The sequence below is a fragment of the Gavia stellata genome, chromosome 6, assembly GCF_030936135.1.
Source record: "Gavia stellata isolate bGavSte3 chromosome 6, bGavSte3.hap2, whole genome shotgun sequence".
Taxonomy (NCBI): domain Eukaryota; kingdom Metazoa; phylum Chordata; class Aves; order Gaviiformes; family Gaviidae; genus Gavia; species Gavia stellata.
In genome coordinates, this window is record NC_082599.1 from 21,340,672 (window position 1) to 21,823,800 (window position 483,129).

The window sequence follows — 483,129 nt, forward strand, 5'->3', positions numbered from 1 at the left end:
TGTTGGTATTTATTAACCTATGTTTGACGAGATTGTGGGTACTGCTAGAGAGCTAGGTTTAGCCAATCTGTTCTTGTAGGTTGATCATCTTTGCCCTGGCATATTGTACAAGTTGTTTCTGACCTCAGTCCTCTGAAAACATGGAAAACAGTATTTCGTAAGTTTTAGTGGAAGATTTGTGATAAACATTACTGTATTTGCTGAGTGTCTGTAAAGCACCAAATTGTGTTCGGCTAATGACTGTTTAGTGCTGAAGTTCAGCACATCTCACAGCTGGACGTTAGCTAATGAACACAAGCTGGTCTAAGTGTAATAGCTGTTTATCCTTTCAAGAAAAAAAACAAGTTTTGTTCCAGAAAGCCTGGGTGAAGCTTTTAAACCAGACAGTTTTACAGACATGTTGTCATTCCTCAAATTAAGACTATTTCTCCACCACCTGTCCATGCTGTAGGAGCTATGAATGGTGACTCAGTAAATGACCAACTTCTGTGGCTGGTTTGTTCAAAGGTCATGACACAGAATGCTGTAGAGCAATACTCTGCCTTGCGTAAAACCAAGTCATTAAAATTGTGCACATGCTCTTAAAGTACATTTTAGAACAGGACGAGTAATATTCTCTGTCCCCTGACCCAATTTGTGTTCGCATCATTATTTTCTGTTTTCATAATTCTAATTATTTTCTATTTTCATAATAATTTATTGGTTTCAGTGGAGAGGACACTGATTTTGTTGGTGTACAAACCAACATGGTTTGGTATACTAGGTAGGTTCCAGGCTGCTGCACTGACCACCTTTTTCTAGTACAGAGTTGGGCTGTTGAGTTCCTTGTTACACTAGAATTGCTGATGCTTCCCAAGATGGCTTGTTGGTACATTTTGTAAGCAACAAGTAATTAATAGATAATTTTTTATGAATTTTGATTAAATAGTTATCTCTGATGATGCTATGTCTTAGAAGTCATGCTATGAGAAGCTTATATATGCAAAGACTAGAACATAAGTCTGGATGAAACAAGACTGGATTTTCCAGTGAAAAATTGGACATTTGTTTCATGAAGATTATAGTGACTATTTCTCCTGTTTTTATAACTGTGCTTTGAAAAGCTCTTCCTGAGCAAGCAGACAGGTAGTCTGTTCAGTCAGCCTGTTTTACACTTTGAGAGAAGTGACAGTTGGAAGAAATGAGAGAAAACAGGACAATAGAACATGCATCTGTCTTACACAGTTGAGAAGTCCTTGTGATATTTCTTCCTTTTTTGCCAGATCTTCAAACATCACCTGTCAAATAATTTAGAGGAATTCATTCTGTAACCCTTGTTGACTCCGTGCGGCAGAATTCAGTGACGATGTGACAGGTGTTTTGAAGTTGCACCACAAAGCTTGCGGTTCACCTCTTCCTTCCCTGGCTGAAAACATCATCACTGCCAAACAGCTATCAGAGATGGTAACTAATTTTCAGGCCCACAACTGAGAAGAACATTATGGCCTGTAGATATCTTTCTTAGTTCTTGATTCTAAATATTCAGTGCTTCATTTTGCTCATGGAGTGAATTTGTTGTGAAATGAATCATACATTTACATTTCCGCATTCTGACTGAGATCTTACTAGTAGCTCTATACATCAGATGTTAAATACAGTATCTACAATGACATAAAAAGAGAATCCATTGTATATATTGAGGTTCATGAATCCTTAATTTCTGTCCTACATATCACAAAGAAGGTGATCTATGCTGTCCAAAATGAAACCTAAAGTAATGCCAAAAAGTAAAAGGCAATGCCAAATTATGTTTGGATGCCTAAGATCAGGAGTGTCTTATTATGGCTTAGAAACGTCTTATGTCAACTCTCCCTTGGAAGAAATACTGAGAATTGGGAGAAAAATCACAATTTATTAATAGCTTATTGGTGACTGATTTCTTGGCAGTACATGTCATGGATGCAAACCAAATTCCTCAGTGACTAATGTCTTTTAGCTCTCATTTAAAATTACCAAGTGGTTATTAAATGATTGTCTGTTGGAAGAACATTATGGGGTGAAGTTTTGACCCTTTTACTTTCCTTAGGTTCTTGTTCCTACCAAGAGTATACAAGTTGGGCAAGTTGCTTACTTCTGTATAAACTAGTGGAGGATATTTTCACTTTTAAACAAGTCTTATAGTAAAGATGCTGCTTTAGTTGCTATTTAGAAGCTCTCACTTCAGCTTTTTTTGAAGTGTATTGCGATATATATGTGTGTATATATACCTCCCTCTCACCATTATAAGAGATAAATGAAAAGCTAACTGGGACTTTGCTGTTTAGAATTTAATTTTGGTTGTATAAGACAAAGTGGAAAGCAGAGATAACTGCAGTTCTGTGGGTTGTTTTACCTGACGTGATCTACATCAGTGAGAAGAGGAACCAGCCCTGCTCGACCAGCCGTTTGATCCGCCCCATACCCTCCTCACTATTATACCAGCAGAAGTGTCAATACAGCCATACAGTGAACCAAATCCAGCAACTAAGCATGACTACAGCTGACCCACAAACAAAAGAAGTTAGTTTTAACCTTGATCAGTTTCCCATCCCAGGTCCTGGCATGGCTGATGAATGCAAGCCTCTACTCACTAGCAGAGGTCAGCCAGGAAAGAGCAAAAAAACCTGTCAGAATTTATTAGTAGAAGATAAATTTCTGGGTAGAGAATCTTTCTTCAGTGACGTTATAGCATTGTTTTCACTGCCGTTTCCCAGCGTGTAGAACACCTTTCTTCTTTTTAAAAAATAAAGGATCTAGTTAGATTTGTGTAGGTTTTTTTTTTTTACAGTTTTTTTCCTATCTCTTAGGGTATTTACAATAAAGAGCAATGACGTTTCAGTCTTGGTAAAGAACTGTAATAGAAACAGGAATAGTAAAAGCTAGATGTGCTACCTTGCTAACACCAGTTTAATTTCATCAGATGTAGACATATAGGAAGCTCTGGTGTGGTGTGGTACATTTGTCCAATGTAGATGAGATTTGAGACAAAGCATAGCTGCTGATTCACATAGTCCGGTATCAGTAAGAATTTTAAAGTCAAATTTTGTGTGAAAGTAGAAACATAACCATGAGAATTTAAATTCTTCTGACAATGTTTTGAGCTTGTTCCTACTCCATAAGCCAAGCAGCCTGATGTTTGAAGGAAGTTTGCTAAGAATCTTAAGCTAAATATGGGATGTTTTACTATGCAGCTTGGGTAAATGTATTTGAGGTATGTTAAGATAGCAAGCCTGGATCCTGCCACCTGTGAAGCCATGGTGTGCGAAGTAAAACCTGATCAAGGAGCTAGGTGAGAGCTTCAGTGTTTTACTCTACTGAACTCTACGCTACCGTAGCTGTCAATACTGAATTAGCTACATCAAGGTTAACTTGGACATGTTTACCTGAACCACAGGTACACCAGCAGACATGCTGATTGTGTACTTCCAGCAAATATGAGAGAAACTATAATGCAAAGTATTCATTACAAGATAAACAACAATTCAGGTTCTGGCGTCAGCAAAACATAATGGGATTAATGGGGGTTAGGGAAAGCATTGCAATTTGAGATGACAGTGTGCTAGCCAAAGTAGAGACTGTGGGCAGGAAGTCGTGCTTGGCTCTTTCTCTTGATTATGTCCAAGGAAAAAAATAGAAAAAAAGATCTAATAAATCCAAAAAGCAAGGTAGTCCGGGGCTTGATTTTACTTGAGCTATACCAACACCAAACACTTGAGAGTGAACTTCAGACACTATAGAGCTCACTGAGGAATATTAATTTCTGCCCTTGATTTGCTGGGCAAAGATGTTGTCCTGCATGCTTAGGAGAGGAAGACTGAAGTTTTTGTGAAAAAAAGGTCCACTTTTCTTTGCTGTCTTAAAAGGGAGAAAATTCCTGGGCTACCTGGAAAATCAGTGCCTTTTCACTTGACAGTCTTCAGCTATATCTTCAGCAAGCTTGTCAGGCTGTTACTGGAAACAGATGTATGTTTTATTAAGATCTGTCATTACGTATTTATCTATTCTGTATGTATAGCCTAGCAGCAGAAAAATGTTCTGTATCAACAATATCTGCATCTTGTTTTATATAATCCCTGTAATATTAATGGGATAACATTAGAGATATCTTTAAAAATAAGTAATGTTCATTTCATGTTAGTGTTCATTGTTTTCAAGGTCTATATTTAGAAACAAGCATGTAATCCTCTTCTGCTTGGGCCAGCAGAGAGGAGAACAAAAGAAAATTATAAATGTTGGGTTGTGTGTGTCCTGATTTCCTGTGCAGACCCAAAATAATTCAAAGTATAGAGCCGGTCTGGTTATAGGTGTTGACAAACAGGTAGGGAGTTTCCTCTCTCTGTGATGACAATTCTTTCCCTTCCTTGATCCTAAACTGTAGGCATGAACTCATTAGCAATAATAGAGTCATTACCTTCAGTATTTTATTTTCCTCCACAGCAATCTAAATATATCTTTTTCATCAAAGTAAAGATCATGAATGAGAGGGACTACTTTATAAACCAAGACATTATAAAAGGAGAGGAAACCATTTCTGAATGCCTAAGCTTTCTGAGGCAAGCCCAATTAGCAATAAAGGAGCTTTGACTTTATGAGAAAACTATGATGGTAACTCTATTAGAATGAAAAAAGACAGACTATTTTCAGTCTTTATCCCTTTAAAAATCTTATGGCCATTTGCGTTTTTTTGCTATTCAATTTCTAACCTATTCATCAAGAGACAGACACTTTACACATTAAATTATGCTTTTGTGTGTGTATATTCAATAGGTCTTTTCAGTCCTGTAAATCCACTATTAGTCCTATTACAAAGTTTGCTTACGTCTTTTCTGTGTCAGGAAGCTTCTTTTTATTCAAGTCTGCACGAAGTAGCAACATTTCCTAATTTCATACGGTCCTAGTATATCGGAGCAACCCACTGAGCAGTTGTTCAGCTGGTGAATGAGCTGTATGAATTTGTCAGTCCTTCGCCCATTGTACGTGCTTGCGCACTCGGAGTGGGAGAAGTCCCAACTTACCCATCACAGCAACCCTGTTAGGTGCTCCCCTCCCACTTCTGCTCAGCAAGCAGGCACATATCTAAAATGTCTTTGGTGATGATGAAGGCTCCCTGTCTTAATTTTAAACCTGACATACCCAGTGTAGTGGTGTAATTCAGGCTTTGTCTATCATACATCCTGTGTCCTGGGATACAGGAGGGCAAGACTTTTAAAAAGGCTTGGGTTCTTCTTCCTCTCCGCTCCCCTCCACCATCCCAGCAAGTAAGTGCCAGGTACTCATGAATCATTTATATACGATTTTCCAGTTAAGCTATGGCCACAAGAGCTTGGAAATGCATACATTTAAATATATTTAAAGAATTTTAAAATTAACATAACATATACAAAGTCCCTTGAGAGGGACTGAGTGAGCTGCTCTCCCTGAGAGAGACTGCAGTTTAATAAAAGCACCAGGACTCCATAACAGATTTTACGTCTGAAATGTGAAATTTCAAAATTACTGTGCATATCCAGAATGACCATATATCATTAAAATTGAGCAGATAGTGAGAAATTATTTGTAAACGTGACTTAATTGGATGCACGCTATTGAGTCATTCTTTTCTTTTAAAGGTTTGGTGAGAAGCAGGCAGCATAAAAGAGACTGAATGAACTTCAAAGCCTTAATTCTGTCAGCCAGGCTTTTTCATATGGATAAAAAAGAATGAACAGCCTATGCCTTTGCAAACTCAAAACATGTCATTGTAATTCTCCAATTCATCACTCTGATATATATTACATATAGAAGGGGAGTCTGGCCAAAGTTAGCATCCCTTGTCCCGCTATCAGTAGCAGCATTTTGTGTTGTATTGGATGAAGTTCGTTCAACATAACTCTTCTCCTGCCTTGGAGCTCAGGCAGCAGCAGTCGAACAGCTATTAGGGGCAGTGTAAAGTTTACAGACTGCTCTGAAAGCGCAGCCTTGAGTCCTGTGCAGTTTGGAAAGCTGACAAGAGGCATGGTATATGAATCACAAAAACCTCTAAACCCTTTTGCAGCAGAATGCAGCTTTTGAGAGATGTTTTAGGCAGCAGGGGCGGAATACTGGTCTGAATTGGAATTTTGTGAACTCAAAATAATTTTCAATAGCTCTAGAAGGGCAGCATGCTTTAGTAAGATACTGGAACTATTGTAACAACAACGCACTTTTAGAGACAGCAGTAGGTAATAGAGTTTGTAGGGTAAACAGGACAGGAGATATTACAACAATCTAAGATTTGATGCTGCAGCTCACTCCAGGGAAACAGAATTTACTTAAGTTCCAAGAGCTTCAGAACCAGGCACAATCTAATGTAGAGAGCTTTAAAAAAGAATAAACTCCAAATTCTGTTACTGTTTTCTTTATTCTGCTAGCCAGCACTTTCAACTTATGGCTAAAATATTAATATTCCAGGAACAGAAGAGGAGGCCTTTTCTGGACACCTGTTTCCTTAGCTTCTTCCTCATTGCATCCTCTTTTGATACTAAATGGAGATGGCTTTTGAAAGTGTGATAATTGCCACACTAGCTTAAACGTTATAATAATAATGAATTTATTTTCAGGCAATTGGATAATCTAAGCAGTACTGTACAATGGTCAGGTATCAGGTTTCACAATCTGCTGTGAAATACAAAAGCAGCCAACAGCATTATAGTGAAAACAGACAAAATTACTGTGTCATCAGCTCCTGGAAAGTAAAATCACACTGAGGATGTCACCTCAATGATACAGCTCTCTGACTCCGATGTTCTGCTTGATCAGTGTGCACTAATAAGCAAAGATCTGTTTTATGTTGTCACTCTGATCCATCAGGCAGTGGAGAAACAAAGATTTCTTTTCTCACAGGACTAGAATATAGTGGAAATAGCTGAGTGTACATTATAAAGTAAGTAATATTACTATTGTAGCTTTCTTTCTCATTCTTTTGCAACTAGGTTTAGCCTATGGTCACAGTAGGGTGACATTTTGTTGTGAAAAAGCCATTGGAAAACAGAGTGTGAGGAAGGTGCCATAATTACTAGGCTGTGCTGCAGGAAATCAAGTTCAACTCTGATATCAACATCACAATTTTTAATGATAATATTAATTACATTCACCTGACAAGTATTTTAAACAAATACAGTGGACCTTGGTTCCATTATGTAAAATTGGTCACTCTAATAACAACAACACTTAGCATTTTTGTACGTTCTTAGTGCTTCGTATCTATTAATTAGTCAGTACAGCATCCTTATGAGGTAGATGGGTAGACTGTAGTACTCTTCTTTTACAACAGATAAAATGAGTTGAAAGGCAAATGACTGCCCAAGGCCATGCAATGAGAGAGTTGCAGAATTGGGATTAAAGCTGTGAGGACTTTACGAACATGCTGCTTCATCGGCCATACTTGTTCTGCATAGATGGCCAATAAACTAAGAGGAATGCAAGGTTCCCTGTTGATAGGGAGATGAACTGTAGATTTTTTTAAGAGCAGAATATCTTTGGTGGAACTGTAAGTGCTTTATTTAAATATTTTTTAAAAGCTACTCTCTAGAAGACGTTACTTTGCCAGCTCGATGTAAAACAAAACAGATATAGAAGGAAGAGCATCTAGATCATGAACCAAAGTAGACATGTTAGTAAAAAATTCAGCAAGGAGCTTTAAAATACCTGAATCTTCATGGTGACTTTTTTCTGCTGCCTAATATGGTGTGTCATTGGGATGATGTTGAATATCTATTTTTATTGACAAAATCAAAGCATACTTCTGAAATCTTTAGTGGGGATTGTGACTTCTTCATCCTCTGCCTTTTAGCGAAAAGAAGATGGAGCTGATAACAAAGCAGAGTACTTGATGGAGAATCAGAGATACAGGTAGTAACTTGGTAAATGTCCTGAAAATTTTTTGATCATCCAGCCAATCTGCACCTGTAGGGTGCTGTATTTGTATACATTTTTATCTTGGTGGAATAAGGCATATCTGACTAATAAAACATCCCATAAATGAAGGGAAAGGCAAAAGTCATGTGAGTAAAGGTATCCATTTGTTATAAGGTATCTTAATATAATATTTTTATTAAGTCAATACATTTTTTTCACATTAGCTCCACAGAGTGCTTACATGTTGTGTCTAAAATGTTTCTAGTATCTGAATTAACTCATTTGCAGCTAATTCAGGAATCTCCCTTGAACAGGAGAGATCTTGACCTTTTGGGTCAGATTATGTTTTGCTTTCTTAAGTTGAAAATTAAATATGCTGACTGGAAGAGGGAGGTAATGTTTTTCAAAGGCAGAAAAGCAACTTGTCTGTGTCCCAGGCAGTGGCTCCAAGCATCTGTTGAATTCAGAGCACTTTACTAGCCAGGAAATAGAAGTTGATGCATAAATGCCTCTCCTAGTTGTGTTGGTATTCGTGCTTTGGCTTGCCTACTCTGCTGTAGACTGTTATGATCTATAGTGAAAACATACCCTTACTTTACCTCATTGAAAATGCTTGAGTCAGGTAACTTTGAAAATGTCACTGTAACTGGTTTTCTGCATACAGAGTGCATGCACATGCCATGGCACCTGTACGTGACAAAAACTACAAACAGCAACAGCTATGAAAACAGTGGAAGCAGTGGTCCTGCTATCTTGCACCGTAATCACGTAAGTCCTCGTGAGGGCGGGAATTGGGGAGGTAAACATCTAGATGCTGCATGCAAAATTTGTATGGGGCATTCCCTTAGATTTAGGGAAGAAATATTGTTCCTATTCTGTTGTTACTGTTACATACACAAGTGGCCAGATGGGATCCACCCCAGGGTACTGAGGGAGCTGGTGGAAGTGCTCACCAAACCACTTTCCATCATCTACCAGCACTCCTGGCTAAGCGGGGAGGTCCCAGTGGACTGGAGGTGAGCAAATGTGATGCCCATCTTCAAGAAGGGCCGGAAGGAGGATCCGGGGAACTACAGGCCTGTCAGCCTGACCTCGATGCTGGGAAAGGTTATGGAGTATATCATCTTGAGGGCGCTCGCAGGGCATGTGCAGGACAACCAAGGGATCAGGCCCAGCCAGCACGGGCTCATGAAAGGCAGGTCCTGCTTGACCAACCTGATCTTCTATAACAAGGTGACCTGCTTAGTGTGACCTTGCTGTGTAAAAAACTGTCTGGATGGCCGAGCCCAGAGAGTTGTGGTGAATGGAGTTAAATCCAGTTGGCGGCTGGTCACAAGCGGTGTTCCCCAGGGCTCAGTATTGGGGCCAGTTCTGTTTAATGTCTTTATCAAGGATCTGGATGAGGGGATTGAGTGCCTCGTCAGCAAGTTTGCAGATGACACCAAGTTGGGCAGGAGTGTTGATCTGCTTGAGGGTCAGAAGGCTCTGCAGAGGGATCTGGACAGGCTGGATCGATGGGCCCAGGCCAACTGTATGCGGTTCAATAAGGCCAAGTGCCGGGTCCTGCACTTTGGTCACAACAACCCCATGCAACACTACAGGCCTGGGGGAAGAGTGGCTGGAAAGCTGCCTGGTGGAAAAGGTCCTGGGTTGTTGATTGACAGCCGGCTGAATATGAGCCGACAGTGTGCCCAGGTGGCCAAGAAGGCCAATGGCATCCTGGCTTATATCAGAAACAGTGTGGCCAGCAGGACTAGGGAGGTGATCGTGCCCCTGTACTCGGCGCTAGTGAGGCCGCACCTGGAATCCTGTGTTGAGTTTTGGGCCCCTCACTACAAGAAGGACATTGAGGTGCTGGAGCGTGTCCAGAGAAGGGTGACGAAGCTGGTGAGGGGTCTGGAGCACAAGTCTTATGAGGAGCGGCTGAGGGAACTGGGGTTGTTCAGTCTGGAGAAGAGGAGGCTGAGGGGAGACCTTATCGCTCTCTGCAAGTACCTGAAAGGAGGTTGTAGTGAGGTGGGTGTTGGTCTCTTCTCCTAAGTAATAAGCACCAGGACAAGAGGAAATGGCCTCAAGTTTGCTCCAGGGGAGGTTTAGATCTGGTATTAGGAAAAGCTTCTTTCACTGAAAGGGTTGTCAGGCATTGGAACAGGCTGCCCAGGGAGGTGGTTGAGTCACCATCCCTGGAGGTATTTAAAAGGTGTGTAGACATGGTGCTTTGGGCCATGGTTTAGTGGTGGACTTGGCAGCGTTAGGTTAACAGTTGTACTCGATGATCTTAAAGGTCTTTTCCAATCTAAACAATTTTATGATTCTGTGATTCTATGATTCTAGTCCATGAATTGCTGCAAAACTGACTTAGGTAAGGTGGACATGGAGCTCTGGTCTCTGTCCTTTCACAGAAGGAGAGAAGGGAGTAAGGTTCATTCTACTTCAGTTTAGCACTAGGTTCGGATGCTTAGACACAGTTTCAGCCCTGGGGTTTCCCACCTGGCCTCCAGGTGACAGTGCAGTGGGGCACGAGTCTTTCTTAGATCCTGTCTTATCTAGAGCCCTAAATAAATAAACTCTGCCCTAAGAATCAGCCATGCAGATGTCAGCTTCAGCTGAGTAGATCACCATAAGGCTCTCTTTATAGTCAATGCAAGGAGCAGAACTGTGGGGTGAGATTCATCTGACCTATTTTAAATGTCTACCTTAGCATGAGAGGAATTGCACCCTGGAGTCTATTGAGCATTAACTCATGCTCCATTGACTGAAGCAGTCTGGGAAGGCTAGCTCTGGTGTGTTTACACTGGAGACACGTATTGTTAATCATATGAATCTCGTTGAGCGTGGCTGAGCACAGAGCAGCCTGGAGCAGTTTGGGGCAGCTGCTCTATCACTTTGTTATTGGTTTCTTGGGACACCACTTTGCATTATGTCTGAATTAAACTGCAGAATCCCTTTTGCACCCAGCCAGCATGCAAGGAGGAGGCTTGCCACAAGATTCCCCAGGTACAGTATATTCAGCTGCTCTGTAAGAAATTTTGATTCCCTTTTTGGCCATTGTAGAACCAGAGGAATTTTTAAGTGTAGAATTCAGAATCGAGGTAGTTCTCCTGCATAAAGTTGGCAAGAACTTATCAGTTCAGCTGCTGTTTTCAGTCAGAATTTATCCATCTGTACCACTGATTAATATGGCTGCTGACTTAACCAATATTAAAAGGCCTTGCTGAAGAGACATAATTACATTAGAAGTGATTAAAGATATATTTCAAGAAGCAATGACTGTCGGAACCATACTTGTTATTGAAATGTTGACAACATTGGTATCAGGATTTTAATATCCTGCTCGATAATTAAACTTCTGCCTGGGAAAGATTTCCTCTGGGTCTGCTGTATGGGAACCAGATGATATTACTTCTGAGTTACTGAAGAGAATTATATTCTTGTACTGGTCAATGAAAGATTGCCACTAGTGCTTTTGTCTTGGTAATGTTTCACAAAGATGAGCTTAAAGTTACAAAGAGCAGCTGCCAGCTGAGGAGAAAAATTTAGGTTCTCTAGTCTTTGAATCTTCCAGCTTGTCTTCAGTTTCAGGCTAACATGCTTTAGGGTACTCTGTGCTGTCGGATTTTCATTTGACATGGGGGGTGGTTAGGCTAAGGAAAAGAGAGAAGCTTTGTGAAAGAAAACAACATCAAAGAATGATGAGCTCCTTGCAGATGTCAGTGTTGTATGGCACATTTTACATCAATTATTGGTGTTGTTGACTCTTCTGCTGGAGTGCAGAGAAGAATGGGCTGTGCTTCAGTTCACTGCTCAATTCTTGATTTCCCTTAAAATAAATGAAAAAAAACCCCACAGTTTATTAAAGAGGAGGCATTGTTTGGAGGCTGCCATAGAACAATAACTCTTTTACTGTTTTTCTAATGGATTTCTTATTTTTTCAGGCTTTTTAATTAAAATATCTTTAGTGTGGCTTCCTAGGGGAAAAAGGGTCGTAGTAACACGCTGCATGTCTCTGCATAGCTTTCCAAATCCTTTTCTGGATAAGTCTGTTGTCTAATATCAATCCAATGTAACAAAAAGGGAAAGTGCTCTGAAGAATCATGATTTCCTATATGGTTTAAGAAAATATACAGCCAGGCTGAAAAGTCAGGCCCTGCTATATCCTTATTGAGAGAAATGCTGCAGAGAGAATTCAGACACCAGGTAATCCACATGCAACAGAGAAAGTAGTGGCTATCCTGTTTTTTGAAAACACATAATTTGTTGCTTTGTTAGGTATCAGAGGTGAAATTCATATAAGCTAACTTGAAACATCTACAGCGTGGACAGCTACCCTTGAGCTGTTCACCCTGGAGTTCCTTCACAATCAGTGGAGAAAAATATGCAAATTGTGGCTTGTTTTGAATGGCTTTTTTAGGATAAGAAGAATGATTTTTAATAAGGGTCTCATCAAGTGTTTCTAGGAAGCTGATGCCTCCAGCAGTCAGACTGAAAGGACACAGGTATACTACAGGCATTGTCATATCTGCAAGGGATATCTCATATATTCTAGGGCATGTCACATGGCACTAAATGCCTGTGCTTGAGCATCCAAGTCAAGCCTTACCAGTCCTAAACTCAGTTAGTGCTTCCTAGGATTATATGCCTCCTCTTTTGCCAGTTTCCCAACACTATGACTGAGCACAAAATGCTTCCCCTAAATTGTTGTTTTACTTCATGTGCTTCTGGGTGCTACCAAGAGTATCTTGGCTGAGCATTTCCCCTGCCTCCCACGCCACAGTACAGCCCTTCTTTTGGCAGCAGCAAAGGCCAAACTCAGTTATATAAAACTTTTAAAACATACGAACTCAAGTCCTATCCAGAATCCTTTTGAAGCACAACAAACAAGGTATTGAATAACTGTCTCTAACAGACAGAATTTTATTGGAGAAGGGAGAAGAGGAAAATAAAATGAACTATAATTATGGGAATCTGAATGGCCAATGATGGGTAAGATTACCAGAGTCTTTGTCCTTTTCCCTCACTGTGCTGGACAGCCGTGCTCTTTGGTGTGCTCAGCGCTGTGTTCACACTTAATTGTGCCACCTAATGTTGTTCCTCACCAGCTTCTCCTGCCTGGGTTCACTGTTAGCTGCTTGTGGAGCACTGCACATAGCCAGCCCCATCGTTTGTCAGCAGTGGCAGAAAGGAACAACTCGCTGAACAGAATCTTCTCTCCCCTTATATACCCTCCTATCTATATACTCTACTATCCCAGTGTTATTCACCTGGAGGTCAAGCTGCACCTTTCACCCCACAAGGGCACACTAATCACTGCTGAGGTGGGTATTCTTTCCCTAACTCTATTGTAACTCTATTGTAACTATTATATATACATATATATATCTCAGAGCCAGCAAAATCTGCCAGCATAGCTCTTCTGCCACCAGGCAAGAGAAAAAAAGTCTTGTTTTCTGTCTCCTCAGTGAAAGTTGCACAGGATATGAATGTTCTGTTCTTTCTCAAACATCAGTCCACACCCAGAAATAAAACCAGAATCCTAATTCCCATTGATTTCCAATTGGTTTCAGTGCAAGTTGGACACCCAGACAGAAATTAGATTCCCAAGTACCTTCATGAATGTCGATCATACTTCTTATTCTTGCAAGACCAAGTTGAGGAGGAGAATGGAAAAGGAGAAAGCATAAGTTAAGATTTTTTTTTATAACATAAACTTATTTCCTTAGCTGTTTTCCAGGCATTTCAGTCTCTGTGTACAGAAAATGTCATTCTAAGTTGCTGGTGCGAATTGTATTATTCCAATCACATATGGGAAAGGCAGTATACAAAAAAATATGCCTGTCATTATTTAAATCTTAATGTCAAGTTTCTAGGGATTTATGAGTGGCTGGGTTTAATCTTAAATGGGAAGTTCTAATGTTCTGTATGTAGATGTTATAGGTAATTTATAAAGATATATATTTTTAATGGCTTGCCAGATTGAGGCTTTATAGAACAGTTTTGCCATTATTGTTCAGAGTGAAATTGCATAATTATATAATTTTGAATTCAGAAGGACAAAGTCTTCTTTTTCCTATGATAATAGCATATTTAACAGGTGTAATGTAGACTATTAATTCTTCCACAAAAAATGCCTTTTAGCTTTATCTAGTAGTTTTTATGTCAAGCTGAAAATGAATGGGTAAAACTGGAAAGGGGTAAAGGAGAATGATCATAACTATGCAAATACAACTTTGCAATGAAGGAAGGAGTTTTTACTCTCTGGTGGGGTCTGGCAAGATTTCATGTAGCAGAGGTTTGGAAGATTGTGTAGATAAATGATAATGATCTCCACACTTCAGTATTTAAGTCTGCAGCTCATCCATTTTAACAGGATTCTTTGGATAGAGGACTCTTTTTAAACCTTTGTTTAGAGTTCAGAAAGTTGAACATCTGACTGAGCCAAGGTGTCCCACTGAGCTACAGAAAGGCCAGTTTTCTGTGGCTGACAGCACACAGAAACCAGTATGGCTATCACCACATCCAGCTGCCTTTGATGCCTCAGGTCTATTAACTTTGTATTATTTATAGCTTCATAGAGTGGGAGTTTGCTTCATCATGAGTCTGAAAGGAGGTCTGAACTCTTGCCTCTTGGTCTGTAATTAATAAACCCAATTAAACTGCATTGTCACAGTATCTTCTTGCTCCGGGTTAGTGTGTAAGTATACGTGCGTTATGTGTACATAAAATTATCAACATACACATTGATGATTTTATGTATCACAGTCTTGCTTGAATAGACCATGTGTCATGATGTAGGCAGCCTGGAAAGTTTTGTGTTTACTATGTCATCATAACATTAAAAATCATTGTTGTCAATGAGGGCAGATTTTAATTTTTAAGTTGTTGATATATAAGAATGTATGTTATTGAAAAAAGTTCAATGGCCACTCACACAGAGGACACATCCAGTGTTTTGAGGGAGACTGACAGAAATGGTGTATCTAGGGAAGAGTTAGTGAACTCATTTTAAAGTGGTCAATGTATAAGATCCTCCCATTGGACTTTATTAAATATTTTGACAGGATTCAAAATCGGGATTAGCACTTCCACTTTGTTGCAGAAAGAATGCAGAGGATCAGATTCCTTGGGCTGCTCTGGCAGCTTTGTACTGTCAGCAACACAAAGCAATAATAATGCTTGTTTAACTGGCCTGTTAAACCTGGTTTACAGCTGCTTCGCATCACTGGAGTGGTACAAAGCAGCCGGCATCCACCGGTAAGTGTGGCCCTACATGCTTAGTAGTCTGCTGCTGGTGCTGGTAGCGGCACGACAGTTGTGAATGACCCCAGTGTGAACTGTGTGAGTGATGTTTGGTTAAGGTTGGACTGCTGGCAAGGAAAAGTTGCTAAATTTTATTCTGTAGCCAGTACATGGCTAAGAGCCCTTTCTGAATGGCTGTTTCTTGTTTGTTTCCCTTTGAAGCAAAGAAAGGTATCAAAAGGCAGAGAAAAGCTTTTCTGGTGCTAGAGCTGAACTGACTTGCAGTGAAGCTTAAGGTCACTTTTTCTCCTAATATTTCTTATGTTCTGTCCAATGTTTCTCTGCTTCACAGAGCTCTTTGCTAGGGATCCCTTTCGACCAAGTTTCTCTTAAGATAGAGCATTTTTCAATGAAAGGGGAAAGCCTCTGTCTCTAGTGCCTCTGCCTTCTTTTCATGGCTTCTCCAGTCTGAAGTAGCTGACTCAGCATCACTGTGTGCATCAACCCTTACCAAAGCGCTGTTTTGTTCTTCCGTGGCATTTCCATGACCTGAAATCATGGGCATGCTGAAGCTGCGCGTGACTCGGGGCCAAACCCCTGGGTTTCACCTGTGACAAGGACAGGTCATCTTGTATGCCTTCCCTGGAGATTTTTTCTGGAAATATTTAGTATGAAACTATGTGCTCTGTGTTTGTGAATTCTTGTGCAGTGAACATGTCCTCCTTACAAGCAGGGTTGCAGACAAAACCTTTAAGTTCATGATGCTGAACTTCTCTCATACCTTTGTTAAATTGCTGCTTTGTGAGCTGAGGAGCCAATGTTAAACAGTGGCTTCATTAGGCTTCCTCCAAGTGGAGGATGCCAATGGTTTGAGGCTGTGCCCCAGGCTGGAGACTGGTAACACCTCCTTTAAAAATGTCTTGCAGGGATCTGCTATCCCAGAATGTGCATTGGTTTGTTTAGAGATTGGATGAAATGTAATGAACTTAACATCTGCAAATGCCGTCAACCTTCAGCTATTTGTGTATTCACTAATGAGGCAGCTAAAAAGTCACTTTGCCTCTAAGAAGTCATCTTTTGGCTGAGCAGTGACAGCTTCAACTAAACTGAACTAAAATGGAGAGAGAAGGCACTGGAAAACTACCTGGGACCTTGTTTCTCTTCCATTCATCAAAGTGCACAGCATCTTGCTGGCCTCCTCGCTAAGCTGGGGTAACCGGGAAATGTCAGTGTTTAAAATTGCCTTTTCCCACCTCCAGCTTCTCAAGAAACAGCCCTTCTTTTCGAGCAAAGAGCTATGCACAGCAAATACTGAATGAGCACATTTGTCACAGCAAGCCATTTGTCAGCTCCAATTGGGATTAGTGTATAATGCTCTTCCTGCTGGTACACAATATGGCTCAGGCTACCACGTACTCCGGTTCCCATAGTGATTGCTGGACTTCTGGGGACTGTGTAGTGTCCTGGTTCACTCCTCAGAGCTATCGGTGCAGCAAACCTTGGTTATTTTAAAGGGTTTTTTCCAGTTTGATTTTTTAACTGTCATAGCAGACCAAGAAAAAAGGACAAGGTTTATAAGTACCTGGATCAAAGTTTTCTCTGTTTAAAAAAAATCAGCTATGAAACCAAATTTTAGAGCAGAATAGATGAATCAAGTGTCCTACAGTTCTCTAGAGGTGGCTGCATAATGTTTTTCTCCCTAACACGGTGAGAATGATGCTCTCAACCTCTCAGCATTGGCAGCCTTTTTATCCCAAATCCACTCAAACAAGAGAGGAAAGAAAATATGGCAAGCAAAAAAAAAAAAAAACAGCACAAAAAACAACATACAAGGATATTCTTAATAACATTTTGACAATGGAAACAGGAAAAGTGTTAAATACTGCACAGAAGTCATCTGGACACCTAGACGTAGAGTGTGAGATAATTAGACACAGTAGTGATGGGCAGCAATACAACACAATAGGTTAGTAATTCTGGTATCTCTTTTGTAACTGTCCTGTAATGCTCTCTCCTGCCTGTTAGGTAGGATGTTTGTGTGGGTAGATACATGTGTAAGAAAGAGAGAGAAACAAAGTAAAGTGAGGGATCAAATCTCTCATGTTAAAACAAGTTTGCTGACAAGGCAAAGAAATGTGTGAAAAGCCCCTCAGCAAACATTCAGTATGCTCCGGTTCACACCAGAGGACAGCTGGTACACAGATGGCCTGGGATCAGAGGAGTACAAAGCTGCTTTAAGCCACGCATGCTTTCCCTCGTGAGTTGGCGTGTGCGCATTGTCACTGTAAGCGAAGTTTTCTCCTGCCATCCCAGCCCAGAGCGGTGGGACAAGGCAGATCGTGAGGAAGGGATTGCATTGTTGCCTAACAGTCTTTTTGACCCTCTTGGTTAATTATATCAGGTTTTGGAATACAGTATCATCTTGGAAATTTGGCTTCGGCTATCAACATTTCAGAAGAGCTTTGTCTTCTGCATGCAGTGTTTCTGAAGTAAGTTGGAATGCAAATGATTTTTCTAAAAATCCAAAATGCAAAATGAATAGTTCAGATGAGGGTCCTAGCTGAATAAAGCTGGCACCAATCCGATTCTTAAAAGATTCTTCAAAAAGAAAAGGTCTGTGCTTATTTTTCGTGTTCCATAAGTGTTGCACAGGAGCTTTTGTGTATTGAGATTCTCTGTAGAGACCACTAACCCCGAGAGACTGCAGTGAGAGGGAGCAGATTTCCACATCCTACGTATGTGCCAAGGATGGGTAAGGCAAAAGAGTTCTCTCTGTCTTAGGTTTCCCTGTGGGGACACAATTACCTGACACATAGTAAAATTTGTCGGGCAGTGTGTCCTGTTCATTTTCAGCCTTACCTGAGAATGAATGGCCTGCCTGGTTCTTTGAGCTTTCTTGATATCATCTTTGCATATTTGGGGAATTTATCGTCTTTTAATGATTAGGGGCAGTGGAGGGTGGGAGGACGGACCGTCAGTAGTCAAAAGGGTGCCTCTGAGCAGGGATCATTGACTCAGCATGGTAACAGGCTTTCACACCCATAAGTTAAAAGGCTCATGAGTTTTACAGTGGAACGACAGTAATGGCCAATGGTGCGATCCAGATTCCCATCATAAAATGCCAAGCTCTGTGTTTCTGATTTCGCATCATCTGTTGCTTTCTACTGGCCTCTCTATTCCAAGAAATATACAGGTAATCCTGGCTCTGAATGAAGCTGAAGCATCATTTTCCACGTAGTTAAAAATATTGATGCAATGGCACTTGCAGTGGATAACTGCTGATTTTTATTAAATAATCTTGTATTATTGGACCGCATGTTGGTGACATATGCAAGGAACCCTAAAAAACCCCAACCTTCATCTGAAATTCATATTTTGTTCCAAAACAGGTACAACTGCTGCTGTGGAAAACAGATTACCTAGGATATGTTTCACAGAATTATTATCCAAGCCACTAAAGAACAATTTTTCACATTGTTGTGTGGTTTTTTTTTAAATTTTTTTTTCTCAAAGATGTGTGATTTGTACTTGATAAGGGAAAGTCTCTCTCTGATCTTAATTCTGTTTGTTTATAGTGAGTCAGGGATCACCCCGCAGAGTCACAATTATTTTGATGGAAAATTTGTGGAGAATGCATATCAGTTGTGGAATTAATTCAGTGCATCTCTCTTAATTAATGAAAATAATAATAATCCAATATTTGTGCTCCTGTCTTTCATTTTAAAGTATTCAGGAATTTTGCTCATATTATTCCTAGTGGCCAAAGTATACTGGAGCGACAATTCACCTTACAAGTGTTGCGTGTACTGGAGCAGATTTTGGAGCGATTCATATCAACTGCTTTGTGTTTTGGAGCAGCCTTTTTGATTCATATCTCTATAGGGTATCTCTAAGGTCATAAACCACATGGTATTTAGACAGCTAAGTACATATTTGCATGTATTTTTAAGACAATTCTGTGTGAAATTATGGTAAATATATTTGCCAATGTACGCAGAAGTAATATTTCACACAAACAGAGCCCTAGTCATACCTGAAGTAATGTATCTGTGTAATATTATTTTGAATAATGTATCTCTACCACATGTACAGTTTTTACAGTGTATAGTACAACAGGAGTCTCTTGGCTGGTTAGAGTAGTTGTGGTGATTGAAACATAAAGAAGTGAAAATAGAGCAGCTATTCTTCTTACCTTGTAAAAAATTTAACCAAAAAGAAAATCATCTGTCAGACTGCATATTGAGAAGACGTGGCTATATATTATCAAAACCACAACAAGCTTCATTTCCCTGCTGCCTGGAATAAATTTGTAAATGGAGGTAGTTTATATCTTCATTTTTTTTCTTTCATTTTTAAAGAATCTGCAGTTTCTAATTTATAGTTCACCTTCCCTTACTGAAGACAGAAGCCTTTCTCTTACTTTTGTTCTCTGCTTCTAAAGCTATAAAATCATTTATGGATATGAGATGTTAGAAATGTTCCTATCACTGATTAATTTAGTCACTTTCTCTCCGCCAGAATTTTGCCAATAAAAAGAGGACTGTGGGTATGAGGTTACTTTGAAGCAACATTGGGGAAACTGAGGTGTTAAACTTGAACTGCAATAAATTTTTGAATGTTCAGAGTGGAATTGGTCTCACCTAAGTTTAGACGTCTATAGTAGAGATGTTTATTTGTGCTAGTGGTCAGTGGAGAGTAATGAGCATTTCTGGGGTGTGTTTAACTGATCTCTTTTAGATTTCTTAGGGTCTTAGATCTTCGGGTGTGATGAATTTCAATCTAAATGTAGTTCCACATTGACATGAAAAGGAGTCTGACCTCCAGATTCCAAAGTGAATGCCAGACTTTTGCATTGAACACAGTTACGTTTGGGGGCAGGAGTCCCACTCTGTGCCTCACAAGTTTTCCTTCCATTCTGAGCCTCACACGTTTTCCTTCCATTCTGAATTCCCATCCTGTTGCATACTTCTGTGTTATACTGCACAAACTATGATTTGTATCTTTAATCCAGCTAGGTAGTGGGAGTACTTGTCATGTCTTAGGTAAGGCTGAACATGAAGCTAAAATACCAGGGTTGATTGTCCAGAGTGGTGTATAGCTTTTTTAAAAATACTGTCATTGAAAAAATACTTCCTCAAAGAGATTTCTTCAGAAATATAGCTGTATATGTAAAATAGGCATTTAAACATTTGGGAAGCAAAATGTAAAGCTGTGGTTGTTTATACCCATGGGCTATTAACTTTAGAATCAATAACACTCATTCCTCAGAGGGTCTGCAAAACAAACTCATGGCAGCAGTTTCCAAAGAAGTGTGCATTAAAAAAAAGCCTTAGCCTGTAGGCTGCAACATAATAACTGACTTCCAAAGAGTGGTAGTCAGATATGGAATGTAGAATATGTAGAATGTAGAATGTAGAATTATGTAGAATATTCTCTTTACCGTGACATCGCTCAAGATGTTCACATTAGCTCCATTAAGCTTGGCAGACACTGTTGGCTGTGACGGTTTAATGACCCAATGAGCATTTAATTGTGGTCTACTGCCAAAGCATGTGTGATGAAGGCCACACAAATTAACAGCCATATACAATCTCTGAATCAGTGCAGTAGAAAATATCTGTGGTAAGCAGATTTTATTTTATTTTAGATGGGTTTGAAGGTGAAATTTCTTATGTGTTCCCTTCCTCATAAACAATGCATTCTTTTAATTTTTCTACCACATTTCAAAATGAAATGTTCAGAAAAAAGTTACCTAGATGCACCACTAATATCTTCCATTCCTGAACACACTGAATCCTATGTAAACATTTCCTATATAGTTCTAACGTGTCTGGTATGTAAAAGCATTGAGCTGTATTTTGTGAAGAAGAAACATATTATTCTTGAAAAAGTAATCCTTAAAATTCTGTTTTCTCAAGAAAATGACAAAAGTTCTGTCCAACTAATTAGAAGGGCTGTTTACTTTTTCATCCTTTCCTACTTGTAGTAGATAAGTGCTTCCTCAGCAGAAAAAAGAGGGATGTGCTGGATAAGTAAGACAAATGATGTGCATGTGGAATAAAAAGCAGAAAGGTAGAAATAATTCAGAATGTTAAACAATCTGTCTAGAAAACAAAAGGACAAAATAAATATTTCAGCAAATATGAGAAAATGAGTAACAAATATGAGCAAAATGGAAAAAAATTGTTAAGTGAAAAATTACATCACATAAAAATTTATTGACCAAGCTAAAGAAGGCTGAGCTGACATGAGAAACAAGTTCATAAGTGGCTGAGCCACAGGTTTACAACATTAACTGGTCTACAGACTTCTTGTTCATATTCTTGAACATGAAACTGATGTCCAGTTTAATGTTAAGTTATTCCAAGTTGTTTCATTAATTGAGGTGTTGCTCTGATAATGCTTACATCATTATAACTTCAACTTGAATGTACAGATTTCCCAGGAATGATAATTTACTTGATTAAATTGCACATCCTACCAGAAAAAACGCTATTAAGCAACTATTTATTAAATGATAGCTTGAGCTGAGAAGAATAAATGTGATTGTGCATGTTTTTCTTAAACCTGAGTGTCTGTTTTTGTATTGTCTGTCACTAATGAATCCTGGTTTTAAAACACAGGTTTGCTTTTAATATGGGGCAATAAATAATGAATGGTAAATTCTCTTGTAAGGAGAATCCAATGTATGTTCTTCTTGATTTTAATTCAGTGATAAGATTTAATTGATAGAAGAATTTGTTTTAATGTAAAAAAGTTCAGTTATAAAAATGCAGAATATGGATGATGACAAAGAAGTGGATTTCTGCAAGACATTTATGTTCTCCGAATGTAACCAAGTCCTATTGACCCTTTCTTTTCAGTGCCTGTATAGAAAATACCATAGAATAACAGAAAGATTTGGTTTGGAATAATCTTCCTGAGGTCATGAAGTTCAATCATCTCTCAAAGCAGGGCTAACTTGAAATCTAGATCAGGACGCTCAGGGCCCAGACCAGTAGAGGTCTGAAAATTTCCAAGGATGGCAGTTCCACAGTCTCTCTGAGCATCCCATTCCAGTGGCTTAGCCGCTCATGTGGTAAAGAATATTTTCCTACGTATAATCAGAATTTCCCTTGTTGCAGGTAGTAGCCATTGCCTCTTGCCCTTTGGCGGTGCACCAAAGTGGAAGTTTAGGTGTCTTCTCTGTAACACTCTTTCAGGTTGTACGTAACTCCAACTAGATTTTCCCTATAGCCTTCTCTTCACAAGGCTTAACGAAACCTGATTTTATAGAAGAGTTCCAGTAATTTTGATCTAACAGATACAAAACCAGGATTCAATACAGGACATTAAATGGAATTCAGTTTTATATAAAGTACCTTCAGAAAAATCTGAGCAGTAACCATCTGAGCCCATGGGAGTGTAGACTTGCAGTAGCCATCCTCATTCAGCCTCAGACCTCTGCATCTGTGTTAGCCCCATGGTGCAGGTTGTGCCTAGTTGCTTCATTCCAGGAATCGGGTCATTCACTAAGCGCTCTCATGGAGGACAATTTCTGGGAGGGGAGGCAGTATCCTTGATTGGAGAGGCTGATAAAGCACTCCAATCCACCAGATAATCTCTAAGCACATGTAACACTCACTTATAGGTTAGTAACTCTGAGAAATGTACTGTATCATAGCATCACAGAGTAATCTAGGTTGGAAGGGACCTCTGGGGTCATCTGGTCCAGTGCCCTGCACAAAGCAGGCCATACCATCCTGTTAAAACTAGGCCTGATGAAGGCACATCGACTTTGCCTAACAGCTTGGGACTAGGGCACTCTGGAGACTGGAGAGTCCAGGTCTGTCCCCTTCTGCATCCAGGGGGGCTCTGACCCACAGATCTACTCCCTGTGGACAGGTCTGTGATGGCCAGGCTATAGGCTAAAGAGGCATAGGGGCACCCTCTCTTGTGGAAACTATGCTGCTGGCAAAAGGGAATCAAGCTGCATGTTCTATATGAGTGAATTAAACAGCTCCGGGGAATGCTGCCAGGTGTTGGAAAATCAGTGTTTACTCTTAAATCCTCTAAGTGGGCAACTGTGTGGCTTTGGCCTCCTGTTTTCCCAAACAGTTCTCCTACCTGGTTTGGGAGCTAGTGCAGGCCAGGGACCTTTCCCAGCTGGCAGTTTGCATGTGGCCATCTTGTTTTGGAAGTTACAAAAGTTTGGAGGCATGGATGTGGGTTGTTCCACACCACCTGACCTCAGGGCCAGGCGATGCTCATGAGCACATCTAGTTTATTTACAGAGACATCACTACTGGCTTAGAGAAAGATGGTGTGTGTGAGAAGAAGCATGATTCAGTCCTGGGGCTCACTGCTGAGATCGTCCTGGACTCTTGTCTCTCTCTCCCTCCTGAGTCATTTCTGCATTTTACATTTAACAGTTGGTTGCTAAACTATAGCAATAGAAGCTGTGACCACAAATACAGATATGCCAGTCCTGACTAAAAGACATAAACTCTGGGTTACAAAGTCAAACCCTTACTTGCCATTGCTTCTTCTTTCTCTGATCCTGTATGTTTTCATTTTCAGCTCAGTGCACATACCCAGTAGGATCTGTATTCCCATTCATAAATGTTTAGAATTGACAGTTTGGGTGCTTTCCTGGGAAGCAGTAATTGCCTGGACAATATGAAACGTAGGTTCTTATCTCTTTAGGCAGAGAAGCTTATTGAGCCCTTGCTTCCCACTGCCAAGATGAGCACAGGAGCAAGTAAGAGCTTATATGAAAGCAGCAAGTAGCATATCCTTCGCTATGGCATTTTAAAGGAAAGTAGAGGACACTATTGCAGTTTTGTGATACTGATTTCTTTTTGTGTGGAGGAAGTGTGCTCTGAAAATATCTGCTAGATCACTTATCAAAGGGACTTAAATAGGGAGATGACTGTCATCTGAATCAAACCGGGTTTAGACAATGAATTTGGCTGCTGAGCTCTACAGGCTTGCTGGTCTGCACAAAGTTACAAGTCCAGGCAGATGGCTGGGAGTCTATTTTGTCAGCTGAATGCGGTTTTTAGGATGACAGTTTGGGCACAGACACTTATGCCATTCATGTCTCTGGCTCTCTGTTCTTAAGTACTTCCCAGCCCACTCCTGCCAAAGACAGAGCAGTAGCTCATACCTGTGCCTTCTATGTCCAGGATGGACATGACACAGTGCAAGATACTGTGTCATGCACTTGCCTGCAGTGTCTAATGTCGTGGCTGGAAGACTGTATGGCAGTGCTGTAAGCAATGAAGCTAGCCAGGATTTGAAACATTAGGATCTTAAAATGTAAGGTGGCTATATCCATATCTAGTAATCAACAGAATCAGTTAGATTTTAAAGCATTTGCTTAGGCCCTCGCATATGGAAATGGTTGCCTAACTCTTTTTAGGATTTTACCTTTCAAAATCTTGGCTGGAGTCCCAAATACATGTGAAAGAACAAACTGAGCCTTCTAAACATGGCAATTAGCCAATACCAGTTGCTGAAAGCCCATGCAGCAAAAGCCGTGCCAAGAGCTGAGCTGTGAAAGAGTTCAGCTCAGTAGCAGTCGTCACCTGCAGCTGCTTGTCAACTTGTTGATTCTAATGTGATAATGAGAAATGCATTGGTCTTGACATTAAATACTTGTGCAAGCATCCAGGTAGAGGATGTTTAGGATGTTTTGGGATCAGAAAAAGAGATGAGGGATAGAAGCTTGTGTTCTTTGTGCTCGTGGCAAAGTTCAATGAAGTGTAAGGAACTGACAAGGTAATGGTTGGGTAACAAATGATAATGAGTCCATTTGGTATTACTGAGCTGTACAGGCTAACAAAATTAACGTTTTCTTTTGAGAGAGGAATGTGGCTTTAAAAGACTGTTGAAAAGTGTCACTTTTTGGCATGCAGACTCAGTTGTCCTGTTGAGATGGAAGTTTTTATAATCCAGATCTAACACACTGCCCCTAGAAAAATGTGAAGCATGAGGGAACTTGTCTGGATCCTTTTGATTTGAACCACCATCTGATCAACTAAGATGCAGTGATAGAACAACGTGGACACAAGGTACCCAATTTAATTTTTCCCCCAAGAGGACATTTTTCTGAAGTTTGCGTTTCTTGAAGACACACCACTATGTAGTTAAGGTTTCTTTGTGTGAATGAATAAAAGCATTTAAGTAGATTCTGTCAGTATAGGGTGATCACAATGAAAATGATACTTTTGGTCAGAAAGTTCTTATTTGTTATAAGACGAATATATCTCCCCATGTAAACTCACGTATTAATGCTTCTGGGTTTAGTTTAAAAGGATCTGAAAAATATAATAATTTTCCAAGTTTCATTTTTAATGTTATTACAGTCAAGCAAAAACAGCTGGTACAGCACCATTTCTTCTCTTCAGGATAGTAAAAATCTTTGAAAATTTTTGTTGTGAGATTTCCAAAGGTCATGCCACAAAAAGCAAGAAATCTTCTAAGGATTACTAAAGAGATTTCAAGCACAGGTATTATGGACTGGATTCATTCTCATGCACAGAGAAAACTGCACACATGGCTAGAATTAACACACACTTATTTCTGAACACACACCTATGTGGCTGATACCTTCTTCTGATAAAACTCCTGGTAAGAAACATTTCTGACAGTTACATTCTAAAACTTTTCAAAATACCGTATCTCTAGACACCCCAATACACATGCTTTTATTCTCTTTATTGTGTACCAAATAGCTTTCTTTTCCAAATCTTCAAGCTATTTCTCCTCCAAAAGCCACAGCTGTAGCTTGTTAAAAACATCTTGAAAAGACACAGTTACTAAACACTATTTACTCTGTCTAGTCTATCCTCATTGCATTGAATTCAATTGCTTTAGGTTTATACAAGGCAATCAAACAAGACTTAAAATTATTTAGAATTTTGTGCATTTTATGGATGTTCTATGAGTTTGCAAAACTATTAATAGGTGCTGCAAACACTGTAGACACTAGGTTTTAGAAGTCTTGTAGCTGGATTATTAGTACCAATAACACAATTATTACTATTTTGTTTCTGGAGGTATTCACAATATGCTGTTCGTTTGCAAGCAGAGTAAGAAATGCAGCAGTTTCAGCTACAGCCCTTGTAAATCTCTTGGGCTCAGGATGTTGCTAACAAGCTTCAATCCTGCTGGCGGAAGGAAAAAAGCATGTTTGATATTTGGTGTGAGAGAGAGAATCCAAAGCTAACAGGAAATTTATTGGCTTCTGTTCACAGAGGTTCACACTCCGGCATTTCTGAATTCACTTGGGATTTAAACAAATCTCCACATGCAAACTAAAATTCCATTGGATCCATAGAGTTGTTTTTTTAAATGTGCTTTCAGGTCCTTGAAGCTTTTGATCTACATTCATGTGAAATTTGAGCCAGCTTTGACATGTGGCTTCCAAACTCCTGGTGAACCTGAGCTTACACTCTGGAATCTGATAGTAGAGCTGCAGCACTATGAAAACTGGTTTAGGACTATTCACAGCATGTAAAGTTAAGCATGGCATGAAGCCAAGGTATGCTGCACTTGATTTTATTAGCAAATTCTTTTTACTTTTTTTTTTTTTTTAAATTTTTCTGTTTTGAGGTAGGAGAGCACTAAAACATTGGACTAAATGGGGTGTCTCAAAATAACCAAACTTACCTATTGTCTGAAACAGGAGTCAAATAGTCAGTGTTTGATCTACACCAGGCTGGGACTGGATAATGTTTTTGCTCATGTGCACTGATTGCTACCAATAGACAAGAAAAAAATTACATCACAGGAAAATCAAAGGGAAATTTGAATGTAAGAAAGTGTGAAGGAAAGCAGTTTCTTAACTGCACTGTAGATATTCAGTCTACCTCCAATCCCTGTTGATTCACCCTAAATCAAGCACTAAACATATGGTATGTGCAGCTGGCTCATGCAGCTGCTCATGTCTAGAATGCAGGTGGGTGTTTCTCTGCAGTTTTATCATATTTTATTTCAAAATTGTGTTCCAATTTTTAATGAGAAAGTTTATGAGAATAAAGTAATAAAAAATGTCTCAGGTTAAGAATGCTGGGCAATAGACAGTATCCTCATTTGGGGCTATCTTGCATTATTCTTAGGTGTCAGGCCCTTGATCTGAAATAGGGAGCATCAGGGCATTTTCCTCAATGGGTATTTCAGCATATTATTCAGGCTCTTACACATTTCCTTACTTACACATCCTCTGCACGAGTGCTGTACCAGCTCACCACTGCACATAGTGTGTAAAGATACATACACAAGGAGCAATTACAGATTTATTTCCCTAGGAGAGAAAATACCAGTAATGAAGTACTCCCAACAGGGCAGGTAGCCAGTGGGAGTGCTTTGGATCAGATAAAGTTATTTAGAGATTTTGTAAATGTTAAGTGTTCATCCCAAGACTAACAATGATGCCTCTGGAGTGTTTTTTTTCCTTTTGCAGAGCAACAGACTGAATTAAATTTGTCTTAAGAAACACATGATCATAAAGGGTCATCTTGTCTTTCCTCTGTTGATAGCTCTGTTCTATTCTCAGCCAGTAAATTACTCAATATAAATTGTGGCTGTTAGGAGACTTTAGTACTGATGCTTCCTGCATCATCACCCTAACTTTATTCTTGACTGTTCTGCAGCGCACTCTTTTCCTATTTAGCAGTGTATCTGAAGGGATCTGTAATCGTTCTCTGTCTAGATCCTTGTATCTTGCTCATTACATTGGTATTGTCTCTCTTATTATCCTTGGGTGGGTTATGTGAAAGAGTCATTGGTGCCGTGCTGTCTGAACAATTGGAGTCTCACAGAGCTGGAACCAAGCCACTCTGTTTATGGTGGGCTGCAATGGACCTGCCTGAAGGGATGCTGCATCCCAGTTCACTGAGGCACTGCAGTCTTAGAGTTGTGGCTGGCTAAAGGCCTCAGAAACACAATTAGATTAAATACAATGTCTGATATTATTGTCATTACAATAAAGTTGTAACTTTTACTGACTATGAGAATATGTCTTGTTCAGATACTGCTCTTAGGATTAAAAAATTGAAGTCCAAAATTGCAGTCCTCAGGATCAAACGGAGCAGCTGCCTAATCCTAGAGCTGTCTGAATTTCAGGGTCTGAATAAAATACACAGTGAAAGTCACTAGTCAAAATGTATAACAGAACTAGCCAAACACCCATTTTCATCCCACTCCATGGACTTAAGAGTTCAGGGCTTTGAATCTTGGTCAAAACAAGGTTTCTTCCTGAAGTTAAGAAAAAGATGAGCCAAGTATGGTTGACCTGATAATTTGGTGCTGTAAAAGTGGTCATCCTGCTTCTTCTCCCCTCTCCTGCTCTATGTGCACACTCCAGACCTCTACCTTGCACTAGTTCTGGAATTTGTCAGAGCATTGATTCATTTCACTGAATTTGGCAGAAAACTAACTGAGCAATAAAACAAGTTATTTTTCTGAATTCAGCTGATCACTAGGGGACCAGGTAATTGTCAAAACTGGAAGAACGGAGATGAGAAGAGGAAGTGGAGGAGGGGTAGGACCCTCATTCATGGGAGCAGTTGGCAATTAAATCTGAAGTTGGCTCAGCTGCCTCATTAAAGCTTATCTTATGGAAATGATACCTCAGAGATGATTGGGATTGAGGACCTGTGCCTTAGTTCAGTGTTTCTCTATTAGCTAACTTGGATTACTTCATACTTTGTTTTTGAGGATTTAATTCTGAGGTGCTTTTCTCTCTCTACTCATTGGTTGTCTATAGGACTGTGAATTCTATCACGTAAGTCAATGTTAGGCAATGTGTTGCTGATCATTGCAGTCTCTAACTCTATCACAGGTCTGTGCCTACCTTCTCCGTGGGGAGGACATTGAAATCTTCTCTGCTTTTATCTGAGGTAAAATTCATGTAGACTAAAATTCAACTCATGTTTTTCGTGGATCTGCAGGGGATTAGTAGAAAGAGGACAAACAAAACAGAGAGAGAGGAGATTGCTTGGTATAAATCAAAAACATTAGCTAAAAGCAATGGAGTTATCCACCAGCTGAGGATCTTGTCTGTTTTATTTCATCTTTGGCTCAAACCACTCAGATTGTGATTTTGTTTACCTCTGTATAAATAAGCTCATCTCCACTGCAATTGTAAACATTTGTTTGATTGAAAACTAAAGAAGGACCATAAGATCTGGGTTTTTGTTAATTTAAGTCCTTTTAGATAAAATCGCTTCAAGATACGGTTCTTTCTGCTCTTCAGTGCAATTTAATTAAGCGGCTCAATCTAAAATATTGGATGTATTTCTTTCAGAGTAAACATTTTGTTTATTCCCTTCAAAATAAAACACTTCTCTAAGGAAAAGATGAAAAGATTACTTTCTACCGATATGGCTACAGTGTAATAATAATTGAGGTGATTCCTAGGCTTTTTGTAAGACAGGGCATTTTTCTGTCTGGAAGGTTTCATGTAACTACACTGTCATTGCCTGTGGAAAAGAGCATAGTTCAGTTCGGTCAGGAGCCAGGGGAATATGTGTTACAGGAAATCTTCCAAATCTGGATTCATTAGTTGTGAAAGAAGTGAAAGGTATAGGGAAGGACTTTAGGTGAAATGTTTTGCTGCAGAATAATAGAATCCAGGTTCTGATGAGAATATAAGACTACAGATCATAAGTGGTCTTGTTAAATTAGAAAATAGAAGGTTTGTTTATTATTTTTAGAATAATGATGTAATGTGCCTTGGTGCAATATTAATCACAAAATTTTATCTCAAATAAATATTGTCATTATTGGTTTACTCCTATTTACACCACTTTTTTTTTTTTTTTAAGTTGAATCAACTGCTTTTCAGGAATTTGACTATAAAAATGTGGTCCAGGCTAGGAATCTGCAGTGTGTAGGAGGCATTAGGGGCATGTATGTACTAAGCATTTATGTATCCATGGTGAGATGAAAGGATATTGAAGTTATTAAGAATGTTATAGCTCAAGAATTATTTTTGATTCTTGCTTGCTCAATTTCTAATTCACATTTTAGGATTATTAAAGAGGTAACTTTTAGTACAAGATTCACATACACTTCAATGTCTAACATGGCATCTGAAATACATTCAGATTTTTCATTGGCTCTACACAGATTTGCGGAGAAAAAACCATAAGAGTATTAGTTCAAAAGATCGTAAATATATCCATGTGATAGTGCTTTAAGTGCATGTTGATGAAGCACCTACGCATACTGAATTTCAGGACAAAATATCTCAAAACATACCAATACTGAACATGAAATAGCAGCCTTCATCTAGAAAGTAGATTCAATTCTTTTTGAGCCTTTGAAAGAGCTTGGCTGACCTCTCCTCATTATATTTGCCTTTCTATATATCTGCTCTTGGGCTTTTTCCAAATGACTGGAAGCATAAAATACAAGAATACCTTTTCTCCCAAGATTTCCAGCCTAATTTTACTCGCTTCAGAGTATAACAGGGCTCTGACTTCATTTTAGGGTGAATAACAGTTTAGATGAGCAAACATATTTTTGTGTGCCTATACAAACTGAATTTCAGCTTAGTTTAGGGCTCTAAACACATTTATTCATATGGAGTATGGACAGAATATAAAGTGGTGATTGTACAAAAGCCTCAGGAATCAGTGATTCTAGGCATACCAGTGGGTTTAGACTAGCTTTTTAATCTCTTAGCTCTGATTTAGAAATGAAACACAAAGGAACAATTATGTATTAATTTTTAATTTTCTCTGTGCTACCTAGTTATATTCCTTAAGTTAATGGTGGTTTAAAAACACTATGCAAAGCTGCAGACCTTTTGGATTTACTCCCCAGAAATCTTCAGTTACTGAGCTGAGGTGGCAGTGAATGGCTCAGCATTTTATTTTTTATGGTCAGTGAACGAAGTCTGATGAAACTTTGCAAATAGGAGTACATGACAAGAGGGTGTAGAGGGACTATCAGCACTAGTGCCAAAGCTTGAATGCTGTCACATGCTTGCATAAAAGCAACACTTGCAAGTGCTGCTGTTGGCTACAGAGGAATTTCTAATCCCATCTGAAGTTCATTCCAGAACCTTGCAGCAGAATAACAAAGTAACCTTCTAGCAAAAGAGCTAATCACCTTTGGGACAACAAAATGTAAACAACGAAATGCTCTTAAAAATTATGATTGAAGCCTGCAATGTTTTAATGACTTGGCAGCTACCACAGTATTGCTTTACAAACAGAAACCAATACCAATGTGTCTCTTGGGCTGGGAAGTAAATGTATAATCACTCAGATTAAGCCCTTTGCTTTTAATACAAATCTCAAGGCTGCATAGTAAGGTAAACTCAGACTCAAGCTGCAGTGGGAACCGGTGAAGCGATTTGTTGAGTCGCTTTGCCATAGAGTTAATGAGCAGACAGGATGTCCTCCATGCAGAAAAACTGTTATGTTCTCTACCTCACTAGTTACTTCAGATACTTCAATGGCTGAAACAGTATTAGGAAGTGAGCAGAGGCATATTAAACAGGGGCACACACTGGAGTGAAGGATGATACTGCTGAATTCCCTATTCCTGCCATGAGAGAGACATAAATTGCCTCTATAAAATTTGAGGTTGCCTCCTACAAAATACACATGAGCAAATAAGAATAGTGTTTTATGAAGTAGACTATCAAATCTGATTACTTCACGCACATGTCTGTTGGTTTTCCCAGTGGAGTTAATTTTAGATCCTGTGACTGCATGCTGAAGGAAGAGGGACAGATTTCCAGCTAAGTACAGAGGGAACGGTTTATGCCTGGCATCAAATGCCAAATCCCTCATCCTGGGTTCAAATCAGACATGCCTTGCACCAAGGCAGGAGCTGTAGCGTGGTAGGTTTCTAAGGACAATAGGGCTCAGGAAAGGACACTAGGGTAAGAGGGGAGGGAAAACACGGAAAAGCTAGGTTAGCATGTGTATTAAAAGAGAAGAAAATAATTCTCTGGAGATATGTCCTGGGGCAAATTTGTATAGCATTGAAGATGAATGAGCCAACAGTATTTTCCAGAAACCTAATAGAGACCTTAAGGAATTACACAAAATACTTCAATGAATGAGTTCTCTCTCTACAGTCTTTCAAGCCTTTCATAAAATTCCTTAGCAGCAACATCAGACCAAGACCTATCAAGTTAATGTGGTTAAGGTATGCTTATTTCTGAATCATGTGTAAAAAAATAATACGGCATGATGTCTGGCCACCTTTGATGCCTTAGCACAGCAAGCCAGTGCACACTTACAGCCTGCTTGCTTGTAAGCAGCCCTCAGCAGGAGTTCAGAGCAGGGCTTAGACCTGTGCTGCAGGTTCTTAGTGAGTGAGACCTTTTGACCAATCTACTCCACCAATTACCTGATTTTTGAACACATAAATATAGAAAACTATATAGAAATACATGGATTACAAAGATGCATGCATGTATGCACATATAATCATACCATGCAGATACATGGAGTTAATCCTTCCCCCCAAAATTCTAGAGGATGTCTCTGTAAAAGGATAGCTATTTCAAATTTGCTGTCCCAATGGGCTTCAGAAAGCAGCAAAACAAATGGAGGATATACTGCATACAGGGTAATGTGGAGCTCTGTTGCATGGAAATGCTAAGCATAACATGAGCAATTAGTTATTACTAAACTCTTGTGCAGTCTAATGATGAGGTTTGGAACAGAAAAATACATAGCAGGCAACTGCTGCACTTGGGAGGGAAAAAGGCAATAGAGCAGCAAACAGCCTTCATTTTTCAGAATGCTGTAGAAAACAATGCTGAAACAGTGCTCTCTATAAGTGACTTTGGAAAAATTGCTTTTAAAGTCAAATCATAAATATTTTTAATGCATGAAATAAGATGGGAGTCTGTGACCTATTTCCAAAAGTGACTTAGATGTAATTTATACTAAGGAAATACAAGTTACATGCAGAATTGTAGGATTTTTTATTTGCACCATTAAGTGGATAAAATTCCTTAGGGAGACACTTTTGTCATTAGGAGGGTATGAGAGTGACCACTTTCATATGAGCATAGCTGCATTTCTGGGAGGGAGGTGTTGGGGTTGCTGGTGTAATTATGACGGTATAGGTAAAGGAGAACAAAGTTTTACTGTAGGCATGAGGACCTACTTTCACCCAAAGGATGGATGCAATCACCCTCAAAAAGTTGAACTATGATACCTTATTTTCAAAGGGTGATTTAGCTCTTAGATGAGCCGAATCATCCTGATAGTTCTCATGATGTCCAGATGTACTAGACATGTAAGAAAGGCACTACAGGTAAATGCCTAAACCAAGATGGATTATATCCAGACTCTCTTCACGGTAAGGTCTAGCCCTAGCATTTCTGTGTAGGTTTGCTAACTTTTTGGTTAACATCCCTCCATAACCAGCTCCTGCTTTTCAAGGACCACCCTACCGGACTACAGAAAGACAGAGATATCATACAAATATTTGGCACAGAAGGTAAATGACACAAGGTCCCCTTAGAGTATGCAAAATTTGACTTCTATTACACTCATCTTGCTACAACTGACACGAGCTACCTGTTCCTTGTATCCCCAGTGATTCTTTTCTGTCATGTCAGACATTCAAGAATTGCTACAAAAGGTGAATTATTAGAAATGGACTTGTATTAAAAGGAAACCTAGACTTTATACATTTACCATGTCCTCAGTGGTTATATGTTGTGGAACTCAAAGCCCAACTCTGGCCCATCTCAACTGCTTGCACACCCAGCACATAGAAATGTGGCATTATGTGGGACAAAACCTCTGTACTTAGAGCTGAGGAAGCCATTTGTTTCTTTTTTTTTAAGCTGGTGATCTCATAAAGGTTCTTAAAAGCTTTTTCACTTGAAGAAACTGACTGATAGATTAATAGTCTTTTATTTTTAATAAAGCTATTGTTTAATAAAATCAGTTTAATCTGGAATCATATCCACATGGAGTAGGTAAACTGGCATAGTTAAGGGAAGGAAAGAGAATATGTTATTCTCTTAAATTACACTGTCATTATGCCAATCAATTTCCCTAAGTAGGTATGCTCTAATGGCCTGATTCTATGAGACTGGAAATGTATCCTGCAAATCTTATTTGCAGCAGTTCATATGGCTTTTTGTTATTTTTTTAATTGCTTTTCTAATTATTTACTTCATTGCCTTCTGGATGATAGACATTTCTGGACATGGACAGTAATGTTCTGTGTCCGCATCTCTAATTTATGTATTCTGCTCTCAAAAGCAAATTGTCCAGATAATAAAATACTGTAGAAAAATCTGGACCTACCTGGACCTAAATTTTTTTAGCTGAATTCAGTTCAGTTAAGTTATAAACCTTTCTAGATGTGCCATGATAATGGAAATTAAATCATAGTCTTAAATTAAAAAGAACTTTGGTGACAGGTGTGATGGCAGTGAACTAAGGATCCCTTTAGAAAGGCAGGAAAAATCTTCATATTCCTGTTATAATTAGCTGAGTGTGTGTCCCTTTGTTCTGATTGTTACTGGATTTTTTCCCGTTAAGAAGGAAAAGGAGCATCCACCTCAGCACCTTATTAACCACAAGTCCAGAGGACATGTTGGTGAGGAGGCATCCATGTCCTCAGAGTTACTGGACCTGGTAGTTCCCTCTCGGTACCTCTTGTGTTATCTGGAGGAGATCAGAGGCACTGAGAGATGCTGGCATTTGAAGCCACACTTGTTCTGCCTTGGAAAGCTGATGTCAAATTACTTGGGAGATGTAATCCCCTTGTCCCAAACGGCTGGGACTTACTATCTTCTGTCAAATGCAGCTGGAATTGCCCAACATCTCAAAATGGAGGAAGTGGGAGGAAGATGAGGAGGATGGGGTCTGACAGACAGGCAGAGTGACTGACAGGTGCCCACACACCGCCTTCGTGCTTCCTTTTCACCTGAAAGCAGGATAATGAGTGTGTTCCTCGGCTGATCAGGGATGGGGAGGAAGCACTTGGTAGGGTTGGAGCAACTCTATATAATGTTTAAAAGAAAATCTTCAAGATGAGTAATTCTTTCTTCATTGTGGGCTTGATATCAGTTACTGAACTGCAGCGCTGGCTCAGACCTGTGGTACCTCCCCCTCCTCTCCTGCCTTTGGCAGCAGTCAGTGCAAGGTGCTTCGGACCCGAGGGAAGGCAGGTAGTAAGTGCTAAACTTTAAGGGGACATCTAACAATTTCTGACACAAAAAATTTTGTTTCCCCTGCAGTTTTCGTTGAAATTAATTACTGTCGCCATGAATGTCCCTTTTATTCGTGTCCATGTCCTGCCTGTCTCCGCATCTTGGCTAATAAACTGTTGGCTTCTTAGCAAAAGGCTTCTCAGCAGAAGTCTTCACAAACCTCTCTGAGATGGATTTTCACACTGTTTCTCATCTCTGGAGTATCTGCTCAGCCTCCATGAAAATATAATTGCAGTAAAGTTAACTGGGTTACTATAGATTTATACACTGGTGTAGAAAATACAGTTGCCTTTTGTTTCCCAGGTTTCACTTTTTATATTCCAGTGGGGGATGATCTTGAATCTTAGTCACTGATCCAGAGCGCATTCATTGTGTCTCTGGCTTTGCTTGTGTTAGGTGGTTTTCCTTAAAATAAATATTATTTTGTTATCCAAACAGAGTCAATTCAACAAAATGGGGGAATGACATATGAAAAAAGTCACAATCAGTAAAAAAAAAAAAAAATAAATACTGTAAGTGGCATTGGAGTCACTAGTAGAAGCTTTGTTTGTTACTGTGTTTGTCAAAGCATCTTTGTAAGAGGCTTGATCCCCTAGCTCCTGGTAGTTGGGTAGCTTACAGACAGGAGCTGTCTGGGATTATAGAGTAAGTTTGTTCAGGGTTTAGTGGGGTTTTTTTTCTCCCTTTTTGTATTAGCCAACTTTATTGGGCCCTATTCTATGTCCAAGAATTTGAGTTTTTTTCCCAGAACTCCTGAGCCTGTGATGTATACAGCATCTGCAGTTTCTATAGGGTCTGATGGGAACTGAAGGTCTCCCCAGGCCAGCAACTATACCATGCATTTATATCCTGTATTTCCATTTTTCCTCTCCCAACAGCAGTGAAGAAACCATCTGAAGTGGCTGCAGGTTTGGTGTTGCAGGCAATACAATGTTTCTAGAAGCACAAGAGTAATCATGATAGCTTCTGGGCATGTTCCAAGACTGAAAAACAAACCCTTCTGCATCTCCTCAATCGCCTTCTGTTTGGAGACATGAACACTGTCAACAGCGCTTGCTTCACTCGGGGGAGCATATGCATCACAATATGGCCTTTAATTACTCAGTCGTAAACTACTCCTCAAGTAATATGGAATTGTATCCCTATTGCTCTGCAACCTCAGAGCATTGTTCGCTGCTCTGCATGTGCCAGGCAAACACAGGCCTGGAGCCCCTTGTGAGAGAAGTACGTAGAATTACATAGTAATACGTAATAAAATATTTGCCCGTGTTTGAATGCTGTCTGTAGACCATGTTAATTTTTGGCTAAAAAAGGCTTACTGTTGTAAGGCTGCTGTTTGCAGTGTATTTTTCTATCTACAAACTCAGTACAGCTTTGGTGTGTGTGGTTGGTCTTGGAGGGTAGATCCTCACTGAGCTCTCAAGAGCTGCAGCAGGTACTGCGTGACCTGAGAAAGGTTCTGGGGAGCGGTAGTGAATATGACTACATTTTTCAATTGTAATGAACGTATGCGTTGTTGTGGGTTTATGTTGAGAAACTGCAAGCGTTAGCTTAAGGTTGACTCCTTCTGGAATTCCTAATGATTGAAGTTTCTATTAGTCTGTTGATTTTAGTGATATTATTTGAAATACAGGCCTTAATTCTTCCACCTAGACATGCTTGCACAGACCTACTTATGTAGAATTCTGCAGGGCTCAAATCTTACACTGCTGTGTTTTTTCTTACTTTTTTTTTTTTTTTATTTTTGCCTGCTCTGTGAGTTGAGAACGGATACTTTTAAAATATTTGAGAACCAAATGCATGACCTAAGATGTCATGTGCAGAGTGTCAAGCCATTGCAGCATGTAATTTTAGGGATGAAAATGGGTATTGGTAAAAGGAAATGCTGATGTATCCAAAACTCTGCAGTTCCAAAGGATGCCACTGTAATGTAATTTGCTAGAGATTAAAGCAGGAGGGGAAGAGTCTCTGCTGCCTGTCGTACTGCACTAACAACAAACACAGTACATTTTAAAATTATGAATGATGAGAGGATACAAAAAATATTGATTTTAACAGATGTTAATAAACAGTATTTAATAGGAAGAAGGCTGTGCAGGATGTCTGATATTTATTTATGTCTACTCAGGGGTACAAGAAGAGAAGAGTATAAATTATTCCTGACATCTTGATTCTCAACAGAATTCTGTTTCATGTAGAAAAGCGATGCAATATCTTTAGTTTATTATAAGCTATATGTGACCTGTGCATGTGATTATGAAATAAAGTGTTGACAAATACTTTCATCAAAGCAGAAAACCGTGCTGTCAGCCTAGAAATGTGGAATCACTGTGCTTCAGCTAGCACTAAGTCTTAGGCTTTTTTCAGTCATTTTGAGGTGACGGCTGTAATGCAAAAAAATGCAGGCTTAAAGAGAGATGCTTTTATCAAACTTGGGAGTAGGGCACTGGAAATTGTGTGCACAGCTGAGGATAAAGAAAAGGGGTAAGAAAGGCAGGGAGAGGGTGGTCATGACTTTGTCTTTCCCTCAGAACCTTTGTGTGGGTGTGGAAAAGGTTTAGAACTGGTGTCCCAAGAGAAAAAAAACAATTAAATGTAAAAACTAAAAGCATCAGGACTCTACTATACATGGACACAAGGAGGAAAGCTGAGAATGAATTGTGGTGTGAGAAACGAGGAGAAACCAGATCCTTAGTGGTATAAGTCAATGCAGCCCTCTGTGAATCAATGAATAAATACTAAAGGAACAAATTTAGGGAGGGAGGTGCCTGGCTGCATAGCATGCACCCAGAATCGTGGGGCAGGGAAGATGCTGCATGTGCTGAGGGTGTGGCTGTGGGTGTGGAAAGAAGGGACAGAACCAAACAAAAGCAGTTAATGTGATGAAATCCCCTCTGTCCCCTGCCGTATATGTACAAGACACTCACTGCTAGACCTTAGGAGCAGACCTGGCTGCAGAGCTGTGGGCTGGAGTCCAGCCTGTTGACTGGACGGAGTCAGTGTGAATCTGGCACCGAATAGTTTAATTTTAGATGCTTCACTCTTGCCACCCTCCACAGTTGCTATAGAAGGAAGCTTTGCTTTTCTTGGCTCAAGTATCTGTTGCCATTTGACTTCTTTATGAATTGAATCTATTTGCAATAAATGTCCCACTCACAATAAATATGCAATCCTTGTCTAACAACTGCCATACTCTGTGTAAAGACATGACGCTTATATTACTGAAATAAATAGTATATTCAGCTGTGTTATTAATACCAGAACTTGCTGTGAGTAGTAATATATTTTAGGTAGCAAAAGCAGGAAGAGATTGAGATGGGGACCAAGGAAGTCCTGGGCAGGTGTCCTGGGGAGGAGACGTCCTATGTAATGTCAGAGGGGCTATTGAAAGTGTATTTTCCTACTACAAGACAGGTTGCTGGGAAGAAGCATCTAAGGAGGAAGATGCTTTTTTTATTTACAAAACCCTCAGCACTTCCTAATGTAGACAGAGCCCCAAGTTGTCACCCTGTTGTCTCAAAGATCAAGCCTTACTTCCACTACAGTCTCGCCACCACAACTCTTACACAAGCTGTTCTCAGACTCTTGCTACTGTTTTCACTCCAGAACAATGCTATTCTCCTCAATAATCTATTTCAGAGCACCTTGTCTCCTCCTGATCTTCCCCAGTTCTCCACGGTGCTCCCATTCCCCCCAAACATCCTTCTACTGAAGTCCTTTTGTCCTTTCCTCGGTCCTCAGTCACAGCCTTCTCGCCTTAGGCACTCCATCACTGCCCATTCTGTTAACTGTATCCATTTTGGTGGCTGGCACCTCCTGCTGCCATGCCTGTAGCTGATTTTGTGTTTTCTGGGGAAAAGGAAGGACATAAACTCCCCCTCTCCCTCCAACCCAGAAGCAGCCAGCAATTATGAAACAAAAATCCATATAGAAGAGACCTTGGGGATATATCTAGGGAAGAGTAGACATATGGTAATGCCAGATGCAGCTGTGATGTCCCCAGGACTTGTCAAAAGCATATTGAAGCCCCAGAGCAAAACAGCTGTTGGAGAGACAAGGGTGAGAGCAGGAAGGTAACTGATGTGGGACCACCTTCTTCTCGTCTCTCACTGTTAGCAGCTAAACTTGCTAGAGTGAATCACAGTCCTGTTACCAAATTGTTAAGAGTGGAAGTCTGTTACTATATTTGGCATGCTTATTTTTAATTGCGTTTGTCAGGAAAGCAAAATCTTAGAGACCCTCTGAAGTCCAGCACTCATCCAAAGGAACACCGCATAACACTTCATTTGGTTTGCTGATGTAGTCTTACAAAGTTCATTTATGTTCCAAAAGAAGCCTTTTTTTTGTCCTTGTCTTCTCCTCTATCACAGGGCCAGTCCTTGGGAACATATACAATGCAGTCAACCTATTGCATGACACAATCAATCCTATTTGTCCCTCAGCTGTCCATGGGAAGGAAAATAGGTGGGACCAGACTGCAGCTGCCCAAAGTAGATAGCAGGCCAGCTCCTCCTGGTAGGCTGTAAGTCAACCTCAGGCTAGATAGAAAAGAAATTGATCAGTATTTACATATAGGTTTTATTTCCTGTGGTTAGGTCTTCAGTCCTTGGTATTGTCTCAGCTACTTCAGCTTACAGCCTGGCTGGGTCTGTGCTGTCCCAGCACTAATAGGGCCTGGAGAGCATGACTCTATATCCAGGCTAGTAGATTTAAGCAGCCTGACACTCTGTTATACACGCTTCCCAAAGGCTTTTTTTGATACAGGTTTGGAGACCTCTGTGCCAAGTTCCCTGGTACGGGGGCTCCTGAGGAATAATAGAAAGGCTCCAAGTTGAGTTCTGGGACAAAATGAGCTACACTTGCACAGCAGAGTATTGTAAAATTCTCTGAGAATAGCAAGGAACAGGCAATCACTACTAGCCTGGGGTCAGAAAGAAACTTCCTCTCAAGGATATGTCATTATATGTTTGTTTTGCATTTTCTTCTGAAGCAGGTGGTACTACCATTGTTAGAGCAGGGTATCAGGTTCGACAGCCCCAGGGCAATGCGTGCTCCTTTGTTCCCCTTCTTTCTGCCTCTGAGGCAGCTGGAAGTGGAGTATATGTTTTCCATTCTCTCCTAGAATCCAGGAAAGGTCTGTAGCATGTAGAATATCACTGTCACTGTTGTAGGGTTCCTTATTTCTGTTGCACACCAGTCTTGAATTCTTTAGTGAGAAGTATTGTAAGAGTTTGCAGTGCAAGGTGACCACCTAAACAGGGAGACTTGAAAGCTGTGCAACATTACTCTTCTCAATGCTTGTGCATTGCAGCATGCAGGGAAGAGCAGCCACGCACATGAAAGCAGTTGAGACACAAAGCATTTGGCGAAAGGGGGAAACTGTTTTAATAGGAAGAGGAAAGGCACAGAGGTCTCCCAGGTGGGAAGGGTGGGCAGCAGCAAGGAAGGGACTGCACTCCTGCACAAAGTTTGACTTGCTGGCTTTCATCTTCATCTATGTCTGAACATGTCGATTGTCTTCCATCTGAATACATGAACCTCCCATCTGCCAGAACTTGTGTGGCAGTCCTCAGAGAGGCCAGGACTGGGGTGCTGTGTGCCATATCACCAGGGTCCTGTACAGAACAAGCCCGTCAGACCTGAGCCCACACGCAGGTTTTGTCCAGAATACCCTCCAGAGTGCAAACCTGCATTACTGAGCCTTAATTCTATTTTCACTTATCATCCCCAGCTGTTTCAGCCTACAGTACTAGCTCTTTTATTAGTAACAGCTGCACCAAATTTCAGAGGCAATGCTCTTGTTAATTTTGCCTGAAGCAGATTCTGAATGGCTTGAAATGTCTCTAATGTATTTAAGTGCATTTAATATTTGTGTTACCATTCAACAGCAAAAGTGAAGACCAGAATTATACTCAAATACAGAGAAAGTAGAAAATATTATTAAGTAAGTGGGCTACCTTTAGATTTTATCTTTCTGCTACTGTATTTGTTTTGGGGTTTATGAACATAATAAATTTCAGGGACTAAGTGGAGTCTATTCAGTCTGTTAAGGTTCATTTTCTTTTAATACGCTAATCCCCTCAGGATGCCATTTGCCGTAATTGTTTCTTGAATGATCCTCCAGTGTTTAAGCTTCAGCCTCTGACTCATAAGCCATTCTGCATACGCTTGTGGCTCTGTGCAAAGAAAAATGGGACACATGACATCTGTTTCAAATTTGTTTTTCTTTACTTTGCAATTATGCCCCTTGTCCTCTTATCTGTCTCCCAGCAAAAAAATAGTAAGTGCATTTGGCATTAACTATACTGTTTAAGATTTTATATACCAAAATCAAATCTCCTCAGACTGCATTTTTATAGTATATAAATTCAGATTTTATGGTCTCTTCTCATACTTTTTTGTTCTTGGATCAATAGTACTGCCCTTCTTCTGAACTTTACAAATATTAGGCAGGCCCATGAAGTTGTGTTGGCCAGAATGATAGATTGCATTGAAGGGAGAGTGCAGCCAGACTGCACTCTTTCCACTCACAACTGGTTTTGACTTGTGGCTTAAATTCTACATATACTTTTGCATTCAGTTCTTTTATAATTTCTTTGCATTGTTTAGATTAATCTAGTTCATTAGTAAGTATTTATTTTTAACTGTTCAATATTTTTAGACTAGTACCTGTTATTCTCAACACTATGATTTTATTTCTATAGAAGTCTTACTGAAAAGTGACAAAAGATCTTTTAAAAAAAATCCAGTCTGTGTTCCTGGTAAAGCAGCTTCTTTCTCTGCATTTTCTAAGTGTTTTCTCCAGCCTGACTTGAAAAGCCTCCAAGTTTCTCTGATTTTTTTTTTTTGGAAAGTATTTTATTCTTATAGAACTTAATATCAGGAAGGATATTTGTCTGACATTTGTTCTGAATTTCCCCTTCTTCAATTCATGTCATTGCTGATAGCTATATCTTCATGTATCATACTAAAGGATGCCTTATAACCCTTAGCAAGACCCTGTCCCCTTGCCCTTTAATGGTACTCTTAGCCAAGCTACACATACTCAGCTCTTTTAATTTCCTCATAGTTCAGTCCCACTGTGCCCTGAACGTTCTTGTGTCTGCTCTCTGAGCTTTTCCCAGACCCCCCTGGAGGTGACAAAGCACCCCAGCTGAGTGGAGTACTGCAGTACAATAGCACCAGAACCCGTCCTGCAGCTGTGCCAGCTGCCAGCAGCAAAAAAAGCAATGGAACCATCACAAGTTACGCTAGCTACAGATCTGCTCCCATGCCTAGTCTCGTGCATCCCTGCTATTGTATTGCAATACGATGCCTTCATTTAGGCACTCTAAAACTGCTCAAGTGTTTTCTATAGTTACATTTCCTTGCAAGTATGTCTTACATGTAATGCTCTATCACTCAGACTTCTGTTACAGCATTGACAGTTCCCACATTTCTCACTTATATTGACTATTTCATGTATAAGATTAAGTTCCTCTCAACAGCCATACAAGAGCACGCGTTTATTTTAATGTATCTACTTGTGGGAGTTTTCTAACGTATTTCTATAATTTCCAGATCTGTGCTGTGTTATTTCTTTACAACAACCAGTTTTTGCTGCACTTTCCAAGCTACTATATGCAAATTTTATACTATATAATTCTATGCTGTACTACATAGATTAAATATATATCATATTTATACTTTATATGTAATATTATGTCTCAACCTTTACATTTCCTTAACTTATATTTCGTTCCTTTTCTAGATGATTAATAAAAAGTGAAAACATCTATATGTACAGATTTTTATCAAAAGAGTACTTCACTTGGTTAGGAACTATTTTTTTTATCCCTGGTTTGCTTTTTTTTTTTTTTGCAAAAATTTTAGCTTACAGTAGTGTTTTTACTCAAGCTGTTGATTTTCATCCAGATAAGCCTTAGTGAGACACAGTATTTACAGTAGGAAAATATAGAATACAAACTTTAAAATGTAATTCACACAAGACCATTTTTCTTAAGCAACTTTTTAACAAGAACTTTTCTAAAATGATACGAAAATTCCTATGCTCTGGTTTCGTACTCAGTTTTTTTCCACTGAAAGAAAGGAAGAGTGAGGGAAAACCATTAAGTGGTGAGTGGTGGAGAAAACAGTCTTTCTGTCATCAATTTATGTTTTCTTACTTGGGAAAGATAGAAAAATAGGAAAAAGGGAGAGAATTTGGAAAACGCGTATATCTTCTTTCCTCTTTTTCTCACTGAGAAATGAGGAAAGTAAGGAGGAAAAAATCATAACAGTTTAATTTTTTTTTTTTTAAAAAAGGTGTGCTTCCAATTTTTCATATTAAAATAAAAGAATTTTAAAATGTAGTTTGTTCTTACTGGTGATATTTTGAGGACAGTGAAAAATACTCATGAATTTTCAGTAGGTCCTACTGAAGCCATATGGCAAATGCTATTTAAGGTCTCGGGGTATTTATGTAAGGTGTATCTGTATGGCTGAGGTGTCCCTTTCTCAGGCTCTTTTCTACTCCCCACCCTCCTCTTTTCCTAAAATGTTAGTGTGACTGTTGATGCCCGTAATCCTTCACTGACATAGTTACCAACAAATGAAAAGGAGCTGTGCCTGCTTGCACAGTGAGGGCTAGTTAAATGCAGTTTATCAGATTGCAGGCAGTGCAACAGTCGTGGATGTATCATCAATGAAACACGCAGCAGAGACTCAGTACAGTGGAAAATATGGTGATAGGTTCCGGGACATTGCTTTTTCAGCCACACACCTTAGTCTTGAATTGTGCAGTTTGCTGAGTCTATGGGGATGTTTCCAGCTTCTGAATGTATAATTTTCTCCCTACTGCTCTCAGTTGACAAATTTCTCTGGTGGCGGGTGTAGGAAACTTGGTAGACTGATTGGCTTTAATGGGAATGCTCTGCTGCCTAGAGACTGCTCCTGGGCTTTCCAGCAACTGCAGTGGCATGCTTGAACTGAGCGCCACACTTGGCTCTCTGTGCCTTGCTCTGCCAAAGTGCAGGATTCAACCAAAGCTTATGTCTCAGCATCCCTGAGCCTTTTTCTTTATTACACTAGAGAACATTGATTGTTGTAGCATAAAAATGTGGGTCAAGAATGTATGTCCTCTTTCCTTCTCCTTGAAATGACAAGTTCAGATGATTAATCTCCATGCTATCTATTCTCAGCTTTGGCTTCCAAACGAAGAATGTCAGAAAAAGTGGTACGTATATTCTTTAAGCTAAGTCACATGAGGCAGCAGCCAGATAAGTAAGTGTCCTCCACGTTCAGAGCTCTAAGTAACAATTACAGTATTACAATGAGAGGTATGTGAGCTCACGTGGATTAAACTAGAGTGAGTAAATACAGAGCAACTGCTGGGAAAGCTTTGTGAATAATAGGAAGAGCTTGCCTAGCTGGCTCTACAAAGTGAACAGCAGCCCTTTGGGGAGTGTATGATACCTTGGTTATGGAGGGCCATGGGTGAACACCGATAAAGAAAGTATGAGTACACCTAAGTGACAGAGAAAGGTGGTTTGCAAGCACTATGCTGAAGGCGAACTAGTGAAAGAAGACCAGAGAGCTGAAAAAACCTTTTTCTCATCAAAAGACAATGCTCAAGGAAGGAAAACAGCTGTTAAGGGGAAGGGAGAGCAATATCACTGGTGATCAATTGTCTTTACAAAAGAGAGGTCAGCCATCACATAGTGGGGTGTTTAGTATATGAGGAGAGGACAGCTGGTGGGTGAAAACACCTCATATATATCTGGCATTTTATCCCAGCTGCTGTATAGCTTAAAAAACCCCCCTTTGACTGTTGTTCAGTTATGCAGGGAACTTGAACCTCAAGTCCATTCAGGAATTTTCAGAATAGTCCTTCAAAATTCAATCAAAGCATGAAAGTTTCTTTTCAGAAGCAGCTTTTCCAAGACACTAATGGGATTAAATGCTCAACTCCTATTGACTTTTAATGTGAGTTAGGCATCTGACTTCCCTTTATGCCTTTGAAAAACTCCTTGTTAATATTCACAGTTTACAATTTGCCCTCTGAGACCGCTTTCTCTTAAAATAAACTCTGATACTTCTGAGAGTTTGAAGGGCTGTATGTCTTGCAAAATCTGCCCCCCCCAGAATGCAGTATATGTGATGAGGGAGAATTCGTATTCATTATTTTGCTCAGGATCTCTTATGCAGTTTCACACATAAATCGGAGAGCCTGAACATCCACCAGTTTAACTAATAACTGAAAGTAAAGGTGCAGAGTAGAATATCTCAGTCTTGTGGTCCACTGTGGTAAAAGCAAAGCTAAATCACTATGGTGGTATTTGATACATGATTAATAAAGTCTGATGTTATTTAATGGTACTACCCAGATAGAAAATCTCCACCAAGTCCCACAAACTGAACGCCTGCTTGTGACTCCTGCTTAAAGACAAGCTAAGCGGAGAGATGCCCTTGCCCAAAGGTCACATATTATGAAGAACCGCTTCTATTGCCTCTTCCCAGACTTACAAAGCTACAAATGCCTCTATAGTTTTGAAATAAGCTGCACTACTTGAGCTAATGCCCTGAGAGTCTCATCTGCAAACGTCTTTGCTGCTTCAATAATTCACATTGGTTTATGTTCTCCAAGGTATATTACTCATGACTTGATTAGTAGCCATATCACATCCTGAACTACAATCATCCTTCACTAAACCATAAACAGATGTGTGTGCTCCACACCCACTTAATAGAGATTTCTCTGTTCACATTACAAAAGAGCAAAAGCAGGTTAGAAAGGCAGTGTATGGAAGCAGAACGAAGAACATAGAAGCACCAAGGGAGGAAAAGATCCAGTAAAATAAATGTGTATTCCCTGTGTCAATCAAATACCAGCAGAACCAAAGGTAATTTGAACTGCTAAACTTAATGATCTTTGAAGCCAGTGAAGCAAGCTTGCATAGATAATCTCTGCAAAGTTTGAGTGATAACAAAAACCAGTGAAGCCACAAATATTCCAGATTCAGTGAAAGAGATTCAACCTGATTGTCCTCAGATCTGGCAAACCTGAGCACAGCAGGCCAACTGTGGCACCAAAGGGTGTCATTTTACAGAATATAATGAAACCAATAATTGAACAGAAAGAGCAGGTGCATAGTGGAGGAAAAGAGCAATGTCTTTTCCCAAAGCAGCAGACACTTAGTGAGATTCTCAGCAAGAAATGAATTCAAGTCCTCACGTTTTATTTAAAAAATCGAACATTTATGTTTCTCTCTTTCTGAATTTAGAAACAGAAAATATTTTACAGAGACTGGGATTGTGTCAGTCACTTAGACTTATGCAGGCTTTGTGTGGGAAGGTATGTTTAGAGACAGTCCTCTTGCTGGTAGACCAGAACTGTCAGCCTTACATAGCCTGGAGTTTTTGTTGGCACCTGAGAAGTGAGTGATTCAGTGGAAGCCAAACTTAGAATTCTAAGTTGCTTTGATTTCCATGGAAATCTGGACTAAACTGATTTTGCACAATTTGCATAAAGTTTTAGCAAGATTCTTTAACTGTGATTATTTTTCTGGATGTCATATCAAGGAAAATAACTTCACAAACACTGACCAATTTATATAATTATTTCTGTTTCTGATTAGTTTGTCCAGAAGAAAGGCGAGGTTCTCTTTGCATACTTCTGAAGTTATGAATCTGTCTGAGCAGTCAGTGTTGTTTTGTTTTCAAGTGTGCGACTGAGCCCCTGGGGTGATGGTATCTGTCTTGTGTGTCTCTCAGCATACCAACAAAAGCAATTGTCCTCAAAAGAAGAAGAAAACTGTGCATGTGACATTTAGCTATATTTGGCACAAATGTAACATTTGCATGCCTTTTCATTATTTATTAATTAACTATTCCTGCGTCACCACTCATACATTAAAGGCTGGTTTTGGGAAACCAGATTAATAACACATAGCAATATGCAGAATAGTTTAGAAGCACAGCAATAAACTCCTCCTCCCCTCCAGCTAATTTTACAAGTAGTGAAGATTCTCACTTGAAATGCATGTACGTCTGCTGATCCAGAACAAAAAATTAGAGCAATAATTATACCTTTGCACTGATGGCAGAAAATGCTGCTAAGTCCCATTCCAGAACACCTGAGAAGTCAAGTAGGTACCTTATTAGACTTCTTTGGAATTAAAAGATTAAAACAGTGAGTAGACGTTTAACACTGCTGATTTGTAGTTATCCTTTTTCTGGAGAGCTGACTGTGTATATATGCAGCATAGTGCCAAGATACTCGAGTTAGCTCTGAACTTGTTACCTGGGACAAATTGTGCAAGTACTTCAGACCTCTGCTTTGCATGGGTTTCTCAGCAAATCTAGCTACCCTGCAAGGTGTGCTCGAAGCTATGCTGCTTCTGGAAGCACAGAGTAGCTCTATGTGTACTGGGTGGATAAATATCCTTCTATTCCTGCACAGCTAAGGTTTGTGAGATGAGTTGACTTATCCTTATCAAACAGCGCTGGTATGGTAACATTTCTGAAACGGATGTAGTATTCTCAGTGGTAGTGGTAGCTCGTTTCTATTGCTGAAGCAACAATTGCTCTGCATGAGATTTGGAAAATACACAGGGATAACGGGTCCTTTCTACAGTGGGTGCTGTCAAAAAGTCATCATCTATTAGCAACTACCATAGAGCAAGAAGACTAGGGTGCCTGACTTGCTGGGCTATAGCAATAGTGACTGTAATAGCCACTGTACAGCATAGTTAATTTAATGTAATCTCAAGCACTGAATACACCTGAATAGCTGTAAGTTGTAGCAAACTGCAGAAGTGAAGAAATAGAGGAGAGTGAAGAAAAATTTTGCTGCAGAGAGATACAAAAGGACAATACATGTCAGTGGAACATCTTTCAACTAATTATTCTTACCTTTGCTAGTTCATTTTAGTCCTTCAAGAAAAGTGTTACTGACGTGTTTATTTTTGCTTTAATGGTTGCTAGGAAGTGTTAGGCTGGCTTTTCAGAGTCCCTACAGCTGCGGTTACAGCTGAGATTGAAAATCCTATTGGTCGGAGAAGGGAAGGATCTTTCTTTTGCTTTCTGAGATATATGCTGAGTGTATGGTTACTAGCTTACTGCAATTTAGGTTTCATATAACAGCTGGAACCAGATATTGTACTCTCTGCCAACAGTTGTTTTCAGAGGGCGCAAGGTGGGATTCAGATCACCACAGAGGCTTTATTGTACCTTTCCATTTGCACACTCACAATCTCATTTCACTCCTTAGCAAGAAAGACTTTGTTTTGGATTAGGGTCCCCTGTGACTTATCAGAATAGTGTAAGGATGATTGACTCCTTATATTTATCTTCTCCTAGAAAACAAGTTTCAGCATTAGAATGATTTTGTACCCCTCTTGCACCTGCCACCCGCATTGCAGCTGCCAAGCCTCAAGCTTGGGGTTCTGGGTTACACAAAGAACACAAAATAATGCTGATGGGAAGTGGGAATGTACTGAAATTATCAAACATCCATTACTAGACAATTTACATAAAACATATTTTACCAAAATGAAATGCTTTCCTCATTAAAACTATTCTCCTTAAATGGGGCATATCTTTTATGGCTCTCTTGCAAACTTTTAAAAAAATGTGTGTACGTTATTGGCCTCAGTCTAGGTGCTTTGTTAACTTTTGTATTTTATTGTGTACTAATAGAATCAATGAGGACCATTGTACCTGTGTTTAAAGACAAGCAGAGTAAAAGGATGACCTAAATTTTCATCAGAGGACATGTTATAATCTGTTTTACAAAATACCGTACACAACCAGAAAATACTAGAAAACATAGTGTGGAGTGGAGTACCATAACTGCACTGACTGTAAGTAGTTTCCAGCAATGTTTTTTGTGGAAAATCAATCTGATGGCGTATAAAGATCTAGTATTTTCCGTAAATTGATTATAGTAGGGCTGGCGCCAAAAAATAGGATTCTTAAAAGAAAGATTGCCTGATATAACTCAGAACTCAGCCTTTAACGGCTCTTCTATAAGCTGCAAGTAACAGAGCACTTTCCGTTACAGTTTCAGTTTCAAGGCTGGTAGCCCAGAGACAGATGTTTCCCTAGACTAAATTCAAACTACTTCCTCCACTGGTGGATACTTACAGAGACCAACGGGGCTGAAATTCTCATAATTCCCTTCAGCCAATCTACACTTACATGTAAAACTTTCAGATCTTTTCAGGTTTGTCTCAGGAACACTCAACCCAAGCGTTCTGTAAGAAGGAAAAGACCAACAAAGGGCGAGTCCTTTCACATGCTTTGACAATGGGATAATGCAGCAGGAAATACTATCACAAGCTGATAAGGCACTGCTGTGTCTACTGATTTCAGTAAGACAGGCTCATAGAAAAAAATACAGCCCTGAGACAGAACTACTGCAAATCTTCAGTCAAGATACTATTTCCACTTCAACATATGGATGTGAAAGTTGGAAATATCAAAGGGATAAAAACATGTCTAAATGTTTTGAAAGTGCACATCTCAGGGAAGGACTAAGTAGTAAATGGAAAGAATCTACAACAAATGCTCATATTCATTAGAAATTTCAACAATCCTTTAGCACTCTCTAGAAAGGAAAATGGAAATATTTAGAACATGTTAAGGGGGAAGCCAATGGCAACCTCCCATTAGGCATCTGGGAAACAGGAAGGATCCAATTCAAAGAATCTGCTAAATGTGCCCAGGAAGGAAAAATTTGATTCATGTTTTTTTCCCAAACCTTAAGACTTCAACTTGATAAGAATGTCTGGATACCAATGTGGCATTGTATTTTTTAATTATACACCTATGTCTAAGAAAAGTACCACAACCACATCAAATTAAATGGCAAGTATTGAAAGAAAACCTTTTAAAAAGAAATATTTTCTTCTCTATGAACATGAAACACAAACAACACAATGATCAGCAGCAGTTATATCCTCTGCAAGCAGTAATACTTCTGACACTGATTATTATTTGCTGTGTGCTGACACTTTAACCAGCACTATAGTGGGCAAGCAGTGGGCAAGCCATCTGCTTTGGTAACAATGGTCCTGCTTACCACCACCCTATTTGTATATTTAAGTGCTTTAGAATTATAAAGTAAGCAAGCAAAACTATTTATCTGGATAATGACTGTACGAAAATAAAACTTCAAAAGTGAATATGCCTGACTACTGGCTTTTAGATTCCTGTTTGCCCTGTTCCTCCATACAGTCTTGCTTCTGGTTCTTCTCTTTTTTTGAAGAAGAATAATAATATATAGCAAAATTATCTTCACAGCATCTTTGTAGGTGACTTAGAATTAAACATGTGAGTGTAAATATTTTTTTCTCTCAGCTAAATAGAGTGAATCGAGGGAAAACATCTCATTTTATCATTTCCATACAAGTGAGGAGAAAAACTCTCTGAATTTAATACTCTGTGAGATCTTACTTCATAGCTTAAAAATCACCCTACAAATATCTTGTATGCCTGTCCTGGAAGGATGTGCCTAGACAGTGAATGACAGTTTCAGGTTTTACACACTTGGAACACTTGATCCAAACTATCGAAGAGTACTTTTTCAATGATTTGAGTAAGCTTTGGTTCAGGTGTTGTGTCTTTGGCCAGCCAGTCCTGTTTTCAGGGAATAAGTTATATTCTTTTGTAATGTGAGCATGTAGAGTCATAGTCATTTCTTCCAACCTCAGAGGTCTGCAGTGTACTCATCTATATGTGAACTGTTCTCCTAAGGATCCATTTATAGCTGATGAAGGGAAATAGGCACTTTTTGGGTGCAATTCCTCTTACTTATTCTATGTATGTACTTAGGATAAGATGAGTCATGTCTCTGCTGCACTGACTAGACAGATTTCCGCTGACTGTAGACAAAGCCTTGGTGATTAGCTCATATGGATGTCTGCATTAAGCAGATGAATGCCACCTCTTAGTGTTCAAAGCTGACCCTGATAATTTCAAACAAGGTGCCAAGTACAATAGATAATCATTACTGATACAGGATTAAATTCAAATAATTGCCTAAAGGCTTGAAGATATTTATCTAATTTTCAGTGACTTGAATCAGTTAATATTCCTAATTGTTTGTTTTGATGAGTACATCAGAATCCTTCACACTAAGCACATTACTCTAAACATCTTTTAAAATATTCTTAGCTCTTTTGTGGAGCACTGCAGTCCTGTTTAATGACAAGTGGCTCTTGTATGTAAAAATTGATTGCTGGCACCTTGTGTACCTAATTTCTTTTTCCATTTCTAGACCCTGAGCTGCTGACTGACTTGGTGGCTTGACCTCGGACTCACCTCAGCGCTGGGGACATGCCTGGCGAACTCTGGGCTCTGTCTGACCCTGTGCATGCGCGCTGGTCCAGCTCTGCTCGCCCCGCTCGCACACTATGGGACCTTGCCAGTGAGGCCCCTGCCCAGCTGGTGTCCACCTCCCCAGTGCTCTGGGGCAGGCCCCGCTTACGGCACCCTGACGCCCAGGATAGAGAAGAAAAAGTCTTCTTTACAAGAAGACCTCTTTACTTGCTTCTTTACAAGTGAAGGTAAAAAAAAGGGAAGAACTGCTGTATCAGAAACAGTGTATGTAGTTCTCAACCCTCAACAAGAATGCAACTAATGATTTCTTTGATAAGTAAAAGGATGCGTGCTTTATTGCACTCGTGTGCTTTCATTTCTCAGATGACACTGTCCTCACATCCCATTTCAGAACCTGCCTGCAGTCCTGTCCTCACCAAGGGCTATGTGTATACCTTGGTTTTCCTCTTCTTGTATAAAGTTGTCCCATCCTCGCTTCCTGAGAGAAGTTCTGTATACCAACTTTCCTTCCGTGTCAAGCCTTTGATGTCCTAGAAGTCACCTATTTTTCACTTTTTGGGCACTCCTTCTCTGACTCTCTCTTTTTGGGTATTTCAGGGCCCTGTGCCTCCCTGAGGCAGGAGTTCTGTGTGGTCCTCATAGGCCAGGGTTCATTTGCACTGCCATTCCTACCATACAATTGCTTCTGTACAAGTCCCCAGATTATTATATCACTGAAACAAAATTATCATATTCTGAGAGGAGATTACAAATTGATAGTGGCAATACATAACAAAATACGGTAACTTGGCAAGCAGATACATGTAAGTATTGATCATAATGAAATGATTTGGAAATAGACCAATTTCAGAGTTTTCACAATTACTATACTATAAGTATTTTCTCATCAGTGAGGCCTGGCTCTCTTCAAAGCACAGGTGGCATATATGCCCTGTGCTGGAAGTAGGTGTTTGAAGAGTGAGTATCTGTTTCTAAACCTGTGCACAAACCGTATGTTGAAAACCTGCCTAAAATTAATGGACAAGTTCATCTTTACCCAGGCAGGCTTAATTTACATGCTGGCATCTTACAAAAATAATTTGCTTCCCTTTACAGTTAGTATGTTTTGCATGTTCACTTGGGGAACATCTCTTATCTTGCTGACTCTGCTTTGGCTGTGCTTTGTTCCTTCCTGAGTTTAGTTGTTATGAGTTTACATGAGTTTGTTTCTAAGGAAGAAGAAAGCCTTAATGAAGTTCCAGCCTTTTTAGTATGTTTGTGATGTCTTGTTTGTGAGAGAAAGAGAGGTGAGATGGGAGGAAACATCTGCTTTGGCAGACCTAACAGTAGCTCTCCAAGGTTTCAAGCAGCCAAATATGTTTTGCTTGTGGAAGAATCATACAAATGGGACATCTATGTTGACCTCTATAAAGCAAGTACATTTGTATGAATAGTTTGGTAGTTGATAGGAACTGAATGAATAAACTACTTGAAGAAAATGTATCTCTTGACCTCTTCTTTGAATGCCTTACATCAACATCCTGTTTTACTTCTCATAAAGCTTTAATTCCTGAGAGGATATTTGTTAAAGCTTCAGTTTTATATCAATGATGATCTTATTGCCCAGTGTGGCTGTGTCTGGGGGTCTGAGGTGCCTTTGAAGAAAAAGGAGTAATAGCAATTTTGGTGAAGCTGCATCCCTAGAAGCAGAAGCAAAAGAGAGAGATTTTGGAGGAATATTTTTTCCCCTTCCCTAACTCTGATTGTGCATGGACTGTGAACCTAAGCCATAAGCTTTGTTTTCTGTTTCGTTCCCAAGTTCACTTTTTTCCCTTTTCTCTTTCTCTCTTTGTCAGCGGGAGTTTGACATCTCTCTGGACTGGGGGACTTGAGTTACAGACCACGTTCTGTCTACTGAATTACTATGCCAACCTGAAGAAACATTATGAGCTACTGCCACACGAGTACCAATTTTCTACTGATCTTTTCAATGTATCATGTTCCATACATTTTGAGACTTTGATTGAAAAAACCGTATTACACTTTGTAATTGTTGTTATGGGGGCTTCTCCCACAGATCAGTCTGAGATGCGGTTCCTCCCCCATGGTCGCCTCAGCAAGCCTTAGTTCCTTGTGTGTGCTTTTGTCCCTTGCAGCAGTGGCAGTGCAGGGGTCAAAGCCCAGGGGTCAGCATGGGGTAAAACAGAAGGAAGATATTCCAGCTCAGCAGTAGCTGGACTCTGAAGCTGTCCTACACCTGAGCTCAGCAGGCTTTGGAAGTCACTGCGGCTCTATGGCAATACCCCATATCAGGAAGTGAGTCTAGATTAGAGTTTTAGTTTGGATAAAGAATGAACTTCTGAAATTAGTCTCCCACTAAGCTCTCTAAGGGTCCTGCGGAAACTTAGCTTCCCATAGGCTATGAGATGGCGCAGCTGTGAGCGCATCAGCCCAATTTGTTCTGGGATGGTTGAAGGATGGATGATCGGTTGATGCATGGAGGAAAGATTTTGTCCCCTTCTGGGTGTTGTGGCTTCTGTAAACTCAGAATTTTCACAGAAAAACTCACACTGGGTTCCAGCAAACATTTCTAATGGAGTCTTTACCCCTCAAAAGCTGATACATGTCTGTCTTAAAGCAAACAAGTGAGCAAACAGACTAACAAAAAGAAAAAAGTAAAAGCATAATATTCTTCTCTATGCTTTTGCACTTCAAATGGTGCCAGTGACACATAGCCTTTTTAAAGCAAAGTATTGCTTATTTAGAACCAAGACTGACTGAGAAATCATATCATAAGCCACTAATCTATCTTTATGATTTCTGCCTCCTTCCAAGTCTCCCTTTTTTTTAGTTCAGAGGAAGAATCTGTTCCTCACCATTCTTCAATCTTGTCGGCCCCCAGCCTGTTTTATTCCACCATCCCTCTCTTTTGAGCACTCTTTTCAACATCTCTTTCTTTGTAAGATTGTCTCTAGAGATTAGGAATGGGATAGGATGCTTATAGACAAGAGCTTTAGCTATAATCTTTCAGGTTTTATCCTGATTATTTGTATCTGAGAAAGTACTGCATTACCTTCTTTTTTGCTCTTTCTAAAGCTGTCTTTGAAATAAACAATACTAAGGCATACAGGAAACATTGCACTATAAAAATAGCTAATCAGAATTCTTAATTTATTGAATAGTAAGTAGCCTTATCTGCTACAGCATTATCCTATGAAATATGAATTAAACAATTGAAAAAGGAAAAATAACAGATGTATAAAGTTTAGCTATGCTATTCCATTTTTAGCTTCTTTATTTAAAGATGTGGGAGTCTCATTCCACAGACAATTTGAAATGTGGATTTAATTAGTTGGTTTTATAGTAATTGTAGACTGATAGCAATAGAATTTTTTTAATTGTACATGGTCCTTGTAGCATAATGCATTCGTTGTCCTGATTTTCCTTGTTTTTTTATTGAAAAGTTTTGTACTTAGACATACTTTGAGGCCAAGGCTCTGTGACATGACGCTGGAGGTGAGGCATGTGTTTCCTCACATTACGTTCTCAGAACGGGTGCATTTCACACAGGTGTCATGCATTGGTTATACACACTTGAGTCATTCCCAGGACTACATAGCAGGCACATTCCAGGCAGAGACTCCTCTTCTCCTAGATTTTTATTCAAAGCACATTTAGGAAAATGCAAACAATGCCATAAGGAGGCATCCCTGTGAAATGACATTCTCTAGGTAAGATAACTCAGGAAAATATGCAAGTACTCCCAGGACAGCCAAATGTTATCTGCCCTAAGTCTGCTTTCTGGAACCTAAACCTGTTGAGATACATTTAAAAAGTCATTGAAAATCTTGAAATCTGTGCTGCATAGCATGTTTTAACTTACCTGCATGTATGCAAAGCCCTGATGTTTTATCATTGTCTTGAAATATGGAGGTCTCAATTCAATTGCTGAAACATAGGTGTCTCTAGTGTGTTCTTGAGATGTCCTAGGGATCTGAAATCTCTGTGATGAGGAGGTACCGTGCTTTTGGATGACTTTCAGTGCCTATATTTGGGCAACAGGATCTAGTTCAGAGTGACTCTTGCTAAGCTGCCTGGTCTCAAAGTGTAGCACTAGCAGAGTCTTCTAAAACCAGCACAAACAAGCCTAGGTAGAACTGCTTAAGAAATCTGAACCTTATAGAACAGAATAGAAATAGAAATAGAATAGAATAGAATAGAATAGAATAGAATAGAATAGAATAGAATAGAATAGACTATTTCTGTTGGAAGGGACATACAACAATCATCTAGTCCAACTGCCTGACCAATTCAGGGCTCACCAAGCTAAAGCATGTTATTAAGGGCATTGTCCAAATGCCTCTTAAACACTGGCAGGCTTGGGGCATCAACTGTGTCTCTTGGAAGCCTGTTCCAGTGTTTGACCACCCTCTTGGTAAAGAAATGCTTCCTAATGTCCAGTCTAAACCTCCACTGGTGCAGTTTTGAACCATTCCCATGTGTCCTATCACTGGATACCAGGCAGAAGAGCTCAGCACCTCCCTCTCCATTTCCCCTCCTTAGGAAGCTGTAGCGAGCAATGAGGTCACCCCTCAGCCTCCTTTTCTCCAAACTAGACAAACCCAAAGTCCTTAGCCATTCCTCCTAGGACACGCCTTCCAGCCCTTTCACCAACTTTGTTGCCCTCCTCTGGATGCATTCAAGGACCCTCACATCCTTCTTAAATTGTGAGGTCCAGAACTGCACACAGTACTCAAGGTGAGGCCGCACCATTGCTGAATACAGTGGGATAATCACCTCTTTTGACCGACTGGTTATACTGTGTTTGATGCACCCCAGGATGCAGTTTGCCCTCTTGGCTGCCGGGGCATGACAATATAATCAAACTAACAATAAAGGAATAATCAATCACTTCCAAAGAACTTACTTCCTCAAATTCTTAGCCTTAGAACAGGAGAAGGCCAGAAGTAGTGTCAATGGCATAAGGATAATGAACATCTATTACCCATTTAAATTCTTGCATCAACATTATGCTTTTTAAATTTTTCTTTCATTTAAGGGAGTGTATCTCAGCAGCTTGTCTAGAATAGTTTGGCTCTATTCATATCACAAGGAACAGGGAATAATTCACAGAAAAAGACATATGATAAGCAACTTCACAGATCTGTAGATGCCAGGACATAATGCTATGCACTGATAAATTAAGCAGTAGCAGGTAATAATCTAGAGCGCCAGGAATCTATTGTCTATACTAGTAATCTGTTAGCATGGTCTCATGTATGGTTGTGATGATTCCCAAAGGCGGTTTGGATGAGGACATTCTTCTGTAGGATGAAGAACTTACCTATGTCTCCAAAGCCATTCTATTTTGGCTGGTCTTAGTGCCAGAGAAAAAATTCTGGCTATGTCTAATTTACTAACATAGGCATAGCCTACGAGTTGGCAAAACACCAAGTTCCAGCCCATTTTCTTGATATTATCTATATGACAAAAAAGGCGATCCCATGTTAAGTGGTAAAATTCTTTATAGAATTTAATAAAGCCTGTAACCTTAAAAACGTCAACAACAACCTCCCTTTTCTCCATGAAAAAGTCTAGTAGAGTTTCACTGTGGAACTTCTTCGTTAAATTTTTTGCAATGGCTGGTTTTGTTAGGTTTGTCCCACAAAAATACATTGCATTAATTTGCATTTTCAATATGGAGAAAAACAAGAAAAGAGATCATCTTTACTATCAATATAAAACTTGGTTGCAAAAAAACCAATCTTTTTCGGCACTCTTGGAGTGTTGGAAATGAAATGAATGACAGGCCCTGGGTATCATCTTGTAGAAAATGTCTGAAGGTTATTTTTAATACCATTTTAATTTCAAACCAGCTTAATTATAGAGTCATCAATATGGTTCATTAAATACCTATAATATTCCTGACCCGACAATAAATTTGGTATGCAATATTTAATTGGCTTACCTTCATTTGTGAAACATTACATTATACATTAAATTGCAGCATCATCTATACTTAACCTTGTGTACACACGCACACGCGCACACACACACATTTTGTTCAGTTAAAATAGTTTGTTTCATGACATATCATTGATAACTATCCAAATTATTTTTCTTTCTAGTTAATAAAAAGATACTCTGATTTTACCAAATTGATGCATCACATCAACATGAAAACCTAATTTATTAAAAAAGAGCCACACTTCATGTCGACGCTAAATTATGTTTCTCTCCATTCATTATCAGCTTATGGTTCGTTAGGCCATTACATTTTTAAACCCCGGTCTTCCCCTTACCAGTTTCAGAAAAGCCACTAAAATGAAATCTTTATATGAGTGGCACAGGTCTCCCCTTTGAGATCAGTAGTATAATTATGAATAGTCATTACCTGGTTATTTCCGTTACCTGTTTAATTTCCATTACACAAAATCTTTGCATTTCATTAGTGGTCTAAGCTGTAAATTTAGCAATGTCTGTTTCTAAAATTCAAGGGTAATTGCTTCAAGCAAAGCTTAGCGGTTAGGATGGCCTGTAATATTTAATTTTTAAAATCAGAAACAGGGAAAATATTTGTGTAGGCAGTTATATTGGGTTTACAGGAAATAAAATAAAAAGAAAGTGGCCTAATTCCAGCCATGGTATAATGTTAATAATACTAGTAACCACACAGTATTGAACATTTTTGCTGGCTATAACCCTGCTGTTGAAGTCCCTGGTGACTGGAAAAAGGCAAACATTGCACCCATTTTTAACAAGGGTAGAAAGGAGGACCCTGGGAACTACCAACCTCTGTGCCTGGGAAGATCATGGAACAGATCCTCCTAGAGGTTATGCTAAGGCACATGGAGGACAGGGAGGTGATTTGAGACAGCCAGCATGGCTTTACCAAGGGCAGGTCCTGCCTGACCAACCTAGTGACCTTCTATGATGGAGTGACTACATCAGTGGACAAGGGAAGAGCTATGGATGTCATCTTTCTGGACTTCTGTAAGGCCTTTGACATGGTCCCCCACAGCATCTTTTTCTCTAAATTGGAGAGGTATGGATTTGATGGGCAGACTGTTCGGTGGATGAGGAATCTGTTAGGTGGTCGCATCCAGAGGGTAGTGGTCAACGGCTCAATGTCCACAAGGAGACTGGTGACAAGTCGTGTCCCTCAGGAGTCCATATTGGGACCAGTACTGTTTAATATCTTCAGCAATGACATAAACAGTGGGATCGAGTGCACCCTCAGCAAGTTTGCAGATGACACCAAGCTGAGTGGTACAGTTGACATGCCTTAGGGACAGGACGCCATCCAGAGGGACCTGGACAAGCTTAAGAGGTGGGCCCATATAAACCTCATGAGGTTCAACAAGACCAAGTGCAAGGTCCTGCACCTGGGTCGGGGCAACCCTTGGTATTAATACAGGCTGGGGGATAAAGGGAATTACAGCAGCCCTGCAGAGAAGGACTTGGGGGTATTGGTGGATTAAAAGCTGGACATGAGCAGACAATGTGTGTTTGCAGCCCAGAAGGCCAACCATATCCTGGGCTGCATCAAAAGGAGCATGGCAAACAGGTTGAGGGAGGTGATTCCGCCCCTCTACTCTGCTCTGGTGAGACTCCACCTGGAGTATAGCGTCCAGCTCTGGAACCCTCAGCACAGGAAAGACATGGACCTGTTGGAGCGGGTCCAGAGGAGGGCCACAAAAATGATGAGAGGGATGGAACACCTCTCCTATGAAGCAAGGCTGAGACAGTTGGCATTGCTCAGTCTGGAGAAGAGAAGGCTCCAGGGAGACCTTATTGTGGCCTTTCAATACTTAAAGGGGGCTTATAAGAAATATGGGGACAAAATTTTTAGCAGCACCTGTTGCGATAGGACAAGGGCCCTTTTAAACTGAAAGAGGGTAGATTTAGACTAGGTATAAGGAAGACTTTTTTTACAATGAGTGTGGTGAAACACTGGAACAAGTTGCCCAGAGAGGTGGTAGATGCCCCAACCCTGGAAACATTCAAAGTCAGGCTGGATGGGGCTCTGAGCAACCTGAGCTAGTTGAAGATGTCCCTGCTCATTGCAGGGGGGTTGGACTAGATGACCTTTAAAGGTCGCTTGCAACCCAAACTATTCTATGATTCTATGATTCTATGAAGTCTATTGAGCTTTGTGGTGGCCTTCGCTGCATGTGTTACAAGTGAAGGTGACCACGATTACAGTTGGTGTCTCTGCAAACTTTTATGTACGTTTTTGCTGAGCTTAGACATGTAGGTATTGTATTTGGCACCTTTAGCTCAAGCATCTTAGCAGTCTCACAGAAAGCAGGTATTGATGGAAAATCTTCAACATATGTATTCAGAAGGGAAAGCTTAAAAAAAGAGCAAGTCAACATGTAGGCAAGCAAAACCAAGGGAATACCTTTGTGAACTCTCACTTCAATACTTTCATAGGTTTTGTCCTTCAAAAATTGTTAAGTCACTTCCTGTCAGGCAAGAGATTTTCCCATCTTTTAGCCAAATCATCATCTCAAGAAAAACAGCCTCTGTAGTGGAAGTGCTGACAGAAACTTAACTACATTATTTTGAAGCCTGTGTATAGCTAATAAATGACACCGCCTTTCCTAGCAGCTTTTTTTGCATGTTGTAGATAATTATTAAAGCTCTCTGGTCTTATTCCGACCAGAAATTCCTAGATGCCTCTAGTGCTGGTTTCTTGTTGTGTCAAAGTACTGAATGATTTTCTGTGGTCATGACAGTTATACTGTGTCCCAGGCTGATGAATTTCTGCTTGGGATTTTATAAAGGAGCCAGAAATGAAAGAGGTAACCAGCTCCCTGATTTAGCACCCATAGGCACCTCAGAATATCACAGACACTGGGGACTGCCTGCAAACATGCTCAGATTAGTGAGCAGACTTCAGCAAGAATTTTGGCATGGGCTCAAATCTGGCTTGGAAAAGTGGCAAAACCAATGATTTTCTGTCTATTATAAAAACCACCTGAAACATTATTGTGAAGAAACAGGAAAGGTGTAAGTTTCTGTAAAGTCCAGGCTTCAGGAACACATTTGAAATCGTGTTTACTTACAATAATACAGTGTACTAGCAGCTATTGTTGTAACATAGCTACAAGCATGTGCAGGGGCATGCATGTAATACACAGTTAATGAGCTCCAGCCAGAATCCTGTCACCTCTGTTGAGTAATTTCTCCCTACATGCTATATCAAATAAAGGTCTTTACAATGGTTGGAGAAGAGTGACTACTGGGGAGGGGGGTTTTGTGGTGTCAGGAACTGTGCTTCTGATACTAAAGAGGATGCTTTGGTCTAATGTCCATGACATACACAGAAATAGAGCAGAGTTTAATGTATTAGGCTTTAGACAGCCGAAACTTGTACTACCGTTGGGCAAGGATCATTCTTGTGAATGCTAAATAGTAGGAAATGTATAAGCCAATGGCACATTATAAATCTACTTTATTACTAATTACTAACTAATTACTAATTACTTTATTACCCATGCTAGTACTGAGCTTGCAGTCACGCTACACGTCACTTTACCCTTAGGCTGTAAGGGTGAGTGAAGGAAAAGTTTGGTTGGCAGTGACTAGCAACAGGTATTGAGATGTGTATGATATGCATGGTTGCCCTTCTTAGCCACCAAATCTCAGTAACAAGTGTATATTTAGTGTCATATGTGCTACAAAATATAGAATGTATTCACTTCTTGCTTCATTATATATTTGGAGTGACATACCTTGTGATAAGACCTTAATTAGGCAGTTATGCTCATCTGAGCGTGTCTGCATGTTGCTGTCAGTATTCCTTGCAGCTTCCTTTCCTCTGAGCAAATTGTGGGTGTGGAGACCTGTTTTCTTTAAAGGCTCAGTCTTTTGTGGAACACCATTTCCAACTAAAAAAAATCTCAAACAATAAGGAAGGAACTTCAACGTAAATTTCTTTAATTAGGGAAGAAAAGTATTGGCCTACCTGGTAGGTATAAATGGACCAGTCATCAAAATCTTTGGGATTCCTGGCAAAAGACAGAAGTACGTTTTGGCATGATGCTTGTACAATACTCTTTCTACCTTTCTCATGAAAAGGACAGGAAAAAAGGCAAATCACCTCTTATATTTATATTCATCTCTACATTGTACTTCATATCTAGCTTTAGAACACATCTTTTTCAGCAAAAGAAAATGGATGAGCACAATGAGAAAGGGAATAAAAATCACATTTGTTCTTAATCCAAGTTAATATTTGTTTTATTCTGTGCCTTCTTTCATTCCTTTATTTAGAACAAACATTAACAGGATTATGCCTCTAATTCTTATTTTCATTACAGATGGTTTGGAGGCACTGCCTCATCCCAGCCCAGAGCTTTGACCACCTGTACACACAAATATGCCGAGCTGGGCCAGCTACCCAGAGTACAGCATTTGATTTTGTTCTGTTCTCCTTCTGCCCTCCCCCTGCATTACCAGGAAGGACAAGATAACAGATACATGGTAGGCACAGTTTGACCAGTGCACAGGGAGACCTGCGATGTACCGACTGGCATTTCTTAGACAGGAGAGCATTTGGGCTCTGTGCCAAAGAGGCATCGCGTGGTCCAAAGGACACCAGGGAACATGTGGAGATAGTGTATGCTCAAGTCTTATAGTAAAAGGCAGAGAGAATTTGGCAGGACATATGGCCAAGGACAAGGATGCCAATATGCCACAGTTCAGACACAACCCATGTTTTTTTATATACTCTCATGATATTCCCACTGCTAAAGAGCAATTGCTCTACAGGTTAACTGGTTCTTCTGCTGTAGACTCTTAGCTGACAGAAAAGAGTGTCAAGTTGTCTATGCTCAGAGCTGGAGAAGACTGTATGATGTGGGTGGAAATAGCTTCCCATGAGGGACTGAAGAAATAATCCAGAGAAGTGGGATTATTGGCACTGGGGAGAACCAGTGCTATTTTATGACTTGGCCCCACTGAACTCGGATCCTGGTGTTCAAGGTAGAGCAGTCCTCCCAAAGTGCATTAGGGAGTGCACGCACAAGGACGCAGGGCCAGGTGGTCTGGACTTACCTGTCTATCCAGTTTATGTTACTTAAAGGAGTACATCTAACATGGTGAATCCTGTTCCATTGATCATGCAGTGTAAAATCATTCTGTTTCAGTGAGCAAGTCTAACATTTTGGATTGATGTGTGGGCTTAGGCAAAAACTACGTCCAGTGTGCCTAAAACCCTAAAAATGGCTCTAGGTGGAATAAATTCCAGCTGCTTCACACCAACAGAAAACCAAAAGACTGGACAGTCCACCAAGCCCCTGGGACATCTGGGAGTGTAATTTCCCACAGTCACTGGGAATGCTGAAGGTGTAGAGCTCCAAACCGTGTGCTACCCCGGCAGAGGAGAAGTGGGCATCTGTTTTCCCAAACAAACCAGGAGATGGAGGGCAACCAGAGGAGTGAAAGGGTAATTCTGAAGTGTACTGTCATCATGTGCTGTCCTTACCCCTTCCTCACTATAATGTAATCTGTGAGTAAAGTTAGGCCCAGATAGTTGTGGGGTTTTTTTTTTAGCAATTAAAGTATAAGTGACTTGAAAAAGTGTGAGCCTGTTTTTTGTATGTTAGAAAACTTTAAGAAACTTGGTGACAAGGACATGCAAAACCAAATGGCTTAGGAAAGTGAAGAAATGGTGAAAGACTAGTTGTTATTAAAAGAGAATAAAAATAGCAATAGTGGAAAGGACACATAAAAGCATGGAAGATTTTTGATTTAATGAGAATGGTAAGAATATGAAACACAAGTTCAGGCTGTGCAGTAGTATTTTTATACACGTGTTTTCAGAGACAGCAGTAAGGAAAAATCTTTGCCTGAATTGTAGTGGGAAAAGTGACATTTATGTTATGAAGATATTTAAATTTTCTACAGACACTGGGTGAATTTCACTATAAAGATTTAGCAAAAACCTTATAGATTGGTTTTATTTAAAGAGAGAGCTGAGAGAAAAATGAGCCTTTCTAGCCATCTTTAACAAATCCCAAGAGGTCCTTTCCCTGTTGAAATAGTTTCTGTGGAAAAAGTGAGAAAATGTTTTGCTTAATGATACAGGAGAGCCTGAGAGGAGAGAACTGGTCAACTAAGGAACAAGCTGCACTATTTGATTTGAAAAAAAGCCCACCCTTCTCATTTTAAAAAATGTTTCCTTTAATTTTCAGTATGTAGGAAGAAAGACTCTATGTAAGTAAAGAAGAGATAATAATTAATAAACTGTGAAAGGTAAATGTTTCCATTATTTAGGGACTTTGTGTTTATATGCTCTTTAGTAAGCTTCAGTCCAAAAATGATAACAAGAGGGTCTATTAAATATAGTAGTGCCGAGAAAAAAATACTACTTTAAACATGGATATTAGACCACTTATTTCACTTTAAGGAAACCTTTCTCCATCTGAGACAGACATGACAGTTGAACAGATTGTACTTTATATTTAAAGTCTGTCTCTTAAAACAGCACATTACACTTTTCATCATATTAAGTGGCAAAGGAGATTCTTCACTATGGTTACATGAATTTTAATATAAGAGAGATATGCATGTTAAGATGCTGGTTGAGTTAGAGGGAATACTTTGCACTTTGGAAACAAACAAAAAAATCCTATTTTTTGCAGCAGAATACTGACCATAGTGAATTGGCTATATTTACAGACATATCTTGACCATAGTTGAGTGAATTATTTAGGAGCCACCAAACAGGTTAGAGCCTGTTCCTTCTCACCTGTAACTGAATTGTACCCTGAAAAGTGTAGGCAACTGCCTAATTGGGTTTGAGATGGCCAAACACAATCCACAAGATTAGTACTTCAGCTGCTGAGGTGAGCTGAGACATAGCCTTTTGCTGCTTATGGGTTACTTGAAGAGATTATTTCAGATAAAGGTCCTCAGTCTGTTCCTGAAGAGTTTCAAATACTCCGAAGGAGGAATTCAGTAAAGCACACTCCATCTATTGCTTATCAGCTAACAGTATCAGATAGGTTAGCAGAACACTTCTGCAGACACTTTCAATGGGCTCTAGGGGAAAAAAAAAAAAAAATCAATAGTCTGCCATACAGAAAATTCCAGCAAAGTTATTTCTCAAATGTCAGATCAGAATTAGGTTTGATTTATTGGATTGTGTTTTAGCAAAACCACTGAGAAAATGGTAGAGTAGTTGTATTTTTAAAACCTGAGTACACATGCCTTGACTAAGGAGTAAATTCAGGGAAGGATCTTTTGGGGGGCAGGGGATTGCAGTCCATGTTTTCTGTAGCAGGATTAAAACAACTGATAATGAAGAAGTGGGATGACCATTTGCTCCTACGTAGAAGCTTCTAGAAAGGGGACAGCTTTGCCAGTACTAAGGATGGTTTTAGAAAGGGAAAAACGAGATAAATATATTGCCGCAGAGACATGAAGGCAAATATTTGCATTTTGATCTGGGGGACAGTAAAGATACTTCTGGACCAGGCATCTATGGTCATAATGAAATGCAATGCTTTACAAGTCCATTTATACAAACACTTAAAAAATTCAATTGTATATAGCTACTTCAGTGCTATTCTAGTGTGATTATACAAAGTATACGTAATTCATATATACACAGTGGGTAAATACAGAATAGATGAAACATACAACTGCAATGGTTTTCATTTTCATGCATGTCACCGCTATCTTCATAGGATGTCACTGTTGCAAAAGCACTCATTCTGTGAGGAAACACTGTTAAAACAAACACCAGAGGAGAAACACCCTGCTGCCTCCAAGGGCCTGACATCTGTTCTTTCTTACCTGGCTACTTCACTTGATCTAGAGTGAATGTTATTACGACTTATGGTATATGACTTTCCCTCTGTATATGAGCTGTAGCTAGTCCCATTAGTAATCTTATAAGTTAACTAGTCAACGCTTTACTCCTGAGAACTTTCTGAACCTATAAAAACACCTTGCTTTGTGAAATAGCTGAGTTACCATTTTTCATTAAGAGCCAGTCACAAAGGAAACTAGAGGCATCAGTATGTCATCTCCAGTTTTAAAAAGTGCTGCGCAGACAACATTTGATATTTATTAACCCTAGATAAAAAAAGCAGTATCTTAAACTGGAAGCCTTAAATGTCATCCTTTTGTTTTTTACCTTGAAGTGGTAAGAATTATATCTTCCAAAGACTAACCAGCAGTTTGCAGCAGGCAAATGAGTGAGGTAGAGTGCAAGGGATCTTTTGTCATCATTATTAATAGCACCTTACATTTTCTGTAACATCTTTTATCAGTCTCCAAGACTAATCTGTGCTATTACTGAACATGGTTTATTTTTTTAATTCTGTTTTTGTGAAGCTTGCTTGAATATTAAGCCATGACAAACATAAATTACATTTAATATTATGCTAAACATGCATTCAAATCATAACAAGCAGAGATCTCTAAGAAGTATTTTAAAGCACAATATTAATTTATTCTAAAACATGATAATGTCCTACATTAGGTTAAAAATTTTGTATTGAGTGACCCTGAAAGATTTGCTGAACCAAAGGAGAAAGGTTTTTAAAATGATGAGAGTTAGAAATAAAAGAAAATTACGGCTTTGCACACCAGATTGTTGTGTATGACATCCTTTGTAAGAGAGATATGAACACCAAATCATTTGATGCACCCAGATGAAGGAAATGAGCAGTGTGATCAAATTAAAGTCTGGAAAAGTAAATATTAATATTTATGAGGTATCTGGAAGTAGGAAATAGCCTTGTGATGAAAAATATCATTACTTGCTACTTTAGTGGAGTAGGTTTTGTAGGTTGCTGTCACTTTGGTGGATATCTACTTGCCTGTTGAGTGCACAGTTGCCTGGACAGGACAGATCTTCCCTGGCACAAGAACAGGAGGATCTGATGTCTTTGCAGAGACATTTCTCACAGATGAACTCTGCAAAACCCACAAGTCTAAGAAGCAGAGAAAATTTGCAGACCAACAAAGGAGGGGACTGGGGAGTAGAACGAAATGTTTTCTCTCTCATATGACACCATCAAAATTGTATGAGAAAATAAGTAAAAATCATAGATAAAGAATTATTTCTATAAATATTTCATCCTTAACAAGGGTACCTATAGCCTGAGAGGATTTTTGTAGCCTCATAGAAATCACTGATGTGGAACTGGAGTCCTGCCTGCAAATATTCCTCTCTGTGACAGATCCCAGATCTGTTATTCTCTGAGACAGCATTTCTCTAACCACTACTGTAGAGGACGGTGTGTCTTGAAAGGCTCTTGGAGGAGTATTTTTTACCAAAATTTTGATGTGACCAATCTCCCTTTTGGCCTTTCACGCAAGAAGCACAACTTGCAGCAGCAGAGGTCTGACATGGTGGTGATAAGACTGATGGTAAGCAAGCAAGAAAACAGATTTTTTTTCGATATTTCGGCATATTATTTTGGTATTAACAGGCATTACAAATGTTTCCATTTTAGTCTATCAGTGTATTAAACCAGTGTCTGAGTTATCAAAAATGTTGATCGCTAGTACTGAAAATTAACTATTTTTAAATTATCTTGAAGTAGGGAAACAAGTCTTGAGCAGTGAGGTACTCCAAAAAGTAATGTTTACACTGGGAGTCTTGAATCTGAGATTTCCCCTCAAAGTTTGCAAGTACTCATTAGAACTATATGTAAGGTACTTGCTTTAGAAATCTGCTGTGGGGTACCTGATGCTGACAGTAGCCTGAAGCTGATAATTTAGAGTGGATGAGTGAAGAGCTCCACAGTCTTGAGTGCAATTATGGTCTATCTACTCTTAGCCTCATCTCAGGCCTTCCTCACCAGCCATTATACCATTGCCCTGCAGTAGTGACACACTGCTCTCCTGGAGGTGATAATTTACTGTTAACACCAGATGTTGCCTCACCTAAGAAGCATAAGTAACTCCAAAATTTCTGTGTATTTCTGTATTTTATGGCTTTGTAAAGGTTAATCTGATCCCTGCTCTAGCAATAAGAAAATTTCTTCACTGACAAATTTTGCCTATCATGCCATTCATGTTTCATTTTTATAGCTGGGAGTTCAAGCCAATGCCACAAAGTAAGAAACTGAAGAAGAACATCGTTGTTTAAATTTCCTCTGGCTATTTAGATAGATAGGTAGGAGCACTTTATTTGCAACACAAACAGAAAACTTAAAAGGATAATACAGAATTTCTAGATTAACAAATTGTGGCAGCAGGTTTAATGCTTCACTGATAAAACAATTCATAGTGCCACTTTATGGATAGATTCATTGTAGAATCCACATGCTTAGTCATAGGGCTGAGCTTGGTGTTAAGAAACTCCACTCTAGACCAGACTTCATTGCAGTCTGCACTGTCGTGTTAAATTAGGGTTCCAGCTTGCACTTGTAACCACATGTCTGATTGTCTACACTGCCTGCTTATTGATTTATACTCCAAATAATGTCTGGAACAAACCAGCCAATTTACCAGGTGGAGAAACATAGACACAGAAAATTGAATCCTGCCTTTTTAGGCTGGGGTGACTCCAATCTCTCAAGCCACAGGGAATAAACCTTGGGTTATTCTTTGTCATAATTAGCTACTTAGTACGGATTAGAACAGCATAGCAAATTCCCCCAAAATCCCCACCAAGTGAGTCTGGTATTTTGATTTCTCCTGGGGCTGTATCTGAACAATATGCATTTTTCTTTTTGTTCTTTCTCTCTGCACACCAATGCTTCTGATTTTTACCGTGACAGCAGAGAGTGACAGAACAGCAAAAACGTAAACATTGCTGAAACATTGCCGAAACATCGCCTTCCTTGACTTCTTTAGAGTGTTCAGGATTATGCAGGAAGAGAAAAAACAACCCTCAAGAACATTGAAACCAGTGTTGATTTCTTTCCAGATGTTTCTAAGATCATAACATTTGATTTTGGACAGAGCCTGAGGTCAGCAGTGTTTTTTTCATTTCAGCTAATTTCCTGTATTCCAGTAATTTTGCTTCTGATTGCAGTTAATGCCAGAAAATACAGTTGTGCAACATTTAACTGTACTTTTTCTAACCCCACCATACAGTTTCTCAGTCAAGTCCATAAATTTTTTGCCACACAGATCTATGGGACACCCAGATTATTTTGTCCATCTCTCACTGAAAATTTTCCCTTCTTTTTTTTTTTATTTGTTGCTCTGCTACTTGCTACTGCCAAAATATTTCTCAAAAAAAAAAAAAAAAAAAAGATTTCTATGTAATCAGCCATCTATGCATTAGAACTTGCATCTCCAAAACAATCAATGCCTTTTATTCCAGATTGCCATGGAATAACTGAATTTCTGGTGCACACCATCTTATTAAACGTGTTATACCTTCACTCTTGCAAATCCACAGGGATTGAGAACTGTTGGAAGTGTAGTCCTATTTCCAAACAATTGCTCAGTTGGCAACGTTGTTAGCAATACAGGGTGGCAAATTGCTCAGGCTACCCAGACTACGTACCATACTCCAGAAGAGTTAAGAATTGAGATGAATTCCACTTGCATAGTTATTAAAAAAGTTTTTTACACAGATGTTTGTAAGAAATTCCCTGTACACCAACAATAAAAATGTTTTCAGGCATTAGGCTTTATTTTTTGTGTATACCCTCTTAAATAAGGGACTGATTCTATCCCTGGATGTATGTAAAATGAAACAAGCTCTGTGCATGTGTAAAGTGTGATTGGAGATTTCTGTTTTTTAATTTAAAGTCTGTCCTCCCTGACCTTTCAACAGAAATGAGTTGCTCACAATGCCTATGTGACTCCAGAGTCTAAAAATACACCTGTAATATAGATCTGAATTGCAGAATATATGGTGTCAAATGGAATAATATTGTCCCCTTAAGACATTATTCTGTGAATAAAAATGGGGTAATAGTTCTTTAATGTGCTTGCTAGAAATCTCTGTCCTGATCAGAACTTTTTTTTCCTATGAATAAGGTGTTTTCAGTGGAAAAAAGGGATATGATTCAGTGTTGTTTAAAAAAATCATAACTTCTAAATATTTAAAAAGTGAGCGAATTCAGAAAAATCCTGATACATGCCTGTATTTATGGAAATACTTGACTTGAGAGTGGGAGAGCATTATCTGTTTAGAACTTCTCTTCTCCAGAGAAAGTGAGGAAGAGACAAAGTAACTTCCATTTCTTAAAATCATACCTTTCACAGAATTACTTTCTCTATAATTAAGAGAAAGCTACACATATTTTTCCTACCTGAAAAATATCCAGAAAATGGAAAAATAAATATGGGGAATTTAATCTGAATTCTTTGTCTCTTCGTACTACTGGAAGTCAGGGGTTTTTTAGAAAATTAGATGAGAACACACCAAAAAAAAAAAGTCAAAATGCTTGAATTGTTTTGCAATGATATCATAATCTATTTGGACTAAAAAACTGGTGAATATTTCTGTATGGAAAATTGCCATTTTCCATTCCACTTTTAAAGGTGTATGTTTACATTATGACTTTAGAACTATTTTAGAAGTCACTGAACACTGAAGAAAAAATTCTTTCAAAATGACCGGATTCAGATGGGTTAAATTTAACCTTTGTTCCTGTTCCAAGTGTCTCTTCTCCTTTGAAAAAGATAAACTATCTCATTTCATTATTATTTTTAAAACTAGAGTTGAAAGTGCATCTAACACTACTTTGAATTAGATCTGGTTAAAAACTCTAGGAATTAAAAATCTGCCCATGCTCTATGTAGTGAAATTTGAAGTCTATAATTTAAACTGAAGTAGTTAAACTGAGTTCAAAGTAACAGAATTGCAGAAGTGCTAAGGATAAGTAAAGCTCAGTTGTTCAGCATGAAACCAAAAAGCACACCACATCAGGAGAGATGAGATAGAAGCAGAAATAAATTAAAAAATAATTTTTTTCTTTCAGTAGAAAAATACCTAGCTGTTTTTTTGTTTGTTTGTTTGTTTGATTTGTTTTGTTTCTTTTTCCCCCCAGAAAGTCTCTTTTTCAAAGGCTCTTACCACCTGGAAAACTAACTTTTTGGCACTTGCAGTTGTCAGTAGGTTTGAATTTCATATACCCTATGCACTAAAGCCGCTGGAGTGCAAGCTGCGGAGTGCTGGGGGCAAGCGGAGTGGGAAGATCACACTGGTGCATGTGAGTCCCAGCGTGTGGCACAAAGGCAGTGCTGAGACTTCCCTTGGTACATGCCTGGGTTTCCTTTGGGTGTTACATCTTCATTTTACTTTGCAGCATAGTCCACAGGCAGCCTGGACCCCTCAGGCAAATAGGAAGGGATTGATAAAGATCAGGAGACGGGTATTTATGTAAGGGGCTACGGCTGGTTATCTTGGATATGCCTTTTGGGCTTTCCTTCCATTTGCCCAATGTCCTGGTAGGGAAAAACCACACGGTGAAGTCAATGCTTGGCTCAGCCAGGTGGAATGACCAAAAAATTGTTTCCATCCTTTAGATAATCCTCTGAATATATCTACCAGACACTGCAAATAAGAGTAGCTCTGACGACTCAATTAAAAATTGCAGCTGGCAACATTAGTTCCCTATTTTTTTGTATAATAGCCTCAAGCAGGCCTCCATGGAGACAGGCTAGACACTGAGGTGTGAGCTGGGGTGGAGGAGAGGAGCATGGCACCCTGCCTTTCGCCATGCAAGTCTGTCATCATGTAGCAAACACATGGCAGACAGGAGGCAAGCGAGAGGAGACTGGTTCTGTAATCCGAGCTGTGATCTGTGTACCGAGCTTTTTATGGCTGTTAGAGAGTTTGCTTGTTCCCCCAACTGTCTAGTCTCAGTGCTTAGGTGAGATGAAATGCGTAAGTGGCGTTTCCTGTAGAAGCAACACAGTACACAGTATCCTGAGCCAGCCCTGAGTTGGGTTTCTGAGCTCCCAAGAGGAGTCAGCTCAGACACGTCCCGCTGGCTCGTGCACCGGGTTTTGGGCATCCCTCGCGTGGTACCCGCTTTTCCCCAGGAATCTATAGAAACCAGTTCCTGGCTTTGGGTTTTGGCTTCTCACCCCCAAACCTAGGTATCAAAAAAAAAAAAAAAAAAGGAATATACACTGCCTAAAGGCCATACTAAGAGCTTGACAAACTCCTAGGCTTTGAATTCAGGATGTCTTGACTCGGTACTCAAACTGCCCAGAGTGATGACATGGCGTAGCTAAGCTGTTAGATGGTTACACAGCAAATATAATTTTACTGTGAGCTACTATGGGTATAAATCACAATGACATAAACCATTTGTTTAAAAAGAAATTGGTGAAAGGGATAAAAGAAAACTTCACAAAGAGTTGCTGATTTGTCGAGTATCTTTGGGAGGAGGCGGGAGAATCACTATCATATCAGCACTAGAGAAGTCTTCCAAGACAGATTGATTAATAGAAAAAATATTACCTGAATGTATAAGTGCAGAGATAAGATGAATTTTTATAATTCTGAAGTTTTATAAAATACCAGCTAGGAGATTAGAAAGTTATGGTATTAGTTTCTTTCAAAAAATTCTGTACAAGGAAGATTCACAGTAAGTCAGTTCAGTTCTGAGTAAGAGTAAAACTAAGAGACAGTCGTATAATATCAGATTTTGGAAAGATAACATTTTTAAACATTTTTAACATACATACAACATCTTAAACATTATGTAAGTAAGTCTGTATGTAATTCAGCAGGACGTGCTGATAAATTACCTTGTTTGAGCAAATATATCTTCTGTGACTACAATTAATTATTATTTTTGACTAATTACTTCCTGCTTAGGGAGACGACAATAACTAGCAAAAAATATAGAAAGCATAGCATGTCAGGAACTTTTCTCATACACTTAAAGGGCAAAACCTTTCTACTGGATTTCTTGGCATATCTGGGTTTGTTTCTTTGTTAAAGAATACAAAAAATTATTCATTAGCTAAAGATAAGATTATGGGGCTCATCTGAATTTATTTCTATGAACAAATGGGGAAGTTGGGAATGAAATAATTCATGATGGTTTGAAGAGGATAATTTCTGTTGTAGACATAAAAATTTTACAATATAACAATTAATTTTGCTTATATTTAAATAAAGAAAATACAGTTAGAAGCTAGCTACTTCAAATATCGCCACGTTCATAAAGCTGTGCAATATCAGTCTATCTTCAGATAATGGATCATGACATGATCCTGAGTACTTAACTCCCACATCTGTTAGCTGATACCATGGATTGCATGCCATCTGCATACTTAGTGATTTCCAGCTCTTAAACATAGCTTCAGTATGAGATGAGGCACAAATAGACACATGTGCACTGTCAGTAGCAACTGAGACAGATGGAAAAGCTGCACATTAAATGCTGTAAAATGCATGCATAAGTTGGTGTGAGTGTAACATTTTTGGGGAAAATGAATAAATTTATTAACTGTTTTGAGAAGCTCATTAATAAGCTGGTCAATGCACCCAGAGAAGACTAATTGGCTAGCACTCACTCCTTCTGCTGGTTACCTGAAATTATTCTGTTTATGGGAATCCTAAACCTATTAAAACCTTACCTGTCATGGATCTGGCTTTATTCTTAGAGCTGTCACTACAGACCTTGCTTTACTGTCCCACAGCCACTGAGACTATTCCAAGCATGTGCCTGGTGTGACCAGAGATAGCCCTTCCCCCCATCTTTCATGGTATGTCTGTAATCCTGCTGTGGCTTGGCATTTAGTACCAAGACCCCATCCCCATCCACCCCATCCACACACCCCTGCCAAACACACATGGTCTGTGCTTAAATGTCTCTGCATAGATATTGCTATGATAGTACAAGCTCTTGAGGAATACTGATAACTATTTAAATTTCATTTTAGAAATTTAAGTTGTATGCACCAAGATGAACTGGCTGGATATTTATGATGCATGCTGCATAGCCAGTACTTTTATTCATTTAGCACTCTGTTTTTTTTGGCACAGGACAGCCTGTCAGGTTTAATCACCTGGAAAATTTCAGGTACAATGTTCAAGAATTTTAGGGTAATATGTATGCAAGATAAGTGTCTTAAGTGGAAAGAATTTTTTTAGGCTTGCATATTGTGACTAAAAATGGGTGGAGTTAAATCTGTAGGATGCTCTGTTCAAAAGTCCAAATGTCCCAGCTCAAACCAGTCATAATTAATTGGAAGAAGAATATGTATTTAAAGAATAAACTCTATGCTAATTTCACCCCCCTCAATCACTGTCATCTGCTGCATGGCACCTGGGGTACGTGTGTTTTTATCATACATCTGCTTGCTTTTGACAGAGCTATGAAAGGCATGACAGATATTTCAGAAGTATGGTAGAATTTTTTTGATATAATTGAAAGCATTTTCATGTACCTCTGATTTTGGAGGGGGGTGTATGATAGAGGGCTTAGCAGTGGTAAAGAGCCTGTGAACGCAGTCTATGAGCGAAGTTTAGACTTAAGCCAACAAGAGGTCCCTGGTGAAGAAAAGCACGTCTGGAAAGCAAGTGAGAAACGCAAAGCACTTGCAACCTCTTGCTCTTTGGGGAACTGTGTGTGTGCATCCGAACCCACAGTTTGGTCTGCTGTTTGAAAAGGTTGCTCGGGGTTAAATTCTGCCATAAGATTTTGGCATCTGGCTCTGATTGGAGTCAATGGGAGTCCTCTGAGTGCATCTGAGGGCACAGTATGACCCTTCCTGCTTGTTTTCATTCACTATATTTTTATGTTATGGTACCTCTGAGCAGTGACAATCTCAACTGCTCATTCACTTTAAAGGCCATCTGTAAGGAAAGCTATTCTTGTGTTTCCTTTCATTCTCTGAGCAGTCCTTAGCTTTCTTTCATGACTTCCTTTCTTGTTGATTTATTAAGCTACTAATACTCAGATCACAGTCTATAAAAATTAAAACTTCAATCTGAAAGAAAAAATAACCAAGTAGATAATGTAAGCACAAGATAATAGTACAAGCAGCTACTGGCAGACATAGCATATTTCATTTTCAGCCATATTCTCAAAGATAAAGAACAGTGCAATCAAATTAAAAATGTGAAGAGATTTTCCTTCAAGCCACATTGAGCAGTCAAGTCTAAAAACCAAGCCATACCGTGCTCCTGAAGCAGATAATAATATCAGTGATGAGGTATTACTATTAGGAGTAAATGACTCCTGTAAAATAATAAACTAATTTAATGGACCAAATGATGATAAGGTACTTTTCATGGATATGCCAGAGGCAGAAATTATTTTGTCAGGATTGGAGTTCTAACTTGACATTCCTACTGCAAAGCTCCAGAAGGCTTGAGGCTCGTGGCAGTCTTGTGATTACCATGATGCCAACTGAATTGGGACCCTGAAAGCTGAGTACTCCACAGCCTGTTTAAGTATTCTTCAGGGTGGGCAATGCTTAAAGTTCTGCCTTTTGTTCTGCGTTGAAGCTTGTGTTTTTGCAGGATCGCTGTGCTCACAACTGAGGCTATTACTGAGCAAAGCTCCTTTTGACAAAAGTGTTACAGGCTTAGCACATTTATGAGGATGATTCATGAATTATTTTATGTTAAATTTAAATACTAAAAATCTTGGTTTTGTTTGGAGTTCATAACCTTTTTCTTGTAGATATACAGAGCACAAGATCTTCTTTTCTCCCTTCCTTCCCATAGAGCCAATTACATTCTCTGGAACCTAATTTGAAGGCTTCTCCATCTGATAGCTTTGCCCAAACCCTAGTTTTCTGTTCTGTTGCCTGAATTTGTTACTGTACATTTGAACTACCTTCTCTTGTTTAAAGTTTTCTGAAGGGTCCCCAGTTTCAGGAGTCATAACCACTCAACAACTAGATTACAGATCACTCCGTAATATTAGTGATACAATATTTAAACGTGCTGTTGCTGTACCAGGATCCTAGTGTGACACCAGGACTTGTTGCACAACAGAGGAAGAATTAGGCACCTCAGAAAAGTTATCAATAGGGAGCAGGTTGCTGCCTGTGGGTAGCCTACAGGGAATGATAAACAGAAAAGGAGCATCTGCACATCTGCCCACCTCTGTCATTGGAGCATGCATGAACAAGCTAAGATGCCAGGAGCACAAGTCCCATGACGAGCGGCTGAGGGAGCTGGGGTTGTTTAGCCTGGAGAAGAGGAGGCTGAGGGGAGACCTTATCGATCTCTACAATTACCTGAAAGGGGGTTGCAGAGAGGTGGGTGTTGGTCTCTTCTCCCAAGTGACTAGCGACAGGATAAGAGGAAATGGCCTCAAGTTGCGCCAGGGGAGGTTCAGGCTGGATATTAGGAAAAATTTCTTTACTGAGAGAGTGGTGAGACACTGGAATAAGCTGCCCAGGGAAGTGGTGAATTCACCTTCACTGGAGGTGTTCAAGGAATGTGTGGACGTGGCATTGTGGGACATGGTTTAATGGGCATGTTGGTGTTGGTTGATGGTTAGACTTGATGATCTTACAGGTCTTTTCCAACCGTAGTGATTCTGTGTGATTCTGTGAAAGGACCTCCATACAAGAGGACAGAGAGCAAGAATGAGGAACCTTTAATGGAGAAAGGCTTTCTCTGTTCAAAATGCACTTCTACCTTATGGACAAAGGAAGTTGGCCTTGGTGAGCTCTGAACTCTTCTTTAGTCCAGTATCACTTGTTTCTGTTTACACTGGATTCCTGATTCACTAGGAGGCAGGGGGCTATCTGCTCAGAACAATTAAAACCCCATGCTGTCTCCAAAATCCTGTGATTTCCCCTCAGTTCTACTACTTGCGATCTGCAAACTGTCCTCCAGCCCTTCTCCCTGAAGAGCAGGCATCACATCACAGCAAGACACACAATGCTCTGTTTTCAGGATATTATGAGAGGATTTGTTGTGTCAATGACTGCTTGCAATGCAGATGTCCAGATGCTGATCCCCAATTCCGCATCATGGGCTGGCAAGGTAGAGCTGCCACAAGAGTTTCTTGTCCTTTTGCCCAAATGGAAAATGCTCTAAATGATCCTACCTTCAACACTTTGATGACCTGCTGAAAAGAGACACAAGAGGAATACTCAGTTCTTAGAGGGAAGAGCTGAGCAATGCCATCTGACCATGTAGCTGATCCTGTTTTGAACAGGAGGTTAGACTAGAGACCTCCTGAGGTCTCTTCCAGCTTGAACTATCTGATGATCTTATGAGAATAGGACTCCAAATAGCTTTTCACCTAACTGAGCTTTCAGGCAGTTGCAGGAAAAGTCAGTATGTGAATGTTTAGACACTCGATTTTTCTGAAGAGAGCTCAGATACAGATTACTGTATATATGAAGTATTTTTTTGTAAAGATCCCAGTAAATAAACACAAAGCTGCCATCTTTGCAGTGAGCTTTTATTATTGTAATTTACTATTATCTGTACCATACTACTGAACAGAATTTAGTTGTATTTCCTGTCTCCTTGGAAATGTTCATCTCTGTGACAGGTGGAAGTTCAGGCCAAGAACGTGAAAGGAATTTGGCAGTTTCCTAAATTGTCTGGTGCCACCTTTGTTTGGCTTTGCTCTTATTATACAGACAAAAGAAGAAAGTAGTCACAGTAGAAAACTTAGCTAATAATATTTAAAGAAGGCTTGGCTCCCAATATATGGCTTTCAGATTCTAGATGACACTGATGGCACTTTCTAATTGTTGGGTCCCCAGTGTAAATGAAACATGAAGTAGATGTTGGTTCAAAAATTACACAGTCCTCATGAGTTTTTCCTTTGCTTGGAATTCCCCAGTAGCTGGTGACTTGAATGTAACATTGATTTTAAATAAAAATATAATGTCAAAATAATTCTGATCCTAGTCTAAGAAAAAGAAATTAAGCAATAGATAAGTGTAAATACAGATTTTCCTATGGAGCATATTCTGCAAATTAGATTTGTTACTATAAAAGTAATGAATTTACAGAAGAAAAGAGACAGATGAAAAAGTACTGTGGAAGGAGTTTGGAGGGTTCAAAACAGATATGATGGATAAACCAGACTTCCATGTATTGGTAAGACAGAGAGAAGGACAAATTGATTTACTCCCAGTTTTCAAAACATGAGACCCAAAGCATAAACCCACAAAGAACTAAAGGAAGTGTCACCTCACCTTTTAATCTTGAACTTTGTTTTCTCAGAATGACATTTTGTGACTAAAAAATTACCCACGAGATAGATTAGAAAGCAGTTCCTGACACTTATTCTAACAATTTATTATCTCATGGGGGATGTATTATGAATTTACTATGAAGTTACCTTTCTCAGCTTCTCATATATTGTTTTTGTTTAGGTATATACATGTGAACTGGCTTCCTCAATTTTCTGCTATATGTTAAAAAAATGCTCTGACATTTCTGGCTTTTTGTTTGGGAAAACATATCACAAAGATACGTATACTCCCACAAGAATAGGAAAAGTGTTGGGTGAAAAAAGCTTCATTATCAATAACATTCAGGGAGTATTATTAATCTGAGAATACACGATGAGTGCCTTTTCGGGTTCACATTTCTGGTATGTTTTCATTAAAATTTCCTGAATGTTTTATGAAGGTTTCTGCATTTTCTATGAGACTGGCCACGCACAATCTATTTTCCTTGCAAATCAGCTTCAAAAACTATCTTATCACTGCTTAGCACTTTTGTGATGGTCTCAATTGTGTCTTGCTAGCAGTGTTAAGTGCGTGTATAACATAATGTTATCATTTATCAGTAAAAGCTATCTACTTAGCGAAAGGCACCAGGGAACCATCTAGAACTGTATTCTGACAAACAGATATCAGTCTAAATGGCTCACATCCCAACAGCTGTTGGGAGTATTAGATGAAGGGCTAAGGCACAGGAGGAGGATACAGCCTCTGCTTGGTTAATCATTGCTTGGAGGAAGAGAGACTTTTTTTCTTTGGAGATTGCAGTGTCTGAAGGTTATGTTAATTGTTTAATCTATTTTGGCAAAAAGTTGATTAAGTAGTGGAACAAGAGAGAAAATGCATGTTTGGGGAATTTTTATTAAACTGAGTATATGGTTTACTGCATCTCTAGTCTAGTAAAAACCCTGTCTGCTTTTCTCTGCATAGTTGGAATACTTGATCAGATTGTGTTGAGCTTTCAGTTCAGAGGCATGCAGGGCTTCTAGGAGAGAGTAGAAATATAGCATGTCCCTTTGGTGCAGTTTACTTTTGGGGTTAATACTTCAGCAGAGTCCTTGGATTCAACATGTCCACGTGGGGTTGGTGGTGATTTTTCTCCCTATACATCTCATGTCTGAGGTCTTCTGGGAGACCGGTGAAAATAGATGATCTGTTATGCGCTTTCACCAAGTGGTTTTAAATTTCTATAAAGGGTTTCCTTGCCCAGATTACCTGAAAAGATAAAAAGTGCCATCCTAATAATCTGTTTTCTCTAGACCCATTGCCAGCACTGCCACAACAGCAAGTGTGTATTTTAGTGCTGTAAATGCTTTTCCATTGATCACTACATCTGACAGCATAAGAACATAACTTTCTTTTCATGCTTGCATTTTTTTTTCTTGCTCCATTAGCACTGATAATAGTTATCTCTGCACAGATTAATGGAATTCCATACGCCTAATTAATATATGGTTCATACAAATGGTATATATGTTTCTAACTTTTAACATTACTTGTATTAAAGTAATTTATTGTTCAAAGATCTACTCAGACATCCTTCTGCGATAATTTTTTCCAACTGATTCATCTCTACTCTGTATTTTGAATGATACAACTTGAAAGCTTGTACTTGAAAGGCATAACTATATTGTGATGTCTGTATCAAACTACTACAATACATAAATGGAAATGACGTTATTTTTAGATGCCAGTGCAATGCAGTCAATCTGGATTCTTAACACAGTTAGGGTTTTTTTTTAATATTTGCCCCCCAGTGATTCTACAGTTAGAAAGTGTGCAATTATTTAATTGATTAAGAGAATCACAAAAGGATCCATCTGACTTTTTCTGAACACTAGCTCTTCAGTCTTAGCAGTGATACCACCTATTTGTTGATCTGAATAAGAAAGGATGCAGTCTTATACAAGAGTTTCGTCCCAGCACATTGAAGTTAATGGGAACTCTTTCATGAACGGAAATGGGAGCAGCAGCAAGGTTGTACAACACTCACTGCATACAAATTACCTAACTTTTGTTTGAAAAAAGACGAGGGCAGGAAATCATCATAAGCAGAAATGGCAGTAAGGAACAAAATTTTTACAATAAATAAAGTTCCTTCCAGGTTCCTTTCTTGGATTTGGACATGGGGAAAAAAAATTTCCTTGCACTCTGCTGTGTTTATGGCAGAGATAGAAGTACTGCTTTAACTGACATTGTCCAATTCCCTTTTGTGAGACAGTTAACAAATACTTAAGAAATTTTGCTGAAACATCACTTGGTTAGGTTGATATATTCCATGTCAGATATCTGCCTAAGCCAAAACACCTCTGTGTCAAGCAGCAGGGCTGAGGAAGTACATTGTTTTGCCACATTGTCTTTGAAATGCTCTAGCTCCATATCCAAAACTGAACAGGAATCAAATTTTTTTGTCATTACCTCCATACCTTTATATGGGAAGTAAGAAGAGGAATGTATTTCTGCTATAGCTCATCCAAAGAAAATCGATACTTTTTTTCCCCCTGACCTAATGCAGTGTAGGTTGATTATGATTTTACTTTTATTGATATAAATAGTGGATTTCTGTGCTTCAGCCAGTAACCTGATAATATAGTAGTGTACTTTGCAGAAATATGAATTCCTTCAGGACAGGAAAAAGATTTTTCTTTCCTAAACTTTTTTTCTGATCATTGATCTGTCACTTCTTAAAAGTAAAGAAATGAAAATAAACCACAACAGTGAAAAGCCACTCTGAGCCTATAAAAATTACTGCAATAACTTCACCCTCTAGGAAAATACTAGATGAACCACCTATTGAAGGGATCCTGCAATTGAAAGGTAGACACTTTTTTCTTCCAGTGACTGAAAACAATGAAACTCTTGTCACCAAGTTAACTCAGTGAGACTGGCTGTGTAGGGAGTTTTCACCTCTGGTGCTGACAAGATAAAGAAGGGGCAGGATGTCCACAGTTCAAGGGCATTGGCTCAGTAGGTTGTCAGGGGGTTAAGTTGGTGGGCTGGTAGGAAACTATAGAAGTTTTAAACAACCTTATCAAAAATCTGTCCAAATTGATTTTTTTTTTTCCAAAAAGTGCCTGGTTTTCAACAAAAGAGCAAATCCTAAAGGAAAATGTTTTATGTTCCCCCCCCCCCCCCCCCCCCCAATGTGAAATTACATTATGAAGGTCAGATTCAAGATGATGCAATAATGAGGTGATCTTATTTATGTTTTAGGGGAAAGAATTAAGCCTTAAACATTGGAAATTATTTAAGACATGGTTGGTGCTCTTCTGGTATGCAAAACCTAGTTAGCACTGCCCAGATAGTTAACTACTTACTCGGCGTCTTTAGATCCACAAACATGAATGAATTGGTGTCATGTTTGCGCGATGGATTTTACAAAATTAATATTAAGAAAATGTATTGCCTTCAGTATGATTGATGCTGTGGCATGAAGAAAGGATGAGGAAAGTATGGAGTAATTTGCTTTCACCTGCAGAAAAATAGAGCTGTATTGAAAATCTATCAGGAGAAAATTAAAGAAAGGCTGGAATAAGCAGCCACGTTAGTCTTCTTCAGTAGCAATGCTGAAACTGAAAAAGTGAAGGCTTTGAAAATTTGAAATGCTAATGAATAATAGGAAAGAATAGCCAGTTTAATTTAATTTTGATACTGTATATAAAATGATGTTCTATCTTAATAGAATACACCATGTGACACAATTCCTCTTTTCATTTGTATCGCAAGATTGCTTCCTTCCATTTTACAAAAGAGTGTTGTTTTGTTACACCTTAGCAACCTTCCTTACTGGTATGCAAACACTGATTTCTGCCCATCTCATATATACTTCAGTGAATTTCACAGATTTTGCATTCAGGTCTTAATTACATTCATATGAAATATCCTGCATACAAGAAAGGAGGAAATCTGAATCTATTGCCTCAGTGATTCTAATGCATAAATCTGCTACCATGGAAGACCTAAATAGATTACATTTTTAATTTGCCATGAAGCAAAGATGAAAACTAAGTATGAAAATGATTTTTATGTATTTGGGGACTGATATTAAAAAATAGAAGACTCCATATCTCATGAAAAGGCAGTGATGGCTGTTTTCAGTATGAAAATGAATAGCAAATTGTTCTTCCATCAGTTTACTTTAATTATTTTATTTAAAATTATATAAATTAACAGGCTTTATCAAGCACATGGCAGTCTGCCTATTTCCATGCTAAAGAAAATGGACATTTAAATATAAGAGCACAGTGCTGAATTTCTGAAAGACATAGGGACCAGATCCAGTAAACCACTTGAACTGGATCTGCAGATACGAGTGTATGACAAGGCTGAGGCTGCTTAACCAACTCTTTAGGCAACAGCTCTGGAAGTAAAAACTGCGCTCCATTCCCAGGCTCCCTTTTACAACAGTTAGGAGAACATACGTACCTCAGAATAAGATGCAAACCCATCACCCTATTTGGGTGGGAAGCTGCTGAAATATGTGGAGGGGCACTTCAGGCCAGCCAAATGCAAACACTGAGCGCAGGCGTGTTTCTGTCATCCCCTTCCGCGATGTGGATGCCTCTGGTACCTTCAAATCCAAAAGCCAGACCTCCACTTGAAGACAGGTATTATAATCTTTCTTCCAAAGGAGTAAGTTCTTTCTCCTTACAGGAAGGAAAGTTAGTTATTTCTGCAGCTGTATATTTCTTCTAGCCTAGCCTCTTAGTTAGAGCAGTCACTCTGGAAGTGCTTCAGCTCTCTCTCCTAGGCTCTTTTGGCAGGTGAAGACAATTCAAGATGCCTTAGGAGAGGGAAAGAGAGAAGAAGAAAATAACTACAGACCTGTAGAATAATGCCTATTACACTCATCTCAGAGAATAGTGTCCAGGTTTTTAGACTGTTATCTGACACTAATCACTCACCGTAAGGAAAAGTCCTGTGCTTAAGTGCTGTGAAGTGTTAGGATACTTGCAGGATAGAAGTACATTTGGTTCTTCATAGGCAAAACAAGGAACCATCCTGTTCATCCATGAATGCCATAATGACTAATTACCTGCACAAAAGACAACAACTACAAGTGATAGGGAACCAGCCCTTATGGTATATCTCCTGTGTGTGTCTTGAGAACATCTATAGATCAGAGAACATCTATAGATCAAGCCTCCTGAAAGACAAAGGTGGAGGCGCACCTAGTCTATGCAGACATCAGACATGCCTAGTTCCAGTTCAGAAAATAAAATTTTGAGGCTGAAAGTCCCTATTTTTCATGCTTTTTTCATTACAGGAAAACCTGTAAGCTTTGGGATTGGGCCATAGGGAGTTCTGGTACAAATTCTAGATAACACTATGGCTAGTTTATCAATAAAATGTGTATGATATAAAATGTGATAACAAAGAAGGATTAGATTAGGCCAAAAACTGGACATGCATAGAATTTGTGTTATGGCCTCTTTACAAAGTATTTATTTATTCCTATACATACCCATATGGACACACAAGCTAGCCCACTTAATTCATTGTATATACAGTCTTAGATTTATTGTAGCACAACAATACTTATGGAAGATTCTGGATGTACTGACAGTATAAAATGTAAGGAAAAATAAGGACAAACTGTATAAAAGTATCTTTCAAATCAAGTTTGCTATAAGCAACGCTGCAGTTTTGATCTCTGCTTCTTTGTATTACAAAGAAGTTGCTAATGCTGCAAATAATTAGCCTCGGAATTAACTTTGCACGAATGTGTTGTCCCATTGACATTAATGAGACAGCTTATGCACATAAAATCAAACACAGCTATGAGTATGTGCAGAATCAGTGCTCTATATAGTTTCCTTTGGTCACGTGATAATATTGATGAAGATTATTAATTCACATCCAAGAGAACTGGGTACAGCACAGCAGTGAAGCTGCAGAACAAGTCTCTATTTCATGGATGTTCTGGCATTAACCTAAGGTTTGTCTTCATTAATTGTAAATTTATATGTGGTATAAATTGTTCTACTTTTTCATATTCTCTGGTTTTCTAGTCTTATAGTGCTGTAAATGATAGTGATGAATTTCCTTTTTCCTGCATTTATTTTTTTTTCTTTTTTTTTTTTTTTTTCTGTGTGTGAACTGAACACGTCGTACTTACAGCAAGTCCCTTAAGCAGTACAGCAGATATTTTGGAAAAAGCAGGGAAAAACTCTTAGAAAAAAAGTTCAATAATAGAAGGCTTGGTAATAGCAATTATTGTCCCCTGGTCATCACATTAACCTATCTGCATAAAACAGATCAGACTTTGCAACAAAACTTACCTGGAATGAGCCCTTTCTTCTAATTACCTTATGGGCAGTGACTCTTAGCTCATTGTTCATTTCCAGTGTTTACCAAGCAAAGTTAACTGCTCAGTTTTAGAAGCTGCTGATCTAGACCTGTAGTGCCGACTGGCAAAGACCTCAGCTGTACCAATTTGGAAACAGACAGAAAAGAAACCATCCTACCTCTTGCAGGAGGCTTGAAAAACTTTCTCAAAGATGCCAGGTGTCAGGAAGAAACTTGGGTGTCCACGACTCAACGCATCCATCCAGTGGAGAGGTGAGAGATGGCTTTCAAGACTTGTATCCATGCTATTTTGTGAGCTGAGCAGTAATTTGTTTATGAGAGCCAGGGAAATTTCAGCAATGGGCATACCAAAGCTTTTGTGTGAATCAAATGAAGTTTGGACAATCATCTGAATGACAGAGACCATTCGGTCCCAAAGGCTAACTGATATTGCACAACTTACATCCATAGAGCTAATTTATTTTACCCTTAACTCACCTATTTTTGCATTAACTTGGAATTTGTGTCTGGGAGATTTTTGAGAGAGTGCTAATTGGTAGGAGCTAAAAGTATAACAGGGACTATGCTAAAGTTAAATGTTGAGGGTGGTGGTAGCATAGTGGCTGTAGGTTTGCTTTGACACAGTATTGTTTACTATAGAGCACAAAAGGTATCGAAGAGAAACCCAAAGCCTCGGTTGAACACTGACCCATGGGCAAGTTTCTTTGTTCTCTTGTCTGTGTTCTAACCTGATCCATGGTACATGACAGAATAGTAGGTAGACAGACTGTGTAGGTCAGGCTGTTTATAGCATTGTTAATCACTCCTTTGCTGCTTAGCAAGAAATTTTCTATCCAACTTGTGCAGTGAATTCTCTTGTATTTGAGCAGATCCTGTGCAATTATGCTTGACTGTCGTTTACTGGTTTGGAGGACTGTGTCCTAAATGCTGAAATCCTGAAATAACTGTTCATTAATGCCTGGAGCTCTAAACTTTCACCCTCACTCAAGCTCAAACCCCAAAGCTACCCTTGACCATTTCCAGCCTTACCATCTAATAAACATGAGACACTTACCACTGCAAACACTGTCAGTCCTATTAACTCACCATGTCTCGCAGAATTTAGTAATAAACTGAATTCTGCAGCCACTTCTGTCCATGGCATTACCCTAATCCTAGCCATATCTTTTCCCTGATTAGTATTCATACCACTGTGTTATATTTCCCAGTCCAAATTAGTTAATCAACCTACCTGATAGCTCATTACGAAGCCTTGTGGATCTTGCTGTCTGAGGTAGTATAAAGAGATTTCTACCCAGATTGAGGAAGCATGTTCTGCCAGAGGTGAAAGTTGTAGATTAAGTTAGGCATGGGTCATGGTGATGGTGCAATGCTTAAGCTTAGAGTTAGCTTAATCTTAGGGTGTGGGGGAGAGTAACTACAACTTGACTTACTGACATGTTCTTTAATGCTTGTTTAATCTAGGAAGACTGGTGATCAATCAGGATGTCTGCGTATAAAATGAGAGGCAGAGGAGGTGTTTGGAGGACGACTGTAGTACATTATTAATTCCTAAGTTTTTCAAATCTGATGACATCAGGAAAAGGGCTGTTGCTGTCAGAAACTTAAGATCTCATTGTACTGACGGGATCGGAAAGTTCTACGTAATTAAAATGCAATGCTTACAGAAATCCATGAGCAGCAATCTTCTGCTTAACTTCAGATAATGATGCTTTTGTAATGATTAAGACCAGCTTTAGGGTTTCAAGAGAGTTAGGATTGAGAAAAACAGCATCTGAGGAACTGGCTTGTTACTGTTTTCTGCAGAGGTCACCAAGCTGAGGTAAGTGTGGTAGAGACAGAGGCCAATGTTGTCCAGCGAACAAGGTAGTATACTGGGATCACTGGGTCATGGTCAAACTGCAGGTTGATCAGGAAAATATGAGCATGGGGAATTTGTTTCTTTCCAGTTCAAGGACACCATCCCTTGTGAAGTTGTCTGGCTTTGTCCCAAATGCATTTTAGCAGAGGAGATCTGTCACTTGGAAGTCTTCAGGCTGCTGCTCTTTGTAAACTCTCCCAAGAGGGAATACTCCCGTGCGAAGGTTTGCTGTTTAAAAGTTGACGGTGGGTTAACATGAGTTAATTTGTCAGGAAACTTACTCCTAAGGTGAAAAGAGGCGAATAACTGTAGCATAAATTGTCCTGTTGCAAGATTATATTCCATTTCAGTGGGAACTGGAGGCACTCAGTGTCTTGCAGGATCAGTAGTTTACTATCTGTAAATGGGATAGATAGTGAGTCAGGTAAAGTATATCCTGTTCATCAGGGGAATTTCAGCAACGTTAAGCACTCCTGGACTGAGAACTATGTTTTTCCAGGGGAATAAAGTCAGTCCCATTGCTGAGCCATTTTACACAAGGCTGGGCAAGACCTTCCTGAGAGCAAGAATCTTGCAATGCAGGAAATGGAAAAAGAATTCTTAGCTTTTTCCTGCCCCCTATGGAGTGAAATACTGTCTGCTGGGTAAATGACATGTCTGTGACATTAGCATATGAGGTCTATTTAAGAAGGCGAGTACAGAAATGAAACTTGTCAAAGTTCTTTGGCCTGATCTTGCTGTTTGTGTGCAAGAAAGATTCCCAGAGTGGTATGAGCTCATGTCTTTTGACTGAAAATGCCACAGATCCATAAATTTCTTACACAGACTTACTATTACACTGCTTATTTAAATGATTTTATTTATAAGCCAGAAGTTGATAATACGTCCATAAATAGATTCATAATTTCATTTTTAATAAATTATTTTAGATGTTTTATTTTGGAAAAGCCTATTTCACATGAGGTCCAGAAAGTATCAAATGGGAGTTACACTGTCACTAGGTTTGTGCTCTTCCAAGCTGAAGAGCACATTCTGAAGTGTGAAAAAGCTAATCTGATATGCATTCTAGTTATTTTTAATGCGTAAGTCTTTTGATATTGGAGCATTACAAATCTCTCAGAGGGAAGCCATTATCCAATATTTATGCAAAGCTATGTGAATACGCTGTTATCCCTCTGCAAGCTTTGCTTCCTTTTGCTGGACATTATGCACTGACAATAACCAGGCAGCACTCACTTGTGGAATTTACAAAGAGATTATGTATTGCCTAAATTGAGTGGACCACGGGCAGCGCTAGGATGCTGCTAGGGAAATAAAGACAAAGAGTGCTTTCTCTTTTGTTCCCTCACTAGCTGTTTAATATAAAATGCATTACTTTTGGTATTTAAATAAATTAACTGGCAGCTGTAAGAGATCAGTTTTGTAACATCCAGCAAGGTGTTTGATATTTGCAAACATAAAGGTCTTAGTAGAATACCCATTAAAAATCTGAAAAAATGAATGTGATACTTCACAATCCCTGTTAAGCAAGGTTCTTAGGGAGTTGTAAAACCTATGACTAGACCAGCTGATGTAATTGGGAAAAATAGACAAGTTTGAAGGCATGAAAACCTTTCAACACTTTTGAAACATAAGGCATCAACCTTCAAAGCTAAGTACTAGTGGAGAATAATTGCTCAGAATTTAACTTGCTTATGTTCAATTAGAGACTCTGAGAAAAAAGCTGGTTAGCGTCAGTAGAGCAAGATGCTCCAAGGGAATATCATAGCAAAGGAAGAGCGCAAGTGGTGCTGAGAGGGGGAGAAGGGGGTATTATTTTCTGATGAACACTCAGTTAGAAGTTGAAAGGGGAAAAAAAAATCAGTCTGACACAAAAGCAGAATCCTTTTTGTGTCCTTGATTTTTAATGTTCAGGGCAGTTACAAATTTGACTTTCTATGCAGTACAACCACACTATAACAGAGGTTACCTTTCTGTATTTTCCCATGCAACAATATATATAGTGTTTGTGTATAGCTAAAGAGGTATTTTTAAACAGAAAAAGCTGTCATCTTTGATACAGTTGAAAAAACAAGCTAAGCACATGTCCCAGAGGTTGTGCCCTTTTGGCATAGGCATTTCTACATACTGAAAGAATCAATGACATGGAGGATCACAGGATTAAAAAAAATAATTGTCCATCAGTTTTATTAAAGAGCTGTGCACTGGATGCATGCCAGATAAAGTGTAGCTTTCCCTAGAGTCACTGAAGGAGAGTTTTTGCAAACTGTGTATACTATCTAAAAGAGTTAGAGACTCTTGGAAGGATTTTTTATTTTTTCCTCTGGGTAACTCATCAGTGAACCATTCCATCAGGTTTTCTATGTGAGAAAAATAACCTAGAAATAATAAAACCAAAAGTGGTCTCTGTTTCCATCCAGAAGTATTTTTACCTGAACTGAACTTTTGAACTGTTCTGTGTAACACCAGGTAAAGAAACCAATGGCTCAGACAGAACGCTAGGTCAAAAAAGGTATGATGAATAAATGTGGTTTATTATTTGTTTTGTGTATTTACAGTTGTGTAGACAAATAAAAAAGAGTTCTACTGCCCACCCCCTCTCCAGCTTATTTTTCCCAAGTCTAAAAATTAACCAAATGTTAGCTCATGTGTATATGTCATTGTAGTATCACAAAGATGTTTGGTATCTGTGCATGCATGCAAGAAAAAGGAGAAGATGTTATTTCATGTGGGAGTGGAAGACGGTTCAGCAGAAAGCTGTGTGTTTAATGGAAGAAAGAATCAGTCCTGAGGAACTGGCTCAGGGAGGAGGGATTTAAGCCTTAATCATGTCCACATTCTCCTCCTACAGAACTAATACTTTATCTGACGTATTGAAGTTAGAGTTTTCAGGAGAAAGGAGCAATAGCTGAGAACTGTCTCAATTTTCAGCTCAGCCTGAAAAATTCCCTCCAAGTGTCTAGGGAAGGAATGCTAAGCACAGATGGAGTGGTGATATACTGGGCTGGGGGAGCTGCCCAGACTGTTTGTTGTTCCGAGTATTTGATTTTGTGAATAGCAATAAAGTATTTTTCATTGACCTCTGAAGGATTAATTTCTTAATTTAGCACTCAGTGGCAAAGAAGCCTGCAGACAAAAATAATTGGATGTGCATATAATGAATTGCAGTGTTTATAGTTTGCATAAGGCACAAACCCCATAAGCTGCTGATTGCAGTTGAATTTGAAAAGTGTTAATTCATGAGCTTTGACATTCCAATTATTTTGTTATTAATACTTGCTGCATTCACCTGTACTGCTGTCTTAGCATCATTTCAATAGCCCCGCTAAACAACACTAAAGACAGACAATAGGAAATGCCATATCACTGTGCATTTTTCTGAAGGAGGGTGTGGGAAATTTAATGAGACTTTTATTTGATTTAAGGTGGCTGCTTTTCAAAGCAGAAGTACAAAGTGTTGTTAAATTATGCTGACAAAGGAAGGTAGAAAGTGAATAAAAATTCAATTCCATTGAAATTTTAGACTTGTTCAACCAATAATTTTTGTGCTTGGCATATTTATCAGTGGCCTGCTGCAAATGGCTTAATATTTCTTAAAAGTGTTGCATTCATTTTTAGTTATAAATTATTCTTTTTCTCTCTGCTGGATGGATTTAGCCACAAAGATAATTACCCAAGTCATGTGGCCCTATAATTAAAGCAAGTGAGAAGGGAAACATATAAAGCAATACAGACAATTACCTGAAAGTACTTTTCAAGGAGTAAGTTTTTCGTGGTTACAGTGAAATTATTACAGAAATAAAACAGTGATATGACTTTAATGTTGTGACATGCAAACTGTGTAATATGATAATTCCAGACCACCTTTTTTGGAGTGACTAAAAAAGCCAATGCATTTAAAACCAGACAGGTTTTAAGACCACACAACTGCCTGGATTTGCATATGGTGTGGCTGTAAAAGAGAATACCCAAATTCTTTTATGTGAAACTAAAAACACTTCTGGTGATGCGATTCAGCCAATCTGCCTGTGTCATGCTGGAGACCTGATGCTCCCAGTCCCTGGGATGCCACTTTGTGGCATTGCAGCGTACCAGGAGCAAGACTGCACATGACCCTCTTCTAATAGGGCTACAACCCCCTTGGGCAGGACTTATTTCAATCTTGAATATGATCTCATTAAATCTAAGTTTTGTTTTCTGTGCTAGATAAACCTAGGAAGAAGAGAGATGATTTTGAAACCACCCGTAGCTTGCCCTATTTTGCCATATGGCATATGAGGAAAGAAACGGGAAACCAACATTATAGCTCTTAATGGCAACACTAGAGCCCCTGGAGATCCAACTTTGCCCCTCTGACCAAAAGCTGTAAGATATGAGTCTTTGATAACAAAGGATATGATTTTTAGTACTGCTAATAATTGCCCTTGGTGGCAATAAAGATGGACTATTTGTGGAAATTTCTATTCTGAACACATCAGATTACGTCTCCTCAAGGTAAATACACTAACTAGCCAAGTGATAATAAGCTAGAGCATGTACTTTTATTCTCTTCATAACCTTTTAAGCAATTTAGTGGCATTTTTGTAGGTTGTTATAAGTAATGAAACTGGGTGCCTACTTTATTCCATGGACTTTTTCTTAGTGCATACAATGGTTACACAATCTTTCCTGGGGCTACTTCTCAAGAAACTTATTTGTCTTTTCTTCCACGGTCCATGTAACATAAAGAATGTTTCTTTCTAGTGATGAAGGAATGTTCATATGGACAAATACTTTCATTAACAGGGGCTGAACTCCAGATTTTTTAAATACTATTGCAATGTGATTAGTGATAACTTCAACAGTTGTTCGGTTTTTTTTTCCCAAGCAAACAAACTCCTTTTTGAGAACTTTGCTACTAAGTTTTTATTGCAATGATAGATGTCTCACTTAGTGGAAGGAAAGAACTTTTTGTCCCTGAGCATAATAACGCAGTAGGAATTGAATCATTAATATCAACATTTGTGCGTTTGTTACCAACCTATCTTGCCTGTCTATGAGTGACTGAAATAACCTCTTTTCTGACATTTATGTGCATACTATATCAGAACCACATTTTAGAATTCATTTTACTTCTTCAAGAGCTGGAGATGGGGAAAGTAATTTTCGTAGCTCTCTGAAAACCAGCCTTTGTCTGTGGCTGTGCAGCTCAGGAGTACTTCTCAAGTTAAGAACAATTTTAGCCCTAGTCTAAAAAAACTCAGCGCCTTACAGTTAGCCAGAACTAATGCCTAATATAAAATATAGTGGAAAAGTGTAATTTACAGATATTTTCTAGTCACCAAAAAATACGATTTTCGTGAAACAGGTCTAATTATGAGTTGTGAGCTTCTGTGACATTTTAAAATAAGTAGAATGATGAATATTTCCTAACTATATTGAAATTACCTACTATTAAATACAAGGGATTAACAGTTGTCTGGTCTCAATTTATGAAAACTGCAATGCAAATTATATCAAGTTGTACCAATTTTGATGAGCACCATCCAAAATGAAAAAAATAATGAAACCACTCATGCCCCACAGAGCTTACAATCAATAGCAGAGGACAAGTTGATACAAATGATGATAAATCAATAGTAAAGAGATGCTTCCGTATTGATGATACGCTTTAGAAAATTATTGACTGTCTTATCGTTTAGCCAGCCCAGTTATACAGCACTCTCTACTAGCCAGCTTAAGTGCCCCACGCTCCCTATCAGCTGCAAAGCACTCAGCAGGAGCACTTTTTACTGTGTAGGCCAGCCACACCACGTTGCACTGGGGTCTGATGCACTCACTGTTGGGAAAAAAGAATTGTGAATTGGCACCAGTGGTTCCCCAACACATGAAACTGAAAGCATTTAACATCACCCAGTGTTTCTTGGGTGAGGATGTGGCTTCCTCTCTGCTCTTCTGCTTCCATTCTCCCAGTGCTTGAGAAAAAAATGAGCCCTTTTGAAGAAGGTGGGGTTTCTTCTAGATTCCCAGTGGACTGCATCTTAGTTAAGTTTGGTACATTTTTGACATAGTAAAGTTAGGAGTGCGATCATTTTAAACTCTTGCTATAGTTAATTACAGGAAATAGACATGGCTCTGATGGCAGTTTTCACTTTTGGGGGCTGAATTGTCTTCTCCACTGAATAGAAGAGCTTGACTTTAGAAAGACTGGGATAAATGGGAGCTAAAGTGTTTAGCTGGGTTTTATTCTGACTTTCCAGAAGGACACATGAGTTAGAATTCAAGGCATAGACAAATAGTATTTGTCAGATGGACATCAGTCCTTGTTGCTGTCTCTTTTACATTGTGGCAGAATTGCACAAACTAACTAGTTAGGTAAGTTTTTTAGCTCTCTGAACTAGCATGCTTTTAGCTAAGCCTGGAAATATACCTATGTACCTATTAGGATAGAGATGTGTCTGATTTTTGTTGTATGGCTATGTCTGTGTGGACGTGCATTTGTAAATTTATACTTTTTTTGATTTGCGAGCAAAGTGCGTGTTCCCCTCCTGATCCAGAGGGCTAGTAAATCATGCGAGGCATGGGGGCAAGATCACACTGGAAAACAGTAATGTGGCTCTGGGTTGGAGCTGTTCCCACTGAGTTCAGAAAGCTGCTGGGCACTGGAGGATCTCTCCTCTTCACGTGGGAAGGGCTGCTGGTCCCCGTTCGTCCTGGATGCTCAGGAGAAGTCAGGTAATGCTGCTGCTTATGGAAAAAGGAAGAGACCAGGGATTTGTAGGTAGTACTCATGAAGAGGATTTATCCCTTGTTAGTTGGAGCAGCACTTGAAGCTGAAAGTGTGAAGTGAAGGAATAGAGCAGGACAATGAAATGATTGGTGATAAGCTTGAAATATTTTTGATGCTATCACACGTAGCTTTTTCAGCCATTCCAAATCAACAGAGGAAGCTAGATCTGATTATCATATTGGCAGAGTAAATCTATGTACTCTATCTACATTATGGCTCTGAGACCATGCTGTCCATACAGAACAGTCCCAGCTTCATGACAGAAAATCAATAAAAGATCAACCAGACATTAGTGTCCATTCTGGACCCGACTATAAACTCTCAAAATAATTCAGAAGCTTAAGCATTTCTCAATGGGCTGTAAGGAGCTTTAAATTACTCTGCGTAAAGAACCAAAAATGATAAAGAAGTAGCCTGGAGTATTGAGAAAATAGAAAAGAAGATACGTGTTTCATTAATGGGAAAAAAATGATAATAGGAAAAGACTCCAAAAACATGACTGCCAAAGCTTTTTTTTGAAAGAGAAGTTAAATAAAAACTTTCTTTACACATGGTAAAGAAGATGGTAGTACTTAGATGACTTTCAAATCTCCACTTATGGGTGAATAAGAGACTTAGCTAAGGACTAGCACTGGAAGAAAAATGCTTTAACTGAGGAGTAATTAAGAAAAACTTTTAATTAGTTCTACTAGTTCTCAAGCCTGTTAAATGCAGCTTAGAAGATGAAATAAAATGCTGGCTGTTAATGTCCAAATGAAAGCATGAAATCTGTTAAAAGAGAAACTTGCAAAGCATTACAAATCACAGTAGAAAAGATAATAATGTTTTATACATTTAAAAAGATAATTTTTAAAATACGTTGCCCAGATCCCATTCAACCTAATTCTTAACTAGACCAAGATGTTGTGTATGTATTTTTTTTTATCATGAAAATTAAGGAATGCATTTTTATGGAAATGAAATAATTTTAGAAAAACGAATATGCATTTGTATCAAATCAGTTTCCTCTGGGATTATGCTGTTAATTATGAATACGAGTCTCAAAGCAGCTACATATAAAAATTCCTTTCAAACTGGGGATTTACTATACGCTTGGTAAACAGCAGGCCTGCAATCATCAAAAGGAAAAGATATTTTCTGGGAAAACTTTGCATTTGTTGGGTAGATTGAGACATGCAGCCTTAAGCCCATGAGCTTCACTGATGATCCCTGGATCCCAGTTCTTCAAACAGGTTTACCCTGCAGGAAATTCCCCTGATGTCTGCAAGTCTCCTTGTATGGTAAAATCTATACTTCAGCCTGGAGATACTCAGGATAAAGTGCTAGTTTTCTAAAAGTCAATAGCAAAGCTCCTACTGGCTATCATGTGACCTGGATTTCACCCAAATCTCATTAATAAATCCTGTTTTCTTCATAAAACATCCTACCAAATACATATGAAGAGTGGGAATTTTAGTAGAAAGCAAAGAATGGGAAGTTGTGTTTCCAGGAGAATGAAAGACAAAGTCACCTACAACTTTAATATGGTTGGACAGAAGAACAGAATGTATTTCAAGCCATAGGAAGACTGAAATTTTGTCTGTATTTTGTTCTTGGCAGGGTGGGCAATTGGATTTTTACTTCTGATTTAATGGAATCAAGATCCGCTGCACATTTGTATGTATTTTCCTCTCTACTGGAGTACCAGTCAGAGGCCCATGAGATTCCTGTTGAGCTATGCACATTAGAAACACAACCTCCTTGTTTGTTGACTTATTGAAAAAGGAGGTGTATCTAATATGTAAAGAGTGGACAGGAAAAAACCTGGAAGCATAAAGAAATGAAGAGACCACACATAACACAGCAGTTGTACCTCGTCCCCTGAACTGACATGTTTCTGTCCAGTAAGTTGCAGTTCTCTTCAAAGAAGACTTTTTACTTTTGCAAATGTAGTCCAGAGATGGCTACTGTGAATATGCTGTTAACAATGAGAGTTGAGGTACTGTTTTTTTCTGTGAATTGAGATATATTTGGAGAAAACTCTTGCACAAAAAGCTGTTCGTTAGGTACCGTGCTATCTTTTACTGAGACTCGTGGACTGAGATAAATAAGGAAACGGAGATTGACAGCGTTTGCTACCAGCAGACTTGAGCCAACTCCCAGTGTCTGAAATAGAAAATCAATCTGAGGATCTGGAAGAGAAAATGAAGCAATTAACAGGTAAATTGATTCCAGCTGATCTACTTGGAAAAGTGGCTATCTCTTCTCAGACTTGGGAAGAGCTTTGTTGATGTTGCCCACAATTTACATTGTCTGATGCCATTTATTTACTATATTTATAGGTAATGAAAGTACGTAAATCTAAGATGAAAGAAGCAGAAAGCAATTCTATTTTATTTTTCTTATTTGTTATTTCTTGCATTTTTTGCAATGATAGGTGCAAGAAATTACAACTATCAGAGGTGAAAAAATGTCTATGTACTTCCCCTAAAAAGAGGCTTACTGCATTTGTATTCTGCCCTGATACCGAAACTCACAGAAACAGCATATGATCAGCTCAATAAGGAGCAGCTCAAAGTTGGGCCCCCCTTTTCAAGTATTTTTTAAAAAGACATATTTTTGACAATTTGGGTTCTAATCTCAGATGCATTAATCTCACATGCCCCTCTGATAGCAAGCGTTTATTTTCTGTGCTAAACTCTTGTTTCACTAAAATAAATAAATAAGCCTGATGATTTCCTGCAACTCCACTTACACGGAATTTAAAAAGCTTTTACGGAAACTTATAATGGGTGTCAACTGAAAATTTCTCAGAAGAAAAGGAATTTCTTGACAGCTTATGTTGGTTTGTGAATGTTAGTCTTGAGATCCAAATCAGGTCTAAACTGTCTGGAGTCAGATTATCCCCCATAGCTCATATGAGTTATGGTACCACTGAATCTACATGTTCACAAAAAAGATCCTACTTCATCTGTAGGAAAAAATGAACAGGAAAGCTTTATGTTTGAAAGCCAATTCATTAATCTTCCCTGCCATATATAAAAATCTGCTGCATTTAGCAGCGGTAGATTTAGAAGTGAAAGCATAGAAAGCATGGCTGTAATAATCATATATTTCATATCATGGTTAGTTAGAGTCTGCAATGCGGGAAAGGAATATCTTCACTGAGCCTCCTTAAACAACAATAGCCTGTCAAATAGGCTACAAAGTGTGGTTTTTTTTTTTTTAAATTGTGATACGCAAGTTTATTGTCTTTACATCTTTAATGCTGTAAGAATGACTGCCATTTATGTATTCTGATAGCAGTCCTGCAGTATGTGCTAGACCCACTGAGAAAGGATGTCATGTATGTATGTACATGTACTCTTCCCTCCCCTCCTCCTTTTATCTTCCCCTGGATCAGGAATCATTGTTGCAACTAAGGTAGGACTACATTCACCACGAGGGCATAGAATTACTGTTCTCACTAATCCTGTGAGAGTAGGAGTTGAGTTTGGTGCAGATAAGAAGTAGTGTAAATTACAGAAATGACCAACTATGAGAAGGTAAGAGAGCCTGTCATGTCCATGGGTGTCCTGTTCATGTAATAAACAGACATACATGGTTGGCTGTGCAGCACCTGCAGTGTGGATACAGGTGGTGCTCCAGACTGCGATGCCAACACTGGAATGACCTAAGAAAGCAATGAAGAGGTGTGCAACCTTTTGATTAAAGGCCCTAGATGAAAATAAAAGGATCTGGGACCTGACACAGCCCTGGAGAAGGGAGAAGTCGCGTTGTACACATTGAAGATATATCTGGTGAGAAAATTGTTCTTTGGTGAAGGGGTGCATTTTTATGAGCCTCTTCAAGGCTGGAAAAATAGAAATGGGAGGAACTTGTAAGAGAGACATTTTTCTGTGGATTGTTTTTAATCAAGATAATTTAGTGAGGTTCTTTACTGTGTGACCTCCACAAACTGCTCAGATAGGATAAATGTCAGCAGAGGAGCAAAAATAAGTTAGGGGAGTGAGAAGGCAAAAATACTTTAAGAGCTTCTTAAGCCAGATTTGCTACCAAAGTTGGTACAATATGAAATTAATCTTATATTGGTGTAAATTCCTGTAAGTTAAAAATGAAAAGAGTTTAGACAATGTATAAATTGCATTCATAAACTGGGCCTGATTGATTGATAACCTGAATTACTTTCTTCTATTGATGATAGGTCCAGAATAAAGTGTCCTTGTCTGAAATAAGTCAGGCACTGGGAATGAAAGTTTATTACACACAGAGATGCAGAGAATCATCCTAGTTTGCAAGGTGCTGATAGACTGCTATTGGAAGCTGTTTCCTGATTTGTATTTCCACATTGTCCTTCATCCAGCAAAGGGGATCTGTTCTAGTTTCAAGCAGGTGATGGAGGGTGCAGGGTTGGAGTGTCTAAACTGAGTCAACATGCTTTTCACCTGGTTTAGGGAATACCTAAGGTTGCTAGTTGTCTGCCTGAAATTCAAACCGTAACAAAGATACTTTCACAAGGGAAAATATATCCAGACTTAATTTTGAAAGGGCAACAATTGTGGTGGAGCAAGAAAATGAGCTGACATTGCATATGCTGACAGTTACCCTTTTTAAGACCCATCTGTGAGAATGGGCCGGGTAACTTATGTCACATGCTGAACTCAAGCCCATCTGCCTCAGGGATTAAGGTGGGACGGAGTGAAATGCAGCCATAGCCATCCACGCACCTGTCTTTTTTGTGGATGAACAGTGGGTCTATGTGCCTGGCTCCCATCAGCCCTGTTCCACATGCACTGCACAGGGTGATGACCAGGGTGATGATGACCTCTGCTTTAGCACGTGCATGGTAAGTCTGAGACATTGCACAATGATGAACTCACTGTCTAGCCACTGTACAGTTCTTGCACACATATTTTAGTCTCAGAAATCCCAGACAGAAATATGAACCCCCAGGGCTGTAAATCACCATTTTCTCACTGAACCCTAATGCTGATGAAGCTTGGGTTGGCTTCAAGCCTGTACATGAACAATGGAGATGTTTGGGCTGTGGAAAGTCTAGGTTTTAAACAAATCTCTGAAGTCTTCAGACTGTGGAGATTTCAGGTGTGGAAAAAGGCGCGACCAAAGGCATTTGAACAGATGATAGATTCTTATATTTTAAAATATTTTTTATGTTCATATTTCCTGAATCCAGTCCCATTTGCCAGATCTTGGTGTGGATATTAATTGTTGAACTGCTAGTATTGCTAGGTAAGCAATCCCTTTCCCATTTCATTTTAGCTTGGTAAATCAGTAGACATCTTTTTATTTCATCTCCAAATCACAAGTTTTCTTGATTAAGTTCTTTCTCAAGCAGAAAAATTCCCATCTCCACGTTGGTGTGTTTCCAAATGTAGTGCCTCCTTTCAGCCTACAAAAAAGAATAAGCCAACAATTCCTTTCCACCTCAGAGCACTTTACCTTTACTCAAAGTGCCTATTGCATTCTTATACTGACTAAAGATGAATGAAAGGTGTTTGGGTTGGTCTGTTTTGTTTGGTGCAAAACAGCTGTACTGCCAACAGCTTGTTCTTCTAAACATAATCTTTTTTTCCCCCCATGAATTTGTATCTTTCATTTTAAGGAAATAATTTTTGCTCACTATTCAGAAGATTCAGGACTGAATATAAAACTGTAGGTCTACTTCCAGGAATGGCATGAAAATATACATTGTATTAAATTTTATTGTATCTCACAGAATGACAGAATCACTAAGGTTGGAAAAGACCTGTAAGATCATCAAGTCCAACCATTACAAAAAAAAACAACAGAAAAAAACCCCAACCACACACCACCCACACACAAAAAAACCACCCACACCACACAGCACCATGCCCATCAAGCCACGTCCCACAATGCCACATCCACACATTCCTTGAATACCTCCAGGGAGGGTGACTCCACTACCTCCCTGGGCAGCCTGTTCCAGTGTTTCACTACTCTCTCAGTAAAGAACTTTTTCCTAATATCCAGTCTGTATCTCCCCTGACGCAACTTGAGGCCATCTCCTCTTGTCCTGTCACTAGTCACTTGGGAGAAGAGGCCAACACCCACCTCTCTGCAACCCCCTTTCAGGTAGTTGTAGAGAGCGATAAGGTCTCCCCTCAGCCTCCTCTTCTGCAGACTGAACAATCCCAGTTCCCTCAGCCGCTCCTCATAAGACTTGTGCTCCAGACCCCTCACCAGCTTCGTCGCCCTTCTCTGGACACGGTCCAGCACCTCAATGTCCCTCTTGTAGTGAGGGGCCCAAAACTGAACACAGTATTTGAGGTGCGGCCTCACCAGAGCCGAGTACAGAGGCATGATCACCTCCCTACTCCTGCTGGCCACACTGTTTCTGATACAGGCCAGGATGCCGTTGGCCTTCTTGGCCACCTGGGCACACTGCTGGCTCATCTTCAGCCGGCTGTCAACCAAAACCCCCAGGTCCTTTTCCACCAGGCAGCTTTCCAGATACTTGTCCCCAAGCCTGTAGTGTTGCCTGGGGTTGTTGTGGCCAAAGTGTAGAAGCCGGCACTTGGCCTTATTGAACTTCATCCAATTGGCCTCGGCCCATTGATCCAGCCTGTCCAGATCCCTCTGCAGAGCCTTCCGACCCTCCAGCAGATCAACACTGGTGCCCAACTTGGTGTCGTCTGCAAACTTGCTGAGGGTGCACTCTATCCCCTCATCCAGATCATCAATAAATATATTAAACAAGACTGGCCCCAAAACTGAGCCCTGGGGGACTCTGCTTGTGACCGGCCACCAACTGGATTTCACTCCATTTACCACAACCCTCTGGGCTCGGCCATCCAGCCAGTTTTTTACCCAGCGAAAAGTGTACCTGTCTAAACCACGGGCCGCCAGCTTCTCCAGGAGAATACTGTGGGGGACAGTGTCAAAGGCTTTACTAAAGTCCAGGTAGACAACATCAACAGCCTTTCCCTCACCCACTAGGCAGGTCACCTGGTCATAGAAGGAGATCAGGTTGGTCAAGCAGGACCTGCCTTTCATGACCCCGTGCTGGCTGGGCCTGATCCCTTGGTTGTCCTGCACGTGCCCCGTGAGCGCCCTCAAGATGAGCCTCTCCATAATCTTCCCTGGCACCGAGGTCAGGCTGACAGGCCTGTAGTTCCCCAGATCCTCCTTCCGGCCCTTCTTGTAGATGGGTGTCACATTGGCAATACTCCAGTCATCCGGGACCTCCCCCGTTAACCAGGACTGTTGATAGATGATGGAGAGCGGCTTGGCAAGCTCCTCCGCCAGCTCCCTCAGCACCCTCAGGTGGATGCCGTCAGGCCCCATAGACTTGTGAGTGTCCAGGTGGCATAGCAGGTCGTTAACTGCTTCCTCCTGGATCATGGGGAGTTTGTTCTACTCTCCATCCTTGTCTTCCAGCTCAGGGAGCTGAATACCCTGAGGGTATCTGGTCTGGCATCTTTCATGCTTCTCAGAGAAACAGTTCATACCATTTGAAGGGGACCAAAGAAAAGAGCCGTAACTGGAATTTCACTAGAACTTTTGTTGCACGAAGAAGCCAAGCATGGAAAAAACACAGTCAAGTTCAATACCCAGGGTGCTCTCCCTTCCACCGCAGCATCACTCACCACCTCTGCCTGTGTGTGGTGTTTCCCTAATGATTATTAATATCATATGAGTTCTCAAAATGGCTCTGCATGAACTAGAGCCAAGTGCTATCATGGAAGGGAATGATACTGGGAAAAGTATTCACAAGCTTCAAAGTTATGGATCCAAAAAGAGTGCTTCAGTGCTGTCTTTTGCTCTACCCAAATAGCCACCCTTGCCCCACAGCTGAGGAAATCTGCATGGGAGTCCTCTTCACCATAAAACATTCATTAGAAAAAGGTAAGAAAAAGCAGTAAGTAAAGTTCTTCAGCTCAGCACATTTGAATGCATTTCCCATGATCATTGTATTCAGCTACCATAGCTCTTTGCCTTCTGTCCGTTAAGAGCTTTAGCAGCATACCTGAAACATCTTAGCAGTTGCAAATCAAAGATGAGCTTTTCTTGCAATACTTTTATTTTCTGATTAAAGTTGCCATGTACTCTTAAAGAAGGGATTTTTTCCTGGTACTGAAGAGACAGATACGCAGACTGATGCAGGTCAGCTATACACTTAAGCACTCATGTTCAGGGCTCAGATGCCTTCCCTCAGAACAGATACTGACAGGGACACACAAAGGGAAGAGAAGCCCAAGCCATCGGACAGGCAGACCAAAGGCTGTGCTGCCCCACACTCATAAAACCAGCCGGCTGCGACTTCCAGCCACGTGCCTTAATCAAGCTATGAGACTTTGGTATTATTATGTGTAATGGGCTGGCAGAACAATTTGCTTAGTAATTTAAACCAGACCTGTAACTAAGGCTTAAAGCTATGGGGCGAGAGAATTGGCCTTTGTGTTGTTTATAAAGTGTCACAACCATCCATAGCTTAAAAAGGAAAATATTTATTCTTGTTCCTCTTGTTCAGCTCTAACCATGGTGCCTTCTACAGATTGTGTGACACTGTCCAGGGTTACTTGTTCTGCCTTTAGCGGAGATTCACAATGTCACTTGCCATTGTAAGATTTTGTTTTCGGTTTCAGTTATGCTTCTGTAAGTCTGTACCCAGGGATATATCATATAATTAGGTTTTCATTATAGTTTGAAAGATTAATCAAAACCAATCCAACCATTTTAGAAGAAAAAGATTGATGGGAAATACTGTTTGCTTATATTAAAAATGTTTAAACGAGAAGCATTTATTACCTGTGTCCTTCAAGGTAGAAGTTGGAAGAGTGGTTCATGATTGTTTCTCTGTTGCCAGTTGAAACTGATTAAATAAGGAAAATCTTAGTATTTAAATTTAAAATCTCCAGTAGAAACATTTGCCACATGTGAGACAAAAAGACCAATATTTCTTAACTTGTGGTCTGTACCAGAAAGCTAGTCATTAAATGACTGCAACTCTTCTTTCATGATATGTACACATCCACCAAGAGAAGCAAGAAAACAAACAAAATGTAAACAATGTCCAATGTTAGTTCGCTGCCTTTACTTCCCTCCCCCCCCGCCCCGAAACAGTGGGTCAGACTTGATTTTGTTTCAGAATGGTTGTGGGGTTCTGGTTTAAAAAAAAAAAAAAGCAAGTAAGCAAGCTTGGAAAACACTCCTATGGAGAACAGTCACATTCATGGCCTTTATCCCTATGATGCTCCTCCTCCTGGCTGCAGAACGAGACAGACATCCCTCATAAGAAGAGCGTGGAAGCTTGTATTTAAAGAAAGACAGAATTGTACCTGAGGACTGAATCACAGCATGCAAACACAAATGCGCTGTGGCAAGCCATATGTTTCAATTCTTGATTTCTTCATTATAAGCAACTTGAGGAGGTAGTAAAAACAAGTATGCCTCTATATATTGTCCATCATTCTACTTGGTATCCATTTTTGGAGTGTATGCTAAATTCTAGAAAATAGAGTAAGTCACAGTGTAATTTGCCCAGCTCATTTCAAATATACAATTTTCCATTAATATTGCATACACAGATGAGTCTGCTCCACTCCCGCTCCTCTTTTTTTTTGTTCAGCTTGAAATCAGTGTAATTTAAAATATTCTACCTGTCAAATAGATGTATTAAATTACTCATAAGACACATTAAAGCACTTACGCTTTTTTTATTGTTCCTTAAAAATATCCCAGCATAAGAGTGAATTTAATAACATTAGGTTTGGGCAGGAAGGACTAAATAACAGGAAATAATCTATATTTCATAGCTCCAAGTATCAAGCAAATAATATATACTACTCAATTTCCCTATTGCCGATATGAATTTTTTTGGAATAACAAATTAGAAAATTAAAAATTTCCTCTTCTCTCATTTTAATATATTTTACTGACATGAAATTTGATCACGTTGGGTCAGTCTTCAGCAATGGAAAAAAGAAAGATAAAAAGCTATAGCCTGGAGACAAGCAGGAAGAGCAAGTAAGCTATTTAGCATAGCAATACTTCGTCTCTTTAATGGTTTTCTGCTGACTGTACAACTTCATCTGGAGAACATTAATGAAATAGCAGTGTGAAATATATGTCCGGTGAGACTGAAGCAATGTAGTAAGTGACTTTGTAGGTAACGTTTTGTGACTTTTAAAGAGTATTTTTTGTTTGTTATTGCCTTAAGCTTGTTCAATGTGCACAATTTACATTTGACTTTTTTTTTCAGATGTGCTTTCTATGCTATGGATTCTTTCAAACAGAAAATAGTGAAGATGCCAAAGCTTATAATAAAGGATGGTTTAGAAACAAAGTTTTAATCTGAGGCAGACAGATTAAAATCCTGACTTTTTCCAGCATGGAATACCAAAGAGTTCCTGCTGATTTCAAGGTTTAAGAATAACAGTGACTTGTTCCTCTGCCGCGGGGTAGTTATAATTTTGTGCTATACCTGTCCTGACTCTCCGTACCTAACCTGGGGCACTGGGAGGACAGTTAGACTCCAAGTGCTGGCAGTCCGCTTACCTGGAGGGTGGTGTCACTACAACAGGACTAGACAACTGTCCAGTACTAAACACAAGATGTTTGCAAGCAGTTTTACTTTTGAATGCATTTATTTTTGCTGCTACTCCTTAAAAACAGGTCTTTTCATTCCATTTCCATTGCTTCTCTATCCTTCTCCTGTCCATGTAATGCTGTACCCTGCGGGATGAGGCAAGGTTCAGATATGCAGGGCTGGTGCCTGCCATATCTTTGTCAGCTGGCTCAGCACAGGGCTCCCGCCTTGCTCTGTGGCTGGGCAGAAAGGGTGAAGAAATGGGGATAAGTTCCTTGCAGCACTTCTCCCCAGCAAGACCATGCAAGATATTCATATGTAGTCCCTAATGTGAGGGAGGAGGTATTCTCATTCGTAAAACTGTCCCCAGCTTTGTTCCAGGATGCATCATATAGTGCAGGGCTAGACGGAGCTCATTTTAACAGCCTGTGATATATTTGCACTTAAACATCTTGCCCACGCCCTTACAACTCTATTCCACTGAGCACATTTCCTCTAGCAGGAAGACCCGTGGAATTTTGTTTCCACTTTGTGAGCAGGGAAATCACATGAGAGTCAAACATTCCTCACTTCTGGGCTTGAATTACACTGTTATCCTGCTGTCTGCTGTGAAGAGCTTTTAAGTCGAGTGCTTGCCATTAGAGCCTCTCCATGTGAATTATTTACTGTTGACAGTGGTAGCTAGTAGGGAACATTTCTGTGGGATATGGATTTATAATTACACTGTTAGTTTAAGGATTAAAGCTTTTTTTGATGGCTCGGAAAGAGGGTTTTTTTGGTTTTGAAACCACAGGAGATGTATGAGAAATCTGTCCTATCAAGTTGTCTGTGGTTCAGGAGAGGGAATATGGAATGAATAAGAATAGTAATAAAAATAAGGCAAAAAAATATTTCCTCTAAAAGGCACTTTAATCTGATTCCATGGACAGATGGCCAAAGCAGAAATTGTTGTGTTATTTTGAAAGGTTTGTGCGGCTACCTGGAAGCTATTTTCCCTGCAGCAGGGCAGGCAGAATGAGCTGAGCAAATTCTCCCGGTGAGCTTCTGTGAGAAGTGAGCCAGGCTCAATCAGGAGCCAAAAACCAGTAACTTAAAAGCATGGCAAAGCTAACGTCAGCATGTACACTTCCATGCCACCCTGGATTTGCTGTATATGTACCATACGGTATGTCTGCACATACTCTGGACCAGGAGTGGAAGGACGGCTGCCGTGCAAAAGGCAGAGCTGTGCGGGGTCTGTGTGCAGTGTGTCCGTCGGACCTGGGCCAGAGCGAAGGATGCTGCTGGGGTGGAGGTTTGGCTGCTCGGCTGGGGAGCGCTGCTGCCATGATGCTGTGCTCAGCTTCTTCACTGGAGAGGCTTTGTATTCAGCTGGCTCTGGCTATGATCAGAGAAGCGTTTGCCTAGAGTGCATGTCAATATGGATATATCCCACATTAAACTTTTTTATAAAAAGCTTTGACTTTAACCTTGGGTGTTAGTACCCAAATGAAAACTATGAATACGGATGGTCTTATTTAGTGACCGTAGAAGGAAGATTTAAAATATACACCTCCATTAGGTCCTCCTAACTATAGGACTTCTATAAAGTGTAATACTTTTAAAGTCTATTTTTTATATTAATTTGATAAATTATGACAATATGTCAAAGTTTGAAATAACCTTAGAAAGACAGCCTAAAAATACCATCTAGCACAAGGTGGATAGCTTCTTTAAACAACAAGTCTGAAAGTGACTGGCTTCTAATATTGAAAAAAATTGGCTAATCTCTGAACCAAAGTACAAATCTTAACTAATTTCTAGTTTATTTATTTCCTAACTGAAATAGTGAAGAGTAATGAGTACAGATGTAGTTTTCCAATTAGGCAGTTACAATTGTCCTTGCTTTTGGAAGCCAGTGCAACTGTCATAAAAGGAATTTCAGAAAACCGCAGTCCAGAAAATATAAAATTGCTGCAGGAGGAGGGCAGTGTGCCAGAAATACATTACATTAACTAACAAACAAGTTGCTAGTGATTATAATGAAAACCACTGACTGTCTCTAGCCATGTTACAAGTGGGTGTAGTGCAGCCACAGATGACACAGTCTGGCAGTGACGGTGCACTGCTGGGAGTGAGACACCGCTCATGGCTCAGGTGAAGCACCTGCTGGAACAGCTACCACGTGCCAATTGCTAACCCATAGCCAACACGGCTGTTAACTTTTCCAGTCTATAGTATGTTTCCCAGCTACAGTAAAATGGCTCTGACAAATGCCAGACTGAAATCTCAGAAAAATTCTATTTTTCTGCAACCCTTACTCTTCTTCAAAGTGACATAAAATAATGGAGTTCCCCTGTCTTTGTATAAATGACTAAAGCATGTGTCATCAAACTGTTGAGTAGATTTTAAGTACATCTATTTTTAATATTGTATTTATTTTACAATGGCTTTCACACTGAGCTGACTGACAAAACCATATGAAATGTGTGTTTTTGTTTAAATATTCAGATAAATCAAAAAGCCATTCTCCTAGGATGTTGTCTCAGGGCAGAAAGAAATGTGGCAACTGAATTATAAACCCTTGACAGTCATTTACAGTAAAAATGCTGATATAGCAGGAACTGTAATGCTGTGACCAATATTGCTATAGTATAAATATTCTACTTCCCTTTTTTATTTTGCTTTTTCTCTTCAGCAGCTTGTTGTGAGCTTTAACTAATGCATTTAAAATAAGCCACAGTCATCTCCAGCTCTTCCTCTTCCAGAAGGAGAATTTCACAGGCACAATGTAAACTTACTAATTGAAACAAAGTTGTGAACTGAGAAAATAATGTCAAGATTGTCACAAACACTGCTTAACTCCATTCTGGTAAGGTTATGGCTGATTTTAAGCTTGAGCTTTCATTGGGTCTAAACCCAATGAATTCATTGGGACCCTCACAGTTTAAAATCCTGATTTTTTAAAGCATGAATTAATAATAACTATATTGATACATAGAGTTATATAAAATCTGTAAGCAGTATGACTTCATAGAATTAAAATACAATGTTCAGAATTACATGATAGTGAGAATCTGTGTGCAGAAGAAAAAACTCGTAGAAGAGAGGACCAGATTTAATTAATCCTAGTTTATAACAGTTATTATTGCTTTGAGAAGGCCCCAAGGCATGCTAGATGTTCTAGAAACATGGCTGGAAAGGATATAGGACCTCGGCTTTGGATGGGCTGTGGAGTTGCACACGTGAGAGCCAGGTCCTTGGCAGAGGGAATAAGTGTAAGGAATCTAACAACTGGGTCTAAACATGTGAGATTTGAAAGATGTGTACTAGTGGGTTGCAGAGATGTTACACCACTGAATTCTGACCAAATTAATACCTAGGCTTTCACCTCTGTATATTAGAAAGATGGAGTAGTTGTGTATTATCCTAAAATAAATTAGTGCCATAACAGAAACAAGTCTTTCAGTTTCAAGATCACATGAAAATGGGATCTTGAATGTGTTCTCACAAGAAATGTACTTGTTAGACAGATGAGGCTGAAGTTATAACGTGAACAAGAAGTCACCCAAATACAATAGGTCTGGCTGTCTTAGAGGCCCTTCTGGCCTTTCATCTGGATTTATGTTATGCCATAAACCAGAAAGGCAGAGTGGATGTTGTTTGCTGGGTGAACATAATGAAGTTTACAATATCTACAGAGCATATTGACAACATCAGACTAGAGTGATCCCAGGATCCTGGCTTGCTTTTTACACATGACTAGATCTACCAAGGGACTGAATAGATTTTCTACAGTTCGGGTGAAATTCTCATTTGGGCTGGTTATTGGTGATCTAGTTTTGAGGTCGTTGGGACTGCCTTGCCAGCTAATTTACAGAGAATTAATTCTGTAGGGTCTTTATGCTAATAAAGCAGCCCACTACCATTATGCACAGTGTTTTTCCTATGGAAAATGCTACAAGGGAAAACTGCCTCTGGTGTGGAAAAAAATTCACAATGCCTTGATGTAGAAAGTCCTTGAACTTCCTACAGCTTGTGTCAAAAAACCTGTGATCTAATACTCTAGGCTGGAAACCACTGCCTGCCTGATGGACAGCATTTTCTCTAAGGATGAGATAATGCAGATACTGGGATAAAACAATGGAGAAAATTATGGCTGTGCTGATGAAACTTGGAATACTACAGTTCATCCAAACTGCCTCTGCAGAGGCCTGGGGACCATTAACGGGGATCCGCTGAGCCGCTCACCAGGATGTTGGACAGCCTGCCTATTCTACAGCTACTGGGGAAGTAAAGAGAGTAGAAGGTGCTGAGGATCCATGACTGGAGTATTAATCAGTGAAAATGGGGGATGCAGAGAAACTTCATCTTTGTATATAATTAGCTGGCATTCAGGTCACTGTCTCTATTGGATTAGTTTTGGACTCCATTGATGCAGCTGAGCTGGGCATGTTAATTCAGCACAGTTGCATGTGCAGATAGTAGCTCTCAGATGCTGGCTTGAGTCCTGAAAGCAGTGTTGGCTATAAATAATACAGCAGAGAATATGCAGGCAATGCTGTTTTCAATACTCATGTTAATCTATTACAAGTTTGTTTTGACATCTCTCCCTGACACAGTGTTATGCTGCTTAGACTTACCCTTGTGCAAGCAGTGAAGCTCGTTGGCTCTCCTGTGCTTAGGCAATGTGTAGCTCTATAGTCACAGCTGTAATCTGGGAGGGGGAAGAACAGACAGGCTGAAAGTGAGTATGCCATGTTCAAAATGTCAATTAAAGGAAAACTTTATGCTTCTTGTTGAGGGATAAAAATCCAAAGGAGAAAAGTCCTCAGTTTATTTTGGTTCAGATGATCTAAAAATGAAGACTGGGGCACGGTTTCACTGAAAGACCACGAAAGGAGAATGCTGGCAATGGACAACAGGGAGGCACAGAGGACTTCAAAATACTGCAAAAACTTTTTATCCTGATAGTATCGGAGAAAGAATGGCCAGTCTTCAGGTTACAGGCACACTGTGTTCATTCAGACATCTGCCCGTGGACCGGAGGAGTCTTGGCTGTGCTTGGACACATGAACCCTGCAGGCAATAGTCTTCTCACTCCAATGGCAGGTGAGATGTGAGTGACTGAACAGAAGGCTAGCAAACACCTACACTCTGCCCCTTTTAATTGCCACAGTAATAAAACCTTGCTACTGTTCTCAGATTTCTGATAAGCTACAAACAATAAAGTCACAATGATGCCAACAGGAACATTTCTGAATGTTCTTTATTTTATTGTCTGTTTTATATGATGTTGTGTCTGATTTGTGGAACTCAAAGTAAGGTAAGTCACAGGTAAGTACATGCATACCTGTGTGTCCACATATATTGGAGTTGTTCCTTACAGTGGTCAAAAAATCTTCTGATTTCTATAAAATGTATTATGATAAAATGTAACAATATTAAAAAAAGGCAATGCCTTTGCCTAATCTTGTATGCAGTGCAAGAACAGATAAAGGTGACGACACTAATGTATGAGGAAGGATGAAGCTTGAAATTTGCAATACAAATGTGTTTGATCAGACACACATATTTCAGTAGAATTTTCAAATTAATTTTTTCCCTTCTCATCCACGTGTTAAAAGTCACTTATTTCTTCTCAGAAGCCTCCTTGCAGTCAATAACATCTTGTGGGAACTGGTGTACTGTCAGGGAAGTTTGACACTTGAAGAAAAGGGAGGGCAGGTCTGCAGGTTTCCAGGCTGCCTATGAGCTTTGCCAGGAGCAGGGAGGAAGCTCCACAGCTTGGAGGAAATCACAGGGTTGTATCCTAAGGCTTTAGGGTCAGTAACTCTGTGTATGCCTCTTTCTTAATCCATCTGCATAATAAGCTTTTCCTTTTTCATATGAATGTTTTTGAAAGTGTTTCTGATCTATATTTGCATATGGATGCCAGATGATAATGCGCTAAGTCTTCATGCTGAACTGAGCACAAAAACATGCTCAAATGAAGGGAAATATTGCTGTATCAAAGGCACAGATAATATTCTACATGCAAAATTTACCCAGCAAGTTGCTGGAAAAGAGCCATCTCTTGAGTCTTGCAGCAATAGGATTAGCATTTAACTAAAACAGCAAAATTTCTCATTGACAAAGAGTACATAATGAAGTAATGGGCTAGATCTTTAAAAGGACCTAAAATCTATCTAGCACTGAAAGTCAGTTATGCAATGGATTTTGACTAAAAATAAGTTATGATTATAATCTGTTAAGCCTATTTAGAAAAAAAAAATGCTTGAACATGTAATTCACATTGCTTCTTAAGTCACCTGAGACTTAAAGATTAGGAGCATGTTATGCATGCCTTCTGATGATAATATAATACATGTGATGTGGCACATTTGACTCTGTTGTATCTGGCCATGCTTGAAGAGCTATTTCTAAAGTGTGTTTTGTCACTTCCAGTACACAGCATTGCTCTAAGCATTGGTGTGTGATAGCTGAGATGATGGTGTGCTACAAATGGGATTTCCATTATTACAGGCACCAAATAAAACTTATCTGAAAAGTCTCTGCTTCCTGATGCTGCAAGGTTTTCTTTAATAATTGCAATAATAGATGCACAGTTTTTGGATTCTTTGCAGGGGGGAATGAGAGTACGAGGGGCCTCTCCATTTTCAAAGAAAAATTTTGAAATTTTCTTTATCTTTGATGTTTCATTCTGGGAACTCTGATTTAGCAACAGCTTGACTGTCTTGACAACTTGAGTACTACAGACAGCTGGCACTTTTTTCCTTTTGAGGGACCAAACATCTGTTTTAAGTATTAGTGAAATTACAGGATGTCAGCAAAGTGTATGGAGTTGGGCTGGTCCTCAGATCTTGGCTCTGCAAGTGTAGTCCTCTTGCTTTCAATGCCTCTCTGTTCCAATTCAAAGGAGAAGACTTCAGAACATGGAAAAAGTCAAGCAGGCATAATTTTCATATGCTCTTCCACTCATGACTCAGTACACTTTTTGCACCATGAAGTTTGCATTGGACTTTATTCTTTCCTTGGGCCTGCATCTTTCTCTTTTCTGTGTGAGATATTTTGCTTGGTAAATGTATGCTTACTGGAGCTAAAATGTATTTAAATTGCTGCAATGTTGTAAGTGAACGGCACTTTTGACTAAGTAACTTTTTCAGCCTTACATTACAATCACCTGAAAGTCAGACAAAGTTGTGTCTTTTTCCAAGGACATAGTTTCAAATTTACTAGCCAAGTTGTCATGTGCAATTGTTATGCAAGGAAAGGAACTAATGAGATAGGTAGTGCTCATCATTTGATTTCATACTTGTTCTACAAGCTTTAAACACAGGAAACCTATGTCAGATTTATTTCATTGCTCACTCAGATCTTTACTGTACAGGATAAACACGAACGTCTACAAAGAGATCTTTGAATTTTTTTTCTTATATTTCCTGCAAGAAAGGATACTGGAAAGGTTTGTAGCACTCCATGTACTTCATTGCTATCTATACCCGAGGGTGACTTCTGATCAAAGGTGTATTTTAAAAAGAAGGCTAGTGAATAACCTTTAAAGAAATGCAAACTTCCTTGCCCAAGGGTTGGAAAGGAGCAAGAGTAAGCCTATAAAGAGGGAACTGGGCAGTATTATTAGTAGAAGTGCACTGCAGCCAATAAAAAATATTCTAAAAAGGCCTGTTTCATCGATGGAAAAGGGCTTTGTTTCAGTAATCCAGTACAGAGTTCAGTAAAGCTTTGGAAAATATCTTCATTTTTAGATATTGCTGTGACGAGCATCACCAGCTAGCATCGTTATAGATAAACTTTTCTCAGTTCTGTTTTTTAGCAAAACTGGCAAATTTTGTGATTGCAAAGTCTCTACTGTGTTATCTCTTAATGGAGCGCCAGTGCCTGGGAACTGGAAGCTGGTCCTGAGCTAAGCTTCCTGGGAGCAGGATTAACCCTCATGTTGATTGGTTGTCTGGTTTCATAATTCATATGTGTATATAATGCTGATATAATAAAATTGTTTCCAAATTCAGTGTCATTAATATTCTCTTTCCTTCATGAGAAGCCAATCCATTGCCACTTGGCAGGAGGTGGCCTGGTATGAGATAATAAGAACACATACTGTGACATACCTTGGCATATATCGGTATCTTTCCTTTAATAATTCAGCCAAAGATTCTCCTTGATAATAATTGCTCCTCATTTATTTCCTTGTAGTTTGAATTGTATAGACACATATCTTAAGCTCTCTATTTATTTTATGAATGGGTTCAATTTAAATACTTTCCAATAGTCCTGATCCATAAAAGTGGTGTCATTCAGCACTTAAGACAGCTGTAAAATGTGAGACATCCCAGAAGAACATACATCAGGAACATCTAGATAGTCATGTTCTGCTTGAAGAGCAAAGCATTACAACAGCACTTTCTTCAAATACGATTTTTATTGAAACTTTATGTGAAGAAGGCCTTTGGCACAGGCATTTGATTTTTCAAATGAGTATTGAAGCAAAGTGTGTTAAAAGTTCAGGTAAGTCCAGAGCCTTGAGTTTTGCTCCGATTTGCTTCATATGTAACCCAGTTTTCTTCTACTTAGAAAGAGCTCAGGAATCACTAGTTAATCTCCTTGGAGTGGCATTAGCATTGCCAGATAGAATAATGGTTTGAAGTGAACCTGGAAGAGGATTTCTTGATCATCTGTATAATCATGATGTCACTTCTGGGGTCTATTCTGGAGTCAACCAAGCAGCCAGCTTCCTCCAGAGCAAAGCCCAGGATGGCTATAGGGACCCCTTCCTCTAGGCAGAATGAGTGACACCGCATCAAGCTGTGCTCACAGGTACCCTGCACAGCTGCCCAGTGCTAGCAGAGGTCTTTCCACCTTTGCATATGTGTCTTCATGCTACACAATGTGTCAGGACCCAAAAAGGTCTTTAATGTTTTACTATAGAACCATCATTCCTCCCTTGCGACATCACCCAGTAAATGCTAATGACTGTATCTTACCACTAAGGGAATCTTCCCGCTGGTTTCAAGAAACCAGAACATTAGTCTCCATATACACTGAAATGCCCCAAAGATGGAAATGTTTGGCTCTGTCTGGACCAGATGCCATCCAGTGCTTCTGAGCTGACAGAGAGCTGACTGTCTGTGAATGCGCACCCATCTGTCTCATCATATTTGTAGAGACTAGGTCTCTATGGGATAGAGAAAAGAAAATGCGAGCTTTTTTTTTTTTTTTTTTCTTTTCTTCCCCTTGCCACTCCGCAGTTTTTCAGCCAGTCTTTATGACAGAAAGGATATAAAGCAGAATGGTTTTCTTTGAATTCTGTGTTGGCGGTGCTAGTCCTAAAGCATTACAAATTCAATCTTGCTTGGATATCTTTTTACAATGAAGTTTCTTATAACACGTTGGAATGTTCTAGCTGTTTCAATGTTTTGGTATGTATATCTGATGAAAACTTTTGAGTTATAGAGGACTGCAGAGACATCCAGAGGCTCCAATTTAGAAGAGCATTTAATGCATTCAGGAAGTCAACAGAGGAAGAGTTTTGGTTCCACTGAAGCTAGGGAACCTGAAGTATATCCTTGAATAAACTCTAGCTTTTCAAAGAAAGATTACCTCAAATTACAGATGAGAGCTGTTAAATTGTCTTGATATATCTTTGGTCTGAAGAGATTATCCCAAAGAATTATTTAATGTTTTCCAGCAAAAACAATCTCAAATTGAACAATGCTTTAATGTATTATATGTGCAAGGTTTTAGGGTGATAGTATCTTTTAGCAGAAGAATTAACATAGTTCAGAGCTTGAGAGCCCCAAAACATAGCTGTTTTTTCCAAATTTATCAGCTGGGCTAAGAAAAGATTCTTCCTCTGCCTTCAGTCAGCAGTTGTATAAGGAAATATGGCTTACATGAAAAAAAATGCAAAGTGTTTAAAAGGCAGGTTAATGATTGGTTAACAAGCAGTTAAAGAAACTGTAGCAAGATGCTTATAAACAGATTTGTTTAATTTTGCTGCTTTTTAACTAGGATGTTTGATTTTCCAAATTTGCAAAAGGCATTTTTAGAATCTTCCAATAACTTTTTAAAAATGTACCTCCTACTAATTTAAAATTAAGTGAGAAAACAGAAATTCTGTCTGTTGGAATGACACAGAACAAACTCTTGTGCTTTCAACTTGGGGAACTGATGGGAATAATAATGTTAGCCACTTTATCTTTAGAAGGAAGGAAAAGGAACATTTTACTAATGAATTATGCTGAATTTTACTAGTAAGAGGAGGGATGAGCCCTGGAAATGCTGAATCCAGTGGCAGGCTCTAAAGGAAAGTATGCTGCCACCATCTGACTCCTTCACCTTTTTCTGCCTTGCTCTTCCAAATGATCTCATTACCTGTTTTTCCTCTCTGCTTTTTTATCAACATGGTTTCCATGTTTGTTCACCTTTCTTTCTCTTCCTTCTACTAGAAAACTCTTTTTTTGGTCTCCTGTTCTTTTCCTACAGTCTTTTAAGTCTCAACTTTATCTTTTTCCCTCTTACTATTTGCACTGGAGCTAGAACTACAGTGCTTGGGAGGGTAGGAGGAGGGATTAGGGAAGTGTGGATAGAGAAAAGAGGCAGGGAAGGCATTAGGGTTTCTAGGAGCTGAGTGAGGGAGGTATGGCAGGGCTGCAGAGTAAGGGCAAAAACCCTGGAGATCAACTCTTGCTCCCAGCAGGGCAGTGGGATGGGGATGGAAGGGAGAAGGACTAAAAAGCAGCATCTGTAGAAAACTGTGCAAAGGGAATCCGCAGTTCGAATGATCTTTGCTGCTGTAGCAGGTGAGATTTCTCTTCTGCGTAGGTGAAGTGAGCAGCCTGCAGCCCTAGCAGCCAGCCCGCGATTGCAGGCAGACTTTCCTTTGTCTAAAGCTGTTTGTTGCATTGTTGGTCACATTTTCTTTCCCAGGAATTTCTGCTTCTCCCCTCTCTGGGTCTGGTGTTTTCATTTTCCCCGATGCATGGCTGCTGGCTGAAGAATCACTCAGCTCCCACAGCTGGGCGTCTCTGTGCCATTGCCCGCTGCTCGACACCCGGTGTGAGGAATCGAATGGTGGGTGACCACAGAGCTAGAGATGCTCCATCAGTTTGTGAATGTTCAGTAGTGGTGTGATCTCCAGACAATTGAGTGGGCAGCCAATATCTCCTTTTTAATTTACCATATATGTATTTCTAGTGAGGTTTGGTTACACTGGTTACACAGTGGTATGTCATGTCCCTGAGATGAGGATAACCATACTCCTTGATCTGAAATCTCTGATCAAGAGCATTTCAATGATTCTGCAAACTCCTCCAAATATACTCAAACATCAATGTTTTTCAGTCTACAGTAATTTCTTGTTTTCCAGTCCCATAGCAAATAATGTATCAGTCTGTTTCATATCAACTTTTTTCTATGTGAAAATGGAATCCACAGCCTATTTATTTCTTTGTTCTTGTTCGTTGATGAACCACCTCTACTACTTCAGTTTTTCCAGAATGCCTGAAATATTTTACATTTTTTCTCTTCTATGAAATTTCTTTGTTGTCTAGATTTTTATTCATGTGTAGCATTTAAAAATAGAGCCCTTGCTCAATATGTATAGTAGACATATAGTCCCAGATATAGTAAAATGATGAAGTTATAAATGTACCTTTAATATATGCTAGGAAGAGATTTGCCTTTTTTGAAGGAGCATCGTGATTTACAATACACTTCTAATCCTTTCTCAAAGTAGTTTTTAACTTTTTACTCCATATTTTGCATTCATGCATTCATTTTTTTCCCTTCTCATGTGATGTACCTCATACATAACACATCATATATCAAGTTCTTTCTTTCAGATGATTTCTCGGAGTCGTTAAGATAATTTTAAATTTTAAGTCTCTTATCCAGAGAGCTTTTTATTTGGTGCCATCTGTTAATTTTGCCAACATATTCTCTGTATAATTTTTCACCTTAATGAAAATATTGAAGAATTTAAGACATAGGACATATGTCTCTGAGAACCCATTTAATCTCTTTTAGGTAGCAAACAGACTTTGAACTATTCTTTATTCAACCTTCTGTACAGCAGTTTTATCTAGAATATATTTCTCTAGTTTGATTATGAGGATGTCACGTCGGTCTGTGTCAAAAGCCATAATAAAGACAAGATATGTCACATTTCATGCTTCCCACTTATCCACTTAGCCAATTATTTTGTCAAAGAAAGAAATTGTATTGCACGAGCACAATCTGTTTTTGACAAATACATGTTAAATTGTTCTTATTACCCTCTTGGTGTTAATGAACTAACTTTTATTTATTTATTTATTTTAAATTATTTTTTTTTTAATTATTTGATAATTTATCCCATTATCCTTTTGGGGTACTGAAGTTAGGTTAAATAGTCACTAATTCCTCAGATACGCCTTTTTCCTCTTTGAGAAGGATTTTCTCATTACCCTTTTCCAGTCCTTTGGGATCTCACTGTCTTCTAAGCATCTTCAGAAATCAGTGCTAATAGTTCTGAGACTGCTCTGGCTACTGCTGTGAGTACTCAGGGACACTTTATCAAGCCCTTCTGACTTTGGTATCTCTAACACCTAAATAATCTTCCATGCTTCTAGTTCATCTCGCTTCCCCTTGTTACTAATTACACAATAATTTTGGTATGATTTACTAAGTGCTTGCACCAGTAGGTACTTTGTTTTGAAATAGCTGCAGTTCATTGAGTGACTCCCCATAAAGCCCAGGTGTTCACCAGGGATTTATATCTATGTCCACGATTGGAACCTATAGGTTAGATCCATGTCCTACTCTCCTTTGCTGTCCTGGGAAGGAAGTGCCAAGCTTTCCTCTGATGTCCACAGGTATCTGAGACTTCAGGAACACTGAGCTCAGCACAAGGCCTGGTTCAAATCCAATCTGTCTGTCTTATCTCTCAGAAGAGTGACGGAGGCTTCTGTTTTCCTTTAAAGCAAAATTAATCCAATAGCTGGCACCCAGAGGTGAAGTCTCAGTGCCCATGCTCTCCCGGGCTCTGTGGCCCCAGTCACTCCCTTATGAGAGCCAGCGCCATGCCAGGGATGCACTGGGAGTGCACAGGAGGGAGGCAGAAAGGAAGGGCCAGGACAAGAAGGAGCGAGCCTTGTGCTGCTCTACTCGTATGTAGGAAGAGAAAAGGTTAAGCTATGGTCTCTGCTCCAATCATTATTCCTGCTTCTTCTGAACACAGAACTGTTAAAGTTTAGGAAAGTCCCTTGTGGTAGAAAACATTGGCAAATTTTATGAAAAACTCATTTTGCAAAGAAGATGTATTACATTATAAAGTAATGTTTTAAATAAAATAATTTGGTTAGCCAGTAGCAAGTACTCATGGTGTCACATTTGTCATACCTTCTGGCATAACAAATTTAGCATTTACTGCAAGACACATTGGCTGCTGTCACAGGAGGTAACAAAATTGGTTTAAAAGAGGGACAGCATATGGAAAAAATATCACTTTGGTAAAGGACATAATGCTACAATAATTAATAAAAGAAGAAAATAATCTTCTTGTATAAAGAAATCTAATACATTTAAAGTACTTCCCTGGAACAGTTTGCTGTGCTTCCAAGCCTAGGTGAATTCTCATATGTACAATAAACTTCCAGTGTAATTTACTTTATCAGGACTATGCCAAGCAGGAACACATATCAGATATAGCATAAAATATATAATAAGCTAGAACCTTCCCCTGCCTCTGAAATCTGACATTTTGACTTGATGAACTTTTGTACAAAAGTCTTTCTTCCTTGAAAAAGAAAGCAGTATATATACTTGAGCTGGACTGTCAGACTTCTTCCTTGCTGCTGTATCACAGTGAAATAAAACTTTTGATTTCAAGATTGGACTGAATCTAAAGGCATGTGTTGACTTCTCTGAATTCTGGCTTGCCTAGAAGTAGAGCTTGCCTAGAAGTGGGAAGGTCGCTGAAAAATTCCTGCTCTTTGATCAGGGAAGGGGAAAAAACCCAATGTACATGGATTCAGTAAACAAGTGGCTAAAACTTCTGTCTCTAGAAGGCCAGGTGGCTGTTGCAAGTCCGCTTAGATGGTTATTCTAAAAGTTATAGCAGATGAAAACCCAAAGCAAGGACTCCTGAAGAGGTGTGTATTCCCTATTTTTCCAGAAGATAAGGAGAGGTTAATTCAGTTCTAGAAGAGAAGAAAGTTGACCTGCTAGATCCTTGCAATTACTTTTAAGGACTTTTACTTTCTAGAGAACAAGGAAAGTGGGATAGGATAGGATAGGAGTGGATGTTTCACTTTGTAAAGCTCTGAAGCGTGGGTTTGGCTATTGCAAGCAAGCGAGAAGTACACCCCTGGAGCAGTTTGTTGGCAGGCAAGAGAGATCCCTCAGGCAGTAGAGTTTGTTAAAGTGAGTGGCTCAAATAGCCTAATCTGTGCTGATTTCCATGGACAAGCTGCAGTGAGTCCTTCAGAAACCTTTAGACCACATTGTTTGTCATGCACACAGCATCAGCTACAGGTGCACAGAACAAAATACACCTACAAACTCATACAGACTGAGGACCATAGAAAAGGTCATATGCAAAAGCTATGCAAGTCATCAGTAGTTCCTCAGCTTCACACCAGGCATCCCTCTTGAGATTGTTCACAGGGCAGGGAAATGGAAGATGATTAAAAAAACCCAACCCAACCCAACCCAAACCAAAAAAGCAACAAAAAAACCCCTTCTGCAAAGTTAACAACATGGTGAACTTTTTTAAAAGGAAGGTACTATCTAAGGGATGTGACATTTTACTGATATGGTCAGACTACATGTGGGTTTTCTCCTAAAAAAGCAGTAGAAATGAGATGCACAAACCTGGGGACAACTTATCTCTTCCTGATGTAAATCTCCTCTTAGTTTTCCAAGCACTCAATTTTTCAACAATTTCTCTGAAACACTGATAAGCTTTTTAAGAAGAGATTGGGGGATCAAAGAATGATAACTGTATGAAAATGTATTTTCTTTCTGCTTGATAGAAAATAGCATAAAGCAAGGTAAGAGAGAATTATTGTTTATTAGACTGTAATAATAAGAATCTAGTCTCTCAGTTTATTATTAGTCATGTTCCAGCCAGCCTGATAAACAGACTTACAACATTTGCACTTTATGCATAGTACTCAGCTGAATGAAAATTTAATTTATTCTCCTTTATAACATTCATATGAAAGATTATTGTTTGAGATTTGAAAACCTGCTAGAATTTTAAAGTAGTTTTATTTATAGAGCATTGTTTTCCTTGTTTCCTACTTTGTAATAACAAAAAGTATAGTGACTTCATCCTCCAAACAGTATTTCTTTTAACCTAGTCCTTTTTAGGAGCAAGGATCTCACAAAGCTTCTTGCAATAACAAATAAGCCATCAGGAGCTCAAGAGAATCTGGTTATTTCTAGCTGCCCAGTACTACACCTTTAAAGCAAAACCTGCAGAAACAGCCCTGCTCTGCATAGCAATCAGTCTGTCTGGCAGGAATAGCCACTAATACATAAGAGCACAGAGAAGGAGCCAGTATAATGGGAATGAAGGGATTTTCATACATGTCTGCTAAAACATCCGTATCGGTTTGTACCAATCACATCTCATTGACACCTGAAAGCACAAACTGGCAGCATAGAAAGGAATCAAGTTTGTAAAGACTTGGTATTTACATTTTCTTGCTTTTCAAGAGAGAGATGCAACATAAAGCTGGGCACAGACCAAAGAATGACTGACCTCTTTTGTATGTATTCTCCTTAAATACCTGCTAGTGGAGTAAGACAAATCTGGGTGAACTCTCACCAAAATGAAGACATCAACTCACTAGCATGGAGCCTTAATAATAACGTGTTTTTCTCATTATTTTAGAAGAAGCTTTTTATTTTCAATATTCCCAGAAGACCCGAAAATCAAAGGGCCACTTTCAGAGCACTAAGAACAGCATAACATTTAAGATAAGAGTTTAAGAAATCCAGAGATCTTGTGAAAAAGAGACCTGTTTTCTGGGTAAGCATTTCTCCTTGCTCTCCTATAGTAATAGATCCAGTTGCTGCTCTTTAATTAATGGGGACCTGATTATTATGCTGCTGGTTGGCAGTTGTAGATGATGGGGAGACTAAGGATAACTAAAATGAGATGGAGAAGACGGTGATATTGTTCTATGTAAACAGGAAAGACAGCAAGGCCAAGATCTACCTATCCTTCGGTCCTGAGATGCCGGAATTATGTCAGTTTTTGCCACTGTGCCCTGTGAGTGGGGCAGGAGAGCCAGAACTCTGTTCAGTGTTTCTCCAGGCACAGGTCTAAGCTGACAGGATCTGGAGTTTTAAGACCTATGTCTTAGGCTATACCTCCATTGGCAGATGTTTCCTTGTGAGCGTCTGTACACATGGGTCTTGGAGCACTTTGTGCGTGGAAACACATATGCTCAGAGGAGTAATTTGCAGTGTCTACTCATTTGAATGCACCAGAAGCACAGCTGGTAAAACTCCAGTGGGGCAGAAAAGGAGTAGCGGTTGGACGCTGAACGTATCAGATGTTACCTTGATGTAAAGCAAATCTGTGCAGGGATATGTATGAAAAGTTTGTAGTGCTTTTGGGATGACCGCAGAACATGAATGTCTAAACTCCCTTCAAATGTGGATTAGTGTCCCTGCTGCCTAATTCACGGGGCACTGGCAGTGTAAAGCTGCAGGTGCCTAGAACTAGCTCTTTGCTAAGAGGTCTACAAGGTCTGCTCTAATACTGAGCAGTTTTGAGTGAAGAGGAGACATTGGACTATCCTGATTTAATACATCTTCTAAGCTCATGCACATGCTTCCTTTGGTGTGTGAATATCTGTGATAGGCAGTGCCTCCATATTGCTGTGTTCATCATGTAGGGATGAAATTGTCAAAATCCAGGCGTAAGCAGCAAAGCTTCTCTACTTCAGGGATACTTGGCTCCGCAGCAGAGAAGTGGAGAGGTGTTTGAGTTATGCCTACTGCTAATCTGTATTAACAAAAATGCACTGCAAGCTATTTTCATTATCCTTTGCTTGCTTTTTGCTAATCCTTTGCTAGTCAGAAAAAAAAAGCAGCAATATTTTGAAGGCTTAAATTTATTTGCATCTGTTCTGCAGATTCATAAGTAGTGAGGAGCACATGCTTAGAATATTATTAGTCCAGGTGTTGCATACATTCATCTAATTGAAGACCACCTGATTGACTGAATGAATTCCTATTAACTAGAGTTGGTTGAACTGTTACCTCTGTTTATTTCCTCTCCTGCCACCAGCTAGTTTATCTGGAAAAAGAACAATTTCTCAGATAGTCAGTCAGCCAGAACTTTTTATATTGGAATTGAACAGCAATGCAGACTCTCACTTGTTGCCAAATTTCTTGTGTGAACTGGTAGCAATAATAAAAAAAAAAGATACTTAACATTTACATCCTCATAACACTTGCCCTCTACAGAGCCCAAACCACCTATCATCTCCAGTTTGCTCAGCTGCAAATCAGAGATTAATGATTTGCTCAGGACAACATGAATAATCACATTGCATTTTTTCCTGCATTTCCAGCATTAGAATTAATCATCTGACATACTGCCTTTTTTAGATGATACCCAAAGTCTATTCAATTTGATTCTAGCATAGTGATACAAAGTAATATTTGGCCATAGTTTTCAAGTTCAAAGCAAAAGCCACAAACTTTCAGATATATCTACATTGTGTATCCTGACTGTACATAACAGGACTATCCCACATGTTTTTGATAATGTGTGGGAAGCAAACTGAGCAGGCACATTCAAGAGAAAAACTGAAAGACTTTATGAAGCTAAAAGAGTACATAAGATTTAGAAAACTTGTATCAGATCTCTACATTTGAACAAAATGTTTTTATCCTGCAGAATTTGAATTCTGCTGGCAGTACTCTCAGAGCTTCATAAAAACCCTTATTGTCCTATCAGAAAAATATCTGAACCCAATATATGAATTTATAGGTGTTTATTAAATCAGAACCAGAGAAACATTCTTACTGAACCACATGGTGACAGTTATTTGCAGCAGAAAAGGAAAATGAGTTCAAATACGCAGAAAAAGAGAAAGCTGAGCCAGGAAGAGGAATAGAGGAATGAAATAATAGAATAATAATGGGTGACTGTGACACAGATGGGTTATGAGCTCAGCTTTGACTGGTCTTATGAGGTACAAAAAATGTCCTTTCCCCAAGCTTTATCCTGTCCAAACTGATTCATCACACTATTTCTATTTTTCTGGTCTCAGATAAATTTAATCTAAAGACTGCTTCAAAACATTTGGAGGAATCCCCTCTGGTGAGGTCTTGAAACGTGTATGTCTTTTTTTCCTGGAAAAGGCTATTCTACCCTGCTGGCAGGCCTGCCTTCTTTCCTCAGGCACTATATCTCTGATACAGGAGCTCATTTGCTAGAAATTACCAAGTTTTTGCAATGGCTAGGATAGCCTGACCTACTTTCAGCTGCCAAGAAAGTCTTTTTACTCCATGGGCTAATGCAGGTCCATTCCAAAGGGATAGGCAATGTATTATGAGATCCCTGTGTTGTGTATGTCCTCTAGGACCATCAAACCCGCATGTGAGCCCGTTCTAGTGTAACACATTTTCCATCTTTTTAATTAATTGAATCCTTCCTGCCATTATCTAGCTAAATACAACTTTTCCTAGCTTCTCATATATGTATTTTGAATTGAGGGTACTAGTTTGTAAAGCTTGTTAGCTGATGATGGGCAATTCTGTTTTTTTTCCTGGTGATCTCCAATTAGGTAATTTTCTCAGTTTTCTTTGAACTTCCTCTTCCGTGATCTGCACTTCACTTTGATTAATCACATCACTCTATTCACATGTTCTTTTTTCAATCTACTTTGCCAAAGGGTTATCATCTGATGTCTCCCATTCCCATTGTTCTTTCCAGAAATCAGTCATGTTTAGTTCATTTGTCACTGTGTTCTTCTCATCTTTCTGCCTGACAGTTTGAAAGATTTCCTCTGGTCATCTCCACTTCACTGGTAATGGTGTTGTTTGTGTGTGTATGCCTTTAGTTCTTTTGTCTGTACCAATAATTTCTTCAACTCCACTTCAACTTCTGCAATGTTATGCTAGGAGATCAAGATTTTTTTTTCCTGTGATTGCATTAGTATTGATCTACTTTTCAATTTTCCCTTATTCATGTCACCCCAAGTAAGGCTGCTGTCATTACAATGTTCCTGTAGACACAGTGGGACAAGTACAGGGTGGACACAAAATGGAGCCATGCCTGTAAATCAGTTAAGTGTCATTTTATACATGGAAAAGGTTTGAAAACGTAAACTGTTCAGCATCATGCCTATTTAGATCTGCTTCTTATTATGGCTATGTCTTTTAAAGTAACACTGTACTATAGGAATCTTTCATGGTTCTTTACTGATTCCTTCAGGAATTGTTATTCCCTTTCCCCTCTCCCCCTGTGAAACGCTTATTGCATAAATGCATATATAATGCTGTGTTTCACAGTAAAAGTGAGCAATTAAGACATAAAAGTCTGCAGTATATTCCGTTTCTTTCTCTCTCCGTCTCTCCCCTGCTATCCTAATGGATGAAATAGGAAAGAAACGTGGCAGAATTCCTATGGATTTTCATTCACAACTTCTGTGTCAGCTGGAAGCTGAAGTTTCTCAGAGTGAACATTATCATCCCGTCTGAAGAAAAGTTTTAGAATTTGAAGAATAAATGGTGTGGTGTTTGGTTTTCCCCTCTTCTGGACATCTGAAGATTTTTTTTATTTGGAAAAATCAGTATTTGCATTGTGCTTTGTTTCTGAACTAGGTAGTAAAATTTAGAACCTGTTATAGTGAGTGACTGACCATGTGGTTTAGGTCAGGATTGCCAACATAACGGTCTATCACATGTCAGGGAACAAGTTATACTAAATGTATTAATTTCAGGTAAATCAGTCAAACAGAGAACTGTGAGTTTCTATGCTTTTTGATAAGTGTTACTCCTATCTTCATGATGGTAAAGGACCTATTTTACTTTTAAGTGGTCACTCAAAACTCATTGTAAGTAAAATATATTTTCTGAGACGTGTACCTTGATAGAAAGCATGGGAGTCTGTTCTTCTTGTGAAAAAGGTAGTTGACTTGCATACAACACAGAGACACTAATTTAAATTTTAAATCTGCTTACTGGAGAGAGGAATGTGTTTTGAAGCTACAGTTTCATAATTTGGAACTAGCTAGAGCATCTGTTCTTTTGCAGATAAAGGGCAAGCATAGTCTGAATCAAATTACATCAACCATTATTTCATCTCTGTGTTGTTGGTATCCTTGCACTTATTCTCATCACTTCTGTCTAAACTTTTGAATATTGGAAGTGACTTGGTGAGAAATATTTTATTCCCACTTCAGGATTTAATTTGTTGTCTCCCATTTGTTTTACATTCTTTCATCTTCCCGTTGTTATGCTACCTTTGTCAGCTTTTTTGAAAGCGTATATTGTGAAACACATAATTAAATAGAAATAATTCTGCAAAGTGTGACTTCTACAAAGTACCAATACTTCAGAAGAAAACCCTGTTACACTCTTATTTTCCCTCCTTCTGCACTGCTTCCTTCCTCTTTGCACTAACTCTGTACATGGAGGTATACAAAAGTCATAGCAATTACCATGTTTAAAAACTTTTACTTTATGCAACCTAAGAAGCACTGCATAAGAAACCAGCACATCCACATCACAGTAATTCTTTGATCTTGTAGGGTTAGTACAAGCCTCCTCTATGAATTCTTGTCCATTACAATTAAGGAGTGCCTTTTTCTTGTGTGCTCTCTAAACACCCTTGCTCTTAGGGTAGGAATCTTTTCTGCATGAGTATAGTTTGGTTAGCGATGTCTAGACTAGCTTTAATACTGCACAGCTACTACCAATGAAGTAAAACTTTGGCAGCCCCCTTGTCAGCCCCCTTAATGAGTTTTCAGGGTTGTTAACCACTATACTGCTGATTTCTGGGTAGATAAAGTCATAGAATTTAGCTAAATCTTTTATAGTCCCTGGATATGCAAACTGGTTTCAAAGCCTTAGTATGAATAGTTCCATATCTAAAATATCAAGCCGAATAGCAGTCAGCCATGGGAAAGAAAGCACAGCTGGATAGTTTAGTGTGTAAGATACTTGAGAAGAGCTTAAAGCTAGTCTTAGCTGTGCAGTCATTTCTTAAATTTCTTTAAGAAATAAAGTGAACTCTCTCTGGCTCAGTTCTTTCAGTGTAAAATGGGATTTCTAGTGCTTCCTGATCATGTGTGTGTGTGTGTGTGTGTGTGTGTATACGCACATACACATACTCACATACACACACACAGGAGACCATGTCCATCATTGTCCTTAGTGCTGTGAAGGGGCTGGTAAAGCTCTTAAATATTTAACACCTATGAATGAAAGTGGGATTCATCTCACTCAGTGATAGTCTCCTACAAAATTTAGGCATCTAGGATCTCCCAACGATTAAGAGAGAGTGAAAGCCTCAGTCACAGAATCACAGAATCACTAAGGTTGGAAAAGACCTGTAAGATCATCAAGTCCAACCATAAAAAAACCAAATCAAACCAAAACAAAAAAAAAGAAACAAGCAAACCAAAAAACCCAAACAAAAAAAACCACCAACCACAAACCACACCACAACCCACACCAAAACAACCCACCCAACACCACACAGCACCATGCCCATCAAGCCACATCCCACAATGCCATATCCACACGCTCCTTGAATACCTCTAGGGAGGGTGACTCCACTACCTCCCTGGGCAGCCTGTTCCAGTGTTTCACTACTCTCTCAGTAAAGAACTTTTTCCTAATATCCAGTCTGTATCTCCCCTGGTGCAACTTGAGGCCATTTCCTCTAGTCCTGTCACTTGTCACTTGGGAGAAGAGACCAGCACCCACCTCTCTGCAACCCCCTTTCAGGTAATTGTAGAGAGTGATAAGGTCTCCCCTCAGCCTCCTCTTCTCCAGACTGAACAACCCCAGTTCCCTCAGCCGCTCCTCATAAGACTTGTGCTCCAGACCCCTCATCAGCTTCGTCGCCCTTCTCTGGATGCGCTCCAGCACCTCAATGTCCTTCTTGTAGTGAGGGGCCCAAAACTGAACACAGGATTCGAGGTGCGGCCTCACCAGAGCCGAGTACAGAGGCGTGATCACCTCCCTACTCCTGCTGGCCACACTGTTTCTGATACAGGCCAGGATGCTGTTGGCCTTCTTGGCCACCTGGGCACACTGCTGGCTTATCTTCAGCCGGCTGTCAACCAACACCCCCAGGTCCTTTTCTGCAGGGGAGCTTTCCAGATACTTGTCCCCAAGCCTGTAGTGTTGCCTGGGGTTGTTGTGGCCAAAGTGTAGAAGCCGGCACTTGGCCTTATTGAACTTCATCCAATTGGCCTCGGCCCATGGATCCAGCCTGTCCAGATCCCTCTGCAGAGCCTTCCGACCCTCAAGCAGATCAACACTCCCACCCAACTTGGTGTCGCCTGCAAACTTGCTGAGGGTGCACTCTATCCCCTCATCCAGATCATCAATAAATATATTAAACAAGACCGGCCTCAAAACTGAGCCCTGGGGGACTCTGCTTGTGACCGGCTGCCAACTGGATTTCACCCCATTTACCACAACTCTCTGGGCGCGGCCATCCAGCCAGTTTTTAACCCAGAAAGAGTGTACCTGTCTAAGCCATGAGCTGCCAGCTTCTCCAGGAGAATACTGTGGGGGACAGTGTCAAAGGCTTTACTAAAGTCCAGGTAGACAACATCGACAGCCTTTCCCTCACCCACTAGGCGGGTCACCTGGTCATAGAAGGAGATCAGGTTGGTCAAGCAGGACCTGCCTTTCATGAACCCGTGCTGTCTGGGCCTGATCCCTTGGTTGTCCTGCATGTGCCCCATGAGCGTCGTCAAGATGAGCCTCTCCATAATCTTCCCTGGCACCAAGGTCAGGCTGACAGGCCTGTAGTTCCCCGGATCCTCCTTCCGGCCCTTCTTGTAGATGGGTGTCACATTGGCAATACTCCAGTCATCTGGGACCTTCCCCCGTTAACCAGGACTGTTGATAAATGATGGAGAGCGGCTTGGCAAGCTCCTCCGCCAGCTCCCTCAGCACCCTTGGGCGGATGCCATCAGGCCCCATAGACTTGTGAGTGTCCAGGTGGCATAGCAGGTCGTTAACTGCTTCCTCCGGGATCATGGGGAGCCTATTTTGCTCTCCATCCCTGTCTTCCAACTCAGGGAGATGGATACCCTGAGGATACCTGGTCTGGCCTGAGGATACACAGTCTTGCCTGCCTCAGACACCTATCAGCAGATGGAATGAATCACTGCTCTGAAGGTGCGTATGTCTCCCCAGGGATGACAGAGGTTACCAGAATAAACTATAATTCCTACTTTTAGAGGCTATATTTGATTGAAGTTCATATTCTAAATGGAAATCTCTATTATGGATGTAAGTAGAAAATACTTTCTGTTACCTTAGAATGAACCTGGCATCATCAGAGATGATGAATATCAGGAAACAACCCTATCAGAAACTTCTAAATGCATAGATTTTCTAAACTTGGAGTGAAAAAAATAATTATCTTTAGAAACTGGAGTTAAAGGAAAAGAAAGTAACTGAGTGAAGTTCATTTTTTCTTCTGTTCTTGGTCTTTCTGTGTTTTCATGCTTTCTGGGATGTGATAGCATTCCAGAGAAATATTGCCAAATATTTTGTTATTGACAGAATTTAAATTCAGGGTGATTAAATCTTTAAGTATCCTACTAAATCTAGGACAGGAGGCAAGTCTGTTTTCCACACTCTTTTACCATCTTTCCTCACTGAAGATTGAGGATCCTAAAGGGTTTCCAGCTACAAAAATTCCCAAGTTCTGCAGCAGCTGTGGTCAGCAACTGCTGGTGATATCTGGGGGACAAAAATGCTGAGATAGAGGAGCCTGAAGCATAATAGAAACTCCTGTCCAGATTGGGTGTTGACTTCTCTTTCCTACCTGAGACACTTGTTATTCTGCGTTGTGTTTTATTACCAGTTCTATGCAGAATCAATAGGAAATCCTGGCTGGGGCACTATGATGTAGCCATTAGTGAGTAGCTGTGAATGTAAAATGAGTATCAGTCACATTATACCACTTTAAATACCTACCTCTATGCAATAGAGAGTATGGAGAAGCTGTGAATCCATGTCAGATTACCACTCGAATCTTCAAGCACACATTTGTTCGGGAAAAGCATGGTTAAAATTTTGCAAAGCAAATGTGGCATGTAGACACTCATCTTCCACTGAGATTAGAGCAGATCCATTGCACTACTAAGCAAGCATCAGCTTTTTGCTGCTTTACATGTTACTCTGGAGAGCTAAGAGCTATTAGGTGAATGGTTAGGGGCATGTTTTGACCAAGATGGGCAAGAACAGAGCTTCACTTTTTTCAAAATCTTGTGTTGGTGCTCAGCAGTCACTGAATACGCTTGGAAATCTGAATAAAATGCATAAACAGTAGGTAATGAGAAAGAAAAAGGCTGTGTGACTTAACTTAAATGATCCCAAGGTGTGTCTGCAATTGTGGCACTATCTGCCAATTTAAATAATGATGGTTTTGTCACTTAAAATGGAATGTATAGAGAAAGCTACTTGGTTCAGTCCTGCATATTCTAAAGTCTTTACTATGAAATAATTGAAAAATATTCTGCCCACATGTGCTGAAGTGTGCTCTCTTCTGAAGTTTGCTTGCTTAAAGGTCATTCACTGCTGCCTGCACTGGAGGAATAACAGGATCTGAGGATCTATTTATCCTAAGAAAAGGCATTGTATGAAAGAACAGGGTGGTAACATTCCCTTTCAAAACAGCTGTGCTGCAACACTGCATTAATTTCTGAACACCATGTTTCTGTGTAAATTATTGGTGGGAGATCTGAGAAAAGAAATTATAATGATGAGAGAGATGAAGAGACTAAGAGACAAAGAGACTGACTTCCTAGAGAAGATGGAGACCCACACATACATACGGCAGCTTGGACAAGTGATTAATGGCTACTGGAACTGTGACAGAAGTCTTCCAATATTTAATGGGCATGAACACAGAGAACTGACAGAAATTTTTAAGATAATGAAAGTGAAGAAAAGTGTAAATCTTATGGGATAGGAGACTGTTGTGTAGGAGATAGTGTATTAGCTCTGTTGAAATAATCACTGTCAGTATAGCATTGTCCTAGTTTTTGTTTGTAATTTTTGCATGACTGCTAGAAGTTTGCTTTAATAACAATAAGGAGAAATGCAGTCAGAGTAACAAGAAAACAAAACCTCCATTTTGAGAGGAAAATCTTCCTGACTGGTGACTTTGATGAGCTCTAGAACTTTCTGAAAAGTAGTACAGCCCTGTCTCCTGGGACCTTAGTAGCAGAATGGGAATGATGTAAGCAGATACATAATAGCAAGCACTGTTAGACTGACAAAGAGCAGAACTAGATTTGCAGAGGTTTATCCATTTTAAATTGCAACAATAATCAAAGCCTTTAACTTTTTAAAAACGTATTACCCTTTGGTGCATCTACAATTCAGAAAATGCTAGAAAAGCCGAGCAAAAGAAATAAGCAAAAGGTACTACTGTGTTGAGGCACCCCTCCTTCTCTTTCTTCTTCTTCTTCTAAGAACTGTGCCCCAGAGGAAGCAATGACAGCATCTTCACTAGGGCTGGCATGCACTTCTCTTGCTTTACCTACCAGCACAGGAGGACAAACTTTAGCAATTTTTGTCATCCACTTAAACATTTGCAGCATGACTGCAAATGTGCAAGACATATGACGCAGCATCTCAGAAGCTCACTCCTAGAAAGTGTGGGGCAGTTGCTGATGCTCCAGGCCTGGGATGGGCACCCACAGGGTGATGCCAGGGTGCTTGAGTCATCCATACTGGTACTCTCCTTTTTGCATGGGGAAGAAATCTACCTCCCCAACCTGTCCTCCTGACTGCAGAGACATGTTCAACTCCTATTGGTTGTCCAGAACAGTGGGTTTGATTTGGTTTGATTTATTTTCCTGCTCTGTCTGTGGTGATCAAGTCCAGCTTAGCCTCACTGAGGCTCAGTCCAGTAGCCCTGGTACCTGCCTACAGCCCACTCGGTCTGTGCTCTTTCTGTCTTTTTCTTATTTTACTCCTCTTGGCATATTTTACTCTTTCCAAGGTTTGTTTCCTTCCCTACTTTTCAGCTTTTTTCCACTTTGAAAAAATTTCTTTCCATAAATAACCATGAATAAAACTTTAAAAGAGCAATGTGTTGTGGTCTTAACCTCTATCTGGCTATAACTGCTGAAAGAAAGAGTGAGTCAGAGTCTGGAGTGCCCTGCATGAGCTCTGATGTCATGTGTGATTTCATATTACAGTACGATAAAGGAAATTGGGTCATAGCTTAAATTTCCTTGGCTTGTGAAGAAATCTATGACCCCTTGAACTATTGCATTGCTATTCTGACTCATCCAGCTAGAAGGGTCCCAGCTCTGAAAGATGAAACATAGAACCAGATCCCTGATGTGTGTAGGTACAGAAAGACTGAGGGTTTGGGATCTTTGGATGAATAAAATTGCTGATATGAATATGTTTAATACATTATCAGTGTCCTTATTATCTTACAGGTGTGTTTCAGAGTTGCCTTCTGGAGGACTAATGATAGATTAGTCTGCTCCCAAATTCCCCAAAAAGCCTGCAGCTCCTTAGGTCTCCCCAGATAAAAGTTTCTAGCACTCTTAAAACCTGAGCCCAGTGCTTGAGTTCTTGCCCCTGAAAAACTGGGTCTGCACTCAGTCATAAGCTATTGTTTCACAGAGCATCACATCCGTTAAAACGTAGCCCAGTTTTTGTCAGAAATATTTCTAAGCCTTTTTATGCTCGTAAGAAAATCATAGGCAGAGATTTAAGTGCTTGCACATATTACTCCTTTCCCCCTCCCTAGAGAAAAGTAATGTTACACTTGGTGAGAGTTAATGCTTGCAAAATTGCATTATTTTAAAGGTTTCTTTTATAAAATAACACCCACCCACCCACCCTTGCTTTCTCCTACTAAAAAGAAATATTAACTAGTATATGTACATGTGTGTATGTGTGTGTGTACCCTCTTCTATTCAACAACAAAAACCTGCTATCAGGACAATGTAGCCATTTACAGAGCAGACATAAGATGGATTGTACCCATAATAAGATATTATTTACCAGTTGGGTGTGTTTAACACACACTATGAGATGAGGACAAATTTGGCACTTTTTTTGGCCTCAATTGCAAAAAGACTTTCTACAATAGAGCTTCCAATTTACACAGTACTGATGTGTTATCCTTATGATAAAATCTCAGAGCACTAGAAATGACTGGTGTTCCATTTCTGCTTTCCATCCCCCACATTTTCTCCAATTCTTATCATTTCTGGTTGTTGCTGTTCAATATTTTCTGTACTTTCAATGTGATAAGGATCTCTGCCTTTCTTTGCTATTGCCGTATCTGGCCTTCTCACATATATTCCAATTCCATTAACAGTAACATTTGAAAAATTTGGTAATGCTTTTTCATTTCTTATTTTCTACATCTTTGTGTCTTATGAAGATAATATTCCTTTCTTACTTGCTGCACATTACTGCCAACTTTCTAATGTAGTAATTTATACTCATCTCCAGACAGTTCGATGCATCAACTGAAACGTGATTTACAGTTAATGAGGCCAGGTCATACACTTTATTGTCTGAATTCACATTTTGCCCATCATCTGTCTTCTGTCTTTGTGTTAACATTTCTTATGCAAATGACCTATTTTGAGCAGTCATAGTTAAAACTTCAGGCTGTTCTGTCCTTCCTCCTTTGACAGGTCACTTGTAATTTTCCATTTTATTCAATGAGATTTTGTAAAAGGTATTCCATGTGGATTTTTTTCTTCTCTTTCTGCTTGGGTATCTCTTCCTGTTGTCTAATGACTTAGTGTCAGAAGCAGTATATTCCTCAGACAGTTTTGAGTTTGATCCAGTAAGTCCATCTCTCTTAGTTCCCTGTTATTACTCATTGTATTCCCTGACATCCTTCACTGATCTCATCTTTTCTTCTGTACACCTCATGCCAACATAAAGTCACTTCAGGTCAGAGTTCATACAGGGCTTACTTCCTCCTGCTGCTTCTGTCAGATTCCCTTAAATCCACTTTTCATCAAATCACTAATCCCAGGCATATGATCTAATTGGGTGGTATGTTGCAGCTCCTTAAGTAAGCTTAAGCATTACTCATTTTCCCTTAAAAGTACTTTTTATTTTCTTCATTTCCTTATTATAATTCTCTTCTCTTGAACTCCTGTATAAAGCTGTCTACATCTGCACTTTTGGACAGCCTATGCCTCTTTCCTGTGGCATTTGTGCAATTCCTTGTGGTATCACAAGACTCTGTTAAATCTAAATACTCAAATCTCAGAAAGTTTTCACTGAGGAATTTATATAAGGAAATCCTGCATATTTTCAATCCCTATAAAACATATGGAAATTGTTCTTTTCTTTTAGTTTTCCAATAGACTTTTCAATATTTGCAACTTAAAAAAAACCAAAGGAGATAAGCAAGAGCAAACTAGGCCTTTCCTAAACTCTTTTCTTCCTGTTGTATCAATCCATTCTTTTCTCCATGCAGCCTATTTTAAATTTTAATAACAGATACTCTTAAAAGATTCAAATATATTATTGCAAATTTCTGTCAGTGTGATACTGTTGTATACTGCAATGTAATTTACCCAACTAAACTGCAGGCTTTTCCTCATTTGCTTGGCAAAGCTTTCCTCTCCACCTCATCTTTGTCTGCTATCTGATGGCTCTTTACAACCTGAAACTTTGGCATCCTTCTTGTTCTTGAGGAATCCTACCAGTACTTTCAACATGCTTGACTTTTTTTTTTTTTGCTATTAATACAGTTACCAAATAATGATTTATTCAAGTTTATACGGAAAGTGCCTTCTGTCATTGTTTGTGAACACAGTAAATATACATCAAAGGTGATCCTTTCTATTGGTGCTATTTAAAAGAAGACACACACACAAAATTCAAGGATTTATTTCTTTAGGTAAAGGTATATTAGAGTCTTTCAGGCTCTGAGTGTTGGAAAGATATGCTCCTCTGCCAGCCTCACAACTGCCAAAGGAAAGGACCGGTCGCCATCTTACTGTGTTAGTACACAAAAAGCCTACATGACCTCCTAGCATGCCAGACTGCCTTTGCTTACTGAAGAAAGTAGTCTGGCAAGAAGCCCTAAATAAAGCTACCATCTGCTGGGCCTTTGCATTTTCTCAGCAAGGCTCCTGCCCTCCATAGCCAAGTCTCTACAGAGAAATCAGCGTTGGACAACACCATGCTTTGGCTTTCCATGTCGGTGTTGCAAAATGAGACCACTGACGACAAGGAAAGGAATTGTGATTTTGGCAACTACATAGGAGCACATGATGCTTGGCACCGAAGGATGTGATGAGGAGCACATAATTCAACACAAAACCTCTTAGTAAAGTAATAACTGGCCCAGAATTTGCTGACTGCTTGTTAATTATTGAACAATCCCAAACTGTCTAACCAAAAACCTACCCTATATCTCCTCAGCTGCTTGTCCCAGATGACTAATAGCAACTGTTTTTGAAAGGGGTCCAGGAATGTCTTTGTAGTGCCTTTACTTTTCCACAGCTCTAGCCAAGCGTCTATGTATGAAGAACCCTGAAACTCCAAGCCAAAACCTCTCCCTCCTGGTACTTCTTCCATAAACAAGTTCTCTGTTAGATTTCAAATATAGCTGACACTGAAATATGCCAGAAAAGAAGCTTGAACAGAAGGATTCTTTGATCAGAAATTCTCTTAACATCTTAAAAAAAAGATGGCTTCTTCATTGTTACTATTAGTGCAAGTAACACAGGGAGGAAGGGAAAAATACAAAACATTAACTCCTTTGACAAGAAACAAGAAGTAATAATCTCTAAATTCAGCTGTGAATAACAAAAAAAGGGTGTTTTGTACACAAGGTGTCTGTTCCTGTATCTCTGTAAGTTTCCAGAGGAATTTGGGGAACAGAGACTAGATATTACGTTCTGACCTCAGTTTTTAGAGGTGAATTTTTTAGGTAACACCTCTAAAAATTTCTTTTTCAAATGTTTTTCTTTAGAAACTTGTACTTACTTTTGACAAATAAGAAAAAGGTGGTTAGTTTTACAAAATCAGCTACAACTGAAAGAGAAGCCACAGCAAAGGTTCATTTTCTGAACAGGTGTCTGTCATTTCTGTCTTACTTTGCAAATGCTAGAGTTGTGAGGTTTATAAAAGGACAGCAGGATTATTCCATGGTCAACAATGCCCTGATCCACTATTGTCTGAAGAACTTGTCAAATGAGATCCATGACTAATTTAATCAGAGTTTTATTCCTTAAATGTTGCTCAAGCACTGGTTTTATTCATATTCTGAGTTTTAACAATATCATGTGCTAACCCTCCTAACACAATTCAGAAAACCTTTTCTGTTTAAGAAAAGCTTTCCTTTCTTCCTTCTGTGATATGGTCACATCTACTACTTAAGCCAAAGGAAAAAGAAATACTTAAACCTTCTTCTTCAGCATAATAGAAATTAATATACCTTTTCTGTCCCTAAAGTCCGAGGAAGGTGTCGATAGATGTGACTAAAAGGCACTGCAATAGTCTTTCTTGCTATGTCCTACACAGTTATGTGTCTATCAGGCTGCTAAAGCAATTTCATTTGCCTTTCCTGTCTCTCTCTATGGAAATGTTGCCATTTCCTCTTTAACTCTGTTGATTTACTCTTTGCTTGGAAATTTGACCTGCAAGTAGCTTAGACTTTTAACAAGCACTTTCATGCCACTGTATATCCTCTTAGTCTCTCCAGATGGCTTAATTAAAATCTTGACACCTTCAGGTGGAACATTGGAATATGTGGAAACTAGCAATTTTGTCTGTTTTATATGTAGCAACATGCCTTTCTCATAATCTCTCTCTTCATTTTGGTTACTTGCCGTTTAAACAAGTATTATCATTCTATCTGCTAAAATATGTATGCTAATCTAACCTTTGTCTCCTTGGTCTTCAATTTCATACTAAATGAGAAACAGTCAGGGTCAGCAGCAATCAAAAATTATGCTCCTTTCCACGTCTCACTCCAATCTCTTCTCTTAAATCTTCTACCTGGTGCCACATCAGAGAGCATTTCTTCAACTCAGTTCCTAGGAGGAATCCAGAACTGTGAATTAGTTAGGAAGGTGCCTCCTGCAGTTTAGAGAAAAGTTAAAGTCATCGGGATTGGATTAAAAATGACTAATGGAGTGATCCATCTAGTGCAAGTTAATGGGAAATACGGAGGATGGCGAATTCTCTGACATTTTTCCTAGGATTTTTCAGGGCTGTGGCTTTAGATAGGGACTTACATTCACAGCCTCGCATCCCCTCCTCATGACAGCCCCAAATAATGGTTCTTCCCATGAACTGAGCAGTGTTCATTCTTTTTCTTTACATTTTCTGTAGTAAAGTGTAATTACTATGGACATTCTGAAAAATAGAAGAAACATCAGTGCAGTCAAGCTGCTGCAAGTTCTTTATATTGCAGTTTGAACAGTTAATAAATCCTCTGTCTGTTACAAAAAAAATTATCTGCATCTATCCTGAAGACAGGTCAGTGTTACAAAACCATGTTTGTTTTAAGTTGTTACTATATTGGTGAGAAAGTTGGAATTAAATTAGCTATCTAGGACATTTGACTGAAATGTTATTGCTTACTTGAGTTGGAAAATGTAATTCATATTTATTTCTTAAAGAAGCTATTTTTAGCACTCATAATTAATGGATTTCTGGAATGTGTGAACTGTAACCTGCATCAGGAAGGCTACGAAGAGAAAAGGAGGAAAGGTCAAACAGCTATACTGCAATTTGTATATCAGAGTTGTGTTTATACCAGGGTTTCCAATAACAAGAATAATATTTCTGTGTGAGAATTCAGACAGTATATCTGGGGTCTTAGAAACGTGCTGCACTTTGATTAATGTTCTCATGACACAGCTTGATTTTTCATTGGACAGAAACTTGTGTAACCATTAGGCAGGTATTAAGAGGTACACATACTGTGAGACAGTGGAGGAAATGGTCCTAAAAATATCAGCAGTGAGCTAAAAACTTTTCCCTGAGCAGTGTACCCTCTCTCATTTGATTAGTGGCACATAAGGTAAAATGTAACCTGGAAGGGAGAAGTTTTTAGTTTTGCAACAGGCATTTTGCAGAATGACTATTCTCAGACCTCCAGTTGCTCTCTTTTGATGACTGTGAACATAGACAAACCCCAAATGCTTAGCCAAATAAGTTTCCATCTCTGGTATGCTTTGATAGTAGGATGAAGGGAGAAGCAAGTCCAAACCAGCTTTGGCTTTGGTTTTGCAAAATTACACCTCTTATGACGAGGTTTTGAAAGACCAAACCCAAAATCTAGTTAATTTGTTTTGGCACGTTTAACTTCACTAAGGTAAGTTTGAACAAAGTTGTACCTACCAGGATTTCAGCTAATCAGCTGTCTTAATATCTTTCTTCATCTCCTGTCTCTCTTTTCAATATGACAGTTCCCTCTGTGGTCTCAGATTCCCTTCCAGTTGTAACCTTCAAGTCTGACCTCCTTCTTTGTCTTCCTCCCCTACTACTCTTATTCTACACAGAATTCCTGACCATGCTATTGAAATAATATTCCTCACAAGAGATACTCCAAAACACACTCTTTACCAGGCCAAGAAATACACTGTGTGGCTGTTTCTGCAGTATTTTGTTTATATCTTGTCTCTGTGCATGAAGAAGTAGCTACAGATTCTTCCCCAGGTTTTGGTCTTGGAGCCTGTGACATGTCCATGATTGTGTCTGTTCTTAGGGTGATGGTCATCCAGTGCTGGCTGCCAGTGGCTGTCAGACCTCAGGACCAGGAACAGATATTTGTGCTTGGGCACTCTGCCAATATTTATCATTAATAACTAATAGTTCTCTAACTTTAGTTTTTTACAGTGTAATTTGATCTAGGAAGACCGGCTGTGCTGATTTTAGAGATTTAATCTCTAAGATTTGCATCATTGTTTACAAAACTGAGCTAAAAAACTATGATGATTAAAAAAAAAAATATCCAGACATCTGTTCTGCCTTTTCCTTTTATGGGCATCCAGTCGCTCATCTCCATAGTTTTTTGTTTTTATGCCACCACATACAAACTAGTGGTTGAATGGCTGATAATGTTAGTTGAAGATTGTTCAGTGACTAAAAGCTGTGTAGTTATCATGCAAACTGAATCTGCAAAATGAACCTGAACTTTTCCAAGTATAACTCTCTTAAGTCTAGTCTATTGATTAGAGGTTATGCTTTGTGCTAACTAGCCACATCTTGTCTGCTTCCCAAAGCAGACGAAAGGCTGCTATCCTGCTGCACCCGCATGAGGTATGACTGTCATGCCTGCGGCTGGGAAGACAGGCTCTAATGGTATGAGCTTAATGCACACAGGAGGCTTCACAGACTGGAATGAGGTGCCAGCTGGGTTTTTTTTCGGTGCATTGAACAAGTTGGGCACCACATACTTAGCAGTTTTACTAGATGGTGGACATCCAGCTCACTTTGAAAAAACAAGTAAGCACATATTTAGCATCTAAATATTTCTGAATAACTGTTTCATAATGACCAGAAGCAGTTTGTCCTTTTGTTCAGTATAGGTAATAGTGCCTCTATTTATTAAGGCATTTTTATGTGCCATTTTTTCTTTTATATTCTGTATCTGTAAGGCTTCATTCTATCAATAAAAACATTTTGATTTTGTACATTTTTAATGTACCTCTAGTTTCCACCAGAATACAGAGTGGCACAAATCCCAATTAAGAAAAACTCCTTTGGCATGGCCAATAAGTAATGCAGCATATGTTGTTTTTGAACAAAATGGAAAAAATGCAAAAATTATTAAGAAGCTGGCTATTTTGGATTAGGATGAATCACCCTTTGGAAGTGCATGTCTTGTGCAACTAGCTAGAGTGAATTTAACTTAAATTAGGTGCTGAGTTTCTAGATGTTTAAAGTTAAGACACATGAATCCCACCTTCTCTGGATGGTCTGTAACTCAAATAAAACAAAACCAAATTTCCTTTAATAACTGACCAATGAACAGGTATTCACTATTTTGGGGGAAATGACATACAAGCACAGAACATGACAAAAACAGTATTTTAAAAAAAGTTTCTTAGCAATTTAAATCATAACTAAAAAAATATTTTGAATCTCTCGGCCTTAAAACAATTCACTACCATGAAAACAGATGATCAAAATAATAGTTTAGTTTTCCAAGCTACTGGACAACTTGAAAGGAGATGAAAAGGAGCAAACAGTATGTGGTAAAAATATTCACTTGTCCTCGATTTGAAGCAGGGTGTCAAAGGCATGAACTACATGACCATGTTTTAATAAGAACTTGAAGTATCTATTGTGGGAAGAAAATATTTTTTTAAATGGTCTGTGATTAGGCACCAGTGAAATTTGAGATTGGGTACAAGTATTCTGTGCAACACATGAACTTCCTTTGTATGTGTATGTTAAGTCATTGTTCATTTTTAGGCTTACACTGATTTCATTCAATATTGTGATTCAAAATGTTTTTCAACCACATTTCTTCATGTAACACTTAGAAATGAGAAAATATTGAGATACTTTCTCTTTTTGGTTCACTGCTGCCAGTGCAAATGGGTGAGGTCTGATGGGAGAGGCCAGTCATCCAGGATTTATTACCTCTAGGTGCTAGAAACTGGGGCAGCTCAGAAAACTGTCCATATTTTCAGATGTTTATTCAAGCTCTCCAAATAAGCTAATAACTTTGTGAGGTTCATGTGTCCTTATGCATTTGAATGAGATGGTAGTATAAACAGTATTTCAGTTCCTATCATTGTAGATATATTTCAGAAATTGAGTATGCAGATGTCTAGACCTAAAAATGAAGACAACTGAGAGAGTTTCCGTTAAAGAAGGAAGACAGTTAACACACTCTGATAAAAGGAAGCAAATATACAGAAAAAAGTAAGAGTTTAGCCATGTGTGCCATCGAAGTCAAGATTAAGTGTCCAAACAGAAGCTTATATAAAAAATGGCAATAAGAATTATTTCACAGACTCCAGATGGATTTGGCAGACTGAATCCATTCATAAGTTCTAGAGGACCCACCAGTAAAAAAGTATACTTCAAGATGCATAAAAGCAGTGAGCTGAATATTAATGATTATGAAACTACATGCAAATATGACTAAGCTGATTGCAGATTGGAAAGTATTCGGTCCAGCTTATACATGTATAATTTACAGTTGTCATTTTTTCTTGGGCAATAATTTTCTGCTGTGTCACTTTCTCTATCCTTTGCCCAACTCTTTCTTTTAGTGACGAACATGCCTCTGATGATAAAGTGCATGTTGCTTCTCCAGGTTGTTTCAGTTTAAGCACACAAGACACATTAAACATTAATCAATGTCATCTAATTATGATATAGAAAGAGCTGTGCTAGAAATTAAAGATTTCCAGTGCACATGTGTCTGTGTATTTTACTCTGCTAATCTTTCCACTATTAAGTGGGTTGGAAAGAAACTCTATACATTTGATATTTCTTTCAAGATAACTGAAAAAGAAATGAATGAAAGAAAAGCAAGTAAGTAGTATTGACCTTCCCCCCTCTTTCTTTTTGGATCATTCCATAAATCTACTCACATAAATTCTTTTGATTCTGACGTTTCAGATGTTGACTGCAATAAAAAAGAACACCTCATAGGTAGGCAATGAATCACTTTTAAATTTTCAGATTGAGAATAACTCTCTCCAAATAGGTGCTAATGAGCAATCTGAACAGAACAGGTTCTGAAAGCATCACTCTTGCTCAGTTGTACCTCACTTTACAAACAAGCCTTTGAAAGAGTGAGGCCACTTGTGGGGTAAGGATCAATATTGCAGGAATGAGCTTATCGTAATTTACTTACATCATGGGCTTTAGAGGGTGCTTTATGTGTTTCTAGTAATGCTACTTTCAATCCCACAGAACAGAGCAAAAAATACAACATCTGACAATACTTTGCATTTTTTCCTTAAAGAAACCTTTAGCACTTACTGGCTTCAGAAGAAGATGCATGTTATTACACTTTGACATTTGTTTTTCACCAAAAAAGAAGTCAATGTTTTGAAGAACTTTGGTCATGCAGCAAAAAGCAAATTATTTCCATTCCTTTATTTTAATGTTATTATCTTCTTTGCCACATACAGTACTGTCCCAGAGCAGATCCTTAGCATACTTTCTAAGTAGTGTGGCAGTTTCTGAATCCTCATTTGTAATATCATTACTCACTTTAAGAGAAGGAATTGTGTATAACTTTCATGTAAAAAAGCTGGTCGTGTCTTTTATGTCAACAGAAACATGACAACAATAATAAATGGGATGCGATGCAGACTAAATTAACTGAATTATTTAAAAAGTTGTATGTTGGCTATACAAAATCAAAACATCCACTTTCTCCCTGATTACATTTCCCAGAACACTGCACATACAAAGAGGATTTGTAGCTCCTGTCTGCTGTTCAGTAGGTGCTAAGCTCTCAGATCCAAACTCAGCAGTATACCACTGGTAAACAGTATGCAGACTGAAGAAATCCATGTGAATGTTGTAGACATTAAATATATATCCCAAAGTTAATAAGTTATTCATAAGAGTACAAACCTTTTGCAAATACCCGTCTTTCCTCAAGGAAATTGTCATCTATGTTTATTTCCCTCTGTAAAGCCACAACTCCTTCAAGCAGACTGGATTGCCTTTTCACCGTAAGTGTAATGGCATCTGGTCTGCTGGAGAGAGTGTGTTTACTCAATCCTTCTTCTTGTTAAAGTATTCAGCCACATTCTCATAAAGGTGATGTCTGAAATAAGAGACACACAAGTTTCAAAAAGCAACAGAAGTCTGAGACTAGGAGCTCATTATAAGCAAAAAAAAAATAGGTATCAGAAGTTACTATGATATTTAACCTGTGACTATCACAAATTGTAAGAAGAAAATGGGAAAACTTTGCTTGCTGTTAGATTTCTTTTTAATGAATCACATTTCCTTTTGGTGAAAATGAAATGTTATACATCAATGCCCAGTTGACCATGAACAAAACAAATTGAAAATCTGAAATATGATCTCAAACTTAGAATGCTGTGTAGTAGCTTTTATGTTTATTTCAAAGCACAGAACAATGTAATTGATAGAACACAGTATTTTAGTTTAAAAATATGCAATTTTTCTGTCTGATTGATAAGCTTCAAGCTATTTGTACATGAGCTTCTGTGTCTAAATGAAAGCTCCAACAGCACATTTGTGTCATCTTCTCAAATAATAATATGCTACACAATAGAATTATGCATTTGTCCTTGATGATAGAAATAGTCTTCAATTTGGGCATGTAACTATTTGCACAGTTAATTCAGGACATAGAATTGTCCCAGAAGGGCTGCAGGCTGGCTTGAAACCACTTATTTTAAACAAACAACTGTGTTCCTAGTAATATCCTCTACTGCCTTGGTTGAAGAACATGTCACATCTCTCCTCAGTAAATAGAAGTGATGAAGTCTGGAAAAGCCCTTCCTCTTCCCTTGTGTACATTTTATAGGTGACTTTCTGGACGTGAGGTTTTGGAAGTAATAAAACTCTCTCTCTCCCAGCCTTTCAGTGGGATCTGTAGATGCTCAGGACCCAGGCATATCAGTCCATAGCCACCCTCAGTTTATGCCTCCGTGTAAGCCAAAACCATCACCTATCACAAGTTATTACAGCTGTCCCAGAGATCGTTAGTAACTGATTTTAAGCAACAGACCCTGTTGAAACAGACAGCCAAGAGCAAGAAACAAGAGCAGTTTAGAACTACATTTTTGTCACATAATTTCCTTGATTCATCTCTTGCTTTCTTTTCATTCTCTTCCTAAACTTTGCATCCCAGAATGATGAGCTAGATGTCAAAGACACATAGACTTTGCACTGACCCCTCCAGGGGAGCAGGTCAGCAGGGCTCCTTCCTCTGCCAGCCCCAGTGTGGCTCCTGAGTGCTATCCACAGAGCTCTATCTGCAAGCTGAGGGCAGAGCAATGCCTCAGTAGCTGATTTTAAGCCATGGTTAAGATTTCAGGTTTAAATTTAGCTTTGCAGTGAAATAAGAAAAAACAGAAGGGAATGGGTGGTGAAGAAAGAATCTGACAGACATGCCAGTCTAATGGAGAATCTCAAGGCTTTTGGTTACCTTTGCTTGAACTCAGAGGATGAGATCCTGGTGTGAATCAGCAGAATCACCTTGGTAAAAAGGATAATACTGACTTCTCCAGCAGAGAACCTGCAATATATTTCCAATCTCCTCCCTCTCAAAGTTTATGCAGCTAAGCTCACTTAGAGGAAAACTAGAGAAAAAGAGCTCAAAACCTCCTCTATCTCCCACTTTAATTTAACAGAACAAACCTAGGAGTTTTCTTGTTTATGGTGTTATGGTCCGACAAGTGTCCTACTGGGAGTCTGCCCTATAGTTTGATAGTACAAACTTTGGATAACTCCTTTCTAAAACCAGCTGGTGTATCTGGCCTTGCTATGACCTAGCTGTTTGAAGCGTGTGCATATTAGCTGAGGCTAAACTTCTGTTTGCAGTGAATTAGCACAGCTCAGAGAGAAATCTCATGCTGTCTTACAGACCCAGGATTGCATATTGATGAGAAAGAAGTTTCACCTTTTTAGTTTTCTGGAAGCTAACACCTGTCTTTCAGCTTATTATTATCATTATTTGTACCGTTATTCTTGCAAAATAACGAACTGATTTTTGCTTTCTTTTGTAGGATCTTTTACAGAGACTTATGAGCTCAATTACATCTTATTTAGATTTATAACACATTTTACTTAAATACCTTTTGATTAGTGACACTAGTTCATATTAACTATATAATTTGGAGTGTTTCTCACGCTCATGAATATCTTTGTCACTTTCATCCATAGAGCTGATGTCAGGCTAACTCTGCCTTAAATATAATGGACTCTAACTTCGGATCAGGAAATAATAACAGTGCAGGTGACAAAAGATGCAAAATGTGCTTGTGCTTCTCTCCAGCAATGCAATGAAATGAATGATTAGAGTCAAAAGTGCGCCATGGACAGTGGATCTCCTAAGAATATTGTTTATTCAGCCTTGATTGGCATCTCTCTGTACCCTCTTCCTCTCTTGGGGAAAATGTTGTTTTGCTGATGGAAAGTGACAGCTTACTGTTTACCTTTGTGGGGGGTATCCTCTGCTGATATAGAGTTGCTACCTCATGCACTCCCTAGTTCCTGGAAAGCTGATCTCTCCAGGGCTTGGCTAGGACGAGAAAATCACCAGTACTCTCCAGCAGTGTCTGTGGAGTTCAGTTGCCCAATAGAGCAACAGATCTGCTTTTGGTGCACCCTGTTAATGCATCACCAGTCATGGACCTGGTCATGAGCAATTCTGACCTGCTCCATCAGTGAGAGACTGTAAATCAAGTTACCAGTCCACAGGCTCTGCCAAGGCTGACAGCTGGTTGATAGATAATGCCTGTTGTGACGTCTTTGCCTGGTGACACCTGTACATAGAAAGAAGCCAGTGACCATCACTTAATTGCTCTCATCCTCAGTTACAATCCCCAGTCACTTATTCTTTTAAAGCAGACCATGTGAACTATGAATGAACACATCTTCTGGATAAGCAGTTATGGGAAAACAGCTTTTTGCAGCAAGTATTAATAGTTTTATTTGAGAAATATAGTGTAGCAAAGATAAATGTAGTTGTCTGTAAACAACTCTTTCAAATGAACTGATGGTTTAGATTATTTTTGTGGTATTAAGTTTGGTAAATACTGAAATTACAGAAGCTATTTGGCAAGTCAGTCTAAGGTTCCCTTTATTTACAGTGATCTACAATAAAAACATCTGCTGCTACTGTTACCGTTCTTTATATGTTCCCTGCTGTGCAGCATGTTTTTTTGGCTATGTGCTGAAACACAGCCTATGCAGAAGACCATAAAACAACGACATAATTGCTGTGTTGATGTTTTCTTGGATCCCATTGACTTTCTTGGGCTGCCTATGAGCCCAATCAGAATGTAGAAATTTGGCATACCGTAGGTGTGTGAAATGTTCAGGGACAGGAGAAGGACAGGAGAAACATGTGGAACTAATGAAACAGAGAAGAATCAATTCACCAGCATGTAGGCAAGGTAGATAAATTAACTGACAACAGTTAAAGTGCTTTGTAAATGGTTTTAACTAATTCAAATAACAGCCAAATAAACAAACAAACAGTATTGATAAATGTTGAGGGAGGAATACTTTTTTTTGGTAGGAAGGGGTACCAAGAGGGGGAGAGGGGCAGAGGAGGGGTGACCTTCCTCCCTCCACTCTCGCTTTGGATTCTTGGCTGATTCTGTTCTACAGACACTAGTCACTATCTCAGCTGAGAGAAACAGAGAAAACAGAGGAAATTAATTTCTATTGTAATAGCAAGAAATTCAAGACTGAGCTTCCAGAGAGATTACTGCATTTCACAGGTGGTTGAAGCTGCTTGGCTTGCAGCCCTCATGCCTTACACCACCATCCAGGGAGCTATAATTGCCTGCAAACACACTGTCAGTCTTTTCTTATGGCTTTGTTATAGCTTGCATTTGCTGGCTACTTCTCTCCTTTTTTCCTTTTTTTATTTTTAAATTTATTTAGCATTACCTGTATTTGGAATGATGGATAATGAAAAGTAGGATATCGTTGTGTGCTAAATTACTACAAATATTTTTTAAACTCTGCACTATTTACCAGTATTCCTTAGATGATATATACAGATAATGATATGGGCAGTGTAGTTTGTTCTCTCCTGGAGTCTGGTTTTTTTTTTTGAAAACTGAAGGGATTAGAAAGCTGCTTGGAATTACATTGGTTTGGTTAACGTGGGGTTAGTACATTTTCAGATTCACTGCCTTAATGTAGTGCTAAATAAAGAAAACTAAAGGTGTACTCTCAGTAAACTGTTAGTATTGCACTTTCAGCTATCACTGGCTTTGCTTGAGAGTATCAAAATTATCAGATGTGTAAACATCCTGATAGTAAAGGACCCTAAGGGAGCTAAAATTCTGAAAAATTTCATTTAGAGAAAACAATTCAAAGCTTGCGTTGACCCTGTCAAAAACATTTTGCTGCACAGTACTTTCATTTCTAAATGGATGTTTTTCTTCTTGGAAAAGCAAGAGAACATACATTTAGGTTAATAAAACCCTAGTCATATAAGCACAATGAAGGAAAGGAAAATACATGTTTTAATTGGGAATTAACACCTCAAGGGTTTATTTCATGTGAAAGCTTTTGAAAATTTACAGAAATAATTCCTAAATTATTAGGAATATATATATATGAAATTAGTCATAGTTTTTACAGTTATTCACCACTATTCTAATGCTACACATAACCAAGACCACAAGGTCACTGCTATTCCATCCAAGGGCATGGATGTGTTTTCATATCCTATGATGAATTGTTTCTCAATACTGCATTAATTTAGGCATATGTGCTCCTGAAGGAGATCCACCAAAGTATATAATATACATTGCTGGCCATGTTTGTAAATTGTCTTTTCCCATGAACCATGTAAGCTTTTGTTAAAGGAAATAGGTCTCCTAGGAACAATGAAAATATTAATTGTCTGTAAAGGATATGGTGAAAATCTTATATTTTTAGCATCTTGGCCTTGGAATAGTAACCTAGGTACCTGGCTTGGGGGACTTAGGGCTTGAGATAAGAAAATACAAAAACACTGCACTCCTAGTAGGGAGTTGGATTAGCATTAACACTTCTCCAAAGGGTTAGTGTCTCCTGTCCCTCAGGTATCCTAAGTTACTTCCCTGATTTCTATGTCCGAAGAGGGCACAGGTGTTTATAGGTTGGGTGGTGAGATTGATGTGGTCACTGAAGCTGACTTCAAAGTGCAGTGAGCATCCTTGGGGTCACAAGTAAGCACCCAATGAATTTTTGACAGCTCCAGCATTAAATGTCAGCTTAAGGTAATTGGATGTTTTTATGGTTGGGGAGGTAGGAGTTTCCACTCTGAATTTATGCATCTACGGGTTACTTAAAACCTCACTTATGTAAGCACCTGATTTCTTTTTAGGATAGACTTCATAGTGAATATCTAGAAGCCTTGGCTTTCCTTTGTAAAAGGAGGACTTTTTCAGGCACAACTAAAGGGATGGGTGTTGATGATTCCATCCTCGTCTGCTCTCAAACTTAACTGTCTGAGACCTGAGCATGGAATTATTTTGGCCATTACATGTAATAATATTTCATTAGTGAAAATAATAAAACAGTTCAAATGATATAAAACTTGATAGGGTAAGTGTGCTGCAGCCTCTGTAATCCGTAGTGTTTGAGCAGAAGCCCGTGATTCACCATGCCATACATAACATGTATGCCTTGCAATCAAATCATAAGACTGTATCAAATGTCTCAACAAACCCTGAAATTCATATCTCACCATTATAAGCAAACACACTGACGTGTTAGGAGCAGTTACACACTGCTTCTCTTGCTTATCATAAAAAATCAGGGGATTGCATCTTTGAAATAGTCTGGGTTTAACAAGAATTATTTTTATTTTTCCATTTATGATGACTCTATTGGGATACTTCAGCACACATCCAGTCCCATTGTCTTCTAAAGTCCTTCAATGTTTTGGGTCTGTTTCTCTTGGAAGAGGTTTGTCTTTGCATATTCCATTAGGACTGCTGTGTGCAGGGAGCAGCCTACTGCTGAGCAGAGAAAGAGCAGGATGAACTGCCAGCCTGTCCTGCTGAGGCAGCTGCCTTGTCAAAAAAGTCCTGGGGATTCAGAGCATGAAACTCCCACAGGGACCAAATGTTCTGGCAAATGTAATAATGAAATCTGCTTGGCAGTATTACAGCCTTCTATTGCAACTTTCATGCATGCCCTGGACTGAATGGCAGTGTCAGGCCACCCAGCACCCAAGGAGAACTTCTGAGACCTTCCAGGGACTGGCACTTCTAGACATCCCTTTTCTGCCTACCTCTGTGCTTTGTCCCTTCTGTATCCCCCTCCTCCCCATCCCACAGGGGCAACTTGGGGGCCAGGTATTATTCTGAGGGAAGGACACTTCTCACTCTTGCAAATGATTGCATTCCTAGATGCTGATCATGAAGAATCTGCCCCCCCAAATTACCAATTCTTTCAAAGTGTGTACTGAAGTTATAACCTGCAGGAAGTGTTGGTAACCATGAAATCCTAATACAGCGGTATGCTTTTAATGCTTTTCATTGTCTTTCAATAAATCTTTATCAGATGCCAGATTAGGCAAGAGTTGTCTTTGATAACATTCTCCATTATTTTTAGTTTTCATGAAAATTAGCAATCTTTAACACCATACTGTCTAAATACTGTTCCAACACTTTCGTCACAGAGGAACTGGAGGAGCACATTTGACTTAAAGATTTCCATATTGATGAAAGCTACTGAAAATAATTTTCAACATTTATAGGGATCAGACAGAATAACTTCAAGAGGGAGTGTAAAACTGCAAACACTGGCTCATGAGACTAAAATATGAAGCATAATATCCAATGCTGTAGTTCTGTAATTCCCTCAGGAAAAAAAAATAATCAATAGAGGGCATCGAGTTTTCCAAGGAAAATATTTCATACTCCGTGTACAAGCCAAAATTAATCACAATTTCAGCCACAAAGCAAGCAATTTACCATGCAAAAGATAGTAGTTACCAGACAAGTTTTTTCATTTTTTTTTAAAATTATAAGAATGTAATATCATCAGGGTACCAGTTATATGTTTTTAAGGACAGCGTTAAGTTTTCTTTCCTACCCATTGAGTGTCCTGAGGCCAGCAAGATTATCTGGATATGCTGAGTAGTATTCATCCTACCTAACTGGGAAAAGATGAGTTTCTAACTAGGCTAATAACTTCAGGTCCCTCTAGAGTAAGTGGTGAGATATAGATGCCTCTGGAGTTTGTTTCAGTTTATTCTAATATAGATGAGGAAAATTTTCCTCTGGAAGTGCCCATTTCTGTTCACTAGCCGTACTTTGGCTGTAGATAGCTAATAGAAAGAGATACTCCTGCACTTTCAGACAGCAAAATATGGTGTGAGGTAAACCCTGCCCTTCGTATATAGCCTTTGCTTTTAGGCATGGGTATAGTCATCCACTCACAAATGAGCTTTTTTATATGTTTTAAGATCATCTGAAGTGGTAACTTACTGGGTAGATGCCCTAATCTTTCTCCACTAATAGGCAAAGGAAATTAATTTAAGGCACCTTCATGTTTTTGCAATATTGTAAAATGCTAAAGTTCATTTTTTAATAGTTTGAAAAATCAAGCAAAAGGATTAAACTTGTAGTAAGACCTTTTATGTGATTACATCTACTGCACCAGGAGGAACAGTACCTTATCTCACTGAAGCAGATGACCTCCAGGACCTCTTACACTTGTGAGCTTGCTGCTGAGACCTGGGTATTATACTGCTTGTAAAAATCCTGGGGAGGAACATTTCATTTCCCTTGCTGTCAAACTGTTAACTTATCTCTTCATCCACTTCAAATTCCTCACGAACACAGGGAATTCAAATGCGTTGGAGAAAACACTCAGCCCACAATTTTAGCGATGTACAGTGCTATTAAAAAGTACCCAGTTTAGAGACATTAATCTTCATAAGCTACCGCCTCTTTATCTATACAGTTGCAATTCCTATATTACGAATTGAAGACAAATCATAATGGTAGCAGTGCCTGTCAGGGCTGCTAGATTTATATTACGCTAAATTGAATATTTGAATATTCTTATTTACTAAGAACACACTGTGATCATTTAACAAGTCCATGATTTTTCGATCTGTCTATGAATATATATTTTTAAGAGAGTTGCACTAGTATTTTTGCCAGCATGGTGATTTTCACCCAGGGGTACATGTTTTGAAATCAGCAGAGGAGAGACTGAATCCCACTAACCGCAAAAAAAAAAAAAAAGGTTAATCATGAATTAGGTTTGATTACTGTACACAGGGCACAAACAAAAAATAACCTCTTTTATGAATATGGCAGAATTTTACCAGAGTTGACTACAGTGACTCTTAAATGCAGCTTCTGGCATCATTCCAGCTAAGCTTGACGCAGTCAGCTGGACCATTCACCAGCAAGGCTTAAATGGGGTTCCAACACTCTCTCCATAACTTTAAAAGAAATTGAATGTCTTTTACCTGTGTAGCAGGTCTGTGATCTTATCCAAATTTTATCTGAAAGGAATCATAATTGATACTACTAACTAATGAAGTAATGCTAATGTACAAGTGTGTCCCAGTGTGAGCCAGCTAGCCAGTAAACAGTGGAGCTGTGAAGCCTCTCTTTGGATTTTCTTCAAAGATGCCAAGGTTTCCTACAGCCCAGAGAAAAAAGTGAGGACCTGGTATTTCTAATCTGAAAGGGAGACAATGCATAAAAAAAAGGTCATAGAATCATAGAATAGTTTGGGTTGGAAGGGACCTTTAAAGATCATCTAGTCCAACCTCCCTGCAATGAGCAGGGATATCTTCAACTTGATCATGTTGCTCATACAACTTGACCTTGAACGTTTCCAGGGATGGGGCATCTAGCACCTCTCTTGGCAACCTGTTCCAGTGTTTCACCACCTTCATTGTAAAATTTTTTTCCTTATATCTAGTCTAAATGTACCCTCTTTTAGTTTAAAACCATTAACCGTAAGTCCAATTACTTTGAAAAATAAATTCTTGAATGCTCCTTATATATGATAAATAAGCTTTAAAGAATGGAAGATGGATCTCTTCTGCTTTGTAGGTCATCTTTAAGATCTCCAGCTCTTAAAGAGAGTTTTGCCTAACAATATCACAAATCTACTGCTTTTTAATGGCTTGTTTTCAGACAAAAGAATTTTTCATTTTGATACCAGTTGGAATGCATTGGCAAATTTGTTACTGGATAAAGACAGCAAGCAGAAACAGTATTTAGCAAAGTTATGTACTGAAGGAAGATTCTCAAAGGGTGGTTTAAGTACGTGAGGGAAGACAAGAGGGTTTAAATCTCTATGTTCCTTTTTCCCATTAGGTGTTTGCCCAGAGCTGTATTGGGGGTACTGCCAAAATAGGGTGTTTCAGATGCGCTTCTCTCCTCGACTTCCCAAGTCGGAAGTCTAAGCCTTAAGCAATCAGGGAATTGCATAGAAATCTCCCAGATCTGTAATGGCCACTAAATGTATGTCTTTTTGTCATCTGACTATTTTTATCAGCTATATGTGACTCTCCAGGGTGGAAACCACCATGTGAATCATGTTATTAGCACTGACAAAAGTAAAGGGTAACCTTCCAGATAATGCCTGTTCTTTTTAAAACAAAGACAACCCCCTCTTTGCCTTGTGCAAAAGAAGCTGATAAATATGTCTTTTTCTCCTCTTCCACTTTGCTTATTCAGAAACATGTAGGCACTGAACTGATGTCTATCTGCAGTGTTTTAATGTAACTGTTGAGGGCAAGGAGTAAAAAAGAACAAGGACAAAAAAAGCATTTCCTTCAGTCTCTCATACCAGTGTCAATGTCAAGTTCTGCTTTCATAGCAAAAGGAACACTACTGCTGCCTGTTGAAGCAGAAAGAATATATTGCTGAAGAAACAAAAATCAATGATGTAAATTATTTTAAAATGTCCTGCATTATGTTACTCTAAGTCTGACAAAACAGATGAAAGCAATGCTGTATGTGATGGAGAAAGGATGTAGCTAAATACAGAAAGGCACGAATTATTTAAAGGCTAATGGATGACAGAAACAATTCAACACAGATACAGATGACTTATGATCTGAGAATTTGCCTTACAAGCTCATGTAACATAAAGAAGAGAAGCAGTTGGGAACTAATGCAGCAAGGTGATGTGAAATGATAATGAATGAGAAGGAAAAGAAAAGCAAGTGAGAAAACGACATATGTACACTGGGGTAAAGGCTGTGCCTCTAGCAAGTCACCTTTTTTGCCACGATTTTTTGAGCAGGAGGCACTAATAGTTCTCCAACTGTGGGCCTCTGAGGCCATACTACCTGAGCAATATATCATGTGGGGCCCTGTGGTTGAAGGATGCCTACTTGATAGCGGGCTTTTAAACTGCAGTGTAGTGCTGGGCTCTCCCCCTCCTGTGTGGCCTGCAGTCCTTCCCCATCACCTCTCTGACCATGTGAGATACCATGGTCAAGTGGACAATAGTGGAGCCACCTTTGTATTCATCCATAGCTTTGTTCTTTCACAGCGGATGAGGGTCAGAGCTGCTTCGGTCCTTAACACACAGAAATGTTATTGCTGTTGAATGACACCTTAGTAGCCCTAAGCTACCTGCTACCGTTTCTGTCAGGATGTTGCAGTCAGCAGATCCAGCAGGTTGAGTGAACTGAAATAATTACTGCCATAATAAGATACCCGTAAGGCTGCTGCAAAATCGCTCGCATAGCAGCATTTGGAGATGGGGAGCTCTGCCTTGCCAGGAGGTATGGGAGCTTCCCCATTGCCCCCGAAACACACCTTCAAAACTACATAAGCATTTCAGAGGGTTGTGGGGCAATGGAAACCTGTTGAACATTTAACAAAAAAATCCTTACATTTACCAACTTACAACTGACTGCAGTATAGCTGCTTAAACAACATGGAGTCTAACTAATGATGCTGGCTTTATTATATCTTAGTGTGCAAATAATCAATTATTCTTGAATAAATGGAAGTTTAAACAGTTGTGTAAGTTAGCATAAGTCGTGTTACAGCACAGCAATTTTAAAGCAATCAGAATGCAGATTAACTAAAACAAATATCATCAGACAGATCAGAGAAGATTAATTAGAAAGGAATACCTGCGTCATATGCCTAACTAATGAAAGAAACAGAAAACAAAAAATGTAAAAAAGACAATAAAATGGCCCAAGGTTGCCCTACCCAGCAAGCCTATCACCTGCACACGGGCTGTAAATAAGAATGAAACTTGTCTAGTAATATGCGTTTGCATGTGTGTATGTTTGATTTTCATGGGTCTATTTGTCAAGTGAAATAGCCTGAGGAAAGCAGCTTTAAAAAGTACACAAAGCAAGGCACTGACGATATATATTTGTAATGATAAAGGCTAGTTTGAGTGCCAGTAGTACTCTGCAGTTTAAAAGAGTTATTAGATATAAGCAGCAGGAGAAATAGTCAGCTACAGTCTGATTTTTCTAATAAAAATAAAAAAGAGGTTCTTCTGGATACCCTGTTACCAGTTACATTTTCATATGCAGCAATGCCATATCAAAGCTATACTTTTTTCCAGGATGGCTTTCCATTAGTGAAAATTTTCCTTTTTTCTTCCTGTACTAATTAATGATCTTCCTGTCAAAACAGACGTCTATAGTCTGTCCTTTTTAATATGAGATTTTGCCATGCATTAAACTGCTGTTCAGTCTAGTATATTTAGCCTAGTTTAGGGTAATCACATCCATCACTATTGTCCATTCTGTCTCCTGAGACTATGTTTTCTTTTTTGACCTAATTTCTTGGTAGTCACTTGCCAAAGCTTTGATGAGAAATTTCCCTCTTTTATTTTCTCTTTTGCTGATATTTTCTGGTAGTTTCTTTTTTTCATTTTTTACCTTTTTCCTGGCAAATAATATCTGTGTGCAATACAAAATTGGTTTTTACTTAGCATGCAAACTGTGCAGGAGTCATTCTTTTGCCATTTTTGCCATCTCAGGCTGGATATTAGGAAAAATTTCTTTACTGAGAGAGTGGTGAAACACTGGAATAAGCTGCCCAGGGAAGTGGTGGAGTCACCATCACTGGAGGTGTTCAAGGAACGTGTGGACATGGCATTGCGGGACATGGTTTAGTGGGCATGGTGGTGTAGGGTTGATGGTTGGACTTGATGATCTTACAGGTCCAACCTTAGTGATGCTGTGATTCTGTGATTTAAGTACGGCCAGCCATGAAAAAGTAAAATGAGAACACTTAGTACTGAAGTTTATTAATGTTTGAAGAGATTTACCAATGAATTGCATAATTTCACTGTTACCTGAAGCCTTCAGATCTGTGTTGAAGTCTTTCTGAAAGGTAAGGTCTAACTCAACCTGAAACCTTCTTTAAGATACAGTAATCACTTGCTAGTCAGCAGATCAGACTGGATTATCGTAATAGCTTCTGGGCCATAAGTCTATGAACCTATAAAAGGTTGCAAACTCCTTCACAACAACAGCTGCTGAAACAGCATAAGCTATGAAGAAAGAATTGAAGCTGAAGAATGTATAGGCTGTGCCTAATTGCCTAGTCTAGACTTTAATTCATGGCACAGGTGAAGTTTTTACTTGCAAAATTTCTTGGTGATCTTTAAACTCCACAGGCAACATCTCAGTTTTGTGGTATAACGCTTGCAGTTGGATATATCTCTGACTGCAAGTGTTAAATATTAGTGTTTGACATATGTGAACTCTCTACTTAGGAACCAAAGTGTCACAAGGAAAGAATACTTGAGAGAACAAAAAGTTTACATGCATTTCCTCTGTGTGGATGGAGAATGGTACAAAAGGGAGAGGAACTGAAAATAAGCTTCCACTGTTCTGTGCTCACAGTGTCACACTTTCTGAACAAGTTCCCTACCCACTAGACAGTTCTTGTATAATCAGGTCTCTTTTCCTAATGGAAAAGCTGGGGATGGAAGAAGAGAAAATTTGGGTATTTTTATTGAATAAAAAAGAGAATGAACATGAAATAGATGAGTTGGAGGATGAAAAGTGTGCATATAGACACGTGGCCCATGTGTTCATAGGGAGAGTGGCATCTGAACTGTCATGAACATCAAAGCTTGCTGAAATTAAAAAAAAAAGAAAAAAGAGTAGCTGGAAAACAATAGGAATGACCCAACTGCAACTTTCATAAACTATTGAAAGAATTGAGGAAGCTGCAAAAACAATGGGGAATTTTGGGTTTTATTCTTGGACTATCCACTGAAATTTGAGAGCTCACTGTACTTTGTATTTTTTTAACAGATAGATATCTGAGCTGATTCTCACTACGTGCCGTACTGACTCAGTCTCCAGAATTTATTGTTATCCTATGAGATAGATGGAGGTAAATGAAAAATAAAGTAGCTCTTTGACAGAATAAATGAATGCCTGACAATTTATGACTTAACCTTAGATATAATGATATGATTCAGAATTTAAAAAAAATTACATGTTCTGTTTTATGTTCTAAATTTTCCAAGGTGAATGCATCAGACCAAATTAATTTCCAGTTCAATCCACAGGCTTTCTCTGGCTTACACCAGAGATGAATTAACTTGGAGCCAGCTTAAAGTCTTCCAGCTTCACAGGCTAAAGAAATTTTCCTGTCTCAAGAATGAGTGATTGTCTTGTATTCTCATCCTTAGACTGGAAAATTCAATTTGGTGGTGGAAGTGACATATAGGGAGTTAGAGATGGTGAGTGGGAGAGGTCAGTGGGAATTCTGGTTGGATGAAAAGGAGATGGGAAGGGTCAATAGGGCCCTGTGGGATTGAGGGTAAGAGTTCAAGGTCAGCCAGTGTTTTGGGGTGGTTAGGACAAGGAAATGTATTTCTTTCTTTTCCACAGTCAGCCTGCTCTTTGGACATGTGAGAAACTCTGTATATCTACTCCTCCTGCTTCTCCCCTTCTTGCCCCAGGTTGGCGTCCCCACCCACAGTCCACCTTTAGCCTTCAACCTAATGCCTCCACTCCTTTACCAGCCTCCCTCCAGCCTCTTTGTGGAAGCAGATCCCAGCTGTGTGTGCATCACAGTTTGTTTTTGCCCAGATGGGGTTCAGAAAGGCAGTGGGAAAGGGGTTGGGATGGAAGTATAACTGGGGCTCATTTGAGCCATGGCTGCCTCAGGAAGGAGAAGGTAGAAAAGGGAAAGGCAGGGCTGGATGCTTCTTTGGATGCATTGGCTTCTGCAGCTGAGGGAAGTCTACTTTCAGCAGTAGCTGCTGCTCCACTCATCATTACTTCTCCTTGTGAGGCAGCAACCCTGATACCTAGTTAGGCCAAGGTGCTTACTGCCCAAGCAGTCTGCTGTGCCACCTTTTAGAAGATTTAAGGATAATATAGCTTTCCAGAATCACAGAATCTTTTAGGCTGGAAGTGACCTCTTGAGATTATTTAGTCCTATCCCCCTGCTTAGGGTCAGCTAGAGCAGGTTCCCCAGGATTGTGTCCAGTCTGGTTTTGAATGTCTCCACCAATGGATATAAATTTAATTATGAAGGGAAATTTCTCAAATTGACTTCATAATTATATGAGAGAACATGTCTGAGTAAAATTCTAGAGGAGATGGGACTCTGGAGAGCTAGTCAAACTTTAACCCTCCCACAGACCTTCTATTTGACTTTGGGTTTAATTTTCTTATGCATTTGGTTCCTAGTCGTGAACAAAATGGGAGATTACTTTTATTAACAAAAGATTTTATGTTGGTGGGGAAGGCAAGAGAGAAGTGAAAAGTTTCATTTGTGGCCATCAGACGCAAACTGGTATTCTTTAAATCAGCAGCAAAATTTTAGCTTCAACTGTATGAGCTCATCACCAGTGCATACAGAACCTTTAGCAACTACATTCCTATAGTTTCTTATATGTCAGAGTCATTCTTTACTTTTGAAAGGAACTTCTCACACTATAATCAAGTGCCTGATAAAATTCTATGAATAGCAATTGAAATCCCAAGATACAAATTGCATCTGTACAAAAGACCCCATTCAGTGTTCTTGAAAATCTTAGGCTCACAAGCATGAAAGAATAATGGTATTTCAGAGAAAATGGATATCTTGCCTACCTTGATATGTTCTCTTCTAAGTGAGTTTACTGAAAGTACAAAACTGACAGCTATGGATAATGAATTCCTCTATTTCACCCAGACAGGCAGGCTAAGCACAGGCTAAACAAGTTATACCTGGTGAGATAACACAGCTCAAATGACCACTTCAAATGATAAAATGCACTTTGGTCTTTAGGAAGTAAGACATGTAGGTCTTACCTATAACATCTCATAAGCAAAATGTAGCAGATTGGATTAGAAATCTAGACCTTCCTGAAGGTCTCAGTTTCAGGTTTTCTCTCTTGGGCACCTGGAGCCTTTGCAAGCTCCCACCTTGGGCTTTGAGCAATGCATCCAGAGAAGTGGGTTTCAATTGCAAGAATATTTTGGCTGCTGTGAAATACAGAATCAGGAACAAAGGAATGTATACTGGCTGGTGATGCTACAAAAGATTGAAGAAATATATTTCCCATCTTCCTGCACAGCTTCTAAGAGAGGATGCCACCGTCATCATGGGTGAACTAAGTGGTACTGAGTACTGTTTTGATACAGTTGTAGCAACAAACTTTTTTTAACAGGCTATGGAAACCTTTCCAATGGCAGCGTATTGTCTAGAACCAGTCAGAGCTCACATTTGCTTTAGAATTGGTGCCTTTGAGCCTGCATTAAAAAACAAGGTGAAACTTCAATATCTCCTGTTACTTGGTTACCTTTCTCTGCCTATTTGATTTGGTCTTTTGGAAAGCTAGGGCAGATGGGTCCTCTGTCATCTGCTGCTTTCACAGATCAAACGCTGACACTGCTTGTGCCAGTGCAATTTAAAGTCAGCTTCTCCCCTTCGACTTGAACATTGCAGAACAACATGGCTCTAAGGTTTTACTTTGAGTGGCTTTGTGCAATGGTTGATATTTAACTTGTAAGTCTCCCTATTTTGTGTTTTATAGATAAATGGCCTGAGCAAGTAAATCCTTAAATAAGGCACAGATTCAGAAGGCCTGGACTATTAAAATCCATCATCATTAAAATCCAGAGCCATATACCCATTGCCTCTAGTACTGAAGAAACAGGACCTTCTATGTAAGATGAGACTCAGAAGTTGTATTCAGGCTTCTAGGGGAGAACTTCCCTTAACTATATGCAAAATCTTTGGTTCTGAGTAAAAGATATTTCAGATTTGCCTTTAAAGTAGGTACCAAGCATAAAAAATCAGCTATAATTAGGTATCAGTTTTTCTCTACCGGCCTTCATAGTGCGTCCATTAAAGAAATGGTCTGTATTCCAGTAAGAAAGCCCATTGCCACTCCTTTTTAGCAGGTAAACAACAGTACTCTGTGTAATATGTTCCTTTGGCCGAAATCAATATTCAAATGAATTAAGTATTTAAGAGGAATAAAGGTTGAGTAGTTGAATAAAATATTTTGATTTAAATCTAAAGGCTTCCCAGGCATTTTAAATGCTGTTAAAGCAATTTCATAGTGGGAGAACAGAGGAAGAAAAGGCTCCCAAAATATTTTTTTATTTGGCAAAACTGGAAGGCAGGCTTATGAATAGTAAAAAGTCTTGTATGAGAGAATGCTGGAAAACACTACAGAGAAGTGGTTTTATGTGTAACAGGAGATATTGAAGTTTCACCTTGTTTTTTAATGCAGGCTCAAAGGCACTAATTCTAAAGCAAATGTGAGCTCTGACTGGTTCTAGACAATACGCTGCCATTGGAAAGGTTTCCATAGCCTGTTAAAAAAAGTTTGTTGCTACAACTGTATCAAAACAGTACTCAGTACCACTTAGTTCACCCATGTACAAATCAATTGAGGTCATACTATTTCTTGCAGTTATTTTCCTCAAGCTGCATTCAAGCCCTTTTTGGTTTTTGGGAGAGTACAAAAACTGTAGTTAAGGCAATATAAGTTTTTAGTTTGCCCCAAGTATGACTAAAATCAAAAAGATCTGGTTTATTTGTGGCCTAAAGCAGTGGCCTTAGTCAGGGACACGTGGGTAATATGTAATGTATTGCTCAATGAGGTTTGCCACCATGACTCAGCTGTAGGCAGTTGCCCTTGTTATAGACCATTTTGGTAGGGAGAACATGATATGATGTTGCCTACGTCTGTCTGTCTGTCTATTCTAGATTATTGCCCAGGGGCTACTAAAGGTGAGGGACATCTAGCTTGAACATTACACTGATTTATTTTGTGCTGTTTTCTTCTTCTGAGATGTACACAGTTCTTAATTTCATCCTAAATCATCAAGCATTTGGCTGTAACAGACATTTATACTAAGCCATGTCTGTGCTATCAGCAATCACATTAATTCTAATGTAATAGCAGTCTATCATCTGGACAGGCTATAAACAAGGCTCTATGAGATAAGTGTGTGAACATTTACCCACACATTCTGGTTTTGCTTTTTGTGCAAGAAGTGGCTGACGGCACTTCCTGGAAACTCAGGGCACATCAGGATGTATGAATGTGTGGAGTACCTGAGGGAGAAAAGGGAACAACACTACAGTGCAAAGAAAATCCCCTGACGTTCTGGAAGAGTTATAAATATGTGTGTGAAGAACATCTGGAAATAAAATAACCTTGGCTACCATTTTCACACTCATGTAGGTATTTGCAGAAGAAGAATAGTGATGACTATAGGAACAATGATGAGCTAGAATGACAAAGAGTCAATAAACCCCTCAAATTTGGCTCTTTAAAGGTCAGAAACTTTTTAACATTAGAACATTGAAGGACTGGAAAATAGTATAACACACACTATAAATCTTCTAGCAGAAGCCTGCAGAAAGCTATAAAAAAATCAGTGTTACAACATACATATGATTGAATTTCAATAAATCATCATTTTATAGTGGCCATGACATGAAATCTCTATCTTCCTCTGAAATTGAAGGTTAAGAGTGATACACTATTTTACATTGCCCTGATGTTTATATAGAATTCTGAAAACAGCATAAAGGAAAGCAGAAAAATAAAGGACACATACTAAAAACTATGTAAGATAACAGGGTTAAACGGAAGAAAACCACCTTGAATTAGTTCTATTCTTCCTTCCATTAGTGTAACAATCAAGACTGCCTTGCTTTTGCAGCTGTAACTTTATATATAACACAACTAAAGAACATATCCAATGTTTTTAGAGCTAGAAGAAATTTTGATTTCAGTTTTTAAGTGACTAGCTTAAGCTTTGATTTCATCCTGCAATTCATTGGTTCAAAATATGGCACCAAGACTTTAAACACAATTCTAGGGAACAGTATGAAAAAAAACCAAACAACATAATGAAGACTCTTATGGCTCTGTGAGCTTTAACTTCTTCTGGCTGGATTTATAACTGGTCATCTAGCAACAGTGCTAAACTTTCTTACAACAGGAAGGTCTTTTCCAACCTTAGGGATTCTGTGATTCTGTGTGAAGTTTCACATCCTAGTTGACTTCTATTTTTCTTGTGCTAAGTCAATAGTCATACATATTGCAATTAATAATACTTGCATGCGGTTGGTAACCAGCTCTTCACAAAATAGTGGAGGTTGATCCTACTGTAAATAACAATAGTTACATGCAGTGTATGAGGTATGTAAAGTGCATTATAGGCCTAATTTAGAAAGTGACCTTCCCTATTTTTCTAAGCAAATAAAAAGTTAATTGCACCACCCTATTTTGCAAGAAATAAAGTTTAATAAATTTATGAAAGATAAAATCATTATGTTCATGGCATAGGAGGGTGAAGGGAGAAAGTATTATTGTATTACTGGCCTCTTAGAATGGGATTTAGGGAGTACAGTCCAGTTTCTGGACTCCAGTTTCTGACTCTTGATGTGACCTGGGACAACTACTTGTAATCTCAGTACCCAGCATCCTTGTCTCCCAAAGATGTTTGTCATTGACCTAAATTGACTTATATTTTTAGGGGTTCAGTTCTAACACTGTAAAGGAATTTTGGTGCTCAGGGTAACAAGAACTATGTAAGTACATACAGCACGTATAGTAAAAAAAAACCCCAACAACACCCCTCACCCCAGGTGTCAGAAAATCTGCACTGCCTCCTCTTGACAACATGTTCCAGATGACAACAGATGATCCGGTATGTATGTGAATGTAAGCCTTGTATGTGAATAGAATATCAGAACCTGTCTGTTCTGAGAGGATGTTTGCCCCAAAACTGGTAACACAAACAGTTTGCTCAAGCTCCCTTGCCCTGACTGAACAGTAACCTGGGCATTATGAGGAGATCGTCCAGAAAAAAAGGTGTCATCTTGAAAAGAAGCACGGACAGTACTGGGTGCAAAAGGGAGAGATTCTCACCTTGGGGGTTAGCTATAGAAGGGTGTTAGAAATTTGGTGTTCATTAACATGTTGAGTGTGTCTGGTGTTGCTGTTTATCTGTTTCATTGCTGATACTGTATCCTGAATGTGTCGTTCAGGATAACTACACATTTACTGGATAATTATGTGTCTTTAGTAAATCAATAAACTGCTTCCATCCCACTTCCCACTGCTTCCCTGTATCATACCCAATGTTATTTATGGTCTTGACACTTACAAGTAAAAAAATTGGGAAAGACACAGTAGGCTCAAACAAAAGAATAAAAAAGCTTAAAAATCAAAATGCAAGGGGCAAGATTTCTTCTGTAAGTTGTAATTGGTTGCACTTGCATAGTTAAGATATGCTGTTGACAAAGATTACTGTAAACCTCCTTTTTGCTAGCTGAGATATGCCACCAACTAGCAGTTAGGAGAGCACAAGACCTGTCTTGCATCTTACATGGAATTTTTATGCCAACTGAGTTTCTTAGAGTATGAACCAGTGATAGAGGAAAATTAACAAAGTAGTAACTTTGATATAGTATTTATATGGAACTTTTTGTCTGAAATAAATTTGTTCCATTGTACTAGTTCTTCTATAAACACAAGCAAAAAGACACTTCCCTGAGCAAGATACTTTGTGCTGGGCTTTTTGCACATGAAGCACAGAACACGCACATGCCTGGGGTGAAGAGTGCTGTGGTGGTTTGGCTTCTGCCCTGAGTTTGGTCTGCCCTCAGGTCAAAATGTAATGTGAGTATGCATCCTGTGGCAGTCCCTTTGACATTCAGTAGAGGCTATAGTATTGCCTACAGTTCCTTATACAAAAGCTGTTCTTTCCGGCTGCAGTTGGAAACCTGTACATTTATGATGATGTTGGGGACAGTACATGAGGTTGCTGAGGCACAGTTGCTCCACTGTGGGGAAGCCTTCTCACCAGCAACAGGATGTGACAGAGCTGTATGGCATTGGGAGTGTAGTTTCTCTACGTGATGCTTTTCCACACGATGGACATGCCAGTTCAGAGGGATTTGTGTTAGTGGTCTCTATGCTCCTGAGGTGTGAAATGCCTTCAATTGCACTGTAACCTTCAATTATTGAAAAGGAAATTTCATGTTAAAATGGGATACCGAAGAGAAAATATGGTTTATTGGTAACCATTATGAATTTTGTGCAGTCTAATATGACTGGGCTCACTTGAGGGGTAAATGTTTGGTTGTATATTGGCCACAAATATGTAGGAGGACCACCAGCTAGCTTTGGTCCTTTGTGGTTTCAGACTTGATGAGATGGTGAGAACAAACAGAGTTAACATAAATCAATGACACAAGTATTGGCAAACTAAGTCTTTGGTTTCATCGGATGTGAACTCAAGCCAAAACTGAAAGTTCTGAGATTGGGGTTTTGGTTTTTTTTCCACTCTCAAGACTTAGCAAGAGCTTTTGAAAATTGTTCCAGAAAACAACAGGAGTGAGGGGCATTTCTATCATAGCAATTACAAATTTTATCTTTTCTGGACAAGCTGATGTTTTGATTTTTTTTGTGGAGAGCCGCAGTGAGTGAAGGCCTGTGGTAGAAAGACTAACTAAAAATTATCAACATGTCTGCAATAGTTCAATCCCAGTAACCATGAAATAACCTTGAGAGAAAAGCCAAATTTCTTTAGGTGAACTATCTATAGCAATCACAAAAAGGCCTGCTACACCCCACGCTTAATCATGGCTACTGGTAATAGCAAGAAGGACTGAGAGTGTTTGTGTCCACTAATGACCGTGGCTAGAAAAATGCATTGCAGTAGAGCTGAAAGGTATGTGTGGGGGAAAATAGCATGCAGTACATTTACATTGCATTTATGTCTCTCTCACGCTCTTTTGTATCAGAAGGAGAAGAACAGATGACAAATTTTGTTTTATCCAAAGACCAATTTCTACATTGATATACATGTATTTTAGCTGTTACCTACCAGTGAAGCCAATGCTGCTGCACCTATTGGGAAATATGTGTGGTAATCTGGGGTACTCAACTCATCATACCTTCTGGACCTCATATCGTTCAAGTAATAGGCTTTTTACTACAGGCTATTTGTAGCATACCTGGCAGTTATAAAAGACACGACCCATGACTTGAGCCACATGAGAACTGCAGTGTATAATCACCGTGAAATGCTCAGCCTGAAATGTCTACTTATAATAAAAGTGAATAGATAAAAAAGGAGGAGTTATAGTTCCACACATTTATTAGACTTTATAGATACAAGCAGTGAATTTTATGAATCAGGTCATCAGGACATTCCAGTTACTTCTGCTTGTCTGAAAACCTTATTAACAGTGTATTATGTTTTTCCTGTCACTTTTATGGTTTTAAGTAAGGCTGGATCATGATAAGGTCTTGTTTAAAATGGCCCCTTCTTATTCAATAGATTTGGTTCCCTGTTTAGCTCATCTATGTAGTAATATATATGGTTAAGTGGGATGGGTTTGTAATAATCCATTCGCTCCAGGCAGCACAATTTGCCAAGGCAGTAAAAGTGAGCGAGCTGGATTGTACCCTTGCTCACACATCATCAGCAGATTGTTTCCTACAGCCCAGTTCCTGGATGAGTGTTAGATGTGAGCAAATCCACTGAGGGCAATCAAAATGCACAGGTATTACTCAAGGCAGAAAAGGAAAACAATCTGCCTGCCCAGACCTCTGACATCAGTGTTTAGCCTTATGTAACCTGTATTACTGGGAGTAAATAAGAGGGATGAGGAGGAATAGGACTGTATAGGGACGAAAACAGTCATATCGATTTTCAAGGCCCAGCAATGATTTTTCCAGGCTAATACTTAGTCAAAGATACAATTAGGTTTATATGCTATAAAACAAAATAATTATGTTTGTAATTACCAGGCAAAAAAGATATGGATACTCACGTCACTTTTACCAGACACTTTGTATTATGACTCTACATTAGTTCAGGATGATTATTTCTAAAAAGAATTTAATTGTTTTTTTTCTTGTCAAGTTAGTGGTTCAGAGGCTCAGCTGTGTGGATCACCACATCTCGTTTGAAGTTGGCAACATAACTGATGATAGTCATATTCGTCCATGGTGTGAGCCTATTATGAATACGAATTTGGCCTGGTATGCTGCTACACTTTTTTTGGGAAATAGTTTAAGATATACCTCAAAGGCTCCCATCAGAAAGCCAAATGATGCCAGACTGAGAATCCACAAAGTCTTATTAGAGGGTATTTTGGTGCTTTCTTTTCACGAGGAATCAGCACTAGTAAGAGGCAAAGAAATGGAGTTTTATGTATCATATATTTCTTTAAGCCTTCTGGTGTGATTTTAAGCCTTCTGGTGTGATGGCTGGCCTCTCTGTCAAAAGATGAAAGGATTTGATCATAATATGCAACAAAGTAGGTATAGTTATTATTAATGTATTTTAAATTAGTAGACCTAGAAGTTCATTTTACTTTTTTTTTTTTTTACAGAAGCTTTTACAGAGATCAAGAGCTTACACTGAATTCCTCCCAGATAAATTTCTTCCCTTGTGTTTCATTTAACTAAAGTGAGAACTTCTATTTTATGGTAAACTAACAAATTTAGACATTTGCTTCGCTATCTGTAAGTCCTTAAAAAAATCTAGCATTTTCTTTGCACTATTTCTTATTAATCCGTATGCCAGATGCATTATCTCACTTCCAGTTCCACTGAAATGAGAAAAAAGATTACTTTTTTTAAACTCACATTTGCCATCAGTGCAGCATTATAAGCCTCTCTCTCCATTTAGTTTTTGTAGTCTGATTATTGCCCACTGTTTGGAAACAACTTCTGCAATGCCCAGGGCTGCAAGATGGATTCCCATTCAAGCATTAACTAGCCTATCTTGGACCCAATTAGCGTTTTGGACAAAATTAAATTGGCAACATTGAGTTCGGAATTTCATTTGAGAGCAGCGAAAATAAAGTGATTTTTGCTGCTCAATACTAGGAAAACCTTACAAGGAAAAACTAGCTCTCTTTCTTTGTGTTGAGATAAAAGACTAACCCTTGGATTACAATGTTTGGAAACAGAGTTGCTTGAGTTATTAACAATAAAATGCATTGCCAATGGGTCTTGAAAGCCTGGCTCCGTTTGCAGCCAGTACTTCAGGATTCCTCCCAGGGTTGTTGTCCTGTGCAGAGATCTCATTACTTTCTGGCACATCCACAGGGATGGAAATGGAGAATGCTCAGATTTGCTGTTGCTGTTCAAATTACACTTGGATTTTTGAGTCTGATATTGAATCAGACACTGCTTTATCCTGGTGTTTTTACTCACATTTCTCTCGTGTGCATTTACCTGCCCGTACTCCCACTTTGACTTGCTCACCTCCTGCAAGGAAAATAAAACTTCTAAAACCTGGGAACTCTTGTTAGCACTCCAGAAATAAGGTTGTACTTTGCAGTTTGTAGTGTTGGCCCCATAAAAGCAGAGGAGAGAAGATAAACTTGAGAACTGGAAAGCTCAGGCTTTGCAATAGGAATCTTACACCTGTAAAGGACTCAGTCACAGCTGCTCTGTGGTAACAGGTGAACAGATAGAAACTTCCTTTGGCCATGTTTCAATTCAGATAGATATGAGCTAGCTGGGTATGTGATGCAGGGTCCCTGTGATGTTACCGGGCTGAGGCTGTGCTGACTTGATTTTAGGAGATTTTTTGTGTAATATCTGTACAACGACACAGAGTTTGAATTTTCCTTAAGAGGAGTTACAGGGCCCCAGTTACAATTCCGGTTTAAGAATAAGGATTTTTTTAAAATAAATGACTCTGGTTTCTTTTATGTGTGCATTTTAAAATGTTTTCTGGAGGTTTTGAAGTACCTCAGGTACAGAAACAACTTGTAATTTTGGCTTCGCTTGTGTCATTGTCCACTCAGCCCTACTAAGAAGGCTAAGGGTAGGTGCACTTTCACTTCAGGAATTTTGATCAAATTGAACATTTCTGTGCTAGTTAGCACTGAGAGCAAGAGTCAGAGAAATGAAACTGTAAGCAGGCAGGAAATTCACCTCCACCTCTTTCTACCAGAAACGCCACATTTCGTTGTGTTTTCTTTCTGCACGGTTGTTCTGCTTCCCCTTGTTCTCTTTTTCCACTGCTATACCAGTAAGGTGGATACTGAAATGACAGTGTGTGGGAAAAGCACATTTTATGCCTTCTGGGCTTCTGTCTCTGTTGTGAAAAGAGCAGAGGTGGCTGATGGCCTCAGGGGTGCCGTACGCTTGAGGCAGGTGAGCTGGTGGCACGCGTCCCCTCCTCCTGAAGCCCAGCCTCTTGCCTTTGCCTGCGCCGATGGATGACCAGCTGCCAGCTGCTTCCCCAGCCAGGCTCCCAGCGACCACTTCATCAACTGGCTGCTGTTGCGAGGATGTGCTCATTTCCACAACAACCTGTTCCCTCAGTGATGTCTGTGCGGGCAGGCATCAGACCAGAAAATTCCCTCTGTGAGCTGGATTTCTGTTTTCTCTTTCAATGCAAACACGTATTTCGAAGCAGGGATTTTTATTGGTTGCCAGCAATGCTTTCCTGCAAGGGGCTGTGTCTCTGCCAAAGTCATATAGGAGCACGACACAAATTACCATCCTGAGTAAAGCTGTGTATTGCATTACATAACCCCTTAAAAGGAAAAAAAAAGAGCAAAGCTAAAGCAGCACTTATATTTATGAGCGGTATTTCATGGCATTAGTTCCATTTAGACTGTAATGCTTCTCTGACACAGATGCTTAATCTACTCTTCAAGAATGCCATGCTAGTGTCATCCAATAATTCTCATTTCAAATCTACCAGCAATCCTCCCCCAGCCCTTTGGCTAATGACTGTGTTAAAGACTTTATAATAAATCTTTCCTTTTAAGTGCTGTAATGAATTAGCTGAGCTTTTTTTTTTTTGGTTGTGTTTTGGTTGGGTGTTTTTTTGGAAGTGGTGGGCTACAGCGGGACTGGCTGCTGTGTAGAGGCAGAGGGGAAGCCATCCCACAGGTTGCAATAGCTGATGTATCTGCTCTAAAGGAAGAAAGCAGGAAATAACACAGTGTCCAAGCTGATTTGGGTATTCACAAGTTTCAGTACGGTGGCCAGGCATACCGTTAAGGTCTCCTCTTTCTCTCCAGGTGTGCATCCCTTTGCCTCCCTAAGAGGTGTCAGTCAGCTGAAGCACCCTATTTTTGGGCACTTCAGTAACTGGTGACTCTTAATGGTTTCCATATTCCAATTTAATGTCAGTAGGAAGGAACTACAGCTTTGCCATAGAAATAACCTTTTTCTGATCTAGCTTTTCCAGGATGCTCTTCATTCGGTCACTGAGGTCAGTGGGATGGTTAACAAAGAAAGATGCTTATCAGTGTATTTAAATATCACTCCCTTTATTTTTTTCCTCCACACTTTGGAGTTTTTTTGAGTAAAATTTGTAAAAAGGCATCTGTATTTTGGAACTTTACCTATAAGTTTTTGTTAGTATTTACATGCCACTGCTAAATGTTTTCTTATACTTCTTTCAATATTTGAAATATTTGCAGTGGTTTTAGTGTTGATGGTAAAGATTAAATTAATTAAATATAGAAAATTAATTTCAAAACATCTGAAATGCTTTTACTGATAATACATAGCACAACAGGCTGCATCCTGCATGTAATCAGCAAGAAAAAAACCACTAATGCTATCAATCCAGGCAGGCATTCATATTTTTAAACTTAACGAAAAAGGTTTGGTTTTTTTATTTATATTTTGGGCTGCTGGTTATGATTATAACTTCATGGAAAATGAAAAACATCTTCTCCTTTATTCAGATCAAATGCACTGCTGAGTATTTAACCCTCAGAATAATTCCATGACAATTTTCATTAAAATACTTGAGTGTTGGCAGATATGGTGAGGAGTATTGTTTGTCTGAGTGTGGTTTTGCTCATTCTTCTCCCATTACCACGTGTAGCAATTGGCAATCATTTGTAGTACTTCAGCTGAGCTCTCTGCATGCTGTACGACTATCGATACCCACTGCAGAAAGGAGCAAAAACACAGGGCTCAGAGTTTCTCTCAAAGCCAAAATATCATTGCTTCTTCAATATAGGGAGAACTGATAGAACTTTTATTAAAACAACTGTGTTGATAAACCTCAGTTTTCTGTATACACTACCTTACAAGTAGAAAAGCTGGCATATTTCCAATTTGCAATAGGCAGTGGCTCGAGAGAAGATGCAGACTAGGCAAATAAAAGCTCCATACATCATTTAGTTCCCAAAGTACAAGGTGATGGTGCTAAACCATTAGAGTAGGTGGTGGCTACACTAGCCTCCACATAGCACTTCATCACTTCTGCACTGAAGGATTCATCTGATTTCATTAGCATTCTGCTCAGGATTTCCTGTTGTGCAGCAGAGAGAAGAGTCTGGCTTTTCTTTGTGTGTGTGTGTCTGTGTGTCTATCTGTATCTGTGTGTTCTTTTTTCCTAGTGATGCTCATCACTAATATCTCAGCATCATGCAGTAATGCTTTACATGTCCTCACTCCTAAGGCACCTAGCAAGTCAGGGAACAGCATAGAGTGATGCAGAGCATTTCCACATCAGCTCCAGGAATTAAATTCCCAAGCAAATGTTGTACACCTAACTCTATATATTGGAGGACTGGATTCCTGAGGATGAGGCTGGTGAAAAAAGACATGATCTACAAGGCAAGGGTGTTTTATGCCTCGGCTGTTGCTAGCAAAATAGCAGCACATGTCTGCAAATTCATGTCTTACTGATTCTGGGAGTACAGCATCCGTAATTTAAGCATATATTTGAGTCAGAGCCACAACCTGAAACTGCTTCCTACTTCTACAAGTTCAAATGCCACCTCTAGAGCAGAATCTGGGACCCAGCACACCATTTGTCCCTTGGCACAGATGTTTTATGGTTGGGCACTGACTAATCCCATCCCACTCTCACTTGCTCTTTTGGGGCCAAAGAATCTTGCATCTTTTCTGCACTGGGGTAGGGAGAATCTTCTGTAGAAAGGGGTTGGGGAAGCTTAATGCCATCAGTTGGGGTGCTCTCCTGGATGAGGACACTTCACAAGCCTCCCAGGCCTCATGGTCAAATGATCTAATGGATAGGCTTAGTCTCTATGAGGGGTCAGAGATCACCATTAGCTCTGAGTACAGGTGGAGACAGCTGCTGAGCTCTCTGCTGCAATCATTGCTCTTGGAGTGTGTTAAAGATGTGTCGTGTGCTCCTCATTGCTCTGGCCCTTGAGGTCACAGCTGTGTAGGGTAACTCAGCCAATGCTGGTGATATGTGTCAAACAACTTTACATACCAAAGTCACTTCACTAAGGATAATGTACATCCTTAGCTAAAATTTTAGATGTTAGGTCTTTTCTAAAAGATTGATTGTCAGCTTCCACCAGGCTCCTTTTCATGCCTGGTTCCCTCTAGGCAGCAGTGTGCAGGTCAAGTCAAGCCCCGAGCACTTGCCACCTTTCACTGACATGCTCACCTGCACCTCAGGCGAGGAGGAAAAAGTAACAGGAGGAGATCTGTCAGGTCCTCACAGGAGGATGCACAGTGGTGCTGTGGGAGATACAGAGTGAAAGAGTGAAATGACTTAGTGTCATCTTTTATGGTAACAGAGTACTCTTGGTTTTGTATTATCCACATTGTTCACTACTCTAAGCCCTGCACTGAGAAAACACTTGAAACTCAAAATACATTGTTGACAGCAGCTGGAAGAAGTGGGTGAGTGTGAGAGGGTGCACGTGTGCATGTGCACATCTGCAGGGCACCGTCCTGCACAGAAACAAGGCTGTGCTCATGGTTCCTGTCTCACCCTGCCGCACTTCCCTTGGGGGGCTGCTGAGGAGACCCTTTGCTCATGCTCAGCACTGACAAGGCACTCATTTTCTGGAGAGTAGAAGTCTTAGTGAAGGTGCCCGCTGTCTCTTTGCTCTCCAGGCAGGAACAGTACCTGCAGTCTCCACCTGCAGCCCTCCTGCCCTGCCTTCTCCCTGGCACACAGCCCACGTTGGAGAAGGACTGTGGCCAGGCTGAGGCTTGAGCCCAGAGGCCGATGACCACTGGAGGTAATTTCATCCAGTGACACTGCAGCTGCACATGGTTTGTGTTTTACAGAGTTAGTTATTTTCAGTCACACTCCATTTGTAACCTAGACTGCCAGACTCATCTCTCTAGGAACAGGATTCCTTCTGGAAACAGGCCATTGTGAAAATATGTACATGTCTATGAAAAGCACACCATTTCCTTCCTTTGGAAAGCTGCATTTTGTCACTAAACGGGGGTGTGTGGCGTGTAGTGTGATCCTGACGTTCTCGCAGGCAAGGCAGAGCTGAAAAACTTCAAGATGAAAAGCTTCCAGAAAAGGACACCATTGCTGATGTGTAGTCAAACATGACAATCAGATCACAGTATGATTTGCTATGTCCCAAAACAAAATTTAATGACTCTTATTGAAATTGGAAAAAAAAAAAAAGACCTAGTAATAAAAACAGCAGTCCAAACAAAGCTAGATAGGCACAAGTGATATTTATTACTAACAGCTTCTAAGTGTCTGTGGAAACATTGTGCCACCCAAGCAGTCAATAAACTAAGTCGCTTTCAAACTAACATTAGCAATTAATAAACCAGCCTTTTTGTTTTTTGAATAAGAGCTACTCTGAAAGAAATAATGCAAACTGCATGGGAAGAGTTTAATTAATATCCTTCAACACTATCTTCCCAGAGAGACAACAGAGAACCAGGCATTTATATTAATTAATTGGGCAAAAATATCTGCTTAGTTAAATGGATGCAATTAAAAGTAATGTCTTGAGGCCTGCTTTTAAAGGCCTTTTGCTGCTTTAAAAATATTATCTGGGACAAGTTTTCCACTGAAGAGACCAGTAGTTTCCAAGAGTTTCAGAATTTAGCTTGCTAACTCCCATGGACAGAATTCAGTCAATAACAGGAAAATCTACCTTCAGACAGTTGTATTAACCAGAACCCACATATGGAAGAAAAATCAAGTGGAGCTTTCTTTAGACTGAGGCTTGTTTTGAGTTACACTGAAAGTGGTCATTTCGGCATGTAATTCAAGGCTTAGAAGAGTGCAAGAAAATAAAGTAGTGAGAAAGCAGTTAGATCAGAGGTGGAGAAGAACCAAAGTCAAGAATAAAAAAGTGAGGCGGGGGATAGGTATTGAAAAATCTTGCAAGAGACAGAGAATTGCATTGAAAAGTGTGAAACATATCATGAGAAAGACCCTGGAATCAGCACGAGACCTGCTGAAATGAGCTGTGCACAGGGGAACACCTACTCTGGTTGGGAGAGAACTATGTCAGGAGATGAGACTCTCTTCCTATCAGAAAGATACTTTATTCCACTTGGCATCATCAACTGTTTTCATCTCCATAAACAATTAAAAAGTCAAGAAACTCTCCTAGGATCTGACAATAAACTGCTAGTTAAAGGCCAGCTTTAGGATTATGATATTGTCTAAACCAAGTCAAATCAGCCCACAGACTTCAATATTTTATCAGTGCTCCAGCCACAAAGATATTGGCTGCTCTGGAAGAAATTAATCTCACTTGTCCCTTTCAGTTTTATGCAAGCTGCATCCTGCTTTGTTGTATTTGGCTTCTGGTAAAGCGCTACTGGCACACTGTTTCATCTCAAAACGCTGCCTGTGATTCAAACTTTTTTCCCTAAGGAGTGACATAAACCATCCATGAGGTAAAGTATGGACTCCTGCAGATTTAGACAGAGATAGTGGTTCTGGTGACACTTGTGATTTTTAAATGATCAAGCTGGACATGAAGGAAGACTTCATGTGTTCTCACTCAGTGCCACTGGCACATGGTACTGATGGTCTCAAGGCTGTAGATAAGGTTTCTTGCCCTGCCTCTAGAATATTTGGGAATACTGACACCCCTCCCCTCCCCTCCTGCATATTTCCCTTCTCCTCTGCCTATTCCAAAAAAACCCCCAAACTCGAAAAAAAACCACCCAAACCCAGCTTACCATTACATCCATAAAGAATAGTAGCAGGTATCAGTTCCTGAAGTCCTGTCTAAAACATGAGAATTAGAGTGAATGTTACACTATTGCTCAGTAGCATTCAATTCTGGAGTTTTTTAGGCTTCCAGCTTTAAGTGGGCGTCTGCAAAAAGGCACACGTATAAGGAGTCCAATGATCTTACTCTGGAAACAGTGCTTGCTGTTATTCTTTCTCCTCACTGGAAGCAATAAATTGCCCTAGAGCAAAAATGTTGATCTGAACTGAATGTGTGCTCTGTTCCAGTTCTTCTCCTAATGGCTAATACTATGGCTGTAGGCACTATGATTTTGCGCAGCTGAGATACCTTCTAGGTGGATGCCAAGTCTTGTCTTTATACGAAGCTTCATTGCTGGTATCAGAAAATAATAACACAGCCATTGCTTCAGCCACTGTATGCACTCAAAGTGAAATTTTCCTCTGATGTTCTGTGAGCTGGAACATGAACCAACATGGGGTACTCTGCATGTTCTAGTCACCCACCTACTATGTGAAATACTGCAAGCTCATGACAACTGATTGCAGAGTCTTGTTTAGAGATTCTCTATAAATAAAAAAGATGGACGTTATAATTTACATCTTGTTTTGCTTATCCAAGAGGTGCTCTAATAGAATATAGTAATATTCTCATGTTTTCCTTGGAAGCCTTATTACTATTCTGTAAAGAAGATCTCTTCCCTGCTCACTGGCAAACTGGCTCACCACTTCTTTTTCCATTGCTGTCCACATTTGGATGGCAAACAAGTGATTCAACTATTCAGCTGGCTCAGATACTTGTGTAGTGAGTTTTATGGTTTGAACTCTGTTGACGAAGGAAAAATGGTGACGTTTGCAAAGTCAAATACTCTGTTCAACTTGTGAAAATTTAATTTGGCTTCCACAATTTTTCAAAATACAGTGATGTATTATGTTTTTCCCCAGAATTCCATCACACACATTATTTGTAGAAAATGAACTTGATCTGAAGCCAAATTATAATGGCACAATGAAGGAGGTTGTTACTTACAAGACATCTATGTCATTTGCAGAAGCAGCTGTTAAGACGAGGAGGGCAATTATAAGAAAAGGAAAAACAGTTTCACATTGGTCTTCTCTGGAAAATTGTCTCCCTTCACAGGAATTCTCAGAATACAAATAAATCGAGGTGTATGTATTCTTCAAGAATAGCGATGACAGGTAAGGAAGAAAAGTCCATGGGAAAAGAAAAAGTCTTCCAAACAGGATTTGGTCAGTTTGTAACAAAGTCCAACAAAATTTGAGCAAGGAGGAGAAAAACATGGAATAGCTGCTTCTTATGAACAGCCTGCATTCTCTATGTCCAATGCGTCATAAGATGCACTGAGAAACATAGCAGGCAATTAAATAAGACTGCGTCATTATATGTATGCACATGGGAGTGAAATTATTCCATTTATTATGCAGCTCCAGAATTTCTTAATGTCTGAATACAATTTTGCAAATGTAAGGGTCTTTTTTTCAACAATCTCTGTGTGCGATACATGTATCTGATTTATTGTTTCATCTTACTGAGATTTAAAGAGCTACTTAGTAATGATGTGCTTTGAATCCTTGTAGTTCAAATTTTCCTTTTTTTCTGTGAAACAGGATGAGCTGAAGAGTGTTAGGTGTTATGGAACTTTTAACACTAAAATGGAAAATAATAAGAAATTATAATTTTGGGAGATCTTGCAATCATTACATGCATTAGATACACAAATTTACAGGAAAGTTTAAGAGTTAAAATAACTGTTAGAAATATTCTGAAGCACTTTCAAATGAAGGACCAGTGGGAATGCTAGTGAAGCCACTGTTTCAGAGACCTGGATGGAAATTCCTTTATGAATTCACCGAATCACAGTATCATTAAGGTTGGAAAAGACCCGTAAGATCATCAAGTCCAACCACCAACCCAACACCACCATGCCCACTAAACCATGTCCCACAATGCCACGTCCACACGTTCCTTGAACACCTCCATTGAGGGTGACTCCACCACCTCCCTGGGCAGCCTGTTCCAATGCTTCACCACTCTCTCAGTAAAGAAATTTTTCCTAATATCCAGCCTAAACCTCCCCTGGTGCAACGTGAGGCCATTTCCTCTTGTCCTGTCACTAGTCACTTGGGAGAAGAGACCAACACCCACCTCTCTGCAACCTCCTTTCAGGTAATTGTAGAGAAATTGTTGAATAATATTTCAGTTGGATGTTTGAGAGCGGGTTACATGACACTTTTTTGGTCTGGACCGATTAACCTGATAAGAATAGGATTCTCAGTTAATGTCAATATTTCATCACACCTATAGATTAATATTTGTATAATTTTTAATGTGGCAATTTTAATTATTAAAAAATTAGAAAACCAGATGGAATTACAAAACAGCAACAGAATACTTAATTAACTTTTGCCTACTGGGATAAATAGAACATACCACAGAATATATCAAAGCAGACACCAATGAGACACTATACATCCATTAGTATGCAGGAGGTTTTCTCTTCAGATATCAGTTCTTATCAGACATAAGCATATGCCTACCAGTTTTATTAAATAAACCCAGCAACTCATCATGTTATAATCCATAGCATATAACATCATGGCAAAAATCAAAAGAAGTACACTATTATGCTCCCCATAGACCAGTGAAATCTGCCACCAAATTATGAGAAGTGGACAAAGAGTGAAAAAAATAATTGCTATTATTTTATGAAGGAGTATGAAATTTAGGTTAGTTTGCAAATACTAATAAACATCCTTCAGCTGTGCAAGAGGGCCTTAAAACTAAAGTAACCAAAATACCAGGTTTTAAAATAGTTGTCATGTTTGTCTAATCATGTTACAAACATTCTGTCAGCTCCATTGCACGACATGTATTACATACATGGGTAACAACATGAAAAACGTTGAGTGAATCAGCCAAAGTGCAGACCTGTAAACCCATAATAATATAAATCTTCTTTACTTATATGAAATATCCCTTGAACTTATTGCAGTACTGTGTAGATTTTTTAAAATTTCTTAGTACAATTTGCCAAGATGTGCTCTGAAATAAAAATTATTTCAAACAGGATTCCAGCATGCTTCAAATGGAAGCTCTACAATTTCTTCATTTGGCCAATGAACCCTAGCTGATGACTTCCAAGATTCCTAGAAAAACTAATAAGTATTGCACACCAAATACATGTCTAAATGATGTGCACTGATACGTTTTTATTTAATAAAAATGAGTGTCACCAGATATATATGTGCATACATTTGGTTATTGCTATCGGAATTAACAGCCTGCACTTTAATCCCAGCCTATTAGAAACAGGGCTCAGCAGACCCACACAGATTGAAATGAATACTTACTACAGGCTTTTCACCAGGCTTCAAGACAATGTGTTTGTTAGTACCTTCAGATTAATACCAGTTAGGTTTTGAACAGTTTCAATCTCACACTAGATGATTTAAAACAGATGAAAATAAAAGTGTGTTACACAGAATAGAAGAATACAGAAAATACAGTATTGTATTATTTACTGAACAAAATAACAAGTAAAAATCATGTTTGTTTTTTTTTTAAAACAGCATTAAGTAATCAAATTTAGACCATACAAGCATCAACAAGAAATGTAAATAACTGTATTATTAAGGTGGTATCTACAACTTTTTTCAACTGCTTGAGATCTGAAACTGTAAATGTTATATACCTCATTTTAAAATGATTCAAGTGCCTTGTACAGTATGTAAAAAATTTGATAGTCAATGACTATGATGAAATGTACATACAATACCTGAATTTAATATTTTAATAGCTCAGGCCCAGATCATCAAAGTATTTAGGTTCCCACTCCTCCTGGAATATCTGGGTCTCAGTGTATATTAATCCCTTCCATGAAAGGACTAACTGTTTTTGATGGTGTGAATTTATAGTCTTGTCTTTCCCTATACAGGGAGGGAAAGGGTCAATAATAAAGAAAGCGTGGTTCCAATAGGCAGAAAGGTTATGGCACTGCAATTACATGAACCACCTTCCCTACACAACATAAAAATATTCTAATATTAAGGATTATTTTACAACTCAGTGGAAATATGCAGCAATGCAATCCATTTCCTTTGTCTGGATGACAAAAATGCAGTCTTAACAGTCACAAGAGCCCGCCTTGTGTTAGCTATAAAAAAAAATATATTTATATATATATTTATGCAACTACTATGTGCATTAAACAAAATCACTGTATGAATCAGCAGGGTTCAATAACACTTGTATCTGAATCTCTGGAAGGGGTGCTTTGAAGTCTGTGGTGCTTCTCAGTAAGGACTCAATGAAATGGCAAAGGATAGAAAACCATTAGTTTAAAATTTCATTTTTCATATCACATTGCCTAAGAAATCGTCCATAAGATCTCTGGCAGCTAAAAGGTTCTTTTGCTGTTACTTCAGCCTACTGCTCAGAAATGAAAGATATCCCTCGAAACAAACCTGCGCATTAATTTTTAGTGAACATTGAAATTGAAAATCAGCCGAATTTCATTGTGAACTCCCATGAAATAAAATAATTTCACCATTGTGAAAATTCTCTGTTGTCTTCATTTCTTATCAATTTGTATATCATGAGTTGTTTAGAAGGATAGTAATCAGCAATGTACAAGAAACATTGTACTACTCCTGAAAAGCATATACATTGTGACTCACTCAGTTAGGTGGGTAGGTTAATTTAGAATTGAAAAGTGAGTGTATTTCACATCCACTTATAGAAGTATTGGAAAATTTCTTTTTTTCTTCTTTACCTGCATTGAGATACTTTTCTCAATCACCTGTGAACACAGATCAGTGCTCAGTCTTTGAGATACAAGAGAAGAACACTTGAACCAAAGGGCAATACCCTTGTGCACCAAGGCTTTATTTTTGATTACTGCGCATCCCCATACCTAAAGCCAATAACATGGCACTTGTGCCATAGTTCTGATACCGTAGCTGTCCACTGACAAGTGTTCTGCATGAACCATTGTGTCTCAGTCCACTAACAAAAACTACTGTGCAGTGGTAATCTGGTATCTTAGTTTTTCTTCTTGGACAAAGCTTATCCAGGATCTTCTATCAGGCTACAGCAGCTTAGGGCTCCTTTTCTTAGAGAGGCAAAGTAAATGTCTTACACCTGTAGGCCAGTACTGGTGTTCTGTCCTAGAAATTTTAGCACTGCTCTGATACAATGAACCCTTCTTTTTCTCCAACTGGTTCCACTTCAGCATAGGCAGGATGTCCAGATCCTCTTCTGAATTTCATTGCTGGCCATCTGCTTGGACGTCGCTGTAACAGCAACAACAAGAAAAAAACTTTCAGAATATGAAGGGTACAACAATAAGTTAACAACAAAAAACTTTAATAATGCTCTGTAATTTTGGTCTCTCTCATACTAAAACCCACTCCGTGTAGTTTTTACAAGAATGGAGAAGAACAGTTCAGCAGCAAAAGTCAGAGGAATGAATCCCTTTTTCTAAATTTGGAGGTGATGGCTGTTCTCAAAGACCTAAATAATTGCCACTAGTCCTAGCAATGAAGGTGATAAAATAGCTCCTGTCTAAAACTGTTGATCAGTGGATCTGCAAATTTTGTCATATAAAGACCTGCTGATCCACCATGCCCTAAAGGACCTGTCCACTGTTCTTCCTTCCTAGTGCTGCATAGGAATTTGCTAACATACTGTATGGGAGAATGTGTAGCAGAGTCCAGAGAAACTGTACTTTTAAAAATTATTTAGAACAAAATTCTGCATACTTATGCAGGACTACCAAAATAACAACTTTCTGTTTCAAGTGACATTATTTCTACTTGAGTAGTTTACTCTGATGGTTCAAATAGAAGCAAACCTTTTCGTTTAAACTTTTATGAGCTTTGGATACAAGGGTCTTAAGAGGTCCTAACCAATTTTCATTAGGATCTTTGGTGCCTGCTTTAAAAAATCTAATAAGCAGAGAAAAGAAATAGATCTTCTCTAGGGCAGATGAAATAACTCCTGTACGATTGTGATGCCTCTGGGAAAGAAAAGTGCTTTCAAAATCCTGTATTTTCAAACTAATTAATGTCTGTGAAGGCTCAGACTTTGGGTGACTAAGCTGACATTCTGTCAAAGGGAATAGTTTTCAGGAAAGTAGGGAAACTCTTTCTTAAAGTCAGTTAGCAGAAAAAGCTCTCCTAAAATGATTATTCCCTATTGAAAATTTTATCTGCCAAATATGCTGATACATATTTATTTTTCTTTACTAACAACAATCTGATTGGAAGGAGGGCTGGAAGGTATAGCAACCTATATAGAGACATTGCAGGAAAATGAGAGAAGAAATAATGAATATAAGTTACAGCCTATATTTTCATTGACAGTTCAAAATCTAAACAATTTTACTTTGTGATCTTTCTTCTGAAAATAAACATTGCATTTGATTTTATGTCCCCATAATACCCCATTTTGATTGCCTTCTGATCACTAATGATATTTCATGTTGCTGAGGGGCGGTTTTGGGGACCACAGAACAGCCACAGCCATGACATTATGCGGGGACTCATGGTGCTGTTGTGCAGCAGCCACTAAAGAAATCTTGGGGACCACTGAGTCTTGTTATGAGCAAACCACACAGCTGTCTGTGGGTACAGCACAAAGTCTTCCTCAGTGATCACCTTTAGGAAGATATACAATATAAAAGCAGCTGATCTCTTTTTCTCCCATTGCAGGATCAGATTGCTTTTGAGGCATCCAGAATTAAATTCTGTTTGGCAGGTAATTTAAAATCCCAGGCCTTTCAATGCAACACCTTCCTACCAAGTAGGAAGGCAGAACACTGTTCTCTTTAATGGATGTCTTTTCCTAATAAGAAAACTTAGTCTATTCAAAGTTTGGAGACTTTTTTCTACCTAAGCTTGATTCAGCGTAGTTTCAAAATTAGGAAGGACAGTTTGGTTACTGCTAAAGAAAAAGAGTAATATTCAGTTTTCAGACTCCCTGAATTAAATCAAGAATAATTCAATTAAATGTAAAGGACTTATTCCAGATTTACACTGGTATAAATGAGAAAAGAATTTGACCTAGAGGTCTCTAATGAAAAGAGAAAATGAAAAACAATTGGAAAACTAGTAGGAAAAAATAATTCGAAACAGTCTCAAATGGCAGCATATAAGGATGAGCTGAGTTTAATCTATTAAATTGCTCCCTAATTTCATTTTAAGATGTACCCATGATTAGTTACTACTTCCTTGCTACGTTGCTGTTAGAAACCAAATCTACCATTTTGGGCTACTCTTTTTAATTGACCTTTCCAGATGCTGAAATATGGAACAGATGTGTATCAGTTCTAATGATACAATGTGATACAACATAAACATCAGCTGTTGTTCCAGAAATAAACCAACAGATTTGAAGGTCATCTCCAAATATTACAATTACAGCTTTCTGTGCTTTCTCTTCATGCCTGAGGTGAGATTTTCCATTCCTAGCGATAGTCTGTTTAATTTCAACTTCTTTGTGTGCATGTGGGTAATGCAAGTGGTTGCCAGTCTTAAAAGAGAGCATTGACAAGCTATAAATTCATTGGCTTGTGTATTGACCCCCCAAAAGCTGTAGAGACATTACAGTTTAAATTGATAAAATCAAAAGTAACTTAATATCAGGAGATACAAAACTCCTTGAGTTACTGAAGCAGCTCAGGAAATGCCTAATGCATTCTTACTTTTTATTCTCTGTGAAGCAGAGAAATAAGACGATACAAAAAACCCTACTCCCTGCCAAGAAAAAAAACGCTCCAAACCCCAAACAACAATAAAGCAGAGAGAAAGCAGGCTGAGTATCTTAACTAATTCCTTAGTTTTGTCACACAATTTAACAGGAAAGAATATGTTTCTTTCTCTGGAATTAAAATTCTTAGACAAAATCCTCTGAGCTGTGGCTGGAGAGTTGTAACTCCTGCTTCCTTTCAGTGTATTACAAAGCAGGAAAGCAGGACTAGGATTTTTCTCATAGGACTGAAGCTTCCTCAGGTTCATTATTTTAAGCAAATAAGGATGAGGGAAAAGCACTTGTGACCTTACATGACTAGGATGCAGAAGATACATGTCAGGATGCAGAAGAATAATTTATGAGACACATTTAAAAAAAGTTAGTTCCTGTTGAAGATCAATAAGATAAAATGAAAGAAACTAGCAGTTGAGTAATCCATGGAAAGTGAGATCTACTTTTCATGTTTCTTACATTATGCCTGTCTACACCATTGTTGGTGGCTGTGCAGTATATTTGACTTCCTAGAGCAATACTAAGGCTATAATAAGTGTCTTTACATAAATCTTGCAGTAGAGGCAGAATGGATACTATTTGTCTTACTTCTGAGAAAAAAAAGGAGGGGATTCCACATATGAATACTAAAGGGTGGAGACTGGAGTATCTTCTCACTGTTGTTACACGGAAAAGTCTCCAAGTGTGTTCTCATGGTTGACCAGTTTCTTCTTTTGACATCTTTCAACATGAAGGAATTTTGAGCCTTATAAGGCCTTTTTTATCCATCAAAATGGTATGATCTCATTAAGACATGATTAAAAAAAAAGGTTAGATACATATCTGAGAGCACTTATTTGACTATTTTCTAAACAAAACTCGGTCGGTATGATCTGAACATGGTTTGCAGTGCTACAGTCTATGATTTCTTTTGAGGTTGCTAGCTTTAGACCATCTTATTTCCTGCTGAACAGTAACTTTTTTAAGCAAAAGAGAAAAAAGTGGCTCAAGTTGAAAAATACAGGAGAGTTTCACATAGATCAGTGTTTGACTGTTGGTGGAATTTTACACAGAAATTTCTAGTAAACTTGATCATATTGAAAGTTTACTTTCAATAAGTAAAGGGAAAAGGACACATCAGTTTTTATGTTACGGGCTTCTATTAACTGTCCAGTGAAGCCATTTATTTTCTACTGTCAGCAAGGCTCCTAACTATTATGAGCCACCAGATCACCAATGATGCAACTACAAAATAATAACGGAACAGGCTGCTGCAGTTTGGTAAAGAGGTAAAATTCGGTAAGAATTATGTATTTCTACACTGACTTATGGACTAGAAACAAATCAGTGTCTCAAATTAGTATTTTCTTGAAAACAAAGGAAGGGATCAATTCAGACTTCCAGTGAAGAAGGTGGTACAAAATGAATTCAAGTTTTTTTAATGGATTTTAAAAATATTTGAAAAGAATAAACTGAGTACACATAAACAAGAAATGAAATCTACTTTGTACATGCCACAGTAAAATAAATTGTAAGGGCTGAGCAATATACAAGATCAATTACAGGAGGACAGGCAGTTGTATGAAGTTGTATTGAAATACTGGTATTTGAAGACTGATGCCCTGCTCCTGAGAGATTCTGGTGCTGACATTATACACTATGTCTAAAATTTATGCCAGTTAGCACTTTTCACCTGAGATGGTAATTAATCAAAAGCAATTGTAATAATGTATATTTTGTTAGCTGCATTAAGTCTAAGCTTTTGCATTTCCTTTCATACATCTGCATGAAGACAAGTTCCTATCAGTAATGGACAGAAGAAACTTGGCAACGTGTATTACATATTTGATATTCTTACATCCTATCCTCTACTATCCCCATCCCATTCTCATCCTAGCCTTCATTCAACACAGAAAAATAGAATGAGCGTGCTTCTGCAATGTCAGAAAAGCAGTGAAAGGAAAACATAATGAAAAATCTGCCTCTCTGTCATCTCCCCAGTCCTGCCTCATGCACATTTCATTCTGAAAATTTTCTAAAAGACTATCAAAAGTTCCTTTGTATATTTCAACCAGCAGAAAATCCCAGAGTGCTTGTGCATGGATCAGCTTTTCATTCCTATTCAGCAGTAGACTTGAACAGTGGATTTCACCAAGACACACACAGATTCTCTTTCCAAACTGAGTTTAGGTGAGTATAAATACTTGAATTAGCATGAGAAGGTTAGTCTTTCAAAGTCTTGAAAGATTCTCCAGAGCTCCCTAGCAAACTTGATTTCCCACTAAACCACACAAAAGCTGAAGTTCCTGAATACTTTTTAGACTGAATGCTCTGATGCAACTTTGTCTTCTCTGTCTATTGATTATTTTCCCGTATTTCAAATCTTTCAAATTTTCAGAGGACCATTTCACTGTTTCTACTGAAGGCTGCATCTTATGTTTCCATCGATGTCAAGTCCTTCGTCTAATTCAAGGGCATAAAGACATTTAAATCTATTTAAAAGCTGTATTCTTTAACCACGCTTTGCCAACAAGGCCTATTTAACTTTCTTAATTAGAAACATGTAAATACAGAGCTATACAAATTTCAGATCAATTGTCAAAACCCCAGAAAAATTGTAATGACGTACTCAGATGGATTAAGGAAAGAGGGAAAAAATATAGTAAGGTCTATTACTAAATGACCATATGTTAACCTGATACCATCAAGACCCATTAGTCTAAGTACACTTGTCCACTGCTAATCTCCCTGGGTATCCAGGCCTTCCGCTTTCTCATGACAAGGAAAGATCTTTCTGTTACCAATTACCTTGCCTGTAACATGTGTTTATGTGCTCAAAGTTACCTGAAATATTGTTTATGGAGTTATAATTTGTGCATCAGTTTTTAATCTCTCCTAGAAACACCCAATTTATTTGGCAAATCACAGTCAGAAATGGATAAGCCTTCAAATATCTGAAACTACTTCTGATATGTATTTCCAGGAATACATACAGGTGGTGTTGGGTTGACGGTTGGACTTGATGATCTTACAGGTCTTTTCCAACCTTAGTGATTCTGTGATTCTGTGATTCTGTGATTCTGTGAATAAGAAAGATCAATTGCCTGACACCATGCTAATTTAATATTTTGAAGAAACTGTTCTGAAATAAAGATTCCTTCAGACTTAAAATTCAGTAGAATCATTTACCAGCTTCATTTATTTTTCTTTTTGATAGAAGTGCTTGTTTTAAGTATCTCTTTGTGATTTAAACCACCTCTTGTTATAACAATGTTTCTGCAGTCTTAGGTTCATCTAAGTATCTGGCTGCTGACGGACAAGAAACAGAATGCCTCCTTTCTCCCCACCTTTGACTTTTATTGTCAGTGTTGATTATTTATTTTAGTGCTTCTCCCTTGTGGCCGATTTAGATTTCCCTTGCTGAGCTGCTGGTTCCTGCTGAGCTGGATAAGCTTTGGAAAAAATAACTTCACTATCAGTACAAGGCAATGACAGTGAGATCAATGACAATACCCCAAATGCCAGGACACTGCAGGACTTTGAAAGAAGAGAAAAATGATACTTGTTCTCTTCTTTTTAATCATCATCTTCATGAAACACAATTCAGCCCAAACTTCTGGACAAAAAAAATTGATGACCATGTCAAGCCTTTTTCAAACTAAAAGCCTAATCCCCTGTACAATGTATATATAATAAAAACAATGGGACATATCCCAAAAGAAATCAGCAGAGCTGTGTGAGCTGCATCACCTGAGGATCCGACTCTTTTTTAAAAAATTCCTTCTTTCTTTTTCACTATGTCTCCTATTTACTTCTCATTTGTTTGAAGACAAACACTGCATCTGTGACATTAATGCAGAAACCTGGAAATGGTGCATGGAGAACAGGGCTGGCTGTTAAATGATGGCTCTTGTTTGTGTTGTGCTGCTATGAGCAGAGATATATAACAGTGAGCCAGAAATGCCCTTTAATTCCCTGAGCTCTGAAACACCATGAAATGTGCCTGGCTTTTTTGACTATTTTCTCCTTCTATTTCATTCCTTGAAGCAGGCAAGGGAGGAGAAGAAGGTCAAAATCTGAAGAAAATCTACTGCTAGATCTGCATGCCAGTTAATATTTCCAGATACTGCAACACAATCCACTATACAGTTCAATTGTTAGAAAAAATATCCAGAGATTAGTGCTTTCTCAGACCACCCCAGCCAGGGCTCAGGATTCGGGAACCATCCTCAGTCCACGCTAATGGTCTGCATGCTGTCGTCACCTTACTGTGAGGCTGACAGTTAAATGACAGGAATGCAGACCCTTCCATGCTGGTTGGTCTTTATGCTAAAAAAAAGGCTTATTTAATTTACTAGTAAAGACATAATTCAAGTTAACTCAGGAAGAGTCAAGGTGCATCCCCCAGGCTCTGATCACACACTATTATTTTATTTGCTGAAGATCTGCAGCTGCTCATTCCTTCCTCTCTCTCTTTCTCCCCAAGGTCACCTCCTAGCTCCATAGCACCAGTTCAACGCTCTGTGTGGCCATTTGAAAAAACAGATTTGTGAAATTATCCAGCTTGAACATCCAAACTGAAGTAAAACAAACAACTAAAAAGACACAGGTATGTGCATGTGTGTGTGTGAGTGTACATGCATGTTTCTAAGCAGCTGAATCAGCACAACGAAGTTTTCTGGAAAACCTCCAGGGAGGGTGGGAACCTGAAGGCAGATGCTATGACCTTTAAAATGGGATCTTAACTCAAAAAAATGATAACTTGTAACCACAAACACCCACACTTCTCTTCAGTGTGTGACATATTAACTACTATTAAGACACACACAGCCGCTGTTAAGAAATACACAGGCTCAGAGTTTACATGTATTAATAAGTTGGATTTGGTTTTGTACCTATAAGCTGAATACAGCTGAGGTTAAGATGGTCCCAACTTGCAATATTAGTTTAGACTCCTTAAAATTCCCTACCCGCAGAGAACTGCCACAGAAAAATTTTATTATGCTGTTGTCGAGCCTTACATAAGCATGTTTGGCAAAAGTATCTCTGTGCCTGGCTAGGAAAAGACATCACAACACCTGACTCCCTGCCTCCGTAATGGTCAGCAATTCCTCTGCTGTCTTCTCAGCTGTGGCCAGATCATGTTGCCTTTGCTCCCCAAAGGCAGAGCACTGGGATGACAGCTGAGGTAAGTTTCAAAGATTAAAAGGACTTTGGACCAACGTATAACTAAAAAAGGTAAGAAAAACACAAAAAACCCATGCACATGAAAACTTGTGCTATGTGCAACCCTTCTGTCCACAGATACCTGGGTGTAAACAGGCAAAAGATGTCTGAGTAAAAGACAGTCTGCCTTATGCTTTGCTTTTTGGTTTCCTAAATGTTCCCTGGACATTAATTGCTTTCAGTGCCAAAGTTCACACACAAATGCAAATCAATAAAGGTTAAAAATATAAGAAAAAAAAGAAAATGAAGAAAAAAAAGGGAAGAAGTAGAATCCAAAATACTACTAAAGCTCCTATTTGGCCCACAGCTCAACAAAATTGGAGCAAATCCGTCTGACTCAGCTGGGAATTTCTTTACCCCTGTTTACATTCAGGTCCAGGTATCTACATCATTTTTGCTATGATCTGTATCACAGACATGCAATCCAGTACAATTGGGGCATCATGCTTAGCTTCATGGCCACCAAACCTCAAATCCTGAACATAAGTATACTACATAGGTTAGTGAATAAACAAATTACTTTTTAATTGTGGTATAGCTAGTGTGTAGCTATATGTGTTATAGCTATATTTCCAACATAAGCTTCTGCTTGGCTGAAAAAGACATGAAGAGCACTATTTGACATGTAAGCTACTTTTAAAAAATCAATGCAATTAAGTTCAAAGTATACTCAAGAGACAGAAGATTCCTCAAGGTAAGACTAGGTGTGTAACTTGATTCAAAAGGTGAAATTATTTCCAACAAAATCAAATTTAAGGGAGAGAAAATACCACAGGGACAACCATAAATAAATAAAAGACCAAAGCATATAACATCTCTTCTGTCACTCTGCAAGATAGTCTTGAGTGAACATTTAGTCTCAGCTTTTAGAAAGAGCCTGCATTCATTGGAACTTTGGCTGGAACTCCCTTAGCTTTAAAAGTTGATAATTCATCCTGTCTTTAGGTCACCAGAGAAGTGTCCAACTTAAACAATGAAACACATGGTGAATAGTGTGGGGACTGGAAAAAACAGGAAAACATTGCATTTTGATTTGAATTTTCTACATACTTAACAAAAAGGGGAACTTTTTTCGAAAAAGTATTGAACTATTTGGATGGTATTCTTTTAAAATGTTACACTATCATGGGCAAATTGAATAGTATTGGCATTCAAGACTTCTCAAGCTATTTGTTCAAAATAGCTATTTTTGTTCCAGGTGGGGCTGCACATATGCATTGTGCTCAACAGCTATGAACAAAACCACTAGAGGAAATGTTTTCTTCAGACTTCAGGGGTAAAAAAATCATAGAATAATGTTACTCTGTTCTAAAACAATAGTTGCTTTTGGAATAAATGGCATTTTTCTTGGCTTTTGTGCATCTCTTATTTAAACCAACTAATGCACTCAGGATATCATTTAATAGTGCTCAGAGGTGTCACAAGGGATCACATTTATTGGTGTAAAGTTAAACAGTGCAGTCAAAGTGTGAGTGTATTTATCCTTATCTGGGGGAGCTCACTGAGAAAAGGGACTACATGACAAACACAAGGGGCATCACGAGTGGGATTTGAGATGAGCTATGTGAAAACCTGACTGAGGTGGTAAGTGAATATTGGGTGATATCTGCAGAGAACACAAAGGAGAAGGAGACTTAGAGCGTCAGATATTGGATCAGTTTATCATACTTTTCTTTGTTCAGTAACCAGTCATGACTATAAACCAAATCAACTCAAAATTTCTTACGTAGCCCTTAACCTAAAAAACCCAACAGAATCTGACTGAAAATGATGCTTTACCTACAAAATCATGACAGCATCCTAGAATCTTAGATGTAAGAAGAAGTTTCTCTGTTAGTCATATTACAGTTTGGAACAAATGCTATTGTTTAATGTCAATATGATGTCTCTATAAAGCAGCTTTTTTAAAAGTAAACATAAATGGGGCAGGTCCCTGTTCTTTATTTTGCCCAGCCTTAGATTTATATTAATTTCTGATGATAGATAAACTGATGCAGATCTTGATTTGGCTAGAAAACTTGATGGCAGACGACAGTGTACTAGTAATTTTTTAGACAACTGCATGAAGGAGCTGCCTGTCCATTTGTCATATCTTGTTTTAATGTGCAACTTGCTTTATTAATCAAGAGAGTCGTACAAAACAATATTATTTTCTGAAATATTTATGTGCTTGTTCTCATTTCATGACCAAGTCCATGGCAATACTCTTGAGCTCTTTCCCCAGAATGGTAACATCGGATCCACATCTCATTCATTTCCCATAAATAATGCAGCTTGTCTGCTGTGGTATATGGGGTACCATATTATCTGTAACAGCTTACTCAGAAATATTTTTCAATTGCACAAATACAATAAGGAATGCTTTTTTGTAACAGTGACCTATTTATACCAGTTATGCCTCATTATTTTTTTGTAGTTCAGTTTCAAAATGGAAGTCTGAGAAGATACATTATCCTCTGTATTGGAAACATGTACATCTTATAGATCAGATGAATATGAGAATAATATATTCTACTCTTTATTCCTTGAATTGGTCAAACTGTTTTTTTCCTTTGGAAATTAAATGATTAATCTTCTTAAAAACAATTTCATTTCCAGAATGGATTACTTTATTCTTTTCTTCTATGCTTGTGAAACCAGCAATGGCTTTAAAGTTTTGGAATTCATGGAAATGTTCTGAAATACAGAGAAATCCCTTTTTTCACCACTTGCAGTTTTACCACTGCACCAGTGCTTTTATCACTCACAGGGAAAGGCCACCCCTTCATGGCTAGAACTCTCTACAATTCTTGCTAAATGGCTGATTCTTCACAAGTTTCACAACTTTCCTAGTAACCAAAAGAGGATGTAGTTTATATCACATTTTGCATAAATTTGATTTTGACTGATTTACTACCTCCTGTCCTTATGCAATTATTTTTCCTTTATTTTAAACAGAAAGATGATGTTTTTCTATTTTCTTAAAAGCCTACATTGCTTGCTAAAAGTGATTTTAGCTTTGACTGCATAGATTGATTAATGTCACCTAAAGATTAAATTCAGTGGAATGGGTTTAACAAAACTGATTAAGGCACCACTGTTTGCATGATGAGTACGATATCAATGAATGAAATAAATTAACATGCCATTACTACACTGAGAATAAAAATAAATAAATAAATATGTGTTTAAATTTGGTATTCTCCTCTCCTTCTTAAAAATGATGTTGCCATTTACTTAGCCTTTTCAGTCACATCATAACAGATAAGAAACTTGTTTTTACTAGAGTGAAAGAATAGCAATTCAATCTGTGTGTGAAAAAAAGAAAAGGACAAATCCTTCTCTTTTGTACAAGGACTTCAGTGGAGTTTTGTCTGCCTACATCAATAGAGAACTGGCTTGAAATGTCGCAGAGACATGAAAGAAAACTATTGATTTTATTATGTGGATGCTGTTCCCCAATGGTTAACACAGTTACATCGCTTGAGCCTGGAATACTGATAAACAATTCATTTTGATTTCTGTCGCTACTATTGCATCTAAGCAGTATATTTATTATAATATGATTTTAAAAACGAATCATTCTGTTCATGTTCATGTCTCACTTCAATTCACACTGATGTCACTAAGAATGAATGTCTATATCTTCCTGGTCCAGGCTTTTACCTAAGCAATCCCTAGGTATGAACGTCCGTAGTGACACTTCCAGTGGTTCTGCATCTTCGCTATTGCCTATTAGAAATTGTCCAGGCTCTTAAAAGTACGGGAGTACTGCAGGTGGGGGTTATGAACAATCAGTGTTTTCTTTCATCTTTAGCAACTATACTTATCATAAGGTAGAGGAACATTCCTGAGTTGAAAAAACCACAAGTAAGTGCAGGTATTCACAGTTTTTTGTAGAATCAAACACCTATGGAAAATGTTCTTTTCTCATATTGTCATGTACAGTGGAGTTGAGCTGACTAAATGTCAGCATCTGCAATGTAGATGTCTGCACCTGAGGTAGCTATCTATATTTGAGGGAGAAAAATGTTAATTTATCTAATCCTAAAGGAGATGTCTCAAATAGGTCAGATGAATCACGGTCTAAAAGAGTTTGTTTCTCTCTACACTAATGAAAAGAGCAAAGGGAGATGATATTAGATTTAGATGTTAAAATTAGGTGAAAAGAATCTTTCCCACACTCTGAGGCAAAGTGTTAAAAGAATGTATGGAACAGCTAACACATGTTTCCAGCTAAAAACTTACTTTACGTCAGCTCTTCTGGAGAGTTAATGAATGCAAACATTTTATTTTTCTACAGGAAAATAACTGAAAAAAAAAAAATGTCCTGAAATAAAATGCCAGTGCACATGACAGCTAATGGAAAAATGCTATGGTGAGGATAATGAAGAATAAGAAAGAGAGGTGGACTGGTATCTGAGATATATCTTTTAGATATATGTCCTTTGTAAAAACAAAAAAAAAGTAACAGCAATAGTAGTTAATGAAGCAGCTGAGTGACTAATATGCTCAGAACAAAACAGCATCACTGGCTAGGTGAGGTAGGTCCATTTCTTCAAAGCTTACACTACGAATACAAGAACATTTTCTAGATTTAGTTAAGAAAGTTGTATTCTGGATACCCCAATTATACTAGCCGAGTGACACAACATGTTACTTTTGTCTTACCTCTATAAAGAAGAGACTAGCTGCTGACGTTGGGTGATGGTACATATAGACGGTCACAAGGATGGCTGCAGCCACAATGAGGACCAGGACTAGAATGCCAACAATTAAGCCGGCATGAAGTGTTCCACTTTTCTTCTCTGCTGCACTGTCGTCTGTGGAAGCTGCAAAAAAGGCAAACTTATTAGCACAGTAACTGATGTCTTATCCGTTCCATTTTACAGCTGGCAACTGAGCATTTGCTTTTTCTGTGTTACATGCTCCTCATTTTCCCCAGCCCAAGTTGGAAAAAGATGTTAGATGTCTCTTTCCCACAACCAAATACTCTCATAATCTTAATGAACAGACATTTCCAAATGTTTTACTAATTCTAACTTAATAAACAAAATTAAAATCCTTTCCTTTGAATGCAGTCTGGAAATTCTGAAGTTCCTAATTACCTTAATAATGAATTTTGCTTTGATGTTCTCATAAAACTATCGCAGTTGCCCTACTGACAAAAAATACTAATTGAATACATTTTGAATGTCGAATTTTTTTTTTAAAGCTTCAAGTTGAGCTTCATTAGATGAAGCCTCACAAAACCTTGTGAGGTCTAGCTAATAAACACATTCTGAAAGCCTGATTCATTAGCTTGGAGAGGGGTTTTGAATCACCCTGTGCAACTGAATCACACAGCCAAAAGTTTAACAGATGGATGTTAAATGACCCTGCAATATTCTAATCTTGGCGTGAATGGAACACTCATCATACCAAAGTATTACAGAAGACTATCCATTTAATAAACTTGATACTGAGAGGCTGCTCATGCTATGCTACCATCAGGAGCAAAGAGGGCTGTCTCTGTCAGAGAAGCAACTTGTCAAGCAATGCTTCCACATGAGTGACTGAAAGTCTTTTAACAACACTGTAACCTTTGTGGAAAAAGTCTCTCAATAAATTAGCCAACATCTGTAGAACCGCTTGTGCTTGGGTGTGATCTCTACTTTGGGCAACTTGGAGTATCACAGCAAGTACGAACATGATGATAAGCAATGATTCTTCAGCATCCTCATGCATAAACGGACAAGTGCTGTTCTACACAGCAGTGCAGGCAAAAGAGCAATTCAAAAGCCCTAGGTTTAAGAAACACCAGCAGAGCACTGGCCATTTGGCTTCACAACTTATGTCAGCCTCCCAATATTCCCACTGCCTTCTGGCTTTCTGGCAATCATTCAATCACCTCCAAGCCTTACTCTGTACAAAACCCGTCTCTGATCTCGCTTATGAGAAATTTTCTTCTGATTCCACTTTTAAATTTCCTCTCACCGTGCTTGTTTGCCAACCTGACAATAATGAAAATTGTTGATTTCTACAGTCATCATTTTTATTGTGCCACCTCCCTGAACTATTTGTTTGATTGTCTTAGAGTGTGATGGTCTGTGAGGTCAGGGACTGTCCCTTTTATTCATTCTTGGAAAACAGCTATTAAGTTATGGGTACCACTTCAAACATGTTACTGTTATTGTTATTAATAGTAACAACAATAACTGCATAGGGTCTTCTACCATTCATCAGATTGTGAGCAGAGCACTCCACGCTAATATTAAAAAAAGAGAACTGGAAAATAATAGAAAAGGGTCTATTGATCTTGGTCCTTATACAGTGTTAAATGCCTTGTATCAGGGGCAATAAAACAGAATAGGAATGGTTAACCTCAGTGTAACAGCTCATTCATGTGTGGCAGCACTTTTTCTCATTAGACCAAGGAAGGCTGCCTCGCTCAGTGGATTGTACGGCACCATTGTGACAATAGGGAGAAAAGGAAAATGAAGATGTATTATCTGAGTCAAGAGCTATTTCTAACTATAATATGGAAGTGAATTTATGGGAGAATGAAGGGATTAAATGAAATTTTCCCTGCTTTTTTCCACATTTCCTCAATCTTGAGGTAGGACAGCTGAAACGCCACAGCGTTGCTCTGCTCTTTCCCATGAAACTTCAGTTTTAATTGTGCTGACTGTGGACATCAGGTTTGAGCTTAGGCATGAATAGGATCCAAGAACGAGGCCTCTCCCTGCTCAAATCCTACAAAGGTATTTACTCAGTTTTCTTAAAGCTTAGTTCACGTAGATGTATAGGAGCTTTTTAAAAAGAAAAACAGCGTCAGCCCTATTTGATTCTTTTTTTTTAACACGTTACATATGATGAAAATTTCCAGGCCATCATTTACATTGCAGGGAAAGAAAGGAAATATTGCCTAGAATGTGGAAGATCTATTCTCAAATGTATTCCCATCCAAAGGGCACTTAAAACAACTCCTGGTAGTTGTAGCACTATGTAGCAAAGGATGTAAGATTCATGGAGAAGACAAGAAAGAAAGGTTACACTAAAAAGGTTCCTCTAACTTTCAGACAGCAGAGTCTTTTACTTGGCATAGCCATTGATAATTTATTAAATAGCTATTCACTTTCAGATGAGAATAGATGAATGTATACAAGCTCCAGTCTTAATTTCTGTTCATGCACTGTAAAAACTTTTAGTACTTGCATATATATTTCAAATCGCCAAGCAAATCCAAATTAAGCAATTGAAAAGCCATCAGGAAAGGCCTGCTTTATTGTACATGCTCTTAGTTGGGATATTAATTCCCAGTGATGAGCAGTTAGTTGTATGAGTCACCCTAATGAGAAGTAACTGCTCCCCAGAAGGAGCAGGGGATTCATAGTTTGTCTGTCTCCTAATTATCTTTTTGACAGCTGCGTAGTCTTCAACTCTTCCCTTCGATGCCACATCGCTGCATCGTAAACTACTTTATCACTTGTACCCATTTTCAGGCCAATTTGCACTAAATGAGTAATTTGTATTGTTACTATGGTTATGGTTGAAGGCAGAACATCATATTCTGCATATTAAAAAATGCTGGACTTCAGCAAAGGTCCTAACCACTCTGTAAAGGCCATCAAATTAATCCCCTTTGATTTGATATTTTCTCAGTGTTTAGCATCCAGCTTTGCAAACGAGAGCGTTGTCTCTTCCAAATAACATAGGTGACAACTGCCTGCCTGAATTTCTACTAGTCTAGGGTGGAGCACTGCATGGACATCAATGCAGTGATCACAATGCCAAACTAAAAAAATAATAAAATACAAGAAATGCTTTTCTTAAATGACAACAAGTGTGAGTAACTTGTAATTTCCATAATTGAAATTCAGTTCATTGATGCCAGGGCTCAAATACTCATGAGAAATTGATTTCACTCTCTTTGCACAGAGACAATAACAGTGTTGTCAACTCTGAAAATACTCTCTGCTGCAAAATCAACTGACAGTTCTTTTAAAAAGCCACCAAGGGAAATAGATGAAAAAAACGGACACCAAAACTTTTTCAGGTGCAGAAATCTTATTATCAACAGCACATCTGCTGTTCTAGGCAAGGCTAAACCCATGGGAGGATATTTGTCTTATGACACATCCTTTCCCAAAAGGAACTTTCTCAGTGGAACTTTCCCCAAATTTTCCTTTTCTTGTGCTCAAAAAAGCAATTGTTATATCCAATACACTCCATTTATAACTCCTCCCCAAATTCGTACATGTATAAACCTTTTAAGCAGAAGGAGCATGTTAATATCTGCAAGGTTAGTCTGCTTCTCCTTAGGTGCTGAATGACAGCACAGAAACAGCAAGCAACTTTTTTTCCCAAGTACAAAGGCAAACAATACAAACATGAAATAACTGTTCTCCTCCTGGAATGCTGTTTTAAAAAAAAAAAAAGTGAAAACATAATAAAAATGTTCTCATTGTTTGCATGATAAACACATAAAGACTGTATCATCTTTGATTTTATATTACTATACTATGCCTCTAGGTAGAGTTGGGTTAGCTTTTTTTGGTGCAGGAAAAACAAAAGACTCAAGGATTTATCATGAATGAAAATCTTGTCCTGGTTCATGGTGACTGTGATGCTGACTTTCACAGGAACAAAGTTGTGTACAAACTGGGACTGTTATTTAGAGTGTTTGTAAACACATTGTGGATAATTTCTCAATATTGTTTATCTCACTATTGCACATTAACCATTGAGGTCTGCACAATAATGAAATACAATCTTTTCTATGATCTACATTTAAGGTTTACACGAAGTTTCTATTGTGATAGTTTTATATATGAGAAAACAAAATTGTGGTACATGCATGCACACCTCTCATGATATGAGATGGAAAACAGTTTCCTTGCCAGAGATTAGTATCTCTGTCTTTCAGAGCAGAGATACAAAAAAGATTTATGGTAAAACAGAGGAAAAATAGGTGAAGTTCTGTTACCTCCTGGCTAGAAGCTTTCTCTTACATAAAGTGACATGGAACCATGGGCAAATGACAGACAAAAAGTAGAATTTCTTTGTGTGGACTTGAAAAATAAAGCTTTGCTTTTTCCCTCCAAGAGCCATGTCATTCCTTTTCGATCTTGCATTTTTATCAGATGGTAAAAAGCTCTGATTCAAACTCACCGCTTATATGCGTGTGCATCTTTAAGGAATAAAATGCAATACCTTATTTGACTCTCCTGACTGACACAGGTATACTAGCAAAGCCAGGGACATAGATGACCTAAATAGTAGCAATCAGCCTAAAGATGTTAACTCACTACTGAGCTTTTTTCTTTTCTCTCCTCTTTTTACCAGATGAATGAATTTTCATGGCAAACCCCTGAATTTGTCACAAAGAGATAGAGAATGAACCTCTTCTCATATAAAAATGCTTTATGATAAAATGAGTGTTTGCTGTTAGGTCATGTGGCAGCAATTGAACGAATTCTTAATATTCATCAAAACCCATTATTTTTTAGCTGGTTGGTCAGATGAATATGAAACTCTACTCAGCACTGGTGAGGCCGCACCTCGAATACTGTGTTTAGTTTTTGGCCCCTCACTACAAGAAGGACATTGAGGTGCTGGACTGCGTCCAGAGAAGGGCGACGAAGCTGGTGAGGGGTCTGGAGCACAAGTCTTATGAGGAGCGGCTGAGGGAGCTGGGGTTGTTTAGTCTGCAGAAGAGGAGGCTGAGGGGAGACCTTGTCTCTCTCTACAACTACCTGAAAGGAGGTTGTAGCGAGGTGGGTGCTGGTCTCTTCTCCCAAGTAACAAGTGATAGGATGAGAGGAAATGGCCTCAAGTTGCACCACGGGAGGTTTAGATTGGATATTAGGAAAAAATTTCTTCACTGAAAGGGTTATCAAGCACAGGAACAAGCTGCCCAGGGAAGTGGTTGAGTCACCATCCCTGGAGGTATTTAAAAGATATAGATGTGGCACTTAGGGCCATGTTTTAGTGGTGGACTTGGCAGTGTTAGGTTTACGGTTGGACTCGATGATCTTAAAGGTCTTTTCCAACCTAAACGATTCTATGATTCTATCACATGGGTATGATAGCATCTATGCAGCACTATTGGTACAGAAATGTTGGTTTATTAAGTTGACAGTGTTGCTGGCATGGTCTTAGTTTTATGGCAAAATGTGTCTGGATACAAGTGCATGAAAACAGCTCCTACAGATGAAGCAGACTGGAAAAATGTATAGGTTCAGGTATAACCATGTCCACAATAAAGACATGTTGTACTCTTTTGCTCTTATTACTTATGAGTATGCACTCCATAGATTAAACATTACAGAAACAGAATGTGTGATAATATTTTCAGAGCCTCCATGCAAACATGCCATTTTTTAACAGTTTATTTGTTAACTGCAGAACTTCCCTTGCTTTCCTTTACGTACATGTTAGGTAATGACTATTTCAGTATTGGCCATGATTTTGAAGCTGTAGCATGTCCAGCTTTACAAAAATACATTTATTTATTAAAGCAGATTGTGCCATACTATTAATAGTAATGCAAAACGAGTATCTTATTGTTCTTACATAAAAACCACTATCCTTCAAATACTAGCTTAGGAAAGTAATAAGTATTGTTACTATAATTATATATCATTACATTCTAATATAAACATTTAACATGATAGTTCATATTTTCAAAGAGCTTCCAAACAAATTGCCAACACCTGTCCACAGAATCTAAAATTAGGTGGAATTAAGTACAGATAAAGAGTAGACCTCTAATGGAAAAGTCACAATTTATTCACAGTCATGTTTTGGACTGGAACTATATAAAAACTGTTCTGACAGTATGTCAAAGGGGAGCTTCTTTGCATCATTATTTCAACTGTAAAATTATTGTAGAATCACAGAAACTTGATGATCCTTAAAGAAGGCAGCCTTTAGGTCACTTAAAACTTGCTGTGACAACACAATCAACTTTTTTTGTATTGTTCAGAGGGATGTCATTCTCCATCAGAGATTCTAAGTTTTGTAATTCATTCTGTATAAAATATCTCAGTCTGAAGTCCTGAGCTGTGGGGGAAAGTGAGATATACTGAAAGGTGATCTTTTAGCTGCCCATTTCTACTTGTTGATTGGGTACTGGGACGTACTTTTGCTAGTAATATACATTTGATATATAAGCAAAGGCATGTACTGCATGCTATTTGGTGTATCAGAAATCTATGATAATATAAAACCAGCTTTTCAAAAATGATTTAATCAAGTAATCAAATAATTTTTATCCCTCTCCAAGGTTTATTTCAGGGTAAGAAAACTGTCTGCCAGTGACAGTGCTGGAACATTCTGACTTTGGGAATATCAACTGAATCTGGCAGGTCAAACCTGTCTCTCCTCACTACTATCCCTGTTATCTGTCTGATATACTACTGTACCTATGTTAGTCTCATTCGACCATCCTTACACCCACAACTGCTCTTTTTCTGTAGCCATCCTTGGACTGTTATTGGTCTGGTTCCTCTCATCCAGGAGCCCCAGGGTGTCTGATAGCTGTTTCATAGAATCATAGAATTGTTTAGGTTGGAAAAGACCTTTAAGATCATCGAGTCCAACCGTAAACCTAACCCTGCTAAGTGCACCACTAAACCATGTCCCTAAGTGCCTCATCCACATGTCTTTTAAATGCCGCCAGGGATGGTGACTCAACCACTTCCCTGGGCAGCTTGTTCCTGTGCTTGATAACCCTTTCAGTGAAGAAATTTTTTCCTAATATCCAATCTAAACCTCCCGTGGTGCAACTTGAGGCCATTTCCTCTCATCCTATCACTTGTTACTTGGGAGAAGAGACCAGCACCCACCTCGCTACAACCTCCTTTCAGGTAGTTGTAGAGAGAGACAAGGTCTCCCCTCAGCCTCCTCTTCTGCAGACTAAACAACCCCAGTTCCCTCAGCCGGTCCTCATAAGACTTGTGCTCCAGACCCCTCATCAGCTTCGTTGCTCTTCTTTGGACACGAATGAGAGACACATTTCCACATGAGAAATCTCCACAAGCCATTTGGCAACACGTCCTGTCCATGTGTTTGCTCTCCTCTTTGGGCAGCCAAAGAGCAGACACCCTCTCCTTCTGCATCGTCTGGGGCTAACCTGCACCTACAGATCCAAGTTCACTCCACCAGCCCTCCACCCTATTACGTATGTCATTTCTAGCCTGGAAGCTGTATCACCCTATTTGGATGACCGTGGCTCTGAGTTAACATGCTCCTGCAAAGAGGGAGGACATAATGTTTAGGACAGCTGAGCACAGAGGGTTACAGCCTACAGTGAACTCAGCAGAGCCACTGGATTTTTATCCTCTTTTGGGCCTCTGTTTGCATCTGGAATGTGACTCTATCAGTAGACTGCTTGTTTTATGGGGCAGGTATATGGTTCTCCAAAACTCCAAAGATTTTTTTCTGTACATAATGCAGATTCCTGAACAGATGATTAATGACCTACATTCAGTGACTGTGGGAGGGAATAAGTGAATGTACAGTTGGAAGGATTCTCCAGAGGCTCGGAGGAATCTCCATAAAAATGTTCCCTCTACCTCTTTTAGGAACAGTCTGCTCTGGACTTAGCTTCTTCATGGTAATGGAGTGTGATTTTCTTGCTTTTGTGGGTTCATTCCCTTAGCATTGGTTAACATTTTGAGGTTAAGTCATTGCTACACCTTGGTTTCATGATGATTTATAAAGTTATGGCTCAGTTAATGCTTTAAAAATTGGTTTCCAATTGCATGTAAAGAATGAAAGGTGGTCTTTGAGTGATAATATTATGAACTGTAACTCACAAATTCTGAATTCAGTATCTGACTTTGCTATCAATTTTCTGTAGGACCCAGGGCAACTCAGTAAGTCTCTTCAAGACTGATCAACTGCTTAGTGCAGCAAATGGATGACAGTGCACTAAAGTCAAATCCCTCTGTTATAGGATGACAGCACACTAAATGTGTTAGCTAAGGACTTCCATTCTTCTGCTCTAAAATACCACTTAATGCTACAACAGTTGTGTGATGGGTTGACCCTGGCTGGATGCCAGGTGCCTACCAAAGCCGCTCTATCACTCCCCTTCCTCATCTGGACAGGGGAGAGTAAAATGTAACAAAAATTTCGTGGGTCGAGATAAGGTCAGGGAGAGATCACTCACCAATTACCATCACAGGAAAACAGACTTGATTTGGGGAAATTAGTTTAATTTATTGCCACTCAAATCAGAGTAGGATAATGAGAAATAAAACCAAATTTTAAAAACACCTTCCTCCCACCCCTGTCTTCTTCCCAGGCTTAACTTTACTCCTGATTTTGTCTGCCTCCTCCCACGCAGCAGCCCAGGGGGATGGGAATGGGGGTTGCGGTCAGTTCATCACATGTTGTTTCTGCCGCTCCTTCCTTCTCAGGGGAAGGACTCCTCACACTATTCCCCTGCTCCACTGTGGGTCCCACCCATGGGAGACAGTCCTCCATGAACTTCTCCAATGTGAGTCCTTCCCACGGGCTGCAGTTCTTCATGAACTGCTCCAGTATGGGTCTTTTCCATGGGGTGCAGTCCTTCAGGAACAGACTGCCCCAGCATGGGTCCCCCGTGGGGTCACAAGTCCTGCCAGCAAACCTGCTCCAGCGTGGGTTCCTCTCTCTCCACGGCTCCACAGTTCTTGCCAGGAGCCTGCTCCAGTGTGGGCTTCCCATGGGGTCACAGCCTCCTTGGGCACATCCACCTGCTCCTGTGTGGGGTCCTCCATGGGCTGCAGGTGGATATCTGCTCCACTGTTAACCTCCATGGGCTACAGGGGGACAGCCTGCCTTACCATGGTCTTCACCACAGGCTGCAGGGGAGTCTCTGCTCTGGCGCCTGGAGCACCTCTTCCCCTTCCTTCTTCACTGACCTTGGGGTCTGCAGAGTTGTTTCTCTCACATATTCTCATCCCTCTCTTCTCCAGCTGCTGCTGCGCAGTTGTTTTTTCCCCTTCTTAAATATGTTATCCCAGAGGCGCTAATACCGTCACTGATGGCTCAGCCTTGGCCAGCAGCAGGTCCATCTTGGAGCTGGCTGGCGTTGGCTCTATCAGACATAGGGAAAGCTTCTAGCAGCTTCTCACAGAAGCCACCCATGTAGTCCCCCATCTACCAAAACCTTGCCACACAAACCCAATACAAGTTGTCATCAGTATTAATTTTAGTTTGAGTCACTTGAGGCCATTTAAGCCATTACAATACTTAGTAGCACCAAGCAGTGGCTATCACAAAGCTCAGTGTTGTACCCTATTGTACCACGCCATTTGGTCTGGCAAGGCAGCTGACTGTTGCTAAATCCAGAAGAGCAAAAAATTACCAGATTACAAGAATTACAATTCAGTCAGCCCATTGACTCCTCTTAACTATACTCAAAGCAAATACAAGACCATCAGGTCAAGCAGGCTGTTCCTCTCTAAAGCTGTGTCTAATGCTTCCAGAGTTACTTACCCTCATGTGTCCCCCACCTTGTGGAGACAGAACAACTTCTGGTACTTCAACTTCAATGCAAAATGTACAACTATATTAGTCTTCTTTCACCTGACCTCCATTTTCCCCATCCTTCACAGTGACCCATGCACACTGATGTCAAAGATGAGTGAGCAATGTAGAGGAGATTGCAGAAGGCTATTGACTGCAACTACTGGGTTAACTCCATGTAGAATAGGTAGTTAAAAAGACAGAGATCACAGGAGCTTTGTGTGCCCTACCTGTCATACTGCCACAGCACTCTGGCAACAAGAGAAGCAGATGATAAAGCATTAAGTAATGCAGCCTTATCTTAAAAGTTTATCCAGTCTATTACATTTAGCCCTCCACAAGATCTCCATTTAGTTCTACATGTGGTTTTCACATTAACCCTCTGAGCTGGTACAAAGTCCACAAATTGTACGTGTTTAACAAAATCAGTTAAATGTGTGCCTTTACATCAGAGTCATGACAACTGTAAAAGCAGATACTGTATATAATTTTATATCTGGCTTAGAAAGCCAGAAAGACAAACTAAACTGGTATAAGTCAGACTTCAATAGAAGTCGAAGTGTCTACACATAGTTGTTCTGGTTTAGCTAAACTGTTTTACCATCATGCTTCTTTAACCTAATGTGGTATATAATACCTAATATGATGTAAAAATGCCCTTTTGTGTCAGAGGCAGAAAGTAATATTTGCTTTCTGGGGAATGCATTCCAGTGCCACTCTTTTGGAAAACCTCTGCCATTATCTGATTGGCTTTCTGCAGATTGGATTGGTGTTTTTTACATATCCCGTGATGATAGCTGTAATAAGATGATCACAGCAAAATGGGGATGCAGTGGAGATGCAAGAAATTCTGGAAAAGACACAAATGTCTTGTTCTAAGTAACATTTAAGTACAATCCAAAGTACCATGAAACAAACAGAAAATAACACAATTTATTAATGCTACCGATGTAAATGTCCTAAGAATAAAGATTATTGATCCGTGATTCTATTTTTCACCCAGAATGGATGAGTTCATCACTTTTCATTTGTATTCGCTTTAAAAAACATGCATGTAGCCCACTGGCCATTGCATATATTATGTAGAATATGTTTCTTCCTGTGTCTGATGCACAAGGAAGATGGGAATATTTGTATCAGAGGCTGTTGCTTTTCCAAGCTTATGTTCTTGGCTTTGGAACACTCCATTTCAATAAGATAGATATGTGTTAGCAGGCACTGAGGTACTATCTAACTGAACGCCAGCAAGTCTGTATATGCTTTCCTTAAGTCACAAGATTTCCTGAGAAGGAAGAACTTGAATTACACGGGGGACATAATTTCATGTTTCTTACAGCAACATACACTTTTTCGTAAGTATAATGTTTTCCTATTCTGAATGCTACAGATGAACTTGCAGAAAGCAGTGAGCAGCATTTAGCAAATTGCTTGGGGTCTAAAGTTCAAATTTGATCATGCTTTGATCATACTTGAGAAAACAAGAGAAATCTCTAATATATCTTAAGACCTGTCTCTAACTAGTGCTGAGAACAGATTGCTGAGAAATGATAGGGAGGAACGGCTTGGAAATGTTCAGGGAGAAACAGAGAATAAAATGTGGAGACGTATCAGCATTTCTTAGCTTGTAATCTACAGTGTGAAATACACTATATGGGAAGACTCGCTGATTTATTCGACTTACATTCTATCTGTTCCCTTTGGAATTTTCCCCTTACCTAAGTATAAGAAAAAGGGTAAAAAATCTATAAATTCTGTTTACAAGGCTCTTTCTGGCTTAATTGATAATTAAGGTGGCTATTTGTTCTTCTTGAATCTACCTTTCTTCATATTCTTATCATATTAACACATTTCTATCCATCACCACCTATTTTGCTTGTCTCTGTGTTCTGATACTTTTCTCTGTCTTCTATTTCTATCACTACGGAAACCATTCCAAAGCTGCTCCTTGATAAGAAATTTTTTATACAAGTGCAGCATATAGTACAACATAGACAAAGTAAACTCTATGACAAGTTGTCTCCAAGGTAATCCTTGCTTCCCTAAAATTGGATGAATGAACCCTGCAATTTCAGGGGAACATCAGCAGTTTCGAGAAAGTGGAACATACAGAAGTAAACATATAATTACATAGTCCATAACGTAATCTCAACAGGATTTTTGCAATAATCGTAAAAAACTTAAATCCTCCCTTTTTCGTAAGAGAGAGTGGGAGAAGATGTCTCAATCTTGGCCTGCCAGGTTTCTGGACAGGAATAGAAACAGAACACATTAGCTAGGACACCCTGAAGAGACTTAATGTAAGGAAACCTTGGGTACCCATGGGTAAGATGCCCACTCTTAACATGTCATTTAGATTTTTCACTGTAGCTGTAGCACCTCTATATAGTAACGTATCCCACTTTGGGTACTTCTTTTAGGATGACATGAATGACTTCCTCTTACCTATTGCTTGCCACTGGCTATGAGAAAGGCCTGAAAGATGAGTTTGTGGCTTTCTGGCTAACACCAGATGAGATGAAATCTCTGGAAGGTAATTTGCCGTGGCTAGGCCAAGATCTGATGACAAAACAAAGCCATACCCTGTGGATCCCATACAAGGTCCACTGTAAAATATTTTTAAACCATCATGAAGATCAGATTTAGTATTGTTTAATTTAATGTTTTTTTACTTTAGAATTGGAGAGGACTCAGGTAATTTGTAGTGACTTGTTAATCTGAGTTAGCTATTTTGGATTGTGTGGTCGTAATAACTTTTGTTATGTCAAAAATATTTGTTTTCCCTAAAAGGCTGGCTTGTCTCTTTGTTGAAATAGGTCTCATTTTCTGGATTGTTTAGAAACATAACATATTAGAAAGAAATAAGTTAGATGATTATCAGCAGGCATGAACTAGTGTTCAACATGTTGCAGCTGGAGTTCAGGGTACACAAGAAAACCAGGACTGAGTGTTCTCCATAATTTGTCAAGAATTCTTATGGTTGGAAGAGCTCAGACTGCAATTTTTAAGGGAAATTAAGAAGACAGATGACTAATGGGACTAAGTTTTCAGGCATAGGGGACTATTAAAAAAAATAGCCTTGGGTAAAGTTATCACTGCATATAAGGTATATATAAGTACTCTTTTTTCAAAACTTGGGTCTGCATTTTGGTCATTTCTTACTGAGTTTCCTAATCTTTCAAGCTCAAATTAAGCTCTGTATAGCACTAACGTTAATGCTGTACATCACTAATGTTCATACCTAGACCATCTTTGAAAAAGTCTACCACACACAGTGTAAGCAGCAGGGCACAGACATTTCCTAGCACTACATATGATGGGATGGACTTGTTCACCAATAAATAAAATAGCTTTCTCCCTCAAGTTGGTGGTTTTTGCATAGCTTTTCTTTTTTGTAACAGTTATTTCTGTCGATCTTGATGAATGAGAAGTGTAGCAGTTTCTCTGACACTGTCAAACACACACGCACTTTTCTATTGAGTTATAAAGTTAAAGGATTGAGAGGGACTCATAGCAATCAAATCATCACAATAAGGTGTCTAAAAAGGTCAAATAAAACGTCTAGATGTGCTGGCCAATCATCTAAATCATCCACCAAAAAGTTCTCGACAGGAAGGTAATGTTAAAAAGAAATATGAAAAAAATGAAAATATTAACAGAATCTGCAGTTAATAACAAACATATACATTTGTAGTGCTGGACATATCTGAAAGCTTACAAAATGCTTGCTATTTTAAAGAGAGTTATGATTTAACAGAAATGTAATGGCATGTCAGCTGTATTTTAAAATGGTTTAGGCATGTATGTATTAGGCATCTATCGTGTCTATGAAGAAAGAAGGAAGACAGAAGAAACAGAATCAAGCAAATTTGAAATGTTTGTTAAAATATGCCACATAAGATTTTGGGTCAATTACAGCACTAACTTGGAGGTGATTTTTTCATATAATTAAAAGGTCAAAGCAGTTTGACCTGAACTTGAAATTAAATTTAAATTTAGTTGCTACTTTATAACATTTGGTTTCAAAAGTTCCAGGAAGAGGTGAGATGCAGAATTTCTGTAGAATCCTTTTGTTGTACCTAACCAGATATTGACTGCTATCATCCAAGGGCACCTCAAGTTATAGGCCATCATTGATCCAATATAGCTTTGGTTTTCCGTTATAAAAGGATCCCTTTCATTAGAGTTTTAAAGTGTGAGAAAGTAAAGACCCTGTATTCGTGACCTGAGATAATCTACTCCTTATGAAAGGCTGACAAATCACAGAGAATCAAAGAACATGCCTGCGGCTGCAGAGGTTTTATCTGAGCCTAATCTAGGGGTCACTGGAAAATTCAATGCATAATTGAAGATTCATCAAAAAGAACTTCTCAGATTAAAAGCTATGTTTACTGTGTGAATGAGAAATCCTGGTGTGTTGCTTTGCTTCCACCTTGTTTGAAGTCAGTTTCTTTTTTTTAAATTTCAAAAACAAAAGAAACAGCTCAAGGAAACTGAATAATCACATCAGGTACTGGTGTGTCCTTCTAAAATGCAGCAGCCTTCTGTGCAGAAATGGACTTTCTATATTTCAGATAAGTGATGCCACAAACCTTACCACCTCACGCGACCAAGTAGGCCACAGCCATCCCTCACTTGCTCTAGTATTCATCATTTTCTTTGCTTTCACAGCGTTTTACTTTCCAGATCTTGGTCTAAGAGCAGAGAAGTGAAAAAATAATCCTGTTGCAATTCTCAAACCAAAAGAAAACTGGAATGTGTTTTCTAAAGCCCACCTTTTGAATTTTTTTTATATAACAGCATACTGTTCTGAGCTTTCAAGAGATGCCTGAGGGGAAGGAGGGCTGCCTGGTCCCAGGCCAGCCACCTGCCATGGAGCTCGCAGGGCAGAGCATGGTACAGCTCAGCTGGGAACGCACCTCATGTACAGAGCAGACATGAAAGGGTGTGATGAAGTGCTGACTGATTCACCTTGACTATTGATCTCTAAGAGCACTGAAGTACTTCTCACAACAAACTAAAAACCAATTCAATTTCAAGAAGAATAAGGGAAAGAAAGATTCAGGGACTTTCTCATAGACAAAATGCCTAAAAGTGCCACTCTGAGTTTGTAGATGACCTTATTCCAAGGGATCACTTATGTGTCAAAGCCATGTCAAACAACAACACTGCCAACAAATGGATAATTCAATGCCTAGTACTGCATGTGACCAGCTATGCTGTGGTTGATGACAACAAAATGACAGAGGAGCGACTGGCAAGGAAGGGGATGGCAACTGCCTCCTGTGGAGTGAGCAGATCTCTAATCTGAGAGATGGAGAAAATAATGGCTGAATATTACTGAAAAACAATGACAGGAAAACAGACCAAAATGCAAAGTGACATCTGCACACTGTGTTTTTTGAAAACTCGAACAATTCTCTGCGAGGGTCCTGAGAGACTACTATGCTCCAGCTGTCCTGACCTACTGCACCTGGGGCCTCTGCCCATGGGGTTGGGGACCACATGTAAGCTCAAGCCCAAGCCTAAGCTATGATGTAGGTGAACTGCTAGTCAGACCCATCTTTGATCTTGTCTCTTGGACCAACCATGGAACTATGCTGAAGGCAGCTTGTCTCCAGCCCTGTACCTGGACATGTCTCCTTGGATGGACCTTGGAGCTGTGTTGTAGCCTTATCTCTGGCCCCATCTCTTTTTGCTGCTGATTGTATTGACCTGGTTCATCACCTCACCTTCTCTGGGACTGGTGATGGGAGCTGCTTCCTTTGGTGCTGCCTGAGCTGTGCTGCTGGCTGCTGTGCCTCGCCTGCTCCCTTGCCGTACCCAGCCTTGCCTTGCCAACCTGGCTTCTTGCCTTGACCCCAGGCCTGCCTCATCACTGCAGACTCGGCTGATGGTCACTAGTCTGCGGCTGACCTCGGCTGCTGCCCCTGCGCTGCTGGACTCACCCTGTGCCCTGCCAGTGCCTGCTGCCATGCTTGCTGCCCGTTCCCCTGCCCTTGGGGGAAGCTCGGTGCTCCCTGCCTAGAGGAAAGGGATTCAGAGCCAATAATATTCCCCTTTATATCAGTGGAAATATAACTTATTTCAATTTGCTCAGCAGATCATCCTCTGTTTTGATAGACCATTCCAAAGCCCACAGAAATCAACCTAAATCTTTCCCTTCTCCTCAGCAAGCTCTGCGTTGGCAGTGAATACAGATGCAGCCTACATCTAATGACCCTGTCCTATTCTAATTGATAGCAAAATTCTCATCAACTTCAAAGGGAGAAGGAACAAACCTCAGGTCTCAGTCCTTGAACCCACAAAGAAGATGACAAAAGCAGTCCCCTGCAGAGCCTCATTTAACAGAGGCCTTTATCAGTAAGCCAAGGTGATCTTACTAACTTGCAGGGGAATGTGCATGAAGAAATACAGGATCTCTGCTAGTACAGAGACACAGATGTTTATGTTTATTAACAAAATGTCATCTAATAATTAACTTCTATGAATGACTTTATAACAGAATATTATTATTTAGAACTAGCATCACATCCTCTCTTAATACAGTTAAATTATTCTGTGTTATTATAATACAGTTAATAACTGTATTAATACAGTAAAAAATTTACTTAATATGTCCATATTTGGAAGTTAATTAAACCTGCTGTTTTATTAAAGAGTTATAAAGAGAGTTGTAAATGTTTAATTTACTAAGCAGTTGCTAAGCTTATTTGCCCTGCTGCTCTTTGACATAGATGTGGAAGGCTGAAGTCCTCTGAGAGTCTGCAAAAGCTATTTCTACAATCTTATTTTGATTAATGAAGTTCAGTGGAGTACAATTTGACAAACTACTGACATTATTTACAGACAAAAAAATCATAGCTTACCTCCGTTGTCTTTAAGGTGCAGGGCTATCTTGGTGTCATCTATAAAGGAAATTCAAAGTTAGTTGTAGGAAAAGGCATTTTTCTAGGTCATGAGTCATTTTAGGAATGACTTTCTAATATCAAAGAAATTTCACAATTAGAAAATTATTTGGTGCTCAACTCAATGAGAATTAGACTGTTGTGTTCTTACTTTTACTGATCAATGCTTTACTTCTGTACTACTAAAAAAACATTTATGAGAGTGTTACAGTGTAAAGGAGGATTCAAAATACTGGTAAATAAGGGTTTGTCTCATAACACTTACAAATAATTCATCTATGTTACATGTTCATACATAGCTTGAGCATTCTATCATATTAAAGGACTGTATGAACCAACATATGACAATAAACTAAAACAATGAATTAGTTCCTCTTCTAAGAATCATGAAAAGGTCTACCAGTTTTAAATCCTATTTATTTCCATACTCCTCTTCTTGTCGTGAGCTTTAATGAACAAAATGCCAGGCAATAATGCTGCTAATGCAGTCCAAATCCTGCACTGACAGTTTCTAAACGTTTCTTGCTGCAAACAAAACCAGCCTTTCTTATCAGTAGATTCCCACCCTGAAATGCCTTCAGTTCAAATTTTCCTGTCACAGGCCACTTAAAAAATCTGCCTGTACCTGGTACCTTTTCTTGTGTTAACATACAATGCCAACAGAAAAATTTCCCCAGGCCTTTCATGGATGCTAAAATGCTATTTGATTAATCTGGGTTAGCTTTTCTATCCAGCTGAATTGTCCCCAGAAGCAGGAAAACAGGATATCTCAACCACAAAAAGGCAAGATTTAAGCAGCCAGTGGAACAAGGGTGAGAACTGACACATTGACACTTACCCAGTTAATTCGGTTCAGAAGCCTACAGAAACTATTTCACAACAGTGAGCACTACATGAAAAGAACAGTGTCAACTGACTGAAAAAAAGTAAACAGGCAAATTTCAAAGAGGTTTTTAATTTGGGTTATCTCTAATTTTCACCTGGCTAATCAGAATACCCAAAGGAATTCAAAATTCATTATGTCTGTGACAGGAGTTTCTTCATTAACTTTAGTGGGGCCCTCTCCATCTACTGTTTCCACAGGTTTTGGACTATGGCCTGATGGTTAAAGGAACACAAACAACTCATAGTAACCACAAGTTCTCCAGAAGTCTGCCTGGCTTGTCTGTGCGCCCCCAGCACTGCCCCCTCCTCCAGCGCTCATCCCCTTTGCACCTTACTGTTGCGAGAGCAAGTTGCAATTTAAAAGCAGTAGCAGATATTGCCTTGATTGCAATTCCCCACTCCTTCCAAAGAGAAAAGGTCAACACGAACACACACTTAAAGGAAATAAATTTCTTTCAGACTTGTACATAACATGTTTGCACTATAGAATAATGCAGTGGATACACTTCACCTTCTGTGGGCAGGCTAGTTGGCAGGTGGGAACTGGTGGATCCTCTGGTGGTCGTTAAAACTCTGAACTTTGTGGTGGTTGGCAGAAGGGTGGTGGTGGAGTACGAAGGTGTTTCAGTTGTGTCTATATTCTTCTCACAAATCTTATCTTTTGACTGTTGGGAAACAACAAAAACAAAGAAGAGAAAATTAATTCTCAGTGGAGACTGTCGCTGAATGAAGAATTTAAGCGTGGACAAGCTGTCAGTATAAAAACAATGAAAACGGAAACACTAAATCAAGGAACTTCAAGAGCTTTTTCTTTTCTTTTTTTTTTTTTTTTCCTTTGAAGTGCTCTACACAGCATTCAGCAACATATATTTTTCATTTAGTTGCAAAACTTACAACACTCAATTGTTAATGACAAGGCTTCAGAATCATCCCTGAATGTCAAACGTTATTTCCCTCAGTCAGATTTTAACACCTAAGATTATAATTCAAATTTTCACTCTTCTATTGTGAATGCTCACTGCCATTGGTCTGTGTGCCATAACACATATTAAAAAAGATACATGGGAATTAAATTGTAACTCCTTATAGTGAGTAATGTGTAGTTAACTGGAGCATTTAATTAGGTTTTACATGCAGTTATCACAGAAGACTATGCATATATGTGTAAAATGTGTGCATGTATTCAGCCTATAGAATATTTATATACCACACAACTATAGAACAACACATTCACTATATGCCTATTAATTCTATATAATATTAGTTTCACATATTATATGTGTATATAACAATTATTACATAAAATATAAGTATTATAAAAGATAAACTATAAAAATAATAATCATACAAATGATAATATGATATTAGCACACCATAACTAATATTCACCATCATATAATAATTTAACCTCTATTTTCACGGGCAAATGTTTTGATACAAATCTCAACGTGTTTTTTTTTTTTTAATTTCTGGACACTTTTAAAATTCTGTGGGTGTAATGAATATTTTCTTGTATGGATCACACAGTTTTGCAGGAAAATACAATCTATTAACTAGCAGCAAATATGGGAACTGCCTGTAACTCCTGCTGTCCCCATTCATTTTAATGAGAAGTGGAATCCCGCAAAGCCTGTTCATTTTATTGAGATCTGGCTGTCAAAACCCAGTGGGTGTTGTCTGTCTTTTAATATGTATGAGTATTTTATTGTCCTTTGTTTTACAAGAAACAATATATTACATTAAAAAAAGTTATCAGTACCTGCAGTATAACTATTCTTTAAATTTCTTCATGTTTTAGCTTGAAAACCACTGTTAATTTCACTGATGCAATTTAATCAAAATTTAGCTCAAAATCTATATTACAAAGAAGGAAACATTACTATGAGAGTCCTTATTATTCATCCTCTTGAATGAATGCACCTAAAATTAACCTCTGTGTGCTAATTATTGATCCTTCATTGAACTCCAGCAGTCAGCTCAGGCATCATTCTGGAAGATGCTAAATAAGCTCTTGCTTCTACTCCAGAGAGCCTGAAAGCTGGACTGTGAGCACCAATCAAGTAGCCTGAAACTGCAAATCAAACCGTTAGTTTCTCAGATACACTTAGTGTATCAATAATGTCCTCTCAGATCATGTACTAAGCCTTGGAGCTCTAGCTGTTTTGAAACAAGAAGGGAGAAGCAGAATGGGATGCTACTGTCATGCAGAGAGCAGTTTTTGGCTAACTTCATCTACAGGCACAACTGAGTCCTAGCTAATTATTATCTGGATTAAAGCAATACAAAGGTTGTGCACTATAACAACAAATACTCCCAGTAACTTTTATTTTATGCTCTTGAAAAGGTTTGTCTTCCACAGACAAAAAATCTCAGAGACATTCCATTCTTAAATCATCAGTTTACAAACTGCAAAGCTGAAGCTTCAAGCCCATGTAACAAGGCAGTATGTAGGATGCAGTTATTTTGCAATTACAGTTATAAGAAAAAAAAATCTCTTCCATCAGACTGGATTTATATCATTACTTCTCTTTGCTTCTACTGAGAATAGACCAGAATGTGCTTTTCTAACTAGACACTTGGGGCTACATTTTGCCCTCAGTTTCACCTGACATTACACTTCAGAAGGGCTATGTCGCTAAAACTCATGACAGAATGTAGCCCTTTCAGTCAAAATGGAAAAGTAACTGCTTTTTTATGGCTATCAGGAGATTAAAAGTGTCATAAATTAATTTGTTCCTATTACCACACTCCCCAAATGAAAAAAAAGTAAAATGAAAAAAACCCCTCAAACCAAAAAGCCTTCTAAAGGGAGGACATTGGAAAAGAACCAGAAGTAAGATATTTATATATGTGTCTTGAAAATGAACTGCTCTGGTCCAGGAGCACCCCAAGTACCTCTTTTAGAGGAGGCCCGTAGTCCCTGTTTGACAGTCCACCACTACCACAGTCTTTCTCATTCTCTCACTCCCTCTCCAGGAAAGGATATCCAAATGCCTTGTAGTTTGGTTTTTTTTGTTTTTTTTTTTTTTTTTTTTAAATAGCTTTGAATTCATCTATGTAATTTCTTCTGTACTAAATGATTTGGCCAGATTTCATAACCAAAATGCAAGATGTGCAATGCCTGTTTTTCACTTGAGACTGCTTTGGCAGAGGGTTTTCTGAGATGAGGAACATCACAGTTTCTTCCCTGTTTCTGGCAAGGTCAGAGATCTATGAGAAAAGCAGTGCAGGGACATTGTTTTGTGGCAGGCTTTCCGGTATTTTTATTTTTTATTTAAAGTGTTTTCTCAGAGATAAAATTTTTATTTTGTGTCCATTTTATTCCCTGAAATGGGGAGTGAAATTGCTCAGCTTATTTTTCTCTATTATGCCTTACAGCATTTCCACTGAATGATAAAGATAAATATAGCATGTCTTTGGCCTTGAAACTGTGCTTCATAATATGAAGAATTTAATCAAAAGCATCATAAGTATATAAATGGCCTCTGATGGGCTGAGGATGTAAACTACTCACATACCTCTTCAGGGCAGCCACTGTCTACCCAATCTTGCCGATGACGGTCAAATCCACTGGAGCATCTTTAAATGATGAAATAGATAGAAATTGTCCAGATGGAAATAGAAGGAAAACAGGAACAAGAAAGGAAGGGAGAGGAAGAGAAGAGAATGACAGAATAAATAAATGGTGATTTATTTTAAAATCCATATGATTTATGTGGTATTACTTTTATTTAAGAGGCTGTTGCTTGCAATATGAGTCAATCATCTAATTCACTTCAGTGAATGGCATTTCAATAAATGAGTTATTATTTTAGGTGGGTTTTTTTTTTTAATTTATAGTTTTTAAATAGGAATGTCTCCCTTCCACTGGAAAATTATTCTTAAGACTGCACCGAGCCATAGCATTTTTAAGTTTGATGTCAGCCATATGGATGTAAATTGGTTTAATTATTTCTGTCCAGACTTCTTAGCCAGGAAAATTTAATCCCACAAAGGATATACTGAACCATTCAGTGCTTTTATCAGGCAAGGTGATCTGAGACATCAAGATACACACATAACGATGCAATCAATGTTCACAGATTTAGATAACATCTCCTCTGAACAGCCTTCATGACAATTAGAGAATACTATACAGTTGCTTCTACCTCCTCACTAACTGCAGAAAACTTAAGTTGCATGCATATTTCTTATCAAATTAGATGAGGTTAATAACCTGCTTGCAATATCCTTTCTCATTTGCAATATGTAGCGAAGAAATCTTAAAGCAACTTCTAACACTTTAATATAATGATTCCTCTGGCAATCCCCATCTCACAAGAGTGTTATCAGTGTTTATGCAGTAATTTAGGGTTTCCTAGACAACAGATAGCATTACAAACAGAAAGCATTATTAAAATGGCAAGCAAATAACTAAACCATGATGTCCGACTTTAAAAGAGATTCTCCCCAGTTAGGGTTTAAAATTTTTTTTGTTTTGTTTTTTGTTTTCTGCATTCATTTCCTGTAGCATTTTGTTATGAGACAGGATGATGTCATTTGGCATCCATGGTCATAACTTACCTGACTGTACAGCAAATAACTTTCTCACTGTCTTTTAATAAGATTAGGCAAGCAAATAAGGCCACGGTTATGGTTAGCTGTATTTACGGGGTAATTTTGTGTTCTCAATGAACTGCAAGATGCCAAGACATGCCAAGTACTACCATACTTCAACTGAGGTAAACAGGTGCATTTGGAAGAATGGAACAGTGGAATAATTTTTATAGTAGGAGAGGATGTTACAAGAGGATGTAAACAACATTAACAACACACTTGGGATAATAAACTTCTCCATATAATTTTCTGAGCAGAATCTACAATGTCTTTGACAAAAGATTTTGAGAAAAAGTTGATTCTCTTGTTAGTTGTACTTGCACTGATCCACATTCCATCATTTGCAATGTTACTAAAAAAAGTACCCCAACCCTAACAGGTGTCAGTTATCACTCGCTCTATAGTAACTGACTTTTCTAAAAACCTATTGCAGTGAAGAACAAAGATTCCCAAAGCAGAAACGTATTCCAGGGAAATACAGAGACCTCCTTCCCAATGCATGGGAATAAAGGCTACTGTAAAGAGTTTTTTCTTCTTGCTGAAGGGTGAGTGAATCAATGCTATGCTGGGAGCTCAGTGCTGCCTCCCCATCTTTGGAGTATTCTGTCTCCATCAATGTTTGAGGGAACAAGGAAGACTTTGCTAAGCAGTAAGAAATGATGATGTGACATTCCAGGTATGAATAGAACATATTTTTTTGAAGTCTCAGTCTCTCCTACTTTTGTCTACAGTTTGAAGATCTTCATTAGCAACTTCTGTGCCCATTTTGAAGGAGAACTGGACTAATTTTCAGATGTACTGAATACTCACAGACACATTACATTTCAGTCATACTGCTGTGGCTAAAATCTAATGGGTTTGAGGATATTCTGTATGTCTGAAAATGAAGCCCAATGTTTAGACATGACATGACATCAAGCCACTCCATAAATTCCTACAATAGAGGCAATTACTGCAGTTACGTATCCATTCTAATTCAAACACAACTGTAGTTAGAGCTAGTAGGGATTAATGGCCTTTTATTTTAGACTTTATCTTGTATCTAGATGGTGTCAAAGGTTAAATGAATAAAAGGTTCCAAAAATTAAATGAATAAAAGCTTATCCCAGGCACACTCATTTACAGTTCTTAAATCTTTTCTGATGAACTAGTGAAATACTGTGGCAAGTAACATTGCTGGGGTTGATTTTTCCCCAGGAATTAACAAACCACCAAAAGTTGAATGCAACATGCAAGGACTTGGAATGGCTCTTTCAAACATCTGAGACACTCTTCAGATGACCCTACCTTAAAGAAAAATACATTAAATGCTGGACACTGTTTATTTAACATTTTCTATTGATGCAATGGTGAGTCCAAACAATATTATCAGAAAGCATCTTTATCAGGAACTAGATAGGCTCCAAACAAACCTGTTTGTGAACTTCCTTTGAGGCATGTGTTAATGAGATGTCAGCCATAGCAGATACTATCATTGCTCCATCTTTGAGTTAGAATTCTGGGATCTGTCATCTCAGTGCACCACCCACTCTACTGACTGCATTTTTAAGACCTTCATCTAGTAGCATGGTGATAATTCCCTGTTGCCATTAAAACATTGGACTAGATTTGATTAGCTATGCCATTTATGCCATCTGCCAACATGGCCATTTTATAACAACTTCATTTTCAAGTGATGACCGAAATCAGCTCCTAACAAAGCAATAACAAAGATATTCTAGGAAATGAGAATAGGGACATTAATGAAATGTAAGGAATTCCAGGATTTGTGTGGAACTTGGGAGTACTGGTTCAGGGAGCAAAGGGAGAATTAAAGTCTCTGCATGTGTAGCAATGACGATTTGGTATAACTAATGCAGCTGAATCTGGGTAACAAGAAAGATGTTGGAATCCTTTCAGTGAACTGTACATAGGCAGAAAGAAGATGGAGATGTCATCAGATCTACCAGATGCCATTTATCTCTATTTGGCAGAGAATATTTAAATTACAAGAAAAGTCCATTCAGTGCATGGCTGAAATGCTTTGCTTCTTCTAAGAGAGTTCAATGGGGATTAATAACAATAACAATAAATCAGATACACTGTGTACAGAAAATTAATCAAGGTTTAACCTGTAAAAGCTAAAAAAATAATGGAAAATTACCAGGAAGGAAAGGGACAAAGTCTGTTTAGAAAAATCTTTTCACCAGGTTGAACTGGTATAAAACAATCAAGAGCATTAAAATGCACAACACGTGTCCTTTAAATCAACTATTCCCTGGGGTTTTTTTTGCCAGGATATCTGTAACAGCATATGAAGAATAGATTTCTGGGAACGGAAGGGCATTCCAGAAATCTGAAATGATTTCTTAAATACCATGTAATTACTCAGCTCAGTTAAAATGTTTATTAACTCCTCTAAATAAAAGGTTAACTCGGAAAACTAAATAGAAAATTGAACAGACAGAACTCTTTTCTGCCTTTAACTGCTAAGGAAGGCCCATCACATTAGGAAAAGATTAAGATGCTTGCTAGGTTGTTTGAATTATTAAAAAAAGAATTACAACATTTTAAAGTGGAATTTCTTTCCAAGCTGAGGGAGATAGGAAGTAAAATATAAAAATAAATAAATATATATAATATATTTTTAAAAAATAAAAATACAGGAAGCCTTGAACTTTGAGTCTGTCCAACTGAAAAAAACCCTAATCATAGATTGATTTTTGGAGGACAAAAAGCACTATCTTTGTGCTTGGTCTGGCTTTGCCTCCCTTTACTGCAGAACAGGCTCCATTTTGGTTCCTCCATCAAATTTCACTTTCTTGTCATACTAGTCTGTCTGGAAAAAGAGTGCATCTTTCTCCCTTTGTTATTTTCCACTTTCCCTTGTCACAAATGCAGAACTTTATCACAGAACGAAGCGCTTATAAAGTTCATGCGAAGTGTCACTGTGAGTGACTGCAGTCTGAATTTGTAAGGTATTTGAATGGTATTTGTGCTTAGTATCTAGCTCAATACACCTAATCATACATCTGAATTCAAGTATAAATGTGTTGTCTGTATTTATTCTTTACTTAAATATATTGCTTAATTAAACTGTACTTCAGAATAGGATGACAATTGGAATTGTTAGAAGAGGATTTGCTCCCACCTTGCTGTTTTAAGTTGAGAATAGCTAAGATAATTTGCTTAATACAAGGATTTCAAACATACAGCACTACAAACAGGCTTTACTATTTTAATGTTTATGAAGGGGAGGCTTAGACTGGATATTAGGAAAAATTTCTTTACTGAGAAAGTGGTGAAGCGTTGGAACAGGCTGCCCAGGGAGATGGTGGAGTCACCATCGCTGGAGGTGTTCAAGGAATGTGGGGACGTGGCATTGCGGGACATGGTTTAGTGGGCATGGTGGTGTTGGGTTGATGGTTGGACTTGATGATCTTACAGGTCTTTTCCAACCTTAATGATTCCATGATTCTGTGATTCTGTGAGAAATTAAAATGTAATTACTAAGGCATAGTCAATACTTGATGCAGCATATCTGTGTCTGCAGCACTGAATTTCATCGTTGTCTTAACATTGCGTGCCTCTCAAAATTTCCAGCATTCAGGTGATGAGAAGGAGGATCAGAGGGTGGCACAAATTTCAGCAGGCAATCTTCAACCTGATGATGGTTCCACAATTTTGTGGGACAGAATGTTTGGAAAAATATAGCTACATGTTCTGTAAAGTATTCCTGCAATATCACGTAAACAGGGAAAAGATGTTAAAAAAGGCTGTTATTTCACAGTAAAAGAGACTGAACATGAGTAAGACTCGATATTTGTAACTCTGACACAACATGTCAATAGGCAGTAGGAAATAAGGACTCTCACAGGGAATTCTTGCTGTTGGAAGAGCCTAAGAATACAAGGGAGCTAAAAGAAGTAAGTTTTATTTCCAATTCAACTAGAAAGAAAGGAAAAAATCCTAGTTAAAGTGAGACTTGGCGGAGTTCTGATTGAAGAAGAATAGGAGGATATTTTCTATAACCTTAATGTCAGTTACAACAACAAAGGAAACATGCTCAAAAGCAGATAAAGAATAAAAAAGAAATTTTTGCTAAAGGCTCTGCTTTGAATAACTAGAAGGAAAAAGAAAGTGTAAGAGGAGGGACCTAGAGTCAAATTTATGAGATTATGTTATCAGAATTTCCAACAGAATCAGCAGAAAATAAACAACATTCAGACATATTCTCGGGGAAGGAGCCACACTGAAATTAGTCTCCGATACTAGATTCCATTCTCCACTGCCTTTGACTTTGTGCATTTATACCTGCACAAAGTGGGTATAAAGAGCTAACAGCAACAAAAGTTAGCAGAGAATTCTAATCTGTTGCCATTGCTACCTGTTTTGCGCACCAGAAATTCCTCATGGTTCTAGGCAAAGAGCTCTGAAGCACTACTGGGTGTACGTCATACTCTTGTTGATGATCCCGACTAGCACAATTAACCCCCCTTTCTCACCTTTACATGATTGTCTGAACTATTTTCTATCTTTGAGTATTCAGAATGATCTCTTCAATTTTAGGGTGGATGCTCCCATGACCTTACACTTTTTTTCCCAATATTACATCTTACATTCACTTCTGGTTAAATAAAAAGTGAGTAGCCAGCTGTATTTTGAAAACTGCTTTATAATGCTTTACACTGACAACCTCAGAAATACAGTTAGCCTTACACACCCATTGCTTTGTCTCTTGTTTTTAAAATAAAGATATGAAGGTCACCTTTGGAGAAAATATTTCCTTTTCCACTTTAGAGATGAGGAAATAAAACATAGGGGACATGAAATGATTCAGCTGAGATAAGAGAATCCTGTAACAGAACCTAGAGTTAAGCCCAGATTTTCTGAAAACCAGACGAGCATACACTAATTCACACCTCCTATGCTTCCCATAATACTCCCAGACATATGAATTGTAGAACTGGGAATGATATTGAAAAACATTAGGTCTCGAGTGACATGCACCAAGGTGCAGATCTCATTCACACGTTGGCCAAGCTCCCTTTGTTATTCATACACTTTTACTGGGATTTTGCTCCTTTCCAAAAAACCACCGATAACATTAACAAGTAGTTCCTAGAGATAATATGAAATAGGGCTGTTCACATTTCTGTTATCACACATGAACCCCTAGCAATTGTGCAATACATAACATGGCTGTTTCAGTATTAGTGGGCATCAGCATTTGAGCTGCTAGAAAGAGAAGTGCAGAGATGTTTTGGTTAGGCTAGGTTACTGCTCCTGTTATATCATCTCATTCACAAATCTAAAAAGAGTAAGAAGTCAAAGGAAGCAGGAGCTATGACAGGAGAAGGAGGCGTAATGTGCTAAACTGACCCTACATAAGCCAATGTTTATATGCTTATAAAGGTATGCCAACAAAACAGGAGAGCGTTCTGCACAAAGAACATACACAGTTTTGAAACTGCATATTCATACTACTGCATTTGTGGAAAGTATGGATGAATTAGGCTTAAGAAAAACACCTGCCGTAAAGGCTCAGTGAATTCTTCAGCTAGGGAGCAAAAGAAAGGAAGGACATGAATCATCCTGTAACTGGTTATGTTCACAAGAATTTAAAGTTCAGAAAGTTATTTGTTTCCCAAATTAGTATTCTACTTGCATCTCATTTTTTCTCTAAAAGTGAGTCAAATTCTGAAGTCAACATTTGGCAAGAACAGTTTGCAAAACAGATTACCAAAGAATTACAGAACAGTTGGGGCTGATCAATTTCTTCATTAATTGTACATATTAATAATTTGTTGTGATATCTGGTGGGAAGCAAGTGGTTTCATTATGCTATATGATAATGCAGATATTGGAAGAGTTAACAGACCTGAATAGAGGGGGAACTAAAGTTGTAATGATGCACAAAAATCCTTGATAATAAGGAAGAATACTGAGAAAACTTCATTTATTTCCCTGAAATTGGGAATATCTCCTACAGGGAAATGTTACAGAGTCCCCACTGTTTAGGTGACTGGAAAGACTGATAAAATATACATGCTATAGACAGTCAGTAGACTATGTTGAGAAATAGAACAGTTTGCTTTAGCAGGTCTTAATGTCAGATTATCCAAATTTTATGAAGAGACATGCAGATTTCAGATGTGTCTAAATAAAAGTCTCTGGCAACATTACATAGGAGTATGTGTATAGCAACATGTAAAATTTAAAATATTATGCTAACAAAAGGACACTTTTAATTTATGGCCCTTCCTTAAACAGTAATATCTAGGAGGCTATGAGACAAATATGATTTCAGTGATGCTCAAGTTATTGAGGAGTAAAACCATGAGTTTAGCGCTTCTGGAAAGCAGTTAAGACTATTGTGATCATTCTGCCTGTTTCTGTACTAGTAAAATAAACATGCCCCAAAATGTTCCTTGGCACTGAAGACTGCTGGCACAGAACGGACTATGCCTGAACAAGCAAACTCTCTCAGCCTTGAAAAGGAGGAGGCTGTACATAAATTGCCAACTGGGAATAATCCCTGGAACAGTCCAACTCCTGCACCATGCCTGGGAAATGTTCTGGACAGTGTTCCTGGGCATGGACTGAAATCATGTCAGGAAACTTCATAACTATTTAATGGCACAGACAATAATTTTCCAATGCCCAGGAAGCTTCCAAGGCTCTGTTTAATTTGCAAGTAATTCTATGTCAAAAAATATTTGGTACCGGAAGATGAACTACAGCTGTACAAGTGACTGTTTTGTACAACTGCTGAACTGACCATTAAACAAATCTGACTGGGACTGCCATTCTGCATTATATTTCAGTAAAACAGAAAAAGTAAAGAAAAACTTCTGTCTTACCTGGTAACTTCCCTCTCAGTGTTTTTGAAGTAATCTTTATTCTTGTGCTTAAGTATCCTATTTTTTAATATTAGTTCTCATTTCTGTTCTGTCTTCTTCTAACCATTATCCACCTATATTTCACATTAGCGTACCATGCAAATTAACAACCTAACTGTTTTGCATTACACTTTATTTAACCAGTGTAATGCATAAGCATTTTGTTAAGTATAAATCTTTTAATTCATTATCAGGAAAGCCTATTTTCTTTGAGATGTGTTCCTTGCGCTCTTCTCATTATACAATTAAAGTCTAATAGATACGTTAGACCACCATTTGAGACATTTAGTTGGGAATCAGCCAGGTTATAATGCCTGGTATAGAAACTCAGTCCTGAGAAAGCCCATCACATGGCATAGAATGATGACCAGAATTCTGAGTCAAGTTTCTTAAAATGCCTAGGATATGTATAAATTGCATTCTGAGGCATCTGTCTGTGGAGCCCTTCCACAGGCAAGCGTCACCTTTCACCAGTGAAATAGGAACATGTTTGAACCCAAACATTCTGGTAGTAGCTATCAATGTAAGAATTGAACAGATAAAAATGAAACCAAACAGAAAAGAATCTGGGGCTGCTGTGTGACTGAATGTAGTGCAGTTCTGCCAGCAAATGACCGTTTAATCCCAGAGTGAATGCCTGTTTAACAGAGCAGGGCAATACCTGCTATTATGGTTATAGCACTCAGGATAAACAAACAATGCAGAATTGTCTGAACTCAACTCTCTTGGGATTTGAAAGATTTATGGCTGGCACAGAAATTGCAGATCCAGATGTAAATGGTTCATCAAAGACTAAGTGGGGTTTTGTCTTATTGTTCTAATACACTAAATGAAGAATAAAAAATTACTAGTACGTAAAAGAATTGCAAAAGAAGTTTCTACAGAAAAGAGCTGTGCTACGTACCTGTTTATCTAGTGTTTTATCACTATGGTATCTTAGGTGCATCTGTGAAACTAACCATGGAAATTAAACACAGATTTTGCGATCTTCCTTGCAAATTAATCAGCGAAAGCAAATACTCTCAAAGGTATAAATAACAGGTGAATGGCTACTTTCCCTCCTCTCAACAGGATTTAAGTGCTTAACTGTCCTCTGTATCTTTGATAACTACTTCCTGCATTTATAATAAAACACCTTAGGAATGGGATATATTTGATAGACCTACATGAGACAGACCTTACATTAAGGTCTCAAAACAGTCCAGGCAGTGGTCCTTTTTCTGTTGACTGTGATATCTATGTCTTGGCCAAGCTGTGTTGCAAAATTGGATACCACAGAAACCTGCAGAGTGGATAATGAACAGAGTTTCTAAGCTCCAGAAGACACAGCAACATCTCTGGCAAGGGAACCAATAGCTAGTGAAACCAATCTCAAATTCTGAAAGGCGAATGATATGGTAAGAAACACAAATACACAATATGACTAGTGTGAGTGATGTGGCTTAAATAAATCACTGTTTTTATATCTGGATTAAGAAACTTCAAAATGCTTCCCAGTCTTCAGGTCCAGGATTTCATAGAAAATATTTCGACAGAAAGATTAGGATTTCAGAGTAATGAGAATCGTAGCAATCTTCTGCCCATTTTCTAGAAATAATTTAAAGTTTTGTAACCCAGCCTTGCATTTCTTATAAATCTGCATCAGTTATGAGCATAACTGTTGTCTTCAGGTTGTTCTGAATTATTCAGGAAAACAAAGCAAGGCATACATATGTAAAAGTGTGTGACTAATGCTACAGCTGTAAGAAAACTGGCTAGTTTCTGTATGAAAGCAGGATTCGAATTCAGTTGGGTAGATATCAAGTCTATTAATGGTAGGATAGGGATAGTTTTATTCTCTAGCTTGGGACTGCTGAGAACATCAGTGAGCAGAAAGGAGGGCACTGCAGAAGACTGTGTGGAGAAAGGAAACATGAGGAATGAAGCTCATAAGACAAAGTTGTGCAGTAGTGCAGGAAAAAGCTCTGCCCTGAGAAAGTATTCCACGTAGGTCTCAGGTAGTATGTGTCCATTTTAAGATACCAGCTTTGAAACAGGCAAGGGAATGATTCTACTCGAGTGGGTCCCACACCCTATCTAGTGAACTGGCTGGTCTTGCTCTGGTGTGTCCTAGGCCTCTGAGAGCTACTGCACCTTCACTAGAGTTCTGTTCAGAGACTGAACTTTTTAGGTTTATTTGTATTAATCGTAGGAATTGCACCAGACAATCTGTGCTCAAGGGGAATTACAGAAATTCCACAATAATTCCACGGAATCCAGCTGCCAACAAATTCCAGAAACTTATCCAAAAATGTAGAAAGGCTATTTATTTGCTATTTATCCATGTGTCAATCTCAGCAAAAAGTTAGTTCATCTGGCTGCAGGCTAACTTTCAATAAAACTTGTTAAGAGCTCAGGATCATCTAAGTTCTAGAACAGTACTTTTAAATGTACCGTTACGTACATTTTACTGATATGTACATCTTTACTGTTATGTATTTTTAAATATACCTTCAGGCTCACTGAAGCTTACACTGTCTTCTAAATAGAACTGCCATTCCACTTGAGAAGATCTATTACTATGATCTTGTGAGGCTTCTTTCATCAAACAATGCCGTCACTGGGCTCACTCTGGTTTGAGAAAATGCTTTGTTCTTTAAGCACTTCTGTGCCACTGTCTTTTCTTGCTTTACTCCTATCAGATTTGCCATGCATACAAAATTCTCAATTATTGAATTCTAATTTCCTAACAGTTTCTTGCAGTTCATGTGTTCAAATTAGCTTGTCAAATTAAGAGTGAGCAGCTTGAAAAGAATTTGAAGAAGTTGGGTGTGGAGCAATTTTCTGCTCAATAAAGTATAGATCTAGTTATCATATCATTCTTATCAGTAATATATTAGGGCTGACAAATTTACACAATCATTCTTGCTACATTTGTTGCCTTTGATTAAAAACAGAAGAAAAATATGTTGCATTTTAATCAGAGCAAACTCTGACAAAGGTCCAGAATTTCTGTTTCTCAGATTTTCAATATGATTACTCCATAATTGGAGAGAAACAGCATAGAAGTTAGAAAAATAGTACTGACATTACTTTTCATTTATCACAGGGTAAATTTGACCTAATTCAACAATCTGCTTAAGACCCAAGTGTCAGGACTCTGTCATGTTTTCATATAAAACCAGTCCAGCATAAAGAACTGCTGTAGTGCAACACAAATTCGAGAGATGGGCAGAACCTAGGCACATTTCTTTCACTTTGCCTGAAGCAGCAGTATGATCAGCAAATTCAGTAAATTCATTAAGTTATACACATTTATAGAACGGAATATATTTTACAGAATACACTATATTTTAAACCTCTAGCCCTTCTAAAGCATTTAAAATGAGATTTTCCTTGTCATTTGTATATGAATCTATTACACTGATTGGATTATATATGCTCCCTCTGGTGGTTTACTTAATCCATACAAATGCCTCATTTTTTTTATTTTGGAATTCAATGGCTAAGATGCTGTGGCCAATTTTGTAATAACAGCACACTACTGTCAGTCAGTGTTGGGTTATAAACGGCCTGAGCATAAAGGAGCAAGTCTTCCTCCCATCTTTCAATTTGGAATTTAAATATGTAATATCCCTAAAGTAAACAAATAAGGAAAATTAAAATAGTTAAAACTAGGAAGTATGTAAAAGTGAGCATTTGAATAAAAATTGAGCTCTACAGATGGTTGGTTATGAAAGTAGGGACAGGAGTAACAATATTTTCAGGCTCACAAGGTAAAACTCCCTTGCACTGTACTAAGTGCTTTGCCACCTTGCACTGCAATGCCCACGCTTGTTACCTCACCCATCAAACCAACAGTAACTTCAGTTCTATGCCTTCATTGTGATTTCTTTGCATAAGAAGAACTTTCAGAGATTTTGAGGAGTGTATTTATAACATAGAATCATAGAATGGTTTGGGTTGGAAGGGACCTTAAAGATCATCTAGTTCCAGTCCCCTTGCCATGGTCAGGGATACCTTCCACTAGACCAGGTTGCTCAAAGGCCCGTCCAACCTGGCCTTGAACAGATCCGGGGTTGGGGCATCCACAGCTTCTCCGGGCAATCTGTTCCAGTGCCTCACCACCCTCATGGTGAAGAATTTCTTCCTAATACCTAATCTAAATCTACCCTTTTTCAGCTTAAAGCCATTACCCCTTGTCCTATCACTACATGCCCTTGCAAAAAGTCCCTCTCCAGCTTTCTTGTAGGCCCCCTTCAGGTTCTGGAAGGCTGCTACATGGTGTCCCAGAGCCTTCTCTTCTCCAGGCTGAACAACGCCAACTCTTTCAGCCTTCCTTTGTAGGACAGGTGCTCCAGCCCTCTGATCATCTTTGTGGCCCTCCTCTGGACTTGCTTGAACAGGTCCATGTCCTTCTTATGTTGGGGGCCCCAGAGCTGGGTGCAGTACTACAGGTGGGGTCTCAAGAGAGCAGAGTAGAGGGGGAGAATCACTTCCCTTGACCTGCTGGTCACACTTCTTTTGATGCAGCCCAGGATATGGTTGGCTTTCTGGGCTGCAAGCGCTCATTGCCAGCTCACGTTAAGCTTTTCATCAACTAACACCCCCAAGTCCTTCTCCTCAGGGCTGCTCCCAATCCATTCTCTGCCCAGCCTGTATTTGTGCTTGGGATTGCCCTGACCCACATGCAGGACCTTGCACTTGGCCTTGCTGAACTTCATGAGCTTTGCACAAGCCCACCTCTCGAACCTGTGAAGGTCCCTCTGGATGGCATCCCCTCCCTCCAGCGTGTCGACTGCACCACATAGCTTGGTGTCATTGGCAAACTTGCTGAGGGTGCACTCAATCCCGCTGCCCATGTCACCTACAAAGACGTTAAACAGCGCTGGTCCCAATACTGATCCCTGAGGAACACTACTCGACACTGGTCACCACTTGGACATTGAGCCACTGACCATAACTCTTTGAGTGCGACCATCCAGCCAATTCCTTATCCACTGAGTCATCCATCTGTCAAGTCCATGTCTCTCCAATTTATAGACAAGGATGTTGTGTGAGACAGTGTCAAATACTTTGCACAAGTCCAGGTAGATGACGTCAGTTGCTCTTCCCATATCCACCAACACTGTAACCCCATCGTAGAAGGCCACCAAATTTGTCAGACATGATTTGCCCTTAGTGAAGCCATGTTGGCTGTCACCAATCACCTCCTTGTTTTCCGTGTGCCCTAGCATAGTTTCCAGGAGGATCTGCTCCATGATCTTGCTGGGCACAGAGGTGAGACTTACTAGCCTGTAGTTCCCCGGGTCTTCCTTTTTTCCCTTTCTAAAAATGGGGGTTATGTTTCCCCTTTTCCAGTCAGCGGGAACTTCACCAGACTTCCATGACTTCTCAAATATGATGAACAGTGGCTTAGCAACTTCATCTGCCAATTCCCTCAGGACCCATGGACGGTCTCAAAGCTGATCATCTCCTACAGTGGGTGGTTCTTCATTCTCCCAGTCCCTGCCTTTGCCTTCCGTGACTTGGGTGGTGTGGCTTGAGCACTTGCCAGTGAAGACTGAGGCAAAAAAGTCGTTGAGTACCTCAGCCTTCTCCATATCCTGGGTAACCAGGTCTCCCGTTTCCTTCCGGAGAGAGCCCACATTTTCCCTAGTCTTCCTTTTATCACCAATGCACCTATAGAAGCTTTTTTTGTTACCCTTGCTGTCCCTGGCCAGATTCAGTTCTATCAGGACTTCAGTTTTCCTTACCTGATCCCTAGCTGCATGGACAATTTCTCTGTATTCCTCCCAGGCTACCTGTCCTTGCTTCCACCCTCTGCAGGCTTCCTTTTTGTGTTTTAATTTGTCCAGGAGCTCCTTGTTCATCCATGCAGACCTCCTAGTGTTTTTGCCTGACTTCCTCTTTGTTGGGATGCATCGCTCCTGAGCTTGGAGGAGGTAACCCTTGAACATTAACAAGCTTTCTTGGGCCCCTTTTCTCTCCAGGGCTTTATCCCAAGATTCTGTACCAAGCAGATCCCTGAAGAGGCTAAAGTCTGCTCTCCTGAAGTCCAGGGTAGTGACCTTGCTGTGTGCCCTCCTTGCTGCCCTAAGGATCTCAAATTCCATCATTTCATGGTCACTGCAGCCAAGGCTGCCCTTGAGCTTCACATTCCCCACCAGCCCCTCCTTGATGGTGAGAACAAGGTCCAGCACAGCACCTCCCCTTCTTTGGCTCCTCTATCACTTGGAGGAGGACGTGATCATCAACACATTCCAGGAACCTCTCGGATTGCTTATGCCCTGCTATGTTGTCCCTCCAACAGATATCAGGGTACTTGAAGTCCCCCATGAGGACCAGGGCTTGTGACCGTGAGGCTGCTCCTATCTGTCTGTAGAGGGCCTCATCCACTCGGTCTTCCTGGTCGGGTAGCCTGTAGCAGACCTCCACTATAATGTCACCTGTCCCTGCCTTCCCTTTAATCCTGACCCATAAACTCTCGGTTGGCTCCTCATCCATCACCAGGCGGAGCTCCATGCACTCCAGCTGGTCATTGACACCCCCTCCTCGTCTCCCCTGTCTGTCCTTCCTAAAGAACCTGCATCCTTCCATTCCAACGCTCCAGTCATAGGAGCCATCCCACCACGTCTCTGTGATGCCCGTAAGATCATAGCCCTGCAGGTGTGCGCATGTCTCTAACTCCTCGTTTATTCCCCATGCTACGTGCATTTTCATAGAGGCATTTAAGTTGGGCCTCTGAGGAAGCTGACTTCCTGTCTGGAATCCCTTTGTGCTGCTCTTCAGGTGCTCTCCTGTTGACCTGTGATCCTCCCCTGGGCCCAGGGCATCTATTGCTGGCACTGACACCTACTACCTATTGCTGGTAGGAGTGGGATGGATTGAGGTTCCCATCCCCTGGCAACTTTAGTTTAAAGCCCTCTTCATCAGCTTGGCAAACCTATGACTGAAGATGGTCTTCCCCTTCTCTGACAGATGGACTCCAACAGCCCCTAGTAGACCAGGTTTCTCAAAGCGAGTCCCATGATCTAAGTATGAGTTAAAAACTTATAGATTTCAAGATTTTTATTTTTTTAAAGAAATTCATAGTTTTGGTAAAATAACCTGAAGGTCTTAGACCAAAGCATGTCGCAGCAGAAGTTGTTCACTACATGTTCACTGCACAATTAAGCTAATTAATCAGCGTGCTCAGCTGATGTGTATTTTTGGTGCTGATCTCATCCGTTGCCTTTCCCTGCTCTGTAATAGAATCTACAACCTTCACTAAGGTGTCAGCTATCAAATAAAAGATGAGGGAAATGTAGATACCAAACAGTAAGCTATGTGTTGGAGAAAGACCCTGTGTTTCTTATTCGGATTTAATTTTTTTCTTTTGTAAATCAGGGGTTGTATCTAGTCAGATTATATGATATTTATTTTGTGCTTTTTTTGTAATTCTGTATGGGTGGTGCTTTGCTCAGCTGATAAATATTTTAGATCACATAAGACTGTTACTTATACTACGATATTTGATTCAACACAGTTTTTATGAAAATAGGTCTTGTCAGGTGGGACATACAGAACAACAAACAAACAGAAAACCTAACCCTTTTCCTCTTCCTGATATTAAAATTTTCCAGACATAAACTCAGATTTGAAAGTTAACTGAACATGTTTCCAATTTCTTTCTAAAAGAAGAATAAACAAACAAGACATTTCAAGCTTGCCCAGAAGTTCAGAAGACAAATAATAGGCAACCTTTTTTATCTCAATTACCATAAGGGCACTGTGGAAAACTGTCACTTCATATTTCAACTGTAAAATGTTTTCTTAAGAACTGCAAGTGCCTAAAGATTTTGCCTTCCCTGCTTTCCAGCTAATCAGCATGGAATGCAAAACAACTTGTTTCTTTATTACCTGCTTAGATGGGAACAGTGATTATCATAATAAAAGATTAGAAGTATCAAGACTTAAATTGCATTATTGCTACTATTCCCAGACACATTTCTGATTTTTCACTTTGCTCAGAACACATTCCATAAAAAACAGCCATAACATTTTGGTTTACACAAGTAGTGCTGTTGCTGGCATATGGGATTAAGCATTGAAGTGAAATGTATCAGAAATGGGATTCTTTCATCTTTTTAGCTCAGGATTGTTTTAAGAGTACAAGCAGCTTCGGGAGCTGTGTGCACAGACATGGGCAGAATAACTCTGCATGGAGTGTCCTGGCTCATCACTACACACAGAAAGTCCAACATGGGAATTTGTGCAGCCTGTTCCAGGGCACTTTTCAAACTGAGTGTTTGCATTCCATGGGTAAATACCATAAACTGGTATGATTTCAAACCAGATTATTCAATGTATAGTCTGGAAAACAGAGACTCTTAAGAATAAAATTGCATTTAAGCACTTAACATGAGCAAGATCTTTTTGTGAACTGGGACTCCCGAAGCTGAATCTCTCTTGCCTTGAAGACCCGGGAAAGCCCTCAGCAGGCCTGCCTGGAGAGCAGTGGAAGGAGCTGACCCTGAGTCTCCAGGCAGCCACTGCCTGAGGGTAACAGAGCTGCTTTGAGCTGAAGCCATGCAAGGGGGTATGAGTTTCAGTGCTCAGGCTTAAGAACCTGGACATCTAATGGGCCACCCTTCAGGGGTGACTTGGGCTCAGAGGACCCACATTCATTTACCTCCTGTGCCTCAGGGGATTCTCTGATCTTTGTGAGACTGTTGTTGTGTAAAGGGCCGTGTCATGCATAATGAGTAGAGGAGCTTCATGGGCCTCAGGGACTTCACTGCTGAGCCCTGCTTAGACTCAGGTAGTTGTGGGTATTTCCTTAGACAAAGTATTTGAGCCCTAGAGACCTTTTTGGTCTTAGATACTTAAGTCCAGAGTTTGGTGAAAAGGTACTTTTAGTACTGCTCGTCTATTCTGCATAACTTCCCTTGAAAACCTAAGTGAGACAGCCAACAAAACACCCTTGTGGATCTAGCCATTAGGCTTTTGGGTGCCCTTGGCATAAGGCAGACAGTTTTGAGGATTTAAAATTTGACTATAGGTACCAACAGTGACAGCTGAATAAAACTATCATCTAAACTGTTCGTAGCTCTTGCCCTTAGTCCTTCAGTACTCCAGTTTCCTACCTCCAGTGTTGGGATGATAGTACCATGCTAAACTTGTGGGATGTTGCAAGGATTGGGAGATGCTTTTATTCTGTGTTAACGAAGCGAACGAGACACATTCAAAACCTGAGTCTCCAGCATGCACAGATTGCAAAAGTGTGCTCTTTGTCTGCTTATTTCTGAACTCACTGAAATATCAGTATCACTTCACTGCCGAAATCTGAGACTTTCCTGAAGTTCATCAAAAGAAAAACATCAATATCTACCAAATCTGAACATAAATATTTTCAAAACTTTATATAAAGGTGGCTTTTAAAAATTCCTTGATCATTTAAGCATCATATTTCCATTCTATTTCAGTGCCAACTCTTTCAAAGTTAATAAACAGAATTTATTTCTTGGGCAATTAACTTCAAATATTTCCAAGGGAACTCACTATTTCAGTAATTCGAGCAAGTTGTACAAATTGAACCTGTAATATAACAGCAAAGTTGCCTTAAAGCTTCCAAAAACTTTCCTAGAAAATGACATCTCTAACATGGAGGCTATACCAAGTGCCCAGAGTATACAAACATTTTCAGAAGCATGAAAAGATGATATAAACAGATCTAACATTAATGAATTCTCCCATTTTTTACATGCTGGGAAGTCAGAGATAATGAGGAGCAAATAATCCAAGTTTCAGCCACAGATGTTTACTATGAGGCAGATGCCACATGTTTCTGGCATTTTAGAGACATAGATCTTTGTGTAGGAGAAAGCTATGATACCATCTTAGCTTACATATTTATAGTTAGTCTTTTTTATGTATGAAACAGTTTTACTTATGGAACAGTTATGGAACATACATAGTTCAAAAAAAAATTAGCTCCTAGAAGGATCCTCCACCTGCTGAAGTCAGGAGAAAATCATGTGTCTTTGCTTTAGTCATGATGAAACTGTATGACATATGTCATTTTGGATTTCAGAGTGGATAGTTTGATGATCCCTTATGAAAAGGGAAACTGTGATTTAAACTTGCAGAAAGTGACAGGAATAGAGGATTTTGCTCTGAATCACCTACAAGAAGAACCTGCATCTCCAAAGACTGCAGAGTTTGCACAGCAGCTGGGCTGAAGTTACAGGTAGGAAACAATCCACTGTTGTAGAATAAAGTTATTTTCTTTCCAACACGGATTGCCCACATGGGGGAGTACAGTTATTCTGCAGTGGCTCTGCTGATCAATTTTCCTTGTGCAGTTACAGATTTTATATAAACTTCCCATTTTTCCAACAACTGTACTTTTTTGTATGAATGATTCAATATATGGTTTAAATTTTATGCAAGGAAAAAAAAATACAAGATGCTGTTTTTGGTAGTAATGTTGCTCTGGCTAAATGGGGTCATAACTTCTTGAGAATAAAGGGTTGTAGACTTGGTGTAGAGTTTTGTTTCCTGATGGATACGTGTTTGCTTGTTACCCACACGGAAGTCTGTCTGCTCTGGGAGATCTCACTTTAGAGCACTAAAGTGCTACTGTGGCTCTGTCTGTTACAGCCATATCTGACCCTCATTGCTCCCTAACAGTCTCCTCACTAGCAAAAAGGCATTCTCCCTCTGCAGAAATCGGAGCACTAGATCAGTCGGTAGATTATTGCCACACTGGAAACCCGTCACTATCAAGGTCAAAGCCTCTTTCAGGCTTTTGCACCAAAGGCTAATTGCCTTCCCTACCCTGGGCTCTGCCTACAGCCAAGACAGACAGCTTTTGGTTTCTCATCTCCCAGACCAGTGTGCTCAGTCAGCTTTGCGCTACTCCGGCATTACCCCTAAGCATCTGCTTCTGCTTACTTCAAAAACCCCTATGAGCACTCATTTGAAAGTGGACTGTAAATATTAATTTTCTTTGTACTTTAAGCACTTCTGAAATGTCTAAGTTAATACTTCATGTAATGCTTTGCCCTTGTTTTTCCAAGCAGATTTTATCCTGCTGCAGCAGAGCAATGTACATTACAACAGGAGATAGAAATCTAAGTTGATTTACAAGGCTGGTGACTGAAGAGCAGTGACACACAGAAAAAGCTGGAGCACTGCGATGAAAGAACTCACAACTTTCCATCCTTTATGATACTTAACCAGGATAGTTAAGTTTTCTTGTTGAGCAAGGGCTTTATCACATGCAAAAAGAACATTTTAACACAGCGAGTTTGTTTTTGAGGGGAGCAAAACCACAATGTGGTACTGAAGTAAATGATTCTGAGTACTGTCCTGTGATCCAGACATCTCCACTGAGAATGTGATAAGGATTTTTTTTGTATCTCCCTAAAATGAATAAACATGCTGAGGAACAGCAAGGTAAAAGAAGTGAGGCACTGGACTAGAAGGCAGGTGAGAGTATCCAGAACTGGTAGGGAGCAGAAAATTGTCAAAGCTGAAACAGGGATGAGTCCTGATCACAATGATCCTGAAGTGTAATGTACCCTAACTAAGTCTTCACATTCTGGAAAGCAAGTTGCCTCTTTTCACAAAATATGTGTCCACTTATTATTTCAGATCTGTTTCTCTGTAAAACTGAATTAACTGAAATGAGCTGCTCATTTCAGAAGCTGGAGGAGAGTGGCCAAGAAACGCAATGGGGCCTGAGGCAGACATCATCACCAGAGCCAAGTTTCCAGAGGAGATAAGAGTTTAAAAAATAAGGTGTAAAATCTGGTATAAAATTAGGAAGTTCAGGGGACTGGACCATAGCCTCAGAGGTTTTCAAGACCTGGCTGAACAAAGTCATGGACAAACTGGTCTGATCTCACAGCTGGCCCTGCTTTGAGCGGGAGGTTAAGCTAGATGACCTCTAATGGATCCTTCCATTCTGAACTATTTTATGATTCTGTACAGAATTCTCCATTTGCTTAAACCTGACTGAATATCACTCATCTTTATAGATGCAGACTGGATGCTATGACTGTTTTTAAACTATTGAAATTCCCGTGTAGAGGCATAATGTTAGTTTGCTTTTCTGAATCCATCTTTTTTTTAAGGAATCAACTCCAGTTCCTGCTTTTGCTGCTAGTCAATGTCCAAACACACCCTGTATGAAATGACAGTCTCACTACTGTCAGTAATGGGCTAATTAATAGCAATAAAACTGTGCAGTCTATCTGCTGCAGCTTGTCAAAGGCACAACTGTGCTGCAGCGTCGAACCAGCTGTTTTTAGGAAACAGTGCAGAACTGCCTCACAGTGGGTTCATCTTTGATTGCAGTGTGATCTTCACAGGCAAAATGAATAGCAAGATTTTTTTCCTGCGAACTTTAATTGAATAGAAATAGGTGTGTTGAGACTGTATATTTTTCAGCAGTAAATAGTGCCAGTTTGTGAAGGGGCAGACACAAATTCACCTAAATACATGAAAGGGAACATAGTGCAACTACACGCCTGGGGTTTCTTCCTCCTAAAGGTGAAGGATAAAACTCTTTGAGTTCTCCACAGTGAATTTGTGCCTCAGTGAGAGAAACAGGTTTTCCAGCAATTCCAGAACTCAGGAAACTCAGTTCTAGAGAAACTATGGAGCAAAACAAAGGATCTCAAGGTTTTCCTGTTCTTCATAAGAGGTCTGAACTTTACCATCTCTTCAAATCTTACCTGCTAGAATTGAGTTTATCCAAAGAGAAGTGAGAACACTGGCCACAAAGCTACAGACCTTGGTCAAACCAAAGCCAACAGAGTCTCAGTGCTACAACATTTATTAATGGAAGTAGAATCAAGCAATGCTTGAAAGAAAGAAATTGGCTAAAACAAGCAAGGTCTCTTCATGTTTGCTTGGAACACTTTTCTGCAAGTATCCTTACTCTTGAAGATGTTTGATATGTTTCCTGTGAAACAATTTAATTTAGCTCTAATGCTACTGAAGAGTTTTTTGCAAGACAAACTGACAACAAAGTGAGTTCTCAAATGACTTACTAAGGGAGTAGAAAACTAAGAAAACATAATAAAAGTGACCTGAAGTTCCTAATTCTGTACCACGTTCATTAGCTATTTATCAATTCTTCAGCACGGTATGAAATTATTACATTGTTTTAGACTGCTAATAGCATTTTCTCCTTTCATTATGCATCCTTTTTATACATAACATTTCTGAACCTAATAACTAGGGTTGAAAAACACCACAATAATAAATACCTATTATGATACTGTATTTTGTGCCAGAGAACTGGTGCTAAATAAATTCTTGCTATGAAGATCAATGAAGGTCAGCGACTGAAGAACTTTTTGGAAAAGCTACAGCCGCAGAGTTTCCATTTTGCTGTCTGTGCTCCAGCTGCTCCTCAGATTCTAAATCACTCCTGCTACTGACTTGACTGTCCTCGTCAATGTGGCAGTGAGAGGCTGAGGAGCCCCAATGTACCCACTAAGTATAATGAGAGGTTAAAAGAGAAAAGACTGAGTCTTTGGATATGTCTGTCTCCCTACTGTTAAGACCACAAGTATGTCTTTATAGTTACATTACTACCCCACGTCTCCATGTGGTTAAATTATTTTTGATGAAGCCAGTTATATAGGGAGAAAATATGAATTTTATTATGATTTCTACTTCTTGTTCTCCTTCAAAAGGATTTTAAAGTAGGGTTAAGGAAATAGGAACAAGGGCTTAAGTCCCAAAACAACTGTTTTGACCGTTCTTGCATAATATTCTGGCTGAAATGAAATGGGACAATGATGTGTTGCTAGTGATTGCAACTGAGGTGTATGTTTGTGTGAATACATATATATAAGACCTAAATATAACAACCCTTTGTACTGAATAACTGATGGGCAATGGTTTTGAATATCCCTTGAGCACTGCTGCATACCTATGCAAAAAAGAAAAATTCTTTTTTTTTACCTTTGGAGTTTACTGCACCAGCTGCAGTTGAAACCAATCTGGGCAGTGACACAGGGACCACAGCTGGTAAACTGGAGACAAGCTGAGATGTAGATAAACAAACACAAATTATTACATTAGACTCACAAATAATTGTCATAAAAAACACAAAAGAAGGATACATCTTCTGATAATATATACTTAGGGACTCAACAGGTTCCCACATGTCCAAATTAAGATACTAAAACCAGCCTATTACAATGCATTGCACAACCATATGCACAGAGGTATATTTTATCTGTAGGATTCCATTTGTAAATGTATTCCCACTTCCACAACTGTTCATTCAGCTTCATTGCTAAATTTTTATCTTTCTGCTTAATATTAAGTATTTCCTTAACTTGCTTTCTTTCCTGGCTCCAGTGTTCCTTTGTGTTGCTAACATTCAGACATAAGCAGATAATAAGACTGACAGAAAAGTGTGCAAGAGCTGTAATTGGATTAGAAAAAAGAAAAATAGCTGTTTCTGGTTTTGTCACAGTAGTACAGCTGGCAGTTTAAGCCGAGAGATTTCCAGACAATGTAGTTTTACCTTGGACAAAAGAGGCAGATGAGCTGTAAAATGTGTTTGGGGATATTCCTTTGCAATGTGATGCACAGGACACAGAAGAATTTGTGTTTGCCTTGCAAGCATGAAAACTGTTCTTTTTTTGTTGAGGAAACAAATTTAAAGGAAATATAATCATTCTTCTGAAAAAATGCTTTGGCACAGATTTCATTCAAAACCTACTGGGAGCTGTATAACTATAAATTAACTTGAGATACATGAAGATGCACTGGACAATGCATCATCCATCTGGGAATAAATCTGAGAGAGGATAAATGAATCTGTCCATAATTCCAAGTCCACAGATAAAACAATATATTTAAAATTGTGTATGTGTTGCTGGGAGTGGAAAGCAGCTCCTTCCCAGATCTGGCTCCTGCCCATGTTATGTTTTACTTACTTGGAAGAGGTATCATTTCAACAGCTGAGAGGTTGGTAATCTTTGACATCTGTAGCTCCACCCTGTGGTACTCATAAATTGTTCTTCTACGGACATCTACCAGGAAAGAAAAATAAAAATATTTTCACACTTTACTATTTTTCAGTCTGTAGATTGTGAAAAATAGTGGTTGTAATGATTGCTCACTGTTCCTTAGGTGCACACATGACACCAATTTTCCTCAAGAATGTATTTTTAGCTTTAGACACCATGAAGGAACATGTAAAAGATATAAACAGAGAATTTTTCACTTGTGAAACCATCAGAGCTGACAGAATAGGTACCTATTCCTGGTAAAGGATTATGAAAATGCTGAGTGTGCTCTCAAGCATCTTAGTCATTCATTTAGGCAGAAATTGTAGAGAGTATATGGTCAGACATTTTAGGGTATATTTCAGATGCTTGCTTTCCTAAGACGTTTCTCAGTTTACGGACTTGAGAGAAATGCTTTATATACTCACTTTGTCAGTTCTTGTCAAGATGTGCAAACAAAACTGATTTCATTGCTTAATCAAATTTGTTAGCTACAAGCTAGCTTACATCTAAATGCACTAGAACATTTTTCATATTATAACATTATATTAAAGAAGACAAGTCTTCCTAAACAGCCTATGTTATGCATAATCTTTACACATGCTGACTGCATCTAAGTTTCTCATAGCAGAATTTCAATATAGTCAACGGACTGTTCTTATTGGCTTTCAACACACAGACAACTGTAAGACCCAAGCAGAAGATAAGTGTGAAAAAAATTACATAATTGTTAGTTTCCAGATCAATATCCTATCATGTATTCTGAATATTCCAGATTTTAAGTGCATGGCTGCAATGCAGACTGGTGAGCTTATATATTGGCAAATTAAAAGTACAGCCTATACTGCCAATCTGACTCGATGATTTCCTGGTGCACTGGATTCAAATTTATGTCCTTTTTGAAGGTCTGCTAAACAACTTGAAATCAATGCTAAATACAATCACTGACCCTGTGGAATCATGCCAGAGAGGAATAAACGGTTACATACAAAGGATTAACAGGTTACTCTGGTCAATGACCGGTCTGAGTCTGCATGCAATAGAAGAAAAGGAATTGCAGACAGCCACAAACTCAATCTTAGGTGGTCTTCTGTGTTGCCAGCCCTGTATGGATTAGGGCACACCTTGTTGCTTGGTATAAAGGCTGTGTTTCTGCAGCTTGAAGTGGGCTCACATGGGCTTCCCAGCTGTTAAGCAATCACATAGCACCAAATCTGAAGTGTCTTTTGCAATCTCTTGTTAGGAAGGATGTTGTAGGCATTTTTCAGACAGAAAATGGAACCTCAACTAAAATCAATCAAGCAATAAATACTAATTTTTAAGGGAAGAGAGAAAGTGCACTAAGGTATCCTGTGGCTAAGGTGCCTCTTGGCTCAAGCAGATGAGGTTTTCTAAGAAAAGAGGGATGGCCAGCCTCTAAAAGCACAAGTGTGGGAATCCCACAGAAAATAACCATCAAGCTATTCGTGTCAGTTGGAATAAACATGGGAATCTCTGAGGAGGGATGGGGAGGCAGAAGCAGAGCTGTGCTGGGTGGGATAACTCTCTGCTGCATCAGCCAGGGTTGCTGTGGGTGAAGCAGCTTCTCTGCCCTCTCTCACCGCATAAGCTCCCAGGCACAGGTAGGCAGTGTCTGACTTTCAGACAATAATATTTCTGTTTAGCTCCAAGTCAGCACCTTTGCCAAGCAGTTCCTCTTGCCATTTTTTGAAGCCGACTTTGCTATGGCTTCACCCCTCCTGATAGCGGATTTGTCTTTCAGTATGAAATGCACCTATAATTGAGCTAGTTTTATGTTTCACCTGCAAAGTCATTCTGACTAGTTAAAAGACAGATATGGGGATGTGCCAAATATTTACCCCAATAAATGCCTTAACCATGTACTTCAAACCCACTGGACAGAAAGGGTTTTCTAAACAAAGCTAACCTTGTGCTGGGGTGGGGAAAATCTCTTGCCAGCAGTGAGAGGTTTATGCTCCCAAGATGGTAAGTCCCATAAAAGCATCTGCCAAATTAGAGTGATCAGGAAATGTGTTTGAAATTAACTCCTGTCAATGCTGAAGGCTGTAATTTGTTTCCACGGAAATCTTTATCCTTCTGTCCAAAAAAATAAGCAAATGAATACGTAAATTAAAATGATGGGTGCCGGCACTTTAAATGAACTCCATTTCATCTCATCAGTAGTGGTACACACTGGCATGCTATAATCCTGTTTACTTGGAACCTTTCCTAACAGACTCCTCACAGGGCCTACAAGAACTAAGGAGCTTCTGGCTTTCTAAAAATCCAATAAGAATCTGTGACTCAGGTCACAGGCACTTTTATTTCACCCAGTCATGAAATTTCTAAAAAACCCTGATTTTAAGAGAATTAAGTTTGTTATCAAAAAAATAATTTCTTATCACGTATAGTTCAATGTGACTGTTGAACCCATTAAATCCCACTTCCTGGTAGACTCAGGTTTGATCTTTTCTTGTTCAGGAAGAAGACTCTGCCAACCACAGGTGGTGAGTTTGCATACAAGGGATCTATCTACTGGAAGAAACCTAAGCACAGAGAGGTATTTGCAAAGTCACCTTCTAACAGCTTTGTATATACTTGCGGGCAGGTGGCTGGAAACACGAGAGTTCAAATTTATCTGCATGGCCAGGTTGTAAAAAAAATGCAGGTGTAGATTCTTTTAAAAGTTTGACTTGAAACATGCCATGCTTAGCTCCTCAAAATGCACTTTTTCCTCCCTATTTAGAATTCTGAGCCTGTATCACCTTAACAAAACCGGCTAGAAAAGCTAAACTCAACAGGATAAACAGAAAAATGAATACTCTCCCCTGACACTTTCCCCCTCAACGTCTCCACACACACTCCTGCTCCAACCGAAGTCATACAGTGCCTTTCACTCAGGTGGAACTTGTTCATCTTTGACTTATGCTGCCTATTTAGCTCTTTCACAAACAAGTACAAGTGCAGAATCACAAAGAGCTTATGAGCCCATGTACTTCAGTATGCACCCTAACTTGACAAGAACTAGTGAAATCATTTGATGTAGTTACAGAGAAAAATTTAAGCATCACATGCAGGTATTTTACTGAAAAGAGGAATTATAGAGAAAAGAGAAAAGGAAAAGGACTTTTTGCATGTATATATACTTTTGAAGTACCATTCCTTGTTCTGAATTTCAGAAAATATGTATATATTCTTTTCCTAGTCACAAAAATATTTTACTTTTCTGTAGGTCTAAGTATCTCAAACACTCTTTTTAAACAAATGATATAAATTATTTTTTTACATTTGGTTTAATTTACAGCATGGTCCAAATTGTTCTTTGTTTTCACAGAATCACAGAATCATTAAGGTTGGAAAAGACCTGTAAGATCATCAAGTCCAACCATCAACCCAACACCATCATGCCCACTAAACTATGTCCTGCAATGCCATGTCCACACGTTCCTTGAACGCCTCCAGTGATGGTGACTCCACCACCTCCCTGGGCAGCCTGTTCCAATGGTTTGTTTCTGTGGCATGTACATGTGCTGTCTTTGAGTACAAGACCAAAAGTACAGTCCCAGCAGAAAAAGCTGAATAAAACACCAGTACTTACTTGAGGTAAGTACATTCCTCAGTCACCTAGAGAGAGAACGTGGTGGGTCAGAAGGACAATTGAAAGAATCCTTTCAAGGGATTAAGAAATGGATTGGTAAATTATAGATGTGCAAGATTCTGTTGCGACAAAACATTTCTATGTAGTTTTATCACAGTAGTTTTAAACGAAATAATGGCATATAAATATTCTATGAAACAGAATTTCCAGAGTTAACTAAATGTACTAAATAGGGGGAGTGCTCTGGAGATGGAGTGGTGCCAGAAGAGAACCAATGACTTCCTAACATACCTGAGAAAGGTCAGTAGCTAGTAATAAACCATTCTAAGTAGGTGTCCAAAAGATGCACAATTTCTCTTGTACTTTTCTGTCACATAAACACTTTTTCCTCATACAGCATTCCTCAGCTAAAACCTGCAACCGAGTGAAATGTGAAAATATTGGGGAAGTCAGTCTGATTTTTTAAATTATATGGTCACACAAATAAAAATCTTTGTCAGTGAAAGATTTCTAGGGAATTGAGATCGGCCACACACCCAGCAAAAACTGCTAAACAAGGCCATATGTATTCATACAGCTGCACTTTCATTTTTAAGTCTAGCTGATAGAGAAAACATAAATGGTAAGAGAGTGCACTTGATTATGCAGAAGTCAATTTGAAGCAAACAATTTATGAACCATATCCAGCTTACACTGCAAGCAATTTGTGAAAAATATAAGGGAAACAGAAGGGTGGGGCAGAACTGCTGTACTATACAGCCACTTGTTTTGCTTGATAGGGACTTTGTTTAGCACCTCTGGCTGAATAAAATCTTCATGTAAATGTATATTTTGCCAGCCTGGTACGTCTGATTGCTATCACCATAAAAGGTAAGGGAATCAGAAAGTCAAAGCAATCTTTGTTCTCTGTTTTTAACAGCTTTGTATTGCTAAACTTATTGAAATTAACAAATTAATTCTCGAAGCACTGACACTGGGATCAAACATGCCTGTAATCAAACCACCACCTCAATTGCTGTTGATCATGGACTATTACACACATGTCTGAATCTAGATCAAAACTCGAATTCCCTAATTGTATTAATTTTATCCTTCTCCTAAAAGTTACTAAAAAATTCTTTAAAACCTGGAAGCTGCACCTCAAAAGATGTAGAATCTGTGAATAAGCAAACCAGTGATGTAGGCTCTGAAAATACCTGCTTTGTGAACAGTGCAGAAAAAACTGTTCTGCACCAACACTCTGTGCCTACCACACATCATTTGCTTTGAAACTCTCCATGTCCTTTCAGATTTACCCCAATTCCTGATGCCAGCTCAGTTGCTTTTAGTACAGGATCTAGGTGTGAAAAACAAGCTTTATCCCCTTAAGTCACTATGCACCGAACTGCCTAATTCTGAGATTGGTCAATGGCCAGTTAAGGCTTTGGCTAAAATGAGAAGATTTTAAACTTTGATCACCTCGTACCGGTCCCTGAAGTGCTGTTATGCCACCAAAGACTGGCAGCATGCCCATCTCTTTCCCTCACTGCTCCTGAATCGGATATGTAGTGCCAAGGAACCCAGCTGCCTGGCTAATCCCTGTTGGGCCAGCAGACAAACACACAGGGCTGGAGGAGCTGGCACTCTGTGGAATTAGTTACAGTAGTGGAAAGCAAGAAAAAATACTGTGAATTTAGAGCGATAACTTTGGGGCCCACTTTGCACAGAGGTAAATGACAACATTACCAGCAAGGCAGCAGCAAATCAGACTTTGCGATTTCCCAGATGGTGCTCACCTTTACACAATAAATATCACAACATAAACTGCTATTCTTCTTTTACCCTTCAGGAATGTAATGCTAAGGTTCAGTGCTGTAAACAAACTGGAGAGAAATCTTCAGCAAACAGTTACAACATGCAGAGGTGTCACTTAATTATATGCTTGAGTTACACTATATACTGAGTGGCACTAATTGCACCGAAACTGGAATATTACTAACACATATCTCAGCTACAATTTCATTTGTGCACACAGTGTTGTTGAGTAATTTCAGTGTCATTAAATGTTGGGTTGTCAAGGTATGGATTTCCTAAAAGAGCTGTACCTAATACGGCAGAGGCCAAGATCATGGAGAAATATGTCTCATCATGGAGAAAAACCTAGCCATTATCTGTAAGTGCAAGACTAGCAACTCACAAGTAGACCCCACGAACCTGACACTTTCTCATTTTACCAATGTATTTCATGCTCTCATGGAAAACAAAGCACAATCTGGGCAAGATCACTGGTGGGCTTTTTCATTGCTAAAATAAAATAGTGGGTTGCAGTAAATGCTTTTTCATTTCTTCTTCATGCACAATAAAAAGCTAATTGAAAGACAAAAGGGAAGAAATCACTGAAAAAAAGGAGAGAAATGTAGTAACCCTGAAGGAAAGGAAAGATGTAGGGGAAGAAAGAGGGTCATGAAATTATAGATCTTGTGAGTCTGCAGAAAGGAGAGCAAAGGACACCGTAGACAACTGAAAGAAGGACCATGAACAGAATGCCAAGGATGGCTGAGAAAAACACAAAAAATCATAGAATCACAGAACGATAGGGGTTGGAAGGGACCTCTGGAGATCATCTAGTCCAAACCCCCCATCAGAGCAGGTTCACCTAGAGCAGATTGCATAGAATCATGTCCAGGCGAGTTTTGAATATCTCCACAAAAGGAGACTCCATAACCTCTCTGGGCAGCTTGTTCCAGCGCTCTGCCACCCTCAAAGTAAACAAGTTCCTCCTCATGTTTAGATGGAACTTCCTGTGACCAAGTTTGTGCCTGTTACCTCTTGTCCTGCCACTGGGCACCACTGAAAAAAGACTGGCCCCATCCTCCTGGCACCCACCCAGTATTTATGAGCATTAATAAGATCCCCTCTCAGTCTTCTCTTCTCCAGACTAAAAAGACCCAAGTCCCTCAGCCTTTCCTCATAAGAAAGATGTTCCAGTCCCCTCATCATCTTTGTAGCCCTTGGCTGTACCCTCTCCAGCAGTTCCCTGTCCTTCTTGAACCGGGGAGCCCAGAACTGGACACAGTACTCCAGGTGTGGCCTCAGTAGGGCAGAGTAGAGGGGGAGGATAACCTCCCTTGACCTGCTTGTCACGCTCTTCTTGATGCACCCCAGGATGCCATTGGCCTTCTTGGCCACACGGGCACATTGCTGGCTCATGGTCATCCTGTTGTCCCCCAGGACTCCCAGGTCCTTTTCCACAGAGCTGCTCTCCAGCAGGTCAGCCCCTAACCTGTACTGATGCATGGGGTTATTCTGCCCCAGGTGCAGTACCCTACACTTGCCTTTGTCGAATCTCATAAGGTTCCTCTCTGCCCAACTCTCCAGCCTGTCTGGGTGATGCTGAATGGCAGCGCAGCCTTCCGGTGTGTCAGCCACTCCTCCCAGTTTTGTGTCATCAGCAAACTTGCTGAGGGCACACTCTTTCACTTCATCCAGGTCATTGATGAATATATTGATGAATATATTGTTGAACAGGACTGTTCAAATAAGAGGGAACAGGGAAGAGAAGGTGGTTGCAATGGGACAGGGACAAGGTTCCTGATGCAGTGAAGATGCTGAAGAAAAGGGAGGAGAGAAGACTTGCTGGAGGAACATGTAAAGCTATTCCCCTGCTTTGTCTTCACCAAACTTGTGTTGTCTAACTGGACAACATCCATTAAACATTGTTAGTGTCTTTGTTACAAAAGGAAAAATAGTTAATGTAGAAGTGTTCAGCCTGTCTGAAGAAGAAGAAATCAGGGTGGTCCCTCTAACTTATCAGACAAATCAGAAGCAGAGGTCCAGACCCTGGCTCACTTCACTTGAATTACCTGGAAGAAGCAGAAACTTTTGCTCTGAAATTAAACGATGGACTTAATTTGCCATATTGCTGCCATATAAATCTCAGCATTTGGGGCTTTTCTTGTTAACCTTGGTGTCAAGCAAAAATTCGCTTCCCTTCACACATTACCATTCATTCCAAAGCACCTCTAGAGTATATACAGGCATATGTATTTATACCTATATATAAAAATACAAAATAGTGGCCAATCTGCATCAATATGATAGTACCACATATAGGCTCAAAAATAAAGACATTGTCTCTATATAAGCATTAGTAGCAGATCAAGAAAAAAAAAAATCAAACATAGAAAACAGGCAGAAAGCCACCTGCCAAAAATCTCCCATTGCTGTGCTCTAATTCTTAAAAGATAAGGTGAAAAAAATGTAGGTACCTGTATTCTTTTAGGGACAGATAAAAGGGGTATTACTGAAAAGCCTTTACATGTAGGAGTATATTAACAAAGATAGGTATGAAATGCTTAAGGTCCTCCATTTCAAAAAGTTCAGAAAAACCTTTCTTTTTACTCTTGGCTCTTCAAGAGGATCCTTTTCAGCACTCATTAAATTGCACTTTTGACATGAAATGGCTGATCAAAAAGCACATTTTTCTCTCCTCAGAATGAAATAGGTTTGCCTGCCTTCAGAACTCACCTTTCAGAAGTATTAAAAATGTTATTTATAATGTTTTGGGCAGTATGTCTGAAAAAAACTGATAAACAGTTAGGTTTAAATCTTCCGAAATTACTTCAATAAAACTAGGACTATTACACTGAAATTTTAGAATGCTTAGCATACAGAGTGCACCAAAGACATTCAGCATTTTTGAAAATTGAGAGTATTATCAAATTTCCAAAGGTTATCAAACAGGCTTGTGTTGCACTTAATGTTTCATTCCTTTTCAAATGCAAGATGTATACAAAAATAACTGAGAAAACTCAAACATGAAGCAGTAGAGTTGGGGGGTTTTTTTGTTTGATTTGGGTTTGGTTTTTGTTTTTTTTTTTATAACTAGCCATGAACATAAAGGGAAACTGGGTTTTCTTGATGGAAAAGTCTTCCCGAAGGTGTTGAGCAAGAACTAATAGCTATACTATCTTTCCCTTCTTTTGGGACAAACAAATAACAATTTATATTCTTCCGTTGTATTAAGGAGCTAACAAATGAAGTAAAACAGCAATTCTATCATATCACTTTTTCAGTAATTGACTAGAGCCATTGTTGATTTAACACCTCTGAAAAACAAGAATGCAAGAACATGCATGATTTAAGAGCATCTGACACTGGCTCTCTGTAGGTGAACATTATTTACCAGTTCTGTCAGAGCACTATTATTCTGTCTGTACATACTAATATAAACCTGTTTCATGGAAGGCACAATTTGGCTTCAGGAAAGTCTATTTTGAACTGATGGTTCCCTTGATCAGTACTAGCTCTAGTGTAAGCTGCAAACTAGGAAAAATAATAATGAATTACCACCATCCACAGAACCAGTTGTTAAGGAGAAAAACAGTGCATTGCATACCAGTAATACAGAAATAATGCTATCAAAACAGTTCTGCAGCAGCATGTGTTAGACTCTTTACCCACATTCTACTCTTCTTATCTGCCATTCCTCAATGTAACTTAATGAACAGCGTAAGTCTAAGATGAAACACTAGACAGATTTTCTGGTAATTACAGTCACTGAAGTTTTCCATCTTCCCCATGACAGGACATGTAAGACATAGGATTTATGCTCCCTCATATCAAAGACTGTTTAAATGTGATGAGGTGAGAGGACAAGCTGAGAGGCAATGGTACCTGCACCTTCAGCGTCAGCCCCATCTGCAGACTTAAAGATGGGCTGGATCAGGTCAGTCCGTATGAGCTTAATCTGCATCACGCCTCTGTCAGGGTTCACTTTAGGAGAATATGCCTGAACTCAGTCCTAGGAGGCTGCTTCAAGTGCAGCTTCTTTTATCTACACGCTGCTATTAGAGGATCATAAAAAATTGAACTTAGTAAATTTGCTCCAAATGTGTAAACAAATCCAGCACACTTGGAAAGTGAGCATACTCTCTAATGGCTAAACAACCTCAGAGGGTTCAGTTCACAGTATGTTAAAACAAAGCATCAAGGAAATCACACTTGATTTCCTGCTTTTCGTTTTCAGTCAAACCACACAAAATATAATTAATGCCAGAGAAAATTAAATGTCATCTGCATTACTGTTGCCACAACTATGTGAACCCAAGATGTTACCTAATAACTACATCTCTTCTTTTCTCTCACTAAAATATATATATGTATTTGAAGTTCAGAATGTAAAGTATCAAGAAATTCCAGCCTGGATATTTTTCTCATTTTGGATACAGATGATTTTTCCGAACTGGTACTTCTTCCCTACTATGGATATGGAGACATATTCCAGATAAAGTATCTTATGGAATACCAAATTGTGCTGGTTGACAGTTTAATTTTACATTATTTAGCTGGCCGTTTAGTTTTATTTACTTAATTTATCAGCTCAGAAGAAACAATGACAGCGAAAGCCACATTGGGAATTATCAAGCAAATAAAATTACACTTGAATTAACAAGCTGAAATTAGCTAAGTGATTTGTTGTGCAGCTAATCATCCTTGATGAAATCAGCTTATACTCGTTTCTCAGCCTCCAAACCATTAGCATCACTACAATCCTACATACTGGGAATTTGCTGGATCCTGTGCACAACCACAAATGCATCTGAGAGTCCCACTTTCACTGGGTGGTTGGTTGAACTTATCTGTGTCACAGCGACAGGAATCTGGAAGACAAAACAGGAAGATACGCATGAAATACTAAAATAAAAAAAATCAGACTAGAAATAACAGCACTGCCATAATGAACATTTAACCAGTGTAAGTTAAAAGTCCTAAATAAATATTTTATACAATACAGCATAATATGACTAAGGATTTACTGAAGATTGAAATTACTGGTTATAATTTTTATTTTAGCCCAGTTTGCTTTGCTTCTTATATAACAATATTCACATCAATACTTAGAGGTGGAACAATTGTTAATGATAACACAGAAAAGGGCGGTAATTTTCAGTAATTTATTTCCCCCAGTTGCAGATGAAGTGTGATGATGTGCTAATATCAGACAAGGAGGAGGAGGCAATACCTCTTGTCTACTATTGAACACGCAAACTGTGAAAGTTCAGCTTGGGATGAACATTTAAAAGCTTATGGCTCAGTTAACTTGTACTGAAAACTGTTTGAAGAGCTATATGAAGAGAGCTCTGGCCCAATGATATTCATGTTTAATATGTCTCGGGATAGCAGGGAAATTATTGATGTCATAGAAAATGTGGAAAATGCGAGATGCTTACTTGCCAATACCTAGAGGAAGAAATAAAAAGACTTAGATAGCCATAGACCAGTCCAGCTTTACATAACAGAGATATTGATGCTGGGCAACATGGTTGTATGAAAATAGGTATCAAGTTTGATTTCATCCTTTGGGCAAGATTGCAGCCTTGGCTGATACTTGTCTAGATGTAATAGCTTTAAAATTTTGTAAGGTGTTTGACTTACTTAGCAACAGGTAACATTTATACAATATTAATATAGTTAATTACACCGACTGATCACAAACAACAGCCATCACTAAAGAAGCAGCTCAGACTGACAGTGTGTCTTTACAGCATATCTTCCTTCTCTAGACATCAGACCTAGTATTCAAAAGTTTTATCAAAGATTGGGAAGGAAACTGCCTAGCAGTTCTGCAGTTGACACTGGCAGAGTAAAAATAATGAAATGCCTGGTTCAGTTAGCAAAAATTGCAAAGTTGTAACTCAGAGAACAAAGAGTGCAAGGTTTGAGGACCATGTTCTGGAAAGCAGCAGTTCTGGAAAGAATCTCAGTATTGTAGTGGATGAACAACTCCAGCTGTCAGAAGGGACATCACAGCAAGAAAACTTAATTGATTCGTTATTTGGTTACACAAACAGTGGAATATAGCCTAGGAGTGGTGTGGCCATTTTACTTGTACCTGCACATTATATCATTACTGAAATGTTACACAAACTTTGGGAGGATCTATTTCTTAAAAAGAGGCTGAAAACTTAAGAGAAGGAAGATTAATAGAGTAATAAAAATATTTTGAAAGCTTATTTGAGAACTTGCAGTTCTCAAATGCCATTAACAGTAGAGCTAAAGAGCTCTATCTATTTGGCTTCTCAAAGGGAAAATCAAAAGCTGGTTGGATTACCATAAATAAGTACTGCCATGGGGAGAAATTTCTCAGGGGCTACAGAGTTTTTTCATCTAGCACAGAAAGATATAACCAGAAGCTGGAAGCTGCGGACAGATACCTTCAAAGTAGAATAAGGCGCATTCTTATGATTGAATGTTATTAACCACTGGGATAAACTATCAAGGGAAATTACGATTCTCTACCCCTTGCTGCTTTCAGATCACAGTTGAATATCTTATTTTTCAAAGTTGGCCTTCAGTTAACCAGAAATTACCAGGCTGAAGACAGACGAAACTGGATTAAGTGTAAGAAACTGAGATACAAGGTGCTAGCTCAGCTAATCTAATAGTTTTCTCTGGCTTTACCTGTGTAAAACTACCAAAATTATACTGTTGGCCAATATTTTTCACATAGCAGAAAAATGCCAAAGTGAAAAGCTGGTTACACATCCAGTGAATGAGGATTCAGTATTGTCTACATGTCAATTGATGGCATGAGTTCTGGTATTTGAGTTGAGCGTCAGTAGTTTTTCTTCTCTTTGTTCCCAAAATATCGTTTAGCTGTGCTTTTTCCTGATTACACTGATATCTGCCTAGGAAAAGTTAAATTTGGAATATTAACAGAAAACGTGAGTTCTCATGAATTAAAGAGTGTCATAGATTTCCATTTCTTGATTTAGTGACTGGTTTGGCTGGTTTATTTAGGGGTTCTTGCATACATGATCTGCTTTGGTATAACAAAAGGAATGATGTTAACACGAAAAACAGAAGTGGCTTGGAAATACTGCTAGTAATACATCAATTTAAATTTGGCTTATGTCAGCTTAGCTCTGATGCAGTTTTTGGAGAATATGACATAAGAAGTCTGAAAGACATATTTTCAAAGTCTTCAAAATAAAAGACTCACTGAGTTCAGAAATAAGTCTATAAACTTTCTCCAGCATGAAAGTATAAACAAAGTACGGGAATTATTCACAGTCTCAGAATACTGTAGAGAAAAGCTTATATTAACTGTCAAAGAAACTGTCTTAAAAGATTTTGAGGAGGGTACTCTAGAGAAGATATTGAAAATCAAGTTAGAAAAAGCACTGATGAGAAGGACGCATTGACTATTTCTCTTCCACATTAGAGTGGAAACACAGCAGATGAAGAAAGAAATCAGAGTTTTATGGATACAAAATGTAGTTGGAATTGGAATTATGAGTAGGTGTGTGACCAACAAAATACGCTGGCAAAACTGGTAGCTCAAGGCACAAATTGTGTCTGACACATGAAAAGAATTATACTCATTTTTATGTGTGAGTGCAAACCAGGATAAGTTGCACTCAGTCTCCTTGAATAAGCCTCCTTAATTTTAAGTCTAGTGCCATAACACATGTTTTTTCTGAATTTGTGAATGATTGAATAATTTGCATATTTCCCTCAAAAGTTATGCTAACAGCAAACTAATTTATGTCTCTTTTTTTTTTTTTTTTTTCCTTCCCCCCCCCCCCCAGGAAGGACTGATGGGTTCTTGCTGTACAAATGCCACAAGTTGTTTGTTGTTTTGGGGGGTTTTTTTAATAAATTTTTTTTCATTACAACTTGGTTCAGAGCTTGAAATCACTTTCAGTTTCACTGTTTAATAAAAATCATGAATAACTCAGTGATATCTGGTACTAAAATAGGATGCAGTAGCCAAGCTGAACAGAAAATACAAACAAAAACTTCAGCAGAGATTAGAAAATTTTGGAGCAGAAATATCTCAGTAGATTTTTGCCAAAATCCCTGCAGATGTCCACTTTCTTGTGCTGGGCATTCTAGTGAGCGTGAAGGACTTGCAGAATCATTTTCTAAAACTCCTAAGAAAGTTGTAGTAGGGTCCAGTCTAACAGACTGGCAGCTTTAAGAAGCAGCCAAAATTTTGGGTACATGTTTTAGAAACAGGGAAGGGTTTGTGTAAGGTGAGGAAATCATAAATTAAGTTAGTATAGCCACCTCTTCAAACTGAGGTACAGCCTGTGTCAAACAATTAGGCATACAGACAGAAATGCAGGCAAAGTAGAAGGAAATCAATGACCCAGGAAAACTTTTCTTTTCTTGAAAAACTACAATGTCATTAAATCTGCCTTTACAAATACATATGCTTATTTTTAAAGTAGGGGAAAATTAGTCATTTTACAGAACTGAATACTTCAGTCATTCAGTGATGAGTGTACTGGGTGCCATTTTATAGGTGAAATCTTTTGAATGAGATGTCAAGATCAAATGGGCTTTTACCATATGATGGTAAAATAGGATGATAGGAAATATGCCCTTTTGACAGAAGGCTTGTGGTAAATGATAAAATAATTTATTGAAAATTACAGTGAAACATAGGTAGCAAGCAGACAGATAGTGTTCTGAATTCCTCACCTGAATGGCAAGATATGTCACGACAGGCTGACGTGTTAAACAGTTGAGCAGTAAGCTAGGAATGTGCAATTGGTTGCTAATGGGTGGCAGGGGTTTTAAGGCATTACATTCAGAGGATGGATTTTAACTAGAATAATTTCAAAATAAATGTTAGCTCTACCATAGTCAATATGAACTCTTGTGTTGTGCAAGTCACCAGTTTATGAATAAGCTTCCCAAACACACACTAGCCCTGGGGCCATTAACATCTGTATTTTGGATTATATACTTTAACAATAGGGAGAAAGATATTTAGAATTCATGCTGAATTCTTTAATCATCGAGAACAGTAATCTAGACAGTATTTTCCATCAGAAAATACATCCCATTTGTAAATTCCAATTCTTTCTGTCTCAGGATTAATGAAAAGAAAGTTAATAACTCCCCCCCCCAAAAAAGCACTGTGGTTTTGGAGGAAGCTTCCAGTGCTGCAGCCATCATAGCATAGAAGTTGTTTATCCACAGATTAAATGACATAGTTGCATGCAATTCTAGGGAAGCACATGAGATTAATTAGGTGGCCCATTTCCTCCTGTCTTCCTAAATGAATAAAGTTTTCCACTGCCTGGCACTCTGCATCATCATTTACATTTATGCAAAATTAATGCAAGATACTATCAATTTAGAGCAACAGCTTCTATCACCCATATTAGATCCATTTTGCACAGGGCTGGACAGTAACAGACAGGGCAGAGCATCTCATAACCAAGAATAGTAGTGTCCTGAAAATGTCAGCTTTTTAATGTCAGAATGCATGTATAGCTCTTGCCAAATTTATCTTAAAATTACAAATTGAAGTAGTGTCCCTCCCCACTTCTCTGGGTCTTGAAGGCAGGAACTTTTCTGTGGTCCTTTCTTTAAAAAGGTTTCAGCAACCAAAGCTTTGGTGCACACTCCTTTCATCAAGCACAGGATCCATTGTGCTAAGCAGAGAAAAGCTTTCATGAAGCTGGAGTCAAAATGCAAATAAACTGCATTTTTATAGATTAAGACTACTAACCTGTACATAACATTCAGAAACAGAGCCAAAGCAGACCTTGCATCAGCATGTCTTTTATAAGATAAGGAAAGCCAGGTACGTGGGCATACCAGAAGTTTCTTGTGTCTACAAAACTAATCCAGTAAGAGTATCCTGCAGCAATCCTGTTTGCAAGGTGCAACGACATCTCTCTTGGGTGAAGATACGACTGCTGCTAGTAGAATAACTCAGATCCTCACTAGCTTTCTAATGAAGGGGAGAGGGGTAGTATTATTTCTGCTTCATTCAGATGCATGGCTTCAACACAGGCATGAAAAATGAGACTGAAGGCTCACAACTGGTCTGTAGCAGAGAGAGAAGAGAAGCCAGGTTTCTCCAACTCTGGACAATCAGTGATATCACTGATTACATTTTTTTAATATAAGGAGGATAACAGAAAGATGTGTATATCTTGAAGAGAGAGTCACACCCAAAAAAGGTCAGGTGAAATCCAGCAGTAGCACATTTGAGCCATGTTGATGGTTTTCCAGTCCATCACATGAACATCACTTTTACAATAAAATGTCATTTTCAGCAAAATAGTGATCTTATAAGCAATATAATGAAATGATCTTATACAGCTGAACTTTCAAATATCCCCCCCCCAAAATGTAGGGAAATTCCTGGCAGGTATAAAGTAATTTGTCTACTTAAATGACAACTTTCAGACCCAACTTACTTCTTTGTAGCCGAAAATGATACGCCCATCATTGAGAAGGGTGGCCTGAAAAGTGAAACTGCCCAGGTTGTAATTATCCTGCAGATGTACATGGTCCCACTGGACAACTAGTGCTGTGCCTGTGAACCCCAGAGTGGGGGTAGAGAGGCAAAGGGAAGAAAAAAATGTGAGAAAAGTATTAACTGACTGAAGGAAAAGTACTTAACTGCAGTTACTTGAAACAAGAACAGTGATTTGTCTCTTTTTAGCAACTTTCAGCCCAGTATCTTGAAATGCCAAAGACATTACAAATACAAGTTGCAAATGAAATCCTCTTAAAAGCAGACAACACAGTGCCACAAACAACTACCTCAACTACTCGCACAAGTCTGCTAAAGCGAGAGTGGTCAAGTAACTTGTTTGGAATTGCACAAGGAGTCAACAACCACTAAAGGTATGATCCAGCACTCAGAGTTCAGGTGTGCTGCCACAACTACTGCTCCGCAGTGGCTTTTTTTACACTATATATATATATATATATGTATGTATACACACAAACCCCCTTGATGACTTTGAAATGTGAAGTGTTAACAGCATAGTAATAGTTTAGAAAAAGTTATTATTTGAAGAATTCAGATTCTTCCATTAACTATGCATTAATATAAAGAGCATTAATTTTTTTCTGCATGGTACAAGCCCTTGCTGAGATTCTGCAAGTTTAAAAATATCAGGCGTTGGCAAAAAATAAATGTAGTTTAAACTAGAACCACTAAGAATTCATAGATGGGGTAAATATTGAGTCTGGTGTGCAGAGATTTAGTTGCAAGAGGCTTGTTAATATTCATGGAAGTTCTCTGGCTGAATATCCACTTATCGCACTAAAAATGTACCCCAAGTGACTTGCATACCCCATGAGCATGTTTTACAGATGTTGAGGGTTATAGACACATTCAAGCAGCTTGGCTGAAAGACACTTATCACCCAAACTGTGTTTACTGAAAATGACTTTTTTGTCTTTATATGCCTTCCTTAAAATACTTCTCTCTTTGGCACTAATGGGAATTATGTGCTTTGATTCACAGCACTTTAATGTCATTTCTTCCTGCAGTGTTCAAGGTGGGTCAGTATGCATCCGACTCAATGCATTTTTGATATATCCTTGAAACATCTTTTGTCACAGATCTTCTGTGCTGTAACTTTCATTAACACATCTTCGCAGGGGATGTCACGAAACTATGAGCATGCAAATTTTTGGTGCAGACTGCACTAAAAGTCCACCACAGTATTGTCCCAGGTGTCTTTCATGAGTCTAGTATATGCTCATTAATTGTGCACACAGTGCATTTTTCCTTCTGTGACCACATTCATTACCTGCTTTCTGCATATTTATTTGAGAGTATTAAATTTTATTTTAACGGAATTTAAAGGGGCTTTAAAAATTATTGGAGCAAAAATGGCCAGAACTTCTTAAAGTCAGTCTTTGAGTACCTCAGATCTATGTGCTTATAACCCCAAGCTAAAGTGGAAGTCAGCTCCAAAACAATTTTCTCATTCCCAGGGCCTTTATGTAGATTCGTGTGTACGTAAGTTCCTTGCAGTTAGCTCCACGAGTGAGACCTGAATGGGTCACCACATTCTGTGCTTGCTCACTGCAGATGCCGCTCTAAAGCAGCACACTTACCCAGAGGGATAAAACAGGCATGAATAAGAAATAAGGAGCTGAAGATACAATTTGCTCAGTTCCTTTTCATTTGGGGTAAGATAGCAAATTGTTTGCCCTAAAGCACATGGGATCCAAAAGATCATCATGCCTTACACATGAAGAGGGATGCAAAATCTCAAAGAAGTATTTAACCTTGTCATGAAAGCAATGTGATACAGCCCGATACATGTGGTATGAAGACTGGAAGTCAGGAATACAATAAGAATTAGCAATGTCTTCCCTGGAATCCTCAGATTCTTTCAGTAAAGATGACAAATCTCAGGCCATAATGTCAAATAATTTATGAAATGAAAATAATATTTTTTTTCTGTCTGAAAATTCTCCATGCAAGGAGTAGGATTTTCTCCTGTAAGTCTATTTTATTGGATTTTTAACAAAGAAATGCTGCAAGTAATGACTAGATTGAAAGGAAAGGTTATGAGTAGGTGCAAACGCTATAGGATACATTTTGATCCCTGATCTAAAGAATAAAAATTAACACACCTGGTTGGAAATGTGACATATTTTTGGACATGTTCATAATTTGTGTTTAAATTCACTATAAATAAACATGCATAGAATTGCACAGGCTTATCCAGGAAGATTTAAAACAATCATAGATCTCATTATATTAAGTCATGATACTAAACTCTCTAAGTTTTAAATTCAGAATAGACAGTCACTGCCATTGTATCCGATTACTAAAGGCCTGAGGTAAGGCACCAGATGCATTTTAATCACATAGTTTATGTTTTCAAAATATTGGTTATAACTGACTTCATGAGACGGATATCCACACATTCAAGGCCTTTGAAATATCTCACAGAGCTTTAAGTATAACACTGCAGTTTGCCTTTTAGCCTTTCAATTTTTTGTACAAGGGACTGTTGAGAACTCATGGTGTAGATGAGTGTATTGGATTCCAATCCTGGGACTCCATGCGCACTTAGTCATTGACAGGTTTATTAACCTTATACCTGCCCTGCTTCTGTGTATCCTTGCTATTGCATTCCACAAATGCTATTTTCATTTTAGCTAGCTGGTGGATGTATTTACTATATATATTTTGAAGTAACTGGAACTTGCACTTGTATACAAGACAGATTTTCCTTTTTAAAACTGAAAAAATATATTGCTAGTTTGAGTTTATGTACATTAGCATCCAGAAGATATCTGTCCAATTAGGAAAAAGCATTCACGACTCTTTAACCGTGTTCTAAATTAAGAACTGTTTACGGATATCTAGCCGCATGCTTTATGCAGCCCGTGAGTTAAAAAAAAGAACAAAAAACATTTAAAAAATCTTCAATTTTTCCTTCAAAAATAGTCATTTAGGAAAATACGAAGAGCCAAGGGACACAGACACATTCATTTATGAAGGACTACTACATACCATTATCAAAGTATCTGACTGTTGAATTTCTTGACACACTGGGGTCAAAATTTGCCATTAAGGGTGCAATATATTGTGTAGCTGTTAGCATTCGATGCACAACTTCTCCAGTATATATGAAACCTACAATAAAAAAAAAAATTGAGACCATTTCAGTAACTTCTGAAAAGATTTAATAGAATGGCAGGTTGAACTAGGCATTGCCAGAGCATTAAAGGGTAATCTGAGAGAAATTAATCCCACCACCAATTTTATAGTGAATTAAGTAAGAGCTAAATTTTCAGGAAAATGTCTGTGATGGCTGCCAGAAGAACAAGATCCAAGATGAACAATGTAACAATTATTTCAAGAAGCAAGTTTTCATTTCATACAGAAATAAAAACAGCAAACTCAAGGAAGAAAAACTCCGGTTATGGACAAAATGCAGCTATGTGGTATTATCAAAATGAGTCATTTACCACCATGCATATTTCATAGTGCTTTCTATCCCTTCCAAAAATCTGCAATTTGTTTTGCTTTTGCAAACTCTTACCTCTTCAAAGGTTAGTCTAACCCTTTTTCCTGTTTCTAGAGAGACAGAGTAAGAGACTATTTCAGACAAGAAGAGGTGACAAACTTTAAAAAAAAAAAAAGTCAGATGAAGAGTGGAACAGATAGGATTTTTTCATTATTATAAGCCAAGCAGCATTTCTGCTACATTCTCTGCAGTGTCAGGTCTCACTATTCATCCCTGAATCTACAATAGTCCTCAGATCAATAGTGGCCTTCTTCTGTCAGAAGTCCTCACCCAAGACCTCTTACTGGTTTGGAACTGGAGTTCTTCCTTCAAGGAAGAACAGTCATCTACAGTGAATACAGTATTGCTGCATTTTTCTTCAAAGCAAAACTTTGTGTATTTTAATGGCAGGAAACCCCTGCCATTTTAAACAATAAATGGTCTACAAATAAACCTGTTTTGTTTAGGTTTGCCAACTCCACTTTAACTGACTAATGGGACTAATTTCTTTAGATGTCCCAACCTAAAGCCTGACTTAAAAACTTGCATCACCCTAGAGTGAGTCTTTTCTTAAGTTTTATTTTAGCTTTTGCGTTGCTGGTCAAAACTAACAAACTTTAAGTTCATTGGAGCTACAGGTAGATCTTCAAAACTAAGGTTTGTATAGTACCTCTCCTCTTAAAGTGTTTACCAGATGGCACCTTATGCTGAAGTGTTTGCTTTTTCTCTTTCTATTGAGTTTACGAAGTATATTCCAACAGCAAACACCCCAATAACAACAAGAATATTAGAGCTGACTGAAATTTTTCTAACAGAAAAAATTCTATTTGGAAGATGTCTCGCAGAAATTCAATTCTTTACTGGCAAATGATAGCATCCACTGCAACAGTATTTATGCTGGTTTGTGTTTTCTTTTCCTTCTTCAGTCATATTGAGAGTGTCTCTTCCTCCACAACCCCTTTTATTGTCAAGCCCAAGAGGTCCTTTCTTCTCATTAGTATCATTGCAATACAACACATGATGAAGGAGCACATAAATCTCACCCTAAAACACGATTGTGAAATTCCATAACTAAACAAAAACCTGAGCAACTGGTATTACCCTCAAGGTAGAATACCATTTTCCAGCCAACACCACTTAATATATCATATTAAAAAACAACTAGTGTGCAACCTCACTTTCTTAACAATAGCATCTCCATCCTAACCACTATGAGATGAGACAGATTTAAAAGGCTTATTTGATATGATACAGGAAAACTCTGAGACCATTTCTGGAGTGCTTTAGGCATCCTTCTACTCCTGTCCTCTCCTGAAACATGTTGGTAAATGCTTGCTAACTGTTCATGGAACAGTTCTAGAAGTCTTAAGAAGCTGTAAAAAATCAAACAAAAAAGGTGTTTTTTTGGAATAATTTTCCTGCATGTCTTTTAGCAGTTACGATCAAGTACCATGAAGTCAACTCAAGTGGAGGTGATAGGAGACCTAAGAAAAAGCCAGATGCAGAGAAAACACAACAAAAGATTGAGCTGGAAATATTTGGCATTGACAAAGGGGTGAGCTAGGAACCTAGCTGCTTTTGCTTCATTTAAAACACACTATGTATTCAAACAATACAGTATTTTAATATGTGGAAACCTCCTAACTACTAAATTAATTCTTAGGACTAAACTATAACTGTTTTTTTTTTTTTTTTTGGGGGGGGGGGGATTCTTTCAGTTAAATATCTAAATACTGCTTTTCTCTTTTGCTAATTGATAGGGAGAGAGAAACACCAATTAAAAAAAATAAATCTGCCCACACATATTTACAAGTCATGTATAAACCTGAACTTCTGAAATATACAATTGTGGCTATAATTTTAGTCTATTACTCATCATTTTAGGATAGCCAACAGTCCTGCCAAAGTATAGTCCCTGAAATGCATTTTCATTATTTCCTATTTATTGCTGTCTGCTTCTAAAATATCATTCCCTTGAGAAGTATTCCCTCATGCTTACTTAGACATTTTAAATACATATAATTTCATAGAATATTTGTGCCACTTATTACCCCTATGGTCATGTGCACGCAGATTTTAACAAAATCTTGGGTAGGTCTATAACCTTGAAACCATTCCCCAAAAATATTTCAAAGACAATATAAACAAAACCTTTGAATCCATATTCACATGTTACAATTAGCCCTAATACTTCAGTACTTATGCATCCCTTGCACAATGGTCCTATCTTTACACACAGTTTGCCTTTCATGCTTTCATCCCAGTTACAGTATAAATGTCACCATTATAACTCATAATGAGGCAGATACAATAGGAAAAGAAAGGGCTTAATTGTGCTGGAACACATAACTAAGTAAATCAGCCCAGGTAATTAGTAACCACAGAGCGTATTTCCAAGTGTTTGCCGGATGCAGCTTTACTTCAGACAAAAATGGAAAGCAGGAGGTGGATGATAGCTAGGAAGCAGGCAGGCCTTGCATGAAGATCATTCTAATGAGAACTCCAGTCATGCGTTGGAACAACTTGAAAAGAATCACAAAGTCATTTCAAATATCCCAGAGATTCAAAGGCTGAAGCCACTGTTGAGCATGGACATTTTATCATTGCCACTGTAACTTAAAGAAAACAGCAAATGTAAAATTAACTTATTCCTGAATGGACTTCCACAGAAAATTGGCTTATACTATCTGTGACCTAATTTTCTGACAGTGGTAAATGCCCATGGTTGATTCATTTAGTCAAGGAAGAATTTTTCAGAGCTGCAGTTTCCTGAACCACTTAATCTCTCCTTTGTGGGAGGGGTTGGTACAGCTCTTTTCCAAAACTCTCCACAAGTACTATACCTAGAAGCCTAATATGCTCCTAAATACTGGAAAGAAGACAAATAGGAAAGAGTGCTCAGCATTTTTGTTTTATATGTGTATATAAATCTAAGTAAAATTAAGGATGAACTAATACTAAAGCCTCTTGTAAATCAAGGAGGGTGTATGCCTAGTCCTTATAGTGTACAAAAGCACACTCACACAGAGGGGAAAACTATATATATAACCACTGAAATATGAAAACACACTTCCACTTGATGCAGGACCCTGAGTTGACTTAAAAACACATTTTACATCTGAAATTATCCATTTCAAAATATGCTCCATACCTGTTGCATTTTAACGTATTAGATTTACATATAAGTTTTAACACATAAGTTTACAACATTCTGCACATAAGCTTTCTCTGGTTTCTTTTTTCTAGTCCTAGCTGTGCACAACTTCAGTACCATTTGGAAAGTTTTTCAACAATGTTTGCCAAGTGTGTGGAATAACATAATACAGGTTCAAAGTAGCACAGGCAATGAGTCCTTTGAAGCTGCTATTTTGCGTCTATAAAGATATGATAGGATATGGGATATGCAGGCAACACAAAAATGAAACATCTAGGTTGATAACTATCTTCTCCCTTCTAAGACCCTGCATGAACATGTTACATAAACCTGAGCCTGATTTTATATATGTGACATTATGATAAACTGTTTTCGCACTTAAGGATTTAGCTGAATTAGAACAAAACCCACTTTAGATTTTAATTTCATGGGTGATTTATTTTTAAATATCTAAAATAACTGGTCATATCTTAAAAGCATCATACTGGATACAGGGTATAAATGAATTATACTTCTATGTGCTTGTGATGAGTAGGCTCCAATTTGAGAATCTATATTTTAGATCCTCAGTACTTCTTCCAAGCTATTATGACAGTTCAGCCTTTACCTATGTGGTGGATTGACCTTTGCCAGCTACCACATGCCCAATCAGCTGCTTTCTCACTCCCCTTCCTCAACAGGACAGAGGGACAAAATAGGATAAAAAAACTTGTGGGTCCAGATACAGACAGGGAGAACGCTTGCCAATTACTGCCATGGGCAAAACAGAATTGACTTGGGGAAAATGAATTTAATTCATTGCCAGATGAAATAGGTCTGGATAGTGACAAACAAAGACAAATTAAACTAACACCTTCCACCCACCCCTCCCTTTTTCCCAGGCTCAACATCGTTCCTTCATTCCTGACCCCTCTACCTCCTCCTCCCCATTGAGCAGTGCAGGGGGATGGGGAATGTGGGTTGCAGTCAGTTCATAACAGTTCATCTCTGTTGCTTCTTCCTCCTCACATTTTTCCCTGCTCCAGTGTAGGTCCTTCCCACAGGCTGCAGTCCTTCAGGATAAACCTGCTCCAGCATGGGTCCTCCATGGGCCATGGTTCCTTCAGGACGTTTCCACATTTCCAGTGTGGGGTCCTCCACAGGTTGCAGCGTGGATATCTGCTTCAGAGTGGGCTCTTTCACTGGCTGCAGGGAAATACCTGCTCCAGCCTGGTCTCCTCCACAGATGCTTCAGTGCCTGGATGACCTCTTCTCCCTTCTTCTCTCTCCTTGGTGTTCACAGAGCTGTTTCTCACGCTTTTTCCCTCACTCTTGACACTGCTGTGCAACATTTTTTACCCTTTCTTAAATATGTTTTCCCAGAGGTGCCACCAGCTTGGCTGGTGGGTTCGGCTGTGTCCTGCAGTGGGTCCACTGGAGCCGGCTAAATCCATCTCTGTCTGACACAGGGCAGCCCCTCACCTCCTTCTATAGAGGCAGCCACTCCACTACCAAAACCTTGCCCCAGACCCCTAACACAACCTAAGACTTAACCTAATATTTTACTTGTTTTATATATTACCCATTTCACGTTTTATTTTATATATCAACTACTTTACCTAATATGCAAAAATAACATTATTTACCTGAATGACTGAAATTTCTAGTATCTTGTTAAGAAGGTTTTTTTATTTTCAGATTACTGATTTTCTAGTAGAAGATAGGTGGAAAGTTGCAGCTGAAACAGGGCACTTAATATACCAGTCTTACCCTCAGCAATTGCTAGCTCTTGCCTAGGTCAGGTTGCTCCCACTGTATAATACCTTTTGTCTTCTAAAAAGGAAAAATTGTTCTGGCAAAAAGAAGATGATCTAGAGAAAAAGAACCATTGTCTCTGCTGAAAAATAAAAAAAAAATTAATGGTGCTAAATAACAGCAATGAAATAAGTTGATGTGGAATTACTCCTTCCAATAGCCATGACATTTCTTTCATAAAAAGCATATAAAATTTTACTTATTCTCCAAAACGATCTTTATTGGAAATAAACACCTGAAACAATACTTATTTCAACCTGAAATACCAAACAATGCATTTGACAAGAATAGGAATTCTCAAAACCACTTTGTATAGCTGCCAATAAGCAGTTTGACACAGGCTTCAAAAAAATCTGTAATTATCTTTCCCTTCTTTTCATAGTTCTGAAGAATTTGAGAGCTTGACTGAATGGCAGGTAAGTTCCACCAACGGTCCATAAACCAGTTCTACTTATCAGGTGTTTTTGCCATCATGGTACAGGTTGGCTCATGTATCTTTTGTACAGCAGTATTCATGTTTCAGGTACAGACACCAGTATTGCTTTTATGATCTACAAAGCCTGATGTGGTTTAAAGGTAACTAACTGCTCCCCTTCCACATCGGTTGACATTATCCAAAGTGTGTCAGGGAGTCCCCAGGAAAGGCTTTTGCTGCCATACAATGTGCCTGAAGATGTTCACTCATAAGGAAGCAAAAGACACATGACATACATTTTTCTTGAGACAGATCACAAAAGTGAAAAGATGATACTTGGAATTTAAGACCAAATGAAAAAGTATGCATTTAAAAAAAGACAAACAAGTAGTGCAAGAACCTAGAGCTCAAAACAAAGAATAAATCTAACCATCTCACACAAAATATTAAATGTAGAAAGAAATAAGACTGCTTTGGGAAAAAAAAAGGTTCATTTTCTTGTCAGGCAGCTAATGTTAAGTAAAACCATATGTTAAACCCTTAGTAATACAACAAACTGTGGTTACTTAGCTGGAAAAGGAACTGCCTGCCAGCAGTGGCTGAACAATGAAAGGTTTTGCATGAGAGAGACTGTCACTGGGCAAAGGCAGAGCTGCCATTCGAGTGCACAGTTCAGTGTGGGTTTACTCGAGCGCCCTTGCAGCATATAAACTAGAGGGGAAATAGCAGAGCAGCTTCCGAAAAATGGAACCAGAGGAAAGTGGTTTCCCTAAGAGGGTAGATTCCAACCCAGATCACCCAAGGGAAAGTCTTGATTTCAGCTTGTATATTCACATATGCAACAAGCTTTGTAGACATGTGACCACACACTCTCACACACACCCCAAAATGTCTTGTTGCATAGAGGAATAATTTCTTTCATTTCTCCCTGTTCATTTTCTTACTTAAGCAGGATGAGAGTACATGGCTTCTGCAGCTCATTTTCCTCCAAAACACTCTGAAAACTGTTTGTGCAGCCCAGAGAGAAAACTGCAGAGGAACTCGCAGGAGCTTCCTGGTTCTCTGTCTGCTTCTCTTTTGGTCTCAGCATAATCAAAGCCTTCTGAGAGGCATTTGGTGGTATCTCATATGACCACAAAGCTCCCTCAACAGGTAGCAGTGCTTCTACTCCATCTTTACCATCTTAGACCCAGTGCATTGCCCATTTTCGATGGAAATTACAGTCATCACAAGTACAGCACTGCACAGATTAAGATTTACCACAATTTTCACAACTTTACCCCCAACCTAGCATCTATATATTGTTGAAAGACTGACATAAACAGGGATATGTTATCTACCTCATCTGAGGATCTACTTCCCTGTCACTGATGAAGAAGATAGTAGGAGAGAAATGATAAGATACTTACCTTGGGCTTGTTTAAAAACCCACCATCACCAGCTGTGGGGCCAAATAAGTGTTTAATGCCTGGTTTCTGTCAAGCAGAGTTCAGTATCACTGACCAAGACAAAGATAAGTTGCTCACAACTTAACGGGGGGTAAAAACCCCTCACATCCTAAAATTGATTTATATGCCATCTTGATGTCTACAGCTGTGAGAAATACTGCCTTGCCAAAGAAAAAATTTGGAAAGTGGATCAAAAATTCGTCCTCTGAATTCTCCAATTATCTGACTATGATCATTGGTAATGCAAAAAGGTGCATTCACTTCTCTTGTTAAATCACTGTTTGCTAGGATAGTAGGAAAAATAGACCAGAGATAAGGACTGAGAAGTAGGACATCCTGTAAGACTGAGGTTCTAATAGTAATCTCAAAAATTAAAATAATTCTGAGACTTAGCACATTCTGAGACAAATATTATTGCATTTAATTCTACCCAGCAACATCTCATCATATCTGCATGAGATTAGCCTTAAAGACCATTTCAGCAATTTCTGGCTATTCCCATTTGTAAATAGAAAGCTGCAAATAAATTAAACAGGGAAATCAGAGTATAGTTTGTTGCTATTTATAGCTAGGAAGTGAAATAAGAGCTGGTGAAACATATCTGCACCCTCTGTAAAATTACTGGAGTATAGTAACAGTTTTGCCAAAGGCAGGAAGGGAACTGCAGCCTCTGCCCTCAGGGCCACCTCATGCTGCGTGCGCTCTGTCTCATACGCTCCTTTGCTCAAATCACTCCAATACCTTGGTCCAGACCTATCAGTGAGCCCAGCTCAGTAGGCCCAGTCCACAAACATCTAAGATCTCTTTTAATTAACAGCCACATGCTAATATGTACCTACAAAAAAAAAACCCGAAACAAAAATCAAACCATTAAAATCTTTCACTATGTGAACAGATATTCCTTAACACACTTTTTCTGTAGTAAGATGGTAGAGAACACAGCTGTCATTTGTGAAAGCTATGGCCTCATCTGCCTTCAGCACAAACAACCAAGCTTTCCCCAGTAAGAATGCCAGAAAATTTTAGGTGTATTGTTACTTAGGCACATACAACCATCAGCTGAGTTCAATATAAGATAGAGAACATGAGCATAACTCAAGAAGATATGCATCTGTGTTTTCAAAGTGTGAGAGAATTCCAAATTTTTCTACCACTGGAAAACACCACCTTTTAAGCAACTTGTTCTCATGCAGTCATTCATTTCTAAAAGATTTTTGTAAACAAAGCTTTATTAAAAATTAGCACCTAACAAAATCCTGACATCCTTTTATTCAGTAGTCATTCAAGAAAACTCATTTCAATTGCAGCACACAAAACAACTCATTTGAAAAAACCTCTGCTCTGTTCAAACAAGAGAATAAATTATGTTTTGTGCCACATGTAAATGAGACTATAGAAACTAGACTCCTCCTACAAAAGACTCTTCCACACATATTAACACCTCTTCCTGCTCATCTCTTTCTTTTTAATAAATATAATTGTTCTAAGTGGTAGGGAAAGATTCAGCCCTTTTGTTGCAGCTACTCTTCTCCAGGTGAGAAAACATTACTACTCAGATGCACCTTCTCCTTAGGTTAGAAGACATTTGTTTGGACCGACACTGTATAAACATGTTCTTCAAATAGTATTACATCAGTTTAATTTCACTCTTCTGTTTAATTTACCTTGGTACAATTATAACCAACACCATAGAAATTATGAATCAGCAGACCTGCTCCCTAACCAGTAAAAAGGTATTTGAGCTTTATCAACTGGTAAAATTCCCTCCCTGTCTGTAAAGTTGTCACATGTTTTTTCCATTTCAAAGTATATTTTCAAAATATTTTTCATCAATTTATGATCATATCTGATACCTCAATTGGGAAAGGTCAGAGGTGCAAGTTTTCTCCTTGGTTGAAAGCCCAGTAGGATGCTATTTTTTTGTAATTAGTTTAATTGGAGCTGCTGAGAACAGCTTCAAAATTTTGAGTTGCATTTTATTTTCAGGATGTTTCTTGTTCTCCATTTTGCTGTTTCTGACATACCATTTATTTTCATCTTATGTTCTTTTTTTTCTCTTCAGCAGTAACAGTAAAAACCTGATGAATCTTTTCTCGTTTCTGGAATTAAAATACAAAAGGACTCAAAAGGCAGTTTTGTATTCAATGGAAAAATGGCAAGATGTGTCACTGGGGAAATAAAACATATCAGGAATATTGTTGCTCACATTTATTTGGTGAAGTGTACAAATATTGCATAGGTGTATAATGCATAGCCCACAAAAATCTGCACTGTATATATTTCAACTATGTTAAAATGTGTTTTCCCTGTGCTTTTCCTGATATTTCTCCACCAACTATTTAATGATGAAGCAAACTCAAGAATATGTTATGCTATTAAGCCCCTAAAATATATTGGAATGCTGAATTATAGAAATAGATAATGTCATTTACTTTCAAACATTGTCCTATATAGCTATATTATTATTTGATACTTCATTGAAGTAAGCTTTAAGTAATGTCATTTATCCCCAGATGGCTAATTTATTGTTATGTCTGTGGAAGAATGTTATCATCACTGTAACTGCGTGAAGATTACAGTGTAATTAAACAAAAGGATAACAGCAACTGCAGATCCCTCAGACAATCCATGAAAGTTAAATACCTTAATGGGCTTTCAAGATCAGTGTAAAAATGAACAAATGTCTCATGCTATTTTATAATTTTTTTCAGCCTTCTAGGGAAAATGAATTAGAGACAGATTATACATATTTTTTGGCTTTGCTTTTGCTTGACTAGATTGAATGCACCAACCCATTTCTTCTTTTGGCCTGAAAAGTGGGATATCTGAAAGCTAAACCCCAGAAGGCATAAGTATAACTGTTTCTTAACTGCATAACCTTACAAGGACTTCTTGTGTATCTGTGCATGAGAGAAAAAAGAAAAGCTAGCCAGAATCCTCATACTCTTGGCTGTACTTCTGTGTTATCTTGTGTAGATATTTAAAAGCCAGAAGATTATTTTTTCACCATTATTTTTCTCAGTGCTTTGTTAATACTGAAAGCATTATCTGGAAAAATTGAGAACGTGTAATGTATGTCATTGAGTAAATGCCAATAAGTTTCCCAGCTCGCTGTAGTTTCCCCGCTACTCATGGCTATTGTGAAAAGTATATGATCTGGTGGAATGTAACCCATTCTGATGAATATCCTATTCAATTCCACAAAGGGATTTAGGGGATTATGTATCATGAAACTCTTCCAGTAGAGGTTTTTCTTCTGACATGCCACAAGACATACCTTGTCAGGAGGTTGTTACATATCACTAGGAAGAGTACAGGAGCAAGAGAAGCACTTTTAAGTAAGGACACAGTGATGGACTGCGAACAACTTGCAAATTCAATTGTAACTTTTAATAACTCTAAATTGTGAATGCTCTCAAGTTCAGGAGAAACAAACCCAGAGGTTATTTAGAGTCTAATGACTTGTATCAGTTCCTGTCTGATCAGACACATACTTCCCCAGAGAAAATTCTTGGATAGGGGCATGAAATACAGTATCTACTCAGTGAGATACCGCCATGTGATAGCTCCCAAGTGCCTCTCAGCTCCAGCCAAACAAAGACCAGCATGGTTCCTAGACAGGCCGGAACCAGAGAAAAGAGGTTGGCGGGAGGATTATCTCGCTTGGGCCGAGTATCTCAGCAGCTGTGTCATTGCAGTAACCTTGGCGCTGCTAAATCCTAGGATGAGGCTTGAATAGAGCTGTTGGGGGGAAATCTAATTTTGCAGTCAATATCCGATATAAGTGTCTCTTCCACTGGTTGGGTAAAATATCCTCATGCCTGAACAGCTCTGGTCATCAATAAAAAAGTTTGGATGGAACTGAGGAAAATGGTGTTTTAATGCTTGGAAACATTAAATAAAAAATGGTTCATCTTTGAATCAAACTGATGTAATATCAATACAGATTTTTTTTTTCTTTTGCTGCTGTGTCTCTCTCCTCCTATATTGCCACAGAGTCTAATAAAAATAACTATCGTAAGCTTTTCTGCTTGCCCTGTTTATTGTCCTCTTTCTTCTAACTTTTAAAGCTAGTTCTCACCTGGATAAATCACATGAAATGTGAATCATGTGAATGTCATGAAAAATGAAAGACTTTCAGGTCATGATGAAATCATTATTCTCCAAAGTTTCAAAAAATTCAGTAAGGAAAAGAATAATAGAATTTAGAAAAATGCTGAATGCTATCAAACTGGGTTGTCATTCAACAAAAAGAAAACAATGTTGCAGAAGAGGAAAAGATTATTTTTTCAATTCTAAAAAGTCTGCTTAAAATTTTTACATAACAGAAAGAAACTTTGCTGAATGTCTCATTTCTACTGTAATAAATCAGTGTTAATAGAAATATAACTTTGGGATTATTAGGTATCAGATTAATTCCACACCCATTATGCAATGCTATTGTATTACTTCTATTAATCCTTCCTAAACTACTAAAGCTAATCCTATGTATGTAATATTCACACCTATCCATGTAAACAACATCCAAGAGCATGTCAGGGAAGACTGCAGAGGCTAGCACGCATCATTAGAGAAGTTTCAGAGAAGCCATTAAATTACATTTCACCTATATACATGAAAAATAACGCTGCTATAGCATGGCATGAAGAAGTTTTTTATGCTAGCAGGAAGTTTTTCAGAAGGGCATTTAGCTCTGTGTTGTTCTACTGCCAACATCCTGCCATAGCTAAGTGATCTCCAGTTCCTTATTTGCCCACCGCATTTGTCCGTGCTGGACACAAGAGTTCAGAGGGGAGGCCTTATGGGTTTGCCTCAAGCAGGACTAGTCAGCAGTGAACATACAGCTCAAAACAACAAGATAGAAGCTGGTGTATGTTCATGCGCAACTCCCCTGGGCTTCAGGGGAGCAAGGTCATGTGTGTCTTTTGAGAAAGAGGTTCTCGTTCACACACGTTTCTCAGTTAAAGGTTGGTCGTACATAAGCATATTACCCAGGTCTCTAGTTCAACTCTGCATGCTCCCCCAGTGGACTTCTCTAATGCAGCCATTGTAATGGAAAAGCAGACGGCTCTGCCCCTTTCCGTGACTTCCCCCTGATGACCAGGACTGGATACACCACTCATCAGCCCTTACTGGACAATTTATTTCCCCCCTTCATGAACTACTGGGGGGTAATACTTTGGATGAGGAATATCTACCCTGGGTCACAAATAAATAAAACCCAACCCAACCCAAAACAAATATTTTCAAACAAGATCTATTTGCTGGTCTAACTCTTACTGCACTAGACAAAGGTTGTGTGGGCAGGGGGGGTGTGAAGCGGGGGCTGGTGAGCTGAAGACGAATGCACAGCAAGCAGGGAAACCAATACTCAACCAGAACTTGAAGAGACACACCGTATCCTGAAGTTGAAGTCACCAATTTTGGGCTCATCCCTTCTTTGCCTCCTTTCTCCACCCATTACCTCACTATCATTTTGGACCACCCTCTTTAGTTGTGGAGTGAATCTATGAAAACATCTGGCTTGGAGCAACACAAGCAGAACAGGCAAAAATCTAAGTGGGGAATAACTAGAATATATTAGTGTGAATGTTTAGAATTCAGGAATGAAGTCACATTAGCTCTGGTATCATCAGTAATTCCCTTGTGTTTCCTCTCTTTTGCTGCATTAGTTTACATTAAAGCAAATTACATTACATGAAAGCGCTGTATTCATCTGTACTTCAAAGCACACAAACAAAACTTCGGCAAAAAGGTGGGGAAATGGACCGATTTCCCTTCGATAAAAGCAAATACTGCCTGGATAAAGTGTTCCTTTATTATGTTTAAATTTTTACAGAACTTCAATACAAAACACCTTCATGAGAAATACGGATATTCATATACAACTTAATAATACACGATGGGGACGGGAAGAACAAAATGTCTTCCTGTGTCAGTTAATACAGGAAGATATTCACTCAGATCCAGAAAGATGAAATTTTCTCTCTAAGAAAGTACCTTAACAAAGGTTCCATAAAAGCATCAGGAAAATCTGTAGTGTCAAAGTGGGTAATTACGCTCTCTCTTCAGATTAATTCTTTTAATCAGAGAAAAAGCTTTTCCGTATCTTCCTGTTAGGACAGGGCCTGTGCTGTATCACAGTTCCACCAAGTCCAGGGTTTTAATAATCTGATCAAAAAGAATGAATGGAAAAAAATATCCAATACCAGTTTGAACCTCCTGATGACAAATTTCTGCCCTAGGAAGCATACTAGTCTCTACTTTGAACACAAAGATTGCAGTAAAAGTAATAGCAGTATGGTTGTAACTTTAAAAATAGTGTTTGTGTATGTGAATAAGGGCTCTAAAGGGAAGAGTGAAATGATTTCTCTTATGGTCACAAAAAGAAAAAAAGGAAAAATCTTTGGTTCCAATTCAAATCATGTTTCTAAAATGTGGGTTGCCCCTTAAAGAAAAAGAACCTTGGCAGGGGTCAGCCTGTGTTGGAGTTGTGCATACAGCGGTTTAGGAGCAAAAGGGAATTAATCCTTCCCTCTGAAGACTTCAGACCTGTAATAACTCATCTGTTCCATACAGTTGGAGTGTGGAAATGGGCCATGCCTGGGCAGTTGGTGCCATGTAGCTGTGCTATTCAGAGTTCACTTGTCATAGGCATAAAAAGTCAACAGTAGGAAGCTGATTTGCTTGCAATCACTGCAAACCCCTTTAGTAAATGTAGTTCTGCCAAGTCTCATGGCTCTATTTGTTAATACATTTTTAACAGGTTGAAGTGTAGAGTCTCCAGGGGGATGTATATGCTGTGATGAGTAGCCTGTCTGTGGATCTCTGGACACTTTATTGTACACTAGCATTAGCCCTGCTAGGCAGATGCCTTTAATGAGTCAATTCTATCCCAAAGCCTTGAAGCATAAAAGAGTGTGTGCTAACAGAAGCAGGAAACTGGGTTTGCGTTTCTATGCCTCAGTATAATACATCTGAAAACACACATGGTTCATGTCTTTCAGACATTTGCAAATGACTGGAAGGGTCACCCTTCATAAATTCAGTATGCCATGCTACATGATCTGAAAAAAACTCTGATCGCATGACTCAGATTGCAAAAATTTTGTATAAGTCTTCCAACAATCACCTAATGAACTTAAATATGATGATTGGAGGAAGTCATAAGAAGCAAACAGAAAATGCCTTCAGACTAAACTAGACCAAAAATTAATTTAAAAAGGGCTGAGATCTTAAGTTATAATATTGTTCTACTTTGTGGAGGACGTATCATGCAACACACACTTCACTCTGATGATAAATGTTGGTCATTTAATCATATGGTAAGTTACAATCAGCAGTAGCATATCTGTGGTAAATACCACGTAATTACAGGGTACATAAACACTGATCCCTGCCTCCTAAACCAAAGTGCACGTTACAACATAATTATGTTTAGACTTACTAAAAGTAATCATCACATGCGGCTGGATGGTATTTGCCAAAAAAAAGCCATTTAGGTTCTGCCCAAAGAAAACATATTCATTCCTTTCAACATTAGGAGCTGGTGAAGCGTAACTGTAGCCCCACGACTCATCACCCATCCAAAAGATAAAAGTTACGGCAGGAAATCTAGAGGACTACTCTTAATGTATGAAGCCTTAGACAGACATTAGCTGTAATGAGGATAAGGCTGTTTCATCATGCTGTGGTGGGAAATGCCTCTATGCTGCAGAAGACACAATAGGCTGCTCTTCCCATCAGATGACAGCTATACAAGAGTGGTGACAGATTTTTCCATGAGCCTTTTACCCACTTCCTTTTGAATGAATAACAAAATGGAGAGTATGGATTAAGCCATCAAGATGCAAGAAGAAAATCTTGCCTCCCATGAAATCTCATAAGGCAATATATAGTCTTGTTCACATTCTGTTATTTTTTTAAGAAATGAAGTTCCTGAAAGATTAAATTCAGGAAGCATGCACAGGCAGATGCAGGAACAAAACTGCTTTCAGCTACCACCTGCACTCACAGTTGTTTTCATTGTTGGAGGTCATGAATGGCAGCAGATGAAAAATGGAGAACCTATGAATTTTTTTACTTTATTCAGCTTCTACAAAAAAATGCAGGTTCTATTTATTTCCCTTGAAAGTATATAGACATATGGCTTGGCATCCTTCTGGCTGCTGGCATGGCTGCCATGGCTTCATTAGGGAACTCATTATTACTTTTACTCTTGTCCAAATTTTATACCCCAAAAGCTGATACTTTCACAAGTTGCCATCAGTATGGCAACTCATTCATGGCTATGGTGAAATGAATTGTCTTTTCCGCATGCCACACCAGGTCAATAACAAAACAATCAATCAGAAAATAAGCTACCATTTCTGTCAGTTGGAGATTGAGCAAGAGGGCTGTGGACTGGATTGAAAAGACTGTAAGCCAGGCAAGGAGGCAGACATGAATACCACCTCCAAGTGGCTCGAAAAACTAGGGTGGTGCTGCACAAACTGCAGCACACTCAGCGATAATGAGTGGAAAAAAGCAACAGCTTGGAGGTGCAACGCCCTGGAACTTACTCCTTCAGACTTGTATTAGCAAAGCTTAAGAGGAGAAAAAAAAAAAAAATAAATAGCAGGATAAGGTCATGTAGATACTACAACAGACTAGCAGTTCCTCATGTTTCTTGAGCAAACTACCTCTTGACTTTGCAATATCAGTTTCTGAAAAGAATTTTTCCCACACAATCCATACTACTGGGTGTCGCCGTTGCTGTCTCAGAAGGAATTTTAAAAGCTTTATTTGTAATATTGCTATTTATTAGTCCTGTGGACAGCAATATTGGAATATGTGTTATATATATCTGTTACAGCCATAGCTATCATGATAGCGAGAATTGACTTATTGCATAAACCAGAGAATATTAAAAAAAAGATTACTTTTGTCAAATCATATACAGAAATTGAAGCCATATTTACCAATATGTCAGATTTCAGTGATCAAACAAAATAGTGAACCAAGTGAGAGAAAAAGCTAATTGAGTACATTCTAAAATATTCCTTCTTTGAGGAATATAATTATTTGATTACAATTGATGATTGCATGATCCCATTTGGTAAGGTGCATATACTGTTATTTCTTAATAGAGGAAAAGAAATAATGTCTTTTTCCACCACAGGATTTGATGATCTTTGTCAAGAAGTTAAGAACATGGCATCAGGAAAATATTTTAAATATCCACCTTGAGTATACAGTTTGGGGCACTTAGACAACAAAGAAAATTTTCAAAGCTGAACATCAGTACTATTTATTCTTTGAAAATCTGCTCGCAGAACTGGGTGTCCATCCTCTTTGGTTTGGGGACTCAGTTGCAATGGTCAGTCCTCACCATTACATGACACGATGCTCTCCGGCAACATCTGGACTACCTGATTTTAAAAGCCACAGACTGCTCCCCTTCAAGGTCATTGCAGAGCATTCAGCAATTCTCTCTTGGATGTTTTTGGTCTGATGGGACTGCAATGATTTCATTAGCATGGGAAACTAATTTATGAGAATTAAACACAGATGTAGATAGAAGCACCTAGAAATGTTCTTATTTTGTGCTTCAATGTGATGGGAATGGAACAGGAAGAAAAGAGGGGTGGTTTGGGCATACGTAACTAACTTCTTCAGGGAAAACTAAACCCACAATTTTGGCCTTTGGCTGCAACTTTGAGCAGGAGTTTAATGCTTAAGTGGTTTGTAAAGTTGGTGTTCATTTGCATTCTTGTAAACACTGCTTGCTGGGATACCTTAAAACACCCATACAGATTTCACTTCATCTGCTTTCTGCCTCTGCGTAGCAGTTGCAGAGTGTATTCAGTCACTTGTTATTTGGAATTTTAATTGCTTTCAGAGCATGGACACTTTGTGGTAGTTTCTGAGAGAAGGCATTTTGGCTCTTATCATAGAGTTGATAAACAATGCATGCACTGAAGACCATAAGATGATTGGGAAAAGTAGACACAGCTGCAGGGGAGAGCTGGGCTCTCTGCGCAGACAAGTGAGTTGAGTAGTACACTGAAGCCATGAGTAGCTGTATCAATCAATCAACCTAAGAGACACAGAGGCACAAAAGTTTTCTGCCTCTTGACAGAAAAGCCAGAGCTGTGAGAGTGGTGAGAAGTCTGGATATTACCAAGAGATAAGTCGAAGCAAAAATTCTGCAGACAAATTTTCTGATCCCAGACCTCCAGATAGCATTCTTACATCCTGGGGAAAAAACATGGAAGAAGCCTTGCTGTATCAGGCAAAACTTCAGAGTAAAGGCTTGAGAGTAGCTTAAAGAGGATTCAGAGGATGATGACTATCATGGGAAAGGAGTCACTAGGCAGAAGGAGGATGTTAACCAAGTAGCCAGGGCCTCTTCCACACCTGGCTGTTCTGCAAAAGTCACAGGACTCAGTGGGACACCACTGGACCAGGAGATTCTCCCCTCCAATGTCAGTCACACTAAGCCTCAGCTCCCTTGTCCCATCATGGACCAAAGAATTTGTGCCTCTGCATCAGTCATGCCATAAGGGCTTTTATAAGAATTGCAGTGCATAATACGACCCAGCTCTTTCCCTAGCCTGGGAATCCACTTGTCTGGACATAGTTATTTTACACCTTCCCTGGACACACTCTCTGGCTTATCAGGCCAATAGTTGATGGTTACAATTTTTTAAAATTCACTGAGGACATAGAAATACATAAAACCATTCATAATTTGTTCTGACCAGAAATATGTTTGGTAAAATGAAGCAAGGAGGAACCAGCTTGTGCCCCCTATTACTAATTATACCACGTGTGTATGTAGTGCAAGTCATAGCTAGCAGTAACCAAGATTTTGTAACTGAGTCTACGTAAAGGCCCCCTGGAGATTTGATTCATCTGGAAATGTAAAGACGTGATAGCTAGTACAAAGCGTAGTGCAATCCTGTGTTTGGCTATTGCCTTCCCACCCTAGTACTATCTGTTCCCTTTTAATCATGCAAACATTACATAAGACACTTCAGAAAAACAGGATCCTGATAAGGGGTTAGACCCAGCTTCATCTGTACTCTGCTGACATAGGTCAATCACTACAGCAGCAAGTAGTGAAGTTGTAGTGATTCCTGATGTTGCCAGAGCACAGCTTTCTGAGCTCAGTGACTGCTGATGAGGAAGGCAACACCACAAATGATCAAGAGCAGTACAGTGATTTTGTTGATCCTAACAGACCTAGCATCATGTGCATCCTGACTTTCTTGTACAGTATCAGTCAGGAAGGAGTTGTGGAAGATAAGGATGCCATGCAACTTCCTACATCAATCAAAGTGACAGAAGAAAAACTTTGAGTGTGATTTACATTGGCATACAATGTGACAGAATAATATTTTTTCTTTGCAGAGAAGATAATGTCTGATCAACAGTACCAACACACCGAGAAAGCAATCAAGTCAAACCCACTATGATCACCTCCATATCTATTACTCAGTGGTAATACTGGACTAGAGGGCTGAGGGATATCGTCTCCTGAACTACACTGGTGCTTGTTGTCTCTTTTGCACTAAGCTATCTGGCTCAGGGAAAGGCAGTTTCTAAACGGTCACATCAACTCTCTTCTCCTGTCACCTGAAACACTGCATAAGAGGTGAGTTCAACAGGGATTTTCAAGAACATTCATATTTCTGTCCCTAAATTCTCTCTTCACTGCCCATCTTCCTCTATTTGCAGATGAACTTTAACTACAGCTTGTTACCCTTTGCACAAACTCCGGCATTATGCAGAATGGGCAACACTTCAAAAAAGTCACCACTGAGGATTTCTACCAATGTGACTGGTGTGACTTAACACTGATTCTATCTGTGTGTGTTCAAGCAAATAATGTAAGATGCCAACTAAGACCAGTGAAGCTCTCAACGCAAGAAAGATTGGTACAGCTATACCATAGTATGAGTGCAACTATGTACAGATCTGTGTTGTTTCAGTTGCTCTTCCTTCTGCAGCTGCCCAAGGGAAAGGATTGCTCTGGCAGTGCCCAAATCCAAATGGCAGTAACCAGAGCACCATGGCTGGTTGCTTTCTCTGAAGCTGTTTGCTGAAATGATGGTTGGTATCAGAAGTGAAAGCTTTCCTCTTCCTCCCTTCTTGGGGAAACTGCCTTGAAATCCCAATCACAGAACGGGAATGCCTTCCCTTTGTGTACAGTATGGATGGCTGGCACCAGACCCTTGGCTTACACCAAAATAAAAGTCCACTATGTGTTTATAACCTTGAAAGGGGTTGTCACCAATCTGACAATCATGATCTTCATGCCACAGCCTTTTTGCCTCCAAGACTAGACTCACACTTCTCCATTGAAATTCAACTTCTCAGTTCTTTAGCTTGTTTAATGAACACACCAAGGTGATGTAAACCCACATCCTCATGCAACGTACCGTCCCCAACCACTTTACCTGCTTTTACATCCCTCCCACCAAGGGACTGAAAACTAAGCCAGCAAAAATACCAAAAGCTTCATTACTCCACTTCACTGTATTGCAGCACAAGCACTTCTGCTATCACAAAGACAGTGCCCTAAAGGTAGCAGGCAGGGTCAGCGGCGAGTGAAACTGCTTCTTTTGTTGGCTGTGCAGGCTTACGCCAATTCAAAATCTTTATGAACTTCCAGCCTTAGACAAGTTGGTATGATTAATGTCACTTTGAAAATCTCCTGAGCTTTCAATTTCCACTTGAGGCTCTAAGTGGGCCAACCTACTCCTTCTCAAACTTCTAAAATTTTTGGCCTAGATTGCATCTAACAAAAATTTGTACTTCTGCAAGTGTAAAGTGTAAACCTGCTGTTCAGCAAGTGTAAAGTAAGTGTAAACCTGCTAGTTAGACTTCACCTTTTTCTTCAGTTCTAGGATGGAGATGACCAAATGGAACTCAACTTCCTGAACTGAAATCACATGCCTGCAGGTCTGGAACAGCTAAAAAACCTTTCTCAATGGTGACTGAAAGATGCTTCTGATAGCAGAAAAGACATGCCCTAGACCTTCTTCTCATTAGCAAATACACAGATTCAGTGACAAGACATGAGGAAGCAATCACTTGGTAAGAAAATTCTGGACCTGAATGTTTAGCACTAGATCGGCCACAAAATAAGCCAGTAAAAAAAAAAAAATTAGGAATATTATGATTATAACAAGATACTTAAAAACACTCAACCAGAAAACTTAGAACAGATCATAAATCTGTCTTTCAATAGATATGTTTTTCTATGGCAGAAGATACATTGGTTCTTAAGAAATCATAGCCCCACATTTTATTTCAGCTTTTGAAAACTATTAAACCCCACCATGTTGAAACCAATGGCTTATAAATTCGATTTAAATGAAGGCGAAGCCATTGCGCAACAGAAAAAAATGCAGGCATGCCTTAATTCTAGTCACTTGCAAAAACTATAAAAATGGTAGAAAGACTAAGCTCCATTAAAAATACTTATTGAAATAAGATTGACGAATCCACAAGATGGAATCACAAAAAAGAGGGAACTCAACTATTCAATTTATGTTAATAATAATTATATTTTAATGCCATTTTTAATGTAGTAATGAAAATCATGTTTCATAAAATAAATACACATTATTTATAGTGAAGCCTATAAGCAATCCATGCATTTTATGACTAAATGTAATGCTTCAGTTATTCAGCAAAGGCTGGTAACACAATCAAATGAAAAGCCCTAAAGGGCTGAATATTCTACCAGTTGCAGAGATGACTTTTCGCATTTAGCAAATTATAAAAGTATTTAAGAGCTTGAAGGACCACCAATACCTATTGAGTTCAGTCAATATTTAGGGTGCTCACAGTGTACAAAAGGGCTAATGGTTTTGACAGCAAGTCTGTTTTTCCACCTATACATTTTTTCTAACAAAGGATAATGCCTATCTCTACAGCCCCTGCCAATATTACCATGGTTTTCGGGAAAAGGCTACAGCCACCATTCAGCCACACATGGAATGTAGTATTGGAAACTAGATTTAAGCTTCTACACACTTAAGTTACTACCTAAAAGGTCTGCATGGATATCTGGGAGCACCAATTCAGGGTGGCCTTTCAGCCCTAACGAGATATTCACATGCAGTCCTCTTGGCAGTCAAATACCTCCTGCAGCACAAGTGGCTGAATGCCATGGACAGTCTTTCCCATTTTGCTGAACAGCCTTGTAGAAAAGAAGAATTCAGCCATGTCTAGGGACCTTTCTGCCGTAGGCTGCTTCCAGGCCTTCCATCCAACCATAAGAAAAAAGGTATATTTTCACCTTTGGCAGATGGAAGTCATACATTCACCGAAGCACAGGAGACAAAATCCTTGCACGCTTGGCACTGGCTGCTCTCACAGCACCTTTCCAGATTGCAGAGGAAGAAGGGGCCTGCTCGGAGGAGGGAATCCTACTGTAGAGGTTAGGAGGCATCTACCTGAGAAAGCTAAATGAGGTGCTCTGAATTGCCTCTTTCATTCCATTGACTACGTAAGCAAATACGTATCTTAATTCAGAGAGTGCTCCATCTCTCCTGCTATGTCTCCTGTTTCATCTTTCCCTCCACCTTCAGAGAGAGGAGAGTTTTCATTGCACAAAGGTGTGGAATTATTGCTGGAGGTGACTTAGAAATTAAATCTATATTTGCATTTTTAAGGAAAGGCACAGCATTGAAGAAACTTTCAGGGTGGAGTGTGGTGGTCATGCAAGAATTCCATCTCACAAAGTTCCCCTAGGCAACCTTAGATGTTGGATGCCGTGGCCAGGCTCTGTGATAAGACGGGAACTGGAAGGTACTATGGAACAATGAGATGGAGACTTACCCTGATAACTAGGATACGTACCTGGTCAAAGACAATGCTACTGTACAAAGATACAATAACCTATTTAGTCTTTATAATGGTGTGTAGTGGAGTGCCTGGGAATGGGCCCACGGTCTGTCACCTTCTGACAAAATACTCATTCTAACACTAGAAAACACACCTCCATCCCAAAGCTACCCACCTCCAAGGTGCGACCACCCCTCACTGAGCCTGTGCTCTGAATTTTTCTTGGTCTATACCTTTAAAAGCAAAGCGAGAAACTTTTACACCAATTACAACAAAGAAATATAAGACTAGCATCATTCAAGATCCACCTGTAAAGTAAAAATAGTATAAAAAGGCTTAAGAGAGGAGGGATGTTAGGGAAGATACCATCGCAGACCTGCTCTGACATCTGGGATCAGTCAACAGGCTGAACCTCTCTTTCCCCCCCAATAGGGACGCCTTTGGGTAAGATTCGGACACTTGGCTATATATACACCAAGTGTTCCCCCCCCGGAGATTTAGAAACCTCTATAGAGTTGTTTTGTGATCTAGTGCACTTGTAGGCAGGCTATATTACTCATATTCTTGCTATTTGTACCACCTTTGTGGGCAGTAGTTCTATCACTGGCAATCCAAAAGAACTTGTGCATCTGTTGCTTTAATAAACTGCACTATTCATTAATCTAGCCATAACAGTTCTCATTGAACGTGACCAAATTCCTTAAGGGTGGCCGTGATAGTTCATGCAACACGACTAGATTGAAAGCGTATGGAGTTACAAGTGCATCCGTAATCGTTGGGATTCAATGTGTGTATATATGTGTGTGTGTGTATAAGTGTGTGTGTGTGTATATATATATTGGACATGATCAGACTTGTAATACAGGAAATTGGGCATCACTGAGAATCTAAGCCTAGCCGCCCCCAGCCCCTCTGATACCTGAGGACAAGCTGGAACGCAAGGGGGTTTATTTTCTGCCAAATTGCTCAGTCCTTTAACGTGACAAAAGGTTATTGCTTCTTTAAAAATCACAATACCAAAGATAATCCTTTGTCTGCTATATTTAATTGAAGATCTATAAAGCTCAGATCATATCCCTACATTTTAGGTAGAAAAGACATTTTGTAAAAACTTTTTGCAGTCACGTTTATACTATTGCTAGCTAGACAGCAACTCTACAATGCCACTGATACGTTCTTTCTTTCTCTCTAAGTATTTATTGAAATAAGCAAGCAGAGAACATATTTAAAAGAATCAATACAGAAAAGCCAATAAAGTCGGCTGGCTTATTTGGGCAGAGGGATGGTGCTGCTTTTCTTTCTAGAATTAAAGATGACAAATGGTTTTCCTTATTTCATCTCACTTCCTGAAGTTGGCTATTTTTCGTACAGACTGCACTAGTCAGTCTGTATGTGGGTGTTACAGGTTCACACATTTGCTTCTGTTACCATTGGTTTGGTTTCTTCTTCTGTTTCTCCCTTGTCAATTGTTTGTAAACACAGGTGCTCTTTGCGAAGATCAGGATACCAGAAGTCCACATGGACAGTAAACAGTGGAGCACCTTTTCTACTAAAACATGATTTATTTGCACATTTTGTTTTCAATACAATGAATCACTTTCAGAATGAGTAGAAATGTGCAGTCAAAAACATTTCTGCAGCGACAATTTGTTTTCAGCCACACTTAACCTGTTCTTCGGGAATGTGTCATTTGCTTAGTTTTGCACATTTCATCCTCTTATACAACATGTGAGTTGTGCCCCTTTACTTGACCTGCAAGTTAATAAGCTAGGAAAACTCATACATTGTAGAACAAGTACTAATATCAGGTAGGAGGAGCTCTTCTTGGATGAAGCCCAAATGAAACTGCTGCATGATGCTTTTTTTTTTTTTTTAAGTGCAGAAAACAAAATGTAATTACCACATAATGCACATCAGCCAAACTCAGCAAACAACTTCAGACCTGGTGGATATGTCCTTTAGAGAAGTATCTATCTTGACAGAATGCACACAACTTACGCTCTGATATGGCTAGTTCCTAAGATAATATGGCTGAGCTCCCATTGAGTTAGCAACATGAAACATAATGCACAAGTTCTCCCATCACATGTTAGCAATAAAGTTCATAATGAAATCAGGTGTGAAATCATATCATGAACTTTAATCAGTGACAAATTTGCTTCCTGGATATCCCAGGCATAGTTTCGCCAGGCCTCTAACGAAAAAAAGCTGAAATCTCACTGGCACTTACCATTGGGAAATGACATCTTTTGATTTAAACTAGCCCATTATGGTATCAGTGCTTCATTTCGATGAGACTGCAGAGGAAAAATGAGCCTTTTTCCATAATTCTGTCTAAACTTCATATGTAAAACCAACTTGTTCACGCTCTGTTCATAGACCGGGACTCCTTGGGAAAATCTGCATATGCATGTACAACATTTCTTATTCATAGTAGATAGTATCCACTTCGAGCAAAATTGAGTGCACAGAAAGAACACAGGGCAAAAGTAATATCTGACTTATCTGATTCAGGCAGTTCTTGGGTGCAACTCTTCACTGGATCTACACCCTTTAATCTTACGCATAGTCAGCCGAATGTTTTCTGAACAAGGTGCCAGAAAAGAAAGAACTCAGCTGATCTTTTGATACCTTAATAAAAGTTGGCAGGATTTACCAAAGTACTTCCTGCTTTTCCTTCCTCTTAGTGTTGATGAAGAAAGGAATTTAAGATACTAGTGTTGCAGATTTAGCCCTTTGCAGGGTACTGCTCACTACTCAGTCACATATATTGAATATTTCATCTTGACTTTTCACTCCTACTGATCCGTTTGTGCTCAGAGATAAATTTTCCCTTTACTATCAGTTCTCAACAAATCACAATTCAAAGTCTTTTGCTTTACCATCCTCCTTAACCTGGACAGGTCTTTCCTGAGGCACTTGCATTGGTCTTTTAAATACTTAAACTCTGTAATCAAGTTCTCTCTTCTTTCTCAAGGCTGCATATTTTCAATACTTTGGGCCTTCCCCCATGAAACAGGCTTTCTGCTCTCCAGGTTAGAATTGTACCTGTTTCTGCAACTGACTTGCTGCAAGAATTTTAATACCTTTTCTGAATGTCGGTGCTTAATTTTAACTACACATTTCTAACTGAGGATTTTTTTGCAAAAAGAGTAGGGCAAGGGATTCTTTACTGAATAGAGCAACTCTTTTGATTTTAACTAATTATCTGTGTTACGCAGCCTGCATACTTCATAAAATTTTGGCAGTGTCATAATACAGTGGGTTTTTAATGTAATTGTTTTCTACAACATTTAATGCCTATTTCTCCTCTTGTATCAAGCATGCTACTGAAGGTAGCTACAACAGCAGAGGATTACTGGCTCACATAAACTGCTTTTAGCTGCTGCCCCAAACACACATCCAATTGCTGTGCATTTTCCTGGCCTGCTAAGTCCCCTGCTGATGACGTCTTCCATCTCATGTATTTTGACACTGCACTTCAACAAGGGACTGCTCATTTTATTTATTGGCACATTTACAGATTTTGCTAGCAGAGATTAGAGAACCGTACAGAGTTGAGATAAATCATTTACCTTCAGCAGGTGTAACTCACTCTTACCCTCTTTCTCGGAGTGAAGGTCTGCTGGTAATATATTCCTTCAGCTTATCATGTATGACCTGCTCTTGGTTTCTCATCAACAGCTTCTTAATGGGAGTGAATTCCTATACCAGGAGCAAAGGGAAAATGTGCTGTGCTACAATGCTCGTAATGAAAATTTAGTTCAGTCAGTGACTGTGACTTCTGAAACAGCAGATAAATGGGAAGAAAAATTGTGTCCTGGTTGGTAAGATATTTGTTATCAAGCTGCACAAGAAACCTCCCTGCCACATTATCATTTGACTTTCCAGGGAAGGGAGTTGGTGGGACATTAAGAATTTGTACTCTCACATTCAGGCACTACCTTCTGTTTACCCTGTTATAAAGAGTCTCATAGAAAGTTCTCCTGGGTCTACATACTGCTTTTTGCTGTGTCCAGCTTTTCTTTCATTACATGGCTAAGGAGAATCCAATTTTAAGTAACCTATTCCTGGAGCTTTGTTTGGAAAAGATCTTTGCTCAGTGTGACATACTATATCCTCATCTGAGGCCAAATGGTAATCAGTTAAGTGCCTGCTAGCTCTGTACTCCTCCTTTCTTTTTCTTTTCTTTTCTTTACATTAGTGCTGCATAACAAAGCCTCTACTATATATAATAATGAAAGTGATACCTCTTCCCCAGTAGTAGGACCTCAGATGAGGAACACCTTTCCAAATGCAATCAAACTGAATCAAACTGGACTGTGTTGAGATACAGATATATTACAAAGCTAAACTTTTTGATAAAGGCATCCTCAATCAACACCATTTGAAAAAAATAAAAAAACATCACAAACAAAAAACTTTTACAAGCACAAACCAAAAGTTTTTCTTTCCTGAAGGAAAAAAAAAAAAAAAGGCCATTCTTCTGAACTTTTGGGGCTTTTTAATTCCATGGATTTTAATTTTTGTCTTTCTAATTCTGGTGTCATAAAAGCATGTGCTACTTACGCAAAATCAGTGGAATGAGACCCACTGCCTGTTGTTTTTTGCTCTTTGCCTGTTTTCAGGAAATTAGCTGATGCAAGTCAGATGAATTTATTACCTTTGCTTACAGCAAGAAAGCACCAAAGCTTTGTGAGATCCCTCCCATCACAGCTGACTGCAATCAGGTGTCTTTCCTTCAAGTTCTAAAACAACAGGAGTCAGCAGCTAGATTTATAGCATGCTATTTACATTGAAATTTGATCTTAACCATCAATTTTCATTGCTGCTGCAAAGTCATAGTTGGTCTAACTCAAATGGAGTAATTGATTTTGTCCATTTTATATTTTTCTGAGCAGGAGTAGAAGACCATGCTATTAAATTAATAGAGTTTGGTGAGCTATCATTTTAAGGTTTGATGACACCAACATAGAGACACATAACTCCAGCATTTATGAGATATTGAGTAATCTGAATATTGGTTGGAGCTCAGACTTCATGTTTGGTTTGTTTGGTGGGGTTTTTTTTGAAGAGTGTATACTGGGGGGTGATCTGCTGCAAAGGAGCTTTGCAGAACAAGACCTGGGGATTCTGGTGGACACCAAGTTGAATGTGAGCCAGTAATGGTGGGACACATTCAGACTGCTGTGTCTGGCTCTGGGCTCCCCAGCACAATAGACATATGGAGCTATTGGTGAGAGTCCAGTGAAGGACTCTCCAGCAAGGACAGTCCAGCAAAGATGATTAAAGGACTGTTTAGCCTAGAGAACACAAGGCTTAGGGTGGATTTCATCAAGGTATATAAATACCTGAAGGGAGGGTGCAAAGAAGATGGAGCCAGGCTCTTCTCAGTGGTGCCCAGTGACAGGGCAAGAGGCAATGGGCACACACTGAAACACAGGAGGTTCTGTCTGAACATCAGAAAACACTTTTTTACTGTAAGGGTGACTCTGCACTTGCTCAGGTTGCTCAGGGAGGTTGTGGAGTCTCCATCCCTGGAGATATTCAAAAGCTGTCTGGACACTGTCCTGGGCAACCGGCTCTAGGTGGCCCTGCTTGAGCAGGGGATTGGACCCGATGACCTCCAGAGGTCCCTTCCAACCTCAACCTCTCTGTGATTCTGTGATTCTTTTATGTTTAAACATTACCTTCTCTATGACTGACTGAAGGCAAATGCATGCAAGGCTATTAGGCGTATATTTTGTGACATATCCATTAATTTTCAGACTAATAGGAAATTCTGCCTGAAAAAGCATCATTCCATAAATGAGCATTTCATGAATTATCTTTCCAACCTCAACAGTTTAATGAGATCAAGCTGATATACTAGGAAACAGAATATTTAATGCAGATCAAAGTCATTAAAACACTAGCAGACCTGCTAAACTAATCCAGTCATGGTCCCTTGTATTTACTGCCTGACTATTGAAGCTGTTATCACCTGCCCCATGGGGCACAATAATTTCATTCTTAAATTGTACTGTTGGAGAAACTAGAGTTATAGAATAGGGCAATCTTGCAGGGTGAAGTTAGCGAGTCATCCATGAATAAAATTAAGTGGCCGGCTGAATTACACAAACTGTCTGCAGTTTGCTGATAACTATACTGTTTTCGTACTGCTTCAAACTTTACCTGGAGGTGAGGCGCTGTTTAGATCACACCACACCTCTTTTATCGATTTTCTGCTCTGTTACCATGGAAACTTTTCCCACAAAAAAAATGCACATCGCATTACAAATTCATACATACACTGTGTTCATTTTGTTGATGGGTTAGAGGAGGGGCCAAATCTAAATGCTCCTTCATTTTAATCATCCAGTTAACTGATAACAATGCACTAAGTCCTATTCAGTAATTTTTCTTATGGCTATTTATTTTCTCAACCTTCTTACAAGGTTGAGAAGGTTTCCATGGATATCAATCAACTCTTATAATGAGATTCTTCTACTCAATGTCTCCTTAAAGTTTCTCCACTCACTCATTACAGAGGCAACCTCTTATTTATTTCTTCCTCGGGTTTATTGCTGTGAAACCACTGGGCTAGAACCTGCTTATAGGTGTTGTGAGACAAAATGGGTTTTCAGGCCAGTGCTTTTAGATCATTCATTTCCTTGAGCAGGTGAAAGGAAAAGTGCTTCATGCAGTTATGTTTGCTTTCATGAAGTCAATTATGGAAGCAGTCAGGCTTTAATTCTTTCTATGGTAAGGACCAGTCAATATGCTGAGAAAAACAGGAATAGTTAATTTTGTTTCTTTTTGGAAAAATGAAAAAAATTCAACTGAAAATTCCTGTGTTTATGAAAACAGCTTCATACAGCTATCCTTAACTCTGTAATTTTCTCCAAGGATCACATAACATCTGATTAAGATGAAAATAGTGAATCAAGCTAATAACATGAAGATGACTTTTAACGGTTAAAGAAGTTCCTGCAATCTTAAGGAAATAAAGTGGAACAAACAGTAACAGAAATGTAATGGGTCCTTGTCTCCAGTGACTGTGATCTGCCTTGCTTCACTGAGTCTACAAGGGCTTTTACCCTCTGACTACAGCTGAACTGAAAGGTCAGATAAATATTTATGAAGCAGAGATGCCTACAGGCAACCCACAGTTTGCTCATTTCACGTTGCAAAATTCTTTTTTGCATATCAGTGTACTAGTGAGTTTTCCTTGGTCCTTGTTTTAAGTGTATTCTGTGGTTCTACCTCCCTAATATTACTGGAAATGCTTAAAGTAAAGTTTAAGGACCTAATTCCAAATTTTATTGTAAGTCTAATATTAAATTTCTACCTCCCTGGTTTGTATATTTTAAACACATTGAAAGAATAAATATTTCAGGTAAGATTAATTTATTAGCCCCCTGCTTGAAGCACAGGGCTGCACACAGTAATGTCTGAAAGTCCTTCTCAATCTGAAGTGTTCAACATTTCTATGATTATTTGTATGGCTGTTCCATGCGGAGTCCACAATCAGAGGTTCAGCCTCTTTTGTGAAGACTTAGCATAAGCGTGCCATAAACAGAATTGCCCTGCCATCCAACAGCTTTCAGTCTCAGTTAATGACAAGACACAATAGGAGGATGAGGCTAAACTGCATCACAGATTGATTCCCACTCTTGCCGAAGTCAATAACAAATCTCCTAAGGATTTTGAAGAGATAATGTTGAGGTTTCAGCTAAAAGGTTCTGTTTCAACCGCTGTTTTAAAGCTTGAGAATGTGCTAAAATATAGGCAGAAATGGGGTCCAGAATGGGAGCATTCTTAAATAAAAACAATATACAGAAGAACCCAAAATAACAGTAAGAAGACAATGAAATGACTTGCAACAGAAAGAGAAGAGGCAAATCAGGTTCGAGCGCTGAGACTGTCAACAGGACAAGAAGACTTGATATAACCAGAGATGAATGAAATAAGATCAAGAAAGTATTCATTGATTCATCTGTCCAAAATTGAAATCTAATGATGTTGTATATTCTGAAGAAACAAATGGAGAGAAAGCAAGTACAAGCCTGAGATATCCATGGCATTAAATTCAACAGAGGAAAAAAAAGTAGTTTTTGAAAAGCTGATAACTTGATCAATGTCCTTTGCTCCAACGTTCAGACAGCAAAAAACACTAAGCATGCATGATCATGCAGAAGAAAATCTTGAGGACAGGTCATCAAAGAACACAAACAGAATTACAGGTGCAATTAAAATTAGTATTATTGTTGGAAACAGAATAGAAAAAAATAATCTTTCAACAGAAAACTTAGAAAATTTTCATCATATTATTATGACATGCAACAATCTGATAACATGACCTTTTATTCTGTCTAGTCATACATCAACAATTGTAATGCTCTTAAAGATGGATTTATAAAGCTGACTACCATGACTTTATAGCATTTTAAACAAGTAATTCACATTTTTCATAATCCTAATATCGTATAAACAAACATATATAAGGATATGCATAATGAGATGCATTTCCCCACATTCCCAGAAATGGTTGTGTTGTGGTTTTTTTTCATTTTTCTTTCCCCTCTGGCAAAAAATTACCCAAATCAATGAAATTATTTGTGAATTTATAATCTTACTGTGGCCCCATAAGGACGCATTTCAATACTGTGCTGAGTACAGGAATTCCCATAAGCTATGTCTGGAACAGGCTATCTGCCTGAATCAGCTATTGCCTCTTCCCCACAAAAGGATGGCCATTCAATATTAAGGCCAAGTAGACTTTTCAGGACACACTGAACCCACCTAGTTCATCACCTTTAGGAAGTGTGAAGGGACCTCCATTCTGTTGGTATGAACACACAAGAGATGCTAGCTGAGCTGGTTGGGGCTTTTGTGCTGGCTTGCATGTGGGGATGGGGTTCCATCAAGTTGTGCGACTTTCTGTCACACCAGGACTAATGTCATTACTCCAATATATGAGAGCAAAGAATGCATAATACATGCACAGAAACATGTGAGGACAAAATATTTGTCTTTTGACTGACTTTATGATCTATGACTCAAAAGCATAATATTATTAACTGCAACAAGTTCCGGTTGTGTGGAAGCTAGGGACATTAGCTTAAAGACAGACAGACACAAAGAACCCCAAATCTGCCAAACATACTGAAGGAATGATGTTAGATTAATTGAAGTCAAAATTTTAATAGGAGTGCTAGTCTGCCACAGAAAATAATGATGAGATGACAAGATCTCTATTCAAAATGAGCTCTCCTTTCTGCTACTCCTTACATTTTCATGTAACTGAAGCTTCTCCTGTACTTTGTTATCTTTGGAGACCACCTGTTTCACATTGCTGTCCAATAAATATACTTTCAATGCCTGCTGGTGAAAGGACAAGTTGACTGCTTGCTAAACAGAACCTTTTTTCACACTGTGTCAATTTTACATTAATGTACTGAGGTGACAAATTTATTTGCCGTATTATCAAAATGCATAGCTTAATTGTTGCAACACACCCGTCATTCTCCTACAGAATTGCTATTCAGTTGCAATGCAATTAATGGGCACATCAGTTATGCATTAGTGAAAAATGCACCAGTAAGCTGCCTACCAACCCTGTGCTGGTGTCTGCTTTTGCAGTAGGCAAGCTTCTGACATGTCTAGGGGAGAGAACTGACTGCTGAGGGCAATGCTAAAGCAGTGCCGAAGAACAAAGAGAAGTCAGTATGCTCCCAACAAAAAGCCACATATAGTACCCTCTGACCATCCAACTACCTGTCATACAGAAGGAATCATCAACAGGCAGAGAAGTAGTTTCAGAAGTTTCTCAAAGTTGAACCATGCCTTGTTAATGCCAAGCCTCTGGTAGTAGAGGACAGTAGCTCTGCGTTTTGGAGCTGGAGGACTGGAGTCCTCGGTCCTTCCTTTTGCATCTTAAGAACTGCACTAGTTTTTCTAAAAGGAAAACTAGTGTTCTAGTTTTATCTCTGTAAAAGAAGAACAATTTTAATATGGCTTATAGCTGTCTGTGATTATTGGATTTGCAATACCAAAAAGTGTCTCTATTAGATGGGCAATTTCATGCAGACCACGTCAACAAGACCAAACCTTCCAAGCCACTATGGATCAGACAAAAGCTACCATGCATCCTCATTTTCAGTGATCACTGATCTAAAGGAGCAAGACTGAAAAGGCCTTTCCGAGGGAACTGTTTTCTGTAAGCTGCATGATGGCAAACACAGCAGAGTCTGAGTGACCCAAGAGGAGCTGTAAGTCGATAATGGTGCTTATATTTCACTTCACAAGACATCACCCAGAAACAAAACCAGATAAAACCTACCTGACCAGCATCCTGATAACATGACTACAAGGTAAAAACCCCAAACCATAAGTGTACTAGAAAAAAATAGATATCTAAATGTGAAACACTGAATAAAAACTGTGCCTTTATTAGTTTTCAAATATTTGATAAGTTTAAAGTGCTTTTGTGAGTGGAACTGACCTTTAATATCTATACTGACTGCCAAAATAACTAAACTTAAAAGAAAACAAAATGCCAACAGTACTATACTTCACAACTACATTAGAACCTCAGAAATATTTGAGAATCTTCTTGACTGCCTAGCCAGTACTGCATTTTTGCCTGAAAGTACTTTCAACACCTGTGAAAGGAAAACATGTCATATGAGATGAAAATTCTGATCCTTCCCGTCTCCCCAGTCTTAACAAGAATATGTGAGAGAAATAGGTTAGGTTTCTGTCAATAGAACATACACATGAAACTGTCTCCAACCTAGAAACTGCCCATCACATGGATTTTAAAATATATTTTTTTATGGGTAAGGAATACCTCACAGATATTTCTATATTTTTTTATTTCACAGTAAACCAAATACATAATTTACTACAGAAAATCCACATTTTACCAATCTTTTCTGGTCTGCATAAAATGTAATTAGACCTATTGGAATAATCAATAATTATACTGCTATAATGTGCCAGTGTCCCTCTTTTAAGATACACATTTATGGATAGATATTACTTGTGTTCCATTTGTGTTTCCAGCAAAATTGTGTTTTCTCAATAAACGACAGTGATGATAGAATAAACCCCACATAGCTAGCAGTGAAAACAGCATGTTTCAAATAATGAAGTGAACCCAACTATTCCTTCCAAATGTCCAGAGTGCTTGATAAGAAATACTTGAGTTACTCTTCATGTAGTGTAAACCCAGCTGTATGCCTCATAAACATCTGTCCCATTCCCTCCCCCTGCAATGGAAATAGATAAAAATAATATTTATAAAAATCGCAATAAATGCATTTTGCAGTTGGAGATCTAGGGCTAGACTTTAAAGCACTCTGAGTTCTGAGAAGTACCAGAGGATGCAAGCTGCTCCACCAAGCTTTTTCACTATTTGTTGAGTGAATACGTATGAAGCAATGCTAAATATTATTCCTTGGACATTTTCACAGCTGAATGCACAACTTTTTCATCTCTGTGTTATCAGAAGCCCATATTCATACTAAGAGTTGGAATTAACAAATAAAACAGTCATAAAAGCTACAGCTGCAGAAGCATGAAAAAAGTATTTATCAAAACTCAGAAATTCTCCTTAAAGAAAAATTTTTATGTATCTAATCAAGCTGCTGGCTGGCTGTTTACAGGCAGCACAAGCATGTGTCCTCCACAGTAAAAAACGGCTTCTGTTTCACATCACTGTTTAAAAGAAGCCAGTAATTTAGTAGGAAGGTTAAGAACAAAACTTGCTTCAAAGAAAGCCTGAAGGCTTCTTTCCTGAAAATGTGGACACAGATTTTTGTAACTGAGCTGAATAATGCCATCGCTGTCCTAACCACGCTCTGACACTTGAAAATGCATACAGCTCAGAGCTGCTAAAGTGGAGAAAATGAAGCAGTAGTCACAGGTAGGAGTGTGTGATTTGGACAGAGAAGCAGGTGTACAGTTCACATAATAATTGCTCTGATCATTAAGGAGGCCCAAAAGTCTCTGGCCTAATGGCATACAGAATACCCCTCAGGGAATAAATATGGGCCATTGGTTAAGAAACACAATTTTGCCCTTGAAATACTGGTTGTGATGCATTTTGTGAGAGAGGTGGAAATTAGGGGATAGGAATCTGAAAGTAAAATGTATTAATATGTATAATGCCGCCTAATCACACTTCAGAGAAATCTACTCGGGAATGAGAATCTTTATTTTAGTGTATAGGATTGTGTGCTGGTTTTGGCTGGGATGGGGTTAACTTTCTTCATAGCAGCTAGTATGGGGCTGTGTTTTGGATTGTATGGGGCTGTGTTTTGGATTTGGGCTGGAAACAATGTTGATAAAGCAGGAATGTTTTAGTTACTGCTGAGCAGGGCTCACACAGCACCAAGGCCTTTTCTGCTCCTCACCCCACCCCACCAGCGAGTGGGCTGGGGGTGGACGGGAAGTTGGGAGGGAACACAGCCGGGACAGCTGACCCCAACTGACCAAAGGGATATTCCATACCATATGACATCATGCTCAGTATATAAAGCCGGGGGAGGAAGAAGGAAGGTGGGGACATTCGGAGTAATGGCGTTTGTCTTCCCGAGCAACCGCTACGCGTGATAGAGCCCTGCTTCCCTGCAGATAGCTGAACACCTGCCTGCCGACGGGAAGTGGTGAATTAATTCCTTCTTTCGCTTTGCTTCTCCGCGCAGTGTTCTTTTGCTCTACCTATTAAACTGTTTTTATCTCAGCCCACGAGTTTTCTCACTTTTACTCTTCTGGTTCTCTCCCCCACCCCACCTGGGGGGAGTGAGTGAGCGGCTGTGTGGTGCTTAGTTGCCAGCTGGGCTTAAACCGCGACAGATTGAAAGAGATGGAATTGAAGAATCTTAGTCAACACTCAACAGATATTTTTATTCCTTTATATTTCATGCTTCCCCCACATAAGGCAAGGAATGAAAGCAGAACATAAACTGCAATAAAAAAGAATGAGCTTATGGAAATTGACTTTTATTTCACTATTAAGCCATTGCCAAATAACACCTTGTTTTATTTGGCTTCGCTGCAAGTAACCAGTGAGATATATGAAATCACACATCTACTGCCGTTCAGCTCAGGATATAACAATTATGAAGGTAGCTCACTCCAATTAATAAACTCTTAAATTAGTAAGCATTTATTTATTTGAAGAAACAATAGGATAATACCACACTCATTTTTAGCAAGCCAGTTAAGTCCTTTGATTCTTAAAACGGCCACCATTCAAGTTTTCTTCAACAGCCTTTAAACTCTGTCTGCTCTCAGATGTGCAGGCACGTACCAGACTGCCACGTGCAGCAACTTGAAATCGAAAGTCACCATTTCTACTTGAGCAAATAGCTACAAAAGGATTTTTCAAGGTAAGTGGCCCCAGGCATCAAGGGTCATGATGCAGTTTTGCAAGGTCTGGCTTTCTTTTTTCAGGCTGGTTAAAAGCAGAGTTATAGGCTATACTTCAGCTTGCACAGATTTTGTAGTACAGTAATAGGTGAAGTTAAAACACTTCTAACAGGAATTGCAGGGCAGACCAAGCCTGCTAAGTTATACCAACGTTGGCTCTGGCAACACAAGGCAGCTTTGAACCCACTAACACTTGAAGGAGAAGCAGCATCTGCAGTGATGGCCCTAACCCCTTGTCTATTCATCCCCTACTTTTTAAGAGCTGAGATCAGGACTGGTCAGCGAGGCAGAGTAAGAACCGCACACTAGTGATTCTGGCTACCTTATAATTGCCTGGAGACACGCTGGAAAGACACAACAATGAGCTGCTTTTCCAGACTGAACTAGGAGCCTATTTGAACGTCACTATCAAAACGATACACATAACGTGAAACTATTACTATACTATGGAGTAGTGGTAGTAGTTCGAAAATAAAAGCCCTGCCTAGAATAGTCACTGCAATGTGCTGGAACATGAAGAAGCTCTTAAAAATAAATGGAACTAAAACACATAAAAACTTTTTGAGGTAAACTTCCCATGAAAACAACAAAAACTATTTTCGATTTGTTCCATTTTTCATGACACATAATTAAATTAATGCTTTGTCACAAAATTATCAGTTCAAGACGTAGCAAGGAAAAAAACCCCCTCTAATGAATTCTGTCCTAAGATTTATTTGAAAAGCAAACTATTTAGTCCTAAATGCTTCTTTTCCACCACTCACGCCTGGAATCATCTCCTCAGGAACAAGCATATGCATGAAAAAACTTGAAAGTTGGGGACGTCACAGCCAAATGACAACATTGACAGAAGGAAGGGGAAAGGATGTGAATGGAGCCAAGGCCAAAATTGTAAGGAGAAGTGGGAAGCGAGTGAAGAATTTTAGGTCCCAATTCAAAACTGACAAAGATCCATGGGAACCTGTTTATTTCAATGGCCTTGGTTTCAGAAAGCAGACTGATATCAGTCTGAACAATTTGCAAGGGTAATGAATTTAGCAAGGACTGGCTTGAGACAAGGTTGTTGCCAAGGAAGGAATGATGTTATAATGAAGAAGCTGGCGACGGACAAGTGATTTTTCATAATGTGACTCAGACAACAGTTGCATGCACTCTGTTTTCCAACTGTTGAGCATGCAAACCACGTAGCAGCACCTGCTTTTCTTAAAACTCTCCAAGGGTCAGAGGGGGACAGTCGTCACATCGACATTGCACCACAGTTCAGATATTAAGAAAATATGTATTCCCTATATCGTCTGTTAGAGATGCTAATGAAATTCCAGGTGCAGACATTTCCTCTGACATTGGCAAATCCTAAATAGGGAAATTAGAATACTTTATCTGAAGTAATAAAAAGGTTTACATGGCTTGATTCATGTGCTTTTCATACTCTCTAGCAGTCTTTCTTCGGACACACAGATAGGAAATGGAAATTATGGGTGATCAGCAGCTTTGGATACAACAAAGCAGATACTAGCAAGAAGAAGAGGAATTATATTTATTTTTTAATAATGTTTCTGGTAACATGTAAAACTAAGTGACTAAATAACCTCTTCTTAATGTGAGGCTGTGCCATCAGCAGGACGGTTCCAGTCATTTTTGCTACTGCCTTCTTTCAGCTCCCACAGGATATTTCCTGCTTCCTCATCAGTGAGGACTGGCACTGGGTCCCTGTGGGCTGATCTGGAACCATTTTAGGATGCAATTTACTTTGTTAATTATATTTCTCCAGCAATAATTTCAGTGTTCACTTTTAAATCCTTCATTGATTTTAATTAAGCCTGCATAAGCTTCCTAACTTTTCTTTCAGATAACAACAAGCTGCTTACTGCACAACAACCAAAAACTCCACACTCACTAATGCAGCTGGAAACCAAACCTACTGTCACTTACTAAAATTGCTTTGGACATATTGCCAGTGGCCCAATGAATTAGTAAGCTTGAAGTTAAATAAAAGGGGAATAAATAAGCTTATCTTCCAAGATATTACGAGTTGCAAACTAGGACATTGTTTCATGGCTTTAAATTTCTCTTTTTCTTACAATTTATTTTCCTTATTAATTAGTTCTTTGGATGATAGCCCTTCAGGTTATTTATTCATTTATTTTTTAAATCGGGCCTTTATAAGCACATCTCTACCCTGTATTGCCGCATCGTATTAAAGATACTAAAGCTAATGTAATGCAATGCAGAGGTATTAGATTAAGTTACAAAGGTAATATAGCATAAATGCTTAACTGGTGTACTAACATTGCACTAGCTTAAACACCTTGCTATACTGATGTATCGTATGAGCTGTTGAAATACTGTTTAAGGAATTAAACTGCACAGCATAGAAGTGGAGAAAGACCCCTTCACTGCTAGAACAAAAAATTATTAACTGGATAGGACTATCACCTAATCATAGCTTTAAAAACACCATTTAGTTGAACCAACATAGCAGCTTATGAGTTCTTCCAAATATGATATTTCTAATACCCTTTCCTGACAGAATTAAAGGCACTTTATTGATACACATGCAAAAACCTTGCCCGTACTATTCTCTTTTCGTACCTAATACTACCCATGTAAGTGGGACACCCCTCCTTGCCCCGGCTTTGACACTTTACCCTTTGACTGTTGCTCTGCTACAACTTGTAAATATACTCAGCTATTTCAGAGAGGAGCAGGGGTGAGTATCAGTGCAACCTGCCACAGTGGAGCATGGTTTTAACAAAGCAGCTACCTTGGAGAGTTGCCCTGATATGAAATATAGGCAATTAGGGAAGCATCCTGTGGCAACATGAGGAGCTTTACAGCCTATTTTGACAGCAGTAAGATCAGGATATAATTTCTGTGATCAGTTATTTTAACAGTCATTTCTTAAGGAAGCCAAATGATCAGTCAATGCAGGAGTCTGTAGATTTCAGCAGAAACATGAGGAACAATATGAATTTCATAAGTATTTTAGGAATAAGAACATAAATGTATGACATTTACAGATACGGATGATGACATGTGAAGGAGATGAAGCCTACAGTTTCCCTGGCTGTTAGGAGTAATCAGTTATGGTACATGGTGCTTTGGTACCAGACAGCAATAGTATCGCATAACGTACAGGATTTCACAGCAGCCTGATTTGAGGCCTGAAACAAGTTCCCCTGCAAGATGAAAGGAAAGAGCCTTCACTAAGATGCACATGGGACCAACTGACTGAAAAGCTTTTAATAGCCCTTAGCATTTAAATTGATATCATTGGGAATTCAACACATTAAAAAAAACACCCACCAAAAACTTACTTAAGAGGACAGGGAACAGAGCTTTTGCAAAAGTTAGATATTAACTTTTTGGAAAAGGACAACTCTTAATTATATTTGGATGAAATTCAGACTAATAAGACCCCACCTCTTACTAGAAATACTGAAACTTAGAACAGTCCTTATGTTTAATAATTAACACTGACTCTGAGCTGAATTTTCAACACATTTCCCAGCCTGATTGGTCTCTAAATGCTCTATGCTTTGAAAGACTTCATTTTTTAAAAATGTTTATAACCAACTGCCAGCATGTTTTTTATTTTGACTTTATGAAACAGATATATACAAGTACTATTTTACAAATCTTAGAAACTTTATGGAATGAGCACATTTCATTAGGCCCAGGACTTCCACACTAATACATCATTTTTATGAAGTACTGCTGTACAGAAACAAATGGCCTATTTCCCACTCTTTATCAGGAATTTCCTCTTTTAATTAGAAACTAAATATATTATCCATTGTTCTCATCATCTTCCAGTTGCCTGGTTTTGGTTTGGGAATGATTTTTTGTTTTTCCTTGGTAAATGACTTTTCAACTGGGGTTTCCAGAGTTCAGTTACTCAATTCTTTACATTGAGAATAGGAGCTAAAATTGTGTTATAAGGTAGGAAAGACAAAATAAAACCGCATAAAATTTTATGAGACTGTAAAAGCTACGATGTATGTCCAAAGTCAATTGGTAAAAAGGCAGAAATGGATTGAAGTTTATTTTTTAACTTATAAGCATGCACCAAAACAAATAAACATTATATTTTGTAGGAGATGCAGAAAATAAAGACTTGTCATGTGTTAAAAATCTTTACTACCGTGTAAAGGCACAATATTATTGAAACTTTGCAATGCTACTATAAAGGCTGAACATCAGAGATATGCCTACTATAAAATTCTACAATAAAAAGTGATGGATCCATCTTAGACATAGCTTATACCTAACAACTTCCCACTGTGCAGTGAAGCAGTTGCTGGCTATCCTGAAGGCTCTTTGCCTTAGCATTAAGCCATTTAATTTATTATTAAGTGTCTGATCTGCAAAACTATTTAAGTGCTTGTTTGACATTACATGTGGGTAAATGCTTTGGCTGGTTATCTGTTATTCTGTGAAACAGAACCTTACAGACAAACACAAACGTGGTCATTTTCTGTCCTGTTACCACTTCAGTGTAACTACTGCCCATGAGCCTCACAGTCAAAGTTGTCAAATGCCTTTCTATATGAAGGTCAGAGTGATGTCAAGGCATATGGATTCCCCCCCCCCCCCCCCCCAAGCTTATAATTCTTTTTCTCCTAGGTGTTTCTGATCGAATTTGTAAAGATAATGCATAAGGGCAGGAGCAGAAAGAGTTGTAAAAGTTCACTGACAGAAAGCAAGACAAAACAGAGTTTCAGGGGAATGCTGACAGAAGGGCTACCCCCTTAAAGAAACAGGAGAGGTAGTTCCAGAAGGGACACTTCCCATGGGAATAACAGGTAAAGGAAACTTTACAGGTAGAAAAGAATTTTAACAGCTGTGTGGCAACCTAAGACATCAGAAACAGAGGATGTAAATAGAAGGCAACTGTGTGAACTGGTATTTGCCAGTCAACAGCCAGACCTCCATAGTCCTTACAGAGCCAGCTGCCCACTGGTGGTGACAAGTGTAATCCCCTGCAAGAGACACGGTAGCCCGTCACTGATTTTGGCTATAAACACTGTGTTTCACTCCGCTTTATATCACCTTTGCCATTTAACAGATGTTGCCCATAGGGTAATTTTTGTTATCAAAGCGCTCTTCATTAGGTGAGGAACACACCTGCTGGCTCCTCTGCTGAAGGGGCCAGACCAGCAGGAACAACCAGAAAAGGCTCATGGAGATTTCTGGCAGGCTCCAAGAAGATGCTCCACTCAGCACACTAATACTCCAGAGAGCCAGGCAAACTTCACTCCACCTATCCATTGGTTTTGAAAGTTGTAGAAAGTAAATTTATGAGATGTGAGGAAAATGCATGTGAGCATAATTGTCCTCTGAGAACTGGAAATCTCCAGATAACGTTCACATAGCAGAGGCTTATTCCAGGCTGCAAATTCACAACCATCCTCACCCTTAACAATCTCAGATCCTAACTGTGGGGATCCTTCTCTTTCCATAGCACCACCAAGCTAGGTGGACAGATTTCCCTCCTGCTCAGAGGTACTGCTGTGGGTGCCAACACAAAAAGATAAAGCTCAGACAGTGCAACATCATGCTTTATTCCTTTCCCCACAGCATACTCTCTCATCTTTCATTGATCTTTTTTCTCTGAAAGTCCTGCAAAACATGATGCAAAATTACATTAGGATTCTCTGCACTTCGGTACTTATTTTTCATAGTATCTGTTCTGATGTATTGAAAACAGTACAATTAAACATGAATACCATAATCCTGTTTACACACTCAACATCCAAAAAGGAATTCAAAATATGTTATCTCTGTATAGAACTTAAACTTTTATGCAGCTAACCAGGTAGTTAGCTAACCCAAGATTTTTTGTCTCTGTTACTTTCCCATGAGCTATATGCACCCTTATAAACAGTTTGACAGTGGAATAAGTGTGATTCTTTCTTGTGAGAATAAAAGATGACTTTGAATCTGTTGTCCTGAGTGGTCAGCGTTTAGAAACCATGCCCAGGTACCTCACAGGTGCTCACCAGCACACGTTCCAGTAACACCAGGTTTCAGTGGAAAATTTATTTCAGTGCCTTCAATGCCTGGGATTTTGTCTTGGGTCAACAATGGGTAAAGCAGTTGCAGTTCTGATGAAGAGCTGTGTGTATCTCATATGCACAAAGACCTCTCTCTTTAATAAATACAAATATTTTTTGGGCATACGATCTGACCTTAGGAAGTAACATAATCATGCAAAGAGTTCTTGATTTCTGTTTTAGAAAATTACCAACTTCAATTCGATCATAGTGGGATTTAATATTGGCATGCCTTTTTATTTCTTTGTTTGGTACTCCTTCCATTATTAACAGTGGTAGAAATGCTCAGGCAGAATGTCCACCATAAGAATTATTTCAAATAATTCCTCCGTCTGCTGCTCAGGAATGTTCCTCTACTGAAGCATGATTTATCAAATATTATCTGACCAGGTTTTAATACAGTCTTTACAAATTCAGCTGCTTGCTCCAACTTCAGCAGGGCTATATGTGACTGAATCCCCATCCTCAGATAAATGCCAGAAACTCACTACTGCGTGACTGGGAGTCATTGCCTCAAATGTCTCAGACTGGAATAGCCTACTGCTCCTGTGAAATGTGTCAGTGCTTTGGGTCCATTGCTTGCTGTGGAAGTGTCTGACAGGCTGTATAGTTTCCAGATCTCTGAGCAGTAAGCTACAGTAATGAGGTAATATATGGCTTCTTTTTAAAGACCCAACCCTACTTTGCTTCAAAACCTATTGCACATTTTTATTGGCTCCTACTGCTGTTCTCCCCATACACTCCCATCAGCCCTCTAATAACCTTGGCTATATTAAGCCAATACATGCTCTCTTTGGCATTCCAGGTTGTTTCAGACATCCAAAGTATTTTATTTTCAGTGTTATGATTTGATTGTCTACAAGATGCCATTTTAGCTATCTTTTGACTGGTTTAGCAGTTGCAAGCTTTCCTTGTAATTCTTATATGAGGTGCCTACCCATGCAGAACGTTTTTGATTCCTGTTTTTTCTCTGTAACAACTTTGAATCCTTTGAGTTCCACTTTTTCCTGACTTCTATTTGTGCATTTGCTATTGCATGCGGTAGGTGGACATTTCTGAAGCCTTCTTCATGCTAGGTAGTAAAATGCCTCAATAGTCAACTCAGAATCACAAAAGCATTAAGGTTGGAAAAGACCTGTAAGATCATCAAGTGCACCCATCAACCCAACACCACCGTGCCCACTAAACCATGTCCCACAGTGCCACGTCTACACGTTTTTTGAACACTTCCAGTGATGGTGAATCCACCACCACCCTGGGCAGCCTGTTCCAATACTTCACCACTCTCTCAGTAAAGAAATTTTTCCTAATATCTGGCCTAAACCTCCCCTGGCACAACTTGAGGCCATTTCCTCTTGTCCTATCGCTCAGCTTTATAAATCTAAAAATGTAAACATCTATATATGAGCTGATCACAGCAGACTCTCTTTGCAGCAATATATATATACATTGACCTATAGAGAGAATTAGACGCAGGATGCAATTCATCTAACCTACTTTAAACATCTGCCTTCAGTGTTCGTAGAGTCTGAATCTATTGATTACATGTCTGCTGACTGTATATGAGTTTAGGCTGACAAACACGGATATAGATGTTGGCACAGCTAGATGAATTGTACCCCTTGTGTATAATCTATTTGTTTTACTTGTAAATTTTCCTGCAGGCTATACCCATGCCTGTACCCAGTTTACTTCAGAATCTGTGCACTTCCATTGCACTTCCATTGCACAGTGTCACTTCCAGCACTACTAGTGATCAACCAGTTGTGAATTAGCTAAGCTTTCACAAAGCAATAACCATGTCACTCAGTCATCTTTTGCTTTCCTTCACCAAATACTAATCTCTTCTTTCTCTGTTACTTACTTCTTGATAGTATACATTTTATAAGTTATGCTTATAAAGATGTGTCTTTCAAATTGAGTTTTTCATGGGGTGTCCAGGCAGTTACTGACATGTTCAGAGGCTGCTGGAGTAGATAGTGGTCTTTGCCTACTAGAGGTCACCAGGTGGTTGCTCTTACCTTGTTCAATTTATATCCCCCTACAATTCTGTGGTTTTCCTAGTGTAACTTACCTACTATTAAGCATGCTGATTTTCATATTTTTCCATATGGAAGCCTGCCACAATTATTTGCTTTGTATTCTTCTGTCATTTCTACAGTATTCTTGTTTCCAGTTTCACATACCTGCAGAAATGCACTAATTTCCAACATAATAACCTGCATGATAGAGATTTCCAACATAATAACCTGCATGATAGAGAGCAACAAAGAGGTGTAACATTGAAGCTTCGTCTTTTCATTCACACCTGTTTCTTTCTCTTGTGCCACTCATCTGTGGTCCTCAACACCAGTACAACAGCTTCCCCACTGGGAACTATTACTGAACTTACTGATCTATTAAATGGCTATTACTTATTCTAATAGTAGTGACCTCCAGCTTCATTTCTCCCTCCATCCATTTCTCCTCCAGTTTTTCTTACCTCTAGTTTTTCTGGGATAATACCATCTCCTTGCTACAATCCAGTGCTCCCTGCCAATTGAAACCACATCCAGCTATACTCCACCTTTTCACTGTATAAACTTCTTTCACCTCATTTACCTCATGGTGCTTCTGGCTCCTTAATACACTGCTGCAACTCCAGCAGGGAAACCCTTCCTCTCACTCATCCTGCCCCCTAATTGTCAGCATCCTCTTGTCCTGGTACATTCCATCTAGTTAGGGTCTACATGTTCATGTCCCAGAGCAAACTAAGCTTCAACCTTCTACCGCCCTTCATCTCTTTCTCTCCTAGATTCAGACCTTATTTTCTGCCTTTGATCTTGGAAATCGGGAGTTACTTGCCTGAGTTAAGACTGAGTGAAAAATTAGCCAGAGACTTCAGGATTTAGCTCACAGACCTAATTTCCATTTTTAGTTTGCTGAAAGTAATTACTCCTACATTTTGGGGACTGATATTCGAGTAGTAAGAGTTTCTTTCAATTCTGAAAATTTCATTTCAGTAATGATATCATAATTAACTGAAATGAATTTGCTAGTGAAACATTCATGTGTACAGTCATAATCAGCGTGTTAATACTTGCATTGACTCCTGTTTTGCAAAGCAGTCACTGGCTTTGGGAATAAAACATGATGGATGGTTCAAAGCAAACAACCTCGATATCAGAAAATTCTAGTCATGAGAATTTTCTGGATCAACCTAAAAAAGTTCACTAGAGGTAGAGAAAATTTAACATAAACAGGCTTTGAAAACTTTAACAAAAAACACAATAGAACCCAAGCTGATAGCTACTTATCAGAAAACTGTAAAATTTTTCGGTGGTGCACACATGGTTTTCTTTTTAACAACAATTCCTGAAAGACTGGCTAAATCAAAGGTCATCTTGACTGGCAGGATCATCTAATATGTTTTGGAGCTTCCAGATGTTGCTCTGCCAGAAAAAAGGGCTAAGGGGAAGTAAATAAACTGTCAAATAAGAGAAAGTTATTGCCACCATGTACTTACAGGTGCCTCTAGTAGGAATTAGCCCCAGATTAACCGCAAGTTTGACATGTGTATTTGAGAAAAACACTTGCTTTATTTTCACCTGTACAAATACTTTGGTCATATTCTAAACGCCTTTTCTGTGTATTCACTGCAATTTCCATTATTGCATGCTTCCTGCTACAGGCAAAACAATGAGAGGACAGAGGGTAGAAGAAATCTCATCTTAGCCCCAGCGAACAGAAGATATTCAGCGTGACTGTTGTGGAGTTCGTGACCTGAATGGGGTCAGACAAACTGGGGCTGTGGCAAACAAAGTGACAGTGGCTGGAAGGACAAAGGGCTCGGCTCTGGTTTGTTCCTTGTATCGGGGCTCATGCTAGCATGATACACTACTGGTTTCCACAATGGAGTTTCCTACTGCAGCTTTCTGCACAAAGTCTGTTGAAATCTTTCTGGGCCTCTATGCCACCGTAAGTTACCAGTGCCTACAAGGATGGAGTTTCTCATTTAGTTGTCACCACTGTGTCTACAAGATGAGCTGGAGCAAGAGCCAGGATAGCATTAATCTTTGTAAAAACCTAACTCACAGACTTCCACCCAGAAGGCTACAGTCTGGGTATGAGTCCAGCATGGGTCAAGCAAGAAGTTTTTGGCTCCTGACTTCAATCCTGTTCACCTAGGATGTCTTGTGGAGCCACATTTTGCACAAATCCTCAAAATTTTGTGTTGTCAGCCCCATACAATAACCTGATAACCAGATAACCAGATTTATTTACAGTGGAAGCTCTTAGTGATATTTAGATGGTATTGTTATCTCTGAAAACTCTATCAGTGTACTCAATGCTAACTACCGCAGCTGCCATTACAGGCACACAATATGGAAAAGATAACTACAATATGGATAGTAATAACTAAACTTTCCTAAACATTTTAGGGAAAAATTAGGAAAAAATTGAAATCATGTTTGACATAGATATGATTGATAAATAATACATTATTTTTCTATCAACTCTAGATTAAAAAGATACCTCAATCTTGATTGCCAAGGGGTAAATTCAGAAAGACTGCATAGGCTTATTAAAATCATCACGAGGATGATAAAATTATAATCAAAGATGTACCAGCAAGAATGTTGCTGAACTTACCCTAGTTCAAAAGACAACAGCACAAATCACTACATCAAAATAGCGTAAACTTATGTCAGTTCAAGATCTGCCTCTGAATTCACCTCTCAATATTTATATATTACACTACCTATAAAAATATAATTGCTAGTGAAATAGAGAAAAATGTTACTTTTAAAGTCTTCAAACAAAATACATGTAAAAAAAAGAAAAAAAAACCCTTGAAGATACCTTGAAGATTTCCCTAATAAAATACCAGAAGTGTACCCATGCTAAGTTGTCTGCACTGTCCAATAAAATCTGACAGACCTAATGTATTCTTTTATAAACAACTGCTTAACTATTTCCTTGATAGCATAATTCTAGAAAAAAGTTCTATGACCAAAATGTTGTTTTCCCACTATATAATACAGGACTATTTATTTATTTGCTGTTTCCCTTGCTGCTTCCAAATATCTATAGTTAAATGTGAAAATCAAATATATTTTATGTTCCTGAGCAGTTTAGTTTTATTACATGTTCTTGATATACAGGTTATATGTAATATTCAGTTATTCCATGGAAAGAACAGAGACTGAAGACCCCTCATGACCTCTGATCATTCAAAACATCAGGAGACATTCCAAAAGAGATAATTAAAACCTTTATTAATCCTGGGCAACAAATATAAAGTTTAATGAAAATCCATAATAATCTGGGTTAGCTACCACCCTCCTCTGCAATGCTTCTACAGGCATAGCAACACCATAGAGAAATGCAATGTCCATGAGAGGTGCCACACAAGGAAAAATATTCCTAAATAATTTACAATATCTGATACAAGGCTGCAGTAGAAAACATAGACTGAGAAACAAAAAAATAAGCTATAGAGAATAAACAAGAGGGACTTACTACCATAAGCATGGAAAATTAACACAACCAAGTATGAAGCATTGCTGCTTGTTGAGTAGGATGTGGGGCTACAGAGCTTCAAGGACTCCCGCAAGAAAGGCTGTGTTACTGTCTGGAGAACTGTAGCACAGAGAGGGTTTTCCCACCTCCACAGCCATGGAGCTCTGTTAGGGATACCAGTGACAGGCAACAAAACAGACTTCATGAGCTTAGCTCCCTGACATTTGCAGCATTACTCAGTAACAACTCATGAGTGGTTTATTATAGAAATAACTGCACTTGTGGCCTGTAGAGCACAAACTTTAGAAAGCTTCACAAAAAACAACACTCAGCTTCTTCTTGTGTTGTCTACTATTAATAAAGCTTCGAGACCTCTCCAGAGGTTGCTTTAAAAATGTTCTTTAAAGGAATGCAGGGAGATAGATGCCCATATCCCAAAGAACCACAAATTACTAATTATGTTAATAATACTATAAACTCTCTTACCTCTTAGTTATGAATTGAATAGCCTTGTCAAATACAAGCTAAGGATAACAGTGAATAAAGTCCTCAAACTAGTTATTTTCACTCCCTGTTCTTCCATTCCTTAGTCAAACACAATCAGCTCAGCAAAATCATTCAGAAGAGGAAATTAATATTAGTTAAACCCAAGAAAAAGTTGAGTTTTACACCTCAGCAATTTCAAAGTCATCTTAAGTAACTTGGAAACCCTACTATGCCATAATACAACCTCTATGAAGAATGGCAGAAACCATTTGAGTACATGTTTTTATTGTGACAGGGATTTAATGTGCTATTGTCCTCAACTTTCCTTTTAACAAGGTTATTTAATTTATGATTTGGAGGTAAAACCAGTTTGTAGTGTTGTCATTAGCATAATTAATCATATCCTGCTCTTCAGGAAGTAGACATCTGTCATGTCGGACTCCTGTTACACATTAACTCTGTCATTCTTTTGATCTCAGAATAACCTCTGGAGGTGTTCCAGATCTCTAGTAATAGTAATGCCATTGTAAAATCTTGGTTACTAAGAAACACTAGACCATACAGCATAAAAAACACTTGGAACCTGTCTTTATACTTTGTTGCTAGGCTATAAGCCACGCTGCACCACCAATGACTTATGGTAACAAAATTTGCAAATATAGCCAAAGCAAAACATTTATCAGAGAGTTAGGACAGAAACAGATGTTTCTTTTCCTGCTAAATGGGTTTAGGAGTCTTAAAGTTGTAGAAAAGGTTGTATCCTGTCCTGGATTGACAGGATGACTTACAGTTACTGGGCTTTATCAAGATAATATTTTTAAAGTGATTATTGACTAGATCTTACTTTTTCATGCTTAATTTTGAGGTTGAAAATCATGGAAGTATCAAATGAAAAACAGAAGTATCTCTGTGCTCATGTCAGTGGCCTATAGTAAAAGGACTGATGTTAAAGTCCTATTTAGTTTGACAATAATCCGTAGATCTATTCACAGCAATATTATTTGATTTAGTAGAAGTGAAGCAAAAAGAAAACAGAATTATCATTCAGTGTTCCATTAATAGCAAGAGAAAAGAATGCTGCAGAGCTGCAGTGATTCTTATAAGCTTACATGTTTTTTAAAAAAAAAAACCAAAAAACAAACCACAAACGAAAACAGTCAAACTGCCCAAATGCTCTACACCAAAAGAAAAAATGTTTCCCTCACAAATTACTCCTACACAGCTGTCTTTAGGAGCTTAACTTTACTCCCAAGTCTTTAGGGGGCAGATGGGGAAGACTGATGACAACAGCATTATTAGTGACAGCAGTGGTAAAAATTCAGGGCTTTCATTAAAAGTGAAGGCCCAGCAGAGTGACCACACAAGAAGAATTACTTGGAGAAAGGGTGAACTTTGTGAAGTTTTAAGGAACCAAGTTCAGCAGTAAGAATAAGGGAGCATTTACGGAATGAACACTGTCCACATTGCTGCTGTTTTAGCTGTGCAGGATCCACCCCACCCTTTCATGCACAGATCATGCAGTTGATTTTGGCACCCCATCAAATGCAACTTCTCTAATAAAAGAATACAGAACTAGGCATCGATGATCAAGCACCAAAATGAAACTAAAAGCAAAGCAGAATGGAAATCAGACAAGTCTCAAAATCCCAGTCAGTAGTTCCTGGCTCATCTGATCCAAATCAGCATCAAAATGTCATTGCTGATCAAGAAGAGAAAACCCTGGTACTGAAGTCACCCCATAATTCTGCATCCTTTGTTATCATTCTGACTGCAAATCAACCACTTATTATCAGCCTTTATTCACTTCTGTCCAACTCTTGTATTCTTCTGCTTTGGTAGCAAAATGGAGATCCTGACACAGAGCGTGACAGATACCTCTGTTCCAGGTCCTACTCTTTTTGAGACACTGGCTGCAATTCTTCCCTAATCTTTTAGTCATACCATCCCCATTCAGAGCTCCAGTGGGACGTGGGCATCCCCTGATCCTGGCCAGCTGGCCACCCATAGGATGAGAAGGAGAAACCTTGACCAGGGGCAGGGTAGGATTGGTCCTGGTGATGGTGACCTGTATTTCTGCTTGCTTGTCTTGTCACACCTCTAGGCAGAGCACCACCAGCCAGAGTCCATGAACTTGCTGGACACGTTCAAGGACCAGAGAATGCTGTGGGTGTGCTTTCTGTGATGCTGCTCTCTGCCTGCCTATGTTCATTTTTTGACCGTTACTCCTCCTTCTTCTTTTTCTCATTTGTTTTCTTCCACATAATTTCATTTTCCTCTGATCTTCTCTTTGTCTTTCAAGGAGGTGGAGCGGGAGGGGAGCAGAAGGGGTTGATGACTGTTCCTAGTGCAGCAGATCTGTTCAAGCAGCAGCCAGCAGTGGCGGGAGGGAGATCCCCAACCATGAGCCATCAGTGGTGGGAGGGAAAGCCCTGACCATGAGCCATCAGTGGTGCCCCGAGCTACAAGACCAGGAGCTTGAGCTGTGCCATGCCTCCCATCTTATCCCACAGAAGGAGTGGAGGAACACCATGGTACTATTGCAGACACCGTACCACACCAAGGCAACACACTACAATGGGTTTGCCTTACAGGTGACAAGTTACGTACTTCTAGCAGCACTTCTTATCTTTGGATAGTAAATTCTCTGCCCTCATGCAGGCTAAAGCTAAGTTTCCCTTCTTGTTTTGGCTCCAGCACTAGCTCCACAAGTGCAACTGCTCCAGACACACACGCACACAAAAGATTTCTGGGGGAACTACCTAAATAGAAAATGATTAATGCTATAAAGTCTTAGTCTGAGAGGGTTTTATAACAGTTCAACTTGAGCAGCTGGAGGTTTTTCATCACATTGATATTTTGTAATTTTCTTTTTGTGGAAAGCAAAATTTCCTAAATAAATGCTGCGCTTTATCTCTTGACATATACGGGGGGAAAAAAGGTATTTTAAATAGCTGTAAGAAACTCTTCTCATATTACTTGAAGTAAATGGTCAGAAAGCCACTTACCCCCAGTTGCCACAGTGATTTCACGTAGAAAATGGCCATAAAATGGAAAATCAAAGGACAGATTCACTCTCTGAAAGGAACAACACCAGAAAACAAAATCGATATTGTGCAGAAAGGTAAGAGAAAACAAAATGAACAGTCCTTCACTTTAAACATCTGTTTCATTGCTTTCTATTTTTCACTGGAGCCTTGCTATTCTTAATTTGGAATTGCCAATAGCTAACTGGAAACAATTCTGTGTAGCACTTAAACACCTGAAAGCAGTGGATCTTCATAACTGAAGACTTTAGAAAATAAAATACATCAACAGACATTATTAATTTCATTCTTATGAGAGAGTTATAAAGATTTGTAGAGTTTTTCCTAAAAAAATATTGCTTTAGCCTCTTTCTTAAGAGGAACCACCAATATTTAAGGCCTTAGTAATACTTAAGTTTTACATGATGCCCACTCCCTTGGCTGCGGGTGGTTTGGTCTTCTGCCAAATGCTCCTTCAGAATCGAGTGCTCTTGCTGACATCCTATTGCTACCTGGGTGCTTACGTGATGAAGGCTGGTCACTGGAAGGCAATTCCTCCATCAAATCTGCGTGACACCAGTTCCCAAACCTCTCTATACACTGTCAACTAGGAGCTGAAGTAATTTGTCAAGAAATATTCAACAGAAGTATTAACAAACTCTACCTAAGGTACTTACTGCAAAATAAAAAAGGAAGAAAAATCTTTTTTTCCCCTGTCAGCCTACAGGTGACTATCCTCTCTCAGCTGAATTCACAGCAGAGAACTGTAATTTGGAGAACAGACTCTTCTCTTTACCTAAGCTCGCCATAAAGCACCATTCAAATCCAAACTAATTTTCCCCTCTCTGACTATGGCTTTCTCTTTTTGCATCTATTCCTCTCATTTCCCAAAGTTCACCGATTATTATGGCCACCTATAATCATCACCCAGTGTGCTACCTGGTTAAACTCTGAACAGATCGGTAGTCATGGCAGAAAGGAGTGCTGAAATCCCAGTAAGGTCTTTTCACTGTTTAAATGTAATATCCCACAAAAACCACATCACTTCCATAATGGCCCAAAGTCCAAATAGGAACTGGGTATGCAGCCCATTATTATTTGCTATTTAGGAGGAGTTTCTACAGTAAAAATTGGTGTGAAGATGGGTTGTTGGTTACTGTCCCTCAACCCTAACCTTCAATGTTTCCACTTAAGAAAGGGGAACAGACCATACATTGGAACCTGCCCCATTTTGTCTTTATTTTCCCTACTATTATTTCTATCCTGGGTTTGTTATTTTCAGATTATATCTGAGTATTTCTTCTCTTAGGAAGAATTATATTTACATCCACCAGAAATGTTTAAAGAATTATTTAGCATGAAATTAACAGATGGAGATTTACAGTTACTTTAAATTAAATTCTCTTTCCACTTAAGTGGAAGACAGAATTTTGACAGGATTTATTAGCACTTTTTTTGTTTGTTTTTAATTAGAATGCAAAATCCATTTGCATTGTGTTAATTGGACTGAGTAGGTTCTAATGACCTTTTCTGTATATACATAAATATGGATATACAACTGAACATTTCTAATCAAAATGACATATGCAAAAGACAGCCCATGAATTAACTTAAACAAATGTTTGGTTTTTTTCCATGTTCTAAAGTTTTCACTGCTGACAGCAACTAGAAATAAATGTGTTTTTACTTTTGTTGCTAGGAAGCACACCTCATTTTTCAGAAAGAATATCAGAATTTTCAACCCACTGGAATAAAAATGTTTTCTCCATGCATAAATGGTAGAATGGACTGACAGGAAAGGGAATTGAGATTCAGAAGTATGAGGTGATCCTGTATCTAGTTCAGTGTTTGAGTAATCATCTATTAGATATCTAATCTAAACACACTGAGCATCCAAGCCACATCTAAAATTTTATTATACAGTTAAGAAGATGGTGGCAATATATTGAGAAAAAGAAAAATCACTATTGGTGATACAAATCTTGTAGTGCTAGACGTTTTAATTGTTCCATTAATATTTGTGTGTTACTTTCCCCAAACAATGACTATGCTGTTTATAGAGCCAAACCGTCTCATGGATCCTGTCTTTATTACTTTTTCCTGTAGAAGCAAAACCAGCTGGCAGCTTCTGGGAACTCTTAGGATTACATACTTCCAAATGAAGGAAAACACACAAATTCAGTGTAAAATTTTTAACATTCAAAGAATCCCTGACATTATTAGAAAAATTCATTAATACTTAGCATATAGTAATTTAACTCCTTGTTCTATTGTCAAATTGGAGAATAATATTTAGAAATTATCAGCATGTAAATCACCAAGTCACAGAAAGGTGTGCAAAATGGCCTTATAAAAAGAGTAATGGCAAAATTTATGTCTAGGCAAGAGGAGGGAAGAGATTGCTGCTTAGTTATGTATGATCTGCTCAGAATACATAACTCTGCAGTTGTTATACAGTTATAGAAAACACATCTCTTTTTTAAATAACTTTGTTGTGTAGTATACATGGGTGCTGTTTGCTCGGACACATACAAGAAATCACTTATAGACCCATATGAAGCTTTACAGGATGACTCACTGGTACTTTTTCACCCTTCAGGAGGGACATATAAAAAAATCTCTGAAAATGAGGTCTTTAAAACAGCATGTAGACATGGCTGCAGCCACTCGAGTTCACAGTCCAAGATATTTGGGCAAGTATGAAAAGAAGTGGATAGCAGTGTGTTAAACTGGGACCACAGCCTTCTCTGCTAGAGCTGGCAGAAAGACAGAGTGGGCACCTGACATACGGCAGAAAAGTTTTAACAACTTTTAACAAGGGGGAGAAACTGTTGAAGCCCTCATGCTGCCAAGCTCCCCTCTGCCATGCTGAGCGGTCCTCCACACTGATCCCACACCCAGAACAAAAGCATTGTTTCATTTTAAACCTCTGGTTCAACAACTTCAACAAAATGTCCCCCTTGGAATTGACATGTTTAGGTGTATAATCTCAGGGATCCAACTGGAAACAAAAGTGCTTAGAACAAAGACATGGAAGGCTGTCATCTTCACTAATCATTAAGCAACAGGTTAAAATTTCTCAAAGGAATTTCACTAATGTTTAGTTCCCAAGCCTCATAAATTACTTTTATTAGGGAAAGATGTTTTACCTTATATAGGTATTTTTAATTCCTTTATTACATTTTTTTTTTTGCATGTTTCCATTCTCTCCCTCAACACAGAGCACCAGGATCCCAGATGAAGATGGCAAGGCAGACAATACAGGTTCTCACTTCTAGGTACCCTTGGGTTTTTTTCTCATTAGAAACAAACTGTCTTAAGAAAATAGGTGATACAGTATTTTATTAAATCTGCCCCAAAGATGTATAACTGCCTGAACACCTTAATTTGCATTATCCCTGGCTTCTTACAGTCTTTTTGGCTATAAGGAATATATTTTATGTATTGGACTCTCTGCTAGTCACATGTAGTGGATTTATCACCCCACTCTGCTTTTTGTATTATGAGCTAAATACCACAGTATTTCTTCTTGCTGCCTCTTACATTCCTCTGAGCCAGTCACCTGGCTGGTGCCAGGGAGATAACAGATAAACTGAGAGAAAAGATGAATTAAACTTGGTTTTTCTCTCAGCTTTAAAACTGTTAAACACACGTGCATCTTTAAAAATTGTTCAACTTTTAAATAAGGCATTAACTAGAATTTGGTTTTAAACTGGCAAAACCCAAGGACTTTGTGTTGGCACTAAGTGGGCGAATGGATGAAACAAGAATCTTATGAACCACAATTCTGTGTTGTCATTTTCTGTATTTAATTTGTGCTAATATTGGCTTTTCTATATATGCAGTTTCCAGCCACAGGTGAGATCTGAGAATACAATCTATAAATCATGCATGTAAGCCCATTATTTTCATACCCATTTTCCCAGGCAGTATGATTACAATAAGTTAAATAAGACTGGTATTTACACTCTATGATATCTATTTGTTGGCACCCCGAAACTATGATCCCATCTATCACTTCTGTTAATATATGACATTCTCATGAGTTTTATCAGCTCTCCCAAAAGAAAAAGTAAGTGTGACACCTCGTACAAAATGAAAGTGCAAACACAGATATACTCCATGGGAGACTTAAACCTCAGCAACTTAATCCTGAACTCAGTTCTTTTGCTGTTGAAGTCAATGGTAAAATTCCCTCCAATGTCAGCAACACAACTAGCTTATTTTTTGATAGTTTGTGATCCTTAAAAACAGAGGTGAATTTTAAATATATCTGTAAAGGCATTTCTGAAGGACTGTTATAGCAGGTGCAAAAAGGCAACTTCGAATCATTTGATAGCAACTCTGTGCAGACTTTCATAGCTTAAATAAAATTCAAAGATAAAGCTCTGTGAACAGTAATCACAATACTTAGTAATAATACTGTGTTGGTCACTGGTGAAAAATATCCATGTCATTCAAAGAAGAAAAAGATATAATAACTTACTGCTGCTTGCCGATGGGTATTGGAAAGGATCCCATGAATCTTTACTTTATCTTTCTCCATTTGGTCTATATTGACCCACAAATCCCGGCTGGTAGAATCATATGGGCCGTACGTCCTTGAAGTATAATAATTATGATCTGTATCCTCCTGAAAGGGGGAAAAAAAACACACCAAATACAAATTAGAATGGAAGATGCGCCTTAGTTTTATATAAAACTCACCCTTGAAATACTGAGTCCTGTTGCTCCTGAGAGCAGCAGAAAAGATTACACTGCAAGTCAACAATGAAGAAAAAACTAGAAATTGCAAATGTGTTGCAGAAGACAGCTCTGCTCCTAACCACAAGCAGTCGGCAAGGCAAACACTTACCTCATGCAACCATCTTATATTATAATTACAATGTTCACTATCTCCAAATCCCAATCATACAGGCCCTGTAACCACATCAGTGAAATGTATGGCAAAATGGTTGATGGCTTTCAAGGCAAGATGACCAGTAAGTTCCTGTAACATGCTCTAACAAAACGATGAGCAGTACTTCACAGCTAACACCTTAAAAAAATTGTATTTTTTAACATTTCTAAACTTAATTTACTAGAATACCCTTTATAAGAACATCCCAAAATTTCCTAATAGCTACAGGCTTACAATGCTATTTAATTTTAAATCTCCAGAAGATTGGTTTACTGTACATTTGCCATTCAGAAAGACACAAATACATATATGTTTGTGGAAGAAAGCTTCCTAGTTCTCATGGTCTTTAAAATGACAGTAGTTGCTGTCATGCTCACGTCACAGCAAATTCAGAGGTAAAATACATGAACCCCCACGTGCCATGGGAGATTGTGCCAGTGGTCCATCAAATCCTGCTGCTTGCAGATATCCAATTCCACAATCAAGTGCATGGTTCAGAAGACAGTCAAAGGCTTCGCAACGTCCGCTTATTTTAATGACAAAGCTGAGACTCCAACACTCAAAATACTCTGTATGCCACTCAACCTCACTGCAATCAGTTTACACTTAAAATCAGATACATTTAGCACTATAAAAAAAGTAAAATTTTGAAATCTTATTATGCAAAATTTAGTAAATGTTTAAAAAACTAAGTATAAGAAATTCAAAAATTTCTGTCAAGGTCAGTAGCTATGATGGTCTGTACCTTCCTAAAAGATAACTAAGACAGTGAAAGTAAAAAAAAGTGCATGGTCTGAGGTGAGAGATAAAATACATCCCAGATTCCCAGTCTTCCTTAACTAGTCCCAAGCTGTTGTAACCAAAAAATATTTAAATCAACAGTATTGACAGCTCTCTGCTGAATAGCTACAAGTAATACTGTAAAAGAAGTACATGCTGGTGTTTCTCAGTTCTTTCTTCCCTTCCTTCTCCTCTGCGCCAAAGCAAAATAAACAAGCCTCAATGATAGTGTTTTAAAATTAGAATAAACTTAGAAAATAAACAGTAACATAGAAAATGGAAGGGGTGGACTTAGAATGTAGAATTACCCCCGGTGATGGAGAAGTTCCTCTCCTGCAGCACCTCCCATACCCAGCAAGCACCGTGGGACTACCCTCACATCATGCTGTACTGCTGTGCAGACCTGACACCCCCTCCCCACAACCCACTCCCCAGAACATACACAACCCATTCCTACCAACGTGGTCCTGAGCTGAAGATATGCTTGGCAAGGGCTTATATTCTAGATGAAGCTGTTCATGTTCTAGGTTAAATGTATGGGCCATAAATCCTGTTTCAGCTGTATTTCATCCTACATTAACACCATTGCTGATGCATTTTACTTAAGCTGTTGCAGATATAATCAGGTTATTCTCTCCTTGATGTTTTCTACATCTGCTGCTGTACTTTATATGCCAGGAGGTACTTGCCCAGTAAATCTCAGTGACACTTTTGAAGCAACTTCTAACAACTTCAGCAGCTCTAGGTTAGTCACACAAGTAAACATAATTAAAACGATACTGTCAGAAAGATGACAAAAGCCATCCACCTTACCAAATTATTTTCTTTTTTAATGGTCAACAGAAAGTTATTACTGTCATGTATCCAAAGGAGGTACAGTAAATTAAAAGATTTTGACAACAAAGACATATTTTCCCAGTCTAATTTACCATTCTGACAGAAATTCCATAGAAATTAAAAATTACATTTAAAGCATCACAAAGTCTCAAGGAAAGAGCTCCGAGAGACAAAGAAGAAGAAATAGTTACCAAAATAACTTGTTTCAGATAGACATGCAATACTTAAGCTATAGTTAAAACTGTGCAGAGTTTTTGCATTTCCAGTTTTTCATAACTAATAAAGCTATTCCAGTTAATTACTAGTAGCTAAGCCACTACCTCCTCAACTAGAAGGCTCTAACACTGAGCCTAGTTGGTTGCTCTGTAAGAATGCTTTAAATGGTATCTTGATCCATGCTTAAAGCAGACTCATCATACATCTTGTAAATCAAACACTTAAATTATAGCCTTCAGCTCAACAATTTTGCCAGTGTGTGAGGAATTACTCATGTATAAGCAACTACCAATTTTTGTGTAAAACAGTCTCATTTACTGTTTTAATTCAAGTTAAATAACCTTAGATACTTCTGGAATGAAATAAATTAATAACTACTTGGATGATAGAAAGAAATCAGAATTCCTCTTGCTCTTGGAAAAGCTTCGTAACCTTCATGCAGATGTATTTTATGAATGTACCATTAAATATTTCTCTCTCACAGCCTATTTTTTGTTAATCCTACCTGTAAATTTACAATATGATTACAAGAAGGATCACAGAGCTAACTACTGAAGTTGGCCTGAGCAGCTCGAGCTCTTAGTAAGGTTAGGATCCATGCTTGTATTCCAAGTCTCTGCCTTCATAGTTTTAACATGCGTTACCATGGAAATGAAATTGTTGGAGTCTTCCATAAATTTCCCAGCTGTCGAGAAACATTTTATTGGTATCAATAGATACCTATGAGTTTCCATTCTGACAGAGCTCTTTATGGGCTTTGGTTGATTGCACCTGCTTCATAATACATTCCATCCCCTAAAGGTACTGTATGCATAAGAAGATGGAAAAATGATTCAGAAATTATGCTGAATTTGCATGTAAACTACTGAATTAAGAAAATAATTGCAATAGTTATACGACACACAGATGTCAAGTTCTGCAGATGGGTAGAATTATATATAAATACAAATATGAAGAGAAACAAACTTCATAGTAACTTTTAATGACATAGAACCATGTTACCAAATGAAAGAACATGCAGAGAAAGTGGAGAACGTACCCATTACTACTTCAAGAAAATTTTTTGTTTGTTTGTTTTCCAGGTATTTTGGGGATATGAGTGTTTTTTCCCATTGCTCCTCTAGATCTACAGTTCTGTCCAAACACCACACATATATGAAGTAGGAAGCACCTCTCTTCTATTGAGAAGTACAGCTTTTAAGCAAAGGATTTTTCCAGAGATTTTTTGCACCAGCTATGAGGATTACTGTTGGCAACCTTTGTGAGTATAAAGGGAATATTTATTAGAACCTCTCTCATCACTCTTCCCTTTTGGGGAAATAAGTTATTTTTAACCTGAGACAATCCTCAATACTGAGTTGCCATCTTATTGTAGATTGTAAAGAAAATTAATTTCTTACAGTTTTCACGAAGGATATTGTTTGATGACACCTTGAATATATTCCCATACTTCTCCAACTACAACTGCATTTTCTTAGGAAACCTGAATGCATGCACTATTCATGAAAGCTCATCACAACTAAAGATTAAGCTTTCTTTAAATTCTTGGTGTTCAGTATTTGTCAAATTCAATGGCTGAACATCCATTCCATACATTACACATACAGATAGTCCCAAATACAGTCCAAACATCACATACCTGTTTCCTCAATAACTGCTGTCCCTTAATAGATTAAAGCTTCAAATGTGTGAGGTGAGCTGTTGCAATCAAGATAGTATGATGTAACTATGCGTGATATTTAAAAGTAACAAATACATTACACTTCTGTAAAGCTTTCAAATTACTAACTGGGATTCTGGCCAAAGATGTACATGAAAATAGTACCAAAACAGATATGAAACAATAAAGTTATCTCTCAATGAAATAAGACATCATGATTCAACGATGATGCAATCGCGTATGTAAGCATTGGACTTCACAGGTTCAATTCTTTTCCTGTCACATTTTTTCTTTAACAGAAATTGAAAGGTACTGTAAATCTCTAGGAGACAGAGGATGTTGTCAAACAAGATTTAGGCCAAGAATAAGAGCCTCTGTTGAATCCAACTACCTGAATATTTTGCCTTTAAATACTGGATCCAATTGGATCCAAACCACAGACATTACTGAACAAAAAGTTCTGCCACATGTATATCTGTAAGGCTATAACTGAAGCAAACTAGTAACTTCAACCAGAGAAAAAGCACATCCAGGAATGAGCTCTGCTGTTGCACAATTGTATGTTGTAGAGAAACTTAGTTTCTCCATAGTTGAAAGAAGAGAGAAAGACATTGGCAAAACAAATCATTATAGATCAGCCAGCCAAATGGCAGTTACATTTTGGTAGCTTAAGTTTTGGTTGCCTTCTCCCAGTCCACAGAGAATGTTTGTAACATGACTGATTAAAAATAAATAAATAAATAAATAAATAAATAATCCAAGGCTCCTCATCTTCAAACACCTGTGATTAAGTGTCATGAATTATTGCCAGCTGCAACAGAAGACAATTAGACTGCATTTAATTTGATAACTGTGGTCCCTTTAAATATTCTGTTTATTGAAATTGCATTTTCAGACTTCCATTAAGACAACACCACAACGAACAAACTCTGAAGCCATCAAGGATATGGAGTTAGAGTTTACAGATGCCTAATTTTATCACTGTAAAAGCAAGGTCTGGCACCTGATTTTTAATAAAACACATTAACAAATTGCCTAAATATTGCTAAACTCACAGACTAGGCATATTTTTAAATTAACTGAAAGTGTGGCTGGTATTTGCCCCAAAAACTAGTGCTGAGGAAATTTGTCACCAAATACTAAGTTCAGAAAGTCATTTTTAACTCTGACTATAATATGAGCATTTATAGGTGAATAGCCTATGAAATTAATCAGACAATTATACTTTCTAAAAGGTGCATTTGTAGAATAAAATGGAAACATTGTAAGGAGAAAACAGGCAATTATATATTTAAAAATATACTACTTTTCAGGGAGATAGCAAAGATAATAAAATACTTCTTGAGAAATTTAGAGGAAGGAATGAACCAGCAATTAAAAGTATTTCCCTAATGAAGAAAAGCAGTTCTGGCAATTCATTTTGCAAAAGAAAAAAGAACACCCTTTCTATTAAAATAAGCCAGCAACAAGATGGCCCTGCATGCATACAACAAAACCAGCTTCCTCAAAACTGTTTGTACTCTTACCCGGTCTCACTTAATGCTTGTTATTCTCTTACCGTATCTCTGCCTACCCTGACAGGAAAATACAGCTAAAATTGACTTCTGAATTGTTTCAGATTTTTGTTAGATTTCTGAATATTATTAGTAAGCATCAGCTAAAAACAACACAGGAGAGGAGAACAGAAACGACAACTCGTGTAGGACTTGAGCTAGGCTCTGCATCGCAGCCGAGGGAAAGCCTCTCCCAGCCAGCAAGTGTTTGGGCGCTGAGAAGGGGTGGGAGAGATGCACGATCACGCTCTGTGTTACCAGGGCAGAGGAAGCATGTGTGTATGGTGTTGCAATTGAATGGCCTTTTTTTTTTACCTTCTTTTTAGACAGGTGCTGAATGAGGCAGGGGTGTGTGGCAAGGATACATGGAGAAGATCCCCAGTCTAACAGCCATTAGCAGAGGAGATGAGAGAGTATGAGAAAAGATCATCTGTCCTGAGATGGGGTCCTAACGGCAAGACTAAGGCCGGAGAAAAATGGAGAAAGAGCCATTTCGCACGCTGCTGCTGTGTAACTGCATTTTAATACAAAGTACTCTAATTATAATCATAACATAGCAATGTTATGATGCAATTTTACAGTTTTATAGGATCTGATTATCACAGAACCCTAAGGAATACTTAATTTGAACTGGCCTCTCAAAACATGAAAGCTCTAATTTCAGTAGATAAGTCACATGTGAACTACCACATGAAAGTCTTGCAGAGGATATATATAGTGGCTGCTACTTAGGAAGCTCAATTGTTACGAGTGGTTCTCTGATGATCAGAAGTACCGATTTCATTTCATAAGCGCTTTGTATCAAGGATAAACTCTCTGCTGTTCAATTTCTTAAGAAAAGCATTTGTTCTGTGTGAATCTCTACTGAGGAAACATACAATTTACAAAGCTGCCTCGCTGCTTTCACAATGACAAAGCCACAGTCTGTTCTTCTGGTTGTTTTTGGTTTTTGGGGTTTTTGTTGGTTTTTTTTTCATAGCTGATGTGGGAAGAATTTAGGCTATATATATCTGGACATAGCATACATATTCCATATCAACAGTCAGCAGAAACCTGAAGACAGCCTTCAAACATCCCCATTGATTACACAAGCCTTAGCAAAATCCATTTTAACAGCTAATATCATGTCTAATGAATGAGGGGAACTCAATCTAACAAAGGAGGAAATCCTTTGTCTGCGTGCACTGGGATTAAGTACTTAATCTCACACTATATTGTCCAAGAAGAGGCTACATGAGTGCTCTGCAGAGTCCTGAAAGCCTGTTGTGTGTGTGCAGGAGTCCTCAAACACAGGTTTTCACTAGGGCCAGTATGGAAATCACTTGGCCCAGAATCTCACACATTTACATCTGGAGGTTGTTATTGTAAGCACTAAATGATGTCATCAGCTGGGATGAAACAAAAGCATTTAGCTCACAGCTGTCACCCATAGGTACACACAAGGCTTTACACAGCTCTACTTCTTAAACTCCCAGGTTTTCAAACCACACTTTTCTGAGTGCCTGACAGCACCTATAATGGATAGTCACACATGCTGACAGACAGTCTGGCAGAGAAGAATGCCATGAACCTGTTATTAATCCAAAAAGCCGTTTAGACTTTCCAGCTTTGTGAAAAGTCAACATGGAGCCACTGCCTTTTTCATGATATTCAGCTGCTTTTGAAAAGAAGCTTCCCTCTTGGGGACTGCTATAAAACTGTCAGCCTATTTAGGGGTCATTACAGCGGTCTTACAAAGCCCCTTGGACTGTCTTGTCACAAGAGACAAGCTTCAAAAGAGCAAAAGTCTCTGCAATGCCTTACTTAAGAGAGGAAAAAAGCCAAATCACCAAGTCATTCAAAAACCAATTACAGCAGGGAAATATTTATTATGCAGTTTTGCTCCTGATTTGCTGCAGCGGGAGTTTGAGAAATGACATTCTCAAAATAAGCCTTTATTAACTGCTCCGTAGCATCCTCTCCACTAAAAGAAAATAATAGGAACCATTGCAATAAAATGACCATGAAAACACCTAGCAGCAATTTGATTTTGGTGTAATTATGAAACATGTTATGGAGTTTATTTTCTCATTTTTAGATATTTATAAATGACCAAAGTGTTCATAAAACTGAAACTCTGAAAATGTCTCTTTCTAAACATAAAAAGCTAACTGCCAGGACTAGACTACAGGACGTCAGTGGTTATGACCCCATGTCTGTTACCAGACTCATTCTTGGGGGCTCCTGACTCCAGAAATGCCATTTATAATTACATTTTTGTCAAGTTAGCTTTTAAAGATTTAGTATTTTAGCCCTTTAAAGATTTATTTCTTCTGTGGAATATAACCAACAATGTATTTCTGAGTGTATATACTTTTACATACTTACAGCCACACGTGCAATTTTTTTCCGCCCCCCCAATACATGACAAGTTCAGTTTAATATTATTCCCCTTTTTTTTTTTTTTAATCCAGGTATTAGAGCAACTTTAAACTCCCTGTAGCCTATTTCTTCCTCTGGTGCATATTCAGAAGCTGGGATGGGTAATTCATCCTTGTTTTCCCATTCTTTGTCCCTTCCCTATTAGAAGAGACAGGAAGAAAACAGAGCAACCAAGACCCAGCAGCCTGGAGGCCTCACATGAGGAGGGATGATGTCAAATCTAAATCAGGATGAAAAGTGTTACAGGTCTGGAGGGTTAAATTAATATTAGCAGGTGTAGTTTCTAGTTGATCAGGGCTTTATGAAAGACAGCGCAGGAAGCTGCCTCCACACTCACTGGTGTGTGCCGTAATTCCTAAGCAGTTAATACTGTGTCTTAGGGATCCATCAGGGCTCATAGCTGAAATCATAGGGCAATCAGTTGTAAGAACACGTGTGACTGATATTAAGTTGATACAGGCAGGAACACGAGTTTATTAATGCGGTAGCTTTTTAGCTGTAGGGATAAAGCCTAATTTGAAGCTTTTAAAGGTGTCCTATATTCACCTCATTCAGCATCTGTCTTTTCCAAAGCTGTGCTGTTCAGCATATAGCCAGACAGCAACATGTTCGCTGCAGAGCCTGGACATTAAAGGACAAACCGCATCAGCACGACTTCTCTGGAGAACACCCTGTTTAAACAGATTGCAACCAAAACTGGTGGTCTATTTAACCACAGCACTTTCTAGTTTGTCTCTCATATACAACACACTTGAATCTTTAGTTACTGAAACGTAGGACTGGCTGAAATCCACAATCAATATGCAAAATTTCAAAATTACCATTCATGTCTTAGAGGAATAAGACAGTCATGATTGAAGTGGTTAAGCAGTAGCTCTGATTTCTACTGCTCTTTGGAAAGCTTGCTCTCTGCTTTGGAAAAATTATGCATTTTGCTTTGTTCACATGTATTTTTCTATAGACATATGTAACAGCAGTTCAGTCAGGATATTCCATAGAAGAATATTGAAAAGAACTCCATGTGCAATTTTAACAAACTGTTCTCACCAGCCACATTTCTTAAGGACTTGTCACACAAATGCTTCTTTACCTGATCTTGCAGTCACACTCAAAAAATAAATAAATCCCTTGAGAGGTCTCTAATGTAAGTGCCACAACTGTAAGCCATCATATTTAATTGAGATGCTTGATGAGGCACATGTTGGCTAGATAGGTGCTTCCAAGTCATTTTCTTAGCATACCATCAGGCTTCAAACAAGCTTTCTGCAGGATCTGCACTCTTGCTCTTTTCTGGGGGATACTCTGAGCACTTTGCAATTACTCAGACAAGATCAACATGCTAAATAATAGCCTTCCTCTGCTGTCTCTGAAAACCACTACTGCCTTCAAGTTAACCCAGTGTCCAGTTGATCCAATATTCTCAAATATTTCAAAGTTATACTAACACATACTTTTCTTTTTGATAGATGCTATTTTTTTCTTGTGTGTCATTTCCAACTCTATGTTGCTCTTTAAGAGTAGAGTGATCCAAAGGGGAAAAGTTTTATAAACTTGTATTTCCATTTTTGGCTTTCAGCTAAATGCAGGACACTAGAAGATAAAACACAAGGTGCTACAGAATTACTTTTTACTAGAAGGGTATCTTTTCACGATTTCAAGCAAAAAAAGTGATGGCAAACATGTACATTGCCTGCTAACCACTGAAAAACAGAGAAAGATGAAGACATGAGATTTTACTTGCATTCGAAATCAATCTTTTTTTTTTGTGTGTGTGGTTGGGGAGAGTGAGGAAGACTCTCAACATTTTGACCCTGACCAGAAATGGGCCATTTTGATTTTGCTTGATATAATTGGTTGTTGGTAAAAAAAAAATAAAAACGTTGGCCTTTTCACTTCAAATTTAGATAAACAAATAGGTAGCTGAGCAGGGCGGTATTTGGTTTGCAGGTTAGACACTTCAGTACAGCAGTCTGCATAAGAGCTAGGTTTCTAAGCTCCTTTGTCAGAACCACAGACCCAGTAAATGCTGTCAATGAAGGTTTGTTAGCTCAGCTCAGCAAGCTTTCAGGTCCACTTTAGAGCAAACTGAATACCCACCTTGACTGCACTGCCTGTACTGACCATGGAGGAGATGCAGTTGCCTAAACACAGGAGGAACCCAGAGCCATTTGAGACTTGCAGATATGATCCAGGACCTACAGCAGACTCCTATCCTACAGGAGGAGCAACAGACCATTCACTATAACCACAGTGCCTAAAAAGATACCAGACACCCATAGCTAGGCAACTGAATTTCACCTTAAATTTCCACTATCTGTGATAGGATAGTCTACCTCACATGCAAGAACTTGCGCATCCTTCATCTACTTAGGCATCCAAATTGGGGAGCTGAATTTCACCTTCCATTTCAGTATTAGCTACAACTAAAAAAGAAAACCACCTTTACAGACTCCAACCTTTCATAAATATCACAGTAGCCTAGTATTTTATATGAATTAATATACATGATTAGAACAGTATACAGATGTATACCACCCTTAATTGAATGTTTATGTAAGAAACAAACTTCTGCACTGTATTTAAGAAATCACTTTGATTTCCAAGGTGAGGGAGTAATATGCCTGACATGTACCACGAAGATAATACTAATATAAGGAAGTCAACATTTATACACTGTTAATGACTAAATGACAGCATCAAATGTTCTATTTCCATTTTTATTGAAAAAAACCCACCCCAACCTTAAACCCTTTTCTTACTTACTTTAATGTAACTGTAGTCCAGCTGTAGAGCACATGAATTACTTTTTCAACAGAATGAAAATTCTCAGAAATAAGTTGCTATTTCATTCAAGCACAGAGTCATCAATTGTACAACTGTAAGAATTGGGGTTTTGTTTTCTAAACAAATAGGGACATTTGTGGCACTTGCTTATAACTATGGAAGGAAGATATCTCAAACATCCTCACCAAACTTGCTCTAAGCCACTGTGCCAGCCAGTCAGTTATATCCCCCAAATGAGCACCCACCAGGCTGCTGACGTGTGGAAGCCATGTTGTTGGCCCATTCCTGGATGTGGCTAAACTCAGCAGTAGCAATTTGGAGCCAGATTATGCCTGTTTTAGCACTGGAAGGCACTTTTCCTGTCATACACCAAGAAAGAGGCACCCACACTTTGCCTAGGGCAGAAAGAACCTGAGAAAGCTGCTTGTTTTGCTGTCAGTACTGGAGCAAAAGGGGAATATCTCCGAGAGATCATGGCATTTTATCCCTCATGGCATTTTACTGCTCCGCCAGTATGGCATCAGACAGATAGGATTTCCATCTACAGTTTCTCCCCCTTCCTACTTCTTTTGTTGCTAAGGCTACAGAAAGAATACTTTAAGAGAGTGATGCTTTCATTTATTTAAAAATTTTAATGGAACTCGAAGTCATGCAGCTTGATACAAATGCATGAAGCAAACCTCCAGTAACCCTGTCACATCTCTTCTGTTAAATGTTGTGCTGCTAAAAAGTCTGGTGAATATGTGAAACTTTGCTGTTCTTTTTGTTTTTCTCCCCATTATTCACACTGCAATTTGTTGCAGACTCTCCAAAATCTCCATTGCCGATTTTGTGTTCTAGAAATAAATATACTGTTTTCTTCCTGATGGTCTGTGAAAAGCTAGACATGCTGCACATGAATGCTTACCAGTGTTACAGAATAAAGTAAACAAAACAAAAAAATTCTGTTATTTTCATTACTTATTAATTTCTGTTCTGTGTATGAAATACTACAGCTATTACAAGCGTTTCATCAGCATTTCTTCAGCAGTTGATAGCATGTAGTTGGCATTTTGGGAAGGACAAATGCACATTTTACAAATGGAACTTTCTTAATCCCCCTCTTGATATAAATTTTGAGCTTTGGCTCCATTTGTTACTCTCTTTGAGAAGTCTGTATAACTCATGCAATCACAATGAAGACAGGCCATTGACTATCTGATAGATGCTGAACGCTCTCAAGTTATAATTACTAATTTTACACACAGTCAAAGGAAGTCTCTGACCAAATCTGAAACAATGTACCCATCTGCTTACATGCCAAATTGTTACTGTTTTGGGATAACAGATAATTGACTCTCCCATATTACAAAAACATGAAAGATTTTCAGAGTGGCACGGAGTAATCCATCAATGTCAGCAGGACTCCTATAGCTTTGAAAATCTATCCCTAAGCATTGGTGTTATCCAAACTGGAATTTTGTGTCTTAGTGTAACAACTTTTTACTTACCTACCCAAATTCTCCCACACTAACAACTCAGTAATATATTCACCCTCACTCCCTGCTCCAAACCAGCTATGTACAATTTGCTGTGTGCTGTTAAATTAGCTAGGGCTTTTTGTTTTTCATGGGTTGAAATGAGCATTATCCTCTGCTTTTTGCATGACTGGATCGATACAAGTCTCCCTCATGAGGGCACTCCAGGGTGAACATGATGAAGAGGGTCAGAAAGTGGCTGGAAAGGGGAGACCTTCCCAGTCTTTATGGCCACACTAATACTCAGCTTTCACCAGCTGAATCTATTTTCAGCCAGCTTCTGCAAGCAAGGGCTGAGGCATGTATGACTGAAATAATTCAGAGAGAAAGTTACAAGGTCTGTTGTTGATACCTCTCATAGCTCTTTTCAGTCATGAATTCAGCGATTCTGGGATAATTGTAATGAGCTTTACAAACTTGGACATGAAGAGGGATATGGAAATGTAAAATATTATCATCAAGAAAATTCAAAGGCAGATTCCATTAAATTCTGAATCCCTGGTCTGCTTCCTTGCTATAAAAATTCGTTATCATCAGCATGTTAAATTAAATGCCTTGTGTGCCAACATAGCTAAACATGTGAAAATGAATTCAGGATTACGACGGAGAACTGTGAATTCCCTTACTTAGGAGTTGGTAGACTTGCTTTTAATTTCTGCCCCCCCCCAGTTTAAAAGACATAGAGAATGAATCTCACCTCCAGTCTTCGCCTTTTTCCTTTTCAGCTATATCTGAGTTATTAGTAGAACCATCACCCCTTGAGTTTAGATTGACAATAATGGAAATGTTGACAGGCTCATTGCTACAACTCTTCTTGCAGAGCTGGTAATGAATTCAGTCCAGAATTAAGTCCAGCTGAAGACTGTAGCAAGACCCAGTGCAAGTGTCATGATTACCTTAAGCAAGCAATTAATAAATTCAATACAAAAAGATATATAAGGCTTTTGTCTAGTTTACAATTTTGCAACTGAAAGCCTGAAAGAAAACAAGACAGTGATATATCAGTGTGCTGGCCAGCTAGAACATGAGACATCACTGGTGGAAAACTCAGCTGGACAAGTGGGAAAAAAGTGAGTAAAGTGACATACTGTTTGGTGTGATTTAGTAAGAGTAGAGGACTAGGATGTTTCATGTGTCACCTGTGCTGCTTCAAGATTAATTCACTTTCTAGCTCTTCTTTATAGCTATTAAAAATAACCAGTTAAATACTGGATTTAGCAATAATTTACAGAAATTTTAATTTGACTTAGGATGTCATCTGAAGCAGCTTTTTTTTTGAGAAAGTTCAAATACTTTCCCTAACATCACATGAAGAAGCAAGGAACATTTATTCCCTTGACTCAGTTTGAAAAAAAGGAAACTTCATTTTTTGGAAAATAAATTACATTCTCCATCATCTCCAAAGTAACAAGGTAATTTTCTAAAATAAACTCTTGAAAAGTGTGAATAAAAACATTTTAAAACAGCAATAGCAACCTTTTCAGAAAAGAGTGTAATAAAAGTTGTTTAGAAACACTGCAAGAAAATCCTATACATCTTAGCCTTCAATTACCATATCATTTAACAGCAAATTTTAGCTCTCTTACAACAAAAATATTACATCTAAATATTCTGCTGCATACAAAAGCAAAAGATATATCCAGGATGGTTTCAGTGCTACTCCAGCATATCCCAAGACTGTTCCTCCAGTACCTCCTAAATCTCTGTTGTAACTTTCAAGCTTCTAACTATGAAAACAATAATATGACATTTAACGTAATTTAGTGAGTGGATACCAATAAGAGCACAAGAACAGCTATAGTCTCTTAGGCCAAACATCCTTTTAGTTCAGCCCCCAGAACTGACTGGGAAGTATGCCCAGGAAGAGTAAAGGGCCTGGGCAAACAGTAGTAATTCCCCATTTTTCCTAGGTTCCAGTGATCTGCTCTTCAGGAACTCCCTTTGTGTTTAATAATCCTTGAAAAATTTCTATCCCATGAATTTGTTTAATTTTGTAAATTTTGGCATCCGCAACATTTAGTGTCAATGAGCTCCAGAGCTTTTACAGTTTAATGATGTGCAGTAGAGAGGAATCATACAGGACACTTTTTAATCCTCTAGAACATTACGGAAACAACAGCGCCATGAACAGCACACATCCAAAGAGAGACTTCTGGGCTTAAGATACACTGCCTTAAACTCAGCAAGACAACTTTGTTTTAAATACAACTGAACAGGAAATGGTCTAAGGCAATGTAAGATAGTGTCTGGAATGGCAGAGAACCTGACGTAACACCACCTTCAACTGTAAAAACACATTTTTTTATTCACAGTAGCTTTAGCCCTGAAAATGTCAGTAAGCTTCATTTATACTAAATGACCAAAGATTAATCAAAGACTGAGAAAAATATTTGCAAGCCTACAGGAGGAGCCCAAATGCTACACAAAGAATCAGCCAACTCCAGTGACAAATCTGTGTTCTGCAAAGCTTTATTCCTCCTCCGTTATATGTCAAATGCTTTAATTCAAATAAAAGTTAAAAACCTGAAATCTGGTTAAGCCTTCGTACTGAATATACATTACTTTGATACTTTATAATCCACATTAAAATGTGACTATGCGTTAAAAAAGAATTCTGTCATGTTGCAGAGATCAATAGCATCCCTGATTTTATTACACTGAATGAGTATATAAAATATTGTCCGTGGAATTCACTCTTGCATTGCTGAGGATCACTGAAAGGGAAAGGAAGATATAAACACTATTTAAGCAAAATATTTGAACTATAAGTTCAAAAGCTAAACAAGCCAACAACTCTACACATATAATTAAAGGCTCTAAGAGATGGCAAGTCAGAAAACAGACTTTAGAAGTAAAGCATGTCTCTCTCATAGCTTGGGATAAGGAAAGAGAACAGAAATACTCATTAAACTTATATGATAATAAGGGTATTTTCTTAAATACAAAACATTATTCTCAGTAACTTGGAGGGACTGTGGTTTCAGAATACAGTGTTAGTAACACTGCTCTATTTCTAAGTCCTTCAGATGCAACTGGCATTAAAGCATTGGGATGGGGAAAAAAAAAAGAAAAGAAAAAAAAAAGGAACAAAAAAGAGGCAGGCTTGGCCAAACTGACAGCTCAATATGCAACTATGATATTGTTTAGTTTTGAGGCTTCAATTATGCATGGACAAATTTTTCCACTTTTAATACTGTGCATTAGAGCAGTAATCGCAGGACTGCCTTATCATTTGTCCAGCTGAGTGAAATTTAGTCTTAACCATTATTTTTTTTCCTTGCTCAGACTTGCAGTAAGAACACAGCAGTGGGCACACTGACACTGCTGTCTACAGCTGAGAGTAATTGCTCTGAAATCCCAAGGGCTGTAAAACTCAATCCCTTCTGTTGTTTTTGCCAGTCAGAATCAGACATCTTCACTTCCATGAATGACTGGGACTGATAAGGTAGAAGACTTCTTCTGGGCAGAAACTCTGGGAGAAAATGCGAAATTCAGCAAAAGATTGTTGCCAGTAGGAAATCCACCGGTGGTGTTCTGATAGGGGCAAGACACTTTCCAGGTCTAAACTACAGGAATTGCTAAAAATTACATTTCAAACAACATCTAGGGAAACTAAAGAAAGGAGAGAAAAAGAAAGAAGGGTGTCTTCAGGTAGCAACAACTCTGTTTTTGTTAAAAGCAATACACAGCAGGAGATATCAGTGAGCTCCACAGGAATAAATGAATCACTTCACTGCCTAAAAAATAAATTTGTTTTGCACTGAAATAGCCACAATTTTCTATGCTCACAAGTACTATGTAGGGAGGAGTGGAGAAAGTAAGATACAGTCAAGTTTGATTTGACTTAGCATGCTCAACAGGCTGTTTCTTACCTGGAATTGAATCTTTTCCTGTCATACAGTTGAAATCATTCATTCTGTTCTAAGACTTTACATGAAAAATTTTGTTTTTCTCACTCTTTTCATGGTGCAAAGCAATAAAACCTTACTGTTAGCATGGCTGCACTCAGCTCAAGCCTGACTATGATTTAATTTATTATTTTATTGCTGGATTTCTTTTTGATATTAGAAGTTTGTGAAAGACTCTTGTTTCAATGTAGCATCTCTATACAACGGCAACAAATTCAAAAGTAGTTTACTTGTCCCAAAGTTATTTTGCCAAGTTTGTCATCTTCTGCTAATGCCAATGCAAGCTATATATTAGCGACTGCTCCATTTCAATTTCTCTGTATTTTACTTTTCAGTGTTGTACTGTTCACTGGGGGTTAAGCAGTCACAAGGATCAGGGACAGAGAATGGTGAAGCAAAGGACCAAGCAAGTTGCTTAGAAATAAAGCCTGCAGCTGGAGCTGCTTTAGAGAAGATCTGGAATAAAGAGACAAAAATTATAAATACAAAAGGAGAATCACCTCTGTACAGAGCTCTACATAGCCATAATCACAAAATAACACTTGAAAAATTACGCACATTTCAAACTGTGGAAAAGTTATTACACAACATCTGTGTAACGTACGATTATATATTAACGCATTAAGCCTTTTCCAGTGCTCAGTGGTCATGCCTACATTAGCAAGTGCTGTGGCAAAACAGGAATGCATTTGTGCATACCTCAGCGGTAGATACTGGGGACCCAATATCCGTACTAAATGCATTTCGGGGATCAGTTTCCAGTAAATGCAAAAGAGCAACAGGCAACAAGAATCTCTGCTACCCGCCTTCATTACCTTAACTGCTACAGTGCTTCAGGTATCAACAGAAGGGTCGGTCATACCATGACCATGAATCTGAGGGGTTTTTAACAGTATTAATACATGTAAAGTCATTTACTTAGTAACAGTGAGTTATTATAGACCATACATTTCTTTTATGAGAGTATGTGAAGAAAGGTAGTATATTTATCTCATTTTTCTCCTTGCTTGAAAGAAGACATGCCAAACTAGACATATTCATTAAGATGTATTTTCACGCTTATTGCTTTTTCAAGGACTTGCAGTGTTTGCAGCAACAAATTTCACCCTACACATTGCATTTCCTAGGCTCTATTTATTCTAAATAAAAGGCACTTGTGAATGTCAAACAAACAAAAGCACTAGATTACTCAACAAACAAAAAAACAAAAACCAACCCCAACCCCCAAGACTGGAATGAAGACTCCCAAGACAGATGGGAGGGAGGAAAAAAGAAAAAAAAAAGAAGAAAAAAAAGGAAAGCTAGACTTGAAATTATGTTTGTGAAATCCCAGAAATTTAAGAAATGAACACTCTAGAAGGAAGAATTGTTGATATAAATGGCATTTCAATTTTGAATGTCCCATCTGCTTTCTCAAATATGCCCCTGTCTGACATCCCTGTAACTATAGTGCGGTGTGCATTTTCCCTCTCAGACTGGCACCCACAGGACTGTGGAGGCTGCCTTTCCACTGGCCAGTCCTGATCACTGGTTAGTTAGTGCATATGGGATGCAATTCTGATGCTTCCAAACTCCAAAAACACTCCTCTAGCTTCTGACAGCCCCAAAGGTATTCCAGGCAGAAAACTTTAAAATTTGGCTTTGTGATCCTTGGGAAGAAAAATTTCAAGTTCTATGAACTAACCATCTTTTAGGATAGGAAACCCCCACTAGGAAGGCAAAAGGTTAAATCCTTAATCACTAAATGGAAAGCCAAACTACAGAGAAAACCATAAAAAGAACATAAAGAGTTAGACTATACTCATAATAGGTCTTTAAAAAAAAAAAAAAAAAGAAAAAAGTTATCTCTTGAAGTTTCTCCAAGATATGTCTTAGCCATGGATGCTCCTGTCTTCAAAGGGAGACTTTGATGCTTTCATGTGCCATGAAACCAACAAGTCAATTCGGTTGCACTGCATCACTACTGTCTTTTTGCAGTTGACCTTGCAGTTAATTTGGACTGCTGACAAAACTATTTCTCCACCTGTCCCAAGGCTATCTGCTTTGGGGATTTCTCTAGGACTGTAACATGTGTGCCAATCTGTACAAGATAGGATCTCACCCTTTTTACACCTGTTCCTCTTCAGAGCTTGCTCACAGTCTCTGGCTATCTTATGCAGTGGGAATGAAATCTTAATAAACCACTTAAGGAGTATGGACCCAGAGACTTGTATGTTCTCCCTCCTCTGTATCTGGGCTCTAAGTACCAATGGCAAATAAAGCAAATGGGACCAACCTCCACCCTTAGGAACCTTTTTGTATTTACAACATTCTAGTCCCTAATTGGCACATTATAATAACCCTACTAAACTAGGAGAAAAGAGGAATATTTTCAAAATTGTCATACTGTTGTATAAAGTGTTTATGACAAGCATTTGTTTTACATTGATTTTACCCTACAATCTCTAGCTTGCTATCAGCTCTTCAGAAAGACCACAAGTGCTATATGCATAGAAAATCTGGCTTGCAGCAGAAACCTGTTCTTCCTGTCCTTTGCCTTTTGCTTAGCATCTCCAGTTTTGCAGGTCTGTGCTGCCACAACACTGCACCTGTGGACCACAAAATTCCTACTCTCCAGCAATGCAATGGGACTTGGAGGTCTTGCCTTCTTCCGAAGGCCCTGCTCATTTCTGAAGGTCCTGCGCATCAAATGGCTATAGCCACTGCTTCTGCTAGTCTCTGCAATGCAGTTCAACTTTCGGAGAGTCCGGTTCAAGAGAACATCTTTATTCAAAAAAGCATCTGAATATGTCCATCATTTTGCATGAGTTCTGCTCTGAATCACAGTGCCAAACAAATGGAGGAGGTAAAATAGAGCTGTGAAGAGAGACAGCAAATGGCCTGGAGTCCCCAGCAGCTGCACTGCTCCAACTCTTGGACCAGAGAAATAGCATCTCTAAAGAGAATCTGGCCATTATCATCTTTCCTACATATAGGAGCAGGTCCACCCTGGCCACTGCAAAGATGTGATAAACTGATTTACAATGTACTTTCTATAGCTGTTCATGAAGGCCTGAACTCCATCTTCCACTCAATTTGATCTTAAAACAGCCTATGGATTAGGGCCGATGGGAGACCCAGGACGGTGCTGCTGTGAAGTTACAGAACAACTCCCAGTAACTCCAATGGAAAAATATAAATGAAAAGTCTCATTACCTTAAAATATCAAAAAAAGCCAATGAAACTAAGCTATGCTCCACACAGGTTGATTTCATTATTTTCCACATTATGACTGTGTAGATTTGATAACACAGGAAACATTTGGAGTTATTCTTGAACAGTGTGCATAAATTTCTGCATACTGCCTTCCCTTTTGTCCTTGGTTGGTTTTTTGGTTTGTTTTGGGGTGGGGTGGGGGGGTGGAGGTGTTTGTTTTGGTTTCATTTTTTGAAGGTGGATAGAAAGTAAACTCATCATTATAAAGAACAGAAAACAATTTCAAGTGAAAATTAAAGATATGTTAACCTCCCAGTAGAAGAAGTCTCCCACATTTGCATGGCAAGCTCAAGCAAATACTTTAGAGAGAAACAGTATCTGTGATGGAGGGACATTGTAGTTCTGTAGTGTCATTAAATATGAGTGGCAGGTAGTACTCATTCTCTGGATTTTCTTTAGCAAGAACTACAACACACACAGAAGGAGGGTTTCAAAAATCAATATGCTCTCCAGCACTACCAATATGCTCCAAAGCTGCAGAAGACTTTGCGACATATGGATTCTTCCGCTGTGAATATTTGTTGTACACTTTACCTCCTCTACAAAGCTGGGCATCAGGGTTTTTTTTTTTTTAAATGCCTGTGTGTTGTAGTAGGGATTTACAACGGAATCCGATAATGTGTAAAACCACAACTCAGTTATCTTATTGTGCTGGGAAGGCTTTAGAAAAAGAGGGCTGCGACAGAACACAGAACCTGAATTTAATAAACTCAGTAAGGGTGATGTACTTTTGAGGTTAAGACACTATAATGCCATTAACCTGTCAGGAAAGATGGCCCTGGAAATATACCATTCTACATAGGTCCATTTGCAGGCATTCATTTTTTCCCTGAATATTGCCATATATGAATGTTAGAAGGGGAGCTCTGACCCATTTTGCTTCATAAGAGCTTGGAACCCAACTGAATGGAGACACTGCATGGGGATCTACTGGTAAACCATGGAAATATCAGCTACATGACCATGGAAATATCAGCTACATGAACTTTCCTGTTTTTGAGACATCTTCCACTTCACCTGCTAAAAGAATTAGAAGAAGGATAGATCTGTGTCATGCCTGAGTGAACTGCTACAAGTATGGCCAGACGAGGATTACAGGGGGCAAAAAACAAATCATAAAATCAACATGCAATTCAAAAATATAATTTACTAACTAGCAACTCCCATGTTTATGCAAGAGGAAACAAAATTAGCACTGTGCAAACTGAGAAGCTTAAAAACCAACAAACACAAAACACACCTCTCAGAAAGCATTATTGTTTTTTGACTCATGCTGTAAAGACACCATTGTCTCTACAGATGGGTTTTATATTGCTTTGCTTTTGTTATTGAGTAAGATAACAACCCAAAGTCTGAAAGCTGTTTTGTTTGTCTGAGAGTGAGCTCCCCAGAACTGAAAATTAAATAGCACCGTTGCTTTGGAAGTAGAATATAAAGGCTGAAAATGTTAAGCGTAGCTTATTCCAAGCTGTATTTTATTGAAAAATAGGATGTAGATTAATAAGAAACCCCCAAACCTAATACTTTTTTTAAAAAAAATCAGTAAAAATACAATAATTATAATAACATTTGCTATCTGTGTATAAAGACAAAATCATTTCAGCCAGTGTGTTTATGTAGAACCACTAAGATAAAATAGCAGAATTCCCACAAATCATCATAGGCAGAGACATTTTGCACCAATCAATCACAACATAGTCTTATGGTCAATTTCTGCTCTCCCTACACTCCTTGAAACTGAGAGCAGCTTTAAAGACAGAACTGGTGCTCACTTGGATTTATGTTATGTCCATATGAGGGCAATCTGGCAGTTAAAGTTTTTTAAACAAGCAATCAGAGGTTGAATGAAACCATGAAACAGAGGGAGAATGTCCCAAGATTTCATTTAGATGGATCTGATGTCCCAAGATTTAATTTAGATGGATTTGATCTATGTTATTCTTCTTTAGAAGATCAACAATCAAATAGCATGGGCAAATTCTTTTAATGACCAACCTGGAATTTTTTCCAATTTCTTATTTCTGTAGGGCCTTTTCCCCTTCATGTCTGGATATCACTCTCCACAAAGACCAGGCAAAATCTCACAAACGGAGGTGTTTACCCAAACTTTTAGGAAATAATTATTTATTTTTTTTTTTTAAATACTACATTTTCCAGTTCTCCAGCAAGAACTGCTACAACATGGGACTTCTTATAATTGTTTTCCAGCAGAGACATGGACATCCTCAAGAGACTATATTCAAAAGTCAGACAGGACAGGCTCCAGCCCCAGGGCAGGGGAAAAAGCTGGCTTCCATGTGCTGACAGGGTCACAAATACAAAGACCATGAGGTTCTCTTCCCCTATCAATGTTTGACTACACTGAATGTCTTCATTTTTTAATTACCCCCAATCAAAGATAACAAATTGAATAAAAAAATAGATGAAATTAATTTCTACCTCAATCTGGGTGGTGTTGTCATGTCCCTCTTCAAGCAGCAGGTCTGTGAACCCCCCTGGCTCAGAGGAATCCTGCCCCATGCTAGCTCTGTTGGTGTCAACTGATTTGAGAGACTCTGAGTGCCTTCTCCACCTGTGGCTGTTTACACGTGAATCCACTCGCACATTTTCCTCCACTCGGGGGAAGCTCTGAACAACTTCATAAAACACGCCTGTTTGACAAAAAAAAAGAACAGGATAATAAGTGAGTGGAACATTGGTTTACTAATCATAATTGAAAAACTAAGAATAGTAATCTTTTAATAAATGTTTTGAACCAGTCTATGGCATAGCCAATTATATCTCTGATAAAGTTTCTACAACAGCATAAGAGTTTAAAAGAAGAGATAGCATATTATACTACAAAATTCAAGGATATGGCCTAAGTTTTGTAGACTACTCTAAACATCCCAAATGTTTTATTTTCTGGCTTATTTTATGTCTGGGAATAGTTTTCCCTGTAACTTTTGTAACTTTGGTACTTACCTCCCCATAGGGGTCACTTGTCAAAATAAAATAAATCTAAGAAAAAAAACCAGTTAATGATCTAACAAAACAAAAGTAGAAGAGGCAGAGAAACACTAGTACACACTTAGCTTTTGCTACTGATTTTATGTAGAAAGAGTTTGGAAGCCATGGTGAAAGGCAGCTAAATAAACATTGAGAGGCATGAAATTCTTATAAACATCTGTTCCAGTGTAAAAATAAAGCTGCCCCATTGTATAAGTGATAAATGCAAATGATGTGTGAAGTCTGCAGACACCCACTATGTCCCCTGCAAAGGGTGAGCAGTTGGTGGTGCGTTTTACATATTCCTTTTGGACTTTATTCATGCTCATTCTCAACTTTTTCACACTAGTAAAACTATCACCAAGACAAAACCATAAATTCTTCAGTAGTTTCCAGTTTGCCCAATCCAAAAGTCAATCAAAGTATTTTTTGTTAATTTTTGTCTTGATGGGTTAACACCATCAAGAGGTGGTAGAGTAATTTTGCATACTTTGCCCTAAAAATCAGATATGCTTTTCATACTGTCTTTGGGTCTAAAAGGAGAAGTAGAGGGCTGCTCTGTGCTTTCCATGTGCCAGGAAGAAGGGGCTTTTGTTCATAAAACAGAACTGTGAGCTTGTAAATGAACTCTCAAGAGAAATGGCAAAGTAAAAGAAAAATATGGAGAGAAAGGATAGACTGGTAAATAAATTATTTGTAGAAATATTTCTATTGCTCCTGTTTGGCAGAAGCTTCTGAGCAAAGGAAGGCACCACTTCCAAGATCCTTACTAAGCATCACATACATTGTCTAGGTAGAGAAAAGATGGAAAAATAGAAAATTACCTATCAAAGGTTTAAATAAGAAGTAAGATTTTACTGCATCATAGCAGGAACATGTATAGGAGTTACGGATATAGGAGAATCTGTCAGACATTGCTCTTGACAGACCAGAAAGAGTTACAGTACAGAAACAGTCCCTAATACAATTTAGGCTCTGTGTGATTCCATTTTTCTATCAAATTCACCAAAATCTACTAAACTTATTTCCTAAGCTACTTGATCGCTCTCAACCACGCTGAAATTAATGTGAGCTGAAGGTGCTTTTGTCACCTGGAGAAATCAGAATTTATTAGCGTTGAAAAATAAGCAATCTCGAGCCATAACTTTCCTCAGACCCCAAGTAATCAGACTTCTTTTCTTTTAATTGGTGGCTTTTTGAAACCTGTTTCCTTGCATTTCTTAAAAGCCTTAGAACACTTGTCTTCAACAAATTGCCACTGCACTCCCTGTTTTATTGGGCAATCAGCTGCCGGATGCAGAGGACAGCTCAGCACATGAACTGACTTATTCCTCCGTGATCCTTATCAAAATCTGTTCAAAGCTGCCCTCTCTGCTTCAGCTTGGAGGCACTCACCATGGTGTTATGGGGATAAGGGTATCAGAAAGCTGACAGACGCAGCAAACTTCTCAGATACAATCGCAGATAGGCACTTACTGCCTGTGAATTGCAACGCCTGAGGCTCGATCTGTGGAGGCAACGTTTGCCCTCCTGCCCCAGCCGGGTCTGCGGCACTAAGACACCCCGGCACCTGCTGTGAGGCACGGGGAGCATTAGACACCTACAGATGGGGGTCACAGTGTCTGCAGGACCCCTCTCTCTTCTTCTCAGACATCTTCCCTGGTTGCCCTTTGTGGCTCAAAACCCACACTCAGAGAGGCAAAAAGCATATTTACCATCATTTTGCACTCCCACTGCAGCCTACTCTTTTTATGGTCAACAATCAACATGTTGAGGCAATCACCGAAATTAGCAAACAGAAATGCGAAAGTTAGGGGAGGGTCTTAAATCCTATTCACCTCCGGCTGAGCCTCATCTGTAAAGGAAAACAATTATACTTTGTTCTCATACATCCTGAGTAGAAACGAATGTGGTTTCTAAGCTTTAAGGTGTTACAACATAAACTGCTTTTTAAAATAATAATAATAATAATATCATGCTGGAGAGAAGGAGGAGATAAGCACATTCCGGTATTTCCACTAGCTTGGAAATTCTACACATTTTCTCCACAATTTTCTGTTACAGTATACCTGCATCATGGCATCTGCAAAATTTGGCATGGGCCATTCCCCATTAGACAAATCTTTGATGTTGTCAGTGCACAACTTCTATCCTGTTTCAACTGTTTTAATTATGTGATTTTTCCTCTCGAAACATAGAAAATATTCTAAACCATAGTTACTGCCATTACACTGGTAAATATTATTTTACAGGTACAAGCTGCACTGACATAAGGATGTCTTATAATCATCTAACTGTATTCTGAATGCATTATATCTTTCTAAATTTAATAGTAGCAAGAATTAAGAGCATGAACTAATAATGTTGTCAGTTTAAAACTAGTCTTTTTTTTCCCACTATTTATTATCTGTGAAAGCTTCTGCCAGTGTTACCACTAGACTAGTTAATTGTCCTGGACTGGCAGAGTGGGGATACTGAAGATACAATGTGAGATAAAATCTGGATGTGTTTTCAGGGAATAGAGAAATTTACTGTAGGCTTCCTCCTTTGTTAAGCCTTTTTCTTAAGCTACTGGGGATGGAGAGAGAGAGACGATGGTCTTGTTCAGACCAGCTCTGATCCACTGTGGTGTCTCTGGTTTATCCCAAGAGATCTCTAATGCTGAGAAAGTGACAATGAGATTTTTTTTTAAATTGAGCTGAACAGGATGTTTTCCTTTTATGTAAATGTATTTGAAATATATAAATTCTCAGATAATGGACAGATAAATTAATTTTTAAGTTCTAACTGCAGGCAGCTCATGAAGAAAAAGCATTCAGAGACCTAAAATTCCAATACTTTACAAATTAGAATGATTTAATATTTCTGGTTGAAATCTCTATCTATTTAATAAATCACATAAAAGGCATTTTAGAGGAAATGTACCAAAGTATTATACTCTTATCTTTTAGACATCGGAGCTAGCACCTAATTAACACCGAAGGAGAACTTGTCATTCAAATCAATTGGAAAGCAGCCAAATGCTGTAATATCTGATTAATAATAAAATCATAATATTGGCAAACATAGATGAGTAGTAAGTTGTTCAACCTGTGTGAACAGAGACTCAGAACTACAACAAGCCTTCAAATCAGTTAAAATTGGAACTGCAGTTTCCAACTGATATTTTTATGTGCAGACCACAAGAGTGTTATGTATAGTTCTGTCACTGGCATGCAAATACCTCAGTGTGAAGGTCTGTAAAGTGATATTGTACTGTAGTATTTTGGAAGCAATGAAAACAGACTACAGGACTTTCCAATGAATATGCAATGAAGCTGGTGTTTTGGTCTGGTCTTCCAGCTCTTGTCCTTGAAGTTTTCATAAAATTACCAATGAAAGTCATATCTGCAGCGCCTTTCCCCCTTGGGTTAAGTTAAAATTTTAGATTTCAGCTCTGTGTTGAATAAAGCTAGAAAGGCAGTGGAGTGGGGGTGAGGGAAACAAATCTATAAAAAGCTTTCACTGCTCTGAGATGATTTGGAGTTAATGACTGACTGTTGGCAAGTTCAGAAACTTGTTGCAGTTGGCCAGTTCAGCCTCTCGTAGCCAATGTGATTGATCAAAATTACCACCAAAGGCTTTCAGGGAATAGGGGCATCATTCACACAAACTGGAAGGACCTATGCAGAATATTTAGAGAGGAAACTGGGGAAAGGGTGAAAATTACAGACAGACTCACTTTGCGCACTACTAAGACAGGTACTTCAAATTTCCTTCTGTACAGGTGTACATGCTCACAGGAAAAAGACTTTTAAAAGATTTTGGCATCTATTTCCTAAGTCACATGTACCCATATAAGAGCTTTTTGACTGCCTTAGCTTGCATTTTAACAAATACTAAACAAGCTTGTAAACTGTATTAAGCTAACCTGATGGAGGGCACATGACTGAAACCTGTATCTTCTTGTACCTCGGGACCTGACTTTTGAGGTGGCTCTGCTAGTCTGATGTTTTTGGCAGGAAGATGAGTGTCCTGTACTACAAAAATACACAGAACTGCTTAACACTTATCAACATAAATCAATGCTGAAAGTGGACAACAACTGAATATGTAGAGAAGTTTGTCTACTTCGATATTGTGAATTATGCAAGAAGCTTTTACAGATTGGAAGTACGGATTGGGCTGTACAAGAAAGATTTGCAGAAAGGGAAGAGGCTGCCTGACGTATGGTGAGGGCAGAGGTTCTCTGCTTTGCCAAGTCTGCCCTCAAACAAAAAGGGAAAAATTCTAAGTAAATAAAACCAAAATGAAACAGCAGAGCTTGACAAGTAAGACAGCTCTGATTTAGTAGGGAAGTCTGGTCTGCATAAAGATTTATTTAGAATGAAGATCTAGCTCTCGCTTTACAAGAAAAAGAAACGTTCAAAATTTTATGGACAGCAATGTAATTAAAGAGGAAAGAAACCCTATCTTGAAACACAAAAGCCAAATAGGTAAATCATCTACCACTTACTCAACTGATTTTGGGTTTTTTTCCCCTTTTCCATGAGGTCAAACACAGGTTTGTGGAATGTTTTAGCACATCAGAATTTCAAAACTGCATTTCTGAAAAACATGTGTTAATTACTTTTCATGATTGCACATATTTAGGCCAACTCTGCAATTTGGCTAATTTCATAAATGCACCATAATCAACAAGACTTTTTTCCGAAAGCCCAGAAATACTCACATATTGAAACCTCTATTCAACAGATTGCTTGTGAGATATAGTATCATCTTTCTAAATCTGCCACAGCCCAAATGCCAGCAAAATCAAATTTATTCATCAAGGAACTGAAAATGCCATCATAGTCCTTTAACTTAAGTAACTTTCTGTAGCTCGTCTCATGAATCTTTATTTCTACTATGATCACTTTATTAGTAAAGATGAGAAACCAACAAATGTTAGTGTAAGATATGAATACTGGACCCATGAAGCGATAGACTCTTCAAAACATAAATGTTCTTTTAAAGGATTCTCCGAGTAGAGTGCTCATATACTGAATGCCCAATATCACAGCAAAATCAATCATACTTCTCATAAGAAGAATTTCCAGTTTAAATTATCTCTGCCTATGAACAGCTAAACACTACACAGACTTCTTTTTCTGCTGTACCTGATTCATGGGACTAGGACCAATTCCATCTTTCTGACCTTAATTTAGGAAAGAAATAACAGATATGCTTGACTTTCAACATATCCATGATAATGATAGGATAAATTTCTTACCAAACTCATAAAAAACATGATTTGTAAAAGCTGTCCCACAGTGACAATTAGCACAAACAGCTGTGTCAATTTGGAGCATGATTTTAAAAACAACAAAAGGCCACACCCTGACATTTTCTTTTTAAAGCTTGGCTAATGCTGCTAAAAGAATTTTAATATTATGTGTAAGAACGATGTTTAGGATGATCCTATTTTCACCAAACAAGGGGATGAGAATTTGTGTGGCCTGCAAAGGGAGTCAGAGGTTAATGATAATAAAATACTGAACGATGGCAGATTGCGATCACAGTATTGAAACTACTGCTGTTGAATTGTATACTCAGAACAACAAACAATGTCTAAAATAATAACACCATCTTGATGCATGTTTTCTTTGCAATTATACAATAAATAGCTACTAAGACTCGTGTCTAATACAGAATTAGTATTAATGATAATATGTACTACGGCAGGGAAATAGCATAACTGGTAATTTCCTTACACATGCATTTTATCAATAATATGAATTCAGACTTCTACCTTCACAACCTCTTTCTATTCAATAATTATTTTTCACCAGTACAAGAGGTCCCAAAGAGCATATTACCACACTTCTAGAACTCTATCTTCATTATAACTATAACTGCTGCAGATTTAGGTGTTTTTTTTTTTTTTTAAATTGTCTGATTTACTTTCATTTTGCAATCATTTCTGTAATAATACTGGTAAATAAAAATGGTATTGTTAAAGTCAGGAGTCCAAGTCCACTGGTAACAATACTGTAACTCTGATTAGCACACATCAACACTGAGGAAATATTGTCTAATTCCAGCTTCACTCATACTCTCCATAAACACATAATTTAACATCCACATCGAATTTATAAGCAATCTGATTATAGCTTTATAATGCATTATGGATTTGTTTTGCTACTCTTCCTGTCACTTCCACTCGGGGACCAGGACCTAATTTTATTGCTAACTGGATACATGCAGAACAAAAAAAAAAAAGACAACTCGTGCCTCAAAGAAGACTTGCAGTCTTGAAGACGCTGGGTAATAAGGGAGAAAGAGATTTGGTCAGTAAACAGTGATATCAGTCATCATCAAAAACCTAATCAGTATCAAGATTTTGAAGCTGTTATAGAAAGAAGAAGATTTAAAAAGGAAAAAAAAGATGTGTTATCATTTGATGTGCTTAAAGTTTTTTATACACACAATCTAGATGGATTTAAGTTGCTTTCACAACTGAGGTTTAAACAGTGACAAGAGTCTAGGAAATGCTGATAGTAACGGAAGTGGAAGGCATATAACGTTTCACACTGACTAGGGTCTTGGATGTCTCATGCACATCTGCATCCCACAGGAGCAGAACTTTTGTATTACTTTTGGAACAGTAAAAACACAATTATGTTTACACTAAGGCAGAGTATAATCCTTTATCGCAACCCTCCACTTTCTGAGACAGGGAGACAAAATCGCTTTGAAAGGAAACCGCAGAAACTGAAGATGGAATTGATCCTGGTTTAGCCTTTCCTTCCAAAAGAGGAAGCTCTAATAGGCTTATATACCCAGCCATGGCAAATTCAATTTGAGTACTACTCAGCATCCCTATTAACAAAAAACCAGAAAGCCAGAATTGTGTAGTTCTGATTTAATTTAAAACTCCACAGATGTACTGTTACTGATGTGATATTTTCCAGAGCTTTCAGGTGGATCAGGTCAGAGAGCTGGACCTCATAGAATGCATGAAAAAATTCAAAACCATGCTTTTAGTACCTATCTAAACTCAGTGTACAACGTACAACTGAAATCGTTTCTCCAGTTGAAAAACGGGAAAGTAAGACTTTTATTGCTCCTTAAGTGTTGCTTGTCTCAGCTGCTGTAACTTCAGTATAGCTTCTCTTCACATAGTTTGGTCCTTGCTATACATACAACCATTTCTTAACACTGGCCTTCAACCTTTTATCAGCTGGAGATCCCTAAATATTTCCTAGTAGGGTTATAAATTTAAGCCTACTCAAAGGAATACTTCCCTGTTGTTTTCCTCTCCTTCTGTCCAGCACACAATTTTGCATTTTAGAAGGGAAGCCTGACTTTCCTAGTCTCATCTGACTAGCAGAAAAAAGGTGCTTCCTGATAGACTGAACAGTGCTGGTATTCTTCCTTTCGGACTTTTACTTTCAGCTGCCCATATTCAGCATGATTAACATCACTTAAAGTTTGCACACCGTACAAATAGGTTTCATAGCCACATTCCCAGTAGCACTTCCAATAATTATTAGCAATGCAGATACCCAAGTGTACCTAGATGAATATTTATCACATACTAAGTTTCCACGTAAAGCAAAAGGAAGAATATCTGTAATGTTCTTATGTTCCTAGCACACAACTCAAAACATTCATAACTGTATTTTCTTGTGGATCATCAAACTACAGCATAGAAAAGCAGGAAGTTAACATGTTTTAAATCATCCGAGGTTTTCTGATTAACCGTGGTAGCAACAGTGTCAAAATGTTCATTCACATGTGACTTATGCATCTTCTGTCCAAACATCACTATATCACGAACCCTCGCTAAGCCACAAAATTATTTGTGTAAAAAGCAGCAAAAAATAAAGAATTCAACAAAAAATTGTCCTGCTAAGAGAAATGGAGATACCTCTGTAATATTCTATTTATATGCAAATTATTGCTTTTCCAACCTACATTCAAAGGTTTTCCAGAGAATACTAATACCAACTGTACCTTATTTAAACGCATTGGACAAAAGTTTATCAAGGCTTTTTTCTGGTTGATACTTGGATTACAGTATGATTGTCAACATCGGACACTAGCGTCTCCAATGTGCCCAACTCCCAGTTCCAATCTGAAAGCATCTTTCTTTTTCCTGAAGGATCCAGCAAACCTGTGTATTAGAACAACCCAAGGATGCCAGCCCCACAGGTCAGCTTCTCTAGATTCAGGCTTAACCAGAACAAGCAAGCAATCCATTCAGCTAGAAGATATGCACCAAAGTGCACAGATATGTAGATGATAAAAACAGAGTTAAAAAGTTAGATGGACAATTTTCCAGTCACATCATTAGGACTAACTTCTGTTTCTGGGCAGCAGAGAAAAGCATACAAAAATGAAATAGTCATTCATAATTTGAACTGCAGCATATGTTTGGAATTCCTTTTGCATGACTTGTTGAGGGAGAAGAGAGCAAATATCTGGGATGTGCCAAACTGTGTTAGCTTGGCTAATTTATGCCCTTCCCAGCAGTCAATGGCAAATGCAACTTTGGTAGAACGGTTATCTTCATTTTCAGCCCGAGGAAAAGCCAGGGGCTAAGAGAGATGCAAGCTCATTGCTTGAATAACAGGTTAGCACAGACAGCACTAGACTTTTTGTAGTCTGCAGAGGCAAAAGACAGCAATTCCAGGGACACCGCTCTGGCCAAGACAACATCGGTTAGCTCTCCACAGGCCTGTCACTCACTGGTGCTGGAGTGGCATCAGAGGGTAATTGGCTTCCTGGGTAGCCCTGTCAGGCTGACTTTGAGTCAGGCACAGGGATCAATGTCAGCATTCACACCAAAGGCAACCACACTGGATTTGGTGGCTCAAGCGAAGAGATACAGACAGGAAAACAAAGCTCATGTATCAACACAATGGAGCTACCCATACATACATGTAACGCAACATCACCTCACAGGCACAGATTAAAATCTGAGCAACCCAGCGCAGTGGAAATAAGAGAAGAAAGGCAGCGTAACACCTCATCGGGTACGACAAACACTGATGGACAGAGGTTTTCCTCTTCCCCCTTGTCAGGAGTGCCCAACAGACTGTAATCACCTTGTTAACAAGTTTGTCTGCAAATAGGGTCAAACACCTAAGCCCCTTACTCGCTCCTAACTCCTTTCTTACTGAGTCTGTGGCAGTGGGCCAAAATACACCCTACACAAAAAATGCCACTGCTCAGAACGCAAACCAACCTGAAGACCTTCAAGGAAGGCAGATCACGCAACATAGCCCCAGGGCGACTGAAACAGGACACATTTTTCCTGCTGTGTCCTCAGTTCCTTCTGCACCCCTCACAGGAGTAGAAAGGAAGTGGTTTGCGGTATTAGATGTTTCACAGAGCTCAGGATTTGGAAAACTGGAAAATGAACAAGCAATTGCCGTTGCCCAGAAATGTGTAGTGGGGAATGCAATAGGATCTGACATTATAAAAGCTGAAGAAAAAAGATGCATGATTTTTTTTCCACTGTGCTGGTAAAGGAAAGTTTTCAAAGATGGGAAGGTTAAAATTTACAGTTGTTTGTGGAGACATAACTTGGGCTTTCCTTCGGCTCAATACTAAAATGCACAAAGTGATTTCAGACAGAACTTAAAATTTAAACTCCTTCATTTTCTTATGGATTAAATAAGGAAATTTTATATCTTCTTTCATTTTCTGCACATGAAGGTTTCCTAGACCAACAGCGACTCAGGATTCAGGATTTAGAAAGATTATGCCAGGTCTGAGTAAACAGATTGATCATTTGTGGAATTAATGAATTCATTTCATAAAAAGTGAAGGCTTAGTGCCCAAACTCACTACAACGTGGTGTCAAGACAGGGTTTACATAAATTGTCCTGCAAAAAATAATAAAAAAAAAATGTCCTGCAAAAAATGTCCTGCAAAAAATAAAAGTAGTAAATTGGCATATTCAAACATGCCAAGGGTCTAAAGGTCAGGAAAAATAAATATGGTCTCACTGGGCTTATGTGGTGGGGTTACATGTTTAGGTTGAGAATGGTTGAGCAATGGTTGAGAAATACATTAAATGTTAGTACTTTAAAATTCTCAAAATGTTTTTGACCTAATTTTCTTGGCTTTACAGATACACTGGATTATGCTTACTGTGTTTTATTCTTGAGGCTTTTTCTGTAGAAATGGAATGGTCAAGAAATGACAATTTTTTTAAAAGAAGAGCTTGAAGCTTGTTTCAATGTCTCTTCACCTTCAACCCGCAATTGCTGTTCAACTTAAATTTCTCAATACATTTACCGGGTTCTATTTACCCGGTTCCCTCATTTCTGTATCTTTTGTTCCAAAAGAATAGTTCAAAACTTTAAAAAATAAGATATATTGCTTTCCATTTTCATTCATATGCATTAAGTAGGTATTTTCAGGATTTCTGAAAACATAATAGTAACTTCAAACAATAAGGGCTCCAATCTGGCCTGATGCAGTAAGTCAGTACAGTAGATATGGCCCTCTGTAAGACCAGCCACTAGAGAAGACAAAACTTTTCAACTTTCCAGGAAGCACAAGAGAAAACTAAGTAACTATAGTAAATATATATGGTGTAGAGGTGGATTCTATAAAAGAAATCACAAATGTACTGTGAAAACCTCAGTTACTTAATTTTTTATAGTATTTCTGCATAATAGCTCCATGGATGCTTCACTTTTGCTGTCTGTAAGATGCAGATAATGATACTGGCTTTGTCTGTTAAACATATTCTGTGTTACTGATGACAAGCTCTACATAATAGCTATGTACTATTTTATTACTGAAATGCTATTGTTTATTTCTTCTGTCACTGTGCAGGGGCAAACTATATACTGTCTTATCAAACGAAGATTAAATTTGTCACTGAAATTAAAATGGGTCCAGCTTCTTTTCAGGAAAAATTCTCATTTTAGCTTCATCAGGAGATCTGCTGAAGAAAAATGTCATGTTTCTAGCACACTAATAGGAGGAAATTAGAGCAGAGACTGTTCTTAAGCTCTAGCACAAAATCTGCATTGCTAGACTTAACGTGGGAACAAAAAAAAAATAATTGTACATTAAGGAGAAATTGTTGTAGATATGTATTTAGAGTCAAAGAACAGCTGTATTAAACCTATCAAGAAGCAGAGACATAAAAACAAGAATTAAGCCAGTAAGAGATATGAATGATAGAAAGACATTCTTCTTTTGGCAGAAAAGAAATCCATTTGAAAACTGGCAGAGATACTGGGGAAACAGAAGAGAAAATGTTGCATCAATCTTGAAACGTGTCAAAGCAATGAAATTATCTAGCAAATGTTTAATTGGACCACCCGATATATGGAGTATTGAATATTGCCTTTCTCTTCTCCCAAAAGACAGACAAACTAGTATTGTGGACTGTGCAGATCCGTGGAGTAAAGTGCAGGAAGGGCATGTTTTCACAGTTTTTAACTAACCAACAGGACTGGAAGGACTCGACTACTATAAAGGGGTTTTAGAATTTACAAATAAAGTACAGTTTCTTATATATATTACATTTGACACTGTTTACATGCACTTTCATAACGCCTAAATAAAATGAGAGAACCGAATTGCTGGCATTCACTTTTCCCAAATGGAACTTAAAGAATCACAGAATCACTAAGGTTGGAAAAGACCTGTAAGATCATCAAGTCCAACCATCAACTGACACCACCATGCCCATTAAACCATGTCCCACAATGCCACGTCCACACGTTCCTTGAACGCCTCCATTGAGGGTGACTCTACCACTTCCCTGGGCAGCTTATTCCAGTGTCTCACCACTCTCTCAGGGAAGAAATTTTTCTTAATATCCAGCCTGAACCTCCTCTGGTGCAACTTGAGGCCATTTCCTCTTGTCCTGTCACTAGTCACTTGGGAGAAGAGACCAACACCCACCTCTCTGCAACCCCCTTTCAGGTAGTTGTAGAGAGTGATAAGGTCTCCCCTCAGCCTCCTCTTCTCCACACTGAACAACCCCAGTTCCCTCAGCCGCTCCTCATAAGACTTGTGCTCCAGACCCCTCACCAGCTTCGTCGCCCTTCTCTGGACACGCTCCAGCACCTCAATGTCCCTCTTGTAGTGAGGGGCCCAAAAATGAACACAGGATTCGAGGTGCAGCTTCACCAGTGCCGAGAACAGGGGCACTATCACTTCCCTGCTCCTGCTGGCCACACTATTTCTGATACAGGCCAGGATGCCATTGGCCTTCTTGGCCACCTGGGCACACTGCTGGCTCATCTTCAGCCGGCTGTTGACCAACACCCCAGGTCCTTTTCTGCAGGGCAGCTTTCCAGCCACTCATCCCCAAGCCTGTAGCATTGCCTGCCATTGTTGTGACCCAAGTGCAGGACCTGGCACTTGGCCTTCTTGAACCGCACACAATTGGCCTCGGCCCATCGATCCAGCCTGTCCAGATCCCTCTGCAGAGCCTTCCGACCCTCCAGCAGATCAACACTCCCACCCAACTTGGTGTCGTCTGCAAACTTGCTGAGGGTGCACTCTATCCCCTCATCCAGGTCATCGATAAATACATTAAACAAGACCAGTCCCAAAACTGAGCCCTGGGGGACTCCGCTTGTGACCGGCCACCAACTGGATTTCACCCCATTCACCACGACTGTCTGGGCTCGGCCGTCCAGCCGTTTTTTAACCCAGCGAAGAGTGCACCTGTTTGATCCATGAGTCGCCAGCTTCTCCAGGAGAATACTGTGGGGGACAGTGTTGAAGGCTTTACTAAAGTCCAGGCAGACAACGACAACAGCCTTTCCCTCATTAACTAGGTGGGTCACCTGGTCATAGAAGGAGATCAGGTTGGTCAAGCAGGACCTGCCTTTCATGAACCCGTGCTGGCTTGGCCTGATCCCTTGGTTGTCCTGCACGTGCCCTGTGAGCGCCCTCAAGATGAACCTCTCCATAATCTTCCCTGGCACTGAGGTCAGGCTGACAGGCCTGTAGCTCCTGGATCCTCCTTCCGGCCCTTCCCGGGTGTCACACTGGCAAGCCTCCAGTCGTCCTGGACCTCCCCTGTTAACCAGGACTGTTGATAAATGATGGAGAGCGGCTTGGCAAGCTCCTCCGCCAGCTCCCTCAGTACCCTTGGGCGGATGCCATCAGGCCCCATAGACTTGTGAGTGTCCAGGTGGCATAGCAGGTCGCTAACTGCTTCCTCCTAGATCACAGGGAGTTTATTTTGCTCTCCATCCTTGTCTTCCAGCTCAGGGAGCTGGATACCCTGAGGATACCTGGTGTGGCTGTTAAAGACTGAGGCAAAGAAGACATTAAGTGCCTCAGCCTTTTCCTCATCCTTCGTGACAATGTTCCCTCCTGCATCCAGTAAAGGATGGAGATTCTCCTTGGCTCTCTTTTTGTTGTTAAGGTGTTTACAGAAACATTTTTTGTTATCCCTTACGACCGTGGCCAGGTTGAGCTCTAGCTGGGCTTTTGCCTTTCTAATTCCCTCCCTGCATGACCTAACGTGGTCCTTGTATTTTTCTTCAGTTGCCTGCCCCTTCTTCCAAAGGTGATAAACTCTCCTTTCTTTCCTGAGTCCCAGCAAAAGCTCCCTGTTCAGCCAGGCCGGTCGTCTTCCCCGCTGGCTCTTCTTACAGCACATGGGGACTGCCTACTCCTGTGCCTTTAAGATTTCCTTCTTGAAGAATGTCCAGCCTTCCTGGACATCTTTGCCCTTCAGGACCGTCTCCCAAGGGACCCTCTCAACCAGTGTCCTGAACAGGCCAAAGTCTGCCCCTCCGGAAGTCCATGGTAGTGGTTTTGCTGACCCCCCTCCTTACTTAGCCAAGAATTGAGAATTCTATCATTTCATGGTTGCTAAGCCCAAGACAGCTTCCGACCATCACTTCTCCCACCAGTCCCTCTCTGTTCGTAAAGAGCAGGTCAAGCAGGGCACCTCCCCTGGTAGGCTCCCTTACCAGCTGCATCAGGAAGTTATCTTCCACACATTCCAGGAACCTCCGGGACTGTTTCCTCTTGGCTGCGCTGTACTTCCAGCAGACATCTGGTAAACTGAAGTCCCCCACAAGAACAAGGGCTTGCAACTGTGAGACTTCTGCCAGTCACTTGTAGAACAATTCGTCGGCTTCTTCGCCCTGGTTGGGGGGTCTATAACAGACACCCAGCAGGATATCTGCCTTGTTAGCCTTCCCCCTCATCCTTACCCATAAGCACTCAACCTTGTTGTCACAATTGTTGAGCTCTATACAATCAAAACACTTCCTAACATACAGAGTCACCCCACCGCCTCTCCTTCCTTGCCTATCTCTCCTGAAAAGCTTATAGCCATCCATTGCAGCACTCCAGTCACTCTCCATTTACATGGAATTTATTTATTTGGCTAGACATATTCTGGGAAAAGACTGAATAAATGTGGGTTTTTTCTTTATTACACGCCTTCCAATTCTACCACAACATTCCCAAGAGAAATCATTAATGGTTTTGCAGCACTCCCGCTGGGGTGGCTTTGCTAGCATGCTGTGTACATGTGTTTCATCTGTGCATTTTCTTAATGGGGAGGCAGAGATGGCTACTGCCGCACTGCAAAGCACGTGGTGCCTTGGAAGCTGTGCAGGGATGAGCCAGCTCAAATTACGTCACTCTACACTTACGAAAGGACAGATTTACAACTCTCCCTGCTGTGCCTTGTGCTTTTATAAGTGGAAGATAAGATATTATGTAATGTGTGAAGATCATTACACATTGATCATCACGTGAAGAGTATGTTATTTTACTTTTCAGAGGGTAAAAACAGAATAGAGGCAACACACAGAACAAGACAGTTCAGTACGTTTCTTAAAAAAAACACAAGTGCGCTTAAGTGCTTTGTAGGGGCTTATTTTGTAAATGAAGCTGAGTTTATAGCCACTCAGACTTGGCAGACTCAGTGACTTACATGCATGCAAACACTGCCCACTGCGTTAAGAGAGCTGAAGGGATGGCTCTATGAGGAAGAGACCTTCTTCGCAAGAAGGTTTGTTTTCTTCTTGGGTAATCACGATGGTGCAGAGCATTAACACTTCTATTCAACAACTTGCTCAAGCTGTTGCTCATGTTCTTTATTATCACTGGTTAGAAGGTAAATTCAAAGAGGGAAAAATGTCTGGAAATAAGAGTGAATACAGTGGGTTTTAAAAGATTTTGGACACAATGACTTTTTAATGTTTCCCTCCTCCTGGCTTATTAATCAAAGACTACTCCATGTACAGAATAATTTGGGAAAATAAGTCAGTCGAAATGTGACCTACTTTGTTAGACAGAGACTGATATATCAGTAAAATGTATTTGAAAAATCACCCGTTTCTTCTCATTGTACCCGCTACACATTTTATTCCTAACAAGCATATATTAATGCTGTCTCAACATGCTTTTTTTTTTCCTTTCCAAACAAATCACAGTGCCAGCAGTCAGCTATGATTTCCAATACCGTGTCCTTGAGACGCAATGACAGTAAAGGACTAGCTAGTTGCATGAAAAGACATCTTTTACAGCAGTCTTATATTTCTATGTTAATGCATCTTGCTGCCAAGGTTTTAACCCACAGACTGGCTGACAGCCCATCCAGAGCCACAGCAGCCACAGTAAGGTTTGGAAACCAACTCTTTACATCTTGCAACAGGGAACTGATTCAACAACAGCTAGACTTCATTCAATGTTGTAAGAGTACAGCGCAAAGATTTACTTGATTGCTGGACAGAATATGACCCTAGAAATCATATTTAAATTTCTCAAGAACATATTCATAGTCATTTTTGTTTTGTCCCTAATTAACTTAATGCAGAGAAGTAACATGGCACAAATTCTACCTCCATACCACATATATTCACCCTGTCAAACCACTTACATCTCATGCAAGTCTCAACCTGGTGAACTGAAATGGGACAGTCCCTAGAACTGCTCATCTTCCATAGGGCTGTCAGTTCCACTCCACTGAGGAGTTAATTTTTCTTCTTGCTGAATGCTGACTGCCTTCCTCAACATGTATTCCTCATTTACTCATGCAGAGAAACAGCTTGGTCACTACAGATACATCATTCCATATCTGAATTATAGAGGGATAAATTACCAATTCCTGGAAGTCTAGGTGTCCTGGACGAGTGACTGCTAAGCTTGCAGAGGCTGACCCTCCTTGTGCAGTGTGCCCCACAGATCCATCATTTCCAAACCCACTACAGTTAACAGGCCTGGTCTATGGTATTTTCTCTTCAGATAAATGTAAGGACTGGGCTCTCTAGCAGTGAAGGATGCAGTCAGGCTCAGTCAGTAGAAGACTCTGGCAGACTACAAGTCCCTGCCTTATGAAGAGCTGGCTTGGCCACCTTTCTTCCCTGCCTGAACATCTCACTTGCTCCTGCCTTCCAGTTTTGGAAAGCACATGCCCACTGTGACAGAACTGTCTCTCAAAAGGCAGAGTAAACTCTTTCCATCTTAAATCAGGACTAGTGACAGTCCCCATGGATTTTCTAAACTGTCCATGCCATCCCCTTTCTTTTGTTCCAATTAGTCTACAGTATTTTCTGGAACAACTTCAAAAACAGGACAGCTTGCTAGGAGATGAAAGACCTCCTCCAGGGTAAAGGGAGCCTTGAACTCTCTGTCCCACTTCCCTGCAGAGTGCATAACCACTAGGATACTATGCAAATACAAGACATCAGTACTTGGGCTTAAAAGACAAACAGAGCTTTTCTTGTTTCTTGCAAAGACCGATTGCAGGTGCCACTCTTAGAAGTCCATTGGACATGCTGGATCCTAGGTCTCATCTTACAGCCTTTAACTGAGCAGCTAATCCCCAGAAAGAATCAGGATTTCAGACATATGATGGGCATTGCTTGTTTTTGTTTCACATTTTCAGGTAACTCCCAGATCCACAAACAGGTGTTTAGGATTGCCATTTAAGTATTAACAGTAAGGAACTAACACAAGGCTTTAATTCCACTTGGGAATTAGAAAGCTACAAATTTGCCATGAAAACACTGAGTTTGTACATGCTCAGGTCCTTTTTCACATTTGTAACCTTAAAGAAATTTGGGAGGAAGAGTTTGTTAAACACTAATAAGTGTTGACAGCAAATGCCCACTTGCTTCGAAGACTAAATCTGCTTCTGCAGCTCGTGTGTCACATCTGAGTTCATGTCAGACATGTGGAAGTTTCTCATAGTTTGGTACATTTGGGCACATTGTCTGGCTCTAAATGAGCCCCCAAAACCACTGACTCTTCCATGAACCAGAGCCTTTCAAAGGCCTGTTATTTAAATGAACTCTATTGCATAACTCCTAGTGGCCATTTTCCCTCTTTTCCATTAACAGTAAACCAAAAGCTCACAATTTCTTGTGCCCCAAATTAATCTCCATTTCTGCCTGGTTATTCCAAAAGCTGCAGATTTTCCACATAGCGTACGCTTCCCTTCACATGATTTAGCTAAGCTGTTTCTAAGCATCTGTCTAGCATCATCTGGTTGTGAAAGAGGATGAAGCATATATCACTTTTTACCTACTCCTGGAGGAGAAAAGTAATAAAAGACAGCACATTCAGCCTCCTCTTCTCACATAAATGCAGTAAGAAGAGAAAAAGCAACAACTTACTTTATTACTCCCATCAGTTTTGCTGAAGTAAGGAGACTGAAAGCTATGGGAGAAAACTTTCGGTGTCACTAATACAGCTTCTCCACAGGAAACATGGGCTCATCTTAAGCTTTAAATATGAGTGATTTCACAAGCACCAGCTGAAACAATTTCTTTTAGGTCTGTAATGCACTGGTACTCAAATATTTGCAAATGGAATCTCTCTTTGCCTTTTCTTGTGGTTTTTTACCCCTTCCCCTACTTGTGCATGTGCCCCCACTCCTCACTGTGTGCCCTGCTCCAGACACCCTCTCCCTCCCCCCTGCAGGGTATAACAACACAGACTGACTATTCCCTCCAATGTCCTTGGACTCCAAAGCAAGTATCTTGCCATCCAGCCTGAGTTATCTTTCCCATGTCCTGAACGCCAGCTTTTATTAGAGGCTCCACCACCCAGAGCCCTGGCAGCTCCATCCCACCAGCTACAGACCTGTACAGGGAAATCCTCCTTTTAGGTGTTTCCTCAGGTTTCCTTCTGCCTCCAGTTCAGTAAATCAGCACTTTGCAGCCCTACCCTGATTATCTCCTCCCTTTTCCTCAACTACCTGGTCTCTCCAGGTCAGCCTGTGCTCTCCCAGGAAGAGGCACAGTGTCAGACCCCATGTTGCACCCCTTTTGTTTAGCCTAGCTGCCACGGAGGAGGAGGAGCAGATCAGAGAAGAAAAGGTGATGTTGCATGCAGAGACTGTTTCGTAGCCTCAGCCACAGGCTTTGGCCCCACTTGCCTGCTACCTCTTCCCAACCTTATTGTCTGAAAAGAGATGTTACCCTCTTCAGTGACCTGTCAGAGGAAGATAAAACAGTAGAGGGGAAAGTAAGACTGCATGGAGCTCTTCACAGAGTCAGAAAAATCACTGCTCTGATAAGCAACATGACAAGTCTGAACTCTCTTTTGCTATCCTGTTTTCTCAGTATCACAAAAGGAATCTTATTTCTGGTTTTAAAATTTTAAAATTAGGACCTTTCATATCTGAACTTAATATCAGAAATGTGTTACATTACGAGTGCATAGCAACATCACTGGGCTTATTCCACAATCTTCAAACCTGCGGACAATGAACTTAGATGTTTTAATTTACAGAAGTTTACGTGCATATTATCATTTGGTACTTACTGTTCCATGAATAAATGTGACCTAAATCACTAAGAAAATCACTTAGTCAAGGCAATGGCAAAACAGCAAAGTGGTTTGCATGCACATAGGGACTGGAATAAAATGGCTGTGCACCTTGAGTCCACTGGGATTTCTAGATTCCAGGAAAAAGAAGAGGGTAATTTACTGATGATATCTAACATACAGCAACACCATAAAACTGCTGGTCATGGAGTGGGCTCGTCTTGCCTCTCTTAGAAAACTCAGATGCTAAAACACGCAGACAAAGACAGAATTCTAGTATTCTTCTACTGCAAGATGCACCATATATCCAAGAAATGGACATCTTTAAATCTTACAAAGTGGTCTGGAAGCCATATGTTGTGCATTACAGTGATTAGGAGTACTTGTTGGTGGTCTACAGAGAGCTGATTAGTCACAGCATGCTGCTTCCTCTGTATTCAGCTATTAAACAACATTTTAAAAGTTAAACTCATATTAAATATTTATCTGATATTTATTGTTCCATGCAAGCAATTGCTGCAATTGTCACAGGAATATTATTCTGTTGCCAGAAAGAGGATAATGATCTATGCAATGGCAAACAGGCTGGGAAGTAGACCCATGAGGCAACATCTCTGTTGAAACATGAATTTGTGAACAATTTGTATTATCAAACCCTTTGGTCAGCATTGCTCGACATGACTGAGCATTGCACATTTTGCAGGTGCCTGGTGGAAGCATCTTAAAGAGGCATAATTTTTGCAGGGTGGCCTATTAGCACTTTCTGAACATCATGCCATCCAGAAACATGTCCCCAGAGACACCCACCAAGTCCTAATCTTCTGGTTCTTCTCATTAATAAGCTCAGTTTCTTCTTTGTATTGGCACTATCCATACACAGTTCAAGACAGAATTATAATCACTTCTTCTGGGATAGGTAAATGCAAGTATGCAGCCACCTGAAGATCTGATGATTTCAGTGGAGTTGTGGATGCTCAGAGTCCCTTTGATGTCAAGCTGATGCCAGTATGGCATGGCGTCTGACTGGAGCTGGGAGCCTCTCTGAAACATCCAGCTGTAGAAAATGGAGTTGAATTAATCTGCAACAGACTCCACATTTCTGGAAACAGGTACTGCTACCTTCTTACAAATCTATATGCCTCATACAACACCAGGTGGAGGAGATCACCGCCCCTGCTTTTAAATCCTCTTGAATACTGCAGTTCGGAAGGTTGCTCTGGCTCTAATGTTACTGGATTTGTTTTCCCCCATGTATCAAAACTTTTAGCCCTAACTTACTTGAAATCCTTTAAACCTGGAATATACTAGGTGATCAACACCAAAAGTTTTTTCCGCATGCGTATGGAAGACATTTCAGGTAGGCTGGCTGCTTATACAATAACAACTTGTGTTTAGATGTTTTGAAAGTGTTCAAAACTTCAACTTGGCTTGCAAGTAACCTCATTTTTCTCAAACTAGCACCCACTAACACATTGCCTGCTCTGAAAATCCCTGTCATTACTAGGAAAGTCACCACTGGGTTCACTGTCAGGCATTGGCATTCTCAGTTAGGTAACTACTATTTGTGGGGAGAAGAAGGACTTGCCAGAAAGGACAAAGTTCAAGAACACAACATCCCCCATTCGCATAGTTCAGTTCCAGTCAAAATAGCTTTTTTATTTCATTATTTGAAATTAAAACCCCCCAAATCAAATCCAGATGTCCTGTGTTTATTTATTTATTTTCATTTTTTAGAAGCAGAAAGTGATGTAGGAATGGTGAGAAACAGTTTGAAAGCTCTGAGAAATAGCCTTGATCCCAGAAGCACTGCTAAAACTGTTGTAAAACATGTTTTTTTCTCAACAAAAATACCAGGGGAAAGAAAAAAAAAGCAAAGGAAAAAAAGCTAATGAAAAGTTTATACTCAAACCAACTAAAAAAAAAAATTAAGTGCTTCTAAACACTTTCTGTGTGTTTCTACCCTGTATTGTGATTCTAACCAAATGCAGCTGCTTTCTCCTTTACTTATTGAAAATGCAATCAGCAATGAAGTTAATTTGTGTCTGACCAAGGCTCTTACAGTAACTGATTACTTACAGATGCCAAGTCTCCAAGTGAAATTTTTGCCACCTGTTTTCAATTGCAGGATTGGCAGTTTTGTATTTCCACAGCTTACTGACCTCATGCGGGGCTATACCATCTGTTGCTGTATTCTCCATGCTCAATCACCAGTTTCCACAGGACATCAACAACCTCAGAATAGCTTTATCAGGAGTTTTCCTCCTTTACACAAGGAAGCTTACTAAATACTACAGCCTGGAAATGTCAAAACTGTCTTCCACATCAAAAAGATGCTTCAGATGAAACACTGATTACTTTTCCTTAGTAAATGGTGTGAATTCAGGGTGTGAATATGGTTTATTTATATGTCAAATTAGCCATATCAAGATGTTTCCATGTATTGTGCAGGCCAACTTTCACTGCATTTTGATCTGGATATCCATTACCTAGCATAAACATTTTGTATAGCCTGAAGTTCTTAAGGAGAGCCCATTCGATTCACAGAACCAGTGCTATGAACATTACATCTATGTATTAGAAAATATAACAGTTCAATCCATTTAAAAAGGGTAATAAATACACTTGGGAAATAAGTAGAGTTTGTTGGTGATAAAGGAATGAACGGAAATACAGAATAGCTCAATTTTTCCACCAATCTGTAAAGGATATGTTGCTAAATAGTTTTGCAAAACATTTTTCTATTTCAGATTGAGACTGATTTTCCAAAATATATCACCAATATTGTTTAAGCCATGACTCATCTTACAAACTAATTCCAACATGGATTCTTATTACAATGATTACTAGATGGTATCTGTAAGAGGAGCCAGTTATGGAGAAGGACTGTTCAATTATCCAGTCCGTAAGTTGTAGCACAAACCTCTAGGGGATGCTGTGTATATTAAATCCATACCACATTTTCAGTTTTGGACTCTTTCCACTATTAAAGTCCCAGCTGATACCAACCCACATGGCCTAAGGTTAGTTATTATTATTATTTTCTGCTTACATGATCATAATGGCTAAGTTCCCTCACTGTTGACATGACCCAGGATGGTGGATGCCCTGCAAATGTAGAAGAAAAAGACAGTCCCATCCTTCCTGCTGCTGCGTAAAGAGTTAAGCATGTGCTAAAGGCTGTGCTCTGAAATAAACTATAGAGGACGACTGATTCCTTGTAACATTTTGATCAGATTTAACCATAACCAGTACAAGACTGGTGGTATCTTGCCTGCAAACGCAGCGTTTTCTGAACTGCTGAGCATCTTCCCTTTCCTCAAGTGGCCCAGCAGCAGAGGAGGCAGCAGGGCTCCGGGAGAGGGGGAGGTCTGAGATGGGCGCTCTTTCCACAGCTTTGGAGTAGGATATCAGGGGTTGAAGGGGCGGCCACAAGCACGAAGGGCAGAGTGGACATGGATCGCAGACCATGGAAAAATCACTTGGGATGAGAAAAAGGGAGACTAGGCTGAGAAATATTGACCTAAGGCTGGGAATAAGAGGAAGGAGGAAAATGAAGACTTTTTGCTAAGACACCAAAGCCCTTAAAATGACTGTTTCCCCATTTCAACACCAACCACAGAGATCTCAATACAGTTTTCTTCCCGCTGCAGGAAATGACGGGTGTCCCCATCCCATCCCCCAGTTCATGAGGCAATTGAAGTTCTTTCCTCCCCTCCAAAAGAAGCTTCTGAGCCGTTCCCCTCAGGTCCAGTATTTGGTAGAGGCAAGAGACAGCACAAAACCGAAAGGCATGCTCCAGCCAGCCACTGCTCTTCCAAGCCCATCAGACTGTGGTTACGGCTCTCGTGCTGATAGACACAGAACCCTTTATTACTCAAAAAAATTTGATTAACCTTCTGCCATATCATTTGCTCTCGCGCCATTTCTAGAAGGGTGAGGGCGACTTTGACATCAGTCTGAAACCACTAGAGTTTTTATGTCTTTTGCTTAAAGAACTCTGCCAGGCAAAAATCAGACAGGATTGTGGCCCACTCGCTGCGACTCCTCTGACCTCAGTTAACACTGACATAAAACTGGAAGTATGCTGTTGACTGGAGTGCAGCTATTCCCACTGTACGGGAGTGCATCTGAGGTCAGAATCTGACTCAAACTGCTTGCCAAAGATGCAAAATATTATGAAAGAATGGCTAACAGAAGCTATCCACACCCAGTGAGCTGTGGATGTTCAGCTGAGAAGCAGATGTTTTAAGGGTCAGTACTTTTGTAATAAGTAAACACATTTATTGCAATGTAGAACACTGAGCTAATAATATAAATACCAAGTAGGACACTTGAAATACCATGCAAACAACATACATCTGAAAAATAACTACAACAAATGCTTGTTTTTCAGGAGAAAGATCACAGGATCAGCAGCTGTTTACTGCTTCAGCACAGCAATTACGATGTAAGCTTAGCCAATGTTTCCCGTAAAGCCTGCTCCCATCCATCCCATTTCTAATAATCTGTGACATTTTTTCCTGGGTCTGATATTCAGAGAGCTTGCTGTCCAAAACACTAGCCGAGTTACCCTCAGAGCAAGGCCAAAACCCATGTGCTCTGCTTTTCAGATGCAGTTAGCTAAAACTAATTCACTTTGTTCTTTGCAAAGACCCCCTGTTTCTTACTCAGCAGTATAATTGTAGAACACAAATAAGGAAGTTTCTGAAGACTAAACATTTTAATTAGAAACAAAAAAAGGCCCTGCCAGAAAAAGAAATCTTTACATTTACTTTTGTTTCTGTGATTTGGCTAAATAAAATACACTGATATGATAGCAGCTAAGCTTTCAGCCAAGAAGACGACACCCACACAGATTCAAGAACAGACCCAATATTTGGACTTGTGCTGACTTTGGTGGGCTCTGGGCCAGCCCTCAGTAAGGCAAATAAAGTCTCACTTTTACCAGGAATCCTGCTTATCTGCATCCCTGTGCCAGTTCTCCATAAGCTCCCACCCTTTCAAGAGGGAAGCCACAGAGCCTCACTTGGCCCATTAGCAGAAGCCTGAGCTGTGAGTCTGGAGCAACAAACCGGGGCAAGGAGAGGCTCTCGGTCACAAGGGGGCTGCCTGTGCCCATGTCCACCCCTGCCATGGGGTGCCTTCCTCCAACTGCCCGCCACATGCCCAATTTAGACCTGTCCACTGTCCCCATCTGGTATACTGGGTACACAGGAGAGTTAGAAATGATTACAGAGCCCAGCATCACAGTCAAGGAGAGAGACTCTGCATTCGCTGCACTATCTTTTCAGATGCCTTCAAAACTGCAAAAATACATAAACGTGCTCTAATGTGGAAGCAATGTTTTCACCAGACCAGTCTAACTATTGCATCCACACGGACAGTTTGTATTGTTCTACATGCCAACTATTTTGCTTTTGTTTTTCGTTTTCATCGACATGTTAAAGCAAAAGCATCATCCACTCCTTTTATTTTTGAGAAGAGAAAAAGGCTAAAAATCACAGTGAAAATGCAGCTAGACATGCACATTTTTGCTGCCATATATCAAGTTTTGCAGACAGGTCTTATCCGTTCTATTTCCTTTTCTAGAAGAAAATTTGACACGTCCTTTATTGTTCAAAATTTTAAAACAAAAGCCCTACCTACTGTTCCACAGAACTCCCTTTCAGAAGTTGGGGCTACTAAAGGAAAAGCAAGCAAACTAAGCAGCCCATTCACAACGCAGCAAAGAACTCCTCATAATCCATTCCAATGTGTTCAAAACACTCTTTTGACCTACAGTTTTGCATGTACCAGCCTGGGATGAAAGAAACTAGTTTGCTGGGTTCATTAACCAGGCAAAAATTTGGAGCAACCAAGGAAGAACTTGCATGTAGAGCATCATATAGAATTGTACTGGTTTATTTTCTTCTTTGAACATAGTTTCTGCCTATTTATTTATTTATTTTTAAATCAAGAACGTACTCTTCTGCTTGGATGAAAATAATTTCCCTCTTAAGCTTCTGTAGTCTATAAAGGTACACACGTATTTCTTACAAACTGGGGGTTCTTCTTCTGTCCCTGAAGTAAGAAATGTGAATACAAATGTTGATACAGATAAACATGGGTCAAGATTAGAAAACTCAGGAGCTGGACTGAGCCACCAAATTTAGAAGGTGAATTAGGTAATGTCAGATGCTAGGATGAACGAAGAAGATTTTCATTGGAGCATCAGCTAGCACCCTCTGGTAAATGGCGTGCAGGGAGGAAAAGCTCAGGTAAATATCTCATCACCAGCTTTGCATCTGGATTTTAAACCAGTTCTAAATTATAAAACTGCTTTCAGAGTTTCATGTTACTGACCTTCTCCAAAGATTTACTCCTGATGTATCCTAACTCCTTAATGTGATTTTATCTAGAGTTCCTCCTTTTGTCTACTGGTTGGATAAGTTTTCTCAATTAGAGTTCAGAAAGCCATACTATTAATGTAGATTTCAAAAATGTTGGGTTAAGATTTATACAGCTTTGCACCTCCATGTTGCAGCTCTGGTTAGAAAAACACAGATAATGAAAAAGGCTATAACAGATACATGGATGACTTGCTTATTTTCATTGGCCAAGTAGTGTCAACTGGAAAAAACAAGAGAGTTTTAAAAAACGAGTTAAGATTTAAAACACAGCTGGACAGAGATAGACACATAGTTTAATAGCATAAATTTTCTAACTGTGAGCTCTAATGCTCTCTATCAGAATGTGGAACAGAAAGGTGACCACATGGAAAACAGCACAGTCTGGTCTAACATGAAAGCTATAACTCATGAATATAGTCACTAATTTCAGTTGTATTTCTCTAATTCAGAGTGAGATTTATGCTGTTTGCACAGTGGTGGCCTGCAGGACAAGACCAACAACTCTGACGAGGGCTTTCACAAAACAGCTTTGTTGGTGCTCTGCTTCAAAAAGAGCAAAGGTACAAAGAGAGCTGGAGGGCTAATTCCTGTCATATACAAACCATCCCTGCAAAAATTATACAATGTAATAACCTTGTAATATTCCTTTAAACTTTAGATTTCAGCAGATAAATAACTTAAAATAATACACATAAACCAAGCAGCTAACTTCAGCTTCCTAAAGAGACCTGGATATAAAGATATAGTGATGTACGGATCATCTCCAAATGGAAAGCTTGTGACTGGACAGAACAACAAATAAAGAACTTAAGTCTTTTAGATTTTGGTTCAATATAAGGAAATTACAAACACATTAGAGTTATATAATAGGGCAACATAAACCCAGCTTTTTGTAAATCTCCTCTTCATTATATTTAACTGCTTTTTATGTACATTTTCTTCCTTGTGTAAGGTAGAGGTTTGGTTGACTTTTTAAAATATATTGAGAATATGCAATCTAATCATCATTCATGTCTGTTAGCTGAATTTTTATCACGTAAAGTTTTGCCTATTTTGAAATATTTTCTCCCTGCTTTGGTAAAGCAATTAATCTAGATTAGTGTAAATTGACTGCTTGTTAAATTAGCTCAAGAATGTATGGGAAAATCTTTCAGGTTAATATCTAGTTGCTCAGCTGTGTTTTAGAAAATGTTTCAAACAATATTCTCCAGGATGCAAAACCTCTTCAGCAAGCTAAGCAAGTTTTACCAGTAATTATGTTATTAATCTTCAGTGTGACTTCAGTGATTTTGTGAATTCTACAAGTGTCAAAAAGTATAATTATATTTATACATCAGCCTCTTTAATGTTGTAAAATACTGAAGTAGAAACAAAGATCTGGCACAACAGAGGGAGAACTCAGTGCATGAAGAGTATCAACATAAGACTTACTCTCTAGATTTCCAGAGGTAGAAGTAGAGATTTAACATGACAACTACCATTGCAGTCTCAAAAGTCAAATGTATTCAAAATGTAGTCAGGCCATTAGGAGTAATATGACAAAAAGAGTGACAAATGAATACAGAGATTTTGAGACTTTAAAAGCAAAGACAGTGAAACTCCATGAACTCCATCAAGCACTTTGTTACCATTCCCAATTTTCAAGGAAATTGTTTTTCTAATAGAATGCTGTATATAATCCTGAAATTACTCTAAACCCATTTTCTGTCTGTTCTCAATCATTTACTCTGCAGAGACAGACAAGTTACTATGTGTTTTCCTTGTCTAATTTTGGGGTGGAAAACAGTCCCCTGATATGGATTGGTGCTCCTTGGCCTGGTGGAAGTGTGAAGCTGTGTCATGGTTTAACCCCAGCTGGCAATTAAGCACCACACAGCCACTTGCTCACTCCCTGCCAGTGGGATGGGAGAGAGAATTGGAGAAAAGGTAGAACTTGTGGGTTGAGATAAAAACAGTTAAAAGGACAGAAAAGGAAGAAAATAATAATAATAATAATAATGATGATAAATAACATGCAGAACAAGTGAGGCACAATGTAGTTGCTCAGCACCCACTGACTGATGCCCAGACAGTTCCCAAGCAGCGGCCCTGTCCCCTGTTTTTTGTTCAGCATGACGTCATCTGGTATGGAATATCCCTTTGGCCAGTTTGGGTCAGCTGTCCTGGCTGTGTCCCCTGCCAGCTTCTTGTGCACCTGGCATGGCAGTGTGATAAGCTGAAAAGTCCTTGACTTAGTGTAAGCACTGCTCAGCAACAACTAAAACATTGGTGTGTTAGCAACATTATTCTCATCCTAAATCCAAACCACAGTACTATACCAGCTACTACGAAGAAAATTAACTCCATCCCTGCCGAAACCAGGACAAGCTGTTAGGAGGCATTTTATGCCCTGAAGAATAAGGGTGAAGGATACTGAAAGGATCCAAACTCAAGATACTTCCAGTTTCTTCCACACAGCATGAATTTGAACCAACAGTAGCACATGTACAAGTGTACTGTAATGAAGGTGAAGCTTCTTGGACATGCATGGAGACAAACAGCATCTGCCATAAACATTAATTTATTCTCACATTAGTGGGGGAAAAAAGAGCAAAATTATTTTAGATAATATAAGGGAAGCATTTTGTCTATACTTTGTCATTTTCTAGCTTTCAAAATAGGATTGTGCTTCAGCATATGAAAAACAGATAAGCAAAGCATCAAGTGCATAACCTTCACCCTCCCATGACACATCCACAAGTTTGAGTAATGAAAACGTAGCAAATGTCTGGAAATTTATCAGCTCTACATGTGCTCACCCGCACTGTATTCTACACAGCTACAAGAATGCACACGGTGTCAAGATACAGGGCAAAATTTGCCCAAGGGCAGAATCTGAACTGATTGGATGCTCCCCCCCCAAAAAAAAACCGTGGACAACACACTGCAAAAGGAAACACAACCTGAAGACAAAGTTCTCACAAGTGTGTAGCAACTTTCTTAACACTCCAGGGAATAAGTGGTAAGCTCCTCCTTCCCAATAAAATATTTGTAGAAACTATAGGTGTAAAAATAAACAAACACCAAAAAAATCCAGTGGTCATATAAAATATTTGCCAGGTTTTATCACCCAGGTTTTATTATTTTTTCAGGATATAAGTGCTGCATTTTTCTTCCCAATTTTACCTGGCCATAGTATTTTTTAAGATGTGTCAGACTGTGAAGCTCAGTCCTACAGGTAAACTGGCAGCACTGTCAAGAGCTATACAAAACGCTCTGCAAAGCACTGTAAATCTTAATTTCTACATGGAACTGAGTGAAGAGTGAATATACATTGTGAGATCCAATACAGTGAATTATTGTTAACAAACTACTTATCAGTGATGGTTTAATAGCACTAGTGTTTTCTAAAGCATCTTAGTTCCTCTGATTGCTGAAATAATGGTGTCTTTATGCACTAGATTCCGAGTCAAGTAAATCCCTGGTGTGACTCAGATGTGAGGCTACAGATTACAGACATTTCCCTATCTCTTTAAAATACTTCTACAAGGGAAAATTTAGTAAATTTCTCACTCTAAAAGAAACCATGCTGTGCTCTCAAAACAAGAATGCAGCCCTGCAAGTAGATTGCTGCCTCTTTCGTTCATGCCCAAAGGATACGTTAAGAACACAGGGAGATTTCATGAAGAAATATCAAAGAAGAAACTAGGGACCAATGGAGAGAGTGATTCACTGACAATTTATTGCCAGGAAAAGTACTTCAAAGAAAGCCAGTGGAGTATTATCAGCTGGGACAGAAAGGGGAAAAACATACACCACCTCAATAAATGTAGTGCATGCACCACGGGCACGCTGACCACAGATGTAAAACAATTCTAGTTTCAAATATCTGGAGGTCTTTACATTAATAACGCCCAGACTTACCTGTAAAAAGTTAGCTAAAGATGGTAATAATTCTATAATGAAAAATGTAAATTATACAAATGTCTCTTAGCATTTGTAAAATCAGGAAAGTTCCTGTCACCCACTTTAATTTATGATTAATTTTAAGACATTTCTAAAGACAAGCAATATTTTTGTAAGTTCACCCAGAAAATATCATCAAAATAATGCAGCCCTATTGTTAATATTTTATTTTTCACCTGGTTGTCTTATTTGCATTTCTGTATCTTAGGAAGCAATTTTTTCCTGTCATCTCCTACCTGCAAAAGAGTAACTTGATCATAACCATTTTCTCTTGGAACAGACTGTATTGTTGCTCAACCTGAAGGCATCTTTTAATAAATAAACTTTGAACTAATCTATTTCAGCTTTTTACATTAAAAAGTAGTGCATGGAATATAATAATACCAGTCATTCAAGGAATTAAAAGGAAATAATTATCCTAATTCAAAAGTAATGAAGCCCTTTGAAAACAAATATAGTCTATTACTAACTGTGAGAGCCTATACTATTGGCTTATTAAATAGTGACTTGGCTCACAGCAACTTCTGGATTAGGCAGAAATAATAATCTACCGTAGCCACAGAAATTTTATACATTTACTAAAACCACCTCTAAGTGTGTTTACAATACTGTAATCCAGAAATTTTGCAGGCTGTGAAATGACCTTTTTACTGTACCACTTCAGTTGAGATGAGAAGATCTTCTCCTGCCTTTAACGCTGCTTTTCTCCTGCTCCCCTTCCTGCATGCAGCTGTGATCCAAACAGGGGCAGAGGTACAACTGCAACCAGGGCTTTATTTTGGTACTCACTGCTGCACGCAGGCAGAGAAGGGATTAGCACTATCCAGGACTATTCAGACACACGCAAGAGACAACATAGCTTCCCTTCCCTCTGGTATCAGCCCTAGAGCATTACCAGAAGCAATACAGATATTAGGTACTAAGACCATTGAGGCAGTCTTACATCCAGAATACTCTTGACCCTAAAAAATCCTGTGTCCAGCTGCTGGGGGAGAAGAGGGGTGTGGGTTGCACAGACATCTGTAATGCTGGTATGCTGCAGCATTTTATTTTAACATCCTGTTTATCCTGGCCTTAATTTTAGTTCATTGCTGAGTAATGATGCAAGAGATCATCTGATGAAGCAGGAACTCTGAACATGCAACCAAATTTCCAGGCAAAGCAGGTTTTCCACTTTCTCCTTGCAACTCAAGAGCCCCTTCTGCTTTAACCTAGCAATCAGACACCACAAGATGAAGAACATTATGGCATAGACAGATGACCTTCTACTGCAGTCTTTACTCCAGGATCTCCCAGCAAGTTCCTATTTTCTATTGCCAACACAACCACAAATAGTAGAGGACCTTAACTTCTTCAGACCATCTATCAAAGTACCTAATATCCCATCTTTATTGTATTGTTTTTTCTTTAGTATAAATCACATACAGTACATTTTTACTGACTAAAAAGTTGAGCAGAAAGAGGTGCAGAGCTGGAGAAAGTTATGGAATTCATGACTACAGGGGTAGAACCCCCAGTTTCCTTTTGAGCAAGTCAGAGAGAAGACACTTCTCTCTTGTTTCTTCTCCTCTTCTCATACAGAAAAAAATAACGTATTTGCAGGATGCAAGTATCTTTTCTCATTGCATAAAAATAAAGGTGGTTTGAGGAGTTGAAGGTCTTTGCAAGTAAAAAGCACCAGAGGCTGCAACACAAACCATACTTAACACAGGAAAGATAATAACAGACTACCCTGGTGGGGAGCTGGTGGGGGTGATAAAGGAGCAGAAATGCCATTGGCATTTCAAAGTCTGCAGACAGCCATTCGCATGCAATGGCCAGGAGACAGTGGGACACGGCACTGCAGATGCTTGTCCTGGTCAAGACCCGGCCTGTTAGGACACCTTCCCTGGCTGCTAGCAATTCTCACAGCCCTGTGACATTTGTGGTTCAGGGAGAGGAAACTGGGGCAATCCCCTGAGCCCCGTTCTGCTGCAGTTGCTCCGTAACCGCAGCGCCAGTGTGAGGTCACGTAGGAGGGCATTGCACTACAGGCTTTATGTTCTCTGAGCTGCCTGTCATTTTGACTTTTAATAAAGTATTTTCCTGTTCAGTCTCTCAGAGGAAAAGTGCTTGAGAAAGAATAAAGAAATTTCAAACCAAAGGGTTTAATAAAGTCTTAAAATAAGAACATATAAGACTGCTTGTCCCAAATGCAAACTCATACAGCACACCAGGGCTGTGCTCCATATCCATGGTCACAACCACATTCTCAATACAGGTTTCATCACACTAAAGATATAGGTATGCAGCCTATTTTCGGATCTTCTGGACCATGCTCGAGTAAACAAAGGTGTACTTTCTGGTTATTCAAGTGTTTTATTTTCCTGCTTTTGCCCTTTTATCATCACAGCATGTGACAATCCCAGAAATGGCAATGTAATTGCTGGTGTCTAACAGGCTTTTTGGCTTCCAGACATGAAGTTTATGATTCTGCAATCATACTGTAACTTGTAGACATATGATTACAACTTTTCAGAGAGCCACTCATAGTATTAGTAAAAGGCAGAAGATAATAGGCAGTGTTTCCCAAAATAACAGTCAACACTGATACTCACTTTACTGGTGGGAAGACAGGCTGCAGGCAGAAATCTAGAGCATTACAGGCTGAAGGAAATGGCTTGACTGCACTGATGGGTCAAGCTCACATCTGCTAGGCTATGGAAAGAGTAGAATCTCTCTTCCACTTTATATTAGGAAGTAATTAAATCGAAGGCATGCAGTTGAATGTAGCTCCGAGAACCACAGTGTATATTCCCTTATACACCTAACTCTTTCACAGGAAAGAATGACTGCCCATTTGAATAAAACAGCTCTAATATAGCCTTTTATACAGGAATTTCATACCTAGACTAGTCTAACCCAGGCACTAATTTGCCAGATTAACTCTGCTGTGAACAGCTTCTACTCCGTAAGTATATTCTAAAGTGCATCTGACTGAAACTAAAGGGATGCAGTAGGATTTCTTCTTTCATCTCAATAGAAGTAGACCATTCTCCATGAAAGTATAAATGAAGTAGACCATTCTGTCCTTCTAAAAGCAGGCTCTAGTACTGGTCATATAACTTTCTTTCTGAGTACCGTTATTTCTGCCAAGTCTATTGAAACAGAAGACAAACGCTGCAGCGTGTACTCCCCAGGACTGTGCGCTACATTGCACATGAAGGAAAAGAACATGGAAGCACATGTGTAACTGCACCATGCAGTGACATCTGCCTTAACACTTACCTGTTGTCAATTATATAACATAATAAGACAGAGGTAAAATAACATCTGTGACTGTTACAACAGGAATTCAGCATTTGGGAAGTCTTATGGACTGTTTTACTTTCTATGAGGTCAGCAGTAATTTTGTTATTGACATTAACAGACATACAACTGAGGACAAAAGCTTATTTCAAGCCCCAGAATAGCTGCTGACTGAGGTGGAAGAAAGATGAATTGTTTCAATAGGCCTTTATTGTAATGGTGGGGCATTTTCTTGGGGTGATTAACCAGAGTATAATAGGCATAAAGGGAATAAGTTAACACAGCTTATAAAATTATTACATACACAGATTATTTAGTTTAGTGCGAAGTATTTTAGCTACATGATCTTGCTTTTCAAGATCATAACATAAGGGGCTCTTTGGCTTCTTCAACTAGCCAGAACATTACCTGACTAGTATAGTGGGCTACCCAGTACCAATGTCCTTCCAGAGTTTGAATGCTATAGTAGATACAGCTATCCCCTTGGATTTTACAGGGATTCTTTAAATTTCAAAATAGATTCAAATCTGTGTGCAATCTACAGACATAAATCTGGATCTGCAACTTCTGCTCCATTGACAATTTACTCTGAAGTGCCATACACTGCTTTCATTGAAGTTAATTAAATTAATTGAAAATTCTCATTAAGACCTGAATTTGTCTTCCATGTGTTGTTCTAACCTAATGAAGCAAATATATTAATTGCCTGACTGTCCCAAGATATCACCTACTAATCATGTTTGGAAGGATGAGGATGGACAGACATTTTGGTGACTAATTTGTGACTGCTTTGTACCACTTTGGGAAAACAGTGTAATTCCTCTTGCTTCAGAGATGTTCTACTGAGCTGAATGGAAGATAAGTTTTTTGGTGGGTTTTCTTTGAAAAGAAAAAAAGAATACTTTCACTTATTTCATGTTTTGAGTCAGGCTTGTAACGCTGCTTAAACACTGTCTGCAGAGCAACCAAAGTTTCAATTATCACTTTTTTTGCCGAGCTGACTTTCATTTGCACACAATTGCTAAGCCTTGCCCAAACACCACTTTATCCAGCAGATTCACAGACTTTCACATTAAAGGAAATGTAATAACCTGTCTGATTTTATTTTATTCTACTTTTTAAAAATAGGAACCAGAAACTACAGATTGAGAGGGAACCTCACCTCACATCTAGTGGATGTTCATCTCTTGAAACTTTTGACCTTTTTGACCACTTTGAATTATTTTCTCCAAATTCTAGTGGAGGGGGCATTTCTAGTTTGACAGCATTAGAAATTAAAGTGACCGTTATTTAAGGGAGGAGCAGCAGAAAAACAAGTTTACCTGCCAAAATATCTTGAGTTAGAGATCACAGATTTAGAAGTAGGAGATTATTCAATTTACATCCATTTGATTTTTGGCAACTTAACAGAGTGAGCTAAAAAAGGGTGACAATTAGTATCAGTTACAGTACAAGTTTTGCCAAGCCCAACAGAAACAATTGCAGTTATACCTACCATACACTGAATATAAAATCAATTAACAGACAGCTAATAAAACACTAGCACTTCAGTTTATGCTGTCACTGGTCAGATTTAGACAGAATGATTCATATTTTAGGAAGAGAGTTAGCAGTTTTTTCCGCTCTGCCCCTCAGTTAATTTAATTCAATGAGTATTATATCTCCCTAGTGCTATCCAAATTACTGTTCTAAGTACCAGTACTTACTGTCTCTCTAAGTCTAACCCTGCATACTCCCAGAAGATATGCAGATGCCGTTGCAGTTAGACATGCAGATGTCTTTGAGCTCGGGATGAAGCCACTGCCAGCTGTACTAGTTAACTTTGAACATTATAGAGGAGTTAGCATCCTCCGTGAAGCTTTGTACATTATTAAATCTTTATCATAATGATTATTATTGCAGTTGACTAGTACCTGGAATTTTCCTATCACTACATCAGTTTGTGTCAACTTGGCTTTTAGAAAATTAATTCTAAGGCTGCTGTCCTAAACTACACATGACTGTGGAATATATGCCCAAAATGTTCAGAAACCAGGAATGACAGTTTCAGTTGTGATAGTCTAAAACAGCGTGTTCACAATCAGTTTGCTCTTCTGACATTTGTTTTTAAGTACTGTCACTATTTAAAAAAACTGGTTGAGTCAGTGTGGAATTCAAGCACACACCTGACTCTCAATGTGTCATGTTTTTATGTACTGCCTTCTGGAAGCCACACATCCTACCACTAATGATGCCTAGGAGACTGTTTTCTTTCTTGACAAATAATCTTTTGGACTTAGCAACACATGCATTTAGTATTTCTGCTTTACACAGCACTGCAACCCACAGAAACATGAAACTACACACTCTCAAGAGATTACAGCTGTTATGAATGCAAACACTGCATTTTCTCTGCAACATGGGTTGCTGCAAACACCTTCCTTTAGACTACAGTTACACCAACAGGCAAGATGGAGCTGAGCTATATGTAAACATATAATTTAAAAACCCCAACCATTCAGAAGTTTACAAGCATTAATCCTTTCATGATGCTGATTCCTTATAAAATATCATGTCAGACTGATTTTATTCTTTGTCTTTAAGGATCTCAGTGAGAAATTTGCCAAATTAGGTACATATTGAATGAGGCAGATCCCTGGCTTGATTTTCAGCGCTCAATTCCAGCTGACTGAAATGAAAGGCTTACAAAAACGCTTCTGAAAGTCCCAGTATGCCTGCTTGCATCCTTTGACACTTCTGCCTTTGAAAACATGACCCTTAATGTTTGGATGCTGGAGTATCTAAAACCTTTCTTCAGGCACTGGTTTGAGGAACACAGTCAGGATGCTCCACACTCCTCTCTCCTATAACTTGACCAGAATACGGATCTCAATACAAGAACATGGGATGAAGGTCTGCTTGATCTCAGCACCTCGCCACACATGCTGTGAGAAAGTCCATTTTTTCAGCATGACTTCCCACAGATTTTTGTGTGCCTGCGTGTATGTGCATCACAGCTCTTTTTCCTGAAGACTATGAGAAAGAAAGAGAAAAGACTCATTTGTATGACACATTATTATCATATTAGTCAACATGTTTCTGAAAGACACTTGGATACCATAAGAAGAGGCATGGAATAAGAATAGAAGGGTGGCTTTAAAGTGTACAACAGACTCATAGCATGAATAAAAGAGAGTTTAGTCCTCAAGTAAAGTAAACCTGTGGTAATTTTGATACAACAGCAAACTCTTACAGAAAACATCTCAAGCCTACTACATCCAGTTGAGCGCATAACAAAAATAAAGATGGCCTAAAGGTATAATTCTGTCTCTATCTTGTTCACTAATGTGGAAAACTTAATACCTCCATGATTCACAAGTTCCTTCATAAATCAATCATACTGATAGTTGATCCATAGCTTGGTCTTACTAACCTAGCAGAAAGCTATCCAAAAACATCTTATATATTTCTCCTAAATTCCAACTTAAATGTATTCATAAGTAGTAGATATATATTTATTCTTGTGTCAATAGTATTCTTTAGCTTAAATAGGTCTTCTCCTCTACGTTATTTACCCTGCTAATCATGCAGGAAGATCAACCAACTCTGCCTTTTTAGAAGACTAAATAAGCCAGGGCCTCTTAGACTTTTCTGTTTCAACAGCTCTCTATTTAATTTTGTTTTTCCCTCAGTACCTATTCCAGTTTTAGTTAATCCCTCCAGAAGACAGAAGACCAAAAGTCTGTGCAGCACTGCAGAAAAAAAGTTTTACCAGTTCTCTGCACAATGTAATTAGTTTCCGTTTACCAGCAGAGCTGCAAATACCACACTTTATGATCACATCACCATTGAAGCATATTTATTTCTGTGACACTGCTGAAATTTTCTTCGTGAATCATGGCAGATTAACTGAAGCCAAAACCTAACATATCGCAGTGGGTTTCTGTTCTGAGCTGCCTGGTTTACTCATAAACAAAACTGGGCTTTGTATCCCAGTTAGATGGCATTACCATGTTTTCAAGTCAAGGCAGGTAAAAAAAAAAAGTAGTCAAACAAGCAGGGTAATACACAAAATAGATTTTTCCAAGGAACCCATATGCCAGGCTCTGAAAGCTCTGATAATCTGGCACTTACTAACTTTTTGCTCCGAATAGATAGGGAAAACCACATCTCTGTTTAAATGCCAAAACACACTGTGGGGAACACCTGTCTTAAAATGGCTCTGAACACAAGCTACCATCATTTCTTCAACTGTCCATTACATTTGCTTAAGACTTTCTTAATTTTTCAGCTATTCAAATAATCAGTGATATATAACCTCAACTTGAGATCACAAGAAATTAAAAGCTTGAACACTACCCAGCAGACCTAGTCCTTTGAGCAATCCATCTGGCTAATTAGAAATAAATTTGCTTTTAATTTACCTGTACTAGAATGAGACAGGACATATCAGAATGTATTACAACCCTCAGTACTATTAGCCAGCATTGTTCAGTCCCAAAAAAAACGACGGCTTTAAGATGGGAGGTTTATTCAAATAGATTATACGCTATATTCTGACAAGTTGAATAATTAATCAGAATTAATTCTACATATATTAACAGCTTTTTTCTCCTTCACACAAGTCCCAAAGATCAGTTTATAAGAATATGAAGTGATTCAGATGTCCTTACCATATTTTTCAGGTGTTTTTTTCTTTTTTTTAAACACCACCTTCAGAATGGCCATAAAAAAGGGACAATGTATGACAAAACAAAGAATCAAACAGTGGTAAGGGTTAATAGCAGTCTACTTGAGCAAGCAAAAGGGCCTCATGTTGGACAAATCCTGATTTCTTGGATGTCCAAAGTCCATCGTTTCAAAAAAACTTCACAAATCATTTTTATTGCTGCCTTCTCCTCCAAGAAAACAAGCTATCAACATAATTCACTCCACAAGAATAGTTTAATACACTTAAAAGAGAAAAGCACTATATTTCTCAGATGGTTGGAACTAAGCCAAAGCAAAGAAAACACAAATTGTGCTTCCAATGTTCAAAAGCACTATTGGATTAGCAGGGCTGATACAGGAAACTAGCTATGCTGACAGGTTTGTCTTAATTAATATTTCCCAAACAAAGTGCAGTGCTCTAATTCTTTGATGATTCCTGAACACTGTGCTTAAGCTATTAAACTAAGCTAAAAAAAATGTTTGGGACAAAGATAATCTTTAATATTTATGAACAGGCTTGTTCAACACATTACATGTTGAACAGCTGAAATCAAGAGAGCTCAAGTGATGGGTTCTTCTAGTAAGTGCCACCTTATTTTGTCCTGTCTCTCTCAAGACACAACCTCTCTCCAGAGATACTGTCCATCTCTTTCTGGAGATGATCAGCATGGCCCTTCTGCAGTTTACGCACATGTAAGTCACAACACATTTTGCTCACTATGTCTCAACTTGAATTTAGATCCCTTCACTCTCTCCCTATCACGTATCTGAGTTGGTAGGCCTGAACTCTTCCACCTCATTCCGAGGTAAGATCCCTTATGATCCGATTCTTCTTGGCCTGGATCAGGAAGAATTCCTGTTCACTACTCCTGAAAATAAGACAGGCCCCGCAGATACTGTACTTGAAAAAAACCACCTCTCTCTGGAACACAAAGATTTTTAAAGATACTGAAAGTGTTTCACCAAAATAATATATTAGTTATTTGCTCAGTGAGGATTAAAACAGTAAGTGGCCTATGCAGCTTGGTCCAGACCCTCAGAAATATTTAGAAGATTCAGTGTTTAGCATCCCTAACTCCCACTGAAATGAGGAATGCATTTAATGAGTCAGGCTATAAGTTCTTATTTAAATATTGTCCTTTCATTACAAGTGTAGCTGAGATAAAGTCAGAGCCAAAGAACCATAACCCTGCTGCAACAGTTTTTCAGCAATTTGTCAGAAAAACATTTCCAGAAGTTTCCAGTCCTAAGCCTTATGATCTTGTTAGCCCACCTGGATAGAGATTGACATTTGCCCGTTATTAGCACTCCCACTACTCTCACGGGGCCTCCGTTTCTTTTGGTGACATCTTGTCTTTGAAACTATTCTGTGTCTTTCCTGTTTTCTTCCTAACAGCTTTGTCTGCAACTCCAACTGATACTGCTGAATAATATCAAGCAGGTAAAGTAATACTAAATAGCAGCGATACAACAGCAGCAACTAAAAGATATATTTTTTATTCCTACACATTGCTTAAAGCAAAGGTGAATACTGTCTCCTATAACTTCTGAGAGTGCAGCTGAGAAAAATGGCAGTGTATCAAATGTAAGAACAGAATAATGTGTTAAAAGTAGAGTTCCCAATTTTGATATAAAATTAGGATAGAAACACTTATTTGAAACGGTCCTTTTTGTTACTTCATTCACTGAAAGTCCATGTGTCTATGACAATCCATTGCTGACTTGCTACATACAAATATAACCGATTTCTGAATTTTTCTTCTTGGTAAATTGAATTAATTTTAATGAAAAGCATCATTAAAAATAATTATTCTTTGTTGCTAACATCAAAATGGAGATACAGGACATACATACATATGATTGATTCACGGAAACATAGATGTGCCTAAAAGTAGTCACCCTTTCCTCTTTCAGAGAAGGACTCGGTTTAGCTGTGGTTTTTATTCAGTCATTCTCACATGTAAACAGCTCGGCCGGTCTCATCCTCCAGTGAAGCCTCTGACCACAGCAGATTGATAGATGGCTGCCCCTGCCCTCCATTTAGATAGAACAGCTCCTGCCATGCTTTCTTTTATTCCATCTTCCTCCCTCTTTTGCAGCTTATTCTTCATTTTCTGTTTCTTCTCTTTCCCTCCTTCTCACCTATTTCCCCTTCTCACTATTTTATTCTAGTGTTTATATGCCTCTGGTTCATTTTCCCCACTAAGGAACAAAAATGCTTCTTGGCATGGGGCTCTTCTGATGACTTCAACAAGCCACACTGGAAACTTTTTTGGAACTTAAAACTGAGTGTTCCTGGTGGAAAAAGCAGCTCAAAAAAAGAAGTAAGTACTGGTCTTGTTTCTTCTCTTACTTCTTCACCAAAAGAAGCAACATTTTTTCTGTCCAGGTGGAATAAAAAGCCACTGCTAAAGGACAATACAGGTGTAAGTTGTGACAACTATTGAAGCAACTAAGACAAGATAAGGCAATGGATTAATGTGGAAGAAGATTGCACAGGATTAAGCAACTTAATCTCCAAGCTCTTATCCACTCTGAAGCAGTTTGTACCTTAACAGAGGCAAGTAATTTGCTTAAAAGAAAAGATCTATCATAATTTCAAACACTTGTTCTCATTTTAGGAAGGGTCATTATGACTCATATTTCTCAGATATTAGATATACTGCAAACATGCTCATGTGCATGCACACACACACACTAAGGAGTACCTCAGGCTGTGGAGGGGTGAAGAACACTCCCACTCTCAACAACACTCTGTCTTTACCTAAGAAATATGAAGTACTCTGCATACACTATAGATGAAACTTCAATTCAATTTGTCAAACACCATTAAACAAGCTTTTATTAGCTGTAAAGTACGTAAAGTCAAATAAAGAATATGTAGAAAAATATTGAAAAAAATAAATAAGATTAATTATTGGAGCAGGTTCTGGAAACATGCCTTGACCACTTCCCCTCCACCCCAAACACTGACAGAAATGTAAAAAAAAAAAATTAAATCATTTACTGCCAGCAAACACCAGTCCATGACCAAAGATTAAAGCTGTGCTCATCATAATGCCCTTAAAACCAATTCTTTTTTCTCCTGATAAGACTTAAAAATGTGTGACAGTGCCTGAATGTGGAATATGCTCAAAAATTCAAGCATGTTTTCTTTGTGTTGAAAAATGAAGACCAGGGATGTTAAAAGCTTTTCAGTATATGGTTGATAAAATATTTATACAGTGCATACTTAGAACAGAAATATTAAGTGTCCCAATCTCATTTTACAAGGAATATAAACCATGGCACAGATCTGATTAAATGCTATACAAGTTCTCTGATCAAATGCAGATAAACCACACATTCTGATTTTGCAATAAGTGTTGTTGATCCACATCATGTAATAATTCTAAAAACATTTGGTGAATATGTTTAAACAAACTCTTTGCCTAGAGGAGTAAGCAACAAGTCAGCAAGCTTTTCTGAACTGAGAAAGAGAGGCTAACTTTATCACAATTTGTTGCTGACAGCTACTCACCACTGTTAAATTAGCTACTAAGGACCCCAACATGTGAAATGTCCTACTCCATACACCTAAATGGCATCTGCCACCAAGAATTCAGGCTTCTTCTCAAGTATAAACATGGCCCTAGGATTTGCCAAACCTGTTAAATTACTTTGTTCATGGAGTATAGCCTTAGTGTAAACCTTTGGAGCATGATAATTATACAGATAGTATATTAGGCTTGGCTTGTGAGAGAGAACTGTAAAAAACCCAGTGAATCTTGCTGTCAACCACAGCTTCAGCAGTACGGTATAATACATAAATATCATAACATTCCTAATGTCAGGTCATTTAATAGGGGCAGGTAACAAGGCTTTTTTAAGGGAAAATGCTGGGGTTTTCTGCCATCATGAACTAAAGTAAATACCTGGTTAAAATGAATGTCTGTAAAATAATCAACAAAATATAATGAGAAAAGAATCACAGAATCATTAAGGTTGGAAAAGACCTGTAAGATCATCAAGTCCAACCATCAACCCAACACCACCATGCCCACTAAACCATGTCCCACAGTGCCACGTCCACAAGTTTTTTGAACACTTCCAGTGACGGTGACTTCACCACCTCCCTGGGCAGCCTGTTCCAGTGTTTCACCACTCTCTCAGTAAAGAAATTTTTCCTAATACCCAGCCCAAACCTCCCCTGGTGCAACTTGTGGCCATTTCCTCTTGTTCTATCAAGGAAAGTAAACAGTTACAAATACTTCTGTATTTTCTGAAGTGTTCAGAAAAATGTGTGTTTCTTTTTAGCCATATCAGATGTAAAAAACATTTTATATAACAGAATTTTTCAGATTTCAGCCATGTATAAGTGGAGAAGGAGAGAAAGGGAGGAGGGGAGAGAGAGAGAGGGTAGGAGGGAGAGGAAGGGGGAGAGGTGGAGAGACAGGGAGAGAGAACCTTTGCACCTAGTTCAGCTCCGAAAGTAAAACGTTTTCATTCTGATTTTTGAAATAGGAGGAGTTTGACAGGGAATGGAAGCATCCTTTCCTTGAAATTTCCAGGATAGGCTAATTAGCTGGATGTAGGAAATCAGGAGACATAAGTATACATCCCACTGGCACAAAGGTTTCTTGTTACTACATTAGAGAATGTGAAAATGGAATGTCTGTAACGCTACCATGTTTAGCAAGACTCACGGATCATCTGTGATTAAATGCAGGTCACACAAATTGACACCTGTAATGCTGCCAACTTCAGTGAGGCTCAAGCATGATAGTGTTTAAATGCTGGTCACATAAAATAACCTCTGGATTTTAAAAAACACATAATAGATTTGCATTTCAAGTGCACACACACAAATACATACACATATTCAGATTATAACTGCTGGAGATTAACTATCAGGGAATTCTTATGTTCTTTAACAAGGCTTAGAAGTTTGCAAAGTAGGCATAAATGTGAACAGAAATGTCTCATGAAATGTTTACTAACATGTAGCAGCAGTGACGTTGCTCCTTATGTGCAGGAGTGCTGCTGGAGGAAGCTCTGGAGTTCATCCCACAGCACTGGTAATTAAAAATATTCCCACACTTCAACAGCACATGTTCTCTAAACATCACGGTATCTTTATTGAACATTTGGGGGATTTATAAGAAAACAAATAGGAGGGCCATTTCCTTCCTCTCTTTCTTTCAATCACTTGAAGTGCTGTCAGTAAGTAAAAATAAGCAGGCCAGAGCACTGATGCATGACTTAAACTTGCTGAGGGATGGCGAGGCAGGGGAATAACTGCTTCCTGTGGCACACACAAAGCAGAGTTGCATGCCAAAAATACAGCTGGTCACATCAGCTGCCACTGCCTTTTGAACCAAGAGCTGAGAAAGACCCGTTTATTCACATGGGTGGGCTGAGAATGAAACATTATCAACTTTTGTTAGTGCTGTTTTCAGAATAGTTACTCATGCTGTATCATAAAAAAATGGCAGTTTCAGAAATAGAATAAAATAAATAAAATGAAATAAAATGAAATCTCTATTTCTTGCATTTTAAAAAATACTCTTCTTCAAAGTCCTGACAGCTCAAACTACTTTTTTTGACATTTAGAACACCAGGTGCCACACCAAGATATCAGCAAGTTTGTAAAATCCAGTTTGTCGGTAATGAAAACATCACTTTTGTATTGGTTTAAGAGCTAAAGGCAGTTTTTCTTTTTCCTGATAAAGTCATGCTGACATACTGAATACACACATACTGCAGTCTTTCTCAGCCCAATAATGGAAGCCTGTCTAGCCAAACCTTACCTGACGCTTTTCATTTACTTTTTACATGTACACTAAACCACTGATGTCTTTTCTTCTGTATTCTTACTTCTCCTTTCCTGACCTACTTTTTAAACATGAAGCTTTGGGAATACTATTACACTTACATTTGCCTACTGGATGTCTGGACTTCGGCTAAAGTGACCTCTTCAGTCCTACTACAGCTTATGTGCCTATTTTCAGGGGGATAATAAAGCAGGATATTAGGTTATTACAGAATCTCAGAATCACTAAGGTTGGAAAAGACCTGTAAGATCATCAAGTCCAACCATCAACCCAACACCACCATGCCAATTAAACCATGTCCCACAATGCCTCGTCCACACGTTCCTTGGACACCTCCAGTAATGGTGACTCCACTACCTCCCTGGGCAGCCTGTTCCAGTGTCTCACCACTCTCTCAGTAAAGAACTTTTTCCTAATATCCAGCCTGAACCTCCCCTGGTGCAACTTGAGGCCATTTCCTCTTGTCCTGTCACTAGTCACTTGGGAGAAGAGACCAACACCCACCTCTCTGCAACCCCCTTTCAGGTAGTTGTAGAGAGCAATAAGGTCTCCCCTCAGCCTCCTCTTCTCCAGGCTAAACAACCCCAGTTCCCTCAGCTGCTCCTCATAAGACTTCTTGTGCTCCAGACCCCTCACCAGCTTCGTCGCCCTTCTCTGGACACACTCCAGCACCTCAATGTCCTTCTTGTAGTGAGGGGCCCAAAACTGAACACAGGATTCGAGGTGCAGCCTCACCAGCGCTGAGTACAGAGGCACGATCACCTCCCTACTCCTGCTGGCCACACTGTTTCTGATACAGGCCAGGATGCCGTTGGCCTTCTTGGCCACCTGGGCACACTGCTGGCTCATCTTCAGCCGGCTGTCGACCAACACCCCCAGGTCCTTTTCTGCAGGGCAGCTTTCCAGCCACTTGTCCCCAAGCCTGTAGCATTGCCTGCCATTGTTGTGACCCAAGTGCAGGACCCGGCACTTGGCCTTGTTGAACTGCACACAATTGGCCTGGGCCCATCGATCCAGCCTGTCCAGATCCCTCTGCAGAGCCTTCCTACCCTCCAGCAGATCAACATTCCCACCCAACTTGGTGTCATCTGCAAACTTGCTGAGGGTGCACTCTATCCCCTCATCCAGGTCATCGATAAATACATTAAACAAGACCAGTCCCAAAACTGAGCCCTGGGGGACTCCGCTTGTGACCGGCCACCAACTGGATTTCACCCCATTCACCACGACTCTCTGGGCTCGGCCGTCCAGCCAGTTTTTAACCCAGCAAAGAGTGCACCTGTCTAAGCCACGGGTCACCAACTTCTCCAGGAGAATACAGTGGGGGACAGTGTCAAAGGCTTTACTAAAGTCCAGGTAGACAACGTCAACAGCCTTTCCCTCATTAACTAGGTGGGTCACCTGGTCAGAGAAGGAGATCAGGTTGGTCAAGCAGGACCTGCCTTTCATGAACCCGTGCTGGCTTGGCCTGATCCCTTGGTTGTCCTGCACGTGCCCTGTGAGTGCCCTCAAGATGAACCTCTCCATAATCTTCCCTGGCACTGAGGTCAGGCTGACAGGCCTGTAGTTCCTGGATCCTCCTTCCGGCCCTTCCCAGGTGTCACACTGGCAAGCCTCCAGTCGTCCTGGACCTCCCCTGTTAACCAGGACTGTTGATAAATGATGGAGAGCGGCTTGGCAAGCTCCTCCGCCAGCTCCCTCAGTACCCTTGGGCGGATGCCATCAGGCCCCATAGACTTGTGAGTGTCCAGGTGGCATAGCAGGTCGCTAACTGCTTCCTCCTGGATCACAGGGTGTTTATTTTGCTCTCCATCCTTGTCTTCCAGCTCAGGGACCTGAATACCCTGAGGATACCTGGTGTGGCTGTTAAAGACTGAGGCAAAGAAGGCATTAAGTGCCTCAGCCTTTTCCTCATCCTTCGTGACGATGTTCCCTCCTGCATCCAGTAAAGGATGGAGATTCTCCTTGGCTCTCTTTTTGTTGTTAAGGTGTTTATAGAAACATTTTTTGTTATCCCTTACGACCGTGGCCAGGTTGAGGTCTAGCTGGGCTTTTGCCTTTCTAATTCCCTCCCTGCATGACCTAACGTGGTCCTTGTATTCTTCTTCAGTTGCCTGCCCCTTCTTCCAAAGGTGATAAACTCTCCTTTCTTTCCTGAGTCCCAGCAAAAGCTCCCTGTTCAGCCAGGCCGGTCGTCTTCCCCGCTGGCTCTTCTTACGGCACATGGGGACTGCCTACTCCTGTGCCTTTAAGATTTCCTTCTTGAAGAATGTCCAGCCTTCCTGGACATCTTTGCCCTTCAGGACCGTCTCCCAAGGGACCCTCTCAACCAGTGTCCTGAACAGGCCAAAGTCTGCCCCTCCGGAAGTCCATCGTAGTGGTATTGCTGCTCCCCTCCCCCCTCCTTACTTAGCCAAGAATTGAGAATTCTATCATTTCATGGTTGCTAAGCCCAAGACAGCTTCCGACCATCACTTCTCCCACCAGTCCCTCTCTGTTCGTAAAGAGCAGGTCAAGCAGGGCACCTCCCCTGGTAGGCTCCCTTACCAGCTGCATCAGGAAGTTATCTTCCACACATTCCAGGAACCTCCGGGACTGTTTCCTCTTGGCTGCGTTGTACTTCCAGCAGACGTCTGATAAGTTGACGTCCCCCACAAGAACAAGGGCTTGCAACTGTGAGACTTCTGCCAGTCGCTTGTAGAACACTTCGTCGGCTTCTTCGCCCTGGTTGGGGGGTCTATAACAGACACCCAGCAGGATATCTGCCTTGTTAGCCTTCCCCCTCATCCTTACCCATAAGCACTCAACCATGTCGTCACAATCATTGAGCTCTATACAATCAAAACACTTCCTAACATACAGAGTCACCCCACCGCCTCTCCTTCCTTGCCTATCCCTTCTGAAGAGCTTATAGCCATCCATTGCAGCACTCCAGCCATGTGAGTTGTCCCACCATGTTTCTGTGATGGCGACTACATCATATCTGTCCTGCTGCACAATGGCTTCCAGCTCCTCCTGTTTGCTGCCCATGCTGCGTGCATTGGAGTAGACGCACTTGAGCTGGGCTATCGATTTCGTCCCCAGCATCGGCACGCCACCCCTAGGCTGATCTCTAGGCAGCCTGGTTTCATCCCTTTCCCCCTTCAAATCTAATTTAAATCTAGTTTAAATCAGTTTATTCACTGCCATCATGAAAAAGCTAACCTTAAATATTTCAAGACAATGCCATAAATGAATGCATTTGTTGAAGTTTTCTTAAAAAAGCTGACATTTTCAGAAGATAAATTTTGACTTACAAGTTGAGCAGGTTTGCTAGGAGTACTAGCAAGCATGTTGACAAAACATACAATTCTGCCAGCTGTCACCAATTTAGTCCTTTCACCTTTGAAATCCAGTGGGAAATCTACATTACATACACTACATTACTGAATTTATTTGAATCAGAAATACAATACAAGTAACCTGTCAATTAATTCAGCTTCCAGTCCTAGCTTGAACTTGAATTTCCACAGCCATTTGATACTGGCACCTAGTTTATCGAAAGGATAGATGTAAAAAAAAAAAATCTTTCTTTCCCTATTAGCAGCCTTAGAAGTTGAAGAAGTGGATTTATAAAAGCACAAATATTCTACTACTTTACTGTCATCTTTCCTTAAGTTCTGCCTAGTTCACAGCCCAGCTGTTGAAGGAACCAAGCAAAATCTTCTCGTGACTCACTTTGGTCACCTAGAGAAGAAAGTCTTCAATAATCCCACTTCTGAGGTATAACTTGTAGATGAAGTGGTTAACATATACCTTTAAAGAAAATATGAAACTATAAATTAATACTAAAACCAAGACTAGCTAATAATTAAAACAGAAAGCTTATGCTCCAAGGACTACTCCCTGCAAAGACTTGTGCAGGTGCTTTGCTTTGCATATGAAATAGACTCATTAAAATTAATGAGAAAATTCACTGTATGTCAGATTGTACAGATTTAAATCAAAATTATTGGAATCACCAAATTTAATCAGGAGTTAAGTCAGTAAGCAGAAGAGCTTGACTTAAATCTCCAAGTTTAATCTTCTTTTTCATTTGTAGAGTTTTTTTTTTAAAGAAAAGTTTAATCTTTTTGGCTGATATAATTTTTCATCTCTTTTTGCAACCAAGGAGCATTAGAAACAATATACCCATAAACAGTGACCAATATAATTGTGTCACTTATTAAAAATCAAGAATTTGAATAAATTTGTACTAAGTATGAAAACAGTGAATAGAGTATTTCTTACTAACTGGATAATGGTTAAATATTATTCTTTCTTTTGGGTCTATGCATATGGATAGAAAATTTTACCTCAGTTTAAGTAAACAGAAAAAAAATATTAAACTACTTCAGCCAGGGAGTAATGTCACTTAACTCCATCCATCTAAAAGTTAAGCACCTAGTCTCAGCTAGTAACCGAGGTTCTGTCTGTAGTCAGTGGAGATAAGAGACAACTTTGGTGAGTGATTTCTCTTTCTAACAATGAGATGATTTGCCACCTGTAATGGCTATCTTCTCCCACTGTCTAAAGAGAGAAGGTAAACTTTTTGTTTGGAATTCAACAGCTAATGCTAGGTGTAATGATACTATTTAATCTAAACACTTAAGTGCACTAGAGACATAAAAAAATAAAAATCTACCAAAACTTACACTACTAAATAAATAAAATAATTTCAAATGCAAATGACATACTATCTGTATTTTGCAACTGAAATAGATCGATTTTGGTTAGTCCAGTCTTTAAAGTTTTAGAACTAGTAAGCAGTACCCTCTCTCATATTGTATTTGAACCATAGACTGAAAATTAAAAATAAGACCAACTTTCAGGATTTTGTAATTTCAAATTGTTTCTTAACTTTTAGGGAACAAATCACTGAATAGAAGTCACTGAATAAACTGAAATAAAATACTTCCCATGAAGATTAGGATATTTCCATCAGAAGCTGATTTTGCACTTTAGCAAACTTATGTTTCAGGTGATTGGCCAATGATTTCCAGTGGTTCACTCCGATGCCTTTCTAAAACACATCTACCTCAAACACAGTATGCTTAAATATGTTTTTGCTGTTGTTGCTTTTCTTTTCTTTTTTTTTGTGCTGGGGATTGGCTTTAGGCAAAACAAATGTTCAGAAAGTACTCATGCATAGGACCATATCAGCTCATTATAATTTTATGGTTAGTCATTATAAGAATGTAAGCCAGAGTTAAAATAAGCATTTTGCAACCTTCACTATACAATGTTTCTTTTAAAGAACACATATTTCTTCAAATTTTTACATCTTTCTCAGGGACAAAAGTATTAGAGACAAAGGGAACCAACAAAAAATTAGTAGATTTCTTGTAGAATATCCAAAGAAAGGAAAAACCTAAAGCATGTCTTTCACCTCTGTTTCAGAACTTTAAAACGAACAATTAAAGCAGAGTTTGTTAGTAATTGCTTATTACATTTCCTATGCCTGATGAAAACACTATAGGAGAAAAAAAAAACCAAAAAGAGATTGAGAATTCTGCCTGCTGGTGCTTCTATTAGGTAGAAAATCATATCTCCCCTGCCCTTGAGGTGTTCTGCTAACAATGTGCTGCTATAGACAATAAAGTGCTGTTTGGATGCTTGTTCTTTTTGCAGCAAATTTACAGCTAAAAGGAAAACGGGACTTATTAAAAGCACACACCACCACCAGTCACCCGAGACCTCTCTGTCTATAACTGAGTTGTGCAAACACAGATATTTAAAAGCTCACAATCACAGAGGAAGCACTTTCTGTAAGCCCAATTAATAAAATGAAGCTTTATGGTTGAAATATGCAAGATTGTTAGAGACCCTCTACTCGTAGATAAAAATAAAAAAAGATGAATGTACCATTCTTTATGAAAATGGTGAAAAGAAACATTCTACTTGGGCAGGATAGGGCTGTGATAACATGTTTAGGACAAAGCAAAATTGATGCACAGTACCTGAAATTATGAATACTTCAATTGAGAAGCTACTGTAGAAGTTATTTATTGTCAGCTCTATCTAGACAACACATGAAGAAGGATTCCTATCATAAAATTAATGTGTCACAACACCATTTAGAAAATAACCTCTTTCTTGGATTTGAGGTAGTCCATTTTGATCTATTATCCTGTTGTAGACACTGTGATAACACTAGAAAATGAAAATATAATAACAAGCATAACAACCTTGGATTATCCTTGGTGCCTTTCTCTAAACTTTTTCCATTTCTACTACACCTTTTTTGGGACAGGGAGACCAGGACAGCACACAGTATTCAATGTGCAGGTACCTTAGGTAATATTACAGTCGTGCAGTGATGCTGTCATGCTTAGTTTTCTGTTACTTTCCTAATGAGCCCTACATTTCTATTCGGTTTTGGACCACTCCTGTACATTTATCTGAAGCTTTCATAGAACTATCCACCATAACCCTTAGATCTTGCTCTTCAGCAGTAATGGCCAGCAGCTCAAGGTCTATCATTCTATTTGTGAAGTTAGGATTGTTTTTTCGCACATAAACATAATTTTACATTTATTTGTACTGAATTTCATTTACATTGCTGGTCTCTGCATGATCAGAGGTATCAAGCCTCTAGTTCCCTACATGTACCCAAGAGCCTGTTATAAAAAACAGCACTACATTTGCTTCCCTCTAGTCCTCAGGGTCCAAGGCAGATTTAAGTAAAAGGTTAGGTACTCTCATTGTACTCATCCATGAGTTCTGTGAGAACTCTGCTGAACACTCTCTCATTCTTGAGACTTGCTACTTTTTGTCAATTTGTTCTATAACATCTTCTACAGTCCTTTTATTTTCAACAGATTCTCCACCACGTCCCCCACAAAGAAATCCACAAGATTTAATTCTTCTTCAATCCCAAGATTTTCATCATGAAAATCTCTACAGCTCCTTTTTTACAGTGAACATCAACACAAAGATGTCATTTAGCTTTTCTTTTATGGTCTTGCCTTCATCTCTTTCTCTATTCTATTCTACTGGATCTGCAGGCACTCCTGCGAACTTGTTGCTTTTAGCATGCTTGAGGAAAGCTTCACTATAATTTAGATTTCCTTTACTAATTGCTCCCCCAAAATTAAGGGAAACAATGCCTACCAGAAACTAATGCACCAATGTTTTCAAGGAGTCCAATGGAAAAAGCTTGTGAATAATTCACTACAGCATGAATAGGAGTAATTCGACCTGACCAGAAACATGTCAGAGTTAAAATTCTAAGCATGTTAGTCATCCAGACTTCTACTAAAATCAGTGTGTGTGGCAAGGGAAACTCCACAAAATTTATCCCAGCTGTTTTATAATGGGGTACATTGCTTCTGGAGGTACCTTGATCTCTCTATTCATTATGGAATATGGGAAACCATATTTTGCACACAAAGCTGTGTAAAATGATCTACATATATAGTCTCACATCTAGAATATAAGAATTACTAATAAGCTCAGAGGAATGTTTAATTGCTCCCAGACAACATGAATTCACTAGGTAGTTGAAGGTTACTGTTGGGGAGATGGTCAATAAATTAAAATTTTAGAGCAGAATATGTTTGAGCAAAAAGGAAGCTCACATTTGTGAAAGCCTTACAATTAGTGCCCATATTTACCACGGGAGAAACCTTGGCCTCATATTCTTAAATTATGTGAAAACTGATTTCCAAAGTGATGCTCAAATGCCTCTCCATTGCAGTACCTTATGAATCTTACGTTTTATTCTAGTAATACTGTCAGGTTTATGTACATGTGTGAACACTGTGAATTCCAGCCATGGAAGATCTTCAGTTAGAGCATTACCTTTCCAAATACCATAGTCTTTTTAACACTGAGGTAACAAAGAGACATATAGAGTTGCTATACAACTGCACTTGAGAGTAGTTACTGCAGTAACTCGGGGGATTTTAAGTACATTATTTAATTTCAGGGAGAATACTCCATCTAACTCCCATGCAGCAGTGTACAAAAAACAACACTTGAGTTAACAGAACACCATTAAATTGATTGCACTCATAGTGGCTTCAACTGTGAAACCGTTTAAGCGTAAGAGTTGAACAGTCAATAAGTAACTTCATAAATGGAAATTGGTAAACATGGATGTTATGGCCACTGTCTCTTTTCTAATTATCTGCACATGACAATTTCAGGAATCTTTCCAAAGGAAGATAAAATAAAACCCTTTGTGCAGAATGAAAACTGGATGGTGTTACATGCAAAACATCTCATGTAAGAGGCAATACTAACCTAGCAGTTCCTAGAAAATCACTAGATAAGGAGGAACCTCTTTGTTCCCTCATCCTCTTTAAGCAATCTCTGCAGGCTCTGAACTGCCTTTCTGCATGTTGCAGACTGCTCTGAGAAAATGCAGCTCTCCCTCTGTAAATCAGTGAAGAGAAGTTGTGGGGTGGTGATACAGCAAAAGGAAGAGGGGCAACTCCATAGCTAGAGTCTCTTATCTACATTCCTACTTTTCCTGATCTCTCAACAACAGAGATGCCTCTTAAAAATAATGTTTTCCCTTTCACTTCCAGGCAGGAACTGCTGCAGCAGACAGGAGTCATTTTCCATAGCAAACGAGTGACTCAAGACTCCCTAAGATTTCCAGAAATGTTTTTCCCATGCAAATCTAAAGCCCTCTGCTGCTGTCACAGAGCCATGCCTATTCCCTTCCTTTTCTTTTTTTTTTTTTTCCCCCCCTAAATAATTTATTCTTTGGAGGGAGCAAATAGCAAACTCTTTGCCCTTCACAGGAACTGTCATCTTTGACGATTCAACCAAATTAGAGGATGTGAACAATTAGTGCCATGTATGTGAAAAGATTTGGATGTGATTTCAGGTACTGAAGGTGACACCTCCATTAGGAAAGCATGCCCGGAAGCTGCAGGCTGGGTTCACCAGGTACCAGGTCTGTCTGTCACTAGCTGGTGACTCATCCTATCCTAATGCAAGTATCTGAAGTAAGGGAGGGCTCACTCTCTCCCCATTAGCTCAAGACAGAGCCTCCCTCATCAGTATAAACTTAAGCTGTGGTCAAATAAACACAGTAACCACTCTGCTTTTCAAGAAACAGTCTCCACCAACAGAAGCCACACAAATTTAAAAAAAAAATTCATCCAAAAGATGAATGAATGTTTGAAATGTTGAAAGTTAATGAGAACTTCCTAAATGCAACTTCAAAAAAAAATAGCAGAAGGAGAAATAGATCTAGACAAGAATTATAAACATGAAAATACTTGGACATGGAAAGAGTAAAACAAAACCAGACCACATGGAGGGAAATAATGCATCTTTCAGGCTTTCTAATCAGCTCTAATTATTAACAATAATTAAACCCTATTCAGAGGCAGAAAACTAAGACTGGCCTTGGTGATGGGAACTGGAAATGCTATTACATGGTATCTGCAGTAAACCCAATCCTGAATCAAACGCGCTAACTCCAGGGCTGACATGGGAACCTGCTTGGTCTTGAGTTGTCTAGTTTAAGACTTCACCACGATGCTGAGCAACAGATCCAGCCAAAGTGCCCAAGAGACATTTGTTCTCTTTTCAGGAAAAAACCAACGTTTAAAATGTGCAACTTGGAGTTCCCTTGGCAACAGCTCTGAGACATTCACAACATTCCCTGGCACCTATCCACTGCACGCTGCTTTTAGCAACAGCAAGGCAGATAAGTCATCTTGTTCTATTTTGTCTATTTTCTTTATAGTGGAATCATATTTTCCACTGACAGTAAGAGAACTAAATACAAATATACATTTTATTAAAATACTCATATTTAAAAAAAGAAGTAAGGGAAATAGTTTCTAAGCCATTAATATTGCAGATTTCTGGGCGTCAAAGTGAAAGAAACATGTTGGGTAACTAAAAGATGATGAACATTGTCAGGCCTCTTCCTAGATTACTCTTTGCAGTCACCCTGACTCAGAACTATGGACATCTAAAGGTCTGATCTTTACGGCATATGCAGGACCCAAGCATCTAAAACGAGCGTATTCATTTCCCTGTCTTGGAGCCACAGACTCTTCAGTTGGAAATGCAAGTGCAACAATAAGACCACCACGCTCAATACTAAAATAAATAAATATATTTTTTTTAAATTGCATAATACTAGAGAAAGTTTCTGAGCTGTTACTCCTATGTGCTGCCAAGGTCCAAATTTCATTAAACTTGAACTTAAAATCTAGAATCACCATTTTGATGCCTGGGGGTAAGCTCTGATTTCACTTACACATCACTTTAAAAGTATTTTGTTCAAGATTCTATGTTATCTTCTTCATTTCTAGGTCTACCTTCAAAAATGCTAGCAATTCTCTTTCTGGCACTGATTTGAATACTTTCACACTACTATATAAATTGGAATAAGGATTAAAGCCTATTTGGTGTCCAAAAATGCCTGTGAGCCAGGTGTATTAAATTAATGATAAAGATTGTTTTGAATAATAATAATAATAAATAATAATAATAATAATGGAAAACATTAGCATCTGAATGACTTTTCCTATGTATGGGTTAATGGTGCGTATGAGCTGACCTGGGTAAAATGTCTACCCAGAAAATAAATCCTGAACATGAAGATTTTTGTCTTCAGTTGTGGAACGTGATAGATTTAATGTAGCCAGCCTGGTTGCCAAAGACAAGGTAGCTACAGAGGTATGCTTGGGATTGATGCATTCTTGGATCAGAAAGCATTTACTACACTTGCACTTGAGCTGGCATGGGAGCTAGTGAGAATAAATTAAAGTTGTACATGCCCATGCATAGGGCAGTCATCTCCATCTTCTGCATGGACGTTCAAAGCCTAATGCAGGTGGTTTAGGTGATGCATAATGTTAGATGATTAATTTTAGCCACAAGTAAAAAAACATTGCAGGAAGAATTCAAATACAAAAGGTAGGTAGAAGATACTTAAACAAAACATGTTAGAAAAATGTTATGGACCTTCCTATTTGCAAAGCAACACAAAATACTCAGAGGAAATATTTATAGATGTTTGAGGTTATTAATCATCATATACTTTGCTTCCTAAGGCAACAGAGTACATATTAACAAAGTTCTTTTTTTATTAAATCAAAAGACAGATTTTGAACAGAACGTGCACATCATGAGGGACTCTGTGTTGAAAATGTGCTAAGAACAATGGACACCAGGACAGGCGCTTAGCCTCTTCTGCCACAATGCAAAGCATCATCTATCAAAATATTTATCAAGGTTGCAGTTTTATGAAGAATAGATTCTTGCTTACAACGCAAAGTAAGTGGTAGCAAAAACTATAGCATATTGCAAATAACAAACACACCACATAAAAGAACTAAAAATACAGCTACCTTGTTTTGTCCAACACTGCACACCAAAACACCAATCAGCAAACTATTTTCCTGATAACATAATACAAAGCTTTCATTCAGACTTCATCATCTGAAGCATTAAGCTTTCATCAAGAAGGTAAATAACGTTCATATGACATCTCCATCTCATGATGAGACTGCAGACATCCAAGGGTGGCCATAAGACCAGAAATAATTTTTTTCCCTAAGATTGGAAAGTGTCAGGTAAGTTGTTCTGAGCAGACTGTTCAATTCTGTAACTCTGGCATTGCCCCTTTTGCAACAGGCTCCTCATCAGGGTGAGCAATCATGACAGCTTGAATCAGGAGTTCACATTCCTTTTAACAAGCATCTACACGCAAGATAATGTGGTTTTAACCATCTTATGCTAGTGAACAGAACTGACATGGGGATGACTAGCATTCAGAAAACTGTCCATCACTAGATACCCCTGTATCCAGCACTGAACCTGGGGAAAAGGAAAGCAACAGCTTTGGTTTCACAACCAACTGTTCTAGAAAAGCCAAAGCATAAAAGCTCTACCTGAGTAAAAATGCTTTAAATCAATTTATATAAGGTCAAATTTTGGAAATTTTGTATTTTATTCTGTGTTGTGAAGGAAACACAGAGAGGCTTCTCTAAAAAGCTAACATTCACATACAACAACCCTATAAACATTTAAGCAGTCTTTAAAAAGTACAGAAAAATATTTTTGTACTTTCACTGATTTCCTCTTCCAAACCCTTCTGTACTTTGTTTTTCTTCCCTAGATTAATTTTGCCAAGTGACTTTGCTGTTTTAATAAATAGTTTAAATGTTGCCTTGATCTTCCTCATTACTCACCTGTTATGACACAGAGCAGATCTGATGCTGAAGAAGGACTATAACTTACTAATTTATTTTTAGTACCTTGCATTATTCCTTCCTAGAGAGGATTAAGTATAGTAGAGTACTTTCTAAATCATATATCTTGCCTTGGAAGTAAAGAGTGTCCAGAGCTAAAGAAGTGTAAATCAATAAATCAGTAAATTAATATAGTGTAATTTCAGTGTCCAAAAAAGCTTCTCTAGGTAGCACTTTGCCAGTAGGAATATCTGCTCTTTAACTCTTCAATCTCATTCTGCTGAAATTAAGAACAAAACTCTTGGGTAACTCTGGAGTGCCAAACTGACCTAGAAATCTGGTCCATAAAAAACACAAATATGGCAGTATTTTAATTCCCCGATTAAGAAAATATTGCTTATACGATAGAAGTAATATTTTCCCATAAAATTAAGAGGCAAAACCAATGAGAGGTTAAAACACATTTCCTCCACATTGCCTTTAATAAAGTTGCTTGGGAATAATCACAACCAAATTTGCATGTTATTACAAGAAATTTGTGTATTAATTCACCTCGTCCTTGAATCACGGGCTTTTGAGGGAGGAATCCCAACATCAGGTGGGAAACCAGAAGAGCATGAAACAACAGGCCTGCCATCTCATCATCCCCAAGAGCCCCGCATGGGGAACCTTTCCCTTGTGAGGAAAAAGAAATTTTTGAAGTGTAAAACAGCTAAAAAAGTAAAAAAAAAAAAAGTTTTGATGAGACTGATGTTAAGTCCCACCTTTGTACTACAGGCCAGTGCAACGGAGCTGCAGGCAACCTGCAGGCTCAGAGCTACATTTAGCTCGAAGGTTGCAGGTTCTTTACTTATTGATCAGGACTGAACAGTAGATGAACATGAAAGCACCAACCAAGGATGTGAAGGACCTATGGTGATCTCCCCATAGCAGGTTATCTGGTATTAAACCTCTTGTTTCTGAGCTTTCCAACTTGAAAAATCAAAGGTATAACATCAGGGCTCATGACAATTAAAAAAACCACACTTGGAAGTATCCATTGTCATTCCACTCTAAAAGAAAACAAAATAAAATAAACCAAAACAAAGTGATTTTTTTAAATAGCCACCTTCTCTGATGGATTCATTGTCTAGTTTGCAAGCTCTTCAGGGTAAATACTACATCTCACATGTTTGCACACTGGCTGAAGTAGCAAGATCGTCAGCTCATTTGGAGCTCCTGTATTAATTTATTTATTAAATTAACAGAAATATGTAAGATCTTTTGTGATTGTAACAGTTAGGTGAATAAGAATGTCATTGTTTTATAACTGTTCTCTTTCAAATATTTATCGGCTCTTCCATAACATATTCCATTTTCATTCTCATTTCTTTCTTTTTCCATTTCTTACTTCTCTCTGGTATCATTCCTTATCTGTTCTCGCAGTTGCTTTCAGAAATGAAACATAGAGAAAACTCCTGCTGAAAGATAACAGTTCTGTTTGCAGATTAAATAGTTCATGAGGACATTTAGCACATGCAGGGGAGACGATTCTGCTCAGTGCTAAGCACCGTCAGTCATGTTCTGAGCATCAACAATAACAGTTAGCTTCAGTTGACATAAAAGAGGCAGTGTTTTACTGGATTCAACCCTCTCAAAGAAGAGAGAAATAAAAGCAAAAAGAAAAATAAAGCCGCAGCTGAAACATGAGTGAAGGAAAATGTTGCAATCTAGATGTAATGTAATGTAATTGTGACAGGAATTTTTTGTACATCCTAAAGCTAGAATTACCAATGCCCTTTTAAATCAAGCATCAGATACCAAATACTATGTATACTGAAAACCTCACCCTTGTACAGCTGACCTATTCTGCCAGCCTCTAGAACAGCACAAAAATCTGAAGACAGCTTAAGAGAGTTCCTGAAACTTAAGATAAATATATGTCATAATACAGTGACAGGCAATCATTAAGGAAAAATTTTGTATGTTGTAATACTCTTCTCAAAGCCAAAGAAATTAATCACAGAGTATGTTTTAAAAAATGCTGAAATTTTGAAGAAAAAAAAAAAAATTACTGGATTTTCTGTGATTCAGGCTCCCAAAACGTTCCCCGGTGTCTGAGAATGACATACAGCCTGAGGCACTAATCTAGCATTTCCCTATGGGATATCCTACTTGGAGTTACCTAAGACAAAAAAAACAAATGAGAATGGTTTTCTAACTAGGCTTTGGAAATCAGGCATACTGAATTACATGCATTAAGTTTGGTTAAAACTGAACTAGCCCCAAGCAGTCATCTTTTCTTGACCTTCTTAACAAATACTCTGTGAGTATTTGTGCATGTCTAAAGCTAAGACATGCAGGTGCTCAGACTTTACAGTGGTGGAAGAGCTGAAAACAGTAGTAAGTCTCAGTCACTGTTATAAGCACTTCACAGTTTCTAGTGTTTTTATCTTCACATTATCCATCTAGTATCCTGACCATAGAGGATAACAAAAAGAGCTGGAGATTCATTTCACTTAACTTCAGTATCTCAAAGTTACTAGTTATATTTAGTCTAAATTAGATGCCTCTGCTCCTACAACGTTGAAAGACAACACACCAGCACATCCAGAAGTTCACTTGTCCCAGTATCTCACACACCTACCTTAGACTGGGCTGAATCAAACCTGGCGGTACTTACCTCTCCCCCCTGGTTACAAGGGGATCCTAGATAATTAACCAATTAGACGCTGGCTAACCCAGCTCCATAGGCAGCTACAGTTCATGAAACAATTTCCAAAAATTAAGTCAGACTCACACCTGAGTAAGTGTGAATGCATAAATGTATGCACCCAAGTTATACGGACTTGCTGATTTTGACCACAGTAATCTGGTAAACATCATACAGGGAAAAAGCAACAGAGCAAATCTCACAGTCATGCCAAGTCCTTGTTTAGTATGTTACCCAATGGATCATCCTGCTTCTTGGAGTTGCACACATTTTTAAATCAAGCATATGAGGATGCTGTCTTATTTTCACAGGACTACAAGGCATTTGCTCAGTAGGAGTGCGGCTTACATGACTATCAAAGTGGCAATTAGTGAAATAACAAATTGGCTCTGCTTAGGAAGATTAACCCCACCTGTTTTTTTTCCTTAGTATTTTTAAAACCACTTTTAAAACCTGAAATCAGGTTCTGTTTTATTTACGTGGTAAAAATAGGACATATATCTATAGCCAACATACAAGTAAATACAGGATTGGAACATAGTTTGGAGATATGCAGAGACATTCAGAAAGTTAGGTTTAATTATTATTACCAACCCTCTTCACCTGCATGTCACATAAATTAAGGTTCTGGAAACTCACTTAGCCCAAGATCCAGTGTTACTTTTGTTGAACTTGTACAAAAAGCTACCTTGCTAGGGATCCATCACAGCACCGAGACAGCCAGGTGTGCATCCTGATATGCAGTACAGATGACACTAAACAGCCACCCTTTTTCTTCTTCCTGCCTACCTCTCCCCTCCACCTCCTCTTATTCAGCAAAACAGTTCAGAGACAGCTCATTTTCATGAACTCCACAGGCTTAAACTTGGTTTTAAAATCACTGACATACTACTGTGCTGACTTAGAAAAATCCAGCAGCCTTGGATTCAACAAAATAGAAAAAAGAAGCAGGACAGATGACTACGAACACCTGGAAGTGTCCCAGGTTCGACTTTCAGGAGGCAGATGTGTCTGCATGTTTAAACCACTCATGCAGTTAAAGCTATATCAAGTTATTAAATTTTTTAATGAATACATGTTTTTGAATGCTGCAGTAAAGCTGGCGATTTCAGATACATTAATTAAGGGAGCATCACGCTGAATGTCTCCTCTATTTAAAATGCTGTTATAAATGTCATATGTGTAAATGAATGCAGTCTATCTGTCAGTGGTGTTTTTTACTGTGTTTCAGGGCAAAGCACAGGCAATCAAATAATACCAAGGAGAGAAGTGCAAGTTCTGGTTTTCAGTCTGCAGTGCCTTCCAAGAGGGACTGAGAGCCTCACCATTCCTGCTGAGCACATGGTGCAAGAAGGAAGCAGAATTCCTTTCATCAAATTTACAGGGAAATAAGAAAAGGTGGTGGGGGTAGAAGGAAGGAAAAAAGGCAGAGACGACTCTAAAGAAGTAATTTAATTGTGCACAGTGTGTCTGACTGTTGATGAATAGAACAAAGACAATTTGATTCATTAAATGCAGACTGCCAGTTTGTAAACATAGACTGCAGGCTATTGATTTAACTGAGTAAATTCCATCTATACTGGGATATTGTAGGGATGCACTAAGCTTTTTATATCACTCCAAGCAATTTGGCATATTTATCTGTGTTGTACTTTTAGCTCTCATTAACCAGTGTTTATTTAATTTAATAGCACTTGTAGTGGGAGTATTGAATGTGTGCAACTTCTTGTAACCTCTATTAATAGGCTCCCAGCTCAGGGACACAAGACTCAGTTCCGATAAGCAGAAAAGATGGTAAGATGCCTTTAGCAAGGAGCAAGCCTGACAATGATGGTCTTCATATTTTGCTGTGGCGAGACTATAATTGGAAACAATTTCTCGCAGCTAGGCCAGACCCCGAATCTATCAAAACATTCAATGGACTTGAGAACTGCAAGATATTGGTTACCAGAGCCTAAAATTAAAATGTCATGGTGTCCCAGCTTGGAACGAGCAAAAATTCAGTCCCTGAAACTGCATTTTAGATAATCATTTCCCCACGGAAGAGAGAAAGCCTGTAAGCAGAACAATGCCAACACCTTTTCGGTTCTATCTAAATAAAGTATGAAATTTGGAAGAATGCTCTATTGCAGTCTTACAAATAGAGCAAAAGGGAACAAGCCAAGAGGAAAGAGAAGTTTAATTTAGTCCAGCTATTATCATTTTGTAGACCAATTCATACAAAGTCATGCTCCATTGAGTGCCTCACTTTCTCTGTTTGGAAAAGTGTGTATTTCCATGGAGCTGCTTGCCTGCTTTTCATCATTTTCCCAGAGACTGCTGAGCATTATAGTATGTCCTAGATAAGTAGACCTTACTTCTTGTTCCACAGAAGTTCTCATTCATCATCTCTTATTAAGTCTCAAGGTAAAAAATTTCATCTGTTTACTTCAATTGTTGAAACAAAGCAATCCATCACAGTCCATTCATCCTGCATGAATTACTGGCATCAGGCATAACAGATATACTGTGGTCCCTGCCCTACAGATCAAAAGGTAAAATCTCAGACAAATGTAAAAATTACTGAAAAATTTCAATGTAGGAATGATTTAATGTAAATTCTCTTCTGTTTGCTAAATGTAAACTGACTTTTCCTGGTATTAGGCTTTTCTTTTTTGCTCTTTTTCTTTTTTTTTTTTTCTTTTACTTTTGCTTTTTTCCCCCAGGGGCTTGAATGCATTCATCATGAACCACTATGGGAAAAAAGGGTTCAATGATGGTTAAAATCAGTGCTTCTTATAGCACAGAAAAAAAAAAAAAAAATCTCACTATAATGTACCAGAAGAATGAGAAAAATGACAGGAATTTTGATACTGTAGAACTGGAATTTTGCAGCTTCCCTAAGGATTTTGCTTATGTCCCATGAAGAACGAATAGAAAACTATAAATCATACAGACATGAAACAAATATTCTCAATTTTAGGAAAATGGAAGTTATATTCATGCAAATAACACTTTCCTAAGCACATATGACACTTTGAAAGCAATGGACAATGGAATGGACCATGTTTAGGCATATGCCGTGATTAGGTATAAATGAAAAAATCAGATATATTGGTGCTTTGTTTTCTTCCCAAAAGATGACCCAGCTTTGTTTCTTGCCAACTGGTCTACGACAGAGCAATCTGAACAATCAGCTGTCAAAAAAATTCTAAGCCAAACATGATAGTGATCTTTGCTTCTACAGTGACAAACTTTAAAACGCCATCTCAACTTCCATGTGCTATTTCTTACAGCCAAGAAATCTAATGATCTCCTTCCATAACAAGACTGCTATAGCTACAGACAAAAAAAGAGTTTATCACAACTGAATAAAGCTCAGCTCTGCAGAAGACAGTTTTCAGACCAGAACAAGCTTGTGTGGGAGCTAAAAACCTCACCATCCTGTTTTTTTCCAAGTGCCATAGGCACTCCTTTGATTTTGATAACACAGTATTTTATAGCATATATATATGTTGTACACGTAATTTACAAAACCCCCTTAAAAGTACAACAACGTTGTATAAACAATCTCCCACCTGGAGAAACGAGAAAAAGAATGAACTGCATACGACAAACATCAGTCAAGCTGCTTAGCATGTTTCTGCAAGGCAGCGAGAAACTCCCTGATAATGGGAGTAGTAAGACTATAAACAGAGCAGATGTGGAGCAAGCAGGCAAGGGGAGAGGATAAATTATTTAAAAGAAAATGTGGTAAACACTTCTGTCTTTATAAAGGATTAATAGTGCTCATTACATAGGTACCTGCAAATAGTTTGTCTAGAAAGTGGTAAATATATATTACAGAACCGATAAACACAGCTCACAGTAATTTCTGAAAGGAAATAGGGTAATGCAGGCTTTTAAAAGTCAAATGAAAGATTCGTAAAGACTCAAGACATCAGCTTTTTGTGTCAGGTAAATGAAAGTAACCCCAGCAGTCACAGGAAGGTCACCCCCATTTAAACAAGATGAAAACTGCACTGTTGTAGTCAGTTGATTTGGACTTACTAAGAGAGCACTTGCCAGCTCATTGAAGTGCAATCTTACCACTGTTAAGCTCCTTCTCATCCAGCATCTTTCCTCTTAATTATTAGCATCTTTATTCAGGTACAAATGCACTGCTGCTAAACCTACTGCAAGTCACCTCCTATAAATCTGTTCGGAAGTTTGATCGCATGGTCAGGGGACTCTGACAGTGTGTTTATGCATTAAACATACACATCACACCTACATATAAATTTCTTTTACCTCTGGGTCTCCCCATGCATTTTTTCCTTCTATGCCTCTCTGGACTATGGCTTTCTGAAACCAGAACTGGCTTGGTATTTGTGTCTGACACAGTGCCAGAGTTTAACAAGTAAGAATTAGTAACAATATTCCGGAGGGGGGTGTTGGGCTGCAGCAGAGGAAAGCTGTGGTGAGGTCACGCGTCAGCGGTGTCTGCTCACTGCCAGTGGGCTTTAAAGGGTTTCGAGGAGAACCCCAGCAGAATACTGAGCAGGAGAACCCCTGCGGAGTCATTCATCCAAACCCTGCATCCTGCTACCGGAAATAACATCCTGGGGAATTAGGTTGGGGAAAGCAGAAAAGGCAAGGGAAAATAAAATAAGCAGTAAACTAAACACATACCTATAGCTGAACTGCTTGGAAGTGAAAACTCAGCTGGGAGGTAAATGTTGCTACTTAACTCTGAGACCACATATGACACAAACAGTCTTGAAGAACCTCCAATTTCAATGCACTTTAACTGTGAGTTCTCTCCTCCTTCAGGAATTAGATCAGTGAGCACCATGTAACTTAGAGCCCACAACAAGCCACTTTATCTCCCGCAATCAGCACCTAGCTTCACTTCTTCATGAATGCTGCCTCTGTTGTTGCAAGTGTTATTTCTCTGCTCCTGTATAACTGGATTGCAGAAGTTGTGTGGGAATTTTTAGATGGAAAAGTCCGTCGAATTTGAATGAGACAGCTCCACTCTCTCATTTCAAATCATGCCAAAGGGTAGATGCAGAGGCTGTAAATGACATGCAACTAAGATGTCAACAAGGCATCCATAAAAAAGATTGAAATGCAAACTGAGTGTTCCAAATAAAAATGGCTGAACCTTGCCTTTTATTTTTTAATTAAAAATCCACTGCACGAATGCCTTATAATATTTTAAAAGGGGTAAATGAATGGTATTGACAGTATTTGCAGAACAAAGAGAAACTTTACATTTTTCTGTGACTGAAAGGGACATGGGAAAAGTCAATCAGAACCAAAAACAGCACTGTGCTTGATTCATTCATTCACCAATGCTCTCTGACAATTAGCAGACATAATCCTTTACAGTATTTGCCTATAGTGAAGAGAATAAAAGTGCTAGATGCAGCTGTGAAGCGGATGGGCAAAAGAACAAAAAGGAAAGGAGGGGGTTGTACAAGCAAATACCTGCTCCTGCCCCATTCAGCAGGTTACAGAGCCGTGCAGCAGGGCATGCTCACCCACTGCTCACCTCTGATGGCAGCTCCTGCCCTGCCCTGGTGCAGGCAACTGCACAGCCATGGCAATGCATCACAAGAAACAGGACCGTGCATCGTGCCCTCTGGTGTAACGGGGAGCTAATGCACTCTTAGTGCTCCCCACAGGTAGGCTGGGCCCGAGGTCACCTGTTATGGAAGGCTGCAACGAACAGGCGAGGACCACTGTCTCCGTAAATCACCTCTCGGTGAGGACCACTGTCTCTGTAAATCACCTCTCAGATATCACTCGCCATGCAGGTATGCTCTCTCCATTTTTGCTGGCTGAAGATAACGCGCTCAGATTCACGCTTAAACAGATCCAGAAGTGCTCACTCAATTTAAAAAGCTGCTCTGAACCACTTCCCAGTGGATACTTTGTGCCTGTCACCAGGTTTCAGTATGGTTTGCCATCACCCTGTCCTTGCGTCAAAGAGAACTTTATGTGGAAGGCTTTGATTTTCCCTGACCCTAAATTCTCCATAAGATTTCAAGCTACAAAAGGTGCCCAGCTTCAGGAATGGATGTTCTGGATGCTGGGAAAGACTGGGCAGAGGCCCAGGTTTAGCTCAATGTGCAGACACACATCTCTACGTCTGGATCAAGTCGTAACCTCCTGTTAGCTACAGCATAGCTTTCAGAAAGACATGCAAAAAACTCTAAAGATTTTGTGTGAAGGAGAATCTGCTGAATACCTGTGCAAGCTGTTCTCAGGTTAATTATTTTAACCATTCTAAAATCATGTCTCATTTCAAGGCTTAATATATTAGATTGAAGCCTTCAGTCATCAGAACACTTTATGCCTTTCTGCTAAATTAGGTGGCTCTCTACTAGCGTAAATGTTTTCTCCAGGATTTCTCTAGAACATGAAATGTCACCCTTTTGCTCTCTCGTTGATAAGCTAAACAGATCAAGCTTCTCATGGGAAGAAACATCCCCTTTGTCAATCTTTTCAAGTTTATCAGTATTATTTCTGAAGGGACAGGGTGATGGCCTCACTAATGATGCATACTATTTCTAGTCCCTTTTAGCTGGTTCATGCATCTGCAGATGGTTTTTGGTCTCCCAGTCCCCTCACCACACTGGAAACCATGTTCCACTGGTCACCATCAAAGCTCTTAAACCAACCTAGAGTGACTGCTTTTGAAAACACCCCCTTTTCTAGAAAGGTTACTTTTCTGTAACCTTGTTTTTAGTGGCATTGGGTGTTTGGTTTTTTTTTAGAGTTTATCTATTTCAGATTGAAATCCATCATAACGTCATGTTTTTCTTCTGTGTATTCAGTGCTGAAGTTAAGGAGATTGAGGAGCAAAAAAGTCTATGTATGGGGAAAAAAAAAAAGCAAGCTCTATTTGCAAATGGGCAAAAATACCTTTCTGAATTGCCGGGAAATACCATTATAGTTTGCCCATATGTACCAGTATGTATTAGAACATTATCCCTCATTTGAAATAATGTAATGCAGTGTGTCACATTGGTCATGCAATAATTTTTTTTAAACACTACAAATATTCCCATTTGCTTTCAGCATAAGCATGATGTGAAATTTCTGACTTAACTATCTCTGTAAAAAACTTCAGAAAAATGAAGATCAACCTGAAGCTCGCTTTCATTATATATCACCAGTCATGGCAGGACACTGATCCTTTGAACAAGCATTTCCTAATTCAGACAGAAAAAAATTAATAAAACGTTAAAAATAATCAGAAAAGGGCTGGCTATGAATGTTACAATGCACAATCCTGGTGCAATAGAAGAATACCATTTAAAATGCAATAACTTGTAGTGTTACATTCATTTCTCCAGTCCTGCAACCAATTTACAAATAACAGGGACACCATCTGTTCTCCAAAGAACCACGGGAAAAAATGCCTGCTAGCAATTAAGAGGTTGTACATGAGACACGATTTCTGTACATTTCACTTTTTCTTTTTTTCTGTTTTGTTTTGTTTTGTTTGCTTGGTATGGAAACTATGTCATCACAAATACCAGTGGATGGTCTTACCAGGGTTTTTTTTTCCTGTTCTAGCCTACTTAGCTTACAGATGTACTTTTTTAATCAGTGTATTTGGTATTCATGACTAATGTGAATTTGTAGAGAAGAGATCCGAGAGAATTATGTGGATTTAGGTTTAGAGCTTTTCCCATCCTGGCAGACTGACATTAGTTGAACATTTATTCTGCTCTGGCTAATGTATTTTCTCTCTCTGGCCTCCCAATTATCCTTAGTTTTCCCTTTCTCTTTTTCATAGTTACGGTACATTAGTGTAAGTACTTTATATGTATATATATTATATATATACTTTTTATAGTTGGACTTGATGATCTTACAGGTCTTTTCCAACCTTAGTGATTCTGTGATTCTGTGATACTGCTTCTTTCGGGTTATGCTATTACTGAGACTTTGCTAACATGTGGACAGCCATGCTGTCAAAACTGATTTCACTGTTACAGATTTCCACAGTCCCAGAGGGTTTAAATTTAAAAGATGCTATAGATTTGTTAATGCATTTTGCAATTTGATTGTGTTAATGCGTTCAGTAATGTGCTCAGATCTTCGGAACAAGTCTGCGGCCTTTGAATTGTATTTTGGAGTGATTCCTATGTACTGATACCATTCTGGCACATGATAGAATTGCTATTCAAATAAGTCTATAAAGACATAGTGAAATGCAAAACAAAGTCATACAGAAGAAGTAAATGACACAGGCTGCAATATTATCTGCTGTCATATATGTTCTCTTTGGCCAAAAAAAAGCTTTCCCTAAAAAAAGTGGTTCCAGTACACTACTATCATAACGCCTTGAATAGTTAGCTGAGCTTTGGCAGCAGAGCTGCAATGATTATTCTGGTTTCCGTTTACAAACTAGCCGCAGTAGGTTTAAACAACACCAGATACTTTCTTTTAATGTGTCCCCACCCTTGAAAGAGCAGATAATCCTCCTGCAGACAGAATAGCGTAAGGATTAGGACAAGTAGGAATTCATCTGTAATTTTAAGCTACACGAACACCTGGGCTCCTGCAAAAATCTATCCTTGTTGCAAAAAAAAGCTTCCACAGACACTGTGCTAAATCAATCCTCTGTGCCAACCCCCCTGAAAGCCTATATAAGCGTGACTAGTAAGATATGATTGCATTTGTCAGTCACACAGGATTATTGCTTTCCATAGTGAAGAAGGTCAGGACCAGTCCCTTAGGACAGAAGATAAACCAGACCAGAATCTTCAAAACATCTACACAGAACAATCCTGACTCACGAGACACAGAGGAAGCCAAGGAGAACTTTGGCCACACTGGCATTAAGAAATAGGAACTTGCAATATCGTTAGCTCCTCTTAGCTGCTAAGAGATGTGTTTCAAGATTGACAAAAACTGAGCATGTGTAAATTCAAAACTACTTAGGGAATATATAAAGAGATTTCATATTCATTTACTGAATGATTTTAACAGCAGAAAATTTAATGCCAGGATTTAAAAACAGAGCATTTTTACAGCTGCCAATAAAATTGCCCCAATAGAACTGAGCACAGGCTTGGATTTTCTGGAACTGAACCTTAATTTTGAAGGAATCTTGCTCTTACTGATGTGTGGTAACAGGCAGCATTACACTGCGGTAGGCAGAACTGGACTTTGATCAATGAGAAAAATTCAATGGTAAGCAGCAATTAAGTGGATCTGAGATGAATGCAATAGATGTATTTTCAGCATGGAGAAAAACAGCCACACCAGTTGCACTAATGGGAGTTATGCTTTTAAATTTGATTTGTACTGTATACTGGAAATCCTATTCTGGTCCACTGAGCTACAAGGTACATGATCACTATACCTAAAAATGGAAGTTAAGAATGATTATCCTTTTTGCTATTATTTCACTTTTTGCTAATGTGACTGCCTGACAGTTTAAATACAAATGGCAAGTCCTGACTTATTACTTTTATATAAGAGGAATCTCTGCTCATAGAAAATGGAGAGAAGTGGGCAAGCACACCTCTAGACCAGACCTCGGAGCACATCAGGGGCAAGGGAAAGCACAAGGCTGGGCTCCTGCGGCACAGCCAATGACCCAGGGGGGACAAGGTGGCGGCAGGGACCAGCAGTGCCCACCGCTCTCGGCAGCGGGCAGGCAGTGTGCGTGAAGTGGGGCCACAGGATAGGTATCTCTGATCGGATGTTTTCTGCTATGGGTACGACCAGGGATGTACACAGGCAGCACCTGCTGCTCCCTCCGGGCTTCAGAAGCATGTTTCAAATTTTGTGAGCTAACAGCCTTCAGAGGCACCCACAGGCCAGAAATCATAGTATTTTTATTTACATTTGAGAAACAATTTGTAGCCTGTTTGTGAAAATGTGCATATAGATATATGGCATAAGAAAGCTCAAGCATGTCTGGGTATTTAATTACTTCACTTGTTCAGAAAAGGCTCAATGAGTAAAACTACTCCTTGTTTGTGGAATCGAGCCTCAGAACAGAAATCATCTAAGAGAAAAACCATAACCACTCACTAATACTTTGCTTTAGGGTGCTTTATGGCAACAGACTATTCACACTACTGTAGCTGGAGGAAGATTATATAGGCTAGGAAACCTAAGGCTAACCACACTGGCTGTATTTGGGTGCATGGTGTGTTATCTGTCTGTACGTGATCAAGTATTTCTCTGTTCCACCTGTCTGTCTGGTTTATCTCAAAAGACATGGTTCTGAAATGCACAAAACCCCCCCCCAAACTTATTTTTCAAAACAATATGTATGGCAGGACTACCCCGTATTTCAGTACCCTGCCTGCCCACAGGTTCTGAAGGGCAGAATGCCTCTATGAAGAATACTCTCAAAACACCACTCTGCTGCTGCTTGGTCTTCCATTCAGCAGAAACAGCCATTTAATGAAGTCCACTGAGTTTTCTTTTATCCCTCCTTCACAGCTCCCACTATTATTTCACTGTTAAGAAATATGAAATAGATTACAGTTTGAAACTGCCATCTGTGAGTAAACCCTGTAAGGTGGTATTGTTCTCACTTCCATTTCACTCTCCAGTTTCAGAAGTTTGTATATTTTTCAAAGTGAAAAAATTGTTCATTTTGGCACTCGACAATTTGGCCCAGCAGAAAAATAGTGACAGCACTGAAAAAAATAATTCTTGCAGTGATCAAGCTGCAAAAATAAAGGGATGCCTAGGTAAGGCAGAAAATATCTTTTCACAAATTGGTCTTTCTAACAGCAACTCATTTCTACCATCAATTTCAGTTTGGTAATACATGCAAAGACTCTCATTTGCACCTGTGGCACCAACTTGAACCTCTATTTTCTGTATCTCCATTTAATAACCAATACCCTGCTCCTAAGGGAATAAAATAAACATACAAGCACTAGGCTCAGTATTATAAGTCTGCAGGTCAGACACTGGCAGAGCAAAGATAAAGCATCTCTACTGTAAGGGTCAATGTGGTTTCTAGGCGAGAAACTTTCTCAGAGCCTGGTCCAAGGCAGCATGAATGACATCACAACCCTCATTACTACCTGCTGCATGCACAGGGCACATTTCTGTGGCTTTGTCCTTTTTCCACATAGGACTCTACAATCTGTTTAGAGAGGCAAGATGCTATCACAACAAAATCTCCATGACAAAAAAGCCCTATGAAAACAAGGTAGCTCACTGCAGACACATGAGCATTTTCCCCTTGGAAGCTGATGAGAGGATAAACATGTACAGAACCATATTCTATTTCATATGGCCTGATAGCAACGGGATAAGAGCTTATGGAGTACAGAAAAGCTGTACTCCAAGTCCAAATACTGATGTAAACAGGAACCATTCTAACACCCATTACCTGGAGCACTGCTATGGCAGGCTCCTCCTATGACTAGACCCAGGTTCAGATTCCAAACCCTGCCCCACTTACTGCTCTGTTTTTCAGGCTCCAACCGTCCACTTTTCTTTATGACTTGAGCAGAGTCCCAGGCCTCAGGCTACTGCTCTGGAGGAATAAGTAGCCAGTGCAGACTATACAAGCTAATGCTGCATACAAGCATTAGGCAGCTCCCAGTGAACAGCAAGGAAGATGGTCTGCTCTGGAGCCAGCTCAATTGCGATAAACCATCCATCACCTCTGCAGAAAGCTCAGGAAAGGAATTTGGCATTTACTATGGGTTCCAGACTGATCCCATAGAAATCAAATATGGTTTTACTACTAATCTGCTTTAAACAGTTTACCTTCCATACCCAGTCTCAATGAAGTTGCTGTACTTTATGCTCCTGTCCTCCCCTGATGAGGGCACTCCTGCTGGATTAATGAGGAAGAAAGAAGCAGCTACTCATTCCACAGATAACGAGTCTTGTTTCTCTCTGAAGTGTATCATCCAAAACAGCTGGTGACACTTTTAATGAATGTCTATCAAATATTTATCACTCTGACTATAGCCAAGCTTTAATTTGAACTCTACCAATGATGATTTCAAGAAAAGCACTTAAAAAATCACTAGAACCCAGAAAAAGAGAAATCTGATTGTAAATCTCATTTGTAATATGCCATGCAGCCATCATGATTTATCAAAGTATAGCAAAAACTGGTGAGTTCACTAACATACTACAAAAGTACTTCCCCACCGTCCATGTAGCTGTTTGGTTGTAGTAGTAAATAATCTGTATTTAAATGATAGATTCATTACAAACCAAAGCATGCGCATTTCCAAACAAGCTATGTAGCTTTTGTGTTCTGTTTCATGAAAAAGAAAGAGGGGAAAAAGGAAGGGGAGGAAAGGAAAGAGGAAAAAAAGGAAAAAGGAAAAGAAAAAAAAAGGAAAAGGAAAAGGAAACAAAGGAAAAGGTGGTAGGAACTGACTTACTGATTACAGTTTAATTAATGATCAAATAATGCGTTGAACATCAACAAGGTTTTAACACTGCCCTGAAGGGACTATCTGGAAGTTCAATATTGTGTTAAGACTATAGCATGCTTCAGTGACCAAGATAAATCAACAGTCAACAAATCAGGGATCTGTATGTGAAAAATGGAAATCTGCTGTTTTCTGCTAAATACTGGATTAATCAGTATTGTCAACCAATACTTTTGCCATTTTTAATACCACAAGAAAAGTAGACCATTACTCTCTTGTTATTCCTTCCCTTTTTTACTTACAAAGCTGTTAACCCCCCCAAAGATGCTAGTCAGTTGAGAAAACCAGGAAGGAACAAGAGCAAGTGGCACAAAAGATCATTTCATTTGCTTGACTAGGCACATTAATGAATTGCACTTAGACTGGAAAAATGCAGTGAGCACCACAGCATCATACATTGCTTTAGCTTGAGCGATTCAGAGTCTGTGCTATTAAAATGTACGGTAAACTGTAATTAAGCAATTAAACATGAAAGAGCATAGGCTGGACTTAAATTATTTTAGACCCCAAAAGCCTTGTTTGTCTTATGCCTTTAGCAGCTTCAGCTTTAACTCTATTTCAAAATGACATGTGCCCTGGCAGAACTGTCTAACTGTGCTTATAAAAAGCTACCTCTCTTTCCTTCCTACCATAAAAAAATTCTTTAATTATTTTGTTCTTACACTTTTGTGTAAGCCCTTTCAATTCCTGTTAATCCTTTTGCTGCTTGTAGCAGCTGCCTTCCAGACAGTGTGATGATGGCTAAGAGGCAGGAAATGAAGAGCAAAGATAGGCAGGCTTTCCTTAACATTAATAGAAATAATCATTTAGTCTACAGTACAGTTTTAGTATAACCTAAAAAGGGTGCTAACATGAAAAATTATGGGTAGTTTTAGCATAACCTAAAAAGGGTACCAACATGAAAAATTATTTTAATTAGGACTACAGGTAATTGTAAAGCCTTATTGGAAGAGGCAGATTCTCTGCACCTCTCAGATCAGAATGCAAAATATAAAAACAGTAAACTCAGATGAAGGGCATAAACACAGACACAATAAGGTGATCTACACTGTAACAGTTATGACTGTATCTGATCAGTTTTTCCAATAATTTCAGTATGTAAAAAAAAATCCAGGTCTGACAAAGACTCAGTGATAAAGTCTGTCCTATATGCAGCAGCAAAGTGAATAAAATAATACATTTCAGCAGAAGAAAGTAGAGATCAGTACAGAAATATTACAACATAAGACTTCATAGATTATAGCAGTGTTTGAAACGGTCTAGGACATGATGGTATGCCATATCCATCTTTTAAACATATGTTTTGGTGATCTCAGATGAAGCCTTAAGAATGAACTTGTTTCATGCCAGCATGTCAATGTTTTTGTATCAGAACTTGTAAATATTCATTCTGACCACTGGATGACCTCATTCTGATTCTCATAAAGCAGAGATGACAGTTGCTGAAAGCGTTAGGAAAAGATTAGGAAAAATAACTCTAATGATATAGCAAGTGTTTTGCTAAGGAGAGTTTAAAAACAAACTCAAAAAATCCTACAGATTTTAGGAAAAAGCATAGCTATACTTAACCTATCATAGTGGGACCTTTAAGCACCAGGTTTCACATTTTCACATGTGTATTAACTTATTTTTAGGATGTTATGTTGTATCCCAAAGCATATTTCTTTCAGTACAACCAAGAAGGTAAAAATTGTAAGAAATATTAGTGTATAACAGCTACTAGCCAGCTACTTATGAGTCTATTTTTCTTTCCAAGAGAACAAAGACATATAAGAGATCTACAGGGTTTATTTTTTCCCTCTTCCTTTTTTTCAAACAGATAATATGTATTTGTGCTGCAAATACAAGAGCCACTAAAATCAAATACTAAAAGTAAGCATAAAAGACTTATAAGTAACTTGTGAGATGTGTTTTAACAGAAAACCAAACAAACAAACCTCATCAACTTTTAAGATTAGAAAAAACAGGTATGTAAATGCATTATAATGGTTTTCACATCATAGTCTGAAGCAGCTGGTACTGAACATCAAAGGGCTCAACCTAGTGAGATTGAACACTGGCCTGATTCAGTGCCACAGATTTTATTTTACAAGGCCTTCTTCCTGTTTTCAGCGCTGACTCTTGATCCTGGGCAGCATAAGACTTTCTTCCACCCTCAGACAATACAGGGAGCTTGTGTTCAGCAAAAGCAAACAGTGTTTGTGAGGTATCAAACCCCTCCCTCCTCTCTGCATAGCAGGAAAAACATCTGTGGAGGGTCCAAGGCAGAACTTGGCTCCCAACAAAGGAACTGTCATGAAGAACACATGAATTTCAAAAAGACCTTTCTAGCCTTTTTCTAACACACACATATGCACGCACACACACGCACGCACACACTCTCTCTCTCTCTCTTATTTCTTCGAATAGCTTATTCATTAGTCTACAGGGAGTCTTCCACAGCACTCCTAACCTCGATGCAGAGTCATCTTCAAAAGAAAGACAGTGAAGAAATCAGAGACATTTGTGAGATCATGCCATATTTTGGAGACAGTGAACTCTCTTTTTTTTCTACCCCAGTGACTGTCTAGTCATGTTCCTGCCAAAAACTTGTTTTTCTCCTTCCATATTTTCTGTTCTTCCTTTTTAAATTAAGATCACATTTGAGTCAAAGATTTAAAACAGCTGAGTTTTCAGGTCCGAACTGAGAATAGTCATGTACCCAATTGAACTCTCAAAATAAATTTTACTTATTTCCTCCAAAACTTTTGTCATATTTTTTCCAAATAATTTTGTGAACTGAGCCATTCTGCAACTATATAATTAATCAGGCTGTGAATATTTAACAAAAAAAATAAAACAGCAGTATTAAATACTTTATATTCTGACTTTGGCATATACAAGTCTGTCAGCAACAACACAAACTTCATTTTGCTGACGTCTTTCTAAAAAAAATACATGAAAATAAATTAATTTAAAGGTTATGAAAGGGCTTGGCTCAGCAGACTTGCAGACTCATGTCCTCTGTTTTTCAAAACATGAGGAATGTGAATAGTGGCTAGGACATCTGTCAGACAAACCCCATCAACAGCCATAACTCAGTGAGCCAGACATGTGCAATCTAATAATCCTGGCAAATCAATATTATGTAACATTGAAGTTGGTGGACTTGCAGTAGAGACGAATTTAGCTGTGACTAATTATTATGATCAATTTATAGTGTGAGAAGACACAATTACAGGATTGATACTGCAGGCCAAACCAAGCTTTTTTTTTGCTTTTTTTTTAAAAGACAAATACCAACCACCAAAAACAGCAGAAGAGATAAAAGACCAAAAAGAATTATGGCTCAAGAGCAAACAAAAAGGAGCCAGCATGATTTATCAGACATATATAATGGCTCATCAGTATATGACATAACATAACCCTAGAATCATTATTCAGAGATTAATTACCTCTGGGGTTCATGTGGTCCAATCCCTTACTGAAACCATGACTGATATTGAGATTTTTTTCCCTAAAATCTAACTAGATTTCTTTTGTTGCAGTTGTGTCCATTGCTACCTGTCCTACCACCTCCCATTTTTAGCTGCAGACAGCAGTGAGGTCCCCGCTCACCCTTTTTTCTTAAGACTGAACAATCCCAGGCCCCTCAGCCTCTCTTCACCTTTTCCTTGTTCTCCTTTTTCTTCCAAAATACGCTCTGTGCCAATAAACCTTCACAAAGAGCAATTCTTGAAAGGTAGGAAAAGCCAATGCAGGCTTACTTAATCCCTGTGTATGCTTTATGGTAGCATTTCTGAATACAGTTACACTATTTTCTTCACAAAGCTTCCAAGTCATTCACAACACAACTCGTCTTCAGTGGGTGCATACAGTTGGTACATTATTTGATGTAGGACCTCTCCTCCATTGCTTCCAGAGCTAGATGACAGCTTGAGACTGAGGGAGCAGATACTTCTGTGGCCCAGAGCCTGACCTGACAAGACCGCTGAGCAGAGCTGTCAGGTCACCGTCACCAGAGTGACCCTTCTCTCTCCCCTCCTCCTGGTCACACGGTCCTGCCTTGTCACCCTTGTGTTGACTCCAACTTTAGCCTGACCACTCAGTCAGTCAAATCACCTCACCAAGCTGCAAAGGATTTTTCTCGGATTTTTTTCTGATTTAAAGAGTCAAATCAGCTGACACAAGGCAATGCACAAGAGGGACTGTGGCCAGGCAGCCAGACTTGGGGGCAAGCAGTGGGGAGAATGAAAGCACCATCCTTTTGGTGTGCCACCAAGTCAGCTCCCCTGGCTCACCTAACCCGGTGCTAAAACAGATAACAGGTACTCAGGAGAGTACTTTGTCCTTCCCTCAGGCCTATATTCCTCATACTAACGCTGGATGGTATTAACAGAAATGTTTCTGAATGGAAGACTCCACTTTCTGACTACATGATCACTGGCATTCATGGTCTGGTCTTCAGAAGCCCTAAACCTTCCTGCATTCCGATGCAGAATCTGGGCCATGCTGGCCTGTGCTTTACACCAGAACAAAACACATGTGAGCTTGCTCAGGACGGGCAGCAAGTGGAGGGTTTCTAGCTGCTGCCAAACTCAGCTGAGCACAACACTCACCACAGGCAAGTTATTTTAACATGTAACTTAGCTAAATCCACATGGAGCTGGGGAAAGGGGCAGGGAATTTCTGTAATACAGAACCTATCACTGCAAGATTTTAAAATCAGGCAGAAATCTAGAGACATCAGAATTTCTCAAAAACACAATCTGATATACTGCACGTATATAGGTAAACCAGGAAAGTAAGTAATTGCTTTAACAGTAAGCCATTACTGCTCTCTGCACATTAAAAATAAAACTATCCCCAAATCCTGTTTTGACTGGAGAGATTGTCTTGCATGTAAAATTAACAGACCATATGTAAGCCTGTCTCCCATGGATCTCCAGTAATAGTGTGTATAATAAGCTCCCATTTGATAGAGTCAAGTACAGCCTATGTTTTCAGTAGAGAATGAAGGACAAGAATGTGTTTGAGCCACAGAACCAGACTACCATGACTTTGACTAAAGAAGGAGAAACATCTCCCTTCCATGGGGGTCATAAGCACTCTCTACAAGAGGTCAGGACCAGTTGTATGGTGCAGTTTTATGGTGCACAGGGGAAGCAGTCAGTGTTGAGATCTGTGTACAAGGTAAGAAGACAAAACAATGGAAGAAAACAATGTTCAGCTACACATATGACTAAATAAGTCTCCTGAGGCATTCTGACTCCTGGGGTATGTTCAAAGCCAACTATTCTTCCTCTCCTTAAAGACCAGTATGTATTTCCTAGAAACAAGGGAAAGGAAAAAAGATTAAGTTAAAAAAATTTTAAGAGGTGTTACAGTTACTTGAGCTACACGCTAACTGCAGATTTGGTGCCATCCCCTTGTGATAGTTTTCCACAATAGGGTCAGGGACAGCCCAAGGCTTCCTGGCAACAAAAGCAAAACTCAGCTTTGCCACACCAGTAATAAAGAGCCTGTTGCTGGAGCCAAAGGGCTCAGCTTGGGTGCCCAGGAGAAAGGGCAACAACTGCAGGGAGCTGGGCTTTCTGCTCACGCTGCCCATCACGTGGTGCAGCAGACTTCCAGATCCTCTTCACCTGTGGGATGGGCAAAGCAGAAAGCACAGCCACGCTGTTTGGATGCCCCTGGCACTTACCTGCCCTGGCTTTGTCCATGCCCAGAGCAAGCCCTGGTATAACAAACTGCTCAGGTTTTCTCTCACTAGCATGGAAGATGCAATGTTGTTCACCATTTTATCCCTTGAAACTACTACTTTCTCAGTATTAAATGAAAAGGTATTTTGTATGTATTTTACCACATATTATACATTTCAGTTAAACTGGTAAGATCCATTTGTGCTGCCCTATGGCAGTCCCTGAACTGTACCGGCACTCTGAGAAGCCTATGAACAGCATAAAATAGAGAAGCAACCTGTTCCAAACTTTAAATGCATTGCCATATCCTGCTTGCTTATCTTAGATAGAAAAAGGCATGTACTCCTCAGTAAGCAAGCAGCAATACCTGCTATAAATCAAGTTGCACTTAATATATGCAAAGTACATGGGAATTTTACCATTTGGTCTATTACAGAAGTGCTCATCCTTACATAGGTTTATTTCTTTAGCAATTTTTTAGCAATTACTTCCTAATGGCACTTATTAAACCTCTTACTATTTTAAAGAAAGGACTGGACAAACATTTAGGTGAGATTTTAATCTTTCAGTTGCATATATTGCTTGATAAGTGAGAATTGTCACATGAGCATAGAAGCATATAGCTGGTAAAAATTAAATACAAGTCTTTGAGTTTAAAATTACATTGTTCTGTAATAGGAACATTAAGCTTTAAAGCTATTTTGCATCCAGCAGTACCTACTTGACAATCCCAGATGAAAAGCACAGCTGAACTCCTCACTGTGTATCAGGAGCAAAAGCAGCTTACTCCCTTACTGCGAGACAAAGGCAGCTCAGACTGAAAATATAAACTTCTCCTTTTTAAAAAAACCAAGAGATTACCAGTGTGTTAAGAGCAAAATTCCAGCCAATCCTGTTGAAAATTTTATGCCAGATTTCAATGTCTTAGCAGGTCAACAAACCACATTCTCTTTAGCCCAAAACCAATGTAATAAAATATTTGAGATTTCTGTCATCCCACCTTGCAAACTAATAAAAAATGTCTCAGTGAGAACATGAGAATGGTGATTATTCTCCTAAGATAACTACACAAACAGAGGTAGACTGGATACGAAAACACAGCCTTAAGCGACCTTAAATTATTCCAGAGAAAATCTGATAAGATTTACTATTATGTTATGAATATGACCCTATGTTGTCTTCTATCTCCCATGAAAAAGTACTAAGGACCAAGGTCCATGTAAGTAATTTATGTTAGTTCTGGCTCAGCTAATTAACTGAATTCACAGTTTTTAACTTGTGGTTTGTGGGTCTGAAGCTCTATGAACTCCATCCAAGTGGTTCTCAATAGGTAATTAGCAAAAGCAAACCCATTTTCAGTAAAATAAGTTTAACTGCACGTACAGTCAGCAGTCATTAGAAAAACATAGCAGCCTATAAATTTAGTGTTAAAATTTCTACCTTGTTGGTTTTAAATTGTCTAGTGCATCAGGTGAATGGGTAGGATTATTAAAAAAATAAAGGAGAAAAGGCTTTCAATATGGCAGAGAAAAGCAAGTTACCTGTCTTTACTGAATTGTTTTTGAACTCAAACTGATCTACCCTCCACTGCCTCATAGTGCAATAGTACAAGCCATCACAGTTTTGACATTTGCTGCAATGCACAGCGGCATCTTGTGCAAGGACTCGAAGAGATCCAAAGGGCAGCATTTTACTCACCTTTTCTCTCAGCACCTTCGAGGATTTGACTCCTCTTCAAGTAAAAAATGTAAAAAATCAATGCTACTACAAATAAAGGGGAGGTAAAATCAAAGCAAGATCACTAAATTTGAGCAATTTCTTTTGTGAGTCATGTCAGGCTACCGATAATATAAGAACATGAACAACCCTGGAGTTAGAATGGAAGAAACAAGAGACTCCTTTCTTCCAATGTAGACAAAAAAGCAATCTTCATTTGTTAATGGGCCAGATTTCCCTACACTTATCAGAACTGGAGCCATAAAATTTCATACTGCGACCAATCACATACTACGTTCTTAATTATATTCTGAAAGGTCTGGAGTTACTAGATTCTTTAATTAAATGTTCTCCTACTGGCTTTAACATATCACTGAACGGGTAGTATTCTGATAGCCCAAATATATCCGTTTGAGAGATCTGAACTATCCCTGCTCCTAAATGACTCGTCATATAATTATAAAAGGCACAACTAAGACTATCGATCATCCCATTTAGTTACTGATGAACTGTGAATGACACAATTCCACAGAGAGCAATACTGAAAGAAGAAGCTGAGCAGCCAGCAGGCCAGACATGAGTGCAACCCAGAAACTTTCAGTTTGCATTTGGACTTGTTATTATACACAGGTTACACTCATTCAAAACTTCCGTCCAGCGAAAACGATCGGAGAATCGACAGGAAACAGAAAGGATGCAGTAACATGGCTCCTACATGATGCTGGAGAAAGCCAAAGGCCAGTTTTGCTTTTCCTCATTGATTAACATCTCGAAGCAATCCTTTCAATTTAGGGAAGGCTTCAACTAATGTTTGTTAAGATTAAGCATCACTTCTGAAAACTCTAAAAAGGTAAAAAGGGTAAAGCAAGACATGGAAGCCGGGATGTTGTTTTGCCCACTTGCAGTGGAGGAGTTTCACAGTGATGCTGAGGGCAAATGTCAGCATAACTTCATGCAGAACACACTGTGCACTATTAGCACTTGGCAATTGCAAGACTGATTAAGAGCTTACCACTACAAATGCTTATTCACAGAAATAATTGCTATTCAGATAAGAAAATCTACTGAAAACGATGGGTCTACTAAGATGTTCACAAGGACTGAAGTCAGGGTAAGACTGTTCTGCAAATGAGAAGCTAAAAACAATCTAAAGCAGCCTGGCCTATTCTCTGTCTTCAAGAAGTCACATACATTCTTGCAGCAAGAAAGTAAGGCCTTAGTTTTAGGTCAGGTGTTTCCTTGGTTAATCTTATTCTATGCTGTGTTATGCAAGAAATATCCATGGTTTAGCTAAGCTGTGGGTGGACAATGGTCCCCAACAGATTTAGCAATCTCTACCAAACAGTCTGGCTATTACGCAATAATAAAATGAATTATTTTTATCTCCTTTTCACATTGAAATTACTCTGATTGCAAAATGTGATAGTAACCTGTAAAAAACACTTTGTCCCATTTTATACAACAGAATAACAAGAAATGAGATACAAAAATAAGATATGCCATGGGATTATAATACTACTGTCCTTTTGCATTTTGCAATACTGCAAATACGAATTCATATTGCCATGCTTCAGTCCTATTACTGTTATTTCAACAAGTGCTTTAACAGACCACACAGCAAAGACGGTTAACATGTGGCTTCCAAACCAAACATCTCTCTTGTGCTGATCATGAAGCTGGTACCTTCCTGGTATATGGTTGGCATTGGAAACAATCTGGCACAAAAGCAACTGAGAATATCAAGAGGGAGCTGCTGAGACCGTGCTTGCTGGCTTACACAAAGCACAGCTGTGTGCTCAGTCCAGCCTAGTCCCCAGCACACAGTGATGCAGTATTAGCCTTGCCATATAACTGCTTCTTGCCTTTGAGATACATACATACTTTCTCCTCCTCTTGCCTTTCTGAATTATGTGCTGTGTGACTTGCGGCCACATAAAGGTTTCCTTGCATATTGTAGGACCAGAACCAATCTGAAGTGTATCTAACATTGGGATAGATAAATGATACTTTTGTAAAACTCTTTTACCATTGAAATTCCATTCATGGACACATACGTCTTGGTCTACAACTCAAGATAGGTGATGAGGGTTAACTTTAAAATGAGAAGTTTTCAGAAAGATAATCAGTTGCATAATTTAGCCAGTAAAGTTCTGGCATAGCCTTCCCCAGACAGAATTTCTATTAGTATCAATGGGAACAAAGTATACACAGAAAGGTAAATGAAAAAAGCAATAATTTATCATATTCTTCTGAATATGTTAATGTAGATTTCACACAGCAGACACGGATTTTCATTTTCACAGTCTATGCCATGTTAATATCTATATTTTTCTGCCTCTAGGTTTAGCACTTGGCAATAAGCCATCGGATAAATCATGAAGTACAAAGGAAAAAGTGAAACAAAAGCATACTCAAACAGAGTCTTTACAATCAGCAGTGCAGACTTTGCCAGACGGAGCAGATGATGTGGTCAATGAAGGTGCAGAAGGTGAAAGAATTAATCTAAGGAAATTAACAGGATGCCTGACACCAGACTGCTCCCCAAAATCTCTTGTGTCAGCTTCAGCTGTCTGTGCAGAGTCAAGTGCACATGGTGGACGTGCACTAATTGTGCGGGCCTCTCTCTGCTGTTACTGAATTTATTGATTGTTTTTACTGTGCTCATCTCACTTCTTTTCCATTATTTAGTTTGACCAAGAAGTCTCTACTCCAAACACTTTGAATTGTAAATTACAGCTGCTAAAAAACTAACTTCTAACACTGTTTCTTGTGCATTTTCCACATTGTTGCCACAGGAATCCAAAAAACGGCCTTTCTTAGGAACTCCTACCACCTTCTTCCCATCTGCAGCGCAGTATGCTTGCCTGGTGCATCTACAGTTATTTCTGGGTTTTCCATGCTTATAGCCATTCCACACACAATACTGTGGCTGCATCTTTTCATATTCTTTTAAGATCTGTATTTTTTCAATTCAGCCTACTTAGAACACTGAAGATGCGAAGGAAGAAGTACATAGTCCAGGATGACAATAGTTTTTTTCAATATAGACTTCAATGGCTCCCGAAACATTTTATCTTCGAGATGCAAGTTAATACTATTCGGTTACAAACATTAGAAGACTTGGATATAAAGATCTGCTTCCTACAGCAAGGGCTGATTTTTGGGTGCCCTGTACTACCATCTCAGATTTTTCTGCACAAAGTATAAAACAAAGAAAGTAAGTATCTTTTTGTAAAAAATTTAGAGGTAATAATTTCAAAATTATGGAAGTTAGTTAACTTCCATTCACACAGGTATATATGCGTTTGTGAGTACGAGCATGCAGGGAAAAGGAAAGGCTTGTAACCATTTTGCTATTTAGAAGGTTCACACTTGCTCCCTGCAGTTTCCCTCTAGTTGTTTTTAACTCCACTCCAAGTCCTTCCTCTTAAAACTGCTGCAAGCCCCTCAGAGAGCCTGTGACCACTGTGCAGCAGCGCACAGGTCAGAGAGTCTGAGCAGTTCCCACCTGGGCATGCATGTAACTGCAAGCACTATTATTACATCTGTGTGATGTCACAGCTGACCTTATAAGGGCCATCTTGGAACTACTGGCTCAGATTCCAACCACTGCTCTCAGTGACACTCACTGAGGGAGAGGTTTACAAGGCTTATTAACCAGTTTAATGATGTACTGCCATTATACCAGAAGTACCTGTGCATACTGCTGCACTGTGTAACCTAAAGCGCCCGAGGGAACCAGCATGTCTTTCCATGGAATGGGGCAGCCTGTTCCGACACATCCTTCGGGACTCTCCCACACTTGAAACTTATTCAACCTGTTTCTCCCAGAAGCACATTTCCAGAAACTTCCTCTTCTCTGTATCTCTCCAAACTGGCCATGATCTCACCTAAACTGAAAAAACTAGGAATCAGATTGTAGTCAGAATTACCCTTCAAGGGACAAGCACAACATAGTACCCTTTCTCAAACCCTCTGCAGCAGAAAATCATTAATCTTTTCTTCCAAACATACCAACAGTTCCATAAATGTGGCAGGATATATAGTTTGAAGAACTTATCAGAGGAATTGAGGTTTTTTAGCTTTTTATCTAACTATCGGTGAGGTGAGTTCAGTGAAAATGAAACTTTAAAAAATGAAGGTATTGGGAATCTATCTGATCCAACAGTTGACACTTTTATCCCTTTCCACAGTATCTAGACATTATTTGTACTTTTAATCTTGTGCTAAGACCTCTGCCTCACTGCCAGGAAGAAACCTATGAGCAAATATATCATTTAAATTTTACTCTTTCCTTGCTGTCACATGTTGGCAACAGTTGATCAAGAAATCATTGACAGCAACAAATTCTGCCTTTTGTAACATTTCCCATACTGCATATGGAGGTGTCAAATGCATATGCAAAAAAATCTAAAGAAATTACCTTTTGCCTTATCTTCCCCTTTGTGGATTTGTTGGCCTACTGAATAACCAAACTTTGCAGAAATGCTGACTAATACATCTTGTGTTACAATTCCTGCTTTCTTAACTAGCTTTAAGTCCAAAAGTAGCAACAAAAATTATTTGTTGCCTTGGAAACATATGAACTACACGTTCATACCTTTTTCAATGTCTATGCTTTTTTTCTATAATGCTGTTACAGAGATCTACCAAAGACTGTAATTTATCAGCTGGAATAAACATCACCTTCTACAATTCAATTTTTTATCAGCTGCTGATGGCCAAATTTGCCTTTAAACAAGATGACTTTTGCCAAGTCCATCTCTGACCAATGTCACTAAAATTTTTATCAAATAACAGCTTTTTTTCCCCAGAAAAAATAAAAAAGATAAAATTTGCTCTTTATTATAAAAGAAAGAGTTTGCTAGCAGTTATTATTTATCCTTTTCATATCCAGAGTTTCTTTGCCTTGGCAAACTAAGCGAACTGCTGGCTTTTAAAGATAGTGTGTTGGAGGACGTTCCTAAACCACCTCTTTATACTTATTTCCATATACATTAAAAGTCTTTGCATGCCCTACAGTGTATTTGGGAGTCTATTAGCAAAAAGAAGTAAAACTCCTTTTACATTCCTTCCACATTAATCATACCACAGTAACTACATAAATATCAATCAAAATCATTGGTGTCAGAACAGCCAAACCTCACAAACATCTCTTGTTATCAAAATAGTTTTACCGTCCACTGTAAACACATTCCTACCCACCAAATTTGCACAGGGATATATTTGCCTTATTAGCCAATTAATAATAAACAACTGTCTGCTTTCCGAGTCAAAGGCAAATGATTAAAGGTATCAACCAAGTTGCACTTCCATTACACTAACCAAGAACGCTCCCAATAAGCAGGGCCTCTAAGCAGTCTACATTTGGTTTTGCTTTTCGCTTGTTCAACTACAATAGCTAAAACCGGAAATGTAGCCAACACCATTTTCAAATGCCATTTTCGAAGGTGTGCTTACATCCCATTTTCTAAAATGCAGACACCGAAATTGCAGCCAGGCAAGCCCTGCTCCACTGAGAGCTCAGGGAGAGATGCCAGCAGGAGCTAGGCAGCCTCGGGGTACCCGCTGCTGCTGGCACCTGCGCAAAGAGAATTGCACAAAAGGGGGTAGAAAGTTGCCTGCAAAGCACTTTATGAAAATTGGGCCAAGATTTCAATAATACCTGGACCTCCCAGCAGGCGTTATGTTGCTTAAAAATACAAAGAACCAAAGTCCTAATTAGATTTGTAACACTGTGTTCAGGTTTGCCAGGTATAAGCAATTAGGCAGGAACTTTATAACTAAGCTTGAAAAGCAATAGACTGCCATTTTACTACTGCTCCATGGCTGATTTCTCAGAACACAGTATTATACTAACAGCAGCAATACCTGAAGTTTCAGAAAATCTTTTCTTTGTAGTCACAATGTTTTTTATTAGTAGCATTTATTACTATAAGTGAAACACATGATCAAATAAAGACCTTGAAGAGCATGAAGGCTATTACTGAGACATACAAATAGACCCAGCAGCCAGGCCTCAAGTTCACATGCTAAGGAAAAGACTCAATATACTTATGACTTTATTAGGAGGGAAAAAGCCTTCATAGCCGCACAGTGTAAAATCCTCTCTTTTCCTCCCTGCCCATTATTCATCTTGATTTCCAAAGGTACTTTATGGTAAATTATTCTAAACGGCAGGTGATTCTGTACCCTACACTGGGAAAGAAGAAGAAAGCAATTTCCCAACAGTGCCCAGCCATCAATCCTCTTGAAAAATAAGCTTGACCGTAAGCTTGAGGCACCACCAGCCTGAGCTGGAAAACCCTCAAAGGGCATTCCAAGCTATGCTGGAGCAACTGACAATTCTTATGTGAAATGTGACTTCTAAAAACTTTCTAGTTGAAAAAGTTTTTTAGTAAGGTAAGATTTACAAAATGTGTACACGGTGAAAGGCAAGAAAAATAATAGAAACTTGCATTTTCATTAGCTAATGCTTCACAGACTTTAATTAGAATGAACTTTCTCATTAGTTTCCTTATTTTCAGGAAGAATTCTCACTTCTCTAAATAAGATCAATCTTTTTTTTTCTCTGCACTAGGAGTTTTTTGATGATCAGTTATGACGATCATTTATGTTGATTTGTGAAGAACTTGACAACGTGGCAAAAAGATGAAATATTGTCCTTTCAGAGATTACTATTGTACTGTGCTACATACTTTCTGATGCATATTGATGATCTTCTTGCCTGCTTCAATAGGAAAAGATAATTAAATTTAAGTTGAGCAATGTACTAGCTATTCTTCACAGCTTGGGATTCTTTGCGGCAAACAGTGCCCACAGTTGACGTCAACACTATTAGTATAAAAAGAAATAATCAGCAACAGAAACCAAGCACAGAAGACCGTCCTCTAGTTTGATTCTGCCCTTCTTTCTGGACAAAATCTGCTGCTTAACTTCAGAGAATTCAAGAAAAAGTTAATGTTTAAGAATGTAAAACAGATTGGCATTTTGAATGCCTAGCCTTTTAGCCAGATAAATCTGTGTGTGAGCTGGATCTACTGAGGTACCATATAACAGACAAAACAGTCTTATGATTTGTGCAACTCATTGTTATAGACATCCCAGACAACTCAGAAACCTCTGCTTTTGTCCAGGTCACATCACAGATCAGATATGCCTTGCCAGAACATTTTAGGAGAACCCCAAAGACCTACCACTAAGAAATAAGACAATAAAAAATTCTGCCTGTCTCTTTGTGGCAGATTACTCAAACTGAGGAAGACTGATGATTATTCATAAAGAAAATAGGGTCCTGGCTATAATTTTCTAAATTAAAGAAAAATGTCTAAGTCTTTAAGAGCAAAAATAATACCCACACCTTGCTTTATGGAGTTGTTGCTTAACCACTAAGAGTTGCTGAATTTATATTCCTCAGCTTTCGCCAAAGCAGTTTTCACTAAAGAAGGTGTTCTAGTCAGTAAAGCCTCTCAAAAAAATCCTTCCTGCTTGTAATTATCTAGCTCGCTTCCTCCTATCATTCCTACTACCCTCATTGGTAATTATTTTCTTTCAATGAAAATCAAGGGACACTTCAAGAAGAATAATTTCCTTTACCTGTCAGTTCCTTTTTCCCTTCTGTTCCATTAGCCCTCGCTAATGCCTGCTGCTCCAACACTCCTTCCAGCACAAGTATCTCAGAGCTCCTAGCTGACATTTCTGAAAAATGAAGTATTTACCATCCTTACAACATTCTTCCAACCTGTTTAAAACTTTTATCTGGAGTTTATCATATTTCATTTATTTTATAAATGCTTATATTCATAGAGTTTGTTTATATAGCACCAAAATCTGAATTGCGTGTCTCCTAAAACCTGCTTTTCAATAACATTGTAGGAACATATTTGCATATATACGAATAAATGGAAAACCCCTTGTGTTCCTTTGTGATTAGACAGCACCTATAATAGCTAGTTTGATAACGCACAAATCTGTTATTGCAAGAAAACCGATGAACAAATGTTTGATGACTAACTTACTTAATTTACTACAGCTCAAGTCCTTAATATATTAAACTAGACATTCCTGTAGCATCTCACCCCTCTGGCTTATCAATGGACTGTAGTGGGACAATCCAGCTTTTCTTTTTTGTTTTTGGTTTTGGTTTTGTTTGTGTGTGTGTGTATGTACACGTGTACGTGTATGTGTACGAGAAGTAAGTGTATAGACAAGCTTCATCCAGAAGCTCTACATCAAACTCCAAAGTACACGATAACATCTTGAGTTTGCCTGTTTATAGGAATGAATGTCTGAAGTCTAGTCCAGTACAGGTAGAATAATACATCTTAGGATATTGGCATTCAATAATATAACACTAGAATTTTCCCCATGAAAGTCAAGATGATTTAAACAGATAGACTTTCCATTGGTCCACTTTTAAAGCATATATCATAAACAATGCGTCTTGCCTCCATTTTTAATATATTGTGTTGGGGAGGAAGGAAGAGAATCCTCAAAGTTATTCAATGTTTCGCCTTATACAGGCACCAGTTTCTATGACATTGTCTTAGTTTAGCCTTGTTAGATAAGGCTTACTTAAATTAACTGGATTAGATTTGAAGATTAGTTCTTATTAGCAAGTCAGTATATCAGCATGTAGGTTTGACAATATTTTCACCAACTTTTGAATTCACCAGCATTAATTGCACATTGCTGGCATTTGTAGCTAGCAATGTGCAGACTCAAAGCTTAAGGACATGATCCAGAAACTAATATTGCTGAGGGATGCAGAGTCAGAACTGCTTTAATGTGTTGCTGTCAGATACCTGACAGTGTTAGCAGGTAAAGGCTACAAAGTCATACCATTAAACAACTATTTTTGCTATTTTCTGAGCATTTAAACTCTAAGTTACCAGTTAACCCAAAGTTCTTTCAAAAGGATGAAAAATGACTGTGAACAATGTTTTCAGAAGTCCATAAAGAACATAACAAAACCTTTAGGAAATTCTCCTGAAAGTGGGGGAGCAGAACACAAAACTTGTAGAAACTAATTTCGTTTTGTTTTGTTTTCTGGCAATTGCATTTCAGACCTAAGTGCAACGCATCATTCTGTTTTACTCTATTCGCAAAGGTCAGTGTTATAATTCTATTAGGCAGTGGCATACTGTTTAGCCTCTGCAGCTTTTCCTTGACTGTATTAGAATAACAGCTGTCCAGCAGTATAGGCACAGACAGTATATACTTGCAACATACTGTTACTTCACTACCTCATTGTCTAAGGAAAATGACAGCATGATTTAATTTTGTTTCTGTTTTTAAATACCTTCTTGTAAATGAGACAAGGAGTATACTTTGCTGGCAACTTAGTCAACACTAGAATGACTGTTGTTGTTTTAGACAATTGGCATAGAGTTTTCATGTGCTTTTAAATGAAACTAGAAGTTAGGAACATTTCTTTACCGATATGGTGTTCAAACACTGGAGCAGGCTTCCTAGAGCAGCGGTTGATGCCCCATACCTGTCATTTGGACAATGCCCTTAATAATATGCTTTAACTTTTGGTCAGCCCTGAAGTGGTTGGGCAGTTGGACTAGATGATCATTGCAGGTCCCTTCCAACTGAAACTGTTCTATTCTATTCCATTCTATTCCATTCTATTCTAAATAAATTTTAAGATTAATAAATAAATAAATAAGAAAGAGACAGAAAAAGTCCTAAACTGCCACTCCCGGGAAACGCTGTGCAAGGTGCCTAACAATGCACAGCAGGGCTGCTGTGTTTTTATTGGGTAGATGGAAAGTGAGCATCAAAGCATTGGCTCATGACTATTATCAGCCTAAGGAATTTCAAGCACGGCAAGTCCCTGTTGAGTTTGCATTTGGAGAAAGACTGCTTGGTTGATAGTAATTAGCACCACAGTATTTTTTCTCTAGATAATGAGTAACTCTCTCTCTCCCATCTGAAGCACTGCTGTCATTTTGCTGCCAAGAGTCCTTCCAACCTCTGCATTACACTGCCCATGTGGCAGTATAGCCGTTAGAGCACTGACACCTAAAAGAAAGAGGGGAAAGCTCTGAGAAATGTCTGGAGTAGCTAAAATGTAATCTCAAATGGATCCTGAATTATTTTGTCAGCAAACGCTCTCACTATGTCAAAAGATGGCAATGCTCAGCATTTTGTTGGTCATTACCGTGCTTTAAAATAACCAACAAACAAACACGCTTAAATCAGTGAGGTAAGATTACCATGAATGCTTTGTTTTAGAGAGCTGTACAACATTTTGTTATCAAACATTATCAGATAAAGCCCTCTTTTAGTTAGTGCGCATTTTTGAAAGTTAATTGCCTAGTTTTCAAGCCCATCACCTGTAAAACAGATATATGCTACAGCTATCTCTCACATTGTCTTTCCATTGTCAAATTCAGGCATACAATATGATTTGTAAACGCCAAAAAACAAACCCAAAGCATGGCATGCATTTAGATGTTTATGCATTTAACAGCCAGATCTTTTACCCTACCTTGAATGAATGGACAAGTAAAAATAACCTTGACAGAATGATAGATGCTTTATCATTGTTTCATCAAAAGTGCCTCTGAAGAACTATTTTTTTTTTTTTTTTTTTACAATGTCATTAGTGGCAAAGACATACATAACCCATAAATACATTACTAACAGCTGTGTATCTCCTCTTATCATCCTGAGCTTTGAAAACAGAACACAAAATTGGCTTGTTATCCTTTAAAAGGCATTGACGGACACTCTGTCTTTCTTTCTTCCTCTATTTCATCTGTCAAACATTAATCACTGCCTTAGTTGCAAATGAAACTTTTATTGGGCAATTATCATGTAGGTCTATATAAAAGCCTTGCCCTTCACTCCATGTGTTAGGTAAAAATGCCATTGCCTGAGGCATACAGCAATAATACATTATAAAATATGAAATTCAATAGATCAGGTGCTGTGTTTCTTCTACCATCAAATTCCTGGATTTTACTAGTGTATAGAGCAGAAACGCCTGATGTCTTTCCCTGACAACTCCTACCATTACATCAGCGAAAACAGAATGTTCTCCTGGCATTGCAATACATGCACAAAACCCAAGCATAGTGTTTCTTAATCTTTTTCAGTTGAGAAGGAAAAAAAATAAAGACACCCTCCCCTCTTTCTCTCCCCCCAAAACCTATGGCCCCTCTGGTATCCCCTTACATACTTTTGGAACTTGAGAGTAAGGAGTAATGAAGCAATTATGAAAATAAAATGTTATTGCTTTAAAAAACTGTAATTTTACCCTTATAATTGAAAGTGGAAAAAAAATCAGTGATTAGTATGCTTCTGACTATGCCTGGTGACAGACTTTGACAAGATAGAACCTACACTAACATTGGACAATTATAGTATTACCTTAATTTTCCCCCATTGTTTGCTCATATGCCCAGGGATGTTATGGTGCTTCTATGCTTCTTTAAAATTTGTACAGATTCCTCATTTTTTTGGATGAAGAATGATCACAGTGAGTGAGCAAAACCATGCTAAATAATTAATGAGGAGTCAGTAACACTCAGGCTGTCTAGAATATCTGGCCCAGTCTTTCACTCTTTACTACATGAAATGCAACTTCTGGCCAACTCAGCTGTCTACACACAACAGGCAGAAAGGGAAAAATGTTAGGTGTATGCCAGCCTCTCCAGCCTCACAGTAACAGGATGTCAACTGGCAGCTGCTTCTGCAACAATTTCCTCAACTAAGTATTCTTTTGAACTGGGATTTATGCAGATGTTTATGTCAATACAACTTTAGCACAAACATCTAGCAGGGGATGAAGCAAGAACCTTCAAAATAAATAATCTGAAGCAGCCCCTGGGAAAACAAACGGAAAGCCAAAGGGGAAAAAAACCCCAAACCAGCAATTCCTTTAACAACGAAACTTCTGTATTTTTTTTTCCATTTTTTCCTCAGAGGCTATTCAAAAACTAAATGTAACATGGATATGGAGCTACTCATCAGCTTAAGAAATTTTAGCCACAGCTTTTCCTGCTAGCCTTTACAAAAGGAAGAATCCCCTGCACCTCAGAATGTTCTCTCTATGCCTGAAACATGTAGCAGATTAGAAGCTTTTCACAGGTTCAAATAAACAAAAAGCAAGTAGCAATATGGGTTATATAGGAAGCCTTAGCAGTTCGCACAGGCATCAGTTATTCAACCTGGTTCTAAACTTCTTTAATATCCAAAGCCCAAATGTGAAAAAAAGCATTGATTAAATAAAATCCAAAAGAAATGGCAGAAAGATTTTCAATGAAAACATAAGATGTTTTGACTACATTCTTGTATTTTATTCTCTACAATCTCACTGCTGTGAGCTTTTCTCTCCATAAAGATTGCTTTCAAACAATGAAACTGAAATAGTACCAAGTTTGGCATATAATGAGGTTGGGATTAATACTAGCAAAATCCTTCAGATGTCTGATGTTGAGATGCATAATTTTCTTCATAGCATATTCATATTGAAAAAGCGAAATTGGGTCTCTCTTTTTTGATCTTCTGTTTTCTCTTGTGATGGGTTTGCCAATTGCAAATTCAAGTGTTAACAATAACGACCCAGATGAGTGGAGGCTTATGCAGTTCTCCTATCTCTTTTTTAAAACCTGCTATTTGAGTTTTAATACACTGATTGACCAGTGGAACTTTCCTAGAAGCAGACTTCCACGTCAGAAGACACACAAAACTTATCCACAAATAGCAACTTTGAATCGAGGGACACAGAGGGGTGCCAGTATGTGCAAGTTGAACCTTATGTGATCCTCACTCTTGTCTTCACTCAGACAAATCCAAAAAAACAGGAATTCTATGCCAGACCAAATGTAAGACAGGTTATCATTTTAGTATAAGAAAAGTCTTTACTAAGTAGTAAAATCACTATTGAGGGAAGGCAAAATTACAGGTAAGAAAATGATTTTTTCCTTGTGTTATATCCACTGTTGTGGACAGAAGTAGTAATTCACGGGAATTAGCAAAGAATGACCATTATCCATCAACTGCACAGAAATGGTAATGAAAGAGTAAAAAAACCCTCCCCCCCCGAACTCCAAAACTCTGAAAAGTATGTGAATTGAGAGAAAACTGCAATAAAACTTCCAGTCAAGTCAGTAAATCTTTTAGAAGGCAGAATTAGCTGGAGATGTATTTTTTTTTTTAATGAGTTAAAGACCATCCAATTATTTTGGAATACAAGATTTCTGCTTTTACCCAGAACAGAGGAAAGAGAGGACAGGCAGCAATTCCTGCTGCAGAGCAGCTATGGTCTCCGAATCCTTAACACAAGCTACAGTCTTTTTCTTGGGCATGTTTTCAAGATCTTTCACTAATTCAAATTTGTGAAAGACATGTTCTTTTCTGTATGCATAAAAAAAGTGTATCTTCTCCCATTAATAGCATTTAATTTCTGAGTAAACATTAACTATTCTAGGAAAAGGGAGATAGATAGAAAGGGGAATTTTAGACATCAGCTTTTCCCCCAGACTTCCCTTTTTATGCACAAAGCAGACAATATGTGTATGCTTGGTTTCTATTAGTAGTATGAATCTTCCTTCCAAAGGTGTTTCTGAGCCGACTGGATGGTTTGCTATCTAAATAATATATTTAAACATAGTTCTGGAAGAAAACTGATGTTTCTCCATCCAGAAGCATCATACCTACTCATAATCATATATCTGGCAAAATTGAAAACTGAAAGGATGTTCCCAGATTGCCAACTTTCCTGCCTGAAAAAAATGGAGTAATTTGACCTGGCAAATTATGGCACGGAATTATATAGCTTTTTCATGAAACTGCCATACACCACAAGAAATGCAAATAGGCTTCTTCCAGGTCAGAATTGTTTAGATACACATTATTGTCAAGACTATTCCCAAAAGGGCAGAATGCATTTCAAAGTTTTTGAAAAAAATTCATTCCACCAGAATGATAGAAAAAAGGGTAAAAGAATTGAATGCTTTAGGTTGAAATCACCCAGCTGCTGGAAAGGTCTAAGCATCTACATACAGGGTTTTTAATATATCAAACCTATAATACTGGCTAGTAAGTAAGAAAAAGGCCTCTGTTACTGCAATACACCTCAACACATGCTCCCTGTGTGGTCCGAAGAAATTATTTTAATGAACAGTGTAATGAGAAGGAGAAGATGTTGCAATGTGAGGATGAAGCACAGCTCGACATGCTGGAGGTGGGTTCATTAACTCAGGCTTTCAGAACCACATCCTATTCAAGAATTCTCATGCTTTCCTTTGAAAAAGAGTTTACTCCAAGTTCTCTCACTAAGTCAGTTCATATCCTAGTATCTTCATTATGTGCCCATTAAGTACTAGGCAAGACACTCTTTGGATACTACAGATCCTGTGCATTAAGTCACCAGGTATATAACCACAGTGCAAAGATTTTGCTGTATTCCTTACTCCTGCTGGCTTGAACAGTGATAGGGAAAAATCTGCCCAGATTTCTGTTTTGCTTGAAAAGCACTCAGATTCTGATTCATTTTCAAAAGATGAACATACTGACATAATTAGCTGCCAGTCTCTGAGGGAGGGAAAATGTTTGGTTTTTTGTATTTGGTTTGGTTTCTTTTGTCTTGAGAAGGCCTCAATAAACTATAGAAAACAAAAAGAGTTCAAAGGAGAATTAAAGATGAAAAATGAAACAATACATTTAGAAAAGACTTGGAAAAGCTTTAATCAAAGACTGTTTGGTTTCATCAAAGTGCAAACAAGAAAACCTGCACTATAACTATTTGTTTGTGAGAGGAATAGTAATTAAGCAATAAGCTAAATGCATATGTAAAAAAGATGTTTGCTTCATCCCTCTCAGCTTTGGGATAGACCTATCAAATGTTGAATCAGTCAGCCCCTCAAAAATAAACAAATATTAAATCTGCTAATGCATAGGAGATTAGGGTTTTCTTAAATTCTCAAGTAATGAAATACTACTGGATTTGGAGCTACACATGTAGCGATCTGCAGCTGCTCCGTCCTGTTCCTTAGTCCCTGCAAACACTGGCTTTCTGAAGGAGGATGTTTGCCAGGTAAAGGTTGGGAGCCAGGGCAGCTGCCTGGATCCAGAGCCAGAGGTGGTGCTGAATAATACAGCACAGAATGTGAATCCAACCAAAACCGTTTTGGAATATACAAGGCACCACACGCTAAATAAAATATGAATTCAATTATTTTATTTGTTATTTAAAGTGCTTAATATTTCAGGATTGGCTGAGAAACAAAAGCAATGAAATTCTTGTTCAACAAGACAACAACTATCCCAGAGGAGTAACTGCAATATGTACTTTAATTCTTAAGCTTGAAACTCAGGGTGATTACACAACCTGGAATTCAGAACATCTGAAGGACAATTACAAACATATTCATTATTTACTATTCTGAGAAAAAGGCATGAACATGTCTGGCAGCTTTGAACATTTGAGTTCCAGTGTCAGATCATATCACAAATAAGCACAAGGCATTTGCCACTACTCTAGCCAGCTCTCAGAAGCCCATTCATATAACACTGTTCCAGTTCTGGTTTATTTTTTACTTTTAGAAAAATTCCCATGAGTCTCAGGTTTCATAAAGTCCCTGGACTTCCGCCTACCGTTCTGAAGGCAAGAATACAAATGAAGAAAGTTCCCACTATTGCATGAGGAGAAAAAGAAAAGACTGGAGACAAAGTCTTGACCTCATGCAAGACACTAGCAAAGTTCATTGACTCTGGGGATCCCAAACTTTACCCTAAGGCCCTTCTGTCAGCATATATTGACACAGACAGTCATAGCTGATGTTTTAAAATGGAATGAAAGGCAAACACAGTGACAACCGAAGGGTGATAGCAATGAACCTCCACAAGTTTTCCTAAACTGTTGCTGTGCTAATTTCTTCTGGAAGGAAATACTGTTACCATTTCCTCCAGTTGTGGTAACTGTATTTCTGTCATTCAGTATTGTAGAATGACTGATGTCTTGCCAATATTTTAGTATGTTAATCTTATAAAGCCTGTCCATAATAAATCAGTAATAAAACTTCCCAAAGATTTTTTCTAAAACAGATAAAAACTGTTGCTCAGTTTTGTCTCACAGCAAAAGCCCATACTTGACTCCTAGCTGCCGGGATATCAACGCAAATGCAACTTTTCCAACTAATCTTTGCTCTGAGTCTGTTGGGAGGATTTCCAGGGTGAAGACATGGATTCCTCTGCCTCAGTCACAGGGTCAGTCTAAGCAACAACAGTCAAGATTTGGCCAGCAATAGTTTTTCAGCACTGGAATCAACCAAAAGGCCTCAAACTAAAATCATTTGGGAAACACAGATGACTCTCTGGAGAAAGACGAAGTGAGTATCTTCTTCTGTATTTCAGAGAAAGCATAGAAAATTGAGCAAGAAGAAATCTATCGCATCCCCCTGCATGGAAGCAGGCTCAATTATACCTCAGATATTCGTGCCAGACATTTGTCTAATACATTCTCAGGTATCTCTACCAGTGGAGATTTTCCATGTCATTAGGCAATTTACTGTACAGCTTAACTGCTCATATAGTCACAAGGGTTTTCCTAACCCCCTACCCTCATTTACCTTGCTGCAATCTAAGCCCAGCACTGCTTATCCTATCCACAATGGACAGGGAGAGCAAACTATTGCCTTTCCTTTTACAACTACTTTTTAAGCACCTGAAAAAAATTTTTGTGTTCCACTTCAGTCTCCTGTCTGTTTTACTAACAAGGCCCTTTAATGTTTCTCTACACTTTCCAGTCACGTAGGTCACATTTGCTACATCATCTTTGTCCTCTCCTTTGGTCTAGTTAGCTGGCTTGCATCCTTCCCAAACTGCAATGTGCAAGCCTGGATGCAACATTTCTGTTGAGGCTGTATGAGGTCAGAAGAGAATAGACAGCCTTATCTTCTTCTTCTTCTTCGGATCCATTTTAGCCTTTAAAACTTCTAATATGAATCCTCTGTCTTGCCCATCTTTTCTCATTCCTGTAATGGTGCAGACACTATTCTGAGGAACACTTGCACACTTTCACATAGAATCAGCTTCTGTTTCTTTCAGAATGCTACTCTCATTTGTCATGATCATCCTGAATCCAACCCTCTGATGTACTTTTAATCCTCTTACTTGTGCTTCATCTGCAAATTTAGTATTTCTCAGCTGATTTTTCAAAGCTGACAACCTATTAGTAAATGTCTAGCATGTGCAACAGCTTCTGAATTCTCAGATGAGAGCACAGAATTGCTCATTTCTTCAGTTTCTTTTCAATATTATAGAATCCATAGCTACAGAACAAAATATACCTATTTCCCTTCCGTTATATCCTGAACTCTTTTTTTCCCCCTCAGTATACTGCCACCCAAGTAATTTTCCTGTTCTTTATAATTGAGTTATACAATCTAAGTGTCTCATTGCTGAAGCAATGTTAGGACAGTCAATGTACATAGTGTTTGTCCCTACTACCTTTGCTATTGTGCAGCTTAAGGTAATATTTATTTTTAAAAGCCTAAAATGTTTCTTATGTTGTATAAGCACAGCATTGTAGCCATTACTCTTTGCAGATAATCTGCTTGATATCAATGTAGCTGTTCATATGAGTTACAAAATGGATTCCAAAAAAGCCTATTATTTCTTTGGTTTTAAAGTTAACAGATGTATAGTACAAAAATATTCGTGACATACTTTTTGGGCAAAGCTATGCATATTTCTTGGACAAAGCCCCTAGTTTATAAGGCTGCACTGCCTGGTATCAAGATACACAAAGTACCCAACTCTCCATTTTTCATGTGCCTGAGGTGAAGTCATGTCCCATTGAAACCCACTGAATTTCAGTCTTAACCTTCATGCAAACAGAACTCATTGCTTCAACTGATCTTTCTTGTAGCAAAGGCCTGGAGGATGGGCTGTGGTCAATAGTCACTAATTTAATGAACATATCCTACTCTGGTGTGAGTACTTTTAATTGATGTGTGGAGGGAGCCTAAAGACATTTCAGATGGGAGGTTCTGTGAAATAAGGGAAGTAATTGGGGAATGTTTCAGGATGATGGAGAGGGTGTTTTCCATCAACACCATCTCTGTCATTTGAGGCCATCCACTGATCTTTGCAGAAAGGAGTTTCTGAAAAACAGGAATGTGGAACACAGCTATTATTACTGTCACTGAAGAATGACACATAGGTGAGAAACAAGAACTATCCCTCCATCAGTTAGAAAATCACAGCTCTAGCTAATAAAAGCTCTACTTTTCATCTCTGGTCTTTACTACAGAATTCTTTAAAACTATTAGCAGCATCTTCTGTTTTCTCAGAATGAAAGCTGATAAATTAGCAACAGAGAGAAGAGCTCCTAAGCTAGACAGTTCACTTGGAGTCGTTATATAAATGGCCTTTCTGAAATGTGTCCAAGACTTAAATTATTCTGATTAGTTGACGTCTGTGGAACTGGCAACAAGCCTTTTCCCTGTTGCTCTCATAGCAATTATTATTCTTGTTTCACTGCATATTTTACTAGCATTTTTCAAGTGTCTAGTTATAAATCTCTTAAAAGCCTGAGGACAGTTGAATCAGTAGAGATTAAATAAGAACAGATCCAAACTGATATGATCCTTGCCTTTCCTGTACAACTATTTTTGAAGTTGAAAACAAGTGTCTTCCTACATCCAACCTGGAATTGATCAGAATGCACTTCAAAAAGGAATAGGGGTGCTCTTAAGCTTGTCCATCATGCTTATATATCACAAAAGAATATACAATTCAGAACAACGAAGTTATGAGTTACTGCATACAGTTTGCTTCTTTTTGTTCAACTAACCTTTCTTGGAAAAGGAAGCTAACTGTAAAAATAGGATTTCTAATATTCATCTCCACAACACATTTTCCCTTGTAGATAACAGCTCTCTTCAGATTCAAGAAAGCTCCAAAATATCTCATTTGTCTGATCTATCAGAACCAATTAATTTTACCAGAAAAATATTCCTCTCATATCCTCAAACATTAGACCTTTCATGTTCCCATAATCCATCTCCCCGAACTGCTATCAAGTCTGTAATTGGAGTTTGGGTCTCTTTGTTCCCACAGTTCTTTCAAACACCACTTCAAGTCCCATCACTTCTCATTAACTAGTAACTTCTGCAACTTTCTTTGATAGAAGAGTCAAATCCTCCAAGTCAAAACTTTGTAAATTAGCATTCATTATTCCGTGTTTCACCCTGCTCTGTATTATCTGCCAGTGAATCAGGAATAGAAACTGCTGTCTGGGTTCCTAACATGTTAAATAACTTTAGAAAACTGCTCTTTCATTGCCCTCTGTACAGATCTTTCTTTTGACCCCTGTGCTGCCTAAGAGTGATACAATCCATAAGAGATTCCTCTAACAATATGGTGTGACATACCATCAAAAATCAGCTGTGAAGTACTCTCTGACATATGCTGTAAGAAATTTTTCATGCTCTATGATGAAAGCAAATGCAAGCAAGCTTTTAATTACTTGCATCACATTTCAGCTCTCTTCTCGCTTTCCTTCTTGCTCTCCCACACCCAAATAGGTAAAGGGCTTAATCCTGGTATTTTTGAAAGATCCAGACGAAGTAAACTTAAGTGAAATATATCTTTACACTGAAGTAAAAAAAGACTAAACATGGATCAGTACAGAAACTGAGTTTCCATTTCAGTGGGTTTGATATGGAAATACAAGGCTGTCAATTGCTAAACATGACAACCATAATTTTTTGCAAAGAGGGCTCCATAAAACTTTCTTATCCTACCAACACTCTTTTTCTGTTCAATAGTACTGAACAAAATGGCGAAACAATAACTATTTCTATACATATGTATACCATGAACGCCACCGAAAAGGCAAGGAGATAAGAAGGAAATTCTTCATTACCAAGAAGCTGGATTACTAACTGAAAAATTCTCTACATGAAATACAAGATGATAGCAAAGGAAAAAATGGTGAGTGGGATTAGGCACTCAGGAAGCAAAGCAGAGAGCTATCAGTACAGACAGACTTTCCCTGGACAGAAGATGATAAACGTGCAGAGGAACTGTTTGTAAACTAAAAATTCATCCAACTGATTAAGCAGAAACAATTTTTCCTTAGGAACCTTAGCAGGGTTTTGTTTTGTTTTCTCATCTGACAGTACTTTCAATTATTGAGACAGAATGACAAAAGAGCATATGTGCTCAGTGATCAGAGGACCTGCACCATCAAACTGGGCATCTGTTACTCATTTCTGAAGAATGCTGCAAGTGAGACTCAAGTGAAAACCAGAATACTGAATAATGCTGAGCTGGGCCAGCTGGAGCAGGACCAATAAACGGGACTATTTGCAGAGGAATTTAATACAAGTGGTCTGCAGGAAGTAATTTTGTACCTGGGAATGCACCCTGTAATTGTTTTGTTGTATTTGATCCGCTACATTACAGAGAGATTACTTAGGCATACATAGGGCCAAAGACAGACCAAAGAGAAGTGCAAAGGCAATCCCATTTCAATAAAATATCCTTGGCTTTGCTCCCAAACAGTGTCAAAGTGCACTGCCATGACCCAGTCATTAACCCATGAAAATATAACTGGATCTGGAGGTACTGTGTCCTTGAACAGGATGCATCACAGAAATAATCGTGTAATTTATGAAGCTGAAGAGTCTCCTCTGACTTGATTTCATTCTAACCTGGCTTGCACCTGCCCCATCCTGTCCTGAATTGCTTACTCATTTTTGAAAATGTTATGGCTACCTACCACAATCACCAGCTGTAACAGCAGCTGTTATTTCTGTTGCTCTTTTTTCTACCAAAAAAAGGTCTTTTTCCTTTCATCTTTCCCTGTAAACTGACAGCCTGGTAAAACACATTTTGCAAACAAAATTCTGAAGCATTTCAGAAATGGGGAGTCCAATCAATGCATTGAGTAATAGTTGCTTAGTGACAGAATCGAGGGGTGCAATGTTACTTACAACTCCATTCTATTGACTGCACAGCATTTACAGGAAAGATGAGCTTATTTCAATTAATTTTTATTTCAATAAGTCTTACAAATATTTTTTCTTCTTCTTGCATTGCTTTGGATAAATCCCTAAGTAACCTTCTTAATAATTCAGTAAGGGCATAATTTCTCAGCTTTTATGGAGACAGTATCTGTATAAATGTATGTTGTATAACACAGCTTCTGCGAGAAACCTTTGTAATCTCACCACATTGTGGGAAAGGGGAGAAGGAGAGAAGTCCTTTTCGTTGAAAGCACGGTTAGCAATGAGTTTCTTCAAAATGGTAAATGGAATCACAGAATCGCAGAATAATTGATGTCGGAAGGGATTTCCAGGATCGTTTAGTCCAACCCCTGCTCAAAGCATGTCTGCTTAGATGAGACACCACAACTTCCATTTGTTTTATTATAATAGAAAGCCCTTTTCAAACTGGTTGCAAATGCAGAACAGATCAAACTCTTTAAAACTTTGAAGTTGTTTAACGGTTAATGCTCCCCTGCAGCATATCGGGAAAGAAGGGTATTTGTGGCTTCTGAGGAAAATTAAGTTCCTGTGAAATAAGAGCATTTGAGAATTGTATATATCACAGCCCTAAGAATGGCACATACTCCAGAAGCACATTTTTATCGCCTATGTTGGGGATGTTCATATTATCCTTTTAAGTGACTTACCCTATTTGAAATTCAGCAGAGCTCTCAGACTCCATAACTTTTGGCAATGAGTTCTTACAGGTTAAACATGAGTCAGACAAAAAACAAAACAAGACCCAAAAAATCACACCCTCTTGTTTTCTTCAGCTTTCTTATTTGTTCCTTTCAGTTTTACTGGATATGCCTTTCCAATAGTATGAGAAGACGAAAGCAGAGTGTTTGGTTTGCATGCTCCATCCTCGTTAGTTTTTCCATCTTTCCTCAGTCGCTGGCTTTCAGAACTAAAGAGTCGAAGACAATGAGATATCGTCCATCTGGGCAGGTCTTTTAACCCCCTATTATCTCCTAGCTCATTTGTGAACCCACTTGTCTTTTGATTTCATAGAATCATAGGATCGTTTAGGTTGGAAAAGACCTGAAATTAATTCAGCATTCAAGCAAAGGACAGTCACTGATATATCTTTAGAGAACAGCAGGAGAAAAAAAGCACAGGGAATGTTATACCCAGAACAGACACAATGAGGCAAGACAGGTGGCTACCTCGGTTAAACAAAGACTAGAACGAGGTTTTCTAAAAAAGGTTACTATGCAACCTCAAAGACACTGAAAATACAACAACATCGAAAGACACCTTTACAGAAAGCCCTAGAATGGCACACAATGAAATGCCCTGTTATCCTATTCTGATCATCAGGGATAACTAGGAATAACACAGAAGGAATAAATCAGGTATTCGATCTGCTTGCACCTTAAGGTAGTTATTTGTTTCCCATGCAGCTAGGGCTCTAGGAGGCCTGGCAAACAGTTCCAGTCTTGGGTACTGCTAATTCAGTAGTGCCAAAGAATTACAATGGCTGAAATTAGTATCCATAGCCATAAACAAAGATTGCTGAAGACTTTACTGGGTCTTTTCCCTGAAAAAGCTCTCATATAGATGGGACTAAATGGAGCTATGGTGGTAAGAACGGATGGCAAAATTATTTCTTAAGTCATGTTAAATCACAGTTTTGCTCATTCTGTTTTCCATACTTTAAACTAAATGACCAATGGTGGCAAAAATTGCCTTTTGCAGCAATAGCAACAGATTTTTCTGCTGCCCCTGGCTGGTGCCAGGAGCCTTGAATTTTACTTGGGAAATTATAGACACAAAAGGCTATACCATCCCCTTAATCATTTTATTTTATGTCTCGGCTCTTGTAAGGTGCTTCAGCTGTAAAGTCTCAGACTAAAGTAATTTAGTAGTTTAAATTTTCAGAGGATACAGTCACTCTGAATGGAGTTACTCTACTTATAAGGTAAATATGACAACATGCTTCCACATTACCCCTGGGAGACTGCTCCTGAATCACAGAAGGCAAGTTCTGTCCTCAGCTGGAGAAGGCTGAACATAGGTGAGTTTGTAAAATGTTATCTGGGTTATCTGGATCTATTTCAACGTCCACCTGCACTTTCAAAGATGGAAGAGTCAGGTAGCTGATTTATGAGGGTATAAATCATCCCTTAACAAAAACTCTTAGGAATTCCTTAACATCTCTCTGGGAGGTAGAGCAACAACTTCAGTCTCCAGTGCTGTTTTCACTGCCTTACGTTAGCTGCTAATTTGAAGCTAATTGTAGAGCAGGGCACATTCAAGTCACTGGAAAAAAGCACAGTTACTTTTATGGTGCATGACCAAGCCGTAAAAGAAAATAATAAAACCATTAGTTAAACCCATTTAAAAGGAAAAACAACAACAAGCAAACACAACCTAGCTGCGGTTATTTAGAATTATGTGTAATTTTCCTAACCAGTTACTTTCCCAAGTAAGCACAGGGGTCATTGCTTTGTTAAGCTTTATAAAAACCAAACCACAGAGCACCTCCTGTTGTCACCCACTGCCACACATGGCTTGGCCTTTGTAATCACAGTATTTGGGCTGTAATTTGCAGACATCTACTGGCACTTTCAGCTGACACCTTCTCTTATCCATCCCTTCTTTTCCCCAACAACATGGAAGACATCTATAAAACATCAGCCCTGAGAACTGAAGCAATGCTTCCTTTGGGTGCCATGCAAAAAGTCCATTATCATCAGAAGGCAAATGTGTTGCTTTTTTTCCATAAAGGGTGAATTCAAAACATTAAATAATTATCACATTCCAGAGAATATGAGTACACTCAAGCCAAAAATACTGGCTGCAGAACATAGCATCTTCATTTTACATCTGTGACAATGCGGAGACTCAAAACGTACCCTCCTTTACTTATTTGTGTGCAACAACAATCAAGATCCTTTTCCAGGCAGCAGCAGGCATACCAAAAAATAGAGTTCAGTCTCCGCTGCTATTCTGTGACTCAAGATTGAGAAGAGATAAATCCCAGCAGCATGGCACAAGACAATTAAAACATAATAAACTATAGCTCAGCTTTACACGTAAAGTAATCTGTACAAGAGTGACACGATGCCAAAGCTTTTGCACCTACAATGACTAAAGACAACATACCATCACCAGACTGGGCAGAGCACAGGATCTGCTGTTCACTAGGCTACGTGAAATGCTTACTGAGACCTTGGATTAAGTATACCTAGTGCATGCATTCCTTCATCCACCATCAGGCTCAGTAAAGCGAACAGGCTGTGAAATCAATAGCTTCCCATTTGTTCATTTTTAGGAGAGGCACAACACTGTTTTACATAAAAGAGCCTGAACTGCCAACATTTCAATGAACCTGAAAGGACTTACCAGCCACTGACCCGAAAAGATAATAAGCACACACCAGTGAGCGCTCCATGCTTCCCCATTGGAGAGACAGTTTAGTAATGGTGACATAACCTTTAACTTCTGGGTCATCAGATATAAAATATCATTACTGTCCAGTAACTATTCAGTGACCCAAAGGACACAAGAAGAGTTGGCAATCACAGTCCTTTTTTTGGACTTGTGATGAGCAATTTCTGGCTAGAAAAGTGGTTCTGTAGAGCGCAAGGCTAAAGGATGCCAAGTCTATTCTGTTCCAGCCAACGACTCCCACAGGTATTTCAATGGGATCACCCAAGAGCTTGACAACTGAGTACAAGTTTGAAGGTTATGTTGGACTGGGACCAAAGTGCTCAGCACTGTCTGTCTTGATGAACTTCTCTGTATGCACATGTATTGCAAAAAAATGAGAAAGTCCTAGATCCTGAAAGGTATTTAGATACCAAAATCCCATTGTTGTAACATGCTTAAATATCTCTGAAGATATGAGCCAAAACCACCCCCTATACTCCCAGTTGGGAGCCTTAGCGGAGAGGCCAGTGACAGAACAAGCATGCAGACAGGCAAATCCCACATGGCAACCCAAGATGCTACAGAGAGTCATCACGGTTTACTGTACGATAGCTCAGACTCTTTCATAACCATACAAGTTTCTGCTTCTCTCATTTCACTGTCATCCATCAGCACTAAAGACCCTTCAAAACAAAAAGAAAATGCTTCCAACTCTACAACAGTCCTACAAGAGTAGCCATAGTTTAATCACAGTTACAAAACAACCAATACATTACACTGAGTCATACAGACCCGTTTCCCTAATCTGTATCAGGGCAATACCTACTTTATTTATAGAGACTCATTTCAATGGGTTAACTAAAACTCTGTTATAGCTGGATGCTAAAGGAAAGAAGCCATACGGGTCCTTGAATGGACAGTCACATAGTACATTCAGCTGTGGTGCATATTTTCCCTGTAGTTTCCCTTCTCTGAGTGTGCAATCTTTGAGATGCAGAAGAATGGACAGCACTTGTCAAACTATCATTACTCCAGAAACTGAAATACATAAAATAATAACTGATGCAACAAAATACACATCCAACTATTATTTGCTTGGAACATAGACAAGCAAATGATTCAATTTGTAATTAATTCACAGAAAGAAGGAGGAGTTGAAAAAAAACCTATATAAATACATTCTTCAGGACTTGGCAGAAAATAATGACTGAACAAGCATCTCAAAAGGAAAATTAATGAATGACAACAGGAGCAGCACATGTGTAACATGGAGATAGACTGCAAGAAAATTGAACAGATTGCTTATGGGAAAATAGCCACCTTCTCCATATTTTGCTCAGAAAAACACATGGTTCCTAATTGAATTCAAGACTATTATTCAATCAGAAGCTTCTCATGAAGTCAGAAACAGTGAAAGTATACTTCCGAAAGCAGAGCCCCAGGAGTTAATTGAAGCCTTAGAATCGCAGTGGTGATTTTCTTGAACATTCATCCCCAGGTTACCTAAAATAAAATCCATCAGACAAGAAGGTACAATGCAGTGACAGAAAGGTTACAGTGAGTGAGATGTAAATAAAGAAAGCAGAAGGAAATAAAATGTATAAACAATTTTTTGGGAAAACTATGTGTGAGTACTTGCACGTGCATGCATGCAAATTCAACTTTACTATGTAAAACACATACCTGAAAAAACCTCATATTTTAAGAAATCCTAATTCCCCTTTGAAAGGGCTGTCCAGAATTGTGACATACCTCAGCAGTGTTTGAAGAGCCTTGCAATATCTGCAGTTTTCAGAACTCAACCACGGTTTTCAAGATCACACTCAAGCAGGTTTTCTAAAGGAAACACGGGCTAAGTAGGACATGACGTGTATAAGCGCCCCAGATGTCATAGCAGTGCCATGTGAATAGCCACAATCTCTGGCTTTAAACTGATGGAGATTTAAATGGAAGCCAGACTCACAAATCAGATCACAGCCTGACAATTCACACATTACAACTGCCTCAGTAACAGCAAGAAATAATTTTGTGGAAGTTGTAGGGAGGGGGAAAAAGGTCTTATTGAATTAAAAATTCAGTTCATAAATCCTATGATGCCATAGGATCAGAGAGAGAAGAAAACAGAACAACTTTTTTCTTCCCAGGGCCAGTACTGAAATTAAATCTGTGGTTTTCTCAGCCATGCAGCCAGCTCTCAAGGACATCTAGTGCTAAATTAAAATATTAGAAGAGCCTCATATTCCTCATATGAGGAGTAGACACCACTCTGTGTTCCTATTCCAGATGTTAGCAGATAATGGCATGCTAACTTTATTGTTTGCCTTCAAAGTTCCCTCACCACCAAATGAACTTTGTCACTGCTGTTCTGAGGTTAGGGTTGGAGGACGGTAGGGACAGAGATCTCTTTGCACCATTTGCCATTTAGTGCTACATATAACCAGTGTGCTCATTAAAGTTAAATGCCAACCCTGTGAAAATTCCATCATCCAAATCCTGCAGCCACGGAGAGTGATGCAATTTTTGCCTAAATGAGAGAATTCAGCCATTCTTCAGTTCCAAGGTAGACAGAACACCCACCATACATCATACAGGGATGCAAAACTGTCTCTCTCTGCAGCAAGGTGTAGCACCAGCGAGGAAGGCTTAGAGAAAGGATTATCAGCCTAGGGTATAACAATGCAAGCTGCCCCAGTCTAATTTATGGGCTAACAAGTGTGAGGAGAGACCTTCAAATAGGGAAGCAATACAAACTACTCAGAGTATCTAAGACCCAGTGGGCAAAGGTGGCCAAATAATGGCAAGAAATTAAATAGGCTTAATATACTACTGGGCTCTCACAGGTAAGTGCCATTAGCTCACACATTCTTCATTTTCTAAAAGATCAATTACAAAAGTCCTGCCACTGAATAAAGATTGTGGCTTTTACTCTTTGGCTTCTAGAGGAAAAAAAAAAATTAGTTTCGAAAACTCAGAAATTATACAAGAAACAAACAAAAAATGCCAATATTATTATTTCTTAACAAATCCCATGATTTTTTGAGACTTGTGGCATTTAATTTTGAAGTCAGTTGGATGGTAAAACTTGATTCATTAAGGTAGGGGTACAAGTCTGTTATCACCAGTGTCAAAAATCCTGAACACTGTACCAGCATGAATCTGTTTCTTGTTCAGTCTATCCACTGGAGTAGGAAATATATATGGAGAAATATATTATGGGATAAATGGCACCAAAGAAAATCTAAAATTTCACATTCCTGTTTTCTCCAATTACACTGATAAAACTCACTTTGAAGAATACAGTAAACTAGTGTCAGGCAAAACACTGCAGCACTTGCTTCTCATAAAAAGGATGTTTCTAGCCAGCGCAAAATTTGGCTGCTACTTTCATGTCCTTATTACTATTATGTTTTTCTGACATCTGCTGCCCTATAATCAGTGCTTGGATGCTAATATTGACATGGGATATGATACTGTACATCTAATCAATGTTTCAGCAAACCAAAGAAAAAGACCAAGTCAGAAGCAAAAGAAAGAATTCAATATCAAACTAACATGGAATGGAAGTTTGGGTTCTCAGGTGTTCCCATTACCTGATACATTTTTGATATGCAGTAAAAAATTTGTGTTTATGTTAATTGAGGTACTACCAAAAATCAATTCCTGAATCACAATCGTATTTCAAACAATTGCTGCAACACATGCTTCTTCTGGGAGTCCTGAGGGCAGAGGTGCTCCTAGAGCTTCCCTTCACATGATGTAAAAATGTGTGCAAAGCTCCCCTAGCCATCCTTCCCTTTCTTGCTAAAGTCTTTGGACATAGGTCTTTATTTGTGTGTGGAGAAACACAGGCAACATAAATACCAGCTTGCTTGAATCCTGGAGACCAAACAAGACAGTTGTGATTTCACTCCCCCTGTGATTTGAACCAGGGTGGAGTCTTCCTTGCTATAGAAATCATCCAAATATATTAAAAATTGTCATCACTGTCGAAGACAAAAGGCATAAAGGAAACACTGTTCTTAAAACTGCTGGACACCAGGCACAGAAAGTGACTTTCAGTTAGGTCCTTTCACACAGACTGTACTTGAAAGAACTAGGGTTGGAACTGGATCTCCTGAAAATTGGTTTGGTGACTATCGTACAACTGTAGGATGAAATTATATGTTGTGATCTTCATTACTTGAAGTCTTTAAGTCAGATTTCCTTTAAAATACACATATACTCAGGCCTTAACAATACAACATCGAAGTTGCAAGTTCCCAGGGAACCCTAGGAACTGACACTGTTACTTAGCTGCCCACCACACAGCTTTTGAGGTTAGTTTGGTGATGGGTAGATGCTTCTGACACATAGATATTCCTAAATCTGTCTTCCAATTTTTAAACTAGCCTGTACAGCCCTGCTATCTCTTGGATACTCTGAAGAAAGACACTGGGCAATGGAAGAGTGGTTTAGTGCTCTTTGTCCCCTGTAAACAGATTTGCAAGACTGAAACAAGCTCCAAAAAGACAAAACCAAGAGAACATACTATCAGCGCCTCCAACAGTACAGTTTTTGTTAGACTGACCAGGTAGCTTCTCAAGCTTCCCACACCAGCAAGCTTTTGGAGCTACATTTGCTTGGTCTCTCTGAAACAGCTCTTTTGGCCATGAGTTCTACCACTTTTTCAAGATTCTCTTTGCTACTGAACCTTGTTTTGAGTCTTTCAGGTTTCTTGTGCCTAAATGTCACTTCAGAAAAGGGAGAAATGGCACAGAGTAAAGAGTTGGGATCCTCTGACCATGTTTCCCAACTTCAAATGCCAGAGCCCTGCTCATTTGTCCTTTCAAAGGTTGCTTCCTCTTCTCCTGTCAGTGGGTGCTGGAACACAGACACCTCCCCTTCCCCCCCTTTTCTTTTTGAGTATCCCTAGATTTTTCTTAATTACGTTAAATTTCTGGCTTAGCTTTGAACAGCTTTTGCTAGTTAAAAGCCTAATAAATAGTGATAAAATGTTACTAATCGTTATCACACCAACTTTGTAATGACACATGCATTAGTCACATAATTGAAATTACTTCACCTTCAGGAGCCAACACAATCTAAACATGGTACTTGAGCATAACTTAATTACAGGATTAGGGAATGGGTTGTCTGGTGTGCGTGACATGCCTGTATCCCTTCAGGGGAATGTTTGAAGGGCTCAAACACAGTAGTATGGTGCTTCATTTTCAATCCTCCACTACACAGCAGCCACAGTGGTTTTAAAAACCAATGACCAGACACCCTCTCGATATTTAAAACCATGCTGCAAGGTTTGGACGGGCTGCAAAGGAGTACAGCAGGGTCATGTAAGTACCTATCACAGGATCATTATAGAAAAACATAGAGTGAAATCTGTAGTTAAACAGCCATGCCATAAAGGCTGTGCAGAAGCCAGCAGGTTAGACACACAACTGTGATGCTAACGAACTGCTCTCGTTGGGACAACTGGAGCAGAAACAGCAAAGTTATGATGTAATCCATGCCCACAGACAGTGTTGCTGGTGACACTACAAGATGAGGCTCCTGGACAAAGCCCCATTGGGGTGCTCTCCAGGCAGCAGAAGCTGTGGAGTTCATTTTAGGGTCCAGCACACATGATTTAACTGTCTTTTTGGATCATAGCAGAAAGTGAATTGCAAGGTCAGAACATGCCAAAAAAAGTGGATTGCCTGTGAACATGTCTACTTCTCTTACAACTCCAACTACTGATCTTGGGCAATACCCTTCCCCTGCACTGCTCCTGCAGGTGTTTATCCACTGAAGATTTACTGAGCAGTGTTGGAGGGCTCATTCATCACCTCCTGAGTTGGACAAAACACTTTCTCCACAGTATTGCACAACAGGACCTGCAAGGGGCAGTTTAAATTATGCGGCAGTTATACCGGAGTTAGGACTCCAGCACCCTACAGCCACGTGCATCCACTATATAATGTTTCCTAAATTTTAGGTATGCACTCTTAAGAGAGCTCTTTGACTTTGAAAGGGAAGCACATTCAGAACCTCACTGCTTTATTGGTTACTGATCTTTGTATTTACAGCATAAATTTATTCATGGCCAATGTATAACTGTTTGTTCTTTAGCTCAAATATCTCCTCTTCTCTGTTTTTTCTCCCTAAATATATCTATAGAAACCTATTACATCTTCTTCTAGACTTTATTTTGTGAAACTAAAGAAATTTATCCTACCTCACAGAGGATATATTGTACCTTTTCATCCCAAATAGGCTTCATCTGCACCTGTTGCAATTTCAATGAACTTTTATTGCAAATGAATGATCAGAGCTTTATGCAGTATTTTATGCTCAGTTATACCGGTGTACTTCTCGCTGCTGAAAAAGAAGGTTCTCATATCTTTTAGCAGCACATTCACTTTTTCCACACCTGTTGCACACTTTCAAGGTCCAGTCTTTCTGCAATAAGGAGGTAGGTGATATGGTTTTTTTCATCTTTGAAGCAGAAATTTCGGCTATCAGACACCAAATGTGTGAATTTTAACTTTGTATTTCATGCCTTTTTCAAACTCCACCATCTCCTAATTATTTTTACATGATTTTCTAGTCCTTTTCTGACACAAATTAAAAGGAATCATCAGTACAACGGCAGAATTGACTGGCATACTCCCACTTTTTATAACAAATTTATTATGGAAATACTAAAAAAGACCAGCCCCAAGGCCAATTTACAACAATTTCTATTTGCTTGGAGGGAAGCTACTCCTACATTCTCTTTCACAGAGTCTTGCCATGTCCATTACAATTCTTCTGTTAATAACGATTTTCCCTAGCTGAACTAACAACTTCCATGTGATACCATACCAAACGCCCTTGGGAAGAAAAGTAAAATAAGACCTACCACAAATTCCTTTCACTAAGAACTAAAATAACAATTTTCCCTTTCTGAAAAATTCCATCACCTAGATCTTAAAAAAAAAATCAATGTTAAATCATCATGTCAGCATATAATTGAAATTCTAAAATTATTGTTTCAAAATGTGTTCTAAAGGCTAAGAGTATAACTGCCTGCATCACTGTTTTTCTCATTCTGAAAAATGAGATACGTAACAAAATGTCGTGTACAACCAAATTAAAAAACAGATTTTTTTTTCCTAGAGAAACACTGAAAATTGAAGGGTGAAAAGGTGGAAGCTGCTTTTTTTTTCCTCCAATGAATACATTTTCCTGATTTAGTCAAGTCTTAAAAAAAAAAAATTAAGAAAAAACGTGTTTCTTATTAAAAAAAAAATTAAGAAAAAATATGTTTCTTACAAAACCATCTGCAGAACAAACAATATCCCCCCCCCCCGTTAAAATACAGATTAAGCCTGGACTGATATTCGGTTGAGAATATTTTTGATTTGTATTATCATTACGGGGTGAAGAGGGCAGGGAATTTCTTTGCTAAAACTGTTGAGAAACTTATGAGAGAACTTTTTGAGTATTTATGTTTAATAAGGCTCCTCTTTTAACAAAGCACTTGGTATAATTTGCTTTAACATCTGTGGACCTGCTGAGTTCCTTCTTTATTCACATTTCACTAGACCTATAATTAAACCCTCTTCAAAAACGCATCACTTCAGGTGTCCTAATGAAGAATCCTGAGGAAGCTGGTAATAGTTCGCTGAGGGAGAGCAACAAAGCTGTTTCGCTACTTACAACTATTTCTTGCAAGATTCATTCTTTGCAGCAGATGGAGGGCTGCAGTAAAAGACAGAGACTCAGGGCTGAAGAGGTCATAAAACTCTCAAGAGCAGGAAATTACATAGGCATATCTGCCAATGTGGTCTATTTATGAAGAGTCATTAGGCGTTCCCAGTCTCTTCAGTTCCTGCTTCCCCAAATAGAACAACAGTATTTTAAAGAGCAGTAAACTCAAATCATCTTGTTTTAATTTAGGCTTATTCTTGCTATTTGCTTTTATATGCTATGCATACAACTCATGCCAAACACAAAAAATATCCACCTGCTACAAAGAAACCAATTAGCTGTATAAGCAAGTAGGGGCTTTTCTCCCTTGAAACTTGATCCTGCAGCCCATGGAGAGTTTTGCAGCCGTAAATACCTACTACAGTATTGATACCACATGATTCGGCCTTTGTTTGAACATGAGTTTTAGCCCCTGATGCTAACAACCTTTGAAGGCCCTGCATTATTATGCTACAGCTGTAAGACTCAGGGAGAAGTCACCAGCCTCCCAAGAGCTGTGTCACACGTCAGTTGAGGGGACCACACTGTGGACCCTTCTTCCTCCTTGGCTGAAGAGCTCCACGAGCCTCACCGGCCTTCTGCCTCTTGGGCTCCAGACAGCCACTGTGAGCAGCTGGACCTGGGCTGCTCCATCAGGGACAGCTATAAACCCTAACAGGCAAGTTCTTACCGGAGCCACTGGGATTTTTGCCAGAGTAAGGAAAGCAAATTTAGACTAACTTCTGTAAGTATAGCAGTGCGCAATGGTCATCAACACGCGAAGGTGCTTGTATAAGGACTAGCGAAAAAAAAGTGATCAGAAGAACCCTGATATCCTTATGCATTCATTTTACTTGAATGCACTGTGAGGTCCTGTTAGAAACAGTATGAGGTACTAATAGAAGTGAAAAGTTAAAAAGTAAGAGTAAACTTCAAGAAAAGATAATTACTAGATGCTGTTTGCAGTCTTCTATTGATTTATCCTTTTGATTTGTACCAAGTATAAAAAAAACCATGGTAAAATACTGAAAACAGTAAGTAAGCTAGGATAAACAGCGTTATGCTTTCCTGAATACACTGTATCAATAAAGGAAAGCAAAACTTGAAGCGGAATACACTCTTAGAACAGTAAAAGGAATGGTATCTCTGTGAAGTAAATACACCAAGTGTTCAAAATAACATCCTTATTACAGAGACCATGAAAACCAATGTATAAATAGGCAAATAAAGAATGAAGACAAAGAAAATTTATTGTATAACGAATACGGAGCCTTGTCTTTATATATGTCTATACACACAAGCATATATACATGTACCTACATACTGCCCTTCTATCTGTACGTTAGTATAAGAGGTTACACACTGATGACAAAATGACTTGCAATTAGGCACCAGTCAAAGTGGGTTCATAAATATTATCACCGTGTAAATCCACAGTGCCCCACAACTCCTTCTAAATATTTCTAATTTATTTTGCATCCTTCCAACACAGTTGTGACATTTTACATTTCTTTAAATAATGTTTAGCAGCAGGAAACAAAGACAACCAGGATCATAAGACCTGGCAGCCCCTTGTACACACTGCTCAGTGTTCCCCAGACCAGCAGCTTCCCCCAGGCTGGTTAGAGCTGCAGAGGGGAGCTCTTCAGGAATTGATGGGAAATATTCTTCAAAAAACACATATTCAAATGCCCTGTGAGTGCACAGGACTACTGATCAGAAGTCATCATGTCCCAAGACTGACCATTATCTTTTCTATCTATTTTGATTTCAAGGACTAACTGGCTGGAATTCAGTTTGCTCCCAAGTGAAGGGCTTACTAAGCTGCAAAACCTTCTACATTACCTGGTATTATTAAAATTGAATAGAAAATAAACTTACCCAAACTAAATGCAAAATATAACCTTGTATATTGCACATCTAGAAGTGCTTAAGGAGATTTTGGGCATTTAGATCCCACTGACGTCAGTGCTAAATGCCCAAGATGAAGTAGTTAGGAAACTGTACAGTAACAGTCACAGAACTGCATGGTATAACTGTAAGTTAAATTCATCTTATTAACTAAATTCTCATGTTTTCAGTTTTGCTGAGAGGGCTCCAAATGTATTGTGGTCATTGTAAAGCCAGATATTCCAAGCTCAATGGAGCACATATTTCATGAACATTATTAAGCAATGGATTAGAAAACTTTTAATATATTTTTTCCTATAAATCTGCTCTAAATATTCAGACAATTGTATACCTTTCAGACTTGAGACAATAATTTTACTCGATGACTTGATTAAATTTCCAAACCAGATAATTGTTCTTTAGAGAAAAGAAAAACATCCAGCTGATGCATTTAATTTATAGCAGACCTTAAAATAAATTGTACAGGTCATTAATTTTATATTGCAAAAGGCCCATAAATTAGATTAAATGCTCAGTTGCATATATTGCACAAGAAAATTAACAGTTCACATTTGGATGCCTTTTGTTGGTCATAATTTCTTTGGAAACAACTCTTCAGCAACTTGGCATATCTTTTTCAAGGTAAACTGAGCTGATGAATGATTTATATATTTATTTCTAGGCTACACACTATACAATCCTCAGATCAAGGAAAGAATCTGAAAAGTTGTTGTGCTGGGCTCCACATCCTGGAGAATATGGAGTTGTTCTAGCACCAGAACTTAAAGTTTGGAGTACCTCTGCTGCTGGTAGGTCCCAAAGCTGAGGTCAGTCACAATATCAAGTCAGTTTTTTGCTACCTGTGACTATGTAGTGTAATTCAGTGAAAGACCAGGTACATTTTATGTGTAGGCCGGAAGAAATGTTAGGGAGTCACATACTTTTTTTTTTGTCCTTGCACACTGAGGCAGAGAAAGTCATGCTCTTAGTGAAATGCATCTGAATCACAGAATCACTAAGGTTGGAAAAGACCTGAAAGATCAACAAATCCAACCATCAACTAACACCACCATGCCCATTAAACCATGTCCCACAATGCCTCGTCCACACGTTCCTTGAACACCTGAAGGGAGCATTTGGAAAAATGTCTTAGTAATCTAACTATCCTTGAGCTATGGCATTTCTCCAGATTTGTCCTCTTCTAAGGAGATTTCTAGGGCCTTCATTATCTCCTTCACATAGACACAAGAGATGCTGAACATAAGCCTAGACCCTTCTAGGCCTTCAATTCTCTGACAAGTCTTTGCTCCAGGACAGCATGGATCTCTGCTTGTTCCTTTGGCCTCACATAACTTCCACTTCTACTTCTTGCTCATAGCACTGAAGGAAGAATTAAAAAGTACAAAGATGAGAAAGATGAGAACAGCATTGTAGGAAGGTTTTAAAAAATCTAGAATAGCAAAGAAATACAATCTGTAACTAAATTAATAAAGTCACACAGAAATGGGGGGTTTTTGTTTGTTTGGGGGTGTTGGTTTTTTGGCGGGTTTTTCAGGGGGTGTTGTGGGGTTTTGTTGTTATTGTTGTTGGTTTTTGGGTTTTTTGTAAAGTATATATTAGTATTCCCATGGAAGCAAAGCAGATTCCCTAATTACTCTAAGAGACTGCAGCTCTACTCAGCAGTAAGCATGAATGGCATATTGCAGCAACAGAGAGAGGAAAAACCCAGTCTTGGATTGCCAAATATTTAAACAGAAGTTAAAGAGCTGTTGGCACGATGGTGGAGTTCTGACAGAAACCGTAAAGAGGCTATTTGCTTGTGTTTTACTGAGCAGTTCTTGTATATTCAATTTTAAGTCTATAGTTCCATCACTATGAAGTATACACAATGTCTGCTCTGAAGGTTAAACATGAAAACACAAATTAGAATGGTGAGATTTTTTTTTTCTTCTGCCTACACCAAGTTTGCTGTGTGTGATCTTGGCAAGTTATTCAATACTCCACTGCTCCATCAGTAAAACGAAAATAAATAGCAGTTATTAGACATAGCAGTTTTGTGGCTAAATCCATCAGTCTTTACAAAGTACTTTAATATATGATGCTGATGAAACTTATAGAAAAGCTTATAAATAGTTATTTCAAAATTCAAAGCCATCCATTCTAAATCCACAAATGCTAAGTAAAATATATTACAGCATAAATATCAAGAGGGATGGTTGGGAGAAAAAGCATATGACATGACTTTAAATCATGAAATGCACATGGGATTTCTCAGTGTATTTGTAGAATGATGGCTATTATTCTTCAAATGCCAGTTGGCTGGATAAATATGAACAGCAGGAATAGCTATAGTTCAATGAACTTTCTACAAATACCTTGGCAGGTGGGTATCGAAATCCCTAAGTGAGTAAGAGATAGATGCCTTGTTACTGATGAAAAGAGCAAGTTGGGGGGATGGGCATCTCTGAACCAGAAACATGTTTTAGGATTCCTGGGAAAGATGAAGACTGGAGCAATTTGCCTTGGCAAATGAAGATAAATGATTTACCATGTCAGTTAACAAGTTAAGGAAATACAGCCCACAATGCAGAGGGATGCGCAGTGAGAGCAGAACACATTTACGTTCAGCATCCCATTTGTAATGAAGCCAATATTTTGGGTTATATCTTCGTGCTTTCTGCTGTGATTTGCAGTGCCACAATGATGGTCAGAGGATACTCTGTCAAGCTACAAGTTAAACCACTATTGCCACAGTACAGCTGTAAATATACAGAAAATTACCATAGCGCTAAAAGAATTCAGCCTGTACTTATCTTTATCATCATTATTCATTTTTTTCCTCTTTCCCCCTCAGAAAGGCATGTTTATAGGAATGTATAAACAACTGGATCTTTGAAGAAGCACTACAGACCAGAAGGGTCCCACTCTGCCTTCCTGGCCTGTCCTCCCCCATCCTGCAATGCCTTGCTAAAACAGGTGTTCAGGAATGAAAAGGGAAGCATTGCCCCTGAATGCCTAGAAGCACAGCCCAGCACAGACCTGGACAAAAATTTTAATTCCTCAGATATTTTTTACAAGGCAGCCATTGACAAGAGCAGTCACCTGGCGGGGAGATACAGGTTGGAAATTTTCCTTTTCCAGTTTACCTGTCCTATATAATTAAGAAGTTTCTGACATTCCTTAAACTATGTAACAGGCGGTTCCTCCTTTCTGTGCTTTTCAGGAGTACGGAATCAGAGAAAGCCTCTCTTTTTCTTTACTTCTTTTTAAAGACTGAAAAAGAAACTAAATTAGAATAGAAAATGCAGTATTTTCCCCTAAAAGGACACTGCTTCCCTACAGAGCTTCTGAATATATGCTTTCCTTTCTCCACTTTCTGGCTCCCTACAGATTTAAATTAAAGGAGCAGAATTTGTCCTCAGACTAACCTATTTTTTTTTTAATCAACATGGATGTTTTGATCTCTTTCCTCTAGACTTCCAGGCTGAATAGCCCCACAGAATTAATATGGCTGCTGAAATATATAGAGTTAACTGAATCAGGCCCTTCATTCCTGCCCAGCAAGTGTTCTGATAGCTCTCACAGTCATGGACTCTGCGCTGCTTGCTTCTCTTTTTCCCATTTCAAGAGCCTCAAGCACTCTGAAAGCCAATACACACTTCCTTTACCCTTCCAATTAAGCCAACTGCATTATCACAAATTATAAGCAGATAATAAAAATATAAACATCAGCAACAGGCAACCAGAACCTTCCAGCCTCCAAATCCCAAATACCTTCAAAGAGTATAATGAACAACTTTGGGAAATGCAGGATTTTTTCAGTACCAAGGTAAAAATCACTCCCATTCATTCACTTCCTAGGAGCGTACAAACCATGCTTACTGCCCGTGGGAAAATGGTATCTAGCTGCACTGTGACCAAAGATCCCACATTGCAATACTTCACATGCACTAGGGGTTGTTGAGCACAGTATAGAATTAGAGGGAAGGTTTTGTGGGCTAAAGACTGTTTTCAAATTGGCCCAAACTGCTCTTATAGGAGTAAACTGTGGCTGTGTTGAAGTATATGAGGGCAGAATTTAAACTCTTTTTTCGTGAATGAAATTCTAGCTATAAAAGGGCCTATAAACGTTTTAGCAATACCTACCAGTGTGTTCTAGCACAAGGCCATTCGGCAAAGACTTTACATATGCACTTCTCTTCAAGCACACACTTCAGTCACATTTTTAAGTGCTGTGCCAAACTGAGACTTGCAAGGGTAGCAACTATTTTTCTTTTTATAATGAACTTGCATCTTTCCTCTCTTTGCCTTCTCCTGCTTTATGGAAAACCTCAAAATGGATTTGAATTCTATTTAAAAGTTGAAAAAACTTTCCCTAGATCTCCAAACAACAGATTATTAGAAAAAGAGGGCTAACTGGCTGGCTCTACAACTGTACCAGCATCAGTCTCAAAGACTCTCAGATAATTAGAGAGATGAAGTTAAAACTGCGGTGCATTTATGATGATCAATAAAACATGATTGTGTCAGTGCAAGACATAACCAAACACTGGACAAACTTCCCGGCCACAGAGTTTTTCAATTTCAGTAGGAATGCTGGCTTGGTATGCAACCCACTAAACTGTGCTATAAAACAGCAAAACAGGAATAAAATAATGAAATTCAAATATAGGCATGGGAAGGTCTGAACTGTTTTTATTTTACAGCCTACTCTAACTACAGCAAACTTCTGCAGATAAAGCTGGACATAACTTCCTATCCTGAAGACCTCACCTTCAGGTTATTATCTATACCTGCCTGGGGAAAAAAATGTAATTCATTAACATTTCTGGGTCATCCCTTGAAGCTAACAGCAATTTTGTTTGTGTAAAAAGTAGAACAATAAACCATAAATTTGCAATCAAGAAGCAGCACGTAATAAGTGTTTACACTTAAATTTAATGTGAGCTGTGTGTGCTTATTGCTTCTCAAGCTCAGGCCACATTTCAGTCCCTTGGAGACAGATCATAAAATCTAAGCGAATATTTAGTTTGTACATCTCCTAAATGTGTCTTGCACATAATCATAAAAAAAAAAAAAAATTAAAAAAAATCCCAATGCCCAGCTCTTAAAGGGGAATGCAAGATGCATACATCAGAGGATAGATTAGTTTCTGTAGTTCTCTGCTATTACCCACTATAACAATAAGGGGAGGTGGCAGCCAGTCTTTTCTGCAGGCTGGAAGACTTTTCTCTCCAGAAGCTCTTTCAGGATCTTTAACAATGCTGCAAAACTTATTGCCACTCTTGCAAATGGCCTGGGCCTTTTGGGCCAACTAAATTCCAAGCTCCAAGATCAGAGAGAAATCTTAAACATCTACATCTTTTTCAGTCCACCCATGCATAGGACGCCACTTGCATAAATGTTTAAATAACAGTAGCAATGTAAATGCAGTAGTAAATAAGGAAAGTTTTCCATAACGGGAGCCTAGAGATGCGAGCCCAAATATTCCAAAGCATAAAGTCTGGTTTTAGTTTTTGTTGTTGCTGGTGGTTTGTTGTGTTGCTTTGGGTTGTTTTTTTTTCCCCCCACTGATCGCTTTATTAATCTGGAAAACATAATTTAAATTCCTTTTCAAATTAAGGGGGGGAATTCATATACTTCGCAAGCAAAGAATAACATCTTTAAAAATCTATTTTTTTTTAAACCTATCACTATTTCTGCAGAACGAAAAAAACCCACCGTCGGTGATAAAACAGCGACGCTGAAAAGCACTGATTGCATTCGAAGATCTATCAGTTCTGTTTTCAGCCAGATACCTACTCTACAGGAAACTTCAGCATGATCTATAGCATCAGAGGCACAGCATTTTACGTGGGCTCTGTGTAAATACATGTGTTATACAGCATTTGTCACTAATCTTTCTGCTTAAACGTTTATGAAGATACACTCCCAGTAAAAGCTGCTATCATATTTGTGCAATAAAATAATAGTATTCTACCTCTTAAAATGCTCATTTTCTGAGGAGGATAAACTTTTTAAACAGTCAAAGGATTCAAGTCAGCAGTGCTGCAAACCAATTGCTTTGGAAATCTTTCTTCTGACTAGTAATTACTGAATCTGGATTATTATTCTCAAAGTTTAATTACAGGAAAAATAATTTTACAGTTTGTGAAACACCATGATTCTCTTCTCTCCAAGAACTCAATGGCAAAACCAAAAAAATTGGGACATAGTCCTTTGAAATTGTCAAAGTTCCAACCAGCAGAAATCTGACCCAGTATTTTTCTATCCTTCAGACACACTTGTGTTTAGGAAAGAAACTTACTACATTAGACTATAAAACATGGCAGTTTGGGATCTGCTGTATAAACAGCCGAGAGACACATCCTTCTGCTGTTGCAAGACTGAGTGAGGACAAGAACATCAGAAAAGCAAAATCTACAGCAGTCCCAAACTAAGCTTTGCTGTCTCTGCACTGATCAGAGCCCTTAGTCAACTCTAATCTGGGTGTTTTTCCAGATAGACACAGGTTATTCGATCAAAGATCTGACTGGGATTTAAAAGCTTAGATTAGGGAATTCAAGGAGGAGAATGAAGAGAGAAGTTACAGCCCTGAATTTGGTGAAGCAAGAGGAAGCTGGAAAGATAACTGGGCTATTGCAGAAAAACGCAGCTCTCACACTCTGAGACACTAACGATGCATTTTTAACTCGGCGAGGTAGTCACTTTTTCAAAACCACCTTCCTATTTGTAAAATTAGGGTATTACTTTACTTCTACAAGGTCTTCCAAGAATAAGAATACTAATGAATATAAAGTGCATAGCTGTGATGATTATGGGAACAATTGAGAAAGCTGTAAGACAAGTGTGGCCTGCAAACAACAATGGAGAAGTAGAGTGCACAAATAGCCTGCTGATGAGTGAGAGGAGTCAAAGTCTGGGGTTGAACCTCAGAGAGCACCTAAACAAAGTTGGGAACACAAGCTGGATTCAAGCTCGCATAAAGACACAACATTAAAGGATTAAAATTAGTCCATGAAGCTGAAATAACACAAATTCATATCCAGGAAAAAACAAACAAAAAAACCCCAAAATGCAATTAAGTACAAAGTTTGACCTTGGTATGGCAGAACTGCCAATCCTTAGGCATCGCAGCTGAGGCAGAGTATAAACCTGCCTCCTTTTAAACACCAGACCCCTTTTCAGGATGTATACATGGCTAGCTCAAGAGGCTGACAAAAGGTAATGGTAGTTCCTTTTCTCCATTCTGACAAGCTTACTATTTTGCAAGAACCATTCTGCAGGTCATTTATGCTATTCTAGAAAATGGCTCTGAATTGAAACAAAATCAGTGTTACCAACTCTGGAACAAACATCCATGTAATCGTGCATGAAACAAAATAGGGGCTAAAAAAACAAACAGAAAAACAGGCTAAGCAAAAACAGATAAGACAAGTTTTCAAACAAAGTGTACTAAAATAAAAAATTCTTCGCTATGTTAGAAACTTAGACTGTTGTCAATGCCTTCGTTATCTTCTGTGGCACATTATACTTGTGGCTGCTGCTATTTTACCACGTGCCTGAAGACTGCTATGGGGAAGAGCGTTACTGATGGCCTGCAGTGCACGGGGGCATGTGGAACAGACATTCATAGCACAACGGCTTCTCATCCCAGGGAAAGACTTGATGACTTAGGTGGTCCCTTCTAGCTATGCTATCCTAGGAAAGAAATTATTAGGACAACTTACTATTATTATTATTATTATTTTATTTGTGCATTAGAAAGATGGAAATGCCTCCAACAGCTTGCAGTATTAGAAGTGAAATGAGAAGGTTTGGGAAGGGTAAATACATTAACATTAGCAAAACTAGAGGCAATTATGTTTTTGCTTACCTTGATGTGTAATAGGGGAAAGACCCCTTTGGTTTTCTGTGGTCGAATGCAAACATGAAAATCTGTGTGCTTCCACAGTGTACAACTATACCTTCCAAATATTAAGTCTTGCATAATTTGCATAATAAACTGAAAAACCATTGCATTACATGTACTTTATTCATAAAACCCTGTTTTTAAAAGGAAATTAATAACAGATGTAATAAAAAGTAAATGGAAACCAGAACTGATGATAATCTATAATGGTGATTCACGCTATCCATTTTCTTTGTTTTGAGACTACAACTTAGATCAGTATATATATATATGTTTAAATAGGAACCAGTAATAAATTGTGTTGATATTGAGGTCAGGTTCCTGCAATACACCGAATGCTAAGCTTCTAGTCCATAAATGCCCTCACTGCAAATAAACCATAGATCTATTATCTTTACAGCAGCTGCAATCTGGAAAATGTGCTCTTTTTTAATTTAGTTGCCTCATGAATATCGTATTAACCAAGAAGCAACCTGAATGAGAAATATGCTATAAAGTAAAAAAAACCTAACCGTATGAATGTTTTTTCAGCCATTCCCCCCTTTCCTGTCATCGAATAAAAGTAAGGTTTCTACAAGACAAAATGATCTGTTCTTATAGGGCTTACAGGACATAGCCAAATTCTCAACAATAAGTCTCAATTAGAGATGACTAGAAAGTTTATTCCTACTCTAAGTCAAAATTTTGATCTTGTTCTGATTAAAAGTAAATAGTCAATGTTTGCTGTAGGATATGAAATGAAAAAAATATGTGTATAAACACACATAAACTCCAAAACAAAGTGCTTTTCAATTATGCTTATACATTGTAATATAATAATTTTAATTTAAAAGTCAAAATTAAAAATTTGAAATGAGACATTTTATCAGCATCAAAATAAGAAACTCAAAATTACTTGTCCTGACACTTCCCAGTTCAAATATTTGACAAGAGCATATCAACTTTGACATAATTTTCCAATTTCAACTAGTTGTTTCTTTGAAAAATTTTTGACTAAGCCCATATGACACCTGGTAGCATTAAAAAGAAGTCAGGTATTCTACTTTTCCAGAGTTTGTTCTAAGAGTATTTATAATGCTCAGAGGTTTAAAAATACTACATTCATTCTCCTCGTAATTTTACTTTCGCCTCCCCTACCTCTTGCAAAATGTAGTCTTTTCTGTCTATCTCTCTTTTTTAAATCTCACTTGACTAACGAGAGCAGGTCTGATCCATCTGACCTAGAGCATGGCCACATGAAGTACTGAAACACTGCAAGTGACGAGAAAGCAATCTCTGAAGCAGGCAGGAAGGGCAACAAGGAGATGAAGGATGGGAGAGAAGAGCCTAGAAACTCTGAAACCAGTCCTGCCACGAAAGGATTCCTAACAGAGGGCCTTGGGTTTATGTCTCAGGGTGACTGAGGTTGAGTTGCAAATACGTACTGTCTGGCTTGCAAATTCAAAAGGAGAGTCACTTGCACCCACACAGGGAAGTCAAAACATGCAGCTGGAGAATATCATGAAGCAGCTATTTAATAAAGACTCATGCTGGCTCCCAATTCTCTATGAAGGCCAAGACAGCAATTCTGAATGGATTTTTAGTTCAGCTGCTGACTCATCAAAAGAAGAACCTGCATAGTGATGCACTCCCTCTTAATACTTCACCCTTCAGAAAACACTGAAGTTACAATAGATGACACTTGCCTTTTACAATCAGACTAACAACTCTTGTGAAGAGGAAAGCTATAATTATTCAGCCCAGATGCAGTATTGCCCATTTAATATTTGCAGGATTCACATTATGACCAAAGGAAAAAAAAATGCTTGACTAGAATAAATATGACTCAAAGTGCTTATTGCTGGATAACCACTGTGTCCTATTCTGCTGCTAAATGCAGACAAAACTTCCAACAGAATCTGCCCTACTAACTACAGCAGTTAAGGAAAGCTGCAGTAAAAACTAAATGGCATAGCATTCCTGTAACATAAGCAGCCCTTTGACACAGTACAATTACATCTATAAAGAAAAGGACCAGAGCTCCTAGCATCAGCTGTGAAACAACATATACTTGAAACTTTACTCGTGATAGGTTAAATGGAAAGGTTTATATATTCCATTGGTGGAACTCTCCCTATTCAAGTCAATGATTTTTCACTCAAAATGACATGGGTTAAGTGATGCCTGCCTAAAGTTCAAAAAAGCCACTATGAGAATATCTTAAAGAAAAAAAAAATCTGCTTAGAATGGAACCTAGATAGTGTTCATATTAAAAGATAAAAGTTCTAAACCAAGTAAGAAAGAAATCTGATTTTAAAAGCCTTATTTCATGACATAAGAACTCTAAGTACAGCAGCATTTTAAATGTCTTTACCTTGTCTGCAGCCACAAAAAGTGTACGTTAAAATCACATTAAAGCCACATATATCATTGACAAACGAGAGACAGAGGCCTCGAGCTAAGAGAGCACTTGAATTCATGCTTGTATTTTATCTAGCTGCAGAGTTCAAGGTGAACCCTTGTGTACTTAAAGCTACCCACACAGAGTGATTCAAGATAGCTGGGTGAGACCTTGAAAGGTCACATTGACAAGCCACTTGCTCCAAGGCAGGAACAGCTGTCTTTCTGGACAGAATGACATTTCAGACATATGTTTATCTAACCTGTTTCAGTGATGAAGACTACTCAAGAGATAATCTACTCCCCTAGCCTTAACATTTAGAAATCTGCCTTGCTGCAATTTAAGTCATTACTTCTTGTTGAGGACAAGTTATTCCCTTCTTCTCTGCAGAATCCTTTTACACACTTGAAGATTGTTACCATGTCACCTCTTGGTTTTATTCTCTCTAGCAGTGTTCTGTTCTTTCTTTCTTCATATGACACTCCTCAATTAGTCCACATATTTCTTAAAGTGCAGTGCTTGAAACTGAAGGGAATATTCCTGTTGCAATCTTACCATTGTCGAGTAGAGCAGATGCATCACTCTTGTGATGTCTTGTCTTGTATCTATCTTCATATTAATCCTTACATTTCTCTTGATGTTTCATCCCATCAGGATATTTGCTACTTTTGAAACTGCGTGTCCAACTCGAGTATCAAGCCTGACCCTGGATCTTGTCTAAGAACCTGCTCCATTTGCCTGTTTCAGAAGAGAGAAAGGTTGGGCCAAATGCAACTTGAAAACACACTGCTATGCGCTGCCTTTTGGTTGAGGGAGATGAAAATGTTACACAAGCTCTTTCAAACCCAAAATTTACACAGATACTTAGCACAACTGATTGCTCAATGCTGACAGCAAGGAGTGCTAATTGAAGCTATGTTTATTAGTTGGATGAGGCAAAAGAAAAGAGAAAGAAATGGAGGAAGTGTTCCATGATGAGACACAGCACCCAGCACTCACAAACATTACCTCAGGGCAATGTTTTATGCTCATTTGTCAGAAGCCACAAACAAAACCAAAACCCACGTGCACTTAGCATGGCTTCTCTGCATACTTCTCCATGGAAAGTAATCTCCAGGGTTCATCCAGTTCCTGCTGTGATTATGCAATTCTCCAGTTTAGTAAATATGACATCTGCCAGTTGAACTGCATTAACACTCCCAGCTCAGCCCTCATCAAACCTAATAGTTGGATATAATTTCACACGGCTGGCAAGCCTGCAACATTTCCTTGTACTAGATGAGAAATGTTCCTGTCAAATTACCTTTTGGTCACTCTGTAGAGAGCCCCCAGCACACGCTTACCTTAACTACTGCCTTATTAAATTGCTTTGGTATTCATTTTCCTTAGGAAGCATGAATCACACCGGGAATTCAAAATACACTCACACCAGTTACCCTAGCTGTTCTCTCAGTCTAAGAGACTGCAGCCTCGATAAGTTTTGAAATTGGGGCTGCTACAGAGCTTTCTTTTTGCCAGTGCTTTCAAGGTTACCAGCAGCAGAACTGCTCAGTACTTCGACAGTCCAAGGAAACCACAGTGACTTTTATCAAAAACAGAGTCAAATGATGCTTTTATTTTTATTTCTGTTAATAAGAAATTTTTATTTCCTTAGTGGAGAAAACCACTCAACTGAGCGTCTTTCTTGTGTGGCAGCTGTCTTTAGCATAATTCAAAGCAAAGCAACTTTCCAGGCATTGCTGCATAGTAGTCCTGCAGGAAATACAAGCTTCATGTCTAAACCTCCATCTCCTGAGGTCTGTGCAGGTGCAGGGACCTGCAGCACTGCTCCGCTGAAAATGTGCCAAAAAGTCCTTAATGAAAATGCTGACTCACCATAGGTCTGTGACTATTTTCCTTGGTGGGTCTCTCTCATCACCTAACATTATGAGTTCCCTCATCTACCTCCCTCATGGTCTCAAGAGTCTCTTCCCCTAAAGGAAACAGCCCTCCTGAACTGCAAATAGTTTTAGAGGAATCTGGTATTCAGCAAGGCAGTAGATGTTGTCCCAGCATCTTGCTTTAAATGTCCTGTATGTGTTGCTAATAAATTGTTGCCCAGAACAAAAGAACTTTTCAAACTATAAAGACCTTTTCCTCATTTTCTACATTTGTTTACAGTGTAGAGAGCTGGTTTCCCTATTATTTATCATCAACTCCAAGTTAAGTATCAAACAAAACCTAGCGTCTGAGTCAAGTATTTGCTGGGTTTTAAGTGCCTATGTGAGGATGTAAACTCTGAAAAGGAATATTTACAGCCAAACAAAAACACTGCCTTCCCCAAGGGATTTTTAAATCTTCAATGAACTATGAGTACTGATATTACTCTAAATTTGTGGAAATGAGTTTCTGTGAAACTGAATTTAATACCTAAGTCAACCTTATCGTAGTCTTAATTTACCCTCTATTTACTAGCAATATTTCAAACCACTTTTTCAGAGGAAATGACAAGGACAAAAAGCACAAAAATAAAAGTAAGAACGAGGATGAAAGTTAAAAAAGATTCCTACTTTAGAGGGAATCCTTAGTAAAATACTTATGACATGTAAATAGGGTTTACTCTCAAATGTCACTGGGATCCTCTAACCCAGTTGTCCCCATTTACATACCATGTGCAGGAAAAAAAAACCATGTAATTTTGAATGCAAAGAGAAAAAAAACCCTGACATACATGTTGTCTGATACTATATTTCTTTTGATACTGCTAAGATAAAAGCTGAAGATTGGAATGGGTAATGACATAAGTCTGATTTCGGTTGTTTGGTTTTTTTAAACAGAGTAAAGCTCAGGCAATACCAAAAATGTGACTATTTCAGCAGTAGATAAATGCTAGATAAACACTGCTTAATGGTAGTTTATCCCATAAAAATAATTCTACCCCTCTTTGAATGCTGATGCCTGGAGACAGCTGCAGCCCGATGAATATAAATTATACCAGGATTCCGGAATATGCTTTGACAGAAGAAAAATTACAATAACAGCCTCCTAATTCTGACTGATGGCGTTTGCAAAAGAATGTAGCATTTTTAAGGCTTCTTGTGGCAACACTTCAACAAGCAGTGAGTCCTCACTTAAACAACCAGGAGCCTTAATTGTTGTGCGAGCTTTCAAAAGACCATTTGCTTCAGTTCACTAAATTCATGCCATATTCAGTTTGGTGGCTGTAAAGCACACATGCACACAAATCTTATGTTGACGAAGAACCTTCATCCTTGATCTATAGCATTTTTGTCAGCAAAAACGAAGCTCTGCCCGGGCCCGGGGGAGGACGGACGGACGGACGGAGCGCTCCTGCTGAGGAGCCGCATCCCGCGCGGCCGCCGCTCTGCCCTCTAGCGGGGACAGCCCCGCTCCTGCCCGCGCGGCCTCGCAGGCTCACACCCCGGTCACAAAAATCTGGATTTTAGGAGCACCCAGAGGCAGCCGGACAAGTTCGACATGCCTAGAAAATTATCTGACTTGCATTGATCCGACCTGATTTTACCCAGCAAAGTAATTCTGGGGAGCTGGCAAAAAATGCCGGTGCATTTTTTTTCTGTCTCTGTTGGACTCATGGCATATCCCTTTGGTAGCATCCTCAGAAACCCTCTCCTGGCTCCAGCTCTTCCACGGCATGCTAAACGTATTTCTTGCTACTGTTCCTTCATTCAGTTTCAATAAGATGTTTTGCTACTGAGTATTCAAAGATCATGTCAAAACAACCTCCCTTTAAGAATTTGCAGCTACTTCAAAGATTTATTTTTTACTTTAATTCTTCAAAGGTTTTATCTGAGGTATACAATAGATACTAAATAGAGAAAAACTTTGAAACAGCACTTTTTATGTTGACTCCCAGAGACTGAAGTTGAGTTTCCCTGGCTTTACATAATAATTACCCTCCTCTTACTGATTATACACAGTCCGTCACTGCATTTTTTCCAAAGAAGAGCAGTATTAAAAACAAAAAAAAGGAATGATGTAAACATGTTAAACACAACCCTGATTATGCTAATGACATTTAATTATTGCTGTCATAATACAGTCTTTTTAACCAAGAGGGAAGGAAAAGATGCCAAGGTTATAAACATCTAGCTGTCAAAACTAACATCAGATTGTCCATCTTACTAGTTGAAGAACAGAATTGCTTGGTATAGTTTCTTCAGAATGTACTAAATATCAAAATAATATTTGCCTGATTATAAACTCCTTGATACTTCATATCACAATCAGGAAGATGTTAATAAAGGACACAGGACATTAATAAAGGATTTACAGATAAGCAAGCTGTTGGTATATCTTCTATTTAGCACCTCCTGGTGCAGACATTGATGACTATTACAACTTAATAGCCTAAATCAGTGATGTTCAGTGATTATTTGCCCACTGATAAATTATATTTCATTTAGTCAGCACTGACATTTTATTTTCCGGATACAATGGCTGGAAGTTTAATAGACTTTGTGAGCTCAGTCCACTGCCACACAACATATTCATTTGCTTTTTTTAATCTCACCACCACACTTTATTTTTCCTTATAACTAACATTAACAAATACCAACATTTGTTGCCTAAAGCCCTGAGAGCAGCGGCATGAATTTTGCAGCAGTACATGAAAAGTGTCCTCCTGGTTTTTCCCTTTGGCCCCAAGAGACATGTGAGCCCCAGCAACCTGCTGAGCTACCTTGTCATTTAGCAATTCCCAAACCCAGCAGTAGGCCCCTGCCTGGGAAAATCCCCGCTCTGTCTGGCACATGATCTCACTGGACATTTCAAATAACTCCCCAGTCTCTCTTGTTCGGGTCAGTTACGCTGTGACCACAAAATTCTTCACATTTGTATCAAACCTTTTAGAAAAGAAAGAAGGGACAATTCTGTTGCACCAAGGAGACCCCGTGGACATGTTTCATCTGATAATAATCTGGCTGGTATTTCAAATATAAAGAAAGGCACAGCTTTTGAAAATATCTGTAAGCTAGAAGCTGCTGCAGCAAGGTCCCCTGACACACAAAACCCACGACTTTCCTCACTTCTTTCTTAAATATCTATCCACAAACACACCAAACTTCCCTTTAGCAGCTTTCCCCTCCACAGCACAGGAATGTGGGATACAGAAGGCTTTAGTGATCAAAAGGGAACCCCAGGCTGTGGGAAACAGCGGCTGGAGAGAAAGCACTCCAGGTGCTGTGCGTCATGCATTAACAGGTGTCTCCGAGGAGGACTGGCAAGAGGACCCTAATACTATCAACAAGCAAACTTAGTCAACAGAGCGAGCCTCTCGCTCCCAAGGAACAGGTCCCACAGCCCTGTGGGGCTTCTTCCATTCATTATCTTGCGCTTTCTCTCAACGCCTGGTTTCCAGGGAAGGCTGCAAGCTACTGACTTCCGCGGGGGCGAAGAGTGCCCGCTAGCTCTTCCAGGCAGGATCTGTAGGAAAACTTTGCCTCCCCTTCCACGGCTCGCTGCTGGGAGAGCAGCGGGGCCCCACGGCGGGCAGGCGGGGGGAGGTTGCCGGGGCGCCCCGGACCGCTGCTCCCGCTGCCTGGGGCTCCCGGGGGAGCCGGTGTCTCCGTCCCTCCCTTCCCGGCGCTTAGGTGGGAGCCCTTGGCCTTCAGGAGCATGTAGTACATGGCTGGGAAAGAGGCTCCGGGGACCCCGCGAAGGGGCTGTGGAGGGGAACAGCACCGGCTCCCGGTGATGTGGGGCAGATTTATTAAAGGAGGAAGTCCCGAATTCTCATTAAAATAAATAAATGAAGTAACGGAGAGTTCTTTCCGGAGAAGCCGGGGGAGGGAGGGGTGGAAAGCCGGGACCGCGGCCACCCGGGCCTCCCTCGGGAGCCGGGGGAGCCAACCCCCAAACGGCGTTTGCCCTCTCCGGGTACGCGGCCCGCGGAGCTGCCGGCGGAGCCCACACCGCACCGGTGCTGCGGGAAGGCGGCGCGGCGCCCTGACCCCGGCCCTCCCCCGCCCCGGCCCGGCCGCGCTGCCCCGGGCTCCGCGGCGCTGCCCCGGCCAGCCCCGCCCGGCAGGTACCGGCCTCGCTTACCGCGGCTCTGCCTCGGTGCCTCCCCGCCGGCAAGCTGGCAGCGCTCGCTCAGGCACTGGAAAAGTAATAGAAATCCAGCGGCTAGTTTGCTTCTCCGCAGCCTCGCCATAGCACGGAGCCTGCCGAGACAACTCTCCGGGCTGCGGGGTGCGCGCCGCTCCTCGTCGGGGGTGGGAAAGTCCGGGGAGGTCGGCGGAGAGCAGCCCTAGCAGGCGCCGCGTCGCTCTGTCCTCCGACCAGCTCTCATTTAGCGGGGCCGCAGGGACGAGCCACCGGGGCTGAAGGCGCTGGACCGGGTCTGGGGGACGGCGAAGTGGTGGTGGGGGGCTCCGTCCCCCCAACTTGCACGGCCGCGCCGCTCTCAGTCCAGCGGCATCACCGCTGGGGAAAACAAGCCCAGCCTCGCCTGCGAAGTGCCAAACTCTTCCCTCCTCGCAGCCTGCTGATAGATTTTAGGAGAGCCACTGAGATCCTCCCTTCCTGGCTTGCCCCCACCCAGCTCCCTTCCCCCGCAGGGTGAGGCAGGGTGCCTTAGGGAGGGAGCCTCCCCTCGGTACACCGCTACCGACGAAACCCCTCCAAGAGAAACGAGCGGGGAAATCTTCCAGCTGGAGCTGGCGGGCCAGCCCCGAGCCCCGGGGGGAGCAGGACCCGGAGAGCGGGCGGATGCGCCGCGGGAGAGGATATGCGAGCGGCGGGGAGGCTGGCGGAGACGAACAAGTTCTCCTTCTCTTTCGGGGCGCCTTCCGCGGTCGGCGGTGCTAGCGCGGGGCCGAGGGCAGCCGCGGGAGGCGGGTGCCCCCCCAGCCCACAGCGCGCCCCCCGCCGCCGTGCGCGCCCGCGCTGCCGCCGCCGCCCGCCGCGCAAGGGCGGGCGGTGGGCTCGCCTGGAGCCGGGTCCCGGCCGCCCCGCTCGCTCTGCCCCCCGCCCCCTCCGCAGGAGCGCGGTGGGACGCAGGCGCCGGGGCTGCACCGTCTCTCCCACCACTGACAGCAGTGGAGCGCTCCCGCAGCCGCGCTCGGCTCCGCGGGCTGCCGCTCGGCCACGGCAGCGAGCCGCATGGAGGTCCCGGGAGGCGCTGCTTCCCCGGGCACCTGGCTACGGCGCAGAGCGGCTCGCTGCCCCGGAGCGCCGGGAACCTACAGCGCACGGCGGGAGGCTGGGGCCCATGCTCGCCCCCTGCGCGGCCGCGGAGCGGCACGGTGTGTGTGGAGGGCGGGGGGGTGGTGGGCGGCACGTATAGCTCCGGGGGACGGGGAGAGCCCAGCCCGCGGTCGCCCGGTTATTCAAAAGTTGCTTTGTAAAGATGCGTTCGTTTCGTGGGGTGACAAACTAAAGCGACCCCCAAATCCACCTTCCCTGCCCCCCCAATTTTCCCTGTGCTTCCGAGGAAAACCAGCCTCCCTTCACGCTCCCCCCCCCCCCCTTTTTTTTTATTTTTCTCTTCGTAAGTCGAAGAGTTGCTTATGTACACTCAAAAGAGCAAGAGGGGGCTCTCTCCTGCAAAAATTGATCTACATGCTTAATTTAACGCACCGTGAATAATCCCATCCCCTACATTAATCTGTGAACAACGGCGCGGAGACAGAAACTAGCCGAGGGCACATCAGTCAAGCCCCGACAAGCAAAAGGGGCACCGGGGACCGGGCGGTGGCTTTTTACCCGTTCAGCAAACTGTGGTGCTGGTAATCAGTTGAGCTCCATGGAGAGAACCATGAACGCACCAGCCCCTCAACCCTTGCTACAAAATAATTAAATTAATTAGGACGACAATTAAATTAATCAAATAAATAGGGCTACAGAATGTCAAACATAGCAGATAACTAATACTTAATCACAAAAGAACAACCAGTAACGAGACTGTGTTTTCCCTTAATTTACCACTGTTTCTGAGATTAAGAATTCATCAGCTCCACTGTAATTGTCTTGCTCTTTGATCTTTGATGTGTGTATGTGTAAACCAAAGCAGAACATTTGTGGTTTTAAGAAGTGTATTTGAAGTATAAACAGAAATTTGCAAAATCTTTTCAACGTATATTCAAATAGGATATGGGAGGATACTACCAGTAAGGTTTATCCATTCGAGTTTACAGTGGACCCTTCTAGTTCAACCTTTTTGCACGTTCCCTTGGAAAAAATACAGATCCTTTTCAACCAGTCCAAGTATTGCTAAAAATAATGGCAGTAATTCTTTCCTAAGAGAAAGTGACACCGAAGATCTTATGCTAAGTAACAGCAGGAATGAAATCCTGGCCTCACTGAAATCTGTGGGAATTTGGAGAGTGTGATCACCCTGCATACCAGGTGATCTGGATTATGCTACAGACTTTTGTGCAGAGTTGGTCGAGTTATTATTAAAGCTATTACTGTTTCTTAAACAAAATGGGAGAGGGACGCTTCTTCATGCTGTTAGAATACCAGTTTTTTCCTTGACACTTGGGTGGATTGCCCAATTTTCCCCAAGTTTTGCTGGAGTTGCTGAGAGCACTATTGAGTTTTTGGCCTTTACTGGAGGGGATAGGGAGGTAGTCTTAAAGAAGGACTGCCTCTCTTTCAGCTGTTTGTCAGCAGTATTGTTAGATGACAGTAAGAACAGTAAGGTCTGGAGAACTTTCAAAATCTGTTTTCATCTGCTTTTGTACTTTTAAAATCATAAATTAGCATATTATAAATTTATAGTAAATCTTAAAATATGAAAGACTTGGATGATTTGAGAAAAGAAGTTTACATGTTGCTAAAATAAATAATAACAAATCCTTCAAGCCCCCTATGTATAATATAGAAAAGCCTAAATGAGTGCAACTCAAATTTCTTTCATTTCCTTCTGCTTCTCAGTCTTACAATGGTTTATAGTTTCAGATTTGTATTCTTCACAGATCGACTACAAAAACTTTGTATGCTGAAGAAAGGAAAGGATTCGCAATAGTCAGCTGAAGCGTGCAGTTGCAGATAAAAGTACTAGCAACGTACTAGGTCCCACAGTCCTAATTTGCAATGCTCTGCAGTTGTGTGACAGTTTTGCAGTGTGCACGCTGGGAGGTTAGCATACAGTCATGGCATTCAGTACTTCTTGTGCTCCATGGTAAAAATCAAACCGTGCTCTCCAAGGAAGGCTGTATGCATTGTCCCTCTTGTATTAAAAAAGATAGCCAGGACATAGCTATATCTTGGTATAATTCTGTGTAAAAGCACAGGCAAAACATCTTATTGCACTGAAAAAAACCTCAGCTGAAAGTAAATAATGAATCCTATAATGATTAATGACAACATGTCATTGCTGGAGAGGCATTCATAACAGAGAAGTATATGTGTTCATTGTTATTTATAAAGCACAAGTAAAACTGAAAGAGAAACTTCTTGAAGGCTTCCTGAGGTTATGAGCTGTGTTTACTTGGAACACAGTGCCTGTGATAAGTTTTCATTTCTCTTATGTGCTTTTATCTTCGTCATCCTTGCACATTATCTCACCTCTCTTAGGGATATATCTTGCAGCGCATAAACAGCAGTGGTTGCATAGAAATCAATGTGAATGCTTTCATTTTCACCAGTCAAGAATATGGCCTTATATTTTTCTCTTCTTGTGTAGCTCCAGCATCCCTGATTATAACATCAATCATTCAGGAAGGAAGGGTGGGAAGATTCTCCCCGTTCATTGTATTCCAGTGTCATACTGCTTGCAAGTGCTCGCTCTCATTCACACATTCATTTAAGAATCTGCTTTTTTTTTTTTTTGTCTTTTTTCTTTTCATATCAACAGTCTTTTCAACCTACACATATTCTGGGCTTATTGCATCTGATTATGAAAAGTGGAGTTTTTTAACATTTCTTTTCTCTGGCTTTTTCAACATGCTGTTATCTCTTCGGCTCTGATAGGTACAGGTGAGGCACCCCTCAGCTGCACTCCTGTAAGCATTTAGTGCTAGCCTGGAAGGATACCTGCTTTTGAATTTGAGAAGTCAGGGGAGGAAGTCTGCTTCATTTGGGAAAAAGAAACTGATAGGTAATTGCAGCATCCGTGAGAGCAGAAAGAATACCTCTGTATCCTCTTCCAGAAACAAACCAAAGTGAGTTTTCCTGTTTAGTGAGCTTGCACTTGCTATTGTTTTGCAGAGGATTGTGCCTGCATAATAATAAATAGACTACAATCAGCAATATCTTCTTCTGTAACTGAGCAATGTCTAAAAATTACCTACTTTCCCACCTGCAGAGAGAAAAAGATTTAGAAAATTTTAGAGCCATAAATAATACTTGATCAGCTAGGATTAGTCCCTACTGGGACAAAATTGAGTATGTGACCCTTATGGGGTCCGCAGCTTGATGTTAAGAGTATCACAGAGTGAAGGTGCACGTAGACTTTAATTCCCTGGAGTGAGTTTGCTACCGAGGTTCACCTCCCTCCCTTTGGAGCTCTGCTGATGGCTGATTAGGGCTCAAGAAGGTGAATAGTATTGCTATTGTGAATTTGGCTGAGGTTTAGTATCATCAAAGAAGTGAGGTGTTAGAGCTGTGAATTTAGAGTGCTGCCCAGCTGGCACCTGCCTTTCACTTTGCCAGTTCAAAGGAGGAGCACAGCATTTTAGTAGAATCACTAAAGGGCCATGCAAAACTCAGATGTGAAGTATGAAGCAGAGAGATAGCTTCCATGTTAAATAGGGCAATACAATAATTTTCCAGAGAAGTGGCACGGCAGTCTTAAATGAGCCTTTGTTTCTTCCCCTGTTCCCCCAGCTGGGAGAGCCTCGAGTCTCACCCCTCAGCTTGATTTCCTGGGGCAAGCGCCGAGGTTCCCTTCCTGGCTGAGTCACATCCAGTAAGTATCTGCCAAATTCCCTGTAACTCCATGCAGTGCTATATGCAAATGCATGGGTTTGTGTAATTGTGATTAATTAGAATATGCCTGTACTCTGGCTCTAAGAGCTGCGTGGTTAATGCTAGTGCAGCTTTGTTCAGTGAAGCTTTCTGCTTATCTCTAGGACAGCAGTATGACAAGCCTCCCACATGTACCGCCTTACGCCTATGCCTCAACCTATGGTTAGGGCGAGGTTCTGTGGGGGTAAAGAGATAGTTCAGACTCATGGTGTGGTAGACACATTGTGATGTGGAAATTGGAACTCAGTCTCATTATCTCATGTAGTGATAAAGTGGTTCACTGGCAATTTGAAGGGGGGGGGGAAATTAAAGAGAAACATTTCAGCAAGCAAGGCAGCATGAAAAAATAATAAAGTTTGAGGTTAAACTAAAAGTTTAATCCAAACCAGTTTTGATTCCTCTTAGAGCTCTGTAATGATTTTAAAAGAATGGAATAGTTTTTGAAATGGAACATCCTTTCAAAGCGAGAAACCAGAAAGTTCCAGCTAAAGTTCAATTATTTGAACCAGAGATGCTTCAAACATATTCTTTCAATGACTCTGCCTTTGCAACAACGTTGACACAGGCACCAGCAATGCTGCACCAAACAATGCCTTTGCCTGCTTGTGATCCAGAGCTCCGAGGACATTACTCAACTTTGAAAACCACAAGGCAGCAAAGCCCAAAACAGGGCCTGTGAGTTCCAAGTCCCACATCCCATCCTTGCAACTCCAGCAAAGGCTGTGGTTGTGACCCTTATTCGACATATGTCCAGTACAGTGATAGCTATGGAACCCAGGAATGGAAGAAGAACCAGAAGGCTCTCTGAACGCTTGTGACAGGGCCGAGTTTAACAGAGAAGTTCGTATTTCAGTATAGCACTGGTCAGCAGGCTAAGTTAAAGCCATGGGAGAACTGAAAGAGGCTAAAGGATGACACAATGACACAAGAGAAAGCAAGCATGGAAATAAAAGTGAGACAAGAAAAAAACAATTTTGCCAGTGCCATTTCTCTGTTGTTGTGATGGAAACCTGAATATATATGGACGCAAACTTTTGTGTGATGAACCATATGTACATAGCACCCGGGCCTTTTATCATGGATGGCCACAGGGAAGGTGAGATGGGCTAAGGAGAGGAATGGGGACCAGAGCAATCCATTAGGTCTCATTCAGCCAGGGCAGTGGGGCTCAGCATAGGACGATATTCAGAACGGACACATTTCTTGGTGAGTATGTTGGTACCAGTAGTCACTGAAGTAGTCAATTTAAAGAAAGGTAAGGGAAGTTTTTAAATAGAACAAAAATTTTCAGCTAAAATTAAAACCAAATCAGTTTCAAACATAGCTTTTCAATGGCCACATTTTCCAAGAAAGCAGCCTTTATTAGGATCTGCAGAAGTATACCAAGCAATTCCACACTAAGGCCTTTCTTACTTACGATCTGGAGATGGTAGAATGGCCTGACTAATCACTATGGCCCATGCAGTTGTGAGTAGAGTTAACTTTTTTTAATCAGTTGAGACCAAAGAACAAAATCTGCTGCTGGGCACAGCAGGGGGAGCCAGACAAGGGTTAGGACTAGTGTAACAAAAAGTAATTGGGTTGGGGTTAGGTTTTAGGTCAGCAAGCCTGGGCAAACTTCAATGCTAGAATGACCTTAACAAGTGCTTAGCCGAGACAACTGACAGGAGTAGCTGTGGCACAGACCTTCTGCAGATGGCCAATGCCTGGTGTTAACAATGGTTGTGGGGGTAGGGTGGGGTAGAGGGCAGCTGCAACCAGTAGCAAAAATTTGGGAGTTAAGTCTTGAAAACAACTAGCACATTTTTGTGCAGCGGCCACAGCAGCACAACAATCTGCTGCACATTCATCAGCTCATTGTCCATTTGTCTTTTCCCAACTTGCTTGCAGATGAAACCACACCGCAGACTGCTCAAGCAGTTTGTGGCCAGGAAGAACTCTCTTGCTTGGATTACCACAGCTTGGCCCGTTATGGGCATCAAGATTGCGCCACGTTTATGGTCCAGCTCATGGTTTGCATTAACTAAGCTAAGTGTGTACATACTATATGGTGTTATTTCTTCAGTTAACACCTGGAAGAAATAATACTGTTGAACAACTGGCTCTGTTACAATATGGACACTATGCAATACAGAACTTTGGCTTCTGCCCTACCATATGGACAGATGTCTCTAGGCGCAGCTGTCATACCTGATGAGCCACAAACCAGTGATTATGCTGCACTGGGTCATACAACAGGGAAGGGACATCTTTATCCTTCAACTCAGGTTGTCTCCTCCTCACATGTGTTCAACCCTTTTTTCCTTCAGCTTAATTCTCCATCTTTCTGATCCTCTCTGGAGATGAGCTACATATCTGAAATCCAAGATTGTGTGTTGAACTCCCTAATCTCATTCCCATCTCCACAGTATAAACTTTGGTTTATGTTGACTTTTCCTCTTTCTGCAGCCTTTCCCCCTGCCCCCCTCTATTAAACATGTAAGTCCTGATTTTGTTCTGGACCAATATACATATATATCTATATCTTTATCTCAATGTGGTATTTACATAGGTTAGACAAGCACAACAGTCCCATTAGACAATATGTGCTCATTTCTGAAAAAGAGTACAGCATTTTTCTGTATTAGCATTTTGCTGTATTAGGGCTCTGTGGTTTTCCCTGTATCACTCTTATGTATCCACTTACATCTCTTCTGCAAAGCTGTTGAGAGGAATTTGCTTGCTTTCAAGGAGCAGTTTTGAAGAGTCTTTATCAACCAACAAACTAATTAGCAAATCTCACTAGCTGGCACAGTCTAGCTAAAGACTGTAATTTTATGCTTAGGTCCATATACTCTTCCTCTGCACAATTTTAACAGGAGAATTTAAAGGCCCATATTAACATGGAACACTTTGGAAGATAAGTTTTCTATTCTACAAGAAGAAGATGAATTGTCAGCTGCGAGGCAGTCCTGTTCCTGGGTCCTCTCTGATCTCCAGTTATTCTGTTCATACAACCTCTGCATGAGCTTCCCAAATGATTACCCCATCAGAACCTCACGTAGGAGTAGCATGTGTATACCCTGAAAACTGCTTCAAAAGCATGCCAGCAGCCTGCATTCACAGCATGGGCATTCCAGGACCACACCAAGGTGGGCAAGCAGGGGCCTGGCCAGTTAAACCAGTCACCAAGGTTGCAGCCTGTGCAGACAGAGAATGGAGTTTGCCAGAGACATTTTTTTAACACTGGTTTCATTGAACTGAATTAAGTCACCTTCACTACAAAGCTGATCTGGCTACAAAGAAATGAGAAATACAGTTACTTAAAAGCTGTGTTGTCTTAGATTTCACCTTAACATATTTCCCTTGTTGTGATGAAGCGTCTTAAGATGCATGACAAACATTCAGTCTGTAGGAGTGCACAGCAGATTTGCAGAATACCACTGTGACTTGTGCTGATAGCAGGGTTAAGGAGGGGATACACCTTCAAAGAAAAGTATAACCTAGCAAGCTTTCTTCCTTCCAGTCGCTGTGGGCATACTTCTTTTGCCAGGGAAATCTTTAAGAAGGGGAGAACTCTCCAGGAGCAGTTGGAGGCTGGAGCAGATGAATATCTCCTTTTATCTTGTTTTGAAGTGGTCCCTACTTGGATATTGCAGATTGAAAAGGTTTCTGTAGTGGTTCCTGTCTCTCAGAAACGCAAGAACTGTTTCTCCAAGGGTAGGTATACCCATCTGCCGGGCAATGGGCTTGCCCCAGGCAGTAACTCCTGCTCTCTGACAGCTTTCACTTCTCTCCACAGTAAGGTTTCCCTGTGATTTGCCCCTGCATATTGGTCTGATCTACCCTTGAACACCTTAGCCCCGATATAAACATCTAGACATGATTCTTTGTGACTTCATGTACACCATGGAGCCTGGCTGTGTGCCTAATGAGAGAAATGGTAAGCAAAAGTCCGGTGAAGGGTAGCACTTATTTAATGATTTTTTATGTCAGAAATCCACCCCAGCTAAGTGTTTATCGTGAGACTTTGATCTCAAAGATTTAGCTCTCCCTGTGGAGCAAAAGCAGATTCTTGGTAAGCTGTAGCTGTAGTCCTGACAACCCTTTCAAATGTCTAGACAGTGGAAAGAGATGATTACATCCTCTTTTGAATTCAACTGCAACAATTCAACGTGCTTAACATGTTTACCCTAGGATGACCCTATTTACACTACTTTGTTTCATGGTACTGCAAGCATCTAATACTATTGAAAGATGGAGGACGATAAGGTGGTTCTAGATAAAACCCCACTTTTATTAACAGTAATAAATCTGACAGATGTGCTAGGTCATATATGGTCCTTATGTAGACTTTAGCATAGATCTAGACATTAAGGAGTTTGATAATATGCATTTACAGGTAATATTTCTTATTTAAGAGTCTTGAAAACATTAACACTTTCAGAAAGTCTATTTAATTAATGCTAATTGAAGAACACATTAAATCCCAGAGATAAGCCCAGGAAATGTCCAAAATTGCTGGATTTACTTTATGCAATGTATTGAACAGGGGAAGAGAAAACTAAGTTATTGTAGTCATAACTGATGAAGAGCTGTCTTAGTGTAGTCTTAGAAGATAATAGACTTAGGAAAAGGGAACTGAAAAGAGAAGGGGACTCCAGCTTAAGCAGCATCCTCAAAATAGATATAATTTCAAAAGGTTTTCCAGGACAAGCCAGCCATGAAAACAGGAGATGTTAACATGCCAGCTCTGCCTCATGTCAACCAAGTCACTGGAGGAGGTATGGAAGAAGTTTACAGGTAACGTGATTCGAGAATACATTAACTGTTTTCCAGTTTTGTAATTAAGAACCTAAACTTTTTCCTTTTGGTAGAATAAGACTTCTGATTTTCTTGTTAATCAGTTGTGGTGTTTAAAATGAGCTTAGGCACTTCTGATAAATCAGAAGTTCTTCTCCCTCTGGGAACCCAAACTGGTATTGCTGACAAACCCTTTGGGTGCCTGAGAACTCAGAAAAGTTTGGAAATGTCAGAAAATGGATCTAGTTCCATGCCAAATTGTGTCTGGATATTACCTCCAAGAGCCAGATTTTAAAACAAAGCTCTGAGTAAACATAAACTATTCTTACCTCTGGCAAAGGTGAGCAGCTGACATCTTCAGGAATACTCATATTATGGTATGCTTCTTTATTCTTATTACGTAGTCAATTGTCCAGGTCAAAGTACCAGCTCATGCAAAAAAAATGAGGTTACTGTTGTCAAAGTGTGGTCTTCAGCTTGATTCAGAAACATTTTGTGGACTTCTTTGTCAGCTTCTTTTTCTCCTAACATTAATTTTGAACAATCTTATTTCATATGATCATTAAAACCAATTCCCCAGCAGTGTTTGTATGATGACACTAAATGAAGTCTCATTAAATCAATAGGAGTTCTCATTTTTCAGGGACGAAGTACAAAACTTCTGGATGAATTTTAATGTTTGGTTACAATTTTGGTTTGTTGCATGTATTTCATTCACATAATGCTGAGGGAATAAGTCTTCAAAGAGGTTGCCAGTATGGCGGTGTCACCAATTCAAGTTGGATTTCCAAAATAAGTGGATAATAAAAACATACAAATGATATATACACACACGGTAAATATAAGAATTTTCTGAGATTATGACCTCTCAGTTTTATGCTTCACAGTGAAGTCGGATCTGAGCTGTCCAGCTGCAACCATCGAAGTTGCTCCGCTAACACCAGGAAGAATTAGGTCCTTTTATTTCTAGTGCACAATGAATACTGCATACAGAAGACAGACTGTGCATATTCCTGTTGTAAAACAAAAAGTTTTAAAAATGAAAATGGCACCTTAAAATGCAGTGTTTGAATCCTAGCAAACAGAAGGAAAAACAGGGTAAATTTTATTATGTTTGGAAGCACTTAATGAATTTTTGGGGACAGATGACACATGAAAATGTTGTCTGTTTAACTCATGAAGTCATAACTCACAGTTTCTCCTCAGCCTACGCTGTTGTGTTGGCAACAAGTAGCTATTTAATAATATCAAGGAAGCAAATGATGCAAAAGAAACAATTCTCTTCTGTTCATTTCAGTAACAAAATAAGAAGTCTATACAGCTAAAACCTTTGCACAGAGTCTGAGGATTTTGACTTAAATTAATCTTATTAGGTATTTTGGCAGCTATAAATTTCCACATGTTATGGAACGTACCTCAAAGATGAAGGTCAATCAGTATCACAAGTCAAACTCTGTTCTGAAAAAAAAACTTCTCTGCTTGATAATCCATCATCCGTTTCTTTCTGCCTTTATTTTTTTCTTTGCATCTTCCCTTATCTATTTCTTTTTTTTCTCATGAAGAATGGTGTTTTGAAGCAAGAAAATTATAAACTGTAGAGTGTGCAAGTAAGGCTACACGACTTAGATACTCACAAGTCTTTGGGACCAGATGTGATCCACCCAAGGGTACTGAGGGAGCTGGTGGAAGTGCTCACCAAGCCACTTTCCATCATCTACCAGCAGTCCTGGCTAACTGGGCTGGTCTCAGTGGACTGGAGGTTAGCAAATGTGATGCCCATCTTTAAGAAGAGCTGAAAGGAGAATCCAGGGAACTACAGGTCTGGCAGCTTGACCTCGATGCTGGGGAAGATTATGGAGCAGATAACCTTGAGTGCCATCACGCAGCACATACGGGACAACCAGGTGATCAGTCCCAGTCAGCATGGGTTTATGAAAGGCAGGTCCTGCTTGACCAGGGTGACCTGGTGTCTGTCAAGCTGCAAATGATGTGCTGAGGATGTCTTGATATTTTTATTTTTTTTGATGTTCACACAAAGAGCAGGACTATTAAAACATTTCCCTCACCTTCCTCAAGTATTATTCAGCTTCCCTGCTTTGGGGTTTTTTATTTGTTCCCATAATATTATCTCTCCCTACAGCAATTTTCCTCTACTAAATCAGGTCATTATTCATCTCATTTGCCACACATCGCCCTCTCTCCCTAGAGCAAGTAGAAGAGGCTCATTCATTCCATTCAAGCAGGGAAAAAAACATTTTGAAACTGCTAGTCTTAACTGCTACATCTTGGAATCAGCTTAATAATTTGAATCAAATCCTTTGTTCAGAAGACAAAAAAACCCAGCAAAGATGATAATGGATTATCCACTGTCATGTCTCATCTGGAAGTTATCTAAAGGCTGCTTTGATAAGTAGAGTGAGAATTGGTGGTGTGACTAATGTAGTATCATTATATTGCTATAACCTGTAAAACACACGCAGAGATACTAGGATCATAAGAAATACTGTTACAGAGCATCCAAACTGGATAACAACAGCAAAGGAAGCTCTGGCATCTCATCCGTTCTATATATTGCATTTATAAAAAAAATTATTTTTCTAGTGGGAGTGAGGTATTAGAAGTCTTTACACAGGACAGCTTCTTGTTGATGAGCAGAGAAAGTTAGATGTTTTTAGCATGGCATGAGAGATTAATTAGGTGAATATAGACATACACATATTCAGACAGAAATCTTATTACTTAGTTGTCTTGTGGTAACTATAATAATATGTACAGCTGTCAAAAACTTTAGATACCACCCTTTAACAACAGAGATAAGCAGGGTAATGTGCTGACCTGAGCTCTCCTGATGGCTGCCTGTAAGGTAGCAACTCCACTGGCCAGCCATTTCCTGGCCAGTTACAACAGTTTGCCTTTAATGCTACTGTCCAATCCACATTCAATACTTTAAGTAGCTCTTAAAGACCTCCCTGTAAAAAAAAAAAAAATATTAATAGTTCCAGTAATTTGTCAGAGAAAGTGTTTGCCAAAAGCTTAACAAGGATTTTGGCACCGTCCTTGTCTTCCTCCTCCTAGTTGAAGAAGCTGTGATGAACAATAGCAGATATTTAACTCAGAATTTCCCCAAAGGACAGAATAATAATTGTCAATGTGTCCTATTTACTTTATGCACTGTGTGTTTTCTTTCCCCATTGTACATTGCTCCATCTGAAACATCCGCATCTCTCATGCCCCTCTCAAAATCTTTGCAATACAAAGAGAAGAACGTGGGTATTCATGAGAAGCGTCTCATGGATTTTACGTTCCTGCATGTGGTAAATTGTTTTTGCCCTAAAATCAATCATTGTTCTTGAAGACTCTGTTAGCGGTTACTTAAGAACAAGAAATGTAAGTTTATGCATAGAAATCCAGGTAATAGATTGCAGTAATAAACTCCAGGAAATATTCATGGGCAAGAGGGTCGACAGAAGTTAAGCAGTGACCCTGAAGTAATAGTACATTACAGTTTTCAGCTCCAATATACTGACTACAAAGAAACAAATTGATTTTTTTAAAGCTTTGAAAATTAAACCAACCACAGTAAAAATGTTTTACTACACATCAGCAAAAAAAAATGTAAACCCTGCCATAAAAGCTATTCAAGTAAAAACAAATGTCACCACAGACACAGAAGGCAAGAGTCTGCTCTTCTTAACCCAGGTGATGCCTCCCTAGGGCTGTCGTTCCCTAACGGCTTCATTGCTATAACTGACAGCAGAATTTGGCCTAGCCCTGGGGACCGGTGCAGTGTGACAGTACAGAATTGGCTTTCTTTTGGAAAAGAGGGAGTTGAAGAAAGAGTTCCGAGATCAAATAGAGGAAAAAAATGAATTGAACATTTTCTTCTTAAAAAAAAAAAGAAATTAAAAGTCCCATTTCAACCTAATCACACTTTTTTTTAAATCTCAGGATAGGGTGCCAGAAGCCAACATCCATGTCTAAGGCATGCCCCATAGTGTCTGCTCAGCAACCCCTCACTACCGCTACCTATAGCATGTATCACCCACCCCTGGGTAACATAAAACTGAGGATGGATTAGTCCTCCATTACCAGTCCTTTAATCTCAGAGCCACCATTTCCCCTTTTGCAGGGAAATCCCTACTCAAGTTCAGCTTCGCTTGCAGGCTGCAACCTGTGTTAGCCTGCTGATGCCTCCTGCCATGGGCAAGGCCCCTCTCCCCACCAGGCTGCTCCAGCCACTCCAGAGGCACCTGTGGTATCTTCATCCATCACCTTTGCACAAGCTGATTTGCAGTCTTTTGTATCAGCCACCCCTCATGAGCTGCTTTTTGGGGAGTAAGAGGGAAGATGGGGGAGGAGAGCAGATTGGGATGTTATTAACCCTTCCTGGGTGACTGCTGTGTTGTGAAGTGTACATTCTTTATCATGGCCTTTGGTAGTTCCAGCTGGTGTGACTGGGGAAAGAAGTTTCTAATTGTCAGATAAGAGCGGCTGAAGAGTTATACCATTTCAATTATAATCTGCATAAAGACTTACCTGTGGCTGAAATTATTAAGGTAGCAGGAACAGACATCTTAAAGAGACATGTGATTTACCTGCAGCGGTACTGGTGTTGGTAGTCATTTTTTGAAATCAGATGTAACCATCTTCCTACATTTGCAGCTCACAAAGAAATGTGTGACTTTCAGGGAGAATGGTGTGGTAAAGATATTTGTTGAAGAAAATCTCAACTATCAATTTTTTTTTTGACCATTGCTCAGAAATATCAATGATAAAAGATCTCATTCTACTTTTTGATTGATAGCTGCGGTTATGAAAACAAAGCAATTTCCCCAGATCTTGGCTCTGAATTGACTGTGTATTAAAAAAGCTTTCAGGAAAGTAATTGCATTTTAAAATGTATAAAGCACATGCAAATATTTATTTACCTGTGTGAGTTCTTGTGTGTGTAAAGAATAAAAAAAAAAAAAAAAAGCCTGGATGCTTGGGACTGAAAGTGAATAAAGGTAACAAAATCTTCTGTTAGAAATATTGCTAGCACAGTATCTCAAATGGCATTTTTTAAATACATGTACAGATCCCAAATATAGTCTTGTCTGCTCTCAGGATAGACAGATCTTTAATCTCTGCAGACACAAATAAGCACTCCAGAATTTGGTGCATTTTATACAATAGTTTGAATTAACCCTATGTAGTAAGGCACTCTGCACATCCAGTCTTTGCTAACAGAAAAGGTATAGACAAGTATATATTGTGTTGTCTGGATTAGCATTTCCAGATTGGCAACATTCATCCAGATGGTAGCACAGGCTACTTGTTATTTATTCTAGCAACAAAACTACCTGCATCTTTAAGGTTCAAAGCTTTTGGGGAAAAAACAATCCTTTGTCATTTATTGCTACTAAGCTAAATCTTTGTTCAGTTGTATCTGTTGATGATGTTAGCTGAGGATAGCAGTTTTATAAACTGTGAGAACCAAGGGGAAGTGGTCTTTTACTGGTTTGTGGTCTTCAGCAGGCACTGGGCTCAAAGGAGCCAGAGCAAACCACTGTGGTCACTGCTCCACCATGTAGCCCGTACAGCCCCTAGTGCATGGTCAGCTCCATCAGGACCCAAGACCACTTGAAAAGGCTGTTTTTTCCATGAGAGAAAAATCTTGTCAGTCACTAGCCTGGAAGATGGGGTGCCCTGATTCAACTCCTTGCCCCCAGCGTGTTTCTTCTGTGGGCATGGGCAAACCCGTGTGGTGCAGACTCATGAGCAGAGTCCCAGTGGAGCAGGGTATGCAATGGGTGAGGCACCGCTCTGGGAAAGGTGTGGGGGAAGTCAACAACCAAATTTCTCTACAAAGAAAACTAAGTAAGCTAGGTGTGGTTGAAGGTGCTTCCCACCAGGCAGCACACTCAGGAGAAGCAATCAAGCCAGCTGCTGAGAAATCCTGAGGAGAAAGGAGCACCTCCCTTCTCAGAGCTCTCCAACACGTGGCCACATACTTACCTGCAAACCCAAATGGTAAAATTGGGGTTCATAGCATGAAAGCCCCTTCCTAGAGCTGATTTTGGATACAAGCTCATTCCCTTCAAATCTGTGATGAAGATTGCGTCTTGGAGTGTGGTCCCAGCTCCTGATAAGACATGCATTTTCTTTCAAGGAATTAGTAATGAAAATACATGAAACATAAGAACCAGAAATCAAGGCCCCTATGCAAGGACCTGGTTCTCTGGCAAGGAATCTTGCATTCACTCTAAAAATATGTGATTGCAAGAGAATTTGTGGAGAGTGTCTATAGCTTGCCCTTGCCTATGTACTTCTCTGAAGAAGTGTAGATACGGGTTTGACAGCTATTTTATTTTCCCTCTCAGTCCTGGAATCCATATCTCACTATTCTGAGATAAATGCACTAACCACCAGGTAATTGTCCTGCCCATATTTGTGAACATATGTATTACCGCATGTTTGACCCTCATACGAGGGGATGTTCAGCGTGCTCTGGTCACCAGACTGGTGCAGGGCGACTTTGTGAATTAAGCAGGAGACTAAAGTTGTCACAGGTCTCAGGCAGGATATTTAGCTTTGCTTGCTTGAATAAAGTCATCTGAATCCTTATGTTGCACTGCATAAACTAAATCCTTGCAGCTGGAGGTGGGAGGGAGATCCAGGCCTTGTACTCTGCCTCAGGTCACACATTTAAACTGAAACTCAGCTGCTGACTGCCTACCAGACAGTTTCGTTAGAGATGGACCATTTAATAAAGATGAAGAAGCTTTTGGATATTCTGGCGATAGGGGCCATGGAAGTTCTTTAAATGATTATGACATGTTTAAAGGTTAACACAGAATATCTGATTTTTTCACTAAACTCCGTGACCAAAAGCCTGTAGCAGAGCGCAGGGTTTACAGGCAAAATATCTGTATGGTCAGGTCCAGTAATTATTAACTCTCATTTCCATCTCTAAAACTAAAAAGACTTAGCACAAATGTAATATTGTTTTCAAAACTGAAGAAGATTTAGCTGCTTTGGTAGCTGGGCGTTTCTCTTCTTTGCTAGTTAAACAGTATCACATTTGCTTTTAGCGAGTGGGATGGGAGACAACCATGGATCATCTAGTGGCTGTAGCTGTTTGGGACATGCTCTTGTTTCCCTCTCCATGCTGGGCTTGGGCTAAGCAGCAGCCCCATGTAAGCACCCTGCTTCTTTCTCCCACGGGAGCAGAAGCTCAAGGGTTTGATGGATGCAGCTCTGGGGCTGTGTTGAGGGAAGAGAGCTCTGTGCATGAGGACAAGGGATAGTTATGGGGAAGGAAAAGAGGTGGAAGGGGATTTCTGAGGCCAGTGAGAGTGCAAGAGGGGACCTTCAGAGAAGCTGGAGAGCAGCATTTGTGTTGCTAGTTTTCATGACGCATGCTAGGACTCCACAACTCAGGTAGTCCATGCTGACTCCCACATGCAAGGTGCTCACAGAGTGCACACAAAGTGGTAGGGTCTGCTGGCTGAAGTGAGGAGGTTTAGGTGTGCGAGATGTATGAAGGTGAGGGTAACTATTATGGAAAAGGAAAAAAACTACTCAGTCTTGAAACTTTTAAGAATTGCTGCTTTACCTGCTCATGACCTTTAGTGCTTAAGGCAGTTAAGTAAATCACAGCAATGAAACTTAAGGACGTATTCCAGTAAAGCTTAAGCAAGTACTTTCAGCAGATGCTTAAAAGTTAAATATGTGCTTAAAAACTCTGTTTTCCCTTTGAACAGAACTAGTCTGAATTGTGTAACTGTAGTTATGTCTCTCACTTCATAAATAAACTTAACTTGTGCTTCCCACCATTTTATGGATATTAAAGAGATGTTGACAGGCAGTCCAACTTTTAGAGTTTTTAGTTAGACTAGCCAATATTTATCTATTACTACTTAGAAAAAGATAAATTCATATAAGAACAGTTCAGAATTTTGTGTTTCTGAGAATGTATATTTGGGCACTTTCATTACATAACACCATTTGATACAAAATTAGTCCCACCTAAGAGTATCCATTACCATCCATATTGTATAATCATCAAGTAGGATATGATGTATTTTCTAAACAGAGTTTTTGACAACTTATGATGACCCTAAACACCCAAAAAACTATGGCCACGCTTGTCTTAAACCATTTCATAACCTTGGTTTTGATGGGACTGCTCTGGGATTACTGATATGTTTAAAATGAAGCCGTTTAAAATGAAGCCGTTTAAAATGAGCTATATACTTTGTTGGACTGTGATTGAGGGAAGGCTTGATGAGACAATTCATTGGCACCTTCATGTTAGTTTCAGAACTATTCTTTTTTGATCAATCACAAATATGTTGTGCAGAAGTACACTACAAACTGGGCGATTGAAAGCATAATTACATGTTACACATCATAACTTCAGGATCTGTTTCTAGTGTTTTTTTAAGGGCTGACATTAGTGTTTAACAGCAACAATGTGCAGTGTTACTTTCCATTGAAAAATTATATAGAAAATGTTATGCCATAACAAAAAGACTAACAGAAAATAACTTTAAATAAATATTAGTCAAACTCAATATTTCTTTTCATTAGGTTACCTCTTAAAATTACATTTAACACCCCCACCCAAATATAATGGAAAATACATATTTTGTAAAGTGGCTAAGTATAGTAAATAAAATGTATAAAAATAAATAAGAACAGAAGATTGTTACATATTATGCATGTATGAAAATTAAAATCAGGTCCTTTACAATTTAGATTCTGAGGACATTGCTAAAGGAAAGAATTTCACAGGGAGCTGTTAAACATATACAGATAAAATATATCCTATAAAGCACCACTGCTTAAATTTTGCTACCGGACAAGGTGTCTTTATCAGTAGTGCATTTTTTTGTCCTCCTTTTTAAATTTAATCATGATTGTTAAGGTTAAAAGTTCCCTATGTGCAATACACTGTCCTTCAGCATAGCTCAGATCAAGTATTTTGGGCATTTCCTTTGGGCAGTTTACCATTGTTCTATTGGATTGGAAGTTACAGCAATTTGGCTGGTATGTCTATTAATCTGTTTTTTCCCTTAGCTATTGAAAGCAAGTATTGTTGTGTCTGTACTGCAGCTGAAGTGGTTTTGCAATTGAAAACTTGCACGTTTGCTTTTTGCTTACACAATGATCTATTTTGATACAGAGTTCAGTTGACTGCTGCATAAAGTAGCAAGTGCTATCACCAAAAAAAGTACAGCTTTACTAGAATAGCAATACTTCTTTGTAAATAGAAAAGACTGTCTGTGTGATTTACAGTGCTGGCAGTGTATTAATGTGTCACGTGGGTGTCAGAGAAGGACAAAATATCTTCTTCAGATATACAGGCTCCTCCTGTGTAAGTCTGTTCTTGGTCCTACATAATGTATTTACTGTTTTAACATAATGTAAGTGGAAAAGTGGTGTGATGTACTTTTGTGGTGCACTGCAGTTCTGTAGTTAATAATTTCATAATATAAAATAGACATACTAATATGCACTCACTATTCACATATTGTTAAGGTCAGAATGTGTCATGAAACTTGAAGCCAAGTAGAGAAAAAAGGTTAAATGAAAAAGAATTTCTCTTAAGTAAGTGGACTATTTCTTCTCTTTTCTCAAATGTTTCTCGAATAATTTGAATTTACTAGTTAAAACGCTCATTACACAAATTTTTATGTAGTATAGTATTGTAGATCTCTGGAACACTGCTGGCCCTTTGGGCATACTTTCACATAGATTAGGCCATTTTAAAAGATTAAAGCCAAAAACAAAACAATCTGTCCCCGTTCCTGCCTCTGCAAACCATGTCTCTCCCAAAAGCAACCAAGCAACCAACCAGTCTTTTATTTTGTTGGCTACATTTCTCCACAAATTCACCTGAGGCTCTCTAATGGCAACCCCACTTGAGTATACAGAGATATATATCTCTATATATATATCTACCCCTAAAAGAATTTGCACATTTCTGGTATTCAGAACAAGTAAACTTCACACTGTAGAGATCCTTGTCATTTTCATCCATGTGAACTAAGACCTTTTTATTCAGGAAAGAAGAATCTGCTAAGCAGATTCAGACAGGGTACATCTTTTCTTCCTATATTAAAACTTATGGAGGGTTTGAGTGTACCCAGTTAAAAAACAAACAAAAAATAACCTCCTACATCTTTTGTGGTTACAAAGAAGCTATAACTTTCATATGCCATATTGATAGATTATTAACACGCTTTTAAAAAGTACTCAGAACTGCAAATTCTTCACTCCATTATGTTCTTACCATTGGACAAACAAAGGGCCTATAGTCAATAATTATGGCACCTGAACACCAAGCACGCATCCAGCTTTGTGGAACGACTATGTGAAAATGTCACCATTGGCAGTGTTTCGTAGGCTGGCACTTTGCCAGGACTTCCAGAACTGCCTGTTTTGCACCATTCTCCAGGTTTGTTTCTTTTTCCCCATGTTTTACCAGACGCCATGCTGCTGGTGGTACCAATGGTCTTTCAATGGGATTCAAAGTCTTCGAAGGTCATTGAGATGACATTGAAGCCTAAGATTTTCTTTGACTAGAAGAGATAAACATTATACCTAATCCTGTTAACTAGGCTTGGCTGTTTTATAGGCAACTGTTCCTAGTCTCTGGGGCAGAGCAAAATGCTAAGGTAACTGGTAGAAATCAGAGTGACGGATGAGCTCCAGAACCATGTAACTTGAAAGGGAAAATTAGTGCATCGCTTATGTTGCAAATTCAAATTGAAACAACAAAAACTCCACAACAAACTTGTCTTTTTTATTGTTATACTGTTAGTTTACTTTGTGGTGTGTCAGATGGAAGAGCATTATTTGTCTGAAATGAACTCTCCCCCTCTGCCACGTGTCTTGCGTTCCTTCCTGGGGCTGTACCTTCTCACACTTACCATACTCATGGTGTCACAAGATAGTGTAGGGTAATGGAGAAGAACAATAATGCTTCAAATGTCTGTGATGGTATGTTTTAGGTACAGTTCCTCTAACATGGTTTAGAACTGTCAGAAAGTGATTTGATCTAATGATGCAAGTCTCTTCTGTGAGAAATGGCAATGGGGCAGGTATGAAGCAAAATATAAGTGATTATTTAAATCATTGAAACCAAGGTGCCCGAAGCTAAGACTTTCAATCCAAATTTTGGCTGTTAAATAAGAGTCTGTTAGTGTGTCTGGAATTTCTTGAGGTCCCAGGGCTGCAGTTCCCATTGGCTTCAGTAAGATTTACAGGCAATTGAAACTCTTGAAAATCAGATGACGTTATTCAAGATAATCAAGGTAGTAGTGCCTGAGGACCAAGAAAGCCTTGAGGAATTTGCAACCCAATTTATAAGTTAGAGACAGTATAGAGGATAAGTATAAGCTAACCAACATAATTGAAACAACTGGCATATTTGTTCAAAAATACATTTCCCTTTCATGTAGGAGAGAGAATAAGTGAAGGGTTGAATGATCAGTGGAAGAGGATAGGAAAGAAGAGGATAAAAAGGGAGATACGAAGATTGAAAGGTTGAAAAAGATCGAAAAATTCAAAGCTGAGATAAACAGCCCATTGGCACAAGAAAAGTCCAGTCAAAAGCACAGACAGTTGTCTGAAGGTGCAGAGTACCAGAGATGTACGTGTGTTGCTTGCCTTTCCTCATGGCAGCTAGCGTATGTATACATATCTAGATATGTGATTAATTTATGTCAGAATATAATGCAAGCTTAACTTAATTTAAAATAACATATATGTGCAACTTGATTAATTAGTACCATGGTAAAAGAAATCAAAGCTATCCATGTGACCTCTTCAGTGAGAACTTTTACATTTTCTTTTGTAAGACACTCTGTAAATAATCATATTTGCAAATTACCTTTTCAGTTTGAGATAAAAAGTTGCACATCAGTCTGAGATCTGTGTATGATATGCACCGGGTACCACTGATGTTTTAGTTTCATTTCCAGAGAGCTTTGAAGGAATGTATGAGGTGGTGAGCGAGTTTAATTGCTGTTTATAGGAGGATGACGAGCTAAATATAAGGAGTGAGCCTACATGTCCCTACTTATAGGCAACATTTTATGCAGCAACTTTCTACTGGAGATTTTTCAAGAATTCCCACCACTATTGCAAAACACAATTTTTGGTCTGAATTGCTTTAGTTTTTTTTTTTCCTCTTCCAGTTAAATGCCTCAAGAATTTTCTTAGTGTAATTTGCAGTGAGCATAAAGAAGGAGCATGTTAGTTTATTCTTTGATTTTTATCTGTAAGTAGGAAATGAGCCACAAACAGGACACAAATGTGAAAATAAAAAAATGGATCCCTAGATATCTTAGTATGTTGATTGTTTACTGAGATTAATTCTCTCCCTTGCGTCTTACCATTCTACCCCATACATATACCAAGACAGTTTTGTCGAAGTTGAACTGAATAGGGTTTCCCATGTATCTACTTTTTGGTGGAAAAGTTAAAGTGAAATACAAAGGCATATGAACAGGAAAGTAAAATGAGAGTAAATCCAAATGTATCAATGCTGCCTTTCAAAACTGTCACCTGTGAGAAACAAATCTTCAAGAGAAGGTTCACAAAGCTAGTAAAATAGGCAGATTTTAGAGTGGTTTAAAGTAGCAGTTGAAGTATTGTTAAAATGCAGCAACAACACTACTTTAAAAGTTGATTCATTTACACACACAAAGGAAGTTACTATGACTTAACAGAACTTTTCAACCTAAGCATCCTTTGGCCACTGAATTTTCTCAAGGTTGTCCAGAGAAACCACCTGCCTGCTAAGAGAGCTGATATTCTGGAATGGTATAGAGGTATATATCTAGAGGTATATTCCTAGGAGTATACTCCTTTATCCTTTTGATTTGCTTTGTATCAGTAGCAATTTTGCATATAAGCTCAGTGCAGCGCATAACCCTGGGAGTCCTACTTACCTCCTTGAGTTAATTTATTACATGATTAATCGTGTTGTTACAATGAATACAGACCCTTTTTACAAAAAGAAGCAAATCGTTATTAATTCCCTGACAACACTTTACATGAATCATGTTGAATACTTTAACTACTAAGGTAGCTGTAATACACAGTTGCGTTGGAGACCAATTGTAATGTAGTGCTTATTAATATCCACTTCTGGCTGACATGTCCATGTGAATACCAAATAGATTACTGATGTTAATGCTCTTGGCATACCATGTTTCTAATGTAACTGTATGTTAGTGCTCAGTCAATTGTATTCTAAGCCTTAGATATCAAAACTATAATAAAGTTGACTAAAGCTTTACAAGTTCATATACCATATATATCGTGAAAGACTTATCACAGAATTATACTGTTTTATGACCTGCATTAAGTGGTTAAAAAAAAGAAAAATGAGTGAATTAAAGAAGTAGGACTCAAAATTAAAGATTACAATGAAGAACAAAATGAAAACAGCTTTCTTTTGAGAAAAAAAGAGATTATTTATAATTACCTTTAAATTATTTAGTCTTAGCATCCCAAACTTTCAAAATATGCAAAAAATATTAAAGCACTAGATTATCACTTTTTTTTTTATTCTCCGTAATGTGCTAATCATTGTACTGACTTTTTCCTGCTGTTATGATCAGTCAAAGTCTTTCTTTGTTCTGGGAATGATCACATAATTACACAGAAGATTGAAGAATTCCCATGAATAATTTGTGCTCATTTCTCCCTGTTAAACCCATTTAACCCAGTTGAGCATGGCTTGCTGAGTCACCTCAGTGACTCACATTTTCATTGGAAACGTAGAATACCCACCCTCCCCTATAGCTGATAAGTTTTTCTGGCTTCATCCTGTTGCCTAAACATTTCCCTGAACTTGACCTGCTCTTCTCCAAAATGTAATAATTTGACATTGTTCATAAATAAAAGGACAAATGAACTGTTTTTATGAAGAAATGGTCAAAAGGCGAGATATGTCATTCATTGAACTGTCAGAACGGAAAATTCTTTCTAGCAGTTGGAACCAATGCTGGGAGATATATTTTAGCTTGTGATCCATGGAAGGCCAGAGGACTGCAAGAAATTCATCGTCGCATCACAAGCTACTCCAGTTTAGTTACTACAACCCCATTCTCACCACTTGAACACTCAGGTCAAGCGTTATGTTCTTGGATCCTCTTCTAGGCTGAACACTATGTTGCTCTTCGACCATATTAAGACAAGGGCAAAAAAAATGTGGTTTTATAATATACCAGTAAATATGCTGTATGTTCCTGGTGTGATTAAGATTATGTTTTAATCTATTCCATTCCCCTCCACCTTTAAGATTCACCTTGAGCAGCCTCATAAAAGTAAAATGCAAACCCACCTAGACTAATATACACTACAGTTTACCATATCTTAATTGTCACATATTTAATATCTTGTGGAAAATCCCACCTATTTTTTCAAGCATGGACTATGTCCCTATTATATCTGCAGATGGTGAATTAAAATCCAGATATGAATATTAACATGCTTGGCATTTTTAAAGATCTGCCATTGGCTGCTCCAGGAACACACACAGTATAGCCATCCTTCCGGTCTACAAGGGCTACAATATAAGAGCTACAAGCGATGAAGTGGTAACAGTGTAGGAACAGTTCGGAATGATGCTATTCCACATGTTCTTAGCACTGTCTTTCCTTTCTTCGCTGCATTTTGTACTTCTTCACCCCCACACAGTGGAGAACAATTTTCTATTCACAAGTCTTAGTAACTGATGGTATCTTGGAAAATAAATGACTGGTTTTAAGTACTTAGCAGAGAAGAATCCTGTTGCATGTATTTAATTATCCCAGGTGCCTGACTTCTCATGTACTATAATCTACATGGAGCAATACAGCCCTCAATGGATTTTTCTGCATAGGTGTTTATGAACTTCCATTTTTTTTTTACATTATGTATGAATTCTCACCACCTACTTCTCCCTCTCTTCCCCCACACAAACTGAAAATGAAAGACAGAAGATGTCAGGTTTTGACAGATGCATTACTGCGTGTTATATGTACACACTAGGCTCTTTTTGTCCAACTTATACAAACAGAGAGAGCTCTGGAAAATGTCTGTGTGTAAGAGAACATTTGTATGTACACTTGTAAGGAGGATTATCCAGTGAGAATCTCCATAACATATACATACGTTAATGAAATTTGGAGTTAATTAAGTAAGACATTATGAATGGGATTCATATTATTAAATATAGTCATCTCCATTGCAGACATGGTGTCTAGCCTGTCTTTATAGGTAACAGAAAGAATTAGGAGTTGCTAGAATTCCATTTACTGCAGTGTAGGGTAGGCATCTACCTGAGGACAACATTAATTGAACCCTTGCCGTCTTTCAACCTGATGGCTACTAAGACTGGGCATTTTTTTAGGTGGCTCTGGTGTTCATATATGGCAGCAAGTCCAATTAAGATATAGCAGATCAGATCAAAGATCTAACTAACCCGAGAGCCTATTTCCAGCTGTGCTGACTATAGAAACAGGTCATGAAAAAAGTCAAAAGCTGTGTCTGAGACTTCTGCCACAGCTGAGCAAATAAGAAAGAAACTATAAGGGGGAGCTGATTGGATTCAGAATGATCTCAGCAAACATATGCCTGCATGGCACAAACTGGAGACAAAGCTGAATGAGGACAATGTTGTCAAGGAGGAAATGGGTGTCACCAACACCATGGAATCACAAGAATTATAAGAGCATTTAGGTCAGAAAGGACTTCTGGATGTCATCTAACCTATTCTCCAGCTCAAAGCCAGGATAACTACAAAATTAGATCATATGCTTGACCAATTTTATTGTTTTCATTCTGATCAGGCTGTTCCTGGGAAACAGGGCATGGATGAGAGAAGGTTGCCATCAGCAAGCACCTGGATGACATCCATGAGGATCTTAATAATAAAAGCCAGCAGATGCAGGAACATATGGAGAAATGGGGCAGCAATACAAAGCAATACAGCTGCAACAGTGCAACCAGTGAGCCCAAAGGGAACCCCACAGGTGACTGGCTGCCCGACTGATGTAACTGCATTTACTAAAACTCTTTAAGCCCAACCCATCAGCCAATTTCTCACCCAACGTATTATGGACTTGTCTAGCTGTGTGCTGGACATTTTATCCAGAAGGATACTTTGCGAGACAGTATCAAAAGCTTTGCTAAAATCCGAAACCACCACATCTACTGGCTTCCAATGACTGCGTTGCCTCTGAAGTGTTTTTCAATAACTCCCAGAATAACCTTCTCCAGGTTAATAACCTTACCAGGCACATGTTGTACTTAAAGTTTTTTGAACAGAAGATAAGATTCTTCTCCCATTCTCCACCACTTCCAAAATTGCAGAGTAGTGGCCAATGGCAGATGTCGAGGTAAGTATTGGAACAAGCTGCAAATACAATGACTTGTTCTAAGATAAGGATCTGCCTATCCGTGTATGAAACACGGTTGTTGATATGTATTGTAACTATGTTTTGTTTTGAAATACAGACTAGCCAAAAGCAAGAGACTTCCTTGCTTGCATTCTTTATGATTGTGAGATTTCGGTAGCTGAAACTCTGAGAAGAGCATATTGACCACACTGCAGGTGGTATTAGATTTTGTTAAAAGTTTTGTCTTGTAATTTATTTCTGCTGTTACCTTGGATCATTAGTGTACAAACATGTTTAAATGAGACTAAGTACAGTATTCATCATCTGTATAGAGTATCCATCTTCTAATTTATTCCCAGAAAACAGGCCACTTGGAAACAATTTTTACTGCTTAGAATTTATGGTAACAGCAGCATAAGCTTACAGAAGGTGTTTAGTCAAGGGCTATTATTAATTGGAAGAAGTAAGAAACCTGTGTAGCAAGATTTAACAATATTTTTTTTCCCAGCATATTCTTTAGATTTTGAAATTGAAATTGTGGCAAGAATGACCGAAAATATGAATTCTACCACTTTGGTTCAAAGTACAGAAAAGTTTCAAAAAATGAAATAAAAAGGGTAGTTTTTGTCTTAAACATTTCGGTCTGGGGATGTTGTT

At 39.0% G+C, this 483,129-nt stretch overlaps 1 protein-coding gene across 1 annotated transcript; it reads right to left on the reverse strand.

Annotated features, from left to right (window-relative positions):
• Nucleotides 1–172,839: 172,839 nt before the first annotated feature.
• PLXDC2 (plexin domain containing 2) lies at nt 172,840–456,636 on the reverse strand. Its single transcript, XM_059818461.1, has 14 exons — nt 456,440–456,636; nt 327,986–328,197; nt 306,202–306,348; nt 301,698–301,767; nt 251,082–251,204; nt 248,008–248,126; nt 242,343–242,442; nt 232,132–232,227; nt 231,146–231,227; nt 209,243–209,303; nt 206,236–206,389; nt 204,801–204,839; nt 188,104–188,264; nt 172,840–175,778 (listed from the first exon to the last, which is right to left on the reverse strand). The coding sequence occupies exons 1-14, from the start codon at nt 456,546–456,548 to the stop codon at nt 175,662–175,664; spliced, it is 1,590 nt and encodes a 529-aa protein (XP_059674444.1). The 5' UTR covers nt 456,549–456,636; the 3' UTR covers nt 172,840–175,661.
• Between the last annotated feature and the right edge of the window lie 26,493 nt (nt 456,637–483,129).

Bases quoted from the DNA above. Each gene is read 5' to 3' on its own strand.
- PLXDC2 (XM_059818461.1), bottom strand. From the start codon at position 456,548: ATGGCGAGGCTGCGGAGAAGCAAACTAGCCGCTGGATTTCTATTACTT. The intron at 248,127-251,081 runs GTATGTAGTAGT...TGGGGTTCACAG, and splicing joins AGTCAGATACTTTGATAATG to GCACAGCACTAGTTGTCCAG. The intron at 232,228-242,342 runs GTATGTAGGATT...CTTTCCTGGTAG, and splicing joins CAGGATCCAGCAAATTCCCA to ATGTCCGTAGAAGAACAATT.